General features: G+C 39.0%; 2 protein-coding genes across 17 annotated transcripts; one reads left to right on the plus strand and one right to left on the minus strand.

Annotated features, from left to right (window-relative positions):
- Window positions 1–11,510: 11,510 nt before the first annotated feature.
- KLHL13 (kelch like family member 13) lies at window positions 11,511–409,816 on the minus strand. Of its 16 annotated transcripts, XM_070258114.1 has the most exons (11): window positions 409,708–409,816; window positions 407,994–408,135; window positions 312,698–312,887; window positions 312,423–312,552; window positions 120,203–120,276; window positions 48,124–48,265; window positions 31,059–31,191; window positions 30,329–30,525; window positions 22,019–22,814; window positions 15,353–15,466; window positions 11,511–13,125 (listed from the first exon to the last, which is right to left on the minus strand). In XM_070258114.1, exons 5-11 carry the CDS (start codon window positions 120,250–120,252, stop codon window positions 12,638–12,640), a joined length of 1,920 nt encoding a protein of 639 aa, XP_070114215.1. In that variant the 5' UTR covers window positions 120,253–120,276; window positions 312,423–312,552; window positions 312,698–312,887; window positions 407,994–408,135; window positions 409,708–409,816; the 3' UTR covers window positions 11,511–12,637. The 16 variants fall into 16 exon arrangements, with proteins under 16 accessions (XP_070114215.1, XP_070114212.1, XP_070114211.1 ...); XM_070258111.1 differs by lacking the exons at window positions 312,423–312,552; window positions 312,698–312,887; window positions 407,994–408,135; window positions 409,708–409,816 and adding exons at window positions 78,405–78,470; window positions 80,962–81,034; window positions 263,618–263,756; XM_070258110.1 differs by lacking the exons at window positions 312,423–312,552; window positions 312,698–312,887; window positions 407,994–408,135; window positions 409,708–409,816 and adding exons at window positions 78,405–78,470; window positions 80,962–81,034; window positions 194,789–195,085.
- An 89-nt stretch (window positions 409,817–409,905) lies between these two features.
- WDR44 (WD repeat domain 44) lies at window positions 409,906–480,738 on the plus strand. Its single transcript, XM_001488038.6, has 20 exons — window positions 409,906–410,517; window positions 435,771–435,804; window positions 442,041–442,115; window positions 446,154–446,796; window positions 447,289–447,419; window positions 448,543–448,638; window positions 449,897–450,033; window positions 450,837–450,920; window positions 454,862–454,968; window positions 455,731–455,882; window positions 457,477–457,615; window positions 458,343–458,407; window positions 468,622–468,735; window positions 472,582–472,704; window positions 475,211–475,402; window positions 475,594–475,695; window positions 475,911–476,026; window positions 476,902–477,029; window positions 477,422–477,556; window positions 479,677–480,738. Exons 1-20 carry the CDS (start codon window positions 410,441–410,443, stop codon window positions 479,769–479,771), a joined length of 2,745 nt encoding a protein of 914 aa, XP_001488088.1. The 5' UTR covers window positions 409,906–410,440; the 3' UTR covers window positions 479,772–480,738.
- The last annotated feature ends 51,546 nt before the right edge of the window (window positions 480,739–532,284 follow it).

A 532,284-nucleotide genomic window follows, 5' to 3' on the forward strand; every position in this document is an offset into this window, starting at 1 on the left:
TCCACTCTTTATTTCTTTGATTGGAGATGACACACAGTCTACCTTGGCCTCAGAAGGCAAGTGTAGAGACAGATGGAATTTCCCTGTTTTCTTCCCTCTATACAGACTCATGGGACCACATATGTTCTACTTTGGGAAGCAAGAATGAGAACAGACGATATTTCACTGTCCCTTTGCCCTCCTTCAAAAGTGGAGGGGACTTCAGTTTTCCTTTAGTCGCCATTCCCATCAGAGCCTCTCTCCTTTGTGCCGTGTCAGCAGTGAAGAGGCCTTCTGCTCGTGACTATTAGTGCCGCTGCTGCTCTTCTCTTTCCTCCGGTGGGCAGTCTCTAATCATGCTCTTATTAGTGTGCTGGTTCCCTCCAAGGCACTGCCACTTTCCCAGGGGCCTCCCTAGTTCTCATAATGGTCACTATCACCCAGAGGGCAAATGTTTGGCGAAAACTTCCTCAAAAGTTGGTTTCCCATCTTGTGTTGCTGCTCCTCCCAAAGGTACTCTAAAATGGGCTCTTCTCAATCCTGGTGAATGACTATGGGTCGGTGGCCAAAATGTTTGTCAACCCGGGGCTGATTTTCCCTACCCCTTCTACCCTCAAGAATCTGGAAGAGGTCTGGGTCCACTCTCTCTCACTTAACAGAAGAGCCATTTTGCAGAGACGTTTGGGTGGTGGAGTGGGCTTCTTGGTCTACAGCCTAATGTACTCTGATTTAATCCACCTTCATCAGTCCACCTCTACCCTCTAGCACCCTGGACAGCTGTTGGTTTCCTACATAAACTTAGAGTCTGAGCAAATCAGGCGGGTGGCCGCCTGGGCTCTCAGGTCTTTGGAAGCCTGTCTGCTGGCTAGATGGAGGAAAAGGACAGATTGGAGGTTCCCTGCAGGATGAGTGAAATGCTCAGTCCGTAGCTTCACTAAAAGACACCCATTGCTCCCTCCTTCATATTCTGCTGGGACATTTAAATTTTTCACGATGCCTTCTTGGATTTTTGTCTACTGTAAGACAGCCCCTGCTCTCCATGCAGTAGCATGGGTGTTGTGGCTAGGATACCCCATATGACTGGGTGCCCAAATATTATCAGGGCCACCCTCACAGACATTCAAGAACATGAGTGGTATGTGCAGGATTTGGTCTATGTCCTTGAGCGTGCTGTGTGGTTCAGTCAGTGAAGAGGAAGGTAGCAGATGTGCAGGTGTCCTGACCAATGTGTTCATGAGGCAACTCTCCCTGCTGCCTCCCTACTTCCAGACTCCTAAGGTATGATTGACTCTTCACAGCCCACCCTCTGTAAAGGGATCAGTTCTCCCATCCATTTACATGCCCCGCCAGCTCATTGAAAACTCTGTCTTCTTAACCTTGTGACCACACACAATTTTTCCCTTGGAAGCAAAATTGGTAGTGTCTTCTTGATGAACGAGTGCATATTCTTTCACCTTCCAAAGACTCTCACCCTTTTACTGTATCCCACCTCAGATCTCTCCGTCAGATATGCTCATGAGAAAGAACCAGATCTGTCCACTCACATGAAGAGGTAAGTGACTGATGGGCGTTAGTATGGGAAGTCTATCAAAAAGGGGAAAACAGAAAGAGCAGCCGCCAGATGCAACAAACACGCAGAGCCACGTATTCCAGCCATGTCCCATGAGCCCCTGAAGAAATATTCCTTCCCTGTCCCCTCTGGACGGAGCTCCATTCATGGAGATTTATTCCTGGATGATAGTCATGGGCCTCCCTTGAGGCACTGGCCTCACTGGCCTCAGTCTCCCTCAGGAGCCGGGCACAGCACTCAAAACTGTCTAGGTCCAGAAGTTCAAGTCCAGTGAAGCTTCCCTGTGTGAGTAGACCAGTTCACTATGGCCGTCTTTTCCTCTTGACTTCTGCACACTGAAGGGCAGTTTGTATAACTCCCTAGACTTCCTGGGGCCTGAGAGGCTGACCAGTCAGTGTGCTGAGGACTGGCATGGTGTGGTCTCCCTTACCAAGGGGAGCTTGCCTTCCCAAGTACTCACAGCTACTGCCCCTCAGAATTATCAGTACCATCAGCCAAGTTCTCCCCACCCTCTTTTCCTGACTGCCCCTCTGCAAGATTACCCTGGCTTCTTGAAACATCCAGGCTTCCTGTTTCAAAGAGGTGGAGCTCCTTGACCAATGTTTGCGAATTCTTTCAATTTCCAATGACATCCATTCCTTCTACACATCCCTTTCAGGTCAGTTTCAAATTTCCACAGGCAAAGGTGTGATCTGCTCACATGGAGAAAATGACAGTTGTGTGCTGGAGCTGGTTTATCCTGGCTCATGAGAAATTACTGTTTGCATCTCTTCCCAATTCCACTTTTAGAGATGTCGCATGATAGCTTAAAACCAACCATGGTGGGAATATTTACAGCATGGAAATTTGCAAATGCTAGAAATTGAGGCACTTTCTTTTCCACAAAGGTTGTTAAAATATTTACCTGCATACCACTGAGTATAAATGAGTGATTGAGTTTAAATATGGGTAATCTCAGAAAACAGGGGGACACAGAAAGCAATCAGAAAATGAGATTATGTCAAAGAACCCCAAGTGTCTCACAGAAGTGATTCACCTGGCCCAGCTCTTGAACACTTTCTTGTGTTCCCTTGGCCGACGTTGGGCACTGGGGATTTCTTCTGCAATAGCAATCGAAAGCCTCCTGTTTGAAACCCTGGTCCATGGGGTCTAGGCCCCGCTTCAGTAATTTGTAACAAGTGTCTCTCTACCAATCCTCGTGCATAGCTGTGAGACTGGAGTTCTTCTCTTACGTGAAAGAATCAAACCATGCCTCAGGGGTTGTGACTCAGCTTCTCCCTATATTGTGCTCTTGATTCTCCAGCTGACAAAAGAGGTTCCCAGTCCAAGCTGAACGGGCAGAGCCTACAGCTCCCTGAGGTTCTGACACTATGTCATCGTGTTTCAGTAACTCACCCAGGATTGAGTAGTAGGAGTAAAATTCATGAGATTTTTCTTGCACCCGCTCCCCTGATCTCAGTCTGACGTCATGGCAGATGAGGGCTCCCTCCCTGGTACATGTGAAAGCAATCTATTCTTGGCCCCTCTCTCCCTTCCAGATCTCATGCCCCTTGAGATCTTTTTGACTGACAGACACTGAATGAGGTTCTACCGGTTCCTTGGGAACATTTTGCCTCTTAAATCAAAGAGGTGAGACTCTCTCACTGTGGCAGAATCCGTTAGCGCATCACCACAATTGTTTTCTTTTTCTTCTGAGTCCAAACTTTAGACTGTATTTCCCAGCCTCCTTGAAAGCAGTGTGAGAAGTTCTGTGTACCACTTCCAGATCCGGCCCCCAAACCCTCTCACTTGCTCCTCAGTTATCCCCTCCTCCTCCATTCTTGCTCACTGGGATGGAGATGATCATGGCTGTTTGGGAAGCCATAGATGGAAGTTCTGGCTCCTGAGTGACTGCCTGGAGGAAAGCTACCCTCAGACCTGGAACACTGTGCTTGACTGTTAGATGGGTAAAAAGTAACCACGTTTTATTTGAGCCATTATCATTTGGGGCTCTGTTTGTTACAGCAGTTTAGCCTATCATCAGAAATATGTTTTTAAAAAGCTCACTTTCCTTCAGTTTTGTACCCATAGACGTCCCAGGCATGCTGCTCAACCTTCTGGCTCTGCTCCTGAGAGCTCTGAAAAACTGTCACCCTCCTGAATCCCTGATGAAAAGTTCTGTTGTTGGAAACATTTTCCCTGATGGCAATCATTAGCCCTCTGGGCCCTTGGGCGAGGGCCCCCTCCCTTTGCCACAGACCCAGCACATTCAGGGACTAGGCTGGGGCCTCACATATAGGTGGTGCCTACCTTCTTACTGTCTACTGGAAAATATTCTAAAATTGTGTTCTTGGGCCACAAAGCCTTTTCTTTCTTGGCTTAAACAAAGGAGGAAGAGAAGGTTGAGGAACAACTGGGGACATTTAAATATCTAGTGGGCATTTAAGTTGATCTTGCATAAGGAATTATGGATTTTGTTAGACAGGATTATGTTTTGGTGTTAAGAAGGAAAAAATCCTTTAGCTTTAAAAATATGTACTGAAGTATTTAGGGGAGAAATATTATAAGGTCCGTAAAGTCCTTTAAAATACTTTAACGCAAAATTAGATAAAGCAAACACGACAAGATGTTTACAATTATTTTGCAGAAGTAATGGGTATGCAGGTGCTCATTATACTATTGTCTCTACATGTCAGTATGTGTGAAAATTTTAATATTAAAAATGAAACGTAAAATGAAAATTCTTCATTCTTTGTAAATGGCTCTCCAGTTGACTTCCTTGCACACTCGAAGTTGAAACAACATATAACGCTCAGCTTGTTTCTGGTCATTTTGCTTGTGTGCCTCATTCTAGCATAAGTGGCCCAACAGTTTATGGAAGTAGCTGGGAAGACACAGCAATCCCAAATCCCCCTTTCCTGCCTCCCCGCAATGACTCTGACCCTGCCCTTCCCGACCTCATTCAGGCCTATGAGGAATGTATAGGACTCATGTCGCCTGAACACTCAGCGTGAAGCAGAAGGCAGCAGGTGGGCGTGCTCCCTGACAGCGTGCGTGCATGGGTCAGCTCTTCTTGCCCACTCATTGACTCCAGATACCTGAGGCGCAGACCCCTGGCTGTGACCTCCCCTGCCCTCTGCACAGGATCAGTTCTACTGACTGCCCACCGCCACACCACCTGACATCGCCACGTCCTTGGAAAGCTCTCACTCCTGAATCAGCTGTCCCAGACATTTTATTCTGGACCCCAAATTGGTGAAGATTTGCTACCTATGTGCATGCATCAGGAAGCCTTCCAAATGCACCCACAACTTCCTTGCAACCCTCCAATTCCTCCGGCAGAATAGTATCTGATCATCTCACATACACGAGCATCAAAGACTGATGGGGAAAATTGTGGGAAGCTTCCTAGTACAGGAACAGGAAGGAGGCATCAGATATGATAAAGTCACCGAGGTCCCAGCCTTTCTCAGCTCTTGCAGCCACCAGGGCACCTGCTCTTGCCCCTGAGTGCTCTGACCACCAGTCACTCTAATTTGTGCCATGGACATAGCTCTAGGGCTGAGGATTAGCTCTCTCATGGTGGCCTTTGCAAACTATCCCTCTTCTTCTTCTTTCCTCCCTGAAAGCAGGAAATGCTCAGGCTAGGACATCTTAGATGTGTTTGGGCACCCTGCTGCCGCATTCCCAGCTATTCCAGATTGAGCTTTCGTCCCAAGATTTGCTACGGCAACTTCATCGCACATTTGTTGTGTTTAAATAACAGCTTGCCGGCTTCCTTTTTAGAGTCCAAAACAAATACGTTGAGATCCTAGCTAAGATTCTGCTAGATTTTGTCATTTTGCCTTTGCTTCTCTGCCTGGACCTAGATGCTGTACGGCGAAGCTAATGCACAATGAGATGCAAGGGTGTGAGTTTCCTCGTTGACTGCCCCCACTCTTGGTCACGGTGATGTCCTTCTGAACACAGGCAGGCCTGACTGTATATGTAGGCCTCGGGGAGGTGGAAGGTAGATGGTAAGGTATTCCCTGAGCCTCAAGCAGGGGTCAGTTCTTCTGACAAACTTTGTCAGCTTTTTTGAAACATTTGACCTCCTGATTGGCAAGCACCACATTTTTCTTTGGACCTGAGTTGGGTAACTGTGTAGCTTGACCTTGTTATCTTTGTGGACATCAATTTGGGGGACAGCTTGGCTCAAAATAATTTCCCCATTCACTGAGGATGTGTCCTTTTACAGGGACTGAGTCTCTGACATTCGTATCAGTGCTTAGGCGCCCTTAGGTAGGGCCCTGGCATATTGATCCAAAGGTAAGCATCTGATCTACCCCTGGCCTATTACTGCGCTTCCTAAGGAGTTTTTAACTGATGCTGGGGAGTGGGAGGCATTTTCTCCGCTGTGGGGAAAGGTGGAAGTTCTCAGAGCTCCCATTCTCAGGCCCTGCCATGTCAAAGGAGCTGTCTGCAGGAGCCAATCAATTTGACCCTCAGACAGAGCAGAGCAGAAGCACAGGGTGCTGCCAGCCTTTGAGTCCTTCCTCGGGTTTTCCCCGTGTCCCAGCTGCAGCTCTGGGTTTCCTGTGGTTATATGAACCACTACTGGTCTAATACTTTTTTCCTTTTAGCCTAAGCTGGTTGGAGTTTGGTTTCTACGGCTTGCAATCAGGCCCTTTTTACATTCCGTATTTATTAATGTCTTCTAGAACTACTGTTTCTTTTGGGAAATGCCTTAATTAAGAGATTCATATAAAGAATCAAATAGCCTGCTACCACGATTGGGTGCACTTATGGTACGTTTGGAGTGTGTGTTCTCTTCTCATGTGATTACCATGCAAATTCCTACAAGGCCAGGAGGGACCTTATAGGTAGTTGTGGCTGCCTGGGTTTAATTACCCAGGGAATGGGTAGGCTTTCAGATAAGACATGAGAACTGAGAAATCAGACCTTAGATGATGTGTCCTTTGGGGCCTCGCTCTTTGGTGTCAGGACTTAAAGCAATCCTCAGTGGTGGTGGTGAGAGGGCCTTTGCCACGTGGAGTGTGGCCAGGGCCGTGAGCTTTCAACCATTTTTGATCAAGTCCTACATTAAGACGTTTTATTCATAGGATAACCAAGTACACATGCACACACACGTATATGCACGTATGTGCACATGTATAAGTATTGTTTCATGAATTTCTTGATTATATTTGTATATGTGTATATATACATACATTTAATATATTTTTATATTTATATATTTAATATATGTACATATATACACAAAATTCACAAAATACTTAAAATTATGATATACAGTGCACTCCATTTTTATTGCTTTTCTGTAAAAACTGTTGCTAAAACTGATTTTAGAACTAATACAACGCTTTCACACTTCTAGGTTTTAGGGCTCCTGTACACTCTTAAAATTTTGGTGAGGATACCAAACAGGTTTTGTTTGTGTGGGTTATATCTATTGATGTTTACTGTAATGGAAATGAAAAATGAGGTTTTTTTTAAACACAAGAATACACAAACTCATATCCTATTATCTGACAGAGCAATAGCATCATTGTACATCCTTTAACCTCTGGAAAACTCCACTGTACACTTGTGAGAGGATGAAACAGGCAAATGATGTCTCAGTATTATGATGAAGATAGTTTTGACCTCGTGAACTCCCTGAAAGGGTCTCAGCGACACCAGGGTGCCTGGACCACACTCTGAGAACTTCTGTAATACTAGGTTGTGACCGAGACTTTGAAAAACACTAACCTAGAAAAAGCCCAGGCTGACAAACTGAACCAAATAAATCCAATTAGCTAAATTTCATTCTCTGTGTTCCCCTCTTGTTCTTCCAGAGAAAAGAGGGTATTATGGTTAATTCCCCAACAATTTCACATCAGATAATTAATCTAAGCCAATCCGTGTCTGGCATTTCCCTAGCAAGTGGTGTGGGGCAGTCATATGTCCTAAGTTGGATCCATCAGACTGAAGAGAAGGGTTTAAATTCCACATTGAGGGAGAAGTTTTCTCTCTCTCTGGATGTGAACAATGAATGCTACTGGCAAAACAGTGTTTGCAATGCAATTGCAAACAGAGTGGGGAGATCCAAAAAAAACAAAAAACAAAAAACCTGGGTGTTTGATGACACTGAGCAAATCATACCTGGGGCCTGGGGCTTCCTTTACCTCCAGTGGGCTTTGCAGTTCTGTAAGAAAACACATTTCCTTGTTGTTAGAGTTCGGGGTTTCTGTTCCTTGTACTAAAACGTCTATTTGTAACAGATTTTAGGGAAGTCTCGTTAAATAGTCCATCCTGGTCTCTGCTGGTTATAGAGTATTTCGAAGAATAAGTTGTGTGTGACCTTACTCAGCACAGAACCAGCAATTCATAGTCGGGGCAAGTAGTGACAGATCTATAGGATGAAGCCGATCAGGAGCTGGGGTTTCAAGCATTTCGTTGCCCCTTCCCTATGCATACCCTTTTATTAATAGCTTCGTGTCAAGAAAAGCTGTATTTTATCAATGCAGCAGGCACTCTTTGTGGCCTCCCACTCATTCACTTTATAAACACCTATTCTTGTGATGCTGCTCAGATGTTGCCTCCTTACACACCCATCACAGCCTCCAGCATACTACATTGTGAGTATCTATCTACCCAACTAGACTGAGCTCCAGGAGGGCAGGGATTAGGTTCCATCCACCTTTGTACACCCTAGCACTCTTCATTGAATGGTAAGAAATAGGTTCACAATGGATGCTTGTTGAAAGAATAAATGAATGGTCATGAAACACGCTCTTGTAATGCAGGAGTCAGCAGACTACAGCCCATGGACCAAGTCTGGTTTTCCTATGCTCCATGAGCTAAGAGTGGTCTTCACATTTGTAAATGGCTGAGAAGAGTCAAAAGAAGAGTAATATTTTATAATACACGAGAATGATATGAAATTCAAATTTCAGTCTCCATAGCTAAAGTTTTGTTGGAACACATGCCTGCTCTTTCATTTACCTATTCTCTATACTTTTGTACTACAACGGCAGAGTTGAGTAGTTTGTGGGCACATGGCCCACAAAGATTAAAATATTTACTGATTTTCTTATAGAAAAAGTTTGCCATCCTCTGTTATGTTTCCTAATTTTTTTATATAGAGGTATGGTTTTTATTCTCATTTTTTAAATTTAATCTTTGTTTATCTTAGTCATATTGCCAAATAACACATGCAAGGTGAAGAAGCATTTGACAATTATTTGGTGATAGGAGATTAGTGGAGACGGTAAGGAACACTAAATTTAAAGAGAGAATGAAATATCCACTCTGAGATCTGAATTATACAAACTACTTAGAATCACTGATGAAATAAATATTTTAAGTGTCTAGCATCACTATTACTTAATTCTGCAGATTTGATCACATTAATATTTTAATATTTTTAAACTAACAAAAGCCCAGTACATTGCCTAGTAGGTAAACCTCACTTAACGCAAGGGTTAGAAAACCTTATTCTAAATATTGCATTGATGTATTTTGTATCAGAAATTAATGCATTGATGTATCAGAAAGTATTTGGTATCAGAAAATGATGTATTGATATATCAAAAAATACTTTATATCGGAGGCTGGCCCCGTGGCCGAGTGGTTAAGTTTGGTGCTCTGCTTCGGGGCGGCCCAGGGTTTCGCTGGTTCGGATCCTGGGCATTGACATGGTACCGCTCATCAGGCCATGCTGAGGCGGCATCCCACATAATACAACCAGAGGCACTCACAACTAGAAAACACAATGATGTACCCGGGTGGGGGGGCGGGGGGGGCTTTGGGGAGAAGAAGAAGAAAAAGAAGATTGGCAACAGATGTTAGCGCAGGTGTCAATCTTTGAAAAAAAATCCTTCATATCATATATACAAAATTATTTATACCGATTTTAAGCTATAATTGTGTAAGAACAATATACTCATATTTAGCAATAGTTATCGATATGGGGGAGATAAATGACTTTTTTTCTTCTTTCTTGTATTTTCCAATTTTTCTATATTTTGCTTTTTTATAATTACCAAAAGGGTTTTTAAGTACTGCATTACTTGACCAATTTAAAATAAAATTCCCTAATCCTTGTGAACTTGCTTCACGTGTACTTTCCTTCCTGCACACTCCAAGCGCTAGCTGATGTGGAAAGCACTGGACCTAAGGTTTAGGCACAAGAGCCAAGAACAAAATTAGAGGCAGAAGCAACTTTTCATGCAGGAAGGTTTGCTCCCGTTCTTGGGGGAAGGAAATACACGAAAGTCCTTGAAACGGAAAAAAACAAGTTCACATGGTCAAACTAATTAAATAAAACAGTACTTAATTGCCCGGCGGAGCACACTCTCAGGGGCTGATGTGAGGGAATTATTTTAGCAACTCCCAAAAAAACATTACATACTTATATATTTTTTAAGTCCCTAAAGTAATATTAGAGAGGAAAGAGCTTCAGGTCATAATTTCACTTTTCAGGGCAAAATCTGATTATCAGATTAATTTTTTAAAAGTCTAGAAATAGGCAAAGTAGATTTTTTTCTTCATCTTTCCCACTCTACCAAGCTCTCCAGGAAGGAACGTTATGAACCTTTTAAGATTTAATGTTTTCTATAACTCCTCTTTCAAGTAAACCAAGAACCTAAGAAAGGCAAATGTGAGAAATGTTCGTAACGCCAACCAATGCCTGGCAGCTATTTTTTATAAAGATAAATGTTAACTCATTGTGAAGTGCTGTTGTGTGCTGTTGGGATTGTTTAATAATAGCACTTGTGTGACATTAATTGCTGTTCTAAATAACTTACGGCGTGGATGCAGAAAAGGTAAGCTGTCAAACAGAACTGTGTGTGCCTGCTGTTATTCCTTGTGGCAAACTGCTAGCAGATCACCAACCCTATTTCCTCTTGTTCCTCGGCACACAGCTGTGTGATATTTTCCAGGCCCCTTTGTGTTTCTACGTGCCCACGGGACTGACCTCCGGCCAGTAGAACGTGGGTAGAGCAATGCATGCCTCTTTCCAGCCCTCACACCTGCAATGCTCCATTTTTCTTCTGCAGACTGATCGAAGAGGACTCTGAGGACCGAAGAGGCAGAAGAGGCCACAAGAGGGAAAGAAATCTTGCTGCTCGGAGGAGAGGCAGCTGACCAAGAACACCCACATTGGACTGTGGTAGGACCATTAGTCTGTCCTTTACACGCTCCTACTTTTAGGCAGGCGTTAATTATGTGCAAATGGCTAAATCTGCTCTGCCTGTAAGCAGAGAACATAAATCACTTGACCAGTTGCTCTGATTTAAGAATAACCTTGCCAAAGGGGGTCTTTCAAATTCATACCAGGCTTCTCCCAACATTCAAAAGTACCACTGATGGGAAAATTGCTTTCCTCCTTATGTTTTCTTCATTAAATCAAGACATAGGTAGTGACATCTGCACTGCTAATTACCCACTGGCAAAGAAATATGATGACATGCTAGTTGTTTTGGAATAGCTCAAAATTTTTGGTTCAGATTTAATCTGGTCATTTGCAGATAAAGTAGGAAAGATCACACACATGGCCCTAACATAGTTCTCAAACACTCTTTTACAGAAACATTTTTCCTTTATAATCTTAAGTCAAGAACAAATCTCTTAGCTCATTTTACAAAATCCCTTCTCATTAGGCAAGATGAACCTTCTTGAAGATCGGGGAAACTGACCTCAGAAATTGAACTGCTCTTATGGCTTAGACATATCTGGCAGTTCTTCTGGGGGTATGAAGACGGGCCAGTTAGCGTCTTCCACGAACTAACTCCTCAAAGACAACCAGAAATGAGTTTTGACCAATGAGGTTACACCTGATCAGTTTCTTTGTTTCCTTGCGTGAAAGTCATTAATATTTGTTGATCCAAGCTGTTCAGTACTCTAAGCTCTGATCACTCACATCTTACCGTACCCAAACAAAAGATATAATAAAAGGAAGTCAAACTAGACAATAAGGAGATACCTCAGTCCAAAATCACATTAAATGTTTTTTTATTGAACAAAAAATGATAAAACATGGAAGTTGAATTCACTGAGCAAAAGCAGCTCACCAAGTGAAGCTGCTATACTTTGTGCTAAATAACCTTACGAACTGAGAGTATACAGAATACATAGAATATGTAAGTTACCTCAACAGCAAAGGAGAAGGTACAGATTATATTTGGGGAAGGTAAAATTTGGTCAAGTGACAAATTTAGTTGCTCAAAATTTCTAGCCCTTACCCACCTAAATTCAGTATGATTCCACATATGTGCATTCAGTATGTGCATACTGAATTCCCATTTTAATGGAAGCTGCTTTTTGGAAGAAATTTTTAAAAAACTTTTCACATCTATTTGACGTGGCACTCAATTTTTAAAATTTTGTATTTGATCTATGTATGTGTGTGTATATATTTACACACACTTTAAAAACCCCAAACCCTTGTTGATAAGTAGAGGAGTCATGCTGTTTTTTTTTTTAAATTAATATTGGTGAATTTCAGTTATCATTTCTCCTGTGTGTCTAAGAAACTTTATATGTTCTCAATGCACCCACACAGACAGGTGGGTTGACAGCTATGTCAAAAATACTTTGTGAAAAGAGGGAGGTAGCTCATGCGAGTTGGCAACCTTTTGTCTATTGTTTCCTGTTGGAGCAGGCTGCCTCCCTTTGACATCTTACAGTCAAAGACGAAAGGAAAACTTTTTACTTTGAAGCCTAGTTAGCACAGTCATACATTTACTATAATCCACCTTCAACTTGGTTTATTGGGCTTTCTAATGTAAGATGACAAATACTTTACACCCAATACACAGCATAAAAAAGTACTGAAGAAACATTTTATAGACAATACCTTGGTTGGTTTTTTTTTTTTCCGCATGTTGAACATCAGCTTCTATGGGATACATTTCCAGAATGGTTTTGTTACCACTTTATAAACACTCTAAGCCAAACAAACAGCACAAATAACATCAATTCATCTTTTTTCCAATATCTGTATCAATTACTGGAGGCTAATCCTAACATACACTACTTAAGGTGTGGGGAGGGGGGCAAAAGAAGAGAATCCATGACACATTGCAAAGATAGGACTACAGCATCTTAGTGGTAGGGATGATCTTAAGGTGCAGAAAGAGGGGACTCTCTAGAAGGTGATGGTGTGGTTTCTTCAGGTGGAAAAACCGTGAGTGTACAAGCTCGGATGCCGCCAAGGGACTCTGGGAGATCAAAAACCTTATGCCATTCATCTTTATCTGGATCATATTTCTGCACTATCTCTACCATACAACGATTATTCCAGGAATACCCACCAACCACGTAGATTTTATTTTCAAAGACAGCGACCCCAACATCACTCTGCCCTCTTAACATGGCAGCAATTGGGGTCCACTGGTCAAGGATAGGTGAGTAGTATTCACAGCTTAGGACATCATCATAATCACTCGTTCCTCTGAAGTGGTTGCCACCAATGACATAGAGCCTTTCTCCCACTGTACACATGCAATGCAGACCTCTGACGGTGGTCATCGGCGCCTTCTGGATCCATTTGTCAGTATCAGGGTCAAAGCACATGAGCTCCTTTTGGAAAGTGTCATGAGTAATTCCTCCTAAAGAATGAAAATAATAGGCATGAGGTAAACAGGTTATAAAAACGTAAAAGTAAATAAAAAGCTCTTTGTCATAGATAATTAACTTTTAGCCACATATTATGACATTTTATAGCTTATCAATAGTGTTCTTATAAATGCCTGCCTTCTATAAGTATTTTCACTGGATTAAAAGTGAACAAAATAACATTTTCATCTTTTTTTTTTTTTTTGCTTTTTCTCCCCAAATCCCCCCAGTACATAGTTGTATATTTTAGCTGTGGGTCCTTCTGGTTGTGAACTCAACCACTCGGCCACGGGGCCGGCCCCAACATTTTCATCTTAAAGAACAAAAATCTAGCTTATATTATTGCAATAACTTTCTCAAACAGAGACTCAGGGGATTTAAGAGGCTTTGCTAAATGAAAATATATTTTGGCTACTTTGAGAGTTGGGTCTACAGTAAATCTCAACTACAAAGCATCATTCTCTCGTACTGCGGGCACCCTCTGGATGCTGAGTGCAGGGCTAGGGCACTCTAAATTCTAGATGCCCATTTCCTCACTTGCCAAATAAGAGTATCTCCTCTAGTTATCTCATTAGGATTGCAACTGCGAAATGAAATAAATCAAAATGCTTTGAAAAAGTTGAAAGTATTATGCAAATGTACAAGCTTATAATAATATTCAGAATTGTTTTTATAGAGTTTTTGACGGGTGGGGTGAGGGTGAGCAATGTCATCTGCTATCAGCATGGACATTTAAAAAGCTAAAGAATTAGAATGCTGAATAAATATGGAATTCCGTATGTGCAGCAATTTGTTGCTGATCTATTGAGGCCGCTTCATCTACAAAGTGTACTCGTAAAACACATATAAATCAGTCTTGACAATGAAAGTATCAGACTATATGTTCTGCAGATTAGGGAGAGAGCTGATTGTCAGCCGTATCATTCAAAGCTCTACTATCTGGTATCCAGATGGCCATCACTGGTTTTTTTCCTGCTTTTTAGTATTTCTGTACTTTACAGAATGTCCAGAAAGCAAAACAGTGTTCTTTGGTTTGAAAATCAGCTATGGTTTCTATCCTACTCTTGATTGGGTAGGTCATTTGTGCAATATATGCTAGTTATGCCAAAGCACCACTAGAATAATTCAGAGGTCATTTTTTCCCCAGAGGATTGGAGCTCTCATTGTAATGGCATAGCAGCTACACACATAAAATAGTAGACAGTGTAAATCATTGATTAGTGGAGCATATGATTTCCTGGAAGGTTCTTTCAATATAAGACCTCCCATAGTTGCTCATAAATTTAACACCAGAAACCTGCCAATCACAAGCTGATAGGCCTTTCACTGATCCTTCTTGATTACAGATTTGATAAGGCAGTGTTCAGAGACTCAGACAACAAACATCACCTTAACGTCTTTGTTCTCTAATAACCTAACTGCTGGCCTAGCACTGGCAGACCCTCAAAAGGGGAAAAAAACCATCAAAGGCAGACTGTGTCAGGGCCAAATGATAAGAACCTGCCAACAAAGTAAAATTTCAATACCAGAGGTGAACATTACATTAAAATAAGACTCCTTTCTAAATTCTACAGAAGGATGATTTGAACACCACCAGTTTGAGAATGAAAGTTGTTAGTGGGACACTGTAAGCAAACCTCAAACATTCTGGAATTGTTTATTAGAAAAATACATGTGTATGTGGCCAAAATATAGGTAATCAACAGGGAATTATTCATGCAATGATACTATAGTAGAATCTTATTATAATGCTAAGGATAAAGGAGACACCTATTACAGGTTGCACTAAATGAGAGGATGAATATTATTATGTGTTATATGTAGAGCTTATATGTTATATAATGATATATCTCCTCATAGAGTTTAGATAAATTTTAAACCAAAATGAATTAAGAATTGCTGTAGAAAATATGAATAGTGATTATTAGAGGACAGAATATGGGGACTGAAAGGCAAGATAGAGAAGTGGAATGTTTTCCAATTTCTTCTAAGTTAAGTATTTACAGCAGGATTAGTTTGCCACTAGTCTTATGAACCTATAGAATACCAAAGGCATTCAGATGTAAATGTACACACACATTGTATCTTCCAAAATCAACATAAATTATATTTTGATTATCCACTTTTCTGGATTATTTTTATCAACACTATATGGAAAGATGGCGACATAGTTAAAAGTTTATGTATTATATTAATTGCATTTGTATTATAATTGTTTACCTGAAATATACATTACTCCTCCATACACTGTTCCAGCATGGCCATAATGGGGCTCACTCATTTTGGCAACATAGGTCCACTCATTTGTTCTTGGATTGTAACATTCTACTGTAGCTGTTGTTAAAAAAAAAAAAAGGAAAGAAAGAATAGAGATGAAAATGATTTATAATTGCAAATGTAGCAATTATTTTTTCCTTTTAGGTGGAACAATAATAATATCCAAATAACCGAAACATATTTATTACAAGCATACCTTGTTTTATTGTACTGCTTTACTGTGTTCCACAGATACTTTGTTTTTCACAAGACCCTCTACCAGCAAAAAAAGATTAGGACTTGCTGAAGGCTCAGAGGATGGTTAGCATTTTTTAGCAATAAAGTGTTTTTAAATTAAGGTAAGTATATTTTTTTAGACATAATGCTATCACATACTTAATAGACGACAGTATAGTGTAAAGATAACTTTAATATGCACTGAGAAACCAAAAAATTCGTACACCTCGCTGTATTGCAATATTTGTTTTATTGCAGTGGTCAGGAACTGAACCCACAGTATCTCAGAGGTATGCCTGTATAGGTATGAGACATTCTTTGGGGGTCTCTTATATTAAGTATTGAGATTATATTAATAATATGAACCATTAATACATGTTACATTAGACTAGGCTAGATAATATAATAATCTAACAGATTTCTGTCACTGCAGAAATCGCTAGGATTGCTTTTCTTCTAGTATCTTGTTATATCTTCATAATTTGTCATTTCTCCCATTTCTTTGCTTTAAAAATGTGGGAAGAAAAGATGAAAAAATCACCAGGAAGAAAAAAAATTCAATTCTAGGTTGCCATGTTGATACGCCATATAGGAAAGAAGAGTTAATAGATATGAAGCAAAATCCTAAGTTGAGAATGAAGGTACACCAGTGCTTGGCATATATTCCGATGCCTATTGCTTTATTTCATACCGAGACTACAAAATAGACATTGACAATAATTTTTCTACATTTATACATTAAAGCAAAGAGTTTGTGCGTACCCAATACCATTGCAGCCAGTACTGCTCTTACTTGAAGATGACTGGCAGCACAAGATAAAGTTAAGGTTTTTATTAGGGGTACTTCCTCTCAGTAATAAATGCATCATCTTTAACACAAAGTACTTTGGAGAAGTGACCTCAACTTATTTAAATATCGATCTGTTATAACCTCAAGAATAACACAATGACAGATAGAAAGACAGATACAAAATGTGATCCTTTTTTAAAAGCCAGAAAGAAATAGGGCTGTTACGAGGACTCTGGCCAAAAGCACAAAGTCTAGATGGACTTGAAAAGTTTATACTATTTATTGCAGACACTGCCAGTTGCTAACCCATTTTCTTGTCTGCTCTAACCTTGCTTTTTTCTTACTAACAGAACCACAACACTGCTCAGGGAAGCACTATGCCAAACTCAAAATAAAATTCAAATTAGCTGGCGCCCTTAAGGCTGGAGTTGACCATATGATGTAGTTCTAGGAAATGAAATGAAAGCAGAAGCCTACTGAGCAGGGCTATTTGATGGAGCCACTGCAATAGGGTTTTGCTACTTGCAGCCAAATGCAATCTTAACCGATAAATCATCCTTTGAACAAGAATTTCCTATTAAAAAAATAATGTGAGAACAGACAAAACTAGAGAGAGAGATTAATTTTCTATTCTATTCAATAGTTTCACTTCATCAAATTCACTGTGAAGTACTTATATCTCCTCTAACAAAACACCTCTATTATACCACTTCTCATATCCTTTTACTCATTTCCTTTTCCACTTACTCTAGCTTTGAATTTTTAGTCTTATTTTAACGGCTTTTAGTATTCTCATTTTGATCTGCTCTCTTGTTAGTTCTGTTCATTGCTTCAGGCTTGGACTCTAACCAACTCTATTTCTTCTAAACCCTTCCACCAAGGAGCAAGATCCTGCAAAATCTTTCCCCCAAATAAAGGCTGTTTCCACAATTAATGACAAGCTAAAACTGCCACATACTCCAACACTGTTTTTGACTATTTCCAGTCACTGGATGTCCTCTTTGATGTGCATTTCCATTTGCCTTTAGCATGACTTTCACCTAATTGACAAGTAAAATCCTATGGAATGTACATCATGCTCTCTCTCTCTACACTTATAGAGGATCTGGTATATTGGTTGGTACTTGACATCAGCAAAGTCATGAATGGTAGCATTTTATCTGATAAAAGAAAGTAGTCTAATCACACATCCTATCAGTAAAAGGGTTTTAAAAGACTTCCAGAGGTCATCTTTTCTATCTATTTAAGGTCAAAGACACGTTTTACTATACTTCCATGCTTTTCTTAGTGAAGAACTCTACCTTAAACTTTGAAATTTCTAGAGTGAACAGTCATTCCTGATGCCTAATTCAATGTGTTCTGATGCAGTTTCCTCTTATTCTTTTTATAGTGGAGATAGAAGTACAATGGCTATTCACTCTTTATGATTATTAAAATTTTCCTATGTAGAAAGACAATGCTGTTCTTCTGTCAGTAAGTTAATCGCACGTTTTCCTAATAGGAGCTAATTACAAGAGTCCATCTATACTTTCTCATACAGGAGCCCCTAAGTGTAAGATGGCTATTAAGCACCAATAACATAATGACTATGTAATAGTTTGTCATCCCTGAACTTGTCTTCTTCCAGCTAAATAGTCCATCTCCTTTAGCTTTTCCCATTAATTTAATCTTTATTGTCAACCATTAGGCTTTCTCATGCAGAATCGTTGTTATTAGTAAAATCAATAGTATTTAGTTTTAAAATAGAATACATCTAATTAAAAAGTGTATAAACATGCCCTTATTTCTGTTCTCCATATTTACAAGGCAGCAAGATATAGGTTAGTGTCAACAATCTTGATGAGGGGGCAAGGGATGATACAAGACAAGGAGCTGGAGCCACGAAGCAGTGGTTCCATCATAGTCTATGAGAGGTGGGAATGGTAAGGAGGTAACTGAGAAAATCTAGACAAGGGTCAGGCAAACCACAGCCCATAAGCTGAATCCAGTATGCTGCCTGCTTTTGTATGCCCCACAAGATAAAAACAAGAATGGTTTTTACATTTTAAAGAGTTGGGAAAAAAATCAAAGGAAGACTATTTTGTGACATATGAAATTAAAACTTCAGTATTCATATATAAAGCTTTATTGGATGACAGCCTCACCCATTTGTGTATAAATTGTCTATAGCTGCTTTTGCAATACAACAGCAGAGTCGATTAGTTGTGACAGAGATCGTATGGCCTGCAAAGCTGAAAATATTTACTTTCTGGCCCTTTCCAGAAGTTTGCTGACCCCTATTCTAGAGAATCATCTTTAGTAGTCTGGCGGCCTACTAATTAGAGACAGTGTCCAATTTAAGAATTACACTTAGGTTGGTTATTTCACATATCTCATCAGGGATTCTTATTTTCTCAGATGATTCCAGTGGAGTCCAGAATTGGTCCCAAGGGATGATGTGGACCTTACTTGTTCTTTGAGATTAGGAAAGAGATTAGGCCTGAAGAAAACCATTGGGACAATGATGGCTCCCAGAGACGGGGGATGGTCTCTAGAATCCTAGAGTGCCAGCTGGTGATGTGTTGCTTAATGAAGAAAACTCCAAATCCATTAAAGGAGATGGAGGCATTTGAGGAATTTCAGTAATTTCATTGTACATTTATTTGGAAAAAACTAACATATTTTCCATAAGTTATTTCATTATCTGAAAGCTTGACTTATTAATGTTTAACTGAAGTGAGAGATATCTGAGCCATCGTATTTCTCTTCAATATACAAAACCTCAATGGAAGATCGATTTCTCATATGACATAATTTTGAAAGATGCCAGAAATAACTGACTCCTTTTTCACTTAAGTGACAGCTACTCTAAGCTTCCCCTAGTTTCCCATTGTACCGGTGTCAAAGGAAAGCAGCGTCTCTAAGGAATTATATTTCAGCAGTAAGCCAGGCTCACACACACATAAGTAGTATCTTTTTGATGTGGTATGGACATAGGTCCATACACTCCATGAAAGGATTTTAAAAGGCCAAATGCATTAAAGTGACCTAAAATGCCTTGCAAATGCTGCCACTGTTTTCTTTTCATAATTATATACAGGTCATGTTTATTGTGTGTATGACGAATAAACGATGTACTGGTACTAATGAACCTATTAAATTGTTAAATGACTGTCATGTCAATCCCCTTTTCCTGCCACCCATTCCTACCCTATGTCAACGTCATCAATTAAGAGGGGAATGTTAAGTTATTACAGCAGATGTTCGTGGGGCGGGGGGGGGAGGCGTCCATAAAAAAAAATGCTTGTGAGGCAGGAGAAATGTTAAAAACCCAGCCTCTGGTGGGAACATTCAGAAACAGAGGCAGGAGTTTCTTTAGAACCAAAGTCTGCTATTCTGCAAAAATAATGGGCCCAAGAAAATTGTAAAGGGCAAATGACACATCTACTTTTTTAATTTATGCTAAGAGAAACAATATCAAATAGAATTCAGAAGAACTCATTGATATTATTCTTTTGGGAGGTAATCAGGGCACGTTGCATCAGGTTCGGTCACCTCGATAACAAAATGTGACAAGATGGGATAATCTACTTCTTGTTCCCACTTGGGTATAAAATAGAAGGAACTCAAAGTGGGCGGGGTGGGTGAGGAAAAACATGAAGCCTCTTGCTTCTTGGTTTCATGTAATGACTTTTTTTGCCCTGAAGGTTCTCCTGGAATCAAAACTCTCTATATGAGCACACTTAAGTCAATCTCTTGATTTTTTTAAACTTCCAATATAGTATAAGAGCTGAGAGCAGTTCTTTTTGTTTCCAATAAATAGGTTATTCTCAAATCCATTAAACTACCTGTTATTTCTTAGGATACTGACAAAAAAGATTCTGATAATTACTCTGAATTTATCCAAAGCCCATGCCAATATTCCCTAGCATTATGGAGCCTGGAATACTGGTCAATCACAAGGACTCTATAACAGAGGATAAAAGAAGAGGGGTGAAAAAAAGGCCAAACTGTGATGGTGATAACAGATATGTAAGGCATGATACAAAATGAGGTCTTCCTGACTTCCTTTTTGGACAGCTATCTTATTCTAATTTTCTCTAAAATAACAGAAGTACACCTTCTGGTGTTAATTTATGCAGCCAAAGTATTGCTGTGTTAACTGTACTTGTGACCAATCTTAGATTAAGAGGACAAAAAAGTGACCATCACATAAAGTTTACCAGATCAGTTTACAGTGAAGAAAACTGGTAGTTCACCAAGAGAGAATGATCATTAAAATGAACACAGCCATGCAGCGCTTAATGACAGGGATACATTCTGAGAAATGCATCACTAGGTGATTTTGTCGTTGTGTGAATATCATAGAGTGTACTGAAGGGGAACAGAATTTGCCACCCCAAAATTGTCTCTTCAACATGAAGATTATTTTAGGCTGATTATTTTTAAAAAGCAAAAGACTGAGAAAGTTTGTTATCCCCTCCCCCAACTGCCTAAAAGAATCCCAACCAAAAAACCTGTCTCGGAAAGTAAGCTGCCCCGTTAGCATAACACGAGCTAGGTGGTGAACAGGGAGGAACCTAGAGAAGCCTGTGTGTTGGGCTCCCCTCTGTGTTCTTCTGTTTCTGTGTGGTAATACAAACACTTGTTTTCCAAATGTCTGCTCCTTTTTACCTACCTGTGAATTGCCTTCCCTCCCTTTGAAGTCCCTGACTCTCCCTACTGCCAACATTTTCTTTTGCCTTTAGCTGAAGCGGGTATTTAAGGTGAGGGGTTTGGCCATTCTGGTGAGTTACTCAGTTTTCCTGGGTTTCTCCCATGTATACATGTTATTAAACTTTTGTTTGCTTTTTTCCTGTTATTCTATCTCATGTCAGTTTAAGTCTTAGACCAGCCAGAAGGACCTAGAAGGGTAGAGGAAAGTTGCTTCCTCCCCTACAGTACTTACACAAACCTGGACGGTATAGCTTATTACACCTACTACACCCAGGCTATAGGCACTAATCTTATGGGACCACTGTCATGTATGTGGTCCATTGTTGACCGAAACATCGTTACTCGGCACATGACTGTAGTCACAGATCATAATATTCACAGTAAATAAACTTTGGGTAATAGAGAATTTTGCACATTTAATTGATAAGGAAAATTATTTTCCTTTGTAGCCTCTGATAGGTAACAGATCATGTAAAAGAAGAAACCACAAAAGTCAGTGCTCTGTAAGGAATGACTTTAACCTCCTTCGTAAAATACTGTGCGGGCTTTTAAAAATGCAAAATGAGGAAATACGCCAAACTTCTGTCCAAGATTCTATTAGAATTTAAATTAGCAGAATACACTCTGTATTTGAACCTTCACGACGAAAACCATACATACTGCACAAGTAAAATATTCTGCAACATAACGATGTATTTATAAGATATAATTTGTACCCCAGCCAACAATATATGCCCGGATAAGGCATACAGTTTGTCTCTGATATTTTCTAAGAAAAATAGTTTAAAATGAGACCCTAGTGACATTTTTTTGCCTTTAACTTTACAGAACTGCGTATTTTATGATTTAATAAGAATTTCGGGGTAAAGAAATTAGTCTCTATGCTTAACATAAATGTACACACTTACGCAGTTCACCAGCTGCGTTTCGCCCACCGACTGCATACAGATATCCTTTGAGGGCACTTAGGTGGAAGAAGGTGCGCTTTTCATTCAAAGATGCAACTTGCATCCATTTATTATATCGAGGATCAAATCTGAAGACAGTATCGACTGCCGTTTTTCCTTTTGTGTCATAATTACTCTGTCCACCAACGACATAGAGGAAATTTCCAATGACGGCAATGCCATGCTGGTACCTTGGGGCATCCATGGGGGCTAACGATTTCCACTCGTGGGCCTTTTCATCATACATGCGCAATTCCTTGCTGACAACTAGCTGCTGCCTCAGCACTCCTCCTAGTGTAACCAAGTGAGTGGTGTCAGACCGAATGGCAGTCCTGTCTGACTGCATAACTGGCTGCATATATGGCATCATTTGGTAATTGCTGGCTTCCAAAAGGAGATTCACACAAGTATTGTCAGTTCTCATGAAATCCACGGTTTGCACGTAATTAATGAGCTCCTGCGGTGTCATCAGTGGAAATCGTATGTTCTTCATTAACTTGGCAGCAAAGTCCATCCGAGGCTCTTCTAGGCGTAGCCAGCGACAGGTAGCCTTAAAGAGCTCAAGTTCAGTGCAATGTTTAAGGCTATTACTGGAAAGCACGAAGGCAAGACGTTCAAAAGGGAGTTTCAAGAACTCCCCGGTGCTGAGCAACGCAGGAAAATTCTTCAAGACGAAACTGTTAACATATTTATCCACTTCTGTCAGATTGTAGGTGTTGGCAATCCGCCCAACTTCGACACAGTTGTCTAAAGTGACCTATTAAGCCAATAAAACAAAATTAAAACACAACTACTTTCATGACACTCACATCTGGATAACATAAATACCTGTTCTAGAATAAGAGCCAATTATACTTTTTACTGCCCATATAGATGCAAATAAAGATTCTTATCTAAATACATTAATGATCTAAAGAGAATTCACAAACCCCCTTTACCTAATCCAGTAGAAAGGTGACTAAAAGAAAATGATCATTCAAAGTCAGTGGGTTAGAAGTTACTCTAAGAAACAGTAATAATAACTTGACTACGGCCAAAATAATTACCTTTCTCTCCTCAAAAATATGTCTCCACTCCCTCCCCCAATACTAATAGAATTCCGGCCAGATGGAAATTTTGGATAAATAGAAGGTTATTTTATCTCAATCCACTTTTCAGTTACGATTCTTAAAGTTACCTCGGCCAGCATATCCACTGACAGAAAAGCTTACACCAGATCCCTAGATTTCTCTTTCATGTAAACAGACATCATTCATCACTATGATTCCTTTTGAGTCCTTGAAAGTCATTGCTTATAGTGAAGATAATTTAATAGGATAATTCCTAGGGTGAAGTTATTTTCCACATTATTTATCTGGAAATATAAGCAAGGGAATCACTTTCTTGAGGGTTGAAACGGATGTGTCTACATCAAATTACTCGTGTAGTTTAGTTTCTGGTATGTATGATGACGGCTTGCAATGAAGTCTTCCTTAGCCACTCCTTTACTCTCAGCGTGTTCTAGCTTTGCCTGGAGTCAAAATGAGCCCAGAAAAATTTCCCCAGCACAGAGCAAAATATACCAAAAATGGAAACCAAGAAAAGGAGAGAAGCTATGGAGAGGCCCCTCTTCAGAAGGAAGTCTTTTCAATGCTCTAATAACTGACTGGTCAAAAGTGGAAATAGGAAAATCATATCACCAAATGTCACGCAAGGAAGAATACACAAAAACAAGCCTACCATACAAGTGTGTGTGTGTGGGTGTGTGTATACAAACACAGAGACAGGTCACAAGCAAAGGACTCAAATGTTTTTTCTTTATTTTGTCAGAGTGTGTGTTCACAAATGTCACATAAACCTTATTGACGCAAATGTATTGTTAACAGATTGGCAGATGGTTAAGAGAAAACTGGCTAATCCTTCTACTATCCTTTTATTTAAAAGCTGAAAGGAGACAAAAATCATTACTCCTCTGCATAAAATAACAGCCCAGTGAAGCTATAATGCCATCGAAAGCTCGAAGGTTAGCATGCACACACACACAGCTATTTTCATAGGTCTAGTAGTCAAGAAGAATTTGAACTCTTTAAGCACCTGATTTGCTTTACAAAAATCATCAAAAGATTTTAAATGTTTATTATACTTAATAGCTATATATTTTAAAAAAGCCTAACACAAATTGTAGCACAAAAGAACTAGGAAAAATAAATTAACAAATTATGGGCCTTTTGAAAATACACAGTTTAACACTGTTCAATACCTTGGATTTTTAATGTGGTGAATAAAAGTACATTTTAATACAATTTTAGGAGGGGCAGGTTGGTGTCTCATAAAATTTGAAGTTATGCAAATGAAGTTACAGTCAATACCTAATTGCTCCAATCACCCTGGGTGGAAGGGACTCCTATCTGGGGTGAAGGATGCACTTTCTGAGCTAAGACATAGTCCTTCCCCAGAGCAGGCTAATTTTCCCTTTTGAATATGTTTGCTAGTATAGATAAGCAAAAGTTGAGGACAACACAAATATAATTCCCAAGTATGCAGATTCTCATCATTATTGATATGATTAAAAACAACAAGGAATGGGTACTTTAAATGGGCAAAATGATACCATCAGTTGTTAGTCACCAAATTTAAATCTAAATTTACAGCATATAAAATAAGCCAAGATTAAAGATTAGAAACCAAACTGTATAATTTAGCTCATGTATAACAGCTATATACATAACAAAGGTTAAATACTATGATTATCAGCAATATGAAAATTAAACATGCCATGATAGTTACAACTAAAAATAGAATACCAGTGGAATTAACATAGCAAATTGCTAGAATTTTATTAGTTTTCAAATGAGACTCAGATAAGAAAAATATGGAATAGGAAATGAATTTTTATGAAGTACATTTAATCAAAGCTAAAAAATTAATTGTAGACTATAGGGATTATAGCAGCAAAGTCTAGAATAACAGGAAACAATATAAGCAGATCAAAAATGATGGAATAATGGTAAACAATTTTTGGAAAAATAGAGGATTTTTCAATTATGGTTCACTTCAATCCATTCTCAGTCATGACTCTTAAAAGTGCTTCACCTAGCAGATCCCCCAAATTTAGCCTTACACTTTAGAAAGTGTTAAATAATGCATATGAGCAATAACATAACACAGAATGCAATTTCTGTAAATAATAAAATACATTACATTTTGAAAATATTAAATCTGAATTTAAAGCTTATTTAAAAACAAAACGAACACAACTCGTAAGTAGAAAGAACTCCAATTTCATCTGAACATATAACCTGGCCAAAATTCCAAAGAGGAGTTATTACGGAAGTTAATGCAAATAATTCTATTAGTGTTTTAAAGGACAGAAAAGAAAAAAGGGCGAAATTTCTCAACCACTTATGAGAACCAATAAAATAGTTTTTAAAATAATTAAGTGTACGTTTAGTTTCTTTGATATAAATTACTATAAATAATTCTATTATAATCAAACAGCCTTCACGGTTATCCTAAAGGCAGTTCCAAGCATCATAATTTTCAGTGGTATTCTCATTACCAGACTGGTACTCACTGCTGCTTTAGGAAATCATTCAAATCACACCCGATGCACGCAAACACTGTCATTAACATAATTTGATATTTTAATGACAGGTTTCAACAGAAATCTGTGATGTTATCTTGTTGAAGATCAGTGTCTTATGCAAATAAATTCCCATTTAGGAAAAAAAAACAAAAGCAAATGAGTATCTGTTTTTGTACTCTTAAGGGAAATGCTGGCAAATTTGGGGGGACTCCTCAGACATTTAACGTATCAAATTCTTCTTGGTACTATCTAGTTTATTAAAATGACAGCCTGTCTTCAAGCACAACCAATGCAGAGAGAGAAAGCATGTCCAGAGAAAAAGACTGGGAAAAAAACAAACAAGCAACTTTGGTGGCAGAGGATATAACAGGCATCTTCTCCGGGGCCTCCTTCCGCAAGTATGAACATCACAGGGCATGAGGGAAGGGATCTTTTGGTAAAAAGAACAAAGGGATGATTAAAAAACAAAAACCTTTCCCTCTGAGTCTGTCTCTCTTCAGATTCTAAATACCATTTGAGGTAAATGCTGATGGTGTCTCCAGCTTGGAGAATCCAATTCTCCTATTCCTTTGCACTGTGAATGCACTCCCCTTATTGGATGCAATATTAGATATTAGAATAGTCTCTGAAGGGATGAATTGGTTTGAGCCCAGGCTGGGCCTCATCTTCGCCTACAGAGGCCCCAGATGGCAGACGGGCAAGAATAAGGTGGTTAAAGTTAATAGGTAGGGACGATATTTAGAGTATTTAACAACCAGCACAGTCTGGGTGCCAACTAACCAGAATAGATGCTCAACCACAAACAAACAGAATCTGGGTACTTCTTGCTAAGTATCAGCCTTGGCAATAAGGAAGTCAACGTTGCTTTGGTGGGGAGGGAAACAGTTTTGATTCATTGTAAAATTATCTATACAATTTTTTTTCTAATTTGCACTGAACTTCCTCAAAGGCAAAAGAATTATCAAACAGACATGTTTTGTAATTTTTATGAATAAATCCAATTTAGATTAAACAAGGAATATGAAACGTATGTATTATACAGGAAATCCTTACACAGAAGAATGTTCCCAAAGCTTGCTGCCCATATCATCACCTAATAGCAAAAGAAACTCTCTTTGCCAATAACTTCTGATTCCCTCCATTTCTCCCTGAGAGAACTTGCCCTTTGCCTCTCTCCCACAAATGCACCTCCTTTGTTTTCCACCATCTCCAACTCTTCATTACCCTCAGTCACCTCAATAAAATTTCTCTACATTTCATATTGAGCTCCCCACCCTGGTCAGTGGCAATAAATGTACAGGTGGAACCAATGATACATCTAAATCAAGGAAAAAAGTAAACACAACTTTAAAAAAATGAATGTAAAGAAAGAGTGTCACCAAGTCTAAAGCAAAATGGCATCATCGTCCTCTGATTAAATATGCTTTTATAATAAAAATAAAATGGTTTCGTGCTCACTTTCATTCTGTTTTTTTATTCTCTATAATTGTATGTTTAAATTGTAATATTTCCAGTTCAATTACAAACGTCCTATTTCAGCAACCTTACATTAAATTGGGTTTTGCGGAGCAGCCTGTAATCCACCATAACAGCAATTCTGTGGGGCAAATGCTAGATGTTACAAATTCCAAATAGCAAACAAATAATAAACAAAGAATTTAACTAAAGCCTGTTTGTAAATCAGGAACGGCTGCGTGGTATTTAGCATGCTCTAGTTATGCGATGTTACAAGGACAGAAACCAATGTAATTTTTATAGGTAAATAACTAAACAAAGGTCATTTTCTATTATCTCCATGATAGATGAAAGTAAATGATTTTACTTTTACAGTAAATTTTACCTACTCTGCTTTATATCCTTCCCTGTCATCCTTTTTTATCCATTTCACAGTCCTCCTTTTTATAACTACCAAGAAAATAACACAGCAAGAACAAGAGCATGGGATCCCATAAACTAGAATACTAATTACGACTCTAAGAGAAGAATATTACTGCAAAGGATGGCAAAATAAGGAGTGGAGTGGTTCTAGTTCTATAGAGCCCGACACTGTGTTATAGAAAACTGATGCCTCTAGCCCACCAAAGGCAGGTGTGGCTTTATTATCGTATTTAAAGTTACCATTCAAAACTAATATATAAATGCCTTGCGAACGATTTGCTGAGTCACGTTTTCTGTACCACTGCTCCTCTTCACCCACACAAAGACTAAGAATGGAATAGAATACCATTGTACTAGAAGCTATTTTTTCTTTCTAAAAGCTCAAATCCAAGTAGCGTTTTGGTTATGTGAACTATAATCACACTGCATCATTGAAAACATAAACCTATTTCCTCAAAATTTTGGTTTACGCACACAGTCATGAGAGTGTTATATTTAAAAATTATCTATGATAACTTAGCTTGTGGGAGAACTAAAAACAAATCTACCTTTGAAAAACATTTCTATTATCTTGAAACTTTCAGTCCTCCTAGGTAGAAAAGGCGCCCAGAGCTGCTGTCCCATCTGACTCACTCTAGTGCTGAGAAGGAAAGGGGAAACAGAGTGAGGCTGAACATTTAAGAGATGGAAAGAAGGACAAAAGAAAAGGTGGATTTTACACAATCCTTAAACTAATCATCTACCAACTTCTCTCAAAAATTACCACGGATTCCAAGAGGGAAGATTTCCAATGTACAATCACACAGACATATCCTAAGCAAACAGGATGAAAGAAAAGGAAACAGAATGGCGCTAAGAGGTATCTCCTCAAAGCTCGGAGGCAAGAAAGTTCTAAAACAGAGAGACAGGAAAAGACTCTACCACAAGTTAAGCTTTGTCAGGGACAAGCCTCTTCTCCATTAGCATTGGGTTTTAGGATGTCTGCAGAGGACACTAGGAATGAAGACTATCATCTTTAAGACAATAAAATGTTTATAAAAATGAAGCAATATCCAGAGGGCTAAAACATACATCCATTTCAAACAGGTTGAGGCGCCAACATTCTAATTATAGAAAATTTGTCAACATTGCAAAATCACTGTGATATCATCTTTAAACAAACTTGCTTTAAGTAGAGTTATCTAGAACAAAATGATTTTCTAATACTGTTATTTTGACAATTACATACTTTTATAACTTACTAAATTGTGTCTTATCCAGTTTGGTCCTTTTCTTTCAGGTAAAGGAATTGATCACAGCCAACATCTAAAGTTACAAGTACTAAACTTTGGTATTAGAGAATAGGTCAACAACAGCTATTGTTAATGATTAGTTTCAAAGCAATGACACTACCTCGTTTGGCTCAGACAACCAAGTGTTGCTAAGATCAGTGCAAAGCAATATTAAGAGTTTATAAATGTAAGCATTAAGCGTTGTTACTAAATTAATTATTGGACTTGAGACATTTTAAAAAATACATTCAATATAATTCATTTTTCCTTAAGATGATGTTGTTATACGATATTAACGGCACAAAACTACAGAAAAGATGCTTATAGTTCTTGAGGGGAAGGGCCTTGTGTGATTAAATTCAAATGAAATTTAGCGCACAGATTCTGTAATGGTGATAAGCAATAACATGGAAAATTAATAAACCTCACTTGGGCTCCTTGTGCAGCAGAGAAGGGGACAATACGAATCCACATTCTAACACCATGCTACATAAAACCCTTAAAATAACAGTGAGTTTAAAAGCTTGTGAGTAATTGCGTGACAGTAGTCTGAGTACTTTAAAATGAAAATAAATAAACAAAACGCACTTTCTACAGTCCAGTCAAATTAGCTGTTGGCTGACTTTAGAAGATAAGGAGTAGCTTATTAACAAAATCCTTAAGGACACGTTCTCTTGAACTTAGAGTTTTAAAGATAGGGCTCCACGTTGAGTAAGTGCAAATGTTTAATGGCCTAACAGCAATTATTTATCAATACTAAAACTGATATAAGTTAAAATCAATTAGAGAAAAACATATCCATCAATATAGTAAATTAGAAAATACATCAAAAATTACTATTGCTATGATTTTCAATCACAAAAGCAAGCTCTATAAGCTCTGGGAATTTTCTTGGCAATAATTCTCTGCAACCATGGCATTTCGTTTCCCAGAAGTAAAATTTAAGGGTCTCAACTGAAATAAGGCACGGTCCTCAGGAACCAGGTGACTGCTAGGTAGTTCACAGATTGGTAGTTGTATTTGCCCTCTCTTAGCTATTAAAAAAGGCTAAAAATGATTCAGTGGGGGATGTGTTTCTATGGAATCAAGACTTGCAGCTGTACAGGTTTACACATAGGTGTTAGTTCTTAAGATCTAGCTCCCGTATTTAAAGGAAGGAAAAAATACTGAGCCTATATTAAAAGACTTCTAGAAGCTCAGATTATTTTTCCCCAGAATTCCATTTAAGAAGTGTGCTTGTATAAAATCATTAAGGTGAATAAAACTAGATTAAAATATATAACATTATCAAACAGGTTAAGGTATATATTGTTATCAAACACTATTATTGTCTGATGTCAGTTGATTACACAAAAGGCTTTTCTTAAATGATTCTGTCTTGTAAAATGCACCTGTACTGTTTTCCTCTCAACCTGCTTCCAGACCACATACTACATGACACCTCTCTCTAACAGCCAAAGTTTCCCATGCCTATACGACAGCTTCGTGAGTCTACTCTAAACAGCCTACATCAGAGTCTATCGCGGGAAAAGATCTGAACATTGGAAAATGTCTTACCCCAGATATGAGAAACACTTTGCAGAAGTCCAAAACCGGTAGAATCTGTAGAAAACTGGCAGCTTCCAGTGTGTCTTGAAGGTTGTCCATATTAAGAGAAAGCTTTGCAGTATAAATGAAATCAATAATTTTCCTTAAACCGACTTTGCTCACACCATGAAGCTTAATGCACATTAAATCTTGTTCTTTCATTCCACCTTAAACAAAAAGACATTCAATTAAACGGAGGTGGATAATTTAATTAAGGTCAAACTCACTTCTGCTGCTAATTAGATGCAAGGAAAATTTTATTCTTTGTAAGCATTCGTGTTAGAGTCAGGCTTCTGCATATTTTACAGTTACAAGAGAGCAGTTAAAAAGGAATATCTCTATACTAAAGGAGGTCGTATATGATGCAAAGGCTTCCAAAACGTTCTGTCACTTCCTATCTTTTGATGGATTAAAGACTGTATTAGTAGGACCCAGAGTCTCAGATGGCCCATTCAGATACGTGTCTGGAAAAGAAGAGCTGTGAAATACAGGTGGGCGGAAGTATGAAAAAAGTACATCCATTTCCCAAGTTAAAAAAGTGCCACCAACAACCACACGTGCTGGGTGTCTATTCCTTTTGAAACTTTCTTGTAAAGACACAGGCGAGAAGGACTGAATCTCACTTTAGAAATAAGAACATTTAAACACATATTTTTCATATTGTTTTACTGCAGATGCAGAGTTTAAAGAGTCAACCTACCTGTGAACATAGCCTTGAAGTAATCACTAGCAGAGGCCATCATGACTCTGTGCACAGGGAAGGCATCGTCTGTGTCACCCGGCATCAGGGTCACATCACAAAGCAATCCTTCAAGTCGAAGCTGGTCAAAGCCCTACAACAAGAACATGAGTTGTGCCACTAATCGAGGTAAAATGAGTATACAAATCTCTGTGTGCTAAAATTCTGTTTACATATTAATGTGCGTGCAACATGTCTGGTACATAAAGCCAACAGAATAATTACTCAGAAGAAGAAAAAAACTAAACAGCTTACTTGAGATGTGACAACATATATTTAATTCACTGTAGGGAAAAGATAAAATTAAGACTAATTTAGATTAAGAACAAATAAGGAAAGAGTATATAAATTTGCTTATTTAAACAATCATTGGCTTTTACCTTATTATTCATTTATTTATTTATTTTTGTGAGGAAGATTGTCACTGAGCTAACATCTGTGCCAATCTTCCTCTATTTTACATGGGATGCCTCCACAGCGTGGCTTGACGAGCAGTGCTGGGTTCACGCCTGGGATCCGAACCTGCGAACCCTGGGCCACTGAAGTGGAGCGTGCAAACTTAACCACTACACCACCGGTCTGGACCTGGCTTTTATCTTATTTTGAAAAAAAAATTATCACGTACACTTGCATTTTCCCATTTGCAGAATTAGGGTGTTATACTAATATTTCTTCCCACAATAATATATTAACAGCTCTTTTATAGTGCTGTCTGAGACACTTTATAGGTTTTTTTTTTTGAGAAAGAAAAGTACTAAGCATCTGTATTAGCTGCAAGGTAGGAGCTCCTTTCTACCAGCTAGATTGTTCCATCTCTTTGACAATTAGGAATTGTGTTTTAGATACCCTTATACTCGGTACGTTGCTGCTGCTTGACCAATTATCTTCCAAGTTGCAAGTCTGGAATTTAATTAGCTTTGGAAAAAGGATCCCAGGGAGCCCCAACACGAGACATAATTGTCCCCAAATGCCTAGAGTCTAGTGGAGAATCAAGAGGCTAACAGCCACAGTACAGAGGAGAGGCAGGGCTCTGGGAGAAGCAGGCCTGTTGAGGCGCTTCCACCCACTCCCTTGATGATCCCCACCAATTCAAACAGGCAGTTGTTCCTCTGCTCTATTCTTGGGAGAACGAAACACTTTACATTTATAACAGGGTGGTAAAATGCACAAAAAGGGGATAATACACAATTTAATAATGAGGCTCAAAATGAAGATTTTGGCAAGATTGAGTCTGTAGTTTCAAACATGGAAACGTTATACTATAAAAAAAATCATGAAGATACTCATACAAATTACTTTCTCATAATATAATGTAATGTAACACAAGAACTAATAGCAAAGCTTATTCTATGCCCTTCATATTTTAATGACCTCAAGTAAAACTTTTATTTAAAAAGTTCTGTTTCACGGATTTATGAAGCAAAAGGCATGACATATTGCTGAATGCAGTTTTAGAAATATTGATCCTACACATATGTATAATATAAACCTCAGCCTAAACATCATCTCATCATAATTTTTAAATTGCTTTTTAAAGAAAATGCCTGAATCTACAGAACTGGAACTTCAAAGATGTAATGTGATCCAGCCACTTTCTCTCTGGAGAGAGAGATAAATATTTTTAAATATTTATACATTACACATATACTTTAGAACAGCATTATGTATCACACTCTTCTTTCTCCAACAGTGATTGACATATGTTTTTGTTCACAAATATCAAATCTTTCACAAATGCCCCTTCTCCTTTGTAAACACAAACATTATACATCCCCACCCTCGCTATTTTCCACTCGCCATTGCTAAATCATCTGTCCCTGTTATTTAGGAAAGTGGAGGGAAAAAGAGATGGCAATTTTAGGGGAATATTCTCATGCAGAAGGCAAGAAGTGCTCTTTGAAGATTTACATATGGAGTCGAAGTTGCAGTAAGTTTAAAGTATTGCCTTTCAAATGTAGCTGAGCACTGAGAAGTAAGGAATGCGACCCCTGGGGGTGGGGTGGGATGGTCAAGCAACTGAGAAGGAGGGAACCATCAGCTGAACAGCCGAGGGACCGGCATATTTGAATTCCCCAGTGCTTGGCACACAGTTGGCACTTAATAAATGTTCAATTAATGCATGAAGAAACAAACCAGATTTCACCCAGAAGCCACCACTCGGAATATATTTTTAAATCATGTAGTCACGTTGGGCAGAACTTTAATTTTGTGACAAGCTAACTAGAAACCAGGAACTTTATTTGTGAAACTTCTCCCAATAATAAGACAGATTGTATCTACAGTGCTTATTTGTGCTAAACTGTAAAGGGTAAGATGAGAGAAGAGGAATCGAACTAGGGTTTGAGGGGAAAAAGTTGGCTCCCAACAGCTTGGCTTTTTTCTCCCTCGGATAAATTTCAGGTTTAAAAAAAATGAAATACATGCTTGTTGTAAAAATATCTAGGGAGATAAATGGAAAACTAAAAGGTCACTTCTACTTCCTAGGAATAACTACTGTTAACAGTGTAGTCCATATACTCCTAGGCCTCCTTCTATACATATACATAATCCACCTTTTGCTTGTCTGTATACAGGGTGTTTTAAAGTGGGACACTATACATACTGTTGTGCATTTTTAAAATTCACTTGAGCACATAAGATAGACAGCCTTTGTCTCAGTACACACAAATCTACTTCATTCTTTTTAGTGGATGCTTAGTATTCCACAGTGGGGGCATGCTATAAATTATTCATCCATTCACTGAGGTTGTCGCTCGACTTTTACCATTACAAGAAATGCTACAACGAACCTCCTTATACATATACTTACTCGTGTGAGTAGATCTTTGGGAGAGATTCTTTGACGTGGAACTGTTAGTTTGAAGAATATGTACTTTTAAAGTTTTAATAGTGTAGGGGAGGAAGACATTTCCTCTTCCCAAATGGGGGTTCGTCTGGCCGGAGAACGAATTAAATTCACATGAGACAGAATAGCAAGAGAAAAGTAAACAAAGCTTTATGAGGAACCATGGCCCAGGGCCTTTCTTCCCGAAGGAAGAAAGGGCACCAAAGAAGCGGGGTGCACATAGTGGTTATATACCCCCAAACAGGGTGTTTCACATGTGATTGAAATGTCCCTCCCACAATAGTCACAAGATAGCCCTGTTGGCACAGTGCTTGATGGACACAGCAGGTAGTGGTCTGCTGTCTCAGAGGGCGTAGCAGGAGGCTAGTCGATTGTCTGGAACTGGGCGGTCACAGGTGAGCGCAGCAATCAGTTCCTAGCCTAAGGAAAGATGCTTAATCCTTAAAGAAATACCAGCGTTGGGAGGGGGAGGGAAGTCAGTTACAGGAGGTTACCAGACTAGCACAATAAAATGCAGATTTTAAGTCCTTGCCTTTGGTATTGATTAAGAGTTTTTAGAGAGAAGGTCATCTCCTTTCTTCTTCCTGGTACAGAGAGGGAGGCACCTTTTACAGATAGAGATTTACCTTACAAATGTAAATGTGTCCTAAGGAAGGGCAAGTTCCATTCCTCAGAGCCTCCTTCCCTGTCCCAGTTTATCAAAAGCAATCAGCCTCAAATAATCCTGATGCCAAAGAGACATATCTTGGGGTGGCCAATTCCAGGTCCCCACAGTAGCTACTGGCAAGTTAAAGCATTTGGTCTATCTTGGAAAATTCATCATACCTTGGGTACTGGCGAAAAAGGGAGACGTCAAGATACCAATGAGGTGAGACTAGGTACTGTATGCCATCTTACTGTATTTTTATTCATCAAATAATTTTTGAATCTTCTTCTCTAAGGTATATGTAGATAATATCTTTGAAAGGCAATCATGGCTTACTCAGTCAAAAGCAATGATTGTATCCATTCAGTTATTTTCTTCCACTAAAAAAACCCCAAAAACCTACTTGGCTCATTTGCTAGCCCTCCTGTCTTGAAAATATTCCTACAAATATTTTACACTGTGAATTGAGTAATGTCAGTAGGCACCATTTCTCCTACTTATTATTCCTTCTTTTTCTCTTTGAAAAAAGGTATGGCTACTACTTCCTGTATCATTGTCTGTGTCATTTCTCCTTTGCTTCGTATTCCGTTAAAACTGCTTGTCGAGGTACATACTCAATCCTCAAAAGCTGGACAGCTCAGCTAAGACACCAGGAGCTTTTACCCTCTTCACAAATTTGATCATTTTGCTTCCCTTTGCACTATCTTAAAAAAAAATCCTCTAACCTTTCTCAGAGTAATCTGGCATCCCAAAACAGAGGAAGCTGTGGCTCCTTAGACTACTTCTAGAACATTCTCAGTATCTTCTATTCTAAGCATGATTTATCTACCTTCGGTAAATTGTCTGTTTTTGTGAGGTTTTGCATTTATTTTCAGTGCATGTAAAGTAGTTTCCCTTTGTATATATTTCACAACCTTTATTTTCAAATGCATAAATGAATAATCCCACTATCCAGTTCCATATTTACCAAATTTATTCCTGATTATTGCCATCTTTATCCAACTAAGATCTGTCAATTCAGATTGTATTCATACAGATTCTAAATATCTTGTTTGCATCTTGATATCTGTATATCCTAGCTCTGTCTAAAGAGAAAAAAACTAAAGCTCCTTCTACAACATACTTTGTTGTATAGAAGAAGTCATTTCTGTAAAAACTTTTATACTCTAATCTTGTGGAGAATGCACACATTAAAAGAAAAGCAGAAGGATCCACAATTCTCATCTGCATTCTATATATCTAACTTTTGCTTTCATTCTTATAAATCTCTTCCCGTATTTAACTCTAGGAAGACTCTCAAAGGTAACCTGAACACTTAAAATGTGTCCTTTTATTATAAAAGCATCTTCTCCCACCAAATTTGTACTCATTCCTCTTGTCAGAATTCTATAAACTTCGATGTCTATTTTCATATGCTAATCCACTATACACCAATACAGCTCTGCTTTATGCAAAATTGCTCAAAGTTTCCAATTAGTCTTTTAGAGTGTATTTAAAACGATTTGTTTCTTTAAACTCAACTTTTTCTGCCTTAATCCTTATCTTACTTCTCTATTTTTCTATTTCTTCTGGGCCTTGGGTTCCATTTATGAGGGGACTGTCGTCTGTTCTCAATTTCTTTACTCTAATATTTCCTTTTACCCCTTATACACCTCCCCATATCTTCTTTTTTTCTTTTTCTTCACATCCCTTTGGGGGAAAAAATAGCATTTAAAAAAGAGTTCTTCTCCTTTCTATACTAAACTTACCCAATGTATCAAACCGTCAAATACTATTAAGTAGAGGGAGGTACACATGTAGTACTCTGAAGAACTGAAACATTTAAAATGAGTTTGATAAATTTTTTTTTTTTTTTAAAGATTTTATTTTTTCCTTTTTCTCCCCAAAGCCCCCCAGTACATAGTTGTATATTTCTCGTTGTGGGTTCCTCTAGTTGTGGTATGTGGGACGCTGCCTCAGCGTGGTCTGATGAGCAGTGCCATGTCCGCGCCCAGGATTCGAACCAACGAAACACTGGGCCGCCTGCAGCGGAGCGCGCGAACTCAACCACTCGGCCACGGGGCCAGCCCCTGAGTTTGATAAATTTTTAAATGGCCATATTAAAACAGAAGAGGATATGCATTGACATTACACAATGATAATACAGAAACCAGATGAGCTACAAATAATTTATACCAAAAGTTGATTGGATGTCAATAGCTTTCAGATTAAATATAGTTCTCCCTCAGTATCTGCAGGGGATTGGTTCCAGGACGAACACGCACACTCCCACCCCTGCAGACACCAGAACCCACAGACGCTCAAGTCCCTTATATAAAATGGCATAGTATTTGCATTTAACATATGCACATCCTCCTGTATACTTTGTCATCTCTAGATTACTTATAATACCTAATGCAAAGTAAATGCTATGTAAATAGTTGTTATACTGTATTGTTAAGGGAATAATGAGAAGAAAAGAAGTCTCATGTATTCAGTACAGACGCAACCACTGTAGGCCTCTAGGGTTGGCTGAATCCGCAAATACAGAACCCGCAGATACAGAGGGTGGACTGCAATGTCATTGTGAAAAAAGCTAGATTGAATATCTCAGGTATTAAAAAGCAACCTGAGGGGCTGGCCCGGTGGCACAGTGGTTAAGTGCACATGTTCTACTTCCGTGGCCTGGGGTTCGAGGGTTCGGATCCCGTGTGCGGACATGGCACTGCCTGGCACGCCATGCTGTGGTAGGCATCCTGTGTATAAAGTGGAGGAAGACGGGCACGGATGTTAGCTCAGGGCCAGTCTTCCTCAGCAAAAAGAGGAGGATTGGCAGCAGTTAGCTCAGGGCTAATCTTCCTCAATAAAAAAAAAAAAAATCAACCTGATAAGCAAATCTTTCCACTAAGTGCTGCATTGGAAATAACTTACTAGCATATTCTATCTAGTTTTGATCAGTGTAATTTCAAAAAGGAAGTGGAGTAAAAAGGAAATGCATCCTGAGAAGAGCAATAAAATTTATTAATGGAAAATATGTTTTATGAACAAAGATTAAGGAACTCAAGTAGAGAAGGTTAAGGAATGGGTTTACTCCAATATTTAAGTAAATGTAATGCATTTGATCAAAACAATAACATGGTCCTGATTTTATAAGACTGCTCTTCATTTAATTCAGAGGGCAGAAAAGGAACAGATGCATGTTTAAAGTAAAAGAGAAATAAAAGTTTATGTATAGATTAGATATAAAAGCTTATATTAATATTAAAGTCTGCTTTCATTATATAAATTGCTTAGAGTTTAAAAACTTCTAATGGCTTTCTAATACTGCATTATATCACAATATAAGACCTGAAAGACTTCTCTAATCTGGCCCCAACTCAACTGTTCACTTACTTTTCACTTTTTCCCTAAGTGCTCTGACCCATCTTATCAGGTTGTTGTCTAGACTGTCTCATTGGCAAAACCCAGGCTTATTCTTTTTCTAGTACCTTTATTTATGTCATTATTTTTCATGTAGAATGTCCTTTCTTCAAAGCCTAGTCCAAATTTGACCTCCTTCGTAAAGCTATCTCTAACCAAATCTCTAAAATAATTAGGTGCCGTTCGTCAGGGTCTCACAATTTAGCATTTAATTATATTTTATACATTTCGCTTTCCAGTGAAGATGAAGTAACAGGGACTGAAGTTACCTTACCTCTTGAAACAACTTGAAAACAGACAAAATATATGGGAAAAAAAAGTTTAAGACTGGATGAAGGAGAAAGATCTGTGAAAGATGAGAAACAAGTTAGATGAGCCCCATGATCGCTTATTGCCTGGTTTCCAGATGGAGGTACAGGGAGTGGGAACCAAGGTGAAGCCCAGCATTCTCCCCTGAGTGAGTGTCTAGGGAGGTCAAGGCAGCTAGGTTTGTACAGCAGAACACAAGAGGAGAGATCCGCACAGAGAGAGGACTACCGAGATCTAAAAACAGGCCCCCTCAAGTTTTCAGGTGAGTACACTGATAGGTGTATTTGTCCGGGGAAAGAACTACCCAAAAGGAGCATGAGGAGCACTCTTCAAGGCCTCCCAAGGGCTGGGAATAGCTCCTATTCAAACCACAAGAGTGGAAACCTTACAATCCTGGGGCCTGCAGTGGAGTACTCAAAAGGATTTGCCTCAGTACTGGGAAAAAGTTTGCCCTGGAATAAATGCCACTCTGGTTCCACCTCACAAAGCTTAAAAGTGAATACAAACATGTTAATGATAGCAGAAGAATTGGGGAAGAAAATTGGAATGTAAAGTACTACCAAACTGGCAGTGAGTCCTTCAGTTGACCTCCTACTTTTTCCCCAATATACCCCAGCCTGGACTTCAGGCTTCAAGTTACCTGGAGGCAGTCATCTGGGAGCAGAGAAAGCCTGACTTCTGGCTGGAATACCAGGAAAAAAGGATTCTTAAAGCGCAGAAAGAGTGGAGAAAATCCATTGTACTTTTTTTTTCCTCTGCTCTCTTGAACCCCAATCCCCAGGCAATTCCAAGGTAGTAGTGGCGGCAACAGCGACAGTGGCGACAGTGGGGATGGCAAATGCCTAAAGTTCTGAGGGAGAAGAATCTTCCTTTTTGATCAGAGGAGTTGTGATAGCTCCTCTTCAGTGAATACATCTCTGTATTTGGACCAGGATACCAGTTCAGTCCTGGGAAGTATATGGTAGAGCAGGACAAATAAAGCCCCATCTTTCAGGCCAGAGGACCAAAATGAGAGCCCCAGGGAACCTGGAAGTACTGGGGAGATGGTCAAGATGGAGGAGCATGAAAAAGAGACCCCACAAAACTCCATACCACGGAATACTGCTTACCAATAAAGAGGAACAAATTATTGATACACACAACAAACCGGAGGGATCTCAAAGATATTAGATGAAGTCAAAGAAGCCAGTCTCAAAAGCTTATAGACTGTATGATGCCATGTATATAATATCCTCAGAAAGACAAAAATACAGTGACAGAAAACAGATCAGTAGTTTCCAGGGTATACAGGTGGGGATGAGTGTGGCCATCAAGGGGTAACAAGAGAGTATGTTGGGGTAATGGAACAGTCCTGTATCACAATCGTGGTGTGATTACACAAAACAGTATATTTGTTAAAACTCATAAATCTATAGACCAATAAAAACATCTATTCTACTGTATATTCATTTAAAAATAAAAAAGTCAAAAGACGTCAGAAGATATGGCAAGCTAACAATAATTAAAGGAAAGCTGGCTTGACTATAATATCAGACAAAATATATTTCAGAGCAAAGAATATTTATTATCAATCTGATAAAAGATCGCAGCTTCTTGCTTAAGAAACTAGAAATAGAAGAGCAAATTAAGAGGAGAATGGAAATAATAAAGATCAGAGAGGAGATTAATGAACTATAAAACAGAACAATAAAGAAAAAGCAATAAATCCAAAAAGCTGGTTCTTTGACAAGATCCATACATCTGATGAAACTCTAGCCAGACTGATTAGGGAAAAAAAGAGAAAAAAACACAAATTACCAATAGCAGGATTGAGAGAGGTGATTATTACTACAGATTGTATAGATATTAAAAGGATAATAAAGAAATATGAACAACTGTTTGCCAATAAATTTGACAATTTAGTGAAAATGAACAAATTCTTGGAAAGACACAAGCTACTAAAGATTACTCTTGAAGAAGTAAATAATCTGAATAGCCATATGTCTATTATAAATGCAAATTTTCACCAGTGAATTCTACCAAACATTTAAGGAAGAAATAATACCAATTCTACACAAACGTATTCAGAAAATTAAGAGCAGGGAACGCGTCCCAACTCATTCTACAAAGCCAGCATCATCCTAATACCAAAACCAGACAAAGATAATAAAAAATCCCTCATGGGCATAGATGCAAAAGTTCCAAAAATTTTAGCAAATCCAATTTGATAGTACATCGTGACCAAGTGGGGTTTATTCCTGCAATCTATTGTTGCTTTAGCATTCAAAAATCAATCAATATAATTTGTAATGTTTATAGACTAATAAAGAAAAATGATAAGATAATCTCAATAGGTGCAAAAAAGCATTTGACAAAATCCAACATCTATTTGTGATTTAAAAAAAAACTCTCAGCAAACTAGGAACAGAAAGGAACTTCCTCAAAGCTATAACTAATATCATATTTAATGGTCAAAGACTGAACGTTCCCCCTACCAAAATCAGGAACAAAGCAAGAATGTACACTCGAATCACTTCTATTCAACATTTTTCTGGAGTTCCTACCCAGTGCAATAGGGCAAGAAAACAAATCAAAAGGCATCAGATTGTCTTTACTTATAGGCAAAATGATTATCTATGTAGAAAATCCTACGAATCTACAAAAAACTCCCGGAACTAATAAGTTAGTTTATCAAGGTTGCAAGATGCAATATCGATAATCAATAACAAACTGTATTACTATATACCAGCAACAAACAATCAGAAACTGAAATTATGTATTACAGCATATTTGACTCTCAGTTGGTATGTGCTAGTCCTCTCTACACTTCAACACATGCTAAATAACCAAAAACACTCATTCGAAAGAACAGGGTAATAATACACTAAAGTAACGTAAAAGGAAAGGTGAAAGACTCTCTTCCAACTTATATCTTAAAGACACACACTCAGTTGGAAGTATTAGAATGCCTATTGTACCCTAACCTAAGTACACAAAGTGCTATTCCCTAGAAAAATTATACATTCATTTCTCTATATTCTAGATGCCACTCAGGAAACTGAAATAAATAAAAAGTACCATTTTAATAAAAACTTCAAAAATCTAGATTATTTGAGGTCTTCTTTTATAAAATATAACTTATCTTAAAATCGTTATGTCTCCCTTTCTTATGTTAACAATACATTTTTAAAGTTGTTTATCTTATGATCATAAAGTTTTAAAATAGGGTACAGTTCATCAATATGACATGATCAGCAACCCAAACGTTTACCTTAGGATAACCATGTCATGAAGTTAGCCCACTGGAAGGCAACACAAGTTAATTTGCATAGGCCCTTGGGATAACCCATTTCTTTAACATTCTATTACGTAGATAATAATTTGAGACTATAAAATGATATCTTTCATTGACTTTACAAGCCAAATTGGACAAAGAATATAAATAGAGAAAATGAAGGAAAATATGGAAAGAGTAATCTGGTAGGCACCAATCTTAACATGAGAAAATACCAATTAGGAGCCTAGGCATCCAGGGTAGGGAGGCATTTTCAAGCTTTGTAGGTTTGAGTAACCAGAGCCAACAATCAAGAAATGATTGTCTCCACCTAGGAAAGCATTCTATAATTAACATATACTTCCATCAGCTAAAACATGGTACTCTAGTTATAGCCTCCTTGTCCTAACAAGGATGCTTCCAACTGGTGGTTAACATTTTTTTCTCTCTGCTTTGTTTGTTTGATTTAGTTTTTTCCAATTTTGGCAGGGGAAGAGAAGGGCAGGCAGGCAGGAAGACATTCTGCATAATTCTGCTATTTCTATTAAGAATAAAATTTTCATTATATCATTCATGCCAAATCATCTTTTAGCCCTTGTTAGTTTATGTTCTTACAATTTTCATTGACTTAGGAAAACAATATTTGTAGACATTATATTTAAAAAGATAATATAGTTTAGAATAAGAGTAGAAGAAATACAAACACAAATTTACAGTCAGAAAACCTGTGTTCAAGTCCTAGTTTTTGTGACTTATTGACTAAATGATTTGGGCAAGCCTCCTAACTTCCCTGAGCTTCAGTTTCCTAATCTATAAAACGGAGACAATGATTCTTGCCTTTTCTACTTCACAATACTGTTTCAAGTATCAGTGAGGCAAGTATACATGAAAGTGATTTACAACTGCCATCCAAATTCATTTATTCCACAAACAATACCAACAAAAGCAGTGAAAAGCATTGAGTACTTCCCCTGTGCAGGTACTGGACTAGGCTCTTTGTATTAACTCTTTTAATGATAATAATAATGTTAATAACAAATAACAATAATAATAATAATGGACATTTATTAAGCGGTCACCATGTACCCCAGCACTAGATCATAGGCACAGAGAAACAACAAATTAGATCCCGGATCTTGCAGATCTCACTCATAGGTGATATCAACAAGGGCAAGGAGGGAGGAATAGAGGGAGCCACTAACTGCCTGGGTCAACACAAACTCCAGCTTTAAAAGGCACTGAAAGTAGCTGTCCAGGGAACAGATCCATGGGGAGAAACTGTTTTAAGAAGTCTCACTCTGCAGGATTACCCCGCTGCATAACTGTAGTGGGAAGGACATGAGTTTAGGCCAAAACCGGAATCCTAGTTTTACCCCTTACTGTTTAAGATAGATCATTATGAATAAGTAGGGGTTTTACTAGACAGAAAAAGTAAAGTAAGGGCATTCCAGGGAGAGAGAATGGGTGCAAATACACTGAAGTGTGAAGGAATAATATACGTTTAGAGAATAGTGAAAAATCAGAATTCTTCCAGGCATTTGCCTTGACTATCTGTCCTATTAACTCTACTAAGGTAATGCAGTAGCAAAGATTATATGGTCAAATGGATAAAGTATTGAAGATTGGCAGGGGCCGGCTCCGTGGCCAAGTGGTTGGGTTCATGCGCTCCACTGCGGCGGCCCAGGGTTCAGATCCTGGGCGCGGACATGGCACTGCTCATCAGGCCAAGTTGAGACGGCATCCCACGTCCCACAAGTAGAAGTACCTGCAACTAAGATATACAACTGTGTACAGGGGCTGTTGGGGGAGATACAGCAGAAAAAAAAAAAAAAGATTGGCAACAGTTGTTAGCCCAGGTGCCAATCCTTAAAAAAAAAAAAAAGAAGAAGAAGAAGATTGGCAGAGTAGTTATGGCAGAAAAACAAGGAACCATAAAACTGAAGGTGCTGGGAGAAAATACTTGCAAAAAATGTATCTGACAAGGGACTTATATCTAGAATATATAAATAACTCTTAAAACTGAATAATAAAAAAATAACAACTAAAATATGGAGAACTGATCTGAATAGACAGTTCTCCAAAGAGGATATATAAATGGCCATAAACACAAATGAAAAGGTGCTCAGTATCATTAGTCATCAGGAAAATACAAATCAAAACCAGGAGATACCACTTCACACTTTCCAGTATGGCTATAATAAAAAAAGACAGATAATACTTGTTGGTGAGACTATGGAAAAATTGGAACCCTCAGACATTGTCAATGGGAATGTAAACTGGTGCAGCCACTTTGGAAAACGCTCTGACAGTTGTTCAAAAGATTAAACATAGAATTACTATATGACCCAGCAATTCTACTCTTAGGTATCTATGAAAGATAAATGAAAACATGTCTACACAGACACCTGTACATGAATGTTCATAGCAGAATTATTCATAATAGCCAAAAAGTGGAAACAATCCAAATGTTCATCAATGGATGAATGGATTTAAAAAATGTGGTATATCCATACAATGGAATATTACTCAGTCATGAAAAGGAAAAAAGTACTGATGCACGCTACGTGACTAAATCTTGAAAACACCATGCTAAGTAAAAAAAAAAACAGTCACAAAAGACCACATACTGTATGATTCCATTTATATGAAATCTTCAGAATAGGCAAATCTATAGAGACAGAGAAAAGATTAACAATTGCCTAGAGCTAGGAAAGAGGTTGGGAGTAGATGGGGAGTGACTGCTAATGCATACAAGGTAATAATAGAGAAATGAAAATGTTCTGCAATGGATTGCAGTGACATTTGCAAAACCCTGTGAATATACTAAAAAACATTGAAGAGTACACTTTAAATGGGTGAGTTATATGGTAGATAAATTCTACCTCCCTAAAGCTGTTATTTTTTAAAAAGTGAAGGTGCTAGGAAGGGTGTGATTCAATTAATTCCCCTAGGATGGGGTAGTAAAAGATGTTAACAACCTAGGATAATAGGCGAAGTCAAAAGATGGAAGTTTTCCATGAGAAGTAACCATGGCTGTAGTAGTAGCAAAGGAGTGAGGAAAATGAAATAATCCTTGATTTTACCAATTACTACTTAGGCAAACCCTGGTTCATCTTCCTTACTTGAATAAAAGTAATTTGCACTGCTAACGCCATCACGGATTCTCCTGGGATTTGCTCAAGGTTCTAGGAATCCAAGCCTATTAGTTACAAAAATTCTTTCTAGGGACTTTGTTTGACAGCTCAGTTTGTTGAAGCCTATTTAATGGAGACAACTAATCTGCTAGAGCAGATCAAGCCAACCAGATGGACGCCTTATTTGGCATACCCGTCGCTTCTGATCAGCTACATTTCCTCTGACGCCTTCCCTGTTTGGCTCAAATGAAAGGAAAATAAATGGATATTTATTAGGCACCTTACTTTCCCATGAATTGTCACATTTAATCCTCACATCTCTTACCCATATTACAGATAAGGAAACTGGCCCAGAGAGGGTAAGATAAAAGACTTTGCCAAAGTCACATAACTAGCCGGTAAGTGGTAAAACTGATTCCAGTTTTGGCCTAAACTCACGCCCTTTCCACTACAGTTATGCAGTGGGGCAATCCTGCAGAGTGAAACTTCTTAGAACAGTTTCTCCCCAGGGATCTGCTCCCCTGACAGCTACTTTCAATGCCTTTTGAAACTAGAGTTTGTATGATTGCTAATTTTAAAACAATGATAACATTTACACATTAAACACTTCTCTAGCTTGTTCCCATCACAACTACACACGTAAGATTAGGTACAAAAACAAAGTCCATGTTGGTGTGTGTACTTAAAAACCTCAGTTTGTGAGAACATAATTTTTAATAGACTTTTAAAGAGACATCCAAAGTTCTTCAATAGAAATATAGAGTGGTAGCTCTACGCCACCACGGAAAATATTATAATAACATTAACTAATCAGTTGAAGAAAGATCATCCTCACTTAATACAACTCTCATGTTCCTTTCACATCACTGTTCCCACCACCAGCCTGGACCGACAGAGGCTGAGCTAAAACGTGACAGAGCTGGGGGTTCTAAGACCCAGCTACACTTGTTTAGTCAACTATTATGTTTTTTAAACTACACAGGCTATACATAAATATATTTCAATTGTAAAAAATATTAAACAGTGCAGCAAAAAGTGTAAGACATCATTCACCAGCCTCCCTAATGTTTCCAGACCTTTTGCTATGCATTTATATTCATGTATATGTATACACATTGTATATTTTTTCTACAAATAGGCAGGATTATACAATATATAGTGCCCTGTTACTTCTCTTAACAGCTTTATTGAGATATAACTAACATACCACACAGTTTACCCATTAAAGTGTACAATTCAGTGTTTTTTGGTATATTCACAGATAATATGTGCAATCATCTCCACAGCCAATTTTAGGATATTTTCATCACCTCAAAAAGAAACTCGTACCCTTGAGCTATCATCCTTGTATCCTCTCATTTTCTCCAACCCTGAACAACCACTAGTCTACGTTCTGTCTCTATGGATTTCCCTATTCTGGATGTTTCATATGAATGGAATCACGAAATGCAGTCTTTATAACTAGCTTCTTTCACTTAGCATCAGGTTTTCAAGGTTAATGCATGTTGTCCATGTGGCAGTACTTCATTCCTTTATAGAGCTGAATAACATTCCATTGTGTGGATATGCCACATTTGTCCTGTTACTTTTTTGATTGAATACATTCTTTCCATTCAATACACACAGATCTATCTCACTCTTTTGAGTGACTGCACAGTATTACATAGTTTTGATGCAACATAATTTATGTAACCATTTCCCTATTGATGGATATATAAGGTATTTCCAGTCTTTTTCCATTATAACAATAACTTTTCTCCACTTAATATAGAGGGAGGAAGGCAGAGGCCATCTCTCTTGATGGAAGAAGGACGCTGCGTCTAGAACAGCGGTTCTGAAAGCATCTTCCCTGGACCTGCAGCAACCTGGAAACTTGTTAGAAATGCACTTTTCTGGGCCCCACCCCCAGAGTTTTTGATTCAGAAACTCTCAGTGTTTTAATAACCCTCCTCCTTGTGATTCTGATCCACATTAAAATTTGAGGACCACTGCTCTAAACGACTGCAGTGGCTGTCATTATTTGGTTTAAAGTATTTTTAAAAATCTAGGAGGACCACAAAAATCGGCTTTAACACGTGACCATGGCCATGGATAGCACAGGAGTATAGTGGAGGGGTAAGTGGGTTTCTTTACTTTTCCTTAGAGAGAGTACTTTAATATAACAAAAAACCTCTTCCTCTCGTGCTTTTCCTAACTGCTTGATGCCCTCATTCTCTACTCTTATAGCCCTGAAAAACCAACAACGAAACCATTTACATAGAATTAAGATGTGGGCAGATGGAAAGCTTTTCCTTCCTGACCTTTACATATTTATTGATGATACCCACAGGACAGTGACCCATAAAACCCAGCTCCCATTAGAAATGGAAACACTGGGAAAATGAGACTTCAGTGAATCACAAATGGGAACTAGAAGACAATTTAGAGATCTGCTGGTCAAGGGTCATATTTTAGAGAGAAGAAAAATGAAGCACACAGAAATTACATCACACAGCAAGGCCACACAGCAAATAAAAGCCTCTTCTCTCGCTATGCTACATGCTATACTGTACACTATCCACTACATACTTCTTTAGGATAATGGTTCCTATCAGGGATATGCATGAAATTCACCTGAGGAGATTTCTTTTAAAAAATATATTTTAAAAGATTTATTTTCCTTATTTTACCAAGCAAAGAAGATTGATAGAATTTAACTATATCTAGAAGAAATTTATGGACATCCACTATTATACTGTTCTCTAATTCAGCAACACCCACAGAGGTCAGGGAGTGGCCACCACAGTCAGGGGTACATGGACTGCTTATCGCCAGGTTAAATAGCTCGACAGTGCAATTTTTGCGTGCTCTTTCGGCTTCCTACTGTTCTTCGGTCCTCTCCTCTGATGTCAGCTATTACTTCTTACATCTCTCAGTGTGTTTGCATCCAGCAGTCCTCACTGCTACTCCAGCACCTAATATTGCCAATGTGAATTGAGACACCAAATAAATATGATCTTAGGACTATGATAAAGGTGATGGTAAAATAGGTTGTGAGTGAAGAACTCGAAAATTTAGTGTAGGCACTTTCTGATATTTACATTACTGAGACGTAATGGAAAGTCAGTGCTGCCAGGTACAATATTCTATAAGAAAGTGGCATGACAGCAAGACCTCCTTTACACAAACAAAACAAAGAATGAACTCTGGGGATTTTTTTTTTTTTATGCAGCTGTCCCCTTAAAGCTTCTCCTCTGGTGTTTGTTTGCTTTTTTTGAATTAACAAACTTTATTTTTTTAGAGCTGTTTTAGGTTCACAGCAAACTTGAGCAGAAAGTACAGAGAGTTCGCATGTATACCCTGTCCACACACTCATACGACCTCCACCATTATCGACACACAAAAACTCCAGGTGGTTTTTAAAGCTATGTAAATACTACAAAAGGGACAACTTAGATTACCTGTAACACCACAGAACTGTGGGTATTGCTGGTAAAGATGCGTGTAGCTCCTGCCTTGGAAGACTGCAAATGGGATGAGAGGCCCATTTCGCTGCTTCCAAGGGACAATTTCATGTGTTGGTCTTCCTCTTCCACTAGAGATCTGAAAATATTTTAAAATGAGAAAGAAAGGCAAATTAAAACGTCATACAATTCACAACAATGAAACTACACAGAGAAACAGTCACTGGTGCCAATCATCTCACTATGGAATACGCTGAATTTAGTTGCACTGTATTTTAGGCTCATAGCATTTTAGATCATAGAAGAAATATACATGTATATGTAAAAAGCTTTCCAAAGTCAGAAAAGATAAATGAGAACTGAGAAATCAACCTAAAAGCTAGTTCAAAACTGTAATCATGAAGGGTTTTTTTTAGCACCAGAGTAATTGCTTTTGGCATTTCACTGTTTAGGGAGCAATACAATCAAATTGTGTTATTCACAGTTAAAATTAATCTGGAATACCTACTTTTAGAAAGAGAAAAATAATATCTATCATTTATTGAACAGTCATTATGTAGCAGGTAATTGCCAAGAAATTTACACACACGATCTCATAATCCTTAAAACAATCCATTGCAACAAGTACTATTATTATCTCCTTTTTACTAAGGATAAGGAAAATGAGCTACAGAAAGGTTAAAAATAACTTACCTAAGGTCACAAATGTATTAAAATGCTTGGGCCAGGATTTGAATCTAAGTCTTGTCTGATTCCAAACTCCAAACACCCCATTAATAGAAGTCAAAGATTAAGCGTGATATATGAATACATTACTTCCTCTTCTGTTGTTAGTTATAGTTCTAATCAACCCCAAGTGAACAAAAAATTTTACCCAGGAAATAATTTCATTTTCTAGCATTATCCCTCGCTTATCGGTTTGGGATTATTTAGCTAAACAGCTACAGCCTTGAGGCATTTCCATCGTTTCAAAGAAATGAATAATAGAAATAATAAATATAAGCTATGCTCATGTATATATTACATTAGTAATTTTTCAGAGACCATAATAAGGATTGGAGAACCTGTATTCAACAGGCCAGTTAGTTTCACAAAGAACATGGCAAAATATTTAATAGTTAAAAGGCCTCAGTTAGGTTACACTAAAAAAATAACCATCATGGTACAACCTTGCATTATTCCTTAGACTAGGCGGGCCTGTGTTTCCTTAGGAATACGTTGCTAAAATTGTCTCTGAATCATCTGCCCAAGAGCAGGGAGTCCATGGCTCTGAATGGATCTGTGCATTCATGATGTAGACTGCTAAAACGGGCTTTAGGAAAGGAGGAGGGAGAATGGATTTTCAAGTGCTAGAACTCTGTATTTTTCCTATTTATCTGTAACTTCTTAAATGTTGAATTATTTGTTTTTCTAAGTCTGGGCTATCTAATACCATAAAAATTTCACTTTTTTTTTTCCTACCATACCTATAATCTAAGTTGATCAGTTTTAACAAGAAAAAAGTATTAAGACTATACCATACTTTTAATAAAGATCCTGCTTTTTGAATACTGACACCAACCAAATGGCTTTAAATCCTGCAATAATCAGCAAAAATTCTGGACTTAAGGGTGACATCAATTCTTCTTAATGATATTAGCACCATAGTATAACAAAAAATGAATTAATAATATATAACCAAGTTTTATTCAATTCTCATGGAAATTTAATAAAGAAGAGAATAATTTAAATAAGACTTTAACAAGAATAAAAGAAAATGAATATAGCTTTTCACTGGTTTCAGAAATAGCTTTGAGAAGAATTAAATTATATACATGATATGTAGGATACATACACTCACACATACTTTTAAACAGCTTTTGCAGAGACACTAAAAATTACAGAATCAATTGGAAAAGTGAGAAATGGACTGATGGTGATTGGTATCACGACCAGAAAATTTCCATTCATCCACAATTACTTTAACGGGATATTCAAGCAGAATGTTTTATTAGTGTCCGTATTCCCTGCATAGAGCCTGGCTCATGAGAGGTTTAATATATGTCATCTGAATGAATACAGAATCTCATTTCTGCAGATCATTCCAAAGACATTTCTTTATCATGCAGTGCTGTAAATGACCATCAATTATCATTTTTATAAAACCACAGATGTAGAAGGGACAGGAATAAAGCTGAAACCACATTGCCCCTAAGACATATCCTAGAAATTCCCTTTTTTGAATAAACTACAAATAACAACTTGTTTACTTGTTATTTGTCTCTTGCTCTTCAAATTGAAAAGCAGAATGTGCAAATGCAGCCCTTTCTCGGCAAGATAATATGGCTGGCTTTCTAATTAATTACTTCCAAACCTGAAGAAGCCTTCAGTAAAGTCATCTTCTTTATGACTTTTATCAACATCTTTTGACTTTTTAACATTCAGAACACTCCCTATTATTTCTGCATCAGTAACAGTACATGCCATGTCAACCTTCTGAGCAGATTCAATGTTCTCTTCTATGTCCTTTTCATTAGGTTTATTGACTGGATGTGAAGAGCAGTGGTCTCCAGCACTGCAGGGAGGTGAAGCCTCTCTGCAAAGCCTAGGCCACCATTATAACCAACCAGCCTTAAAGGAAAGATTATCTGAGTAATTCCAAAACTAAATAACATTTTTTTAATCTTATCTTTTTTCAAGCCATAAGGTTAAAAGCAATAGAAAGACCAGTGGGGCAGGGGGACCAGGCCGATTTTGCCTCCCCCCTTCCCCACATTTGGCAATGTCTGGAGACATTTTTCATTGTTGCAAGGGGGAGGAGGCGAGGGGAGGGCTACTGTCATCCAGTGGGATGCTGCTAAACATCCTATGAAGCACAGGAGGGTTCTCCACGTTAAAGATGTACTCAGGCAAAAACGTCACAAGTGCCAAGGTTGAGAAACCCTGATATAGAAGGATGAAGCCCTTCAGGAAAATTTTTCTAAAGCAGTTTCCTGTTCTAAATAACTTCCCAGGCTGAGGGTTGACTCCATGAGGTAGTGCTGGCAGTCAGAAACCTAGTAGGATTATTAATTACTACTAACTCTTCCAATACTAGCTAACACTAAAATACCTCTGCTCTCTTCCAGCCCATCCATTTGAAAAATCAAGTGTTTATAGTAGATAAGTAGATAATAGCTCTGAAGTTTATAAGACAGTTATGCAGGAAACCTTTTGTTCTATGTAAACTCATTAAGAATAATAATTTCTTAATTCTGCTTAAAAGAATTGTTATTTGGATTCACTTTTACAGGCTAACTTAGAATTAAGTAAATCCTGCCCAAATAGTCCCAATTCATCAACACTATAAAATTATTCATGGGAGAGATTGTGTTCATCAATTTTCTGTCTAAAAATCAAATCTTCTTCCTACAATGTCTGTATATTGCTACCATGCCACTCCCACCCACCCTACTACCACTGGACGCATCTTATTTTCTAAACAATGACCAGCCAGAGCACAAAAGCAATCTTTCACAAAGTATACATGAATCAGTCAACTGTGCTTGCTCAAAGAGAACAATTACTTTGTTGAAGAGCATTGGGGTAGAGATAGAGGCACTATCTGATCGTTTTACTGAAAGCATTGCAAAGGTGGTCAAGCTGAACACACACACACCGTGGCATTTCTTTGCACTGCCATTTGAAGACAAAGGAAAGAGAAAGTCTAAGTAATTGTCATGTGTTCACAGGGTGATGCTAACATTATAATCTCGCCTCAAAAACTTCAATAATTTAAAAATTACCTCATGGGAAATGTGTAAATGATATGAGCACACACTTCACGAAGAAATAAGTACAAATGGTTAACAGAAAAATGTTCAACTTCATTAGTATTCCAGAATACGCACATTAAAGCAAAGATTCCATCTTTAAATCTATAAACCTATGAAAGGTAGTGTGGAAAATGTATTCTCAAAATTGCTAGTACAAACATGTATTGAGCCCCTGCCATCTGCATGGCACTGTTCACCCAAACGGATTTTTTAATGGGAATTTAAAGATCATCAAGTGTACAATATTTTTTTCTTTTTGTACTTAACACCATAATAAAGGATTGTGTCTTACATGTAGCACCTGCTAGGTGGGCTGCAGTAAGAGTGCTCTGCCAATGTGGTTCAAGTATGTTTTCTACAATGAACAGTTCTGTAGAGGTCACGGTCTGAGAGGCATTCCATAAAGAACCGTGTTCTCTTAGAATTCACTACAGCAATCTTGTTTGTTAGTGTGCTATACGGGGAAGGGAGGGGGTTCACAATTGCTTCATTTGGCTCCAAAGTCTCACAGAGTCTTCCAATACTCATCAATTTCCATACCAAAAAAAATTTCCCCAAAACCCACTGAAATGAGTGCTTTTGTGTTTAAAAAATGAGGTGTCGACTGGACGAATTATGAAATGTGCATCTCAATTGGTTTCTATCATTGCAAGCACCAGTTCATGTTATACAGAAAGCCAGGTGAGGTCAAATTTTATCATCAAGAAAGAGGGGACATTTTAGTGCTTTTTGAAATTCTTAGCACGAAAACACGAAACACTTGACTTTCCTTGGTGGAGAAGCTATATGTGGAAGCCCATACGCTGGCATGTTAATGTCTTGCTCACACCAAATGAAGAACAGCACATTAACAATGCTATGAATAAAAGATGCTATAGGATATATGCACTTGCAGAAAAAAGTACTGCCCAAGACTATCAGAACAGTTGTCCAATTGTTCTCTTTACTTTCTTGTACTATTTTTAATTTCTGAAGGGAAAAAAGAATAAATGAGTCTCAGAAAAGCTAGAAAGGTAAAAACACATGAACAACACAACTTTTCTCTATTTAGTTCCCAATTAGTTTCATCAGACTTTTTTTTCTTGCGACCATGACATTACAAAGAGGTTAAAGCTAATAATGCATTCTAATAAAATAATTCCACTGTAACAAAAGAATAGGGGTTTCTGAGTTAGTGTCAAAAGTATTATACAAATTTTGCAATTTCCCAGAGCAATAGTATTATCCTAAGTGAAAGTCAGTGCCAGTGGGTTGGTATGCACAAACCAAAAAGGGAAGCCATGAATGGGATAATAATACAACAAATCGGGCGGCTTCATCAAGGCGCTGACTCACGCTTTCCACCACCCGTCCCCCAGAAAAATAAAAGACATATTTCTCACACTCACAATTTAAAAAGAAAGTCAAGAAAAAGGTTTTCTTCAAAGCAGTATTCCCCCTCCATTTGTTTTTCTGCTCGGAAACAAAGAAGTGTCTGCTGGCAACAGCACTTGCTAAATGAAACATTTCTTGCGATAAAGTTGCATGGCAGGTGGAGGAGAAATTTGGCCACCTGTTCTCATACTCATTTGAATTTGAGTGCTGAATCTGTCAAGGTATCTCCTTCCACCCTTGAGAAATAAATTAAAAAGCTAAGATGGTAGAAGTCATTTCCCATTGATTTTTCTATAGATTCAAAGTATGCACAGTGCCTTGAATTCTAAAGATATTAATAACCTTCCTGCCTCACAAAATGCAGAATCTTAGCTCTCCTGCTTCACCCCACCCAAACAAACTGAATGATCCACACACACACATCCCGTCTCTCTCTCACTCAGCTTCCGTTAAGAAAAAAATGAGGGAAAGCGTTTTTTACAAAATCAGAAAGAAAATTCCCAACTCATGAAGTAAGTTAATATGTATAATAAGCCTGGTATTTTCATTAAAAGAAAGAATAAAAACCTTAAAACTTAAAATATTGAAAGATATGTCCCAACTAAAATGTCACTTACAGTATCATTAGACAAGGAAATTATAAATACCATAGCAACTTCTCTTAATAACGTATAAATTAATGGCTGTTTTAAGAAACTATGGAAAATATATCTCCTTAATGAGGTGTTTGCCTGAAAGGAATCAAGAAAGATAAAGCTTGGTTAGGTATTTGTATTATTTAATGAGATAAATACAAGTATATTATTGTCAACTCACAATGAATTTGCTAAAGGAAATCTTTAGCATAGATGATATAAAATAGTTGCTAATCTTTCAAGGCTTTCTTTTCTGCTGCAGCAATACCAGAGTCCACAAAAGAGAAAAAAAGTTCAAAGTGATAGGGTCAGACTGTAAAATGATTTTCCAAAGTAAAGAAGCTCCTTAATATGTATATGTCTGTCACATTTAAAATGAAATCACATTAATAAATAGCTGATGTCAGTTTTAATATAGGAATAAGATCATCTACCCAACACCTGCTGTGTACTAGGCATTGTGCCAGACAAGTTCTCTATGCTACTTAATCCTCATAACAATCCCATTTTAAAGACAGGAAACTGAAGCTCAGAGAGTTTAAGGTCTCACTGTGAATCTGCTAACAACGATTTGAACTTGAGTCTGATTCCAGAGCCCACACTGTTCCCATTATGCCAAGCTTAAGAAATGAAAAGTAGCAGAGTAGAGGCCATAAAGCAATTGACATTTCAATGCTTAATTTATAAATACAAGGAGCAACTCAGAGAGACACATTCTGTTATGGCAAGTAATTTTCTGGTTGAATTAATTCAGTCTAAAATTACCCACTTCTACCACTACATCCATGAAAACAATACAAATGCTAAAAATCTCTTGTGCCATTTTCCTAACACATATGGGGTAAGGAGGTAGCATATCCTAGGATATAACCCAGATCAAACTTAGGGAGAACTTTACATTACTGATATCAACATTTAAAAGAACAGATTCTGCATTCCAAACCCACCCATCACAGTCACAGAAATAGCACTATGACACAGATGAGGGAATTGGGCTAAACAAATGAAATGACAAATGATACTCCATTAGATAACTAGAACAGGATGAAAGTTAATTATGCAAACTGTAATGTATTTGCACTGAATATCTCAATCCTGTCCCTGAAAAACTGGACAAGTAATGTTTTCTCCCTCTGTCTACCATATTTCAAAACTTTAGTCTTCCTTCATCTTTTAAAATCCATATACCAATTAAACTACATCAAGTCTCAGGCATCTAGAACAGAAAATTCTTCTGTTTAGAAGCTTGGTTTATATACAATTTCTCATTCTTCACACTTCTTATAATATTTTGATAAGACAGACACCGAAGCAGAAATAAAAGAGTAAGCAAAAGAATGAATTTCTAAATGCCAATTCCATACCTACTATGTAAAAAAGCTAAGTCAAAGCTCCCTTGCCTTAAGAAGCCATACAGGGTGAGGGCGTACACAAAGTGGCAGTGGTGGTAGGGAGATGGCAATATGTAGACGTGGGTTGGGGGAAACAGCATGTGCTCCCATCACTGTCAATAATCCCCTTCCTAGTGCACAGAGGAAAGAGTTATAATCCTTTGGCCGAGCATAAGCCTTCTGGAAAGATGATCCACCCTACAGCCAGCACCAGCCCTGCCCATTGAGAATTCGAGCTACCTATACCTGAAGCAGGGAGCATGCCTTCTCCTTCCTCAATTCCAAAATGAAGAAACTGGAACGTGAGCTTCAACACCCAGCCCAACTTTCTTTCAAGGAGCTTTTTGGTCCCAGAGGATTTGTGAACCAAGGTGTCATTTTACTCCTATTATCTGTAGCTCATCAACTTTGAATTTCGACTATTGGGCTATAGTGTATTTCAATGGAAAAGCATGTTATTAAAAAACTGGGCTTTCACCTGCCTAAAATTTCAGTTTCTTAAATATTTAAACATCCAAGTTACCCAATTTTAGAGATTATTATAAAGGCAGATTCCACAAACTCAAAACCAATTGGAAATCACCGAGACAAATCTCTTTGGGAACAGGAGAATCATTAATCAAGTGGTAAAAATCCTATTCTTTTCTGCCTTTTCTGAATTTTCCAGTTATACTCAACTTCACAAAGTCAATAATTCATGACCAGGTCTTAAGGGAATGTTTATTTCCCTTTTAAAAGGAAACATGAAAAAACCCAAAGAATAAGACTTTCAAACTTACAAAGTAATAGCCAATAGCATTCCATGTCTTAAGAATTATAATTGGCAGCTCTAAGAGTCCCACTGGTTCTACGTCTTCAAAGCCTGTAGTAAATATAACAAATCTCAACCTTGATTTTGCAATGACCTAGAGGCATCTCTAATTATTTAAATGAACGTGATAAAAATTTCAGTATCAAATCCATCATGTTTTAATATAACATGTTTAATATAATTTAATGGAATCAATGTTTTAATATGCCAGCCAGTATTTTTAAGACAGGAGAAGGTAATACAAAAAGAAAAAAAACCAGAAGACACACTCTCAGCCCAAGGAGTCTGGGATTCATGCTCAGCATAGTTCTCTCAAGCTCATCTCAGATATGGAGCTTATGGAAGCAAAGAGTCTAATTTAAGTATAACTTTTCATATTAAAATTATTTTCCACTTTGTAGCTACCTGCCTCATCATTAAGTTTTCTTTTTCATAAAACTTTGTTATAAGACTTCAAGTTATCCCTCTTGTACTATGCTTACCATAAAGAAACGTGCTGATTGCTGACCTTATGTTCTCAGGTTGCTGGGAGATGCAAAAAATCTTTACCGTCACTTACAGCCCACCTACTTATCTACATATTCAAGTATCATATTCTAAGAGTAGAAATGCAGTCTTTAACCCCAAACATGGCTTCTGATTTTTTTCCTAAAATGTCATCAGGATTCACCATTTTACTATACTCTTAGAAAACTATTTTAACTAAGATTACTTCAATGTTGAGTTCCTATCACAATGCAACTTCATGTCTAACCAGACAGCTCTGCTAATGTGAGTAACAAAAACTGCTCTACAGAAATACTGCTTTTATCAGTCTTTGTCCACAGTGCCGTAACATTAAGAAAGGAGTCCTCTGGGCTAAGTATTTATGTACCATGACTATATTTGTCTACACAAAATATTAAATATCCTTGATAAAATTTGGTAATGGTAAAAATGGTAACGGAAGGTGGACCTGTTTTTGGGGAGGAGGTAGCTGAAAATGGGGAGTTTGCCATTTTGGGGGGTGAGGTGTTTCTTTTTAGGAACATTATGGCCTCTGGCTTAAAGAGAGTATATGTTCCTGGATGGAACTCAAAAAGGGGAGAGGCTGATCATATTATTTAAATAATATGACTCAGTAGGCATAGAGCAGCCACATTTCGCAGTCATTTAAATGGGAATTTTAAATAGAAGATAATTGGAGCATTTCCAGACTGTGCATGTATGTGTTTTGCACACGCTGCCTACGAATTGTGACGTGGTAATGAAGCACTGCCTTGATCTGTCTGAGATAAATACAAGAGAGGGATATTAAGCAAGCAAAAAAGAAGCATTCCTTTCCTTCCTTCCATACAGTTCTTTAAAGCAGTGTTCCACACCCCAATTTATAATTTCAGACTCTCAGAGTGCAGGTGAGGAGGAGCCAGGGAGGAGCCACCAAGTAGATGAGGATAGCAAGAGTCAAGGTGTCAAAACAGTTTGCCCAGCTCCTTGGAAAATGCTACTCACTCCATCTACCACAGCTACTTCTTGAGGCAATTAGTCATTTTAAAATCTCCAAATCCAATCTTTTCATAGATCGTGCTTTAATGAGAAAATCACTTTATTTAAAGGTAGTCTCAATGGAAATGAATTTGACTACATAGTTCTTAATGATCATTTCTGGAAGCTTGGTCAGTCAGAAGAAAGTTCGGGAATCTCAAATATATGTAGATGTCATGCATTCAAGAGAGTCATAGATAGGATATTTTAGATTCCAAAAGAAAATGGTTATCATCAAAACACTTTGGTCGTCTTTGCCTCCTGCTTCTTCCCCGCTTCCCATGTCCAGCAACTCAAAGCACCACCGAATCTCTCTAGTATGCCCCTACCGTTCGCCTCCTCTCCACTCTCACTGCCCGTACCACACTTCTGCTATCCATTACTTCTTATTTGGATTTGGTCACCCATATAAATTACATATTTGTTTATTATAGCTTCGTCACATACTGTGATTGTATTTATAGCTCTGAAAGTTACTTCCTTGCTCAAAAGTATTCAATGACTCCTCACTGATGGTGTTCAAACCAAATCTCCTACTCTTAGATTCAAGGCTTCTGGGACTAGCCCTCCTAAACTAAAACTCCTCACACATTCCAGCAAATAATTCAAAGTAAATATATATTTAATGACTAGAGAACAAATCCAAATTCAAATTTATTCACAAACTATCAATTGTTTTGTTTCAGAATATGTCGTTTTCATACATATTAAACAGCTATGCCTTTTCTTCTACTGTTAACCAAGTTATCTGTAAAAGCCATTTTATTTAAACATTTTGACAGAAGAAAAATTTACTTAATTTAAATCTAATATCTGCTAAACCTTTGCAATTAAGTTGAAGCCCTATTAAGTATAAAACAATTCAGAACATAAGTACAAGTGGATGATTTTTTGAGTACTAATTTTAAATTTATTTATTTCTCCTAAACCCTAGCCAGATTTCCTTTCTTCCTAGTCATTCCTTTTTTCAAACTATACACAGAAAACACATTATCATTTAAGAGCAAACATACTAGTTTCGAAACATAAATTTGTCTAAAATAGTTTTCTCCATCACGGTAAAGGACATGAGAAAATAAGTCAAATAACTCTCAACTTTAAGAGTAGTTGCTGCCTTGGAAGAGATTATAATCTTATTTTCTTTATCAAATTACAATTTGATGAACCATGACTAAAGTATTCTGGTCACTGGTAAATTGCTTCTACTAAAATTACTTTCAGTCTGTGCCAGCATCATGGTATTTATTATCAAGCAAGGAACAGAATCAGGATTTTGGATTAGTTCTTTTCATAGGAAAGATAGCTGTAACTTACTCTCTAACAAGACTGTGATATATTAGATTACTGCATATATCAAATGAAGAAATTCAACACTGTTAAGCAAAGTGGCTTGCACAAGGCTACAGACCTACAAACTACTCTCTCTAAATTCATTCATCTCAACGTTTACTGAGCATCTGCTACGTGCCAGGCACTGCACTAGGAGATAGGTGAACAAAGAGCAGGCAGGATGCTTGCTTGCAAAGAGATCTCAGCAAAAGAAATAATTACTTTCCAAAGGACTAACTGATATGAACAATAACAATAAACAACAAATTCTCTATATTATCTAACAAATACTATGTTGCATAATTCATATAAACCACAGTAACAAAGCTAATTGCAAACTTTCTCCCTAGTAGAGAAGTGTATCAGTTCATATTTAGCATACAAGCACTAAATAAAAACATAAATAACATCAACTTTCCTTACTATCATTTTATTTTAAAGGATTAGTCCCAGATCAGGCTATCTGCAAGGCTGGATCAACAATCAAGCAATGTCCACTATTTAAAAGTATAATCTTCAGTTATAATTATAGGAAAGAAAGCCAAAACGTAAGATGATATGATGCTGCACCACATCATTGGAAAACAAGCCAGTGTCTAATTACATCCATCTATATACTTCAGCAACATGTCTGTGAAAAATATGCTAATGAGCCTGGTCACTAGTCTACTTAAGAGGAAAATTGTGGTTCCAGTTCCATGAACTTTTGTTTAGCAGTGAATCATTCAGAAATGATCACATACACACACTCTGCAGGAAAGTTCTCATAATGAATAAAAATCACTTCAATTCGGTAACGCTAAGGGATTATCTACTGGATAATCTATTTACAACATAGAACATCCACATACTTTTCAAAATTCTATTTCAAATATTTTGTAGGCTCACCAAAACTAAAGCTAGATCAAATTGTGAGTTAATTAGAAATATGGTTCACTGTAGGACAAGAGAAAAGCTCTGATGCAATCACATCTATAAAGAGAAATCTAGCTGAAGGTTTTGTAGTAAACTGGTTTTTAACATTAATTTGTAATACAATTGATGAAATTGGATAAAATAATAAAAATGACGCATAAATTAAGACTGGGTTAAATCATCAAATACAAATGTACACAGACGGAGGAAAAGTGACCAGACTTAACTAGCACATTCTCTTTCAAGGTACAACGGTATGGCACAGAGTGATTTCTAAGGTTCCTTCCAGCTCTTGGATTCAAAGAACCTTGAATAAGATAATTATACTCTTTTTAAGATGCCCTGGTCTGATCTCACTGATCAGTGAAAAGCACTATATTTTTGAAACCAGAAAAACAAAAAGTGAAAATAGAAGATGCTATACGGCAAGTTGCAAACGAAGAACAAAGGTCCTTGTGAGTTTGTAGAAATACCTGCAATGAGAGACTTTAAAGTGGGAGGAGAGGTGGGGAGAGAGGCGGGGCACAGGGATGGCATAAGCACTAGTTTAGCCCAGTTGCCCACGAATACACAAATGAGCCTGCCACTCTGATCTAGCATTCTCATAATGTTTCATTCTCAAAAATTTTAGTGTTCTAAAATACAGCATTCAAGGCCTTTAAATCAAAAACTCAATCAAGCCCCTGCATCTTCCAATCTAATCACACGAGACCTTAAAAGTGGAGGAAGAAGGCAGAGGAGTGGGTCAGAGAGACATGGGTGTGAAAAAGACTCCTGCATTGCTGGTACTGAAGATGGAGGAAGGGAGCCACAAGCCAAAGAATGCAGGCAGCCTCTAGAGGCTGAGATAGATCCTTGGCTTACAGCCAGCAAGAAGATGGGACCTTGGTAGTCTTACAAATGTAAAAAACTGAATTCTGTCAAAGACCCAAATAAGCAGGAAACACATTCTCCCCTAGAGCCTCAGAAGCGAACACAGTCCTGTTGACCCCTTGATTTTAGCCCAGTGAGACCCATACCAGACTTCTGACCTAAAAAAACTGTAAGATAATAAGTTTGTGATGTTTTAAGCCATTCGTTTGCAGCCATTTGCTATGGCAGCAATAGAAAACTAATACATGGAGTTTTTTTTGAGTGCTTGTTCATAAGCAATGAGACAATAATGTCCACAAGAAAGTACTAAACATACCGACTGGGTAGTACCCTAAGAATGTGCTAAAAAGAGCACACCACCTACAGCACTGTCAACAGTGGCTAATTACCACGGGGGAAAAAGGTGGGTAGCCAATGAAGGTAGAATAGCTCTTCAAGAAAAACAGGAAGCAATGAGGTTAGTCCTGATATCATATCAGCAAGTAAAGATAACTGCTCCAGCGTTCTGCTACTTCACCACTTGACAGCACTGCAAGTAAAGCTCTCTAACGTCTCCCTACACCACCACCCAACTCAAAAAGGCTTATCTTGTCTCTCATACTTCTTGGTTCTTCTAATCCTAGTGAGATATTACCTAATTAACAGATGGCATGAAAGTAGCAAGTCTACCAAAACCAAAACGCATTATAGAAGTAAAGAGCTTTGAAATCAAGCCAACCTGAGTGTGAATCCTTACTTCACCTCTTACATGGAGTGTAACACTGAGCAAGATAGTCAACCTCCCTGAACCACTGTGCCCTTAGGAGTAAAACAGAGGGAAGACTTAGCCTTAGAGAGTGTTCAGGGGGCAGCTTGCAACGCACTTGGCACTTTCATAGTAGCACTCAATAAATTCTATTACATTTAACTATGCTAAACCAGAACAATTTTTTAAAACTGCAAATAAATATACTTCATATGAAATTTACAATAACTGTTATATAGGTGAGATTCAAGTTTTAAGCTCCTAGAGTTCTGAAAGTTGTTTTTTTATTTGTATTTTCATTTTTCCATTGAACCATATCATGAGAAGTACTCTCCAACAAGTTGGGCAGGCTCTTGTCGTACCATACCATAAACGTGGCACAATTGGGTAAAACAACGCATACCCTCATCACAGTAAGTCATGCCAGTGAAAATGTTTTACTATAATTGGTAACACAATATAATTTTATTTTTCACTAAAATTACATCTTATAGACCCGGATCAAATTATTGCTGCTTGGAAGGTAAAATGGGTACACTTGTGGTACGCTTGTTTGCTATAGAGCAGCTAAACCCTCTCCAACTTAAAGGATGGCATTCTGTTCTTGTTTAAAAGGGTACCTATCAAGTTTAAGCATAAATTGCATCATTTTCCATCCCATGGAATAGGCACCTTATTTTTTTTTACTATTTTTTTAAAGTAAGGTATAATTGACATACAACATTATGTTAGTTCCAAGTGTACAACATAATGATTCGATATTTGTATATATTGCAAAATGATCATCACAAAAACATATGCACTTTAAAACTAGTATCTATCTCCAATTCATGTCTCCTCATTTAGCCTGGACACATTTTTTTCTGTAGTGTTTTCATTGCCATTAAATCCATTATAAACACTGAAAGTACAGTAAACAAAAATATTATTTAACCTGATTATCTTGGATCAGAATTTTCATAGCAGTAAAATAAACTGAGCAATTTAGTTGTTTATGAATAAAGATAGGATGGAAGATAAAGACTAGTCATTCTGAATGACTGCAAGGACTATATCCCCTAATATCCAGCAGAGTTAGGCCTGGCACATAACAGGAAGTGAGTAACTTCTGAATACTATAAACTCAATATACAAGGTGATTAAAAAAAGAACTGAGCACTTTCAAAAATGGATTACTCAGTAACTTCTTTCCCTCCTGATTCCTCAAGAATCTCACATCTACACCACCTCTTTCTCACAGTATTGAGGAAATAAAGCAATACACCACGGCTGCCATTTCAATGTAAAATATCACCGTGCATAGTGCTTTTAATTCTTGATTCTTTAATCATAAGTAATAAAGTCACTAACACAAATACTTGCCTATCTCTTACTTCTTTCTTCTCCCTCCCCCTAACTTGGTCCTACTTATGTCTCATCTAAATATTCTAAGTTTCAAGCAGAATGTCTGGAGTCCTTAAAATTCTTAGTCACTCCAGACTTCCCATGAGGGTGTAAGATTTGCATTTCCTCCTGCCTTCCCTCTGGGGCAAGTGTTTTGAGGGGGACTTGGAAGTAACACTCATTTAAGTATAGAAAACAATGAATCTAGATAAATCATTGACAAGTAAATTTCTTGGAAATATCTGAAAGCATCAGAAATACTAGCTTTCTGTCTTGCAAGTTTCTTGTGTGCAATATTCTTAAGTTATATTAAATGGTTTCAAGAGATCTTTTAAAAACACACACACAAAAGGCTATAAAACAAAAATTTTAACTTCACTTGCACATGCCAGGCTTCCTCAGACGAAAAGATCTCAAGTAGCTAAAAGACTGAACACTGACTAGGAGGAGCAAGCAGTCCAATCGGAAACCTCTGCAAAGGGTTTGTAAACTCTAAATTCACCACAGTCCAGTGTGAACCCTATAATTCAAAAATAATACAATCCCAGGCTCTTTAAGACAAGCAGAATATCTGTACAAAAGGAGAGAGGTGTCTTCTTCTAGTCGGACCACATAGGGAGCATTGTATTCAGATGTAGTATCTCGTATAAAGATTAACATGAAAAAACTATCCGAATGAGGACAACCAGCAGAGTGAAAGGTCTGGAAAACATGTCACACGAGTAATGGTTAAAAAAACAGAAGATTTCCAGGCTTGTACGTAATACAGAAAACAGATGATTTTCTATATAGCTCCACAAGGCCACACTAGGAACAGGAGATAAAAGGTATGAGGAATTGATTTTGGTTAACGTAAGGAAGAGCTGTCCACGAATGAAAGGTGCTGCCTTGGTGAGGTAGTGAGCTCTTTGTCACTGACAGTGATCAAGGAGGACGTATATCACCATTTTTCAGAGGTGTTACAAGAAGGATTCCTGCTTTAAAGGGAGTTTGGATTCCCTAAATGACCTCTCAGGTCTCTTTTATCTCTATGGTTTTTCATTAATAAGTGTTAAGCCAGCCCTTCTGCAAGCTCAGACAATGGAAATTCCCAAGGAACATGCCAAGAAAGTTACAAACTAACACCAAATTGCTTTTAGGTGTTACTTATGCTATTTCTCCACATAACTTCATTAGACTGAGCATATGTAGTAAAAACAAATTAAGCAGACACAAACAAAAGTTTATGTATATGGTAATTGTGGAAGTAACTAAATATATTCTTTCTAATTTGAGATTATCAATTTAAAAAGTATTTTGCTAAATAAAAAATATTTCTAAAACCACAAGGTTTTGTTTTATTCAGTAAATCAGAAAAAAGACAATCTTAGGGGATAGAAAACGTCAAATTTAGGAAATGCATATTTTTATTTTGTCTATCCTTTGAATCACCCAGAAAAAGGAATATTTACATAGCATGCACAATGTTTTCTCAGGAAATCTAGACAGTGAATTTTAATGATGAAATGATAGAAAACAATTGCTATAAAATACTGTGCTATTGATATTTAATATAAAATATATTTTACATATTAAACAAAATCACTGTAAATAGGAAGCTAACTGAACACAAGTGCATTGGCTAAAAAAGGACAAGTCTAATTCACTAACACTCATTCTACATCCATTGTTTTTTAGCTCTAGAAAGGTAAAATTCGAAGGAAAACATCTCCAGTGTCTGTCTTGCTAGGATTCACCGTCACAAAGCACTGATTAATTCTTACCTATTGTTTTCCTCCTTATTGCCACACCGTTATTATCAAAACTTGCTGCTTGTGAAGAAAAGATAAAAGGATCGCTAATGCTAATACTGTTCTATTTCAGCGGGTCCTTTGAATCTCATACATTAACCCTATAACATTAGCCTGAAGGAACTATTTGCTGTTTTAAAACAATGAATACCAAAACACCAGAAAACCACTTAGATGTGACTGCCCTTTCAGCTTTATTAATTTAGGCAAAATGACAGGTTAATTTATATGGTTCACACCTGTCAGGAGCAGAGTCTTTACTAATTCAGTTTACAGTGACCAGGACATCCTCCCTCAGGCTAAGGTTGAACTTCACCCTACCGTTGCACAGAGAGAAACAAATACATCACTCAGATTTCTAGCAAGACAGTCCCTTCAGAACTCCACATGGATGGCACACCACCCTGCAAGTGTTCAAAACTGAAGCTGAAGGAAGTCTCTATCTACCCAAGAAAGACTAAGTATTTGGTAATCAAGCTATCTAGAGGCCAAGGATTATTTTCCTCAATCTTTTGTCTTGAAGATACTCCACTCTTCCCGAATGGTAAAACAATTTGAAAAGCACTTTATGTTATATAAGAAACTATTTTCCTTAATATCATCATAAACCTTGTCTTTCTCATCAATAAGTCTTGAAAATACGGAGAGGTTTCAACTCTCATCCAAGTTCGGAACAAGCAGAAGGAAAGCAAACTTGGACTTTAAATCTACAAGGAAAAAAACCAGCCTTTCTGTTCAATGTTTGCAGTAAGTGAAACGTTCTCTATTGTACGTTCTCTGGCGTGGCAGCACTGCCCTATCGACAGCATCAACCAAGAGCTCCAGCTGAGCAGCACCTCCACCGAGTTTAGAAAGAGACCCCAAGGAGCCTTTATATGTTTTCCATACTTGCTCAATTACTACAACACATTTTTACTACAACTAAAAATATCTTATATTGAAATTTCAGTCTTAAGTCTTCAATGAAAACCACATAATGTCTTTGACAAATCACAGCAAATAAGGATAAAACATTACAAACCAACACTGATGCTACACAAGCAAATGTACAAAAAATGATTATATTAACTGTGAAGAAATCTATATTCAAGATAATATTTTAAATGTTTACACATAATTTTAGAGGTAAATCCTAAAATATCACAACTTATCAGAGTCAGAATTTAATTATTCCATTTCAATGCAAAGACTTGAGACCCAAAAGACACAACCATTTAACCCATGCTTGTCAGCCAAACTCTGTGAGAGCAAATAAATGCCACTTGACCCAGTATTCTAAATTAGTTGTTACAGTTTTTGAGAGCGAAAATTATGCTAAACTTAGGTATCATTTTATGTGTAGAAGCGTTTTGGAATATAAAAAGCACTGATGAGAACAACATGTTAAACACGATATTTTTATTTCTGGCCACGTAAGGCACTGAACTCTATCTAAAACAGTCAAAAACTAAAAAATTTATTTAAAAACCTGATTTAGCCTTCCCAAGCTAGCCCTTTCCTATATTTAACATATTTTCTGTGTGTATATTTACATAATATTTTAACCCTGTATTAATTTGTTTATAAAGAAAAATAGGTTAAGGCGAATTTACTAATGTAGACTGTCCCAATGTCAAAATAGTTTAGCCTAACCCTGGCTCTTCCAATATATTTTTCCATTCTACCTATGTTTACAACCAACAATCAACATCAACACACAAGACCTGTGATATTTTCTAGCTTCTACTATCTAAATCAATTCATCCTTATCATCAGGTCAAAGAGGTGAGTACTTAAAAGGAAGAAAGTGATTCATTAAAGATGTTGTATTAAGCTGTGTCTGAGCTTGTGGCTAATATGAATTAATAAAATATAAGTATTCTTTTTAACCAGCTCTAAAAATTGTCAAACCAGCTGCAGTAGGAGCTGCAATGTGGATCTTGTGGACAGTAAACTCTAGCAGGAATACTAGAATCATTAGCAACAATTATTAATTGTAGCCCGCTGATTTTAGTTTTGGGTATGTATGTTTTGTTTTGACCATAAAGCTGCTTTTGGTAAATCATGGTCATTTCTCACCAGCTAAGATTCATAAAATCAACAGGCTCATCTCATTTTCTCAAATTATTTGCAGGGGCTCCATTAGCTTGTCACCTCCCTTGTCACTCCATTAATTTGCGCTTTTGACAAATACACCTTTTGAGAAACAAATATAGTTGACCTTCTTTTTTCTTTTTTACAAACATAACTCAAATTTTTAACTTTATAGGAAAAGCACTCAACACTCAAACATGTAAAATAACCCAAAGCATCTCTAAGAAGGACATAAAAAATAATCTGAACATGAAATGATGACAGGATTTAACTCTGAAATGTCCTGATTTTTCAGCGCTTTCCAGGGAATTGCTTCTTTTGGACTGAGAACACAAGCATATTTCCTTAGCAGCTGAAAGCCTTTCAAAGAACCAGAGAGCTACCATTGTGCACCTGAACCTCATATAAACACAAACCCAGCAATAAAATGTCAACTCACCAGATTTCTAAACACACAATTAATGTAAAGCAGGAAGACTTTCCACATTTTTCATACTGAAAAATATTTTAAAGGGAACACTCACAGTTAAGACAGACTTTTACTCAAAAGCTTTTCTCATACGAATATTAAAAAAAAAAAAATCAAGCTTTCCCTTACTCCTTCTTCCACCAAAAAAAGGATCACAGACAATACTTTAAAAGAACATTTTATTATAGCTCCTGGATTTTGTTTTTAAAGCAACACTTCGCAAATTTAAAAAATAAGGTTTACAAAAATTCTAGGATGACTTCCCAATATATTTCAGTATATACTTAATATAAATTTCTAAAATAGATATTTGTATAATACACTTTTCAACTCCATGTTTATAAATAACCATTCACGGAACTATAATTTGCACAAATTCGAACTTACACTTCAGAACTTGAATTATAACTGGGAAAGATATACCATCAAACTTATTAATATTCACATACAACTCAAGTATAAAAGTCTTGATTGAAAGACATTTTCTGATCAATGTGTTAACTCTGAATGTTTCAAATTAATCAAAAGATTACAGAAAGCATTTCCACATTTAACAAAACAACAATATCAATCATCAGCAGTTTTTGTGCCGTTACACAAAAGAAGTCATCTTAAGTATTTCAGATACACAAATGTTCAAAAAAATCCAACCAACGTAAAAGATTAAAGTTTATCCTTATGCAATTCCTTAGGCATACCTTTAGATTTTCATATTAGCAATCAGATTACCAGTAAACACTTTAAATGAAAATAAACATAAACTCCTAGGAAAACAAAACAATGCGAAAATGTGGGCATGCCAATATCTTTAAATGTAAGCAAGCTTGAGGTTTTTAATCTTGTGGGGTTTTAGATGTTGCTGTTTGGAGTTTTTTTTCCCCCTTTTGCCACAAGGTTGATTCATGAATGAAAATCCCACTTTAATATCCTATTTTCTCTCACTTACATGTATGCTGGAGAAAGTGGAGTTGACCTGGATGTTTTAAGCACAGGAACTGGGAATTTCCAGATAGCAGGAGAGCTCGTTTTCCATTTCAATGGCATGTTGTCACCACGGTACTACAATAACAGTAAACAGCGTTTCCATAACAGACTACCAACTAGGATTTCCATTCCACACTGTACTGACACAGCAGTGGCTGCCGCGGAGAACAAGCAAACGATTCTGCCAGTGCCCTGAAACCGATGCTTCCAATCTGTAAAATAGGGCTGCAAGGTACCTCCTTTAAATCCTCCTGTCCCCTAAAGCAATATGATGATTCTATCGTTCTAACAATAGTGCCACCTCGTTAGGAAAGCGTTGACTGCAGTATATTTTTTTTAAGACTGCACTGTGCATACATACCACACAATGCAGCTTTATTTAATAAAAGCGGCTAGGGTTTTGGCTTTTTTGGTATTGTTTTAAGCTTGCATTACCATTGTTCTCCCTTAACAGGGATACTGCAGCACTGTACTATATTCTGAACCTATTAACCTGATTTCTGACCAACAGTAGCAGAAAAAAAATTAGATGGGTTTCATATGAAAATGAAACAACATACCTACTCAGAATACACTTGTCATCCTCTGAACATTCTTCTTTTGAGCTGCAACAATACAAATGGGATATAAACCTCAGCATAGCCTTAGGCCACAGCTAATAGAGATCAGTGACTAAATTCGGCAGCCTGTTTTCCTTCTGTGCAAGCTCTGGCCACACAATACAAGAATGCCATTATGGGAAAAGCCCGTTTAAAAAATGCCAGTCTCTCTGGTTTCCAGTTAGAAGAAGGCAAAATGTAAGAACAAATATAAACTGCTGCAAAACTCTGCACGCTCTTCTAGCAGCTTCTGATTCAAGTTGCTCTCCTTTCCCTATTCTTATTTCCAAGCTGGGATGAGCAAAATCTCATACATTTACAACACGCTGTGGTAACACGAATATCACTCTGTCTTCTGCAGCAGAGAAGTACAGAGTGGCGTGCTCTTAATAGCAGCCCTCGGAGGGACGCTATCAACAATCTAATTCAATGCTGCCCTCCCCTTCTTCTCTCCCCCTTTCCCCTCCCGTTCCCCCCTCCCTGCTCCCCCGCCCCCAAACAGCTCACAAATTGCCTAGAGGAGAGACCAATGCTGCTGGCCAAGCAGGTGTCCAGCAGGGACCATTCCAAAGCTGAGCAGCGGCTCCGGTAACCTCCAGGGGTTAGTGACTGACAAGGAGGCTCAAAAATTAAAGCCGCTGTCAAAGGCAGCTTGAGGTATTTCATGAAAGCAACAGCAAATAGAGGTTTCATCTATATTGTTTTAAAATACTGCCAGAAAATAGCATCGTAAGTGCCCAGAAAGTGACTGGGTATTTTAAGTTTCTATTTAAAGCGCCAAACTCACAAATTTTCTACACAATTCTAAGAGGTAAAAATAGGATAAAACCGGAATCATGCTGAACTCTTTATTTACAGGCTGAAGAATTTTACTTCTGATGCAGGCAAGCCATCATCACCAAATATCTACCTTCATAGTACCCTTCCACTTCTACCTAAAAACAGAATTGTCCATCTCTGTCAATGCAAGCTTAGGAAAGGCAGACCGCCATTGACATGAAAGCCACTACTTTTTTCAAACCTCACTGCAATGACCAAGAGCTCACATTGACTTTCAAGTTTTTATCCAAACAATAAACTTGTGCTTCCAACTTAAGTAGTTGACTTTTATATACTCTTTCTGAATTATTCCTAGTTTTAAAAAGATTGAGATTTAGTCCCTTAAGAGTCGTTCTCATTTGTATTCAAAAAGCATAGGTAAATGTTTCTATAGAAAGAAACTACTTTCAAAAATTCCAAAATATATAAGCTAATGTACTAGAAATACACTGCGAAATCAGTTAAGGTAATCATGAGTACCTTCCTTTAAGATACACATCAATATTCAGGCAAAAAGTCTTTCCCTCTGAAACCCAAACACATATGTATATACGGTATATACATACACACAAACATACATATACGGAGAGAGAAAGCTTATTTTGAAACATTGACCAGTAATGCATAAACTTTATTAAATGCTAAATAGATGTCAGCCATCACTACCTCACAAATAATTTTTATTCAATCTATCATACACAAATACTGCCCCAAAACACAGTCAAGCAACTTAAAGGGTTAAATTATATTTCTAACTCTTTTTAGTAGCTACACACAAAACTGTCTCATAAAAATCTTCAAAGAAATTGGAGAAAGGAGTATTTATCAATACCTTAGTGGCCAAAATATATTTAAAAGGTTAAAGAAAGAAGCACACTAATACAAATAAACCATAGTCAATTATTTTACATTAGAAGGCTTTGAGTAATAATTCTTAATAGTTATAGAGCAAAAAGGTCCCAGGTACAATCAGCAGTGGCAACTTGTTGGAAACCCCAAGAAGGAAAAATACACACAGACACACACTCAACAAGCAAGTTTGGAATGTTTCATTCCAAAAATGTGAAGTATTCCCAAATATTTAAAAATATGAAACATAAACGGCTACAAATTAGGTATATGTAGAAGGAGATGATGTTTTAGAAAGGAAATTCAACCACTTTGCAGCTTATGAAAATATTACAAAGCAGTAATTACAAATTAACTTCTCATTCTGAGAACAAAGACCCCCAAACCTATGTAAAAACATGGTGGTGAAGTGTTTCAAGCAGTTTATCTATAAAGACTACCCAACATTTATGAATGGGACATAGGACGAATGTAGAGTTTTCCAAATTTCCAAGAGGGTAAGCCCCACAAACAGGTGAAGATCACTTTATTGCAAAGGTTCTCAAGTTATTATTCTTCTATGAACAATCAACTGAATAAAAACCCAACATATTATTTGTCTTATCTCATTAGGCTCCAAAGAAATCAACTAATACCACCAAATCATCTATGTCAATTTTCAGTCTAGATTTTTCTTAGACTTAATGTTTACAGCCTGTTTTTGTGGCGCTCCAAAAATTGTAATATTTATTCAAAGTGAAAAGAAAATAAGACTGCTTTCCCCCACCCCACCCCCAGCACTCTTAAAGACCCAAAAACCCTAAAAGCATTATATCTGATGATGGACATTTATTTATATTTTGTTCTTTTGCTTTAATAAATTGCTAGGAGTCATTTGTAATTATCTCTTGCGAGCAAACAACTAATACGCCAAAGGGTTTAAAAGTAATTCCTTTAAGTAGAAATATAGTCCATGAAATATACTTTACAATATTAATTTGCTTAACAACACCATTCCTCATACATCGTTTAGAAATAAACTTCAGCCAGGTAAAATCACCCCAATTACACATTAGCAGAGTCCAAATTAATCAGATTTTACTACCCTGACGGCAACTTCAGTGCAACTACAGAGTGTAATTACCATTACATTCGGGAACTAAAAATGTTCTCACCTACTGAGTGAAAGGAAGAAAATGATTAAACATTATTTTAAATATAATTTTATGCAGCTCAGTGTCCCACTACTTTAATATTTAGACTGGGAAATGTCAAAAACCCTCATTCACATCATAGGAAACACTGATTTCATTTACACAACACTTGGTTTCTATTATGGACAACTGCATAAAACAGGATAGAAAGACAACATACACAAAAGCTCTTCAAAGCATTTTATGAACATTAATCGCTTAAAAATACCTGTGAAATGCATATTTAAGAGATGTAATAAATAAAGGACAATGCTGGGACTTGGCCCAGGCCACAAAAAGAGACATTCTTTGGTCAAACCTTATAAAACAGAATTCCCTGGCTCCCAATGTAGAAAGAGAAGATTTTTATAACTTGTAGAACTCTTACAAATCATCTTGCTCAGTACCCTCAGTGTATAGAGTAAAAAAACCAAAGCCCAGAGAAGTGACCGTGCCGAAAGTCCCGCTGCTGGCTGGCAGCAGAAGTGTAACTAGAAACCAGGTCTCCATCTCCCAGTCCCGGCTTCCTGCTCTGGAATCCCTACTGCCCTCCTTCTCGATGAAACCATTCCCTAAGACACGTGTTTCTATGACATGAAGTGAAGAAACAAGAACTACAGAGAGCTATTTGCTCCTCCAATTAAATACACACTCAAAGATAGAAGTGGGAGAGAAACACCAAAAATACAAAAGTGTGCAGGAAGACTATTCCCCCAATTTTAATTCCAGAAGGTATTTAAGAATGATCAGGGAGAAAAAGGTAAGTAAAATTAAGCCAGTCATAGTAGAGGAGAAAAGTGAAATAGACAGCTAAGAGTCTAATTTTTTCTTGATGTAAATGTTTCTAAACAATTTTACGGGAAAGTTTAACTCAGTGACTGCTACAGTTTGCCTCCCGTCCCACCACCTTCCGTATGAATTTAGCGTACGTGACCTCTCTCTCCAGCTTCACCTGATATACCATAAGAACTGACCTACCTTTTTCCTGCAAGTTTTGGTTAATCCTGTGGCAGCTACAACTAAAGACTAATAGCATTAACCACAGTTTGTGTGGACACTGGGATCTCTTCAGTCCTGAGAATGCCTCTTCAGACTAATCCGGGCTATCCACATTATTCGTGTTACTTGGACAAGACTGTAGATCATGCCAACTTGTGTGCTCTGTTCATGTTCTACCAATCAGTAAAAGGACTTGGATGGCAACCAAGGAGGACTGTGAAACACTTTAAAGCACACAAAACATTCATTTCTGGACAAAATTCTTAATACATTCAGGACTCCTTATTACAGGAAATACAACTGTTCACATGAGTGACTATATATACTTGTGTGTATGTGTGTGTATCTCCTTTATTTGTTTCAGGAAATTGAATATCAAATACGTTAAAAATTTCTTACTAGATACTCAGAGATGTTGCCTTGCTAAAATCAAAATGGAGAATCCCAGATATTTCTCAAAGACAACTACGTTGGAAAGTCATCATTTCATCTTTCATAGAAAACAACTTCTCACATGTCAATTTCCTTAAAAGAACCGTGTGGATCTTTGCAGTCCCAGGAAGGGGTTATACAGACTATTGTAACTATCACTATGCCTTGCATTAACATAGTATCTATCTCCTTCACAACACAAACATGTAGAAAAACGCAATTGTTGTGCAGGCACATACTCATGCACACGTATCAGTATATGGACAAAGAATTCCTTCTGCCATAATGGCATAAGTAATGTGATGGCAAGTCCTCTTCCTATCTTTAACATTTCCAAAGGAAAAGAAGGGTACTAAGTTTTGTGGGGGTTTTTTTGGGAGGAGTAGTCAGAGAACAGCAATAAGAGGAGCTGGTATGCTAATGAGACAGGAAACAACAGGTAAGGGAACCAAAGGAGAGAAGAGTAAGGGCAAGGAAGGTAATGGCTGGCTGCAAGGAGAATGGAAAACCAGAATGGTAGTACTTCCTGATATTTATGTGGCACCTTTTAAAACTGGGGGTCAGGTGAATGAGATTACGAGACTAAGGTAGGAGTTGGGATAAGAGGGCAAAACTACAGAGGGACTGAGCAAATAATAAGAAAGGTAGAGTTTTTGGAGACTCAATGACCCACAGATTTTGACTACCCTTACTCTCTCCCTACAGCTGAACAAAGGATTAGCAATGAAGGGGAAATTCAGAAGTTCTTGCCCTTCCTTCTTCCTTTTGTTTTCTGTAGTATCCATATTCTTTATGGCTTTTTTTTTTGGTCTATCCTTGAGTGTTTCTTTCATATGTGATTCCAAAATCCATATGCCCAAGTAAGTCTTTATACAGGTGACATGCATAAACTAAACTAATTCTTAAGTATTCTCATCTATTAAAAAATGCCTTAGACTCCAAACCAAAGTGTTTGTGTGTGTTGGGAGCAGAGGTGGTGGAAATCAATGATTTTTAAATATATGCTACTTGCATACTTGCTTTTCAATTGCCGTTTTAAAATTATTTGAAAGAAGCAATTTAGAGAGACAGCTGATCATCATCAAAGTGGGATAATGTATCCAGTGCTCCAATAAGAGGCCATGCAGTCACCAGACCCTCGCTCCAGCCCTGCAACTTCTTCTGCCTGAGACGTCCTCCCCAAATTCCTGCTCTTCCTCCCAGAAGGAATTCCTGAATCTTTGCATCTTCCTAATCGAGCACTACCCCAGCACGACGGAAAGCATTCAATAAGTATTAGTTGAGTAAATTGAAATAGAAATGCATAAGCAGAGGGGTGATTAAATAGGAAGTGTATTGAAGCCAGCATATATCCTGGAAGGGTTTTAAATGCTGTTATTTATTCTGCTATTACTAAAAGTAGAGTTCAGATAAAAGGAATATTCATCTGTTAATTTGATAATTTTAGGCTATAAAGTCCTTAAAATGAAAAAAATCGAATATACATATTATCTTGTTAAAAATAAGTATATGTTGAAGAAAATCACCCAGGATACATGCTTTGTTAAATAAAATAAATGCATCACTAATAGTGAAGATGTTTGCTCTAGTGAAAAATCTCTGCTCTAACCTTAAATAATGATAAATTTATCTGTTTAGTCATCTCTCAGCAAATTCCTAAGTATCAGCTTAAATTACCTTGGGTAAATAAAATAACCAACAATTGTTAGATTTTCTGATGTTTTTGTACATTGCAACTGCAAATTTATCAAAATAAAAAGCCATTTAAAATGTACAGTGTTACTGAAAGAAAAATTAGGAATATGGCTCTACTGATAAAAAAATACATTCATATAAAGCTTTTCAAATAGTTTCACTACTTTGTTTTAATTTTGGTGGTATCAAATATAAAAGCAAAACTATAAAAGTTGCATGAAGACAATGCAATAAGCAATATTACAATCCTAATTTCTGTAAATCCTGAACTATTTTAATAAGAAGAAACAATCTCTAATATTGTCTATCTATGATGGTTGAAAAGCTTTTCAATAACGAGCACATCACATATGCAATCTCAAAAGGCTAGACAGTTAAAGAAAGTCAACATTTGCTGTATTCTACATTCTTTCAGAAATACCTATACTTTCATAAAAATCTGAGTTACTGAATGACTTTTGGAATAATATATTGACATATTCCTCAACATTCCAATTAAAATAAATGAAATAATGCTACAATCTCGAAAAAATTCTATTTATATCTTTTTACCCAAAGAGTTATTATGTATAACATTCACATGTGCACCATAAATGTTAAGAGCCAAAAATGAGATCTAGAAGATTACCTAGTTGGCCCATCTCTTCCTCCCCAAGTATCTATAAGTCTTGGTCACAAATACTTATAATCACAATGATGTTTTGCTAACCAGAACCAAACACTTTCATGAAAAGCTAATCCTAATGACTCATTAAGATTAATATAACACTACTTAAGTTTTCCATGAAAAAGGACCCTTTTTATGTTCACTTGCTTTAATTTTGTTTTTACCATTTCCCAGGCCTAATCATCAAAACTTTAAATTTCCTATACATTTATCCATAGAAACTATTGTTGACTAAAAATAAAAGGGTTTAACCATATAATGAGTGAAACTATATTAAACTCCAAAAATAACTCAACTTCCAGCTTGAAGCTTGTGACCCGCTGCCATAACACATGGCGCAACAGTTTTCTGAAAGGTGTACTTTATAGTCGCTGTATTTGCCGACTATGGTGGTATCCAAGAGACTCAGCAACCAGTTCAGTACACCTCTATTTTCAAGACTATTTTAAGATCCTTCTCATTTTCTGACTGAGAATTCTTCTCTTTGGTGATTTTAAGTTCTAAAGATTTTTTTCTAAAACGGGGGGTATAGAAACAGTTATACCGAAAGATGCCAAATCTATGGTGGTAAGTCTAAATTCTAGAAGCTGGCCAAAAAGTGTGCAATTTAAAATGCTATGTCTGAAAAACATATTTAGCAATTCAGCGAAAATCCTATGATGTAAGACATCAACTCATGCTTTAAAAAGTGTTCATGTGTTACAAACTAACCAAAGCATTGTTCTAGAGTTATGTGTAACTTCATTACTTGGCTCCAATGGTTGTCCAACGAGGGAAAATCCTTTCTTTTCGTTATCTCATGTCCTATTACTAACTAAAGTAAATGCAATTTTGATGTGAGAGAAGAAAAAACAGAATTCACCTTCTAGGTTAAGCCTAGGTTTTAGCTAGATGCAATTTAAATTGGAATTTCCTGACTGCCTTTCTAAGTCTGTCTACTTCAACTAGTGAGTTCAGAACCACTTGATGTCTTCAAAATCAAATATATGTTTTAAATAATCAGCTATTTCTCATGGAATTCTGAAGCTGACACTTGAGTAAAATATATCTTCCCTTTAGCTAGCATATATTTATTCATTAATTCCTGACTCAGCTTGATCTAGGTCAGAGACACTGTTGAACATTTTTATGACTCTTCCACTACACAGTCTGGCCATTTTGTTTAAATTCCTATGATACTGTTCAGTCCATAAATGAAAACAAATATGTTTAGGGACTTCCAGAATTACCAATCCTTGAGATTCAGATTTGTAAAGAACAGAACAACTTGTATTCCAAAAAGGGCAAAGAGGCTGCAAGATCAAGCTTAAACTGACAGTCTAAACACGGAACAAGCATATTAGCAAGTTGATCAATTAGGACCTTGTTTTCGCATTTGCCGACTAAAATGCATTTGTTTAAACTGAGGCCTCCTTAGTATATTAGCCATTACTGACAGTGTAAGATAGACTCCTTGAATTTCACAAATTCCAAAATCAATCAACTCAATCTGCCCAGCCCAAAACCTGTAGAGAAGATGTGCATGCTGAATTAGTTCAATCATCAAAAAGTACTGAGAACCGATGGCTTTGCTGGATGCTACAAGTATACAAAAGAACACATATTCCCTGGCCACAAATCCCTTACAATCTCATCAGGCAGACTGCATGTTCACATATGAAACATGAGTAAGCATAAATATATTGCTACAGCAAAGTCTTAACTATCCAGAACCCTGGTTTTCTAGCCAGTTTTTAAAAATTAACTTAAATTTGAAACAACTAGGGTAGGTTAACTCTTAAAATATCAAAACTCACTTATTTTTCACCTTTTGGCGGCAATCTTTCTGCCCTTTAGTTTCTTCAAGTCTAAAATGAACACAAGCCTTTTTAAAACACCGCATAGTCACCATAATGCACCGATATGCTTCAGATGGAGATACAGCAATGTGTGCAATAGCTGTCATTCCTCACCCTTGCCCGACTCCCGCCCCCATATGCTTTGACATAGATCATGGATGCTACTGAAAGGAAAATGGCACTTTTCTTTACTCTCCAATACATATACCAAGAGAAAAGTCCAATATCTCAAGACAGATGCTGTCAAACTTTAGTATACACAAGAATCATCTGGGGTGAATATTTAAAAAGTAGAAGTCTAGAGGTGGGGCCCAGTACTCCGTATTTTAAACAAGTACTCCAGCTGATTTTCACGCCTAGTCTACTAAACTTGGAGAAATGCTACTTTAAAGTCAAGGTTGATAACCCCAGCCATAGTGAGATTCTGTTTTCTCTCCCAGCTCCTGGCCTTCCTCAGCATATCAACACTGGCTGCTCACCACTAGTTGTCAATCTGCACTGTCCATGGCCATTATCTTGCCCTTCCACACTCCAGATCCTTCCAGGTCTGGGAGAGTCTGGAAGCAAGGTCTCCAGCTGGCTGAGAGATAGGCACAGAGGCAGATCAAGAGACACATGCAAAGCGGGAAATCACGAAGTACAGCAATTAGGAAACAAAGGTGTTATAAATTATATTGATTGTGCAATACAGAGTAAAGTGAAAAATTTGTTTTGAACTTTTTCAATGAGGAAGGATGCAGAAGAGGACAGAGCTAGGCACCTGTGGTCTGACTGCAGCTCTGCCACTAACTACTTTGTGACCTCTGGTGTTATCTACCCTCATCTGTCAAATAGGGAAGGTGTCACTTTCCTCGCCAGACTCACAGCAATGTTACAAAAACCACCTGAACTTGTGTTTGTGAAAGCACACTGGAAAATATAAAGCACAACACAATGACATGTGCTGTTTTATTAATGTTAGAATTTATCATTTTTTTGTCTTAAGAAACACAGTACCCTAGACGTTACTGAAAGTTTCCTTGATGACTGAATGTCTTCTAGCATCTCAGGGTCTTTTTTATGAAAATAAATTGTCATTGACAAAAAAATCAGAGGAGAATGCAGACCCTTGGACATACCCTGAAGTTGGTTTTTTGAATATATCCTTGGAATCGGCTTGTTTTAAAGACAATTGCCTCCGTCTCCTGAAAGTGGAGTGCAAAAAAAATGTGGTTAATTGTGACTTTACTGCATTCAGTTCAAATTCTTCAAAGCAGTCTCTGCAAATATTTTAGCTGTAAATTAACAAACCATATTTATAAATCCTGAACACTTAAGACCACACAGAACAATTTTTTTAAATTTTTTATTATTTTTTTTCCACACAGAACAATTTTCAAATGTGTAAATTAACTTTAAAAAAACCTTAACTAGAAAGCCATAAGATTCTATTTGTTTTTAGAAGCTCTCTTAATGTTTCAGAAATTCTGGAATAAAGACTGACATTAAATACAACATTATTGGCAGCTGATCTAAAAGACTAAACTAGCCAAATTTGGACACAAGGAAACACTTTTCCAGTAAATATATACGTGGCCTTGGAATGCTTTGTCATTTTCTAGCTTTGCAAGCCTAAAGTTCAATTCTTTGCTGATATACTGTTTTGCCATAAAAACCTGAAAGCAAATAACACACATTACAAGCTTTCAGAGAACAGATGGCTAATGTTCTTCTGGGTTCATTTACTACCAATTTTCTTATTTTCATACTGCTTGTAATTAATAAAAACATATAAATAGATGTACTGTCTCCTCACCAGAAGATTTTGTTTTGTGAAGTTCTGTCATACATCTAACTCCTTTGGGCTAATACAAAAGGCAACATGAACAGACATACTCCTGGTGCTGCCTCAGGAATGCAGTTTTAAAAATAGAGACTACTACAGAGGCACTGCAGTATATGCTGTCAACAGTCAACTCGCAAAAAATTAAAGGATGCTGGCAGGTGTCTGAGGAGCTCTAACACAAAATTTAACTTACTGACATTTATTTCTTTTATGTTTTTATTAGCTTATAGAAAGCAAACGTTACTAAGTACTAACCTTATCTAACTTTTCCTTCAAAATAAACAGTTTGGGCTTCTTGCTGGCTCATTTCACAAGCACTATTGCATTATTAAAGTCACAACTAAATCAAAGTCAGAGTCTAATAGTATCTTTAGAAAGACCTTGGCAGAGACCTTATACAAAATGTTATGCTAAATCTAATGACTTCTTATACAAAAGAGAGTTAGTATTTTATTTCTATTTTAGAATGACAGATTCAAAACAGCATCTCCTTAATGGCAATACTATTTTGAAGCCTACTTTTAAAATGCTATACACATAAAAATTATTATTTTTGAATCATAAAAAGCTACAATGGGTTAAATTCATATTTGTTATGTTTTAGCCCTAAGCCTCACCAAGCAAATAATAATTATATTATTTTTTGTTGAAAAATACATTAAAGTATCTTTAAATACAGCTTATTTTATATTCCTATTAATATTATTCCTTTCCTTTGTGTATTTAAGAAGAATCTGGTGTGCCACCTTCTGGTAACTGAGTGAAATTATGTATCTCTACACAAGTCACTATTTATTTTAACTTTTAAAATATATATATATTTCTAAACCTATATTACATTTAAGCTATCTAAATAAATCTACACCACAGTCTGAAATAAAGTAAAATTTACCTAGTGTTTTTTTTTTTAAATCAGGCTTATACATGCTTCCTATGATTTTTGCATGGTTACCAATATGTCTCCTGAATTCTACAATACATATAAAATTGATTTTTGTACACCGCTTCACAGCCACATATGAAAACAACAGGCTTGCTATGTTAATGAATAAGTAACAGCAGTAAATAAAGGAAAAGAAAGGTCTCTTACCAATAAGCCCATTTTTCTCTTAAGGTTTGAACTCTCATCATTTGTCATGTTCTTGTGGATTCCTCTCTCATCAAATTCTCTGGAGTTTTAAAGTTGAGAGCTGTGATGCACAGCTAGGCTCTGCTACATAGTAGCGCACCCCAGTGCATCTGGCTGGTATAACACTTCAGTATAGTTCCCAAAAGCAGAAACAAGGTTTATCTATTCAAAAACCTAAGCACTGCACACCTCCCTTTCATAGGAAATTGTGGTCAGCGTGGTTGAACTATTTATATTTCATATCTTAACTCCTGATCAGATATGAAGATCAGAACCACATGAATCCTGAGCTTAGTTCCAGGAAGGTGAACAAGAACAAAGTGTTCATCTTCAGAGCAGAGGTGGGGTGACGCAAATACTAACACTTAGGAGATCTGACTTCAAAAAGACCATGCTTACCTGAAAGTAACTTTATTTTTTCAAGGGCCACTGTCCTGTTAATTGCCCCATTACCATATATATTTATTATCTTTAACTCTTCCCTCTCTCGTGCCCCTAGTAGTCAGTCAGTAAGTCCTATCCTTCATTCATTATCAATTTTCCAGGACGCTACCCCCTACTGTTTGGTTGTTTGTTTGTCTTTTTAACAAATGAGCTACTTCAAAAATTACATATAACTGGGGGCCAGCCCAGTGGCATAGCTGTTAAGTTCCCACATTCCACTTCAGCAGCCCCGGGTTCACTGGTTCGGATCCTGGGCACAGACCTACACACCACTTACCAACTCATGCTGTGGCAGGCATCCCACATATAAAGTAGAGGAAGATGGGCACAGATGTCGGCTCAGGGCCAGTCTTCCTCAAAAAAACCCCAAAAAACAAAAAGAAAAAACATATAACTGGTCGCTCTGCATCTCCAATCTTCAATCTATCAATTACATCGCTTCCAGATGACTCTCTTAAAATACAAACATACACGATATAAATTAAGTGTTGAATAAATATTTTATTCAACACATATTTGTTAAGAATTTGCTATGTGGTAGGTAGGTACTCTGCTGGGTGACATGAATGTAAAGGCGAATAGGACACAATCCCTAGGTGAGTGAGGGAACCAGGCACATACTCTGACAGCACAAAATACAGCGCAGAAGCTTTGGTAGTACATATATGCCCAGGATTCTACAACAGCAGAGGAACAATGAACATAGTTCTGCAACTGAGGCTAAAGAATGAGACATTCACCAGGTGGACTCTAGAAGAAATAGTCTGTTCAGACACACAGAGATTTGGGGGAGTACAACATTTTGGGAGGATGGGGAAAGCCTTCAATATGACTGGAAGGAGTTTAGGGTACACAGTGTTGATGGGAGTGGATTTCAAGGTATCCAGAAACCACATCACAGAAGACCTTACGTGCCACTGAAGAGGTCTGGATTTTATCCTATGAGCTATGAAAAGTCATTTGCTGAATGAGTGGATCACTGAAGGAATTAATCAAGCAACAATGCCCAGCACTAAGAACTCACTACAAGCTGGCCACCCTACCCTTTCAATTCACTGTCTAGTATCTGCAACAACAACTTCCCATTCTATATCTCACAAGCTTGCTTTGTTCTTTCTCTCCTTTGCTCCAGAGGTCCTCCGCGTGAACTCTCTTCCCCTCTTCACTTTTCTGAACTCAACTCACCCTTCTAGATACAGCTCAAATTCCATTCTTTTCTGTGATGTTTTCCATGGTAACTTGAGTCTACAGTTCATAAATGCTCCTCCACTATACAGACCATGCGTTCTTCCTAAAGTTTAGCACACAATGTTCAAGAAACCTTTTTGACCCTCTGCCTGTAAAGTGAAGTAAGATGGTGAGGAGACGACACTAAGGCAAAAGTCAGAGCCTGAGAGTAAGTGGCCTAAGGAAGCACACCTCCCCAGACTTCGCATACACACTAATCTCAGTAACTTCCTTCACCACTCTCCAGTGTGAAAAGGAAAGGACAAAAATTGTGAGGAGAACTAGATCCGTATTGAGCAGCAATTCTGCATTACTATGCAACATCCCTGGTTGTATACATCACAGCTCAGTTTCAAAACTTCCAGAGTATTGATGAGAAAGGGAGACCAATAGAATAGCTGAATGACGGAGCAGTGATCTTTAGGAAAAAAGAGCCATAAGAGAGGGGGAACTGTGATTGTGTTTTACCACTTGAGTGAATCAAGAGAATTCACCTGAAGGTCCATACAAGAAAGAAAAAGAATTTGTGAAGCCCACAGAAAGAGATGAGAGAATGAGGATAGGGAATTGGAACCAGAAGGTTTAGAATCTCATGTGGTATTAAGGGAGAAAATCCAAGTGTAAGAAGGGGGTGTGTTAAAAAAGAGATAATAGTGTTAGCTGGGAGATTAATCTAGGACAAGAAGCTTTCCTGGAGAAACATGTCCAGGGGTGTAAATATTTAGTGTTCTCTCCCTGTGGAACCACACCCCATTATGCTCAGTGTCAAACACTCAGACAAGCTTTCGTTGATGCTGGCATTTAGCATTCAGCTTTGTCTCATCCTTTTTCTGTATGCATAATCTCTTAGATTTATGCAATGATGCAAAAAGCATGGTGCTTTCTTTTATGTGGACAAAAAAAATCTTTTCATCTTATTCAATCACTTTATGTTAAAGTGGGTTAATAGGATTCTGCCAATAATTTCAAAAAGCAGTTAATACTTGAATTTATTCTCTCAATGGTTTAAAAATGGCCCAGATAAAAGCTGTCTACACCTTCCTTCTTGTTTATTGAGTGCAAAAGTTGACCACTTTCCTTTTGCTAACTTGTAAGGAAAAAATTCAAATACAGAAAAAAATGGAGAATGTGATTTTGGACATGCACCACACTTTTTTCAAGAAATCTTCAAAAGAGGGCAGTACGTAGGGGACATAAAAATGATTTAATCCACTGGGTCTTCGGAAGAATGTTTTTAAACTATGTATCAATGGTACCATAGATTTTAAAATGAAGAAAAAATAAGCCAGACCATTTCCTCATTTAGTTGTGTGGAAAACAGAACAATTGCCAGAGTATTTCCCTCAGGCCTGGCAGAAAGAAAGCAACAATCATTTTATATTATACTTTGAACTAGAATAGGTATTTCATCCAAATTCACATGAACAAGTTCATCTAGAAGTTGTACAAGTAGAAAAGAGAGGAATAACTAGCTTCTGGTAGTCCGCAGTAAGACTCTTATATTATTAGTGATTTTGATGTCAGGGTCTATCTTAGTCTAGTATAAATAATTCACTTACATTCCATCGAAAAAATTAGCATCATCATGTTATCTCATGCATAGCAGTACTCTTCTCCTTTCTTGTGGTGCATCTAAGGTGGCTCAGAAAGGATGTGTTAAGTGGTCGACTGAGTTTTCTGTGGTGCTGAAACATCCTTGGATGACAGATTTTGAGAACCATTGATCTAAAGAAGGCTTGCTCAGAGGTATTTACATGGGGAGCAATTGCTCGTATTCCTAGAGCCCAGAAGTTCATATTTCAGGTGAGATTCCAGTAGCATTACCAGTCAATCTAATGGGAAAGGTGGAGTCAAAGGGAAGAAAATGAATGGAAGTGCCTTTTCCTACTACTAATAACTCACCTGTAATGTCACTGGATTAGGAAAAATGGCAAAGGAAGAAGAAGGCCACAGTTTCATAACCTCCCATTCCTACCTGAATGAATCATAACTCTCATGTATCCCTAAAATGTAACAAAACTCAGATCATACCACTATACAGTAACATAAATGATTGAGGGTAGTAATTCAAACTAAAAACAGATATCAATCATTCAAGACTGACTATGAAATATACCAACTCAGATTTTACTAATCTAAGTCTTAAATCCATTACTATTTAATAGTTATAATGAGAATATGAAAGGGGCTAAGATATACATGATAAACCATTGGGAAGAAGGAAATTCTATCATGTTAGTTTGGAAACTTAGAAATAAGCTAAATGACATTCCACAGACATAAGGGCAGACATATGGAGCTAATGAGGAAGTAAGAATATTTCTATTTGTCAATTACTTTTCAACCTAATTTTCCTATCCAGATACTCCACGAAGTATTTTACTTGTTTTAAATGTCAGGCGATAGCAGCCAGCAGAATTCCAAGTAAAAAAGTTTATTATACCTTTTAATTTTTAAGAGTCTCATTTTCATTTTCACCCCGACCCTGAGGTCGGCAATGCAGATGTTAATATTCCCATTTTACTAGTGAAGAAACAGAGTTATTAAATGACTTGGCTCAAGTGACACAGCTGCTGAGAGAACTGGAAAACAAGAATCTAGGTCCCCTGACACCTAACTCGGTGTTCATTAGTCAATTCTGTATTGTGTTAATATTTATTTCAGCGAAAAAATACAAATATGACTCCAGAGGAAGAGAGGAATAGGTCATAGAAGGTATAGGATGCTATATGATTAAAGCTGCAGAATGATCAACCTATACCTATGCCACAAATACCTTCACAATGCCAATTCAGAGCTCCCTTTTAGCCCGCATTTACCAATTTCTTGGCATAGACTTCAAACATCCCATACTCTTGATGCAGGCTCAGCAAGCCGAGGAGTCGAAAGAAAGATTTCTTGGACTCTTAAGGTCTGGCAGTAGTGCTCCTTTATTCAGAGAATAGCATGGAGTAGTATGCGGACAGGACCCACAGGCAGTGAAGAGCTGCAAGCATGGGCACAGGATCCGTGGGCAGTAAAGAGCTGCAGCATGGGCACAGGATCCGTGGGCAGTAAAGAGCTGCAGCATGGGCACAGGATCCGTGGGCAGTAAAGAGCTGCAGCATGGGGACAGGACCCATGGGCAGGAAGAGCTGCAATGTGTTGAGGGTTAGAGCTAAATTTATAAGGCACAGGTATGTGAGTAATTTCCTTACAAGACAAAGGAAAGATCATGAAAAAAAATCGTTAAAATGGTATCAGTGCAGGTGGGGTCCGGTTATTGGGTGGTCCTATAACTTTGGATAAGAATCAGATCAGATCAGGTCAGGACGTCCTATGCTTCCCGGAGGATGATATAGATCGGTATGTAGGGCAGGACGCCTTGGGCTTCTCTCCCTGTGGCAGCCTTGATCCTCATCACTCTCTCATGCCTCAGTGGCTTCACATCCCGGAGTGGAATCCGGTGCTAGGTTTTCTAAATTCCCATGGCACTTTGAATATTATATCTTCTCTCTCCTTGGATTATAACTGTTTCTACTAGACTATAAACTCCTGAGAGCTGTGGTTGGGTCTTCCTTATATTTTAATTATACCTAACTCAGTGCCTGTCACACACGAACTCAATTATAGGAGGGAATTTTGGTGAAATCAAGTCAGCAGAGGTAGGTTCTTCTCTCCTCCAAGACTAAGCATAGTTTTCTGATGATAATTAAACACCAAATCATTAAAGGGCCTTATCCTTCCTAAACTAAGATGTAAATGACAAGAAATAAATGAAAGATTACAATTGCAAACAGTATACCTAAATGACTCCTTTTGATGTTTGTGTGATCAATCCTGTGTGTGCCTACCGGGAGGCCCAGGATAGTAGGTATACGACAATTTGGTAATGGATGGATGGAAGGGTGATCAGTTCATAAGTGACTGCTGAACTGAACTGAGCAAAGGAAACAGTTACAATAAGGAAGAGAAATGTCGATCATCATTTGTCTAAGTCAATACAGTATTGGTAAAGAGAGAAACTAAAGAAATGCATTTCGTTGGTTCGTCACCACCTAGACCAGTGAACACTGAAAAACGAAACAGCATCTCCTAAAACCAGTCATTTCTACAGACCGCTAACGGAAAAGGACAAAAGCATATTCTTTGAATTGTTAGATCCTATCAAGTTATTGTAACCAGTGATGATGAAAGAGTAAACCACAAAATCCAACTTTGACAATAACTGCTCCACTAGATAGAGCCAAAAAATAAAATAGTGAATTCAACCAAGCAAGCCATTGCGTATCACCAATAACTAGTAACTCAAATGGTATAGTGAGCAGTCAACAGTGAAATACACAAATGAAGCACAGGAGGGCCCAATGCTAACATGCTTCTGTAACTTTCAAAATAGAGAAAAATATGCATATTTGATTAAAGACCTATGAATCCTCTGTTCCAATATGAGAACTACAACATAGGCTTAAGGAAATGTTTCAAATCCCTTCCTCATTTCTCAATTGTCTCATCCCTTGCCTTCCCCCTTTTGCTAACCGGTTGAGTAGAAATATCAAAAACATTAACATAATGAACAATATGAAGAATAGAAGACAATGGGTTCCCCATAGGGAAGAGCCTATTCACACATGGTTTAACACATGCATAGTGTTAGGGAGAGGGGTGGAGGCTTTTGTGGCTGTGAGGGCTAACTGATGCAGATCATTAATCACCATCCTCAGGTGTGTTCTAGGGTACGGTCAAAAAGGCTGGAGGTTTTTATTTAAATGAAAGCAATGTGGTCTTACAAAAGGGAGCTGTGTTTTGCTAACTCTGAACTTGAATTTTGCTACTGGGACACAGAAACATAGTGTATAAGTCCCTAAGGGTTAGTTGTAAGATAAGAGTTATAAAAGCCTCTCGGATCCTGAATCCCAAAGGAAAGATTGGCTCAGAAGCCACAGAGAACAGTCAGACAGGCAGGGAGACAGACACTAACAGTTAAAGGAAGAAGTCCCAGAAAAATGAAAAAACAGTAGCAAAAAATAGGATTCCGATGGGGCTGGCCCAGTGGTGTAGTGGTTAAGTTTGCACGCTCCGCTTTGGTGGCCTGGGGTTCATGGGTTTGGATCCAGGGCATGGACCCACACACGGTTCATCAAGCTATGCTGTGGCAGTGTCCCACATATAAAACAGAGGAAGATTGGCACGGATGTTAGCTCAGGGCCAATCTTTCTCACCAAAAAATAAATAAATAAATAAGCCAAGAGTGGATTTGCCACCCCATCATTTCTAATCCAAAATTTAGAATGAATTATGCCTTCTCTACTGCTTTCATCACTTCAATCTTCTCTTTAAAAACCTTCCATGAGAGGCTGGCCCCGTGGCCGAGTGGTTAAGCTCGTGCACTCCGCTCCAGCAGCCCAGGGTTTCACCCGTTCGAATCCTGGGTGCGGACATGGCACCACTCATCAGGCCACGCTGAGGCGGCATCCCACATGCCACAACTAGAAGGACCCACAATTAAAAATACGCACCTATGTACCAGGAGGCTTTGGGAAGAAAAAGGAAAAATAAAATCTTAAAAAAAACCCAAAAAAACAACAAAAAAAACTTCCATAACTCATTATTTGTGTGAATGTGTTTGTAGACTCCACTTTCAATGTTCCCTCAACCCCAGCCCCACTTTATTTATTCAACCCCATTTCCCATTATGGGCCATCCCAGAATTGCACACAACTGGCAAAGACAGTACCACCTTACCCAGAACTGCCATGGGAGCTATTATCAAAAAAAAAAAATTTGCAGGTTATAGTTTCTATGGATTCAATAGAAGAATACACAGAAACAATTTGGGGGAGGCAGGCGGAGAGGAAAGAGCTTTCCCAGTCCCAAGATGTCTTCTCCTACAGTGCCAACTCCCTCGCCAGCAAACTCTGTCTCTCTCCAACTATTGTGCTTTCACTTTCTCTCTCTCCCTCCCAATCTCTCTCGCTCTTTCCCATTGTCTGCTCTGTACTACAGCCAGAAATTCCAGCAATTATGGGTTCATTTGAGCTAAAAAGCAGCCTGTTAAAATTATAAGTACAGCTGCCAGGATGCGGGGACTACCAGTTAGTCATTCACACCTTGGTGTGAATGAGTCCAGTCAAGTTTCTTCAAATTGCAAAGAGCTGCTGCCCTCAGGGAATGGGGAAGGCTGGTGGTGAGAGAGAGCCTTGTGGAATCCACACATCCTGGGGTGGGGTGCTATTTGAAGGAAGTTAACAGCAGGAGGGCCTCAGGGTATGGAGCAACTATTTTCTAGGGATAAAGAGAAAGTGAGATGTAGAAGAGTGCAGAAAGGTTCCTAGGAGAGCAACAAAGTTCAGCTTCCTGTACCAATAAGTGTCTTCCAGCCCAGAAGCCACCATGCCTTTCCTGGCCCTCTGCATCCAGGCCCTGGAGCTCAGGCTAACGTTGTCCCTGGGACAGACCAGCTACAAAAGTAGGTTAAATACAATATTTTGGGCAGTGCCAGAAACCTCACTGACATGTATATGATGTATCATGTCCAAACAAATGATTTGTAAATAAACCTCTAGAATACACGCCATTGATAGGTTGGGAACTATTTGTACTTTTCAACCCATACCTCCTCCCTCCCTCCCCACACGCACACTCTCCTTAGGTGGTCTCTTCTGTTTGGGAGATGCTAGATGGTTTTTTCTGCGGCCACCGTCCATTCAACTCATAAAACATTCCCCTCGCTTAGATTGGGGCCGCTCCTCTGTTCACACAGGTTCTGCCTCTTCTTAAGTTCCAAATCAAGCTCTACCTTTTTGAAGCCTAACTTGATTTATCCAACACTCACCAAATGAATGCCCTCTTTCTAAACTCTTAGAGCACTCACCATACATTGTTCTTATTTAGGCTTACGTGCACTCACCTAAGCTTCTGAAATGAAGACCGTAAGCTAACTTTTTACAGCCAGAGGCCATTCATTCGTCCGCCCAAACAATTAATAAGCATCTACTTTGGCTGTGTTCAGGCTGAAAGTTCAAACCTGAGTAAGCCCTGTTCCCCAACTCTAAGGTGGTCCCGGCCCAGGGAATATCGAGTACAGCAGCAACACTATGGGAGATGCACTCCAGTGGAGGGATCTCCAGGTGATAGGAACACACACGGAGCGCACTAATGGGCTAGGACAGGGAATCAGGGAAATTTTCACAGAGGTGAGACCTGAGCTGAGTGTATAAGAATAAACAGAAACGGGTCAGGCAGCCAAGTGAGATGGAGGGACAGTGGGGAGAGCAGGCGGCAACACAAGTTAAGGCACCGTTGTAATTGTGACAATATAGAAGTCTTAAACTAAAGCCGTAGTTGGCGGACATTCAAAAAGATTTCTCAGCAACAGAATAGACAGGACTTACTGACTGCAGATGATGGTAATGGCTAACATTTGTTGATCACTTACCATATGCCAAGGAGTATTATAAATGCTTTACCCTTCTAATCATTTAACTTATTTAATCTTTACTGTGACCTTAGAATGTAGATACTTTAATATCCCCATTTTATGGAAAAGAAAACTAAGGCATAGGAAAATCAACTGACATGACTAAAGTTACACAATTAATAAATATTGGAACTGGATCCTGAGCCCAAGCAGTCTAGCTGCAGAGTCCACTACTTAAGCCCTCTATTACAGAATCGTCAAATGGGAGGTTGTTAGGGAGAGGTGGAGCCCAGGATGACTGCAAACTACTGAGAGAGAAAAAGGTAGAGGCAGAAAGGGCCACAGCATATGGAACGTGAATACATTGTGGGTTACACTTATTAGTAACTTCTGTTCCCTGTTCCTAATGTCGAAAGCAAATTTCTTGGTTCATTTTCTCACTAGATATCCCAGCACTTTCTTCAATGGTACTGGTAATCCAATAGGTAGCTAGAATTAACCTCAGTCTGTTTGTTTTTAGTCTTAGTGCTTGTCACATTCAGTCTCTTCCTAGGTTTCTTTATAGATCTGGCTTAGCTCCTTTATTAGGTTGAAAGTATCTAAGGCAAAAAACATGTCTTATTCACCTTTGACGAAGAACATCCAGGACCCAAGCAGTACTCAATAAAAATTCTTTGGCTTGAACATGGAATGTAATGTTTCTTAAATTTTCTTATTCTTCAGTCATCTGTGAATTGCCTTCATCTGTCATATCTCAGTACTACCTTCATTATTTATTTTTTTAATTTAAATCAACCCTTTAAATTTACATTTAACTTGAAAGGAAAATTTTATACTTATTACTGCAAATGGAAAACTGCTATAACTTACCATAATGAGAAGGCAACTATAAAAATAAATACGAAACTGCCAAAACAAGAAACGCTTGTACACAACCTAACATCAGCCTACTTCTTACACAATGCCACACTTACACACTCTGTGGTAGAGTTCTTGGGTTTTTTTTGAAGTGATATTCACTTAACACAAAATTAACAATTTTAAACTGAACAATTCAGTGGCATCTAGTGCATTGCAAATGCTGGGTAACCACTACTTCCATCTTGTCCAAAAATATTTTCATCACCTCAAAATAAAATCCCATATGCATTCAGCAGTTGCTCCGTATTCTGCCCTCCCCACAGTCCCTGGTAATGACTAAAAGGCATTCTGTCTCTACGGATTTATAGGCAGACCTCAGAGATATTGCGAGTTCAGTTCCAGGCTGCCACAATAAAGCAAATATCGCAGCAAAGCAAGTCACATGAGGTGGCATCCCAGTAAAAGTTATGTTTACAACACACTGTAGTCTCTTAAGGGGGCAATAGCATTATGTCTAAAAAAAATAATGTGCATACTTTAATTAAAAATACTTTCTTGCTAAAAAAGCTAACCATCACCTGAGCCTTCAGCGAGTCATAATCTTTTTGCTGGTGGAGGGGCTTGCCTCCATCTCGATAGCTGCTGACGGATCAGGGCGGTGCTTGCTGAAGGTTGGGGCGGTCGTGGCAATTTCTTAAAATGAGACAACAATGAGGTTTGCTGCATCCGTTGACTCTTCCTTTCATGAACAACTTCTCTGTAGCATGCGATGCTGTTTGACACCATTTTACCCGAAGTAGAACTTCTTTCAAAATGGGACCCAACTTCTCAAACTCTGCTGCTGCTTTATCAACTAAGTTTATGTAATATTCTAAATCCTTTGTTGTCATTTCAACAACCTTCAAAGCTTCTTCACCAGGAGTAGGTTCCCTCTCAAGAAACCACTTCCTTTGCTCATCCATAAGAAGCAACTCCTCATCCGTTCAGGTTTGATCATGAGATTGCAGCAATTCGGTCACATCTTCAGGCTCCACTTTTAATTCTAGTTCTCTAGTAATTCCCATCACATCTGCAGTTACTTCCTCCCCTGTGGTCTTGAGCACCTCAAAGTGATCCGTGAGGGCTGGAATCAACTTCTTCCAAACTCCTGTTAATGTTGATATTTTGACCTCTTCCCACGAATCATAAATGTTCTGAATGGCATCAAGAATGGTGAATCCTTTCCTGAAGGTTTTCAATTTACTTTTCCCAGATCCATCAGAGGAATAACTATCTATGGCAGCTCCATATAGCCTTACAAAATGTATTTCTTAAACAATAGGACTTCAAAGTCAAAAGGACTCCTTGGTCCATGGGCTGTAGAATGAATGCTGTGGTAGCAGGCATAAAAATGAGGAAAATCCCCTTGTCCATCTCCGTGAGAGCTCTTGGGTGACCAGGTGCATTGTCAGTGAGCAGTAACATTTGGAAAGGAATCTTTCTTTCTGAACAGTAGGTCTCAACAGTGAGCTTAAAATATTCAGTAACCCATGTTGTAAACAGATGCACTGTCATCCGTCCAATCTTTGTTATTCCATTTATAGACACAGGCAGAATAGCCTTAACATAATTCTTAAGGGCCCTAGGGGATTTTTGGAATGGCAGATGAGCATTGGCTTCAACTTAGTCACCAGCTGCATTAACCTCCAATAAGAGTCAGCCTGTCCTTTGAAGCTTTGAAGCCAGACATTGACTTCTCCTCTCTAGCTATGAAAGTCCTAGATGGCATCTTCTTCCAATACAAGGCTATTTCATCTACCCTGAAAATCTGCTGTTTAGTGTAGCCCCTTCACGAATTATCTTAGCTAGATCTTCTGAATAACTTGCTGCAGCTTCTACATCAGCACCTGCTGCTTCCTCTTGCACTTTTACGTTATGGAGGTGGCTTCTTTCCTTAAACCTCATGAACCAAACTCTATTAGCTTCAAACTTTTCTTCTGCAGCTTCCTCCCCTCTCTCAGCCTTCAGTGAGTTGAAGAGAGTTAGGGCTTTGCTCTGGGTCAGGCTTTGGCTTAAGGGAATGTTGTGACTAGTTTGATCTTCTATCCAGACCACGAAAACTTTCTCCATATCAGCAATAAGGCCGTTTTGCTTTCTTATCATTCATGTGTTCACTGGAGTGGCACTTTTAATTTCCTTCAAGAACTTTTCCTTTGCACTCACAACTTGGGTGACTGTTTGGTACAGGAGGCCTAGCTTTCTGCCTATCTCAGCTTTCAACATGCCTTCCTCACCAAGCTAAATCATTTCGAGCTTTTGCTTTGAACTGAGAGACCTGCGACTCTTCCTTTCACTTGAACACTTCGAGGCCATTGTAGGGTTATGAATTGGCCTGATTTCAAGACTGTTGTGCTCAGGCGATAGGGAGGCCCTAGGAGAGGGAGAGAGATGGGAACTGCCGATCAGTGGAGCTCAGTCGAACCTCCACAACCTTCATCGATTAAGTTTGCTGTCTGTGATGGGCCCAGTTGGTGGCGCTCCAAAAGAGTTACAATAGTAGCATCAAAGATCACTGGTCACAGATCACCATTAACAAATATAACATTAATGAAAAAGTTTGAAATATTGTGAGAATTATTACAATGGCACAGAGACACGAAGTAAGCAAATGCTGTTGGAAAAATGATAGTCCGGCTTGACACAGGGTTGTCACAAACCATCAGTCTGCTAAAAATGCAATATCTGTGAAGCACAATAAAGCAAAATGCAATAAAATGAGGTATGCCTGTATTTATTTTGGTATTTCACAAAAAACGGAACCATACACTATGTGATCCTTTGTGCCAAGCTTCTTTCACTGAGCATAATGTTCTCGAGGTTCACACACAATGTATGGTGTTATCACTACTTCATTCCTGTTTATGGCTCAATATAATATTATATGTAAATACACTACAATTTGTTTATCCATTCATCCATCAATGGACATCTGAGATGTTTCCAAGTTTTGGCTCTTGTGAATAGTGCTGCTGTGAACATGCAAATATATTTGTTTGATTACCTGTTTTTCAATTCTTTTGGGTATTTACCTAGAAGTGGAATTTCCGCATCATATGGTAACTCTATGTTTAACTTTGAGGAACTTCTGGGGTAGATTTTGTATAGCACTTTTTGTGTGTTTCAAAATAACACATGGGACTGGACGATTTCACACCAGAATGTGAAGGAAACAGGTTCATTCTCATCACCCTTATGAAAATACAAATTTCAAATAATTTTCATCATATTTGTGTGACACTTGTTTTTTGCAGTGGGTCCTTTTACATGAGTAGCAGATGGTTCAGGCAATTACTAAATTAGGTCTTCACATCTGAAGATACATGACTGATTTCATCAAAATCATACCTTAATATTAGCATTTCCATCAGTCTGGCACCTTTACGTTTTAAAAATTCCATCTGTCCACTGATCCATGTTAGTTCCACAACAATATAGAAAAAAAGCACACAACAAAAAATACAACATGCACCTCATTCTAATTCACAATTACATATACTATACTTTGTGTATTTAAAAATTATCATTTTCTGGATGTGAAGTTTTGCTTTATCTCTGAAAAGACTACAGCCACGCATTCTTGGGCATGACTGAGCATTGCAGCAGTAATTCAATTGGTCTGGATGAGGTGTTATCACCTGCTCTAGTCTTGACTTCAGCAATAATATCCATGAAATCAGAAGTGTGATACACCAGGCTTTTCTTTTTCTAATAAGCGTTAAAACAAATAACAAAATTATTCAAATTGAAAGTGTAAGTCTATGTACCACCAGTAGCATGCACATCAACCTTCAGAAAACAAGGATGTTAAAGGAGTTATGTTTTTAAAGCTGCACATACTATGTTCACGTATTTTGTTGGCGAAACAAACAGGAAGTTCCCATCTTGTTTGCACACTGACAAAGAAAAGCGCAACTCATCACGAAAGAATCAAAACTGAAGAAGCAGTTTCTAATAGATCTGAAGGCAGACCTCTTGACTTCCTAAGAGAAAGCTGAAGCATCTTTGGCGGGCATCTCACAGAATTCAAGCTGTGAGGACAAGTGCTTTGGGAAGGACTCACAGTCACTTGCACTTTGCAACGACGTCCACTGGGAGATGCACTCATCCTGTGATTTGACAGTCATTTCAGTAGTATGCTACATTTCTTCATGTAGTCAACCATATCATCCCCTAGAATGTACTACGCCACGGACACACTATCTACTGGCAAACAAGAGAGAATGATTTTTAAACAAATCATTTCCCTTTTTCAATATAGAGATTATCACAGAGAATCTTTCTATCTCCTCTCGTTCCAAGGTAAAAGCATTTAATCATTTTTTTTCAAATGCAGGTGTCCACGGATATATACAAAAGCAGAATGTACCTGAAAAGGTGCATAAAAGGTAAAACTTTCTATCATGAAGACTTTCACTGCCACTGACCACTCACACATAACCAGAGAGGGGTTTTCAATCAAAAACCCAAACAAATGAACAAAAATCTGGCCTCAAGCCAAATATTTTGAAATAAGTCTAAGATACAGCAAAACAATTTAAGAATATAAAAATAAACGTAAAGATTAAATATGCTAATATATGTAAAGTGCCTTGCACAAAGCCCATTTGTGTCATAGGAATTTGACAAATGGCAGCTTAGATCCTTCAAGATCAGGTGGTTTTCCTTGGAACTAAACCACGAATCCTCAGGCCACAATTAAATTCCAGTTGTCAGGGGTCCCATAATCCTATTTGTTCCCCTAATTTTAGCACCCAACACATTCTGCGTCATCTAATAATAATATGTATTTATGTATCTTTTTTATTAGGTTGTAAGTACCCCTGAAGGCTCCTTAAAGCTTTTAAAATAAAATGTAACTTAAAAATTAAAAACATGGATGAGAAAAATATTTAATAAACGCAAGTAATATCACCTTACTTTTGTATGACGCCCTAATAATTACAAAGCACTTTTGTGTCCTTGATGTCATTACTTTATGATCTTTTATTATCTCTGCCTCACCAAGAAGGAAAATGTGACCCAGGGAGGTCAAGTGATAGCTTGTTAAAGGTAAAGCTGGGATTAGAAACGGAGTTTATAAAGGCAAATAGGGAGAGAAAGGTAGGAGAAGAGTAACAACTAACAGCAAAGATGGGGGACGTGGAGAGAGAGGAGGAGAGACAAAGACACAGGTACACAGAGAATCCATGGGAAGAACACTTCAACTTTATGGTATTTTAAGACATTTCCCTAAAGGATACATGAAACGTGTTGTCTTAATTTTTTCAGCTACAAGCACAATGGTATCATCTCTTAAGAATCGCCTTGCAAGTGATGCATGGTGGCTCCTAGGAATCTTCACCTGGTTGCATCTGTCTAGGCCTAATCAGGAGAGAGAAACCAAACAGTAATTTGAACTGGGAGAGTTTCACACAAGGAATTATTAACCATGACAGGGGATTGGAATGACAGGGAACTGGAGTGATGAGCAATTGGCTAGTAACAAGTAAAGAGAACTCTAACTACGATCCTTAGGGCTGAGATAGAGCACCCAAGGAAGAGATCCACCCCCCAGGGCTCAGATACAGTATCTAAAAGCCCCTCACCCAGGCCGAGATCCAGACCTTATGTGGAGAGGGCACAGCTGTGGCTCACTGAAGGGCAGAGAAGGTACAGGGGTGCTCATCTTGTGAAATTTGCCAGAAACCCATCCTGTGCAACTTTCCAAAACCGCCTTTGGAACACGCCCCAAATGCACTCTCTAGAAAGCATCTCACCAGCAGCACTCTGTTACAAAACTGTCTAAGGGGCATTAGGAAAAGCCTCTGACCATTGGATGAAGAAGCTGAGCACTAGAAAAGATGCCCAAGTTGCAGGAACAGTCTACTGAGCAAGCCACACAGGAAGCAGGAAGTAAAACCCTCTCCTCCTGGTGGGCCTTTCCAGTACTCTCTCCTAACAAAACTTCAATGCTAGGTGGTAAAGGAAATAAATATTTAAAGGGCTCAGGTCCATGTTCACAGAGCAGGCAAAAAGGGTGACTATGAAGCTGAGGGGCAAAAAACCAATAACTGGCACATTGGATAACAGAGAAATACTGTTTGTAAGCAAGCAAGAGCCAAAGTCTAGAACAGTTAGGTACAATACTTGTTTTACCAAGTCCACATTCTGCACAAATTTGCAAGGATACAAACTATGAAGCTGTGTTGCTTTGATTCTATTACTGCATACAACATAAAACCCATGGGGATGTATGCCAACCCATATCCATTTACGAGGACATAATTAGGTAAGCTTGCCTTCACAAAATTTTGAAGGCAAAGACTATTAGACTCCTTATTTAGATAATATATCCTGCTAGGATGCTGAAGAAGAGAAACTTAAAAGACCACGTAGAACAAAGAGGTCAAATTACCTCTCTTTCTGGAAGCAAGACTGGACAATGATACACAATGTATGTGTAGTATGAAGGGCAATATATTGTAGCTATGGAATTACTCGTCAAAAGAACAATTTCACACATTAAATTAGTCCTTATGGTCAAAGTGCTTTCATAGCTGCTAACTCACGTTAAACTTGCAAGATGGAAACTGTTAGCCCCATTTGATGGATAGGAACACAAACCACAAAAGCCAAAAATTAATCAGTTAACCTAGGTTCACACAGCTATTTGTCCTTGCCCTTCCTCAACACAGACCTAGGCCCAGGGTTTAAAGTTCACTTATTTATTTAGCCAAACAAATGCATCCAAGAGGATCTTTCAGGCTGGAACCAATCCCTACCAGTGAATCCCAACCTATCACTGGGAATTGTGAGTGGGTTTCTGCTGCAACCTTCTCTTCTGCTCCAATCTCCTAAAACTGCTACAAGATAAACTTAATTTCAGTTTACTTTGATTAAAAGTATATTCGAGGAATCTTGCACCATTCAAAGATTACATTATCACTGGCTAGGGATGAGTATAAAAGTAAAGTTATACTCCCTTCGGTAACTTGCAAGGGAGTGTTTTCCCAGGATTTTAGGTTTTGTGGACCAGTGAAATTTCAAAAACATCTTGGGGTCCTCCAGAGGGTAGCCAATTTTATTTTGTGAAGTAAGAATATTTTAAAAGGCAACTATAAATCCATGACCCCTTATCCACAATTTCAAAATCCAAACAATTAGAAATCAAATGGCCCTTTTTTTTCTTCCCTGTAACTCATTTGGCTGCAAAATCTGAACTGACCTGAACGTGTCTGGCAGTCAAGCCTGACCTGAACAAATGTGAGGCTATTTACAGGCTTTTTCTGTTTTACTTAGTATAAATATTCTTACATTTCACTGCAGAAATATTACTGTAACTTATTATGGGGTGTCAACTCAGCCTCTGTTGGGGCTATTATGTAATCCAGGACACACGCACTTTATTACCTGTCTAAAATCCAAAAAGAATCTAAATTGTATAACATAATCTTGCCTCAAAGCTTTTGGATAATAAGGGTATACAACCCCTTATCACCATCATTTCATTAAACAAAGGGCAAAAGGACATTTTGACAACCAAAAACTGAAGGACTCAGAAGTCAGGACGGTTCTTTATACTCGATAGATTTACCTTTTGGGGAGAAAAATCACTAAATTATTGTTTTTCTTATTTTACTTCAGACCTGTGACAATACCCATAACAAATCAGCTTCCACGTACCAACTGGCATCTGGGAACCACCACTGTTGGAAGACATTCTACACAGACGGCTCCAGGCTCAAAGAGTCTTCGGAATCTTTTGCTAGTCTGGGGCAGGAGTGTCATTCTAAGACAGGAACAAGTTAAGCCATTCTATGACTCCTATAGGCCACAGGCAAATGATATTTATGCAGCAAAAGAGCCAGTGGTCATGTGGAATTCATTCAACAACAGAATTTTCAATGTTTTTTCCCCTTAAACTACCTCTAGTGAGCAGATCAGAAGGAGCCTGCCTCTCCGGTGCAAATCTAACTGAAAAGGTTCTTTGATTTTTGAAGAACTAACACAACTGAATGAACACGAATATATAAGAATAAATCTAGAGAATCTAAAGATGTATCCTGATTGTTAGAACACTGGGCAAGTTAGGAGGAAAACCCACTGGTAAACCATGTTGTAACATAAGAATCTTACGACTTTCTCAGAATGCTTATTTCTAAGCACTGCTTATTTCCTGAACAGTTTGATGTGTTTTAACAAAACTGAACTATTTGGACATGCCAAATTCTATCACGGTAGATGCTATTGAATCAGGTGTCCTACAGTTTAAGAAAGATCTTTAAATCTCTCTTACAAGGACCACCATCTGCATCTATGGACAGGACAATAAATTATTCAGTTCAACAACACTTAGTGAGTCTCTACTTTGCATAAGTCACTGGGTTACATGCAGTGAATGGACAGCTAGATAGGAACATGTCATTTTCCCCCTGAACTTCATAGTCTAATTGGGAAAGACTATTAAAAAAGTAATTATTACGCAATGTGCTAAGAGATATGATAGACGTGCAATCAAACGCTATAGATTGGAATATCATGTACTTCTGTTGGGGGCAGGAAGAATAGTTCACAGATCTAGCAAGAGCAAAGGCACAGAGGTCTGAATAAACCTGGAGAGGCCTTAATCACAGAAAATACTATTGCATTTTCTCTCGCGTATTGTCCCTTTACATTCATCCTCATGTGTATTTCAAAATATAAATAAGCCTACAGTGTATATTAGGGGTAAGGAAACCCAACAAAGACCTAATTTCTTTGAAGAAAACAAATCTGATGCTCACGGAATATCAAATACTCTTTTTTCCCCTCATAGACTGGTGTACCTGATTGGTGATCTGAGCATGTGCTTAATCTACCTGTTGGGTAATCCAACACTACCACAAAAATACAAAGAATGTGGCATATTTGAGGAAGGACAAATAATATGGTACAGCAACAGCACAGGGTACCAAAGTGAGAAGAGGCAGAAAGTGAGGCTAGAAGGGTAGTTTGGGAACCCACCATGAAGGTTTTTCTATGCTACTCTAGGGAAATCAGACTTTTTCAACTCATGTCCCTAACCTTAAATTTCCAGGAATAGATTACTGTGCAATAGGTTTTAAAATTGTCTCCATTTAAAAATGATAATTATGAGAAAAAAGTAGCGATTTTACAAATTATACCATAATTATCTGAAAAATCATCTTACTCCCAACTGCCTCATTTTCTGACAGCTTATTTCTTTTCTTTTTTTTTAAATTATTTTTATTTTTTGCTTTTTTGTTTGTTGGTTTGTTGGGGTCTTTTTTGTGAGGAAGATTGGTCCTGAGCTAACATCTGTTGCCAATCTTCCTCTTTTTGCTTGAAGAAGATTGTCACTGAGCTAACAGCTATGACAATCTTCCTCTATGTTGTATGTGGGACCCCACCACAGCATGGCTTGACAAGTAGTGTGTAGATCGGCGCACAGGATCTGAACCCCAGGCCGCCAAAGCAATGCATGCAAACTTAACCACTACACCACTGGGCTGGCAACCTGAGAGTTTATTTCTATAATATCATTCAGTAAGAATAAAATCTTGAGGCTGGCCCTGTGACCGAGTGGTTAAGTTCACACACTCTGCTTCAGTGGCTCAGGGTTTCACTGGTTTGGATCCTGGGCACAGACAGGGCACTGCTCATCAGGCCATGCTGAGGCAGCGTCCCACATAGCAGAACCAGAAGGACCCACAACTAGAATACACAACTATGTACTGGGGGGCAGTGGGGAGAAGAGAAAGAAGCAAAAAAGAGAAGATTGGCGACAGATGTTAGCTCAGGCGCCAAAAATAAAAGAAGAAAATCAGCAATAATAATAAACCAGTAAGCTAATTAATATTAATCTGAAGAAAAGTACTCAAGTTGACAAGGAAAAATACCATAAAATATAATGAAGAAATCAATGTTGACTGTATGAAAACACTATTTATAAAAATAACAACAATAAAAAGTATGTGAGATAACTAAACATCCAAGAGACAAGGAGTAATCATTAAAAATCATGTTTGCTGCAGGGCTAGCCTGGTGGCATAGTGGTTAAAGTGGCATGCTCCGCTTCGGCGGCCTGGGTTTGCAGGTTTGGATCCCGGGCGAGGACATACACCACTCATCAAGCCATGTTGTGGTGGTGACCCACAAACAAAATAGAGGAAGACTGGGATGGATGTTAGTTCAGGCCACTCTTCCTCAAGCAAAAAGAGGAAGACTGGCAACAGGTGTTAGCTCAGGGTCAATCTTCCACCCCAAAAATTAAAATAAAAAATATGTGAGAAAAAAAAATCATGTTTGTGAGGAAAAAAGTGACAATAATTTAAAAGTCAAAATATACAGAAAGTTTATTCCCTTTCCCTCCCTAAACAGTTTAGTCGGAAAGCTGTCAGTCGGGCCAAGCAAAGGAGGCATCCGCTGGTGGCAGCAGGGGAGGGAGGGAATGGGGGAGGCCCTCCACGGGGCTGCAGAGGACGAGGAAACTGTCACTGCAGAAAAGCAACATCAGTGGTGGCCGAGCATGGTGAGCTGAACTCCAAACAACTAAGGAGGGTATTCACGCAGGGGGACAGCAGCCACAGCAGGGCAGGGATTGGAGGCCAACATTTGGGGAGGGAGAGGGCAAGAGTGTGTCACCAGAGCATCAGCTACATAGGGGGCATTGGTCAAATAAAAGGAGACACGTTTCTTAATGTCGGAGATGGAGAGGTGAAAACATAGAAAGGGAGAAAACTAGAATGAACTCTACGGTGTTGGATTAGAATCTGAGATATTGGTAGAAACTCATGGTTTTCAATATATAATGATATTGGAATACAGATGTAAACGTGTATATGTACATATGTCTGTGTGTATATATACACACACACACACACACACATAGATGTATTTCCTAACTCTGTCCACTGAAAGGGCCTGGGAGCAGCAATACCCCAATAGCAATGAACAGACATAGCCCACAGATCTTGGTTCTAGACACTATTTGCCACTAAAAGGAACCAGGATGACTCATTCCAGGGCTAAGGCAGAGAAAACACAAGATGAACTGGAATGTAAGGAAGCATGCAGAAAGTAAAAGATGAACTCAAAATGTAACGAGGAATGAAGGAGACATGTCAAAAGGACACAGAAACCAACCTGAATGGGCTCCTACTGGCCAAATCTGGGACCATTTGGCATAAAAATTAATATCGGATTATAACTCTTTGAACAAAACAGGAACCTATGACTCCATACTGATACAAATAAATAAATGAAATATTAAAAATTGGATGAGGAATCACAACTAAAAGAATAAAGTACCTAGGAATAAATTTAACCAAGGAGGTAAGGACTTATACAATGAAAGCTATAAGACATTACTGAAAGAAATAGATAATGACATAAAGAGATGGAAAGATATTCCATGCACATGGACTGGAAGAATAAACATAGTTAAAAAGTCCATACTACCCAAATCAATCTACAGATTCAATGCAATCCCAGTCAGAATCCCAATGACATTCTTCACAGAAATAGAACAAAGAATCCTAAAATTCATATGGGGCAACAAAAGACCCCGAATTGCAAAAGCAATCCTGAGAAAAAAGAACAAAACTGGAGGCATCACAATCCCTGACTTCAAAATGTACTACAAAGCCATAGTGATCAAAACAGCATGGTACTGGTACAAAAACAGGCACACAGATCAATGGAACAGAACTGAAAGCTCAGAAATAAAACCGCACATATATGGACAGCTAATCTTTGACAAAGGTGCCAAGAACATACAATGGAGAAAAGATAGTGTCTTCAATAAATGGTATTGGGAAAACTGGACAGCCACAAGCAAAAGAATGAAAGTAGACCATTATCTCATGCCATACACAAAAATAAACTCAAAAAGTATCAAAGACTTGAAGATAAACCCTGAAACTATAAAACTCCTGGAAGATAATATAGGTAGTACACTCTTTGACATAAAAGGATCTTTTTGAATACCATGTCTTCTCTGACAAGGGAAACAAAAGAAAAGATAAACAAGTGGGACTTCATCAGACTAAAGAGCTTCCACAAGGCAAAAGAAACTAGGATCAAAACAAAGAGATGACCCACCAATTGGGAGAAAATATTTGCAAATCATACATCTGATAAGGAGTTAGTCTCCATAATATATAAGGAACTCACACAACTGAACAATAAAAAAACAAACAACCCGATCAAAAAATGGGCAGAGGATATGAACAGACATTTTTCCAAACAAGATATACAGATGGCCAATAAACACATGAAAAGATGTTCAACATCACTATCATCAGGGAAATGCAAAGCAAAACTATGCTAAGATACCACCTTACACATGTTAAAACGGCTATAATCACTAAGACTAAAAATAACAAATGTTGGAGAGGGTATGGAGAAAAGGGAACCCTCATACACTGCTGGTGGGAATGCAAACTGGTGCAGCCACTATGGAAAACAGCATGGAGATTCCTCAAAAAACTAAAAATAGAACTACCATACGACCCAGCTATCCCACTACTGGGTATCTACCTAAACAACTTGAAATTGACAATCCAGAGTAACATAGGCACCCCTATGCTCATTGCAGCACTATTCACAATAGCCAAGACGTGGAAACAATCCAAGTGCCCATTGACTGATGATTGGATAAAGAAGATGTGGTGTATATATATACAATGGAATACTACTCAGCCATAAAAAAGACAAATTCATCCCATTTGCAACAACATGGAAGGACCTGGAGGGAATTATGCTAAGTGAAATAAGCCAGACTGAGAAAGACAAAGACCATACAATTTCACTCATATGTGGAACATATACAAACACATGGACAAAGAAAACAGTTCAGGGGTTACCAGGGGAAAGGGGTGGGGCGCAGGCACAGGGGGTGAAGGGGAGCACTTATGTGGTGACAGTCAAGAAATAACGTACAACTGAAATTTCACATTGATGTAAACCATTATGAAATCAATTAAAAAAATTTGATGAAGAACAAGACATTTATAGAATCCCAATGTACTCCCAACCTCCGGCCTAGACATACCATTAATTAGCAAGGGGAGAGAAAGTAATTTTACAGTAAGAAGTCTGACAGACACCATCTCAAACAAGTTACCATCATCATTATGGGATAAATTAAAATCATGTATCACCTGCTAGGATGTATCATTTCTGTGTGATTTCTGCTAAAGAAAGAAAACTTGAACATAATCATGACAAACCATTAAGACTAACACAAACAGAAGAACATTCTACAAAATAACAGACCTGTAGTCTTCAAACGTGTCAAAGTCATAAAAGTCAAGGAAAGACTGAGAAGTGTTCCAGATGGAAGAAAACTGAAGAGACATTATAATTCAATGCAATGCATGACTCTGAACTGAAACTTTCTGTTATCAAGAATACTTTGGGGATAATTGGAAAAATCTGAATGAGCTTTGATTAGAATGGAATAATATATTAATGTCAATTTCCTGATTTTGATGGTTGAATTGAGGTCACATAGGAGAATGTTCTCATTTATAGGAATTATACGCTGAAGAATTTGGGGCTAATTTGGGGCTTATGGGCATTGTGTCAGCAAGTTACTCTAAAACAGTTCAAGAAAAAGAAAAGTTGTGTGTACTAATCTTGCACTTTTCCTGTAAATTTGAGATCGTTTCAAAACAAAAAGTATTATACATAGGAAAATGCTAACATAAATTTTGGTGCATGCATACAATAAAATATTTCTTATAATGAGGCTGACAACAACATCTACAAGAGTAAATAACATTTGAGCGCTTATTATGTTTCAGACAGTGTTTAAAGCATTTTATAAGCATATCACATAGAGTGATGCAAAAGAGAAATAAGGACACAGAAAGATAGCCTTGACATATTAAGGGAAAAATGCAAATACAAAATGGCATCTCTAATATGAGCCCATTTTTGTAAAAATAACTATACATATGCAAATTTTATATGAATATAGACCAAAATATTAACTAAGTGGTTGGATTATGAATGTTATAAATTTTTAATAAAACTAATTTCAAAGTTTTAAAACTAATGACCATATATTATTTTTGCAATACAATTTATTTAAAAATTTACCATTTAGAACAGTATGTTAACAGTGCATTATTATTAGAGAAAAACATGATACCAAACCAGTTATAAGATATGAGTATAATTTCACTTTATGAAAAAAGCAGGAAGGAAAAAAATGAGTGAAATATACCTAGATGTTAAAGAGTAGTTAAATTTAATGATGGCATTAGAAGCTATTTTCTACTTTTCTGCATTTTCTAAATTTTATACTATGAACATGGATTAATTTTATAAGAAAAGTGTTATTTTTTTCACTAGATGATTATTAAGAAGATTATTAACAATATGGAAAGTATTAATGGCATCAATTTGTGTAAGAAAAATGAAATACAAAATTATACATACATTATGATGACCATGTAAAATATATGCATGGAAAAACAACTGAAAGGAAGCATATTAACACAATAACTGGTTTACCTTAAATAAGGTGGAATAATGTGTGATTTATTTTCTTTTCTGCATTTTCCAAAATTTCCATACTTTCCATATATGTATTATATGTATATCTACATATTTCCTCTATAATGGGTAGAAATTGTCTTCATAAGGGAAAGAAAGCACATTAGGGGCATTGCAATAAGTATTCGTGATGAATGTTTTAGAAAAGAATTTGTCAAATTGAGAAAGAACAATTATCTTAACATCCTCAGAAGGAAAACACACAGCATGGTAGGGTAGACACGGATATTGAGTGAGGTGAGCAGAACAATGGTCCCCAAAAGATGTCCACTTCCTAACCCCCTGAGACCTATGAAAACGTTACCTCACATGGCAAAGGAAACTTTGCAGATGCAATTAAACCACGGGTTATGAGATGGGGAGATTATCCTGGGTTATTCAGGGAGGCTCAACGCAATCAGAAGGGTCCTTAAAATTGGAAGAAGGAAGCAAAAGAGGTCGAAGTGATGAGCTGTGAGAACTCAACCCACTGTTGCTGGCTTTGAAGATGGAGGAAGAGAACTAAGGGCAAAGGAATGCAGGCAGCCCCTGGAAGCTGGGAAAGGCAAGGCAAGGGACGCTCCCTTAGAGTCTCCAGACAGGGGCACAGCCCTGCCTACACCATGACTGTAGTCCAGTGACGTCCAAAACTGTAACATAACAAATCTGTACTGTTTTAAGCACTGAGTTTGTGGTTATTTGGTCCAGCAGCAAGAGGAAACTAATACACGGGGCTGTGGCTAGCTGGAAAGAAATCGTCTGATGATTTTAGCAATCTGTTTTAGGGGAAACAAAATAACTGAGGCAGCAGAGTGAGTTGGAATTGAATTAACAATGTTGTTACCAGCAAGAGCTGTGCCTGCACGTAGAAGTGTCATTAAGTATATGTTTAAGGCCGAATACACTAGAATAGCACTCATAGCAAAGTTCAGGACACAGCCCAGGCTGGGTTTCCATTCTATTTTTACCCACCTCCTTACTCCCCACTGATTATTAGATTAATACTTACTCCCTTATGATAATTAATATAAGTATCAATTCCCTTATTAATACTTATCCAATACACAGAAAAAAAACTACTTGAAGTATTTAGCCCAGAGAAAAAGTATTTTACTCATAAAAATAACAATAAAGGCTATACCTATTTAAGTGCAAATATTACATTTATCAAATGCAATATATAATACTGAAAACCTGAAGGAATACATTTAATCGTAGAAACTTTTTTTGCTTTAAATATGCAAAGTGGAGGTTTCTGAGGTAAAAACAATATTTTATGTCAGAAAACCTGGGTAGTCATGTCTTGGCTCTTTCTCCTGCTAGGTGAACTTGGAGAAATTCTCTCACCTTTGCATAACAGATTCCCTGTCTTTTTACATTTAAGATGGTTGAACACTATCTCTTCAATCTTTTTCTATCTCTAAAAAATTTAGTCTGTTATTTGTAGAGCCACAACTATTCTTACCAAAACAAATAGCCTTAAACTCTGTTTTCAACTGCTTTCAAAAATCAACTTGAATTGATTCAGGGTCTACCTTCCAGGGAGAACAAAGTAATTCAAGCATGTCATCTCGTTAATTTTCAAGACAGGAGAAAGTATTTCTGTTCAAGAAAAAAAGAGAGAAAGAAAAAGAAAGAAACTGGTAGCAGATGAAATAAATTTCCACTGTTATGTTGGCAGAACCAGATCCAAAAAACAGGGTTTTTCAAACTCCAGACTCATCATTGCATTCTGCCATTTCAACAGAAGGGTCAATCAGGTAAATAAAGTACTCTTAAGAGGAATGGGTAGGAGAATGGGGTCAAAAGCTAATATTTATGTACTTTCCCCTTCATGTCACACGGTCAAAGCATAAATGTAACATGGAGGGACAGACTATAGGGTCTGGAGATCACATAGCTATTCTGGCCCTAGAGGCCTCATTGATTTCAGCACTCCCTCAAGGAAACTAGAGAGAAAAGTGTGTTCTAGGTGGCCTCCCACTCACTCGGGATAGTCACCCAAGCTTGAGAAGGCAAAAGTGGGAGCTAAGCCAAGGCTGACAGACATGCCAACTCTGAACAATGGCTGATCTCAGACGAGTTCGGACAAAGTTACATAATAGTATTTTCAATAATGTGCCAAGGAAAAATAAATGACACTGTCTATATCTAGGCACAGCTCCTGTCAAAAACAACATCAAGTTTAATTTGAATTCACTCTGCTGCCTGTGTTATTTTGTTTCTCGGAAAACAGATTGCTAAAATCACCAGAGGATTTCTTTCTAGCTATCTATAGCCAGTATCTATGTCAGCTGTGCCACGCTGTGCTGATACAGAAAAAAGTCTTAACCTTCAGGAGAATTCATTTCATGGCATACCATGGAGAAGGAGATCCTCAAGAGGGCAAGGGGACACATTTCCTTTCTCTTGATGGCAGTAAATTAAGGCCTTAGGCTCTCAGAGGAGACTCACTGTGGGGCTGTCTGTGGGTCACAAAGCTTTAAATTGCCATTGCCAAACCCCAAAGGCAGGCACAGAAACTATAATCCAATGAAAGAGTAGAGCTCCCATGATAAAGAAAAGGAATTACTTTTTTTCTGTTTATTTTAATCTCAAATGAAGCAATGGTAGAAAGAAAAGGGTTGGGGAACAGGGAGTCGAAATGTCACACAGCACTGATAACCAGACAGACAAAGGAAAACTGTTCTCTGGCTGTCTGTTTTTCAAAAGTATCCATGTTAATTAAGCCTCCGAATTATTTCATGGATCCATATTCCCTGTCACATGTAACCCAAAATACAACTTGACCCAAGCGTGGTTCAGGAACACTTGGAAATTTTACATAGTCTTTTCAACACTCTCCATGTAACCATATTTGTTGGGAAGATGAAAAAAGAGAAAAAACCCAGAAGATTGGAAAAAGAGAGAAGTGAAAACTTTTTAAAGAAAAACTTCTCCTACATGGGGGCCAGCCCAGTGGTTCAATGGTTAAGTTTGTGTACTCTGCTTCAGCGGTCCAGGACTCGTGGATTCGGATCCTGGGCATGGACCTACACACCACTCATCAAGCCATGCCATGGTGGCATCTCACATACAAAATAGAGAAGGACTGGCACAGATGTTAGCCCAGGGCCAATCTTCCTCACCACAAAAAAAAGAAGAAGAAAAACGAAAAACTTACTTTTATCAACTTCCAGGCTCCCAATTCATTTACAGCACTTAATCTATCATTTAAAATGTATGCACGCCCAAAATAGAGCAGACTTGGCCTGGCCTTTGGGTCAACACCATGGGTAGTAGGTAAGAAACCCTACATAAAATATCATTCCTTTTTATTTGCTGCCTGCTTTCTCTGAAAGATCATCAAGGAATTGTTTAATCATTAACTACCTATCAAGAATTAGTTTGAGGCCAGCCCTGATGGCCTAGTGGTTAAAGTTCGATGCTCTCCTCTTCAGCAACCCAGGTTTGTTTCCTGGTCGTGGAACCACATCACTTGTCTGTCAGAAGCCATGCTGTGGCAGTGGCTAACACAGAAGAACTTACAACTAGAATACACAACCATGAACTGGGGCTTTGGGGAGGAAAAAAGAAGATAGAGAGGAAGATTGGCCACAGTTATTAGCTCAGGGCCAATCTTTCCCAGCAAAAAGAAAATAGTAACAATAATTAGTTTGTCGGAGATTAAGGAACCAGTTGACAGAAATGCTTTTAGGGAATGGAACACAGGACAGTCAAAACTCTTGTCCTCAGGGAGCTCACAACATGAGAAGGAGACAGACCGTCATATGGTTAAATGCTCAGATGCTGGAGCTAAACTTCCTGGGTTTGAACCCACATCCAGGCTTACTAGCTGTGTGACCTTGGACATCTTACTTAAACTCTTCATGCCTCATTTCCTCGTTTGTAGAGTGGGAATAATGATATTAATTACTTCATGGGGTTATTATGAGAATAAGATAAATATATATATATATATACACACACATATATATATATATATATATACATACACACACACATATATATGAAATTTGAACCTGGCACAAAATAAATGCTATTTAAGTGTTACCTATTACAGTGACTACAGACATACCTCGCTTTATTTAGCTTCCCTTTATTGGGTTTCAAAGATATTGCGTTATGTACAAATTGAAGGTTTCTGGCAACCTTGCATCAAGCAAGTCTAAGGCACCATTTTTTCAACAGCATTTGCTTACTTCGTGTCTCTGTGCCATTGTAATAATTCTCACAATATTTCAAACTGTTTCCTTAATGTTATATTTGTTATGGTGATCTGTGACCAGTGATCTTTGATGCTACTATTGTATCTCTTTTGGAGCACCACCAACCGGGCCCATAACAGACAGCAAACTTAATTGATAAAGGTTGTGGAGAATCGACTGCTCCACTGACCAGCAGTTCCCATCTCTCTCCCTCTCCTAGGGCCTCCCATTCGCCTGAGCACAACAATCTTAAAATCAGGCCAATTCATAACCCTACAATGGCCTCGAAGTGTTCAAGTGAAAGGAAGAGTCGCAGGTCTCTCAGTTTAAAGCAAAAGCTCGAAATGATTCAGCTTGGTGAGGAAGGCATGTTGAAAGCCGAGACAGGCAGAAAGCTAGGCCTCCTGTACCAAACAGTCACCCAAGTTGTGAGTGCAAAGGAAAAGTTCTTGAAGGAAATTAAAAGTGCCACTCCAGTGAACACACGAATGATAAGAAAGCAAAACGGCCTTATTGCTGATATGGAGAAAGTTTTCGTGGTCTGGATAGAAGATCAAACTAGTCACAACATTCCCTTAAGCCAAAGCCTGACCCAGAGCAAGGCCCTAACTCTCTTCAACTCACTGAAGGCTGAGAGAGGGGAGGAAGCTGCAGAAGAAAAGTTTGAAGCTAATAGAGTTTGGTTCATGAGGTTTAAGAAAAGAAGCCGCCTCCATAACATAAAAGTTCAGGGTGAAGCAGCAGGTGCTGATGTAGAAGCTGCAGCAAGTTACCCAGAACAGCTAATTAAGATAATTAAAGAAGGTGGCTTCACTAAACAGCAGCTTTTCAATGTGGACGAAACAGCCTTGTATTGGAAGAAGATGCCATCTAGGACTTTCATAGCTAGAGAGGAGAAGTCAATGTCTGGCTTCAAAGATTCAAAAGGACAGGATGACTCCCTTGTTAGGGGCTAATGCAGCTGGTGACTAAGTTGAAGTCAATGCTCATCTGCCATTCCAAAGATCCGCTAGAGCCATTAAGAATTATGTTAAGGCTACTCTGCCTGTGTCTATAAATGGAATAACAAAGATTGGACGGATGACAGTGCATCTGTTTACAACATGGGTTACTGAATATTTTAAGCTCACTGTTGAGACCTACTGTTCAGAAAGAAAGATTCCTTTCCAAACGTTACTGCTCACCGACAATGCACCTGGTCACCCAAGAGCTCTCCAATGAGATTTTCCTCGTTTTTATGCCCACGACCACAGCATCCATTCTACAGCCCATGGACCAAGGAGTCCTTTTGACTTTGAAGTCCTATTATTTCTTAATACATTTTGTAAGGCTATATAGTGCTGCCATAAATAATGACTTCTCTGATGGATCTAGGCAAAGTAAATTGAAAGCTTTGGGAAAAGATTCACTGATGCAGATGCCATTAAGAACACACACGATTCTTGGGAAGAGGTGAAAATATCAACGCTAACAGGAGTTTGGAAGATGTTGCTTCCAACCGACTTTGAGGGGCTCAAGACTACAGTGGAGGAAGTAACTGCACATGTGGTGGAAACAGCAAGAGAACTAGAATTAGAAGCGGAGCCTGAAGATGTGACCGAATTGCTGCAATCTCATGATCAAACCTGAACAGATGAGGAGTGGCTTCTTACGGATGAGCAAAGACAGTGGTCTCTTGAGATGGAATCTACTCCTGGTGAAGAAGCCGTGAAGGTTGTTGAAATGATGGCAAAGGATTTAGAATATTACATAAACTTACATGATAAAGCAGCGGCAGAGTTTGAGAGAACTGGGTCCAATTTTGAAAGAAGTTCTACTGTGAGTAAAATGCTATCAAACAGCATCACATGCTACAGAGAAATTGTCCATGAAAGGAAGAGTCAACGGATGCGGCAAACCTCATTGTTGTCTCGTTTTAAGTAATCGCCACAGCCACCCCAACCTTCAGCAACCACCGCCCTGATCAGTCAGCAGCCATCAACACAGAGGCAAGGCCCTCCACCAGCAAAAAGGCTACGACTCGCTGAAGGCTCAGGTGATGGTTAGCTTTTTTAGCAATAAAGTATTTTTAATTAAAGTATGCACATCATTTTTTCAGACATAATGCTATTGCCCACTTAAGAGTCTACAGTATAGTATAAACATAACTTTTACTAAGAAACCAAAATTTCGTGTGACTCACTTTATTATGATAATTGCTTTATTGGAGTGGCCTGGAACTGAATCCACAATATCTCTGAGGTCTGCCCGTATTGCCAATAAAACCATTACTCCTATTGGGACTGCGATCACCACCACTACCACCAAAGAAATAAAAGTCGATGCTATGGGAGCCATTAGAAAGGAAGACCAGGGGCCGGCCCTGTGGCAGAGTGGTTAAGTTCATGCACTCGGCTTCAGCGGCCCAGGGTTTTGCAGGTTCGGATCCTGGCGCGGACATAGCACTGCTCGTCAGGCCACGCTGAGGTGGTGTCCCACATGCCACAACTAGAAGGATCCACAACTAAAAAATACACAACTATGGACCAGGGGGCTTTGGGGGAGAAAAATGAAAAAAAATAAAATCTTTAAAAAAAAAAAAAGGAAGACCAAATTGTGCTTGGAAGAGGTGTGGGATATTTCATAGAGGAGTTAATACCTGTGCTGGGTCTCAAAGGATAAACACGAGTTGGTTAGGCCAGGAATCAGAGAGAAGAAATACCAGAAAGAGGGAGGGAAATATGAGGGCACACGTCATCTCCCAATACTGGGGGAGGCTGCTCTAGGCAGGAGATAAGGCTGGTGAGGTAGAAAGGAGCCACATGAAGGGCTCTGTCACACTGCAAGTCAGTGACAAAATCTAAAAAAAGAAATGATATGAACATATTTATGTTCCAAAAAGATCATTATGGCTGCAACAAAAGGGATGGACTTGAGGGGGAGGGGGAGGAAGAGGAGGGCTCAGGGCAGAGGCCAAAATCCAGTTCAGAAGGATATTATAGGGCTCTAGGTGACAAATTATGTAGGCCTGAAATAAGATGGTGGTAATAAGAATAAAGCAGCAAGAGGAGTGGAGTGGAGAAATGATTAAGAAGGAGAAATAGGACTTGATGACCCGTTGAATATGGGGAATAAGAAAGAGGAGTCCAGCATGATGCCCAAGCTTCTGACTCAGGCAACTGAATGATTCGTGGTACCGTTAAAGGAGGCCAAGACTACACACAGAGAAGGAGGCAGGTGTTGTGGACTGAGATTACACAGGTTTGGACGCAGCGTGTGTACAATACGGGGGAATGTTCCAGAGTCTTAGCAGTGCTTTCAAAGCAGTGGCATTCTACTTTTCCACATTTTTCCAAATACTTCAGAGTGGACATACATTATAGAGTTGGGAAAGGAAAACTTCAAGATAAATACATCAATGTCCAATTTTAGATAACAAATCCTAGTAGTCTCTGATCCTGCCTCCCCCAATTCCCACTAAGTATCGTACAGACAAAAAGAGTGAGGAAAACCAGCGCCCACATGGAAACCGACCTGGCAAAGGTGCTAGTCCCCTCTACTGTACGCTCCCTTCCGGTCACAGCCACCGCCACTGCCAATACTGCTCCTCTTGCCTTTATGCCAAGTCAGAAATGACAACTCGTGGAATATATTAGGAAGCCCGTGTGCCAGGCTCTGGAAACATGGTGTATTCCTTTCTTTTTTCTGCTGTGATAAATTACAACAAACTCAGTAGCTGTAAACTACACAAATTGACTATCTTCCAGTTTTGGATGTCAGAAGTCTAGAACCAAGGTTTTGACAAGGCTTCAAGGGAGAATTGGTTTCCTCGTCATTTCCAACTTCTAGAAGCCACCTGCATTCTACAGCTCTGGCACCTTCCTACATCTTCAAAGAGCATTGCTCCAACCTCTTCTTCCATCATCACAGCTTTTTCTGGCTCAGAATCCTCTTGCATCCCTTTTATGAGGACCCTTGTGATTATATTGGGCTCTCCAGGATAATCTCTTCCTCTCAAGGGCCTTAGCTTGATCACATTTGCAAAGTAGCTTCTGCCACGTATAGTATCAGACACAGGTCTTGGGGATTAGGATGTGGACATCTTTAGGGGGCCATTATTCTACCACAAGTAGAATTTGCCAGATTTCTTCACTTTGAAGATACTATTTTTTCCTTTCCATTCTCTTTTCTTTGGAAGGGAATCATATAGGCCACACTCAAGCAGGGGAGACAGATAAAGTTCTATCTCTTGGAGGGGGGAAATATATACATACAAACACACACACACACACAGACAAAGTTGGAATTCTCCAATAAGGAAGATTTGTCTCTTCTCCCCCATTAATTTTTTCAATCATTTATTTCTATCAGTATTGACTCACAGGTAAAAGTCTGAGAAAGAGGTTGGATTAGTAGCCAAGAGCACAAAGAGAGGGGCAATGGTTAATTCACTCATTCAGTAAATATTTATTGAACAATTAATATGCACCAGCCATGGTGGTTGGTGGTAAAATTAAAGGAATCAACAAGACAGATATGATCCCTGCCCTCCTAGAGCTTCTATTTTAGTGAAAGAACAAAAATATCTACTAGAAATAGTAATGAGTCTTATGCAAAGAATTAAATTAGGGTGGTGTGACGCTAAACAGGTGGCCATTTTAGACACGGTGGTCAAAGAAAACTTAAAGGAGAGGACATTTAAATGGAGACCTGAATAACAAGAGGCAGCCACAGGAAGACCACAGGGAGGAAAGTTTCAGGCGAAGGGAATGGCCAGTACAAGGCCAGTTGGGGAATCTTTCTTCCTTTGAGAATAAACAGAAAAACAAGGAGCATGGGGCCAATGAAAACGTATTGAAAAACAAGGAAAAGATTCATCATAAAGACAGAGAAAAAGCAGAACTCTTCAAATGCTTTCATATAGGAGCCAGAAAACAATGTTGAAAGCCTTTGGCATATTCAAGAGAATAAGAAAACATGGCCTCAATAAAGCAGGAAGAGGAAGCCAAATAAGATAACAAGATCAGATGCGGAAAGCTATAAATTATATTGGTCCCTGCACGGAAACTAAATCAGAGAAACAACCAAAGTGAACATCAGAGGGAGTAAAGAGAGGATTTGACACAGTATAAAACAAATTCATTAAATAGAAGGAAAAAAAGATAAATATTAAAGTGAGAGCAAATACAATAGGGAAGATATTATAACTTAGGTTAAAATGGATTCAACCTTAATATTTAATATTAAGAAATCATTTGTACCATGGAAGAGTTTATACTCTGCAGCTATTATGTCTACTACAAGTTTTGATTGACATGCGAAAGTGCTTATACATAACGAAAAAACAGTAGGATATAGACATGATATACAGTATAATAAAACAGTAAGGGTTTCCATTTACTGAGCATTTGCCACATGTCAGGCACCTGACTATCTGATATTTTATTTTATCCTCAGAACAATTCCATACAGTGATATTATTTTATTTTATATGAGGAAACAGACTCAGAGAGGTTAAGAAACTTTCCAAAGTTCACACAGCTAGTCAGTAGCAGACGTTGATCTGAACCTCTATTTGGAAACTTCAAAGCCTCTGCTCTTAACTACAACACTATAACCAGATGACGTTTGATAATCACAATCTCAGTCACATTTTAAAATGGATCAAAAGACTAGAGTGACAGAAAATTAAGAATAGATCTACCATATGATCCAGCTATTCCATTGCTGGGTATTTATTCAAAGAACTTGAAAACACACTCTCTGAAAGAGCTCCCTTAATGACGTTGTACACAAAGACATGCTCAAATTACTTAAATGCAGAACCGAACGTGCTACACTTCACTGCAGGAATAAAACAGTTCAGAGGCAAAAGAGACCCTTCAGATCAGCTGCCTGGATTGATCAGGGAAGGCTTTGGGGACGGCATGGATTCTGATCTGGGTCTTGAAGAAGAGGTAGGATTTCAATAGTCAGACACAGGAAAGGGCAATCTAGGCAACATTATCAGATGAGCGATTTTAAAAGATCACTTGGACCAGAGTGTGAAGAATCTAGTTGAATGTCAAATGTGGTCAAATTTACCCCGAAATATTCACAACTCCATCCCCTCCTCTCCTCTTCATTCCCACTGCCCTCACCTTTGCTCAGGCCCTCCTCATTTCATATTCTGACTTATTCTGACGACCACGATAGCCACCTAACTGGCAGAGAACGATGTGTCATCATTCACCGCTATATTCCTAACACCTTGCACAGTAAGTGTTGCATAATATATGTTAAAGCGAAGAAAATCCAATTATACAATGTTTGGCACACTTTTTCCTGTATTGCAAATACCAGACGATATTTTATATCACATTTTATTTATTGAAGAGTACTTTCAGAAAACCGGGACATTGTCAGAGCTTTTACACATCATTGCAGAAATCCTTATAAGAGCTAGGAACCCCATCAGAGAACACCACCACCACAACACCAAATGGGTGACTCCTACCACAATGTGCCCTCCCAGACATACCATACCAGGTGCATGAGGATGATGCTCAGATCCAGACGCTCTTTGCAGCAAAGCAAGCCACATATGGCTGACCTCTCTCTGTACCTCATGAATCACTAGACTAAAACTTCAAATTAAGGGGGCCAGCCCCATGGCTGAGGGGTTAAAGTTCACGCGCTCCACTTTGGTGGCCCAGGGTTCGCCAGTTCAGATCCTGGGTGTGGACATGGTATCGCTTGGCAAGCCATGCTGTGGCAGGCGTCCCACGTATAAAGTAGAGGAAGATGGGCACGGATGTTAGCTCGGGGCCAGTCTTCCTCAGCAAAAAGAGGAGGATTGGCAGCAGATGTTAGCTCAGGGCTAATCTTCCTCAAAAAAAAAAGAAGAATCCACAACTAAAAATATACAACTAGGTACCGGGGGGCTTTGGGGAGAAAAATGAAAAGCAAAAAAATTAAAAACTTCAAATAGGATAAAATATAGGATGAATGGTAGATTGCAAGACTAAAAACATCAAAGACTAATAAGAGGTTAATGTTCTTCTGCACTGCCACCCCCAAGCTTAATTCTTTATCTTAATCCCTCCTTTATTAATTTTTCATAACAATTTCCTCCAATTTGTGTTTTTTATCTGACCCCACTCCCCCACCAAAAACATAAGCTCAATGAGAACAAGGAATCATCACTTTTCATCATATTTTAGCACATAAAAATGACTAGCACTTAGTGATTACAAAATAAATGTGTTGAATTACAACAGACCAAATTCTTAAGAATTTTTGACTAGCAATTACTACAAACAAAAAATTGTGTTAAGCAATGGGGATACATTTCTTTCATATATTCTTTATCTTATTGAATAGTCACTTTGTCAAAATTTTAAATATCCAATAAATTTGTGTAAAATCTATATAACAATTTGGGAAGAGTTTCTCTCTTCCCAAAATTGAGCCTTTTAATCCAGGACCATAGTATGCCTCTCCATTTTGTAAATATTTCCTTTCCTGTCTCTCATTTGAATTTTTACATATTCTTCATATAGGATATTTTTGTTGGGGTTATTACTAAATATTGATATTTTATGGCTTTTATAAATGGATTGTTTTCCATTACATCTTCTAAATGGTTTTTTCTTTTTTTATTTTTAAAGATTTTATTTTTCCTTTTTCTCCCCAAAGTCCCCCAGTACATAGTTGTGTATTTTTTGTTAGCTGTGGGTCTTTCTAGTTGCGGCATGTAGGACGCTGCCTCAGCATGGCTTGATGAGCAGTGCCATGTCTGTGCCCAGGATCTGAACCGGCGAAACCCTGGGCTGCCGAAGCGGAGCGCATGAACTTCACCACTCGGCCACGGGGCCAGCCCCTAAATGGATATTTCTGATAGAGATAAGAGGTATGGCTTTTTAAACTTTATCGTATATCCAACGACTTTTTAAAACTCATTAAAATTCTATCAACTAATAAGTTGTTTCAAGTCTTAGCTTTTGTAGGTATAGGAGCCTACCTTCTAAAACTTGATAATTTTTTGTCTCCTCCTTTACATTAACTTTGCGTCTTTATTGGCGTTGGCCAGAATTTACAGACAGATGTGAAATAATGGTGACTGTGGGCATCTTTGCTTTGTTGCTGCTTAAGGAACAACTCTTCCATTTTACCATTGAGTATGATGCTGGATTGTTAGCTTCAGAGAAATAATTCTTTTTCTTTTTAAGAGTGAAAGTTTCTATCACTAACTTTTTTATTATGGCATTAATATGGGCATTGAATTTTTTCAAACACCTTGAGCATTTATTTTGCCTTTTTTTCTTATGAGATCTGTTGACAGGATACATCGTATGAGTAACTTTCATAGTATTGAGCAATTTTCACTCTGGGATAAAACTTTCTTAGTCACAACGTGTTAATTCTTTCCATATATTCCTAAATGTGTTTGGTTTGCATTTTACTTAGACTTTGAAATTGATCCATAATTGGTGTACACAAACAAGCAACATTTTTCTCAGGTTTTGATATCTGAATTATGCAGCATCATAAAATGAATTGGGCAGTTTACCATCATTTTCTATGCTCTGGATCAGTTTTTTTAGTATTAGAATTATTTCAAAGGGGTCTTGTTTATAATAAGAAAGATTATAAAAGTAGGAAATCAAAAATCACTGTCTTATAAACTAGGGGACATAAGATTATTTCCCTATGGCTTGCCAAGTATGACTCAGGTTACAATTCAGTTACCTTGTGATTTGCAAAGGTATTAAGTTAGAACTAAAAGGACAAAGACACTTTTCTTTCATAAAGTATCCTTATTAATTAACCAAATCCTATGTGAAATCTAGGCCATAAGTTCATTTCTTTGGTTTCTGGTCAAGAATGCACTTAAAATGTGAGAAGTAAAACCATAAAACTCCAGGAAGAAAGCCTGAAATTTGGGAGAGAAAAATCTCTTTGGCAAGACACAAGAAGAACTATGCATAAAAGAAAAAAAAATGAACTGAACTTCATAAAAAGAAAAAAAAAATGGTCATCAAGACAAATAAGAAAGTTGAATGGCAAGCCACAGATTGGAAGAAAATATTCATAATACATATATCTAAATATCCAGAATAGATTTTAGAACTCCTAAAACTCAAAAAGACTTGAACAGATGTTTCTAAAGATATACAAATAGCTAATAAACATATGAAAACGTGCTCACATCATTACACATGAGGAAAACGCAAAGTGGCAACTGTAATGAGAAATCACTACACACTCAAGAGAATGGCTAAAATTAAAGAGGCTAACAATACCAAGAGTTAATGAGGATTCTCCCTTATTACTGAGAGTAGAAAATGGTACAACCACTTTAGAAAAGTGTTTGGTAGTTTCTATTAATGTTAAATAAATTAAATATAGGTATCTCCTATGACCAAGCAATTCCACTTCTAGGTATATATCCAAAGGAAATAAGTGCATATGGCCACAAAAAGATTTACACAAAAATGTCAATAACAGCTTTATTCATAATAGCCAAATAATATACGCAACTTAAATGACTATCAACAAGAAAATGGATAAACTTGTGGTATGTTTAAATAATGGAATATTACACAGCAAAAAAATAAGAAGGAGGAATGACTGATACTTGCAGTATTATGGATTTTAAAAACATTATTTTGAATGAAAGAAGCCATACACAAAAGAATACAGTGTATGACTCCATTTACATGAAGTTCAAGAACAAGTAAAACTAATCCAAGATATGTAAGTCAGAATACTGGTTCCCTTCAGTAGGAATGGAGGGGATATGGACTAAAAGGGGCACAAGGGAATTCTCTGGAGGGATGGAATTGTTTTATATCTTGATCAGGTTGTGGTTACCTGGACACAGCACATGTAAAAAGTTATCAAGATATATATTTAAATGCTTGTGTATTTTACTGTATGTAATTATATCTCAACAAAAAAATATTGGAAACAAACAAATTCAGGTGTGCTATAGCCACTTGAGTCATCAACTTGACCTTAGGAAATCCTGCCTTCCTACTATTCCCTATTCCAAATGTGTGATATAGACCATCCTATTCAGCAGTGCTTGAACTCTGCATACTCAATTCACCATTAGGAATTAAATGTTCCCCTCAACTACTCTTTTCTGCTATCTTTCCACTCAGCATGGCTATACATTATTCCTGCTATGATTTTCTTCCTTTCTGTGTCTCTGAGCAAGTCTACCTTACAGCCCCTTGCCCAGATGATAGGACACATTCCAGCCAACAGGCATCCTTCATATGATATTTCCTTAATGAGATTGTTGAGTAAAATTCCTAGTATGGTACCTGTCAAATAACAACGACTTTATATATGTCCCCTTCCTACTTCAACCTTTCCCCTTTTATTGTATTCTTTTAAGGCATGCCTATATTTAAAGTACCTTAGATTTCAAAAACAGAATATTGTATTTTCAAAATAGTTAAAATCCCACATTTACATTTCAGTACTAGCACTGATACACCATGTATTATTTGCCAAGTTCTCTCTTTCTATACACATGTTCACACGTACACACCCCACAGACACTTATTTAATCTCAAACAACGCTAACATGTAGGTACTATTATTATCACCATTTCATAGATGAGGAAGTTAGGGCATAGAGAAATTAAGAAACTTGCCCAAGACGACACCACTAAAAGTGTCAGAGCCGTGATATAGACAATTCCTGCAAATTATTTCAAATGCTTCACCCAAACTGTACAACGAAATTATTGGGAATAAGGGATACTCTTTCACACTTACAAAGCAAAGACAATGTTTCTTTAAACCATGAATTTAAATCCTAAATTGTCAGAGGAAGTTCTGAATTTCTCATAACTCCCTGGAAAACTGGGTTTTTAAATAACAGAAATGTACGCACAATCACAGGGCAATACTACTTTAAAAATATTTTGTTAAGACATCTATTCTTAAGCAATGGATACCTATATTTATGCATTGATATGCTTTAAAACAAAAAATTCAAATCAATAGCTCTATTGACTGAATTCCAGGCGTTCACAATTTATACCAATTATGATTTCTAACTATATTCTCTATTTTTTTCATTAGCTCAGAACACACGGTCACCAAGACGCTCTTCATTCCATTTCTTTGTACCTCAGCCATTCTTTTAGTCACTCACATGGCAAATAGTTTATTCCGTGCCAGGTATTCAACAAGTATTTTTTGAGTACCTACTATGTAAGGTATATAAATAGGCAGAAGAGACATTATACAACTTATAAGGTAAATTGTCTCCATAAATCTACCGGTTACGGAGTATCGCAGCAACTGATTCCCCTCTATGCAGATGATCCATCACCTCTCGAAGTCGGATAAGGACCTGTTCCGGAAGAAAAGAAGTCAATCTTTACTACGTGAATCAATACTAGAATTTTCAAATTATGCTACTTTTGGAATATTTTATACATTTTGTGATAGAAAGGAAAATGCATGTCCATGTACTTAATGTCCATATTATAGCTTATGAAAATTAATAAAGGAAATTAAGAAACAATCTGCAATAGTCAAAATATCTACAAAATTCAATAGTAAATCATTAAATAGTATTGACCAAATTCCATGCGAAATCAGTGGCTAACAATTATGCATGGAAAAACAACCAAGCCAAGTATACTGGAAGATGGGCTGAACTGAGAGTCAGGAGGAGGCCTGAGGAGTCTGTGGGAAGTTGGCTTTGACAAGAGAAGTCAGAAGTGAAAAGCTGAGGCAAACACTTACTTGTCAAGTAGACACAGAGACAATACTAAATCCCATGTTACCAAGAGGACTCGAGAAGCCCAGAAGGCCCACAATTTTAGCAGTGGTCGCTCAAAATTAAGGCCAGAAGGTATCTTAAATTCTTAAAGATATAAAACAGGTAGTGGGGGTAGGAGTATTTTCTTGACCTGGACTGAATTTTTGTTTTGGTGCTTGTTGTTGTTTATGGGAAAAGAGCAGGTGAGGTTGTAGTAAACCGAATCTATCAAATATGTGTTTTTAGTAATGTGAATGCTTTGCAGTGGATAAGTAGAGTGTATTTAACGTATTCTATTAATTTCAAATATATTAGGAAGCAAAAACCTTTATTTTATTTAAATGTTTCTTGTTAATAAAATCAGTTTGTTGCATTGGGAAGATAAAAATGTATAGTATGCAACTTAGTTTGTTCACATAAGTATATTTGTTACAAAACTATGTGAAGACCTAAAATAATTAAGCTAGAGAGCAAAAGTTTTCACCATTGTTCTCTGCCCTCTTCTTGCCCTTTAATTTAGGGACAAAAGCAAAAGAAGTGGAAGGGGAAAAACAACTCTATTTCTTGGGTCTTCATAACTCTAAAAAAGAAACAAATCAAATGGCAATAGAGCATTAATATTTATTTGCACAATCCCATTTTTCTGCTTCTAATCCAGTTACTACAAGTAAAGAAATTGAGTAGCCTAAACAAAATAAAAAATTTTTAAGCATCTCAAAATCAACTGACCTTTGACTTACTGTTTCTAAAACTGTTTAAGTGCTGAGAGGATTTTAAGATGTTGAGAAATTTTAATTTTGTTTAGACTACACAATTTTTCAGAAGATGTGCCAAGAGAAAAACAACTATATCTAGATTACTATTAGGAATCTGGGAATGTGGAAGTCAATAATTCATGCCCATTTCACCAACTGCATCTAGGGTAGAACATTTAGGCCCCAAAATTAGGTATGCAAACTTTTGCTTACTTAATCCCATTGTTTCAACCATTCCACTTGTTGCACCTGGATCTCTTGAGTCTGGGGCTCTCCCATTCAAATTCTCCAGATAATAACCCTCTGGTCTCCAGAGGAGCAGGGAGCAGGTGATGGGCCCAGGGTCTCCAGCCACTTATCACAAAGACTTTCAAGGAAAAGCCCATACTTTCAATCTCATGACTCATTCCTGCCTTCTGCAGACCACGTGCCTCCAAGTCTTGAAATACTAGGAGTTGTAGGGAAGAAGTGGTTTCTCTCGAAAGTTCATGCAGGGGGAGATATTGAAGCTATAATTTCCTTTGCTTTAAGTAAAAAATTAGTTTCAACCTTACATCTGTCAATGTTTCCACTCCTGTTCTCTCTGTCCTTTTGAATTTTTCCATCTTTTTACTCTCATTTAAATGGAATTAGAAAGGGAGAGGAAGTAAATGTATGCAATCAAGTTATGCAGGATTTAACTAAAACCAACTATTCTCAACCAGGGAATCTGTATGACCAAGTACATGTATTAGAAAATTAACACTGCCTGCAATGTCAGTGGTGGATCAGGGAGAGAGAGAGACCAGAAGTATGGAGACCAGTAAGAAACTACTTCCATAGTCAAGGCATGAAATATAAGGGCACAGACACAGGCTATGGGGATAGCTAGGGAGAACTAAGACTTATGACTGACAGATCACTGACTGATATTAAACGGATAAGGAGACACCAAAGACAAAATCTATTTAGGTAACTGAGGGAAATGGTGATATCAAGTGAGGTAGGGTATAAAGAAGGAAAAATATTGAAAGCAAGGAGAACAATAGTTTGGTATAGACATATTCAAGTAACTTAGGGCATACCATATAGTATCTAGTAGAAAACTGGAGATATAGATCTAGATTTAGGTTGGTACTAGAAGTGAAAATATAGGAATATTTAGCCAGTTAAGGAATTGCTGAAGTGATGAGACCGAGAGATATTACTCAGGTGTGTATTTGCCAGAAGAGGGTGGAATTCAAAGAACAGTGTTGTGCAAGAAACAGAGGAAGACAAGCTAGCAAAGAAAAGAGACAGCAGGTAGGAGGGAAACTAGTAGAACTGTGAGATAAAAACCAAGGAAGAGGGTGGTTCAGAAGAGTGGTTGGAGGGTATTCAACTGTTTCAAGTTCGGCCCAGGTCAAGAAAGATACAGCTAATTGCTTCGACAGCTATAAAGTCAATGATGATCTTCTTTATAGACTAATTTCAATATGGGCGGGGAGAACCACACTGCAGTGGTTTGAAAATTAAAAGAAAAATAAATAAATTATTTCACGAACCTGCAAGGAACTCAGATACATCAGGGAATTACTCTATGGTAAAGGTAGCCTTCAAATGAGTGAGAGAAAAAGAGATGGTTAAGGGTTTGGGGGACAATCAGGAGGCCGAGTAGAAAAATAATTGGGTATATTACTTCACCTCATATACTAAAAAATTCCAGAAAGATGAAAGACTTAAAGGTAAAGAATGAAGCTTTGAAACAATACCAAAGAAAATCCAAGTGAAATTGTCTAATCATGCAAAGGAGAAGGTAAGCAGCACCCAAAAAGCAGGAACCATAAAGTAAAAAACGGTTAAATCTGATTATTAAAAGAAATTGAGTTCTGTACCTCAAAAATACCACAAACTCAAATGGCATTTGATAAACTAGGAAAAAAATATTTACATACACATGACAGACAACAAAGGGTTAATGATTTTTAGCTTACACATAGATGCAGACAATTAATCAATAAAACCAATAAAAGACTACAGTAAAAGTGAGCAAGTAATAGAAACAGAAAGTGTACATAAAAGAAATACAAATCATTAATAAACAAACAAACACAATTTAAAACGAGGCCTGTTTCCACTATGAAATTCACACACAGATGCACAAAGAAATGAAGCCCATTTATATTTTTTATTAGTGAGAGGGAATATAGTTTGGCAGAAGGAGGTGTATGTTCACTTTTCATTCTACACTCTTCTGTCCAATTTATTTGAAAATAAAACAATAATGAGGATCCAGCAAAAGCAGTAGGAAGGAGTGGCCAGAGGGAGGAGAAAAACCAGGACAGTGCAGTAACCCAGAAGGTACGATAAAGTGTTATATGCAGAGAAGAGTAATCGAGTGTGTCAGATGTTCCTGAGAGGTTCAGTGAAGAATTCAGAAACGACAACTTAGTGTGGTAACATGGAAGTCACTGGACACATTGGCAAGAGTGGTTGACACGGAATGGTGAAGAAAAAGCCTGATTAGCGTGAGTTCAAGAGAGAATAAAAAATAGGAAACAAGTACACACAACTCTTAATGCAGACCTGTGCTTTAATAAGGAGTAGAGAAATGGGTGGTAGTTGAGGGGGATATAGGGTAGAAGTAGATAATGTTTTGTTTTATTTTGTTTTCATAACAGGAGATACTGGAGCAAGTAAATCTGAAAAGTATGACGTTAAACAAAAATGTAAACCAAAGAAATACAATACTATGTAATAAATTTCAAAAGCACATAAGACAATACCATATAGATATACGTATACACACACATACATATGTAGAAAAAGCATAAAAATATTCGTGGGAATGATAAACACCAAATTTGGGACAGTAGTCACCTCAGGAGAGGAAGGGAGAGGAAAACAATCGGGGAGTGAGGCACTAAGAGCCACACCTATGTCTGACATTTTGTTAAGGATCTGAAACAAAAAAGGCAAAATTTTAAGGTATTACATAGCTAAGTGGTGGTTATATGAGTGTTTTTATATTGGTCTCTGTACTTTTCTGTATGTTTGAAATATTTTAATAAAAAAAAAGATACATTATCTCTGACCTAACATAGGGACTATGTAGATGAGCGGACAAGACATGACATATAAAGGTCAGTGTAAAAAAAAAACATGTTTTCAAATATTAAGAAAAAAGACAGGACAAAAATATAAGCAGACATGCATTATAATTAAAAAGACACACTTCTCTACGGCCATGATCCTCTCATGAATAAAAGGGAAACTAAGCATTATGCAGAGCGCACACCTGACAAAGACCTAATTGTGGTTTTGCCCTTAAAATATTCTACTTAGCTCACCAGAAAAAAAACTGACAAGACTGTTTCTGACAGTTGAGATATCTTGCATAAGTTCAACCAATTTTATTCTTCAGGACTTAAGTAATTCACAAATCTAATATTTCTCAAGCACCTATCATATAGTCAAATAATATTTCAAATAGACATTCCAGTTGATGACCTAGCATTTAATTAAAATCCACTGTCTCATGCTTTCCTACCCTGTCCAAGAACCAACAGCTTTAAAAATAATGAGATCTGAGAGATGCCTAACCAATTTCACACCATCTATGTTAAGTCCTGCTTATGAACTAAACTGACGTTATATAAAAGAAATTTGAAAAGTTCCTATAATAGTCTGCCTTCAAATAAAATTTTGATAAGTATTGTGGTAAGAAAAGAAAGCTGACAGGAAAGATCAGTGAAAAGTACTAAATGCTACCCAATTGAAAAACTGCAAAGCATAGAAAAATTGTACATAATTGCACTTCTCTAAATCAAGTTATACATAGCATCATGACTAAAAATTCAACATTATCTCGAAACTGCAAAATTTTGAGCTTAAGAAACAGAATTGTATTCTTTGGAAAATAGTTTGTTATACAAAAGTTAAGTTTTGAAAATGTCACAGAGCGCTAGACTATTGAATCATTCAGCATTCACACACGACAGACATGACGCTCCCTTCCCACTTGTGGCAGTAAAGAGGTCCTACCCTAAAACACGTGAGCTCTAGATGTCGAGCTAGGTGCTGATTTTTTCCCTAGAGTAAATCGAAAACTGACTAGGACTATGGGGTATGTTCCCAGCTATGCTCCCCTAACAAAACGTGCAATGCTATAACCGAGATCGGTTGCATTGTCCTAAAGGTTGCAGCCACAGCTGTTTCAGAACACACCTTCCACGTAAGTGATCAGCCTGCCTGGTTGCCTCCTAACCAGCATTTTGTGCTACAATGAGAGAGTTCAGAGGGATATGCTAACAGCTACTTCTAGGTCTGAACTCCTACCAAAAAGACTGGGTCCCCGTGTTCCATAAGATTCTCCCTTTCGCTGGCCAAATGCCAGGGTGGCTGACACTCTTCTCAACAATTTCAGTTTTCTTGCTATAGTCATGAGGGCAATCTGCCCATGTCACCACCATGTGGTCACTACCACCTTGCTCTTTATTGCCACACGTATACACCATATACCATGTAGTTCCATTGCTTTTTGCAATAAATACCACTCCTTCCTTCTTCGATATGATCTCTTGGTAGTCCCTTTGCATGTTGTCACTCATAATAGGCTTTAGGAATACCTTTGTCATATATCGTTTGCTAATGGCATCATTTGTCTTATCACTGTCATTGGCCTTTTTACCAATGTCAAAGTTATGACCCTTGTATTAATGCAATTCTATCTGATTTTCTAACCATTGTTGTCCTCTTATAACAAGGGCTAAACTTCATCTAACAAACATTTATTGTGTCAATTGCCAATCTTAGCTGTCTTCATTTCTTGCAATTTCGTAACGTTTACAACTCTTATCTACAGAAGTGACATTGTAGCATGTCTCACATTGAATTATACCTCCCTTTGCCACCTACCACAATCCTTAACATAAATTATATACTTAATCTCTCTCACTCAATCTCGCTCTGGCTGTTTTTCCCCCATTCTCCTGGTTAAGGAATAGTGGGTTTCTCATCATTCCCCTCCCTAGTCCTACTCTCAGAAGTTAGCAATGTCTCAGCCTCTTCAGTCAACATCCACGCTACATAATCCAGAGCTGTTACACATACATCTTACAAGAAAAAAGTGGGAAATGAAAACATAGGTAAGAAAACTAAAAATTATTATCTACATCAGTGGTCCTTAGACTTGAGTATGTATCAGAATCCTCTAGAAAGTGAGATAAATACAGATTGCTAGGCCTCACCCCCAGAGTTTCTCATTCAGTTGGTATGGGATGGGTACAGAGAATTTGCTTTTCTAACAAGTTCAAAAAGGATGTTGCTGCTGCTAGATCGTGGATGATACTTTAAGAACTAGTGATTTACAGATAACATGACAGTTTTTGTAGAAAATCCAGATGAATCAACTGGAAAACTAACATAGTACTACAGGAATATCAGCTCCATGAAGACATAATGTCTTATATTGCAACAAAAGTTGTAAAATACCTAGGAATAAGCTTAAAAAGAAATGTGACTTACAAAAAATAAAATTTTACTAAAGTTCATAAAATAATAAAGGACCTGGGGCTGGCCCCGTGGCCGAGTGGTTGGGTTCGCGCGCTCTGCTGCAGGCGGCCCAGTGTTTCGTTGGTTAGAATCCTGGGCGTGGACATGGCACTGCTCATCAAACCACACTGAGGCAGCATCCCACATGCCACAACTAGAAGGACCCACAACGAAGAATATACAACTATGTACCGGGGGGCTTTGGGGAGAAAAAGGAAAAAAAATAAAAAAAAATCTTTAAAAAAAAAATAAAAAAAATAATAAAGGACCTGAATAAATGGATACATGGATACACACACGATATTATAGGATAGAAAAATTCAAAATCATAAAGATGCAAATTTTCCTTAAAATTAATATAGAAATTCAATGCAATTCCAATCAAATTAGCAAAGCGTCAGAATTTTTTTTGTGGGGGTGTGGATAGTTCACATGATGAATCTATAGTTCATGGGGAAAAGTGAACACATAAAAATTGCCCAAAAATTTTTAAAAAAGAAAAATAAGGGCAGGGGCCAATTTTTCGAAATTGGTATTACAATATACTATAAAGATACAGTAACTATAACAGTGTGGTACGAGTATGGGAACAGACAGAGGGACCAACAGAATAGAATCCAAGAACAGATCCAAATACATATAGTTATTAACTATATGGTGAATGTGGTACTCGTAATCAGCAGCAAAAAAGATATACTTCTCAATAAATCGGTTTAGGGAAACTGGCTATGTTAGGGGGAAATTGAAATCCTATCTATACTATACATATATATCCCAGATGGAGTAAATATCTAAATATGAAAAAATTAAATTATAGAAGTAGTAGAAGAAGATAAAGGAGAATATATTTTTAATGAGGCATAAATAAAATCTTTCTAAGGGCCAATGCAAAACTCAGAAGCCACAAAGAAAATGAAAATGGCTTATAAGTTTGTTAGTACAACACAAACATTACAATTCTATATGGTAGAACACACCATAAACATACTTAAAAGATGGGGGCAGGGAGCAGTGGAGAAGGAGACCTGCAACACACATAACAGGAAAAGTTTAATGTTCATAACACCACATAAAGTATTTCCAAAAAAGATCAATACCAAAAGGGAGCAACCCAGTGGGCAAGCATTTGAACAAGACTTTCACAGAAGAAGAACAACAAAGAGAATAAGCATAAAAAAAGATGTTCAACCTCAATTTGTGTGTAGGGGCAGGTGAAATCGAGAGAAAATCCACAGCCATGTTCAAGACACATTACTAGCACACCTTTTTGTTCTTTTCCACATTTTTACCTTGAAAAGATAATACGACACCTCTCAGGTCCTGCTTACCATGCAGAATCCCGTATCTCCACTAAAAACTACAAAGAAGAAAGACAATGTAATGTACAGTATGGGGACCATAGTTAATAATATGTATTGCATATTTGAAAGTCGATAAGAAAGTAGATCCTAAAAGTTCTCATCATAAGAAAAAAAACTGTAGCAATATATGGTGATAGATGTTAACTAGACTTATTGTGGTGATCATTTTGCAATATATACAAATATCAAATCATTATGTGGTACACCTGGAACTAATATAATGTTATATGTCAATTATATGTCAATAAAAAAAAGACAGAAAATGAAGGACAAAGAAGGAAAAGGCTCAAAAAAATTTTTTTAATGAAATCTATACAGAAATTCAGGGAAGACAAACAAAAACTTATTGTAAATTTTACTGGGGGAGGAAATTAAATGGGCTCAACTATTAAAGCTTTTACTTTGGGGTGAGTTTAAGCAAGCAAGTGAAGGTTGTTGTTTTTTTCCCCATCTCTATTCTAGCAGGCCATAATTCAATTTGTCCTCCATGTTCCAAAGGGTAAAATTCTTAAGTGGTTTTATATCACAGTAATCACCTTAGCAGAAAGCTGTTTATCCAAGCAAAATGAGATTCTCAAGCTATCTTGAAACAAAAATGTTTGTGTCTCCAACATAATGGAATAATCAAGTTGCAAGTGACTCCAAAAATCTAGATGCAATGCAGAGTTTTTATTACATTATATTTTTCTAGTATTATAAGAGCAAAGATTGAATCATTTATTGTCCTTGCACACAAGGCCTTTAAATTGAAGGATTCTGGTTTTCAAATCAATCTGTAACTAAAATCTGAACTTCATGCTCTAAATACTAAGCAACACCTAAACAACAGCAAACAGAAATAAAAGTATTTCTTTCCCAGTAATAAATCCAGTATGGCAATTCTTTAAAAAGTATTAACCATTCCCCAAAATAACTTAGGTCAATATGAATAGAAGATGTTTATCCTTTGACCATATTTTGACCAAAATTTTTATGAGAAAATTAGGAAAAATTCACACAGATGAGATTTTCTAAAGTCTCTTCACTTATATAAATTATATATTACTACATATTATATATATTATATAAACATTATATATATAATACTTGTTATTCTGACCAAGAAGAATGATTGAGTTCTACCCGCATGATCAGCAATTTATATTGAATTAAGAACCCTCTTTAATTAAGATCCACTGTAATTTACATACCACAATCAATCTTAAAAAAAATTCTAAGTATTTAATTGTAATTGGCCTTCTTAAAGATTTACCATATTGTTCAACATTAAATTAAAAAGACAAAGAAATTCCTTTTAAAAAGATGTAATACTGTTTAACATCCCATTCAGTCATAACCATGACTCAATTAAATGAAAAACAACAATAAAAATCTGGTCTGATCACAAGTAGTATAATCCATTTACTAGAGTTTCAGTAAGTGACTTTCAAAATATGGTAAAAACTGGTAAGTGGTAATTCACTAATCAGAACTCCACAGAAAGCCAACATTCCAGACAAAAAGTTTTCTAACATAAATCTCCACTTTAATAATTAGCTCACTCAAATTTTACTATGCAAGGGATTCAAGGCAGTACAGCATGCAGGTCTGGATAAAGATAATAACTTTTCTGGGTCCATAACAGATAAGTTCAGCAAGTTTAAGAAAATGAAAGAAGGCAAGAAGGGAAGTGCAGGTAGCTCTATCCTATATAAATCTTTCATATCCACAGAAGTTATATTATGGGATATATTCAGACCGGTAGTTCATTGATGAATCGAAAAAGTTCAAGTAGGAATCATTTTTGATTGGCCTTTATCATTTGATCTAGAGCCAAGGTTTCCTGCTTCTGCATAGGCCTGCTAATTGGATCTTGGCACTTATTTCATAAATTAACCTCACCATCGCAATGACCACATGAAGCATGATTTACAGATGAGTTTTCTTTGAAACAGAAAGAGAACATAAAGAAATATGAATTCAAAATCCTTAGGAGTTTTTACAATTTCACCCAATCTTTTAAAACTGCACCGGGGTGAATTGAGTGAGACCTCAGGCTCAAAATTTTAAGAGAGTGCCCAAACCTCAGTAATCAAGATAAATGCTAATTTAATGCAACTTAAGAAAAAAAAAAGCAACCCACAACTAACATTATATTTAATCATGAAAGACTGGATGCTTGCCTTCTAAGATCAGGAACAAGACAAGGATATCTGCTCTCACCACTTCTGTTCAACAATGTGCTAGAAGTAGTAGCCAGGGCAATTAGTCAAGAAAAAGAAATAAAAGGCATTCAGATTGGAAAGGAGGCAATAAAACTACCTCTATTAGCCATGACCTTGCACATAAAAAATCCCAAGGAATTAAATAAAAGATTACTAGAATTTATAAACAAATTCAGCAAGATTATAGGATACAAGTTCAGTACACAAAAGTCAACTGCATTTCTTTTTTTTTTTAAGACATTTTTTATTTTTCCTTTTTCTCCCCAAAGCCCCCTGGTACATAGTTGTATATTTTTAGGTGTGGGTCCTTCTAGTCGTGGCATCTGGGATGCCACCTCAGCATGGCTTGATGAGCGGTGCCATGTCTGTGCCCAGGATCCGAACCAGTGAAACCCTGGGCCGGTGAAGCAGAGTGTGTGAACTTAACTACTCAGCCACGGGGACAGCCCCTCAACTGTATTTCTAAATATTTGCAATAAACAATATGAAATTAGAATTAAGAAAACAACTGCATTAATAATAGCATGGAAAAGAATAAAACACTTTGGAATAAATTTAATATAAGTACAAAACTTATACACTGAAATCTAGACAACATTGCTGAAAAAAATTGATTAAGATCTAAATAAATGGAAAAACATCTCATGTTCATGCATTGACTTAATATTGTTCAGATAGCAATGCTCCCCAAACTGGTCTGCAGATTTAACATAATTCCCATCCGAATCCCAACTGACTTCATTGTACAAACTGTCTAGCTGATTCTAAAATTCATATGGAATCATAAGGGAGCCAGAAGAGGCAAAACAATCTTTAAAAAAAGAACAAAGTGGGAAGACTCACACTTTCTAATTTCAAAACTTACTACAAAGCAATGGTAATCAAAACAGTGTGGTACTGGCACAAGAACAGACAAATAGATCAATGAAATAGAATTGACAGTCCAGAAATGCAGCCATGTTTCTATGGTCAACCGATTTTCGACAAGGATGCCAAGATCATTCAATAGGGAAAGGACAGTCTCTTCAAAAAGTGGTACTGGGCACAACTGAATAGCCACAGGCAAAAGAATGAAGTTGTACCCTTAATTCAAACCATATACAAAAATAAAGTGAAATGGACCAAAAACCTAAATGTGAGAGCTAAAACGAAAAAATTCTTAGAAAAAAACATGGAGGCAAATCGTTACATCCTTGGATTCGGCAAAGGATTCTTAAATATGACACCAAAGTACAAGCAACAAAAGAAAATATAATTTGGATGTCATCAAAATTAAAAACTTTTGTATACAAAAGGACATTATCAAGTAAATTGAAAAGACAACCTACAGAATGGGAGAAAATATTTGCAACTCATATCTCTGACAAGGGATTAATATCCAGAACTCCAACTCAACAACAAAATAAAAACAATTAAAAAATGAACAAAGAACTTGAATGGACGGAATTTCTCCAAAAAGGACACACAAATGACCAATAAGCACATGAAAAGATGCTCAACATCACTAATCGTTACCAACACGCAAATCAAATCAACACTGAAATACTATTTCACACCTACGACCATGATTTTTTATCAAAAACAAAACAAAACCAGGTAATAACGAATGTTGGTGAGGATGTGGAGAAATCAGAACCCTGGTGCACTGTTGGTGGGATTGTAAAATGGTGTAGCTACTGTCGAATAGTTTGGCACTTCCTCAATAAGTTGAACATATAATATGACTCGCACATCCACTCCTAGAAATATACCCAAAAGATCTGAAAACAGGAGATCAAACAATCTTATAAATGTATGTTCATAGCAGCACTATTCACAATAGCCAAAAATTATAAACAACCCCAATGGCCATCAATAGATGAATGAATAAACAAAATGTGTTACATCCATACAATGGAATAGCATTCAGCCATAAAAAGGAACAAAGTTGCTGATTCATGTTACAACATGGATGACCACTGAAAACATTGCACTAAATGAAATAAGCCAGTCAAAAATAGTGACATATTGTATGACTACATTCATATAAAATGTCCAGAACAGGGAAATCGATAGAGACAGGAAGTAGAATAGCAGTTGCTCAGGGCTGGAATAGATGTGGGGTGGGAGAGTGATATCTAAAAAGCAGGGGGGTTATTTTTCTGGTGATAAAAATACACCAAAATTGACTGTAGTAATAGTTGCAAATATCTGTAAATACACTAAAAATTATGGAATTGCACATTTTAATGGATGAATCCTTTGGTATGTGAATTAAATCTCAATAAACTTGCTTTTGAAAAATCTAAATGAAGAAAACCCATGGTGAGCAAAATATCAGTATTTTAAATAAAGACAGCATCAGTATTACTGTTTTTTCCTATGGCCTCAGGCTCCAGGATGGCTCAGCAGGACATTACAGCTATCTCTCTCATACACAGGGACAACTTTTTAAATTTTAAGCATTTAAGCAGACTCTTGAACTTTCAGGAGTCATCCCAATACATTCAACTTTGTTCTCCTAGAAACAACTCTCTTTTCACACATTTGACTGGCAAATTTAACACAAATAATGTAATCACAGTAACTACTACAAATGGCATAAAGAAGTTTAGTATCAAATCATCAACTCATGATGCCATGGGAAGTGCAAGCAAAACTGGAGGGACAACTAGAGAAGAGAATCCTAGTCAGCGTTTCATGCCATCAATTAATATGACTTAAAGACTATCGAGGGGGCCAGCCCGGTGGCGTAGTGGTTAAGTTCACAGGCTCTGCTTTGGCAGCCCAGGGTTTGCCAGTTCAGATCCTGGGTGAAGACCTAGCACTACTGGTCAAGCCATGCTGTGGCAGCATCCCACATAGAAGAACAAGAATGACATAACTAGGATATATAACTATGTACTGGGGCTTTGGGGGAGAAAAAGAAAACAAGAAGATTGGCAACAGATGTTAGCTAAGGGCCAATCTTCCTCACCAAAAAACATACCTTTAACAAAAAAAAAGACTACTGACTTGTTAAATGGGGCTTCTAATGTACTTGGTTTGGAGTGGGGCTACCAGGTAAAATATAGGAAATACAATTAAATTCAAACTTAAGATGAATACTGAATAAATTTTTAGTATATCAATGTCCCCAATATTGCATGGAACTTCCTTTAGTAAAAAAAATTTGTTATCTGAAATTCAAATTTAACTGGACATTCTGCATTCTTATTTGGTAAATCTGGCAACCCTAGTTTGAGGAAATAATTCCTAGTAGGGCAAACCACAAGTACCAAAAATGGTCAGTGAGGGTGGCTGAGTATTTGGGAGTCTGCCCTACAAACTGCAACTTCATGAATTCCTTAATAAAAGTGAAGAAAGAAAGACCATTTGAAAAACCAAGAATTCACATTGCTAAATATTTTTATTACTTAGCATTTCCAACCACTACATCATCTACCCTCAATAGACTAGGAAACAAAATTTTTACGATTGTTTACATACTTACTTACAGAAACACACATAAAAATTTTTCTAGTATCTCCACTAAAAATATTTCTCCCTTCTTTCCTGACTTTCATATTACTAACAAAAAAAGCAGCTTTAAGCCTTTGCTTTGGGTTAGTATTTAAAAGAGAAAGAAAAATGTTCAATTGCAGCATCCAGAACACCATGGCTTACATTTAGAACTTCCTTCTCCAGTAAAAGTTCAGGATTCATACTTGAAAGGCTCCTTTGCTCCAGATTACAGGAAGATGGCCAGCAGTCCAGGCGAGAAACCTAGAGTCCCTGAACAGAGGCCCAACCTCCCAGCACCAGCCTGGGCAAGAGTTCAGAGGCACTTGCATTTAATCCTCTATCTGCTTTATCAAGGACAAGAAATAGTTTACTTAAAAAAGCTTTTAGCGGGGCTGGCCCCGTGGCCGAGTGGTTAAGTTAGCGCGCTCTGCTGCAGGTGGCCCAGTGTTTCATTGGTTTGAATCCTGGGCACGGACATGGCACTGCTCATCAGACTACGCTGAGGCAGCGTCCCACATACCACAACTAGAAAGACCCACAACGAAGAATATACAACTATGTACCGGGGGGATTTGGGGAGAAAAAGGAAAAAAATAAAATCTTTAAAAAAAAAAGCTTTTAGCCAAGTAGTTAGAAATTATGAGAGAAAACAGATGGGAAGAGGAAAAAGGGGAAAAAAGGTATTTTTTAAAATTTTCTTCTCACAACATGTCTGAGAAAGGGGAAATACGGCAAGGGGCCATGTAAATATGTTGTCTTTAATAAGTTCAGGTTAGTCTTAGATTTCTGCTATATTAAGCCTAAGTAATCTTCATGGCATCTCATTGAAGCAGAGAGGTGCAACCTATGGCCAATAACAAATGAGGGAATTGAACAAAACCCATGAGCAAATCATCTGCTATCACAATAACCTACAGACCCATGAAAGGCCCAATCATATAGGCCTTAACTCACTACCCAGCATTTCACATCTCCATTCGCAGACTGCACAGGACGTCCTTAACTTTCATTTAAGATAGAAATTCTCATAGAGATCCAACTTCTTATTATACACACAAGGATATTCGTTGCAGCACTACTTGCAAAGGCAGAAACAGACAAAATATCTATCAATAGGGGACTAGTTGAATAAACTATGCCACATATAAACAACAAAGTACTAAGCAGCTGTGGAACAGAATGAGGAATATCTCCATATACTGCAGGGTTACCTCCAGAATATATTCCTAGGGGAAAAAAAAGAGTTGATAGTGTGCTATTGTTTCTCTAAGAAAGGAGGGATGGCTATCTATGTGAGATGGAAGTCAAGGTAGTAGTTGGACTTCTTTGAATATGTCTTCTTTTGTAGATTTGACTTTTGAATTGTGTAAATATTATACCTAATTCAAAAACAAAATTAAATTGAAAAAACAATATTAAAAATCAAAAGTAAAATTAAGTAAATAGCCCCAACTGTGTATCCTGTTGATGGTATGACCACAAAAGAAGGAATTGTATTTCAAGTGACTTTAAACTACAATTTAACTGTAGATTCTTAGTGGGTGGAATACACCTTAAGGACAAAAAGATCTACCTACAAGTGCAAGTGTGCACATGCACAAACAAACACACACAAATTGTAAATTGCTTCCAGTAATTGCTGTTGTTGATGGTAGTGTTGGTAATGTTATTCTGAGGATGTTGTATATGTATGGTGGAATAAGGAAAACGATAATTATGTAAGTGTCACTGAATCTATGGATTTGTTGAAAGCAGATACAGATGCAATATCAATGAGGTTAAGTAAAAACCCTGTAGCTTTAAATTTGAATTGTCATTATCAGTAAGAACTCATGATATATTTTAACTTAAAGGAAAATTGTAGCAGTGTATCAGGGAAAGGCTTGAAAACAATGACCAACCTGGTAGCAATAACACTCCTAGCAACTACACTGTGATAACTAAATAACATTTCCCTGCCAAAAAAGGAACAGGCACTCATTTTAAAAATGGCTACTTATGGGTCTAGAACAGAAAATGTACAACACGACCCTGGAATATCTTATCATAGAGAAAAGCAAGGAAGCCATCAAAGACTATTAGGGTCATTACAAAAGGACTCTGAAGCAACATAAATAAGCTTCCATCAGCCAAATATGGGATCATTTGAGCATCAAAAACAGTAATAACTGCAAGGACTAAAGCACATTAAATGCATGCATTCATAATAATGTTAAAAATTATCACAGACCAACTTTGGTAGGAGCTAAAGGACCAGCTCATTATTTTGAAAACTGGTAAATAAATAAAGGGAAAATATGGAGCACTCGTCCTGCCTTTTCCATCAGATTTCAACCTCAGGACAATGTACCATAATAAAGGTCAATGCAAAAACGTGGGAAACAGTGAGGAGAGTGTCAAAATCAGGCTTGAGGAATTGTGGAACACAAACCACACTGTGGAAGACTAGCGGGGAGGTGGAGAGAGTGATGGCAATAAGAGCTTGCAGACCATCATAATAGACTACAAAAGGGCTAGAGAGAGCTGGAAACAAAATAGTGGCAATGAGGATGGAGAGGAATGGACAAATTTAACTGGATGAATGAGAGCTGTTAATAATATCACTAAAGTTTCTGCATCTTGGGCGATTGATGGATGCTGATACCATTAACCAAATTGATGGTTTTCAGGAAAAGCAATACTCTCATAAAATTCCAAGAAGTTCGAAATTATCCTTAGGAAAGAATGCACAATGGCAAATAAGAGAATAAGGAAAAATAGGAAAAGAAGTACTGGGATTGCCCTTCTTCCTAGAATCCTTACTTTTTCTATACGATCCATCACATTTACTTTCAATGTACACAAATACTTTTTAAATATTGACTTTACTAGGTTCATTTCTGTCCCACTTTCACTGAAAGACACTTCAAATAAGTGACCCACGCTCATTACTTACAGGACAACAAGTCCAAAAACCTGGGTTCTAGTCCTCACTCACCAGTTTCCAGCTGTGTAACTTTGGGCCAGTTATCTTTCTAAGCCTCAATAATCTTATCTGTAAAACAGGTAATAATATTTATCCTACTTATTTCCATGCTGTCCATTCAGTCACATAATAAACTACAAGGACAACAGTGACAGGAAGCAGCAGCAGCAACAAGATAATTTAACACTCCTTTGGAGTGACATCAGCATCACGACAGAGTGAACTTCCCTGGGACTCTCTCCCCTCCAACATACAACGAAAAGGGGCAACTATACTCCAACGGAAGATACCCTAACAACACAAAAAACTTGGAGAAACATGCAGGCACATGACAGAGGGTGGGCAGGATGGGTCCCACCTCAGAGGAGCTGGAATAGGTTAAGAGAGAACTTCGCTCCCTCCCCTAAAGAGTGCGATCACGCTGCAGGAAGCTCTGTGAGGGAAGGAGTGGGAGAGGGGTCACTCAATCACAGGATCACTCAGGACTCACTAGGGCCCTTGCAGCCTAGAGGAAAGCCCTCTAACGGGGTGAAAACTTTCACACAGGGTGACCTCATCAATCCAAGACCCCAAGAGACCAGACAGCATGGCTGATGGAGAAAGCCCAGACTGCACACAAGAGAAAGTGTCCCTCCCGCAACCTGACCCATGCCGTGCCATCTTGGCTGAAGGCAGAGGGCTCAGAATAAGCAGCTCTTGACCCCCACCCAGTGGCAATAGGCTGTAACTGCAACCAAATAATATCAGAATGAGAAAGAGCCAAGCTTCAAGTATCAGACACTATATCAAATCTCCACACCAGAGAGAAAAAGATAAGCACCCAGATCTCAGTCCTGAGGACACAGAAATATGTAAGTTAAACATCAATGAATTCAAAATAGCTATCATCAAAAACCTCGATGAGGTAAAAGAGAATATGAAGAAACAATTCAAGGGGTTCAGGAGGAAATTCATAAAAGAGATTAAAACTATAAAGAAGAATCAATCAGAAACATTAGAGATGAAAGATACAATGGAAGAGAGAAAGCAAAATACAGATTCCCTGAATGCTGAAGTGGACATGATAGAGGAGCGAATTGGCATAATCAAAGATAGACATGTTGAAATGCTACAGACAGGAGGAGAGAGAACGAAGACTAAAAAGAAATGAAGAAAGTCTCCAAGAAATATCTGAATCAATGAGGAAATGCAACATAAGAATTATAGGTATTTCAGAAGATGAAGGGAAAGAGAATGGAGCAGAAAGCATGCTGAAAGAAATAATAGCAGAGAACTTCCCAAATCTAGGGAATGAGAGGGAAATATGTGTGGAAGAAGCTTCCAAATCTCCTAGATTTGTCAGTGTAAAAAGACATACTGCAAGGCATAATGTAGTAAAACCAGCAAAAATGAAGGACAAAGAAAGAATATTCAGGGTAGCAAGGCAGAAGAAAATAACCTACAAAGGAGTCCCATTCAGGCTCTCAGCAGATTTCTCTGCAGAAACCTTACAAGCTAGGACAGAATGGAACAACATATTCAAAACTTTAAAAGACAAGAATCTTCAGCCAAGAATACTCTATCCAGCAAAAATATCCTTCAGATATGAGGGAGAAATTAAATCTTTCCCATATAAACAAAAGCTAAGGGACTTTGTAGCCACAAGACCCTCCCTACAAGAAATCCTCAAGAAGGCCCTCATACCTAAAAAAGGAAAAAAGGGAGAAGGGGTCACAAAACACAGAGTAAGGAGATAAATAGGTAGACAGAATCAGAATAGGATATCAAATACTCAACTATAGCATTAGGCTAAAGGGAAGGAAAACACCAAAAACAAAGACAATCTTGTAACTTTAACTACAAACTCACACCACAAGTTGGAATAAGATAAGAGAAAAACAACTTAGGAGGGGAGGAGGAAAGGGACTGAATCAGTTTAGACTAAGGAAATAAGAGGCCATCAGAAAATGGACTATCTTATACACAAGATTCTGTATACAAACTTCAGGGTAGCCACTAAACTAAAAAGCAGAACAGAGACACAAAAAATAAATAAGTAAAAAACAAAGAAGTACATCATAAAAAACTACATAATTCAATGGGTAGACGAAAACACACAGGACGAGAAACAAAGGAAATGCAGGAAAACCACAAAATAAGTGATATAATGACAACATTAAGCCCTCATACATCAATAATCACCATGAACATAAAAGGATCGAATTCTCCAATAAGAAGACACAGAGTGGAGAGATGGATTAAAGAATGAGATCCAACAATTTGCTGCATCCAGGAAACACACCTCAGCTCCAATGACAAACACAGGCTCAGAATGAAGGGGTGGAGGATGATACTCCAAGCTAATGGCAAACAAAAAAGAGCAGGTGTCACAATACTTATGTCACACAAAGTTGACTTCAAGATAAGGCAGATAAAGAGAGACAAAGAGGGACAGTATATAATGACCAAAGGGACACTTCATCAAGAAGAAATAATGCTTATAAGTATCTATGCACCTAACAGAGGAGCAGCAACATTCATAAAGCAACTATTAACAAACCTAAAGGAAGATATTAAAAATAACACAATAATAGATGGAGACCTCAACACCCCACTCACATCAATGGATAGATCATCTAGACAGAAAATCAACAAGGAAACAGTGGAATTAAATGAAAAGCTAAACCAGTTGGACTTAATAGACATATATAGAACACTCCATCCAAAAACAGAATACACATTCCTCTCAAGTGTGCACGGAACATTCTTAATGATAGACCATATGCTGGGAAACAAGGCAAGCCTCTATAAATTTTTTAAAAATTCAAATAATAACAAGCATCTTTTCCGATCATAATGCTATAATGCTAGAAATTAATTACAAGAAAAAAGCTGAGAGGGGCCGGCCAAGTGCCGCAGCGATTAAGTGTGCACATTCCACTTCAGCAGCCTGGGGTTCGCCGGTTCAGATCGCGGGTGCGGACATGGCACTGCTTGGCACGCCATGCTGTGGTAGGCATCCCACATATAGAGTAGAGGAAGATGAGCATGGATGTTAGCTCAGGGCCAGTCTTCCTCAGCAAAAAGAGGAGGATTGGCAGCAGTTAGTGCAGGGCTAATCTTCCTCAAAAAAAAAAAAAAAAGATGAGAAAGGGACAAAGATGTAGAGACTAAACAACATGCTATTGAACAAGCAATGGATCATGGAAGAAATTAAAGGAGAAATCACAAAATATCTGGAGACAAATGAAAATGATAACATGCCATACCAACTCATATGGGATACAGCAAAAGCCGTATTAAGACAGAAATTCATCACAATACAGGCACATCTTAACAGACAAGAAAAATCCCAAGTAAGCAATCTCAAACTACACCTAACTGAATTAGAAAAAGAAGAACAAATAAAGCCTAAAGTCAGCAGGAGAGAAATACTAAAAATCAGAGGAGAAATAAATACTATTGAAACAAAAAAAAGGCAGTAGAAAGGATCAATCAAACACAGAGCTGGTTCTTTGAGAAGATAAATAAAATTAACAAACCCCTAGCCAGACTTACAAAGAAAAAAAGCGAGAAAGCTCAAATAAACAAAATCAGAAATGAAAGAGAAATAACAACAGACTCCACAGAAATACAACAGATTATAAGAGAATACTATGAAAAACTATATGCCAACAAAATGGATAACCTAGAGGAAATGGATACATTCTTAGACTCTTGCAACCTCTCAAAGCTGAGTCAAGAAGAAACACAATCGGGATAATTTAACACTGCTTTGAATACTGTAAAGCACAAGAATAAAATAAGATAATGCAAAAAAATGGCATGAATAATTTAAAGTATTGTACAAAATATTATTTCCTCAATTTGTAATTACTTATCAACAGCTGCTAGATACACATCATGGTGCAGGATTAACAGTACATTAGTGGGCATTTGATAAAAACCAACTATTTGTCAACCATTCTCCTAGGGAACTAGTGTGTACATTTTTCTGTAATTCTCACTACCATTGAAGGTAGAATTACCTGAAATTCACCCATTGGGACCCTGAGACCCAGAGAGCTTAAATAACTTCCCCAATGTCAGAACAACCAGAAATAATGAAACTAGGAATCTAACCTGGGACTCTCTTCTGGATCAAGAACTCTAACTAAGTTACCCACCTGCAAAGTGCCTAAATAAATGCTGGTCAAATAACCACGGAAAATATTTTTTGTTTTTCTCCTCCTTCTAAACAGGATAAATTACAGCACCATTTCTCTCAATAAAGCAGGAAGAATTTTACTTTTCAATAATTTCTGATTACAAAAAGTCACGAATACAATCTACTGGAAAATTACCTGAAAATTAAGGCAAACAATCCTTTATAAGATATAAAATAAAAATTTATAATATTTTACAATATAATTTGTAGAGTGAACCAATTTTGTGGGAACTTCATTTATTCAAATTGCAGCAAAGAAATAAGTAAATAAGAGGCCTCATAGAGAAAACAGATGTATCAAAGCTCAAGCACAAATGCACATTCATATTAGTAACTGAAATGCCCTTTGGACCTTTGAGTACAATTCTTAAGAAGCTTGGCAAACTGGTTTTAAGTCTTCAACAAATCAGGAGGGGGCAGAGAGGAAGCTACGAGATGGCACACTAACAATGGTAACACATGACACCTGACAGCATTAGAAAGAGGAATATCACAAAAACCAGTTCAAGGAAAGTAAGAAGAGCACAATCTGGGATCATATACTGACTGCAGAAGCAAATACAAATACAAGTCTCAACAGATCCTAAGGGCATCGCTACAACACTCTATAGTAACAGCTGTAAAGATGGCCATGAGTCAGCAAGAAAAATATTTAACTAAAGTATTTTTTTTATTGAAGTAGCATTGGTTTAAAAAATTATATAGGTTTCAGATGTACATTATAATTCGACATTTATATGTACTACTGTGTGCTCTCCACCAAAAGTCTAGTTTTCATCCACCACCATACAACTGACCCCCTTTTTTCACCCTCCCCCTACCCACCTTCCCCACTAGTAACCACCAATCTGTTGTCTGCTTGTATGAGTTTGTTTTTGTTTTGGTTTGGTGTTGGTTTTTGGTTTGGGGTGGGGTAAGGTGAGATGGGGTGGAGTGGGGTGGGGGTGGGGATAGTTTGGTATGGTTTTGTATTCCAAATATGAGTGAAATCATATGGTATTTTTTTTCTTGGTCTGACTTATTTCACTTAGCATAATACCCTCCAAATCCACCCATGTTGTTGCAAATGGCAAGATTTCATCTTTTTTATAGCTGAATAATATTCCATTGTATATATAAACCACACATTCTTTATCCATTCATCCATTGATGGGCATTTATGTTGTTTCCATATCTTGGCTATTGTAAATAATGCTACAACGAACATAGAGCTGCATATATCTGTTCAAATTAGTGTTTTTCCATTCCTTGGATAAATACCCAGTAGTGGAATAGCTGGATCATATAGAAATTCTATTCTTAATTTTTTGAGGAATCTCTATACTGTTTTCCACAGTAGTTGCAGCAATTTACATTCCCACCAACAGTGTACAAGGGTTCCCTTTTCTCCACATCCTCTCAAACACTCGTTATTTATTGTCTTTTAGATAACAGCCATTCTAACAGGCATGGGATGATAGCTCATTGTGGTTTTGATTTGTATTTCCCTAATAATTAATGACGTTGGACATCTTTCATGTGCCTGTTGGCCATCTGTATCTCTCCTTTGGAAAAATGTCTATTCAGATCGTCTGCCGATTTTTCAATTGGGGTGTTTTTTGTTATTGCATTGTAAGAGTTCTTTATATATTTTGGCTATTAATGCCTTATCCAATATATGACTTGCAAATAGTCATGCATCACTTAACAACAAGGATATGTTCTGAGAAATGCATTATAAGGTGATTCCATTGTTGTGCAAACATAACAGAGTGCACTTACACAAACCTAGAAGATATAGCCAGCCCACTACACACCTATGCTATATGGTACTAGTCTTCCATGACCACTGTCATATATGCAGTTCATCACTGACCAACATATTGTCACGTGGCACATGACTGTCTCTTCTCCCACTCAGCAGGCTGTCTTTTCATTTTGTTGATGGTCTCCTTTGCTGTGCAGAAGATTTTAGTTTGGTTTAGTCCCATTTGTTTGTTTTTGCTCTTGTCTCCCTTGCCTGAGGCGATGTATCCAAAAAGATATTGCTAACACCAATGTCAAAGAGCATACTGTCTATGCTTTCTTCTAGGAGTTCTATGGTTTCAGGTCTACATTTACATCTTTAATCCATTTTGAGTTAAATGTTGTAATTCTTTGTTTATTCAAAAGTAATTCCTTTGCATGTTGCTGTCCAGTTTTCCCAGCACCATTTATTGAACAGACTTCCCTTTTTCCATTGTATGTTCTTGACTCCTTTGTCAAGAATTAGCTGTCCATATATGTGTGTGTTTATTTCTGGGCTCTCAATTTTTTGCCATTGATCTGTGCATCTGCTTTTCTGCCAATATCACACTATTTTGGTTACTATAGCTTTGTAGTTTAGTTTGAAATCACTGGTGTAATACCTCTAGTTTTGTTCTTTTTTCTCAGGAGTCCTTTGGCTATTTGGGGTCCTTTGTGGTGCCATACAAATTTTAGGTTATTTTGCCTACTTCTGTGGAAAAATATCATTGGGATTTTCATAGGGATGGCATTGAATCTGTAGATTGCTTTAGGTAATATGGACTTTTTTTTAACAATTTTTTTTTAATGATTAGCACCTGAGCTAACAACTGTTGCCAATCTTCTTTTTTTTTCCCTGCTTTTTCCCCCAAATCCCCCCAGTACATAGTTGTATATTTTAGTTGTGGGTCCTTCTAGTTGTGGCATGTGGGATGTCACTTCAGTGTGGCTTGACGAGTGGTGCTATGTCCACGCCCAGGATCCGAACTGGTGAAACCCTGGGCCGCCAAAGTGGAACGCGCAGAATTAACCATTTGGCCACGGGTCCAGCCCCAATATGTACATTTTAACAATGTTAATTCTTCCAATGCATGAGCATGGAATATCTTTCTATTTCTTTGTATCTTCAATTTCTTTTGGTAATGTCTTATAGTTTTCAGTGTACAGGTCTTTCATCTCCTTGGTTAGATTTATTCTTAGGTATTTTATTCTTGTTACAATTGTAAGTGGGATTGTTTTCTTAATTTCCCTTTCTTACAGTTCATTGTTAGTGAGTAGAAATGCAACAGATTTTGTATATTGATATTGTACCCTGCAACTTCACTGTGTTCATCTATTATTTCTAATAGTTTTTGGTAGAGTCTTTAGGATTTTCTCTATATAAAGTCATGTCATCTGCAAATAGTGACAAGTTTACTTTTTCCTTTCCAATTTGGACTCCTTTCATTTCTTTTTCTTGTCTGATTGCTATGCCTAGAACTTCCAGTACTATCTTGAATAAAAGAGGCACCAGTGGGCATCCTTGTCTTGTTCCTAATCTTACAGGAAAAGCTTTCAGTGTTTCACTGTTGAATATGATGTTAGCTGTGGGTTTGTCATATATGGTCTTTATTATGTTGAGGTACTTTCCTTATATACTCATTTAATTGAGTTTTTATCCTAAATGGATGTTGGTTCTTGTGAAATGCTTTCATCTCTGCATCTACTGAGATGATCATGGCTTTTATTCCTGAATTTGTTAATGTGGTGTATCACATTGATTGATTTGTGGATGTTGAACCATCCTTACATTCCTGGAATAAATTGCACTTGAGCATGGTATATGACCCTTTTAATGTATTCTTGTATTCAGTTTGCTAATATTTTGTTGAGGATTTCAGCATCTATGTTCATCACAGATATTGGCCTGTAATTTTCTCTTCTTGTGTTGTCCTGGTGTGGTCTTGATATCAGGGTAATGTTGGACTCATAATGTAAGTTAGAAAGTGTCCCCTCATCATCAAATTATTGGAAGAGTTTGAGAAAGATACATATTAAATCTTTGAAAGTTTGGTAGAATTCACCAGTGAAGCTGTCTGGTCTGGGACTTTTGTTTTTGAGGGGTTTTTTTGATTACTATTTCAGTCTTCTTACTAGTGATCAATCTATTCAGATTTTCTATTTCTTCATGGTTCAATCTTAGAAGTTTGTAGGATTCTAAGACTTTAGCCATTTCTTCTAGATTTTCTAATTTGTTGGTATCTAGGAGTTTGCAGCAGTCTCTTATGAAGTCTATTTTGTCCAAAATATGTATGGCTACACCTGCTTTCTTTTAGATACCATTTGCTTGGAGTATAGTCTTCTACCCCTTCACCTTGAGCCTACATTTGTGATTAGAGCTAAGATGAGTCTCTTGAATGCAGCATATACTTGGGTCTTGTTTTTCAATCTAATCAACCACTCTGTGCCTTTTCATTAATAAATTCAAACCATTTACATTCAGGGTGATTATTTATATATGAGGACTTACTACTGTCATTTTATCTTTTGTTTTCTGGTTGCTCTATATGTCCACTGCTCCTTTCCCTTGTTTCATCTTCCATTTTAGTTTGGTGGTTTTCTGTGATGTTTTTCTCAGTTTCCTCTTTTTTAATGTTTCATGTCTCTGCTCTAGATTTTTCTTTTGTGGTTAGCATAAGGTTTGCATAAAACATCTCATATATTAAATAGTCCTTTCTTGCTGATAGCATCTTATCTTCATTTTCCTATACAAGTTCTGACCTTTTCCTGCTCCCCTTTTACGTTTTAATTATCACAAATTATCCATTTTTATTTTGTGAGTTAATTACCATATTGAAGTAGCTTTAGTTGTTTTTAATGCCTTTTTCACGTTTAATTTTTATGTTATAATCATGTTTAATATCCTATTCTCTAATAGCTTTGCAATTGTCTGCTTCTGTCTATTTATCACCCTACTCAAAGTTTTGTATACTTTTGCCTTTTCGTTTCCAGTAGAAGAGCTCCTTTCAAGATTTCTTGTAAGGCAGGTCTAATGGTGGTGAACTCCTTCAGGTTTTGTTCGTGTAGCAAAGCCTTTATTTCTCCTTCATAGTTGAAGGATGACTTTGCTGGACAGAGTATTCCTGGCTGGCAGTTTATATCTTTCAATATTTTGGATATGTCATTCCACTCTCTCCTGGTCTATACAGTTTCTGCTGAGAAATTTGCTGATGGCCTAATGGGGGTTCCTTTACAGGTCACTGTGCTTTTTTTCCCCGTGGATGCCTTCAAATTTCTTTGTCACTGACTTGTGACAGTTTTAATATAATGTGTCTTGAAGAAAGTCCTTCTACACTGAGATAATAAGGTGTTCTATTCGCTACATGGACTTGTATATCAAGTTCCTTCCCTAGGTTTGGGAAGTTCTCAGCTATTATTTCTTTAAATAAGCTCTCTGCTCCCTCCTCCCTCTCTTCTCCTCCTAGGATATCCATTATTCTTGGGTTGCTTTTCCTAATGGAGTCAGATATTTCCTCATAATTTCTTTTTATTCTTTAAATCTTAGTACTCTCCCCTCTTCCATCTGAATCATTTCTAAATTTCAATCTTTCAGCTCACTAATCCTTTCTTCCATATGGTCTGCTCTATTTCCCATGCTTTCTACTGTATTCTTCATCTCATTTATTGAGTTCTTCAACTCAAGAATTTCTGTTTGCTTCTTTTTTTAGAGCTTCAATCTTGCTGGTAAAGTACTCCTTCTGTACATTAACGTTATTTCTGAGCTCACTGAACTGTCTTTCTGAGTTTTCTTGTAGCTCCTTGAGTTTCTTCATGATGGTTTTTTGAATTCTCTATCGGCTACATTGCAACCTTCCATGACTTTAAGTTGGGTTATCATTTTCTTTTTATGATATCATGTTACTGGAATTTTACATGATGCTTGATGAGTTTTCCTCTGCTGGTGCATTTATAGTAGCGACTTTCTTATTTAGTAAGGCTTTGTTTACTTTGATTCTGAGATGCCTCTGGTTGTATTTGAGAGCCAGCACTTTCCACCCTCCACTTCCTCTACCAGAGGTGTCATCAGTGACCTCCTGGTTGTTGCTTGTGCCTCGGAGGTCACTGACGTGTTGATGCTGCCATTTTTGCTGTGGCTGTAGGCATCACCACTGCAGTCACTGGGATGGTGAGCACATCCAATACTCCTGGGGTCACCTGGGTTGTGGGCTCCACTGCGGCTCTGGGGTGAGGGGCAGCAGGAGTCAGCATCAAAGTTGCCTCCACTGTGTCCAAGGTTGTTGGGTGTGCAAGCACCACTGCTGTGGGTAGAAGAGCCAGAGAATGGGAACCACTGTGGCTGGGGAGACTGGGGTCATAGGCTCCACCACTGCTACTGTGCAGTTCCCTGTGGCCTTGGGCGCCATTGTGGCTGGGGGACCAGGGTCACATGCACAGCCTCTGTTGCTGCTACTGGGTTTTCTGGGGGTGCTGGCACCATCATTGCCAGAGGCAATAGATTTACAGGAGGCATCATCACTGCTGGGTGGGCTGGAATCATGTGCACCACCACTGCTGCCATGTAGGGGTTGTACCTGGGTCACAGGCATTGCTGCAATTCCTAGAGCCTCTGATGGCAGGTGCCACCAAGGCTTCTGAAGCCTCTGGTGTTGGAGGCCACTGTGGGTCCCGGAGCCTCAGGTCACAGGTGTTGCCACCAAGGCAGAGGCACCAGGGTCATGGATGCAGCCCCATCTGCCAGGAGGGCTGGGGTTGCAGGTATGGCCACCACTGCCATGGTGGGGAGGGAGCTGGGTCGTGGGCAGCACTTCAGTTCCTGGAGCCACTGGTCTCAGGAGCTATGGTCACTGCTCCCCTGGTTCCGCCTGCATCCACCAGATCCAGCCCACTCACCTTCAGATGTACAGATGCACAGATCTTTCAGGCATCCTGATGTCCTGTGCAAAGAATCCTTTGTTGGGCTATGGATGTCCGACTGGTTGTAACTTAAAGCAGAGAAACAAAGGGACTCACACCACTTCTGTGCTGCTGACATCACTGTATCAACCAAAGTATTTAAAATTAAAAATACATTGGTGTTAGGGGGTAAACTGTTATTTAAAAAGAAAAATCCTAGAATGGTTCATTTCCCAAGGCATCAAGAAATATGAGGTTTAATTGTTATAAGCAGCATCTTTACTTTTCTTCACCTTATTTTCACTAAAATTATAGCAAATTCCATGAGGCTATATCAACCATCTTAACCCTGCTATTAAGATAAATCTTATAACATATAAAGCAGTAGGGGATAATGATAACACGCATACTGAGAGATTTGGGAGCTTATGGCATGAAAAATTCACTCCTCATCACTATGCATTTATTAATGAATAAAATGCATTTCAGAGATATGGTTTATTGTCTGTCCCTTCATTACCAGTAGTAGATATAATATAGAAAAAAGTGTGCAGGGGGCCGTCCCAGTGGCATAGTAGTTAAGTTCACTTAACCACTCTGCTTTGGCGGTCCAGGTTCGCAGGTTCAGATCCCAGGTGCAGACCTGCACACTGCTCATCAAGACATACTGTGGCAGTGTCCCACACACAAAATGTAGGAAGATAGGCACAGATGTTAGCTCAGCAACAATCTTCCTCACCAAAAAAAAAAAAAAAGTGTGTACATTAGGATATAACTTCCTTTCCAATCCTCAGGACACATAGCACCCCCCCACACACACACAACTTTCCTCCAGGTAAGGTGTGCTTCAGGCTCTTGATCCTCCCAATGAAATGTTCCACTCTCTCTAGGCAACACTCTCCTACAATACCCCAGATGACAACCCTTCCATTCTCAAGGAAGAAGCATTAAGGTATAATGGTTAAGACCATGGACTCTGCAGATAGCCAGCCTGGGTTCAAATTCTGGCTCTATCACTGAACTGTGTGACCCTGAGCTCTTAATGTTCATATGTAAAACAGACAGTAAAAGTAGCTAGCACTTAACATCACTGAAAAAGTGTTAGTGATATGTAATTTATAGCACACCTACAAAGAACCAGGCACTGTGCAGGGCATTGAGGATACAAAGATGAATGAGGAACAGTCACCATCTTCAAAGAACTCCATCTCATGGGGAAAAGAGACCATCAAAATAGAGCATATACATGCTATGAATAAAGGTATGCATGCTATGGTGCTCAGGAACACAGAGAAGGAACACTTAACCCAATGGATTCCCAAAGGACAGGTCTCCCATGTCTTAGAAGTTAGACAAGCAGAACATAGTCTAGGATAATATCTCCTGGGACACAATTAGGGTGAATGCCAGTGCATAATGTATAAATGAATGTGAGGTGCTTTGTGTTGCTAAATTGCAAAGGATTATAAGCATATTGTCGACTATAAAGGTATTGAAAAAGCCCAACTCTCCCGATGCACCAATCAGGCAGCCTGAAATTTCCACATTAAAGGTTCATCTCCCAAGCATGCCGTTACACCCTTTCAGAAAACACAAAGCACACCTAAAGGTGGAGGCAGATGCAAGGGGAACTAATATTGATAGAAGTCCTCTATGTGCCAGGCACTTTACATTAATTATTTCACCTAATCCCCACAACAACTCAGGGAGATAGGCATTATGATCCTCACTTTACAGATAAAGAAACAGAGGCTGCACAAGGATAATTACTGTGACCAAGGTCACAACTAGTAAGTGGATGAGTTGGGATTCTAACCATGAAAATCTGAAATGCAATCACTAAATTACACTGCTACCCTACTATACCAGCAAGGAGGTAACACACATTAAGGGGTATCAGTCAGTCACTGGATTAGTTTGCTGGGACTGCCATAACCAAGTACCACAGACTAGGAGGCTTAAATAACATAAAACAACTGTCTTACAAGTCTGGATGCTAGAAGAATGAGATCTATGTGTCAGCAAGGTTGGTCTCTTCTGAGGCCTCTCTCCTTGGCTCGCAGATGGCCATCATCTCCTGTGTCTTCAATGTGGTCTTCCTTCTGTGTCTTAATCTCCTCTTCTAATAAGGACATCAGTCATGTTGGATTAAGACCCACCCTAAAATGCCCTTATCTCCAAATACAGTCAAATTCTGAGATACTGGGTGTGCACTTCAACAGTTGAATTTAGGGGGGACAAAATGCAGCCCATAACAGTTACACTATGATAAATATCCTCCTTCTAGAACAACATGGGGAAGAACCCTAAATGTTTTTAAATCATAAATGAAATTTATGAAGGCTGTTTTGAGAAATGCAAGTATGTCCTTATAGCAAGTTAGAGCCAATGAGTCAGTGATTACTACTCCCTAGGGAGCATTTTGGAAATGCGTTGCGGTGCTTTTACAACTTACAATTATTGGGGGAAACCACTAGCAGAGGTCAGAGTCATAGAATGTGTGGAGCAGTCCCACACAACAAAGAATTGCCACACGTCCCAGAAGAGAGGAATGTTCCGCCAGACTAAACACAACACAAATAGATATCAGGAGCACTCTTGCACATACTACCACTAGGTAGCATTTATAAGAAGTTAAGAGAAAAGTCCAATAATTTAGGACAAAGTCTTTATGGAGATAGAAGCTTGAATCAAATAAAGACATTGTCTCAAAATTAGATGATGTACTCTCTCCACACTCTATATATTAGAGCATTTTTAACTACCTATTTGTTCAAAAGCCTTTTAGTGCAATAGTGCCATTACTGTAAAAGCAATGAAACCTCTGCAAAAATGTCACAGAGGATATGAGTCTCCTTTTCATGCATTTCAAACACAGCATTATTAAATTAGTAGACACACAAGCCACATGGCTCTCAATAAAAGTTACTTTTAATATTTCAGATTATTGTCATGCTATCTATTTTTAAAAATTTTTATACCACTAAAAAAGCTCTGCTGAGAAAGACCATATTGAAAGTATTTGCCTCAGGATTGCCTGTGGTTTTTCGACATTCTCTGTGTAGAGACAACCCTTGCCCACTTCCGCACAGCTTCTTGTTTTATTGTTTCTCTTTTTAAATCATCCTCTACTCCTTATCACCTAGAGACGGATATGGTCTATGAGGTCGTCTGAAGTACCAGGAACCTAAAATATGCCTCAAACGGTGGTAATATTTCCAAATATGAGATATGCTTTCTCTGACACTTCATCAGCACCCCGTGCCATATCACAACATAAGGAATTATTTTGTCACTATACTTATAAATATGGCCCAGATCATTTGTGAAAATACCATACTTCCTCATTTTCTCCCTTGTGACAATCTATCATTTGTCCTGACATGTTTTCTCTACTTCAAGTACTTCCTTCTTTCTCTAATCATATACAAACAAGACTGGTTGGCTATTACTTATTCCAATATTTTTATTTTATGGCCCACAAGTATTACTAATTGTTCATTTTCCTCGGTTTCTCATACAGAATTACCTTCCTCCTTCTCACAAGCCCACACTCACTCTTTAGGAGCAGGTACAAGCATCAATTACCTCATCCCATCTTCTAGTATAACTGTGCCTCACAATGACATCCTGAAATATACACTGGCTTATAAATTACATTCATTCTTCCTTTATATTACGATCAGTGCGTTTTAGTTTTTTTGCTTTTTTGTTTTCTTTGGGGAGGCAAATTGGCAGTGAGCTAACATCTGTTGCCAATCTTCCTCTTTTTGCTTGAGGAAAATTGATGCTGAGCTAACATCTGTGCCAGTTTTCCTCGACTTTGTATGTGGGATGCCACCACAGCATAGCTCGATGAGTGGTGTGTCGGATCACACCCAGGATCCAAACCCGCCAACCCCGGGCTGCTGAAGCAGAATGCACGAACTTAAACACTGAAGAACTGGGCTGGCCCCTAATTACGGTGTTATATTTTTTATTATATGTATAGATAGCTTATATTATCTATGAAATTTATTTCTCCTCATTAAAGAAAGGGTTACAAAATATTTATTTAAAAGGGGGAGGTAGGGGTAGGATAGGATTGAGACCTGAACCAAGAGAACTCAGAAACTGGTCCTGAAGCTGGTCAAGAGAAAAAGGGAAATGTTCTTCATTACTGGTACTCTCATAGCTCAGCAAACAGAACTAAGAAACAGTAACACAGAAATTGGAAGTAAAGAAGTTAAAGAAAGAGTTGAGAAGTGGTTTATAAGAAAACCAACAATTCAGCATGAATATGCAAAACCGACTCTGGTCAATTTAGACATAACCCACCAGCAGCCATAGCATTAGGGCTGATAAGGAGTCTAAAATAGAGGAGAGACTAGTTACAATTTCAATTTTGAATGGGTGGTAAGAAGCTGAATTTGAGTAATAGATCAATTCTTTAAATAAAGTCTATAACATGCTCAACACTAGAGTAAAGTTGTACCTCAACTGGCCTGTATATGTGCTGAACTTCAGAGGAATAAGAAAATGGGGTGAAGAAGTCAGAAAAAATGAAAGGTCAAGAGGCCACGCTACAAAGGGTTTAGCTTCAGAAGAAGAAAATTCTGTCACTAATAAGCTCCCATCCAAGCTCTAAGGATACCAACGAGAAAATTCTTGAGGCACTGAAGAGGACTAAGGAGAACAATGGTTCAACCCATTAACTCTAAGTGGGCTTCATTTTCCCTAAGCCTGGGCCAACATCTGAGCCAGTAACTCAGGGTTACTTTTTTGGTACATGTGTGAGGAAGGTCGGCCCTGAGCTAACATCTGTTGCCAACCCTCCTCCTTTTTTTTTTCTTTTGCTTGAGGAAGATTGCCTGTGAGCTAACATCTGTGCCAATCTTCCTGTATTTTGTTTGTGGGATACCATCACAGCATGGCTTGATGAGCAGTGTGTAGGTCCACGCCCAGGATCCCAACCCATGAACCCCGGGTGACTGAAGCAGAGTACGAACTTAACCACTACACCACCAGGCTGGCCCCAGGTTACTTTTAATTAGATACTTTTAGAACAGAAACATGAAGGCAGTTTGGTCAAGATTCTAATGTTTGATGCTTAAAGCATGACATGTTAGATTAGTTTGTCCCTTACCTAGAAAATATAGATTCCAAAGGAACAGCAAAACAATTAAAGAACTAAACAATGATTCTCATTCCTCTTTTCATGTCCTGAAGTATAGCAGCAATATAAATTCTGGAACATCAGCTCATCTGCATCCTTTATCTCCCTATTTTAAAACGGTCATTCTGAATTCTTAACAAATAAAGCATTAGGCTAGATTTAATCTATATCAAATTAATCTTAGGTGATAAGCCACGGAGACCACACTTGATCAGATTACCAACAAAGAGAGCACATTCTGATCTTTTGCTAGAACTTTAATGCATATTCTTCAGCATCCAAAGACAAAAATTAGGTGTTTTAGGGATTATACTCTAGCTATGATTTTAAATTTTTTCAGACTGTCTGAAGTTACAATAAACCACATGATTATTCATTTTAATTTTATTTGCCAAAGCCATTTGGGTTGATAAATTAGAAGGTAAACCATCATTAACTCACAGGTAAAGATCATGAATATTTGAAGGATAGCTTGGCCTGTACCAAGTCAACATGATCAATAACAGGCCATGCAAATTTATTTTACCTAACTAAAACATAAAGCATTTAAGTTATAAATATTTGTCTTCAACAAAAATTTCTGCAGCATATATTTTTTCTGGTTTTTCATATTAAAAATGGAAAGCTTAATACACAGCCTTATACTGCTTAGCCAGTCTTTACTTTCCTCTTCCTGTTTATTCAGACTAAAAAAGAAAGGTCAGCTTTCCCTTTTTCTCCCCCCAATTCCCAATTTAGCATGCATTAATATTTAGAATATAAGGTTAAAAAACATTTTTTTTCCAAACTGAAGAAGCCACTCCTATTTTAAAATATTGATTTATCATTTAGTGACCTCTGAAAAATCCAGGTGCTTAAGTGACTGACATTTGATAACTGATACGACTCTCTTTTCACTCCAGATATTGGAAAGATGGTTGCCACATGCTTGACACTGAGACTGAGTCTTAAGTATATAGACAAGAAAAGGAGCTGGGTGGCCTCTGGATGGTCCCACTTATAGCCTCCTCTAGAAACTTTCCTCTATTGTAAATAAACTTTGCCTAGTCCTTAACAGTAGAGTGGGGAGAGAAGAGACTTGCTAGTCACACAGCCCTGAGCTTCAATCCCAGCCTGGTCACATATTTGCTAGCTGTTTCCCCTGAGTTTTAATTTCTTCATTGGCCACGGGATAATAATACCTACTTCTCAAAAGGTGGTTGGAAGGACTGAATGGAATAACATAACGTTAAGTATCTAACTAAGCAGACGTAATAAATGTTAGTTTCCCATCTTCCCTTCCCTATCTGATGACAACTTTGAATTTAATAAACGAAAACTCTTTAAATAAAGCGCTTTCATTCAAACCACAAGGAAAAACTTTCTGCAGTTTAAATCTGTAAATCATGTTTAATACTTTAAATATTTATTTTCTTTAACCTCCAACTCCCACAATTGTTGGATGCACGAATATTCTGTATGTGAATGACTGCCACCTTTTAAAATAAAGAGCACGCCATGGTCAATATATTCAACTAAATTTCTATGTGTTGTATAATTATTTTAAAAAATGAAGGAAATTTTTAAAAAGTGATTTAACAGTATGACTTTTTCTGGTTTTGCAATCCCTAAATAATTTAATTTTTTTTAACATCCTACAAACTTTGTATGAACTTTTATATGCTGAAAACCAATATAAATACATTTGAGAAGATAAACCTATGCCGAGAAGTACTTTCCGAACTTGCAGCAGACTAACATTCTCCTCAGTCTCTGAGAACTTCATCTCTTTGATGCACAGAGATAGATCTAGGCTGCATCTTCTGGTCCCACCCACCTTGGGCAAAGCTGCAGCGGAACTTGCCTAAACTACACTGTTTCTCCAGGGAATTGGAGTAGAACAGTTCTAGTCTGGCTAAAAGAAGAGTCGGGGTCTTGAGGCAGCCATTTGCACAGAGAATGTGAGAAGGCCAGTCTTCAGAGAGAGAAGGATAAAGGACTCAGATAGAAAGAAGCAAAGATGAAGCCGATGAAGTCCAAGACACAAATGCCACCAGAATGGGAAAATAGCTGCCAAGCTTCCTGAGCCTTGCTAGCTTGCTGCCCTTGCCCCACCCCCCAAAGCTATCCCTTAGACCAGCGCTAGCTGTGTTTCTGTTGCTTAGAAGTAAAAGAAACTTGACTATGACAAGGATAGATAATTAAGCACAAACACCAAAGGGTTATAGCTCAATATCTTGACATCACTATTTTAACAGATACTAAAATTTTATCACAACCAAAATAATTTGAAGAAAGAAAAATCTCCAGTTTTACAGTAAATTCTTTCTATTACTCCACTTCTGTTATTTTCTGACAACATACCTGGAGGTATTATTTAAAAAATGTTTAAGTTATAACAAAAATTAAATTGTGTTTAGAGAAAAACTAAGCAGGATTACTACTTAGCAGAAAGAAAAGGGTAATAAAAAGCAATGTTTATGAGTGGAGGTGGTAATGGTTGTGAGTTCCAACTAAGGTAGTTATACCAGTGTGTTTTCAGCTAATCAGGATCCATTAGTGGGACATGGAATCTATTTAATAGTGGGTCAGGACAAGCATTTGCTTTTAATGAAACAGGACTGCCAGAAAAAATTGGTAAAGATAAATACTAGTATCAAAGATAAATACTCTTTCATGAAACTTTTGTTACAAGTACACACACTTCGGAAGAACTCACTCACAACATCAACTATATTTCTTAGTGCTGGTCACAGTCAAAAGAGTTTAAAAGTTCTTGACAAAGCCACACTTCCAAAATACCAATCGAAGACAATAGCTCCTACAAATACATTTCCATAGCACATTTATTCTCTGAGTTAAAACAAATGAAGTATTCCTAGGAAATGAAACTTTAAGTTAACTCAAAATGTATCACAAAACTAAATATAAAAAGCATAAAACTTCTGGAAGAAAAGATAGGAGAAAATCTTTAGGATTTTAGATTAGGTAAAGATTTTGTAGCTATGCCACAAAAAAGCACAATCTATAAAAAAAGATAAATTGGTCTTTATCAAAATTCAAATCTCTTGTTCTGAGAAAGACACTATCAAGAGAATGAAAAGACAAGCAAGCAACTAGGAGAAAAATATTTGTAAACCACATATCTGATAAAGGATTTGCATCCAGAATCTATAAAGAACAATTACAATTCAACAATAAAAACCCAATTTTTTCTTAATTTGCAATAGATCTGAACAGCTACTTAGCGAAAAGGTATAAGAATGACTAATAACCACAAGAAAAGATGCTCAAAATCATTAGTCATTAGGTACATGAAAATTAAGACAATAAGATAATTCTTTATCCATTCTTCCTATTGGTACATAATTAGCGAATTTCCAATAGTTCCTCCTTACAGGTAATAAGTAAACCCACTTATTTAAACATTTTTGCACACATGTGAAAGGCTTTCTCTTGGATCTGGTCTTCAAAGCAGAATCACTGGAATGCAGGGTATTTGTATTGTTTCTACAGATACTGCCAAATTGTCCCAAAGGGCATGCTGACACTCCCAGGAAGAGTAAGTGAGCCCAAAGCTATCTGGCCACGACCTCGACTTATCTGACGTACATTTCTTAAAAAGCCTCATTGAATTTCCCGATATTAACTAGTGAGGCAGAATCTTATAATTATTAGCTATTCACACTACTTTTTCTATGAATTTACCATTTCAGTCATTTGCCCTGTCTGTGCTTTTCCTTTTAATTTTTATGAGATCCTTTTCCACTTTAGATATTCATCCCTAGTCACCTTTAAATGTCACTATTGTTTTCTCCTAGTTTGTTGCTGGTGCTTTTTTTAAATGATCAACTACTGGGGTATAATTTACACACAACAAAAATTCACTCGTTTAAAAAACTATAATGAGATACCATTACTACCTACTAAAATGGCTAAAATTTAAAAAAAAAAAAACTGACAAATCCAAGGTGCAGGTAAGGAATAATTTATATACAAAAACTCATTCACTTAAAAAATCACACTGAGATACTACTGCATACCTACTTGAATGGCTAAAATTAACAAAAAAAAAAAATACAATACCAGGGTATTGGCCAGAATGATGAGCAACTGCAATTCTTATACGTGGCTGGCAGAAAAACAAAATGGTACACCCACCCTGCAAAATAGCTTGGCATTGTCTTATAAAGTTAAACATACATTTGTCAATCCATCAGTCCTACCCCAAGATATTGACCCTAAAAAATGAAAACTTATGTTCACACAAAAATCTGTAAACAAACCTTCGTGGCGATTTCTTTATATTCACCCCAAACTAAAAACAGTCCAAGTGTTCTTCAACTGGCTAATGGCTAAACAAACACTGGTGCATTCATACCAAAAACTATTACTCAGCAATAAAAAGGCAAAAACTACTGATACATGCAACAATTTGGATGACGCTCGAAGATATTATGCTAAGTAAGTAAAAGGAGCTGGACTCACAAGACCAAATACTGCATGACTCCATTTATATGACATTCTGGAAAAGGCAAAACTATAGGGACAGAAAACAGATCAGTGCGTGCCAGAGGCTGGGGGTAAGTGAATTAGCAGAATACACAACAAGAGGATTTGGGTGGTGATAGAATTGCTCTAGATCTTCATTGTAGAGGTGGTTACACGACTATTATATGTTTGTCAAAACTCAGAACTGGACACTAAAAAGGGCGCATTTTTTCTATACATAAAATGTTTTACACCTCAACAAACCTACTCAAGATGTTTACAAATTAAATCCATGCGATGTGGAATACAAATTAGAGTGATATTCAGGGATCATGAAATAAGAATATGCTTCAGGACTGCTATAGGTGACACTAAATTATAAGGAGCCCCTTCTGCAGCCTCTATGAACTAAATCCGTTGAACGAAATTCAAAGATGGCCAATCAGGGAGATTGAAGTAACTTTTTTAAACGAAAGCTGTAATATCAATATTTGATTACAGAAAGAGTATGGCCCATGCTCAAATATATAAATATGACACATATAGCGTTCACTATTTCTAGAAAAAAAACCTTAAAATAAGGCCTGCATCTGTTCACTACTTTAGAGTTTATGAAGCACTTTCATATATGCCATCTCATTTGAGTTATTACAAAATACCTCACGAGCAAAGGATACCTCACTAACAAAGAAAAAATACCTCACAGGGCCCTCACCAGCCATATTCCCAAGAAGCTGCAAGCCCCAGTGGCTACTGTGAGATAAGCCCTGAGCAAAACTGTGAAGTCTTTGTCATTAGTGCTGTCGAGTTGATTTCCACTCCTAGTGACCCTGTGTACAGCAGAGCAGAACCCTGACTGGTCTTTCTGCGGAATCCTCTCCCCTTCTGGCCCTGTATCAGACGGTGCTCCAGTGCTGTTCTTAGGGTTTTCATGGCCAACATTTTCAGAAGTGGGTGGCCAGGTCCTTCTTCCTAGTCTGTCTTAGTCTGGAAGCTCCGCTGAAACTATGTACCATGAGTGACCCTGCTGGTATTTGAAATGCTGGTGGCAGAGCTTTCAGCAACCCAGTAACATGCAGCCACCATAGTGTGACAACTGACAGACGGGTGACATGGTTAAAGAACCCAGGCCACGGTGGTGAGAGCACCGAATCTTACTTAACCACCAGACCATCAGGGTTGGCCAATTGTGAAGTAGGGACTGTCAAACCCCAAGCTTCATTTTTCTTCCATCCACTGAGTGACACTTGACCAAGAGGTAAAATTAGGTCAGTCCCAGATAGCAGGACAGACCAGATTAGGTGATAAGGCTGTGGTGTCCCCCAACAGAAGCAACTCTGGTGAAAGAAAACAGAGAATATTATAGAAGCATTTGCACACATTTGCATTCATTTGTACCCACAGCTGCTGAGAGGAAACAGCAGGCTGTCTCTTATCTAGGGTCCATTTAATTCTGAACATGTCGCCCTAGAGAGTGCTCCCTGCAAAATAACAGTAAAATTTTTTCTTATTCCCAATGCACCTCCTACTTGCTTAGTCGTGGGCCTTTGTTCATCGTGTTCCTTCTTTCTGAGATATGCTTTTACAACCCCACTTCCTCCACTACAAGGCAGTAATTTAAACCTCACCCATCCTTAAGGACCAGCCCCAAACTTCCCCAATTGCCCAAGCAGAAGTCATCACTATCTGCGGATTTCCACTGCATACTGCTTGGCTTTCTCTTACAGAATTTTTTTTTTTTTTTTGAGGAAGATTAGCCCTGAGCTAACTGCTGCCGATCCTCCACTTTTTTCTGAGGAAGACTGGCCCTGAGCTAACATCCGTGCCCATCCTCCTCTACTTTATATGTGGGACGCCTACCACTGCATGGCTTGCGCCATGCGGTGCCATGTCTGCACCTGGGATCCGAACCGGCGAACCCCGGGCTGCTGAACCGCTGCACCGCCGGCCGGCCCCCTCTCTTACAGAATTGACCACAACCTGCATCAGCTCACAGAGGTTTGATCACTTCTAGTGTTAAACTCAAGAGCAGAGGCCTAGCCTTTTTCATCTGGGAGTCGTCACGAGAGCTAGCAGTGTACCTTGCTGTATACACAGGAAGGTCTCAGCACTTTCACTAAACTGCATCTGTAATCCAGTGTGCTACACGATTCCAGAAAGCACCAGAACAAGAGGAAACACAGGAGTAGACATGGAAAGCAAAACACTTAAAATAAGAAAGCAAAAGTATGTTTTCCCTCTCTATTAGTCAGGGCTCTCCAGAGAAAAAGAAGCAATAGTATAAAATACACAGAGAGAGAGATTTTAAGGAACTAGCTCACACAATTGTGGCAGCTGGTAGGCTCGAGACCCAGGGAAGAGTTGATTTTGAAACTTAAGCCCTAAGGTAGTCTGCTGGCTGGCAGAATTCTTTCTTCAGGGTAGAGCAGTCATTTTCTATTAAGGTCTTCAAATGACTGGATAAGATCCACCAACATTACCGAGGGTAAGCTGCTTTACTCAAAGTCTACTGATTTAAATGTTAATCTCATCTAAAAACTACTCCAAAGAAATGTCTAGAAGAATGTTTTACCAAATAGCCACACTAACACATAAAATTAACCGTTAGGGGCCGGCCCCGTGGCCGAGTGGTTAAGTTTGCACGCTCCGCTTTGGTGGCCCAGGGTTTCGCTGGTTCAGATCCTGGGTGTGCACATGGCACCGCTCATGAGGCCACGCTGAGGCGGCATCCCACGTAGCACAACCAGAAGGATCCACAACTAAAAATATACAACTATGTACTGGGGGACGTTGGGGAGAAAAGGCAGGAACAAAAAGAAGAAGATTGGCAACAATTGTTAGCTCAAGTGCGAATCGTAAAAAAAAAATTAGCCAGTACACTCCCTTGTCTCTGCATATTACTCCACACCTCTCTCCTCCCAGTCCTATTGCTCAAGGCCGCTACTACAGTGGGAGCCACCTCCTTGAAAAAGAAACTTTTATCCAAAGCAAGCTATATAAACTACGAAATTCTAACTAAATGATAATGCTCCAGAAGCCCAAGTGACTGAGGCCACATAAACCAAACAAATTATCCAATTATGCAAATATTCAAAAGCTCTTTTAAAGTTGCACATAAACCCAAATTGGGTATAATTCATATTGCAATTTATATTAATTTTGTTACATTGCATTACATTAAAAAATATCAAAGAAGAGTTCATTTCAAAATAACCTTAAGCCTACCACACACCACCACATTCTTTTCCTATGCTGCTCTTTCTAAATCAGGTACAAGCGACCTCAACTGAAATTGAGGTTTCAACATATCAAGGAAGAAGAACCAAAAGAGAGAAAAACTGTTGCAAAATAAAGTATAAGTATTAATAATCTCAACTGCTAAAATCCTCTAATGCTCCAATGAAACATAAAATTAGTAACTGTGCTATTTTAACTAAGAATTTTTATGATTTTTTTTCCACAAATATCTTGCGACAGAGAGGCAGAATCTAGCAGCCTATTACTCTATCCACCAAATAATAAGCTTTTGGCGAATCATGAGCAGCCTTCAGCGAGGATTTCTCCCGACAGCAAGGAAGGTCACATTCAAATTTATTAATTCAACAAATATTTTTTGAGTGCCTACTGTGTGTTAGGTACTGTGGACAATGCAAAGATGTCTGCAGTGGAGAAGACCGGTAAAAGCATAATTGCAAAAGAACGCATTCCAGGAAACTGCTCTCACCAACCAAGATCACGAAGAAGCTCGAGCAGCTACGTGCAAGTCAATGAGCACGTTCATTCCTTTTTCCCTGGCATCTCTGGCACACGACACTGAAGACTACTCTCTAGATTAAACAGCTCTTCCTCTGCTTCCTAAATCCACTCACCCTTGGTGATGTAGTTAAACATTTAAATTAAACATTTCAAATTCCACTGTTTTAGATCTCTTCTGCCTCTGCACACCTCTATCTACAATGTTGGTGGTCCCATTAACTTTGTTTCATATTTCCGCTCTTCTCACTTTATATAATCTCCTTGGGCAATCAATCTCATGCATCCCCTTGGCTTCAACTACCACCTGTCTGCTGACAATTTCTAAAATAATTTTTTTTTTTGAGGAAGATTAGCCCTGAGCTAACATCTGCTGCCGATCCTCCTCTTTTTGCTGAGGAAGACTGGCCCTCAGCTAACATTGTGCCCATCTTCCTCTACTTTATATGTGGGACACCTACCACAGCATGGCTTGCCAAGTGGTGCCATGTCCGCACCCGGGATCCGAACCAGTGAACCCCGGGCTGCTGAAGTGGAACATGCACACTTAACCACTGCGCCACCAGGCCGGCCCCTCTAAAGTAAATTTTTTAAAACATTTATTTTTTAATAATTTTTTACTATGGTAAAAAACACAACAGCTTTATTTTTTTAAGCCAAGATCTCTTCAGAGATCCGGAACCACACATCCAACTGTCTACTAGATAACCTGCATGGCACACAAGTGCCTTGATTTCAGTGTGTCCAGAATTTAACTCTTCATCCTATCTGCACGATTTGCTTTTTCTCTTTCCCTCTCCTCTTGTATTCTCTGGCACTGGGAAAGACCAGTCATCCGCCAATAAGTGCAAGCCAGAAACCTGGGCTTCCTCCCTTTTTCCTCCTCACTGTCTCACTCCTTCATCCTTTCAAGTTGTGAAGCCTTCAACTGGCTATCAAGTCCATCCTCCTCCTCTCTCTTTTCTCAGTTACACCTGAGTTCAGACTCTTTATCTTTTGCCTGGATTACTCTGTCAGAGTTCTAATCTCCTAATTAATCTTGGGACTTGCCCTCCTTGAATTCATTCTACCAACTGTGGCCTGATTAATATCGCTAAAAGGCTACTCTGAAGTCACTGCTCTGCTTAAAAATATCACAGTGGTTCCCCAGTGTCATTAGTATAAAATCAAAACTCTTTGGAGTTACATATAAACCTTTCAGTGAGGACCAGGCCACTCACTAATTCTTATTACCCTCCACTCTCAGCATACAAACTGAGTTCCCTGCCCGAGTTCATGTTTTATCTCCCTATCTGGCTCCCTCAGCCTGGAATGTTGTTCCCTCCCCGACTTTGCCTAGTTAACTCCTACACATTGTCTAATAAAGACTAAAATCAGTCTTCCTCACCTTTGAGAAGCTTTGAGGATGCAAGAATATTAACTACAGTGTATTGAACTTGGGAGAGGAGCAAGGGTCAGAGACACTGAAACAAAAAAGCCTCATAGACCAACTAAACAATTCTCCAAACCAAAGGAAAAGGACCAGTAGTTCTCAAAGTATTATCTTCTCCCATACTGTGTCATATGTGTAGTGCATTCCATCAGTAACTCTCAAAACATTCAGTGACTCTCTAGAAGAGAAGAGGAAACTTCGAGAGAAAACTGTACATGGTGGGGCTGGGGAGTAGAAAGGAAAGAAAGAGAACCACTCACACAAACCCAAGGATAGCTTATCAAACTCTTATGCTGAGAGTTGGGGGTGAAGTGAAAGCAAAAATGAATTTATTCAAGTCCAGTCTCCAAAAAAATATAATAATTATGGGCACAGACATTTTACACGGAGTTTACAATCTGACATTAAGTTCTTACAAAGTCACCAGTGGAAAATGTTTGCCATAGTCATAAATTCAATGACCTGCTTGAAGGACATATGGTACTTCACATAACAGTAAGTCCCTCTGCCCCGACTCAGTTCATGCACCAAGCAGTGGCATAATCCAAAGAATTGGGAACACCCATGGAGCTTACCCTGGCAGTTTGCACGATTAGTGAAGAAAAAGCAATTTATTAAGAACAATGCAGTAGAACCACTACAGCAGGATGATGCCAACAAATTTATTGCACTAGGTGAAATACGTATAAATGTTTGCTGCCAGGAAAGACTCATAAATATGCATTTCAAAAGGTTCTGGGCCCTTTGAGAACCAGTTTTTTCTCAACCTACAAGAGTTGCTAAACTGAAAAGAGCTGACACATTTATGGTTGAGGCTTTTACTTCACAAACAAACCCTTAGGTAGAACCCACATTTCAGCTGAGGTCACAGTGTCCTTTTGCACCAAAAAGTCCAAAGAAGAAACAGTTCATAGCAGTTTCTATAGGTAGAACATTGCAGTAATTCGGCAGATATCTAGGTGTGTGACTATAAGGAGAACCTCAAAAGGAAAAAGCAGGAAAAATAGGACAAGGGAATCAGAATGGGGCCTTTGTTTCTAATCTCCACTTGGCTAAAAGGTGTAACTCTGAAAAAATTAATTCACCTATAAGCAACTCAATTTCCTCATCTATAAAGTGTTTTCGGGGTAAGAAGGGACAGCTAAAAAAATCTCTTAAGGTCCCGTCCAGCTTTAAAACTCTATGATTTGATCGAGAGTGACCTCCCTGACGGACACACGAGGGGGTAGAATGGAAGAAGGCAAACATGAAAACCATCAACAAGGAAGAAAACAGGCAGTGATGGGTGGTAGACGTAAGAAAACTTTATAGGGAAGCTGGATATACAGTCTCAGGAGCCAACTTAATATTGTTACTTAGGAAACATTAACCATTGTTTTCAAAACATCCCTTCCCCCATCTTTCAGAATTATTTCCTTCATTCTTCTAAGACTTTCTTATGATTCTATGCAATAGATGGAGAACATAGAATTGCAAATAATGTGGTTGCTAACCCCAACAGATGGGGTTGACCTTCCAGTAAATCTACTGTCATTTCCACAGCCAGGTGTGTGTGGGTAGGGAATATATTCTTGAGGGAAAAGGAAAAGGGAGAAGCAGAGGGGATGGGGATTTCTTTCTTCATCTGACCACATCATGATAAAAGTTTCAATTCACCAGGAAGGTCAAATAATTCTGAACTTTTATGCACCTAGTACACAGTTTCAAAATATATAAAACTGACAGAATAAGAAACTCAAAAATTCACCAATTACAATGGAATATTTTAAAGATTTTATTTTTCCTTTTTCTCCCAAAGTCCCCTGGTACATAGTTGTGTATTTTTTTTAGTTGTGGGTCCTTCTAGGTGTGGCATGTGGGACGCCGCCTCAGCATGGTGTGACCAGCAGCACCAGGTCTGCGCCCAGGATTCAAACTGGCCAAACCCTGGGCCGCCAAAGCGGAGCCTGCAAACATTACCACTCGGCCACAGCGCCGACCCCTGCAATGGAATATTTGAAACTACCTCTCTCAGTAACTGATAGAACAAGCAGACGAAAATAGTCTAGTAAGGTTATACATAATATGAATACAATTATAAAGTTTAATCTATTGGGGACACATAGAGCAATATTTCAGCAAATGGAAAGAAAACCTTGCTCTCACAAGCACAGACAGAACATTTACAAAAATGGACTATACGCTGGGCCATAAAGTAAGTCTCAACAAATACCAAAAGGAGTGAAAATTAGAATACACTCTCTGATCACTATGCACTTATGCTAAAAATCAGTGTGATCATTAAAAGTAGCTGTGTGTGGATATTAAGAAACACTTCTAAACAAACACAAGAGGTCAAAGAAGAAATCGTAATAAAAATTAGAAAATTCTTAAAACTGAACAATAACAAAGACTACATAGTAAAACTTGTGAGCTAAAGCAAAGCTTAGAGGGAAATTTATAGTTTTAAATGTGTATATTAAAAAAGAAAGGCTAAAAACAGATGAACTAGGCATCCAGTTTAATAAGCTAGAAAAAAATAACCAACATGATAAAATCAAAGAAAGTACAAGTATTGAAATAATAAAGAGTAAAAATAAATGAAATAGAAAAAAAGAATAGAAGATCAAGAAAATCAAGAGTTGGGTTGTTGGGGGATTTTTTTTTTTTTTAAAGATTTTTTTTTCCCCTTTTTCTCCCCAAAGCCCCCCAGTACATAGTTGTACATTCTTTGTTGTGGGTTCTTCCAGCTGTGGCATGTGGGACGCTGCCTCAGCGTGGTTCGACGAGCAGTGTCATGTCCGCGCCCAGGATTCGAACCAACGAAACACTGGGCCGCCTGCAGCGGAGCGCGCGAACCCAACCGCTCGGCCACGGGGCCAGCCCCTGTTGGGGGATATTTTTAGGCTAGTAATAGTGACAAACTTCTGACAAAAAGAGAGATAGCATGAAAACATTAGGAATGAAAGTGAACATTACAGACGATGTAGAGATTAAAAAGATAATAGGAAAGGTTGTGGGGAAATAGATACTTAGAAACATTAAGTGATGAAACCCTGTTGGGGGGCAATGAGGTTACATATAAATCAAAATGAAAACTGACACATAACTTTAGATGTAGCAATTCCACCTCTTAGACTGTTAGCTCACAAATGTGCGCAGAAATGTATGGTCAAGGCAGTGTGCAATAGTAATTACAGTCTAGACCTAACCTAAATGTCTCTAGGTAGGAGACTATTTAGATAAACTATAGAAAATCTACATGTTGAGTTACTATGGAGTTATTAAAAATAATAAGGTAACATGCCACATAAAAACTTGTATATGATGGGTGGGCCCACTGCCATAGTGGTTAAATTCACATGCTCCACTTCAGCAGCCCAGGATTCCTAAGTTCAGATCCCGGGCGCAAACCTGCATACCAGTTTTCAAGCCATGACGTAGTGGCATCCTACATGCAAAATGGAGGAAGACTGGCACAGATGTTGGCTCAGTGACAATCTTCCTCAAGAAAAAAGAGGAAGACTGGCAACAAATATTAGCTGAGGGCCCATCTTCCTCACCAAGAGAAAATCTTGTATATGAATGTTCATAGCAGCATTATTCATACCAAGAAGTGGAAACAACTCAACCATCCATCAAGGGATGAATGTATAAACACAATGTAGTATAGACATAAATGGAATATATTCAGTCATAGAAGGAATTAAGTACTGATACATGTTTACAACATAAAGGAACCTTGAAAACTGTGCTAATTGAAAGAAGCCACACACAATAAGCCGACATATTGTATGATTCCATTTATATGAAATGTCCAGAATAAGCAAATCCATAGAGACAGAAAGCAGATTAGTGGTTGCCAGGAGCTAGAGGGAGAGGGGAGATGGGAAGTGTCTGCTAATGGATACAGGGCTTCTTCTGATGAAAATGTTCTGAAATTACACAGTGGTAATGAATGCACAGCTCTGCGGACATACTAAAATAAACCACTGAACTGTATACTTGAAAAGGGTCAATTTTATGGCATGTGAATTACATCTCAATTTTTAAACATTATACGAGGCAGGTATTTACGCCCTGATATGAAAAGATCGATGATACACACCAAGTTTAAAAAAACAAAACCGGCATAGAGTAGTTTGTATCATATGCTTCCATTTGCATTTAAAACAGGATGTACACACATGCTTTCACTCGCATAGAAAACATCTGTAAGCATACAGACAAAAGAAAGCACTAATAATGGTTGCCACTAGGCGAAGAAGACATTTTTCATAGATACATTTTGTTTTATAAGTGTTTTGTCAGGTATATGCGTTACTCTTATAAAAAAGACTAGAAAGTATCCAAAATATCTATATTGAGAAGGAACATTGAACAATACTGCATTGACTACTACTAGAAAGTGAATGAAAATGCATTCATATCCTTTTAAGGTGGGAAATCTCCAGCACAAAGGGTAAATCCAGCCTTCTCCTTAAAATCTTCCAGTCCAGGAGGTACGTACCAGAATGTGTTAGTCTTATATGCACCTGTGATGACAGATTTGCTGAAATCCTAATGTAATATAATATAATCCTAATATAATGAGAATATTACTCCCCAGTGATAGACTTTTTTTTTTACTGTTATACTTGACATTTTAGTACTCTAAAAATCAGGAAACAAAGGATTTCTCCTGTGGAAAATAAGAAAAATAAAATATTTAAACTATGCCTGTGTCTCCCAAGTTTAGGCAGCAATGGAAATAATTTAAATAAAATCTTAAAGTTGAATGGGAACTTAATAGATCATCTGAGTCCCACCATCTACACAATGCTTAATCCCCTTTTAAACTATCCTCCTTGTCAAGAGGTCAACTAGCCTTTGCTCAATCACTTCCAGTGATGGGAACTCCCTGTACCTGAGATGGCCCATTCCATTTCTGAATAGCTTTATTAGGAAATCTCCGTTATAAGGAGGTGATGTCTAGCTCTTTGAAGCTTCTACCTCCTGAATCTACTCTTAAAATTATACATATATAACATATGTGTGTACATTTATTCATTTATTAGCAATATAAAAACTTATCTTGGGTTAAGTAAATTATGAAAACTTCTAAACCAGGCATCATTATCCACATTTTTATCCTAGGAGTATCATTTTTCAAAATACAAATTAATAAATTTGGGGATCTTTTTCTCTAAAAGTGTGTGGAAATTACAAGATTTCTGACTTCTTTCCTTTTCTTTATGTATTCATAGTACAGAATTGAAGTCTACTGTTAAATGCTTGAAGAATTATATTTCACAGAACTTTATCTGACCCTCTTTTATCAGAATAGTCACTTTCTACCACGTATTATTCTTACTTTTGTCCTTGTCATCTCCTCCACTAGACGCTTCAAGGGCAGGGTCCAGGTCTGAGTCTCCCCTCGCTGTATCAGCTAATGGAAAACACAATGACCCCAGGATCAGGGAATCTGAGTTCAAGTTCTTTCTAAGAAGCTTATTACCTTTCCCAGGTCTCTCAACATCTCTGGCCTTCAGTTTCTTCATCTCTAAACTGAGAGGGTTGATACATATGGTCACATTCAACTCTGAATATCTTATTATCCCAAGTTCAATTTTATCTATGTGGCCATCAGTGGACCTCTGTACCTCTTTATCAGTGGACCTCAACTCGGGAGGAAGGCGAAACTTTTCCACTGCTATTATTTTGAAGCCATGCTCTCTAACTCCCTTCAGAGGAATACAACAGAAAAGACAAAGTAAAACCACAGTAAGATACTGAAGTACTGAGGAAATTTATTGTTAAAGCAGAATGTCTTTCAATCAAGCCAATCTATATTTACTGTTTCAAGGCATGTAAAGCAATAATGTGTGCCAACATTATATGTCTCTAAAGGATTTTAACGAGAGTTATGTGCTTGCTAGTTAACCGATGCTGCAATAACATGCAAGTTTAATCATTACTTAAGCATTATAACTACATTACTAAATTCAGTATGACACTAGCCCCACATCCTGACTCCAAGATTTTACTCTCTATGAAATCTATGTTGTCTATACATCCCTCCAGTCTTATTCCCCTTATCTAAAGCAGGCTTATTTTCAAAAATAAAAGTAAAATCTTAAAGGCATAACAGACTCCTGTCTATGTTTCTTAGACTTAGCACTTTGCCCTAAATACTAAAGAAATTTTGCCCATATATAGATACCTTCAAGTAATATTACTGCCAAAGTAGCAAGATGGCATATAAAGGCACTCCAAAATTTCTCAGTTAGGATAAGTCTCCAGTTTCAAGTTTTGAGATGTAATTAAACCTTAATACCTAACAAGAATTCAGACAGGCCAAAAATAAGTCAAAGTTCTGCTTCTGGGAAGATGAAGTAAATGTGTTTTTTCCTATTCCTCCTATAAAGTAGAGCTAAAAACCATAGGCATTATATATAAAACAAACACAAGAAAGCTCTAAAAAGTGGAGAGAAGAGGCAGGACCTCAGGACCCAAGGAACAACACAAGAGTGAATTCCCTGGGTTCTCTCGTAGCCTTGTATGTTCCAGATGTGAAGCTAAAGAAGCTGGCAACTTACAAATGACAGTGAGCATGAGGAAAAAAACATCATAAGAAAATCTGCTCTCTATGGCCAAAGGACCAAGAAAGGGACAGCTTTAGCAGGAGAGAACACTTTTAGACAATAACCGTTCTACTCCAGCCAAACACCACACAAAAAATGTGACTACAGCCTCATCACCAAAGGCTAAGTGGGGAGTCTAAACTTTCACACCCACAAGGCTGTAATGAGGCACTCCTCCAACTCCCTGCTGGGGTGGTGTAAGAGGAAGCCTAGGCAAAGGTCAGGACTTTCACCACTGCCTAGAGGTTATGTGCCATCCCCCCTCATGGTGCCAGTGGAGGCCATGTAGGAAGCAGTAACTAGGCACTCCTACCCTTTTCAGTCAGGGAGGTATCACTGGAGGCCCAGTGGAGAACAAGTACTCCCACCATCACCCATCAGTAATAAGGAACCACCCTCTTAAGGGTCAATGGAGGTCAACTGGGGAACCTGGACATCTAAACCCACCTGTCAGTAATAAGACAGCATCCTCACTCCCCATGACAGACTGGTGTCAGAAGAAGCCAGATAAAACAGAGTTTCAATAAGATCCAGAATTTCATGACATACTGCCTAAAATGTCAAGGTCTCCATCAAAATAAAATCACTTGCCATATCAACAATCAGAAAGATCTCAAGCTGCATCACAAAAGAATCAATGTCAACACCAAGATGACAGAGATGACAAAATTATCTGACAAATATTCTAAAGGAGCCATTGTAAAAAATGCTTCAATGAGCAATTATGAACATGCTTGAAACAAATGAAAAAATAGACAGTGTCAGCAAAGAAATAAAAAGTCTCGGTAAAGAAACAAAAGAAAAAGGAAGAACCAACTGAAACTTTTAAAACTGAGAAATACAATAACAAAAATAAAACAGTCACTCATAAGATAGGCTCAATGTCAGAATGGAAGGGACAGAGGAGAAAATCAGTGAAGACAAAGATATAATAATAGTAATTACTCAACCTGAACAAAAGAGAAAGAGGGAAAAAAAATTAACAGAGCATCAGGGACTTGAGGAACTATAACAAAAGATCTAACATTTGTGTCATCAGAGTCCCAGTGGCAGAGAAAAAGAGGGTGGAGGTGAAAAAGTACTCAAAGAAATAATGGCTAAAATCTTCCCAAATTTTGCCAAAGAAATAAACCTACATGATTCAAGAAGCTGTGAAACCCTAAACAGGATAAATCCGAAGAAATCTACTCAAAGATAAATCATAGTCAAATTCTCGACAAGGAAAAAGATCTTGAAATCAGTGAGAGGAAAAGACACATTACCTATAAGTAAAAACAATCCACATGACAGCAGATTTTTCAGTAGAAACCATGGAGGCCATAAGTAAGGGGTATACAAGATTTTTCAAATGTTGAAAGGAAGGAACTGTCAACCCAGAATCCTTTATTCAGCGAAAACATCCTTCAGGAATAAAGGGGAAATCAGGACATTCTCAGATGAAGCAAAACTAAGAATCTATTGCAAATGATCTACTCTAAAAGAATGGCTAAAGGAAGTTCTCTAAACTGAAAGGGAATGATAAAAGAAGGAATCTTGGAACATGAGGAAGAAAGAAAGAACATGGTAAGAAAAATGTGGATATATACAAGAGATTTTTCTTTCTGTCCTTCTCTTGAGTTTTCTATGTTTGTGGTGATGGAATAGTTCTATAAATTGATTGCGGAGGTGGTTACACTAATCTACAATGTGATAAAATGGCATAGAACTATACACACACATAGTAACAATGTCCATTTCCGGGCTCTCTTATTGTACTACAGTTATATTGGGGAAAACTGGGTGAAGGGTACACGAGACCTCTCTGTACTATCTTCACAGGTTCTTATGAAGCTGGAATTATTTCAAAATAAAGTCTTTTAGAAGTGTATTCAAAACCAGGCTATTCCCTAAGTGATAATGAGACAAATTAAAAGAAATCTTATCAATAAGAGTTAAAGGCAAAGTTATTCATAATATGCTGGTCATTTTTTGTCATTTTCTTTAATTGTTTGTAGAAAAAATTAACAAAAAAACAAGTAATTTATCTGCTAAAAATGCCCCATAATACTTGATAACTTTTAAATTGCTGATGTTGTCACTTACCTCATTCTTTTGATATTTCTTGTTATGTAGTTATTTGCTTTAAATAAAATATATGGAAAAATAGATTTGAATCTAACTGCCAAAGTTCCTTTGAAAATCAAATGATACCATCTGTATAAAATAGTAACAGCTGGCATTCATTGACTCTTATGATATTCTAGGTACTGTCTAAACACAAGCATACATTATTTTATTTAATTACTACAAAATTCCTTTGTTTTCTCCAATTGAGATGAGGAACCCATGACTCAACAAAATTAAGTAACATGCACATTAACACACAAGTAGCACAAGTCACATTTTAAGTCAGTCTTAAAGAGTGAGTAACCACAATTAAACTATAACTCTAAGACCACAATGCTTACATACTATTTTATGTAATAGATAGACAGGACGTGTGCTGATGTCTATTGAATGATTCCTATTGAATCCTACAGTGCAAAGTATTTTAAGTATTTCAATTAGCATTTCAATCACATTGGGAACTAGATCAAATAAATGTTTTTCAACAGATTATAGCTAGGAAATCACGAGAACTGATTTTATGTCTTAAAGGCACATTCAATAGGATGACTTGCCTACAATATTATGACAATAAGTCTTATAACAGTGTATAATGGCAAAAACTGGTTATTACAGATATTCACGTCATCATACAGGCAAAAGAAGTATATGATGAGCTAACGTTGACCAAATTTTCTAACAGAGCAGGAAGAAAAATCACAGAAAAATTCTACTTTTTTATTTGTTAAAATGCTTTTAGTTTTCAAAAGCCAACATAAAGTCAACTTTAAATTATGTTGAACTACAAAGTTTAACGTAGTATAGATCTCTGCTTATTATTCTCTTTTTGCCCTTGTTTTGAACCAAAATACAATATTCCCTTCTAGTTTTCTAAAACACCATTTTTGAACAAAATGGCTCCCAACTACATTTGCAGGGTTCACCCCACTTTATATTTGCCAAACAACTGGCAAATAGCAAAGCCTGATGCCACAGCTGCTACTGTGCTCTCAGTTACTTCAGGAATTTTTACAGTTTATTGGCGTAACGTGAGAGTTTATACAATTATCTACAGTATGTCATGACTAATACATGCACGTTACTACTATTACAAGCTTGCTGCTAGGGCTTACTTTTTCCATTAAGAAAAACACTGACATTGTTATGTTAATCATCAAGGGAGTACGTGGTGTATCATGTTTTCGCCTTGGAGCAAAAACTTAAGAATCCATTAAGTTCGTATTTTTTAATTAGCATTTTAGACAACGTGCCAGTTTCATCATCTATTTGTCCTTGAATCCAGTCCACCTATCAGTCAAACAAAACATGAAAAAATTGTTTTCATTATATCACTTACCTACTCAAAAACTGCCTATGGTTTCCCTCCACCGCCTGGTATTCAAGTCCCTCCATTTTCTGGCTCCATTTGACTGCTTTCTCTCTTACTAGTAAATGCCACTCCACTGAACAGATCCCCAAAATCACCTGTACATCCTTATTATTTGCACTTTTATTCATACATTCCCTACACCCGAAATGTCCTCTCATATCAAAATCTTACCCAGCCATCAAGGCTCGCCTCAAAGCCTAAAAATCTTTGGTTGAACTTACCTTGACTACTCTGGCTATTTCTACTCCTTTGGCATTTTTTTCTCAATCATCTTTTTCATGTCTGTACATATCATCTGTTCAACGAAATTGCAAGCTCTCGAAGACAGAGGTCCTTGAGTAAGTAATTTAAATTCTCCTTCTCCATTAGGTATATCTTTTTAAAATTAGAAGGTTTGGATTAAATGATTCCTAGGGTTCCTCTTGGCTCTAAAATTTTACACATCTATTTCTTGCACCTCCTACTGTATTCTGCATTGTATATTGTATTGTATATTATGGTCATCTGATAACTATTTCAAATTGTCTATCTGATTTTATGAATACTTATTATAAAATTACACAGGCCTACCTACTGGAAAATACTCTACGTACTGCAATTTCTAAATGGTAAATAAAAAGAGCTGCCAGCTTAATCAAGGAGCCATAATTAGTAAGTTGAATGTTCATTCATTCATTTTCTCATTCAACAAAGATTAATTAAACACCAGGGCCAGGTATCATGCCAGACAACACAGAGATGACTGACCTGGCCCTTGCCCTCAAGGAATTCACAATCCAGTGGGAGAGACAGGGAAGTCAAAGCATGACTTATAATAAAGATTGCTAAAGCGAGGTACAAGCTATACTCTAGAAATATAAGGAAGAAACATCTAGCAGGGGTTGTGAATGAGAGGAGGCTCAAGGAAATCTTCCCGGGAGAGGTGACAACTAAAATGAACCCGGAAGGACAGGAAGTAGTCAGCATTTGTGGGAGAGTAGCAAGTACAAAAGGGTGGGGATAAGAGAACATGGCAAGTTTGGAGAAATGCAATTTAGAATGTAACTTGAGGAGGGGTGAGAGAGGAGCTAGAAGGACATGTATGAGTCAAAATCATGATGGACTTCTATGTCATGCTGACGAGTTTGGATTTTTATCCAGAAGCAAATGGGTAGAGTCAATGTTATGAAAATTCTCTCTCCAGATAAATCATAAAATTGACCAAAGAGTCAAGTTTTACCTTAGAGACAGTGCATGGCAGAGACTGTTAGATATCTACTCTATGCTTCTTATACAGTAATAATAATTTTAGCTGGGCACGTGGTCACATAGCTAAGGACGGCATTTTCCAGCTACATGTCACCATATGACTAAACTGGGGCCAATAGGATATGCATGGAAGTGATGTATGCAACTGCTACATTATATCCTTAAATGGAAGGAATGTCATTTCTCCTGCATCTTCTCCCATCCTTTTAGTTGGATGAGAATGTGATAGTGAGTTAGAGCAGCCATCTAGGATCACAAGATGGAAGCTGCCTATTGAGGATGGCAGAGCAACAAGACAGAAGGAGCCTGGGTACAGCCCAGGAGCAGAGCGACCATCCAACCCTGAAATGCCTAACTAGACTGTTAGAAGAGAAAGAAATACCTTGTTTAAGGCAACTGTATTTGGGAGTCTCTGCTACAGCAGCTTCACCTGTATCCACATGAACATACAGTGAAATTTAAAATTGGATCTGAAGGACTCAAGAATTGCTCATACTTACCAAGAAAATTAGACTGAATAAAAAAAGGAGTTCTTTAATTTACATCTTTCAAGTCTAAGTGAGAGCATATAGGTTATCATAACATAGTTATACTAAAACAATTTAAAGTACTAAACATGAATAGAAGGCAAAAATGAGTTATCAACATGAATCACCTAAATAATGTGGTTAGGACAGTGTAGCAATGAGCTCATGTTAATTTCTGGTCCTAAAATTACTATTCCAGTATTGAGAATCAGTTTTTTTCATAGAAAAGTTTTAATTAAGAAAGATGAGGGGCCAGCCCAGTAGCGCAGCGGTTAAGTGCACATGTTCCACTTCGGCGGCCTGGGGTTCGCTGGTTCAGATCCCGGGTGCAGACATGGCACTGCTTGGCAAGCCATGCTGTGGCAGGCATCCCACATATAAAGTAGAGGAAGATAAGCATGGATGTGAGCTCAGGGCCAGTCTTCCTCAGCAAAAAGAGGAGGATTGGCAGCAGATGTTAGCTTAGGGCTAATCTTCCTCACAAAAAAAAAAAGATGACACATGAAAGACAGGAACAGCATCCACACCTGGACTTAGCAGTATCCATGTCCCCCAAACTAAGGAAACTGATTTCTCAAGTGCTCAACCTAGTTAAGGAAAAGGACTAAGTATAAGAGGTCTTCAGGAGACTCCAGTTGCCCTCCACATACCATCCCTGACACAGCAAGCTATACATGCAGAAGCCCAAGAAGTCCTTTGGGGATACCACACCAAGGCTCACCCTGGATTGTCAGTATCCCATACTACCTTCCAGAGTTGACACCCATTCCTCTCCTTCCCCATCATACTGAAATTCACCTTCATGGTCAGCCTCTTACTATCTTTCAAGATAATAATTACATTTCAAGTAAACTAGTCCTTGCTGATGATGAAAGTTTAGAGGAGATGGCGCCAAGGCTTTTTATAAACCTATTTTAATCTGCTAGAGCAAAAGTCCCTAACCTTCAGTTGGTTAGGTAAAGAAACAAAAAAGTTCTGCTAACTAAAAAAAACAAACAGTAAATGGATCTTTAGAAGCGACATGTCTATGAAAATAGTGGAAATGTCACACAAATTCTAAAACTGCAGTATAATTGGAAGTAATATTTTTAAAACAGGCCAGATCACCAAGTGCTGCTCAAATCATGCCGTGGAAGTTACCTATTCCTATACAAGTCCCTGGGCAGCCTGTATTTCCATTTATGTTTCTCCAATACAATGTTAAACACCAATGGTCACAATTGTGATCCTATAATCTCCATTAAATTCACTGCAAAGGGATACAAGTAACACCCCAAAAGCTATTTGGAGCACACAAAGAAAGAATAAGAGTAATAATTAAGGGCAGAACTTCAGCTTGGTGGAGCTAAAGACCAATTTTTCTCTTCACCCTGATAGTGATGATTGATTCCAACAACCAAAAAGCACCAAGAGAGACCCACTAGGCCTTAAAAAGTCTTTCCATAGCTCTTTAGAAGAACAAAGAAAGGGAACAGAATGCCATGATCACCTCAGAGAATGAAGGTAGGACTTTGCTGTGTTCACCACTGCATCTCCAGCACCTGGGTCAGAAGGTGTTGACTAATTTTTCTTGAATTGATTTATATGAAATACCTCATTTCCTCTCATCAGAGAAATAAAGCGCTACCCTGCATAGTAAGGTTAATTAAAGCCAGTGAGTCTCACTTATCTGCAGATAAAGCAGATTCTTTTTTTTTTCCTGAGGAAGATTTGTCCTGAGCTAACATCCATTGCCAATCCTCCTCTTTTCTTGCTTGAGGAAGATTAGCCCTGAGCTAACATCTGTGCCAATCTTTCTCTATTTTGTATGTGGCTTGCTGCCACAGCACGTCTAATGAATGGTGTAGGTCCACACCTGAGATCCAAACCCATGAACCCGGACCACTGAGGAGGAGCACACCAAACCTAACCACTACGCCATGAGGCTGGCCCCAAGATTCAATTTCAAAACAGGTATATGGACCTAATCCACATGCAGAGAGCAATTCTAAACCACTTAAGAGCCTAAACCATTTTTGGCACTAACTTAAGCAGAAAATCAAAATAGTGTAAAGTAATAGTTTATGGGTATATTATAATGGGTTCATTTTTTAAAATCAATGAATGATATCTCAAGTCATAGAAAACCCAACATTCACATTACTCTAGATGCTCTTCTCTAAATGGTGTGATATGTTTTCATTCAGAAAGGCCCTCTTAAACCAGACCAATGTCGCTTGCCTTAAATGAGCAGCTTTCTAACCACTTTCTACACAGCCCAGTATCACAATGGCTTAATAACCAAAATTAACAATGAAAAAAGGCAGTATCACAATATAGGCACCAAAATTCTTAAATCAAGCATTCCTTTTTATAACTCTACAGCACCTGATTCCCTGACTCCAGGTAATGTGAACTATTAATTTCGAAGATAAAGATGTGCCTCCACCTAATTATACTGTATACTTAGTTTTCTATATAAACTTAGTTTTCTTCTTCCACTGCCAGCAGTGCAATCTTGTTTGATGCTATCCTACCTGCTAGCAGCAAGATCACAACACCATTACCACATACAACAAGCAGAGAATCCATGCAAGCAAATAAAAAATATACTTAAGGTTCACAGCAAGCGCCAGCCACACTGGGGGCCTACACACTTAACAGAAAAACTGCAACAGGAATGTGCTATTAGACATTGCAGCCAACTGTGCTGAAGCTCCCCCTATGCCCAACAAAGTGACTGAAGGATCCATAGCAGCCACATGCAGCTGAGCATTACAAGCCACCAGCCACAGGCACAGCCTAGCCTCCCCAGGCACCCGCAGCAACAGCAACTCTGAGACAACAGAAGGACACACATAGCCCACACAGGGGACACCCCTAGAACATTTGGAACTGGTGATGAGAAGGAAGCACACTGCTGGGTATCATAAGGCACTTCTTACATAAGACCACCTCTCCAAGATCAGGAGACATAGCTGACCTACCTGATACATAGGTATAAGTGCAGAGAAAGAGGAAAAATCAGGAGAAAAAGGAGTAAGTTCCAAGTAAGGGAACAGGACAAAACCCAAGCAAAAGAAGTAAACAAAACAGAGATAAAAATCTACCTGACAAGGAGTACAAACTAAGAGTGATAAGGATGCTCACTGATCTTGGGAGAAGAACAGATGAACTCAGTGAGAACTTCAACAAAGAACTGGAAAGTATAAAAGAAACCAATCAGAAATGAAGAATACAATACTGGAAATGAAAAATTCAATAGAGAGACTCAAAAGCAGAGTAGATGACACAGAAGAACAGATCAGAAAGCTGGATGAAAAACTAGAGGAAATCACTCAAGCTGAACAGATAAAAGAAAGAAGAATTAAAAAGGAGGACAGTCTAAGGAAACTCTAGGACAATATCAAGCACATTAACATCCATATTATAGGTGTCCCAGAAACAGAAGACAGTGACAAAGGGGCAGAGAACCTATCTGAAGAAATAATAGCTGAAAACTTTCCTAACATAAGGAAGAGAAAAGACATTCAGGTGCAGGAAGCACAGAGAGCACCAAACAAGATAAACCCAAGGAGGCCCACACCAAAACACATTATAATTAAAATGTCAAGAATTGAAGATAAACAAAGAATGCTAAAAGTGGCAAGAGAAAGGCAACAAGCTACATACAAAGGAAACCCCATAAGGCTATCAGCTGACTTCTCAGCATAAATCTTACAGGCTAGAAGGGAGTGGTACGATATATTTAAAGTGCTGAAAGGAAAAAAACCTACACCCAAGAATACTCTACTCAGCAAGGTTGCCATCATAATGGAAGGAGAGAGAGTTTCCCAGACAAGCAAAAACTAAAGCAGTTTATCACCAAGAGACCAGCTTCACAAGAATGGCTAAAAGGACTTATTTAAGTGGAAAAGACAAAAACACAAATAGGAATAAGAAAATTATCAATTTAAAAAAAGCAATAAAATCACAGCAAAAGAAAATATACAGTGAAGGTAGCAGATCAACCACCTAAGAAGTTAATGAAGGTCAAATGACAAAGGTACTAAAATTGTCTATTTCCATGATAAGAGGGTAGCTGATACACACACACAAAGAGATTAGATATGATATCAAAAACAAAAAATGTGGGAGAAGGGAAGTAAAAAGAGTAGAGTTTTTTAGCAAGAGGTCAAACTAAAGAGAGCATAACCTTAATATAGATTGATATATATGTAGGTTATTCTATATGAACCTCATAGTAATCACAAACCAGAAATCTGTAATAAACAGGTCATACAGCACCTAAAGGAACTGGAAAAAGGGAAACAAAGGCTCAAATCAGTAGGACAAACAAAATAATAAAAACCAGAGCAGAAATAAATGAAATAAAGACTAAAAAAAAAACAGAAAAAAAAAATCAATGAAACAAAGAGCTGCTTCTTTGTAAAGATAAAACTGACAAACCTTTACCAAGACTCAAAAATCCTCAACAAAATACTAACAAATCGAATACAACAACACATTAAAAAGATCATACACCACGATCAAATGGGATTTATTCCAGGGATGCAGGGATGGTTCAACATTCACAAATCACTCAACAGGATAAACCACACTAAGAAAATGAAGAATAAAAATCACATCATCATCTCAATAGATGCAGAGAAAGCATCTGACAAAATACAGCATCTATTTATGATAAAAACTCTGAATAAAATGGGTATGGAAGGAAAATACCTCAACATAATAAGGGCCATATATGACAAACCCACAGTTAATATCATTCTCAATGGAGAAAAACTGAAAACTATCCCTCTAAGAACAGGAACCAGACAAGGATGCCCACATTCACCACTATTATTTAACATAGTTTTGGAAGTCCTAGCCAGTGCAATCAGCCAAGAAAAAGAAATAAAACGGATCCAAATTGGAAAGGAAGAAGTGAAACTGTCACTACTTACTGATGACATGATTTTTTTGGCTTCTTTTTCCTTTTTTTTTGGTGAGGAAGATTGGCACTGAGCTAACATCTGTGCTAATCTTGCTCTATTTTGTATGTGGGATGCCACCACAGCATGGCTTGATGAGCGCTGTATAGGTCCACACATGGGATCCAAACCCGCAAACCCAGGGCCACCAAAGCAGAGCATGCTGAAGCAGAACTTAAGCACTATGCCACTGCGTCGACCCCAATGACATGATTTTATATATAGAAAACCCTAAGGATTCCAACAGAAAACGTTTAGTAATAATAAATGAATATGGTAAAGTTGCAGGATACAAAATCAACATACAAGAATTAGTTGTGTTTCTGTATACTAACAACGAAGTAGCAGAAAGAGAAATTCAGAAAACAATCTCATTTACAATTGCAACAAAAAAAATAAAATACCTAGGGACAAACTTAACAAAAGAGCTTAAAGATCTGTACACTGAAAACTATAAAACACTATTGAAAGAAATTGAATATGCAAAGAAATGGAAATATATTCCATGCTCTTAGATTGGAAGAATTAATATAGTTAAAACGTCCATACTTCGTAAAGCAATCTACAGATTCAATGCAATCCCAATCAAAGTCCAAACGACATTTTTCAAAGAAATAGAACAAAGAATATTAAAATTTATATGGAACAACAAAAGAACCCAAGTAGCCAAAGGAATCCTGTGAAAAAGGAACAAAGCTGGAGATATCACGCTCTGATTTCAAAATATACTACAAAGCTATAGTAACCAAAACAGCATGGTTCTGGCATAAAACAGACACACAGATCAATGGAACAGGATTGAGAGTCCAGAGATAAACCCACACAACTATGGATAGCTAATTTTTGACAAGGGAGCCAAGAATATACAATGGAGAAAGGAAAGTCTCTTCAAAAAATGGTGCTGGGAAAACTGGACAGCCACACGCAAAAGAATGAAAGTAGACCATTATCTTGCACCATGCACAAAAATTAACTCAAAATGGATTAAAGACTTGAATCTAAGACTTGAAATCATGAAACTTCTAGAAGAAAACATAGGCATATGCTCTTCAACATCAGTCTTAGCAGCATATTTTCAAAGTACCATGTCTGACCAGGCAAGAGAACAATAGAAAAAATAAACAAATAGGACTACATCAAACTACAAAGCTTCTGCACAGCAAAGGAAATCATCAACAAAACGAAAAAACAACCTAACAACTGGGAGAAGATATTTGCAAACCATATATCAGATAAGGGGTTAATATCCAAAATAGACAAAGAACTCATACATCTCAACAACAAAAAAACTAACAACCCGATTAAAAAATGGGCAAAAGATCTGAACAGACATGTCTCCAAAGAAGATATACAGATGGCCAACAGGCACACGAAAGGATGTTCACTATCATTAACTATCAGGGAAATGCAAATCAAAACTACAGTGAGATACCACCTCACTCCCATCAGAATGGCTATAAATAACAAGACAGTAAATAACAAGGTTGAAGGCGGTGTAGAGAGAAGAGAACTCTCCTACACTGCTGGTGGGAGTGCAGACTGGTGGAGCCACTATGGAAAACACTATGGAGAGTCCTGAAAAAATTAAGAATAGAACTACCATAGGATCCAGCTATTCCACTGCTGAGTATTTATGCAAAGAACATGAAAACAGGCACGAGTAAAGATACATGCACCCCTATGCTCATTGCAGCCTTATTCACAATAGCCAAGACTTGGAAGCAATCTAGGTGCCCATCAAGGGACGAATGGATAAAGAAGATGTGGTATATATACACAGTGGTCTACTACTCAGCCATAAGAAACAATGAAATCTGGACATTTGCGACAACATGGATGGACCTTGAAGGTACTATGCTAGGCAAAATAAGTCAAATACCGTATGATCGTACTCATAAGTAGAAGATAAAAACAACAACAAACAAACACAAAGAGACAGAGATAGGATTGGTGGTTACCAGAGAGGAATGGAGGGGAGGAGGGTGAAAGGGGGGAACACGTATGTGTGTGGTGATGGATTGTAGTTAGTCTTTGGGTGGCGAACACGAGGTAATCTACACAGAAATCGAAATATAATGATGTACACCTGAAATTTATATAATGCTATACACCAATGTCACCACAATAAAAAAATTAAAATAAAAAAAAGAGATTCACAGCAAATCATTTGGAGTGAACCAAGTCAATTTCATTTCAAATGTAACTACTTTGGCCCCTGAATAGAAACTCAAGTATATAATAAGTATAGAAAAATAATGAGGAAGTATAAAATAACATTTCAAAATCATTCTGAAAGAAAAAGTAGGTGAAATCAGGAGTAGCAAGACACCAATCCAAAAATAACTTATTTTAAGACACCTCTGTTCTTCGAGACGTCTAATTATGTTCATAGATTATTTTTAATAATAAAAAGTAAACAGCCGTTCTTTAGCCTGCAAGATAACACTGACTATAACTTATTACTCTAATGAAGAACTGGGAACAGACTGCTCCCTCATGAGCCACTCACACAGATGTTTGGTTTGGTAACTCCCACTAGACAGAAACATAGTCTTTGACTATAACCACTGACTGGATATTTTGGTCAAGTCTGAGTGGCTGAAACATCTTTTTTAAAAAGTCCAATTATTTCATATTATCTGTACACAATGTCATGGAATACATTTTATAAGAAGTTTTCCATAACACACCACCCCAACACAATACCCCAGCCAAAAGCAAAAGTTTTGCTTTTATCTCAACCATCTATCCATTAATAAACTACGACAGGCATAACCTTTAGAAATATTTTAAAATGTCAGTGTGTACACAAAATTTCTCAGGCATCTCTGGGTCTGGTACACTACAGAAGCACACGCAAACAAGAAGGCAGCCATTCACACTAGTGGGTTTAGCAGTCTGTTTTTTAAATGCAAGTCTGGCTTAGTTATGTAGTACTAAGATCCCTTCGTTTATGATAAATACATATTGAGCAAATTTATATAGTCAATTTGGATTGAGAATTCAAAATCAGATACACAATCCTTTGAAAGACTAGTCACTGATCAAAACGAAATTAAAAGGCGGCGTTCTACAGCAATTTGGAGCCAGACTGCAATAAATAGCATCAGACCTGAGTTACACTGAGCTGGGATCTATGAACATTATGACAGGGAAGCAGTAGTACCAACAGGCACGGTAGTTCCATCCCCTTCATGGCCATGTGTTTCAAAATACCTATTTCTCTTTTTGTGGTGATGAAAGTGTTCTAAAACTGATTGTGGTGATGGTTGCACAACTCTGTGAATACACTAAAAACTACTGAATTGTACACTTTAAGCGAGTAAATTGTATGGTAGGTGAATTATAGCTCAACAAAGCTGCTACGTGGTTTTTTAAAACACATTTGTGAAGCCAAATATTGTATACAAAAACAGCTCTGATTGGCTGTCAATATAAAGGAATCTCAATTTGATTTACCCTTGAAGCTTTTTTCCAGTTCAAAATAAACATGTGCACACACGTGCACACCTATGTACACACACACGTTATGTACATGCACATAACGTTGGGGATTAAAACATTCAAAACACTTTCCATGCTTTTCAATAAGACCCCCCCATTGAAAAGTGCCTTATTTCAAATATCTCACCAACTTTTTTTTCAATCAAGGTATACCTGACATCTTGCCAACTTTAACACCCTACCCTGATCATTCCTCTGTATTTCTCCAGAATGTTCTCTAATATGCCTTGTTTAGCTATCATGCTCTCCTACATAAAGTGCCAGAGAGAATAAAAGGAAGGGTTGTGGTTAAAAAGCACAGACTCTAGAACTAGATTGCCCAGATTCCACTTCTTACGTGTGTAACCTGGGGGAAGTTATCTAACTTGTCTGTGTCTCGATTTCCTCGTCTGTAACATGGGAATACTAATAGTCCCTACCTCATAGCATTGTTATGTAACTTAAACATGTTAATGCATATAAAGCACTTAAAATGGTGCAGACTCATGGCGGGTGCTCTAAGAACTTCTCAATGACTGACTGGCATCAGCAGTAGCAGTGGCTGAGATCAGGTTGTTTCCCCTTCTCTGTCGCCCTTGCTATTTCAGGGCAGTGGATACATTTTCTCCCTCCTGGTAGAGTGCTTTATATGTGATTGGTCAACAGATGCTTGCTCATGAATGTTTCAATAATAACCACACACATATGATGCCAAAAGCGCTTAAAAAATTCCTTCATAAATCCAAAATTCATTTTGATAAGCACTGAATTGTGCAAGGTGTACGGGTATACAGGTGGAATGATGGTTGATATCTCCACTGCTGAAGTCTTGGTTTCACCTCATCTACTGGAAGACTAGAGATATGACAGGATCCTTCAGGCTAACACTGATTGTGGTGATGGTTGCACAACTCTGTGAATACACTAAAAACTTTTATCTCATGAGTGCAAAAGCACTGGGTGAGAAACCAAAGGGCCCTACGTTCTGCTCCCAGCTGCACCTCAAACAATATGACCTTCGGCAAGTCACTTAATCTCATTGTGCATACTCCAATGACGTAAATAAAATAAGGATAATTAACTATGCTTCAAAACAAAGTTGCTCCACCAACAAAGGGCATTATCTTTAACATTTGAGCTCATGACCAGAGGGCAGAGTAGGTCTAAATTTTCTAAAAATATTTTTGAAGGTTCTCATTTCATGTTCAGATATGATGCTGATAATGATGACTATAAAGGAAGGTAACACTAATGAATATTATCTCTCATTAATATGGTGAGCTAGGCTTTTCAAGTCCTTGAATATACATTGTCATAATAATCATCCTACAACCCTGGGAATATACAGCATACAGCATCTGGGCGATGTGTTTCCAGTCTTTTCCCTTCTGTGCACCTGTGGCATTCTATAACCAAGTCGCCGACCCAAGGATCATCTGTCTCATCGTTCGTCTGACACTGCAACCAAAGGAGAACACTGGAACGAGCGCACGCTACTTCCATGTACCTCCAACTCAAAAGGTGGGACGAGCCCTCCAGCATGTGAAACTGCTCTCAATAACCTATTCAGACTTCATCACTCATTCATCAAAACTGCTACTGAACTTTTATCATCGCTGAGGTACCATTCAGTTGGCTGCTAGAGTAACAATTATAAAAACTTAAGATAACCATAACAACTGAAATCTATAGAAGACATTATTCAAACAGAATTATCCCTCTTCCCAGCGGATGAACTATTACAAATGTTTCAATATTTTGTTCTTTGCGGACTTGAAATCTGGAATAGAGATAAATCAGGAAAACGTACGACCTCCTTGCATATCAGAAGACCAAAAGTTGTCATGTTTAAAAAACAACATTGTTGTGTACATTTTCTTCCATCTCCCTTTCCTTTCAAAATGGAGACTAAAATTTTAAATCCTATTAAGATAAACAGTATCGTATTTTAACATATACTTGGTAAACCATATTTGAAAACCAACATTTTCCTTGCATTCAATGTGATGTTATCTTTGAATAAGTAATAAGCAAAGGATTTACCATAAACTTTCTTGTCTGCCAGGAAACTAGTGTTTCTTCTAAACAGTCTATTCACCATTTAAGAGATAGATGTTCAAAAAATAGCCTTACAGCTGGGATTAAGGCAATGTAAATAAAGGAAAGACACAATTTTCCCTCCCATTTCTGCTTCATACATAAGTAGCAAAGCTCCTATAGTATGCCCCAAGTTTTAACTAGTTAAGCCATATATCTACTAAAAGAGTTAAGAATAGCTGTATCCACTATGTGGTTTGAACTGTGCTTAGCACTTTACATGCATTATTTCACTTAAACCTTAAAACCATAAGATGAGATTGTTTACAGAGGAGCCAAGCAAGGCTCAGGGAGATGAAAGGAAGTTGCCCAAAATCACACTGCCAACAAGAGGCAGAGTTGGGATGTGAACCCAAGCCTGTGATTCCAGAACCCAAGATCCTAAACATTGAATTCCGGCGCGTTCTTGCTGAGAAATATCCAAGAATGGTGTAGAAAACTTTGTTGAAATGAAATGTTCTTTAGAAATGTACGGTCATTTTTATAAAGTGGGACCAAAAAGTGAAACTCTACAATTCTCATACCTTTTACTAAATAGACTGTAAAAGCACTTCACACATAGAATATAAAGACCATTCCTTAATCCCCCTGTGCCCAGGTCCTTATGAGCTTGGGGCAGTAACAGAATAATACAACTATGTCAGGCTCTGTGAACTGTGTCTGGAGTGGCACAGCAACAGTGAAAGTGGGACAGCAATATAAAAATCAGTTGAAAGATTTAGTGTTTGACTTACTCCATTTACTTTCACCTCCTTTCTTCACTTGCCTTTCTCTTCTTCACCTTTCTCATTTGGAGCAAATTAAACCATTGCTTTGTAACGGGCATTCTTCCAGGCAGCTGCTTGCCCCTTTTCAAAACAATCTCAACCTCTAGAGACCTTTTATCAGCCTCGAAGCACAGGAACCTTGAAAACTTTCTTCCACTATTAAATGTTTTAGTGGCCAGCAATTAACAAAGCAATTTGTGTGCTGAATGTGTTATAAACAAAAGCAACTTGAAAGTTAGCAAAAGTTAACTTCAATCAGTGACAAAGGCAATGTGCAAAGACCAGGGCAAAGCTTCGACCCCAGCAATTGCGCTGCTTTGAGTTCACAGGCATTGTGTTCCAACAACCTCTCTTCTAACGCTATCAGTCCCTTGGCAGGCCCTTCACTATCAATCTTACCGATGACCCACCAACATTAGGAACTCTGTTAGAATTCAATGCATCTTAAGATTTAGACCACTATCAGTGTTCCCTTGAACTAAAAAAATTAGGCAACATGGGGGAAAAAATTAATGTCTACTACCTTCTCGGTAGGTCTTCGTGGGAATTTAAGTCTATGAAAGTGTATGGGTATTTGACTAAAGGAACAGACGCAGACAGTACAGCGTTGCCTCAGTGCTTTCCACAAGGTCGCCCCAGGATCACCACAGCTGCCCTTGCAGGCAGACCTTCTCTGAAGTATTGGGTTGACCTCAGTTTTTCATATGCATACCGCATGCTAAAGCACAGTGTATGGAATTTGTTTAAATATTATTAAATATTTTAAAGTAGCTACCAGTGAATGTTCTCCTAAACCTTTGTGTACAATAAACGCTTCAAGAAAATACAACCTGCTTGATTTTGGAGCTCCTGGGGCACGCTGCATGTCAGCGCCCTGCTCCCCCAGTAGACCCAGCGTGCTTCAGGTTGAGGGACAGAGCGACGTACAGAGATTCTGTTTGTTTAAACTAATGCAATGCCTGGAATAAAAGAGGTACTTTAAAAATATTTGTTGAATGATTTGCAGAATGGTTTCAAGACCTAGTTTTCAACTGCAAAAACATTCTAGAAAAATCTTTTGAGACATATAATTACTCCCAAACCCACAAAAGGACAAACAAAATATACCAGCCATGATTTACAAATATTGATAAGGCAGAATAAAAACCATATTTTGCTTAGTTTAGTTGGAAAGGAAAGGCTGCCAGGAGGTCATAGAGGGATAACATTGCAGGAGGTGGGGGGGTTGTAAGGGTGATTAAAAATCAATTCCATATAGTGGACACTAAGATGAGCTTCCAATTGTCTCGTGTGTTTTCCTTTATATGTTTTGAAATGTTCATGATTTCAAGCTTACAAAGGAAAATAAAGAATTGTAATGGACACCCCTGTCCCCAAGTAACCATGCATGGTGCTGGAACTACTGGAGACCAGGAACCATGCCTCATTAGTTTTAACCTTTCTCCTGCTTTTCATACAGATTTCTATACACATGATGCGTTCAAGAAATGTTTAGCAACTGCAAAGGATAAGTGTCTAATCATATTAAGTAAACGCTTAACTGAATCCTACACACCCCTCCCCCAAAGAGACTCATCCAAAATAAGTATGCCTTTGTTTATAGAACAGAAAAATGAAAAATAAATAACTTTTTTTGAGGAAGATTAACCCTGAGCTAACATCTGCTGCCAATCCTCCTCTTTTTGCTGAGGAAGACTGGCCCTGAGCTAACATCCACGCCCATCTTCCTCCACTTCATATGTGGGACACCTACCACAGCATGGGTTGCCAAGCAGTGCCATGTCCACACCCAGGATCTGAACCGGCAAACCCCGGGTAGCCGAAGCAGAAGGTGCGCACTTAACCGCTGCACCACCAGGCTGGTCCCTGTAGCAGTTTCTTAAAATGAGACAACAATGAAGTTTGCCGCATCCATTGACTCTTCCTTTCACTAATGATTTCTCTGTCGCATGCTATGCTGTTTGATAGCATTTTACCCACAGTAAAACTTCTTTCGAAACTAGTCAATTCTCTCAAACTCCGCCACTGCTTTATCAACTAAGTTTACGTAATACTCTAAACCCTTTGTCGTCATTCCAACAATCCTCACAGCTTCTTCACCAGGAGTAGATGCCATCTCAAGAAACCACTTTCTCTGCTCATCTGTAAGAAGTAACTCCTCATTCGTTCAGGTTTGATCATGAGATTGCAGCAATTCGGTCACATCTTCAGGCCCCACTTCTAATTCTAGTTCTCTTGCTGTTTCTACCACATGTGCAGTTACTTCCTCCACTGTGGTCTAGAGTGCCTCAAAGTCATCCATGAGAACTGGAAGCAACTTCTTCCAAACTCTTGTTAACGCTGATATTTTTGACCTCTTCCCATGAATTATGAATGTTCTTAACGGCATCTAGAACGGTGAATCCTTTCCAGCAGGTTTTCACTTTATTTTGCCCAGATCCATCAGAGGAATCACTATCTATGGCGGTTACATACGGCCCTACAAAAAGTATTTCTTAAATAATAACACTTGAAAGTTGAAACAACTCCTTGACCCATGGGGTGCAGAATGGATGCTGCGTTAGCGGTCATGAAAACAACAAAAATCTCTCTGTCCATCTCCATGAGAGCTCCTGGGTGACCACGTACATTGTTGATGAGCAGTAATATTTGGAAAAAATCTTTTTTTCTAAGCAGTAGGTCTCAACAGTGAGCTGAAAATATTCAGTAAACCATGTTGTCAACAGACGTGTTGTCATCCAGCCATTGTTGTTCCATTTATACAGCACAGGCAGAGTAGCTTTAGCATAACTCTTAAGGGCCCTAGAATTATGAGAATGGTAAATGGCACTGACTCCAACCTAAAGTCATCAGCTGCATTAGCCCCTCACAAGACAGTCAGCCTGTCCTCTGAAGCTTTGAGGCCAGATATTGACCTCTCCTCTCTAGCTATGAAAGGCCTAAATGGCATCTTCTTCCAATACAAGGCTGTTTCATCTACCTTGAAAATCTCGTTTAGTGAAGCCATCTTCATTAATTATCTCAGCTAGATCTTCTGAATAACTTGCTGCAGCTTCTACATCAGCACCTGCTGCTTCCCCTTGCACTTTTATGTTGTGGAGGCGGCTTCTTTCTTTAAACCTCACGAACTAACCTCTACTAGCTTCAAACTTTTCTTCTGCAGCTTCCTCACCTCTCTCAGCCTTCAAAGAATTGAAGAGAGTTAGGGCCTTGCTCTGGATCAGGCTTTGGCTTAAGGGAGTGTTGTGGCTGGTTTGATCTTCTGTCCAGACCACGAAAACTTTCTCCATATGAAAATAAGGCTGTTCCGTTTTCTTATCATTCCTGCGTTCACTGGAGTGGCACTTTTGATTTCCGTCAAGAATTTTTCCTTTGCATTCACAACCCGACTAACTGGCCTAGCTTCCAGCCTATCTCGCTTGCAACATGACTTTCCCACCAAGCTTAATCATTTCTGGCTTTTGATTTGGAGAGACGTCCGACTCGTCCTTTCACTTGAACGTGTAGAGGCCATTGTAGGGTTATTAACTGGCCTGATTTCAATATTATTGTGTCTCAGGGAATAGGGAGGCAGGAGGAGAAGGAGAGAGATGGGGAACGGCCGGTAGGTGGAGAAATCAGAATACACACAAAGTTTATCGATTAAGCTCCCTGTCTGTCTGGGCACAGTTCATGGCACCCCAAAACAATTACAAGAGTAGCATCAAAGACCACTGATCACAGATCACCATAATAAATAAAATAATCATGAAACAGTTTGAAACACAGCAAGAATTGCTAAAATGTGACACAGAGACTTGAAGTGAGCAAATGCTGTTGGAAAAATGGCAACCAATAGACTTGCTCAACGCAGGTTTCCACAAACCTGCATGTTACAATTTGTAAAAAACGCAGTATCTGTGAAGTGCAATAAAGGGAAGCACAATAAAAGGATGTATGCCTGTAAAGACTAACATTAAGTAGAGGAAAGACTATAAAGACCCTCACATCAGTTCAAGTCAGATTTTGTCACCACCTAAGTTTTGGCACCTAACTTAACAAATAAACTTTTTATGGGTTTTGAGAGCTTTTGAAATTTAAAAATTGCAAACAACATATTATAGGCCCTAACTAACTCATTTAATCCTTGTAAGTACCCTCAGAGGTAAATTCTATGATTCCTGTTTGACAGATTAAAAATATGAGGAACTGAGAGGTTAAGTTGCCCAGTGTCCCAAAGCTCATGAGTGTCCTAGACTTGAACCCAGGCAGCCGAGCCCAAAGCTTGTGCTCTTAACAAGTATGTTCTATGACCAATGAGAAACCTCTTGAGAACACAGACAAATATGTGCAAAGGAAAACAGTATTAAACAGTTTAAGTATCCCAAACGATAATAGGAGAAACATCACAAGGCAGCACTTATTCATTATTCACAATCATTCATAGAGGGCACACCATGTGCCAAGTGCTTGGGATACAACGATGAGCAAACCAGACAAGGTCCACGTTGCCTTCATGGAGCCCAAGACCAGGGGGGAGATGGCCAGGTGTCAAATAAACATAATTATGATACACATGGCAAGTGTATAATTGCTGTTCATGTTCAAAGATCAGGTCAGTGGTGTATGGTGTAAAACAGGACTTTGGATTTGAAGTGTTCCTTGACTAGTGTAGGGATGTGCAATGACAAAAGGAAAGGGGATGGCTTTTCAAATAGATGATGGCATGGCATCTATTCAATAAGCAGTTATTGTGCACCTACTCTATGCCAAGAACAGTGCTAAGCATAAAAGTTCCAAACTGGGGAAAATCACTGTAAACCAACAGAGGATTGGTATCAGAGAATAATAAGGACATGAGGGACAGTAGGCCTGGGTCAAATCTTGGAGAACCTCTGGATGCTAAGGAGTTGGACCTAGGCCCTGCAGGAGTCGCTGAAGGTTATTTTGCACGTTACTGCCCCACAACATTAGGATTTACCCCTATGGAATGTCAATGACCATCTGAATTCCTATTTGGAGCCAACTAGACCTCAAAGCTGGAGTGCTTTCAAGCAAGGGCTCAGGGCAACAAAATAAATGCCAAGTCTAAATTCATTTGAGCCTCAAAAAATAGAGTAACTCTAATCTCTCAAAGAATAAAGGTATGGCAGTTTGAAAATGTTGGAGAAGGCAACAGCTAAAGGAAAATGGCAAATCTCTCTTAAAATCCCAAAGGCCATTTCTAAAACCTAAATTATTCCTTTGTATACAAATGAAACTTCCAACTTTCCAAAGGAAAAACATTTCTATGAGAAAACAAAACATCATTCTTTGAAAAGAAAATTCCTAAATTGAACAATGATTTGAGTTTTAAAGAAGTTAGTGACAACTTACCTCAGGGCACAGGTGACAATGCCAGGATAGAAAGTAAACCGTTTTTTAAGATACTCACTTCAGAGTTCCCATTACCCTTTCCCCTAAACTAAACAGAGTGGAGGAACTAAACTACATATTTATTTAGCATATATCTCAAATTGTTCATTCTCAGGTCTTAATGTAAACAACTGAGTGGCTAGATATTCTATTTATCCTCTGCAAAATAATTTTTTTTTTAAGATTGGCACCTGAGCTAACATCTGTTGCCAATCTTCTTTTTTTTTCTTTCTTCTCCTCCCCAAGCCCCCCAGTACATAGTTGTATATTCTAGTTGTGGGTCCTTCTGGTTGTGCTATGTGGTACGCCGCCTCAGCATGGCTTGATGAGCGGTGCCATGTCCGTGCCAAGGATCCGAACCAGCGAAACCCTGGGCCGCCGAAGCGGTGCACAAGAACTTAACTACTCAGCCATGGGCCAGCCCCCAATATAAATTTTTATTTATTCCCGTTAATTTTATTTTCTGCCACTGACCTTCCACAGAAAAGCAGTTAGACTCTTCAATGGCTTCCCATTGCTTTGAGAATCAAACTCAAATTCTTTCTCAGAATCTCCAGGCCCCGCATTATCTATCTGCCTCCTCTAGGCTCTCTAACACCTTTAACCACTCCCCCCACCCAGTTCCCTAACCTCCAGCCAGACTGGCTTGCTTTCTGTTCCTCAAAGGCCCCAAGTCTGTTTTTCTGCCTCACGGCCTTGGTTCTTACTCTTCTCTCTGTTCTTCACAAGGTAGGCTCATTCTCTCTTTTCTTTCAGGTCTCTGTTCAAAGGTCACCTTTGCTTAGAGGCCTTTCCTGAGCACCCTTGCTACATAGGGCCCTCCTAATTCTCTATATCACATTCACTACTTATTGCCTCCACTGTTCTTTCTGCAATCTATAAGGATCTTCTTCATTTGCTTTCTAGTTTATTGTCTTTATCCTTTGGTGGAATACAGCCTCTGAGAGATGCCATAAGACCAAGACTCATGTCTTGTGAGGTTTATCATTCTGCCTAATACAGAGCCTTGGCAAATAGAAGGCGCTCAACAGATTTTGTAAAATAAATGACTAAATGAATGAACAATATATTTAAAGGCTGATTGCTAGGAATATCAGTAACATGAGAAAGCCATTTTTTTTCTAATTTTGATGTTTTCTGTAGGACTATTCCTTTTTCCATACTCTTTCTACATTTCCTGAAATCCGATGCTGCCTCACAAAGGGTTGTGTTATTTCACAGCAATAAAAATAGATTGGTTTCAACCAATGGATTTAACAAAAAATACTTTGAAGAGGTTGTAGTAGTTTATTAAACATCAATAAAATCAAACAACTTGAAAATCAGGATCATTTCACTACTGTAAATCAAATTACATGAATAGTAATTTTAAATATAAGGAAAATGAAAAAGGGGAGAATTCAATAGCAAACTGCAGTGATGTTTAGTAACACCAGAAATATCCGGTCTGATAACCTCTAGGTGTACCAGGTGGGTTATCAATACATATTGAGACATATTGAAAAGATTCAGAACAAAACGCTTCTGACAAACTCACATCCATCTTTATTTTTTCTTTGGCAAACATAAATGGTTCACATTAGCGGCAATCTTAGCTTAGACTTGGTATCAACTATAATCACAAGAGGAAAAGATAACATAATGATCTAAACTCTTCCTTGAAAGAGTCTGTAGGTTTGCATGTCTGTCCAGAACGGGCTGCCAAGAAAATTACAGACTTAGAAGGGTGGACCTAATAGCATAAGTCCCATTTCTCTACTATCTTCCATTTTTCACAAGAACTAAAGTGGAGTGGGGAATTCACCCAATGAATGAGGGAGGCTACGCACTATCTACACGCCGTCTAACTAAGCTGATAACCAGCAGTCGTCACCGTCCTTGTGAAACCACCGTCTTCAGAACATCAGCTTAAATCTCTACCTAGTCACACCACGCTTTTCAAAGTGTGCTCCTAAAAAGGCAGATTAAAAACCGTGGGAAACTGAGGCTCTTATTTATCTATTTTCAAAATACATCATTTGATGTCGCAGCAGAAACTACATTCTTTTTGTCTCACTGCCAAAAGAAGGGCTACCGGGACAGTGAAATTCAGCCCTTATCTTCACTCACAACTTGGCTTCCTCTGAGACTGCTGCCAATTAGTGCACACTCTATCAATGGCGACACCTGGGCACACATCAAGCGAACAATTCTATCACTGTCAGTATAAGGATATTAAGCAGAACTCACAGTTAAGGGAGCTAGCATTTTTAAATGTGAAATGATGTCAAACTGCTTAATTATTTTATTTTTCTCAGTGTTCAAATCTGAGCACAAGATATAGCGCATTTCCAAAACCTCAGTCGCAAACATCAGCAGGTGCTAGGTCACTGTGTCTGCCTCCAATTTCAGCTTCTCTGTTCAATTGTCTTCACACACTAATTCCAACGTGGAAGTGAGTAAATGCACCTCCGGATGGGAGCTAATAGGGCAAGTGCACGGGGAGAAGGACATGGCTGAGGGAATAACTGGTGCGGTGTGAAATCAGCTTAAGCAAACTAACCTCCAATCCACAGAAAAGTAGTCTCTTTTTTAAATACATGGTTTTTAACTGCTGCTTCTTGAGGGTTTATACAAATATGAGGTCTACAGTAAGAAACTGCGGCTACTTAAAAAAAAAAAGGCAGATGCCCTCCGAGCGGAGACAGTTTTAAACCCCAGTGTCTCTCAGTTCCCGTTCAATGTGCTTAGTAACCAGCCTATGCTAACTTGAGTCACTTTATCGCAAACCATTAGTCCTCTGACTGCATTAAAACGATGAACATCCCAGTTTGCAGATGGAGAAAGAGAACCTGGCATCGAAAGTCCCCCCTACTCTCTCAGGCCTGCTCAGCAGCAGGGCAAGAATCAGATTTAGGGACCGTGTGCTAGGAGTACATACAAACATACATACATACATTTTAAGTGGCTGTGCTTCTCGGACTAAGTTATTGAAACCTAGAAAGAAACTTTTAAGTTCCTTAGCTGGACGATCATGACCATCACTTTCAGTAAGCCGTAGGCTAGACTGTAAGCTTCCACGAAAATCATTATTCAATTGTGATTAAACCAAAGCAGCGAGACATTCAGATGAAGAGGCTCAGAGCAGAGTTAAAAGCGTCGAGGAAGAAGGGTGTGCTCCTGACTCGGGAGCCAGCAGCGAAGACTCCCAAGTTACAAGATTCCGAGGGAGGGATGGGTTTGGAGGCACAAGGCAGAAAGTGACGGAGGGCAAGAGACACTGGGGCCGAGGCGGGCAGAGGGACCCCAGACCATCAGGGCAGCGACAGCGAAGCCCGGACGAGAAGATCTTAGAGGGATAACAAAGAAGCGAAGGAAAACTGGGGTTCTGGGGTCCTAAGAGAACCCAGGCGTCTGGCGGAGCCAGCGAGTCCGGGAGGCAGGGATGAGAAGGTGCAGGGATGAGGGCGCACACCCGCACGCGAGAGGAAAGGGGGGGGCGTGCAAAGAGCGAAGCTGCTTCCCTGTCCCTCTGCCCCGGGTGCAGATGGCAACTCCTTACCGCGCACCGCCCTGCCGCGCGGGTCTCGGGAGGCGGGGGGCGGCTCATGGAGCCCCTGCGACTTCAAGACCCTGCCTCACCTTGTCTGCAGCGTCCGGGCGTCCCGCCTCCCGGCAGCCCGCTGCTGCACTCCGAGGGCCAAAGAGCGAGCGGCGCGCCGCAGCCGGGGTCCCTCCTGCCGCGAGGCACCAGCCCCCGCACCGCCGCACCCCCTGCGCGCCCTGGTCACCTCGCCCTGTCCTGGCGCAGGCGGGGAGCACGGACCCCAACCCGAACGCCGCCCCACTGATTTTCAAAAGTGCCCGATCCAGGCTTCCCCGGAATGGTAGCCGAGCTGCTGGGGCCGCAGCGGCAGCGCCTCCGCCTGACCTCACCAGGGGGTGGGGGGAGAGGGAGGGGGCGGGAGCCCAGTTGGGGAGGGGAGAGGGGGGTGGGGGGAGGGAGCGCGCGGGCGGGGGAAACATGGCGGCGGGGGCGGCCGCGGCGGCGCCTGCGCGGGAGGCGCGGGGAGCTGGGGCTAGGACGGTGCGGAGGGTCCGAGCAGAAGTCCGCCGCCGAGCTTGTGCGTGGCGAGGGCGAGTTCGGAGGCGGGGATCGCCGAGTGGCCCTCACGCTTCCGCGACCAGGACGCCCGGGTTTGAGCACACATGGCCTCGAGCGCCCAGGGCAGAAGAGGTGAAAACTGTCAAGTATCCAGCGGCAGCAGCGCGCCCGCCCCGGGGAGCCGCTCCGGGAGGAGGCCGCTCGTGCCTGCGGCCAGCCGGGGTCCCGGCCCTCCTGGGCACCGAGGACCCCCTGCCGCTTCCCCCCGCGGGGCGCGCACCTCAACAGAAGCCTGACCCGGGCTCCCACACGACTGTTCAGCACTGCGAGCGCGATGAGCGCCGCATCTCTCCCCGTCCCTCCGGAGTACAGAGGATTAAGAAAGAGGAAGAATAACAACAAATGCGGCAGTTTAACCTTTTCCTGAGCGTTTGCTATGAACCAAGCGCTGAACTCCCACTGCTACTCCACAAGGTCCACCACATTATTATTATCTCCATTTCACAAGTGACAAAACTGAGGCGGAAAGGTCAAACAAGTTGCCCAAGGTTCCCCAAGAAGTAAGGGGCAGAGCAGAACCCAGGATCGCAAGCAGTGTGATTGCAGCGCCCCAGCTCTTAACCACTGGGCGATACTGCTTCCCAACTCGGTGGAACTGCCATTCTGAGTCAGAATCTTGACTCTGCTCCCAGTTCTGGCAGCCTAGCCCCCAACCAAAAACCCCAGTCAAGCCTGTTCTTCCCCTTCGGGTCTTCTATTCATTCTTTACCTTCTTGACGGTTACAGCCTGGGGCCACCTTCTTACACCTCTCTTTTGCCTTTTCTACTTAGAATTCCAGATTCCTCCTTGGAAAAGTAATGGGAGCATGCTGTCAGCAACCAGTTTACTCACTGTTTTTCTTTTCTTTTTTTTTCCTTTTTAAGGAAGTGATGGCGTGAGTATGGGGACTGTAGTCTTTATGTTTCCTAATATTTCTCCCTTTGCCTACCAGTAAAGCGATCAAGGATCTGAGATCTCAACATTGCAGACTTGGTATTTCAAATTCCATACACTGAAATTCCAGTAGTAGGGTTTAGGTGACTTTGAAAATAAGCAGCTTCTCAAAAACTTGCTAGAACTAAAGACAGGACCACGTTGTTAGGCTCTATCAAACTGGTGAAAAGACAAGAAACACTCCAAATGCACATGGAATTTGCATTATTATCTTTTACCTGTCAGTGTATTCCACACAATTCATCTTTGTTAGCAGGAATGCATTCGTTGGCTTCCCCACCGTGCTTATGCCATAACTATTGTATTACCTACGAAACCGTGCTTATGCCATAACTGTTGTATTACCTACGTTACACACAAAATGCCTATTGGGTGGAAAGCACCTGTTACAGAAGTTTACAGTCTCACTGAGGAGATAGTTTAAAGCAACTAGATAGTTTAAAGCAATTGATTTCAGCACGTATGAAAAATCTGGCACGCAGGTTAAAAATAAATAAGTAAAAACAAACTGGGTTGACAGACAGCCAAGTCATTGCTTCATCCCTGCCGTGAAAAGGTTCAAGAGGGGTTGTTTTAGCATAAGTACTCAAACAGAAATGACAGCAAATGGGATACTCAGGTGTGGCCTCAGCAGCTGAATTCCAACAATGAGAAAATCCTTCAGCATACATAGCAAGGATGGGGGCAATTACAGAATCTGCATTTGAACAACGAGATAGGAATAAGATACTGTAAATACACTTATTCAGTAGAAACTAGGTACTTTGGGGGTTAGGATGCTTTGAATAGTTACTCTAATGGACGGAGCACTCGGACTGGAGTCAGAAGACATTATGTATGTGCTGTATGATATTAAGTCGGCCCCATCACCTGAGTATGTTTTCCTGAACTTACAGTAGGGATAATAATGATATTGACCTGATCTGCCTCACAGCAGGATTCTGTGCATTTGGAATACAGTAGTACACTAAAAATCTGAAGAATGGGAAGATGTAACAGAGGTTCAGGGAATAAGAAAACAAGTGAAAATAAAATATTAGCGGTGAAAAGAACACAGAAAAAGAGGAGGGCTATAATGGGCTGAATTGTGTCCCTGCCTGAAAATTCATATGTTGAAGTCTCAACCCCTAGTCCCTCAGAATGTAATCTTATTTGGAGATAAATTCTTTGAAAAGATAATTAAATTAAGATGAGGTCTCTAAGGTGGGACCTAATCCAGCATGACTGTTGTCCTTATAAGAAGAGGAGATTAGCACACATGCAGGCACACAGAGGAAAGACACAGCAAGAAGGTGGCCATCTGCAAGCAAGAGAGACGGCCCTCAGGAGAAACCAAACCTGCCGACACCTTGGACACACAGCTTCATGAGAACTACAAGAAAATAAATTTCTGTTTATTGTTTATTTTTCTTTAAGCCATCCAGTCTGTGGTACTTTGTTATGGCAGTTCTAACAAACTAATACAGTATAATGGCAAACATTTTAAATGCCAGCTAGAGGACCTTCTGCATTAGTTATTGTGAACTGCTGTTAACAAATTGCCTCAAACCTGGCGGCTGGCCTAAAACCACACACGCTTTTATGTCAGTTTCAGTGGGTGAGGGGTCCAGGCAAGGCTGAGCTGGGTGCATTGCTTAGGGTCTCACAAGGCTGCAGTCAAGGTGTCAGCTGGGCTGGATTCACATGTGGAGCTCAGAGTTCTCTTCCAGGCTCATTCAGGTGGTTGTCTGAATTCCATTCCTCACGTTTGGAGGACTGAGACACTCAGCAGCGACAGGCTCTAGAGACCGCCCCTCTCCATAGGCAGTTTACAGTATGGCTGTTTGCTTTTGCTTCATCAAGATCAGCAGGAGAACCTCTCCCTCCTCGGGAAGGGACGTTAATTACATCTTCAAAATCTCTTCACCTTTGTCGTATAATGTAACCTACTCATCAGACTGATCTCCCAGCATATTGACAGGTCTCAACTAGACTTAAGAGGGGAATGTACACCAGAGGCCAGGAATCTTGAAGGTCATCTCAGAATTCTGCCTACCACGCCCCCCAAAGGTTTGACAGCACCCATTTAATTATACATTTACAAAACTTCACCAGGGGAGCCAGCCCCGTGGTCTAGTGTTAAGTTCAGTGCACCCTGCTTCAGCAACCCAGTTAGGTTCACGGGCACACACCTACACCACTCGTCAATGGCCATGCTGTAGTGGTGACCCACATACAAAATAGAGGCAGACTGACACAAATGTCAGCTCTGGGGGAAATCTTCCTCAGGAAAAAACAAAATTCACCATGACAGAGACCATACAGGCAGATGTGGACACACATGTCCATGAGCGCACAGGCACACACACACACTCCAAACAGCACCAAGCAGTAGCTGATGCCTAGTCTATCAAGAAGCATTTGCAAGCCTGCTGTGTGCCTAACAGATGTGAAATCAAAGGATTTCGATTGCATTAACTCTGATTAAAGAACAAATTGAAAAGTATTAAGACAACCTTTTTGCCTCTGCTCAATTTACGTTTCTTGGAAACACTCATCTGGTACATTATTGAATGGAACCAGTATTTCTGGAGAGCTCACAGGGTGTCTGCTTAGCCCTTTACTCATTCCACAGAGTGGAATAAGGAACAGAATAAGGCAAAAGGCTTCTGTTCTCTTGGGGCTCACAAGCTGGTCTAAACAAGGCAAGTAGTCAGAATATATTTATATATATGATGGGATGGGGTGCGGGCGGGCTTCAAGGAGAGGTCAAGATTGAGCTGGAAGAGTCAGAGGGAGGAAAGGATCTACAGGATCTGTACAGATTTTCTAACATCAAGCATGAGCCTGCCAATAAACTACACTAACTCTATTTTGTAGGGGGGACTTGGAGAAGATTCTAACCCTGCCCTCTTCTGTCAAAACTTTTCAGAGGTGACTTCTCAACACAGCTCCTAAGCACTTAATACTTACAGGAGGCTTGAATTTGGAGGGTTAGACAACAAAAATTTCCTGGGCACTCTCAAAACACAGGGTTCTAACAATAAAGCTATAGGATGAGCTCCCCTCTCTACATAGATGCTCCAGCCTGTATCCTGACTCCACAGAGAACTATGCAGCTACAGAAACCCCCACTACCCAAGTGGTCACAGTCTCTGTCTCAACTGACTGCTTTCTGTGTGTCTTCAACAACACACAAGTCTCCCGTTTAACTTGCCCCTTCTTAGCCCTCTAGGTGCAAGCCTCTCTCCTTCATCTTTTCACTCAGACAAAAAGATCATCATGGGCAAAGGGAGAAAAGGAGAATGCGACAAAGTTGGAGATGCTGGCAAAGGCTAGATCCTGCAGGGCCTTGCAGGCCATGGTAAAGTGCTTGGAATTTACTTAAGTACAAAGGATACTATTGAAGAGTTTTAAGCATGAGAGTGATAAGAGGCAATGTATGTTTTAGAATTACCATGGCTTCTCTGAGTTGGACATAGGCAAAAGCAGGGAGACCGGTAGAAGGCTGAAGTAGGCAGACAAATGATGATGCAGCTTAGAATAGGGTGGTGGCAGTAGAGATAGAAAAAAAGGCAGATGGATGGATTAGAGATATATCAAGGAGGGTCATCCAGCAACTGGGAAGACCCATTCAACTAGAGGAAAGATGATGTCATTTACTAAGCTGGGAAAAACTGGAGCAACCAGGTTTTGGAGGAGTTTTGGGGGGTGGGGGGACAGTGCATAAAGAGTTCCATTTTAGACATGTTACATTTGTCTGTAAGATATTCAAGGGGAGAGATCAAGCAAGCAGGGATGGATGCATCAAAGGCTCAGAATAGATTCTCTGCAATGGAGAGTCTTCATTAGCAGGCTTCTACAAGAAATGGTGCATAATTGTTGTCTGTCTCTCCACCAGCATGCTACTACATGATATACACAACAACCTGGATGAATCTCAAAACAATTATTCAAAGTGAAATTTGCCACACAAAGAGGAGTACACACTGTATGATTCCATTTATATAAAATTCTAGAAAGTGAAAATGAACCTATAGTGATACAAAGCAGATCAGTAATTGCCTGGGAATAAGAATAGGGAGTGAGAAGACGTAGAAATGACAAAGGGGTCCAAGGAAACTTTTAGGGGCGATGGTTGTTCATTAGCACTCTTGCTGTAATGGTTTCACAAGTGTCTGTGGATGTCAATGTTTCTCAAACTGTATGCTTTAAATATGTGCAGTCCATTGTTTGTCAGTTATACCACAGTAAAGCTATTAAAAAATCAGTTGTGTGCCTTGACAAACTGCAGTATCTCTATTTTATTCCCTTTCTGTAGATAAGAATTCAAAAACAGGGATACAGTCAAGGCTCAGGAATGGGTTGGAATCAGAGACTAGAATGCTGGCAGAACTCTCTCTCTTTCTTGTTTCTGTACATTATCAGAGAATCTACTTCATTATTCTCTCTTACTGGCATGTTATGCTTTCCTGGCTGCATGACAGAACTTCGTTGTCCACAAGTCCTTAGGTTATATCTCCTTTATTCAAGAGACCAAACAGACTGAAGCTGGGATCTCTAAAACTCAATTTCATAGTCCATTGGAGGGTCTCTGTTTGGCCCTTTCTGTATCACGTATCCACTTCTGGATCAATTAACTGATATCTGGCCTGGATGTTATCTAAACCGGATGGGGAAAGTCTTAGCCAAGCCACTAGGCATTTGGGAAAATCGTGGTCATGACTTTAGGTCACTACTGGAGCTTCAGTTAGCTCCAAGGTTTTGTTACTTGCAACCAAGAGTTCTAACTAAATCATCTGACATTTATAATGGAGGATATCAGAGGAAAGGCAGAGATATTAGGTAATGAATCCCAGTGTCTAAGTTCCCACCAAGGACTTCCTGATGCACACTTCAGCCACACAAATGTATTCATGGTTCTCATTGTAAAGCCAATTCCACCATGATTGGTAGAATACATAATAGGGGCATCCAAAAATTAGACAAGGGAAGCCCCTATCCCATACCTTCACCCTACCACACAGTTTTCCACCATGCTCTGAAGTGAAGACCATTAAATAGAGAACAATGGGAAAGGACAGAGCCCCAAATGCCAGCTTTTAATCAAACTGAGCAAAGAGAGTATCGTTCTCACAGTAAGTAACCAAGCTATTGCAGTAAGGAATCTGGGATGCTCCCTAACACAAAGGTCTGTGGAGTTGTGTCTTAGCTCGAGTCCACTGAAGTAAAACTGACGGGCAACTGATTAAGGTTTTCCAGAAGTTCTTAAAAAATACTTCCAAAAAAACTCCTAACAGCCATCATCTCAGATTAACATGTTTAAAGCCAGATTCATCTTCTCTTTTCCCCAAACCAAGTGCCCCTCTTTCCGTCAATAAATGTACCATCATTCTCCCTGTCGTCCAAGTTTGGAACTCCATCTCTCCATTCTTTCAACAAATATTTATTGCATGTTTCCTATATGCAAGGCCAACGTTAGGCTCTATGAGAGACACAAAGAAATACAAGATCTGATGTAAAAATTTATAAAATCATTTTGAGGAGCTATGTCAAAGCTCAAGTAATCACTATATCAGCCATGTGTGATGCAAGCAATGGGAATCCATGAGCACTCTTTATCATATCAATAAATTGGAAACAAAGTCCCAGCATCAGGAATTTAGTTAAATATATTGTATGAGTATATAATTGAATACTCCACAGTCTTTCAAAATAATACATGATTTTATGTATTGAAAAGGAAAAATGTTCATGATAGCTTACAAAACAGTATTATGATACCCCCACAATACACACACACATATATATGAATACAGAGATAATAATTTAGAAAACTACGCAATAAAATAATAACAGTGATTATCCCTTGGTGTGTAGGTTTAAGGGCGGGATTATGTTCTTTTGCTTGTCTGTACTTTCAGATTTTGCTGTATTGAGAACAGAAGAAAAAAATAGTGTGATTTTTTTTTCTAATAAAGAAGAAACGCTTTAGAGAAATTTTGATGCACAGTTATGTTTTAGCCAAGTCATTTTTATTTTGTTATTTTTTATTGAGGTATATTTGACATAACAATTCTATTAGTTTCAGGTGTACAACATAATGATTCAATATTTGTATGCAATGTGAAATGATCACTACAATAAGTCTAGTTAACAGCCATCACCATACACAGTTGCAATTTTTTTTCTTTTTTTCTTGTGAGTAGGACTTTTAAGATCTCCTCTCTTAGCAACTTTCAAATATGCAATACAGCATTATTAATTATAGTCCCCATGCTGTTCATTCCATCCCCATGACTGACTTACTTTATAACTGGAGGTTTGTACCTTTTGAGCCCCTTCATCCATTTTGCCCACCCTCTACTCCCCCAGCCATGTCACTTCTAGATGGGACTATATCCACTAAATATACAGAACTAGAGCAGTTAATTGGAAGATATTTATATAGAGATGGTAGTTAAAACAATGGAAACAATTAAGAAAACTCAGTGGAACTTACACTCATAGAAGACTTAGTTGCCAGAAGAGATTCCAAAATTACAATGGGAAAGAAAAGAGGTCATCTCCAAATGAGAAACAAGAAAACATCAGAACCAAGGGAGAGGCAGTTGTGTTAAACATGAAAGAATGAGGGACACTTACTCCCACAGGGAATGTGGTAACATTCTCCAAGTGGAAGTGTCCAGAGCAAGTGCTGGACTTGAAAATGAAAGATTTTTTTTTAACTTACCGTGATATTATCATATAAACTAGCGTCATCCTTCTGACATGCAAATCTAAATATGTCACTCATCAGTTTAAAATTGGCTTCTTCTTTGCACATTAGAACTCAGAGAAATCATGAGACTAGTGCTAGAAGGGACCACGGAGACCATTTTGTCTTGGCCCTTGATTTCACTGATAAGAAAACTGAGGCCTCGAGAATTAAATTGATTTGCCCAGGATGACAAACCAGTGACTTAAATACAGTTAAAATTTTTCAGTTGTCTGTGCTAAAGGGGAACGCAGGAGCTTTGGCAAATGAATCCTTATATATTCTGCTGAACCCACTTTGTCAACAGTTTCAACTTTCCTCCTTTTCCAACCTTTTCCTTCCCTGTAGCTCTGGCTGGCCTGCTCTAGTCCCTGTCTTTCTACCTTCCTCTCTCCTTTCTCCTGGACCTGTTTGTTTTGAGGTAACTGCTTCGTTTTGTCAGGTCTTTGATCACAGGATCATCGCAATAGGAATCCCCGGTTCTTGCCATCCTAGCAAACAGCTTCTCCTTTGTACCAGGCTCAGCTCTAGTGTCACTTTCCCTAAGAAGCATTATCTGTCCACCTAGGTGGCAATGCCCATACCTTGAGCAGTGGTAAAGAGCAACGTTTGCCTGGGTTTCATTCTGAGCTCTGCCACTCGCTGTGACCTTGGGTAAGTTATTGAATCTCTTTTGGCCAATTTGTATGATTTTATAAAATGGGAATACTAATAACTCCTTATGTATAGGATTCTCCTAAAGGTTAAATAAGTCACTGTACATAAAAGCACCTAAAACAGTGCCTAGTACCTAGGGAGTGCTTATATAAGTCTTAGACACTATCATTATCTTGGAACAAGTTGTCTTATCAAATCACCTGAAACACTTTCAGGCATTTTTTACATGTCTGCTTCTCCCTACTAAACTATCAGTTTCCTGAGGTCAGGAATGATGTCTGATTCACTGTCTGGCAATAATGAGTGCTCAATAAATGTTTGTGGGATAAACAAATAACTATGTCTAACAAAGAAATAATCCCTACTATAAACAAACTTGATCCATAAAAAGACTGTTACAAAAACAAATATGTCAAATAAATTAATGTCTGTAAATCCTTGCTTTAAATATTAAGCCTTCCAGGTACATTGAAATCTATGTCAATTTACAAAACTCTCATATAATTGTTCAATTCTGTTAGTCGAGGAAATGTAGAAAGTGGGAATCTGCTCTTCTACCGCATCCTTTCCAATACCATCTCCAAACTACTTTTGAAAGGCCTTCCGTTTCCCGTCTTCCGTGCTGGGAGGCGAGCTCTCCTAAACACTATATAACTTGGACAAGTCTTTTTCCTTCACTGACTCTTTCCTCATCTATAAATGGGATCATAATACTCACTATTCAACATTTCACAAATTGCGATGATTAATGAATTAGTGTTACTAAGGTACTTCAAGATGAATTGTGCTACAGAATTGCAAAGTATTTTTGACAACGTTTGCCTTTTTTATTCTTGGTGATAGTAAATGTGAATACAGGAACTTTGTAAGGAGGCACAGCTTCTATTTCTTCAGGTTAACTTTCTTCTGATGTAACATTCCATTTCCTTCTTGTGGGCTTCCCTAGAGATCTTCCCTTGGGAAAAATGGCCCAGTTTCATAAGCATGACATTGTTAGGGACCTGCCTCTTATCATTAGGTGGGACCTGAAGGGCATCTGATCAAGTTTCTTTCTCCAATCCCTCATCCTCAACAAAGTCTCCACTGCAGATGTTGATCTGTTTCAGTAACTGATTCTATTCAAAAGCCAAACATCCCCTAACCAGCACTGATGACTGTCCATGCTCAATAACAGCCATAGCACATGTCACCATGTCTTCTGACTATCCTCAGCCTTCACTAACATATACAAAATAAAGAAGTCTAGAGCAGCGCCACCAGTAGAAATATAATGTGAGCCACGAATGGCAGCCACATATACAACCTGAAATTTTTGATTAGATCTATTTTAAAAACTGAAAGAAAAAACAGGTGAAATTAATTTAATAATGTATTTTATCTAATCCAATAAAACCAAAATATTTTAACATGTAATCATTACAAAAAGTAATTAATGAGATATTTTGCATGACTTTTTTTGTACTAAGTCTTTGAAATTCAGTATGTATTTTACACTTAAAATACATCTCAATTCAGGGGCCAGCCTTGAGGTGTGGTGGTGAAGTTCGTGAACTCCACTTCAGTGGACCAGGGGTTCACAGGTTCGGATCCCAGGCGTGGACCTAGCGTGAATCGTCAAGTCATGCTGTGGCAGCATCCCACATAAAATAGAGGATGATTGGCACAGATGTTAGCTCAGCGACAATCTTCCTCACACACACACACACACAAAATCTCAATTCAGCCTAGCCACATTCCAACTGCTCGATAACCATATGTAGCTAGTGGCTACTGGATTATTGGACAGTGCAGGTCTAGAGATCTGGTTTATTGAACTGAAATAAGCTGAAATTATATATACATGTATATATATAAAATATACCAGAGAATGGTCTCTGGCACAACTTCCCTCATACAATGCCCTGTGAGTGCAGGAAATGACATGGAACATGTGGTAATTTTTCATTGTGTACACGTAGGGGGTTTTGCTAAGTAGCAATAATAAATTAGAATGGCATCATGTAGTAATATGATACAATATCAAATGTTATATCAAAAACTGTGAAAATTGTAAAGGATTTGGATTGTACATGAAAGATCAGCTGTTATGTTGCTGACCAATCAGAAGAGAAGTAAGCAACAAGAATTGCCTACGAGTGTATCAAGTTTGCAACAGAAGACAATTTTACAATAACAGCAATGCTGTGTCTGAATCTGTGAAGATTTGGAATCACAGAACATTTTTAAGAAAAACAACTATATTACTTTCAAGTATATAGGGAAGTGCAAATTAGATTAGCAAAGAGTTAGTAGAAACCCCTGATAGACCTGCTCTATTAATCAGCAAGACAGGGCTGGCCGGGTGACATAGAGGTTAAGTTCACACACTCTGCTTCAGTGGCCATTCAGCAGCCTGGAGTTTGCAGGTTCGGATCTTGGGTGCCGACCCATGCATCACTCGTCAAGCCATGGTGTGGTGGCATCCCACATACAAGTGGAGGAAGGAAGATTAGCACTGATGTTAGCTCAGCAACAATCTTCCTCAAGCAAAAATAGGAAGATTGGGAACAGATGTTAGCTCAGGGCCAATCTTCCTCACCAAAGAAAAAAGAAATATTAAAATAATCAGAAGGATAATCAGCCAGGTAAGGCAATCAAGTTTTCCCACACACTGTTTTCCTCTGTCTAAGCACACCATTCCCCAGTCTTATCTCCTAGACCACTTCTACTACCCTTCGGGTCTCAGCTTAATGGTTTTCTCCAGAAGAACTTTCCTCTCCTCAGACTAGAATGAGTATTCCTGTAATACTACCAAAGTACCCTGTATTCGTCAAATCATATGATCCCATTAATGTAAACCATTATTTGCCTTCTTGCTAGAAAGTAAGACCCATGAAGGGATAGACTAGGTCTGTCTTGTTTGTTGCTGAATCCCACTGTGTCGAATAAAGCCTGGGGCATTGGGATTGCACAAATAAGTATTGTGGATTTAATTGATTAACTCAAGTCACTAAGTCATTATGTTGTATAAATGACTAACTATATTACAATACCAATTGTACCTAAAAGAATGTGTCAACAGTGTTTATTCTTTTAAGTACTTTATACCCTCCTGATACAATCTCTTTTATAATACTGATGTTCTTGGCAATGCTTTTCCTTTTCCATAGAAAGGGCAAAACCTCAGTTTCTTTCCAAATATTCACAATCAGTAAAGAACACATTGCTGAGGCTATACTATATGCTGATTAGATTATCCTTGAAACTTCCTATCAGCAACTGCATCTCAGGGATTAAAGTTTCACAAGGTGGCTTATCTACCTAACATGAACGATTTTAAACTATGCGTCTCTTTTTTGACTCAAGCCCTGTATACTTTAACGGCCTAAATAAAGAACTTTTGTACAAATCCAACATCCATACATTCAAGATATAGGAAACTGAATTTCAGTTGCATTTGAAATTTCCTGGCATTTTTGGTAAAACTGTTATTCTTTTTGTTGTTGAGGGAGATTGGCCCTGAGCTAACATCTATTGCCAGTCTTCCTCTTTTTGCTTGAGGAAAAGTGGCCCTGAGCTAATATCTGTTCCAGTCTACTTCTATTTTGTATGTGGGACACTGCCACACATGGCTGGATGAGTGCTGTGTAAGACCACACTCAAAATCCAAACCCTTGGACCCTGTGCCACCAAAGCTGAGCACGCAAACTTAACCACCATGCAACTGGGCCAGCCCCAGTAAAATTGTTTTTTTAACAACTATTTCCTTACGGTATAGAATATTACAGCCAGGAGATGCTCCTTTAAGAAGCAACATGCATCTTGCCCAACTCCTATAATACGCTAATTAGCAGTGTAGCCTCACGCATGTCAGAAATGTTCTGAACTCTTCCAAGCCTGCCATCTCACTCCTCACCCAAACCTACTCACCAGCGTTTACTTGCTATTATTTCGACTTGACATCTGCTGCTGTTTCCCTGATTATTCTTAATAATGATAGCTAATATTTGTTGAGTGCTATGGTGAACCAGGTGCTGTGCTAAGGCCTGTACAAACATTATCTCATTAATACTCACAACAATCCTATGAGGTAAGTGTCATCACTGTCCTCATTTCACAAGGTGCAATGTGAAGCAGAGGAGGTTAGATAACCCCCCCGAGGATGCGCAGGGATTAAGAGGCAGAGCTGGCTTTGATCCTGTGCAGGGTGGCTCCAGAGTCTACGCTGCATCACTTTGATGAAAATGTTGGTACTCTGGTGCCACCAAAGGGAGGGCTCCCCTTTGCCTTGTTATAGCCTTCTCAGTGGAACAATAAAAAACATTTACATTATTTTTAATCAAGATACCTGGGTATATATCAAATCATCACATTGTATACCTTAAACTTCCAGAATGTTATATGTCAATTATATCTCAATAAAGCTGGCAAAAAAAGTTTTTAAAGATACCTGGGCATAGATATAGTCAAAAAGAAGGCATACTAATGTTTTCAATTTAAGTTGTACCATCATTCCTCTTCCTAAACTCTACCTCACTACAATAGACTTTGTCCAATGTAAAACAGTTACAAATAGGGCCGGCCCAGTGGCGCAGCAGTTAAGTTCGCACGTTCTGCTTCTCGGCGGCCTGGGGTTTGCCAGTTCAGATCCCGGGACCAGACATGGCACCGCTTGGCAGGCCATGCTGTGGTAGGCGTCTCACATACAAAGCAGAGGAAGATGGGCATGGTGTTAGCTCAGGGCCAGTCTTCCTCGGCAAAAAGAGGAGGATTGGCAGCAGTTAGCTCAGGGCTAATCTTCCTCAAAAAAAAAAAAAAAAAACAGTTACAAATAGTGTGGAGGAGCAGGATTTGCCAGCAGAAAATGTGTCCTCCCCACATCCCATTGTCTCTGCAAGGCATGGCAAATATTTGCTTTTCCACCTCCATGTGAAGTGCTTTCCCCTCCTCTGAAGTCCCAAACCACTATCCCCAACATCCTCTTCTGTCTTTAGCTGAAGATGGTATTTAAGGTGGTAGCTTCAGCCATTTCAGCAACTTATTCAGTTCTCCTGGGTCTCTCCTATGTATGCATGTTATTAAACTTAGTTTATATTTTCTAGTCTTATTCTGTCTCATGTCAATTTAATTGTTAGACCAGCCAGAAGAACCTAGAAGAGTAGAGGAATCGTTCTTCCTCCCCTACAATAGAATACTTATCTATTCTCACATTCCTTGTTATTGACAGCTTTTTTCCCCTGCTCAAATTTCATTTAAAAATGGAGATATATGAACAGGAAGCATAAAATTTTTGAGTGGAAAAGAACCTTAGAGAAGATCCAACCTCTCAGTCTTACAGGTGAAGATTCCTGAGTCAAGACTAAGTATGCCAGGGCTTTATGTACTTAGTTAATTTGTTAATGGTGCAAATATTTATTGAGTACCTACTAAGTGCCCTACGAAGTGCAGAAGACACAAAGTTATGCCTTTAGGAGCTTATATACTAGTAGAAGGAGAAAGATAATAATCAAATAAACAATTAAATAAATAAGATAATTCCAGGTCATGAGAAGTGTCATGAAGAAAATAAAACAGACAAATGGGATAGTGAGTGATCTGGGATGGGACAACCTACTTCTGAGGAAATGGCCAGAAAAGACTGCTCTTAGGAACTAAAATTTGCACTGAGCCCTGAATGATGGAAGGAAGCCATCCAAGCAGAGATCTGAGAGAAAATCATTCCAGGGAGGGAATGGCAAGTAAAAGGCCCTGAGGTGGGCATGAATTTGACACATTAAAGGAATAAAGAAAAATAGTCATTATAGCTGAACAATAATAAATTATGGGTGAGTGGTAGGGCATGATGTCATGAAAAAACCTAGATAAAAACAAAATTATTTAGGGCCTGTGGTCTATGTCAGAGAATTTTGATATTATTCTAATTGCAGTAAGAATCCATGGGAAAATTTGGAGCAAGGCAGTAATATGTCTTAGTATTTTAAATGATAATATTAAGTGTTGCTAAAACCTTAAGTCAGAGTACAGTAATAGCTGTCACTCATCTTTCATTTGCAGTCGTTTATAGAATTGCCTGGTCATGAGTTAAGTTTGTCTAAAATCAGTGCTTTGAGAAAACAATGGACATTTTTAGAAATTATAACAATTATTGTTACAGTAATGGCCCCTATTGAATCACAGCTCCCTGTACCAACTGCCTTGCTGTACTCCACTATCACATCAGCTCTGAGCTGGGCCTCCCACATTGACTCTGTGACTTGCTCTGGTCAGTGGAACACGAGCAAGCATGTCACAAGCAGAGGCTTGAAAAGCGCTTCGGCACTGGAGCTTGCTCTCTTTTGCTGCTGGTGGATCCCAGCAACCATGTGAAGAAGGTCAGGCTACCCCACTGGAATGTGACTGATACTTGGCCAACTTACTTCCATCACCCCTGCTGATAGCCAGCCAATCACCACCAGACATATGAATAAGCCCAGCCACCAGAGTAAGCCCTTGGACAACATGTGGAGCAGAGACAAGCCATCCCAGCTAAGCCCAGCCCAAATTTCCAGCTCATAGGAGAGTGAGCAGATCAAAGATTGCTCTTTTAAGCCACTAAATTTGGGGGTAATTTGTTTTGCAGAAATGAGTAACTGAGGCAGCTATATAAATAAAATCCCCTTTTAATAAGCTTAAAGGTATATCAAAATTTGTGCATTACCATATATAAGCTACTTTAAGTTATACTTCATAAAATGATTCAATCGGTTTTAAAGGTGCTTAAGGCAGTTTAAAATGATGGATTTGCAAAAATCAATAATACAATATTTTAGGGCCGGCCCGTGGCTGAGTGGTTAAGTTCACATACTCTGCTCCGGCGGCCCAGGGTTTCGCCGGTTCGAATCCTGGGTGCAGACATGGCACCGCCCATCAGGCCATGCTGAGGCGGCGTCCCACATGCCACAACTAGAGGGACCCACAACTAAAAATACACAACTATGTACCAGGGGGCTTTGGGAGAAAAAGGAAAAATAAAATCTTTAAAAATAACAATAATAATACAATATTTTAAAAACCATTCCCAACTTATTAATATTAGTTAATCTTCTACACATACCCAAATACAGTTACTATACATAAACGTCATTCCAATGGAATGCATCTGTATTAGTTTAGTGGCTATTTCTGGAGAAGGGACTTGTAAATCCATCCCATTCATACAATTTCCTTTTTTAAATTTAATTTGAATAGTGAATAATTTCACAAGGTTTAAAACCAAGAAATTATAAGACGATATCCACTTAAAAAGTCTTCCCATTTCTGTCTTATCCACTTAGTACATCCATTCCACATAACCATGATTATTCATTTCTTATGTATGCTTCCAGTTTCTTTGTGACTTTTTATTCAAGAACTGAATCAGTAAAGCCGTATTTATATGGAGTTTAAAGTAGTAAATAGGGCAAAAAAAAAGGACGATATAACGCTATTGTTGAAAGAGAACTCTCTCTCCGCAGTATGTGTTTGCCATTCTCTTTATAGTCAATTTTTCGTTGGGTTTTATTATCTAACTGAATTGAAGAAGCATTTGTTGTCTCCTTCCCAAGCATGATTCTAGGTGGTGCTTATCTATGTATCTCATAAGAATATCATCAATATACTGTGGTGAAACCAAAAGTACGTTTTAATGGATGACTCTAATTTCACAATAAAACAATAATTTTTACGAATGTATTCTCTAACCAAGAAATCCCAATTTTTTACTGAGCATGTTGAAGGAAATTGAACATTTAAAAAACAACTGATCAAAACATAAACAGCTGGAAACAGCAAACATGAAGTCAAAGCAAAGAAAAATAAAAGAAACTTGAGAAAACAGCTTTAGGAATGTCCATAGTTTAGCTTTCAGCCACCAGGAAGATGTCCAACCAAAACTAATATTTAAAGGCCTTCAGGGACAAAGCAGTTTCAACATTTAGCAGCTTAGTTACTAAGAGAGTATCTGACCTAAATTCACAGGAGAGCCGCTCATATTTTGTTACCTCATACTGATCCATTTTTCAAGCTTATGAAATATATTGGTGATGAGATGGACACACATATTAAAACAAAGGCCACACAAGAATTTTAATATTACCTTGTATTGAGCTAACAAACTAACTAACTAAATAATGCATGTCCTGGGAGAAATCACAACCCAAAGCAACTACACAGCGTGATGCCGCATAGAGAGCCAGAAGGCAGGCTTGGTCAACCATGAGATCACCACTTGCATTTATGTATGCCCCTCCCAGTCACTTGAAAGGGGCAGTGAAATCAGTTCAAACAAATATGTCCACAATGTCTTTTAATATTCTTCAGGGTTCAGCATTTCATTCTCAAGTGAATACTTTTCCACACATCATTATGATTATGGTCAAGTTTCAATATTGAAAGTAAGCAAGTGTTGAAAGTAGATGTTTTCAAAATGCAGTTAATATATAAAGTTTCCCAGCTCTGGTACTTTTTCTATTATCTATATGATAAAACCAGGTGATGGGGCCGGCCCAGTGGCACAGCAGTTAAGTGCGCATGTTCAGCTTCAGCAGCCAGGGGTTCACCGGTTCGGATCCCGGGTGCGGACATGGCACCACTTGGCAAGCCATGCTGTGGTAGGCGCCCCACATATAAAGTCAAGGAAGATGGGCATGGATGTTAGCTCAGGGCCAGTCTTCCTCAGCAAAAAGAGGAGGATTGGCAGTAGTTAGCTGAGGGCTAATCTTCCCCCCACAAAAAAATAAAACCCACGTGAGAAAAAAGGGTAAAGATGCTGTTAATGAAATAGACTGAAAGGAAGTATGACATGAGTAAGCGATGCCCTTCAATGCAATGAAATTCACGTAACTTCATACTAGACAACTGTGCTAGCTGGGGTTTTCCAGAGAAACAGACCCAATAGCATATGAACAGAGAGAGAGAGTGATTTAAGGAAGTGGCTCACACAATTGTGGAGGCCAGCAGGAGGGAGACCCAAACCCAAGAAAGAGTTAATGTTGAAGCTCAAGTCAGTCTACTAGCAGAATTCCTCCTTCCTGGTGGGAGGTCATTCTTTGTACAGTGGTCCCCCTGTATCCACAGGGGGTACATTTCAAGACCCCCAGTAGATGAGTGAAACCGTGGATAATACTGAACCCTATATACACAGTCACGTGTCACATAACGACATTTTGGCCAATGACAGACCACATATACTATGGTGGTCCCAAAAGATTAGTACTATCTAGCCTAGGTGTGTAGTAGGCTATACCATCTAGGTTTGTGTAAGTACACTCTAGGATGTTTGCACAACGACAAAATCGCCTAACAACGCATTTCTCAGAACATGGCCCCGTCCTTAAGCAATGCATGACTGTACTATATTTTTTCCTATGCATACAAATCTAGGATAAAGTTTAATTTATAAATTAGGCATGGTAAAAGATTAACAGCAATAACCAATAATAGAACAATTATAGCAATGTGCTCTAATAAAAGTTATTGTAGATCTTAGCAATTTCAGCATATGATTTTTTTCTTTCCTTATTAAGCTGAGAACTTTCACCTTTTCACTTAAAGGAATCACTTTACAGCTTCTCTTTGGCATATCCGATTTGCCAGCATTACTATTCTTGAGTTTGGGGGCCATTATTGAGTAAACTAAGGGTGACCTGAACACAAGCCCTGTGATAAGATAGCTATTAAGTGACTAATGAGCAGGTAATGTATGTATACAGTGGTATGTATGCTGGACGAAGGGAGGATTCAAGTTCTGGACAGAATGAAGCAAGACAGCTCCAGATTTCATCTCGATACCCAGAACGTTGTGCAATTTAAAACTTATGAATTGTTTATTTCTGGAATTTTCTATTTAATATTTTCAGACTGTGGTTGACCGTGGGTAACTGAAACCCCAGAAAGCAAAACAGCAGAAAGTAAAACCACGGATAAGGAGGAACTATTGTACTATTAAGGCCTTCAATTGATTGGATGAGGTCCGCCCACACTATGGAGAGTAATCTGCTTTACTCAGAGACTACTGATTTAAATGGTAATCTCATCTACAAAATATCTTCACAACAACATCTAGAATCATGTCTGACCAAATGTCTGGGTACCACGGCCTAGCCAAGTTGACATAAAATTAACCATCACAACTAATCCTCAATAAATATTTCTTGAGCAATAGAGATATTCCTGGAAAGTGGCACATACATGGGATTTTTATAGATAGAAGCCTCAGGGGGCTTCTCAAACTAAGGCCACTTTCAACCTGTAGATCCACAGTGCTAGTCCCTGAGGCAATCCAGGGGCATGCAATAACCCAATAAATAGTAGGTTCAGCTACCCTAGGCTTGAGAGAAGTCTTGCTTGCTCTTGTTAAACTGGCAGACTTGAAGTGAAGCCTGAGGACACTCACAAGTAGTTATCCTTCTGATCCCCACTGGGAATGCTCAGTGTAAAAAAGTGGCCTCTTGCCTGGGATTCTTTTTTTTTTTTTACAGGTTGGTGCCTGAGCTAACATCTGTTGCCGATCTTATTTTTCTTCTTCTCCCCCAAAGCCCCGCCAATACATAGTTGTATACTCTAGTTTAGGTCCTTCTGGTTGTGCTATGTGGGACACCACCTCAGCATGGCTTGATGAGCAGTGCCAGGTCCGGTGAAACCCTGGGCCACTGAAGGGGAGTGTGCAAACTTAACCACTCAGCCCTGTGGCCAGCCCCTTGCCTTGGATTCTTGCTTCACACTCCAGTTCCTCAATTTGAGGCTCAATCCCTGCCCTTGACCTCAACTTACTTGACCAGAGCCCAAATATCCCTTTACCCCATGAACTGGGGCTGCTTCAACCTACCAATAGTAACTAACTATCTGCTGACGCCAAACATTACCACATGGATGTTATTCAGAGTTGGGGTTTGCTGTGTCCCTTTTAACACTTAATTTGGGCTCTGCAACCAATTCTAATGTGTGTGGGTGGGAGGGCAAGGGGTTCCCTCACACCAACAAGCAATCTCCAACAGCAGCTGAGTGTCCTACAATTCAACCCATTCTGACACTATCTACCTGGAGATAGCTCAGATCCCACAGGTTAAGGGCTCAGTCCCACAAGACTGCCCCATTCCTCCACTTCAGATGCCACTCACAACTCCAGGTTGTTACCTGTGCTTCTGACCAATACAGATCAGAGTTTCCAATAACCCCCTCCTTGGATGCCATTAATTTGCTAGAGTGGCTCACAGAACTCAGAGAAACATTTTACTTACTAGATTTCTGCTTGTGTGATAAAAGAATGTAACTCAGGAACAGCTAAATGGAAGAGATGCATAGGGCAAGGTGTGAAATCGAGGAGCTCCCATGACCAGTTCAGGCGCTCCACTCTCCCCACATCTCCACCTGTTCACCAGCCTGGAAGCTCTCCAAACTCTGTCCTTTTGGGTTTTTATGGAGACTGTGACATAGTCATGATTGATTAAATCTCTGGCCATTGGCGACTGATTCAACCTCCAGTTCCTCTCCGCTTATGGGAGGTCTAGGAGTGGGACTGAAAGTATCAATCTCCTAATCGCACACTTGGGACTCAGAAACCAGCTCCCATCCTTGGAAACAAGCCCCCACCCTAGGCGTGGTCCAAAAGTCATTCCATTAACATAACAAAAGATACCTTTATTGCTCTCATCACAGGAAATTCCAAGAGTTTTAGGAGATTTGTGCCAAAAAGGGGGACGAAGACCAAATATATTATTCCTCATTATAAATCACAATATCATCACACTATTCGGAATACTTTGTCCCCCAGCACCCATTCCGTTTCAATTTCCTTTGTCCTTGGGAGCCAGTACACAGACTATTTAGTTCTATTTCCTCCTGTCGTTCCCCAGGTTCCACCTCTTCCCAAATAGCCTGTGCCAGCTTGCACAGGTTATGGCAGTAAATGAACAGGAAAAAGAGTAAAAGTAAATGATCCAATAATAATGAACAATCCTACTTATCCGTTCTGCAAGGTCAGATTCCTGAATATCATATTTTCATAGAACTGAGTACATCCAGATTTGAGCATGGATTAAACTACGTCTTGTAGAACAAAACTGTGGAAAACATACACTATATGCAACAATACAGTCATGATCTTTCTACTAATAAGTCTCAGTTATTTTAACCCTACTGCAAAGGGCCTTGCTTTGTATCAGAATCATATATTCTAAAAGTATGACCTTAATAGGAAAATGAGCTATAAAAATATCTTTAAGCAATAAAATAAGAAAAACTTATCATAAAATTATATTTTAAATATCTGTAAAGCATATTAAACCAGATTGTTCAACATGCCTAGTTTGTAAATCGGGCACCTCTGAAAGATACTTTTTTTTTTTTTTTGAGGAAGATTAGCCCTGAGCTAACTGCTGTCAATCCTCCTCTTTTTGCTGAGGAAGACTGGCCCTGAGCTAACATCCATGCCCATCTTCCTCTACTTTATATGTGGGACGCCTACCACAGCATGGCATGCCAACCGGTGCCATATCCACACCGGGCATCTGAAACGGCGAACCCCAGGCCACCGAAGCAGAACGTGTGCACTTAACCGCTGCGCCACCCGGCCAGCCCCAGATACATTTTTTTTTTCAGCAGATGTATAGCTTTTTAAATACTAGATGAGAATTTTAACATTAACTTGTATTTACATCACTAATTATTTGATACTTAGCCTTCATTCCTTGCTTATTTATTTTAGTTGATGTCTTTATCTTCCCCAAATGGATGGTGAGCTCCCTGAGGGCAACAAGCCATGTCACATAATTTTTATTGGTTAGCACTCCTCTACTTTCATCCCACCCTCACTCTGGGCCACCATGACTGACTTAGCTAGACAGAATTCAGACCTGAACAAGTGTGAGGAGCCCATTGGGTAGAAAAAGTAGATGAAGAAAGAAGTGCTCTCACCTGAGGCAATAGGAAACTCTGGGGCCAAAGTAGTGAGCTAAGCCAGAAAGGATGCCAGCCAGCCAAAGTCCCTACGCCAAGGGGAAAGTTAGGGAAAAGACCAAATCTTGGAGAAGTCAGAGATGGGAATGATCAAAATTGGAGTACACAGCCAAAGGAGAGAACAAGGGAGACAAAATCAAGCAAAATCAAATAAGAACTAATTAGGCGCAAGAGAAGTCCCAGCAATTGCCAGGAATGCCCGCTAGCTATTGAGGCTGGCTTCACAGGCCTGCAAAGGCGTGTGGAAAAGAAGGGTGGCTAAGTCAGCCCAATGTAAAGTCAGGAATGGGGTGCATTACTATTTCAGATGGTGACGTGCACATAGTAAGTTCTCAGTTAATATTAACTTAGCTAGTCAAGCAATAATTACTTACAGACAATTCTCGTGGTCTGAAAGTTAATATGGCACATTAGCACGCACTGGAATAAAACAACAAAGTTGAGAGTGCACCATTGAGTAAGCCACGGGACTTTTCCATGAGGATAAAATGAAAACTGCTTCAGAAGTCTGATAGCCTCAGAACAGGCAGGGTGTGGCACACAGAAGAAGGAAGCAAAGAGAAGTTCATATTTAGTGAATATCAGTGCATTAGCAGTTGCCTTTATGAATCTGCTTAATTTAATCCTCCAAGGGGTAGAAGGTACTCAAGATTTTACAGCCGAGGAAACTGGAGAAAGGTTAATTACCTTGCCAAGGGCACAGAGTCAGGATTTAAACCCAGATCTACCTGATTCCAGAATCCATGCTCATTTTGAATATTCCACGCTCCACCTTACGAACCAGGTTGGGAAGAGGCACAGACTAGTCTAAGCGGAAAATGAGAGAGAGTGGCACCCTCTTAAGAGCAGGACAAGAAGGATCTCTGGAGGAGAAAAGATGCTGCAGTTCAACTCTACTCCTGTGACTTGGTTTGGTTGACTCGCAGTAAACAAGCTATGGTCCACATAGCAATAACTACTATTTACTGAACATCTACTTACTGCTGTGGGGACCTGGAATTGGCCACCCCAAGAGATGTCTTTTTGGCATCAGGATTATTTGAGTCTCATTGCTTTTGATAAACTGGGACAGGGAAGGAGGCTCTGAGGAATGGAACTTGCCCTTCCTTAGGACACATTTACATTTGTAAGGTAAATCTCTATCTGTAAAAGCTGCCTCCCTCTCTGTACCAGGAAGAAGAAAGGAGATGACCTTCTCTCTAAAAACTCTTAATCAATACCAAAAGCATACCAAAGACAACGACTTAGAATCTGCATTTTATTGTGCTAGTCTGGTAGCCTCCTGTAACTGACTTCCCTCCCCCTCCCCACGTTGGCATTTCTTAAGGATTAAGCATCTTTCCTTAGGCTAGGAACTGATTGCTGCGCTCACCTGTGACCGCCCAGCTCCAGCCCAGCTCCAGACAATCGACTTGCCTCCTGCTACGCCCACCGAGATAGCAGACCATTACCTGCTGTGTCCATCAAGCACTGTGCCGACAGGGCAATCTTGTGACTATTGTGGGAGGGACACAATTTTCTCTTGCTATTCTGTCTCATGTGAATTTAATTCGTTCTCTGGCCAGACGAACCCCGATTTGGGGAGAGGAAATGTCCTCCTCCCCTACACTGCATACTCATCCTCTATGCTAGATGCTTTATGTATATTAAGTTCCATCATTTCCAAAGCATTTCCATAACCATTGTTTAGCCTGGCTGAGGTAAGGACTCAGATACATGGGAAAAAGCCAAGAAGCCCAGTTTTCAGAAATGGGAAAGAAGGTTACAGCAACAATGATTACCCAAAACTGAAACCTGGATGGCTAGGCTGCAACTGCCACACTTCCTCCTGGCTAAAATCAGAATTAGTCCAGGGACTTAGGTAGGGTTGAAGCTGTGGGTGGGAGGCCAGGTAGCCCCTGACTGCGGAGGAAGAAAAGCAACATGGCCATGATGAAATAGGCAGCACCCAAAGGCGATTGCATTCAAAAAAGTCAGGCAGCTCTACACGCTCAAATCAAGGGACATCTTGAGTTTGACACCTTTTTGAGAGTGTGACAAATTGGGCTGATCCTTTGAGAATTATCACACCCCAGCAAATATAACAGAACTTGGAGTAATCTAGTTGAACAGAAAGTCCTGAGCAGTTGATGTGTTGACCATCACTCCTTATTGAATCACCTCCTCCCCTTTCCCCACCCGAGACCGGGTCAACAGAAGGTTGACATAAGGGAAGCCATATTGTAGAAAAGAAACCATATTGTAACTTTTTTTTTTTTAAGATTTTATTTTTCTCCCAAAGCCCCCGGTACATAGTTGTGTATTTTTAGTTGTGGGTCCTTCTAGTTGTGGTATGTGGGATGCCGCCTCAGCATGGCTTGACGAGTGGTGCCATGTCCGTGCCCAGCATTCGAACTGGCAAAACCCTGGACCACCAAAGCAGATCACATGAATTTAACCATTCAGCCACGGGGCCGGCCCCCATATTGTAACTTTAAATGACCTCTGACTAACTAACCTAAACACGTTCTGTGGATTTCGTGGCCCATCCCAGCAGCAATAAGATGATAACTTTGTTCTTTTGAGTTCCTTAGGAATGTGATGACCCCCTGGCAGAGAGCCTATGCTGATAGCCATCATCAACGACAACTGAAAGATCAGGCTATAGGGCATTGCTCCATTCTCTGATGCATATCCAGTAAAACAAAGGACTCTCAGGAACTGGGGCCGGATGTCTGCCCCACCCAGAGACCAGCCACCTCCCCAACCTGGAGACTGGCCCCGTATATAACTGGCCCCGTAGTCTTTGTTCTGTGAGATGGTCCTTTGGGACATGAGTCAGCCATCTTCCCTCTTGCTAGCAAACTGTAATAAAGTCCTTTGGCTCCTACCACCTCGCCTCCTGACTATTGGCATGTCTCGTGGCGGGCAGATGAGCCCACTTGGGCAGTCACACACCGAGGTTTCCAGGATACTATCTCCTGGTGTGCCTACTGGCTCTCCAGCCACTCCTTCCCTGTCTCTTCAAAGCTTTGTTTATTGTCTTTCAATGTTCCCTAACTAAATGAATAGTACCACTAGCCACTCAGTTGTACAAATCAGAAATTTAGACATTTTCCTTAATATTTCCTTCTACTCTTGACTTCCAAATTATCATAAATTACTATCAATTTTACCTGCTAAATATCTCTTTAATCTGTTCACTCCGTTCCATCACCACTAGCCTGGTCCAAGACACCATCACCTCTAACCTTGACTACTCAACAACCTCCTGAGATAGAATCCTGGCTCGCCACATTCTAGCTGTGTGATCTTGGGCAAGTCTCTCCACTTCTCTGAGCTTCAGTTTCCTTACAGGTTAAGCGGGGATAATAACAGTAGCTACCTTATAAGGTTGTTGTGAAGATTCAATGACAATATGTATAAAAACCCTTACAATGGTGCTTAACACACAGTAAGTGCAACATAAATGATAACTTTTAAAATTTTATCTTCATTCACACTTACCCAGCCACCAATTCATTTTCTACACTGTAGCCAAAGTGACATTTTCCAAAATAAACATGATCCTATCCTCCCCACCACCACTATACACAAGTGCCCACAGAACCGTCTAATAGATTGCCATTGCCTTAGGGTAAGGCAAAACTCCTCGACATAGGCTAGAGTGGGCTAGTGCAAGGATTTCTGCAGCATGATGCTACAACTGAGTTCCCGCTGTATGCCCTCACACCTTCCTCCTACGCCATGGTCTTCTCTTAGTCCCCTACACTCAACCTGCTCCCAGTCACCCCAGAGCCTTGTTCTGCCTGCCTGGAAAGCTCCCATTCCTTTTTCCTAACTGCCCCTCATCCTTCAGCTCTCAGCTCAAACCTCACTTCCCCAAGAATGCTTCCTTGTCCCATCAAAGATTTATGAATGCTCTCGAATTGTCACATATCTCTCCCATACTGGATACCTCACAGTGGCCCTTGTGATTTATCTGTGTGGTTATAGGATTAGTTTCTGCTTTCTCCTCCTGACTGTGAGCTCCATGCCTTTCAGGAGCTTCCTTTTTTCCCTGCTACCTCAGCAGCAAGTAGCATGTGTCTGGCACATAATCAGTGCTCAACAAATTGATAGATTAAATGAATGAAAAAATGAATGAACCTAACCTTTTGTGCAAAAGGATCAAATGGAAGCAAGAAGAAACTGAAAGAGGAAATCATAAGGCTGCAGATGAGATTGTAAAATGGTCTGGACTTTGAAACAGTTATGAGGCTGTGGAAGCAAAAGCTCTTAGACCAAAATTGTGTTTAAAGGAAAATAAGACAATAAAAGTTGGAGTTTAGATTAATGCAAAAAGCAGGGGGGAAGTGAGAGGGTTGTTGAATCTACTGAATCAAGAAAACTAAACAGGATTTTAAAGTGTGTTGTGTGTGTGTGTGTATACACATGCATACTTCACTTTCTAGATTCTTAAAAAATCACTCCCAAGCAATTTTTGATAGGAAAAGAAAATTCTGGAAAAAAGGGGAGTTCCTAGAGCAGGAGACAGACCTATGCCCACCTGGCATTCTGCCGTGCCAGCCTCATTTCCAGGGAATTGACCCCTATTCCTATTCCTGTTTTTTCCCTTGCTTTATTTTTGACCAGAACTGCTGGAATGACCTAGCTCTGTATTAGATGCTTTCACCTTCAAAACTCAGCACTTCCAGGTCCAAGCCCTCCCCTCCCCATCCGGAGTGTTCTTGACCTGCCTCTTCTCTGCTCTTTAGACGTGGCCCCTAAGCGTCCTGAAAGCAGCTGCCATGCGGCCCTTGCCCACCGCTTCTGTTAGCTTCCCACTAACTACATCCCCAACCTTGGGGGAGATTCAGGGCTGCTTCAGGGTCTAGCCCAGGGATTTTCAAACAATAGGTCTTGAGACCCACTAGCAAGTTTTGAAATAAATTTAGAGGATCAAGATGAGGGTATTTTTTTAATGGAATGAAATAGAACAGAAAAAAAAAATATCATACTGCATTGCATATAGTGAGGTTTGTCTTGTAAAACTTTCTAAATTCGATTATGTGTGCGTGTATTTGGTTATGCTGTAAAATATATGCCTTGCTTTGGGCCATGATTAAAAATATTGAAAGCTACCAGTTTAGCCTAATCTTCTACTGTAACTTAGTGCTGCTTCCTTGTGTTAGGCCCAACAGTGTATGAATCACACAAGCATTCTTCCTCCATGGAGCTTAGTCCAATAGCTTAGCCTTTATGTAAACAACTCTGATAAAGGATAGACAGTAAGAAGTGTCATAAGAGAGCCAGAAATGAAGTTTACAGACAATAACTTAGCCTCTATAATAATAATAATACGCTATTTATAATCTTTTTTTTTTTTAATTTTTATGTTTTTCGGATGTACATCATATTTCAAATTCTGTATACATTACATCATGTTCACCACCCGAACACTAATTATAGTCTATCTCCTCACATGTACCCCTAATCACCCCTTTTGCCCTCCCCCCTCCCCCCTTCCCCAATGGTAACCACCAGTCCAATCTCCAATGCCATGTGTTGGGTTTTTTTTTGTCGTTTTTATCTTCTACTTATGAGTGAGATCATATGGTATTTGACTTTCTCCCTCTGACTTATTTCATTCAGCATAATACCCTCAAGGTCCATCCATGTTGTCACAAATGTCCAGATTTTGTCATTTCTTATGGCTGAGTAGTAGTCCATCGTGTACAAATACCGCATCTTCTTTATCCATTCGTCCCTTGATGGGCACCTAGGTTGCTTCCAAGTCTTGGCTATTGTGTATAATGCCGCAATGAACATAGGGGTGCAAGTATCTTTATGCCTTTGTGTTTTCAAGTTCTTTGGGTAAATACCCAGCAGTGGAATAGCTGGCTCATATGGTAGATCTATCCTTAATTTTCTGAGGATACTCCAAACTGCTTTCCATAGTGGCTGCACCAGTTTGCACTGCCACCAGCAGTGAACAAGGGTTCCCTTCTCTCCACACCCTCTCCAACATTTGTTGTTTCCTGTCTTGTTAATTATAGCCATTCTGACCAGAGTGAGGTGATACCTCATTGTAGTTTTGATTTGCGTTTCCCTGATAGCTAATGATGTTGTTTATATCTAGAAAACCCTAAAGAGTCCACTAAAAAATTTTTAGAAATAATAAAGGAATACAGTCAAGTTGCGGGATACAAAATCAATGTACAAAAATCGGTTGCGTTTCTATACACTAACAACGAAGTAGCAGAAAGAGAAATTAAGAATACAATCCCATTTACAATTGCAACAAAAAGAATAAAATACCTAGGAATATACTTAACAAAAGAGGTGAAAGACCTGTACACTGGAAACTATAAGACATTATTGAAAGAAATCGAAGACGACACAAAGAAATGGAAAAATATTCTGTGCTCTTGGATTGGAAGAATTAACGTTGTTAAAATGTCCATACTTCCTAAAGCAATCTATAGATTCAACGCAATCCCTATCAAAGTTCCAACAACATTTTTTACAGAAATAGAACAAAGAATCCTAAAATTTATATGGAACAACAAAAGACCCCGAATAGCCAAAGGATTCCTGAGAAAAAAGAACAAAGCTGGAGGTATCACACTCCCCGATTTCAAATTATACTACAAAGCCATAGTAACCAAAACAGCATGGTACTTGCACAAAAACAGACACACAGATCAATGGAGCAAAATTGAGAGCCCAGAAGTAAACCCACACATTTATGGACAGCTAATATGCGACAAGGGAGCCAAGAGCATACGATGGAGAAAGGAGAGTCTCTTCAATAAATGGTGTTGGGAAAACTGGACAGCCACATGCAAAAGAATGAAAGTAGACCATTCCCTTATACCATGCACAAAAATCAACTCAAAATGGATTAAAGACTTAAATGTAAGACCCGAAACCATGAGACTTCTAGAAGAAAATATAGGCAGTATGCTCTATGACATTGGTCTGAGCAGCATATTTTCAAGTCCCATGTCTGACCGGGCAAGGGAAACAAAAGAAAAAATGAACAAATGGGACTACATCAAACTAAAAAGTTTCTGCACAGCAAAGGAAACCATCAACAAAACGAAAGGACAGCCTAACAATTGGGAGAAGATATTTGCAAACCACATATCAGATAAGGGGTTAATATCCAAAATATACAAAGAACTCATACAGCTCAACAACAAAAAAACCAACAACCCAATTAGAAAATGGGCAAAAGATCTGAATAGGGATTTCTCCAAAGAAGATATACAGATGGCCAACAGGCATATGAAAAGATGCTCAACATCATTAGCTATTTACAATCTTTATTGAATGCATATGTGCCAGGCAATGTGCTAAGGACTTTACAGGCATTATCTCATTCAATCCTCATAACAACACTGTGAGATAGGCTCCATTCTAACCCCCATGTTATAAAAGAAAAAATGGAAGCTCAGAGACATTAAGCAACTTGCCCTAGTCCCCACAGTCGGTTAAGAGGCAAACCCAAGACTCATCTGCAGTATCATTTGAGTCCAACACCCATGCTCTTACACCACTGCACTCTACCATCTCTGTAATCAGACAATTGCCCCTGCCTCATTGTTTAGTAATACCTACTAATAATATTTCTACCTCTACTAATTCTAGTAACACCAAGGAAATATTTACAGTAGACCCATCCTACTACCAGTTGGGTTCTCAGACCATAGCAAATTCTCAAAAAAAGTCCCCACACAACTTGTTAGCTGCAAAATCAATTGACCTTCCATTAAAACAGAACTTCTTGTCATGAGCTCCGAATGCAAAAACAAGAACAAAAGGAGAGAAGAGATCATTAAATGGTATGTCCTTGGTTGCCTCACAAAGTTAACTCTTATTCTTCATGTCCTTGGGCCCATTAATGTGAGCAGGCAGACATTAATACTTTTCCCAAAGGCAATCAACTAATTCCTGCACAAATTTTCTTCTCCCTCCAGGGAGTTCACTGTAAATACGAATGGTGTTTAAGCGATTAGACATCAATATGCTTAGCTCATTAAATTCTTCTTAGGAATAATTTGTAGCAAAGGAGGGTCTATTAACATCCATATGCGCATATGTATGTCTGCCAGGGGTATATGTGGTAGCTAAAGAAACACTGGGCAAATCTTAGCCAGAGCACAGCCTGAGTGTGAATGCTGCTAAGTGGGGCACCTCCTGCCAAGACGAGACAGCCAGTCCCAGGAGCACTCACGTGCTGAATATGACAGGTCATGGAGGATCGGGTCTCTTGAAGGAAACTGGCTAAGACATGTGATGAAGAAAAGGGAAAATGGAGGTATGGGATACACCTTGGATTATCCTTATATGATATTTTTTTCAAAATGCCTCCAGATCATTGTAATTTTTAATTATTAAATATTGGATACCTTCAGAGAACTCTCTGTAATGTATATGCAAATCATGAAGCATAAGCACAAACCTGTAAACCCACAGTCCATCAAGGAGATACTAAAAGTCTGCTTTCGGCCTCCGTATTTCGGCCGAGTCTGTTATTTGGTTTGGGTTTTGGTCTAGGTCTTTGGAAGCCTGAAGAGCCAATGCCTATAGCAACATCTTCTCAGCTTTTGTGAATTTGGAATTATTATGAATAGCAAAATATTCTGTTTCAAATATAGGTAAGCATTCTAGACAACACTTGGACTGAAAATTCCTTTACTAATGCAAGAGTTAAATGCTGCACTAATAAATATTATATACATGAGCTGCTAAATTTATGTACGAGCACAACGATTAAGAACGTCAAATAAAGAGGGAAATAGACTGAGAGTATAAATATTAAAGAAGAGTGTGTTCACGAGGTCAATCTATGAAAAAAATAATAAAGTTTTTGAGCTTATAAATGTTATAAAAATTAAATAATACTTCAAGGCCAAATAGCATACATTAGATTATATAATAATTCTAGTATTTTTGAATTTTTGGTGTACTTGTGTTTCTAACATGAAACAAAATAATCTTTAAGGACTGAATTTAATTTTCAGGTATCTAATTCCATCTACGCCACAAGCCTTTCAAGGAAAAGTTCTGTTTGAGAATGCTTTCCATTTTGTGAGGATGAATTAAAAATGGAGTATCAACTTTGCCACCTCAAAATTTCACAAGGAAGAAAAACTCCCAAATAAGTTGTAACTACATCCATGAAAAACCATCTTTAATCTGGTACATAATAGAGAATATAAAGAATATAACCAAGAAGAAAATACTGAAGAAAATGGAGGCATCCTAAAAACATCTTGTTTCTGTACTGACTTCAGTTGATAGTGAGCATCTAGTTAGTTTCACAAATGTTTAGTTCAGCATCCACAGGAGCAATCTAGCAACAGACGGTGTTTTAAAAAAATCATTTTGGGGCCGGCCCAGTGGCACAGCGGTTAAGTGCGCACGTTCTGCTTCGGGGGCCCAGGGTTCGCCAATTCGGATCCCAGGTGTGGACATGGCACCACTTGGCAAGCCATGCTGTGGTAGGCGTTCCACATATAAAGTAGAGAAAGATGGGCATGGATGTTAGCTCAGGGCCAGTCTTCCTCAGCAAAAAGAGGAGGATTGGCAGCAGATGTTAGCTCAGGGCTAATCTTCCTCAAAAAAAAATCATTTTTCTTGTTCTGAATGTAAAACTAAAAAAATTTGAATACTACAATATTTACTAATGGAAGTGTAGCAATAATTATTTTTTTAATTGAAGTTTCAGGTTTGTTCTCATATCTCACGAGTTCATTCTATGAGGATGACATTTGGTTTGAGCCAAATATTGATGTTACCCTAGACCTCTCAATATTTTGTGACTATCAATCTCCAACTGTTATTTATTGCTTTACCACATTTATTGCTTATCTTTGCTCATAGTAAAACTTTCTGTAAATGATAATGACTGTATGTAGTCCTCTGGGCTTGCTTTTTTCACTCAACATCATATTTATGAGATTTGTTTTCTTTGCTATATCATATTCCATTTTATATAGGCCTCAATTTATTTACCATTCTGTCGATGGACAACGGCGTTTGTTTCTTGTTTTATTTTGTTTTCTTTTGTTTTTTACTAATATTAACAAAGCTTCTCTGAAGATTCTTGTACATGTGAAAGAATTCTGGGTAGATTCCTAGGAGTTGAACTGCTGGGTCATAAGGGACACGCATCTTTACTAGATAATGCCACAGTGTTTCCCAAAGTGGTAGCACTAATTCATACTCCAACCACAGTATCCATAACTATTCTTTCCCTGTAACTTCACAGCAATCTTGTTAAAGTACAAAAGCTTACAAAGAGAAGGAACATTGGATTGTGAATAGAGAATTACTATGGTGCCAGAACATCTGCTCTTGTTTCTCCTACTAACTTGCTGTGGGACTTGAGATGACTTGCTTAATCTTTCTGGGTCACACTTTATTCACCTCTCAAATGAAGTATTTGGATGAGGGAACCTTTGCAACTTTCTTTCAGCTCTAAAATTCTCTTATCTCTAGTTTACAGTTGGGAATACTGAGACATAGAAGGATAATTTTCTTTGCCCAAAGTCACATGGCGTATCAGTGGTTCTCAGGTTCCTCATATGTAAACGGGGGCTAGACAATATGATCATAGCTATCTATTCCTATTTCCTATTCTATAGGTCTGGACTGAGAGTCTATGCCTTCAGGGCCAAGATTAACCACCACACATTAACTGATCCATTACTACCAACTTTAATTAAGTACATACTATGTACAAGGTAGGCATCATAGATACCAAGGAGATAATGGGACATGTCCGCTGCCTTTGAGGAGCTCACACTATAACAAAAGAGACAGGTCCTAGGTTAACCAGGCCCTATCATGCTATAGTGAGATAAGTGAGATAAGCAATAGAGATGTGCACACATCATGCTGGGAGGGGTGGAAGGCGGAAGCACGGAACACTTATAGAAGGAAATGATGCTTGAAAGGCGTTTTGAAGGGCAGGTTATCTAGATGATGGAGCAAGGTCTCCAAAACTTATCCCATATTATTGGTTACTGACTGTGACTCCCCTCTGGGATCTAAGTTCCATGAGGGCCTGGACTAGCACTTTGCCTGCCTTGTTCTCTGCATTGTTCCCAGCATCCAGCACAGTGCCTGGCACAGAGTAGTCCCTCGATAAATATTTATGAAATGAATGAAGAATAATAATGCCTTACCTTCCTAAAATATTTTTACATTTTACAAAATACTACTTTATATATTATCTTAATTGATCTTATTGGGTCCTTTTGGTACAATCAAAACAAATGGGGTTGAAAAATCGCCCCTCAAAGGGCAAGTATCAGAAGAGACTAAGGGAAACGTGATAAAGTTGTTGTTATTTTAACTATATAAACTCTGATCTTAGCAGATGTTTCCGACACATGAGGAAGGGTTAAATTCGAAATGGAAAAAAAAACCTCTCTGAAATATAGCATCCTTCATCATTCCTTACTGCCAAAACAATGTCTCCCATTAAATGCATGAGACGCTCTCTTCCATGTTACTGCCCTGCCTGTTTTGCCTGTAGATGCTCAAGAAATCAAAAAACAGACATAGGGCTAATTGCTGTGACAAATCAATGCCTGTCGTTTTCTATTTTTATCATGACAATGAATGCTGGATTGTTGCATCTGAACACAAGAATGGGAATTATTCATGTAGAAGAGATCAGACATGGAACAAAGAGCAGCTCTGTACGAAGAGTGGGGTGGAACATTTCTGCACTGGCTCAGAACCACAGTCTGAGACACCTCGTCAATTTTCCATTCCCACCTTCTTTCTTTTCCTGCAAAGCTGAATTGCTTCTTGGAGCAATATTTTAAGATAGCTGCTCCTGATCTTGGAAGTGACCCAATTAGGGTCTCAGAATCTACCCAGGATTGGCAAAGAGTGGAAGCAGTGAGCTCTGCTGCCTTCCCAATGCAAATGAGGTGCTTTGGTTATCTGTCTCTTGGTGCCTTATGTTCTTCCCTCACAACCCTTATCACAAAAGCTCCATGTCGCCCAGGGCTTAGGCTTGAAAATCAGTATATGAGGTGAACATAATAGTTAAACTTACCATTGACAATCATTGAAATCTCCCATAAGCAAAAGAGTAAATCTTAAGAGTTGTCAACACAAGGAAAAACAAATCTCCCATAAAGTACAATATGGGTGGTTTCTGTATATTACCTTGTATACGCACATATAAATGTATTGTGTGCACAGGAATATGCAGTATATAATGGATTACATAGGCAAAATATATCGCTCAGTATTTTAATTACATAAAAAGGAGTGTTCAGAATGGAAATCACAGAAGTGCACCTATCCTACAACTCTATTTATTGGTAATTATTTAATGCTTCTCTCTCCCTCTAGTCTTGAATCTCCACGAAGGCAGAGAACCTGCCCTATTTTGATGGCATCTCTATCCTTTATCTCCATCAATGCTGAGCTCAGCTCTGCTCAATAAATAGGTGCCAACTGATCAACTTTAAGGTGAGACGGGATGAGAGAGACAGTCAGAATAAGAGATTCATTCCTGAGCCAGCCTGCTGTCACCACAGTGACCTCAACAATGAACATGTGACCTCAATAATGACAATGTGTCCTATCAGCTGTTAGGCCCTAAAGATCGCCCTGCTGCTCAGCAACTCTCCTGCTGGCCACCGAGAGACTCTGCTTCCTTCCTGTCTGCCTGGGATGGATGGCATGGGAACTCCTAAAAGCCAAATGATAATTGTACTTTTTGAATTTAGCCCACAGCTTAACTTTGTCAATTTCTATGCTTACTGTTTTAAACGTAATTACTCCTGTATGTGGATTTCATCATTAAAAACAGGTCCACAAAAGGGAATGGCATTATGAATGAATTTTATTTTCTTTTTTATACTTTCCTGTATTTTTTAAAGTGTTCTACAATAATTATATAGTTTACGAAATGAAAAAAATGTTTAAAATGTTAAATATCACATAATATAACTTCCATTTTAAGCTGTTTTAACCTCTTTGGGATTACAGAGTCTCAGTATTACACAATTTAGGATTGCAATAAAAGGAAAGTTAAACACTATTTGAAAAAGTAACTGTGATCACTCTGAATATGTTCATTGTGTAAGAATACTATCTGATTGCTTCTGGCTCAGTGCCATTCTTAATAAACGTTAATCTCTATCATTTAGTACTCTTTTTGAGACAAAATTGCATTCTCATTGCTTTTATGAAAAGATCACCTGACTGAAGTTTGTCTGGAGTTCCATTCACCACTCTAAAGTAGGTACCTTTTCCAGGATGTTAGAAATGTGGGGCTTGGTGATGGTCGGGCAAGAAAGAAGGAGAAAGCCACACTGCTTAGTTTCCACACACCCCAAGTGTGACTACCACCTTCCCCTCACACACCCCTTAACTTTTAGCACTTTGCTGTTCTGACATAGATCATTTCCTTGCAGATTTAGCTATCACTTGTAGAATCCACACTCTGCAACCGTATTCCGTGTGCAATTACATACACAGCAAAATAAGGAAGTCGCTGTTCCCCAAAGGTAAAAGGTTGTAGACCGGCTGCAGTTTCCTCATCGCACCTCAGGCCAAGCACTGCTTGATGCATATACATCCTTTTACAGGTACGGTTCATCTCCCCAGTGTGCCTCAAATCCCATTGAATTAGAGGACTCCTGTAGTTCTGAAATAAAGGAATGGAATTAGATGAGCTGTGATGTCATGGGGAGCACACTGGGCTGACCTCAGTTCTGAGTTCTGCTACCAAGTACGACTTTGGGTTAAATGTTAAATTAGAAAGTTGATGTGGAAAAACTCTCTATGCCATTCGAGTCTAAAATTCCATTATTTTTCAGATTCCAAACTATAAGCATATCACCATGTTAAGTATCAGCTCTTTGTTTAGCAAATAGTTTTCGTTAGCAGCACTGGGATTTTTACATTATGTCTACAATTCACATCATTCTGGCATCTAGATAAATGTTACTACTACTAAAACATAAGCCTCTCGTAGTCAGTAGCAGATTTGGGATATAACTGTATTATCCTCAGCTGTGATCCTCTTAGCGCTACCTAACTCCACAAGGTCAAGCTGGGTCAATGCTCTGACATGGTTCGATAAGGTCTACCTAGGTTGTACCATAAAAGCATGCTATAATTTAAGCTGGAAAAACACTAGCCAACATGATACCAACTCACTATCTAGCACAAATTGAGAGCAACTATTACTTCATTTAAGATGAAGCGAAGGGGCCGTCCCTATGGCCGAGCGGTTAAGCTCGCGTGCTCCCTTTTCGCGGCCCAGGGTTTTGCAGGTTTGAACCCTGGGCGCGGACATGGCACCGCTCATCAAGCCATGCTGGGGCAGTGTCCCACATGCCACAACTGGAAGGACCCACAACAAAAAATACACAACTATGTAGTAGGGGGCTTTGGGGAGAAAAAGGAAAAGTAAAATCTTTAAAAAGGTAAAGCAAAAATTTTTAATTGGCATCATGATGGTTTTTGACATGAAGAGTATTAGCCGAAATAATAACACATAATCTAAATATACTTTTATTTACTCTTTTCAGCAGTAATTTTGGAGCTTCAGCTATTCTAAGTGGATCACTCCCAAATCTCCATCTCTGTGTCCAGCCCAGAACAATCTCCTGAGTTCCAGACTCATATATCCAACTGCTGATGGGATGTCTCTCCCCCTTTTCTGCCCACAGACACCGGAAACTCATACCTGAAAGTGAACACATCATCTTCCGCTCCTGAATCCCAAACCTGCTCCTCTTCCTGGGTCTAAGACCTTTGAGGACAGCACGTCCCTTGTCTTGGGGGCTTAAGTTTTGAACGTCAGCATGTCATCTTGGACTCTACCCTCTCATGCCTAATCAGTTGTCATGTTCTGTCAAGTCATGGCAATCCCACGTCCAGCATCTCTTTCATCTACCCTCTCCTCCCCATGTCCACCGCCCTATCCCCTAGTTTAGACCCTATTCACTCCCAGCTATACTTCTGAAATGGCTTTCTAACTGGTTTCCCTGATTTCAGTCTCTCCCCTTCAATCCATCTCTCACATTGCTGCCAGATAAACTGCACAGATTTAAGATTTATACTCTTCTACCCAAAAACTTTCAGAGGCTCCCTATTCCTACAGATAACTGGTTTTCAGACTTTTTTTATTTTCCAAAGCACATGAGTGCTTTCTTAGACAAAAATCTGACACAGATCCCAATGTATAAAACAAATAAAAATATTTTATTAATATAAATTTATTTTGTAAGCTAAAAATCATTACATTTATATATCACAAAATCAATCAATGAGGAAAAATGAAGCTCTTTTGATAAACACAAAAATCTAAAATCAAGGGTAAAGGAACTACTTTCTTATATTAACATTCAATTTATTTCTGCTCTTTATTTTGGTTGTACAGTATTGAGAAAATTCTTACTCATACAAATAAGTTTACACAACAGATAAGTAGCCACAAATGCTGAGTTTTATCAGCTCATCTTGTAAGATACCTTATTTGCACAAGAAGGCAAGAGTAGCTTTACCATAAGGTCTACACAAAAATAAGTCAAGTGGTATCGTAAGTTATTTTAATATCTCTGACATGTCAATTTTTGTGTATTATATATTTAAACAAGTAATTTGTTATGGTTTTAAAATATATATTTCAACATACATTTTTAAAGTAGAAAATTGGGCCGGTCCGGTGGCACATTGGTTAAGTTCGCACATTCCACTTCAGCGGCCCAGGGTTTGCCGGTTCAGATCCCGGGTGTGGACATGGCACCACTTGGCAAGCCATGCTGTGGTGGGCATCCCACATATAAAAACTAGAGGAAGCTGGGCACGGATGTTAGCTCAGGGCCAGTCTTCCTCAGCAAAAAGAGGAGGATTGGCTGCAGATGTTAGCTCAGGGCTAATCTTCCTCAAAAAAAATAAAAAGTAAAAAATAAATGATAAAGTAGAAAATTAAATCAAATATCTATGGAATCCCTGAAGCACTTGTGCAGAATTCTTTGAGTTCATGAAACATAGTTTGAAAGCCTTGCCATAAAATACAGTGCATGGTGATCTAGTCTCAATCTATTTTGTTCAACTAATTGTCCTCTACTGCCTTTCACACATTCTTAAAAAGAAAGATAATTTGTTAGGCTATGTTTTCCAGATTATTGGTATTAGAATGCTTGTAGATGAAAACCTGCTAATTATAGAAAAGAATGAATTAAAGAAAAATTGCCCATAATCCCTCAATCCAAGGATAACTACCAGAAAAGTTTTAGTGTAATTTCATTCAGTCTTTGACCTTTCACAGTAAGACTGATATTGATAGTTCAGCTATGAAGAACTGTGCCAAGCACTTAAATAGATGATCTCATTTAATACTCACAAACACCCTATTATGCAATTAATTTTATTATTCCCATTTAACATTGAGGAAACAGATAAAATAGGTTGAGTAACTTGCCCAAGGTCACATAGTAAATGGCAGAGCTGGGCTTCAACCACTATCTGTCTGACTCCAGAGTATGGACTTAACCACAACCCTCTATCACCTCCCTTTTCCTGCCCTCTTTCACTTACTTTAACTCTGCCCACTATAAATTACCGGTCCTTGAGGACATCTCCCTCTGCTCATGCCATTTCCTTTGCTAGGATTGCCCTTTTCCCCATTTCTGCCTAGACCAAATCTACTTATCACCCAAATGCCACCTACTCCTCAAAGCTTCTGTAATCCGCGCTCAGCTCTCCTCCTAGAACTCCCAATACTCTTTCCTGTACTCCTTCATCTACTTCTCCCTCCTGACTCAACCTCCGCTCCTTTCCCTGCCTCCCACGCTCTAACACAGACAGCACAAGTTTACTATATTTGTCAGTGCTGAGTGACTAGTGGCACTGCTCCAGTTCCCACGCTTTGAACCCGGGGCTGAGCAGTTACTCCAGGATGAAGCTACGGACTGGGCTAGAGGGAAATAGCTTGGCCCTCTGATGCTGAGTGAAACTGAAGCTCCTGTGCACATAAGTCAAAAAATCATTCCTTCTGTGGTGAAGGCAAAGCCAATCTACCACCCCTACACTCAGGGCTGATAGTTGCATTTTTAAATTCTTTTCCCCTCAAGACTGCCCTTGACATTACTTTGAAGAGGAATTCCTCTTGATAAAGTCATTCACAATGTGGGATAATGCCAGCTTTGTGATATGCCCGGGGTTCTACAAAGGCAGCCTTGGTGACTAAACAAGTTTTCTTTGCTTTATTCCAAAGTTTTTGTGGGCCCTATGGAGGCCATTGCAATTGAAAAGCAATGCTCTGGATCATGAGATTATGAAACTTAGTTCCATGAAACTATGTTTCTGAGCTTCGCAAGTCATCCCGAGGGGTCCTTGAAAGAAAGTGTGGACATGTTTATCTAACCCACTTGGTTAGTGTGAGAGCAAGGGATTGTCTGTACACATGCCAACTGGAATGTGGCCTCAAGTGACTGGGACTGGGAGCCATGAACCCTCTGGATATGTGCCATTTGTAGAAAGACAATTTGCTGATGTATTTCTGATGCACCACATCCCTACTACAGAAATGTGGGAAAATGTGAATCTCCAGCCTAGACTTTGCCTTAAATTCAAGATCCATATATCCAACAGCCTAGCAGACATCTTTACCTGGATATACGACAGAGAGTTCAAATTTAACATGTCTAAATGAGCTCCTGAATTCCCTCCACCCCCATCCTCACCCCCAGGCACAAACCCTGCTCCTCCTCAGTCTTGCCGACTCAGTTAATGGTGACCCCATCCTTTCAACTGTTCAGATCAAAAGCCTTAGCGTCATTCTTGGCTCTTCTCTTTTTTCTCATACCCCACATCTGGCCCAGAGCAAATCCCACTGGCCCTACCCTACTGCCAGAATTTGACCGCTGTTCACTACCCCATTGCCACCGTTCTGTCCCAAGTCACTATAACTTCTCATCTGGATTACCACAACACTGCCCTTGCTCACTTGGAGTCTAGCCTCCACCCAGCAGCCAGGTGGTACTGTTGGAACTTACCAGAATCTGCTCAAAACCCTGCAGTGACTTTTCATTTTGCTCACGGTGAAGGCCTCGCTGTTCCTTGAATGTGCCAAGTACACTCCTACCTCAGGGCTTTGAATTTGCTCTCCTCTGCTGGAAGGCTTTTTCGCCAGATATCCACAGGGCTACATTCCTCATTTCCTTCAGGTCTTTACTCGAAATTCATCTTCTCATTGAGGCCTTCCCTAGCTACACTGTCTAAAACTGCAAAACAAATATCCTGACACCTCCAGCCCCCCTTTCCTGTTTTACTGTTCTTAGGACTATCAATAGCTAACAAACTATGCTTTTTTACTTATTTATCATGTTAGTTGGTTGACGACTCCACTAGAAGGTTAGATCCAGGAGGGCAGGAAATTTTATCTGTATTATTCCATGCTGTAGCAGCAGTGTCAGAATAGTGCCTGGCACTAACAGTCACTCAACAAATGTGTGTTAAATGAGTGGATGTTGAATGAATGAAAAATACCAAAGCTGGATGAAGAATAGATTCAGCCTGGTATAACGATTTTCAGACTATTTTCAGAGCCCCCAGTGACCCCTTATAGGGAGTAGAAGAAGGGACCCAAGCAGGGGGTAAGGCTCTGGGTCCCCAGTCTCCTGCTTTAACCAGAGCAGATCCAAATCTTCCATATTGCCCTTCCATGGCAGCTTTGTTTAGACGATATTACTTGGATGGCTTTTTAAGAACTGTTTGAAAATGATTGCCCTAATAGAAAGAAACCGGAGACCATAACCTCTTAAGACTAAAAACAATAACCCACTTCAGGGGATGGATACATCGGGTACTCTCTAGGTCCATCTTTCTCAAATTGGACTCTGACGTTTTGACCCAGGTGGCCCAGAGCAAGGCACAGGATATAAACATGGCACATTTTCCTGTGCAACAAGTTAACCCCAAATTTGGGAGCAAATACTAATTTTCTGTGAAAGCAAAGGATAGAGCAGAAAAAAAACTCATGAATTTGAAAAATAAAACACAAGCTTTAACAGAAATTGTGTACATGCAAGAAGCCACTTCAAGCTAGTCCCTGACTTGCCAGAGGGTCCACGCGTACTTTTCTCAGCCATTATGAAAAGTGGAATTCTTCAAGGAGCACTATTTTCTAGTGATCTTCTGTACCATGGGAGGAAGAGAGTAGTTGAAAAACAGAGAGGTATCATCAAGGTGGCCTAAAAGGACGAAATCTTCTTACCTAGGTGGGCTCCTCACAGTCATGCTGTCATTTAACATTGGCCTGGAACATTTCGCTGCTCAAGTAGGATTTTATACGCCCTCTCTGTATACTAGACAGATGCCATCTGAAAATATGTCATACTTGGAGCCCTTTGTTTTTACTCCTCCACTAATAAACAGAATGAGATTTCCTATAGCTCAGGGCATGTGGACAGAACAGCTTCCCCTGGGAGGCCTGGGCCAATGGACAGAACAGGAAAAACTAGAATTGCACTGAAGCATTTAGTTTTCTCTACGTATTTATCGAGTATCTACTCCATACTCAGTACTAAGATTAAAAGAATATGACATCGTTTTTCAAACACGAGATCTTTTATAACAGTTACTGTGATTATACTTTGCTAACCAACTGAAAACAGTATAAATGCTTGCAAAATGTATGTACATCTTAGTTGCTCCCAGTGATTACTAAGTCTGAGAACCCCTATTGGATATGACAAGCCTGCAGCTAGGAAGCATAATTTTCACTAGCGACATTTGCCACAGTAGCTAATCGCTCATGTTGGATTTATAATATTTACTGTCTTCTTACGAAGGAAAGTACCAGAGTCATGAATGAGGAGAGGTTGACCTCCACAACTGATCTATGGAGCTACTACACATTAGGAAATAAAAACGATACAGAGCTCTGGATCGAAAAAAATAACAGGGGCCCCGAGTTCTTCTACTAGCCACTAACAATGTGTCACTTGCCTTCTCTGGGCCTCAGTTTCCCCAACTGTAAAGGGCTTTGGTGGACAATGTTCCTTCAAGCTCTGACATTCTTTGAGTCTATAAAGCCCACATTTCTACGGAGCCAAGCCACTCAGTGCATGGACATATTCTGAAATAGTCAACAAACACCACCAACATGTAAGGACTAGAAGTGAGTGCATAAGTAGTCAGGGAAAGCCTCACTAAACAAATGGACCTTGCTCCTTGTTCTCATTTTGACAGAAATAAGGAAGAATTCAAAGTCTAAGAAATAACCCTGCCCCACCCCTCCTCACACCCCATTCCAATATAAGATCACTCTTCAGGACTTCGGGAGTCAAATCAGGGGTTGTCAATAAATCCAAATCCAATCTAATGAGCCCCACCTGGCGGACTGGCAGATACAGGGAAAGCATTGAACAGAATATGAACAATGACTCTTAAAGATTTAGAAATGATCGGATTTAAGGCTACTTTGGCAAGTGTTAGCCTAAACAAAAGGTCAGGAAAACCACGGGTCCTAGGCAGGAGGGCAATAAAACCTGCATGGGAAAAGAGGTGCATGCCTGCCAGCTCTAGGGTTCCTCTTCAGTTTTCTCAGAGAGCAACAGCATTTCTTTCTATGTGCCAGCTGGCCACACACTCACTCGACTTCCTTCCAGTTTGGGTTTTAAAAGTACTACTAAACAATGAAAGGGCGGAGCTGGAGAACTCTCAGCGGGTCTAGGCCAGGGCACCAGCTGATAGCAAGTGGGCCTAATTTAGTACGTTTTGTGAGACTAGCAGAGATCTAAAATAATTTTGATTTCTAAGTACCTTTGAGGAGACCGTTCCTCCAGATAGCCACTACTCCTGGACTTACACAGAACAGCCTGGCCCCAAACACTGTTGAATTGGAGCTAAGACTCAGAGAGCAGACCTTTCCACGACACCACTGCTGCCTTCCGGTCTCCCTCCCTTTACAGCCGCCCTAGCAAGACTCAGCCTCAGCCTGGTCTCCAGGAGCCATCTAAAAATAAACCACCCCAAAGTCAAATCAGTCTGAACCCTCTCTTCTGAGAAGGCGCTTTATGAGAAAGCTCTTAATTCAGGCCTGACAGTGCTTCTCCCTGCACTTCTGCCCCAGGAAACAGACTGAAGTGTGTCTGCATACTAAGCACTGGTTTTTCTCTCCACTGCAGAGAGGGGCTATGCAGACAGGGGACGATTGCAGCCCAGGGTGGGGTCAGCTAGGTTCTTCAGTGCTCTGAGTAAGAGCCAGAGCACCAGAGCCTCTGTATATTTGAAATTCAACAGAAGGCAAGTCCATGTGAGGGGTGTTAGTTACCAAGGTATTAATAAATAAAACCACAAAAGACCCTGTGACAGGGAGTTGCCACCTGGAAAGGTGTCAAGATACTGAGTCCCTCCCAGGCACTTCATTTGCATCTTTATCAGCGTGTCTGCCTTATATCTCATCTTGTCCTGGAAATTCCCACGTTCAAGTACTATGTCCCACTGCCAGATCATGTGTCCCAATTTGTTGTTCAAAAAATGTAAATACCATGCTTAGACATATAACCCATTGGGTGCTATCCAGGAGAAAGAGAGAGCCCAGGCAATATTTATTTGGCAAGGAGACAGATAAAAGTATCTAATTTTCTTTCCTTTTTTCCTTTCTAGTTTCCTTCCCTTCAAATTCATTCCTACCTCTAACAAGGGGCTGGCTTTTGTTCTCATGCACATTTCAAACCAAGACATTAGAATCTATGTTTGGCAGTGATGGACGCTGGAGTAGAGAAGATAAAGTTTATCAATTATTATTTAAATCAAAAGATGCAAACTGGAGGCCTATAGCCATGTTCATTGTGGCCCACACAGTGCCTTGATTCTTTTTTAAAAAGCTACTAACATTTGAAAAGTGGGAGATTTCACATAGAAATCTGTATGTCTAGCTTTTCTTGAAAAATCAGAAAATCTGGCACTACTGGGCCCAGATTCTCCTGTGGGAATGACTGGGCAGAGCTGAATAGAAGCTGCCCCCATTAGACAAAACATGCACTCTCTAGGTAGCCACTTGGCTCACCATTCCATATGGCCTCTTCTCCTCTCTTGCAGCTGGATATCAGGGGACATTTAGCATTATATTTGAACTATTGTTTTTCTTCCAGTAAACAAGGTGAAATATTTCTCTTATCTGTGCCTAACAAAAGTAGGAAAACAAATGATATAGACCACATATTTCAAGAAAAAATGGAGAGCAATTTTTTTCTGCAGAAGTGAAGAATATTGCTGTGTAGTCAATATGCAAAACAAATACGTCTTTCAATAACATGTTTGCTTCACTCATTTAAATCACCTGTCTGCCCCTCCACGCATCTAAGTTGCCACTTCTGTTTAAACAGACATTCAGACTTTATTCAGTAGGGAAGGAAAAAAAACTTTTTCCACTACCTTCCTAGGTCCTCCAGCTTGGGCCTTGGAAATTAGCCTGACAAAAGGCAGATCAATAAGAGAAAAACAGAGTTTATTAACACAGGTAGTGCACAAACACACAGGACAAACTCAATGATGAGTAACTCAAAGAGGTGGTTAGAACTTCACCTTACATAGCATCTTAACAAAGAATGATAAATTTGTAGATTGTTGACAAGACAAAGGAAAAGGGTTTTAGGCTTCCAAGGGCAGCAAACTGTGGGAAGGCAAATATATCATATTCCTTTCCAATCCATTCAGATAATCCTTGTTCCTCTCCACTGAAACATTTATTCTAGATTTATCCTAGATCACAGACCACTAGAGCTAGAAATAACCTTAGAGATTGCCTAGTCCAATACCTCATTTTACAGTGTTACTTTCCTATTCCTGCTGTAACAAATTACTACAAACTCAGTGACTTAAAACAACACAGATTTATTCCCTTACAGTTCATGAGGCCAGAAGTCCAAAATCAGTCTCACTAGACTAAAGGTAAGGCATTGTCAGGGCTGTTTCCTTCGGGAGGCTCTAGGAAACAATCCTTCTCAGCTTTTTCCGCTTCTAGTGGCCTGTATTCCTTGGCTTGTAGGCTCTTTCTTCGTCTTCAAAGTAAAATCACTCCAACCTCTGGTTGCATCATCATAGCGCCACCCCTCCCCCTCAGACTCCTCCTGCATCCTCTTAGAATAATCGTTGTAACTACAGTGGGCTCACCCAGATAACCCCAGATTATCGCCCCACATCAAGATCCTTAACTTAATCACACCTGCAAAGTCCCCTCTGCTGTATAAGGTAACATTCACAGCTTCCAGTGTGGACATATTGGGGCAGGGAGCATTATTCAGCCTGCTGACAATACATGAGGAGACTGGGACCCAGAAAGGGATAGTGACCTGGCCCAGGTCACACACCTGTTTAGTGGCAGGGCAGAGCCTGGACCCTAGTCTTTCAACTTTCCAACCACCATTCACTACACAGCCAATCTTTTCAGGATTAAGGTCTGTGTCTTCCAAGGTAACAATTAGCTAATTTCATAAACCATCTTGAAATGGCTAGAACATGATGATCAGGATCCTCCTCCCTTTTCCAGACAGTATCTGTATATTTTAGCATGGCCTTCCAGACTTACTGTAATGGTGGAAATTTCAGAGCAGATCAAGAAGAGAGGGTCGACAGGAGCGACACAGAGAAGAGGTGGGCCTGACTAGAGTTCTCAGGATGATCCAAAGTAACAGAGGCTGAGCTGATTAACAGCTGTATGATCTTGTTGAAAATTCTAAAAATTACTTTATACAAGTAGAATACAGAGTACAATCACTATATGAACAAATTAATAAATAGTATATACTCTCCTACTAGCATTCATTAAAGATCTGTGGAAATAGATGTTTCAGCAGGAAACACACATAAGGGAAGTGACTTATATTAATGGATAGTGAATCAAATGATATTTAGATACACTTTTCTCTTAATGATATTTAATAAGAGACTTTGTTTTTTTAAGATTTTATGTTTCCTTTTTCTCCCCAAAGCCGCCTGGTACATAGTTGTGTATTTTTAGTTGTGGGTCCTTCCAGTTGTGGCATGTGGGATGCCCCTCAGCATAACCTGATGAGCGGTGCCATGTCCGCGCCCAGGATCCAACCCATGAAACCCTGGGCCGCCGAAGTGGAGCGCAAACTTAACCACTCAGCCACAGGGCTGGCCCTCAATAAGAGACTTTTTAAAATATCTTTCGAAATACAGTAGCATGGTCAGTACAAAATTCCTAAATAATTTCTGTCACACTTAAGTGGAATCCATAAATCTCATATTCATGACAAATTGAATTCTACACCTCCTAATCTGATTGGGAATGAGTCGTTGTGACTTTTCTGAGAGCATAGTAGGAATACTGAAAATTCTGATTTCCATTTATTTTGATTACTACATAGAAAGCATAAATTCTATCCACAATAAAGAGCCATGAAAAAGAAGCACTCCATCTTTTGGTTACAGCTTATTCACACTAAATATAAAATTATTGATTGGTACTCAGATATAAGCTACAAAGCATAGTTCTAAAGATCAATGAATTTAAATGGCACCAACTGTAGTGAACATCAAATCAGCCAATAAATTTAGTAAAGTGCCTCCCTAAAGGGAAATTATCATCAAACTCAACACTTTATCTCTGTGGGCAAACGCATCCATGTAGAAATGGTGCACTCCTCTCTACGGGCTAAGCGTAGAAGTCCAGTTTATGTATTCCATTACTAACAAAGAATTCACAATGAAAAAAAATAATCTTTCACAGAAAATGACAGAGCCTCCAAACAAAGCAAAACCAAACAAATTTGCTATCTTCGCACCTATGTCTGATTCCCAAACATCAGTTTCTTCATGTTTCTCCTCCAAGTTAATCAGCTCCTGCTTCACCCAGTCATTGAAGGTACCCAATCCCTCTCTCAGGAGTTCCCAGCCGTATCATGCCTTCAAACCCAAGGTGTACCCTCTCCAATCACCTTGAACCTAACCTACCGGGTCTCCAGGAGCTGCCAGCACTTCTGTACCAAGCCTCCTTTCTCCTGCTGTGTGGGGGAAGCCTCCATCATCTCTACGCCTCAATTGAAAAATGGGGATAAGAAAACAGTAATAATATCTCATAGGTTTATTCTGAGAACGAATGATGTAACTAATATGGAGATGCTGGTTGGGTGCCTGCCACACTGTGGGTGATTATAAAAAGCAACTAAATGCAATAACAACAGGAATAATCGTAACGAGTTTACTCCATTTAATTTAACTCCTTTCGGACAGACAAGATCCTCACACGTGCTGTTTTCATCAACTTAGATACAATCATCTGTCTCGGTAATTCCAGTTTTTTCTGCAGTTTTTCACTGGGCGAGCCTTGCCCCTGGTATCTGGCGTGAACAGACCTTCTGGCTGACTGCCAATCCATCTTTACAGGATGAAATTCATGCATCTAAAGCCCTTATTTACTCTGACACAAAAATTATGGAATTTTAGAGCTGGAAAGGACCTGAAGATTTCCCAACACAGATTGTAATGTGGTCTAGGATAGTGTAATTGTTTAGCACAGAGAACAGAAATAAGAGAGAGAGGGTAGGAGAAGGGCAAGACAGAAGTCAGGAATCACTTTAAAGTTCCGCTTTGCTTCATTATGGATTGGCTGTTTGGAAAGATCAATCAAGCCCAACCTCTTCTTAGTACAGAAGGGGAAACTAGGAGCCAGAGAGGTTAAGCGATTTGCAACAAATCATACCAAAAGGTAGTGGCAGAGCCTCAATTAGCATCCAAATCTCCTGGCACCCAATCCTGTGCTCTGGTGCTCTTCGCCCTATACCCTGCTGCCTCTGGGCATATCTTTATACTTCACTTGAGCTCAAGAGTGTAAAAAGTGCTTACTATGGCTGGCCTAACAACTTGAGATGCATGTTCCTACCTTTAAGGCTCTTTTAAGCAGGCATGCCCTCCTCAAAAGGAAAAAATTCTCAACTGCTTGCCTCATTTACAGCAGGACCTTACCCTATGCAGCTCTAAACTACGCTGGACGCTGGTTCTGCTACTCTGCCCATTCTGTACACGCCTAGTCCTTTATGTCTACACAATATTATTTTCTTCCTGATAATAATAATAAGCTATGGTTTTCTCACAAATGTACCTAGCACAGTATCTGGCCCTCAGTAAGGTATTCATTGAATAACTGCACACTAAGTGACCGAATAAACAGCTACAAATTTGCCTCTCCATATTGGAATCACAGCCTCATGCCTCCTTGGATAACCAATAATCTAGACTGACCCAATCCTCAGGACCTTCCTACCACTTCGGCAACCATAGGGGCTGGGGAGATGAGACTCCAGGAGCTCATTGCTTAGGGCAGGTAAGGCGGATTCTGGAAGTTGATGACTGGTATCTGGGTGATAGAGCTCCGAAGATGCTTGTTTCGATATTAAGAGGTTGACACAGTTTGACCAGATCATTATCCAGACTAGAGTCTTTTTACAGCTTTGGCTTCTGCCTGATCTCTTCCGCATTCTACCTTTTCTTCTCTGGGCCTTGTTAGCAGAGTGCCTGGCAAATAGCAAGCGTGCACTCCACAAAAGTGTGATGAAGTCAACTTCCACTTGATATTTGAAATCTGCTCCCGCAATCCCCCTCCCCCAAACACACACACAAACGTGGCTGTGAGTCATATGGACTCCAGTTATCCCTAAATTAAAGAGAAAAAGAAAAATGGTCTTCAGCGTTACTACCTTTGGTATGCTGGATTTTTAGCAGAGCTGAGCTTTAATTTTTCCTTTGTTGACTTAGGAATTTTATTTTCACCATTGTTTAGATATCTAACACCTTGTCTGTGCTGAGAGTATATGTGCAGGCAGCAATCTGAGTTTCAGCAATCCTTCCCTCCAACCTCGGCCATGGCATCCACTATGAGGTACTGTAAAACCAGGAGGCTAGTTAAGTGCAGGGTTTTTTTTAGCTTTCAGATGTACATTGCAATATATTTTGAATTCTGTGTAGATTACATCATGTTCACCACCCAAAAACTAATTATAGTCCATCCCCTCACATGTGAGCCTAATCACCACTTCGTCCTCCCCCTGCCCTCCTTCCCCTATGGTAACCACCAATCCAATCTCTGTTGCTATGTGTGTTTGTCATTGTTTTTATCTTCTACTTATGAGTGATATCATGGTATTTCACTTTTTCCCTCTGACTTATTTCACTTCGCATAATACCCTCAAGGTCCACCCATCTTGTCACAAATGGCCGGATTTCATCATTTCTTATGGCTGAGTAGTATTCCATTGTGCATATATACCACATCTTCTTTATCCATTCGTCCCTTGATGGGCACCTAGGTTGCTTCCAAGTCTTGGCTATTGTGAATAACGCTGCAATGAACATAGGGGTGCATGTATCTTTACGCATTTGTGTTTTCAGGATCTTTGGATAAATACCCAGCAGTGGGATAGCTGGATCCTATGGTAGATCTATTCCTAATTTTCTGAGGATACTCCATACTGCTTTCCATAGTGGCTGCACCAGTTTGCACTCCCACCAGCAGAGTACAAGGGTTCCCTTCTCTCCACATCCTCTCCAACATTTGTTGTTTCCTGTCTCGTTAATTATAGCCATTCTGACCAGAGTGAGGTGATATCTCATTGTAGTTTTGATTTAAGTGCAGGGTTTTGACAGCAGCCAGACATGGGTTCGATTCCTAGCTTTACCACTTATTTACCAGCTATGTGACTTTAAGCAAGTTACTTCACCTCTTTGTGCCTAAGATTCCTTATCTGTAAACTAAGAATTATAATACCTACCAGCAATAAAATAAAAAATACGTTTGGCCTTTGTCCCTGATTCCTGTCACAAAGCTTCTAAAACCATTGGAATTTTCTGAGTGATAGCAGTGTCTTTTGTAATCAGCCCTTTTACCTGAGTTAATGCAAATAGTAGCTCAAGTTGGGGCCCCTGTGTAGCTTCAGGATGGAGACTTGTCACCAGAAAGACCAAACATGTAATTAGAGGGTTGGAACTTTCAGTCTTACTCCCTGGACTCCGGGGAAGAGAAAGGAACTGGAGATGGAGTTCCACAAAAACTCTTGACAAAGGATACTCAGAGACCTTCCCAGCTGGTGAACACAATGTGCTTGGAGGGTGGCACACCCAGAGAGGACAGGGAAGCTCTGTGCTTCACCGCCCCCCACCCCCAGCCCCACCCCTGTCCTATGCATCTCTTCCATTTGGCTGTTTCTGAGTTGTATCCATTATAATAAACCAGGAATCATAAGTAAAGTGCTGTTCTTAGTTCTGTGAATCATTCCAGTGAACTATCAAACTGGGAGGGTGGCAGCGGGTAGCTGGAGTCTGAAATGAGGGCAGTCTTGTGGGACTGAGCCCTTGACTTGTGAAGTCTGGGCTAACTCTGGGTAGGGAGTGTCAGAATTGAATTGAATTGTTGGACATTCAGTTGGTGTTAGAGAACTGAAGAATAAGCTGGTCTTGGAAAAGACATCACATATTTGACATCAGAAGGAAAAACCAACAGCTACCTCATAAAGTTGTTGGGATGATTAAATAAAATAATCTGTGACATACAGTAAGCAATTAATAAAAAGCAGCTATTACTATTACTTGCATGACTGTGCTTCTTCCTTAGTTCCTGAATCACACCTGATGTCTTCTGCTAGGTGTAGAATCCTGCCTGGAACCCCAACCAACTTGGCTAGGTCCCTCGGCCCCCATCTAACTCTATTCTATCCACTCCCATTCCTCTTGGACTAGATCTGTCCCTCTCTCCATAGCTACTACCTGAAATCTAGTTGGAACTGGACACATGTCCATAATAACCCATCTACCCCAAAGCATGATATTGTGGTGAGCCTAACTCTGTTCTACCTGTGCTACTAGGCCAAAACCATCAGATGAAACCCTCTGGACATAAACACTTGCCTATCTCAAGGTGAAAGTTGTCCCATCTTCTCAGACACTGGAATTTGAATAGCTGGCCATCCTCCTTGGATGAGAACTTTAACCTTGGTTCAGCTCACTCTTGGCCACCTCCACATTCCTACTGAGTCTCAGCATGGCTCACAGCTGAGTACATACGGATTTGACTTACAAGGCAGAATAAGACAGTAAGGGAATGGTGGTCTCATGATTTCGGGGAGACTTACTCTCCAAAACTCTTAATATTGACTTCAAAAAGAATTTAAAACTATGTACTAATCTTCCTGGGATGTTCAAGAAGGTCACCTTTTGTCTAAAAAATCACAGTTCTTTTCTCTGTGATTCACATACTACCAGAGAGGTTTCTGACTTCTTTTTGAGAGTCTAGATATACCAGCAAAAGATTTAAAATACCACCCTTTCTACGAACACCCCCAGGGAAGAAGTGCATAGAAAGGACCATTGAGACCATTATGACTTCCCTGCAACAAGAATCTGCTTGTCTGAGACCACCACAGGAGGCAGAATGAATGGTGCTTCTCTGTTGATTTTTTTTAAGAATCCTAATGCAATTACCTTCAACTCCCAAAGTCAAAATAAGACTTTCCTGGACAAAGATAGAAGTGAATTCATTTGGACAAGTGAAGTCTGTTAAATTCAAAACCTAACCCCAAACCATCATGCACGTGTATCTTTCTTTATATAACAGACTTGTTTCTAAATGTGCTGCTGGTGAGAAGTCTTTTTAAAAATAAATTGACCCATATTTTAAGTACACCAGAGGAGCTTGCTATTTAAAGGAACCTCTGTGAGTCATTTTGTAGGGCAAATAACCACTCATTATTTGTGAAATCTGATTTCCATACATTCCTTCTACTTTAAGAGAAAAATGGTAACATATTTTCTACTGATTCCCAGAAGCACTAAGTCATGACCAATAGATCATGTCAGAATCTTGCCATCTCTACCTTGTGGCTATAATCAACTGAAAGATCTGTCTCAGTTCCTGGTCACTGATTCACAATGCCATAGGGTGTGAAACGGCCTTGAAGATCAGGATGCCACTCTATGACATATCTAAAATAAGTTTCTACCCCATGGTCAAGATCACGAAAAATGATCAAGCTGGCCACAAAGATATTTTTATGCCTAATTCCAAGCACACAGATCACAGATCACATACCAGATAAACGTATATATTTTAATCCAAGAGATAAAATGCCGGGCACATGTGCCAAAGGTGGCATCCAAAATGCTGTGGGACACTCACATGTTAGTGCAATCAACAACGTGTGAGCAGGCAGACATACACCGGCGTCCCCAGGAAACTATAGCCAAAATGTCTATAAAAGGTGTCCTGGAGCTAGTAGGGAGAGAGTAGGAGCCCAATTTAGGGTTGCTGAGCTGCAGGACATTTAGAGGGGACAAGACAGAGGGAAGAATTTTCACCCCCTTTTCCCAGGCAGCAGGTAAACCACCATATTCACAGCCCTAAGCTTTTCTATTTATCACAACTTCTTTATACTTTTTAATTCTTCAGAAGGCACAGGTATCCAAATGTCCCACATTTCTCCGCAACTATCTCTCTGCCTGCTCCCAGCCTACCCAATGAACAAAGCCTTCGGTTTCCTCATCTTCATTAACATATACACAACTCAAATTAGGGGGATAATTTTGTCCACTCTAAACAGGAATACACTTTCAGTCTTTATGTATATGTTCCCTCCTCCCATCAAGGATTTGGGATAGCTTTCACTTAAAAACATGATACAACAGAAGGAAAATATAAACATCAACTAACATTTGGGTGAAACACAATTTTATAATGGCAATTTTAAGGGGTGGAGAGTGACAGAAACCAAAGAAATATGGCTCAGCTATGTAGCTTTTTTGGTGATCAGACTGGATACAGGCAAATAGCTTAGAGGATCCTGGGGAATAAACGGTTAATTTATGGCTTGGATTTTCCCTCTGAAATATCAACTGTCTCCGTCAGCCTTTTGATGGGAGAACAGGGGTATACTTGGAATGGGCCTATAATTGGGGAGGGAGATTTCACCTTAGGCAGTATATAATTAAGTGCCAAACTGAGTGGCAGTCAGTGCTAGCCAGTGATCAGAGGCGGAGACAGCAGTGGGAGCTGTAGTGACTGTGAAAGGGTTCCTGGAGCAGCAACGGAAGAAGCTGGGATTCTGCCAAGTCTCAATTTCTCTCTGACAATGAAAAGAGAGTTTCTCTTATTTTCTACCACTGTTTCTCAGTGATCATGCCCACCTTCCCAGAGGCTTGGCAAAAAGGGCGCCTGCATCCCATCCAGTCACCCAGGGAATGCATGAACATTCACTTTCCTGAAAATTTCAGGGAATTAAAGATAAACCTTTTCACATGGAAGGTGCACACATTTGGTCATTTGGAGTCCAGAAGAGCATTGCTCTGTCATGTAATTTGGTGATTAGAATTACACATTTATCACTGGGAGGGAAGCAATTGCTCCTAGAAGCTACTGTTGTCCTTGGCCCAGGTACACTATACCTATAACTTGCTCCGGTGTACTGATTTGGCAGAACTGATACACAGATACACAGATTAGGCTGGGTTCCCTGCGCAGTCTATGTATCTGTCTAAATACTCTATTTCTCACCCTACCGGATTTGGCCTTCCTGAGTCCACTCATATGTATACACATATCCAACACAGTTCTCACCAGAAGGACATATAATACAAATACTGCCAATATTAAAAAAAAAAAAATAGGTGACACTTTTCTGTAGCACTTACTATAGGCCAAGAATATTCTAAGCTATTTACGTATAACAAATAATTTAATCCTCATATGAAGTAAATACTGCTATTATTGTCCATTTCACAAATGAGGAAACTGAGGCACAGAGAAGTAAAGGAACTTGCCCTGAGTTTCACAATTAGTACATGGCAAAGCTGCAATTCCAAACCAAACTATCTGGCTCCGAGTCTTTGCTTTTAACCACCATGCCATACTGCGTGTTCTGTAGGGCAAGAGGCAAAAGACTATCCTGTATCATCCATGTTGGCCCAAGTAGCATGTAACAAATAGCCCAGAAAGCAGGGCTGTTCTCATGAGAACACAGACTAGGCTGCCAACTACATGGTATCATTTCAGAAGAACTGGGCAGAATCTCCCACTCCAAAATAGTGCCCACCTCCTGCAAAAATATCCAAAATTCCCACCATTAGCAAGTCACTTCTCTGCTTCTTAAAGGCATTTGCATTTTCAAGAATCCCCTAAAAAAAGGTAAATATCACTGGGCAAGGTAATCCTTTAAACCATTATCAGTCATCTACAGCGTGATAAAAAAGTTCATTGAACTTGCACTCATAATAACTGGGTTCTACCTCTGACTCTGCCAATACTACCTGCGTGACCTTGGGCAAGGCATCTAAACTGGGTCTTGGTTTCTTTATCTATAAAATGGCAATGCTACCTGCTGCAACTCCCTCATAGGATTGTTGCAGGAATTTATGGTTGCAAAGGGACAATTGTAGACTTGAAAGGACTAACTGTAAGGTATTAATATGATCAGCTAAACATCTGGTAGGACTAGATAAATTAGTTGACAGCCAGAAAAATGTATGCAGCCAGTTTAAGATAGACAGACAGACAAGGCATAGTCCAAAAAGAATTATGGCCCAGGCAATTCAAAACTGTCAACCTCAGCAAAAATGGCTGCCATGTGACTGAGTTTCTTTCAGGTATGCTCATACCTTACCATGAATTTCCACTGGGTTGCCCCTGGCTCTTTTTGGATCTGGCTCCTGTACCTGGACACTCTTTAGGTGGCATTTCAGGCCCCAGGACCCCAGGGTACCAGGCTTGGCTCTACCTTCTGGGCGCTAGTACTATTTCTTGACTTTCTCTTCCAGTGTGTTGCTCCTGGCAGCAGCTGCACCACTCTATCTCTACCTGTGACCCAACACATCTTCCTCAACTCACTCAGCCCCCTGGTTATACCAGCACCCTGGAACCTTGCTTCTCTGCCTCAGTCAATCATTATTTATTAAGTGCCTACTACGTGACAGCACAGTGCCCTCTCCATGAGGCAGGTGGTTCCTGCACCTACAACACTAAGGATCTGGAAGCGACAGGCAAGGCACAGGGGCACCAAGATGGAGGAGAGGAACATGAAAAAGTAGGACAGAAGGTAAAAAGATAGTTTTCATCTGCTTCACTCCTTTGCAGAAAAGAGTGTAACTGTTGTAGAGGTAACTGTTGATTAAGCAGCTACTCTATGCTACATATTTGGAACTGTAGGGGAGCAGAATTTGCCACCCAAAAATATGTCTCTTTGGCTTGATTATTTTGAAGAACAAAAGACTCCGGAAGAAACTTTGGCCTTCCCCTAAATCCCTAAAAACATTTAACATAGAAGGCCTGCTCCAGGAAGGAGCTATCATCATACATAATCATAGTATAATATGAACTAGGGGTGCTAGACAGGGGGGAACCTAGCAAGGCCCATTTGGTCAAAGTCCTCCCTATGTCCCAATGTCTCTGCAAGGTATGGCAAACATTTATTTACCAAACATTTGCTTTCCCACCTCCATGTGAACTGCCTTCCTACCCTTTGAAGTCCCAAACCACTACCCCCAACATCTTCTTTTGCCTTTAGCTGAAGATGGTAATTAAGGTGATGGCTTTTGGCCTTTTTGGTGAGTTATTCAGTTTTCTTGGGTTTCTCCAAAGTATCCATGTTATTAAACTTTGTTTGATTTTCTCCTGTTACTGTCTCATGTCAATTTAATTCTTAGACCAACTAGAAGAACCCAGAGAGGCAGAGGAAAATTTCTTCCTCATCTACAGTTGGTGATGAGGATGGGAGAAAATTCAACTGGCTGGACACTGATTGCTCCAGGACTACCGAAACTGAGACATCGTGGACCTCTGACAAGAGCTGGCAGGAGGTAAAAAGAGTTCTTCCCATGAATCTCCCAGGTCTCTGCCTGCAGGGTGCAATGGAAGCAAGAGTGGTGAGTTTTTCCCTTTTTAAATTTAGATTAGCAGGAGAAAATATTTGTGAAATTAGTTTCTGGGACTTAGAGACTCTGGGAAACTTGGTAGAGTACTCTTTCGTTTTTATTGATCCTTCCTCTCCCAGAGATGGTCACTGTTTTTCCTTGTCTCTGTCCTTTGTGTCATTTGTCATAAGAAAACTCCAGAGGGCAAGACGCAGGCATGGGCCCTATAAACCTGTTGTCTGGGCCTGCTCTGCAGTCTGGTTACAAACTTTGCTATAGGTTAATATGTAAAGGATGAAAAAGCTATTGCTAAGAGACATCTTGGAAGCCAAAGCTACAGAATTGATGGGCATGGGTCAAGCATTTAACAACAATTAGGGTGCTTGCCAGCTCTAGAAGATTCCCATGATAGGATAAGTTGATTATGGAATGGGTTATATCAACACTCAGTAACCCACCAACCTCAAGAAAATTTCCGTGTAACCAGGTACTCTGTGAAAAAAACAAACAATCCCCAGCTCTGGGCCACATCCCTCTTAGGTATTAGTTTGGCTCCAAAAGACCCCCAGGCTCAGCTAAAGCTGTCAATGTATATATAAGAACAGAATGAGGTTTTTCCTTTTGTCTTGTTCTGTGTCTTGAGAGCTTGACTTTTTGGCCAATGAGGCTATTCTCACTGGTCCCACTGTCCAGAAGGTGCATTTATGGGAGTGCCCCTAGGTGGTCAGTTGAATAGACTAGGGCTCCTAGACACCCTTTGTCTGGCTGTCTTAGCTCTCAGCAGAGTTTGTCATAAGGGGTCCCAGTCCACAAGAGGCCTTTGTCATTTCAACCTTCATTGCCTGTTACTGTTGAAAAAAATCCCATTCCAGTAAATGAATGTTTGGTGCCACGGATTATTAGGTTCATGACCAGAGGCATCCCACGTTCCCATGAAAGACCAGAGATAACATTTTCACTACACCAAACTTACCACCTGTGTAATAAAGGCCTTTGCTTTTTTAGACTATTGTTGGGAGTGAACTTTCTGGATCTTGTGAAGGCTGCTTGTTTTGCAGTTTCTTTTGGGGGTGCCTCTTATGTCCCTGGTTAAGCTATAAAAGGCTTATTGGTTTGAGTCACTATGAAGATCTTACTCCTCAATGGCCAGATGATGGATCCTTTAAATTGGAAAAATTTCTAAATTGGAAAAATTTTTAGAGCGCTATCATCATAAACAGCTGTTTTACTGGTACCTATGGAAAGACCAAATTACAAAGAAATATAACAACCTGCCTTAAGAACTTAATCGAATTTGGGGTCTCAGCTTCCCCTCATGGTCTTACGGATGCTAATGAAAACATTAGGTTAATTAACAAGAGAATGGGGAGAAGCCACAGGAGAGTCAAGGCTTGAATAAGGTAAATAAAGGTAAATAAAGCAAATATTGAAAGGGAAGAAAATAATGAGGAAGCAGAGAGGGAAGACTCACAGAACTCATCCTAGCAGGACAAAAACCTTTAGATGGTTATTTAATAAATGGAATGAATAAAATGGGCATTGATGGGGTTGAAACAAAGATTTTAATACAGCACTACCAAAGGTTGGATGGGCCAAAGGGACCCCCTACTGGGCAACCCAACACTAAAGGGCCCCAAACAGTCATCTCTATTTATTCATCTGGAGAAATTTTCAAAGCTGGAAGGCAGAGATCACAATCAGAAACCTGATCAAGAATCGCTTAGGGCAACAATTAGGCCAGTTAATCAAGTTAAAGATTGACAAAAAACCCAGGGTCAGCTCGACCTCTAGCTGTGGACTCCAAGCCTTTTGCACAGAAATGGGTAAAATGAAATGGGGGGTGGAGAGAAGAAATTTCTGAGACTCCTTGACGCAGGAACCCCGTGAGCTATGGCACCAGAACCCATTTGTGGATCCTTAGGATACAATTAGATTGAGAAAACATGAAAGCATATGGGTTGATATGATTATAAAGTTGGAACGTTTGAGCTAGTATTATATGAAGAGGTTACATCAACTTTGCCAGAGTGTTTTATGAATGCTTCCTCCACCTACTATTATAAGACCAAGACTTGTTGATGAGGCCCTAATGGAAGCTATTAAGGTCTAAAAGCTGATGGAATTAGGATGAAAGTTTGTAGAAGTGGTGTATTTGAATGGGCCTTATGTGAAGTGATTGAATCTCTTTTGTCTGATTGTGTTATGAGTTGTATTAAGGGGATGGACATTGTATCTCACTGCTGAATGTTTCCCCTGCCTAACAGTAAAACAGAGCATATAAATCTGCCCTTCAGGCAATGTTAATTAAACATGCTAAAAGGAGTGAGTAGGGGTGACTGAGCCCACACAGTGTGAGATGGAAACTGGAGGCTGATATTCGGGTGCTAATGGGAAGGATAATGGACATTCTCCCCGAACCCCCACAAGGTGAATTGGTCTAAGGTTGAATTGTGCACTTGGAAATTAGGCCTTTGTTAAACGCTTTGTGCAGGCTTTTAAAAGGTGTGATACATTGTCCTGAAGATTTAGAACACAAAAATCTTTTGATTTATCTCTTAGTTAGAAATCTCCCTGATAGGGGCCAGCTTGGTGGCGCAGTGGTTAAGTTCGCACGTTCTGCTTCTCAGTGGCCCTGGGTTCGCCAGTTCAGATCCCGGGTGCAGACATGGCACCACTTGGCAAAAGCCATGCTGTGGTAGGCATCCCACATATAAAGTAGAGGAAGATGGGCATGGATGTAAGCTCAGGGCCAGTCTTCCTCAGCAAAGAGGATTGGCAGTAGTTAGCTCAGGGCTAATCTTCCTCAAAAAAAAAAAAAAAAAAGACAGAAATCTCCCTGATATAAAGAAGAAAATTAAAGAAAATCTAGTTGGATGAGCAGATCAGCCTTTTGATATTATTCAGGTTACAACTCAACTATTTGAGAAATTAAAAGCAACTACCCTTGTATGGCAGATCTCTACAAAATCAGAAATGTAAACACAGCCCACAATTACCTGAGACTGATCCCAGTTAGCTCAATCAGTAGAACCTAAAAAGAGAGGGGGTGAGGAAGTATTTGGAAATTTGGTAAATGAAAACATCTTATTAGTAAATATTAGTAAAACCTACACAAATATTAGTAAAAAGCTTCAGCAAGTGAACCTCTTTCCAACTGTTAAGACAAAATTTGGACCCAACAATTCTTTTCTAAATTAGTGATTTTTGTGTTGTACCTGATTCATAGCAAACATTTAACAAAAGTTATAGGGTCTCTATCTGTGTCTTCATGTACGTCTCTTTATATATGTGGTAAACGTGAGACATTTTTCCAGATAGTACGGCCAAAATTAAGAGCTCTATTTAATTGGCTTAAAGCAAGTGCTTGTACAAATTTTCTTTTTTTTTTTTTTGAGGAAGATTAGTCCTGAGCTAACTGCTGCCCATCCTCCACTTTTTGCTGAGGAAGACTGGCCCTGAGCTAACATCCGGCCCATCTTCCTCTACTTTATACGTGGGATGCCTACCACAGCATGGCTTTTGCCAAGCGGTGCCATGTCCACACCCGAGATACGAACCGGCGAACCCCGGGCCGCCAAAGCAGAACGTGCGAACTTAACTGCTGCGCCACCGGGCCAGCCCCTAAATTATTTCTAAATGTAATAGAAACTAACCCAAATGTTTTTCAAGTTAACATGATATAAAATAATCTTTGGTAAATAAAAGTTTCCTTAAGTCTGTTGGCTTGGTTGAAATTAGCATGCTTCAGTTATCAGCATTGGATAGGATACAGACCTTCAGCTTTTCTTCTGCATGGGTTTATTAGTCAAATAGCTCATGTTATCTCTGTTACAAAATTTGTCAGCAAAAATAATAACTTAGAATGATAGCTAATTTTGTCTAATGTTTCATTAGGTTTTCGTGGGTAATCTAAATATAGCTGTTGGGAGCAAATAATTTAGATAGATCTAAGTGCAATAAGGGATCATAGACAAACGTTTTAGCAATAATTTTATTTTATGGAATGCGTGCTTAAAAATACATTCCAAAATCTCTCTGGTAACTTGAAACTTTGAAGTTTTGCTAAGTTAAATTCAATGATGGAGAAATCATGGAATATCTATATCATTTTCACATAGGATAAATTACTGAAACACTAATTGCTAAACAAGACTAAATTTACCTACTTTGGTCTTCTTATTACAGAGAAACTAAACATGTTCAGATCTATTAGTAAACATGTCTTGTGTTTCTTGAAAGATTGCACTATGAAGTAGCATATGTTTCTATAAATTATGAAAAATATTTAAAAATTTGCCAAACCACAAAATACTAATGTAAAAGGCAGTTCATAATTGTTTATTTTTCACTAGAAAATAAAGTTTTTAAAAATTCTAATATGAAGATACACTTTATTAAGAGAAATGAGAGTAATTTCCCTAAAATAGAACTTCTGGTTATGAAGGACAAAACTAAATGTACATAAAGGTTCAAGAGAGAGAAATTTACTTTGTGTAATCAAGTTGTTAAAAAATTGAATTGTTATTATGAGGGTTTTAAAATTAAGCTTTAATATCAATACTGTGCTTACATAAGACTAGAACTTAAACTTTCTTTCATTTGATAAAAGAAAAGTTTCTTTAAATTTGTAAGTGATTTGCCTAGAAGATGAAGATTCTATATTTTATCAAACTAACTTCCTGTGCTTGCTGTCTTTACCAGGTCCTTGATTACTTAGGAAAACTATTCTTTTTAATATTAAAAGAGCTAAGTTTTGCTAAAAGCTATGTAACCTTCAGTGTTTGCTTTCAATCTTTTATTGTCACTTTCGTTATATAGATAACATGGTATTGTTTCATATTGATCTGTAACCCTACTTAGTCAAGTATCTAAACCTTTGATATCTTTAGCAAACTTCTCAAACCCAAATTCTAATACTGAAGTCTTTTTTTTTTAAGATTTTATTTTTCCTTTTTCTCCCAAAAGCCCCCTGGTACATAGTTGTGTATTTTTAGTTGTGGGTCCTTCTAGTTATGGCATGTGGGATGCTACCTCAGTATGGCTTGATGAGCGGTGCCATGTCCACACCCAGTATCCGAACTGGCAGAACCCTGGGCCGTTGAAGCAGAGCACGTGAACTTAATCACTCAGCCATGGGGCCAGCCCCCCCGAAGTCTTTTTGACATAGAATAAACTTTGGGATTTTTCCAGAGGGCCCCTAGAACATTCCAAAGTTTTGTCAAACTAATTAGGCTTGTTTGTGTGTGTTAAATTGCATGAGATGCATTGTCAAATAAGTGATGCTAAACCTCCTTTATGGGTATCCTTTTGTGCTTATATGTTACTAATATAAACATTCTAACAAATTCTATGAAATTTTTAAAAATCTGCTATGTCCCAGTATAATGTTATCAGTCATGATTCTAGCTATTATCTTAAAGTGTTATGTCACAGAAATAATCAAATTTCTTTTTCAATGGCATTATAATGAGCCATTTACTAAGCCTTTTGTCATTTACAGACAGTTACTGTTTTACTCTGATGTTTTTGCAAATATGTTTCATCTTTAGAGAGATTCATGGAAAGGACTCTGACAGTTACTTTAGAATATAGCTTTCTGATAAAGTTTCAGATAATAAAATTGAACTGATTAGGAAATTACAGAACTCTAACAGAGAAACTGATGGCTTCATAAAACTGCTAACAAAAGATCAAGATCAAGATTTGATTACAAGTGACTGAATGAACTGATGAGGATAATTATAATTTTTATGATTTTGTTTGAAATATTGCTTTTTTTTAATATTTTCTTTTTCCAGATTTGAGGAAACATTTTTCTCTTTTAAGATAGCTATAATTTATACCAAATTGGTAAATTATACCTTTGTAAGCAGAATTGAAACATTTATCTTTTTGTCCCTACCTGATCCCTCCAGAATTTGGAAACTCTTAGTGAGTGGGTATTCTTATTTTTATGACAATATTTGCATAAGTTCAATAAGAATCTGCTCTCCTTGTAACAGGACACAATTGGAATCACTGGTTATATTACCAAGGCTTTGACTGAAATGTCATACTTAAGAGAGAATGTCCATAGATTCAAATATGACCAGACAGCTTTAAGAAAGATTGACATTATGGAACAAATAAAGCCCCTAGGAAATACTGGCCTGGTAACTTGCCTACAGGGCTCCCAGTAGCCTTACCTGGTGAGTAAAGACGGTCACTTCCTGGCAGGTGCAAGAACCTCTGGACATTTGGGGGACCTGGAGAAGAGGTGAATTCACCCAAATCTATATGTATTGCAGGTGGAGTCTGATGACAAGTCCTTGGCTTGGGTTTCCTGGCCATGAAAGGCCTTTAAAAGTTCAATCTGAGATTCCTTATGAAAAGTTCCAGCGAAGCAGATTTAAAGGAACCTATATGATCAATCACGATTCTTGCCATACTTACGTTAATAAGCAGGCCAAGGTTATTGAAATTAGACTTATTTTGCAGACAAATTAGTCTTAATTTGGCTATCTTTGGTAGAAAGGAGGGTGATTTAGAGAGAAAAATTGTGTTTCAGTAGCACACGTTTGTGGATGTTAGATTCTAGCTCTGTTAATTGTCTTTGAGATTTTTGTATTCACCCTGTAAACTGGACTGGATCCTGAATTCTCCTAGTTTCCCGAATTTCTGGCTACAAATCTTCAAACTAATGTTTTCAATTTTCTCCCATTCTTTTGATTAGGAATCAGTGAGAACTGAAACCACCCTTTTTCCTGAAGCCCTGGGAATGAAAGCTGAACAACTTGATAAAAACTAAAGAGAAATCACCACAATAGCCTATGTTTAAACAATCTTTATGCCTGTTGGTGGGTAACCCATTCAGAAACTTACCTGAATACCCAATGACATCATTAGAGACATTTCAAACTGATAAAGATGCTTCAACCCTGACATGTAGAAATCTTGGCTGGCTGCCCCCTGCGCTCAGAAACTGGTTTATAATTTGCTCCAACCATTAACCTTGGTAACCCCTTGTTTCCATAGAAATGCCTTTTATTAAATACCGATTGCTTGCTTACACAATATAGGCTTAACTTTGGGAACCCACCTGCATCACCACTTGAAATTAATTTAACACAACTGACCTATTGTGAGGTCAGAGTGGTTCGGTGAGATAGAACAATCTATCAACACCAGAGGCCTCCTTTGTGTCACAAGATCAATCCCATCCCTGCCATGATGAGGTAACCACTATTTTGATTTTTATATAATAAGCTTTTTATATATTTTTTAAGGACTAAGGAGTTTTATTTGTTTGGAGAGCTCTAGTCTCTAAATGCAGGATCTCCCTTGAAGTACTTGGGCAGCCCAATACCTAAATATTTTGTCATCTTCAATGTCCTTAGGCTACCCAGAGCCTACTTGCCTGGCTGGCTATCCCTCCTCCCCCATATCACTTAGGATAATACCCAGCTGTCAACAAAAGGAGGGACAGCCAGAGCAACAGGACACAAATAGGACCCATATCATTGTTAGAACCCACTGACAAAGGGTTATCACTTTACTAGATAGCCAAGAAAGTGCTCAGGTTTGTCAAGAGCCCATGGACTATTAGGACAACTTCACTTAATCTGTTAACTCTGCTAACAACATGCCTTACTTGGAACAGAAAGAAAATACCACCCTTATTCCCCCTCTTGGTTAAGGAATGTTCCTCTAACTTCCCCACTGGAACTCAGAAGAAGGGAAGGTATTATTAAAGCTTGCTTGTCCTCTATCCATAGGTTACAAATCTGTGTCTTGCTCTAAAGGTCCACTTACCTAACAAGAAAAACTGCTCCTTGTTTCAAGACAAAGATAGAACTATAGTTAAGAGAGGGCATGCATAAGACAAGAGAGACCTGAGCCATTGCCAGAAAATATCGTTCCATTGGAAGTATTGCAAAAGGGAGTCAAGCATCAGATGAGAGATTGGTCAAAATAACTTTTAAGGCTTAAACTCAGTGGTTTCATGGTTCCTGATTATAAGGGGTGGAGCTTCCAACATAAAGGTTTTTTGCAGGTTCAGTGGAGCTTCCTGAACTCTCTAGGTGGAATGGAAAAGTTAAATGCTAAAATAATGCATTTATCTTTTGCTATAAATATAGAGAAATGAATGGAAACTAAGAATGTGACAGAAATCATCTTTTAGGCCTTTGGTTTTTATATCCATCAAACAAAAATGCACCACCTATGCTAAGGTAGGATATAAATTATTACTGTCCCCAGGATTTTACCTAATTGGTGTATAGATAACGTTTTTTAAATCCCTCATGGTAGCAATTTACTAACAGAGAAAAAAGTCAATTGTAATGGCCTATCAATTAACATATAACATGTTAAGCAAATTTCCCCCTCAAGTACATCAAAAAACCTTAAACAGCTGCAGAGCCTGTGTTGGAAAGCTAGGTAATTAAAACTGAGAGCTAAGACACTCATGGACGAGTCACATGCTCAGCCAATAAATACTTACTGAGTACCTACTGTGGGACAAGTATTGCTCTAATCACTGAACCTTAACAAAAAACAAACATGTTCATTTGCGTAATTCCTTTTGAACCTGATCAAGACACTTGGAAGAAGTACTGTCATTTACAAACTATTTGGATTTGTGGCTATTTCTATTCTAAAGCCACATTTACCTCACCATATTAAAAACATGGAATATTAGAGCTGGAGGGACCTCAAAAGCTCACTGGCGCATCCTACCCCATTCATAGATGGCAAAGTCGAAGTGCTGAGAAGTTTATAATAAATTTTTAACTATTAAAGCCACGGCTGGAACCTTGAATTCCTTAATTCTGATTCAGTGCTTGTTCTACCAATGAAAACCATATCAATAAAACCACATCTCTCCCCAACACCCACGCTGGCCTCCACCTCTTTCGATCAATTTTTCAATAATCAGTTCTGCATTTTTCTCTAAAATAAATAGCAATCTTTCTATCATCCATGGGCACTGGGCCCAGATTTAAAACATGGAGCTTTAGGATTGCAAACATCTCTCATCAATGGGAGGTTGGGGTGGGGTCAGCTGGCAAAAATCACCTAGCTTTGGGCATTTAGCTAAGATGTCCAAAATTCCAGGAAGATATTGGGGATGTTTTATCCCTATTGTCTGGCTGCTATGGAGGAGAAGGTGTCATCTTAAAATTTCTATTCAGAATTTTAATTAAATTGTGGCCTGTGGCAAAATAGAAGGACATTAAAATCAAATGCTAGTGTCTCTTTGTTTATTTTATGGGCTCTCATCTCTAACTAGTTCTCGCTGAAATAATTAAATGTCTTTTCAGCAAATGGACTGTTCAGGCTGTTTAGTTTAATGTTTCCTATAACCTAGCAAGTATGTACTTTATAATTCAGCTGATGTCTGCTCTCCCTTCCCACCTATCTCCCCCCATATACACTTCTCTCCTCTTTCCCCACACAGGCTGGCTTGAAGGCTTCTGCAGATCAGAATGGCATTAATGTACCTGTAAACCAAAGTGTCCCTCACACAGACTGGCCATGGAGATTGTTGGAGGTTGAGCACATTGCATTTGATGTTAATGGGTCAGAGGAGCTTCTAGATTGAAATTGGTGATGGTGGGGAGGACACACATTGTAGTCAATGAGGCCTCTTGGTCTGAGACTGATGCCTGAAATCTCCTATTTACTAACCCATTGTATTGCATGAAAGGAAAATTCCTTTTGTAAAAGTATAGAATCCACAAGGAGGAGGGGACAGAAGAATTTACCTGGGCAGTGTGTATGATGGGGGGATGCTGTTCTTCTGCTTAGTAAAACAGCTTTATTGACCCTCTGTGGATAAAAGCCAAAGACCAGGGACTAGTCTGAAATGGGGAGATTTAGTCAAAGGAGGGCTACTTGCCTATATAATAAAGTAGAAAAGAGGTCTTTCGAAGGATAAAGAGATTATTCCTGTGCACAATTATTTTTTGCTTCCTCTGAACAAAGCCTTACCCCAGAAATAGGAGATAGAAAGGGAGAGCAAGAAGAGAGGATGAAGATGGTGGAAAACTGACTGTACTTCTAATGCGAGATTACAGCGTTCTTCTAGGCACTGGGCTAAGTGCCTTTCCCCACAATCTCATGCAATCTTCCCAACAGTCAGATGAAATAGGGACCATTAGTCTCCTCATGGAGAGATGTGAAAATTGTGGTTTAACAATATTAAATGACTTACCAAAGGTCTCATAGCTACTAAGTGACAGAGTTGGCATTAATATTTGTCATCTCTGCCATGCTCACAATGAAAGGGGGAAAATGGTGTGAATATTTAAAATCTGGGCCTACAAGCTCTTAGGCTCACCTAACCTAAATAATGATTACAGTCTTAATGCTAGTGAAAGGTGACAGATATTGGGTAGTTATACGCTAGGCATTGTGCTAAGTACTTTACGCAAGTCAGTTCATTGAATCATAACAACTTTTTGAGAAAATATTTTTATTCACTCTATTTCACAAATGAAGAAATGGAGTCTTTGAAGTTAAGTAAATTGCCCAAGGTTACATATCTAGGAAATGGAAAATGCGTGGAGTGAGAGCAGCCCCCCATAACATGGTGGGACACAAGGGCCTAAGAAGAGAGAGAGTTACCAGTAAGACATTGCCTCTAATTGTGGCCCCAGAATCTTTTGGAACTTTGATTAAAAATTTTTATATTTCTCCCTATTCTATGCTCTAATCTATCCTGGAAAAGTAAGTCTTGGGAAACTTATGCTTCATGAAGTGGAGACACAATAGAGAGTCAAGAAATTTGATGAATAAATAAATGAATGAATGGAATCTAATCAGTAGTTTTCATTTTTTCATCCTGTAGCCCTGTAAGCTCCATGTCTCTGGTGGGTTGAATCCTTTCATATGAGTTTTTAATGCACCAAAGTTTTGAATAATGAAAGGTAATGAATAAGAGAAAGGACTTATTTGTGCTTAGATAAATAGGATGTGGAAAAATCTAAAAGGAAATTGTTCTCCCCAGGCTCTCATTGTCTTTGGATGGGGAAACTGGTAATGGAGACCAGCCATCTAGGAATGAAGAAGAGTTAAGAATGCCAAGAGGAAGGGTGGTATTGGAGCTAAAAGGGAACTAACATTTTCTGGACGTACTATGTACCAGGTCCTTTTATATACCATAACTCATTTAATCCTCACAACTATCCTGGGAGGCAGGTGTTATTATCTCCATTTTATAAATAAGAAAATTGAGGCTCACAAAGTAAGGAACTTGCCCCAAGTCTCACATATAGGAAGTGATGGAGCTAAGGTTCCATCTTTGGTTTGACTCTTTCTAGAACACTCACTGCCTCTTCAATTAGAGAGTAGAAAACAGAAGGGCATTTTAATCGAGTGAGGAAAAGAAAAGCTTTCAGATTTAGAAAGACAAAATATATGGTGAAGAACTTGTGGAAAGTCCCAAACCAAGAGAAACAAGATTTTAGGAAACTAAAAGACAGGCCCTGACTGAATGCAATAATCTTTAGGAAAGTGGTGTAGCCTGGATTCTAAATTCTCTACTATGTTACCCATATTTCCTCACTTGTTAATTGTAGCAAGTCAATCTAGAGCAAGAGTGAATTGCAGCCAGGAAGACAGCCCAGAGCCAGCAACATAGGATGGTGAGGAATAAAGATGACAGTGTCCCCAGGACACTTGCTCAGACCTTTCCCCCAGCCTTTGTATGACAGAAGGGAACAGCAGAGCTGGCTGCCAGCTCCCAGCATCTACCTCCTCACTCCTCTTGACTTTATTCCTGATAATCTCATCTTGCATATACAGCTACCAACAATTAGTTTTTTGAAGCCTTACAGCTTTCAGTCTTCTTTTCAAGTCATGCAAGCCAAATCTAGGCCTAGGAAGTAAACACTGTTTGCTGAATCTCAAATACCCGCTCCACTTGTTATTTCAGATCCTCCAAGATGCACATGTCGAGATGGGATTAAACATGAAAGATTTTATTAGGAGAAATGACTGTGTGAAAGAAAATAGGGAGGGAGCAATGATGAAAGCTTGACCCTGAGTGAGAGAGGAGAGAAGGGTGGATGGAAGCAGTCCAAGGAAGCTTCTGCAAGTCCTTGAGCAAAAGTTAGCCAACAAAGGAGTCCACGTGTCTCCCAGGAGGGAGTCTGCCTTAGAATCCCCACTGTGCTCAGGCATGGAAGGGAATAGCCCATGGAAGCGCCAGAACACAGCAGCTGAGGCCCTCAGTCAATTCCGCTCCTGGTCTGCCAGGCACACTGTAATGGGCCGCCACACAACTTCTGTTTCCTCTATTCAGAACTACTCCTGCAGACCTCAGCTCAAGCCACATTTTCTTTTTCTTCCTAATATTTTTAAACAACTCTATAGTTCTAGAAAAAAAGAATCATCAAAAAATACATAAGAACATATTCATAGGGATGCACATTTTTTCCTTTCATCTCAGGCTCCAGTATGTCTTGGTATGATACTGGTCTTTATTCAAAATTTTGCTATTTTGTTCATCACGGATTTTTTGCATTAATTTTGAGTTTTTAAAATATCACAGTAAAATAGTAAAGTATCATTTTCTAAGGGAAACTTTCCTGATAACCACCCCACCCCTAGTGGAGGTAAACTTAGTTTTTCATATGCTTTCATAAAAACATGTTTCTTTCCTTTAGAGAATGTCTCTCAGTTTGTACTTAAATCTTCATTAGTGTGATTATTAGATTAATGACTCTCTCTCTTGTTGAATTTTAAACTCCATGAGAGCAGGGACCATGACTATCTTGTTCACTGCTTTATCCTCAGTGCCCCACCACAGTGACTACAGCAGATGCTCAATGAATATATTTTGAATGAATTGATGTGAATGAATAAACATCAAAGAACAGATATGAGTTACAGAATCAATTCTAATCCCAAACCAACTGGAAACTATGTAAAGCCCAGGGCTAGGACACAGGAAACAGAGCTTGAAGAGGTAAGAGTGAATGGGTAGGTTAAGGTAAAGATGGTGACAGGATTCTTAAGCTGACATAAGCAAATACAAGATGTGGCTGGTGCCTGCTAGGCCAAACTAACTGAGATTCATGTTAGAGAAATTAAGGTAAAAAAGAAAGAGTGAATGTGCTTGGGGAGTGAGACTGATCATGAACGTAAACCAAAAGAGTATCCCCTTACTTGATCACGCAGGCTGGTCCAGGAAATATGGAATCAGGGCTGTAGCAGACACACAGGGAGCCAGGGAAGTAGAAACAGAAGTAATGCAGGAGCCCAGTCACCCGCAGAAATAGCCTCGAGGAGTTCTCCTGAGAAGTGAGCTTGTGTCAACAAAGTCTGCGGACCTTGGCCAGGTTTTTAGCTCAGGTCTTCTCAGGTAGCCTCTTCTCCTCTTAAAGGGGCCACATCCTCTTATGACGAGGGCTGGGGTTCTGGGGCGGTAATCATTGCCCAGCAGCTGCATCTGTTGACAGCCCTGCAGTCCTCCAGGCCCACTTGGAATTTTACCTTCCTAAACCTTGGCTTTCTCTTTTCAAAAAGAAGGATAAAATTTAACCTCATAGGATGACTAGATTAGGATACGAGAGAATAATATGAGAATAATATGAGATATAATAATATGCAATGGGGTCTAACATGGCTCCTTGCAAACACTCGGTATTTTTACACGAAAAAATAAAATTAAAATTAAAACAAAGCAAAATCTTCCCTCTGACTCCACTGATGAAAAAAACAGCTTTGGATACACAATATACCCAAAATCTTTAGAAAATCTCCTTAAAATTAACAAGCCCTGATCTAGTTGAGTCAGTATTAGCCTCTAGGCCAGATGATGTAGAAAAATTACAGAATTCTAGGATCTCTGAGCTGAAAGGGCCCTTCAAGATTAGTCCAGTTTGCATTAGTGAGCTGTGAGAATGCTGGGGAAAGTCACTGATTGTCAGCTCCATGTGTCTGTGCATCTTCACAGAATTTTATGACGTGGAACTTTGGAAGACCATTGCTAGAATTACTGTCTACTCGCTAGCTAGAGCAAAATGTGAATTTATTCCACAGCCAAGCATAAGAGGGATAAAGCTAATTTCAGCCTGGGACTGAGGTAGAAACTAATGCATATTTGTCAGAAAAGTCATGCTGCATCATTAGGGCAATGAGTCAGCCAAAGCTGTGGAAAATCACATCAATAATCTGTTCTCATTTCTGATTGTAGTCGAGTGTTTATACGGTCCTAAAAGTCCAGAGTCTTGTTCTATTCTTGTCTATTTTACTGACTCATTGATTTGAGGGTGCTAACTGACTAAACTTTGTGTGTCTCTTTCATCATCTGTAAACTCTAGGCTACAAATACCTACATGTGTGCAAAGCCATCTTTGCTTCATCAGTGTCATTCACAGCATAACACACCAGCTCCTCTGTCAGAACAGTTATTTGTGTAAAACACATTAACTCCAAGGATAGACTTCAATTGCATTTGACAATTATTTCTTGGAGCCTAGCACAGTGGGAACACAAGTCCGAATAAAATACAGTTCCCGTCCTAAAACGGTGATTCTCAAACACTGGTGCGCAGATGCGGACCAGTCCACGACAATGTTTTCACAAGTCCGCAGCAAAATTTAAAAAAAAAACAAAGAGGATAGGAAAGAGAATGTTCCATGACTCTAAATTTATATTCAATTTAAAAGAATTTCCTTTATTACAAGCTTCTTATGACTATTTGCAGTCTACTTTTTTCGTGGCACTGAAACGTTTTTTATTTTATGGTGGCATTTGTCTCTTTTTAACATCCTTACCTAGCAAAAGAAAAAAATGGCAACCTTAGGTCACTCCATTTTTTAATTTTAATTTTGTTGGTCTGTTAACTCAAAATGTATGAGAACCACTAAATCACTTACCACATACTCAAGGAATATAATGAATCCAGCTTATAGCATAGTCAAGAATTGCTTTAAACTTGTTATTTAGAAGTTTCTTTTCTGGGAATTTTTTGTGTTTATAATTAGAAACTCCAAAAAAGAAAAACAGATTTTGAGCTCAAGCTACTGCTAAAAAAAAAAAAACAACAAAAGGAACAAAGCCAATAATGACCAAATGGTGCCTGGCACGTAAAAGACCTTCAGTAAATATTTGTTGAAAAAGTAAATAAATTATCAAATGAAACAAATATAGATTTAAATAACACCAAGCCAAGTAGCTACTAAAAACAATACTGATGCGCAAGAGGAGCATTTTCACTCTTTGCTCAGAATAATGTAGAAATGGTTTTTCTTTTCTAATTTTTCTTTTCAATTAGAGATAACTGCTGAGTATTATGCCTTTAGCCTAGCAAAGGCCTGTAGCTCATTTTTCTCTCTTGCCAAGAGGAAATAAAAGTGGTGGTCGGAGGAAATTGAAAACAACAAGGAAATTATTTAGATTCACAGAATTTTGGGTCAGAGACTTTAGAAATCACCCAATCCATTACCGTCAATTTACGGATAAGTAAACAGGCTCAGAGAAACTCACTCAAGCTGCCCAAGCTTTAGGGTTTGGACTAGGAGAACAAAGTCAAGATACTCCTGCCATCTAGCAGCAGTATACCCTAACTGTAGGGGGAAGATAAGCATCATTTCAAACCTCTTGAATAGTCAAAATATAAACTCGAAGGTTTTAAAATACTTTCAAAAGTCAGAGGAAACAGAGACATAAAGATGGGAAATGTTCAAATTAGAATTCATGGAGGAGGGAAATTATTCTGGGCTAGCAGGTTGTAGAAGAGCTAAGGTCCAGAGACTGGCGTGGATATGATGCATTTGAGGAATGCTGAAGGACAGTGAGTTATAAGTGACCTGTGAATATATCTGCTATCTCCAGGATTTCTCCTTTGATAGTATTCATTAACACTAGATTAGCAAAGAGCTCTTACTATCAACCAATCACTAGGAATGGAGATAGTCTTGCTCCACTGAATCTCACAATAAGAATTACATCCATGTTGGGGCTGGCCCTGTGGCATACTGGTTAAGTTCATGTGCTCCGCTTCAGAGGCCCCGGGTTCATGGGTTCAGATCCCAGGCGTCGACCTATACCACTCATCAAGCCAAGCTGTGGCAGCATCCCACATACAAAATAGAGGAAGATTGGCACAGATGTTAGCTCAGGGCCAATCTTCCTCACAAAAAAAATTACATCCATGTTACCACAAAGATAACCTGACAAAATACAAAATTAACACGTGTATAAGGCCATTCAATGCAGCATGATTTGTAGTTGAAAAGAACTGGAAATGACTCAAATGTCCATCAATTGGCAACTGCTTGAATAAACTATGGTACCTTCACATAATGGGTATTATATCACTATTTAAAAAAAATAAAAGAATGAGGAAGACTAGTATATACTGATATGGTATATCAACAGGATCTATTATTAGGGGAAAAAGCAAGGGTAAAACAACGGAGGTGATATGCCACCTTTTGAGGAACCTACTCTAAAGGGAAACATATACACCTGCACATACATACATTTACTCATATTTTTAAAAAGATACAAAGGCAGGATAAACAATAACTAATAAATATGCTTATCTATAAGCAGAAGGAGGGGTTAGGGCGGAGGAGACAGGGATGGCCTTGAGACTTCTTTAAATACACCTTGTTATACACTTTAACTTTGGAACAAATTAATCAAAAAGAAAAAAATCCCTAAAAGTAGAAAGCAGATTGAAACAAATGAACTGAACTTTATACTAAATTGGTGACAAACCCATATAGAGAAAAGAATTATTTCAACTTGACTTTAAAACACAGAATCTTGACTGTACATCCCTAATTGGATGTATTCTCAGGACATAGAGAACCACGAAGAAATTCTCAACTGTATTCACTAGTTTTATTGTTAATAGTAATATCGTTCTTTTTATTTGGGAACTACTATATATAACTATGCCAATGTTATTAAGAACCAAGATGTTCAAAATAAGAGAAAGGAGATATAAATTCCAAGTTAAGTAAAAACTCTGTAGTCTTAAATTTAAATTGGAAATATCACTATAAACTCATTTTTTCTTTTTTAAAAAAGATAACAGAGTAAATTTCTAGCCATGACCACTGAAAAGTTCTAGCAGTAATGACCACCTAATAGCAATGAGCACCTTGACACACAAATTGTAAGCTCTGAACGTCCTCCCCACTAAATAAAACCAAGATTCCTTAGAGAAACAGCTGACTCCAGGTCTGGCGCAGGGTTATACTAGATGAGCCTGGGATGTCTACTAGAGCAAGAAAGCAAGGAAGCTATCAGCAACTACTGCAGTCATATCAAAGGCCTCAGGAGCCAACTTTCAAGGGGCTCCCACTGGACTAATATAGGACAATTTGGGTATCAAAGTGAAAAATCACTGTGATTTACTGAGACACATCAAATAAATAAAAATCCATGAATCCATAATGAGCTAATAAAAACACATTAGTCATCACTGGAGCTTACCAGGACACCACATCATTCTGAAAATTGATAAGTAAAAGGCAAGAATCAAGCAGTTGTCCTACCTTTCCTATAAGAACTGTATTTCAGAATAGCCACATGGTTGATGGGGGAAATTTCTTCTTTACCGAATTCCAGCTAATAAATGCAGAAGAAATGACAACATTGGAAAATCACCAATCTCCTACCTCTGATGAAATAATGGATCTGGGCAATGATCATGAGCGGATGTTAGTCATTAGGTTAAAGGTTGATGGGACAGTTTATAAGGCAAGAATCAGGCTGACACCACCTGAACCGCACTGATCAATCTTAAGATTCTAAAAAGTGAGACACCCAGACATTATAGGCCTCCTTATGTGATGCAACAGAGGATAAACACCACCAGCCATGAGGGATTCTTAACTTAAAAAGTGGACCCGAATCTAATCAAATCTCTAGAAAAATAATAATCCTGAAAACAGAGTTTTATTTGTATTTGATTAAGGAGCGAAAGAACAAAACAATTCTCACAGCTGGGACCGCTTCACTGCCCCCAGTTCCACCCCTGTAGATTCAGTCTGCCCTAAGGTATGGAACAAATCCTGTTTACTCATTAAGAGGAAATTAAGGAGTCTGAGTTCCATAACTCACACGACTGCATACGGTCAACCTGGCCATTGACCCTGCTATAATATTCTGCCTTGTACCCCAGATCCAACTATTGTTGCCTGCCTTCGCCCCTGTGCCTGCCTACGTTTCTATGTGGTTACTTGCCTGAACCTCAGCTGCTCTGAAACTGGGGCTTGGCTTTGCTCTTACCAGTATTACTAAAGACAAGGGCCTTGGCCTTGAATCCAAACCCAGCTGCTGGGCCCCTATTCCCTATCGCTGACCTTCTACTTGCAGCCTCTGTCCTGCCTGCTCCCAAGCTGCCTGTTTTGAACTTCTTGCCAGCTTATTAGGTGTTTCTTGTCCTATAAATCTTGTGTTAATTTGACCCATACTGTTAAAATTTGAATTAAACATCAGACCATGTATTGCTAATTCATAACATCTTGAGGCAGGTTGGTAACTTTATCCTTGTTCTGAAATGGAACAAAAAAAACACGTGAAACACTTGTTCCTGGGTCCAGATCACATTTGGGGCAGCACTGCTACAAGCACCCTCAATTGACGTTCCTTAAATGAGGAACAATAGACTTGGCCTGGAATTCTGCTGCAAGCTCCTTAGCAAGTGCTCCCATTCTCTCCAAGCCTTGAGTCCTTCCCTTCTTCTCCCTGTCACTTCAGTGCAGGCCCAGCCATGTCTTCCTTCTCCAGTCCAATCTACCCATGCTCTGATGGGAATGCTTTTGCTCTTCCTTTAAAAGCTCCAGCACCCAGGGCAGTCCCCCAGTGGCTGCTTAGTACTCTGACTCTGTGAGGATGCCCTCCTTCTATTATTTTGTGATTTTTATTGTAAAGTAAAACAGTTAAGGAAAACCACACGGACGTATGGCTTAATGAATTCATATAAAGCAATACCCTTGTAACTACTATCAGACCCAGAAATAGATCTTTGTCAGTTATCCCAGATACTCCTTCCATATGCACTGCCCAGATCACAAGCCCCTCCCTTTACTCATACAAAACTGTTGTCTAGTGTTTTATAGTAATCACTTCCTTGCCCTTTTCTTTTTAAGATTGGCTCTGAGCTAACATCTGTTGCCAATCTTTTCTTCTTCTTCTTCTTCTTTCTCCTTCTCCTTCTCCTCCTTCTTCTCCTTCTTCTCCTTCTTCTCCTTCTTCTCCTTCTTCTCCTTCTTCTCCTTCTTCTCCTTCTTCTCCTTCTTCTCCTTCTTCTCCTTCTTCTCCTTCTCCTTCTCCTTCTCCTTCTCCTTCTTCTTCTTCTCCTCCTCTCCAAAGCCCGCTAGTACATAGTTGCATATTCTAGTTGTGGGTCTTTCTGGTTGTGCTATGTGGGATGCCGCCTCAGCATGGCTTGACGAGCTGTACTAGGTCCGCACGCAGGATCTGAAGCAGTGAAATCCTTGGCCGCTGAAGCGGAGTGTGCAAACTTAACCACTCAGACACGGGGCCAGCCCCATTCCTTGCCTTTTTAAAAAAATGGTTTTATCACCTAGACACTATATTTTAGTCTTGCCCATTTAAAAAATTACATATGTCTTTTAAGTCTCTTTTAATCCATAGGTTCGCCCTCCAATTCCACTCTTTTCCTTATAAATTATCAAAACAACTTGGCTATTTGACTAACAGAGTTTCCCAGTCTGGATTTTGCTGATCGGTACGCGAATCAATTGGTATTTTAATGAACTTAACTTCGCCTTCCCCATTTCCCTCTCATCTTGCTAGGGCAAGCTTCCAGGGACAGGAGCTCTGTGGGAGCTGTCCTCACTTCACTCTCCAGCATGACTGATGGAAAGAAGCCAGTTTCCCTGCTCCCAGCTGCTGCCAGCTAGGGTTCCATCTGGCTGTTTGGGTGGCTAGCTGACACCAGATGTGCTAGTGCTCCTGCCAGGGCACTCCAGAGTGCAGCCAGGGACCTCCAGTGTCCACCTCATTCTTTCCCTTCCTCTTGGTGAGAGGTATATTTTGGCTCCTGGGACCTAGAAAGTAGAAACGGAAACATCTAGAGTGTCACTGAACCTTGGGGTTCAGGAAACATCGCTCCCTCCTATTGCTGTCCAGTATCTAGTGGTATGTTTGTGGCATTAGACAGTGTACAAAAAGCCAGCTGAATTCCTAAATGTGGGCTGGTTAGAATGCTCAGTGTTGGTGTCTTTTAAAGGTATTTTGTATGTTTAAATATACTTTATAAAGCTTAAAAGAAAAGAAAGTTTAAAATCATAAATGTAACAATATTTCAATCATGTTCTGGGTTACATTTTTCGAGACCCACCCCAAACCCTAATCAAATATAGTACTGTTTCTTTGGGAAACTAAATGCCAAATTCCAAACACTCAACTTAGAAAATGTGAGAGTAGACCCCTTTTATAAATTTAAGAGTTACCCACATGGACAACTATAACATTTATATTCCATCTTATGCAAGCTAGAACCTGAAATTAACTTCTTTTCCTAAAGAGGGCTTACATGTTCTTACCCTAAGCATCTCCTCAAATGACTTAACATCCTTTCTTTGTCTATATTCAAATAACAAAAAATAATGATTCTCTTTCTGTGATGTAAAAGGAGGCCAAGGAGATTATCACTTCAAGCAGCTAATGTCCAAAACCTGACCACGGAGAAAGTCGAAACACTTACCAACCCCCTAACAACTCTGAAAGCCAACATCATTATTACACAAGCTGAGCATCTCCCCAGGGGAAACAACCGCCATCCCCAAACCTTCTAAATTTCCAAGCAATATATGGAATTATTTAGGACTTACATGTGAATCAGTGGCAGCTGGGAAGTTTTCAGATTCTGAAATGTGATAGTCTCCATTTGCATCCGGTTAATAGTCTCTGTTCCGCTTTAAAAGCATCACATCAAAGATAAAGGCAAAATGTAATAATAACAAAAAAGGATTGATTTCATTCTGGAGCCCCGGGGTAATGATTCTTTAGTTTCTTAGACTCATTACAAATTAAATTGGGTCCAAGAACACCAACTCATTTTTTAAGGCCTTTCAAATAAGCCAAATAAGGGTATTCAGCCAAGACTCATTCATATTCAGATTTCTGGGTCACTCTGATTTGATAATATATGTTCCATACAATGCAGTAATGGTTAAATAAGGGCTCTGCTGAGGCGTGACCCTCATGGAACAGAGCTGCAATTTAAAACAGCATGGCCGTTGAGGGCTACAGCAACAGCACCTGCTTTCTTATTTTAATAAGACTCAGGAGATGTTCTGGAGGTTTCTATTTTACTAAATTTTCACTTTAAGTTCTAACTCTGTTTAATATTCTTTTAATGTGAGAAGGGAGCAAAAGACTTTAGCAAAACTAGGAAGATTCAAAATCTGCTATGAGAATGCCAGACAGTCCAAGAGAAAACGTTAGGACGGAAATATAAATTTGTTATGCTCTCCCTACCTTAGTGTGTTATTATAGCAAATAATACATAAGTGCAGATACTTAAAAGACTATTTGGCATGTGTGCTTAATAATTGAAGATTTCTGACACATAAAACCTCATCCAAGCATTAAAAGAAAAACATTTAGTAACTTCATATTTTGTGATCAATAGAAGTAACATGATGTTTATATCAAATTACATATTTTGTGATCAATAGAAGTAACATGATGTTTATATCAAAATATAAATACGGTTTCAAAGGTAGAACTTTAGAATCTAGTAATTATATTGAAGAGTGGAACAAAAAATTGTCCTCTTTCTAATGGATATTTATATAATCTTGTACATAATTTAAAGATACCCATTTATTTCAAGTACATATGGAACACTTACAAAAAAACTGACCCTCCAAGAGGCAATAAAGTAAGTCTCAGAACACACTAAAAAATCAATATCTTACCGATCACATTAGAAAATAACAAAAACAACTTAAAAACATATATTGGACATTAGGAACATTTCTAAGTGACTCATTGGCCATAAAGAAGAAATCATAATGGAAATTAGTGCACAAAACTGAAGGTGAAAATACTGGTATCACAAATCAGAAGGAGATAGCTAAAGCAATAGTAATATGTAAATTTAGTCCTCAGATACTTACCTGAGAAAGTCTTTAAAAATTAGTGAACACGTTGTACAACTCAAGAAGTTACAAAAATAAAGAAGCATAAGAATGCAGAAGTTAATAAAAATAATTTTTAAAAAACATATAGTAAAGATGAACAACAAAACTGAAGTTGACTCTCTAGAAAGACCGACGAACTTCAGGAAGAGACTTGGCCGAAACTTTGGGTTCCTCAAGCATACAACTCAGGTCATTTTATGGTCTCTGTCAAGCCTGTCGAAAGTAGTGTAAAGCTCACTATATAAAGATTAGAGCTTGGGACCTGCCCAGGACAGGATCCCAAGAATATCTATGATGAACACATTCAATAAAATAGAAGAAAAGATGGAAAAACAGATGAAAAGATGGAGAATTTGATCAGAAAATTGAAATGCACACATGTTTAAATGATAATTCTAAAACTGAAAAATATATCTGAAATGAAAGGATATAATGGAAGGGAAGAACAAAACAACACTGTCATTATATTCAAATGATGATTGGATTATTGGCATAGAAGAAACTAATAAGAGATATCAGCAACTTTGTTGGATAAAAGGTTAACATAAAAATATTTGTTGCAGGCCGATACACCAGCAGCAAATAGAATATAAGAATTACAGGGGGACAGCCCCGTGGCCAAGTGGTTATGTTTGCAGGCTCTGCTTCAGCAGTTCAGGCTTTCGCCAGTTCAAATCCTGGGCACGGACATGGCACCACTCATCAGGCCACGCTGAGGCAGCGTCCCACATGCCACAACTAAAAGGACCCACAACTAAGAATATACAACTATGTACCAGGGGGCTTAGGGGAGAAAAAGGAAAAAAAATAAAATAAAATCTTCAAAAAAAAGAAGGAATTACAAAGAACATAAAAATTTCAAAATGCCAACAATATTATAACATATCTGTGATGGTTCATTTTGTGTGTCAACTTGACTGGGCTAAAGGATGCCCAGACACCTGGTAAAACATTATCTCCGGGTGTGTCTATGAGGGTGTTTGTGCCAGAGATTAGCATTTGAATTGGTAGACTGAGTAAAGAGATCTACTCTCACCAAGGTAGGTGGGGATTCTCCAATCCATTGAGGACCCTCCAATCCACTGAGGACTGGAATAGAACAAAAGGCGAAAGAGGGGCAAATTCTCTCTTCTTGAGTTGGAACATCCACCTCCTCCTGTCCTCAGACATTGGAGCTCCTGGTTCTGGGACCTTCAGACTCCAGGACTTAGACCAGCAGCCACCTAGTTCTCAGGACTTCAGCCTCACCATAGGCTCCCCTGGTTCCCAGGCCTTTGGACTCAGACTACCTTATATAACCAGATGTCCCGGCTCTCCAGCTTGCAGATTGTAGGACTTCTCAGCCTCCATAACCATGTGACCTAATTTCTATAATAAATCTCTTATACATATTTTTATATATCCCATTGATTCTGTTCTTTGGAGAACTCTGACTAATACAGTATCTAGGAATAAATCAAACAAAATATGAACAAGACTTTAGGGGAGAAAATAATAAAACTCTACTGAAAAACAAAAGAACTTCAAAAAGAGAGCATTATAACATGTCCTGAGTGGGAAGGCTCAATGTCGTAAAGATGTCATTCTCTCAAATTAGTACTTATAGTCAATATAATACTAATCAAAATCGTATCAAGATTTTTTGTGCGATTTTATAAATTGATTCTAAAATTCATGTGGAAGAGCAGCCAAGAATGCTGTGAGAACATTCATGAAAAAAAACAAAACCAAAGGAACTTACTTTACAGATTTTACTATAGACCTAGAGTAGTCATGACAGTGTGGTAATGGCGCAGGGACAAATAGCCCAATGTAACCAAACAGGAAACTACGAAACAGACCCACGCGAACTTGATACACAACAGAGCTGACATTACATATCAATGGGGAAAGGGTGGACTATTCAGTAAGTGGAGTCAACTATCTTTTGGAAAACAAAATAAAACAAAATTCAATTCCTGTCTTAGCCGTAGACAAAAATAAAGTCCATGTAGATGTGAAAACCTAAATGTCAAAATAAAAGCTACAATTTTTTATAAGAAAAGAGAGGAGACTGTCTTTATGATATCAGGCTAGGAATTTCTTTAACAGGACACAAAAAGTATAAAAACACAGAGGAAAAGAATGACAATTTTGACTTATTGAAATCTAAAATATATGCACACTACCAAAAATGAAAATACAAACTACAGGGTAGGAGAAAATATTTGCAAGTCACTTAACAAAGTGTTTATATAAAAATATATAAGAATTGGGGCCGCCCTATGGCCGAGTGGTTAAGTTCTCGCGCACAACTTTGGAGGCCCAGGGTTTCGCCGGTTCACATCCTGGGCGCAAACAAGGCACTGCTCATCAGGCCATGCTGAGGCGGCATCCCACATAGCACAACCAGAGGGACCTACAACTAAAATATACAACTATGTACTAGGGAACTTTGGGGAGAAAAAGAAGAAGAAGAAGAAGATTGCAACAGATGTTACCTCAGGTGCCAATCTTAAAAAATATACGTATAAGAACTCTAAGTCAATAGCAATCCAACAGGAAAAAAGACAAATAAGAGCTAACATCTATTGTGTACTTTGTATCAGGCACTGTTCTAATTGCTTTACACATATTACCTTATTTAATCCTTAAAGGACATCAATAAGTAATTCACAGAAGAGGAAACCCAAACGGTCAATTTATTTATGAAATATACTCACCATCACCAATAATTATTAAAATAACAAGATTAAAATAATAGTATAACTAAATTAAAATCAAAAGATATTTCCTAGACATTAGATTGACAAACGTTATAAAATGTGACAATGCCAAGAGTTGATGAGGACGTGAGACAGCAGTAACTCATACACTGCTGGCGGATTTAGTACACAAGCACAGATACTTTAAATTAGCACAACTACTTTGGAGAGCAATCTGTCAATAGCTGATAGAACTGAAGATGCAAAATTCCACTCCTGTATATTCCCTGGAGAAACTCTTGCACACTGTATAAGAATGATCATTGCAGTAACAGCAAAAAAAAAAAAAAAAAAAAAAAAAAGGACAAAAAAACCTAAATGTCCCTCAACAGAAGAAAAGATAAATTGTGGTCTTTTCATACAATGGAATTTTATTTTACACTAGTGAAATGAATGAATAAGCTTCATGTATCTGCCTGGGTAAATCCAAAAAGAGAGTGGTGATCAAAAGAAAAATCAAGTCACAGAAGGTTAAATACAGGCCAGTACCATTAGTAAGGTTTAAATCCTGTAAAAGAAATATTGTTTATGGATACAGTCTGATGTTTACAAAAGTAAACATAAGAATGATAAACACCTAACGCAGGATCCTGGACTGCTGTTGCACAACTCCAGGGAGCAGCATTCACATTGTATTTCAGGGAATTGTATCCCAGGGGGAGGCATTCACGGACTGGAAAGGAGGAAGAGGAAGTGTCCAGGGGCCTTCAATTGTATGTAAATGTTTTATTCTTAAAAAATTAATTAATTAGAAGAATTGAAGAAAACAAAGCAAAATGTTAAGATTTGCTAGAACCGAGTGGTGGGCACATAGGTGTTCATGAGGTTTTTCTATCAGCTTTTCTGCATTCTTGCAATTTATCTTAATAAAATATAAAAGGGTGTGGGGGGAGGCACTCATCCAGTAGCACAATTGCTAAAAAGAGGGCCAAACTGTGAGAGAGAGAGAAAGAAAGAGCAACAGTGAGCTGGGGAGCGCTCATCGTTGATTGAATTCATTAAAAGAGTTATTTTTCCTTGATTTTCTTCCAGGAACTTCATTAATTTCATCCTTCCTATGCATACTACACTCCTACAGACCTACCCCTACTCCCCAGGGCAGCCCACATGTTTCCAGCCTGGGTGTTCCCAAGACCTCCCTCCTTCTGGCCTCCTCCTGCCTTTCAATAATTAGAAAAAAAGCATTTTGAGCCCCTATTCCAAGTACTGCTGCAAGTCCTTTACTCTTTCCCACAGCCAGTATTTACTGTGCACTTAATTATGTGTCTGGCACAGTTCTAAACATTTTACAACCATTATCTCACTTAATCCTCACACAGCAACCTTATGAGACAGGTTCCACTTCTGTCCCCACTTTCAAAATGAGGAAACTGAGGCTTAATAGGTTAGTTGACTTCCTCAAGGCCACACTGATAAGTAGTGGCCCCCTATCGGTCTAATTCCAGAACTCTGAGGCTTCAATTTCTTATTTCCAATAAGCTCTTGATCTTAGGAACATCTTTGCCTCCTGTAGTCATTCTTTTCTCTGTCTCATATAGACCTACCTAACCATAGAATGCAACTCTTTTTCCATTAAGCCCAACTCAACACCACTAGCAAAAGGATATTACATGTAGAAGCCTTTTGAAAGGAAGGAAATACATTACTAGCAATATACTAAAGGATTTAAAATTGAATATTATACATCCCTGTCCACTCCCATTATACTGAATTGTCCAACTGTATTCCCGTATGTCCTATCTGTCATGTTTTACATCTCTTTTCTCTTTCCTTCCCTCCTTTTCCTCTCTCATTATTCTAACCTTCCTTCCTCCCTACATCATCTCCACACAACCCCCATTTTTCAAAGTCAACTTTTAGTATAATGAGAAATTTAATTCTTTGTTTTATTCTCCCCTTTCAAACAAGGCCAAGGGCTGGAGTGAGGAATGTGTGGTTCACCATTCAAACTCAAATATGCCATCAAGACATTTCCCAAACAAAGAGGAATCTCCCTGGACAGGAATGATGCCCCTTTTCTAGATGCAAAAAATGTCTGTAGTCGGTTCTTGTTTTAAACAGAAAGATTTTCTTTTTCATCTCAACACGCCGATGCTTCTGAGATTTACTACCCTCTTTATTTCATATGATTTGCATCATTTGATTTTATGTACCTGATTTGAAAGTCTGACATTAAACAACAGTTTTCTCAAAATAAAGCAGACTCCATAAAACCGCTGAACCGTCTGCCTGACTAGTGTTATAGGTTGAATTGCGTGCCCCCCCCGAAGTTCGTATGTTGCAGTCCTAACCCCTAGTACCTCAGAATGTGACCTTATTTGGAGATAGTGTTTTCACAGAGGCAAGCAAGTTAAAATGAGATCATTAGGGTGGGCCCTAATCTAATCTGACCGGTTTCCTTATAGGAAGAGCAGATGTGGATGCAGACGCAGACAAAAGGAAGATGTAAAGACACAGAGAGAACAATCTGTCAGTCCTTACAAGCCAAGGAGAGAGGCCTGGTGCAGATCCTTCTTACTGCCCTCAAAAGGAAACAGCCCTGCCAATACCTTGATCTCAGACTCCTGGCCTCCAGAACTATGAGACAATAAATTTCTGTTCTTTAAGCCATTCGGATTGTGGTACTTTGTTTTGGCGGCCCTAGCAAACTGATACAACTACACAGCACAAATTCTTCAGCTGGGAATTCAGAGACCTCCAAAATATGGTCCCAACTGCTCTCTTCAGTCTCTTCCCCCATAGCTCTTCAACCACCCGAAGCTCCAGCCAAACTACACTACTTGCTGTTCCTGCCCTTGGTTTCACGCCCTCCCGCATGCATGCCTCTGCTCAGATTCTGTTCCCAAACCAAAAGTGGGTTCGCCTCTCGGTGAGTTAAAACCAGATTCTTGAACAGAAGTAGCTGTCACACAAAGCAGTATTTGCAACAAACAGGAGGCCACACGGAATCATTTCCAAAGTCTTGGTTGTTCCTGGACATGAGAAAGCAGGGGCCTTTTATTTCCGATGGGGAATGAATATTCAAAAGGGAGAGGTAGGTATTTACTTGCGCAGGCTCACTTGGAAAACATGCTTACACATACACTGCAGGTTATGGTAATAAGGCCTAAGCTCCTCCTAGAGAGATCTTAGCATTAAAAATGAGGCAAAAGTCAGAGGCATGGCTCTTGGTGGGGGCTTGGTCTGGTTCACGGTGGGTGATGATTGCATCTTTTAAACAGTTAAACGCTTCTGAAATCACTCTTGAGTTCCTAGGGGAAATTAGTTGGTGACAGCTCTGCCCTCTTATTTAGAAGAATCTCTGCCTGTGACCATCTACCTGTCCTTTAGGGTCCACCTCAAGCACCACCTGCTTCTGGGTTTGAATCTGGCTCTGCTTCTTACCAGCCGTGTGGCCCTGGACAAGATGCCGAACTTCTCAGAGTTATCCATGGGCATGAGGAAAGTCACCCACTACACAGGTAAGCATTGCGAGGTTTGAGTGAGATTGTGCATGTAAGGCACCTATCACAGTGATTGGCACAGAGACAGCATTCTGGAAATGCAAGACTTTATTATTTTTTACTAACTAAACCTCAATGGCATTTTATATAAAGCTCTCTTACGCCACTTACCACATTATGTCTTATCTTGTTTTTTAGTGGGATTAAGTTAAATCACTACTAACTCAAAACAATTATTCACCATCTCTTGCATAATCAAAAGAGAGCCATGACTCTGTCAGTCCTTGCTGTATCTGGGCCAGGTGAGGCTTCCACCCATGAGTAAAATAAAGCCTCAGGCTCCACACCTGGTGATGCCCTTCCGTCAGTTCCTTTGAGTGTCAACTCTGCAACCCTATTCTCTATTCTGCCATCCCAAGGGACCCACAGGCTTTGGTTTCTTGGAGGGTACCCAGCAGGTTTTCACAGCAGAGTCACCTTAAGAAACTTTGTATTATAGGTCTTTGTCAGTTAAGAACTCCAGCATCAGACAGACCTGGGCTTTATCCCCAGTGCGACCATCATAACCTGTGTGATTGACCTTGGGCAAATTATTTGACCTCTCTAGGACTCACTTTACTTATCTGTAAAATTAAGATAATAATACTACTACTTAAGAGGTTTCTGTGAGAACTAAAGGAAGTCATCTGGGCAAAGGGTGTTTGACACTACTGAGCACTCAACAAAAGATGCCATTATCAACATATTTCTTCTAATTCTTAGTAGATTATAAACTCCTTGAGGACAGGAAATATGTGCACATAGTAGACTCTATAAAAGTTTATTGAATTTAGTTTTGAATTTTGATGCAAATAAACTTGAAATGCTTATCGCTACAACATTTATCTTGGAAAAAACCCCATGTTTTTGTCTGTATAAAGTTAGAACAGGGAAGTACAATTTTTTAGATAAGAACAAACATACTACAATACTATGTAGTTAACAAATAAAATAGGTTTGAACTGTTCATGTCATTTTTGCTATTCATGCAGGGGACCAACGAAAAGTGTTGAAAAAACAATTCACTGGGTTATTTTGTTTGAGCTTCATTTTCACAAGAGAAGATATGACCACTTGAAATTTAATGGTCTTTTCCAGGTAATCCATGGCCAGATCTGGTAACATGAATTAGCCTCCATTTTTAACATCCATTTTTTTTGGTATTTGGCATTGTCAGTGGATCTTTCCTCTCACAGGGCTTTAAGAGCAAAAAAGCTGATATAATATAATGGTACAAATCCAGGGGAGAAACTGAGCCATGGCGGTGATTGGTAGGTAGCATAAGGGTCTATGGACCACAGCATTCCAAGGGGGCCTATGTGAAAACCCAAACCCTTAAGGTATTTTTTAAGACCTTGATGAATAAAGCTGGAAAAAAAGAAAAACAGCAATAACAAAATGTCATTTCCAAGCTGTAGGCAGATTCTTTCTAGTCACTGGTGGAATTGCAATGCTCCTTTAAATCAGACTCTTCCATCGTTCTGAGAAAAAACACTCAAATGGACCCTTTATGTAGAAGTTAAACAAAGACCCTCTTCTGAAATGGAGGTGGGAATTCAATTTCCTCATTGACGGGGGATAGTGTTAAAGGTACCCTCTATTGTAAGCAGATCTGCATCTCTGTAGACCAGGACACTTTGGGAGGAAAATGTGTCTCTGGTGGAAGAGGGACAGGTGGCACAGTGTTGGTTCCCTGCATGGTTCTCTGGATCCATTCTAGGTCTTTTGCTTAGAGGAGGGGGTCAAAAGTATATTGCAACTCTTTTCAGAAGAGATTTTATGCAAAAGATGAGCTGCTTTGGGGTCCAGATGACAGAATGTGACTGAGGTGGGAAAAGGACAATTCTCTTGGCCTTTTCATTCATTCATTCATTCAACAAACGTTTATTGAAAGCCTACTTTGCACTATGCTTTGCACTACGTGCTAAAGAGGCAAAGTGGGGAACCAGATGGTTTTGGTGCCTCTCTTTACCTCTGGGGGTGTATTACTCATCTACTGCTGCATAACAAACTACCTTAAAACTTAGTGGCCTTAAACAACACACATTTATGATTTCACAGTTTCCGCGGATCAGAAATCTGGTTGCGGCATAGCTGGATGCCCCTGTCTCACGTCTCTCACAGGCTGCAATCAAGGTGTCAGCCCGGGCAGCAGTCACCTCAAGGCTTGAGTAGGGGAAGATCTTCTTCCAAGCTCACTCACACGGCTACTGGCAAGGTTTCAGATCCTCCTTGGCTGTTGGCCAAACATCAGTCCCTTACCACATTGGCCTCTCCATAGGGTTACTAAAAAGATGGCAGCGGGCCTCCCCCAGAGGGAAGGCTCAGAGAGGAAAAGACGCAAGAAGGAAGTCACAGTCTTTTTGTAACCTAATCTCAAAAGTTACATTTATCACTTTTGTGAGATTCTGTTCATTAGAAGCAAGTCACTAGGTTGAGCTACAGCCAAGGGTAGGAGGTCACATGAGGGCGTGACGACCTGGAAGCTGGGATCACTGGGAGCCATCTTAGAGACTGCCTAACCATAGGCGGAGTCAAATACTACTCTGGCTCCCCTAAAAATCATTGGCCATTGGGAATGTTTTTTCCCATTTTATCCAAAACTTGTTTTTGCTAGTATAATAGAGAAAACCTGTTTTCTGGCTACAGGTATCATTCATTATCAGAATCTATTCAATCCCTGAAAACACGTTGGCTAACACATTTTCTAAAAGCAGGCGCCTACAGTCCATTGTTTTAAAAGAAAAAACTGTGTTCCCAGCCCTCCCAATAACTCCAACCAATTTCCTCAAATATCACTAAAGCAGTCTTGGATGCCTACAAAACCATCCACCAAAGATTACAACATAAGATAAGGCACGTAAAACAGGAATTACTTAATTACTTAACCCTTAATGACCTCAGTAGTGACTATGTTTCCATGCAATATGCAATGATACTTTCCAGTATCAGACTAAATTATTTTCCTTTTACACTCCAACAACCACACACTTTAATGTAAATAAAGAGCAAAATAATATGTTAAAGATATGTGATTGTTACAAATGACATTCAGCAAAATAAAATAAACCCAGTGGCAAATTTTTTTAATGGTGCCTGCACAGTGAAATTTGGGTATAATTTTTTCATGTCAGTCTGGCAACTGTTTGGATACTGAGAGTTTAAGCTACCTGTACTTATTTTATATTTACATTTCTAATATCTACAATTAGTGTTAATTAACTTTCAGTTCATTCCCTTATTAGTTAACAGAGAGAAATCAAAGTGTCAACAAATAATGAGCACTTTTGCCTCCACTTTTTTCAACAGCTATATCTCTTATTCTGACTCTTGGCTTATAACACTGGCTATAACGTAAGCCCTGTTAAAGGTTTCTTAAATAAATAAAAACACATACCATGTTTTGGGATGGAAAGCCTAACTATAACAAAAATTTTAATTATCCCGAAACAAATATATAAATTTAATGCAATTACAATTAGAATACCAGAATTTTCCTATTGCTTTGTTTTGTAACAGAGCATATCATCTCAATGCTTAGATGAAAAAATAAATTTCTAAGAATATCTAATAAAGTTATAGAAAAGAAAAATAGCACAGAGTGATGTCTGCCTTACCAGATTTTAAATATATCATGGAGCCATTTAAACAAAATAGTATGTTATTGCCATAGGGAAAGACAAATAGATCAGTAAAACAAAACAAAGTGTAGAAACAGAGGCCAGTATATATGGGACTTTGACACACGACAAAGGTGGAAATTCAGTTCAGCAGGAAGGGGAAAATTTATTTAATAAAAAGAGTGGCACAATTGGGCTACCAAACTAGAATAAAATTAATTTCAACTCTTTACAATACGTCACTTCTAAAAGTAAGCTTGAGGGGCCGGCCCTGTGGCCAAGTGGTTATGTTCGTGAACTCTGCTTCGGCAGCCCAGGATTTCGCCAGATCGAATCCTGAGTGTGGACATGGTGCCGCTCATCAGGGCATGCTGAGGTGGCATCCCACGTGCCACAACTAAAAGGACCCACAACTAAAAATACACAACTATGTACCAGGGGGCTTTGGGAGAAAAAAAGGAAAAATAAAAAAAAATCTTAAAAGTAAGCTTGAGACACAGTAAAAAAAAATGTTGAAATAACAAAACAAGAAAAATTACAAGAACTTTTTGGCAAATATACGTGTAACTTAGTGGTTTTGGAAATCTTTTAACTGAGACAGAATACCCAGAAACTATAAAGGATTATTTAAACATATTGACTACATGATTTTCTTTTTAAACATTTCTCTGGAAGAAAATACCATAAAGAAGTTTGAAAAACAAATGACTTTTGTTTGTTTTTTTGTCTGTGTGAGGAAGATTGGTCCAAGCTAACATCTGTTGCCAATCTTCCTTTTTGCTTGAAGAAGATTGTCGCTGAGATAACATCTGTGCCAGTCTTCCTCTATTTTATGTGAGACGTTGCCACAGCATGGCTTGACAAGCAGTGCTAAGTCTGCGCCTGGGATCCGAACCTATGAACCCCGGGCCACCAAAGTGGAGCCTGTGAACTTAACCACCACGCCACCAGGCCAGCCCCCGAAAAACAAATAATATGTTGAGAAATAAAACTTAGAATACACATGCCAGGAAAGAGGTTAATCCCTGTAGCACTCAAACAGCATCTTCAAACTAAGATAAAAAACACAGTAGGAAAATGAACAAAGAATATGAAGTGCAAATCCAAATGGTCATTAAACAGCAGTTTGAGAAACACAAATTTAAAAAAATACATAACAAGGTTTTTCTCACCCTTTCGATTGGCAAATACTTAAGTACTAACACCTACTGCTGGCAGGAAGGGAAGAAGAGTGTACTTTTATAATGAAGCCAGGTACCTGAGGGTTACTGTAGATACTCAAGGAGAACATGATTGCCTTTCAACCTTGTTCCCAACACAGACATAGATGAATCCTGTCAATTTGTTGTTTTCTTGTTTAACGTGATGGGTGACTCAGGAGTCTCAAGGATTTGTGAGCTTGTTTTGCAGAAGAAAGAGAATGCCTTCAGGGAGGCTGCGGATCACTGGATGGCCCCCAGCTGCTGTTGATGCTCAGAAGTCAGATTGCCCAGGGGCTCATCAGGAGTGACCCCTTTGTTTCTCCTAAGCTCTCCCTGCCGAGCCCCTTAGCTCTATAAAGCCCTGTTTTATTCTCTCCTTAAGGCAGATTTGAGTAAACCCATGCTCCCACCTTCTTGTTTTGGCCAATTCAAATAAACCTTTATCCATCTCCAGGCACCAATGTCTCACTGTTTGCCTTGCTGCACATCAGGCACATGAATTTGAGATTAAGAGGTTCAGAATCAATAATGCTGCTTATGTTAATGTGACTACTTACAGCCTTTTGGGAAAGCAATCTGGGAATATCTATAAAAATTAAAACTACCCATACTCTTTCTCACAGCAATTCCACTCCTGTTAATCTATCTCAAAGAAATAAAAATACCATTATAAGGAGACTTGCACAAATACAGACACAAAGACTTTTATAGAAACATTGTTTCTATAGTGGCAGAAAACTAGTAGCAAAAAGAATGCCCTTCCACAGAGAAATAAGTGAATAAATTCTACATCCATACCATGGAATATTGTGCAGACATTAAAAGGAGTTAATTAGATATGTATGTAAACTTGGTATGTAAACTTTGAGAGATTTCACTGTTGAGTAAGAAAAGCAAGAGGCAAAGAAAAGTATGTAACATGAAACTTCTTTAAAAATGAATAATAGTTTTTAAACCCCTATACGTGTATTTGTCTATTTATTTTTAACATAGTTACATGAACCTGAAGAAAGAGATGAAGGATATATACACACTCAGCTGTTAATACCGATGATGCAGTACAGGGCAACAAGCAAACAACCAAGAATTGTAAAATTGCATTCCTGTGTGAGCACATACAAGAGATGAATGCACAGATGGTAACCAACATATTAATGCTGGTCATCTCAGGGTGGTGAAATTTCAGGGGATGCTTTACTTTATTCTTTAGATTTTTCTGTATTTTATTGTTGCACATTTAACAATGAACATGTGTTAGTTATCTAATAAGAAAAAGAATAAATCTATTTTCATTGAATAAAAGACAGATGGGAAGAAGAAAGCAGTGTTCAGTTTTTGAACACCTATGCACGGATGGATTTGAAAACAGGAACGGAGAGAATGATGTAAAATTTTTTGCAATAGTCTCAGGGTGCTATGGTGATGATCTGGGGTAGGATTATGACTAATAAAACAGAAAAGTGGGGATATAGTTAAAAATTATTTTAGCTAAGGGACTGAGAAGTCTTGGCGATTTGGAAGTGCCTATGTGTGCACACACACCACTCCAAAGCTTTAAACCAGGAGCATATGTGGGAGGCTTCTTTTTCCCTTTTTTTCCAGCTTTATTAAGGTATAGTTGAAAAATAAAAATTGTATATATTTAAGGTGTACAGCCTGATGTTTTGATAAACAAGTACATTGTGCAATGATTGCCACAATCAAGCTAACATCTACCATTTTCTTTTGTGTGTGTGTGTGTGCGTGGTGAGAACATGTAAGCTTTACTTTCTTAGCCAATGTCAAGTAGACAATACAGCATTGTGAGTGCAGTCACCATGCTGTACGCTAGAGCTCCAGAACTCATTCATCTTGCCTTATGGAAAGTTTGTACCGTCTGACTAATGTCTCCCTATGGAGAGATGGAGGGAAGTCCTCTGGGTGTGTGGGTCTGTGGTACTGTTCTTGGTGGCACTGAGGCTTCTGCCTCCTAATATTTGGTAAGTTTGTCCCCTCAGCAAAGTGGGCAGGGTTATGTCATTTTTCTTTTCACTAACAACCTCCTCAGTCCTTAGGCAAAGGTACTTCCTTTGCTCAAAGAAGAAAAGGGAAAAGCTTTGGTTTTCGTTAAGAGAGGTAAGGAGCTACTTTGGTAGATTTTGCTTTGCAGTCATTTTTATTAATTAAACCACTGTACAAATTCTAATTAGTTAACTATTCATGTATGCATATATGAATGTATGTGGGTTTATAGATATCCGCCTTTTCTATCATCTTATCTATCTGTATTCCTACCTGTTTATTTGACCACTGCTTCTTCAAGAAAGGATTTAAAGTGGTTATTAAATACATTATATTTTGTACTGTCAAGAGAGCTACTTCTTGAAAAGTAAGCTCTTGCAGCCTTTACTTTCAGGCCATGGTTCTCTGTCTGGAAGGACCAGGAAATAGTGCCATCAATCTGGTGACTTTGGCTAACTGAAGAGCTAAAGTGAGTCTTCTGAGAATCGTTCCAATCCATCACTGTACAAAGATGGTCAAACAGCCCAAATCACTTGTGCAGCAGCCAATTCAGTCCAAAAATGCTTGCTGAACTGAATGTTATAGTCAACGGAAGCAGACACTGAGCAACTCCCATTTCAAAAGCAGTTCTAATGGGATAATCGCCCTAAAGTGCTCCGAAGTCAGGCAACCACCGTCATAGCTGAAGTGAGACCCTGCTGACTCCGAACCTGTAAATCTCCAGCAAAACATTTGCTTCTGCCTAGCCTGCCTCTCCACATCCCCACTGGCCCCTGCTTCTTCCTCATAAGGCAGCTTGCAGTAATGGAGCCAGAGAGGCCTGAGTTCAAAGGCTAACTCTAACACGGACTAGACATTGACTAGCTGTGAGGCCTCAGATGAGTCACTTAGTATCTCTGAGCCTCGGTTTCCTAATCTGCAAGATGGAAATAGTAATACCTGGATCACAAGTTTCACTGAGGGTTAAGTGCAAAGCTTCTGGCTCTGATTAACATTAATTCACTCTCTTCCCCTTTCTCTGCCTTGAGAAATCCTACTTATTCTTCAAGGCCCACTAAAAATGTCACCTCCTTTGTGACACCTTCCCTCACACTCTACAAATTTAATCAGTCCCTCCTATGCATATTCATAGCACTCTTATCAGACTCCCTTTAGACTACTTACCACATTAAATAGTTTTCCTATGTGTCTCAATAAATCAGCAGCTTCTTGAGGGTATGGCCTAGATCGTATTCCCTTTAATGTCCCAGGATCTTGTAACAGTGCCAGTGTCTGGTATATAATAGATGCTCAATAAATATTTGCAGGATCAGTGTTCAGCTATAAGCAAAGAAATTATATCAGGTCAATAGTTCAAATAACTCTGGTGTCATGACCTAGTTAAGTATCATACTTTGGGGTTTTGTTTGCTTTTGCATCACTCATCTACAGAGTTCTCAAAGAGGGTAAATAGACCTCTTGGCGAAAGAGGAATCAGTGTGTCTACTTTATTTAGACTTTTAAAAGGCCTTTGACAGCTAGGCACAATTCCAAGGGAAACATTCCCTGCTGGCAGAGAACTGCCTCCGAATCCTCTTCACCTCCACCAGCTGAAATTCTATCCTTTTCAGTGTGGCTTTGCCCTCAGCTCCCTCAGGAAGCCTTTTCTGATTCCTCCAACATCATGGGGCTCCTCCCTCCTGTGAAACGCAGGGGCATTTTGCCTGTTCTCTCTTGTGCCACACAGAATAGCTTTCTTTACATATATAGAGCTCCTGGAAGATGTGTCTAATCCTCCCATAAGGCTAAAAGCAAGAGGCAGGAACTGGATCTTACCTCTAGTATCCCCGCAGTGCCTAGTTCAGGGCTGTCCACATAATAGGCTTGTAATAGACAAGCAACGGAGTGATTGTATAGACCAGGCGACAGACTGTGTGTAAAAACGCTGCCATCCTGGTCAAAGGTGAATGTCCCACTTACACAGATATCAGAGGAGGGGAAGAGGGAAGGAAGGAAATCAGCTTTTGTTGAGTATCTGCTCTTTAAGCAATTTCATGTGCAGAAAGGAAAAATGGATTTGTGTGGCTACTATGTGCTAGGCTCTGTGCTATGCATTTTGACATACATTCTCTCATCTGGTTCCCCCAACAACAAAGAGGAGCAGTCTTACCTCCCACCATTTTTGTTCCTTTTAACAGATGTGTATATTCAGCACCTTCTATTATTTCAGACCTACAGCCAAGGAAAAGGCACAAAACCACAGAAGCTTCACAGGATAAGTGGAAAAGATATCCATGTAAACAGATGATCACAGTACAGAGAAATAAGAAAATATTTGGGGGCCAGACCCTTGGCCAAGTGGTTAAGTTCGCGCGCTCTGCTTCGGCAGCCCAGGGATTCGCTGGTTTGGATCCTGGGCGCGGACATGACACCGCTCATCAAGCCATGCTGAGGCAGCATCCCACATGCCACAACTAGAAGGACCCACAACTAAAAATACACAACTATGTACCGGAGTGCTTTGGGGAGAAAAACGAAAAATAAAAATAAAAGCTTTAAGAAAATATTTTATGAAAGGCCTTTGAGAAGTTTCCATGCTTAAGGAATTTTTTTTTAAAAGCCTAGTATGCTTGTCATCAAGGCAACGTTTAAAAGTTCAATCACTCTTCCTAAAACCTTACCCTTCCTCCATTTCCTTTATTCTCCGCTGATGACCTAGTCTCTTCACTACGATGGTAAAGAGCATCCTGTATGAGCAATCAGGCTGACTTAAGTCCCCCTTAAAGCCAGGCCTGCGATAACCTGGGGATCACAAACTGAAGGCCTGCACAGGCCAAGCGGGCCACGTGTGACCGTGAGGGCAGGTTCAGGTGGATTGGAGAGTAAGCCCTACATCTAAAGGGAGCAGTAGCTGCTCAGCTCCAGCTGACCGAGACCATGAACAAATGCAGGCCCAGTGTAGCCAGAGCTTCTGCATTCTCAAGAGGAAGCAGAAAGGTGGATTTGCAAAATGTAAAACCTCCTGGTTTTTAATTGTTGACTCAAAATACTTAGAATGTTGGATAGGCCAAGTAAAACAAAATGTCAGTTTGTGCTCTTTAACAAAAGCAAAGCAACATAAAAAATTAACTGTCCTAGACTCGACCTCAGTATGCTGCACCTAGCGAAGCTCTTTTGGACTCTGGACATTAAGGCCATCATCACTTCCTACTATCCTTACCCTTAGCCCTGGCCCTAGTGACTTCCTTTGAGACAAATCCAGGGCCTGTTTGCAGTCCTGCCATGTCTTGACATCTATGGCACTTGGCCAATACTGTCCTTAGACCCCAGTAACTCCCGCCTCAGCAGGGCCAAGCTTGAATCCCTGTCTCCACGGCTACTACCTTATATCCAACCACCTTGCCATCTGCTGGATGGAAATAGTGGGTTTCTGCCCCATTTCCTAATTGGTCTCCCTGCATCTTGCTTGAGCATCCTGAAACCTCTTTCAATACTGTATATTCTCAAAGTTAGTTCGCTGTTTAAAACTTTTCACTAGCTTCCTGTTCTCTTCCAGCATGATGTCCAAAGCCCTTCATCACCCACCCTCTGCTTCTCTCTCCAGCCTCATCTCCCACCACTCCATCACTTAACCCCTATTCTTGAGTCAACCAAGCTATTGTGCTCTCTATAAATGCCACGCTCTCCAATGCCCCCAGGCCTTGGCACATACTGCTTCCTCTGGCTGGAGAATCCTACTTCCAGCCCTCTTCTCCAGGGAAACTCTGACTACTCCTTTGACCCTCAGCTCTGATGGCAGTCTTTCCTGAACCAGCCACACTGACAGCACCAACTATCCTGGGTGCTCCCCTGGTACCCTCTATGAAACTATCAGAGCACTTATCTCACCACTGTAATGGTCTGGCTCCTCTGCTAAACTCTAAGTTCCTAAAGGATTGGAATTTATTTTTTTAAAACTCTGTACCCTCACTTTCCAGCTTACTGCATTGCATGACACAGAGCCAATACTTAATAAATATTGGCTGAATGACTGTGAATGTCTTGTATCGATGAATGAGGGTCCTAATACAAAAAAAGCACTCTGCCCAGAGCAGCTCGACATGAGACAAAAACAGCGTGAGAGACACAGAAGAGGATCTGCAGGACTTAGACAAGGAGAAAAGGGCAGAAACCCAGAAGGGACCAGAAGAGCAAAAATTTCTAAACCACACTGAGCTAAATGTTTCGCCCAATTCCTTAGTGAAGAGGAAACTGGAAATTAACATTAGAATCCAACAATATAGGATCTGTAGTTTGAGATAGATAATTATGCTTCAGTTTAAATTAGACTAAATTCTATATAATGCTTGCCTACATCAAGCCATTTCAGCTAAGTCTTTTTGTTGTCTTCAAGTACTGTTAGCTGGACTGCATGGACCCCACCTGACAAATGCAGTTAAGATTTTGGTGGCCAGAGTAGGAAGGCCAGGGAAGGAGCAAATTTTCCAAAAGGGGCGTCAGCGAGGCTTCTTTCTGCTTGGGAGTGCTACCAGGAGCACACTCACAGCCGTTCTCGCATTTGCTCCTCGCAGCTGCCCTGAGCACTAAGCAGAGTAGGTATTATTATCCTCGTTTCAGAAATGAGGAAACAAAACCTGCAAGGCTAAATGACTACATTTCTTTTCCTCTTGCTTGAGGCCCCAAGCAAAACAGCAGCAGCTTTAGCAATATTCCTGCACCTGCTTTCACTCAGTCCCTCCCATGATAATCCTCCAATTTTAGAGCTAAAAGGCCTCAGAAATTATCTGGCTCAAGCCTCTGTGTTTCACAGAGAACTCATGTTCCCAGAGTTTCCATCAGCCTGAAGAAAGAAGAGCAAAGGGGACTGGCTCGAGACCAGCTCCTTAAATCCCTTGGTTTCCCAGGTGGGGGGCTGGGGGCATCATGTGCTCTTGCTGGCCGCTGAGGTTTTCCTCTGCTATTGCTGGTATCCATCTGCTCCACTTGTGGCCTTAGCTCAGCTCTGTTGCTGCAGTCCCTAGCCTCCATGTATTCAGATGACAGAAACCAACACTCAGAGCAGTGATGTGACTTGCCCTATGATTCCAAGGAAACGAGGGGCAGATCCGGGACTTGACATCAGTTTTTGGTCTGCCAGTGCAGAGTTCTAGCTACTATACCATGCTGTCTCCCAAAAGGGAACAGACGCTGGGGACACACAGAACAGTATCTTATCACATTAAGAGCTTTTGCTTCTGCTTTGAATATCAAATATTCAAATATGCCACTCTTTGTCAAAGCTGTAAAATGGAATCTCAACATCCTTAGAGCATGGATAAATTTTAAAATCAGAAGGACTGCATAAAAAGAAAATGAAAAATACAGCCAGACACCCAAAGTGGAAAATTAGAGGCAATGTGCTGCTCTGGAAACAGGGTGTTAGACAAACCACAAAATAATGTATCAGCAAAACCACTTCTCTTAATTCTAGCTCTGGAGACCATTTGCAACAGAAACAATACACACGTGGCTACTATAGAGAGCCTGGGTGAGCAGACAGCCCAGCTCACAGAAAGGGCAGGCCAGAAAGTCACAAGCTGCTAACTTGAAGGGAACTGAGGACTACAGCTCTAAGTAGGAAGTGACAGAGCCCTTAGTCAATCTGGAGAAATTAACTGTGCCCTCATTAATTTCTCTTTGTTATAGTCCAGTAAGTATTGTCAAGAGTTTTAAAGGAGATCATGACGCTGGCTCTGGGCCCTGCAATGCTGCAGAGACCAGGTGGCTGGGCATTGTCTCAGAAAGAGAAGGTAGTGCTGACAGCAAGTTCCAAAACACACCCAGAATATGTGTGTGTGTGTCTCACAGTACAAGTAGCCTGCAGGGCGACTGAATGGGTATCTTACAGCTATAATGCCTGCAGATGATTGTGTGTGTGTGTGTATGTGTACAGGTATATATATACATATGTATATATACACACAATACAATATATGATATACAATATGCGCATGTATATATATATACACAATACACTGTATGTGTGTACGTGTATGTACATATATATATTATATAATCATCTATAGGCATTTTATCTCTAAAATATTTATTAAATAGCCCTGCAGGGCCTAGTTCACAGTAGACACTAAATTAAGTTGACACAACATTAATAATAGCCAATACTTACTGAGCATTTTCATATATTATCTTCTTTAATCCTCCCAATAACTCTGTGAAGTGTGTGCTCTCACTGCACTCATTTACTACTGGCACAGAAAGGTGACGTGACCTGCCCAATGTAACATCGCTGCTAAGTAGCCAAGTTGGAGACCCACCTGCTGTCTCCAAAGCTGGAACTTTGAACCACTCTGCCAGAAGGCCTCTCCCTCGCTGGGTTTTATTTCTGGCTAAATACATACTTCACTACTTCTGAAAGGGACTGGACCACAAAGAGTTTTTTCTTTATTTTTTAATAGTAGAGCTTCCATTTATTGAGCATGTACTGTACACCCAGCACTCTTCTTAGTACCGCATTATTTCATCTAACACTTACAACAACCTAATGAGGTATGTACTATTACTATCCCAGAGTTACAATTGAGGATATTGAGGCCTGGAGTGATAGAGTAATTGTTCAGAGTTGCACAGAGAGAAAATGGTAGGCCTGCCTGAAAGAAATGTGTGAGATTGCATAAGGAGTCTCCTTCCTTATAGTCACACTTGGGACAATCGGCCAGTAGTGTGCTGATGAATGTGTAACAACTGGCTCCCCAGGGAAAAAAGAAAGGGCCCTCAGCGTCAGGCAGGCAAGATGGAGTGAGCACATTCCACTCTGTCTCTCCCACTTAATGCTGCTATAAAACCTGGACAGATTCATGGTGCAGCTATTTGAAGACGCTGAAAAGTAAACAATAGCAGGCAGATAGAGGAAGAAAACCAGAATCCAAAGTATCATCAAACTGATGGTGAGTTAACCACTTTGCGCCTGCAGTATCCCCCAGCCTAAACACAACACAGCCAGAACCCAAAAGCAAGCAGCAGCGAGAACACAGAAAGCTCAAGGAGAAACTTTCTAGTCCTGGCTCAAGGACTGGGAAAAGAAACTCCTAATGGGCAAAGAGGTTTTCTTTTATCTCTGTTCATTCTCTCATGGCCTAGACCCGAAGCAACCCAGAGGCAGTGGTAGCAGAGGAGCCTGCATGGGCCAGAACCTTCCTTTTTGATCAGTGAAGCTGTAACCCTAAGAGGGTGGAGCAAACCCCCATTGCACTTTTGTTGTTGTTAGGTTCTTCTGTCCTCCCAATGCTTGGTCCTGGAAGTGGGCACAGGCACAGGGTGCACAGCAGAGTAGGGGAACTAAAGCCCAGATTCCTGGCTGGAGGATCACAACAAGGAGCCCCGAGGAGCCATAAAGTATTGAGAAGATTGCACACAGGGAGCAGCTCAGGAATGTGACCCCATAAGGTTGTTCATAAATTCCTGGGCTCATCCCTGAGCTGTGCATGTGTGGATCTGATCCTAATCACCCTGAACCTAATGACCATGCCAAAAACTTTGAGAACTGAATCACAAGAGAGATCTCTGTCTAGGTCCTACACTGACCACTGGGTGGCACACAACTGGGACAGATCCAAATAGGAATGAAGAGAGCTGAAATTGGAACTACAGCTCACAGACGTGGGTTGGAAATTGCAGCCCAAACCTAACCAGGTTGATTGCCTGCTAAAATATTAACATCTTTCATAGGACTTAAAGAAGACCCAGAGTCTTATAACATAATAGTCAAAATGTCTGGGATGCAATCCAAAAAATACTCAGCATACAAAAACCCAGGAAAATCTCAATTCACATGAGAATAGACAATCAACAGAAGCCAGTGTCAAAATGACATAGATGTTGTAATTATCTGACAATAACTTTAAAACAGCTATTATAAAAATTCTCCTGCAAGCAATCATGAACATTCTTGAAACAACTGGAAAATGGAAAAGTCTCAAAAAAAAAAAAAAAGAAGATATAAAGAAGAACTAAATGTAAAATTCAGAATTGAAAAATACAATAACCAAAATTAAAACCCTCACTCTATGGAATCAATAGCAGCTTGGAGATGAGAGAGGGAAGAGCTAATGAACTTAAAGTTAGATCAATAGAAATTATCCAATCGAAACAAGAGAAAGAAAAAAGATTGAAAAAATAAATACCCCTGATATGTAGTGTTTGCCAATTTCCAGAGTGAAAACACATCCACAGTGGCCAATGTCAAGATACCAAGTGGACATCACTGAATGCAGAGTTGGGGAGATATGCACATAAATGGTTCTTATCCGCAAACATCTCTCACCCCCCAGGGCAAAACCAGCAGTGCTGGAGTCTGCTGAGCCTCAACTTTCCAACCACAACTCCATTTTAGGCACTCCCAACCACATCTGAGCTGTCCCTGGCATTCTCCTCAACCTGATTTCTAGTGGATAAGCATGTGCAGAGGGCATACAGTGAGACTGCAAGGGGTCAGTCCCTCCTGCTCTAGGGGAGGCTCCTATGTGGGAGACATTTCCCCACAAGGAAAATGAGAAAAATCTGTTAAGCTAAAACCAAAAGAGTGATTCTCAAACTAGCAGCCTGATGGCTGACACAAATAAAATGTGGAAAACATAACCTAGATGAGCAGGTCCAGGGTAAGAGTGTATGCTATATTGGAGTGGCAAGGCTGGGCTTAGAATTGATCCTTGCGTTTCATCTTGTCATTCTTGAGCTTTTCACCAAAAGCTGCTCGTGCACTCGGAATACAGCCTCATATTAGGATTATGCAGCATCCTTAAGAAAGGCTGGAAAGCAAGGTAGGCTGGAAGTGTCAAGGCCAGAGATCCTCTTTTGCATGAGTGTTGGTTATTTGGTAACAAGCAATTTCAGGGGAGGGACAGTTCGGAGATTCTTACACAGGGTTCCATTGAAGCCAGGATCCAACATCCAGATTTTCTGAAATGGCTGATGAGTATTAGATCCCCAAAGCCAGAAATATCACAGAGAGGCCCTCTCTAATTTAACCTTATCAATTATACACAACTCCCAAAGTTCCAGAGGGAACAAACGACTTTCTCAAGGTCACGCAACTAATGAGCTAGAACAAACAGGGGGGTCTCCTGACTCCCAGTCCCGTGCTTTCTTCCTGACATCACACTTCCTCTTACACTTCCTTCCCTGAACAAGATTTATCTGGCCAGTGGTGACAAGGATAAAAAAGTCTTTGTGTGGTTTAGAGGAGAATTAAAAAACAAAAACCTGAGTGGGCCAGTTGCAGCTGACTCTGTCAGCATCAAAGAAGAGTTCAAGCTAGCGGTGGTGTTGTATAAGCTAGAGAATGGAAACTCATTATGAATGGAGGAATTTGGATAGTCCACTTGAAGAACTTAGCAGGGACATGGCTTTGAGAAAAGCTCAGGGGGCAGCTGTAGTGTTATTACAGAGCTGTTGGGAAAGCTCAGTGCCCAAGGTGGTGAACATGGGTGCTCCCGGCCAACACTGCACCTCTGCAGCACACACTGCCAAGGATGGCCAATTGTTTGACAAGACAGCTGTGTGTGTGCCTGTTAATTACACTGTGGGGCACCAAAGTGCAGCGTCAGGCAGCTGCCTAGAATATCAAATGGCTCTTAGCGGAACAGGCCAGCTATAAGGGCTCTCTTCAAAGAGGTCTATACAGCAGCTGACTCCCCCTCCTCCAGCCCCCGGCAATGTAGACCCGTTAAAGTCCTATTATGAAGGCTGCAATGATATATTTTCAGAGTTAGGTTAGAATCCATAATGGAACCAGCGTTGCTGATCTTTCTAACACGCCTGGATGGGATGAATGTAAATGCTATCTTGTATTTCTGCCTCTCCTAATAGTAATTTCCCCTTGAAACCAACATACCCTTTGAATTAATATACTTAGCCCATCTGATCAGAATTAGTTGGAACTATTAAGGCTGCTTCCCAAATAATGACAGCTAACACATGGGGCTCCCAATGTGCCAGGCACATTATATACATTAATTCACTTACTCCTCACAGCAACCTCGAGCGGGTGCTATTATTATCGCTACTTTTGAGACTTCAAGGGTAAATAATTTGTTCAATATCACACAGTCAGTATACAGCAGAGCTGGTGTGCCAACCTAGGCAACATGGCATCTCCAGGCTTTTAACTACTACAAAATATCGCCTGAAACAAAGTTAATGTTCCAGGCCCATCATTCAATATTTACACAGCTTCTGAAATGCGCACATATTTGTTTTTCCGTTCTGCCTTTGTAGTCAACACAATAAGCATTTTCTGCAACTCTACGAAATAACAGGAGGAAATATTCACTTCTGAAGAAACTGATCAAAGAAGACTTAATGGAGTAGGAAGGTCTTGAGTTGGATCTTGAAAGATAGGTTCAACGTTGCCTATCAGAGATTAAGGGAGTCGGGGGGGTAGGGCAAATCAGGCAAAGGGACCAATGTGAGCAAACTGACACAGGTAGGAATGTTCATAGGAAATAAGTACAGAAGTGAGGCTGGGCTATTGGTTGAGTGTCTATCATAAAAAGATTTGGTTCCAACGTGAGGGATGGACTGACAGACTGGTGACGATGATGCACAGGAGGAGGAGGAAAAGGTTGCATGTACATTTGTCTGTCTGTTTCTGTGTGCATGTAAAATAAGGAGAAGCCAGAGAAGCTAATGCTCATTTATTCACGACTGGTTTTCCCTCCCTCTTCTTCCACCATGATTCTATCTGACCATCACATGAAGAACTCACTGCTAAACAAAGGCCTAATGCTACTGCATTCACAATTCTCTGCAAGTTAAAATTCAGGTGATTAAAATTTTGTTCCTGTGTTCACCTAAAGGCAGGGCTAAACTTCTTATAGAATTGTAATGACTAATTGAATGTTCTAGCTTATTGAATGCCCTCTGAAATGTAGCCACAGCAGTGTATTTTCCAAAATTTAAAGCTTACTTTCTTTTGATAACACTTTTTTAAAAACTGAGGTATAATTTATACACAGTAAAATTCACCTTTCATTATATTAGTTTTATGAATGTTGACAAACTGCCAACAAAATCAAGATATAGAACAGTTCCATCAACCTTCAAATTTCCCTCATCCTGCCTGCTTTGTGGTCACGCCTGCCCGCATCCTGCAGCTCCTGGCAACCATTGATCTGTTTTCTGTCTCTGTATTTTTGCCATTTCCAAAATCATACGGTACAGTTAGCCCTCTGTATCCATGGCTTCCACATGCATGGATTCAACCAGCCAAGAACAGAAAGGCCTACGATGGTTGCATCTGTACTGGACATGTATAGACATTTTGTTCTCATCATTATTCCCTAAACAATAGAGTAGAACAACTATTTACATAGCATTTACAGTGTATTAGGTATTATAAGTAATCTAGAGATGATTAAAACATGCGGGAGGATGTCTGTCAGTTATATGCAAATATTACACCATTTTATATAAGGGAAATGTTTAAAAACTGATAATACTAAGTGCAGACCAACAAAACTCTCAAACATTGCTGATGGAAATGCAAAATGGTACAGCCATTTTGGAAAACAGTTTAACAGTTTCTTATAAAGTTAAACATAGACCTACCATATGATCCAGCAACCCTACTCCTGATATTTACCCAAGTGCTTTTAATCAAATTTTTTAGCATGGAATTTCTTTCTTCCTGAGGCTAATGTCAAGATAGCAGCATAGTTCTGCAATGCAAAAGAAACTAGGATCAAAACAAAGAGACAACCCACCAATAGGGAGAAAATATTTGCAAATCATATATCTCACAAGGGGTTAATTTCCATAATATATAAGGAACTCACACAACTGAATAATAAAAAAGGAAACAGCCCAATGAAAAAGTGGGCAGAGGAGATGAACAGACATTTTTCCAAAGAAGAGATATAGATGGCCAATAAACACATGAAAAGATGTTCAACATCACTAATCATCAGGGAAATGCAAATCAAAACTATGCTGAGATACCAACATATGCCTGTTAAAATGGCTATAATCACTAAGACTACAAATAAAAAATGTTGGAGAGAGTGTGGAGAGAAGGGAACCCTCACACACTGCTGGTGGGAATGCAAATTGGTGGAACCACTATGGAAAACAGTATGGAGATTCCTCAAAAAACTAAAAATAGCTCTACCATATGACCCAGCTATCACACTACTGGGTATCTACCCAAACAATTTGAAATCAACAATCCAAAGTAACATATGCACCCCTATGTTTATTGCAGCACTATTCACAATAGCCAAGACATGGAAGCAACCCAAGTGACCACTGACAGATGACTGGATAAAGAAGATGTGGTGTATATATATACAATGGAATACTACTCGGCCAGAAAAAAGACAAATTCATCTCATTTGCAATAACATGGAAGGACCTAGAGGGAATTATGCCAAGCGAAATAAGCCAGTCTGAGAAAGACAAACACCAGATGATTTCACTCATATGTGAAATATAAAAAAGTACTGGGACAAAGAAAACAGTTCATTGGTTACCAGGGGAAGGGGGATGGGGGGACACTGGGGGTGAAGGAGAGCACATATATGATGATGGACAAGAAATAATGTACAACTGAAATCTCACATTCATGTAAAATATTATGAACTCAATAAAAAAAACACATATCAGGGAAGTAACCTAGTTGCCCATCAAAGGATGAATGGATAAAGAAGATGTGGTATATATATACAATGGAATACTACTCAGCTATAGAAAAAGATGAAATTTGGCCATTTGTGACAACATGGATGGATGGTATTATGCTAAGTGAAATAAATCAGACGGAGAAAGTCAAATACCGTATGATCCCATTCATAAATAGAAGACAAAAACAAAAACAAACACATAGAGACACAGATTGGATTGGTGGTTACCAGAGGGGAATGGGGGAGGGGGGAGAGCAAAAGGAGTGATTAGGAACAAGTTTGTGGTGTTGGATGGTAATTAGTCTTTGGGTGGTGAACATGATGTAATCTACACAGAAATCAAAATATAATGATGTACATTATAATAACATCACAATGTTATAAAATAAATAAATAAATAAATTTTAGAAACCAAAAAAACAACAAAAAAAAAGATGGCAGCAGAGGCAGACTCTGAACTCACCTCGTCGCATGGACACAATCAGTTTACAACTACTCTTGGAACCAGTACCCCTGAGAGAGAACTGAAAACTGGATAAAAAGATTCCCAGGAGGCCGGCCCTGTGGCCTAGTGGTTAAGTTTGCGCACTCTGCTTCGGCAGCCCAGGGTTTCGCCAGTTTGAGTCCTGGGAGCAGATGTGGCACTGCTCATCAAACCATGCTGAGGCCACATCCCATATACCAGAGCTGGAAGGACCCACAGCTAAAAATGCACAACTATATACCTGGGGACTTTGGGAGAAAAAGGAGAAATAAAAAAAGTTAAAAAGAGATTTAAAAAAAAAAGATTCCCTGCAACAAGGGACAGTCCAGTCTGAGGTGGAACAGGTAGAAATCCATTTCTGGAGAGAAAAAAGCTACCTTCGTGAGCTGCAGCACATCACGGCCGGCCAGGAGCAATCCTAAGTTACACAGCCTTCCCTGGAGGAGTGTGAGACCTAAGCAGGGGAGCATTACCACTATAAGTATCTTTTGGACTCAGCACGGCCAAGACAAGTGTCATAATATCTGGCTTTGCTGGCTACTAACAACAACAGGGAATACCCCCAGAAAAGCTAAGGGACATAAGAGAAAAGAAGCCAGCTCTTAAACAGCCCACACACAAATTCTCCCATTTTGGAAAGAAACCTAAAATCACCAGAAAGAAAAGTGCACAGTCCTTTGATGAAAAGAGACTCACCTAAAAGGCTCTGGGTGCATCTCAGTGAGAGACGAGACGTCTCCAGGGACTGGGACATTGGTGGCATCCATTGTAGTGACCTAGTACAGGTGTGCTGACACAGACACTGAGAAGACACCATTGGACTTTCTCCCTTGACCTGTTAGCCCAGTGTCTGCCCCTGCCACTACAGCACCGATTTAACCCAGCTAAGCCAGGGCAGAGAGACCATCTTAGAGACTGACCCCACCCAATAACAAGCCCTCAGGCAACTTGTGGGCCTGCATAAGCTGAGTGCCTGGATCCTTTGCAGCTGGGCAAGTGTGTCCACCTCTGAGGGGCAGGGTGTGCATAAGGAGCAGGTGGAGTGTGTAGGCCATTGGTGGACTGTGTGGGGCCTCTGCAGTGGGACAACTGGATCTGTTTCAAGGGGTTAGTGCATGCACACAGGGCAGGACTGTGTTGACAATATATGTGACCCTGTGGGCTGTGGGTATCGTCAGCTGCAGAAGACTTGTGCTTCTCAAACAGCCACACATGGGAATCAGCCTCACCTTACAAAGCCTGACACAATTGGGTGCTTCCATGCCTCGGGCTAGCCCCACTTAGCTGCAATCCTGAGAGAGCTGACAAAAGCCTTGCAGGTCAGGGGCCTACAGCAATTGTAAGCCTGTGAGGCTAACAACCAGGCACACTGGGGGCCTACTCACTTAACAGAAAAACTGCAACAGGAATGTGTGATTACATTTTGCAGCCAACTGTGGTAGAGCTCCCCAAATCCGATACAGTGACTGAATGCTCCATAGTAACCACACGCAGCTGAGCATTAAAACCAGCCAGCCAGGGGGACAGTCTAGCCTCCCTGGTCACCTGCACCAAAAGCAACCCTGCCACAACAGAAGGACACACAGAGCCCACACACAGGACACCCCTGGAACATTTGGAACTGGTGATGAGAGAGAAGCAAACTGTTGGGCCTCATAAGTCATCTCTGACATAAGGCCACCTCTCCAAGATCAGGAGACATGGCTGACCTACCTAATACATAGATATAAACACAGAGAAAGAGGCAAAATGAGGAAGCAAAGGAACGCATTCCAAGCAAAAGAACAGGACAAAATCAGAGAAAAATAGCCAAATGAAACAAAAATAAACAATCTATCTGACAAAGGGTTCAAACAAAAAGTCATAAGGAATGCTCACTGATCTGAGAAGAATGGATGAACTCAGGGAGAACTTCAACAAAGAACTGGAAAATATAAAAAAGAACCAATCAGAAATGAAGAATACAATACTGGAAACGAAAAATTCAATACAAGGACTCAATAGCAGAGTAAATGATACAGAAGAACAGACTAATGAGCAGGACAAAAGACTAGAAGAAATCACCCAAACTGAACAGATAAAAGAAAAAATAATTTAAAAGAACAAGAACAATCTAACTGACCTCTGGGACCACATTAAGTGCACTAACATTTGTATTATATTTGCCCCAGAAGGAGGAGAAACAAAGGGGCAGAGAATCTACCTGAAGAAAGAGTAGCTGAAAACTTTCCTAACCTAAGGAAGAAAACAGACATCCAGGTACAGGAAGCACAGAAAGGACCAAACAAGATAAACCCCTAAAGAGGCCCAATCAAGAAACATTATAATTAAAATAGCAAAAATTAAAGTTAAAAAGAGAATCCTAAAAGCTTCAAGGGAAAGGCAACAACTTACATACAAAGGAAACCCCATAAGGCTATCAGCAGACTTCTCAGAAGAAACCTTACAAGATAGAAGGGAGTGGCGTGATATACTTAAAGTGCTGAAAGGAGGGGTCAGCCCAGTGGCACAGTGGTTAAGTTCACATGTTCTGCTTCTCGGCAGCCCAGGTTTCGCTGGTTTGGATCCCGGGTGTGGACATGGCACCGCTTGGGAAAAGCCATACTGTGGTAGGCGTCCCACATAGAAAGTGGAGGAAGACGGGCATAGATGTTAGCTCAGGGCCAGTCTTCCTCAGCAAAAAGAGGATTGACAGTAGTTAGCTCAGGGCTAATCTTCCTCAATCAATCAATCAATCAATAAATAAATAAATAAATAAATAAATAAATAAAAGTGCTCAAAGGAAAAAACCCAGCCAAGAGTACTCTACCTGGCAAGGTTATCATTCAGAATGGAAGGAGAGATAAAGAGCTTCCCAGACAAGCAAAAATTAAAAGGACTTTATCACCAAGAAACCACTCTTACAAGAAATGCTAAAGGGACTTATTTAAGTGGGAAAGAGAAGACCACAAATAGGAATAAGAAAATTATAAAAAAAAAAGCAAAAAAATCACTGTTAAAGGCAAAAATACAATTGAGGTAGCAGATAACCACCTATAAAGATAATATCAAGGTCAAAAGAAAAGTACTAAAATTATCTATTTCCATGATAAGAGGGTAATGAATACACATACACAAAAAAAGATGTTAGATATGATATCAATAACATAAAATGTTGGGGGAGGGAAGTAAAAGAGTAGAGCTTTTAGAAAGAGCTCAAACTAAAGAGACCATCAAATTAATGTAAATTGTTAAATACATAGGTTATAATATATGAACCTCATTGTAATCACAAACCAAAGACTTATAATAAATACACAAAAAATTAAGAGAAAGGAACCCAAACACAATAGTAAAGAAAGCTACCAAACCACAAGGGAAGACCAAGAGAAGAAGAAAGGAACAGAAAAGAATTACCAGAACACTCAGAAAAAAAGTAGCAAAATGGCAATAAGTACATACTTAATGAGTAGCTACTTTAAATGTCAGTGGACTAAATGCTCCAATCAAAAGGCACAAGGTGTCTGATTAGATAAAAGAAAATAAGACCCAGACAGAGAAAGACAAACACTGTATGATTCCACTCATATGTGGAAGATAAAGACGTGAACAAAGAGAACTATTTAGTGGTCACCAGGGGGAAAGGGTTGGAGGGTGGGCACAAAGGGTAAAGGAGCACACCTATATGGTGACTGACAAATAATAATGTACAACTGACATTTCACAATGATGTGAACTATCATAACCTCAATAAAAAACAAATTGAAAAAAAATAAGACCTGGGGCTGGCCCAGTGGCACAGTGGTTAAGTTCACACATCCCGCTGCGGTGGCCCGAGGATTGCTGGTTCGGATCCCAGGTGCAGACATGACACTGGAAAAAGAACAAACAAACCCCCCCAAAAAATAGAAGGGAGGAAATAATAAAAATCAGAGGAGAAATAAATGAAATAGAGACTAAAAAAAAATAATAGAAAAAAAATCAATGAAACCAAGAGCTGGTTCTTTAAAAAGATAAAAAAAAATTGACAAACCTTTAGCTAGATTAACCAAGAAAAAAAGAGAGAAGGCTCAAATAAATAAAATCAGAAATGAAAGAGAAGAAATTACAATGGACACCTCAGAAATAAAAAAGATAATAAGAGAATACTATGAAAAGCTATATGCCAACAAATTGGATAATTTAGAAGAAATGGATAATTTCTCAGAATGATACAACATTCCAACACTGAATCAAGAAGAAATAGAAGATTTGAATAGCCCAATCACCAGTAAGGAGATCAAAACACTAATCATAAACCTCCCAAAAAATAAAAGTCCAAGACCAGATGTCTTCCCTGGTGAATTCTATCAAACATTCAAAGAAGACTTAATACCTACCCTTCTCAAACTCTTCCAAAAATTGAAGAGGAGGGGAAGCTTCCTAACTCATTCTATGGAGCCAACATTACCCTGATAACAAAACCAGACAGGGACAACACAAAGAAAATTACAGGTCAATATCACTGATGAACACCGATGCAAAAATCCTCAACAAAGTACTAGCAAATCGAATACAACAATATATTAAAAAGATCATACACCATGATCAAGTGGGATTTATTCCAGGGAAGCAGGGATGGTTCAACATCTGCAAGTCAACCAACATGATACACCACATTAACAAAATGAAGAATAAAAATCACATGATCATCTCAATCGATGCAGAGAAAGCATTTCACAAGATACAACATCCATTTATGATAAAAACGCTGAATAAACTGGGTATAGAAGTAATGGACCTCAACATAATAAAGGCCATATATGACAAACCCACAGCTAATATCATTCTCAGTGGAGAAATACTGAAAGCTATCCCTCTAGGAACAGAAACCAGACAAGGATGCCCACTTTCAAGACTCGTATTTAACATCATATTGGAAGTCCTAGCTAGAGCGATCAGGTAGAAAAAGAAATAAAAGGGATCCAAATTGGTAAGGAAGAGGTGAAACTGTCACTATTTGCAGATGACATGATTTTATATAGAGAAAACCTTAAAGATTCCACCAAAAAGCTTTTAGAAATGAGTCAAGCAAAGTTGGAGGATACAAAATCAACATACAACAATCACTTATGTTTCTATACCTAACAAAAAGTAGCAGAAAGAGAAATTCAGAATACAATCTCATTTACAATTGCAACAAGAACAATAAAATATCTAGGAATAAACTTAGCCAAATAGGTGAAAGATCTGTACACTGAAAACTGTAAAACATTGTTGAAAGAAATTGAAAAGACACAAAGAAATGGAAAGATATTCTGTTTTCTTGGATTGAAAGAATGAAGATAGTTAAATGTCCATACTTCCTAAAGCAATCTACAGATTCAACACAATCTCTATCAAAGTTCCAACAACATTTTTCACAGAAATAGAACAAAGAACCCTAAAATTTATATGGAACAACAAAAGACCCCGAATAGCCAAAGGAATCCTGAGAAAAAAGAACAAAGCTGGAGGTATCATACTCTCTAATTTCAAAATATACTACAAAGCTATAGTAACCAAAACTGCATGGTACTGGCACAAAATCAGACACATAGATAAAGGGAACAGAATCGAGAGCCTGGAAATAAACCCACACATCGATGAACAGCTAGTTTTCAACAAGGGAGCCAAGAACATACAATGGTGAAAGGCGTCTCTTCAATAAACGGTGTTGGGAAAACTGGACAGCCACATGCAAAAGAAGGAAAGGAGACCGTTATCTTACACCACACATAAAAATCAACTCAAAATGGATTAAAGACTTGAATGTAAGACCTGAAACCATGAAACTTCTAGAAGAAAACATAGACAGCAAGCTTTTTGACATCAGTCTTAACAGCATATTTTCAGGTACCATGTCTGACCTGGCAAGGGAAACAACAGAAAAACTAAACAAATGGGACCACATCAAACTAAAAAGCTTCTGCAGAACAAAGGAAACCATTAACAAAAGAAAAAGACAACCTACCAATTGGGAGAAGATATTTGCAAATCATACATCAGATAAGGTGTTAATATCCAAAATACACAAAGAACTCATAAATCTCAACAACAAAAATACTAACAACCCAATATAAAAATGGGCAAAACATTGGGGCCAGCCCGGTAGCCGAGTGGTTAGGTTCTCGCGTTCTGCTTCAGCAGCCCAGGGTTTCACCGGTTCGAATCCTGGGCGCGGACATGGCACTGCTCATCAAGCCATGATGAGGTGGCGTCCCACATGCCACAACTGGAAGGATCCACAACTAAAAATACACAACTGTGTAACGGGGCGCTTTGGGGAAAAAAAGGAAAAATAAAATCTTAAAAAATTAAAATTAAAAAAAAATGGGCAAAAGATTTGAACAGACATTTCTCCAAAGAAGATATACAGATGGCTAACAGGTACATGAAAAGATGTTCAACATCATTAACTATCAGGGAAATGCAAATCAAAACTACAATGAGATATCCCCTTACTCCCATCAGAATGGCTATAATTAACAAGACAGAAAACAACAAGTGTTGGAGAGGATATGGAGAAAAGAGAACTCTCATACACTGTTGGTGGCAGTGCAAACTGCTGCAGCCACTATGGAAAACAGTATGGAGATTCCTCAAAAACTTAAGAATAGAAGTGCCATATGATCCAGCTATTCCACTGCTGGGTATTTATCCAAAGATCGTGAAAACACAAATGCATAAAGATACATGCACCCCTATGTTAATTGCAGCATTATTCACAATAGCCAAGACTTGGAAGCAACCTAGGTGCCTATCAAGAAATGAATGGATAAAGATGTGGTATATATACACAATGGAGTACTACTCAGCCATAAGAAATAATGAAATCCGGGCATTTGTGACAACATGGATGGATCTCGAGGGTACTATGCTAAGTGAAATAAATCAGAGGGAGAAAGTCAAATATCGTATGATTTCACTCATAAGCAAAAGATAAAAACAACAGCAAACACACACATAGATACACAGATTGAATTGGAGGTTACAAGAAGGGAAGGGGGGAGGGAGGAGGGCGAAAGGGGTGATTAGGCATATGTATGTGGTGATGGATTGTATGTAATTAGTCTTTGGGTGGTGAACAGGATGTAATCTACACAGAAATCTAAATATAATAATGTACACCTGAAATTTATATGTTATAAACCCATGTTACTGCCATAAAAAATAAATTAATTAAATTTAAAAATTCTTTGAAATAGGAATTTTTTTTCTTCCCTTCTTAATCAGAGTAGAAGGAATATAATCTAATTATTTTTTGATGACTTGAGTTTAGCCTTATAAGCACTATTGGATTATACTGCGATCCTGCTTCCACGTCTACCTTCCAAAAAAAGCTAAGTGTCTATTTTATACTACTTTATGGGCTAAGTGCTGGGAATACATATGGAGAGGCAAGAAAGTTCCTATTCTCAAAGGTGGAGATGTGCTTAAAGCTATTGTGGCCCATGTGGCTGTTTCTCCCTTCACTCAATGGCCTCAGATTGATGAGCTTTTCTCATTTTTTGTATCTATCTTTTAAAATTTTACTCCTCCCTTGCATTTAAACCTTTGCCTGTTCTTTTTGCTGGTTCTCAGTGGACCTGCTGCTAATAGCCTCTCATCTAATTTGCTGTGGGCCAGCAAGCCAGATAACGAAGTCTATTAGAATTGTGTACAAATTAAGGTTACTGATTAAAGTTAAGATCTGACTGCCTCTTCTGATGCTTCTCCCACAGGGTAAAGTCCATGGTCTCTGTGATACTTCTTTTGAACTCTCAAAGGTCTTCTTTGTATCCTTCAACCTTCTGGTCATCTTCCAGAGAGGCCAGTTAAGATTGCTCGAAGTTTAAACAACAGATTCAGCAATTCTAGATCTATCTAGTCTAATCTGTTGAAATGTTTGCTCCATATCCATGCTAGACAAAAGGACGAGTGAGCCTTATCAACAGGGGAGCTAGGTTTGCATAAACTTAACGTAGTTAGCAACAGAAAAATAGAGAACAAGCCATAGCCTGAAGAGCAAAAGCAAGAGCTGTTAGAATGAGAAAATGAGGAAAGATAAAATATATGCCAAGTTCTACCTCCTACACTCAGAAGCCTCTTTTTCTCACTGGGACTACCATATTGCAAAGAAAGTACAAATTAAAAAAGAAGTGCGCATATCCCATCTTCCACCTATCTTGAACTGAAAGTCATTCAGCACAAGGATCAGCATCTCACTATAATATGCAGTCGTCCTCTTAGATTTTAATGGCTTTGTGACCTCTCAGAGGAGCTGAATTACAATCAAAATTTAGCAGTAGAGACAGTTATTCTAACAGCTGCTTTTTTCCCTCTCTTTTCTTGTTAGAGAAAAGTAAGTCTTCAGAAAATAAAGTTAAAATAAGGAAACCATTTACCTTTTCAAACAACCTCTGCTCTACCAAACACACTGAGAACCTCTGTTGTCTTAAAAAAAAAAAAATCAGCAGGCTTTGGGCAAGGTCTGCTAGAAAAAGGAATCTCAGACTCATCTTTGCTTTGAGCCAAATACATTGTCTCGAATACATCAGCAATTTCCATTCCAAAGAAGGGTTCAGTCACTTGCTAAATAGAATAATTTTCCACAGCACAGGAAATGAGGAGACTGGATATTCTATCAGATGGGCAACTGAACAAACAGGGCTCCAGGTGGCTAATGTCACATGGATGAAGGCACCCAGGGGAATAAGGAAGCTTCTGGGTTTCCATGGCCTTCTCTTCATCAACATCCAACACAACGTAATTGCATTTCCACCATGATAGCAGCACTTTTCCAACCAGCTCCCAGATAATAATCTGTTGTAATATAATGCAATTTCTTTAGAAGGACATAATTTATTGGGATGCTGAGCTATTTATTTTCTTCCTTTCCTTTAATTATCTCTCCTTAAACTTAGTCTTTAAAAAAATTGTTCTTTCTTGGACAGTTCCAGGCAAAGGTGTGTAAGATTGAAAGAAATGGACCCCTTGTCATTTCATGGACATTTCTATGAAAGACTTTAAAAGGTTGAAAAAATTATTTTGTCAGTTTTACTTTAATAAAAATTGACTATGCCATTTTCCCTTCTGAGAAACATCATTTCCAAGCTCTGTTTCTGACATAATTGCATGCTTTAAAACAAGAATCTCTAAATGATTTTGTGTCAGTGAAGTGACTTACAGCATTCACCACTCATAAAAAATGGTTTATTTCTGTCATCTGCATTTAGGTAACTCTCTACATAACATCGTTTACTCAATTAAATAACACGATATTTTGTACTTGGAGGAACAACCATATTCTTTTCTGGGTTGAGCACTGCACTGGGCAGGTCATGCCTTCTTGAAAACTCTTAAATCATTTCAAGGAAATACTGTCAGTTCTTTTAGATATGGTTATGTTTTGGTATCATAGTTATGTTTTTGTAAAGAATCCTTATATTTTAGAGACATACTGAAATATTTATGTATGAAATGATAGAAAGTCTGGGATTTCCTTCAAATAATATGGTGGAAATGGGGCATGTAGACGAAGCAGGGTGGTGGCCACATGGGGAGTTGCCACATTGCTCTGTTTACTTTTGTATGTGTCTAACATTTTCCACAGTAAAAAGTGAAAAACCTTTCATCACTCTAACGCCTAGAGAAGCAGCAACTCCTCAGCCTGCATTTCACAACCTTCATTAAGGTTTGCATTTGCAAAGTTAATTTTTACACCTAATCTCTCCCTATTCCCACTCATGCAACCGGTGCACCAACCAAACTGGACTACTGACAATTTGCTGAACATACCTGGTACATCCGCACTTGTGAATTCTAGCACATGTTATCCCCTTTGCCAGAAAGGTCTTGCCCTTTCCACCTCTATCTCCATCTGTCAAATTCCATCCAGATCCATATCAAATACTACTTGTTCCCTGAAGACTTTATTACTCACCCATCAGAAATCAAATCTCTTCCCACCATATCCCCTTTGCATTGTCTGCTTAAGTAATTATTAAATGATTACCCCATTAAATGATATATAAACTTAATAGTAAATTGTCCACAGAAAACAATGACTTGATGTTGTTCAATGTCAAAATGGTATTATATCAAAATATTACTGAATACTTACCTGACATACAGTACTGTGATTTATTCATGGAGCATGATATAAAGAATAGAATTTGGTCTCAAATTAAGTATGTTTGCACTTAACTTTTAGTCAAGAATTTGAATGATAGAAGGGAAAGCATGATATTATTAATGAGCATTTACTAGATGTCCATAAAAAATGAGACTTTCCAAAGACGAATCATAACCATTTGTAGAGAAACAGTGTCTATCACTCAAGAGCTTTCAGACTAAGCCTCAAAATAGATGCAGATGGGGCAGACTCAGATAGACAACAAAAGCACTCATATTCCAAGGGTAAGCACACTTGACAGGGGAAATTTTCTCATGATATAATATTAAGTTTTAAAAAGAGCAGGATACTGAACTGCATACATAATATGATCCTGATTTTGTAAGAAAAAAGAGCCATGTTTCTATATATACATGGGGAAAAAGAAAATACAATTCGTTAACACTAGTTAGCGCTAGGTAATGGAATGATAGGTGATTTTTTTTGCTTTTCTGCATCTCTAAATTTTTTATAATAAGCAGCTATTTATTACATAATCAGGGTGGAAATGGTGGTTAAAAAGTGTATTTGGAATATTAAATCACTATGTCATTCCTTATGCCAAATGGATTAAATATTTAAATCTGAAATGATAGAACCATAAAAATACTAGAAGAAAATATGGTGGAAATTTTTAATAATTCCAGGGAGGAAGAGACCTAAGATGCCATACAACCCAGAAGCCACAAAAGCAAGGATTGATTAACTTGACTATATAATGTAACAATACTGCATCACAAAAAACCATTATCAGGAAATCAAAACACAAACTGGAAAAAATAGCAACACACACCAAAGATGAAGGACTATTTTCCTCAATATATAAAGTGCTCCTACAAATCAATGAGATTAATCAAACCCAATTAAAAATTGGGCAATGGATTAGTATAAATAATTACTAAAAAAGGTAATAGAAATTTCTTTTAAACATATGAAATATGTTCAATCTCACTCACAAGGGAAATGCAAACTAAATCTAGAATATATAGATCTATAATGTATCTCAGATAAAGAAAGATAAAGAAAGATCAAAATTTTGATAACACATTCTACTGCAATAGCGTGATGAAATAGGCACTGCCATACATTGCTGATGGGATTAATAATTCTTTTGATCTCAGTGGAGACAATTTGGCAATTTCTGTCAAAACTAAAAATGCACCTACCCTTTGACCCAGCAATTCCCTTTCTGGGGACTTATGCTACAGATAGACTCCCACATGTGCAAAAAGACTTTATAAAGATATGTATTAGAACAATGTTTGTAATAGTAGAAGATTAGAAACCATCTAGATGCCCATCAGCAAATTATGGTTCATCCAAACAATGAATCAGGCATTTCTACATGTACTGATATGACCTACCTCCAAAATCATGCTAAATGAAAAAAGTTGGGTGTAGAAAAGTATATAAAGTAGGTTATTGTTTATATTGTATAAATGCTTAGAATATCTTTAGAGAATAAACAAGAAATTGATAACAGTTATTGCTTCTGGGAAAGGGAATTGAATGGCTGGGGTTAGGATAGAAGGAGAACTTTTCAGTTTTTGAGGTTCTTTTAAAAAACATTTATTTCTTTTTACTGCTTGGGTTTTGCACCATGTGAATGCATTACTTATTCAAAAATCAATTACTTAAAAATGAACAAAAGTTAAAGAACACTAAAAAAGGTAGATATAGGGGAGGATAATAGCTGCAAATATCCATGTTTCGACAAGCTCTAGATGAATGTATGGAAGCTTAAGCCTGAGGATGAGGGACAGGGTCACTGATTCCTTAGAATACAGGAGGAGAATGTTAAGCTACCACAGATGATTTAAGAAAGTTAAACAAACGTGATCTAAGAGCATGCATAAGTTAGGAGGGAAGAAAATCCAGAAATCTCTACAGATATAAGGTAAGAAATATTCAGCAATGCTCACGAATAGAAAAAATAAACTCAGAAAGTTTAATACACCATAAAAAGGACTAAAAGTATGTTATCTGAAAAAACTGCATGATACTAATGACACCAAGGTGTAGTAAGAGAGATTAAAGAAGTGAGCTTTCCACTGTATTTGGTATAGACATAACCTGGCTAGGAGCTCTGATCCAATTTATTGATCCAGGCTGTTTAGACAACCAATGGGTAGTTCTTTGGTGACTTTTGGTCAGGTATGCCATGCAAGAATCTGTGACTTCACTTTTTTTTCCCCTGGGAATCAATCCACTACGCACACTCACACAAATACACACACACACCCCACAGGTGAGGAGGAAGTATTTTACTTTCTTTGTTGTTTTTGCTTCTGCTCTCTTGACCCCAATGCCATGCTGATGAGTCATCTAACAACATCACTGCCTTTAACCTTTTTATTTATGATCCTTACTAGAGGCTAACCTTTCTTTGCTTCTCTACCAAACTCACTCAGTGTGATCCAGGAGCAAACCAAAAGAAGTGGAACTTAAAAGGAAAACTGTAGTTAATCAGAACCAAGCTAGTCAGTTTGAGAACAGAGACCAGACAGAATCTAGGGCAAATTGCTTAAATCTTCTAAATAACCAAATTAAATATTACTGAAGACACAATGGTTTCTTTCCCATGAACACTAAGGCAGCCAGAAATAGGTATAAAGAGCCACAAAAATGATCTAACTTACACAAAACCAGCAAATAAAATTCCCTTGTGCTAGGCTTCTGAGAAACGTTCCGGGTGAAGTGTTGTTTGAAAGTGCAAAAAGTACAGGTTAAGCCTCAGGCCACTGGTTAATGCCCGGAATACTCTCTGTGAGTCACCATAAACTGTTTAAAAGAGCTGGCAATATTTCATTTGGCCTCCTGAGAACACAGACTATCAGTATATGTTGTACCTATTCCGGAAAAATGATTTAGAATATTTATTGTATCCTGTCTGCATTTTACATGTCTATTACTGTAGAGTTTTCGCACTTGTTTGCTTTTCAGTTTCATCAGGAATGCTTCCTGAGTAGAAGGTTGAAGCAATCGGAAGGAGCCTTGACAATGTCTCTCCTGACATCTAGTGGATGGATACCGGATACCACAGTAACTATAATAATTTCAAAGGATCAGTTTTGAGTAAAGTGAATCACTCTCCCTCTCTCTTATGTTTTCTAGACATGATCCAAGGGACTGGCCTGGGAGCGTACTGGTTAATTCCGTGTGCTCCCCTTCAGCGGCCCAGGGTTCACCAGTTTGGATCCCAGGTGCAGACCTATGTGCCACTTATCAAGCTATGCTGTGGGAGGTGTCCCACATATAAAGTAGAGGAAGATGAGCACAGATGTTAGCTCAGGGCCAATCTTCCTCCGCAAGAAGAGGAGGATTGGTGGGGGATGTCAGCTCAAGGCTAATCTTCCTCACAAAAAATCAAAAATAAATAAATAAAGATGATCCAAAATCTTCTAATAATATTTCAAGGTGAAAAGCAAAACTAAGTATCTCCTACTGATGGGTATGAATTACACATCTATGGTAATTAGTTTTGTACCTACCAAACAGCCATGTTTCTCTGTTTTTCCTTACGATGGCTCAGTAATTCCATAAGCTCTCATTTTGTAGGCATCCAAGACAGCAAGGCCTGGTAATCCAAAGCATGAGCTCTGTATTCATTTTCTGTGGTTGCTGTAACAAATCATCACAAACTTAGTGGCTTAAAACAATGTACATTAATTATCTTACAGTTCTGGAGGTCAGAGGTCCTAAAATCGAGGTGCCAGCAGGGGCTGAATTCCTTGTGTAGGATCAAGGGGATAATCCATTTTCTTACCCTTTCCAGCTTCTGGAGGTTGCCCACATTCCTTGGCTCATGACTCCATTGCTCCATCTTCGTGTTTCAGGATACATATCTCAGTCAGTGACCCAATCTTCAATGACATGGCAGCATTTGCTTGCCTTGGAGCAATGTCCAGCTTGCAGTGACCGATTAAATTATAAAGACATTCTTGAGGGGGCAGACTCTGCAAGAGAACGTGATCTTTACCCCTAAAAGCTATGGGTTTTACTTAGTAGTTTTTGAGGTGTATAGGGCATTATACTTGGGTTTGGGAAATTTGACTACTATTTCTAGATCTTCTACTTAACAGGACACTTAGATGGAATATGCAATGGCCTAACTAAGATGACAAAGATACCCAGAAAATTGCCACCTACCTCCCAATCTCTCCTCTAATTACTTCTTGGTGCCTGAATTTGAAGGGGGAAAAAAAAGGCAGGGGACGGGAAGCCATTTATTCAACAAATGGAGGTAAGACTTAATATGAAAATAATCCTGGAAAAAAGATGACATTGATACTTTAATGCAAATAAGAGATGAAGGATCTATTCAAGATCCTTTCCTGCAAACATACTTTGATAAGCCAGTGCCTTAGGGGCTGGAGGCATGAAGTTCTGGAAAGTGAGAGGCCAGGGGCACCCACAACCTAGTCTACTTCACGAAGGTGCAGAAGTCTGGCCCAGTGTGAGGAAATGGGGGTTCTTAAGATCTTCAGAAATATTATGACAGATACAAAAACCTCATTGCTCCTAAGACAGTGACTCTGGGGACAAATATCACGTGAGGAAACATTTACTTGCCTCTCAAGGAAGTCCCTTTCACAAGACTATAGCCATCTAAATCTCCACTTCTGTACCTTTCCAGTGAAGCAGTACTGGAGATAAAAAGAAAATGCTGTTCCCTTCACCCAAAGGAGAAAGAAATGTGGACTGGGCTCATTCAAGAGCACCAGAGCCGTCACATAGAGAGAGGCAGAGTTTGTGGCAAAGTTGGTGAATGATAATCAGGAAGACCAAGTTAGTGGTCCCATTGTAAGAAAAAGTTGACTGCAGGCCAGGAGGCTTTCACTGAATAGAGCTTTTGGCCAAGTTTAGTCAAAACAAAAGCTGTTACCCCTTCTGAAGTAAAGTTAACATGGAGGTGGAGAGAAGAGGCATTTCAGTCTTTCCATGCCATCTGGTAAATAAGTGTGGCAATGGCCTGAAAAACAATATTCCTTCCCCAAAGTCTAATGCCTACCAAGGCACAAGGATCACAGCTTCCAAAGCATCAAGAGATCTTTAACCAGCCCAAGGTGGCTCCATTCCGTACACAGTCTAAAAGATTTTGAGACCTATCGGGCCTGGAGGTCTGGGACAATTTAATGGGAGAAATGGTGGTTTCAGGGTACCCTACTCTTTTATATACCAATAGTCAGGCCCATTAGTGTGAGAAACCAATCAACACTGAATAGGCAGTATGGATTCAGTCTGCACCATTACTCATCGTGACACTCATTATTCAACAAACTCTTATTAATGACTTTACAAGTCCAGGGAAAGAGCCAGGCCTGTAGGTGATAAAGGTGAACAAACCACCATCAAGGAGGGAAAGACAGACATCCACAGATACAGTAAAATGTGGTAAGCACCAGAAAAGCAATATGAACAATGTGCTACACAATGTCAGACAAAGCAGAGACTATTTCTGCCTTGGCAAGGGGAGGAGGAGAGACACAGGAAAACAACTCAGGAGGAGGTTACTTGGGAGCTGGAACATTGAAAGGTGGGAATACTTACTCTATGTGAAGAGGGTTTATTTATTCTCTTTTGTTATTTTACTTGCTTACTTCAGTGAATGTAGTTCTGATCCAGCCCCAATAACTGGATCCCTCTGCTACACACACCGCTTAGAGCCTTCAGCTCTCCTCCCCTTAGTCTCTTCCCACCTGCTCACTATTACTGCCAGCTTCCCTGGCTCTCAGCCCCCTCACATCTCTCCTATCTTTTTCTTGATGCTTAAGATCACCTGTTCCAACAGTAACTCTTTGGCACATTAACATGATACATGAAGCAAGCGGCTTATGTGAACACTCAACACTCCCCTCTGACAAGATCTCAGTCTGCTTGCATCAGGCATTATTTTCTACAACTGAAGATGAGTTGTTAATCAAAGAGTCCAAGATTAAAGATGCAACAACCTGCCACCCCCAAAAAAGAAGAAAAGAAAAGAGGAAAAGTCATCACTCCATTCTAGACTTAGAAGCCTGTAAAAATTGAGTAAGGATAAAAATATCCTTCTGTAGTTTGGGATGCCCAGGTCAAGAGTAGCAGTCCAGCCAAGTGTCAAATCCATATGAGAAATGTTTAAGTAAACATCACTTCACCCTAGAAAAGGTCTGGTTTGTTTATTTATCTATTTACTTATTTATTTTAAATTTATTTACTATTTATAGTCTACTTGCTTCTGAAAGAATTTCATACGATATATAGTAAGAGAAAATAATGCAAGGATACATGCACCAAAGATGGTGAAAATAAAGATATAAATAACATATGTTAAAAGTCTAATAGAGGGGCCGGCCCAGTGGCACAGCGGTTAAGTGCGCATGTTCTGCTTTGGCGGCCCGGGGTTTGCCGATTTGGATCCCGGGTGCAGACACGGCACCGCTTAGCAAGCCATGCTGTGGCAGGCGTCCCACATATAAAAAGTAGAGGAAGATGGGCACGGATGTTAGCTCAGGGCCGGTCTTCCTCAGCAAAAAGAGGAGGATTGGCAGCAGATGTTAGCTCAGGGCTAATCTTCCTCAAAAAAAAAAAAAAAACTTTAATAGAGATAGGAAAAGAGAATTTATCAGGAACCAGGGATGAGCATCCTGAGAACCAAAACCAGCCAAGCCAAGCCAATAAATAATAATCTACAGTGCTTGCTGCCTCAACAACTCCATTTCCTCCATGGAAACAAACTTTGTCCTGGTACTAAATTCTAGATGGCATTTTTCTTAGAGTTCTTAGTTAAAAGACAATAAGTATTGCAATTATTTTCAACATATCATTCTCTGAACGATGCATAATTACTTTATGTGACCACTTCTCTATACCTCTTAACAAAAGTCACAGGTATTGTGTCCAACTGTATTCAGAGACGCTGAGGGAGTGTATGGTTAACATTTTGGTGACTATGTCTCAAATATCTTCAACTATTCTTTGACATAAGCTAACTGGAAGCCATTTCAAGATGGAGTTCTCTGGTGAGGGACTGAAACACAATATTGGTGCAGGGCTGGGGAGTTTGGTATGCTTTATGTAACAGAAAGGGGAGGGCAGGGTGGTGAAAGATCAAAGAATGTGATATGCATTTGATCACTGACACCGCTGGTTGGCAGGACGAACTTGTGTGTCTGTGAGTGTGTGTATATTTTTTTACTTTTTTAGCAAGAGCAATAATTCTGCACAAAATGTTAAGAGTAGCTAGAACCTCCCAGGGCAAGACCGTGTGCCCCCATGACTCCATTCTCCAGAACTTTTCCTGTCTCTCTTTTCCATCAAATCTTGCATGTCCTATTTCTGTCAGTGCAATTCTGCTTATTAACAGTTATCCTGTAAAAAGAGTTTTAGTTGTCCAATAAGGGTTCAAATAAACAGATAACTATTAATCAGCATCTCCAGAAAGCAGATTCTAATGTATTACCACACAGTGAAAGTACTATCAACATCCTAACTGTAAGATAAACCAGGAGAATCTTTGGGTCAACATCCCCTGCCTTAGTAATATACATTCAGCTTGACCTTGAGAAGTGACTAGGCTACAGGGCTTCCTGTTGAGCAGTGTTTCCTATCTATGGGAGTAGAGTAGAGAGTATAACAGCAGTGGTATAACAAACACACGGTACAGGGGTGGTAGGTCTAATTGTGTCTTCTGTGAATGAAACTTAATGATTCCATTAATTCATATCTCCAATAGTTTGAAGCTTCAATCCTGTTTCCTACCTTGCCTTTCAATCTTCCAAATAGAAGATACAACTAGGTCCATTCCTCATACCACAAACCGTATAAATTCCAAATGGATCAGAGATTTCAATGTAAAATTGAAACAGTTTATTAAAAATGAACTCTTTCTTAGAATAAACAAATGGGACTTCATCAGACTAAAGAGCTTCTTCAAGGCAAGAGAAAACAGGATTGAAACAAGAAAACAACCCACTAATTGGGAAAAAATATTTACAAGTTAAATATCCAGCAAAGGCTTAATCTCCATAATATATAAAGAACTCACACAACTCAACAACAAAAAATCAAACAACCCGATCAAAAAATGGGCAGGGGACATGAATAGACATTTCTCCAAAGAAGATATAAGGATGGCCAATAGGCACATGAAAAGATGTTCCTCATCACTAATCATCAGTGAAACGCAAATCAAAACTACACTAAGATATCACCTTACACCCATTAGATTAGCAAAAATAAACAAAACAAAAAGTGACAAATGTTGGAGAGGTTGTGGAGAAAAAGGAACTCTCATACACTATTGGTGGGAATGCCAACTGGTGCAGCCACTATGGAAAACAGTATGCAGATTTCTCAAAAAATTAAAAATAGAAATATCATATTACCCAGCCAGGCCATTACTGGGTATCTATCCAAAGAACTTGAAATCAGCAATTCCAAAAGTCCCATGCATCCCTATGTTCATTGCAGAATTATTTACAATAGCCAAGACGTGGAAGCAACCTAAGTGCCCATCAACTGATGATGGGATAAAGAAGATATGGTATATATATACAATGGAATACTACTCAGCCATAAAAAAGGATAAAATCATCCCATTCACAACAACATGGATGGACCTTGAGGGTATTCTGTTAAGTGAAATAAGCCAGATAGAGAAAGACAAACTCTGTACGACTCCGCTCATAGGTGGAGGTTAAACATGCAGACAAAGAGAACTGATTGGTGGTTACCAGGGGAAAGGGGTGGTGGGGGGTGGGCACAAAGGGTGAAGTGGTGTACCTACAACATGACTGACAAACAATAATGTACAACTGAAATTTCACAAGGTTGTAAACTATCATAATGTTAATAAAAAGTAAAAAGAAAAAAAAGGAACTCTTTCTTATCCCCTTAGCTAAAAGTGTGTTATAACTTTACCTTCTTTTTCTAATAAAGAAAACTAGGGGCCAGACCAGTGGCACAGTGGTTAAGTTTGCACATTCCGCTCGGTGGCCTGGGGTTCGCTGCTTTGGATCCTGGGTGTGGACATGGCACTGCTTGTCAACCCATGCTGTGGTAGGCGTCCCACATATAAAGCAGAGGAAGATGGGTATGGATGTTAGCTGAGGGCCAGTCTTCCTGGGCAAAAAGAGGATTGGCAGCAGTTAGCTCAGGGCTAATCTTCCTCAAAAAAATTTAAAAAACAAAAAATTAACCTTAGATTGCCTGAAAGATGGTTAAATATACTTTATTAAAAACTGTAATTAAGGGGCCAGCCTGGTGGCACAGCAGTTAAGTGTGCACGTTCTGCTTTGGCGGCCCGGGGTTCACCAGTTCAGATGCCGGGTGCGGACATGGCACCATGTGGCAAGCCATGCTGTGGCGGGCGTCCCACATATAAAGCAGAGGAAGATGAGCATGATGTTAGCTCAGGGCCAGTCTTCCTCAGCAAAAAAGAGGAGGATTGGCAGCAGTTAGCTCGGGGCTAATCTTCCTCAAAAAAAACAAACTGTAATTAATAACTACAAAGTTAATTTGGAAGAACAAACAAGTAAACATATGCAAGAAAACCCTAAAAAATAAGAGCCCAAGGGAGGGGGACACTAGCCCCATCTGACAATAAAATATATCATAAAGCCTCTATAAAGAGAATGATAAGACAGACCAATAACAGAGTTTAAAAATCCAGAAATAGACCCAATTACATATGCAAGTTTAGTTTAAAATAAAAATAGCACCTTAAATCAGAGAGGAAAATATGGGCTTGTTAATAATAAATGGTATTGGGATAACTAGAGAGCCACAAGGTAAAAAGCTAAAATTGGATCTATTCCTCACACCATAAACAACTGGATCAGAGATACAAATGAAGCAAACAAACGATATCAGTACTAGAAAATACGGGCAAATTCCTCAACAACCTGAGAGTGAAGAAATCTCCCCTAACTATAACTCAAAATCCAAAACAAAAAGGTAAATGTAATTACATAAAAACTTCTTCAAACTTTTGCATGTCAAAAAACCATAAGTAAAAATATATAAGATAGAAGACGTTAACATCCTGTCCTGAATTTTAATAGAGAATGGAACACCTTGTCATACTAGATAGGAAGGAAACTATCTAAGACTACTAGGACCGTATTGAAGGACTCAGATGCCAGATTGGAAGGTGCCAATGGCCAGGGATGGGACAATTACAATACCAATGAAAATATTAGCTGCAGTGGATTGAAATCCATTAAATATATTTACATCCATGAGTTTATAATTAGGCTAAAGGAAAAAAAATTGGTCACTGTTGAAAGGTAGTAGTAAACCAGCTCACTATTTTGAAAGATTGTAAGGGGAAGAACTCAAGTATTTTATCTTACCTTTCCTACATACACTCGTCCTCAGGGTAACCAAATAGTATATACAACCAAGTTGTACTCTTTATAGAAGTATTCCAGCTAATATATGAAGAAGGGATGTTAGAATTAGAACATCACCATTTTCAACCCTTAATGAGTTAATGTATTTAGATATTGATCATCAACAGTGGGTGGTTAATATTCTACAAGAGACAACCAGACTTCGTGTGCTTCCTGATGGAAAATCAACAAAATCACACAGCGGGAAACTCTTCAGGACAAAGGATCCCATTTCTTCAACAAATAAATTACAATAAATTAAGAGATGGAAAGGGAACCTATAGATTAAAAGAACTAGGACACCTAGGAAATAATCACAAGGTGTGGTCCTTTTTTGGATCCTGAGCCAAACAAGCAATGGAAAAAAAAAGGGCACTTACGAGACAGCGGGAAATATGAACACCAACCTGATATTTGATCATATTAAGAAACTATACTGGGCCCAGCCCCGTGGCTGAGTGGTTAAGTTTGCGCACTCTGCTTCAGCGGCCCAGGATCTCGCCAGTTCAAATCCTGGGCGCGGACGTGGCACTGCTCGTCAGGCCATGCTGAGGCGGCAGCCCACATGTCACAACTAGAAAGACCCACAACTAAAAATACACAACTATGTACTGGGGGGCTTTGGGAGAAAAAGGAAAAATAAAATCTTTAAAAAAAAAAAGAAACTATACCTTTTTAGGTGCAATACAGTATTGTGGTTATTTTAAGTGTCTTTATCTTTTAGAGATACATACGGAAATATTACTGATGAAATTTATTTCATCAAATTTAATTCATAAAAATATTATTCGCCTCAAAATAATACAGGTGGGGAGAAATGGATGAGAGTAGAGATGAAACAAGATTGGCCATGAGTTGATAATTGTCGAAGCTGAGTGATGAGTATATGAGGATTCATTACACTAGCAGTGGTGTGCTGGATCTGGCTATTACCTGTACACGAAAGCTCATTATTAACTTTTCAAGAATTTTGACATCACATTGGTAACTTGAAATTGGCCATGGTGGAAGTATTTATATCATGAAAACCAGCACATGCTATAAATCAGTTCCCTCCCCAAGAGCCAGATGTTAAAACATTTACCAGCACACCACTGCTATTCTGTCTACTTTTGTACATTGTTTTCATTCAACAAATATTCACTGAGCACATACTATGTGCCAGGCACTGGGCTAGATGCTGAGCGTATAGCAGCAAACAAAACAGACATCATCCTTGCTTGTATTAATTTCCTAGAGCTGCTGTAACAAACTAACATAAAACAGGTGACTTGAAACAATAGAAATTTATTCTCTCAGTTCTGGGGGCTAGAAGTCCAAAATGAAGGTGTTGGCAGGGCCATGCTCTTTCTGGAACCTATAGGGGAATCCTTCCTTGCCTCCTCCGCTTCTGCTGGTTGTCTGGCAATCTAGTGTTCCTTGGTTTGCAGCTGCATTAACTCCATCTCTGCCTCCATCACCACACAGCGTTTTTCCTTACATGTCTGTGTCTTCACATGGCCATCTTCCTTTTTTTTAAAAGATTTTATTTTTCCTTTTTCTCCCAAAGCCCCCCGGTACATAGTTGTATATTTTCAGTTGTGGGTCCTTCTAGTTGTGGCATGTGGGACGCTGCCTCAGCATGGCCTGATGAGTGGGGCCATGTCCACGCCCGGGATCTGAACTGGGGAAATCCTGGGCCACCGAAGCAGAGCACGTGAACTTAACCACTGGGCCACAGGGCCGGCCCCAACATGGCCATCTTCTTACAAGGACACCAGTCATACTGGATTACGGGCCCACCCTATTCGAGTATGAGTTCATCTTTTTAAATTTTTAATTGTGGTACAAAATACATAAAATTTACCATCTGAAGCACTTTAAGTGTACTGTTCAGTAGTGTTAAGTTTATACACATTGTTGTGCAACAGATCTCTAATACTGTTTCATCTTGCAAAACTGAAACTCTATACCCATTTTCCCTTTCCCTTAGCCCCTGGCAATCATCATTCTACCTTCTGTTTCTATGAGTTTGACTATTTTAGATATCTCATGAGTGAAATCCTATAATATTTGTCTTTTTGTGACTGGCTTATTTCACTTAGCTTGATGTCCTCCAGCTTCATTGATGTTCTGGCATGTGACAGGATTTCCTTCTTTTTGAAGGCTGAGTAATATTTCATTGTGTGTATATACCACATTTTCTTTGCCTGTTCATCCATACATGGACATTGGGTGCTTCCACCTCTTGGTTATTGTGAATAATGCTATAATGAACATGGGCTTGCAAATATCTCTTCAAGATCCTGCTGTGAATTCTTTTCTTTTGTACATATTTTAATATTCCAATAATAAAACTTTTAAAAATATGTCGAGAAATCGGAAAAAGGCTGTAACTCAAGGAATAAAATGCATGGAAGCATAACCAATTATGTTGCAAAAGAGATTTTTATAAATATAATTTAAATTCAATGTTTAAATAGTCAATCTTTTCAAGACTTAAGTATTGATTTCATCTAGAAATAGAAGCACCTAGAACTAAATGAGATTTTCTAGGTGAACATTGTTTTTTGCAAAATAAATGTGATTGATGTATATGAATCAAACAGCAATTCTTCACTCTAGCATATAAATCAATGAAAGGAAAAATATATTTTCCTCTCATATTCATTTCCAAGCACATATGTTTGTATTTTCTATTATGTGTATAGGAACAAACACTTGAATTGGACTCCTAATTGTTTCTTTTGATTGTGAACACTGAATTGTAATTAAGATGCATACACTTAGCTCCAATATTTGTGTTCTCTCAGTATTGGTGAGGATGTAAATTCAGACATTTTTCAGTTTCAAAGTAATTGTGATTATTAGACTTGAAGTGTCCCTTTCAGTCTTTGCATTTTGCCTGGCTTTATGTCAGTATAAATTAGCATAAACTAGGTAGTGACTGCTAGGGTTAAAATATGGTTATTCTTTTCATCTAATGTACTACAATGGAGGAAAATAAAACAATCATTAGTGAGTGAATGGGAAATTGGATGGAAGAGGAACCTGTGCTCTGTGTTTCAATAGTTGAGGACCAAATGTGTGCTTCAGAATTAGAAATATTTGTTTCCATGGAGAGTCTTTTCCAAGGCTGCCCTTTGTTTATATGACTTGGCTCCGTGTTTGTTAATTTTCTACAAATTGTAAGTAATAATATGATTCTAATAACTACTGGTTTGTTATTCTTGGTCTTACATCCCTTTAAGGTCTATGCATGCCAATCACATGTAGGTCTAGAGAGTTTATGGAATTGGTATTAGAATTCATGCCTTCAGCAAAGGTTTTTTCATAGATTGGACTACATATTTGGTTCACATTCCATTGGAAACCTATTAGGATTTGGAGCTACAAAATGGCTGCAGAGATTTAAAAGTTTAATAACCTGCATGGGCAAATACAATTCAGCAGGAGCACACAATGAACAATCATGTCAATACATTCTCTGTATCAATAATATGGCCAAGGGTCCAGACAGAAGCCGAGCATGCTGCAGGCACTGAGTCAATCCTTAGGTAAGCAGAGGAAGCTGATGGGGAATGCATCATGTACCCCTCTAGTCTTTGCCTACTAGTTCACCCTAACCCACTGAGGAGTCCTGCCCTCCACTGCATAGATAATTGCAGAACCAAAATTAAAAAGTAAGGTGGGGGCAGCAGCAGCTAAAGGTTAGAGAAGAGAACGGGGTCCTTGCGAGTCTGGCCTGGAGCATGCCAGCACACAATTTTTCTGGGTACTGTATGGTGGAAACTAGCTCTAATTCTTCTCCCAGGGGACAGTCTTACCATCTGTGCTCTCCTCTTTGATCAGGCTTCTGCAGTAGGAAGTTATGTTTCAGCAGCTGTGATTGGGCCCGGGGCACAGCTAAGTCTACAGTTACTAGGTGGGTAAAGCAGCTCTTCTGGAATTTAGCAGCCATTTGTGTAAACTGCCTCAATATTTCTAGACTGTAAACTTGTCCTATTATACTTCCATGAGAACTCAGAGATGAGCAAGTAACAGTTAAGTAAAAGCTAATTTGTGAGTGAATTAACAAATGCGCAAAGTGAAGAGAGCTAACCATGGGCAGGAAAAATGAGTATCGATAGTACAGAGAAGGTGTACACTTGCTCCATAACCTTTCATGAGGTAGAAAGACAAGACTCTAGGGGTGCATCTAATTTCAGAATATCAAAACTTTAAATGTGTTCCTCCAATTAACCACTGAGAATATTAGGTGAGGGCCAGCTATCAGACAACCTGGATTCATATCCCAACTCTTACACTGACTTTCTGGCTGTAAGATATTAGGGAAAATCATGTAATCTTTGTGATCATCAGGTTTCTCATTTTAAAAAAAAACCTTCCTAATCACACTACATGGCTGTTGTGAAAATCAAACGAAGTAACAGAAAGGACATTTAGCACTACCATTGGTAGAGTAATGGGACTTAATAAATGCTTGGTAATAATAATAATAATAATAATTTCTATTATTAAAGTAAATAGGTGTTCTGAGCTCTCCAGGAGAGAAGGGCAATTCCTTTGCCTATCTCTTCTCATCCCCATCCAATTGCTAAACAGAATTACATGGCAGCGTTAATAAAGGGAACTCTTTCAGGCTGGAGTGACAGCCACACTCCTCCTTGAGGTTGAGAAAGGCTATTCCCAAATGGTGTGCTTATTTCCTCCCTCCATAATGCCCCTCAAATGGTACAGTTGATGAGGTTAAAGAAAATGGTGCATAAACAAGTTAATTATTTCCAAAGGAAATGAATACTCATATAATGTAGCGCAGGTGGTGCTTAGTAAACAACCCTTTCACTGAGTAAACAAAAGAGGGAAACTGTGAATACTTTACAGGCATCTAAGTGAAATCGCGCATGGTGCCTTACGCATGTATATCTTAAGACCTATACTGTATTCTGTTTCACTGCTCACCTCTCAGATATGTGTCATTGGGAGAGTTTGGCAACAAAAACATTAAAATATCCTTAATCAAGTGCATATGTGTAGACCCTGCACTTTGCTTAGAGAGGTGGATGAAAAAGAACTGGAGTCACTTGTTTATGCACTTGGGCAGCTGTGCCGTTGGACCAATGCCACCCTGAGTCCCCAGTGAAACAAAGGAAGCAAACTCTGTTTTCAAGAAAATAATGCCTAACACTTTGGCCAAACAGTTCTTTCCAAATGTTCTCCTCTGTAAAGAACACTGTAACAATTAGGAATATATGATTAAACAACATTTGGAAAGATTACCTGTGGGCGTGTGAGATGTTTAACTTTTCTCATTTTAAGCCCCCAGGACTGTGGTCATTTACTTGGGCTTTAAAGGGTAATGTCTGACATTTGGTCTTTTTGGTGGATTTAACAGGCCGTTTGTAAGCTTAAAGGTTTTGCCTGGTTACATCGGGTTTTATCACAGAGGCTATTTGCAACTTTATGCTCCGTCTCACAGAAATGTCAGTGTTTGCCTTTGCTCTGAACGGGGCATAGCAACTCAAGGTTCCTCCCTGAGTAGCTCTGAAAATAGGAGATCCTTGGCTTCAGGTCTGTGTTCTTAACTGCCCACAAACAACTTGTACGAAGCGTTCGTTTGCACTAAGGGTGCTATAAGGCTTCTGGAGGACTGAGCGATGACAGCCTTTCAGGAAAGACTAGATGCTCATAACTTTCTGCCACATTGTAACCTGCCAGCGTGTTTTCTTTTATTCTCTTCCTGGTGGAAAAAGAAACCCATATTTCGATAATAAGCTTGAGAAATACATTTTCTATGGATTCGGTGGAAAGAACTCTCTCATTCGGTACGGGAAGTTGAACCGCAGCTGGGCTTGCACTGCAGCTTGGCAGGCCTCTTGTTGACTCCCTCGGGAATTTCTTAGAACAGTTGTTCTAAATCCAAACTGTTTCCACTACTCTGAAGTCCCCAGTCCTACTCCAGCTGTCCCCCCTCTCACAGATGACCTCACCATCTACTTCACTGCAAAGACTGTGGCCATGTAGGCTCCCTCATTCCCCATCTTTCTTCAAACAGGCGTCTTTTCTTGTACTCTACCACAACCCTTCTGTCACAAAGACCATGTCTCTCTATTTCTTGCCAAGGCTATGCCCTCTGCTTGGACACTTGTAACTTTTTTTTTTTTAAGATTTTATTTTTCCTTTTTCTCCCCAAAGCCCCCCGGTACATAGCTGTATATTCTTAGTTGTGGGTCCTTCTAGTTGTGGCATGTGGGACGCCGCCTCAGCATGGCTCGATGAGCGGGGCCATGTCCACGCCCAGGATCTGAACCGGCGAAACCCTGGGCCACCAAAGTGGAGCACCCAAACTTAACCACTCGGCCACGTGGGGGGGCCCTGCTTGGACACTTGATCCCACCCACTTGCCACTCCTGAGAGAAACTGTTCCCTCAGCTGTTTTTAGTGGCTCCTTCCCCATGGTCCATAAACACATTCAGAGCTGCACTGACTTTGACCCAAGTTACCATCCTATTTCTCACCTTCCTTTCACAAGTCAAACTTCTCACAAATGTAGTCAATGCTCACTGCCTCCTTTCTCAGCATTAGTTCACTCCCTAACCCCTTGCAATCTAGTTTCCACCCCCCCACTCTATTACACTCTATTGAAACTGCTGTCTTGAAAGTCAGCAATGACCTAATAATTGACAGATTAGACGGCTTTTTCTTAGAATTCACCCTGCTTGACCGAGCTGCAGCTTTTACCAATGTTGATCACTTCATGCTTCTTAAAACTGTCTCTGGATTCAGTGAAATTACTGATTTTTCTCCTATCTCTTTGACTACTTCCAGGTTGTCTCCTTTGTTGACTCTTTTTCCTCTATCTATCCCTTAAATGTAAGCATTCCCCATAGGTCCTGTCCTTGGCCCTCATCTTTTCTGTCCTCTTTTTTCATGAACTTACCCATTCCACAGTTTCAATTACCTTCCCTGTGTGGATGGCTATCTCCTATCTATCATTCAGTTATGTATTCATCCACCAATTATTTACTGAACGCATACTGCATAAGTAGTGGCTATTCAATGTATCATTCTAACTGGGACATTTTGAGTGTGAAAGGGGGCACTATTAATACTTAAATCAGAGGAAAGGCATAAACCCAGATTGTCCTGGGCAAACTGAGACACAGGGTTACTCTAAGCATAAGGCATTCTGCCAAGTATTGTGAAGCTACGAAAGTAAATCATACACACATCCTGCCCTGAAAGAGCATTAAGTCTAGTACAGTGAGAAGACATGAACGTGAATAAACAGAATGCTATCCGAAAGTGATAAGTATCCTGAGGAGGTACTTATACATTATACTGGGTTTTCAGGGTAAGAAAAGTTTTATCTTCACCTTGAAAAATCAGGAAAAGCTTTTTGAAAATGGCATTCGAGTAGCCCTTGGACATATGAAGATGGTGGTGGGTGGGAGCTTCAGATGGAGGGAACAGGATGAGCAGGACCCCATTCACGGTTATTCAGTTTGTGTGTTGCAAAGGAGTGCCACATCTGAGGGGGCACTGTTCATATTGTTGATATCTTGATTAATTGAAAATTTCCATATTTTAATAACTTTTTTGTTACTCCCAAGATGGGGGACTTATACATTTCTTGCAAAAATGTTCTAGTAGATGGCAGGAAAATGCCATTTTCTAACAGGATGTTACAACAATTTTCTGACAGATGGAAATAAAGTGTTTTTGAGGAAGAGACACCTTTTTCTACTTTGCACCAAGATCCTATACAGGGTAGCAATGATCCTGAGTATATACAAAGGCATAAAAGAGAAAACTGTGGAGCATAAATAAGACAGAGAGAATACATCAGTCTGGCTAACTCATGGGGTGCAGGAGAGGACACAATGGAAACCAATTGGAAAAGTAGATTCAGACTAGATTGTGGAGAGCCTTGAATGGCAGCATAGGAAGATCAGACTCTCGTCAGTAGGTGTGGGTCAAATGCTTTCAAGAAGCTACCTCGGGAACAAGGAATAAAATAGTTTCCAAAGGCAAGGACTGGAAGTGGGGAGACGAGTTAGAAAGTTATCAGCCTTCAGGCGTAGGCCAACATTTCCCAAAGTAGCTCAGTGAATGAACTCTCTTTCTTCTGGATTTTAATGACAACACCGGACAGCAGGAGAGCAGAAGCAGAGAAAGTTGCGTGGTATAATTTAGCCCTACCATCTCTCCATAGCTCCGACTCTTCTCCATTTCTCCCGGAGGAACCTGCCAATGCTTCACATTCACATACCCAAAATGAAACCATTATCTTTCCCCTCAAAACTATTTGCCCTCTGGGTACTATGACAAAATAAGAATTTCAGAGGTAGGCAGTCCAGAGCTAGTATGGCAACACCATGAAATCACCAGGAATCTGGACGTCTAGGTGAATACTCTGCTATTTTTAGCGTATGAGTCTTCATGGTCCAAGATGAATGCTAGAATTCCAGCCATCACATCTTTGTTCCAGCCAGTGTGCTGGAGGAAGGACAAGAAGTGTGTGGTCTCTACCTTTTTAAGGAGACTTTCTGGCTGTGTCACATAACACACCCACTTTTATCTCATTAATTAGAACATAGTCATGTGGGCATGTGCAAGAAAAGTTGAGAAATACTGTCTTTTAGTTGAAGGACTGTGTGCCCAGCTAAAAATCCAGTTTCTCTCACTAAAACAAAAACAAACAAACCAAATAAAACAAAGGAAGAATGGATATTGGGAGGTAACTGGCAGTGTCTGCCACAGGAGGTTAAATCTATAAGATTGACCGGGAGAGCAAGGGAAAGGAGGGAATTATCAAGGATGGCGAGTTTTCCAGCCTGGGTGCTTGGGAGAAGAGTTTTTCTCTTATTTGCAACTGAACCTAACCCCAATATACTCCTGAGTAGATTTACGCATTGTAAAGAAAAGCTTTAAAATAGTTTTCCCATTTGGAGCAACTCAGAAGACACTACTCTAATAGAGGCCCACTACTGGATTTGGTTATAGGTACACACATAAATTAGAATTAGAAAAGAGCCCTTTGGAGTCCTGACCATTACAGACTGCATTAGCAGGAGTCACAATCTACATCACCAGACCTTCAAACAGATGTTCTAATACAATAACCATGTTTTATTATGATTATGCCTTGAAATTATATTTCTAAAGAATTCAAATATGTTACTGCTTCTTATAATTCCTAATCTAATATATATGATAGCCATATGAGCTACACAAGAGACAAGTAATTTAATACTCATTTTACTGTTAGAGTCAGGAATAAATCATGCTTATGGTCATAGGGTTTCTCAGATGGCTTCAAGTACCAAGTCCTCTTCTGGGCTTTCTAGCAAGCAAGCTTATTTCTCCCAAGCAGGTTGGTGACCCCAGTCTTCCCTTCTATTAATCCTCAAAAGGGGCCTGGGTACATATGTTTGCCACTGATAGAACTGAGATTAGGCCTAGATCCCTCAACATATCCAGTATAGATCTACATGGGCCAAGTAAGATGATTCAAAACGGATTTATGTTTTCCCAAAGAGAACTCCGCATTTGCAATGACTAAGCACCCAAAGTACATCCGAAAGATGCTGCTGGACTATTCAAGAACCCAGACCAAGAGAGATGAGAGACATCTTGAAAAGGGACCTTCTCTACTCTGGACTTGATCAGCAGATACGGGAAGGGAGGGGGACAGGGAGCAAGAAAAGGACAGGGAGTAGAAAAAAGGGGCTCATTTTGTGTTTTGCTTCGCTGTGCTTTGGTTCTGGGTAAAAAAAAAAATGTACTGGACCTAAACACTATCTTAATGAGGTAGGTCAGTATTTACAGTCCTTCGAACCCCATTTAACCTTTCTGTGCTTCATATGTTGTCCAAGAACACATACCAAATCAGTGACACAGTCATCATGAGGCCTCAAGTGCTTGGTTCCCAGTTTCATATTTTAAATAAGCCAAGTGACAGAAGAGAGGGAAAACTAGGTCAGAGAAACAAAGTTGGCCTGAAAAAAATCTGTTTCAAAATAAAGCCAATTACACAAAGACATGAGATTTCTCATCTAAACAGAAAATTAAATTAGGGCCCTAATATCTTTATTTTTCAGTGGATATACAGAGGTACTTTTCAGTGGTGAGAAGGGTAAAATGATGGATCTACCCTCGTTGTCAATTCCTGTATCTGATGAAACTCCAATTCTTGGAAAATTCTAGTAGACTTAGGGAAACAAACAAGTTAAGTAATTGGCTAACACAACACAGCTATAAAGATCCAAGTAAGTAAAAAAGTGCATATACAGAGGAAAACATGCTTAACACCAAAGACAGATTTTAAACATATTAGTTGTTAGTATCTGTCCTTTAGATTGTGGGTCATCTAAATTGTTTTCCACCAATTTCTTCTCTTGTTTCTCCAACTTTAGATTCCTAAATTTGTACTCGAGCTTTGATAGCTGCCTCTAATCCATAAATCATGGTGCCCCATTCATAATAACTTTTTGAATTTTGGCTTTCTGTCCCAGATATCAATTCTGCTGGCTCCTTTGACTTTTGTTCTCTGTCTGCCTGTCTGTCCTTCTTTCTCTCTAACACACACACACACACACACACACACACACACACACACACACACAGAGGAAGGGGGAACTCTGGCAGGTTAGGCAGCTTTCCAGGGCTTTTCAGACACCTGGGGAATATGGACAAGGCCCAATTTTTTCTTACTCCTGGGACTAAAGCACTGTGAGGAAAAATGCAGTAATGAGACCAAGTTGCTTTATGCTTGGCAAAACTGGCTAAACCCAAAGCAAGGTTGCTAGTTTTCTATGAGTGTGCCTACTTGCCTCTGCTTCTGTACCCTGTTAGCTCCCTCAAAATCTAGGGGACTCCAGTAAAATTCCAAGTTTTCTGCTACCATGATAGCTGTTCAGAGACCAGGATTAACTGGCCAGGGGCACCACGATTTATGGGATTAGAGGTAACTATCAAAGCTGAAGTATAAGCAGGGGGTGAGGGGGAGGACTGGGCTGAATATTCTCAGGTTCTCCTTTAAGCAAAGTGATTCCTCTTCACAACCAGAGATGCCCTCTGGAGTACCAGGCAGCATTCCCAGCTGTTATATATCACGGGTACAACATCACTGCATGCTAGAATATGAAAAATGGAGGAATGCTGCCAATAAACCCATAACCCTAGAGTGTCACCTGTTAGGAACGGCCCAGTACTCCAGAAAAGGGAAGGGCCTACATGTGGCCCTTCAAGACCCTGCCTGCCACTCCACAGCCCTGACCCACCCCAACCACCCCAGACCAGGAACTTGAATACTGGCCTCCCACCCTCAACTCAGGGACTATGGACCAGGACCCGAGTCAGAGAGCTTGTCTTCTGCCTCCAGCACACCACAAAACTTGTCAGGTACCCAGATGACCCTGAGAAAGCTTGGCCTTGCTCACTCTGCAGGGGTGGATCCTTTCCTCTCTAAGCACCTTTTCAGGATTACCCACCACCACCATCCTCATTGTTCTCAAATCAATTTATGTTTGTTCTCTTCACCCAGAACCTGGACTCTTGGCTCCACACCCCAATGTCAACAGCCATATTTAGCCCCCTTCAGTTTTGGTGATACTTTGGGCTCCCTTCCAAGACCAGAGGTTTGGCTCTCATCTAGTTTTTGACTTATTTCATTTGTTTGTTCTTCCAAAATTGAAATAGGGTTATTTTATTTTGATTACAAAAATACTATATACTCACTATAAAGAATTTTTTTTAAAGATGAGCCAATAGAGAATGGTATAAAGATGAAATAAATTATCCATGATCCCACCACCCAGATGGTGCCCTCTTGTCATGAACAAGGCGAAAATATTTAGAATTCTCTCTCATTGTATGCAAGCTGTACACACAAGGTGTATAGGTGGAACCATCATCCTCATCAGCATTTAAGGCCTAGAGCCATATTAGACAACTGGGGCAGACACCTGCGATATGTAAGCAAATGACTTCAGACAACAGACCTGGATCTCCTCAATCCCCCCAGACCCAGTACATTCAGACAACTTGAGACCCTTTCACAGTCCTTTGGGAGCCTGAGATTTATGCACATGTGTGCGTGTGCATGTACGCAAACACGAGCGCACACACACAAACACATTAAATACTCATATGCAGTTTATATTATGCAACTCATTTTATATTGCCTGATTTTTTTTAGAATTTCTCATGTTCTGATTTGAATCTGAAATCCTCAAATAGATGCATTTATTTTTCTAGAAGCAAGTATTTGTCTATCACAAGATATTTAAAGTTCAAACTTTTTACAACTTTATTCTTTTAAAAAACAGGACTACTTGTAATGTACCAAGACTGCAATCAGTTTTAAGTTGCTTTCATTACTCTCTCTCAGTCTAGTCAAATCTTTTAAAAGTTGAATTTCAAACCGCTTGTGATTCTAGAGTAAGGGAAGAGCTCCACCTTATGGTAAGGTTTGGAAGTACACCAAAGAAAATGCCACTAAGTTCTCTGAACCCAGTTTTCTGTCCTCTCTCTCACTCCACCTAGAAATTTTAGAATTATCCTAGGAACTCATGGAGAAAGGAATAAAAAAATGCAGACCACATCCTCCAACAAACTGTAAATCCTCTTCCATGACATGCTCAAAGTGCCAAAATGGCCAAGCCTGAGTTATGATTAAGCAAAACCTTTCACTTCATTATTGGACTGCGTACTGGGTAAGAAGCTAGACCTAAATCAGTAAGACAACTGGAGCCTTTTTCACTTGACACCAAACATCATCATCATCCTCCTCATCATAGCTAATTATTATTGAGTACTTATTATCTACCAGGTTATGTGTCATAAACCACTAAGCCATACTGCCTCTCTCTCCATAGCTCCTATTCGATATGGTCTTCCTCAAAATAAACAACTTGAAACCATGGCTTTGTCCACAATCTTTCTCAAAATAGGCAAAGGTAGGCAAGTCCCCTGGTTTAATTTCTATTCCTCTCATGGCCATCACAGATTTGTAATTCTGTGGCTTACCTCCTATGTTATGTTCTCTACTCTGGCAATGACTCTGTGATTTTGAGTATAAAGTCTTATAGCAGAGTGCTATAGCCCAAATGTTCATGTCCCTCCAAAATTCCTATGTTGAAACCTAATCTCCTATGTGATGGTATTAGGAAGTGGGGCCTTTGGGAGGTGCTTAGGTAATGAGGGAGGAGTCCTCGTGAATGGGATCAGTGTCCTTATATAAAAGAGATCCCAGAGAGCTCCCCAGCCGCTTCCATCATGTGAGGTCACAGCCAGAAGTCAGCCTTCTATGAACCAGGAAGCAGGCCCTCACCAGACAGTGAGTCTGCCAGCACCTTGATCTTGGACTTCCCAGCCTCCAGAACTGTGAGAAATGCATGTCTGTTGTTTAAGTCCCCCAGTCTATAGTATTTCTGTTCTAACAGCCCGAATGGACTAAGACACTGAGAGTCTAGATTTTGTGTCCCTTCACCATTCCTCTTGTACTTTCTCCTGCCTCCCCATCTCAGGCCCCTCAAACATCACTCATTTAAAATGATGTTGAAAATGACGCATTTCTAAAAATCCACCAATTTTTTTTTCTTCTTCTTCTTCTCCCCAAAGCACCCCCAGTATGTAGCTGCACATTTTTCAGTTGTGGGTCCTTCTAGTTGTGGCACGTGGGATGCCGCCTCAGCGTGGCCTAATGAGCAGTGCCATATCCACGCCTAGGATCTGAACCGCCGAAACCCTGGGCCGCTGAAGCAAAACACGCAAACTCAACTACTTGGCCACGGGGCTGGCCCCTCCACCAATGTTAATACAACTCAAATAAGAAATTTTCATAAAGCTTTTATTTCCTAAACATGTGGTCTCCTGTGCTATTTTTTAAAAATTTGGTAAAATCTATACGGGGTTTTTTTTTTTTTTTTTTTTTTTAGTTTGAGCAAGTACTAGTTTTCATGCAAAATCTGAAATGGTATTTTCCAGTACTTTTAACATTAATACCAAAGTCATTCCATTAAGGGAAAAACCATTTTTTATTCATTCATCCAACAAAAATGTATTGAGCTTTAACTACTCCTAGACTCTGGAGACATAATGAAAAAGCCAAATATGGTCCCTGCCCTGATGAAACTTATGGTTCTGAATATTATTTGAGATTAAAAAAAGAGAGAGATGACTCTGACCCAGGAATGTCTTCTAGATATATTTTTTAAAACAATGTACTACCTTCAAACAAGAGTTATCTGCATTCATGTTCTCTAGCTAGATGACAAAAAAAGTAAATTTACAATCTTTGTAAATCCACTGACAGAAAATAAAACCCACGAATACTCCAATGGGGGAAAGTAAGATTTTACCCTATATTTGAAAATTATCAGATGACATTTTTCTCAAACTGCCAAAGCAAGGAAGTTAGAGAAGCCCAGGGCTGCCCTGGAAGCCATCCTGCCATGGGCATCTTGCCTTTGGAATTTGGAATTCCTTGCTAAACTAGAGGCAATCTGGAAGTAGCTCAGCCTGACCCAAATGAGAACCTCGGGTACATTGCTCCATGCCTTTTTATGCCTGTGATCCTTGGGCACCACCCAAATTGCAAATTCTAACAATCCAACAGTTTACGCAATGTCATGCCTCTCTGCCTCCCGTCTCTAGACAATTGCTTCTACTCCTTTCTCTCCCAACATTTCCACTGCACAGTCTGGAACTCTTATTCTGTGATAAACAAAGTCCACTCCCATGTCTGCCACTTCTTCCCTGAATACTCACTCAACCTCCTGCTGCTGATTGAAAGCTGGCTCTCTACCCTGCAATGCCAGCCCACATAGCCATCTCGAGGCTGTTGTTTCTTCCACAGCTTGCATACTGGGCTGGGGTCAGGGTTAGGGAGAACTGTGGCACCATTCTCAAGAATCTTACTCCCCACCCCACATCCCCTGCACTTTCTAAACCAGGGGTAGGCAAATGTTTTCTTTAAAGTACCAGATAGTAAATATTTTAGGCTTTGTGGGACACGCTGGCTCTGTTGCAACTACCGGACTCTTAGTGTTATAGCTTGAAAGCAGCCATAGACAATATGTAAACAAATAGGTATGGCTGTGTCCCAATAAAACTTTATTTACAAAAACAGGCAGCAAGACAGAATTGACACAAGAGTGGTTTGCTGACCTCTACTCTAAACTACTAATCTTTCACACTCATGAAAAACAAAAGAAAACAAAAGATTCCCTCTAATTTGAAAATCATACTGTATACCCCATCTTACCTCTCCTTGCTCTTGTCACAGACCCAACTCCTGGTTCAGCCATGTTTATTAAGGATTCTGACATCTGGTTCACAGTCCATCTCTAGTCCCCCCATCATCCTGATTTCTAAATCTGTAGGGATGATCAATATAACACCATGGCTTCACAGTGCCTTGACTTTCTCAATTCCAGTGACTTTCACCTCCTTTCCATTTTGACAACCCACTCCTTTGGGAAACATTTCACCTTTGATACATTCAAACAATATCTCATACTGACTGCAACTCCCATCCTACTGACTTTCCAACTCTTCACTCTGCAATAAATCTCTTCTTTGATCTCAGAACTCCTCCACTTTCACTTTCACCCAATTAGTTACCCCCCCATCCCCCTTCAACCCCCCCCCCCCCGGCTAACCTCACTTTTCCCCTCTCCAGTCTGGACACTACAGTCAGTCACTATACTTTCACTCTCCTGTTGCATCCTCAATCCCCTTGCTCCCTTTCCTTTCCACTGTCCCACTTTGACTGTCAAAACCATTCCCCACTCCTGAATCAATTCAATTACCAGACTTCTCTGCTCATATAGCCAAATGGCTGAACACAACTGGAGAAAACTGTACCACTGTATGAATCTGAGCCACTATAAACTAATGATTTTTAATCTTAGTTGGGCCCTCACTACCTCTAGTCTATCCTTTTTAATGGACTATGTTTAACTAACTCCCTATCACATTTATCTTTGGCAAGACAACATGGTGCTGTAAAAAGATTGTAGGCTTGGAAACCAGACAGATCTGGGTTTAAAATCTTGTTCCACCATTTACTAGCTGTATGGCCTTGAGCAAGTTATTGAACCTTTTTCCCTCAGTTTCCTCATGAGTAAAATGGAAATAATAATACCTACTTTATATGTTAAATAAGACTATGTGCATAAAACAATTAACACAGTGCCTGACACCCAGCAGGTCCTTTAAATTACAGCTGTCAATAAGAGCTCACATTCAGCGGTACCTCCTGCTTCACTTAGACCATTAAGTGTTTCTCAGCCTGAGTTCCCCAGAAGGCAGAGCAATGGTTTATGTGCTGTTTGGTTGGACCATATGAAAGTGTGGAAACTCAACCATTGTGACATACAGAAACCATACGGTTCAGCCTAATAGGTCATTAGAGTGCAGTCCCAGGGAAGCAGGAGGGAGGGAAAAGGGGGAAATGAAGGAATGAGAGAGTCAATATGAAGGTGCACTGGTATCAAGCTTGAGCTCGTGGGACCACTTTCAGAGAGGTTGTAAATACATGACTTGCATCTCAGATCAATCCACAAGGAGGATGGAAACAGAATTTAACAGCTAGCTCTCAACTTTTCCTGATCAAAGGTTTGCACCACTGGGCTGCAGTAAATCCTCTGCATTTCTAAGCTACATCAGGCATGGGTGCCCTAGTTGTGGGCGCCCCAGTCGGTCCCAAGGGGTCTCAAGCCTGAGCATCTGCAGGAAAGGGCCACGGTGCGTGGTGAGAAGCTGATGCTTGCACTGGACTAAATCCATCGGGGTCCATTTAGAGAAGGGGCTGGGACAGAAGCAATAGCCAAAGGCCCCTGAGACAATAAGGCCAAGAAGGCCTGAACTGCTGAGCAAGAGGTTGCTGATAGAAAATGTGAATGCCCTTGATTTCTTCAAACTTTGCACTTTCCAGTAACTGTAATCTACTCTTTCTTTTGATCAGAGGAAGGGATACCCCTTCTCTTGTTTAGGGCTAACACCCACCCCTCCACCTCCCCCACCAGCCCCACCCCCACCTATGTTCTCAATTTTAATCCTTCCCACCTCCTCCAGGATCTTTTACCTTCAACTTCTCCTACTCTACTGATCCCTTCCCCTGTACCTATATATCTGCTTAGGTCTTTCCTTAAAATATCCTTCCTTTACTTTACACAGGCTTCTAGCTACTTCCTTTTCTCTTTCCTTTCTTTCTCAGCAAAATATCTTAAGTGAGTAATCCAGATTCACTATCTCTACTTGCTCACCTCAGAACCATGAGAGCTGATCTCATCGGTCTACCCAAACACCTTTGCTAAGGGCACCACTGACCTCCATATGGCCGTATCCAATAGACATAATTCTAGCCACATCTATCCCAGTTTCTCTGCAGCATTTGGTCCTGTTGAGCTCTTCCTCCTTACTGAAACTCTTTCTCAGTTCAGTTACCATTGCCACCATTGTTTGCCACTTCTAATTCTTTTGCTGGCCTCTTTTCTCTCAGCCTTTATCCAGTCCTTAAGTGTTGGTATTCCTGAGAGTTCTTTCCTCAGCTCTCCTCTCCTCTTACCCCACACACTCTCCCTGGAGGATATCATCCATTCCCTCCATTTCAAGTATCACTTTGTGCTGATGACTTCCCAATTCATAGCTCCAGCCAGACCTCTCCCTCTGCACTCACCTTGGAAATGCTCACCAAGCAGCTGCATATATCCACCAAAGCAAGATATATCCAGCTGCTTGGTGGGTACTTCCAACAAGCACCTCAAACTCAACATATTAAAACCTGAACTCATTATCTGCTCAACCTCCTCCACACTAATCTTGCCCATAAAACCTATCTGAGATAATGCCAATTTTCTTCCATTACACTTTACATTTTATTCAACGATTAATATTTAAGCATCTACTCTATGAGATACAGTGTTCTAGATGCTTGCTTGCCATACTCTAGCACTTGATACTTATTCCTGGCCTCTTCCATTTTGGCTACCCTTTAAATTCCTCCACCAGGGGAGGATTGGGCACTGGGAACCAGAACTGTTCCTACAAAAAAATCTTGGACTCCTCCTGGCACCACTAAGGTCAGCTGAAGTATCTGGGCCAGAGTAGGGCTACAGTCCAAAGGAGCACACCCTTCACACTGTCCAGCACGGGCCATAGGAGGCCATGCAGTTGGGGATGGAGATGAGGATGAGAAGGAGTAGCAACTTGCTCGGTGTTGCTCCCTTAACAAGCTATACCTATTCCTACCAATAGGTACTAGGCACTACCTAAAATGTGTGGCCACTAACTTGTATTATAGTCTTGGTTCAAAGACTAAGTCCTGAACTTCCCGGGCTGACACACACCTTCCACCCCATTCTATCTCTCATAAGCCTTGCACACCTAGACTTCAAATAGTCTTTCTCTGTATTATGTCCTGGAGCTGGATACAGATCGTTGAATCCCAGGTCATGGTTTCGGCACTTTCCAGTTAAAACTCTGCTACTGGTCCCAGCAATGTTCTGACCTAGCTGTCCTAGCCCAAAGGCGGACATTCAAGAACAAGTGGGGGAAATGGGTGGTTAGGCAAGATTACGAAGGGACTCGAATATCAGATTGTGAAACATGGACTTAAACTTATAGGAAGTGAGGAGTCTGTGAAGTTTCTAAGCAGGAAAGCAAGAGGATGAAAACAAAAGCTGTTTTAGAATCTGGTAGAGCAAGAGTAGTTAGGAGTGAAGATTGACTGAGGAGGAAAACTGGAAGCAAGGAAATCTATTAGAAGCCTATTTCAGGAATGCAGAAATGAGGTAATCAGCCCAGCCCAATCAACGACACCTGCCATGTCTCTTCACACTTAATCCCTGGTTGAACAGAATCTAAATGAGGACTCCTCAGCCAGCACTGGAGGACAGATGGCCATATTTGGAATAAGTGCAGAACATCACAATGACCAGTAATGAAAGTGATATCACTAGAGGTCACTCTTTTGATGTTTAAATATTTCGTTTGTTTGTTTTTGTGGAAGATTAGCCCTGAGCTAACATCTGCTGCCAATCCTCCTCCTTTTGCTGAGGAAGACTGGCCCTGAGCTAACATCTGTGCCCATCTTTCTCTACTTTATATGTGGGATTCCTACCACAGCATGGCTTGCCAAGCGGTGCCATGTCCACACCCGGGATCCGAACAAGCGAACCCTGGGCCGCCGAAGCGGAACGTGTGCACTTAACTGCTGCGCCACTGGGCCAGCACCTTGATGGATTAAATTTTTAAAGAGAGGTCCTTTGCCACTTCAACATAAATGTCTAAAGTGTCCCCTTCACTTTGAGCACTAAAATTTGGGGCTATTTACTAGGGCACTGCCAGTAATAGAGGATGACTATTTCCGAGATTGCCCATGCCTTACTTTGCAAATTACTGTTCATTAAGCTCTCATTTTGGAATCAAATTACAAGATTAAAAAAAATTTATCTAGGGGCCAGCCCCGTGGCTGAGTGGTTAAGTTCGCGTGCTCCACTTTCGTGGCCCAGGGCCTCACCGGTTCGAATCCTGGGCACAGACATGGCACAGTCATCAAGCCATGCTGAGGCGGCATCCCACATGGCACAACCAGAGGGACTCACAACTAAAACTCCACAACTATGTACCAGGGGGCTTTGGGGAGAAAAAGGAAAAATAAAATCTTAAAAAAAAAATAGCGGGGCTGGCCCCGTGGCCGAGTGGTTAAGTTCGCGCGCTCCGCTGCAGGCGGCCCAGTGTTTCGTTGGTGCAAATCCTGGGCGCGGACATGGCACTGCTCATCAGACCACGCTGAGGCAGAGTCCCACATGTCACAACTAGAAGAACCCACAACGAAGAATACACAACTATGTACCGGGGGGCTTTGGGGAGAAAAAGGAAAAAATAAAATCAAAAAAAAAAAATAGCTTCACTAAACTGCAATTTAAAAAAAACAAATCTATCTAAACACTTACATTTTCACAAGTGTAGCTCTGAAAAGGCGGTATTAATTAGTTGTACCTCTAGATCTGACAAAAATTAATACAAAAATGTTTGTAATGATCTGGGCCAATCAACTCCAGGTTTAGTTACTCATATAAGGAAAGAAATTGCACTCATTTGTCCCTATATATAACTTGATTTCTCACTGGAACCCTACCACCAATGGTCCATAGGTACGATAATTAAAATATAGAATGTAGAGGTGGAAAGAAAAAATGGTAGACAATCTCATAGCCAAAGATTATAAGCTTTTATTTTAATAGTTACTAGGGAACCAATTGGATAAACTAATAAGACTAGTAAGATAATTAGAATTAGGAAAGAAATATCCATGATTCACCAAAACAAAATGTCTTGTACTTGTGAGACAAAATTTAATAAAGGTACTGGAACACACTATTTTTACCTCAGCTGTAGCCTATACATGGTATCTGAAAGTATCCAAGACATTTTACATTATCTACAATAAATCAGTATGAGATTCAGCTTAAGAACACCATCTGGATATGGATGGAAATAATCTGAATTTTAAAAAATAAGATCAGCTAGCACATTTCCCTTGATCACTACACTGCAAAATAGAGCAAGGCTATGCCCCATTCAACAAGATAGGATCATAATCAACTGCCATTTAAAATAGAGTTATGAAAGTGGTGTAGTTTTATTGTTTGATACTAACTCTTGGATGGTCAGAAAATCATTTAAGTTATTAGAAAATTAAAGAGCAAATCAAAATCCAATGCACGATCTATGATTTTTCTGTCCATGCTAATGCACATTATTAACTATTTTAAACTTTATTCTTCTTAAATGCAAGAGAAGACACATCTCTGAACATTGAGCCCTAGGGTGCCTGTTGCTTATCAGTTTTCTGAGACTTCTTCAAGATTAGCCTCACAGAAATTTATCCTGCCTCTAAAAGGCCAGTAAGGCAGTATCATCTGAGGTTGTTGACATTGTTTCCAATGCTTGAAATTTTCAGGTCCACCAACAGATTTAACAAGTGATAGGAGTGGTGGATAAACTCGGTACCTGTGTCTCATGGTAGGCAACCTTCTTTTTCACATTGCTTGTCTCCTTGCCTATAGAAAAGGAACTCATATTCCTTTGATTTTCATTTTGGGATGCATAAAATGAAGCCAGAATAATAGGTGACGTCAGCATGGACAGAGAGACAGAGAGAGATGAGAAGTTTCTTAATAATTACTTGATCTTCATTTTTCATCAATCAAAAATGTATTTTTGAGAGGCTAGACTATGCTTAGTGCCGGAAGGAAGTTGAGGTAAACAAGACATAATCCCTTCTCCCATTTACCAGTGAGAGAGTAAATATATACATAGATGACTACAATACAAAATAAGTGCCTTCTTTAAAGTCTCATTAGATTTCAGGGTGGAAATAAATAACCGACATTTGAAGAATAACATGATATATGCTTGAAAATACGAAAACTCTCTAGGGCATCAATATCTTCTATTAAAGGAACAAACCAAGAACATTAAGAGTCCATTAAAGGAGGAAGAGAGATTAGTCACTGGGCAGAAGATGAGCATGACTTCAACATCAATTCTTCATTAGGAGCAAAATCTTCTAGATTGGGCCATCCTGGAAAGTAGACGATCACTTGATATGGACTACTTTCAGGGTCACCAAAAGGTCCCTCACTTTAAAAACATTCTCCCTGGAGATCAACCTCCAAGACTCTTTAGGAATTCATTACCTTGGTTTAAGGCACTGCATTTCTAAAAGTGAAAGGCAAATACCTCTTGGAGGAGCAATATATTAGCTGTTATCAATAAAAATTAGCTTCTTTGGAACATGATAGGCGGCTGAATTAGGATGAATACTTGACACAGATATGATTTACTAAAATGGATCGGGGAGAGTTTGGGATCATGCAGAGACGACAGCTTAAGAGCACTGGGCGACTAAACCAAAGGGCATCTAGTGGGAGGAAAAGGGGCTACGTACTAGTTTCACGATTTTCCTAAAGGCCAGCCTGCTTCCAGACATAGAAAACAGACAAACTACTGTGTAATTATAATAATTCTACACACTTTTCTTAAAGATGTTCTTGGTATTGGAACCATTTTTATCTTTAGCTCAGTTAAGATGGGGTAAGATTAAAATGTAAAAAAAATAAATCAAATGAGTACTAGAAAAAAATGTGGGTGAATATTTTTTATAATTTTGAGCAAGAAAGATCTTTCTAAACATGGCACAAAACATGAAGCCAGGGGCCGGCCCAGTGGTGCAGCGGTTAAGTTCGCACATTCCGCTTTGGTGGCCTGGGGTTCGCCAGTTCGGATCCCGGGTGCAGACATGGCACTGCTTGACACGCCATGCCATGGTAGGCGTCCCACGTATAAAGTAGAGGAAGATAGGCATGTATATTAGCTCAGGGCCAGTCTTCCTTACCAAAAAGAGGAGGACTGGCAGTAGTTAGCTCAGGGCTAGTCTTCCTGAAAAAAAAAAAAAGAAAGAATAAAACCATGAAGCTATAACATCAAAGACTGATAAAATTGACCACCCAAAAATAAATAAACAAACCAACACCTAGGGCTACACAAAGAACCACAAAGTCAAAAATAAACTAGGACTTATATCTAGAATATACGGAAAACTCTGACAACTCAATAATAAAAAGACAAATAACCCAATTTTAAAATGGGTAAAGAGACTTCCAGTTTCCAGTCAGGCATAAAAGAAGCTTGGAAGTCATCACTCCAACCTAACAACAAGTAAAAGCTGACCTATCTGAAAAATCAACTCTTAGACCCATCAGAGAGTGAGGTCAAAGGGCAAACCAATGCCCCAAAATTGGAGAGACAGACAGGCGAATACAGAGAATCACAACTTACTGGAGCAGGAACCCATAAGCAGAAATCTCCATGAGAACCAGTACTAGGGTAGGAAAACCTGTACTATAACTGACAAATTGCTGGAGGTTCAAGTGTGGACAAGTCTAAGAGTTGAAAATTCCAGCAGAGCCTAGTCACAGGGGAGCCACCACACTTTCATGAATTTTACCTCCAGAAGCTCTAGCAGGTGCTAACAGTGAATATCTGAAAAAAATCCCCTAGTGCTTCAGCAAGAGGAGGAGAAAAGTAATCATTTTGAAATGTGCCAGAAAATTCTCTTCTTCTTAACAAGGCCTGCCTTCAAAATAAACTATTTTACCAGAGCCTAACCTATTGGAGTCTTCTCAGAGTCTAACCAACTCAGGGGAAGGGAAAACCCCAACTCCATCTCATTCTATATATCCTGTACCACTTAAGAAGGAAAAAAACTGAGAAGCACTTGTGAAGCTCACAGCCCAGGGGCACTGGCTCACTAAAAGCCTGAGACCTAATCATAATTCCATGGAACACTTCCCCTACCATAAGACCTTAGTAACAGACCACTAAAGGCCTATTGACCAGAAATCCTTTTACCCAGTACATCATGCCCAGCTTTTAGCAAAAAATTACAATGTATAATAAATGGCAAAAAACACAGTTTGAAGAGACACAGCAAGCATCAGAACCAGACTCAGATATGGCAGGGATGTTGACATAAACAGGCCAGGAATTTAAAACAACTACGATTAATATGAAAAGTGCCCTAATGGAAAAAGTAGACAATATGCAAGAACAGGTGGATAATATAAGGAGAGAGATGGAAATTCTAAGAAAGAATTTAAAAAAATGCTAGAGATCAAAAACATTGTAACAGAAATGAAGAATGCCTTTGATGGGCTCATTAATGGACTGGACAAGACTGAAGAAAGAATCCCCGAGCTTGAGGATATCTCAAGAGAAATTTCTAAAACTGAAAAGCAAAGGGGAAAAAAAGGTTGAAAAGAAAACAGAAGTGAACATCCAAGAACTGCAGGACAACTACAGAAGTTGTAACATATGTGTAATGGGACTACCAGAAGGAGAAGAAAGGGAAACAGGAACAGAAGAAATATTTGAAGCAATAACGACTGAGAATTTCCCTAAATTAATGTCAGACACCAAACCACAGATCCAAGAAGCTCAGAGAACACCAAGCAGGATAAATGCCAAAAAACTACACCTAGGTATATCACATTCAAACTGCAGTAAATCAAAGACGAAGAAAAAAATCTTGAAATAAGCTAGAGAGAAAAACGTCTTATCTACAGAGGGCCAAAGATAAGAATTACAGCCAGCTTCTCAGAAATTGTACAAGCAAGAGAGTGAAGGAAAATATTTAAAGTGTTGAGAGAAAAAAAACCACCAACCTAAAATTTTGTACAATGTGAAATTGTCCTTCAAAAGTGAAGGAGAAATAAAGACTTTCTCAGACAAAAAAATTGAGGGAATTTTCTGCCAGTAGACCTGCCTTGCAAGAAATGTTAAAACAAGTTCTTCAGAGAGAAGGAAAATGATATAGGTCAGAAACTTAGATCTACATAAAGAAAAGAAGAGTATCAAAGAAGGAACAAGTGAAGGTAAAATAAAAATTTTTATTTTCTTATTCTTAATTGATCTACCTGGTAACAGTTTGTTCAAAATACGAATAGCAACAGGGGCTGGCCCCGTGGCCGAGTGGTTAAGTTCGTGCGCTCCGCTGCAGGCGGCCCAGTGTTTCATTGGTTCAAATCCTGGGCGCGGACATGGCACTGCTCATCAAACCACGCTGAGGCAGCGTCCCACATGCCACAACTAGGACCCACAACGAAGAATACACAACTATGTACCGGGGGGCTTTGGGGAGAAAAAGGAAAAATAAAATCTTTAAAAAAAAAATACGAATAGCAACAATGCGTTCATTTATATATGCTTATATATATATATAGCTTATGTGTGTATATATAAATTAAATGAATGACAAGCAACGATACAAGGGACAAGAGGAAGGAATTAGAATTATTCTGTTATTAGAAGGTACTCATACTACCTGTGAAGTGGGATAGTGTTATTTGAAAGTGGACTTAGATTAGTTGCAAATGTATTCTGCAAACTCTAGGGTAACCAGTAAGATAGACATAAGAAGTATAACTGATAGGCTAAGAAAGAAGAGAAAACAGAATCAAATAAAATTCTCAAATAAAACCACATAAGGCATAAAAAGTGTAGAAGAGAAAAACAGGAACAAAGAAAAAGAGCTATTAATAGAAAACATTAACAAATATGGTAGATATTAATTCAACCATATCAATAATCACTTTAAATGTCAGTGACCTAAATACACCAATGTAAAGGCAGAGACTGTCAAAGGGGATCAAAAACAAGACCCAACTATATGCTGTCTAAAGACACATATAGGTTAAAAGTAAAGGAATGAAGAAAGATATACCATATACATGCAAATAATGATATGAAAAGATGCTCAACATCATCTATCATTAGGAAATTGCAAATTAAAACAAGGAGATTCCACTACATACCTATTATAATGGGCCAAAATCCAAAACACCAACAACACCAAATGCTGACAAGTATGTGGAGCAACAGAAATTTTCATCCATTGCCGGTGGGAAGGACACTGGTACAGCTACTTTGGAAAACAGTTTGGCAGTTTCTTACAAAGCTAAACATACTCTTACCATATGATCCAGCAGTTGTGCTCCTTGGCATTTACCCAAAGGAGTTGAAAACGTGTCCAAACTAAAACGTGCACACAAATGTTTATAGTAGCTTTGTTCATAATTGCCAAAACTTGTAAGCCACCAAGATATTCTTCCCTAGGTGAATGGATAAACAAACTGTGGTACATCCACACAATGGGATATTATTCACCACTTAAAAAAGAGTTATCAAGCCATGAAAAGACATGGAGGAAACTTAAGTGGATATTATTAAGTGAAAAGGAGCTAATCTGAAAAGACTACATACTGTATGTTTCCAATTATGCGACATTCTGGAAAAGGCAAAACTATGGAGACAGTAAAAAGATCACTGACTGCTAGAGGTTAGGGGGAAAGGATGGATGAATAGATGGAGCACAGGGGATTTCTAGGGCAGTGAGACTATTCTGTATGATCCTATAACAATGGATACATGTAATTATATATTTGTCCAAACCCATAGAATATATGGTAATGTAAACTATGGACTTTGGGTAATTATGATGTATCAATGTAGGTTCATCAATTTTAACAAATGTGCCACCCTGGTGTGGGATGTTGACAGTGGGGGAGGCTGTGCATTTGTGGTAAACAGCTGAAACAACAATAACAATATAGGGGAAATATTAAGCAAATAGTGAAAAGTGTGCTAAGATCCTTGTAGTGGTAAGCAGAATGGCAGGACCACTGAATAACTTGTTGACTTTATTAGAAAAAGTATATTTAATATGTGTCATAAAATGTTAAGGGATACCTTAAAAGGATAAAAATACAATATATAGCTTCTAAACCAGCAGAAGAAATAAATGGAACATAGAAAGCTTTATTAATCCACCAGAAGGGTGGAGAGCAGAGATAGAGTGAGGAAAAAAGAAGCAAGGAACAACGTTAGTAAGCAGAACCTACACTAAGTGAAAAGAAGCAAGTTGCAGAATTATATATATGTATAATGACATAATTCATTTGAAGTTTAAAAAACCCAGAAAACAACGCTACGTATTGTTTATGGGTACCTAAATGATAAACACAAAATTTGTGATAGCAGTTATCTCTGGGAAAAAGGAGAATGAGACCAAGGAAGGATATATAGGGGATCCCAAGTCTGCACATTTTCATTTCTATTTTATCAATTTGTTTTTTAAAATATTAAAACATAATATTAAGATTTTATGAAGGTGGGTGGTGGGTGTCCAGGCATTCATTACTTTCTATTCTTGTCTCTACGTTTGAAATAATTCCTACTTTAAAAAATAAGCTAAAAAAGAGAGAAGAGCAAGGCATTAAAAAATCATGTTAATCTATATATTTATATGAATAATTAAAACAGCATATATATGTTGGAATGAGCATGCCAAAAATTTCTGGAAAATATACACAACTCTTAACAGTAATTGTCTCTGGAGGACAATCTACTTCCACGATCTGTTATATATTGCTATTTTTTATTTTGTTTTGTTTTACAATGAACATGCATTACTATAGTAAGTAGTAAAAATAATTTTTTTTAAAGTAGGGACAATAAAAAAGAAATCAAGGGAGCCTGAACACAACTTTAGTCTTCATTAGGAAAACTCAAAGTAACAACAGTGAAAACAAAAGAAAAAGAATATACTGAAATTTAGTGTTATGGTAACTTATGTCAAAATGCTGGGAGGAGCTATTAACAAATCAATGCAAAATGTAGGTATTTTCTTATCTTCTTGCTCAGCATTTCCATGATTGCAATGGACAAACTGAAAGAATAAGATGTTATAATTTTGATTAAAGGGATGCCTATGCTATCCTATGGCAGCTGGTCTTGGAGATTAGGCCATTCTTAGCCTGTAATTGGATAATGCTGGCTTTGTTGATTTGAAGTAGAAAGCTAATCCAGGCAGTTCGCAGTGACAACAAAACTGTTAGATTGTTGGCATGGTAACAAGAAAAGAAAAAAACAAATGTACTGAGAGGCTAGAACAGTCCTCTTGCCTGTATCTGATGCCAATGGCAGGTAGCATTTACTGTACATCGAGTTGCAAGTATGTTTATATTTAATACAAATATTATATATTTGCAAGTATAAAAATCTTACCATAGATCATGAATGAATATACAATAACATGCATGTTGTGTGTGAGGGCTAATTTCAAACAGAAATCATAGTGCTGAGACATAACCTTTGTGCTATGTGAACATATTTTGAACATGAAACATTGTACATAACAAAGATATAGGATACTTACACTCTTTCAGTATTATGTGGCACATCATTATGGACATGCTTTATAATATGTACCCATGAGTGGGTTCATTATCTTTAATGGAAAAGGAGACTTGCTGTAATCGTAATTCATAATTCCATTGCTGAGATGGAAATGAGTCATATCCTAGATGTTAGAAGACTAAAAAGGAAAAATAAAGAATTTGTATCTAACAATGCAATGTCAAATACATAGTCTTTTCCAACATGGGTAGTGCACTTCTCATTAAAATTTTTTTAAAGCCTAATAGTCAGGGGACGGCCCCACGGCCAAGTGGTTGGATTCGCCCGCTCCACTGCAGCAGCCCAGGCTTTCTCTTGTTCAGATCCTGGGCGCGGACATGGCACCTCTCATCAGGCCACGCTGAGGCAGCGTCCCACATGCCACAACTAGAAGGACCCACAACTAAAATACACAACTATGTAATGGGGGGATTTGAGGAGAAAAAATAAAAAATAAAGCCTAACAGTCAAAGTTTAAAAGATAATTTTAGATCAGTATTTCCCAAAAATGGATATGAAAATTACCCAAAACGCCCCTCCAAAAGGCAGGACAGAATAGCGTCTACCATGAACCTCTAAACAGATTCTTAATTCACTTGGAGGAAAAGAGTCTTTGCCAACAAGCTCCACCCTCTGCAGGGACTGCCCCCAAGTTAAAAACTTGGCAGAGTTTGTTAAAATTTTAAATTCATAACCTTTGACTATAGCTTTTCAGCTTCTAGGAAATCATTCTACAGAATCCCATTAAGAGCACAAAGATGAATGCAACAGGGCATTCATTACAGTATTGTTTTCATTTTTTGCAGTAGCTAAAAGTTGGTAGCAATCCAAATGTTCATCAATAGGCAGAGATTTAAATAAACCACGGTATATGCACAAGATGAAATGATATATATATATTTTTTTTAAATGACACAGATTCATAGGTGTCACCATGGAAATATATGCGTCATGCATTAAGTGAAAAAAGTATGCTGCAAAATGCTATGCTGAATATAATCTTTTTTATTGTGGATCTCTCTATGTAAGGAAGAAAAACTAGAGGAATAAGCTGTAAATACACTGTTGACACTGGAGGCCATGGAAGGCTGTCATTTTTCAGTTTATGTATTTCTATAGCATTTTAAACTTGTATAACGTACATATATTAACTTTTCAATCAGAAAAAATAATTTAAAACTTAGACCTGCTCGGTTGATGAGACTGAGAATTTGTACACAAACATACAAACTAGTTGAAGTATTTTGACTGAGTTTGGTCAAACTGATCAAAAATCTATGTAGAAATAGACTAAGCTATACAGGCTTGATTCTTTTTTATAACATTCTATTTTTCCTTCTTCTCTCCAAAGCCCCCCAGTACATAGTTGTATATATTTAGTTGTGGGTCCTTCTAGTTGTGGCATGTGGGACACCGCCTCAGCACAGCCTGACGAGCGGAGCCAAGTCCGCACACAGGATCCAAACCAGTGAAACCCTGGGCTGCCAAAGTGGAGAGCGAGAACTTAACCACTCAGCCACGGGGCCAGCCCCGGGGTTCATTTTTTTTCTTTAAGATGGTGGTGTAGACTGAATTGTGTTCTATCAAAATTCATATTTTGAAGTCTAACCCCCAATTCTTCAGAATGTGACTGTATTTGGAGATAAGGCCTTTAAGGAACTACTTACATTAAAATGAGGTTATTAGGGTGGGCCATAATCCAATGACTTGGTGTCTTTATAAGAAGAGGAGATTAGGACACAGACACACAGAGTAACAACCACATGAGGACACAGTGAGAAGGTGGCCACCTGCAAGCCAAGGAGAGAGGCCACAGAAGAAACCAACCATCCTGACATCTTGGTATTGGACCTCTAACCTCCAGATTTGTGAGAAAATAAATTTCTGTTGTTTAAAATGCTACCCATCTGTGGCATTTTGTTATAGCAGCCCTAGCTGAATAATATAGATGCTAAGCTACTAAAGGAAATTGTAAAAACCACTATAGATTTACATTTTAAAACTACTTTAGGGGCCGGCCCGGTGGTACAGTGGTTAAGTGCACATGTTCTGCTTCGGTGGCCTGGGGTTCACCGGTTCGGATCCTGGGTGCGGACATGGCACCGGTTGGCAAGCCAGACTGTGGTAGGCGTCCCACGTATAAAGTGGAGGAAGATGGGTACAGGTGTCAGCCCAGGGCCAGTCTTCCTCAGCAAAAAGAGGAGGATTGGCAGCAGATGTTAGCTCAGGGCTAATCTTCCTCAAAAAAAAAAAACCCACCAAAAACATACTTTATAACATTGATGACCCTTGAAAACATTATCCTAAGTGAAAGAAGCCAGTCACAAAAGACCATATATTGTATGATTCCACTTATGTGAAATGTCCAAAATAAGCTAATCTCTACAGACACAATTAGATTAGTGGGTGGCTAGGCCTGAGGGCCTTGGAGGGAAATTAGGAATGACCGCTAAGGGCTACAGGGTTTCTTGTGGGGGTGTAGAATGTGAACTAAAATTGCTGGCTGTACATCTCTGTAAAGATACTAAAACTATTAAAGTGTGCATCTTAAATGAGTGAATTGTACAGTTTGTGAATTATATTTCATGAAAGCTCTTTTTAAAAACTCATTTTATAGAAATAAAGAAGAAAATGACAAAATTGAAAATAGAGAAGTAACCATAGACAGATGTAATCAAAAGAAGTGTTGTATAATAATTTACTCAACTCTATACAAGTAAATTTGAAACCCTAGGTGAAATGGATTATTTCCAAGAAAAATTTGAATCACCAAAATTAACCCAAGAAGAGAATGAAAATAAACCAATTACTATGAAAGAAATTGAAAATGTCATCAGAGTAACCCCCACAATTTCTAAGGCTCAGAATTTTCTAATCAATTCTATCAAATCTTCAAGTACTGAATAACTCCAGTGTTATTTCACCTGTTTCATAGCACACAGAAGAATCCAAATTATCTTCTCCAAATTTCAAAGAAAGCTTTAGCTCAATCTCACTTATGAATATCAATGCAAAAATACTAAGCAAAATATAAACAAATAGAATTAGATAGCCCATTGAAAGAATAACAAACCAATGACCAAGTGTGTTTATTTCTGGAAAGAAAATTATTTTTAACGTTAGGAAATCCATTAATATAATTCACTATATTAATAGATCAAGGGAGAAAAAATAATACGATCATTTTCATAGATGCTGAATACGTATTTGACAAAATAAAACATTCATTGCCAATTTAAAGTACTCTCAATAAACTAGGGATAGATATATACTTGCTTAACATTATGGTATTTAAAACAGTTTGATACTGATCTATAAACAGACAGACAGACAGACATAGCAACGGAAAGGATACAGTCCAGAAATAGAGCCAAATATATACGGGACTTTAGTATAGGAATAAAAGCCACATTTCAAATCAGTGGAGGAAATGGTTGTATTCAACAAATGGTGTAGCGACAACTGGCTAGACATACGCTAGATCCCTTCCACATTCCTTGCACCAAAAGAAATTCCAGACAGGATTAGTTTTCAAGAAACTAGGGGGGCCAGCCCCGTGGCCCAGTGGTTATGTTTGCATGCTCTGCCTCGGTGGCCCAGGGTTTCACCGGTTCGGATCCTGGGCGAGGACATGGCCCCGCTCATCAGGCCATGATGAGGCAGCATCCCACATGCCACCACTAGAAGGACCCACAGCTAAAATATACAACTGTTTACTGGGGGGATTTGGGGAGAAAAAGCAGAAGAAAAAAAAAGAAGATTGGCAACAGTTGTTAGCTCAGGTGCCAATCTTTAAAAACAAAAAGAAACTAAAACATGTTAGAAAAAATTAGTTGAATATGTTTATGACCTTGGGATAAGAAAAGTCCATTTAAAGACAACACAATATACAAAAGCCATAAGGAAAAAATGATATATTTGACTACATTAAAAATTAAAATTTTCCATAGGGAAAAATATTCCTTGCCTCAAAATAATTCTAGATAGAACAAAGATCTAAACATTTTTTAAAATTATAAAAAATAACATGCAAGGTTTAAAAAAAAAATCCAAAGCCATGAAGGACCTTCCAAACAGGGCATAAAACACAGAAGCCATAAAGAAAATATTGACAAACTTGAATGCATAAAAATTTAAAAGATCTGCAAGAAAAAGCACTATAACCAAAGTCAAAAGACAAGCTGGACAAATATTGGCAATTCATATCACAGATGCAGCACTAGTTTCCTTAATATATAAAGAACTCTTAGCACTCAAAAAGAAAAAGACCAATAGAAAAATAGGCAAAGGATATAGACAGACATCCACAAGAAAAAAGGAACTTGCTTTTAGAATGTCAAAATTACTGAAGCTCACTCATAATGAAAGAGATGCAATTACAACGAGATATCATTTTCACCTATTCAGATTGTCCAAGATCTAACAGTTTGACATTATTATTATTTTATTTTATTTTCCTGAGGAAGATTTGCCCTGAACTAACATCTGTGCCAATCCTCTATTTTGTAAGTGGGTTGCTGCCACAGCATGACTGCCAAGTAGTGGTGTAGGTCCGCGCACAGGAACCAAACCCAGCCTGCAGAAGCAGAGTGCACTGAACTTAACCACTAGGCCACAGGGCCAGCCCCTGATAACATTATTATTATTTTTTAAAGATTTTATTTTTTCCTTTTTCTCCCCAAAGCCCCTCGGTACATAGTTGTATATTCTTCGTTGTGGGTCCTTCTAGTTGTGGCATGTGGGACGCTGTCTCAGCATGGTTTGATGAGCAGTGCCATGCCCGCGCCCAGGATTCAAACCGACGAAACACTGGGCCGCCTGCAGCGGAGCGCGCAAACTTAACCACTCGGCCACGGGGCTAGCCCCGTGATAACATTATTTTTGATGACGGTGTGAGAAAACAGACACTCTCTTACATTTCTGATGGGAGTGAAAATTGGTGCAACCAGTGTGGAGATCAATTTTTTTTTTATTGAGTTAATGATAGTTACAATCTTGTGAAATTTCAATTGTACATTAATGTTTGTCAGTCATGTTGCAGGGGCACCACTTCACCCTTTGTGCCCACGCCCCACCCCACCTTTCCCCTGGTAGCCACTAAACTGTTCTTAGTCCATAATTTTAAATTCCTCATATGAGTGGAGTCATACAGAGATTATCCTTCTCTATCTGGCTTATTTCACTTAACATAATTCTCTCAAGCTCCATCCATGTTATTGCAAATGGGATGATTTTGTTCTGTTTTGCAGCTGAGTAGTATTCCATTGTATATATGTACCACATCTTCTTTATCCATTCGTCTGTTGCTGGACACTTAGGTTGCTTCCACGTCTTGGCTATTGTAAACAGTGCTGCAATAAACATTGGGGTGCACAGGACTTTTGGGATTGCTGACTTCAAGCTCTTTGGATAAATACCAAGTAGTGGAATGGCTGGATCGTATGGTAGTTCTATTTTTAACTTTTTGAGGAATCTCCATACTGTTTTCCATAGTGGCTGCACCAGTTTGCATTCCCACCAGCAGTGTATGAGGGTTCCTTTTTCTGCGCAACCTCTCCAACATTTGTTGCTATTAGTTTTAGATATTTTTGTCATTCTAATGGGTGTAAGGTGATATCTTAGTGTAGTTTTGATTTGCATTTCCCTGATGATCAGCGATGATGAGCATCTTTTCATGTGCCTATTGGCCATCCGTATATCTTCTTTGGAGAAATGTCTGTTCGTGTCTCCAGCCCATTTTTTGATTGGGTTGTTTGATTTTTTGTTGTTGAGTTGTGAGAGTTCTTTATATATTATGGATATTAAGCCTTTGTCAGATATATGACTTGCAAATATTTTTTCCCAGTTAGCAGGTTTTTTGTTTCAATCCTGTTTTCATTTGCCTTGAAGAAGCTCTTTAGTCTGATGAAGTCCCATTTGTTTATTCTTTCTATTGTTTCCCTTCTCTGAGAAGACATGGTGTCCGAAAAGATCCTTTTAATACTGATGTCAAAGAGCATACTGCCTACGTTTTCTTCCAGAAGCCTTATGGTTTCAGTCTCACCTTTAGGTCTTTGATCCATTTTGAGTTTATTTTGGTGAATGGTGAAAAAGAATGGTCAATTTTCATTCTTTTACATGTGGCTTTCCCGTTTTCCCAGCACCATTTGTTGAAAAGACTTTCTTTTCTCCATTGTATGCCCTCAGCTCCTTTGTCAAAGATAAGCTGTCCATCAATGTGTGGTTTTATTTCTGGGCTTTCAATTCTGTTCCATTGATCTGTGCACCTGTTTTTGTACCAGTACCATGCTGTTTTGATCACTGTAGCTTTGTAATATGTTTTGAAGTCAGGGATTGTGATGCCTCCCGTTTTGTTCTTTTTTCTCAGGATTGCTTTAGAAATTCGGGGTCTTTTGTTGCCCCATATGAATTTTAGGATTCTTTGTTCTAATTCTGTAAAGAATGTCATTGGGATTCTGATTGGGATGGCGTTGAATCTGTAGATTGCTTTAGGTAGAACGGACATTTTAACTATGTTTATTCTTCCAATCCATGTACATGGAATGTCTTTCCATCTCCTTATGTCGTCATCCAATTCTCTCAGAAAGGCCTTGTAATTTTCATTATATAGGTCCTTCACTTCCTTAGTTAAATTTACCCCAAGGTATTTTATTCTTTTTGTTGCGATTGTGAATGGTATTGTGTTCTTGAGTTCTTTTTCTGTTAGTTCATTCTTAGAATATAGAAATGCTACTGATTTGTGCAAATTGATTTTATACCCTGCAACTTTGCTGTAGTTGTTGATTACTTCTAAGAGTTTTCCAATGGATTCTTTGGAGTTTTCTATATATAAGATCATGTCATCTGCAAACAGCGAGAGTTTCGCTTCTTCCCTCCCTATTTGGATTCCTTTTATTCCTTTTTCTTGCCTGATTGCTCTGGCCAGGACCTCCAGTACTATGTTAAATAAGAGTGGTGATAGAGGGCATCCTTGTCTAGTTCCTGTTTGCAGGGGGATGGCGTTCAGTTTTTGCCCATTGAGTATGATGTTGGCTATGTGTTTGTCGTATATGGCCTTTATTATGTTGAGGTAGTTTCCTTCTATGCCCATTTTGTTCAGAGTTTTTATCATAAATGCCTGTTGGATCTTGTCAAATGCCTTCTCTGCATCTATTGAGATGATCATGTGGTTTTTATTCCTCAGTTTGTTGATGTGGTGTATCACGTTGATTGATTTGCGGATGTTGAACCATCCCTGTGTCCCTGGTATGAATCCCACCTGATCATGATGTATGATTCTTTTGATGAATTGCTGAATTCTGGTTGCCAAAATTTTGTTTAGAATTTTTGCATCTATGTTCATCAGTGATATTGGCCTGTAGTTCTCTTTTTCCATGGTGTCCTTGTCAGGTTTTGGTATCAGCGTGAGGTTGGCCTCATAGAATGTGTTAGGAAGTGTTCCATCTTCCCTAATTTTTTGGAATAGCTTGAAAAGGATAGGTATTAAATCCTCTCTGAAAGTTTGGTAGAATTCCCCAGGAAAGCCATCTGGTCCTGGGGTTTTATTCTTTGGGATGTTTTTGATTGCTGTTTCAATCTCTTTCCTTGTGATTGGTCTGTTCAAATTGTCTGCCTCTTCTTGAGTGAGCTTTGGGAGATTGTAGGAATCCAAGAATTTATCCATTTCCTCTAGGTTATCCATTCTGTTGGCATATAGTTTTTTGTAGTATTCTCTCATAATCTGTTGTATTTCTGCAGAGTCTGTTGTTATTTCTCCTCGCTCATTTCTGATTTTGTTTATTTGAGCTTTCTCCCTTTTTTTCTTTGTAAGTCTGGCTAGTGGTTTGTCAATTTTATTTATCTTCTCAAAAAACCAGCTCTTTGTCTCATTGATCCTTTCTACTGCCTTTTTCGTTTCAATAGTATTTATTTCTGCTCTGATTCTTATTATTTCTCTCCTTCCGCTGACTTTGGGCTTCATTTGTTCTTTTTTCTCTAGTTCAGTTAGGTGTGCTTTAAGGTTGCTTATTTGGGATTTTTCTTGTTTGTTAAGATGTGCCTGTATTGCGATGAATTTTCCTCTTAATACAGCTTTTGCTGTATCCCATATGAGTTGGTATGGCATGCTATCATTTTCATTTGTTTCCAGGTATTTTTTTATTTCTTCTTTAATTTCTTCAATGATCCATTGCTTGTTCAGTAGTGTGTTGTTTAGTCTCCACATCTTTGTGCCTTTCTCAGCTTTTTTCTTGTAATTAATTTCTAGCCTTATAGCACTATGATCGGAGAAGATGCTTGTTATTATTTCAATTTTTTTAAATTGTAGAGGCTTGCCTTGTTTCCCAACATATGGTCTATCCTAGAGAATGTTCCATGTGCACTTGAGAAGAATGTGTATTCAGCTCTTTCAGGGTGAAGTGATCTATATATGTCTATTAAGTCCAATTGTTTTAGTTTTTCATTCAGCTCCACTATTTCCTTGTTGATTTTCTGTCTGGATGATCTGTCCATTGATGTGAGTGGGGTGTTGAGGTCCCCTACTATTACTGTGTTGTTTTTAACATCTTCCTTTAGGTCTGTTAATAGTTGCTTTGTGAATCTTGGTGCTCCTGTGTTGGGTGCATAGATATTTATAAGCGTTATTTCTTCTTGATGAAGTGTCCCTTTGATCATTATATATTGTCCCTCTGTGTCTCTCTTTACCTGTCTTATTTTGAAATCCACTTGGTCTGATATGAGAATTGCAACACCTGCCTTTTTTTCCTTGCTATTTGCTTGAAGTATTGTCCTCCACCCCTTCACCCTGAGTCTGTGTTTGTCCTTGGGGCTGAGGTGTGTTTCCTGGAGGCAACAAATTGTTGGATCTTGTTCTTTAATCCATTTTGCCACTCTGTGTCTTTTTATTGGAGAGTTCAATCCGTTCACATTGAGAGTGATTATTGATGCATGTGGACTTAGTGCTGTTAATCTGTCGCTCATTATCTTGTTTTCCTGCATTTCTTTTCCTGTTTGCTTTAGACTACCCATTTAATACTGCAATTTCTTATGCTGCGTTTCTTAGATTTTTCCTTATTTATGATTTGTGACTCTGTTCTGTACTTTATTTTAGTGTCTACCTTGAAGTTTGTATTTAGAATCTCGTGTATAATATAGTCTATTCTCTGGTGGTCTCTTACTTACTTGACCAATACTGATTTAGACCCTTTGCTCTTCCCCTCCTAAATAATTATTTTCATTTTTTATTCCAACTCGTCTTATTAATTGGTAGTTAGAGTGCTAAGATTGTCCTTGTTTTGGTAGTTTCCTTACCTTTACCCTAATGCTATAATTGAATATTTGCTATCCTGTTCTGGTTCTATCCATCGGTCTCCCTAGTCTGTGGATTGTGTCCCCTTTCTCCCTTTTTTCTTTTTTCAGGTATGAGAGCCTTCTTGAGGATTTCTTGTAGTGGAGGGCTTTTGGTTACAAATTCCCTTAACTTTTGTTTGTCTGGAAAAGATTTAATTTCTCCCTCATATCTGAAGGAAATTCTTGCTGGATAGAGTATTCTTGGCTGAAGATTTTTATCCTTTAAAGCTTTGAATATGTCACTCCATTCTCTCCTAGTTTGTAGGGTTTCTGTAGAGAAATCCGCTGACAGTCTGATAGGGGCTCCTTTATAGGTTATTCTCTTTTTTCTTACTTCCGTGAGTATTCTTTCCTTATCTTTCCTTTTTGCCAACTTTACTACTATGTGCCTTGCAGTAGGTCTTTTTACATTGACAAATCTAGGAGATCTAAAACCCTCCTCTGCACACATTTCTCTGTCGATCCCTAGATTTGGGAAGTTCTCTTCAATAATTTCGTTAAGCACACTTTCTGCTCCATTTTCCTTTTCCATATTCTCAGGAATTCCTATGATCCTTATGTTCTTACTCCTCATTGAATCCATTATCTCTCGGAGATTTTCCTCATTTTTTTTTAATTCTTAGGTCTCTTTCTTCCTCTGTCTGGCGCCATTCAGCCAGTCTATCTTCGATTATGCTAATTTGCTCCTCCATGTTGTCTACACGGGCATTCAGGGAATCTGTATTCTGTTTTATCTGGTCCATTGTGTTTTTCATCTCAAGTAATTCTGTTTGATTCTTGTTTATGATTTCAATCTCTTTTGCGAAGTAACTCCAGAACTCGGCTTGTTTCTCTATCTTTCTCTCAATCTCATTGAGTTTTTTTATTATAGCTGCTCTGAACTCATTATCACTTAGTTTACCTACTTCCAAGTCCTCAGGACTTAATTCTATGTTTTTATTGTTTTCCTTCTGGTCTGGGGCTTTTATAAATTGCTCGATGGTAGAGGAGCAGTTTTTTCGCATGGTGGTAGAATTCGGTTGCAGTTACAGCCTGTCGCCACTAGATGGGGGTCGAGAGCCACGTGTTATGAGCTCTCCGCCTTGGGGCAAGATGGCTGCGCCCACTGGCTTTGCCGGGGGGGGGGGGGGGGGGGGCGGGTGCGGGGGGTTGTTACTCACAGCGCCAGTCTGGGTTCAGATCAGTTCTATTCTCTGGTCTCCCAAGGCCCTTGATTTATAGGGTCCCCGCGGACGGAAGCTTTCCCCCCCCGTCAGCGGGTCTCCACTGAATCAGCGGGAGGAGTCCTGGATGATCCCCCGGTCGCGCGGCCCCTCCCCGCTCCTTCCCGACCCGCGCCGCAGCGATCGCAGACTCTAGGGGAGGGAGCGATGTTCTCTCCTACCGTTCCAGCACCTCCGAGGGTGTAAGCAAGGTTTATGATCTCCGCCTTCTTGGTATTGCAGGTCTCTAACGAGCTGGCATTATGTTTATCCTCTGAAATTCAGTTCTTCCAATCTTTTGTTGTATTTTGGAGGGGAGAGAATCCCGGGTCAGCTCACCCCACCATTTTGCCTATCCGGAATCTCAGTGTGGAGATGAGTTTAACAATATCTTTCAAAATTTAAAATAATTGACCCAGCAATTATATTTCAGATCATTTATCCTACTGTTAAACTCCCACTTTTGCAAAATGACATATGTACAGGGGTGTTTATTGCAACATTGTTTGCAATAGCAAGGGTTGGAAATAACTGAATCCCCATCAAATAGAGGACAGTTTAAATAAATAAAAGATCTATATGATTATACAAGTGATTTCTAGAAGCTACATGAAAAATGTTGAGTGCCTACTTCTGAGGAAGGAAACTGAGGGGTTGGAGATCAGTTAAGATTAGAAAGATTTACTTTTCATTGCATGCTTTTTTGTACTCCTTTAGCTTTTTACTATGTGCATAATTTACCTATTTTGTAAACTTACTTTATTTACTTAATAAACATGTCAAAATTAACTATTGCAGAACACTCTCAGCTTTCCAAACATCAACTCGGGTATTTTTCACAACAACCCTATGAGGTAGGCACTATTGTTATTTCCATTTCACAGATGATGAAACCCAAGCACACCGTGTGGGCACATTATGACTACCATGGGCCCTAGGCACTTTGGTCATTGTGGAACCATTCTGCCATAAAAAAATATTGATGGGGTCAGTTCCGCAGCATAGTGGTTAAGTTTGGCTGGCTCCACTTCGGTGGCACGGGTTCGCAGCTTTGGATTCAAGGCACAGACCCACACCATTCGTCAGCCATGCTGTGGTGGCAAACCACATATAAAGTGCAGGAAGATTGGTACAGATGTTAGCTCAGGGCTAATCTTCCTTAGCAAAAAAAAACATTGAAAATGACATTTTACAACTGCTTTGGTATATAAAGACAAATATAACCCAGGGTAGATTCATTATTACCTATTCATTGGTTTTATATTTATCTTTTCTTCTGATTTTAAAAGAAATTAAAGTTAAAACATTTTCATGGGCTCCTAAAAGTAGAACAGGTCCTAGGCACGGTGCCTACTGTGCCTAATGGATAAGTCAGCCTGCAGGCACAGAGAGATTAAGTAACTTGCCCAAGGTCACACAGCTAGTAAGTGGCAGGGCTGGAATTTGAACCCAGATAGTATGGTTTCACAATCTGTGCTTCTGATCTGTATGCTAGATAAATAAAGTAAATCACAGGTGGGAAATTATGTAGTTATATATGTGCTGACATGGAATTACCTACAAAATAAATTAAGTGAAAAAATCAGGAGGGAAAATAGTGTCATATTATGTGTTTTTTAAAAAGAAAGTTCATACACATACACACACACACACTCACACACACGTGCTATCTCTGGAAAAATTTTTAAAAATGTCTAGAGAAAGGGACTGGGGAACTGGGGGCCAGGGGGACTTGTTTTCACTGTATGTTCCTTTTACCATGAGCATATATTTACAGATGAAGAAACTGAGGCTCAAACAGGGTTAAGTAACTTGCCCAAAGTTACACATGTAGTAAAGAAACCAATAGCATACATATATGAACAACTATTCAGCCAATCCACAATACATTGCCATTTCTAAGTATAGACCTTTCAACGTATCCTCATTAAATTTCATCATTTTAACCCATAGGACCAGTCAGCCAGGCTCTTTTTTTTCCTTTATTTTTTATTTATTTGATTTTTTTGAGGAAGATTAGCCCTGAGCTAACATCTGCCACCAATCCTCCTCTTTTTTTTGCTGAGGAAGACTGGCCCTGAGCTAACACCAGTGCCCATCTTCCTCTACTTTATATGTGGGACACCTCCACAGCATGGCTTGCCAAGCGGTGCCATTTCCACACCAGGGATCCGAACCGGCAAGCCCCGGGCCGCCAAAGCAGAATGTGCAAACTTAACTGCTGCACCACCGGGTCGGCCCCCATGCTCTTTTCGTATCATGATTCCGGATCCGTTGCATTCATCTTTATGATACACTTAAATCTGGCAAACATGCTTTCTGTGTTTCCATCCAAGTTATTGATGAAAATGTTTACCACATGACAGAGCTTAAGCAGAGCCCTGCTGGTGAGACTAGAGATCCCTCCAGGATCACAACAACCACTCTCTTTGGGTAATGAGCTACCAACTCAACTGATTGTGCCATCTATCATTCTACTTGCATGCCTCTTTCCCCTTGCCCGTAGGATACCTGAAGATCCAAATGATTTACCACCAAGTGTCCATAGCATTCCCTTGCTCTCTGAAGCTTGCTTCCCTAAGCTTCTCTGAAACCCCTTTCACATTAGGTATTTAAAATTAATAAATGATTGGTTTCTTTATTATGTTCTGCAGGCTTCTGAAGTTTACAACCTGGCCAATTCCCCAGAACTCAAACATAAACTGTGTCAGAAAGACTATGATTTCCACCCCCAAATTTTTCATAACACGCTTGAACAAAACATTTTAAGAAGCAGAGATATACAAGCGTTTCCCCACTGAAATCAACCCACTACAACCCGAAATAACCCAGACAACTGAACACAGCAACCGGCAAAGGGACAGACATCTCTAGCCACAGGGGGAAGGGAGCTAAATGCATACCAAAGGAGTGCTCTCTGGAACAAACTCTCGCCCTATTTCTAGCTATGACACACAAGCTATAGTCAAAGTGTTGGGAGAAAAACATATTTTCTGGTTTCCTCTGTAATCACACACTATGGCACTGAATGTTTACACAGGTAACCCTAACAGCACACAATTGCTAAGTTTCTGAAAAGTTTACTGTAAAGCAGAATTTACTGAACAAGGATTCATTTTTTTCAATGACTTGCCCTACCAAATTGGAGCCACACTGCCCTACAAATTATTTTGTCCCCTGGATATTAAAAAAAATTACTCTTACAAATGCAGCAGAATTTTCAATTACATATTTTAGAGGGAAAAATGTGATTAACACTAAAGTAATAAATAACATGTTTTACTCAAAATGTCAGAGTAAAATGACTAAAAGCAAAAACATAATAGAATGTCAGAGATTCCGGTAATGGGATGACTTAGCCAACATTGCCTCACATATTGTTCCACTGTGAAAGTTCAGTTTTGCACTATTTCTAATATTTTCCCATTTTAGATTTACCATCCCCTTTTCAGACCTCTATATCAGATGAAGTTTGTATGGTTTGTGAAAGGATTTGTTTTGATGGAAGATAATAATGCACAAAGTAGGTCTGTTTAGATATGCAGTTGACTGGCAGCTGTTAATGACCAAAAAATGATTAGCGAATTAAATTGTGACTATACTAGTCCCCAACCTAACAGTCAAAGTGGTGCTGCTCTCCTTAAGGTATGCTATTATATTAAAATAGTGTTTGTTGATGGGGCTGGCCCTGTGGCCGAGTGGCTAAGTTCGCGCGCTCCGCTGCAGGCAGCCCAGTGTTTTGTTGGTTCGAATCCTGGGCGCGGACGTGGCACTGCTCATCAAACCATGCTGAGGCAGCATCCCACATGCCACAACTAGAAGGAGCCACAACGAAGAATATACAACTATGTACCGGGGGTCTTTGGGGAGAAAAAGGAGAAAAAAAATAACATCTTTGAAAAAGAAAAAATAGTGTTTGTTGAGATTGACAAAATGCCGGTCATAGTTAGATATTCACTCTTTGCTGTCCTTTACCATTGCAGAATGGAACAACGACATCTAACTTTTTTTTTTTTTTTTTTTTTTTAAAGATTTTGTTTTTTCCTTTTTCTCCCCAAAGCCCCCCGGTACATAGTTGTGTATTCTTCTAGTTGTGGCATGTGGGACGCTGCCTCAGCGTGGTCTGATGAGCAGTGCCATGTCCGCGCCCAGGATTCGAACCAACGAAACACTGGGCCGCCTGCAGCGGAGCGCGCAAACTTAACCACTCGGCCACGGGGCCAGCCCCCAACGACATCTAACTTTTACTGAGCATTCACTATACACCAGATACTTGGGAAACTGTTTTACATGTATTATCACATTTAAGGTTTACAACAACCCTGTAAGGTAGAAAGCACTGTTATCCCCATTTTATAGAAGGAACTGAGGGACAGAGGAGCTAAGTAATTTGATCAAGATCACATAAGCAGTAAGTGGTAGAATCTAATATGAAGCGAGACTAATTTCAGAGCCTGAACTGAGTCACTACACTGGGAAAGGAATTTGGCAATTCTGTTGATGATGGATGGGGGGAGTAGATATAATAGCAGCAACTTTGTTTTTTAAAAAAATGAGGTTGCTATTTGTATCTTACTAAATTAATTTCTTGATTTGGGAGTTCATCTAAATCAATCAATGATAAGGAGAGACACCTACTTACTTAGGTTGACTCTGTCAATATTCTATGCATCTGTAAATGGCTTTTCATTAGATTACAACTGAACTTCACCCCCACCCCCCAACATTGTAGCTTTGATGCCTTTAGGATAAGTGACCTAGAGTGCATTGCTATAGAGAAGGGCTGGGAAGAGAAATGCGAAAGATTGTTTTCCTGAGGCTTGACTGAGGGGTCTGGCAGGAAAGGCCTGGAGGTACATTTAGTAGGAGCACATTAGTCCAATGCTCTTAAGACTCAACTCTCTTTTGTATATAAATTATTAAAAATTCTCGCACAGCTAAGAATAGTAACTCTCATTCTATACTATATTCAATAGAACACAACTGTAACTTAATATGTTAATACACCTGACACTGATATTTCAGATTATTGTTTTATAGTTGAGAATCCATATTAGAGGATAGAGATTCTAAAACAATGATCCTGGGCCAGCCTGGTGGCGCAGCAGTTAAGTGTGCACATTCTGCTTCAGCAGCCCAGGGTTCACCAGTTTCGATCCCAGGTGCGGACCTATGCACCGCTTGTAAAGCCATGCTGTGGCAGGTGTCCCACATATAAAGTACAGGAAGATGGGCATGGATGTTAGCTGAGGGCCAGTCTTCCTCAGCAAAAAAAAAAAAAAGAGAGAGAGAGAGAGGAGGAGGATTGGCAGCAGATGTTAGCTCAGGGGTAATCTTCTTCAAAAAAAATAAATAAATAAAACAGTGATCCTGACTCTTTTTTGAGTGATGTACTAAAAAAAAATATACTAGCCAATTGAGCTGCATCCTAACCTCTTCTGAATTACACACAGGTCCTTCCCACCACCACTCCCTTTCCAAAATCATCTCTCTTCTCTATAAGGGCTCTCAAAGTCCCTCTTTTTTTTTTCAAACATTTTATTTTTCCTTTTTATCCCCAAAGCCCCCCAGTACATAGCTGTGTATTTTTAGTTGTGGGTCCTTCCAGTTGTGGTATGTGGGATGCCGCCTCAGCATGGCCTGATGAGCGGTGCCATGTCTGCGCCCAGGATTCAAAACAGCGAAACCCTGGGCCACCAAAGTGGAGCACTAGAACTTAACCACTCGGCCACGGGGCCAGCCCCTCAAAGTCCCTCTTGAATAATAACTGACCAATTATCAGAAAACCAGTCCTCCATGTTTTCTCCTAAACTATATGAAAATTACCCATTTTTCATTCTCACTCCAAAAGCAATAAGTCTCCCTTCCACATCGCAAATCAGGTACTGCTTTTATGGTGTTTCTCTTGATTTAGGGGTGGTTACAATTATTATTATTTCTAGTATTAGTCACGGTCTTCCAGAGAATAGCAAGGCTGTAATTCATGCTTTACTGTAATTGGTAAATCAGGCAAGTGAAAACCAGCAGAAGCCCATAATTTAAATCCTCTTTGGGTTCTTAATCTAAGTCTCTGACATTTGAGAATTAGGATCAGTAATATATGGTTAAAATTAAACCATGAAGCAAACCTATATAAATTACTATAAAATCTAACTCTAACCCAGAAACTCATAAATTAAGAAATGAAATTGAAATTCTACTTTTAATCTTTAGTATTATAACTTAATACTACAGTACACACCACGCTAAATAGATGTATATTTTGTTTTTCTTTATATTGCCTGTTATAGAGTAAGGCTTTTTGATCCAAACTAAAAGCCAATAATTTGCAGCTGACAAGTTATTCTTCTGAAAACATATTTTTCCAATTAATGAAATTCCAGAAAACATTTTTATGCCATCAAATCTACACTCCATTTATTCTAAGTAATGGGAATTATATCCTATTTTCTCTTAGTTGTGACTTAAGTCTGACTCTTTTCTTTCCCATCCTCTCTTTTTCCCTTTGATGCCTGTTTTATAAGAACCATAGATAAGCTAAAATTGCATGAGATTGAAACATTGCTTATAAGCTGAAGAATTACCAGACTATTTCAGATGACGCAGAAGGAAGTGGTCTTTGATTCTATGTCCCCAAATCATATATGAATGGCTGCCCTCTCAGGGTGGAAGTCAACAGTTCCCTTTTATTTCCTGTATCACTGGGGCCCTTGTCTTCTCCTAGCTCCCCTTTGTCCACTGCTACTCCCAGGCCCATCTTGCCTAAGTGCTGCCTGGCAAATGGAAATGGGAACACAAAAGGATGCTACTAAAGACAAAGGAAGGAACTAACATTCCTTGAACATCTTTTTTTGTGCCACACTCTGGACCAAGCATTTTATACGTCATCTCACTTAATTCTACAACAGCCCTACAAAACTGGAGCTATTATCCTCATTGGGCAGATAATGAAACAGAGGCTAAAAGACCTCTTAAAATGTGCCCAACACATACAGAGCTACCGAAGATCAGAAAGGAAACAAGAGAAATCAAAAAACTGAAGGGAAGGCAAACTCTGTTCACCTTACTCCTTCCCATCTCTCTCCAATCCTCAACTCCAGGGGACCAGGAGGGCCAGTTGTCTCTAGGCTAAAATTCTCACTGAGCCTTCAACTGAGACTTTTTTTTTTTTTTTGAGGAAGACTAGCCCTGAGCTAACTGTTGCCAATCCTCCTCTTTTTGCTGAGGAAGACTGGCCCTGAGCTAACATCCGTGCCCATCTTTCTCTACTTTATATGTGGGGCGCTTACCACAGTATGGCTTGCCAAGCAGTGCCATGTCCGCACCCGGGATCCGAACCAGCGAACCCCAAGCACTGAGAAGCAGAACATGCAAACTTAACCACTGCACCACTGGGCCAGCCTGGACAAGTGAGACTCTTAATATTATGTTAAACTTAACTCTTAAATGTTACCTACAATAAAGCCATTCATACGGGCTCAGAGACAAATGAAGGGATGGAAAGATCTTTGGACTTCCATTTCCAGGAATATGGAGGACTAGATCTCCTAAAAAATCTCATGCTACAAAATACCTAGAAATTCTGTAGGTTCATTTTGAATCTTTTTGATGTTTAACGTAACTCAGCCAACAAGAGAGAAGAGGAAATCTCTACAAGTCAAAAACCAAAAAAAAGCTGATAGGAGAACAACGAGCAGATGTTAATGCTTCAACAGCCCTGGGTATTTTTACACTTGTCAGTAACCAATATTCAAAGAGATATTAGCAGAGAAATTTATGGAATTTATGAAAGTTATAAATCCTCAGATTCAGACAGCACAAACCATAAACAGGATTAAAAAAAAATAAATTCCAAATGGTAAAGGAAAAACTCAGATTTTTCCTTCCCATGTAGGGAAAACCTCAGTTCAGTCTACCTCCTGTGTTGGGAAATACCTAGCTCTTCCCTCCTGTGTGTCTCCTTTACTTTTACACATACGCTATACTCCCACAGAACACTTCACTTCTGACACTTCTAATCGCCAAATGCATGGAGGTTTCCCCAAACCAAGCAATCCTCTGTGACACCAGTTAGATGTCCTATAATGTAACTCAATTCTAACACTATTTCCAGGTAAATAGCGTTAGATCCCACAAGTTAAAGGCTCAGTCCCACAAAACTGCTCCCATCCCTCTTCAGATGCCAGTCGCAAGTAGTACACCCCCAGGTTACCCACAACTTCTGTCCGGTTTGCCTACCAATCAGAGGTTCCCATGACTCCCTCCTCAGGTTCCATTAATTTGCTAGAGCAGCTCACAGAACTTAGGGAAATACTTACTGACATTTACCAGTTTATCAGAGGATATGATAAAGGATACAGATGAAGAAATACAGAGGACAAGGTCTGGGAGGGTCCCGAGTGCAGGAGCTTCTGCCCCCATGAAGTTGGGGTGTGTCACCCTCCCGGTGTGGATGTGTTCGCCCCCTTACTACTGGGCTTTTATGGAGGCTTCCTCACAGAGGCATGATAAGTTATTGACTCCATTTCCAGCCCCTCTCCCCTCTCTGGGAAATGGGGGACAAGGCTGAGAATTCCAAGCTTCTAATCATGGCTTGGTCCTTCTGGTGACCAAGCATCATCCAGGAGCCATCCAGGAACCCACTCAGTGTCACCTCAGTACAATAAAAGATGCTCCCAGTGCTCTTATCACTTAGGAATTTACAAGGGTTTTAGGAGCCCTGTCTCAGGGATGAAGTCAAGACAAATATTAGAACAAGACATGCTCCCACTGCTCTTATCACTTAGGAAACTTAAAAGGGCTTTAAGAGCTCTGTGCCTGGACCAGGGGCAGAGATCGATATATAATATTTTCTATTATCTCACACAAATCTAAACACATTGCTGTCAAATATCAAAAATAAACAAAATATCTTAAAGCAGCCAGAGAGAAAAGATAATTATAAAGGAAAAACAAACAGACAGCAGGCATCTCAACTGTAACAATAAAAGCCAGAGTAAAAGAAAATAATATCTTTAAAGTGCTGAGAGAAAATAATTGTCAATTTGAAATTGTGTAACCAGCAAAACTATCTATCAAGAACATGAGTAAAATAAAAACATTTTCAAACAAATGAAAATTAGAAGTTTCACCAACAGACCCTCACTAAAGGAAATTCTAATGAATAAACTTCAGAAAGAAGAAAAATTAACCCCAAAGGAAGGGCTGATATTCAAGAAGGAATGACTTGGAAGGATATTAGAAAATATATGGTCAAAGCCAAACAACCACTGACCATGTGAAACAATAACAACAATGTATAATTTGGATAAGGGGGATGTATAACACTGCCCAACAGTAACAAGTAAAATGGGGGGAGGTTGAGTGAAATTAAAGCATTCTAAAGTTCTTATTTTGTTTTGGAAGAAGGTAGAGAATGTTTATTTTATTAATAAAGAGATTTTATTTAGTAAAGTATGCATGTTAGAAATTGAAGAGTAACAGTAAAAGGAAAAATTGTTTAAATCTCAAATTAAAACAAAACATCCTTGGGGCCAGCCCTGTGGCTGAGTGGTTAAGTTCATGCGCTCTGCTTCAGTGGCCCAGGGTTTCGCCAGTTCAGATCCCAGCCGCAGACATGGCACTGCTCATCAAGCCATGCTGAGGTGGCATCCCACATACCACAACTAGAAGGACCCACAACTAAAAAAATATGTACAACTATGTACCAGGGGGCTTTGGGGAGAAGAAGAAGGAAACAAAAAGGAAGGAAGAAGATTGGCAACAGATGTTAGCTCAGGTGCCAATCTTTAAAAGAAAACAAACCAAAAAAACAGCCTTGATCAAGTCAAAGAAGACAGGAAAGGAGAAAAAAGGAAAAGGAAACAAGCAGAACAAATGGCATACAATAAGAGAGTGAACATAAATCCAAATATTTCCAGAAAGATGAGTGGATATACTTTTCTCATTACTCCCACTAAGTACAACTAAAATCTCTGGAAGTCATACATAAAACAAACATAAGAAAGCTCTGAAAGGTAGACAGAAGAAGGTAGACAGGCTAGGGATCTTGGGACCTAAGGAAGAACAAGATGGTGATTTCCCTAGGCATTCTTTTTGACTCATATATGCCAGACTTAGAGCCAAAGAAGCTGGCATCCCAGAAACTAAATGCGCGCAGATACAAAAAGCCCTAAGACTGCTCTCTCTATCTCAAAGGACCAGGAAAGGGGCAGCCTAGCAAAACAGAAATCTTTTAGACAATAACTACTCAGCTGTGGCCAAACATCACAGAAAAACTGTGGCCCTAGCCCTGCTCCATCGGCAAAAGGCATGTGGGGAGCCTAGACTTCTATCCTCTCTCCAGACTGTAACAAGGCTTCTCAGTACTCCCTTCAGAGTGGTGTCAGAGAAGGCTGAGTAGGGAGGCAGGAATTTCACTTCTTGTAGGTGATAATAAGGGAAACTGCCAACAAAGGTAGAAATGTAGGCCACATGGGGAGCCTGGCAGTAACAAAGCAGCCCTCCCTCTCCCCACTAGGGTAGTATCAGAGGAAGCTTGGTGGAGAGCTAGGATTTCACCACTGCCCAGTGGTAATGAGACCACTCATTACCTCCACTAATGGTGTCACTGGAGACTGTGGTGAGCTGCTGGGGAGGTATGAGTGGAGGCCTGGCAGAGCCAGAATTCCCACCCCCACCCAGCATTAGCAAGGAGCAAACCCTCTCCCACAAGTGTCTGACAAAAGCCAAGCAGGGAACCTGGACTCCTACAACCCACCTAGCAGTAACAAGGAAGTGCCCCTCTCCTCTTGCCAGAGCAATGCCAGAGGAAGCCCCCTTTTAGAAAATCTAAATAAGATCCAGAATCTCATAACATAATCAAAAAATGTCCAGGTTTCAATAAAATCCAGTCCATATACCAAGAACCAGGAAGACAAGCTGAATTAAAAATAGAATCAATAGATGCCAACACCAAGATGACAGAGATATTAATATTATGTGACAAAGTTTAAAACAGCCATCATAAAAATGCTTCCACAAGCAATTAAAAACACAGCTGAAATAAATGAAAAAATAAAAGAAAATCTTAGCAAAGAAATAGAAAATGTAAAGAAGAACCAAATGGAATTGAAAAATATGATTAATTAAAATTTTAAAATTCAATGAATGAGCTAGACAACAGAATAGAAGGGACAGAGGAAAAATATATCAGTGAATTCAATGATAGAACAATGAAAATTACTCAGTCTGAACAAGAGAGAGAAAATAGATGGGAAAAAAATGAACAGAGCTTCCTGAGACTATAACAAAAGATAACATTCATGTCATCAGAGTCCCAGGAGAGGAGAAAAAGTACAGTTCTTTAAAGATTTTATTTTTCCTTTTTCTCCCCAAAGCCCCTTGGTACATAGTTGTGTATTTTTAGTTGTGGGTCCTTCTAGTTGTGGAATGCAGGACGCTGCCTCAGCATGGCCTGATGAGCAGTGCCTTGTCGGTGCCTGGGATCTAAACCAGCAAAACCCTGGGCTGCCAAAGCGGAGCGTGTGAACTTAACTACTCAGCCATGGGGCCAGCCCCAAAAAAGTGCAGTTCTTTAAAAGTACTCAAAGAAATAATGGATGGAGATTTCTCAAATTTGGCAAAAGACATAAATCTACAGGTTTAAGAAGTAAGTGAACCCCAAACAAGATAAAGTCAAAATTCCACACATAGACACATCACAAACTTCTGAAAACTAATGACAAAAAAAAAATCTTGAAAGCAGCAAGAAAAGTGGAAACACAATTTGAATGACAGTGGATTTCTCATCTGAAACCATGCAGACCAGAAGGAAGTGGCATGGTAAACTTCACATGCTGAAAGAAAAGAACTGTCATACACTATGGAATGCTACTCAGCCATAAGAAATGATGAAATCCGGCCATTTGTGACAACATGGATGGACCCTGAAGGTATTATGCTGAGTGAAATAAGTCAGAGGGAGAAAGTCAAATACCATATGATCTCACTCATAAGTAGAAGATAAAAACCACGACAATCAAACACATAGCAATGGAGAATGGATTGGTGGTTATCATAGGGGAAGGGGGGAGGGCAAAAGGGGTGATTAGGCTCACATGTGAGGGGATGGACTATAATTAGTTTTTGGGTGGTGAACGTGATTTAATCTACACAGAATTTGGAATATATTATGATGTACATCTGAAAGTTATATAATGTTTAAATTTAAAAAATAAAATAAATTTTAAAAAAAGAGCATCTGGGTTGTTTCCATTGTTTGGCTATTGTGAATAAAGCTGCTGTGAACATGATGCATAAAAAAAAAAGAAAAGAAAAGAACTGTCAACCCAAATCCTACATCCAGGGTAAACATCCTTCAGGAATGAAGAGGAAATCAAGACATGAAGGCAAACTAAGGGAATTTGTCACCAGCTGCAGTAAAGGATTGGCTTTTAATAAAAACCTTTACTAAAACCTTGCCTAAATGGCTTAAAGAAGTTCTCTAAATGAAAAAACAATAATAAAAAAACGTATCTTGGAACATCAGAAAGGGAGAAAGAATATGGTAAGCAGAATTTACTTCTTGAGTGTTCCAAATTATGTTGAATGATGGAAGCAAAAATTATAACACTGTCTAATGTGGTTCTACATGTATGTAGAGGAAACATTTAGGACAAATATATTGTAAATGGGGAAGTGTAAAAGAACATAAAAGGAGGTAAAGTTTCTACACTTCACTAGAACTGGTAAAATGAAGACACTGATAGTCTGTGAAAAGTTACGTATATATAATACCTAGAACAATGACTAAAAAGACTACACAAAGAGATACTCTCAAAATCACCACACATAAATTAAAATAGAATTCTAAAAATGTTCAAGTAACCCACAGGAAGGTAAGGAAAAAGAAATTAGACAAAGAAAAAAGTAAACAAAAAATAAAATGGCAAATTTAATTTAAAAATAGCAATAATTACATTAAAGTTAAATGGTATAAATGTATCAATTAAAAAACAGACTGGCACAGTGGAGTTTTGTTTTGTTTTGTTTTTTGTTTTTGAGGAAGATTAGCCCTGAGCTAACATCTGCTGTCAATTCTCGTCTTTTTGCTGAGGAAGACTGGCCCTGAGCTCATATCCATGCCAATCTTTCTCTACTTTATATGTGGGACGCCTACCACAGCATGGCTTGACAAGCGGTGCCATATCTGCACCCGGGTTCTGAACCAGCGAACCCTGCACCTCCAAAGCGGAACATGCACACTTAACCGCTGTACCATTGGGCTGGCCCCAGGCACAGTGGATTGAAAAACACAATGCACTGTAAGTTATCTGCAGGAAATTCACTTTAAATATAATAATATAGTCAGGTTGAAAGTAGAAGGATGGAAAAAGTTATATTGTGCAAACATTAATCAAAAGAAAACAAGAATGGCTATATTAATGCCAGAATATATAGAGAGAAAATATATATGCTAATATACATTAGCAGTATATATGTTCTATATGATATGTAATTTTATCATTTACATATTATATATTAAATTAAATATATATTAATACATAAATAAATAATAATACATATATAGACAGAGTGTAATATAAAATAGATTTCAGGGCCAAAAGACTGAACTGAGACAGAGGATATTATATAACGGACCAATCCATCAGGACATAATAATCCTAATTGTGTATGCACCAAACAGAGCTGCAAAACATGTGAAGTAAAAACTGATTGAACTAAAAGAAGAAATAGACAAATCCACAATTATAGCTGGAGACTTCATCACCCCTCTCTCAATAATTGACAGAACTAGACAAAAAAATCAGCAAGGATATAGTAGACCTCAACAGCACCATCAACCAATGGGATCTAACCAACATTTATAGAACACTCCACCTAACAGTGGAATACACACTCTCTTCAGTCCCCTTGGAACATATATCAAGATAGGCCCTATCCCAAGCCATAAAACAAACCTCAGCAAATTTAAAAGAATTGAAATCTTACAGAGTATGTTCTCTCACCACAGTAGAATCAAACTAGAAATCAATAACAGAAAGATAGAAAGAAAAGTCTCCAAACACTTGGAAACTTAGCAACACACTTCTGAACAATCCATGGATAAAAGGGAAATAAAAACATACTGATGTTGAAATGAATGAAAACAAAAACACAACATATCAAAATCTGTGGGACACAGCTAAAGCAGTGCTGAGCAGGAAATTTATAGCACTAATTGCATACAATAGAAAAAAGGTAAAGTCTAAAATCAATAATCCAAGCTCCCACCTCAAGGACCTAGCAAAAGAAGAAAATAAATCCAAAGAAAGTAGAAGTAAAGAAATAATAAGGATAAAAGCAGAAATCAATGAAATAGAAAACATAAAAACAATACAAAAAAAATCAATGAAACAAAAAGCTGCTTCTTTAGAAATATCAAAAATTTGACAAACCTCTAGTAAGACTGACAAAGGAAAAAAAAGACACACATTACATTACATATCCTGCAGATATCAAAAGGATAACAGGAAAATACTATGAACAGTTCTACACATAAATTTGTCAAATTAGATGAAATGAACCAATTCTTACAAAAACACAAACTAACACAATTCACTCAGTATGAAATAGAACATTTGAACATCACTATAACTATAAGGAAATTTAATTAGCAACTTAAAAGACTCAATTTAAAAGGCTTCAATTTGAAAAAAAGAAATCTCCAGGTCCAAATGGTTTCATTGGACTATTCTACCAAACATTTAAAGAAGAATTAACACCAGTTCTACACAATGTCTTTTTTTTTTTTAAGATTTTATTTTTTTCCTTTTTCTCCCCAAAGCCCCCAGGTACATAGTTGTATATTCTTCATTGTGGGTCCTTCTAGTTGTGGCATGTGGGACACTGCCTCAGCGTGGTTTGATGAGCAGTGCCATGTCCGCGCCCAGGATTCGAACCAACGAAACACTGGTCTGCCTGCAGTGGAGCGCATGACCTTAACCACTCGGCCACGGGGGCCAGCCCCATACATACAATCTCTTATAGAAAAGAGAAGAAGAGTCATTTCCCAAATCATTGTATTGCCCTGATACAAAAACTAAATATAGTACAAAAAAGAAAACTATAGGGGCCAGCCCCATGGCCAAGTGGTTAAGTTTGCAAGTTGTGCTTTGGCGGCCTGGAGTTTCACTGGCTAGGAACCTGGGCACGGACACAGCACTGCTCAAGCCATGCTGAGGCAGCGTCCCACATAGCACAACCAGAAGGACCTACAACTAGAATATACAACTACCACTGGTGGGCTTTGGGGAGAAGAAGAAGAAGGAAAAAAAAAGATTGGCAACAGATGTTAGCTCAGGTGCCAATCTTTGAAAAGGAAAAGAAAACTATAGGCTAATATCTCTTATGACTATAGATGCAAAAATTCTTAAAAATTTTAGCAAATAGAATTCAGTAATACATAAAAAGAATTATATACTGTGAACAAGTAGAGTTTATTCCAGGGATGCAATGCTGGTTCAGTATTCAAAAATCAAGCAGTGTAATCCACCATATTAACAAGCTAAAGAAGAAACACCATATTAACAAGCTAAAGAAGAAAAATGACATGATCGTATCAATCAATTCAGAAAAAGCACGTGACAAAATTCAACACCCATTCATGAGTAAAAATCTCAGAAAAATAGGAATAGAGGGGAACTTCCTAAACTTGACAAAGAACATCTACAAAAACTCTACAGCTAACATCATACTTACTGGTGAGAAACTAGATGCTTTCCTCCTAAGATCAGGAACAAGGCAAGGATATCTGCTCTCACCACTCTTATTCATCATAGTGCTGGAAATTCTAGCCAGTGCAATAAGACAAGAAAAGCAAATAAAAGGCATAGAGAAAGGAAAGGAGGAAATAAAACTGTCCCTATTTGCAGGTGACATGATTCTCTATGCAGAAAATCCCGAGGAATTTACCAAAGAACTCCCAGAACTAATAAGTGAGTTCAGCAAAGTTTCAGGTACAAGATAAACACATAAAAATCTATTGTATTTCTATATACTAGCAATGAACACATGGACACCAAAATAAATACAATACCATTTACAATCGCTCAAAAAAAATGAAATGCTTAAGTGTATATCTAACAAAACCTGTACAGAACTTGTATGCTGAAAATTACAAAATGCCTCATACAAGAAATCAAGATCTAAGTAAATAGAAAGATACATCGTGTTCATGGATTGGAAGACTCAACACAGTAAAGAAGTTAATCCTCTCCCAAACTGATATACAGGTTTAATGCAACCTCAATCAAAATCCAAGCAAGATTTTCTTATAGATATAGACAAGATTATTCCATAATTTATATAGAAAGACACAGTAACTAGAATAGCTAAAAGAATTTGAAAAAGAATAAAATGGAAGGAATCAGTCTACCTGATTTCAAAACCTGTTATATAGCTATAGTAATCAGGATTGCATACTGGTGAAGGGATAGACATACAGATCAATGAAGCAAAATAGAGAACCCAGAACTAGACCCACACATATATGCCCAACCCATTTTTTAAAAAGGTGCAAAAGCATTCAATGGAAGAAAGATAGGCTTTTAAACAAATGATGCTGGAGCAATTGGTCATCCTTTAGCAAAAAATGAAACTCAATCTAAGTCTCAAAATGGATCAGGGATTTAAGCGTAAAACTATAAAACTTTTAGGGAAAAAACATAGGAGAAAATATTTAAGAAGCAGGGGTGGGCAAAGAGTTCTTAGATTTGACACCAAAGGCAGGATCCATAAAAGGAAAAATTGATAAGCTGGGCTTCATCAAAATGAAAAATTTTTGCACTTTGGAAGATCCAGATAAGAATATGAAAAGACAAGCTACAGAATGGGAGAAAATATTTGCAAACCACATATCCGACAAAGGACCAATATCTGGAAGGTATAAGGAACTCCCAAAACTCAATGGTAAAAAAACAATCTACTATAAGAGAAATTTCACCAAAAAGGATACACGGATGACAAATAAGCACATGAAAATATGTTTAACATCATTAGCCATTAGGGAGATAGAAATCAAAACCACAATAAGATATTACTACACATCTATCAGAAGGTCTAAAACAAAAAATAATGGCAACACCCAAGTACTGGCGAGGATGTGAAGAAACTGTATGACTCACACATTTCTGGTGTGGATGTAAAATGGTACAGCCACTCTGGAAAATCGTTTGGCAGTTTCTTAAAAAACTAAACATGCTACTATCATATGACCGAGCAGTTATACTCCTGGGCATCTACCCCAGAGAAATGAAAACTTATGTTCACACAAAAACCTATACAGGGGTGTTTATAGCAGTTTCATTCATAACAGTCAAAAACTGGAAAACAACCCACATGTCTTTTAACATGGATGAAACTTAAGGACATTATGCTAAGTAAAATAAACTAGCTACAAAAGGACAAATACTCTATGATTCCACTTATATGAAGTATCTAAGGTAACCAAACTCATAGAAACAGATAGTAGGATGGTGGTCAACCAGGGGAGGGGGAAATGAGGAGTTGCTGAATGGATATAAAATTTTAGTTTAGCAAGATGATAAGAGTTCTGGAGAATGCTTGCACAACAATGTGAATGTACTCCTAAACTGTACACTTAAAATTGGATAAGATGGTAAATTTTGTTATGTATATTTTACCACAATCAAGAAATTTTAAAAAGATGTTCATCATATAACTTTAACCTTGTGTCTCATTTTCAATAACTGTCCATATAGTATAAGTCCTTATTTTGTACAAATCCAGAAATTCTGGACAATTACATTGCATAATACTGTCCACATTAAGAAACATTAATTTGTCAACTGTGTACATTTAAAATATATGGCAATTTTTAACTTTTATTTGGCATTTATTTTTTAATATATCCCCCAAAACAAAATTGGGCAGGTTGCTCTAGACCTCCGAGAGTCCTTACTCCTCTTCACATACCCCTTTCAACCACCTTTCCCCTTCTAGTTCTTCACCCTTCTAGTGTCCCCATCCCATTTCTACGGAATCCTCACCCTGGGGGTCCTCAGTCCAGGAGCTCCTGTCATTTCTACCTCCCATCCCTGCCCAGCAGCCCGCATTCATCCTATCAAGCCAGAACTGCTAACCAGGGAAACTGCCACTTGGACTTGCTGCTTGGACTTGGGGGAATTTCCAGTCCTACTCGTCAGAAACTGGCATGGAATGTTGTAGAAGTGGGGTGAGGAGTGCCAAGTTAGAAGGTGGCAAGGCTTTCAGGACAGACTTTTGCATGAGTCTGAAGTCAAAGCTTAGGAACTACTTCCAAAGCGAGGAAGAGAAAGTTGACAGAGTTGGCTAAAGCTCTCACTAAACGTTGGTGGGACAGGTCCCCTTGTTTGTCCAATACACAAGCACAGTCTGTTAGGAAACCACACGGCCCACAAATAAAGGGACAATTGGTTGGGTCAACGCTGTACTCCTAACAAACACTAGTCCTTAATGGAAGTTGGGATAGGTAGAAATGGATTCCAGATACATACTTAGGTAAACTATGAGCTTTGCAAAGCAGAGCCTGGACCAGAGAGGCCTGATCTGAATCCCAGCTAAGCATGTTACTCCAAATTGTTCCACAGCTAGTAGGAAGGAACAGTGCCATAGTTTCATGAGTGTCTCTGGCCGATGGTATCCTGACTCAGGCTTCCACCCTCTTTGTGGACACAAAGCCAGCTTCAAGGGAGTACAACCCATGCAGTCAGTCACACAGGGCTCCCACTCAGAAGGGCCTGTGCTTGATTTAATGTTCAGCTATTGCCATCTTGAAATTCTTAATAATTTTATCTCTGAACTTATATTTTGTAAGTGAGGTTCATTGGGACAATGGATCATGCACATGAACAGAGAAGATATGCGGAAGAAAGAAAAAAGCTTTATGTTTACATGCATTTAACAGCAATTTTTTCTTTCTTTCTTTTGAAAAAAGCATTTTCATTTTGCACTTGGCCCGGCCAATTTAGGTATCCAGTCCTGCATGACCATCACATTTTCCTGGCAAAACACATCAACAACTGCCTCAAATCTGCCAACCAGATACTCTAGCTCTGCTTCAAAGAACCTGGAACTTTGTGCTTTTTTCCCCCTTAATTTCACAAAGTACATTTATTAGAGGGAAATTAGAAAATATGGTTACAAAAAGAAAAATATGTAAAAGTCATTGCTGGGGCCAGCCTGGTGGCATAGTAGTTAAGTTCATACACTGTGCTTTGGTGGCCTAAGGGTTTGTGGGTTCAGATCCCCGGAGCAGACCCACATACCACTCATCAAGCCATGCTGTGGCAGTGTCCCACAAACAAAGTGGAGGAAGATTGGCAGATGTTAGCACAGCGACAATCTTCCCTAAGCAAAGAGGAAGACTGGCAACAGATGTTAGCTCAGGGCCAATCTTCCTCACACACACACACACAAAAAGTCATTGCTAATCCCAAGATCCAGAGATAACCACTCTTTCTTTTTTTGGTGAGGAAGATTGGCCCTGAGCTAACATCTGTTGCCAATCTTCCTCTTTGCTTGAGAAGATTGCCACTGAGCTAATATCTGTGCCAATACTCTTCTATTTTTTGTATGTGGGTTGCTGCCACAGTATGGCTTGATAAGTGGGTAGGTCTGCACCCGGGATCTGAACCCATGAACCCCGGGTCACCGAAACAGTGTGCAAACTTAACCACTACACCACTGGGCCGGCCCCAGAGAGATAACCACTCAATATTTTGACATATATCCTGTTTATATGCACATATACTCATTTTTGTAAAAACAAATATATATATAATGAATATATAAATATATACTATAAATATGTATAAATCACATACAAGTTTATATATATACATATTTTATAAAATAGGATCGCACTCTATATACAGTCATAGAATCTTTTTTATTTTCCTATAGATTATGGTTCAGTCTCCTAGGCACATGCTCATCTGGATTTGGGTGAATGCTACATAGAAAGGGACCTTCCAGATGTGTCTTGGAGAGGTAGAATATCTGATACTGCCCTATGCCCTGTGTCACACACCTTGACCATTTCCCAAAGACCAATCACTGGGATTCCTCCCAACTTTCTGGCCAGAATTTCACCAGTCTTGAAGAACTCCCTGCATCTCAGCTGTCACAGAATCACTCCTGAGCCAACCCGATGTTTATTTTAGAAAACTTAGAAGTGCAAAGGACAAGTTCTCTTTGGCCAAGACATCTTCAGGATGCTGGACAAAGTATCAATTATCTTGGAGTGGAAAAGCCCCTGAACTATTAAGGACATTACCCAATTACTGGAGTTTCCCCAGTTTTCCACCTCCTCCCTAGGAACCCTAACAGACCTTCTCAAGAAGGAAAGCTTTCCTGTAGTCCCTGGCTGCAGCCACAACCTGCCAGCAACTGAAATCCCTGTTTACCTCTGCCTTTATCTTTGCCTACCCTTCTCCAACATGCTCTGAAGTTATTAAAAACAACCTCCAGTTCTATGGAGAGAGCCATTAACCACATTTCCTCTAAAATATGTTACCCTACTCCTGTACCTACTTCTTAAGGAATCTGCCTTTGGTTGAAGTTAAGAATATAGTGTGGAAACAGGAATTCCTGTCTTCTAGCTGTAGACATACTACCTCAAAGTCCTCAAGTCCCTGTGACACTAAGGTCAGAACACCATTGGCTAAAGTAACTAGACAAATGAGAAAACTCAGTTTTTGACAAATAAGGAGGGCAGTATTTGTAGAGGTATTTGTTTCACATTCAATGTAGGTGGGACCAGTAACTAGATGCCCTATCACATAAGCCAGAATACCAGGGAGTCACAGAGATTGCCCCTCTGCAGAGATCCCCTGGCCTAAAAGATTATGCACCTAGCATCATGCGCCATTACAATAATACAACAGGGAGAGCAGAAGAACATTAAGTACAGCAACACATGGCTGAGGTCTAGAGCTACCCAAGGCATCCTTTGTAGAGATGGAAAGCAAATGTAAGGATGGATACTCTTTCTGTAGGACCTTTCATATCTCTAATGAGAGAAGCCCACATAGAAGTGATGCACTTCTGCTACAGGTTAACTCCCACAGTCATCTAGAAAACTATCCTCCCACACACCCACACTTGTGAAACATGCACCCAGATCAAGGAAGCATTAATTCAACAAACACTTATGAGCACCATTTATGTGCCATATACCATAAGAGACGGTGAGGATGCAATGATGAACCAAACAATCATGGTTCCAGTCCTCACAGTTTCGAGTATAAAGAGGGTAGACAGATATTAAACACATAATCACAATAAAGCTGATCACACTGTTATGATTCACCAAGTAGAGGATAGACCCCAAAGGCCCAAAGCATTCCTATTTGTAGCTCTGCTCCCAATTTCAATGTGTAGAGGGGGGTGGTTTCCCCCCACAGCACCAAGCAATGCTTGGGACACCAGCTGAGTGTCCTACAATTCAACTCAATTCTGACACTATCTACACACACATAGCATTGGACTCCACAGGTTGAGGGCTCAGTCCCACAAGACTGCCCCCCACCTCCACATTTCAGATGTCAGTCGCAAGCCCAGATTGTTACCTATGCTTCTGACCAACAAGCTACAAATTAGAGGTTTCAAAAGCCCCTCCAGCTCAGGAACCCAATTGCAAGTCCAGGTGGTTACCTGTACTTCTGACCCGACTGACTACAAATCAGAAGTTCCCACGACTCCTTCCTTCGGTTCTATTAATATGCTAGAGCAGCTCACAGAACATAAGAAACTCGTTTACTTACTGGAATATCAGTTAAATATGAAAGGATATAATTCAGGAGCAGCCAGATGGAAGAGATGCATAGAGCAAGGTATGGGAAAAGGACGAGAAGCTTCCATGCTCTCCAAGCATGCCACTTTCCAAGCACCTCCATGTGTTCACCAACCTGGAAACTCTCTCAATCCTGTCCTTGTGGGTTTTTATGGACGCTTCATTACATAAGCATAATTGATTAAATCATTGGCCATTGGTAATTGATTCAACCTCCAGCCCCTCTCCCCTCCCAGGAAATCAGGGATGGGACTGAAAGTTCTACCCCCTAGTCTTGGTTGGTTCCCCTGGCAATCAGCCCGCATCCTTAGGTGCTTTCCAAAAGTCATGTCATTAACATAAACTCAGTGATGGTGGAAAGGGGCTTGTTATACATAACAACACACTCATTTTACCTTTCTGACATTGAAGCAATTTCAGGAACTGAGGACAAGAAACCAAATATTACGACAAAAGATGCTCCCATTGCTCTTATCATTCAGAAAATTCCAAGGGTTTTGGGAGTGGTGAGCCGGGAGTGGTGAGCCAGGACGGTGAACCATGGACGAAGACCAGGTATTTATGAAAATTATATTTTGGTTATCTCAATGACCAAACATTTATTTCTTAAAAATCACAATATCACAGTTTCCCTACTTATTCTTAATTTCTAAACACCCCTGGGAAATTGTCCCTCTTGATAATATCACATAGTGCTCCCTAAAGCTACAATTCATTTTGCCGTTAGCAGAATCATCTTCCTAAAACACAAATCTGATCATGGTACACATTTTTTCAAATTCCTTGGTGCCTACCAAATAAAATTCAAGCTCCTTGGTTAGCTGGCAATCAACGGCCTTCACAATTTGGCCACAGTTATGTTTTGTTTTCAGTTTCTGCCACATGTCCCCAAATCTCTGCCAATGCACCATTCTAGCCCACCAAACTACTCCCCAAAGATACCATGTACTTTTAGATTCCATGCCAATCCTATCTCGTTATTGTTGGGTTTTGTTTTGGTTTGGTTTTTTACAATTTTTCCATTCAAATCTATCCTCTAACATAATGACTATAAGTGTACATCTGACGATGTAATTTCCCAGTGGTTCCCGTTCACTTGCAGGATGAAGTTTAAACTTTTTTTTTAAAGATTTTATTTTATTTTTTCCTTTTTCTCCCGAAAGTCCCCTGGTACATGGCTGTATATTCTTAGTTGTGGGTCCTTCTGGTTGTGGCATGTGGGATGCCACCTCAGCATGGCTTGATGTGTGGTGCCATGTCCGAGCCCAGGATTCAAACCGGTGAAACCCTGGGCCTCTGCAGCGGAGCACGTGAACTTAACCACTCGGCCACGGGGCGGGCCCCGAAGTTTAAACTTTTTAACATGGCATGCAAGGCCATCCATGATGATCCAGCCTCCCCTTACTTCTCTAATCTAATTCTTCACCACACTCTGCTTTGCATTTCATGCTCTGGCATTCAACTCTAACTGTGGGCTCTCGGGACCAGTTCAACTGATCCCATCTTATCAACAGAGTAATTAAGAGTGGTTTTTCAGGAACTGAGACCCCTGTCCAGTTCAGGCCAGTTGTGACCACCAACCTATCAACTGGGCCTGTGCAAATGCTCCATAAGTGACATTTTTGACATTAAGAAGCTAAAAACTCCACCCTGAGATCATGGTAACCTTGCCATTTTGTGAACATGCGTCCTATGAAGAGCCATGAAGCTTGACCACGCTTGTGCCGATCATCAATTACCTCACTTCTTACCTCCGATCATCTATCTCCATATGTCAGACTACCCTGCCCTTCATCCCATAAATTGTGCCCTAAGTCCTGGATCAGGGAGACAGATCTAAGAGCATATGCCCCTGTCTCCTTGCAGATCAACCTAGCAACAAAGCTGATTTCTTTTCTGAAAAGCTGATGCTGTGATAATTGGCTTTTTTATGGGCATAAGGCAAGAGAATCCCAATTTTGTAGAGTAACAAAACTGCTTATAGTCCACTTGTACCATACCACTTGTCATCTCTGCCTTTGCTTGTGCTCTTCCCTCTAAGAAAGGTTCAGCCACCCCACCCCCTTCATCTGCCTAATTCCTACATATTCTCTAACATTCAGGTATCATCACCTCCAGGAAATCGTCCCTGGTGCCTTCTTCCCCAAGGCTGGATTAAGAACGTCTCATAAATCCTCCTATTATACAGAATGTAAAGTTCTATCACAGTTTTTAGTTCACTGAATTATAATTATATTTTTGTGTGCCCATGAGCCCATTTGATCACAGCTCTCTCTAAAAGGAGAGATTTTGTTTTCTTTCTCTGTGTATCCCCAAGGTCTAACATTGTGTGGCACAAAATAGGCCCTCAATAAATGCTTGCTGAGTAAATTAACAAATAAATGATCTGTGTGCTACCATCTGATTGTTAAACCAATCCGGGCCCCTGCCCCAATTCAACAAGGAGGAAGTGCCTTGGGGGAAGGAAAAAAATCTGGTACAAACCGAGGCATAAACACATTCTGAGATAATTGTCAAATTTGGCTAAGACTGTTTAGCATCATGCATATATAGCTTCTATGCCCAAAGGACATCTTCATTGAGTGAACTGACTGTTCTAATAAAGAATAACTGGTATCCTACATAATTTCTTATTGTGATTATCTGTTTATATATCTGTGTCTCCCACAAAACTAAGAGCTTCTTAAAACTCCACACCCAGTACAATGCTAGACGCATAGTAAGCACTCAATAAATGCTTACTGAATGAATATATAGGACATACATTCATGCTGTTTCCTCTACCAGAAATGCCTCTTCTCCTTTTCCATTTCCACCTAAAGGAGCTGTCCTTCAGGGTTCAGCTCAAATGTCAACCCTTTCTGACTCAGCATAAAGCAGAAATAATCACTTCCCCTGGGCTACCGTAATTCATTCTACTTAACTGTTCTTGGAGCATCTATTACATTGTACTGTAGTTAGTTACATTTAAGAACCATCACCCACTACTTGTAAACTCCTCAAGAGCAGGAACTTGGTCTTATTCACATTTGTATCTCCATGTACTATATCTAAAAATTGAAGGCCCTAAATAATTTGTTAAATTAGATTGAAGGGGGGTAACAGTAAGAATAGAAAAGAGATATGTGTTCTAATAACAGTAGAGACAAAATCAAGGGAAATTTCTGAAAGGAAAGTAGTGACAAGGAGGAAAGAAGTAGGGAGAAAATCAAGAACAATGAAGGTTTTGAACCTGAATGACTAGAACAATCGAGTCATTTGAATCTGAATAACAGAAATAAAGAAATGAGTCCTAGGCACAGGTTTGGGCAGGTGTGGGCAATTAGGACTTTACATTTGACTTTAGACATGCCGAGTTTAAGGTTCCAGGAAACTTCCAGCCAACATTTAAAACCCAAATCTGAATTTAAAATGAAAGAGATGCAGGTTTAATAGTCATCTATGGTCGGAGCTATGAGGATTAAGTGATAAGAAAAAAATATATACACACTTTCATCACATTGGTCTTAGTAAAAAAAATAAAAAGAAGACAAAGAAGTGAGTGCTAAATATTGGAAATGAAGAGACAACTTATTTGCTGATGATATGATGGTCTAACTGGAAAAGTATAAAATAAAAACTAATAAAATTATAGGAGTCAAGATAAAAGATAAACACACAAAAATCAATTGCTTTCGGTATAACAATAATAACTTATTAGACAACGCAATGAAAAAAACCTATTCATGATAATAGCAAAGGCATAAAATAGAAAAAATGTGTAAAACCTATATGGAGAAAATCATAAAACTTCACTGAAGCACATAAAAGAACATCTTTCAAAATGGAAAAGCAGGGGCCAGCCCAGTGGTGCAGTAGTTAAGTGCACATGTTCCACTTTGGAGGCCAGGGGTTCGCCAGTTCGGATCCCGGGCACGGACATGGCACCGCTTGGCATGCCATGCTGTGGTAGGCGTCCCACATATAAAGTAGAAGAAGATAGGCATGGATGTTAGCTCAGGGCCAGTCTTCCTCAGCAAAAAGAGGAGGACTGTCAGCAGTTAGCTCAGGGCTAATCTTCCTCAAAAGAAAAAAAAAATGGAAAAGCAGGGGCCGGCCCCATGGCCAAGTGGTTAAGTTTGCATGCTCTGCTTCAGTGGCCCAGGGTTTCACTGGTTTGGATCCTGGGTGCAGCTATGGCACCGCTCATCAGGCCATGCTGAGGCGGCATCCCACATGCCACAACTAGAAGGACCCACAACTGAAAATGCACAACTATGTACCAGCGGCTTTGGGGAAAAAAAGGAAAAATAAAATCTTTAAAAAAAAAAAAAAAAAGGAAAAGCATTATCAAGTGCCTGGGCGGCATGATGCATTATTCTAAATAAAAACTTCTCTATAAATTAATGTATAAATCTAATGTAACTTTTATCAAAAACCTAAGGAAATTTGTTGAAATGTTAAAGTTAGTTGTAAAATTCATTTGTAAGAGCATATCCTAGAAATTTATTAATTTATTTTTTTGGTGAGGAAGAGTGGCCCTGAGCTAACATCTGTTACCAATCTTCCTCTTTTTGCTTGAGGAAGATTGTCACCGAGCTAACATCTGTGCCAATCTTCCTCTATTTTGTATGTGGGACACCATCACAGCATGGTGACAAAAATGGCAAGCAATAGCATATATTGGAGAATATGAGGAAGCCATTTGGTATAAACCTAATTCGGCCTGACCTTGTCTTTCCAAAAGGGCCTGACCGCAGCTGTTGAGCACGCATTGTATATCTGCTTTAGATATTCCCTATGGCAAGAACAAAGGCCCTTGAGATAAAGGTGCAACTTCCCTGCCCCTCCCAAGGTTGGCATTCCCTTAAGGATTAAGCATCTTTCCTTAGGCTAGAAACTGATTGCTGTGCTCACCTGTGACCACCCACCTCGGGACAATAGGCTTGCCTCCTGCTACACGCTGTGACATAGCAGACCCACTACCTGCTGTGTCCATGAAGCACTGTGCCGACAGGGCAATCTTGTGACTATTGTGGGAGGGACATTTCAATCATATGTGAAACATCCTGTATGGGGGTATATAACCATTCTGTATACCTCACTTCTTTGGTGCCCTTTCTTCCTTTGGGAAGAAAGGCCCCGGGCCATGGTCCTCAGATTTCAGCTCAGAATAAACTCACCCAAATTTTCATTTATAGATTGGTTATGGATTATTTTCGTGGACAATGGCTTGATGAATGGTGTATAAGTCCACAGCCAGGATCTCAACCTGTGAACCCCAGGCCACAGAGCAGAACATGCACACTTAACCACTACACTACCAGGCTGGCCCTCCCAGAAATTTTTGAAAAAAAAGAATAATGAGAATGGACTTGCTCTACCAGAAAGCAAAGCTTACATAAAGAAACAAAAATAGGGGCTGGCTCCATAGCCGAGTGGTTAAGTTCGCGTGCTCCACTGCAGGAGGCCCAGTGTTTCGTTGGTTCAAATCCTGGGTGCGGACATGGCACTGCTCATCAAACCAAGTTGAGGCAGCGTCCCACATACCACAACTAGAAGGACCCACAACGAAGAATATACAACTATGTACCGGGGGGCTTTGGGGAGAAAAAGGAAAACATAAAAAAATCTTAAAAAAAAAAAGAAACAAAAATGAATGTAGTCTAGGAACATATCCATGTATTTCTGGGATAGGGTATGTGATAATAGGGGTGCTTCCATTCAGATGGGAAGAAAATGATTATTCACTAAATGAAGTTAGTATGGTTTCCTATCCATCTGGGGAAAAAATTTAGAATCTGTACTTTATACCATATGCAAAAATAAATTCCCAATGGATTGAAGATCTCAAGATAAAAAGAAAATATAGAGGAAAGTACAAAAGAAGGAAATCCGAAAGACTTATTTGACAATATTGAGATAGGAAACACTTTCTAAGCAACTCACAAAACCCAGAGGCTATAAGTGAAAAGAACGATAGATCTGACTGCATACAAATTCACAATTGTATGACAAATGACAGCATAAACACCAATCACATGTTTTTCTTTCAAAAACTAATAAATACAACTGGGATAAAATATACCGACAAATTAAAGGATAAGAAACTTAATGAATAAAGACTTAGCAAATCAATAGGAAAAGAGAATCCAAAGAGAAAATAGGCAACAGGCAATCCAAAGATGAGAAGTACAAATTGCTAACAAAACATTTTTAAATGTTCATCTTCACTAATAACCAAAACACGCAAATAAAAACAATGAGATCTTTATATTATCAAGTTGGGAAAAATGAAAACGATCAAGCACTTATTAACACAGTGCCACTGGTGAAGGTGTGGAGAAATGGACTCTCTTAAACTCTGTCGGTGAAAGTGACTAAATTGCTTCAAACTTCAAAAGCTCTACAACAAATTCTGTAAAATTTTAATCATATATTTAAGTATCTGTTACAATGTCATGTGTGTATAGCCAATCATCCAGCAATTGCATAGTGTGCCTTACATTATTTCCAACCTAAACTTCTATACTCAGCCAAATTATTAATCAAGTGACAGGGGAGATTAAAGACTTTTCAAACAGGCAAGATCTCAAATAATCTGTGATGCCTGGATCAGCTGAAGATTCTCATTCCCCACCCCCTAAAACACACGCACACACAAGTGTTATGCTTTGACCTATTCTTGAGAGCTGGAGGTTGACCACAGCAAGCTTAAAAAATATAGGGCAGCCCACTCCCTCTGGTCATCTTTCTGCAAAATGTTCAAAACCTGCTCCACACTACTAGTCTTGCCAGATACCCTGACTATTGTGAGCCTTATGTTTCTTAGGACAAGTGGTTTGCTGGTTGGCTGGCTCTCCAAAATTTTCTTTCCTTTTTAAAGATTGGCACCTGAGCTAACATCTGTTGCCAATCTTCTTTTCCTCTTTTCTGCTTCTGCTCCTCCCCTCCCCCTCCCTCTCCCCCTCCTCCCCCTCCTCCTCCTTCTGCTGCTGTTTCTGCTTCTGCTGCTGCTGCTGTTTCTGTTTCTGTTTCTGTTTCTACTTCTGCTGCTGCTGCTGCTGCTGCTGCTGCTTCTGCATTTTCTTCTGCTGCTTCTGCTGCTTCTGCTGCTGCTGCTTCTGCTTTTTCTTCTGCTGCTTCTGCTGCTGCTTCTGCTTTTTCTTCTGCTGCTGCCACTTCTTTCTTCTTCTTCCTCTCCTCTTCCTCCTCTTCCTCCTCCTCCTGCTGCTTCTTCTGCTTCTTCTGTTTCTTCTTCTACTTCTGCTTTTGCTTCTTCTGCTTCTGCTTCTGTTTCTTCTGTTTCTTCTGCTTCTCCTGCTGTTTCTTCTGCTGCTGCTGCTTCCTCCTCCTCCTCCCCCTCCTGCTTCTCCTGCTGTTTCTTCTGCTGCTGCTGCTTCCTCCTCCTCCTCCTTCTCCTCCTCCTCCCCCTCCCCCTCTTCCTCCTCCTCCTCCTCCTTCTCCCCAAAGACCCCCCAGTACATAGTTATATATTTTAGTTGTAGGTCCTTCTAGTTGTGGCATGTGGGACGCCGCCTCAACATGGCCTGATGAGCAGCGCCATGTCCACACCCAGGATCCGAACTGGCGAAACCCTGGGTTGTGGAAGTGGAGCACATGATCTTAACAACTCAGCCATGGGGCCAACCCCCAAAATACCTTTTATTCAAAAGAAAAAGGCCTGGGTTTAGAGTTTGTCAATTTTCACGACATAAATATTCCCATTACAGCCAATTTCAAGCTGCCAACATGACACCAATTCCCTGAAAATGTAATCATCAGCCAGTACAAGCCAACTCCAGCACACCACTGTGTAACACGCAGCACTCACTCATGACTTTGCCCATAAACTCCCTCAGGAGGGATTCATAGAAACTCTCAGGGAAGCTGAAGATGGCCTGTGTCCCAGAGACTCTTCCTCTGAAAACTCTATGTAATATGGAATGGCAACATTGCTCTTGCCTAATACGGCAAGATTAGTGCTTGCTATGCAATTTTTCAAAATTAAACAAAATATATCATATATAGGTAGTTAATACGTAAAGGGAAAACACAAGGAAATGTTGAAACAAAAGGCAAGATAGTGATTAGCTTTGGTGGTGAGGGAATGGGACACAACTGAGGAGGAGCACGCAGGTGCCTTCTAAGGTATGGATGAGGTTGTTCCTTATGCTTACGATGGTGTTTATCTTATTATGATGCCTCTGCTATTTTTTATGTAATACACACAATAGTTCAAAATGTTTAAAGTAATAATAAAATAGAAAAAAGAAAAATGCTTAAAAGAAAAATTATATGTTAAAATACAGTACAGTAGAACATTTTTATGTAGTCCTCAGTTGGGAGGGCCTTCCTTAGCAAGACTCTAAACTCCAAATCCAAAAGCTTGACAGATTTGATTATGTGAAAATTTAAAATTTCTGTACAACAAAAGATAACATAAACAAAGTTAAAAGACAAGTAACAGATTAGGAAGGAAATTTTTCTATTATGTGAGAAAAGGATTAAAACTTAAAATATATAAAGAGCTCCTATAAATCAATGAGAAAAAAGACAAATAATCTATCAGAAAATGGAGTAAAGAACATCAACAGACAATTCATAGAAAAAATGCAAATACTAATCATATGAAAAATATTCAATCTCACTAATATTTTGGAAAAAACAAACTAAACAATAATGAAATGCTATTTTTCACCCATCTTCTTGGCAAAGATAAAAAGGATTGATAATATCCATGCTGGTGAGGGTGTCGAGACACAGAGTCTCTCAAATACTACTGGTGAGAATGTAATTGTGTACATTCTTCTTAGAGGAAAATCTGGTTGTATTTCTAACAAAATACTAAGTGCATTTTTCAACCCTGCAATTTCTCTTCTACAGTGCTAGCCTTTGGATACACTTGGATAGCACACAAAGTATAGATATAAGAACAAAACTGAATGTCCATCAACAGGGGACTGATTAGATATAGTACAAGATATTCACACAAAGAAATACACGCATCTGCTGAAAAAAAGAAGACACACTGACATGGAAAGATAGCTCTGATTTATCATAATATTAGAAAAAAGCAACATGCAGATCAATATTGATGGTATGATTTTATTTATGAGGAAAACTATATATGTGTGTGTGAATATACATATTTGCATATAGAAAAAAGCATAGAAAAAATTTATATATATATGTATATAAAACCATAGAAAAATATTTTGAAGGGAACTCACTAAACTGTTCATTATGGTTACCTCTTGTGAGGGAATGTGATTTGGGAGCAGCTAGAGGAAGACTAACAATTATGAAATTTAACTTCTGCATTGTTTGAATCTTGATAAGCATGTATCTGAAGATTTCTTGCATATTTGTAATATAAAGATGTTAATGTTTGCATAGTTGGTGAAGAAATTTTTACCAAAAAAATTTGATAATTTTTAATCTAGTATAGCTTTGATTGGGACCTCTTTTAAGAATAATCTAGATTTCTTTTGTCAAAGCAGCTTATGGATAATATGGGATCACAAGCACAACAATCACAAAATGGTGTATCTCTGACTCCACTCCCATCTGCTCTACAGAAGTTATAAATAACCCTTTTAAGTTTTTCCCAGATATTTCTGGCAATAAGTCTCCAGCGGCTATCTCACATATGCTCTGTAAATGAGCCTGCTTTGCTGCCATGTGCTATCTGCCATTTTCCTCCAGCAATGATGTCTCCGATTCCCTTCATCACCAAAAGTGTCCAGTATGCCAACAGTGCCCATGAACGCCACAGAGCTGATGTCTGAGCTGAAGCGCCAGTGTTAGTTGTCAAAGACACGAAGCTACCACTGCCAACAGAGCTACTGCCCTCCACAGTGTCACTGCCGATGTTGCCGCCACCATCGCCATCATCTTGGTACCTCTCTTTCCCTCCCCCTCATGTCCAGTTTATCTATAAGTCCTATGGATTCAACCTCCAAAACATATCTCAAATATGCCAACTTCTTTCCAAGTCCACTATTATCACCCTGGCCCAAGCCACCGCCGTATCCTACTTGTGCTCTTGCAAATACCCTACTAACTGGTCTCCCTGTTTCCATCCTTACACCAATCCAATCCATTTCCACAACAGTAGTAAGAATGACCCTTTAAAATATAAATTAGGTCTTACTTCTCTGCTCAAAACTATTCAGCGACTCTCCATTACACTTAGATTAAAATTCAGACTCTGCCATGAATTACTAGATGGTACAGGATCTGGCCCCTGACTACCTCTAGAACCTCAGCTCGTGCCACTCTCTCCTCAGTCAATCTGGTCCAGCCACGCTGGCCTCCTTTCTATTCTTCAAACATGCCAAGCTTCTCCTGCCTTCAGGTCATTATATTTGCTGTTCCTCTTGCCTAGAATGTTTTTCTCCCTGCATTTCATATGGCTGCCTCCTTCTTATCATTCACACCTTGCCTTAAATCTCCCCTCTGCAGAGAGCAAGTTTCCCTGACCTACCAATCCAAATAGGCACTCATGCATCCTCTATCACGTCACTCTATTTAATACTCTCCAGAGCACTTCTCACTACCTGACGCTGTCTTGTTAGTCCATCCCCACCAACAAAACTACTAGAATCCAAGATCCAAGAGAGAATGGGCCTTGTCAATCCTGTTCGTCACTGTATCCTTAGCACCTAGACTAGTGCCTGGCACATAGTACAAGCTCTCAATAAAATGCTGCTGAATGAAGGAATCACCATCACCAATACTGCCCGTGTTGTTGCCAATGCCAAAGTTGTTGACTCCTTGCGCTCTTGAGATCCTACTGAATTTTAGAGGATGCTGTTCTTTTAAAGATTTTATTTTTCCTTTTCCTCCCCAAAGTGCCCCCGGTACATAGTTGTATATTTTTTTTAGTTGTGGGTCCTTCTAGTTGTGGCATGTGGGATGCCGTGTCAGCATGGCCTGACGAGCGATGCCATGTCTGCGCCAAGGATCTGAACCGGCAAAAACCCAGGCCACCGAAGAGGAGTGCGTGAACTTAACCACTCGGCCATGGGGCCGGCCCCAAGGATGCTATTATTTTATATCTTACTCTTCTCCAGCTCCTTAGAGCTAGGTTTCAGGTACGGTAATTCACGTTATGGCCTCAGGAATGACTCCCGGGGGGCTGAACCCAGGGGCAATTTGATTGATAGACACATGCTGCACCCAGAACCACTCCTCCCTTGTCACATAGGCCAATATCTTGACTCAATCCTGTGTGTCTCTAGACTCTAGAGCAGCAATTCTCAAACTTGGCTGCACAAAGAATTACCTGAGGAAATTTAATAAATATTAATGCCTGGCCAGGTCCCACCTTCAGAGGTTCTGATTAATTGGTCTGGGAGGCATTGTGGGTGGCAAAATTTTTTTTTCAACTGTCCAGGTGATTCTGACGTGTAGCCAAGGTTGACAACCACTGCTTTAGAATAAATTCTTTGTTTTTTCCCTCCGCAAAGCCCCAGTACATAGTTGTATATCCTGGTTGTAAGTCCTTCTAGTCCTTCTACGTGGGATGCCACCACAGCATGGCTTGATGAGCAGTGTGTAGGTCCGTGCCAGGGATCTGAACCCATGAACCCCAGGCGGTGAAGAGGAGTGTGCAAACTCAGCCACTATGCCACCAGGCCAGCCCCAGAATAAATTATTTCACAGGGGACTCCCTGATCTGATTCCTCATATAAATATATTCCTGGTAGGTCAATTTCAAGTCCCCTTGACTCTCCCTGAATAGGACGAATAGTAATTTTAGGCTCAAGCTGGGACCGTTGCTGCATAGATGTGCTGCCACACACTAACAGTGAAATGTTAGTCCAATAATATCTTGACCTAACCAGGGTCCTGAAGATCCATTTCATGATCAGATCAACCGAGATGAAGCACTTTTAAGCAATGTAACATGTGCTTGTTGTCACTAGAGGGCTTGTCAGGCAAGGTAAGCAAAACAGGAAGAAACAAAATGTCCAACTTCAGAGAATCCATTTACTCCCACAGTTCCTATCATTTTGATGAGTACAAATCTAAACTTTCTATCCCTTGCTCGGATCGCTTTTCAAATGTCCAGTCCTGTATATTCAAGAACATCCTAGCTATTTCTTCCTAATTGTCTGTCACCTCACATTTAACCAAACACTAAAATCAAACACGTCTTCCAAAACTGACTTCCCTTTCTGACTTCTGTTTCTGTCAGTGATGTTTTTATTCTCCCAGTCACCCAAACAAGAAACTCCACAGTCCCATGCCTCCTTTTCCCATATGTTCCCTTCCTCCATGCTCCAAGTTGATTTTAGCTCCTAAGTTTTTCTCACATCCATTTCTTCCCATTTATAGCCATTGCCATGGCCCTAGTTCAGACCCAAAGAACTTCTTACTTGGACTTCTATAATAACTTTTTAAGGGATCTCTCTGACTCAGAGTTTGGAGTCCTCTACTCCTTCCTTAACACTGTCACCAGAATGACCTTTTCAAACCAAAAAGCTGATCATGGCAGTCCCCTGCTTAAAATCCTTCAGCGGCTCCATACATAATAAAGTACAAATATTTCTTTAGGGCCCTTTAAGATCTGTCTCCTTCTACTTTTCCAAACACATCGTTCACAGCCCCTTCTCTTGCATGCTAAGATCTGACTTCTCCAAACTTGCAGTTCCCTCATCTTTGCCTTTGCAAGTGCTATTTCCTCTGCCTATAATGCCCCTCCTCCTCTTTTTAACCTGGTGAGCTACTCATCCTTCAAAGTTCAGCTATGGAGTTTCCTTCTTTGTGCAGGTAAAGGTAGTCACTCTGGTGCTGCCTGGGCATCAGGATTTTTTAAAGCTCTCCAGGTGATCCTGATGTGTACCCAAGGCTCAGAACCACTGCTACCTTCTCTCTCACACTACACTGTATTTTAACTAGTTTTTAGCATATCTGTCCTCCTTTTTAAACTCTAAGGTCTTTGAGGGAATAAACCATGTCTTATTCAATTTTGCAATCCTAGCACCTGTGGAGAACAAATGAACGAATGCGTGAATAAGCCCTACCAGTAATATAAAAGTACAAATTTCCATTAATATTTTTGTCATACCATAACCACATATAGTTCTCTTTTGCAAAAATATGATGTAGCATTATCTTATAAGAACATAAGAACTGTCTTGCTGATTTAGACTAGGTATTTTCACCTATAGTGTAAAAGAACATGATTGTTCTGACAACTACCTCAACCTGCTCAGAGATATACCTATAATAATCCCAGCTTCCTGGAATAATTTATTATAAAACTATTATAGGTAAGTTAATCAATCTCTTCAGAAGTTATTTGTAATTTTAGCTAGTCCTATTTTGTGGTGATAAATTTACTGTTGGCACGCAGCAACATTCCAGGGCCTGGTAGTAGACACAGAGCGCAATGAAGCCACCTAAAATTTTCTTTTTTAGATAGAACTTGATCCTGGGACCAAGGACAATTTATCCCCAGAGCAGCTTCTCTAGATGCTTTCATTACAGCATCACATTCTTATCAACAGCTGCTTAGCTAAAAAGTCCTGAGGACAGCTCAGCCAGCCCAGCCCAAAAAACTTGAAGATATTTCTGGGATTAGAAGAGAGAGAGTTGAGAGACCATGGAAATAGAGGACATCTGTTGTTGTCATTCCACAACAAAGAAGACACCAGAAAACTTGGGCCTTTATCCTCGGTAGGAGTGCCTAACCACAATTTGGAGGTGTCTGGCCACGGAGAAATAGGAAGGCCTAACTTGAGTTGGGTCTGGGACATGCATTCTCCTAACCTGGACCCTGCTTTGTCAGGGGTGCCCTGTTAAAGAGCTCTTTCAACTCCTTCCACCTCATTTACCTAGACACACATAGAGTATTTACAGGACTGGACCATGACCCCTTTCCAAAAGAACAGGGACCTGATTATTTGATAAGGCCATGGACTGGAAAGCAAGAAAGTATCTTGGTGCATGTGTAGCCAGATCAAGAAAACCAGGGTTCAAAAGTAGTTGGAACACTTATCAACAAACTCTTATGTAGGAGCATAGTCTAAAGCTGCAGCCAGGAGGCTAGTTGTTGCCTCAGCCCTGGTCTATGGAGGGCTGTTTAGGGATAAAAATGGCAAAATTCTTCCTATTTTCAGGACTTAAAGGGTGAGCATCTTGTTCTTTAACTGAAAGCTCTCTTGGGGTTGCAAATGGGATAAAATGGACCTGGACATCCTCTAGCTGGGCTCCTCGTATTTTCTCTACAGAACAGCTCCCTTGGTCTATTCCAGATGCAAGTAAACTTAAGGCACCGAGAGAAAAATTGGGGGAGAAGTGATTTACATTTGCAGTGATGGCAAACTATTGCTCAACTTTGCATAGGTTGAACCATTAACTCCTTCCAGTACTCACTGCTTACACTCCCTACAATACAGACGAGTGACAACACTCACTAAACTCTGATCTTGAAGTCTAAGTTTTCTAATTAATTTTCCCTCCTGCCATCTTCCAGTCACGGAAACAATTACGCTTTAACTTCCTTTTAGGTCTTTCGAGGAGCAAAGTCCTCTGTTCTTTGGCCTTCAACAGAGATGATTTTTGGCTTCAGATTGAAACAGCACTAACTTCTCTACCACCTCTCATCACCCAATTGGCTAGTTTCCCTCTGGCTGCTCCTAGAATGTTCTGTTTCTATCTCCTCCTCCCTGCTTATGACAGAGGCCCTGCTCCCACACTGTTCCTGGTCCCTGATCCCAGGATTATAGCATCCTGAATGGTCTGCAGTTTCTCTCTGTTGCCTCTCTCCGGACTCTCTCCCTGGCTGCTGTACTTTCCAGCTTCCATCATATATTCTGTACCCAGCTCTCTTAAACTTCTTTCTTTCCCTAACTCTGGTCATGCCACATGTTTTCTATCTCTTCTCTTTTTTCAAAAAAAAAAACCCCACTTTTGAATTTTGGATTTGTTTTTTATGAGGCTATCCCTAGGGATCACCCATCCACCATGTAGGGCTGCATTTCCTTACCTCCCTCTAGTTTAATCTTTCCCCCATTCGGGTTTCAACAATTCACATCTTCAGAAGCACCCCCAACACACACAAACACACTGTCATCAAGCATTTACAAATACTTAAGATTCTTATGTTTATATTTAAATCAAATTAATTAAAATTAATTTTAAAATATAAATTGATTTTTATATTTTATAAATATATTTATAAATTTTATATATTTGATATTATGTTTATATTTTAATAGTCCCACTTTTAGATCTCACATCCCCAATTTCACAGTCACTTTGAAGAAGGAAGTCATTTTATCTACAGATGTCTCTGAGTATTTATGGCTGGAATCCTCAGTCTGATGGCCAAATGGCAATCCTTACAGTATGAAAATATGACGTGAAGCTCCCTCAAACAAACCTTGTTTAACGTGTTATGTAAAGACCACCTGCATCATAGTCACTTGGTGCAAGCTTCTTAAAATGCTGACTTCAGGGCCCTCTCAGAGATCAGAATTCAATAGATCTAGGGTGAAGTCTCAGAATCTATATTTTACCAGGCTCCCTAGGTGAGTGTGTAGTTTGAAAACCATTGCAGTAAGACATGCTGCTTACATAGCTTTGCTTACCTTAGGTGTCAGCATCTTGACTGTGGTCATCAACTAATGCACTCATAACGGTATGTGGAAAGTTCTTCAACTTGGGACTTTAGGAAAACAGCAAAAATGTTGAGAATAACTGAACCTCAACAACAACAAGAACTATATACCTACTCATGCATGCACACACACAAACTGCTTGCTTACTTATTGCATATACTTAGATAAAACAAACTATGCAGCTCTACAGTGGGTTTTGATATCAATCTCCATATCCTCCTTTCTAAGGAACTGGCCCTGCGTACACTTTCCTTCCAGGTCCTGGGGATCATTGTCTGTGTCCCAAGTTGTTATTATCCCATGCTGACTGATGTGGGAGATCCAATTCTTGTTTCAGAATGCTTATTACGAATCCCACGCACTTGCTGTAAGTATGGAGAATTAACTGATTTCTACATTAAGCTTTATTTCCTTCCAATATGTTCTGCAAACAGCTGACTACCTACTGTACTAGTTAATTGAAATTGGCAATACTTTCAATAAATATCTAGGGGCCAGCCCAGTAGCGCAGCAGTTAAGTTCGCGTGCTCCACTTCTGCAGCCCGGGGTTCGCCGGTTCGGATCCTGTGTGTGGAACTACACACCACTTGTCAAGCCATGCCGTGGTAGGCGTCCCACATATAAAGTAGAGGAAGATGGGCATGGATGTTAGTTCAGGGCCAGTCTTCCTCAGCAAAAAGAGGAGGATTGGCAGCAGTTAGCTCAGGGCTAATCTTCCTCAAAAACAAAAAAAACAAAAAACAAAATAAAACAAAATAGTTCTGGATTGGCAGTCCCAGGTAAGGGAAAAGGGGTAAGCGTGACTCTTCTCTGGAAGAATTCACTTTAAACTCAAGTCTCAACGAACCTCCAAAGAAAAAGTTCCAATGAATATGTGCTCACAAACAAATATCACAACACACAAAAGGAAAAACACGAAAGACAGGTTAAGACACATGGAAGATATAATGAGAAGGACCAACAAGCATCTAATGGGAATTCTAGAAGGAAATATTAAACAGAATAAGAGAGACAACATCTAATAGATAATGTCTGAGAATTTTCCAGTTAGTGAAATACACAAATCCTCAGATTCAGGCCACATTTAGTTAGCATCCTAACTCTGTCTACTAAATTTACTAGGCTAATACCAAACCTTCATTTGTTCACATGATAATCCTAGATTGACCGCAATCAGGGTACCCAGTCATGTCATCCTCAAATGGAACAAAGGACAATGAGCACAGTTGCTTGAATGAGCCTCATGGTTTTTTCCAGAATACTAGAACTGAGACTATGTATAGTCAACGTAGACCTTTCTTTCAGAGTCTGAAGTCATATCTGGTACGTGAGCTCTATTAATTCTAACTCCTAGCGTGGCTGTTCTGCAACCTCCAAAAAGAAAAACAGAGATAAAAGTGTGCATTTTGATGCAATATACTGAGAAAAGCATGCATTTAAGGGCCAGGTTCACTTAAGTTTAAATTCTGACCCTGCGACTGTGCTTCAGGTCACTTTCTATAAAATCAAAATAAAAACACAGTGGAGGAAGGTTTGAGAATTGAATGATTGAGATAACGTGTACAATGCCAGTCAGATCATAGGTACAGAATAAATAATTATTCCCTTTTTATCCCCTATCCCTATTCTTAGGTCATGACTTTCAGACCTTTGTCCAAGACTGACGCCAGATCCACGGCTATGATAAGTATTTAAACAAGTTGTCTACTCTTGACAAATGGTCATTTAGGGTATAAAACTTTGCTAGAAAATTTGAAATACTAAAATTATGTCTACTATTTTGCAACTTCAAGATGCATGGGTAAGCCGGGTCTAAGGATTGAATTGATATTGACCAACCAGAACAGCCAGCCAATGTGACTGAGGTGGACAGGGTAGTAAAGGTGGACAGGACAACTCAAGCAGGCAAAAGATCTGGCACAGCAAGCGAGATTTTGAGTCCATAACTTAGCATTAGCCAGAGAACAGAGAAAGACTGTAGTCAAGGCAGGCTGGAGAAGGCTGGTGTCCAAAAGTTTAGGCTTCAAACATGAGGAACATAAGCTAAAGCCATAAATGAAAAGTTGGAGATTTGCTTATTCGGGGGCTGCGCAATGAATATTGGGAGCCCATGCCCAGATGATTTGTGTCACATGTGTCAGACTCCAGGCACAGAGTACTGGAGCTACAAGTCAGAGCTCGAATCAAGAGCTTAGATTACAGGGATGGATGCAAAGCCCAAACCAGAAGGACGAGGCAGGCCATACCATCATTAACCCACTACATAGCACAATGCCTAGTGCATAGTTAGCCCTTGATAAACATCTCTTGAATGAATTAATTAATGAATGAATGATCAAGCAACCACAGTGAAGCCAAGTAATGATACTGGAAGGTTAGTAGTAAGATTAACATTGAAACTAAGCCCAAGTTCTAAAGGCAAGCAGGTTCATGCAATGGTAAAAGACCACACAAACAGGAGATTGGACAGTCCCTAACATGACATGAGTAGCAAGCAGGACTGCTGCAGCTCTGGAGAATATTTTGCAAATGGGGTTGAATTTTGGGTGTCGTGTACGTATGAGTGTATGTGAAACAAGATGTTTCTTTCATATTTTAAATGCACATTAGGTTATTTTTTCTGAATTCACTGTTTTTATCTTCTGTTACACCTTAATGTTCATGCCCAAGTTTATTCCCAAGTGCACTCAAGGACTTCAGAAAGCAAACAGCACCTGTTGATGTATTACACCTGTTTCACCATGACCTCCCTAGATCCATGGTTCTTAACTGGCAGAGGGAGGATAGGGATATTTACCCCCGAGGTAGTTTTTGTTGCTTCATAACAAACTGCCACAAAGTCAGTGGCTTTTAGAAATACCAATTTGTTAGCTCACAGTTCTGTAAGTCAGAAGTCTGGGTACAGGGCGGCTAGGCTCTCTGCTCAGGGTCTAAGAAGGCTAAAATAATGGTGTCAGCTAGGCTGCTTTCTCATGGAGCATGGAGTCCTCTTCTCAGCTCACTCACGTTGTTGGCAGAATTCAGATCCCTGCAGCCATAGGACCGAAGGCTCCACTTCCTCCTGACTAGCAGTAGGAGGCCACCCTCAGCTCCTAGGGGCCACATTCCACACCTCACGGCCCCCAGAGGCAGTTCACAGCATAGATGTTTGCTTTCTTCCAGGCCTGCCACAGAGCATTTCTCTAACTTCTTCCCCACCAGCCAGAGAAAACTCTGCTTTTAAAGGGCTCATGGGAGTAGGTCAAATCCACCTGCATAATGTCCCTATCTTAAAGTCAACTGATTTGTGACTTAATTACATCTGCAAAATCCCTTCACAGCAGCACCTAGATTACCACTGAATTGAGTAACTGGAAGGAGATGTGTAGACACCAGGAGGTAGCAAATCCTAGGGTGTATCTTAAAATTCTACCTACCACAACCCCTAATGTTGAGATGTACCCATTTAGATAAAGAATACCGTAAAAAATGAAAAGAAAAGAGATATCAAGCAACTGCTTTAATTTTTTTTGTTGTAATATTATTTCCAGCACTTCACTCATTAACATGGCTCATTTGGTACAAGCTAGCAAAACTAGAGCAAATTCTAGGGAGATAAGGAAAAAATAACATCAAATCAAAATGTGATCTTGGGCATGTCACTAAACCTCTTAATGTCTCAGTTTTCACACTTGTAAAGTGAAGGTGATAATATGATCTTTCATACGCTAAAGCACTTAAGAGTTCAGGCTCTGGATTCTGATTGACTTGGGCTCAAATCCCGACCACTAAATGCTAGCTGTGAAACTTGGGTAAAGTTATTTAACTTTTCCAAACCTCAGATTTCCCCACCCACAAAATGGGGATAATAGAGGTATATTCCTCATATAGTGTATGGATTCAGTAAAATAGCATATGCAAAGTACTTAATATAGTGCCTAGCACTAATTTAATGATAGCAATTATCATTTTATCACTGAATGACATAAGAGCTGTGAAACTATCTCAGAAAGTATAAAGAGCTATTCTAATGTAACATATTATCACTAGGTACACATAGAAAGCATGGGATTAGACAGGTACCCTGGGGCCGCCTGGTGGTGCAGCAGTTAAGTTCGCATGCTCTGTTTTGGTGGCCCAGGGTTTGCCGGTTCGGATCCTGGGTGTGGACCTAAATACCACTCATCAAACCATGCTGTGGCAGGTGTCCCACAAATAAAATAGAGGAAGATGGGCATGGATGTTTGCTCAGGGCCAATCTTCCTCCTTCCTCAGCAAAAAAAAAAAAAAAAAAAAAGACACAACTAGAAGGACCCAGAACAAAGAATATACAACTATGTACCAGGGGGCTTTGGGAAGGAAAAGGAAAAAATAAAATCTTTAAAAAAAAAAAAAAAAGAGGAGGATTAGCAGAGGATGTTAGCTGAGAGCTAATCTTCCTCAAAAAAAAAAAAAGAAAGACAGGTACCCTCTATATAACATGTTTAGTATGTACACATACTATCACACATTTAATGTACCACCTTAATTGTGCAGTTGAAATTGCCATTTATCTTCATCTCTGAACACATTCAGTGTAAACACATCAGTGTATATTCCCAGATAAAAAACATAAAGAGGACTGATAACCACCTTTAAACAGATCAAGGGTTTCGTAAGGACTTAGTAGCCAGAATTATAACCAGTGGATGGAAATTACAGAAGTGCAGATTTGGGCTAAATACTATGAAGAAATTTGTTAACGTTTATCAAAAAATGGATTGGGTAAATAGTAAGCTCCATGTCCCTGAGTGACCATTTAGGGAATTCTGTGAAAGGAATTCATGCGTTAGACATGAGGCTCAGACTGGTGACCTTTAAAGTCCCTTTCAATTGTAAGAGTCCATGAAATTCTAGTTGTTGCTGTTGAGTGAGTGAGTGTGTGTGTGTGTGTGTGTGTGTGTGTGTGTGTGTGTGTGTGTATTAGCCTGGTAATTGATAATTCTTTTTTTTTCTTTTTTGATTTTATTTTTTCCTTTTTGCTCCGCAAAGCTCCCCAAAGTACATAGTTGTATATTTTTAGTTGCAGGTCCCTCTAGTTGTGGCATGTGGGATGCCACCTAAGTGTGGCCTGACGAGCAGCGCCATGTCCATGCCCAGGATCCGAACCGGCAAAACCCTGGGCTGCTGCAGCAGAGCACGTGAACTTAACCACTCGGCCACGAGGCCGGCCCCTGATAATTCTACATAAATGTTTGCCATTAGATTAAGTTTCAGGAGTTAAAAATATATATAAATGCCACGGAAGAAAAACAAAAGATTTCTTCTCCAGTTTTTGACCTAGAGTGATTTTTTGAAGCATAAAGTTCATATGTCTTAGTTTATCTCTTTTTAGATCAGGCCATATATACTGCTTATTGTTTTGAAAAACAAAATTATATTTAGTCGTATTATTAGAAGTGAACCTCTAATATTATATTTTGCATCTAGAAGTTCCATATCAGTCCATCATTTCACAGTTGCTTTGGAAATTACCATTACCATTCTCATTGTGTGTCAGGCCTGCAGTCAGAAAATATGACTTTTTACTGGTAGGCTAATTACATTCCAAGACTTGCTTTGTGGGTATTTTTTCCAAGTTCAGCTTCTTAGTGGCACTCTCTAAACTGTTCCTGAAGCTAAGTGTGACACCAGCAATACGCTCAGGACTCACAGTCAAGCACTATATTGGGAATGAATTTCAGGTCTTAATTTTGTGTCTCATTCTACCTTGTATATGATTGGTTAAATATTTTCTTTTACTATTTTCCCCTTGTTTACAAAGTAACACGTATTCACTGTAGAAAATTCAATCATTATATAAAGATACAAATAAAGCACAAATCTTATAATTATTTTTAATCAGTAACCAAAGGCAATCACCATCAATCGTTTGTGTGAACATTCTTCCAGAATTCCCTATGCTTATATACACACATAGATACATAGATAAATGATTGTACAGAAATGGGATTATGCCACATGCAGTATTTTGTAACATCTGTCTTCATTTAACACATCATGAGATCTCGTCATGTCAATGAATATGGAGACTGAACCCTTAATAACTTGTGATTAGCACATTGTTCCTGTCTGCTAGTAACCCTTTCTTAGAAAAAAACATCCATTGCATCCTCTGTGTAGTCCTACTGAGGAAGACAGTCACAGTAGTCTTTCCCCATGTGGTGCATGGCAGGGAATCAGCTGACCCAGGCCTGACAAATTAGAATTCACTATGCCCTTAGCTAGAGAGATTTCCTAAGACCAATCAACATCATTCTTGAGATTTTATATGAACGCTGGGAAAGAGAAAGTCTCACTTCCTTTGGGATTGAGAATTAAGACATAATAAACTGAAGTTGCTTGCAGCCATCTTTGCTGACTACAAGAAGGAAGCTGTCTGCGATTGGTAAACTGAAGTCAAAGCACAAAAAAAAGCAGAGATAAGCAAAGATGAGAGATGGACAGGAAGAGAGAGTATTCATATATCTTGGATCCTGGATCCAGCCATGCCTGAAGCTACCTTATCTGGCCCACAACTGGTGCTGCTATAAGGCAACATATGCTTTCCTAAAAATCACTGCACTATGCAAAGCTGTTCAATAAAAACCACAGGGTTTATGGGGAAAACAGGACTAGGAATAGAACATTCAAAAACTTTGTCAGTGACACATACACAAAAAGATACGAACCTAATAAAAACGATAGCACAGGGACACAGGGATGGTTCAACATCCGCAAATCAATCAACGTGATACACCACATCAACAAACTGAGGAATAAAAACCACATGATCATCTCAATAGATGCAGAGAAAGCATTTGACAAGATCCAACAGCCATTTATGATAAGAACTCTGAACAAAATGGGCATAGATGGGAACTACCTCAACATAATAAAGGCCATATATGACAAACCCATAGCCAACATCATACTCAATGGGCAAAAACTGAGTGCCACGCCACTCAGTTTGGAAAACAGGAACAAGACAACGATGCCCTCTATCACCACTCTTATTTAACATAGTACTGGAGGTCCTGGCCAGAGCAATCAGGCAAGAAAAAGGAATAAAAGGAATCCAAATAGGGAGGGAAGAAGTGAAACTCTCGCTGTTTGCAGACGACATGATCTTATATATAGAAAACCTCAAAGAATCCATTGGAAAACTCTTAGAAGTAATCAACAACCACAGCAAAGTTGCAGGGTATAAAATCAATTTGCACAAATCAGTAGCATTTCTATATTCTAAGAACGAACTAACAGAAAAAGAACTCAAGAACACAATACCATTCACAATCGCAACAAAAAGAATAAAATACCTTGGGATAAATTTAACTAAGGAAGTGAAGGACCTATATAATGAAAATTACAAGGCCTTTCTGAGAGAACTGGATGACGACATAAAGAGATGGAAAGACATTCCATGTACATGGATTGGAAGAATAAACATAGTTAAAATGTCCATTCTACCTAAAGCAATCTACAGATTCAACGCCATCCCAATCAGAATCCCAATGACATTCTTTACAGAATTAGAACAAAGAATCCTAAAATTCATATGGGGCAACAAAAGACCCCGAATTTCTAAAGCAATCCTGAGAAAAAAGAACAAAACGGGAGGCATCACAATCCCTGACTTCAAAACATACTACAAAGCTACAGTAATCAAAACAGCATGGTACTGGTACAAAAACAGGTGCACAGATCAATGGAACAGAATTGAAAGCCCAGAAATAAAACCACACATCGATGGACAGCTTATCTTTGACAAAGGAGCTGAGGGCATACAATGGAGAAAAGAAAGTCTTTTCAACAAATGGTGCTGGGAAAACGGGAAAGCCACATATAAAAGAATGAAAATTGACCATTCTTTTTCACCATTCACCAAAATAAACTCAAAATGGATCAAAGACCTTAAGGTGAGACCTGAAACCATAAGGCTTCTAGAAGAAAATGTAGGCAGTACACTCTTTGACATCAGTATTAAAGGACCTTTTTGGACACCATGTCTTCTCAGAGAAGGGAAACAATAGAAAGAATAAACAAATGGGGCTTGATCAGACTAAAGAGCTTCTTCAAGGCAAATGAAAACAGGATTGAAACAAAAAAACAACCCACTAACTGGGAAAAAATATTTGCAAGTCATATATCTGACAAAGGCTTAATATCCATTATATATAAAGAACTCTCACAACTCAACAACAAAAAATCAAACAACCCAATCAAAAAATGGGCTGGAGACATGAACAGACATTTCTCCAAAGAAGATATACGGATGGCCAATAGGCACATGAAAAGATGCTCATCATCGCTGATCATCAGGGAAATGCAAATCAAAACTACACTAAGATATCACCTTACACCCATTAGAATGACAAAAATATCTAAATCTAAAAGTAACAAATGTTGGAGAGGTTGTGGAGAGAATGGAACCCTCATACACTGCTGGTGGGAATGCAAACTAGCACAGCCACTGTGGAAAACAGTATGGAGATTCCTCAAAAAATTAAAAATAGAACTACCATATGATCCAGCCATTCCACTACTGGGTATCTATCCAAAGAGCTTGAAGTCAGGAATTCCAAAAGTCCTATGCACCCCAATGTTCATTGCAGCATTATGTACAATAGTCAAGACAGGGAAGCAACCTAAGTACCCATCAACAGATGAATGGATAAAGAAGTTGTGGTATATATATGCAATGGAATACTACTCAGCTGCAAAACAGAACAAAATCATTCCATTTGCAACAACATGGACTGACCTTGAGGGAATTATGTTAAGTGAAATAAGCCAGTTAGAGAAGGACAATCTCTGTATGACTCCACTCATATGAGGAATTTAAAAATGTGGACAAAGAGAACAGATTAGTGGCTACCAGCGGAAAGGTGGGGTGGGGGGTGGGCACAAAGTGTGAAATGGTGCACCTGCAACGCAAATGACAAACATTAATGTACAACTGAAATTTCACAAGATTGTAACCTATCATTAACTCAATAAAAAAAAATGGTAGCACAGTTTCACACATGTTAAATGGTTAAGGAACACACAAATACTATAATAAATATGGTGCTTTATTTTGAAAAAGATCTGAAGTTTGCTTAAGGAAATGGGTATCACAGAGGTTACAGGTTGGGAGTTATTGTGAAGTGGTGGAAGGAGGGTTATCTGAAATCAGATGGAACGTTGTAACACTAGACGTGCAGGAGTGTGACTCAAACGCACAAAAGGAAATGAGGTAGCTGGCAGGTGTTTAGGGTATGTGTGTGTATTTTACGTATTCCTATGCAACTTGATTCAGCTGGGTATAATCTTCTGCTTTCACCTAATGTTTCTGGCTGACAAAATCACACATAAGCAAACGTAAAATTCACTGGATGCTCAAATTGTTCTCTAATCTATTAATCACAAAGGAACAGACAAGTGTTATAGCAGTCTGTATTTGATTATGCAAGCAAATAAATTCCTTTTTGTTGTTGTTGTTTACGATGATTCCAGCTAGCTTTATTCCAGAGTTCTGAACAGTAATATATGGCTATATAATATTCTGTTACATACTTTAAATCCCAGGCTGGCTTTTCTGTGTCTCTTCACACATTTCTAGACAATCTTTCTCTACTTTCAGTTCTTGCGTGCTCAGAGATTGATAATTCATTTTAACGTTAACATAAACCATTATTAACAAGATGGGGTGGATTTGGAAAAGATATAAAGATTCCAAAGCCAAATAGAAATGATTTTTTGAATATTTACTATTATAATCTGTAACATGACTAACCTTTCAAACAGATAATTAAGGACTGATGATTATAGAATTTTATCTTGACCCTGAGAAATTTTGGCCAGTTTCAGAACGATCTTTTCATGAATTCTGATACTTCAAAATCCATAAAAACTCTCCCAGAGATTGCAATATTACATCTTTTCATGTCCATATTGTATCTTCAAATCATCTAACCCTGTACATAAAAAGTTTTTCCCTAAACTGGACAGCCACATGCAAAAGAATAAAAGCAGACCATCATCTTACACCGTGCACAAACATCAACTCAAAATGGATTAAAGACTTGAATGTAAGACCTGAAACCAGGAAACTTCTAGAAGAAAATAAAGGCAGCATGCTCTTTGACATCAGTCTTAGCAGCATATTTTCAAGTACTGTGTCTGACCGGGCAAGGGAAACAAAAGAAAAAATAAACAAATGGGACTACAGCAAACTAAAAAGCTTCTGCACAGCAAAGGAAACCATCAACGAAACGAAAAGACAGCCTAACAATTGGGAGAAGATATTTGCAAACCATATATCAGATAAGGGGTTAATATCCAAAATATACAAAAAACTCATACAGCTCAACAACAAAAAACCAACAACTCAATTAAAAAATGGGCAAAAGGTCTGAACAGAGATTTCTCCAAAGAAGATATACAGATGGCCAACAGGTACATGAAAACATATTCAACATCATTAACACGGAAAAGCAAATCAAAACTACAATGAGATATCTCACTCCGATCAGAATGGCTATAATTAACAAGACAGGAAATAACAAGTGGTGGAGAGGATGTGGAGAGAAGGGAACCCTTGTACACTGCTGGTGAGAGTGCAAACTGGTGCAGCCACTATGGAAAACAGTATGGAGTTTCCTCAGAAAATTAAAAATAGATCTACCATGCAATCCAGCTATTCCACTGCTGGGTATTTATCCAAAGATCGTGAAAACACAAATGCATAAAGATCATGCACCCCTATGTTCATTGCAGCATTATTCACAATAGCTAAGACTTGGAAGCAACCTAGGTGCCCAGCAAGGGACGAATGGATAAAGAAGATGTGGTATATATGCACAATGGAATACTACTCAGCCATAAGAAATGATGAAATCCGGCCATTTGTGACAACATGGATGGACCTTGAGGGTATTATGTTAAGTGAAATAAGTTAGAGGGAAAAAGTCAAATACAATATGATCTCACTCATAAGTAGAAGATAAAAACAATGATAAACAAACACAAAGCAACAGAGATTGGACTGGTGGTTACCCGAGGGGAAGGGGGGAGGGAGGAGGGCAAAAGAGGTGATTAGGCACATGTGTGTGGGGATGGATTGTAATCAGTCTTTGGGTGGTGAACATGATGTAATCTACACAGAATTCGAAATACATTATGATGTACATCTGAAAGTTATATAATGTTATAATCCAATGTTACTGCTATAAAAATAAAAATTAATTAATTAATTAATTAATTAATTTAAAAAAAAGTTTTTCCCTGAGTTATCACATTAACTCTTGTTTGTAACAAAAGCCTACATGCATTACAAGTGGTTACACTTGGGGTTGGAGCAAAACTCATCCCAAGGATACTGCCAGTTTGTATTACTCTTGCCAAGAGGAAAGAGCAAGTATCCCACAGACAAGCTGTTCCATACAGTGGCTGTGACCTCTAGCCTTTGAAATTTCTTTTTTTTTTTTTAATATTGGCACCTGAGCTAACAAGTGTTGCCAATCTTTTTTTTTAATTGCTTTTTCTCCCCAAATCCCCCTAGTACATAGTTGTATATCTTAGTTGTGGGTCCTTCTAGTTGTGGCATGGGGGACGCTGCCTCAACATGGCCTGATGAGCAGTGCCATGTCCACACTCAGGATCCAAACCAGTGAAACTCTGGGCCGCTGAGGCGGAGCACGCAAACTTAACCATTGGCCACAGGGTTGGCCCCTAGCATTCGGAATTTCTAAGTAGAGTTTATGCTAGGCAGGTAAGGAAGCGTAAAAAGTTTCCTTAAACTCACCTTAGCCTTAGACCTGCGTAGTTTTTAAAATTATTAGAAATGAGCCACGTGGGAAAAGGTTTTATCCTCCTTTTCATCTATACATATGATTTTGCTGCATTATACAATTCTGTTTGTGAAACTGATTTAAATGACCATTTAATTTGAGTGTACTTTCAGTTCTAGGGTCCTCTAGAAATAGTATCCTTTGGACCAAGGGTTGGCAAAATTTTTCTGTAAAGAGCCTGATGGTAAATATTTTAGGCTTCGTGAGCCATACAGTCTTTGTCCCAACTACTCAACTCTACCCTGAAAGCAGACATATACAATACATAAACCAATAGGCCTGCCTGTGTTCCAATAAAACTTTATTTGCAAAAACAGACAGCAAGACAGATTTATCCAGTGTACCATAATTTGCCAACCCTTGCTTTGGACCAATAGTTTTCAAATTTTTTTTTTATGGAGCCTTGGTGCAGTCTCTGGAGACTCAGGGAAGGCCAAACAGGCAGAGACCTGAGCTATCCCTGCTTCAAACAGAGCAGTTTTTATTTTTATGATATGTGAACTTTTGCATGAAATTAGGTTTGTTTAAAGGGTTCCATTTCTAATAAGGAGAAAAGCTTCAAAATCACTGCCTTGGACTAAACCTAAAAGCTGCTGCTTTAAAACTCAAGAACAGATGTTCCAAGCAAAACAAACATCTTTGACATCTTTAAAAAACGATGATAGGGCCAGCCCTGTGGCATAGTGGTTAAGATCATACACTCTGCTTCAGTGGCCTGGGGTTCACTGGTTCGGATCCTGGCATGGACCTACACACCACTCATCAAGCCATGCTGAGGCAGTGTCCCATATACAAAATAGAGGAAGATTGGCATAGATGTTAACTCAGTGACAATCTTCTTCAGGCAAAAAAAAAAAAAAAAAAGAGGAAGATAGGCAATAAATGTTAGCTTAGGGCCAATCTTCCTCACCAAAAAAAGAAAGAAAGAAAGATGATAGGTGGTAGGCATGTGTTTTGACATTCCCAGAAATTCACTTTCTCACACAATTGATAAAAGCATTTAAATAAACAACTTTAGTAGCTCTAAAAATGTTAGCTTATCATTTCTATTCCATTTTGACTTTTTCTAAGTACAATGTTTAAAGTACCTTAAAAGGTCCAAGAGAGGGGTATGGTATAATGAAAAAAAGCATCAAACTAGGACTCCATATTTGTCTCCATTGGCAGATTGTGAGCTCCTGGAAGACAGGAACTAAGTTGTCCTCTTCATCTTTGAATTGTCCTCAGCACCTAGAACAGTACATGACACCAAACTTTAATTTTTAAGGCAAACATAAATTCACTATTAGATAACTAAGAAGAGAATAAATTCAGGTAATTTGTTTACTTATATCTTCCCATAACATAAGGAAAAAAGCGTATCTTTCCCAGTGAGCAACAAAATAAAAAGTTAGTACTTGGTGATACACTTTTATGTCTAGAAAATTAACATGTTGAGGGGCTGGCCCCGTGGCCGAGTGGTTAAGCTCGCGCGCTCTGCTGCAGGCGGCCCAGTGTTTCGTTAGTTCGAATCCTGGGTGCGGACATGGCACTGCTCATCAGACCACGCTGAGGCAGCGTCCCACATACCACAACTAGAAGAACCCACAACGAAGAATACAAAACTATGTACCGGGGGGCTTTGGGGAGAAAAAGGAAAAAATAAAATCTTTAAAAAAAAAAAAAGAAAAGAAAATTAACATGTTGAAAACATATAAAAGTTAATAATTACTGGATTATGACAAAAGTCATATCCTCACAAGGATCCAGAAATCTCTTGTTTGCAATTCTGAAATTCAAAAAGCTCTGGAAAGCAAGAATTTTGGGGGTTTTTTTAAGTAGCTTATTTGACAGTCAAATTGATCTAACCTAAACTTATTTGTCAGTAGTATCTGACCTGAACTGAAATGAGACTATTTACTGATATTTATTTACGCCGTATGAAAAATCATATGGTTCGCTGCAAAAATATTACCGTATTTGATTATGCAGTGCTTTCTCTGAACTCCCTCGGATGTTACAGAAGATACAGTATACGGCATTGGTTCTACACAAGTCCACCAGACAATACCAGATCTTTTCCTCGTCGCTTTACAAGGAGGAATCTAGACTCCCATTCCAGCCTTTCTGAGGCCATGCCCCTGGTCCCCATCATTCTTTTCCACCGCCATTTCGAGCAATAGTTGAGGCTGCGCAAACAGCTCACAGAGCTTGCCTGTCATGACATCAGTGGGAAAAATAAATGTGCTTTGCCATCATACAGAAAGTCAGTGTTATCACTTTCATGCTTAACGACCCGTTATTTAAGAAAGAACATCTTGGTCTCTTAAAAAGTACCTTTCTATTTTCACCACTGGATTTCGGGCAGTTGAGGATCCAAATTAAGTTACTAGCTCTTAGCCTTGCAACGGTGGCTGCTCAATATATATTTACCACCTGACTGATGCACATCTTGGCCAGCATAGCATGTACGAATTTCTCTCACATTAAGCGTGGGCAACAGATATTTGTAGAGAAAATGTAACCGGAGGCCCTATACTGGCTCAGCTCCAGCAATAAACCCATTATTACTTCATGGAACTGGAATACTCCCCACTTATCCGTCATGGACCCCACCCTCTGGCCGGCAGGATCGTATTTAGGGATCTCAACTAGAGATCTTGTAATAAATAGGGCGGTCTATTCCGGGGACGCTAGAGGTGTGGACCTGCCCACGCCCTGGAGTGGGATATTCCGGGCTGGAATAAATGAAGACGACGTAAAGGCAAAGCACACGTTTTCTAATAGCACTTCCTCGCAAGTGAAAAGCAGACTTAAAATCACCCCTCTGAAAACGCCTCTCTTTGGAACCGCAGAGCTCGGTGGGAGGCGCCCTGCCGGACCCAGCCGACGTCGGCAGCGCTCCCCGGGAGCCCGGGCAGCCCGCCGCCCCTGCGCAGGTCCTAGACTCCTCCCTCCAGGAGGCTTGTCCCCACCCTTCCCGGCTGCTTCCGGCCCTCACCGAATGCCCTCAACGCGCTTGCGCCGTTTTGATAGGCTTCTCGAGTAGAGGAAATCGGAACACTGCCTCTCTGGAACCGCCCCCGCCTCCTCTTCGCCCCGCCCACGCTTTCCCGTCCCCTCCCGAAATCTCGCGAGGATAGGTGCGGGTCCGTATTTTGCGGGCAACTGGCTCTCCCAGCTGCTGTAATTGCTGCTGCGGGAGAAATCGGAGCTGCTGTCGTCGGCGCGCCCGCCCTCACCCTCGAGGAGAGCCGCCGCCTCTCCTCTCGCTCTCCTTATACACCTATCGCCGGGAGCGGCGGCAGCAACAGTCCCCGGAGCCGCCGCTGCCTCCTCAGGCGGCCGCTCTGCCGGTGGTTCTCACAGCCCGGCAGCTGACGGCGGTCCCCTGCCCCTCACCGGCTCCTCACTCAGATCGTCTGCCCCCTCCTCGTCCTCGCCAGGCACCCCCCCTCCCCGCGGTCTCGCTGGTGTGGGGGACGACGAGGAGGAGACCAGAGTCACCCTCTCTCCAGGCGACGCCGGCCCCCTCACCCGCGGGTGTGTCCTATAAATGGCGTCGGAAAGCGACACCGAGGAATTCTTTGATGCCCCTGAAGATGTGCACCTAGGGGGTGGCTACCCTGTGGGGTAAGTAAGTGTAGCTCTGGCCCAGGAGCCGGGCGTCCCGGTCCTCCGGCTTCCCCTGTGCCTTCCCCCACCCCCCTCCCTGGTCCCGCCGGGTCCGCCACCGCTGCTCCTCGGGCACTTCAGAGGGAGTCGGGGGAGGGGGAGTCGCCCAATTCGAGCAAGGCCCCTCCTTTCCCTGGTGAATGGCCTAGGGGCGCTCTCGCAGCCCCTTTCTCGTCTTGCCTAGCTTTCTGCGAGGTGTGGGACACCTTACGTGCCTGAGAGCCGGCTATTTGTGTTTGTGGGGTTCAGAGCTTACCTTTGAAACATCCGTTTTGGCCTTGGGTACCATAGCTGAAAGGAGCAGTAGCAGGAGAAATCACATTTACCATCTCTTTCTTTTGCCGCTAACTTACCTGTTCGTTTCAGAGGGAGCTGTAACTCTCCCTGTTGGCCGTCCGTCCTTTTCGTTGCACAGAAAGAAGAGGAGCGGGAGAAAGGTTGGGTGTTTACTTAGGAAAGTCCTCTAGCTGATGTTTTATTAAAATAGCACCTTAGCGCTAGGCAAAGGAAATCGCAGACGAGGTTCTTTACCATTAGGAAGAACGCGGTCTTAAAAAGGTAGCCGGACATAAATGTACACAACCGACTACAGAGATACAAACAAGTGCTGAGTAATCTGGTGGTTGGAAGGAGAGCCACAGCTTTGTGCGCTTTATCTAATTCTGCAAGATGTTTTAGTGGTGATTAATCGGGGAGATTCTGAGTAGGAAGTAGCGTAGTTGGAAGGCTTCGCTTGACTGAGACTTCTACTTACCCACTCCTCCACTTTTCAAAGTTGGAATAATGTTAAAAGCGATTTCATCGAACTCTTCTACGGACTTCTCTGGAACTAGAGGCAGTGAAATATGTTGTCATGCTATAAGAACTTGAGGATTGGTGAAATCTGTATGTTAATGCAAGTCCTAATATGGTTCCAGGAGTCAGCCGCCTTCAATTTTCAAGCTTACCACGTCGAAGAAATACCTCGTTTGATGCAAATAAAGTTATCTGTACATTCTAGAAGTCATTGTAAAACCTAATATATATTATATGTGACATGTACCAAAAAAGTTGCAGCAACAAAATCAGAAAGAAATATATGTTGGTAGATCGTTGACGTGCGTGTGTTTCCACCAACCTTCATGTCACTGTTGTGGGGTTTTTGAGTGACAATGGCCGATCCTGAGATGGCAGTGAATCTCCTTCAAGTTCAGTATCTGAAAGAAGTTCATAGCTAGATTGTAGAGGAGAGAAAATACATTTGGATTTCCAAATACTTTGGAGTCCCTTGAAATTAAATTTTCTTGTTGTGGTTTTCCCCTCAAAGTAATGAACTGTCAATTTTGGTTAAATGAGACACCTGATCATTTAGTACTTTTGTGTGTGTGTATGTGGAGAAGGGGAGGGAAATAACTATCCATGTATATGATTTTAATCAATCTAGAACTATGTGAATATTGTTACTTTTCAATGAATAAAGCAAATTTAATTTTTAAGGACAGTTATATCAGGACCTATGTTAACTGCCTAGTCCATTACCTGGCACAGAGAAAGAACTCACATGTTCATTCCTTTCTACTTCCTTTCTCGGAATTAGCAAATTTAACTTCACACAGTGCTTACTTTGGGAGGCAGTATGCAGAACTTGGAGCTATTTAACTTATCTAAACTGAATGAGTCATTTGGATAGGATTGATAGAGTCACTTCTTCCCTCGTGGCATAATATAGCTTCTCAAGCACTGTGATCCTTTGGTACTTGATGAAAAGTAACAACGTCTCTTGGGACCCAGCATTCTAATTTTAACTCGGACCTGCCCAAATCTTCAGCTTGTTGAGCTGTGTGGGTAAAACTGTCCTGTCAGTCTGAATTTCACGACTCCATCCTGTATCAGTGAGGGGATTTGGAAGAGAATTAGACTCATCTGGAGAATTGCATCTGAAAAGAACTAGCAGTACTGGGAGGACAGCAGAAGGTTGGCATCATTAACCTTTTCCCTCTCCTTTGTGAGAAGTTTTGTCATTTGCATAAAGTACCCTGAGGAGACTTGGCTGGGTAACTAACAACCTAGAATTGCAGTGAGAAGTCTTGATTTGTGGAAACAGATGGTGTCACTGGATATCTGGTCATCAGAAATACCTTCTGTCCCTTGATACGAACTGGAGTGGGCACACCATACAATCTCCAAGAGATTAACACACTGAATTTGGGCACTTTAAGAAATGTCTCTTGCTATTGTGTTTTCTCGACTACACAGATCATTTCACCAAATTGTAGTAAACTGAGTAGGCAGTTGAGAATTATCTGGTGTGTTTTCTTAATTAGGAGAATCCAAATACACAATCCATTTCCTAAAATTGACTTATTTCTTCGATTTCCCCTCCAATGGTGTCTTCAGTTTTGTCATTCTACTCTTTGAAAGCAAATTTAGTAAGTTAAAAATCAGCCCAGTTTTTAATGGAAAGGCTTTTGATTCCAGTGCAGCCTACTTTTCCACAGTGGCAGATCGTCTCCACTTGCCCAGCTTTGCAGTATACACCACATTTATAATGCTTTATTTTGATTGATATTTTAGGTCAGGTTTCCTTATTCTTACCTCTCTTTTTACATATGAGGAACCTTGGGCTCAAACAAGTTAATGAATTGGCCTAGGAGACACAGCTTCTAAGCTATAGAGCTGGGATTTGAAACCAGTTCTTCATACTCCTAGTCCAGTATTTTTTTCTAGTACATCGTAGCTGTGTGTGTGTGTGTATGTGTATGTAGAGGGTATCCTCCTCTTAAGAGATTCTGGAATAAAATGCTTTAGGACCAGCTTATTGAATTGAACCGATGCATCTATTTAAAACCAGCAGCCCAAACTTTTCAGTTCTCTTGTCTAGAAAGTCCCACTTTTCTCCTTCAGGAATATGTCTTTTGTTTTGTCAAATAGGAGTTTTATTAGATCATATCATGTTACAACTAGAAGGGACATCTAGTTAAACTCCTTCATATAAAATGTTGTGAAAACCATAGCCTGGAGAGAGAAAGTGACTTGTCCAAGGTGCCACAGCAAATTAATGGCAGAGTTAGGACTAGAATCCAGATCACTTTCATAGTCTACTGTTCTTTTTGCTACCATGCTGTCTTTTGATAAAGCAGGAAAGGAGGAGGAAGTGTGGTATAGTAGAAAAAAGCCTGGGCTATGAGTCATTTCATTTCCTCATCTTTAAATTGAGGAGATTACACTCAGAACCCTTCCAACTCTAAAAGTCTGTCATTGTGTTGAGATTTAATAGTGTGCTTTTACTGATAAGCTTTCGTTCTTGGGAAATCTTTCCGTGATTTTTTTTTTTTTAGTTTAACAAACTTGACGGTGTTAAATATTTAAATTAAATATTTACTGGGTAAATTATATATGGGATGAATACTCCTGCTGGTTGTGTGGATTATACATACACATACTAAAGGCTGGCACTGAGAACATGTTATAAAAATAAATGTGACATTTTGAGCATTCTTTATTTTTTAAGTTTTTTTTTTTACCAGCAACCAAAATATTTTTGAGGCCTTGGAAGGAAAGACAGAATGGTAACATTTTTATAGTGGGAAGGGACCAGAGATCGTTTAGCCCAGCCCTCGCATTTAACTGAAAGAGAAACCTAGGCTCAGAGAAGGGAAGTGACATATTGCTGACTCGTGGCAGACTCAGAAGTAGAACCCAAGTCTCCTGCTTCCCCGTTTGTACGATGATGTTGCCTTGCCTGTGGAAGGAGGGAAAGTGTTGCTGGGGATCCCTACTCTAGGTTTTTGGCACTTACCCTGTTAGTGGGGCTCCTCAGATGGTCTACTCCTATCAGCTGTGATTCTCTTTCTTCATGCCTTGCTCTCAGAGGATGTTAACTGTTTTAGGATCCTAACTTTTGCCCACAAATTTTCTCCAAGTCAGGATGAAAAACGGTGACAGAATAGCTGATGTAAGAACAGTGGTTGTTACCTGTCTTGTTTTATTTTTAGGAGTCTAGTTAGTGTCAACTGCAGCTTATCATTTTAGGTTGGAGTAATAGTGAAATCTTGATTTTTAAGTCATGACAACGGAGATCACACTGTCCCAAAGAATGGTTTGGTCTAAAAGACAAAAAGTTCCACAGTTGCCTTTGTTGAAAACTCAGCTTCTCACTTTACTCAGGCATCAGAAACATTTCTCCCTGAACTGAAAATTGATACCAGTTTCAGTAAAAAAAATTTTTTTGCGATTTGGGTTACTTTAGGAAAAATTCCCTAAACGTGGCCGTTCCTGGGTTGGCATTTAATTATAGATTATATTTAATCATGGATTATATTTAATTGCTGTTGGCTTTGATGACTGATAGAATATTTGTAAATGCTGTTTTATTATACCCATGTAACATCATATTGAAGTAGAGGAAAAACCTACATATTAATTAGTAAATCCAAGTTCTAAATTTAGTGGCCTCCAACTGTCATTTGGTGACTCATGGAGATAAGACAGTCCTTAGCAGTATAGCAGTTGGGGGGCTCAATTTGAATCTGTACCAACTCTGTAAATTGAAAACTCTGTTCTTGTGATAACCTACTTCATAAAATAGGGTAGATAAGATTTGATCTTTGAAAATGTTAAAAACCTAGATAGTTTAGAATGTTGACAGTTCAGTGGTGGTCCTACAGGACAGAACATGATTTCTAATTGTTAGTATTTGAGACTTACTGTGTAACCTTCACATTGCACAACAGTTCGTGTGTTCTCTTCAGTTCGTTGTTTTAACTTTGACAAAATCAGGTGAATTTACCAGGCAAACCCGTTGAAGAGGCTGTTTGTTTCTTCCTCAGATTCTGCCTGCAATTCTGATAATTACTTCCTTGGGGTACTGTAGGTGGAGGAAGGGAGTGGTCGTTGGGGTGGTGGTGATGGAGCTGGAGGTGGGGAAGGTAGCCCTAGCAGCCTGTGTAGAGACCAGGTTACAAGGCTGCCTCCTGGGGCGTGGATAACTGAGAGACTACAAGTCGAACCATTTAGTATTGTTTTAGATACACCCCTACACAGTGTGCATTCAGTAACGCTTTCTGTAAGAGATTAATAGCCCATAAGAAATACCTCAAACAAAATTTAAAGAAATAAAAATTGTGGGTACTATGTCCCACTGATATTTAACTTGAATTGATAATTAACCTACATTTCTGTTTTCTACCCAGAGCTAAGCTAATTTCTACAAACTTTCACAAGGTCTGTTCCTTCCAGCTGTCAGATATTATTCTGCTAACCAGCTAAAGCTTTAATTGGGTGCTTTCCTTATTCTTCAGAGCAGGACCCTATTTGTTCTCTTGTTTCAAACTGAGCAGTCTTTGTGTTAGTCTGTCATCTCGTGATTCAAAATTGAGGAAAAAGCACATAACACATAATGTGAGCCTCATACCTAATGGCAACCCCAATGTTTTTCCCCAGTCAGTGTACAAATTTATCTTGGTTACTATAGCAACCAGCCTATCAGTTATTCTTCTAGCTCTTTTGCCTTTTCTCAGATGCTGGGATTACCATATAATCAAGTTCTGCTAAAGCTCTTCAGGTCTTAGCATTTTATTACCAGCTGCAGCTGTCTGGCAGTTTACAGTTTGGCATTCCATCAGGGTCAATTGGTTTTAAGTCCACAAAGCCTTTTTGTCTTCAAATACTTTAAACATACAGAATTTAACAACACGTTTAGGCAACAATTTCATCATACTAATTTTCTCAGTTCCATTGTTCGTCATTGTCTTGAAGATTGAATGCGTTGCATTGCTGATATCCAATGGCCATCCCTTTGTAATATCAGCTAAAATAAATTTCAAGATGAAGAGTGACCATTTAGGAAATATATGTGCAGATATGATTTTAGGCTCTGTATCATCACAAACTAACTGAAGTAACTTAAAAGCACCTTGGTTCATCAGCAAGTACCAAATAAATAATCTGGCTCCTAACAAAGATAATTTTTGTTGGTTGTAAAAAGAATGTTTGGCCTTTATATTAATTCATTCTAATTTGAGAAAACTTTTAGAAATGTAATAGGAAAGGTTATCTTTCTTTTGCAGCCTTTGAGTAAGTGGCAAAAGAAGACTGAATGGTTGTATGGGTCTTTATTATAAGTCTTTCTATTTACTTGACAAATACATTTTTTCTCTCTTAAAAATCTCAGAATTCCTATAACTAAAATAGTTTTAAATTATAAATGTTTACTTGTCTTGCTAAAAATAAAGATATTGAAGAAATAGTTAGGAAATATAAACTCTTAGTTTATATTATATATTAGCGTTTGTGTTAGTAATTGTTTTTGGTGCTCATCCTTGTTAATATTGTATGGGGTAGTAATAACTTCTAAACGTGTACAATCCCTCGGGTTATCTGAATTGAAGGTAGTTAATCTGTTAATGATTTAGCCAATATTAGTGTCCATTTCTGTAGATGACAATGACATAAGTAATATCTTTTTAAAAAATCAAAGTAGAATTTTAGTCTTAATATACTGTGTGTACTTTTCAAAAAGTGTTTATTTTTCTGAATTAGAACATTATGTAGTAAGCTTGTAAGTTTGTGAAATGATTAAATTAAATCTTCCTGGCTTGAATTTTTATTGAAATCATGAGTTGAATGGTTTCATTTTAAGAGTTAGTGTATCCTATTAAAAACTGTGGTTAAATTCTGACAATGCCCCAAGGAGAACTTTATTTTAATTGCACAAATAGACTTAAGAGCAGAAGGAGTTTTACTTTCTCCACAGGGCCCTAATCCTTAAAACTTTAAAGAAGAAGAGAGAGGGGAAGGATAAAACATTTTAAAAAAATGCAAAGGGTGAAGCATAAAATTTTTGGAAGCTTCTGACAGAAAACTTTAACAATATTTTCCAGTAGACAGTGTGTACAGAGCAAGCCATACCTATATAAAACCTACTTGACCACTACTAATTATAATAGACTATTCCAGTACAAACTCATTGAACCATGGGCATTCTTATGAACCACAGGTCAAGCTTTCTAGAGAATGAATGAATAGAATGTAGAGCTGTATTCAAACCCACTTTCTCAGGAGCAGGCATCCTGGTTACTAAGTAGGCTCAAGAGAAGAGGTTGGCAGTGTTCTTTCCGGCATTGCTCTTGAACTGGAAAGACTAGCCACGGAGGAACTTAATATCCATAGTGTTCTTTTAAATTTGTTCCTGAAAGTCTTTATTTAAATTGGGAGACTGAGGGAATCATCTTTCTGGTTATTAGCAGTACTATTAACAATTTGTGTGTTTTTTAAAAATATCTATTTTAGATATGCTTATGTACGCTTGTCAAACTGAAATGGCAGGTGGTTTGAACGTTTTCCCCAGCCCCAGTTTCAGCCCATTCACCCACAGCTTTCTCCTTCCCAGCTTACCTAATGTCATTAGTAGAGAGATTCCCTGGCACAATAACTCATTGTCCCTTACAACTGACAAGGGACAGTAATGGATGAAATATAATGGTTGGGTCTTTGGGAAAGGAGTAAGGGAAAGATGGGTTAAATTGGATATAGTGGATGCATTGGTAAGTGGGAAAGGTTAGCGTCACAGGTAGGGGTAGGTTATTGGGTTTGTCAAAGTTAGGTGAGCAGAATGAATACGTAACTTGATAAAACTAGTACCTTTGTGAGTGAAAGTGAGTAGGTTTGTCAATATTTTGCAATTGGTATTTTATCTTTATTGGACTGGCTTTAGAGATTAAGGCTAGTGACTAAGATCATCTTTTTTCCTTTAAGTGAACTTTACTATCCCTATTTTGTCCCTGGTCATAGCTCTTGGCTGTTGACTTTTAACCTTTGCCTTATTTCCCAGCATTGAGAGATGTCCACAGCTGATGTGTAGCAGCAACAAAAGGTTTAGGTGGCAGTAGGGATGGTGAGTAGGCATGCTCTGTGCTCTTCCACTTCTCCTCACAGTTTCTTCTACTTTTCAACTTCCTGGTTCTCTCAAATTCCCCATCCCCTGCGGGCAAGCACATACCGCTTACTATATGAGTAAAGAGGGAGGGAATGGAGGGGGCTGAGGCAAGGACAGTGGTTTGGATTTATGGGACCTTTGTGACTTGGGGACATCCTGTACTCAATAAATAATTAAATGTTAACAGTGAAGCTTTGGGAGATGTTGCCAGTTATTCTGCAGTTGTATCAGTTCCTTGTTGCCAATTTTTTTTCCATTTTTTCCATCGTTCACAATAAGAAAGAAGTGTTATAGTCCTACGTGTTGTTACATGTAAAGAATGATAATCCCATACTGTCAGCTAATGTCTTGGGCATTAGGTTTCAAAGTGCTTTTACTCGTGTTCTCTCTTCTGATTATCCAGCAGTTCTGTGAGATAAAAGGACAATTTTTGTGAGATAGATAGGACAATTATTATCCTAATTTTGCAAATAAGAAAACTCAGCTCAGGGTGGATAAAGGACAGCCAGCAAAAATGGAACGTCAGGGGCGGGCCTGGTGGCGCAGCGGTTAAGTGCACACGTTCCACTTTGGCTGCCCGGGGTTCGCCGGTTCGGATCCTGGGTGCAGACCACTTGGCAAGCCATGCTGTGGCAGGCGTCCCACATATAAAGTACAGGAAGATGGGCACGGATATTAGCTCAGGGCTAATCTTCCTCAGAAAAAAAAAAAAAAGAACATTACTCATTTGTGGTGATTAGATGATGGTTTTGAATGGAGATATAAAACATTAGATTCCTCCCTATTTTCCTTTTCTAAACTATAAACATGTCAGATGTTATATTGTAAATGTGAAGTATTAAAGTGACGAGGCTAACTCTCCTGCCATTTGGGTATGTATAATTTACTGTGTAAAACGATGAAAAGCAGTATTTTTTATGCTCTTCTTTTTAAGCTTTGACAGAATTGACTATAGTACGGTAGCTAGGTCACAAAATGACCTTGCTACTGAAAGAGCTGGAATCCCAGACACTGCTAACTGCCTTTCACAGGGTATGTTCTTTGTTCCTAAGGGAAAACCCCTCAAGAAGTGAGCCACTGCTGATTTGGGCTTCTGTGCCCCAGAAAGTTTTGATCCCAGATTTCCTTTTTCTGTAATTGCTCTGTAGGTTGTTGTCAGTTGTTTAGTTAGGCCACAGTTGTTGCGTTTTTCTGTTTGATTTTTTTTTTGGGGGGTATAACTCTGATTCATGTTTTTGGCTACAAGCCACTAATTAGAAACACAATGTTTCTTTCTTTTTTTTTCTTGCCCTTCAGAGTTGTTTTCTAGCAGTCACAATGAATGCATGTGGTAGCTATTAATATTTTGCACCTAATCAAACGTCTATTGGCTTTCAAATTTATTTGACATCAAATATTAATGGAAAAAATGTATTCTCAGTAGTTAGGTAAATAGAAAAATTACATTATCAGTAGTTACTATTTAAGATGTAAATAAGGTTGAGGAATCTTTTTTGTAATAAACAACTTGGCTTACAGAATGTTTTATGTAGGTAAACATTCTAGGTAATTTGAGATTTTTCTAGAATATTTATCAAGTCTTTAATACATGTTTCATTAAAGAATGCAGAAGTAGAAATTCAAATACATAAAGCATAGAATTTATAAAGTACTTAATATTAAATCATACTGAAATATGTTCAGTTTTCTATTGTTATGATATTGAGGGAGAACATGAATAATTAAAAACTACCAGTTACACCAAAACCTCAGTTCAGTCATTAGTTTACATCTTCCTTTCCCATCAAACCTTTTATCAGAGATAACAGTAAATTTTTTATTAAAAGATTTAAAAAACAAAATAAATGATTTGATTTTTGTTCCTCTGCTCATCTTTGGTGATGAGCAGTGAACTCAGAAGGAGAAAAGTGAAGAATCTCAAAGTGTGAATAAGCAGTTCACTGATAACAGAATTGATTTATTTAAATTTTGGGGTTTTTTTCTTTTTAATGAGAAGATTTTTAAAGATTTTATTTTTTTTCCTTTTTCTCCCCAAAGCCCCCAGGTACGTAGTTGTATATTCTTAGTTGTGCGTCCTTCTGGTGGTATGTGGGACGCCACCTCAGCGTGGCTCGATGAGCAGTGCCATGTCCGTGCCCAGGGTTCGAACCAAGGAAACCCTAGGCCGCCTGCAGCGGAGCGCACGAACTTAACCACTCAGCCACAGTGCTGGCCCCATTTTTGGGTTTTTTTTTGAGGAAGATTAGCCCTGAGCTAACATCTGCCACCAATCCTCTTTTTGCTGAGGAAGACTGGCCCTGAGCTAACATCTGTGCCCATCTTCCTCTACTTTGTATATGGGACACCTGCCACAGCGTGATTTGCCAAGTGGTGCCATGTCTGCACCAGGGCTCCAAACTGGCGAACCCCAGGCTGCCGAAGCGGAACATGCTAACTTAACGATTGGGCCACCTGGCCAGCCCCCAGTTTTTTTTTTAAGATTGGCATCTAGCTAACAACTGTTGCCAATCTTTTTTTTTTTTTCCTTTTTCTCCCCAAATCCCCCCAGTACACAGTTGTATATTTTAGTTGTGGGTCCTTCTAGTTGTGGCATGTGGAACACCACCTCAACATGGCCTGATGAGCGGTGCCATGTCCACGCCCAGGATCCGAACCAGTGAAACCCTGGGCTGCCCAAGTGGAGTGCGGGAACTTAACCCTTAACCACTCGGCCACGGGCCAGCCCATATTTAAATTTTTTGAAAAGGAGGGTTGTGACAGGTTCTTTAGAGCTCTAATTTTTATATAGGGTGACCTTAGAAGTTATTGGCCTTGACTTTTTAAGATTAATACGCCATTGGATGTTTCAGATAACTTACAAAATCATATTACCACATTAACTTGATAAAGCGTCTGTAATATGGCCTGTAGCCCAATATCTTGTTTACTTTTTAAAAAGTAAGTTATAAAGTGATTTAGCATGTTTGCATTTGTATTGACTTCTCCAGGCAGTCGAAAATTTAGTTATCTGTTTCTGTTGCGATTTTACTAGAAATTACTTTAAATAGTTAATACATGTGAGTTTTATCTAACCCACTTTATTGATTGGGACATTGTGATATAGCTGCCCTCCCCTGGAGTTATTATTTTAATGTGGGTATTTATTGAATGGTTGTAAACATGTGGAGTAGAATGTTTTTAGTCTATAATTCTTAAGTAGGCCCAGGAAACTGATCTATTTTTCTGTTACTTTGTCAATAAATAATTAAACTCTTCTTTTAGGAATATGGCATAAAACTACATGAATTACATAAATCAGTTTTGAAAAATCAAGTTGTCATTTTAGATAAGATATAGTTGCTTAAGGATCCACTTTAAGTGTGTAATTACTTTATGTGTGACTAGATTTATATTTCATTATAAAGTTTCCTTTGATTTCATTAAAGATCGTTTAAAAATATTGCCACAAAACCTACTTTCAAAAACATAGAGCCGTTGTGCCAAATTTTCTCACCATCTATTTCTATTAATATCATTGATAAAATAGTTTTTAGGTATTTTAGATATATTTTACTTCTTGGCTTTCATAGTATTTAAAACTTAAAATGGTCTTTCAAAGGAAAATAAAAGTAGTAATTCACATCTTGAGGATTCAGTTAATTCCCTGTTAGGTAATTGTTGCAACTATGGTCTCAGCTTTTTGTTAATCTTGTTAATAAACCAGTATTGCCACGTGTCTAGGGAAATTGGAGTGATTCCTATTTTCGACTGCCTAATTAAAACGTGACATTTTAGGTTGTACTAGGAAGATAAGACTTGTTTATGATTGACCTAGCACTTATTTTTTTCCTGCTGTTGCTATACTTTCAGGTTTAGTTGGGATTGTCACTTTTGGTAGTAGCCAACTTAAAATAGGGCTGTGAGCGTGGGCCTGGTACTGTCACAAATGATTTGAGTTTGAAAGGCCAGCAGATGATTTTCTCTTAGATCTCGTTTCTTTACTTTGACTATTGTTATTAGGTTGAAGATGCTGCTTGACTTCCCACCTTCTATGGGGGTTTTACACTTAGCGTAGAATCTAGTAAAACTTGCCATAAGAATGTAACTAATTAATCATTATATACGTTTCAATTCCAGCGAACAATACTGAATACCAAATATTGAAAACCACGCACTTAGAGCAAGATTTAAAAAATAAAACAGTATCTTGTTCTCTGAATTTGAACTGTTTTCAGTTTTTGTTCAACCTGGGGTTTTGTTTTGTTTTTGTTGTTGTTTTCCTTCCTGGCCTAAGTGGGGAAAAAATCTTCATGTCAGTGCTTTCTGAGCACCTTCTGATTCCTAGTTTAGACTTAGCACTTTCATGTTGGTCTTAGTTGGCATCAGATCTTCCTATTTCAGCTTGCTAGGCTTTAGAAATCAAAACCCTTTAATTACCTGCTTACTTTAATGGCTGGCTAAGGCCCTATCTATACTCATATCCTGTTCACCTCAAAGACCTTAGAATCCCAGCACCTTCTTTGCACAGGCAAGCTGTTCTTTGCTCTGCTTCATTCAGTTCCTTGACGTACTGCTTAAGCTCGTCTTACATTTATATTTTCCTGCTAGCAGATGCAAAAAGAAGAAGGGGGTAAAAACAAAATCAAGCTATATAGTAATTCTCTGTTAAGCCCTTGGTAGTCACCTTCCTATAAGAAAAATGTTTCCCAAGCCACCAGCTTTATTCTAGCTGAGTCACTCTATACTCCCTCCTTCCATATCTGTCATTGCCCCTTTTTACCTCTTTAGGAGTCTGCCAGGAATTTTGCAACCTGACAAGAGGCTTCTTCAAAGCAAACCACGTTTTTTTCTCAGAGTCTAAAAAAAGTGAGTCCTCTTACTGACAGAAAAAGAAAAGAAGACCTTGTTAGTCTATTTTTCTGTCTTTTGTCCAATTGTTTTGTTATATTCTTTTCACCTCGTATAATGAGAAGTCTGGAAATGGGAATGTTAAGCGTGAGACGGCTCTTGTATTTTATCTTCGTACTTTAGGAGGTGGGTCTTTGAGTTCCTAGTTGTTTAGTTGACTATGAAGCAGGTGGCAAATGTAGGTTTACTTTGCACGCTCCTTCCTCCCTGTTCTCAGAAGGCTTACAGATTGTGTTTGTTTTTCAGATAACCCTCAGGTAAGAGGTAGAGAAACACCAAGCCCGAAAGGCTGAAGGATCGGTCTATAGCTAAAGGGTGAGAAACTAGAGAGGTAGGATGGCTTGTGGAATCTGGCTCTTTGAACCATGGAAATTCAGTGTGCTTTTTAAAAGTAGACTTAAGCACTTGCATCATGAGTTTACATCCTGATTACCCTAAAGCCATAGTGCATGAGTGATAAAGATTTGAGTTTAAAATTGGAAAAGGTGATCCAGTGATTGCCTGTTGAGCAACCACTCGCTGAAGCTCTGAAAAACCAAGTTAGACTTCTACTATAGTCAACCATGTCGATACCTGATTGCAGACTGCGAAACGTGGCTTTGCAGTAAGCCAGGCAGGGCAAATGCAACTAGCTTCTATTTAGGGAATCTAATCTATACGGGTTCTTTATACACACTTATATTGATTGCCATTCAAATCTAGGAGCTATTAGTGCTTCAGGCTGTGGAAGGACGTTGAGATTATGTATTGACAGAATTGAGATGCAAATTCTACTTCATATTGCAGAAGGCTCATCAGTTTTTTGATTGATAAATAATATATCTGAAATGTTTCTAATATTCTTTTTATAAAGTGAAGTGTGTCCTAAAATAACTTTATTTATAGTAACTGAATCCCTTTTTAATAACAACATAATTTTAATCGATATTTACCTAGAAAATTAGCTGATGATATTTATTTGACCAATGTAGGGTAACTTCATTTTGAACACATTGACTGAGGACAGTTTCGAAATGATATGAATATGTTTATAAATAATGATCGTGAGTCAATTTACATATCTAGAGATTTTGTCGTTTTGTTAGAATAGCCATCTTGTTTTTGGTTTTTTGTGGGGGGCAATCAAAGCTAAAATAATGAAGCAATTAATACACCTTCCTACTCTTCACTGAATTTTTTTGAAAAATTTGCATAATAGCATATATGTATTTGCATTTGGGTATGTATGCTGAACGCACGGTCTGAAAAGGCATTCACTGAATTCACATGTGCAATTTTTTTCCCAAGTCAGTGAATGCTATTGAATACTTAGATGAATATTTATACAGTAGATTGACAACTCAATTCCTCCTACTTTGTCCCTTTATCACATACTAGCAGATCATAGGATTAATTGTCTACCTAATTAACTTGGAGGTGGGGGTTGCCAGATAAAATACAGGGCTCCCAGTTAAATTCCAATTTCAGATAAACAATGAATACATTTTCAGTATGTTTATCTGAAATGGAATTTAACTGGGCAGCCTATACTTGTAGTTGCTAAATCTGGCAACCCTAGGTGGGGGAGAAGCAGAAGGAGACTAGTGGGTATGGGCACGCTTGTGAGACTTAAATACAACTAGAGTGTGCAATGACAAGGACAGCCTTTCTCTGAAACGGATGCCAAGATTTTTGAATGCTGTGTTTATTTTAGAGTCCAACACTTTTTCTTTGGAAATACATCAGTGAAAACAGAGCTTAGAAATTGCAAAACTTAGCAATATATCATTTCGGGGTACATTGCATTTTAAAAATGAAAAAGTAAGGGAACAATAAATCAAATCTAGGCTAGTGGTTCCCTCAAAGGGAAAGGCAGCAAATGGAGTAGAGCACACAGCGGCTGCACTGGTCTTGATGCTATTCTCATTCTAGGTGACATGGTAAGTCATGCTTCATTTTATTTGTTATGCTTCATAATTACATGTATATGCTACACACACTCTTTTGTACATATCAAATATAGAATAACAGTTTAAAAGTTAAATTAAAACTTAAGTTTCAATGAGAAAATTAGCCTATATACAAAGTTTCACTGCCTCTACTTTCCAGAATAAATCCAAAATCTAAAAAGTAAAGAAGCATTCATCTTCGTTCTCTTCTCTAGGTTAGCCATCCTTAGTTCTTTATATCATTCTACTTGGTTTCTAGAACATTCACCAAATTGGTTTCTCTCTTTCACATATGTTCTGTTTTATGTGTTCCTTTTAAAATGTAGTATTCCAATAGTACACAATATTCTTAAGTGTGCTCTTATCAGTGAGAAGTAGAGTAGAATTTACCACTTCCCTTGCCCTGGACATAACAGTTCTGCTAGTTCAGCCTAAGATTACACTAGCTCTTTCCACAGCCATACCAGTTTTTACTCTGTCTGAGCAATCAACAAAAATACCTAAATGTTTTCACATGATTTGCTAAGTTATATCTTCCTCATCGTGCATTTTACATTTATCCGTACTATACTGCATTCTGTTAAGATTTGGCCCATTTTTCTAGCCTGTTGAAATATTTTTGGATCCTGTCAGCCAGTATATTCCTTATCCCTCCCAACCTTGTGTCATCTGCAAATTTGGTGGATATGCCATCAGTGTCCTCATCCAAGACATTAATAAGAACATCAATTAGAATAGAACATCAAGTAGGATAGAGCACTAGAGAAATTATTTGATGTTTCCTCATGGTTTTTTCATTGATCCATTAGTCAGCACACCTTAAATAATGTTCAACCGGTTACAAACCCACCGAAGTGTATTCTAGCCTACATCTCTTTGTTATCTAAAAGGATATCATGAGAGAATTATAAAATTTAGTGCTTAAATCCAGATTTTTTGTGTGTGTACAGTTTGCCCTTTATATTCTAGGCCAGTGGCCCTATCAAAAAAGGAAATTAGGTTAATCTTGCCTGATTGGCTTTCTGTGAATGCTTACTGACTCTTAATGAGTATCTTCCCCAGCCTGCCCCCCGCCCCCCGCCTCGCGCGTGCCTAGAGCTCTTAAATCGTTTTACAGTGTGCTTAAGAATTTTCCTGGAGATTGACATCAAGCGAATCTGTTTACAGTTTGTGGCATCTACCTGCTTTCCAGTGTTGACTATTAGAGTGTTTTCCTTATCATCCTCTTCCCATCCTCCCTGAGTCTTCAAAGATTTTAGATAGGGATTGAGCTCTGTAAATCCTTGGAGTATACAGGGATACAATTTGTCTGGGACAGGAGAGCTGAACTCATTTAGATTAGCTAGGTACTTTTATTTCCATGAATGCTTTGGGATTCAATTTTTTCATTCTATGTTCTTTTTCCCCTTTCTGGTTTGAGTATCAGTAATCTTAATTGGGAAAAAAAAAATGAATTGAGGCAGCCTTTTACAGTATGCTATTTATCCACATCTAAATAGACCTGCAGTTTCTTTTTGTTCTTGTTCTGAATATAAATTAAAAGTTTTTTCTCTATTTTTAAAAATCCTAGCACATTCTGAGTACCAGTCTTTTTGATACTGTTCTTACAGGTTTTTGTAGTTTTCCTTGGATATATGCCCATTCCATCCCTCCAATCTCTTCTGCGTGTTTCCCTTTAAAATATTTCTAATGATGTCACCATGGAGATTCAGTCAACAAAGTTCAGACCGTGAGAAATTCTACAGGATAAACAACCTAGTTCCTTTTATTTTTGTTTGTTTGTTTTTTAAGACCTTGGTTTTTTATTTTTATTTATTTATTTTTTTTTAGTGAGGAAGATTGGTCCTGAGCTAACATCTGTTGTCAATCTTCTTCTTTTTGCGTGAGGAAGATTGTCAGTAAGCTAACATCTGTGCCAGTCTTCCTCTGTTTTGTATGTGGGATGCTGCCACAGCATGGCCCAACGAGTGGTGTGTAGGTCCACAGCCAGGATCTGAACCCATGAATCCTGGGCCACCGAAGTGGAGCGCACAAACTTAACCACTACACCACTGGGCCAGCCCCAAGACTTTATTTTTTTAGAGCAGTTTTAGGTTCACTGCAAAATTGAGAGGAAGGTGCAGAGATTTCCCATGTACCTTCATTCCCCACACATACGTAGCCTCTCCCATCATCAACGTCCCTGCCACAATAGTACATTTGTTACAATTGGTGAACCTACACTGACATAATCACCCAAAGTCCATAGTTTACATTAGGGTTTGCTCTTGCTGTTGTAGATTCTACAGGTTTGGACAAATTTATAATGACATGTATTCATCGTTATAGTATCATACAGAGTAGTTTCACTGCCCTAAAATTCCTCTTCAGGATGAACAACTTAGATGAACTGCAAGAAATAAAAGAGATTGAAGGGAAACTTACTGATTGAAAGACACATAACTGATTGCAACGCATGGACCTTATTTACTATTAATTGAAATAGACCAATTTTTTTTGATCAACTGTGGTGATGGATGGTAACTAGACTTGTGGTGATCACTTTGTAGTGTATACAGATGTCGAATTATAAAGCAGTACACCTGAAACTTAACACAATTTAAAAAAACTTGACAATCTGGGAAATGTGAATGTCAACTGTATGATAAGGAATTGTTAAATTTAATAGTATTGTGGTTGTGTTTTAAAGAAGTCTTTTTCATACTGAAATTTTTATGAGTAAAAATGAAACAATTTCTAGAATTTGCTTCAAAATCATCTGTCAGAGGAGTGGAAGGATGGATATTGATATTGATTATTATTGAACATGGTCAACATGTTGTACATGTGAGTTCATAATATTATTCTCCCAATTTTGTATGTTTGAAATAGCTGTAATTAAAAGTTGGAAAAACTCTCCCAAAATATTTTTTATGGTCACATGCATTGTTACTGGCAGATTCAGGACTAAAACTCGGATCTCCTGGTTCTGGCTCATGTTCTTTTACTATGTAGCTAAACTTACAGCCCTTCTACTTCCAGATTGGTGTCACGTTGCCCTTTCAGTTTCTGGGACCCCCAAGCCATCTCTGGGAAATTTATGGTGGAACTTGTAGACAATCAAGGCTTTAAAAAATGGCCGGTTTAGGGGCTGGCCCCGTGGCCGAGTGGCTAAGTTCGCGCGCTCTGCTGCAGGCGGCCCAGTGTTTCGTTGGTTCGAATCCTGGGCGCAGACATGGCACTGCTCATCAAGCCACATTGAGGCAGCGTCCCACATGCCACAACTAGAAGGACCCACAGCGAAGAATGTGCAACTATGTACCTGTGGGCTTTGGGGAGAAAAAGGAAAAAATAAAATCTTTAAAAAAAAAAAAAGTTCATTTAAAAAAAAAAATGGCCGGTTTCACTTGACTGGCTGCCTGCCCATGTGAAACCTTGAAGGGATATTAGAATTATTAGGGTAATCGATGGGTTGTTAGAATCAGCAGGGAGTCTTGGGTCCAAGTCCTAACTAGGCCTTTGATCTTAGCACAAGCTCTAGGAGGGCGGGGATCCTGTCTGCTTTGTTCACCACTTTACACCCAGTGCTCAGCACTGTGCTGGTACATGGGAAGCAATAGGTAAATGTTAAATTAATGGATTAATTTAATCTTCTTTGGCCTTATTTCCCTCACGTGTGGAATGAGGTAATTGGTCCAGATGATTCTTAAGCTTCCTTCAAACACTAACAAAAATTTATTCTTCCCTTCTGACTGATTTTTTAAAATCTTTTTAAGATTTTGAAAAGAATTACTGTAAATCTCTTTAACACTCGGTGACAGCAGTAGGTAAGTATGCTCACTTCTCACACCTGTGACAGAAAACCTACAGTATTATGTTGCATCCAAATCTCTTAAAAATAGCCTCCTGCTATGTGTTTTCTGTTGCATTGATTGTGTTTCTATAAAATAAATGAAAACTGTTCTAGACATTACTAAATTAAAGAGTCAGATTTAGTAAGTTCCAAAGACGAGCCATCTAAGAAGGTTAGTGAAATGTGTTGCTTGCATATTTGTACCTCACTGAAGTTGTATTGATTGCAGTATTATTATGTTAGAGTTTATAAAGGATTTGGCATTTTGCTTCCTATGGAAACCTAGTGGGCAACTTTTGGGCAAGTGGCAGTTATTATCATCAGATCGAAATCCCTGTGACTGGGCACTTACCTTTGGTAGTAATGACCTTATTGTTCTAATGAAATATGCCTCAATCTGAAAGTTATCACTGGATCAGGTCAGAGTGTATAAAAGAAAAATAATTCCTATACTGTCCTGCAAAATGACCAAAGCAACATTTTGAAGCCGTGTAAAAATTTTAAAAAATAAATATCATGCAGATATTAAAATGCATTGATACTGAACTCTAATACCCTAGCTGCAAAAGGAAAACTCCTATAATTAAAATGCTGAATGGATAAGGACTGGAGAAAGCATCTGTCACACATTATTTTATATTCAAAGATGAGGTTTGTTAGTATAAACTGAACTTAGTGAATGCATGAAAATAACTTTCTTATAGAAGACAAGATATAATAAAATATTCTATCTGTATTGAAAGTTGCTGAAGTACTAATCTGAAAATATTTTTATATTCGAAATCTAAGTGGAAACCACACTAAAAATCATTTTAGTATTTGATCTGTAAGCCATGTGGGTTTTTGTGGGGGTTTTTTAATGGAATACCAATACTTGTTAAAGGCAGACTTTATTTTGAACCTGTTTCAGAAATTCCTTGTTTTTCGTGTTTAAATTTAATAGTACAATTGATAGGGATTGTCTTCAATTTCAGAAACTATGCTACAAAATCAAAGATTTACCTTTTGTGATTAATATTAATATGTTGGGAGATTTTTTTATGCTATTAGGTAATCAAGAAAGTTTAACCCTTTAAAGTTAATTTTTGTTCAACTTTGTAAGAAGCACATTTATTATTTAAATTAAGCTTTGTTAATCAGATATTTAAATGTGTAAAAAATAATTTGATTTAAAAATGCCCTATGATGAAAACTTTTGAAGTTCTCATTTTAGTTTATGTTTTATTTAAAGTGGGGTATACCACTAGTACTTAAATATGTCTACCTGTTACTTTAGAGTTTTCTTAAAGATTTCTGACTTGTGTGGGTATAATAAAAGTTATTTTATGTAAGCATTTGGATTTTTTCTGGGAAAAATTACAACCCATGAAAAGGAGGACTCTGGGGCTGGCCCCGTGGCCCAGTGGTTAAGTTCGCGCACTCCACTGCAGGCGGCCCAGTGTTTCGTTGGTTCGAATCCTGGGTGCGGACATGGCACTGCTCATCAAACCACGCTGAGGCAGCGTCCCACATGCCACAACTAGAAGGACCCACAACGAAGAATATACAACTATGTACTGGGGGACTTTGAGGAGAAAAAGAAAAAAAGAAAATAATAAAATCTTTAAAAAAAATGATAATTAGAAAAAAAGACTTTTGAAAAGGAGGACTCTAATTTGCTCTATTTAATATCTACAGAAAAGTTTGAAGGAATATTTTTCTAGTTAACTATATGTATCAAAGTATTACTGGATATTGCTGGATGTGTATGTGTGTGTGTTGCATTATGTCCATGTTTCCTATAATATCAGAGGGTATAAAATTTAGATCATTAATCGTGGTATAAATTAATCTTCACTGCCAAATTAATGAAGGGTCTTAAAATTTCCTAAAATTACAGGAGCTCTAAAAATCATTTTTTAAAGGTCTTGCAGCTAGTTGGTTGGGAAAGCCAAGAGTAGAACTTAATTTTCTCGACCTTTAGTCTCCCATTTCTCCTGTCCCCAAACTCAATCATGAATAGTTGCTTTCTTTAGGCAGATAATCACTCTAAAATAGTATTATGTTACTATCTCTACTTTGAAGTTAGAGACTGAGTTACAGAGAAGAGTTGAGTGGTTGTCTAGGGATCCAGAAGATTAGTGACACCTCACTTACCTGGTAGCCACTTCTTTGGTGATGGCGATTCTCCGATACAGCTGGAAATAAGAAATAATCCCTTAAACAGGCTCTGAACAATCAAAAAATGTGCCACGAAGTCCACAATAAAGCTATGTACAAAAATTCTCATGGGAAGTCCCTCACTAAGAATCTCTGCATCCTTCCTTTACAATTCCATTTTTAAAAACCTGGTTTCCCATCTCAATGCAAATTAGAAGAAAAATTAGAAGGGGAGGGGGATATAGCTTTTAAAGGCAGGCACATGGTCAACTGTAAAAAGTGACCACTTAAATCAAGGAAGGAGACACAAAACTGTAAAAGACAGACATTCCAAGCACAGTAGCCTGGGGTCCTGCGGTGTGAAGGCAAATAAATCCCCTGCACCTTAGGGTCCCCGGAGGGCATTATTCCATTAAAATATGGGGTAGCATTTGAGTGTGTTAATTACTCTGAGTCAGTAAGAAAGGGAAAATTGTGTATCCTTTGTTAAAGAAGGCATTTGCAAGGGAAGGATTACTGAAATGGGCAAGGCTTAGCCTGTAATGTACTTAATTTACAAGCTGCTTTTGAAATTTGAAATTCAAAAAAAATTAAAATATTTTCAGAAGTTTAGCACTCAAAGAGAAGCTTCATCTCTCTGGAAATTTTATATGTGGAACATTTCATTATTTTATTCCCTAGCAGTGCCAAATCAATTAGGCGTTAATTGTAGTTGTTAAAGACAGATCAGGATTCAGAGCCTTTGAGTTAATCAGTTTAGTTCAACCCAAGAAGCTGTGCTGATTGCCTTTACTGGTGCTCATTCATAGCACCAATTAGAATATTTTCATAACCATCATCTTTTAAGACCTTACCGGGAAAGGAGGCAATATTGGGAAATATTTGAGATCGGCCCTAAAGTCAGACTGCCTGGGGTCAAATTCTGGCCCTACTATTTACTAGCAGTGCAATTTAAATTATCTAGTCTGACCCAAGCCTCAGTTTTTTGTTGTATAAAATAGGGAAGGTAATATAACTCATAGGAAAGTTGTGAGGACTAAAGAAACTAAAGCAAGTCCTTTTAGCACACTTTTTGGCACATGCTTAATAAATGATGGCCATTGTTTTAGTATTATTACAAGGCCCCTATTAGGAATGCTTCCTGTGGGAATACTAAATAATAATTTACTGTTTCTTAAGGTGAAATGAGTTGTTCTTTTTTCATCTTGGCACATGATACAAATCATTTTAGCCAACTTTGCAAATTATAAATGTGCTTTCACTTTTTACTAGATGCTAATGTTCTATAAAAGACTCAAAAAATGTGTCACAAAAGAATTCTGGTCTTACAGACTACCCTGATAGACAATTTTAGGCTTGATTAGACTAGAAGAAGCTATAGTGGTCTGAAGTGTTTTACTACCTACCAAGACCTTAACAACATTTAAAATATGTTTCAAACGTGAGTGTCTTCTGTTATTAGTTTTTTTTTAAGATTTTTAAAATTTTTCCTTTTTCTCCCAAAGCCCCCTGGTACATAGTTGTGTATTTTTAGTTGTGGGTCCTTCTAGTTGTCGCATGTGGGACGCCACCTCAGCATGGCTTGAGGAGCGGTGCCATGTCGGCACCCAGGATTCGAACTGGCAAAACCCTGGGCCACCAAAGCAGAGTGTGCGAACTTAACCACTCGGCCACAGGGCCGGCCCCTGTTATTAGTTTTTTAATGACACTACAAAATGCAGGCAGGATCCCATTTTAATCACCAGCTCAATATAATCTGGCTTTTTTCATGTTCCCTGTTGTCAAGTAGGCTGGAGCTTGACAGGCTGTGTAGGATATCTTTTTTGTATTCCAGAAATTGATCTCAGGCTCCCCCCTACTGATAGGCAGCCAGAGTGCCTTGGAGAAACTGCGTGAAGCTCATCATTTCTGAGTTTCGATGGAGCAATTCAAAGCTACTGAAGAAACTACCACTTATTGGGTGTGCCCCATGTTCTCTCACTTAATCCTTATAGTAGTCCTATGAAGTAGATGGTTTTACCCCCTTTTACAGAGAAGGAGATTACGGCTTGGAGAAATTAAATGATTTGATCAGGTTCACGCATAGGGTAACTGGTAGAAACGATATTCAGGCAAGGTTCATCTGCTCAAAAGCCCATGCTCTTTTCACTACATCCCCTTGGCTCTCAAAGGGCAGTAATAAATTACTCTTTATAGTTTGTGCATGCTATATGTAAAGCCCCACCAGAACCAATTTGGAATATTTCCATGTGTGTCAGCAATTGGTCCGTAACTGAGATCCTGTGAGTCAACAGCCAGAAAGTGCTCTTTATGAAAGCACTTACATCCAGGAGAGAAATGTGGCTCCCTATTCTGTTTTGTTGACAGCTAAAAACATGATCAGATTTCTCAAAGTGGGGGTCATGGGGAAGGCAGGTTTTCTTTTCTCTCTTTGCTACCTCATATGGGGCTTAAGTTTTTTTAAAATCGGGGGCCTGCCCGGTGGTGCAGTGGTTAAGTGTGCCCGTTCTGCTTCAGCGGCCCGGGGTTCACCGGTTCGGATCCCGGGTGCCGACATGGCACTGCTTGGCAAGCCATGCTGTGGTAGGCGTCCCACATATAAAGTGGAGGAAGATGGGCACGGATGTTAGCTCAGGGCCAGTCTTCCTCAGCAAAAAGAGGAAGATTGGCGGCAGTTAGCTTAGGGCTAATCTTCCTCAAAAAAAAAGGTTTTTTAAAATCTTATTTTCTCTTGCCTTTATGCCTCTGTGGCAGGTGATTTTCTTTTTTTTCCTGATTGGTGTTCAGAATACGTGTCACATGGAAATTTGAGCCCCTTCAAGGTTTTCTTTTGTTTTTTTGATTTTTGTTTTGATTGCATGTGTATTGTTTTAAAATCCTTTATTTGGAATCTTTTTTTCTTTTTTTAAAATTGGGATAGCTTTGGTCCTAATCACCTCTGGGTAAACAGAATTTTGTTACATAGTAGGAGAGGTTTGCTAAGGAAGCTAATAATTGGGGATATAAAAATTTTCATTTCTGGAAATTGTCCTCTGTTAACATGAAATTATATTGTCTAGGCACTGCAATTAAATAGGTGGGCACTATTTTATACAGCTTCCTTTTTTGTTTTTTAAACAGGGTTTAAAAACCCTCTGAAGTAGAATTGTGTCCTATTCATCTTCATATCTATAGTCCCTGACATGTAGTAACTAGTCCATAAATGTTTGTTGAAGAAAGGGGTTGATTTTCTAATAAGTGGCAAAAGTAATTCTTTTTTATCACACTAAGTTTTGATTAGAGGTCAAGGATTCTTATGCCAAATATGGATCACTCAATTTGGCATATAAAGAGCATGGTTGCAGGACTCCATGCTTTTCTTGGTTCTGCCTCAAAATATGTGACTTTGGGGAAAGTCACAATCTCTCAGCAATATTAATTATTTAAAAGTGTTTCTGGGGCCGGCCCCATGGCTGAGCAGTTAAGTTTGTGTGCACCACTTTGGTGGCCCAGGGTTTCCTGGTTCAGATCCTGGGTGCGGACCTACACACTGCTTATCAACCCATGCTGTGGCAGCGTCTCACACAGAAGAACTAGAATGACCTACAACTAGGATATACAACTATGTTTTGGGGCTTTGGGGAGGAAAATAAATAAATAAATAAATAAAAGAATTCATTCTTAAAAAAAAAAGATATATTTAAAAAAAAGTGTTTCTTACTGCATAACCCTGAGATATAATAAGTGGCTATAAGGGTGTGTCTCTCCCTTATGCTTTAAAGCAGATATCAAACTGTTCCTATTTGAAGAAAAATGGAGGGTGGGGAGGTGAAAATCACTGGTGAAGTTACTTTTTAAAATTACTGTATCTAGGGGCCAGCCCGGTGGTGCAGCAGTTAAGTTCGCATGTTCTGCTTCTTGGCGGGCTAGGGTTCACCAGTTTGGATCCTGTGTGCCGACACAGCACCACTTGGCAAAAGCCATGTTGTGGTAGGCGTCCCACATATAAAGTAGAGGAAGATGGGCATGGATGTTAGCTCAGGGCCAGTCTTCCTCAGCAAAAAGAGGAGAATTGGCAGTAGTTAGCTCAGGGCTAATCTTCCTCAAAAAAAAAAATTGGTACAACCGTTTTGGAGGGCAATTTGAAAGTTTCTGAAAATCCTGAAAAGGATGTATACTTTTGACCTGCACTTCTACTTCTAGAGAAGTTTATTTTAAATAAATTTATAATGGAAGAGCACAAATTTTTATTTACAAAGATGCTTATAGAATTGTATGTCATATATGTATATATATATATATCTGGGAAGACAAGAGATACTCAAATTTCTATGTGATAAGATTATGGATCATTTTAAGTTTCTTCTCTACTGTTTTATGTTTTCTACATTTTCTATATGCACAGAAGACATTTTAATCACAAAATATGTACATGTTTTTAAAAATGTGGGCTTGTCTTTAATAAGTGTGTGGAAGTATTTCCCTTCTCACCTCCACTATTCAACGCCTCCTTGCTTTTATTTCTGAACAGGTCTCCAGGAAAGGTTGGGATTTCAACATTAAAGGTAAGTTGTGCTTTCTGAAAGTTATGTTTCTACACAAATCATGTACACCTTTCCTTCATTTTTCTCTTGTATGTAATTCTTCATTTTCTTGCTTTTGCTTTCTATTGCTTATTTTTCTAAATAATATTGTTGTATCTTACTAGGTGTGATTAGGTAGTCTAGAAATATCTAATTAAATATTGTGTGATAAGGGATTATAATTATTGTTTAGATTTCCACTAACTTTTATTTGGTTTATAATTTTTAGAATAAAAGAACACTATAAAATACTTGTATTGTGTGTATGTGTGTCTTAATTGAAATGGTAAAACTTGCAGGACAATAATGTGGAGTAACCAAAACACTTGTATACTTCTTATGGGCGCACATACTGGTATCATCACTATATATAAAAATCAATCCCAGACTTATATCTAAGCAAAGGAATTTGATATTGAGACATTATATCAATGAGAGCCATTTTAAGTATAAGAATATCACCAAACAGAACTACTTCCATCAAATAGAGTATATGCTATATATCTATGCTTGTGTATGTTTGTGGGTATGTCTGTACATGTGTATGCATAATCTCAAACATGCTTTATTTTTTTTCAGTTCCAGTATCTCTATCTTCTGTTTATACACATTGGATACTGATCTCTTTGATAAATTGTGGTATATAATTCATATGGAATATTCTACAGTAGTGGGTATGAATGAAGTAGTTATGCATAATAACATGGGTGAATTTCAGCACTGTAGTGTTGAGTGGGGGGAAAAATACAAGTCACCGGAAAACACATGCATAAGATTCCGTTTAAGGGGCTCGCCTGATGGCATAGTGGTTAAGTTCAGTGTGCTCCACTTCGGCGGTCTGGGTTCAGTTCCTGGGCATGGACCTATACCACTTGACAGCGGCCATGCTGTGGCGGTGACCCACATAAAAATAGAGGAAGATTGGCACAGATATTAGCTCAGGGCAAATCTTTCTTAGCAAAAAGAAAAAAGATTCCATTTATATTAAGTTCAAAAGCATTCTAAATTAAAGAATATATTGTTTAGAGATACAAGCATAGTAAAACCATAAAGAACAGCAAAGGAATGATAAACACAAAGTTTAGGGTGTTAGCCATCTCTGACGGAGAAACAATGTAATAGAAATGGTGAAGGATATGTAAGAGACTTGAATGCTAATAGTAATAATCTTTTTCTTAAAAATGCTTAAGAAAGGTTATATCATAATTCTTTATGCCTTATATTTTATAAAAATCTTTTTATATTTTAATAAAAACAACTTTTAAAAATAGTACATGGAGGGGCCAGCCTGGTGGCGTAGTGGTTAAGTTTGCGCGCTCTACTTTGGCGGCCAAGGGTTTGCGGGTTCAGATCCTGGGTGCAGATTTAGAACCGCTCATCAAGCCACGCTGTGGCAGGATCCCATATAAAATAGAGGAGGATTGGCACAGATGTTAGCTCAGTGCCAGTCTTCCTCAGAAAAAAAAATAATACATGGATATGGTTAAAATTTGCTCAGTGCAAAAAGTAGATGGTTAACAATGTAGCTTCCCTCCCATCCGTCATCCTCCACCTCCCAATTCCCATATCCAGAGACACTTGCTGTTTATGCTTGTAGATTTTAAAAGCCACTTGGCTCTAAGACATCTTTAGGTTATAACTAATAGGCTGTGGGAATTTACTTTATCTCAGTAATTATAGATTGCCCTTAACTTGAATAAAACTAGAGAGAGAATGTACATGTTTGGTAAACAAATATGAAGTTGGATATTCTTTTTTATCTTCTATTTTGAAATAATTATAGATTCACCGGAAGTTGCAAAGACAGTACAGAGAAGTCCTGTGTATCCTTCACCCATTTTCCCCAGGGGTTATGTCTTAATTACAGTGCAACATCAAAACCAGGAATTTGACATTGGTACAATGTGAGCATATACTTCTATGTCAGTTTATTACATGTGTATATTTGTGTAACCACCACCACAGTCAAGATGCAGATCTATTTCATCACCACAAAGATCTCCTTTGTGTTACCCCTTTATAAAGTCACATCCGCTACCACTCCCACATCATCCCTAACCCCAGACAGCCACTAATCTGTTTTTCATCTCTATAAATTTTGTCGTTTGAGATTGTCCTATAAATGAAATCATATAGTGTGTGACCTTTTGAGATTGGCTCAAAGGATTGAGAGCCATCCAAGTTGTTGCATGTATTAATGGTTTATTCCTTTTTGTTGCTAAGTAGTATTCTATGGTATGGATATACTCATTATTAAGTGCATATTATGTGTACTAGTGTATCTATTGTTGTCTTAAGCAATCCAAAGGAAAGTTTGATATAGTCCCGATTTTTGATGATTTTACAATCTCACAGAAGAGACATGTATACGAAGGGATGATATATGAAGTATTGATGTTTAGAGAGTAGAATAGACCTTAAGTGCTACAAGGAATTTGGAGGAAGAAGGGAGAGATAGAACAAGCATGAGAACATTGTTACCTGAAATAGAGAAAAATTTCAGAGGGAAGGTAGATCTTGTGCTGGGTTTTGAAAATTGGGAGAAGTTTGCATAGGTAGAGAGTGCAAAGGTATAGAATTTGCTGGGAGCATTGAAAAACTGAGGTGACCAATGTAAAGTGTCAGTGGTGGAATGTTGAACAAGTAAATTGGGGCCAGGTTTCCATGAGCCTTGAATGTCAGGTTAAGAACTCTGGGCTTTATGGGCCCAGCCCCATGGCCGAGTGGTTAAGTTCGCGCGCTCTGCTGCAGTGGCCCAGGGTTTCGCCAGCTCAGATCCTGGGCATGGACCTAGCACCGATCATCAAGCCTTGCTGAGGCAGCGTCCCACATGCCACACCTAGAAGGACCCACAACTGGGAAAAAAAAAAAGTACACAACTATGTACCAGGGGCCTTTGGGGAGAAAAAGGAAAAAAAAAATCTTTAAAAAAATAAAAAAGGACTCTGGGCTTTAAAATTTTGAAGCAACATATTTAAAAAGTCAATTTTTTGTATGTCTTATAGCTGTGCTCTCCAAGGTGTTTTGCTGGGGAATTAACATAAGATAAGTGGTGGGAGGGTGGAAGAAAGTTTGGAGGAAAGAGACTAAGTACAGAGAGAGTTGTTAAGAGACAGTTAGAACGTCAAGACATGAGACTCCAACACGGATGGTGTTGATAGGATTGGATGGATGGATACGACAACTATTTAAGAATTGTTTCCTATGTGTTATTTTCTCTCTTCCCATCGAGAAGAGTGGAGGTCACATCTCTAAAACATTTTTTTAAATTTCCCTTTAGTCATTGTTAGTAGAGTAGACCTTCCTCATTACTAAAAACTAGACATAACCCAAATGTTTAAATAACTAACATTTTTAGCTTAATGTTCTTTAATAGATAATAAGATTTCTTTGAGTGTAGATCACTTTTGTACAAATGATTTGTGAAGCCAAGTTATCTTTTGTTGGATGTGTTTATTAAAATTCAAAAGCTCAAATCTCATAACTGAATACTCTGAGGAGGGTACAAGCAGCTCTCTAATATCTAACACAGCTGGAGGGAAACAGTGGTGTGAATTGCTAGAAATTGAATGATCTGCCATACCTTTTAAGGAAGCGTATCTCTAAGGTTGTAGGGGTTAGAGAAATGGCCTGAAGACAGGAAGCTGGATTTAGTAACTACTATGCTTTAGTAATAGGGCAGTCCATCTCCAGAAGGAGATAATATATGAGGACTGTCTCAAATCTAGCTAAGTTGGTGTTGGTTGTCTGCAGGCACATGCTTGGCTTCCATTGCTATCCCCAAAGCCTGATCAAGGCGCTGGAGGAAGGACCTGGACCTTAGACAACACTGGGACAGAATCATAGATGACTATATATATACTAAGTCAGGTTTTACTAAGAAATCTTCCAATTAACTACTCCAGAGATGAGATCTTCTGGTAGGTGCCATATCACTCCTTTAAACTTGTGACTTAACAGAAGTTTACCTTATAGGAGTCGGTATCTTTCAAAAGTTCAAAGTCTAAGAGTGTTTTGCCAAATAAAATAGAAGTCTGATCACTGCTTGGCATTTTGGGTCAGTGTAAGAATGTTAATCTGTGATCTTTGTAAGAACATAATTAAAACAAGTTAAATTGAGGTTCAGGAATTATTAGTGTGTATTTTTGCTTAGGTTAACTTAGGGAAAATATCCACAGAATTATGTTGTACAATGCTTCTGATTTTCCTACTAACGGATACGTAACTCGTAGGACAGTTTCTTTGCTGTACACTAACTGTTCTTAATGACCATCAGCTTTCAAGTATTCTCTCTCCCTCATCTTGTCAAGATTATCTTAGTAATTGGTTTTGATTAGAGTTTTTTTTTTAGTTTAAAACCAAGATTCAATTGAAGGACATATAAACTTAAGATACATGTGTTAACTGAAGAAAAGCCAGAGTATGCATTATTCAGCATTCATTCAGCAAATGATTACTTTTGCCAGGTAGTGTTTTAAGGACTGGGTAAGTAATGGTAGACGGAACAAAGTCCCTGCTCTCGTGGGGCTTACATTCTACTGGGGCAAGGAAGAGACAAAAAATAAACAAGTAAACCAGGTCGTTTCAGGTGGTGATAAGTGCCATGAAGAAAAAAAAAATAGGATAATGTGATATAAAGTTAAAGAGGTGAGGCTATTTGAAGGTGGTCAGAGAAGGCTTTTCTGATGTAATAACACTTGAGCTGTGCCCCTTAGGATGGTAAGGAGCCATCCAGTTGGCCAGAGTGTAATTGTGGGGTTGTGGAGGGAGAGGGAGGTGAGAAATGGAGAAGATATCAAAGATGTAGGCAGGGGCCGTACATGTTAGGCCCTCATGGGTTGCGGTAGAGTTTGGATTTTACCTAACACTTAAAATTCCATGAAACAACTTTTCTGTAGAAAAATCTATATAATACTGGTAGTATTTCCCAAATGCTGGAAAGAATTCAATGAAACAAATTTTCAACTTGAAGATATTGGAAGTCCTACAGAAATTTCTCTAGCACATTAAATCTTTGGCATTATAATAATCTCTGGAGTAATTTTATCATGGAGCCTATCGTGATCATATCCTGATACTTGTATAAGCGCTTCCTGAATACTTACTTACAACCTTACATGCCTTAGGTCACTTATCTGTCAAAAATGCTTATGGCGACCTTTTTCTAACAAGCGCTATAATGTGCACCAAGAATTATGAAGTTTTTTCTCAGTATTGGTAGTAACATTCAAATTACTGTACTTCTATAAATGTAAGGACAGGTTAATATGGAGGAGAATATTGTATTAAGATTTGCAAATGTATGATTGTCTTATTTTACCCAAATTTTTTTCCAGGAGAAATGTAGTATCCATTTCTACCTTCTCTAACCTCCCAAATATATATATATATGTACGTATGTGTATATGAATGTATACGTAGATATATATGTATTTTTGGTGGGTTTAATTTTTTCATCTGTTACTGTTTTGAGGACTTCATTTAACTTCTGATTAACTCTTCATTCCTTTTATCTAAGACATGCAGAGTTTTTAAGAAAATTATTCTCTGAATGTGGTTTTCTGTGTTATGTACTTTTATATTTATGCATATTTATGGAACAATACTTTGGGAAAAATAACAGTTCTCATTCAACCCTTTGCTTAACTCCTTAATCTTTTTAAGCTACGAAGGTACTTAGTAGTTCTTATCTTCCTTTACAGTTTTTTGATGTTAAAGAGTTGGGCACATTTGGGGGCTGGCCTGGTGGCCTAGTGGTTAAGTTTGTGCTCCACTTCAGAGGTTTACAGGTTTGGACCCAAGGTGTGGACCTACACACCACTCATCAAGTCATGCTGTGGCAGCATCCCACATACAAAAAATAGAGGAAGATTGCCACAGATGTTAGCTCAGTGACAGTCTGCCTCAAGCAAAAATGAAGAAGGTTAGCAACAGATGTTAGCTCAGGCCCAGTCTTCCTCACCAAAAAAAAAAAAAAGTTGGGTACATTTAAAGGAAAATACCCTATTGCAGTAGAAAAATAGAAAATTGCTGATTGGTAACCTTCTTATGCAACTCTCGTCCCAGTTGGCATAAAATCTCTGAGCATCTATCCATATACAAACATCTATGGGCCTTTTCTTTATTAATGCTACATTTTCTAGTTTATATCTGCTTTAAACAGAAGTTGAAAGAAAACATGTCTTTGTTTGGTCTCTGTTCTTTTCTTTTTAAAATAGGAAACAGAGAACACTGCATACAAACTTGGAAATGAGTCCCCTGTACAAGAATTGAAACAAGATGTGTCTAAAAAGGTTGGTAAAATATAATGTCAATATTAGTTTAGCAGATGTCATATCTATATGGTATATTTAAAGCAGAAAATTTTCTATATTCTTTTAGTATAGTACTCTGTGTGTGGTAGATGTTCAGTGAATGTTCCTTGAATCTGTTAAATTTTGCGATTGAAGACACATCAGCCTTTTTAGAAGTCATTTCGTAATCAAACTGATTGGTAATTTATCCTTGAAACAATATTTTGAAAAACTTTTTGTAATGTGTTTTTGTTTTTCATGCTTGTATTTTTATTAGAATAAGATATAGCTACTCTTGAGGTTACTACCAAGAGTTAAAGGTATTGAAAAGCTCAGTGCAGCAAATTTTGGTATCTTTAGGAGTTAGAGGTTACAAGAAGTCGTTATTCTGATAGTGCCTTTGATAGCTTTTAAAGAATTGATTCTATGAAGCTTCGGAGTTTGATTTACTAGAAGAGACTGAGCACAAGATAAAAATTTTGACAATAGATAGTTTACAGTACCAGGATAAAATCCAAGGAGAAAGATGGTGTGTGTTCATAGTTTTCAGTGTTTTCTGTGCCTTGGGCACTGTTCTAGCTAGTAGATTTCCAGAGACTAACAAGATGGCACATTCTCTACCCCACAGTTTCTCAACAGTGACACTTTGGGCTGGGTAATTCTTTATTGTGGAGGGAAAGGGGGAGACTGCTCTGTGCATTGTAGGATGTTTACCAGCATCCCTGGCTTCTACCCACTAGATGTCAATGGATCCCCCCAACCCCTACCCCATTGTGACAACTGAAAATGTCTCCAGACATCACCAAATGTCTGGGGAGAGATGCTAGGCAAAATCGCCTCCAATGGAGAGCCGTTGTTCTACCCTTCTGGAATTTAGAAATGTGATGAACCATATATTTTAATATTGATTATACTTTATCCTTTAAAAGGAAAAATTTCCTTTTTGGAAGAAATAAGATTGTGTATCAGCATAAATAAGATAACAAGAGTAGTACCATTTTTTTTTTAATCAGAAATTACCCACAATTCTCCGCTTAAATAGCTGTCTTGATTTTTCAGCATTCCCTTCTGGTTCTCACTCATTCTCATACTTTTTTTTCTTTTCTTTTCTTTTTCCCCAATTGTAGTATAGATAGAATTTTATATTCTACCTTTTCCTCTTACCATTTTTAGATTTTCATGTTTCTACACAATTTCAATAGTTTTCACTTGATGTATCAGTTTCCATCAAGCAAATGTATTTCAATGTGTCTAGCTATTTTTATTATGGAAAACTTGAAATGTTTTTGTTTTTCCCACTAGAAGTTTTCTTTCCCTTTTCAAGAATTTTTTCTTAGGATAAATTACAAATGGATAACTATCTATAGTTAGTAGTAAAAGAAGGTGACTTCTAAGGAGAGATTAGAAGCTGAAAAAATAGTGAGTAAACACTAGGGGCGGTAGATTCTTTAGACTCTAGGTATCACTTTTTAAGTTCTAGCCTTTTCAGTTGAATTAAATGTCACACATTAATGATAAAGGCTGTGGGGATATACCCTTGACCAGGATACAATCCCTCTCCCCAGTAGCTTACATTTTAGTAGAGGAAATTGAATAAACACAAAACTAAATGTAATAAGTGTTCAAATAAGCTTACAAACTTTTATAAGAACACTGAGGGGGAGACTTTACTTCCTGCTTCAAGGTAGGAGTGGGAGGAGTTCATGGAGGAAGTATCATCTAAGCTGGTTCGTGATGACTAGGTAAGATTTGGGCAGGTGGAGATGGGAAAGACATAACCAAAGGCAAGGAGAGGAGGAGTGTGCAGAATGTTTGAGGATGAGTCTAGAGCCAACGATAAGGCCAGATTAAGGAAATGCCTCTTATGTCATACTAAAACATCTGGTTTTTATTTTATGGTGGCTGGCAAAGCAAGAGGTTCTTGAAGCAGGGAGGTGATGTGAAGCAAATAGTTGCTTTAGCATGATCATCTCTGTGTTGATCTTGATGCTCCCTGTTCTCTTGGTCTTTCCCTCCTTGCTACCCCTGAATCTAGAAAAACATACAGGGCTAGGCACTGTAAATAGATGCTATGGAAGCATATCAAGAGGTAGAAAAAATGAGCCTTGTTTTCCAGGAACTAATTATCTGGTGTGGAGAAAATGTTTATACAGAGCTAGCCCATATACTACCTTGTATTTATATTATAGTTCATACTGTAATGGACAGTAAGAATGATGGGAGTTCAGAGAAGGGAGAGATTGTTCTCAGATAAGGAATTAGGGAAGACATGATTTTCAACCTCATTTTAACCCCTTAGGGCATAGGCCTTTCCATTATGCATAGTGATTATTTCAAACCTTTACATTCATCTCACGCTCACTATGCCCACTTGGATCCTGCTCACTTTCATCAGATAACCTTGTTTCCCACTGCACGTAGGCATTAGAGGCTAAGGAGCCTGAATTCACTCCTTCCCATTGTCTCTCACTTCTCTTACCTTCAAACTTGTTTTCTTCTTTTACCTCTTTTTCGTGTCATTGCTGAGAGTTTAGTGTTCTTTTTTTTTCCTGTCCAAAGTAGCATTGTATAATATAAAGAACACTGGATTTCTGAGAGAAACCTGGATTTCAGTTTTGATTTTGTAGTTTACTAGCTGTGGGACCTTGGGCAAAATTCTTACTGCCTTTATCTCAGATTCCTGCATTGGTGGAAGAGAGAGAGTCTAGCTACCTCACAAGGCCTGTGTGATGATTAGGTAGAAAATGTGTGTGCTGGGTCTAATGCACAGTAGACCCTCTTTCCTTTCTTCTCCAGAACTGTGTCTTCCTTTCCCTTGGCTCCTTCCCCGCAGCTTATAAAAATGCTGGGTCACTTTGTTGTAGCCTCTTTCGTTTGTAGCCAAACTTTTTGAAAATGTAGACTGTGCTGTCTCTATGTCTTCATCTCGTATTCATTCTTAAATCCACTGTAATCTGATTTCTGTTATCACTAAGATACTCAGTGCTCAGTAACCTCCTAATTGACAAATTAAGTGGACTCTAGTTGATATTACTCTGGTAATAGTCAAGTAAGTCTAGGGTAAAAATTTGAAGGTTGAGAAAAATTAATATATGGAATATGTTGGGAAGCGAGGGATGACTATTATTGAGCAGCAGTAATATCCAGTTCAAGTTAGCACGAATTTGTGGTAAGCCAGATCAGGATGATTCTGTGACACATTCTGTTAACTTTCTGGGGCCAAGGAATTGAAAAAGCAGAATGGTTGAGTGTGGTGGAAAGATAAGTGAGCTGGGAGATTTAATGTGTTAATAATGACAGGACTGAGTAGAAAATAGATTTTCTTCTAAGTGTTGGTAGAAGACGTAGAAAACCAATCTGTATTTTTCAGCTACACATAAAAAATAAAAGGGAGCTGGGAGTTTGAACTCTTCTCAGGTCCTGCCATCTATCTGAATAGTGGGGCATTAGATGTAGTCTGTTTAAGAATGTTAATCTCCCTGCATCTGCTGGCTTTTCCTGTCATAGGCTTGAGTTCAGAGCTAAACAACTTGAATTCTTGTTCTAGGTGGTTTTGATTCTCATGGTTTTGTTAACTAGGCTCAAACCAACAAGCTGTTACTGCAACTAACTTGGCCTAAATGTGTAAGTGAACTATGACAAGAAGACTCTGAATGTAAATTTAGGTTTGAACTTTATTTTACAGGATTGGTTGAAATTTTGTGATTCACTTATTTACACAGATTCCCTATTACAATGGTTAAGAGTGTGGATTCTGGGACCAACCTCCCTGGTTTTATGCCAGCTTCTTCACTTACTAGCTTTGTGACCTTGGACAAATCACTTGATCCCTCTGTGCCTTAGTTCCCTCCTTCGTATAATGATGATAGTAAGAGTGCTATCTCATAAGGTTCTTGAAAAGATTAAAAGATTAAAAAAGATTAAAAAGTGTTAAGAACATTGTCTGGCACATAGCGAGTACTGTATAAATGATTAGCTATTATAATGTCCTTGTAGATAGCTTTATTTTTTAAAAACTGCTTTTTAACCTTTCATCAGATTATTGAAAGTATTATTGAGGAGAGTCAGAAAGTACTACAGCTTGAAGATGACTCTTTGGATTCCAAAGGAAAAGGACACTCTGATCAGGCTACTGCAAGTCCTATCGTGGCAGGAACAGATCTTAGCAATATTCCTGGACTGTTAGCCATAGATCAAGTACTACACGAAGATTCCAAAAGGGCAGAGAGTCAGAATGTATTTGAAGAAACTGAATTAGAATCAAAAAAAAGTTTTCCTTCTGATGACACCAGTGAGAAGCCAGTAGATGAAACCGCTAAGGTAACTGAAATAAGTTCAGCTGAGCAGCTTAATGTTAATGTGCCTGAAACTGAAACAGAAGTATTGAACAAAGAAGCCATGGAAGTCAAAGGAAGTGATGTTCTAGAACCTGCATCCTCAAACTCCTTACCTACTAAAGATTTTGCTGCCGTGGAAGAAGTGGCTCCTGCCAAACCCCCAAGGCAACTTACTCCAGAGCCTGACATAGTGGCGAGTACAAAGAAGCCTGTTCCAGCACGCCCACCCCCTCCAACTAATTTCCCGCCTCCTAGACCCCCACCTCCATCTCGACCTGCACCACCACCAAGAAAAAAGAAAAGCGAATTGGAGTTCGAGGCTCTTAAAACGCCTGATCTAGATGGCAAGTATTAATTGAGAAATAACTATTTTTGTGGGGAGATTTTTGAATTGAAACTGTTACCTTTCTGGTTTTGTTGAGTTGATGCTGTGTACAACCATGTTGGTGACTGAAGTATAAAAATTATTATTTTAGTAATAAAAAGTGAAGCATGTACATTGGTGATGTTACATTACTATAATTGAACATTTCAGCTGACTTCAGACTTTCAAATCTGTTGTCACTGGAGAACCAGCGTGGCGTGGTGAAAACAACACAGGATTTGGAGACCTAAGATTTGAATTCAAGTCTTAGATCTTTTAATGTATAAGTTGTATAGCCTTGAGGAATTTAAATAACTTGTTTGAATACTGGTCTCCCCGTATATAAAATGAGAGTAATAAAACTACTTTCCTTACAGGATTGTTATAAGAATCAAATAGGGGTTAAAGCCCTTTTCAAGCTATCTATAAGATTCTATATAAATATTAGTTATTATTATTATTATTATTGCAGTACCCAAAGAGAATATTACATCTGAAACTCTCCTAACTGCGAACATGGCTTCAGAGAGTACAGTCAAGGATTCTCAGCCTTCTCTTGATTTGGCAAGTGCTACCAGTGGAGATAAGATAGTTACTGCCCAGGTTGGTGAATTTGTGTTATATTTGATATAGGCTTTATCAGCTTTCTGCAACTGGCTGGTTTGTTGATTGTCAAACCTTTCTTCTCCAAGCCAAATATTTCCTTGTTCCCAAAACCTGGCCTGCTTACATCCCTTGTTCAGCTCTGCTACTAAGTAGCTGGGCGAATCTAGCAAGTTATATAACATCTGAGTCTCAGATGCCCCATTGCTAAAATGGGGGGGAAACCTGCCTTGAAGCTTTCTTACAAGGATGAAATGAGCTAAAGTATGCCAAGTACCTGGCATGTAGTCGCCATTCAAAAAACAACAGATGCTGCTATTTGTAATATTATTGATATTAATAAACATCAGCTACAGTCTTTGTTAACCTGACCTATATTGGTCAAAATTGGGGCCTTTTACTTTTTATAATTTCCTTTTCCGAATCATGAAAAGACTTCATACACTAAGCTATATATCTATATATGAGGTAATAGATAGGACTTGACAATATGAATTTTTACCATAGACAAATTCTGGAACTCAAGGATTACTTATGTGATAGCTGTGGTTGGGGTAGGTTAGCATACTGGGAGATAAGACACTATAGTCTTACAGCAGCCTTAGAGCAGAGGTTGGCAGTGACCTGCTTTTTAGCATCCCCAAGCTAAGAATGGTCTTTACATGTTTAAAGAGTTGTTAAAAAAAAAAACAAAAACAGGAGAGTATGCGACAGACACTATATGTGAAGCAAAAAGCCTAACATACTTGCTATCTGGCTGTTTACAAAAAAAGTTGTCTAACCCCTGTTTTCGAGATATGCACACGTACAGCCCTGATTAATGGCAGTCTTAGGGCTGGCATTCTCCTAGTGGAGAATTGCTTTGGGGCCAGGTTCAAACAGAACGTTTATTTGCTTTCAAAACTACTAATATGTTATTTCATGGGCAGCAGTAGTTTTGGTCCCAATGTTTTTAAACATGCTGGGAGTAATAAAGAACTGAAATGGAGTGTTCCATTTAAATTTTCAGTAGGCTCCATTATCTGAATTATGGAATTCTTTAGAACTATGTGTGGTAATGAATAATTAAATATTTACAGAAATTGACTCAGTCTGCTTTCTGTTTATAAAATTATAATTTCAGGAAAATGGAAAAGGACCTGATGGGCAGACAATAGCAGGTGAAGTGATGGGCCCTCAGAGACCTAGATCCAACTCTGGGAGAGAGCTTACTGATGAGGTACAATTAGATTTCTTTTGTTCTTAAAAACAAAATATAAAAATTATAATGGGAAGATGGAAAAGTTCTGGAGATGAATGATGGTGATGGTTGCATGGCAGTGAGGATGTAATGCCACTGACCTATACAATTAAAAATTGTTAAAATTGTAAATTTTATATTAAGTATATTTTACTATGATTAAAAAATCTTTTTAAGTTTATTGCTGTTAGGCAAAAATAATCATGATGTAGAAGAAAAAATGGAAATTGAAGATTGTCTTACTTTTTGTTTTTTTAATATGCTGGAGTTTGCAGTTCTGACTTAAACTTACCCTTTCACACAATTATATAGTGGAATAAATGTATTGAAAGCAAGACCTATGTTATATAGAAAGTAGGCTTAAAAAGAACTTGATGTTGTAGATAGATGATATATAGTATATGCAGCTCAGTGCTTCTTACCATTAAAATTTAATATACATCTATTGGCCAAATTATTCAGAAGGAAGTTTTGAAGCAAAATCTTAGTTTTCATTTATTTTAAACATCACGTTTAAAAATATTGTTCTTTGGAAAACAGTTTGGCAGTTTCTCAAAATATTGAACATTGAGTTACCATGACCCAGCAATTCCATTCCAATGGATACACCAAAGAGAAATGAAAATGTATGTCCACACCAAAAATGTACAGAGTTGTCCATAATAGCCAAAGTGTGGAAACAACAAACATCCATTGCTGATGAATGGATAAATAAAATGTGGTATATCCATCCACGTGCACTGTTTTTTGGCAATTAAAAGGAATGAAGTTCTGATACGTGCTGCAGTGTGAATGAACCTTGAAAACATCTTGCTAAGTGAAAGAAGCCAATCACAAAGACCACATGCTATATGATTTAATTTATATGAAATGTCTGGAATAGGCAAATCCGTAGAAACAGAAAGTAGATGTCTGGTTGCCAGGGGCTGGGAGAAGAGGGGAATGAGATGTGACAGCTAATGGGGATGGGGTTTCTTTTTGGGGTAGTGGAAATGTTCCACACTTAGATAATGGTGATGGTTGCACAGCTCTGTGAATGTACTCAAAACCATTGAATTATACACCTTAAATGAGTGCATTTTGCAGTTTGTGAATTTTGTCTCACTAAAAATGTTAAAAATTATTGTACACAGTACTGAATGTATCTAGAAGGTCGTTAGCTTAAATGTTTGAGGATTTTGTAGCCTCAGAAAGATAATTAAATTATAGGTCCTCTTGGTGTTATTTTTGACTTCAGGAAATTTTAGCCAGTGTAATGATTAAGAACCTGGATACTGGAGAAGAAATACCTTTGAGTCTTGCGGAAGAGAAACTGCCAACAGGTATTAATCCTCTCACTCTACACATCATGAGAAGGACTAAGGAATATGTAAGGTATGGCCTAATGTTATTATTTATCATTTGTAGTATTTCAGAGTGGTAAAGATTTCTCTGTTTGTGAACTATGACAGTTCCTAATTTGATTTCGTTGTCTTTTTTTTTTTTTTTAATTTGGGATTAAAACAGAGTTGATGTATGTATTCTTAAACTTTGTTCTCTCTTAAGACTACAATTACTCGGGAAAAATAGTATGTATCTTAAATCCTGTAGTATTTTGTTCCTTCTTTTAAAATGATTTATATTATACTAGAGACAGTATTAAAACATGTTCAGGCTAAAAAGCTATGTGGAATGAATACCTGGTCTTCTGAAATCTTGCTTTAAGAATCAGAAATTTTATAAATAATTGCATTGTCTTTGTAGGGTCAGGAAATGGCTTTAGAGTCAGGTGATGGTCTTTACTGTGAGATGTACGTAGATCTAAGGAATAATTTCTGTGAAAGCAAAGCTTTTTAAAATTTAATAAATGATGTGCCTGATGAGTGAGGAGGAAGATATTTACAAGTTAATTTGTCATTTCTGTGCCGCACGTTTTGCCCAGCAAAAAGCCTTGTTTGTAGTAGGTTTTTTCATAAGTTCCTAAATTTTGTACATTGTAGCTTGCTTAAAGATTCTATTCTTTGATTTGTCACATCTTTAAATTCTCAGTCATCATTTAAGTTAGATTTCTATAAAGCATGTTAACATACTTTTTTTCTTATTCTGATTAGCTAATTATATAATAAGTTTACATAGAGATTTTTGAGAAGTGTAGGGGAAATGACTTCTTTTAAAGTGACTTCTTCCCCTTCTTGTAGTAATGATGCAGCACAGTCAGATGATGAAGAGAAGTTACAGTCTCAGCCAACAGATACTGATGGTGGAAGGTTAAAACAGAAAACGTGAGTTACACTGCATCCCTTTTCTTCATTTCAAGTTTTTATTAAAAAATATGACAACTACCATACTATTTTAAATCTATGCTCTTTCCAGTTTATGTGTCTGTCCACCACCACCACTGCCTGCCTCTAGCCCAGTTCATTGAGGCTGTGTTGGTCATTTTTATAGCATCTGATGTATAGTAAATGGCCGATAAATTTTGCATCCTGCCAGTATTATTTCTGATGGTAGGTACCAAGAGTGTTAGTAGAAGAACATGATTGTCCTCAAAGTTGCCTTTTCCCTTTCTCTTCATCTCTGCCAATTCTGTTTATCTTTCCAAACCCAGCTACTTGAGATCTTCCTGACCACTCCAGTTCACAGCAAATTTCTTCCTTTCCTCAATTTCAGTGACACCTATAGTCTATATAATTTACGTTTGCCCTTTATTTTATGTTATCTTAAACTGGTTTTTGATTTTAAAAAAACCGAGATAAATGTTAAACAACTAAACTATATGTTGCAAAAGGATTGTGGTCGTACCATCCTTCTGTTTCCCCTTCAGACATCTAGCACAATGGTGAGCATATAGATTTTGCTTTATTCTACATAAGTCACTTAATTGGCAATAATTTTGTCTAAGGCCCAAAGCGAATTTGCTGCTATAATGTGATCTTTTCCTAGTGTGGAAAGTGTATCAAAGAAAGCGTGGAGAATTCTTAGAAAAGGTGTATCCATAATGCAGGCATATGATAACACCTCAGATGTCTGGAGCCTAACTGTCTAGCGATGCCATTATCAGGAATCAGAGAATTAGGAATTATTCATGAGACAGATAAACATCCAGGAGAGATGTTACTCCATGCATTAAAGCTCATCATTTTTCTAAAAGAAAAGCTCTTCAGCTATATTCAAAGCCATTATACATAGTTCTTACATAATTTTTTAAAAATCTAGTCATCTGGTGTCTGAGCTCACAGCAAAATAGAAGCAGCAAACTATGTAAGTCAATACATGAAACTGTCAGGTGATATTTTGCTTGCAAGAGAGGAATCAGAAAAATGATAAAAGGACTCATACATACCACAACATTCCATATGGCAGTGCTTTCCACTTTTTCTTATGTCACAGTACACATAGAACATAGTAATATTTGCACTGAATGCAGGGGTAAACCGATGAGTCAGCTGGTGGCCAGAAGAGACTGGCTCAAGTTTCTGGCTTCCCTGGGCCTTCCCTGTTGCCTTGAAGGCTGAGAGGGGGAACTAATATTATGACCCACCTGCCATTCATTTGAAAAACCCTCCATGTATTAAAGAACAGTAAAGATGGTAACTGGCCCTATGTATTAAGGAAAAACTTATTGAACATTAAGTGCTATTGAAGAAGGCACAAAAGTATGTATTTTAGAAATATTCTCATCCAAAATGATTAAAATATCTGTTTTCTTGCTTAAAGTAGTAGTAAACCTATAGTTATACAGAAAATATAACTTCAGAGTTACAGATGGCAGAGACCGTATAGTAATTTTTAAAGTGGTTTATCATCTGTGTTTTCTCATTATCAGAAGTAATACAGAAATGCATAAAATAGAAAATGAAAGTCTCTCGTACTCTCACCCCTGGAAATAATCAGTGTTAATAATTAGACATATGCTCCATAGAATTTTTTTTCTCACAAAAGTGGGATTATACTGTGTCTATAGTTTGTCAACTTGCTTTTTTTTTTTTCCTCTTTCTTCACTGTTTGCTGAAATGAGACAAAATGCTCAATGAGCTATAGGCCTGGTCTTATTTATTTATTTTTTGCAGTTCAGATGATATTTAATATTTAAAATTGATTTGTAAAATTAAGCCATTGAAAATTCAATTGCAATAAACTATCAAAACAATATTTTTCAGCTTGTTGCTCTAAATTAACACATTTTACCTTTATTATTTGTTAAAAATTTATTGATTTTTATTTGTATAGAAATCAATTCACATATTAACATTCCTTATGTAAGTTCTGATACGTATTTTGGGATCATACAAGAAAGAAAATGTTTTCCTTGCATTGGAATCAACTTGTTTTTTTTAAATATCTAATATGTAATAGACATCTTTTCATATCAGTACCGATAGTAATAGTATATTGGAGTCTTTCTGTCAATCAGATATGGGAGTTAGATGCTGCAGATACAATAGTTAAGAAGACAGTCACAGTCTCTGCCCCCATAGAGCTTCCACTTAAATCGGAGAAACAGACACTAAACATGTAATTACCAAGATAAATCTAACTACATTTATAGTAATTACTATAAAAGAAATGTCTGGGGTGCTGTGAGTGTGTATAAGAGGAAAACCTGTTCTAAAGAGTCAGGGGAGGCTTTTTTGAGAGAGAGCTGTTTGGTCCAAGACCTAAAAGATAAATGGAAATTAGCAAGGGGAGGAGTGTTCCAGACAGAAATAACCACATGTGCAAAGGCCCTGAGGTGACTAAGCTTGGCACATTTAGAGAACTGAGGTCTGCCTCATTTATTTTATTGTACTCCATTTGTCAGGATATGTCATCAGTTATTTATCCATTCTTTTGTTAATGAAAATTCAGTTGATCTATACTTTTTACCTATTCTAAACAATGCAGCAGTGGACATCTTTGTATATATAGTTTAGCAACTTTTTCAAATACTATCCTTAATCTCATGAGCTCCCATGAATTGGTGAAAATTTCCCCCTGATTTTAAATTTTGTTTTCATTTTAAATATCGTGTACTGTGCTTTGTATTTTAAAATCTTAATATATGAGATTTGAGACTTAGATAATTGAAAAAGCAATAAGTAAGTTCTATTTATGAAAGTTTGAGGTGCATACTTGCATTACATTATATTTGGGAATACCTACTGGGAAAGCTCAGCCTAACTGTATTGCATGCAAATAACCCACACTGAAAGAGAAGGGACAGGGGCCATCTTAGGCTACCAAAGCATTCTATTTTGTAAGTAAATACCTCTCTACAGTTTCTTTTTATTGGTAAATGTATTTTTGAAGATGACTCTCTAAAGCAGTCTTCTCAAAGCAGTTACTCATTGCAAACTCATGGCCTCACCCTAGACCCTCTAAATTGGATGATCTGTGGATGGGGCCCAGCTATCTGCACTGTAAACACTCCCTCACACCCCATTGCCGCCAGCTGATTATTTTTCACCATTGAAAAGCAGTGCTCTGGAGTACATGGTATTGTACACTGGGGGGAAGTGCTGTGTTTCCTTTGTTATCATATTGACTTGAATATATTTATTCCATAGAACAAGGGATTGAGAAACTCAAAGATCTACTATTTATGTAAAAAAGGAGTTATTTCAAAATAATACACTTTAGGGGCCGGCCCGGTGGCGCAGCGGTTAAGTTCGCACGTTCCGCTTCTCAGCGGCCCGGGGTTCGCTGGTTCGGATCCCGGGTGCGGACATGGCACTGCTTGGCAGCCATGCTGTGGTAGGCGTCCCACGTATAAACTAGAGGAAGATGGGCACGGATGTTAGCTCAGAGCCAGGCTTCCTCAGCAAAAAGAGGAGGACTGGCAGTAGTTAGCTGAGGGCTAATCTTCCTCCAAAAAAAAAAAAAAAATACACTTTACCAGTCACAGCTAATGAGATTATCTATGAATTGTTGAACTTTTTTTCTTTTTTTTGAGGAAGATTATCCCTGAGCTAACATCTGCCGCCAATCCTCCTCTTTTTGCTGAGGAGGACTGGCCCTGAGCTAACATCCATGCCCATCTTCCTCTACTTTATATGTGGGACGCCTACCACAGCATGGCATGCCAAGCGGTGCCATGTCCGCACCCGGGATCCGAACTGGCGAATCCCGGGCTGCCAAAGTGGAACGTAACCACGGCGCCACTGGGCTGGCCCCTGAATTGTTGAACTTTTGCAGTTAGTTGAGTTAATAAGAAATAATTTTGGTTTGTTGTACTTTTGATAAGGACTCAACTAAAGAAGTTCCTAGGAAAATCAGTAAAGAGAGCAAAGCACCTTGCTGAGGAATATGGTGAACGTGCTGTGAATAAGGTTAAAAGTGTTAGAGATGAAGGTAAGTGAATAGAACATTTCAACTGAATATTTAGTTTATTTGTAATCATCTGAATTTAACCTGTAGTTTATAAGAAGCATTCTATTTCATTGAAAGTAATAAACTTTTTTATAGGTAATATCTTAGTATTTCAATAAATGATGTTACCCTCGCTATCACTTAATTTTATGAGCAGGAAGCAAAATGAATATATGCATCTTAAACATGAATTTGTACATACTTTGTGACTGTGGCAACATGGAAGGGTTAAGTGTTCAATAATCAGTTGCAAATTAGTTTTGTAAGGCTTTTATTTTTTAAATATTTTCAAGATTAGGTAAATTTTCTAAATTTGCACAGATCTTAACTTCCTATGCCTTTGTCATGATTGTACTTGTTTGGTTTATTTAATAAACACACGTATAGTACTTACTGTTTGTCACACACTGGTCTAAGCACTTTCACCTGTATTAACTCATTTAATCCTCATAAAAACCCTATGAGGTAAGTACCATTATTATCAGCATTTTATAGATGAAAAAACTGAGGCACAGAAAGGTCAAGTACCTTGCCTGTGGTCACACCAATAATAAATGACAGAGCTGGATTTGGACTCAGGCAAACTGGCACCAGACTCCATGCTCCTAACTAATATGCTATTTAGTAATAGACAGATTTTGCTTTTCCATTTAATGAATTTTCTCGGTAAGCAGTGGGTTTGAAAATATGATAGTAGCTACATCTACGTTAGCTAGTGATGATTTCTGTTGCTTTTCTATTCAGTGTTTCATACTGATCAAGATGATCCTTCATCAAGTGATGATGAAGGAATGCCGTACACAAGACCAGTTAAATTTAAAGCAGCGCATGGTTTCAAAGGACCTTATGATTTTGATCAGATCAAAGTGGTGCAAGATCTTAGTGGTGAACATATGGTAAGTAACCTTTTTATTTTTCAGGATTGCTTCTGTTTTCATTGAGAGAAATACTTTGGCTTTTATAGAGCTGATCTCTTCTTATGTGATGTAGTGTTTCTACCTGCCTCGAGAAGAGTGAATTGATATTAATATGATTTAATGAATAGGTAATGAAGAGTCTATCTGAATTATTCAAGAAGTGAGTTATCACGTAAATAAACTCTAGGCCTGTGTTATTAAGAAAGCTATGTAAAGGTACCACACTTTAAAGCAGTTAAGTTAGAGAGTAGTCTATCACTTTGAAAAATGTTTAAAATGGTCCCTGGTAGATTTTAAATAATTTACACAAATATTTTAGAAGCTCAATATATTTTGTAAAGTGACAGCTAGAACAAGGAGAGAGTTAGAGGCACAAGTTCTCTATCAGAGTTAAAATGTATCAAAGTAGATAAAGTGCACAAATTATATTGCAGTTACCCCCTGAAAATGCTGGAAACGCAGAGGAGGCAGTAATAAACTCAGAATTGGATAAATGATGCTGTGGGTCCTTGATCAGGGAATCTATTTATCTATTTAGATTTTAAATCTAAAAATTGGCTTAACTGGAAGGAAGCAACCATGAACATATCAGATGGCAGCCAGATTGGAATTTAAACTTTGGTGCTTATAATCTACACATAAAATATTTGAGTTGGTTATAATAACTTCCTTAAGGAATCCGATTAATTTCCTTGTACTGTATTGATTCTTTTTCATTATTTCCAGTTTGAAGTGCAATCTCATTGTAGTAGGCTCCAAATGACAAATTTCTTAATATACTTGAATTTTGTGGAAATGAATGTTATTTCAGTAAATGAGCTGTTGCCTCTAATTTGGATAATCTTTGTGATCTGCATAGATATATGTTATAATAGTTAAACAGTATTTGTTGTAATAGGATTTGGCTTTTCCAATTTAAGGGTTCACAATCTTTAACCCCGCCCCCCAATGCGTGCACGCATGCACACACACACACACTCAGACACTCTCTCTCTCTGTCTCTTCACCACTATTTTCAGTATTTATCTGGGAATTCTGGCCATATACTGTGAAACCTTGTTTCTGGGGAGAAAATCGGGATGAGACCATACCATTCCAACACTTCTTCTAAATGCCCAGTGCTGTGAGGGTCACTGCTAAGGTGGTCCTTATTCTTCCCTCAGCCCTGGTCAGGAGTCGTTAGTGCTATGCTATGCTGAGGACTCTGCCCCCTCCTATCCCACACCCCCTTATATTTATCTAGGAGACTGAGATCCCAAACTAGGATTTGGGCTTTTACTGTGAAGATTTCTGGCCACCTCAGAACTCTCTGTTTTCATTAATATGTGGACAAGGTTTGGAGTCTTGAAGTTGTTAGTTTAGATTGTGGCAAACTGCAACTATCTTATCCTGCCTTTCTTCTAAAAGTCCCTCTTTGTGGCATTGTTGCACCATTGGACTCTTGGCTTTAAGTGGTGTTAGTAATGTGAGCATTATCTTAGTATGTATAATTTGGCATTATTTTTTACTTTGGCTTAAAAATCATGTCTCAACTTTTAAAGTAATAACTTTGAACGTTCCTTTGTTTTCATAGGGAGCTGTTTGGACCATGAAATTTTCTCACTGTGGCCGATTACTTGCCTCAGCTGGACAAGACAATGTAGTGAGAATATGGGCTTTAAAAAATGCTTTCGACTATTTCAACAATATGCGAATGAAGTACAATACTGAAGGTATTTTTTATTTATTTGTGGGCTTTAAAAATCTAGAGACATCTGGTATTTGTACATTTTCGGTATAATCCCTCTTATCTGGCAATCATTTGCAGCAACCACTACTTTCCGTAATAGCCACAAACCTAAAAGTAAGACAGAAGTCAACGGCAAAAAGCACTTAGCCGTGTGGAAGAAGGTACCACAAAGCTTTTGACTTTATCCCTTTTCAGGTGTGGTGCAGAACCCCTGTATACCTGCGGACTTTAGTAGCCCTGTAGGTATTGCTTGCATCATGTTATAATACATAATTCAAGGTGATAATGAGTTGACAAAAAGTTAAACTATGTTTACTGTACATTTCTTTTATTGTCCTTCCTGGAGCAGAAAGACTATTTTCAGTGGCCCTGGAGTCTTACCCTAGCATAGACCCTTTCTGCTCCTTTATTGTTCATCTTGCTACTTGTTGTGATTGACAAGAATGCATTCACTATGAGTAATGAGGATTTAACAGTATTTTGTAAATTGGGGAAATGGTTAAGCTATTTTATAAGGATTTTATATAAAAATGATAAAAGCAAATATTTTGGTGCTTAAAGAGTGAATGCTTCACTTGTTTAAAATGATGTATTTTTCCAGAATGTTACATTCTGTGACAATTAGGTATTACTGTGTCATTATTTCTGGTTGATGTTTTTTTTGTGTCTGTGTGTACATACATGTCTTTTTACAATTATTATGTTTTTAGGACGTGTGTCCCCGTCACCTTCTCAGGAAAGTCTAAATTCATCAAAATCTGATACAGATACAGGGGTATGTTCATTATTTTATGGTTACTATTGTTAAATACTGTGATTTGCTTTGTCTACCATAAAGTGCCTTATCATTTATCAGAAATTACAGTTGCATGAAAGCAGTTAATTAAAATTAAGATACATTAGAAACAAAAGTTTCTTCTATTAGAATTGGTAAATGAAAAATTGTGATGCTTAAAGGTTGTCAGACAGTCAATAATATTATTCAAGCTATTAAACTACTAATGTAAACTTAAACAAAATCCCCTTCCCTCAATTCCATGTTAGGTTTTTTTTTTTAAATAATGGATACTTAAATAAGAGGTAATTAAGGAAAGAAAAATGATACTGAAATATTTTAATTTTTCCGTCTTCTTGGTTCAATAAATGCTTTATCACACAGTTTCAGGTAGTTTAAAATATCTTAATGATTTTCATTTGCTCTCAGAACTGGAGGGTTAAATATAACCAGTTTTAAACCTAAACAGCAGAAAACAAAATATTATTCCAGGCTCTCCCTTGTGCTGCTTATGTATTGATCTAGGCAAGGTTAGTGTAAACAAAGAGAACCGAAAATGTCCACTTGTTCAACAGTATTTTCCTGGGATTTTATTGGCTCTATAGTGTATGACGCTAGTTTTTCCCTACTCTAAATGTACTCCTCTCAGCTTTCCATGGTTCTGTTTTTCCTTGTTCTCTTTCTATGTCCCTGCTGTCTCTTCCTCTTCTCCCCCTTAAATTTCACTGTTTCTCTGAGTTCTGTCGTTGGCCATTCTTAATTGACATATTTGCTGGCTGCCTCCAGTCCTGAACTGGCTTTAGCTCCATAATTCTTGTTTCCTTTAAATAGCTTTATGTTTTTTAATCAAGAATGAGATCTTATTGTGCGTGCTCCTCTTTTCACATAGTAATATAATAGGATCTCTCCACCTTCATGTTCTTCAAGTATGTCAATTAATAGGTCTAAAACTGAACTCCCTCAACAAATGTTTTTTGAGTGCCTGTTGCATGTGCCAGACACTACTGGATTTTGCAAAATCAAACGAGACATGTTCTCTGGCCTCAGGGACCTTGCTGACTAGTGAAATACATATATCCACAATTACGGTGTTGGATGGTAATATTCTACAGAAGGTACTGTATGGATATAGGAGTTAACCTTAGGAATCAGGATGTCAGGAAAGCTTTGATGTTTGAGCTAGGAGTTAACTATGTGAGAGAAGGAAGGAAGGGGCTTATCAGCGAATAGCAGGTGAAGAGGCATGAAGACTGAAAGCGCATGGCATGTTAAAGGTACTACAAGAAATTCCATGTGGCTGAAGCAAAGGGTGCGTGTGTGAGAGTAGTAGGAGAGGTAGGCAGGATTGGGATTTTAAATGGCCTTTTGTGTTACGACATTTGAACTTCATCCTGCAAGCTACGGTGGAGGCGGGGGTTGGACTTTGAAGGGTTTTCATCAAGAACTTATTAAAATGTTCAGATTTTTGTTTTAAAAAGAGCATTCTGGTAGCACTGTAAAGGACCCATTGGATGGGGGCTCCAGGCTAGAGACAACGAGACCACTTTAAGAGCCTGTTAACCCAGGAGAGAAATGAGTGCTTTGATTACGATAGACTATGATAGCAGTGAGTCTAAGAAAACGTAAAGATGGGCTAAATTTGAGAGATGTGAAAGAAGTGAGACCTCTAGGACTTGGTGACTGACCAGCTGGGCTGGTGAGTGAGTAGCCTAGGATGATTCCCAGGTGTCTGGCTTAAGTAACTGGCTAGATGTTAATGGTCATACAGAAGTATTTTTTATCATCTACCCACAACCCTGCTCGTCCTCTCTTTTGAACCTTCTTTAATGGCATCATCATCCATAAATTACCTTTTTAACTCAGTCAAAAACCTCTATTACTTTTTCTTCCTTACTCACATATCAAATTAGTTACAAATGCCCCTGGAATTTGTCCCCTCATCCCTTATTGTCACTCATATTGTCTAGGCTCTCCATACTCATTTAACTCTTTGCTGTAGCCTCCTAATTGGTTTTTCCCTCTCTGTTCTTTGCTCAGTTCATTTTCTATACTGCCACCAGGTATTTTTTTCCAAAGTACAGAGTTGACTGCCATTTTGTGATTTAAAATCTTCTGATAGCTCCTTGTCACCTACAGAATAAAGTCCTTCCTTATATTGTCTCATTGTACCTTTTTTTTTTTAATTCACTTTAGTGGAGCCATTTTATATCACTTGTTTTTGGTGAGGAAGATTGGCTCTGAACTAAAATCTTTGCCAATCTTCCTCCTTTTTTTTCCTCCCCAAAATCCCCTGGTACGTAGTTGTATATCCTAAGTTCTTCTAGCTCCTCTATGTGGGACACTGCCCCAGCATGACCTGATGAGTGGTGCTAGGTCAGTGCCCAGGATCCAAATCTGCAAACCCTGGGCTGCCGAAGTGGAGCACACGAACTTAACCACTCAGCCACAGGGCCGGCCCCTCATCTTACCTTTTTAACCCAGTTCTAATTCCATAGTGCCTGTGCATCCTCCTTGCCATGCTGGATATAGGTCTGTACCCTAAACATTCTTTCACTTTTATGTCTTTGTCCATGCTGTTTGCTTTTCAAGGAATGCCCTCCCTGTCCCCTTTCCTCACAGAGGAAAGCCCTACTTATCCTTCAATATTCAGCTCAAATATCTTATCTTCTCTTATTATTTTCCCTGAATCAAGCAGGCAAAATTGTTCCTCATTTGTGTTCTGACAGTATGTCATATGTACTTTGACATAGGTATTACTTACTACATCTTCCTTGGCAGTTTGCCTCACTGGCTAGGCTCTGGGCTGTTTTAAGGCAAAGAACTGTATAGTCGTGCGTCACTTAACGCCAGGAATATGTTCTGAGAAATGCGTCGTTAGGTGATTTCATTGTCCTGTGAACATCCTAGAGTATACTTACATAAACCTCGCTGGAATAGCCTACTACACACCTAGGCTCAATGGTACTGATCTTATGGGACCGCTGTCGTATATGTGGTACGTTGTTGACCGAAACATCCTTATGTGGAGCATGACTGTATTTTATAGATCTTAGTATCCTTGGAACCTAACCCCGTGCCTGACTGGTAGGCCTGAATCTGTGTTGAATTCCTGCTTCTGTGCCTTTGTCCCTGTTTTCCTTATCTGGATGCCTGCAATCTCCCTTCTTTCTATTCAAAGCTTGCCCGTTCTTCAAGGCCCACTTCCTCCATAAAGCCTTCACTGACTAACGTAACTGTGAAGATTTCAGCTGCTTTGCTTTAGGGAAAAGGGTTTGCTTTTATTAGTTTAATTCACCATACAGTTTCCAGGTATTGATTACTATTAAAAACAGATTATTTGTACCATCTTGTATTATGCTTATTTCAATAATCCTACTTACAGATACTTACTTCCACCCCCCTATACACCCCACCCCCCCAAAAAAAAACCTAAGTAACTGCCAGTCTTCTTTGAATGCAAGGCCTTTTAAATGAGGAGCATAGTAGTTCTTTAATGCAAAAAGTAGTGGCCCCCTAGAGTACTGAGCTTTTTTTCTGTAGTAGTTGAATGTCATTTGTAGCTGTTGTTATCAGGAAAAGATTGTTTGAGGTTTCTTTCACTTCTTTCATTCTATTTGGGAACAGTTAAAAGAGGCCTCTATCTCATATGGCTGCGGAGTTTGCTATCTGGCATTATCTTTGAACCTAGTGCTGGCTGCAGTGAGGCGCAGTAAGCACAATGGAGTTTATTTTCCTGATGTGTGTGTTCTTTTTTCTCATGATAGTGATATCTTATATCTCTTTTGAATTACATTCTCCCTCTTGTCTTCTTAGCATCCGTGTAAAATAGAATACATAAAAGTACTTGTTGTGCAGTTGGGCACACACAATGGTGCACCCAAGATCACTCACCTACTCTTTGGTCTTGCCAAGCCTAGAATTCTGGCTGTTATGCTGTTTCTATTGATTTCCAAAAGTAGCTCAGTAAACATAAGGTAGAAAGGAAGAGGAGTACGCTTAGTTTGCTCCATTATGCTAAAGACTTGTAAAATTTCTTCTTAGCACTAGAAGTCATTAAGTATGCTGTTTACCTAGAAATTAATGCTTTTCTTGGGTAAATCTGTGTTTGGTATGCTTGATTAGTAGAACATCAATATGGGGATTATAGCATTTAACTGCTGCTTAGAATTTTTGAGACTAGATTGTAGGGGAGGAAAAAAATTTCCTCTACCATATTAGGTTCTGCGTAGATCTACTACAAAAATAACTGACAAAAGGCAGATTAACAGAAGCAGTTAGACCCAGGGGCTGTGCATATAATTTTAACAAAGAGCAGTAAGTTTTTGGAGAAGTGACCAGACAAAAAAGGATTTAGGCTTATAGGTGCCTAAATTGTGGGAAGGTAAATATATTGGGGGAAACTAATGGAAGATAAGAGTTATTTAGTAAGGTTCTGTTTATGTAGACTTGGGTTATCTCCAGAGATAAGACTCATTCTTTTCCTGGTAAGGACAAGGTGAGGGGGAGACAGCTTCACAAAGGAAATTTTATGCTCTGCTTTCTAGTAGAAAGTGGGAGGGCAGAGACTTTTTCTTGTGTCTGTTTCTTCTCAGTTGCCTTCAGCTCAAAATAATCTTTATGCAAAGGGACATATTTTGGGGTGACATATTCTGATCTCCTTCAAGATCATTAAAATCTAAAGCTTGGATGAAGGGAGTTAACTGTAAAGGAGTGGGAGTGAGAGGTAACTTATGTGAAATTGTACATATGCAGCATTTTATTAAAAATATGCATTGCTTTAGATTTGGTTCAGTCAAGAAACAATTATTAAATGTCTATAATGTGTTAGGGACTGAAACTATAAAGATGCAATGGACAATCCATGCCAAGGAGCTATGCATGGGGAAAGACAGGCATCAGCAATGATAATATATGTCCAAAACAGAATTAAGTATCATTTTCCCGAGAAAACCCCTCCTTTGACAGAGTTCTTGATGTCAGTTAATTAACACCCATACCATCTCTTGAGTTAGAAACCGTGATCACTTTTTACTCTCTTATCTCCCCTCAGTGTCTGCTCATTCACCAAATCCTGCCCGCTTGATCTCAGAAATGTCTTTGGAATCTGGCCATTCCTTTCATTTCCACTGCTATAATCCAGGCCTTTATCTCTTACCTGGACCATTAGAGCTGTTCTCCCAGATTCCAGTCTTTCATCCGCACTGCCAGCAGAATTGCTTTCCTATAAAACAAATCTGATCATGTTACTCTCCTGTTTAAGCACTCCTTTGGACTCTCTTTTTTTCCTCTCAAATTAAGTCCAAATTCCTTAGCTTGACTCGAAGTCTTTCTGAGGTTAGCCTGACTTCAACTCTCATTGTTATTTCCCACGCTTCCCCCTCACAGACCTTATGTTCTGAGCTGCTCCGTTATTCATTGATGCCCTAACAAAAATGGCAGACCCTTTGTTGATTCTGTGTATTTACATATACTATTCCCTTTTGCCTGGTGAGTTCATTTGAGACTCAAGTTTTCTCACTGAAGCATTCCTTGCTTCACCTAATGCATAATTACTCATAAGCTCCCTCGCTGTTCCCATGGTACTTTGCCCATATTTCTGTTAAAATCACTTACTATACTATGTCAATTTGTATAACAACAACTAACTATTTTATAAGCCCTTACTATGTGCCATGTACTTTGCTAAGTATATTTTATGACTTATCTCAGTTAACCTCACAACAGCCCTGGTACTGTTGTGAAGTACTATTAAGAACCTTATTTTGCAGATGAAGAAAAAAAGGCTTAGAGTTGTTAAGTAACTCACCAATTTCACACAGTTGGTAGCTACAGCATCAAAATTAGAACCCAGCTCCCATATGTCTCTAGAGCTTAAGCTCTTAACCATTATGTTCCACTAGTGGGCTTCCTGAGGTCTGGCCCTATATCTTCACTTAGTGCACAAATACTTAATGAGTGCCTCTTATGTAGTAATCACTGTTCTAGGAACTAGGGATATAATAGTGGACAAAAGAGACAAAACTATCTGTTGTTATGAAGCTTAAATTCTAGTGCTGGGAGACAGAGAAACAATAAGTCAATTTTGTACTATATTAGAAGATAATATATTTCATGGAGAAAAATGAAGCAGATAAAGTGGGTTGGCAGGGGGTAAATAAGGTGAACAAGTAAAGCTTCACCAAGAGTTGTCATTGAGCAAAATCTGACGGAGGTGAGGGGGTGGTCATTTGGCCATCTGGAGAAGAGCATTCCGGGTACAGGGAACAGCAAGTGAAAGTGCTATGAGGCAGGAGTTCTGGTGTGTTCAGGAAACAGTATTGAGGCCTAGGTAGCTGGAGCCAGTGAGTGAGGGGAAGAGTAGTAGAAATGAAGTTACAGAGGTGTGGATGGGCAATCATAACATGTAGGCCATTGCAAGGACTTTGGCTTTTGCTCTGAGAAGGATGGAAACCAATGGAGGGTTTTTGAACAGAGAATGACATATTCTGATATTTTAAAAGGTTCATTCTGGCTTTTAAATAGTGAAAATAGGTTATAAGAAGATAAGAAATGTCTTATTCATTTTGGTATCTTGAGTAACCAGTACAGTACTTGGTATATAGTAATATATCTGTGTCTGATATATAGTAAGAATATATCTGTATATAGTAATATAGTATGCTAATAAATATCAAAAGCCTTACAAGTCTTGATAGCAGTCCGACTTTAAAATGACATGTTTAGATAATCAGGATATTTGAATGTAGATTAGATATTAGATAGAAATGGTATTTTTTAGATGTGATAGTGGCATGGTAGTTAGATTTAAAAGAGGGCTTATTGGTTGGAGATTCATATATTTACTGATAAAATCAATGGTGTCTAGATCTTGCTTTCTCATTAGCAGCAGCAAAAATAAGCAAATATAAAAAGGTGGGAGGATTGATAAAACAAAATGAGTAAAACATTGATAATCGTTAAAGCAGGTGATGGATGCATGGGATTCATTATGCTATTTATTATATTGTATCTACTTTTGTGTATATTTGAAATGTCCATAATAGAAAGTTATGTAGATAGATAGAGATAGCTATTTAGAGAGAGAGATTTTTAAAAGTAGAATTACCAAGTGAAATGTTACGTATTGTATCTATCACAAAGAAATAATCAGGGGCCAACCCCGTAGCCAAGTGGTTAAGTTTGCGCGCTCCGCTTCGGTGACCTGGGGTCTCACTGGTTTGGATCCTGGGTATGGACGTGGCACCGCTCATCAGGCCATGCTGGGACGGTGTCCCACATGGCACAACCAGAGGCACTCACAGCTAGAATATGTAACTATGTACTGGGGGACTTTGGGAAGGGAAAAAAAAAAAGAAGATTGGCAACAGTTGTTAGCTCATGTGCCAATCTTTGAAAAAAAAAAAAAAAAGAAAGAAAGAAAAAATAAATAATCTGATATACCCAAAGATGTAAATAAAAGGATTTTCATCTTGTTATTTACACAGCAGTTAAAATTTGAACAACTTAAATTTCTAAGAGTTGAAAAATAAAAACTGTGGCATAATCCATACAGTAGAATACTATGCAGTCCTTAAATTGTTTTTAAAGACTATTTAATGCCATTAAAAATATTCAAAATAAAGTGAAGAAAGGAGAACGAAAAATTAGATACAATATTCCAATTTTGACTAAAAATCTATAAATATTTATAGATAAAAGACTTGAAATACACAATTATTAATAGTAGTTATCTCTAGGTGGTAGATTTTAGGTCATTTTTATTTGATTCTTTATACTTTTCTGTATTTCTAAAGTCTTCTTTAGTAAACTTACCTGCTTTTATCAAAGCAAGCAACAGTAGACATCATAGAAGTCTTAGGTTTAAACCTTTTGACCCACTAATACCCCTTCTATTAGGATAAACAACCAAATAGGGATAAAAATTTATATTCTGGGATGTTCATTGAACTGATATTTATATTAGCAAAAAAATTGGAAATGTCTAAGTGACCAGCAGATGGCAAATGATTAAATTATGGTGCATCCATATTATGCAGCCAGTAAATGTTTAAAGAGTGACATACAGAAAATGTTTATGGTATAATGAAAAGGAAGACACCAAATTCTGTGTACAATATGATTTCAATCCTGTTTTTAAAAAATGAAAAATTGAAGGCGGTCAAAATGTTAGCAGGTTACGGGTGATTTTAATTTTAATTTTTCTACTATGTTTTCTGAATTGTCTACCCTGAACATGTACTACTTTCTAATAAAAAAAAAATTAAGTATTTTGAAAAAAGGTAGACTACAGGGAGAAGGAAAAGATGTTTAAGGAAGGAAAAAGAGGGGCCAGCCCCGTGGCCCAGTGCTTAAGTTCTCTCACTCCGCTTCAACGGCCCAGGGTTTCACCGGTTTGGATCCTGAGCACGGACATGGCGCCACTCGTCGGGCCACTTTGGGGCGGCGTCCCACATGCCACAGCTGGGAGGACTCACAACTAAAAATACACAACTATGTGCTGGGGGGATTTGGGGAGGGAAAAAAAAGCAGGAAGGAAAAAGAGATCTGGAATCACTGCTAGAGGAAATATGCTAAGGAGTTGATGAAACGTAAATGATTGTTAAACAGAAAGTTGAATTTGAATTTTATGTAGTGGGTCAAGCCTGTTTAGTTAATGTCTTCTAGCAGTGCTCGCTAGGCTGGCAGCAAAATTAGGACAAGTAGTTGTAGTCACCCAGGGTTAGTGCTTGGCAAAAGGCCAGGGTGTCCATGTTGCTGGACACAATTGATGTGAAGATATTTTTATCAACTGTGAAGTTCTAGACAAATAGTGGTAGTTTTTATCTATCCCCATGGCCACTGTCCTAGTTTAAAACCTCATTATTCTTATTAAATTTACTGACTGCTCTTTCCTCCTCTACTCTCTCTCTCTCTGCAAACCATCTTTTACATTATTGCCCAGTGTTCACTTTCTAAGCACGAGTCAGATTGTATTATTTTCCTCTTCAGAGACCTGTGTTGGCTCTCCATCGCCTTAGAATGTCTGAAGTTTTAAGGCACAAAGTCGAGGCGCTTTATGATCTGGTCTCAAAGTATCTTTCCAGCCTAATTCCCTACTATGTCTCTGTATACTTTTTTCTCCATCCTCATCATCCTCTCTGCCCTTCCCTAAATATGCAAGGCTTAGCTAATACTCCATATTTTTGCTCATGCTACATCCTCTAAAACATTTGAGGGACAATCTCTGGACCTACAGTTAGATGATTTGTATGTTTGCTTTGGTTCTGCTGGTTACAGGTGGCTGTGTGACCTTTGATATGTTATTTTGACCTCTTTGAGCCTCAGTTTTTTTCTTAATTTCTTCATCTTCATACCTATCTCACAAAGTTGTTAGGATTCATTCAGATAATCAGTACAAGACCATGTTGTATACTAAATGCACAGCACACAATGTGGCATTATTTTCTACCTACCTCTGTCAGGATGTTTTTGACCTCAAATAACAGCAATCCAACTGAAAATGGCTTAATGAGGAAGCAAGTCTGGAGGTAAGGCGGTTCCAGGGTTGGTTAATTCAGCAGCTCAGTAGTGTCGTCAGGGACACAGGGTCCTACCATCCTCCTGCTTTGCTGTTCTTTATTTGTTGTTCTCTTGGGCTTGTTCCCTTCATGGTCCTAAGATGGCTGCTACAGTCTTAGGTGTCATATGCCCACAACAGTGTTCAGAGGCAGGAAAGAGGAAGGTCCCTTTAGTATGCCCCTTTTTAAGAATGAGGAAATATTTCTAGGAGCCTTCCCCTATTCCCCCTCACCCCCCAAAAACTTTGCCTCGTGTCTAATTAATAAAAATTGTAGCACGTGCCCATGCCTAAACCAGTCATCACTGGGTAAAGAGAATGAGCTCATCTTGATTAGCTTGGACCTGTCGCGATCACCCCCTGGTTCTGGCTCCTACCTCTCCTGAAGGAACAGATGTTCAGAAAAGGACAAAGTAGGGGCTCTGTTAGGGAGGGAAAAAGATTGTGATAGCGCAGTGTCTTCAGGGATGATCCTGGTTTGTTAGGTCAAGGAGGTGAAGAGGTGATAAGTACTAGATGCAGCCTAAAGGGGAGTTTGCTTTTGGTGGATCAAGGTTTCACACAGATGTCATACAAAATGATGAGAGAACAGATGGAGTGGGAAGAATATGAAGCTTTTGTTTTGCTAGTTTTAACATTTGTCTTTATGTCTAAATAGGTATGCAGTGGAGCTGATGAAGACCCTGATGATAAAAATGCACCATTTCGACAACGGCCGTTTTGCAAATATAAAGGACATACTGCTGATCTCCTTGATCTTTCATGGTCTAAAGTAAGAAATTCTTATTTGAATTCTACATTAATTCTATGTAATATGAGTTTAGGGTAAAAGCAAATGTTTTATTTGTATGATTGTCCCTGTCGATTGTTTGAATGTCCGTATCTACTTTGTGGGAGCTATCTACAAATTAATCTAAGTTAAAAAAGAGAAACATCAGGTTAGGATAATAAGAAAATGTTTACTTTATATTACTTAACAGTTTCTACTTGGATATGTCTATATACTGTACCTTTTGCTTCTTTGTAATTTTGCAAAGTAGCTATCCACAGTAAAATGGATATGACTTCAGCTACAAAGGTGAAGTCTGATCTATCTAATCAAGACTGCTTTGGGGCTAATCTGCTATATTCTGCTGCATTTGGGGCTAATTCTGCTACTGTGAAATTAGTAATTTAGGTTTAACAATTAATTCTATGAATCAATGATGTCTTTATTTTGTGATGTTTTGTCCCCCCTTAGAGCAAAATTATTTCAGAAGTAGAAGGTCTGTTTTGCCACCGATCAAATATCTTAGCAGTTTTGTGAAAATTTTAAGAGGTATTTTAAACTTGATGTAAGGTCTTTGAAGCATGAAGCGGTCTTTGGAATTTTTGCTTGATACGTTACAATTACTTTGTATTAAAATTTGGCGGTAATCAGAATCTAAAATATGTTAAGAATTCAGAAGGAAAGTAATATTTAAAAGCCTTAAACTGAGAAAAGTCAACTAAGTTAACAAAATACTATCAGGGATACCAGTGCTGCTTATATATTTTAACTGTGTCAGGAGAACCTCCTGTACCCAAAAATATCACTGGTATGTATTGGCAAGTCAGGCTGTCCTTGAGCTTCAGCCTTGACTCACTTCTTTTATGAATTGCTACTCCTATCATTACTTGTTTAGAGGTTCTGGATGCTTTTCGTAACTCATTTGTCATAATGTCTTTCTCTAACCTGGAACAAGCTTGGGCCTCACCTGGTAGTCTGGTTTTAAACTGAGCCCTATTTGTGTCTTTGTACTTCTTCCCCACCCTGTGCAAAATCTGACTGAGTTGTCAGAAGATGGAAATCTAAAGTCTTCTTACTCTGATAATCGTATTCATCTGGAATAAGAAGTACAAAGCACATAGTTTGGAACCTTGCACTCATTTTACTTGCTAAAGCAAACCAATATTTTTTCTGCAATATAACACTAACTGGAGGAAATTAGGTCTCCATTGACCGCAGCATCAGTCAGCGTTCTCCAGAGTAACAGAGGATATACATACATAAGGAAGGTTATTTTAAGGAATTGGCTCAGGCAGTTGCGGGGGCAGGCAAGTTTGAAATCTGTAGGGCAGGCTGGCAACTCAGTAGGAGTCATACTGGAGAATATCTTCTCTAGGAAACCTCAGTTTTTGTTCTTAAGGCTTTCATCTACCTGTATGTTCTTTTCTTAAATATTCTTTTTTACTTAACTGTTTAACTATGTACGTTTCTATGTCTTGTTTGCAACAAGATTCTAAATCCCTTGAGAGTAGGGACCAGATCTTATTTTACTGTTGTTTCTTTTCAGTATCTAGCACAGTCACTGTTGATAGTGGGTTTTAAATTTGTTGAAGACTTATTTTGTGCCAGGTAACAAGAATTCCCTTGTTAATTCTTACAATAACAACCCTGTGAAGTAGGTGGTATTTCATTTTGTAGATGAGGAGACTGGGCCTCTGACCCGTCCAAGATCACACAACTAGTTATGGGTGGAACTTAGATTTGAATCTAACTTCTTTGTCTCCCAGGATCATGCTTAGTTCAAGAAAATTATTTAGGGGCCGGCCCAGTGGCGCAGCAGTTAAGTGTGCACATTCCACTTCAGTGGCCCAGGGTTTGCTGGTTCAGATCCCGGGTGCGGACATGGCACCACTTGGCAAAAGCCATGCTGTGGTAGGCGTCCCACATATAAAGTGGAGGAAGATGGGCACGGATGTTAGTTCAGGGCCAGCCTTCCTCAGCAAAAAGGAAGATTGGCAGCAGTTAGCTCAGGGCTAATCTTCCTCAAAAAAAAAGAAAATACTTTTTATTTATTCAGTAAGTATTTATTGAACAGAAATCTCTTGGCCTAGTAGAACAAGTCTTAACATGTCTTCAGCATCTTCACTTTTAGGGATGTCATTATATTTCTTTTATATGTTTAAAGCAATGGATTATTGCAAAAATTGAATAAAGTCAGTTTTAATGAACAGCAGACCATAGATTTATATTTTATACAGTTGTTACTAATCAAGAGGAAATATAAAGCAAACCGCACATACTCTTCAAAAGTTTTCTGGAACTGCATGGATCTTGAAAATAAAGATAATTGTTATTAGTTGTTCCAAAAGTTATTGTAAATTTCGCAAAATTCTATTTTTTAATTATAAGGTACACCATATGTTTAAAAACAGGTATACCACATAAAATGTACACCTCCTAAACTAGCCCAAAATAGCATATATATTTATTAGTACAGCAACATAGCCAAATCAATATTTGCACTTAGTCTTTTTACATTCAAAGATTAAGGATTCTTTATTACTTTTAGCAAATGACAAAGCATCTTGTTTCTTTTTATAACGTGTTGTACTTGAGCATGTTGAGTGTTAGTGGTTACAGCCTGGACTTAGAGTCAGACTACCCAAGTTTGAATCCCAGCTCTGCCACTGACGAGCTGTATAGTCTTAGACAAATTATGTAACCTCTCTGTGCCTCAACATTCTCATTTGTAAAAGGGGATAATAATGTGCCTGCCTCATAGGGTTGCTGTATCACGTTAAGAACGATGTTTTACACATTGTAAGTACTCAATAAATGTCATCATTACTTCAGTTTGTTTAGCACTTTTAGGCATACCAAATACTAGGGTCTCATTTGGGTTTCCTTGTTCAGTATAACTCATAGTTCTCCCCTTAAGTAGATTATGTTTAGAAATTGAAGAACTTCTACCAGCTGGAAGCTTTTGACAGATAGAGGTTTTGTCCTGGGTAATGGGCCATCAGCAATCCCTAAATATTACACTGCCCTCTTTTAGCTTTGAAAATTCTATGATCTATTCTGAGAGATTCGACAATTTCAGTTCTCTAGTTTTCTTGCCTAGGTTGTGACAGGTACACAATAACTTTTCATTTCCCTGCTGCATTATAGGGTAATCTTTTTGAAGGCATTTTAAGTGACAATTAGGGAATCCACGTGAGTTAAAATTCACCAGTGTTGAGGCTGTACCCGTGGCCGAGTGGTTAAGTTCGCGTGCTCTGCTGCAGGCGGCCCAGTGTTTCATTGGTTCGAATCCTGGGCACGGACATGGCACTGCTCATCAAACCACGCTGAGGCAGCGTCCCACATGCCACAACTAGAAAGACCCACAACGAAGAATATACAACTATGTACTGGGGGGGGCTTTGGGGAGAAAAAGGAAAAAAATAAAATCTTAAAAAAAAAATTCACCAGTGTTGTCAATGTGAAAATAATTGAACTGAAGTGGCAATCAAATGAATAGATGCCTTATACTCATAGCTAAGTTCCAATATATGCAGGCTATAACAACTAAGGCACACCTTAGTCCTCTGTTGGTACCTGGCAGATTTTTGACATAAATCATAAGATTCATCCTAATTTCAGAATAGGTAATGTGAAAAAGTCTTAGAATCAAAGAAATACGGTATTTAACTTTTTGGAAAAAAATGAGATCTTCCAAGTGAATTGGATAATCTTTTGTTCTTTCTAATACTGCATATGGCAACAATAATAACAAAACTATTGAGATACATAAAACCAGAAGTTCACTTTTATTGCATAAGTAGTTTTTTTAATACGGTGATAAAATAATCAGTGTCACTTTCTCTGTAGAACTACTTTCTGCTTTCTTCTTCAATGGATAAAACAGTCAGGTTATGGCACATTTCCAGAAGAGAATGCCTTTGCTGTTTTCAACATATAGATTTTGTCACTGCCATAGCTTTCCATCCAAGAGTAAGTAATTGTTTATACATTTTTTTTATACTGTAAGGAAGGTGAGGGAACTGGGTTTCTCTGGAGGGCAAATGAACTACAGGAAAAAAATTATTAACAGCCGCATAGTTAAGACCAACTTAATTTAGTGTTTCATTTTGCTTTAAAAATGAAAATAGGAAATAAATATTCTGCTAACCTGCATTAGAAGAACTGGAAGTGTTATAGTCTAAATATAGCAGTGAAAAGTCATCCCAAATCTTTAATAAAACATGCAGGGTATAAAGAAAGAAAGAAAGTGTCCTATTAAAGATGAGAGATAATGGAGATGGAGGAAGAAGAGAAAGTAGCAGGTAGATAAATGAGAAAGGGAAGCATATAGGCAGGAGTAGTTGTGGGAGGGTTGGGCAGGGTAGAGACAAAGAGGAAAAGATCGAAAGAGGCAAAGACCAAAATTCGTTATAAGATATGCTGAATTCCTGTTTAATATTGGGAAGCGTTGTTAATCTTGAGATCCCTTCTTATTCATCCCTCAGTGTAGAAAATCCTTTAATATCTTTCCTCTGGAAAGAAAGAATTTCATATGATTTCAACCAAAGAAGAATCTCCTATCATGGAATTGCCGACCTATCTTATGCCCTTACAGTATAGAGCCACTCAAATGTGTAAGGCTAAATTAATTTTAGTTCTTTTCAACAGTAAACAACAGTAAACACAGGGAAGTCACATGTTGGTGCTACTCCGCTAGCTAGGTTGAAATAAGTGGAGGGCTAGTGCTGACCCTAGTTGACTTTCCCTTCCCTGTGTTGATGTATGATTACATTTCCAATCATGTTCTCATCTCTGTATGTTCAACAGCCATTGTCTTTTTAATGCAACGTTTCAATTATGTTCACATTTCTTCCTCTTTTTCCCCAGATTAAAAGAAGAATGACTTTTTTTCCTCAATATAATTTCCCTCTCTGTGCAGGCTTATAACATAGGCAGTAATGATTTTGAACCCTTAGAAGACTTGGTTAAGAACTTTTGAAAATTAAAAATGTTTGATCTATATTAATAACTTATCAGTTTTGACCATGAAGCCTTTTAAGGCTTCTTTCTGAATAACACCCCTACTCTGTCACCCAAGGATGCAGTAAAAAGATGGGTTTACCCCTGTCAGCAACTGTAAGCAAAGTCCTTCCCTCCACCTCTATTTTAATTATAATGTATCTGAGTGGAAAGAGAGAAGTATTACATGGTGATAGTTATCTGTGTAGTTCTTTATTATTAAAGCTTCTGTTTAATCAATAATTTTTGCATACTTTTATTTGGTTTTATCTTGGAAACTGAAAAGCCCCATTTGTAAAAATTCTGCTGACCTGTTGAGTCATGTATGTAAATAAAATTCTGAATTGTAAGACCAAAATGAAGTATTTTTACTTGATCAGCTCTTCTTCTACTGGTAGACACTGAGGCAAGCCTGAGTGCCTCAAAAATGCCCATGCTATATAGATTATCCTTGACAGGCTTCAGAGGTGGGTAAGAATCTTGAGCAGAGAAGAGAATCTGTTTCTTATTTTGGCATCCCAATTATTTTATCTTTAATTTTTATGTTAGCAAAAGTTAGACCAGCTTAGTGGTAAGCCTGGTTTAGTTTAGAGCAGGGTGTCTCAGCCCTAGCACAATTGACGTTTTGGGCTGGATAATGCTTTGTTGTAGAGAGAGGGAATGCGGTCCTGTGCGTGGTAGGATGTTCAGCATTCCTGTCCTCTACCCACTAGATGTCATCACCCCCCAGCTGTGACAAACAGAAATGTCTCTAGACATTGCTAGATGTCCCCTCTGGGGCCAAATTGCCCCTGGTTGAGAACCCCTGGTTTGAGATTGAGAATTTGAGTAGTGAAGCGATTCTCTGATGACGTGGTGTCAGAGTTCCAAAAATTGACTGGTTCTGTGGGCTAACTGACATTACTCTTTTATCCAACTGTTACATGTATCCCAGAGGAGGGGAGGGGCAAAGGCATCATTATAGGATAGTTTCTCCCAAAGCTTCTTCCTTGAAGGTACTAGCCCTGCTAGGTGTTTCTACCTGACCCCCTCCCAGCACCCCAAAAAAGTCTGTGGTTAAGTAGGTTGGAGGATGCTACCTTCGTTATCCTCCCTTTGGAAATTCAGAATGCACGTTAACTGAGAATCCTGTTTAACTTCCTGTAACGCAGAATTTTTCAAACATCTTTGATTGCAGAACCCTCTCCTACGTATTATATACTCCAGCACTTATCTATTAACATCCATACCTTGGCAAAGCACCTTAAGGATATGATAAAGTGATTAGAAAGTCATTTCTTCAAAATGAATACTGAAGTTTCTAATCATCATTATTTTTAGTGAATAAAATAATGCTTACTTGAAGAATACTTTAGTACTTTTCCAATGAGATCTACATATATTAAACATTATTTCTAATAGACTTAAGGTTTTGATTTGCTAATGAATTTTTCTTGAGCTGGTAAAATGAAAGTTTTCTCTTTTGCCACATTTTTAGGATGACAGGTATTTTCTAAGTGGGTCATTGGATGGAAAGCTCCGCCTTTGGAACATACCTGACAAAAAAGTGGCTTTATGGAATGAAGTAGACGGTCAAACAAAATTGATCACAGCTGCAAATTTCTGTCAGAATGGCAAATATGCAGTAATTGGGACATATGATGGCAGATGTATTTTCTATGATACAGAGGTAAATGATTATCTTGTGTAAATTGCATAAGTGAATACTTAGTAAAAACACTTCTTTAGTTTTTGGATAAGTTGATGTATCCTCTCTGGGCTGTGTAAGTTGAGGCAATTAATACCATGTCTGTCTGCAAGTTAGATCAGATGGTCTTTAAGGTTCCTTCTGATATTTTTAATTTGTAATTTCTTTTTTAGCATTTGAAATACCATACACAAATACATGTCCGATCTACCAGAGGGCGCAACAAGGTTGGAAGAAAAATTACTGGCATTGAGCCTTTACCTGGAGAAAATAAGGTACTAAGTATTCAAAACCGTCTCTCTCCACCCAATATATAGACTCCTGAAAGTTAGTTCTTAATATTTTGGCTAAGAACATATTTCCTTTCCTTTGGAATACTACTTTTTCTAGTTTTGAAGTATGTTCTCTATGTGTGTAACACTTTGTTTTGGTTATACCTTAACTTAGATAAAAGGTGGTATTTTTAACTTTTCCTTTGATTTATTTTTAGATACTGGTAACCTCAAATGACTCCAGAATACGACTGTATGATCTTAGAGATTTGTCACTGTCCATGAAGTATAAGGGTTATGTCAACAGCAGCAGCCAGATCAAAGCAAGTTTCAGGTAAATTAGCAATGAGGAATTCCCAAAGGAGAGAACATTTCGACTTTACTCCCGTTTTTCCATTAATCTATGCCTTATGTTTATATGATGTTTTTAGTTCCTTTGCACTTTTACAACTGGTATGGCATATATCAATCCTGCAGTACTTACTGTACTCACCTGTTTGGTAGATAGAGTTAGAATTGCCCCTGTTCTGCAGATGAAGGAACCAAGACCCAGAAAATTAAGTAATTTGCCTAGCATCACACTGGGACTTGCAGAGCCAGGATTAGAAGACTCCTAGCTCCAGAATTTGTGCTTTTGTACTTTTATGTAAGTTTTTTAAGAGGAGGTTTACCCCGCCACCACCCACCCCACCCATGGTCATGATCCTTTTAGGTACAGAAGCTAATAAAGCATTTTAACGCCCTAAAGTACAGTGTCCTGTATTTATACCTTTACATATCATTATTATTTGAACTCTTAATTTGGGGTCTGGAGGCTCTGCTGAAATACCTTCCTCTTCTTCCTTCTAGTCCTCTTTCTTTCAGCTCTTTTCTTGTCAGTTCTTTCTTCTTGAATTACCCAGTAGTTATCCAATAATTTAATTGGTAAGGTACTCTGCTTCTCTCATTCATCTTTTAAGTAGGCATTCCTCCCAGTGTGGGTTAACCAGCAGCAGTTACCTAGATCTTTGATGAAAATACTAATGCCAATGGCCCAGCCCCCACGTCAAACCTACATGTTTAGAACCTCTGGAGTGAAACTAGGAGTCTGTATTTCAACAAGCTCTCTCGGGTGTTTTCTTAGGTGTTTTAAAGTAGGAAGCACTGATAGAAAGAAACCAAAAAAACCCCAGAACTTTGATTGTTTTTTTCTTTCTTCCCCAAATTTAGCCATGATTTTAGTTACCTTGTTAGTGGCTCAGAAGATAAGTATGTTTATATCTGGAGTACTTACCATGACCTAAGCAAGTTTACTTCAGTCAGAAGAGATCGGAATGACTTTTGGGAAGGTATTAAAGGTAAGTAAATGCCCACTTTTGTGTATCTTATAGGTGAATAAAATCAAAGTGGAGATGTACTAAAAGTAACTGTGTAGAAGCAGTATTTCAGAGAGAGAGTTTGGCAGTTATCACTGCTTTTGCTTTGTATTTGGTTTTGTTTGATTTTTCTATACCAAGGAAGAACTTACACTTGTCTAAAATTTGAGGGGACACAGAATGTCAGAACTTGTATGTGGTATTTTTTTTTTTTAGAAAATATTTTTGGATTTTAAATAGTTCTTAGTTATATGTTAGTTTTAAAAGATATTTGCATATAACATACACTGTTATACTTTTTGCATATTATACTTTTTGTCTTGATGTTTGGAATCAAATTTATTCGTTCTCCTGAAGTAAATGTTTTTTCGCAGCACATAATGCAGTTGTCACATCGGCCATCTTTGCTCCAAACCCAAGTTTGATGTTGTCTTTGGATGTACAATCTGAGAAATCAGAAGGGAATGATAAAAGTGAAGATGCTGAAGTTTTGGATACCATGCCTTCTGGTAGGTACTCATGTTTTATTGTCCTGCATTTTTGTAGCCTGGTTGATCTAGTCAGGTATTGAGAGCTTTTCATGAGAATGAAGAATACTTCTTTCTTCTTTACAACGTAATGGTTGTCAGATAGCCATTTCTGAACATTTCAGTAGCATTGTTCTTGCAAGTTTTACTTCTTTGAAATTCACCGGAGAATTAAAAATGAAAATTTTGAAAGTTCATAGTTTTTTTTATGGGAAACCATTCTCCTTGGAGAAACACAAACAAGACATACAAATACAAAATGTATTCTCTGTCTCTTCTACTAGACTGTAATATCTGTGAGGACAGAGACTTTCTGTGTCTTATACATTGTTCTAGTGCCAGTGCCTAGCACGGTGCTTGCCTGCATATAGTAGGTGCTTAATAAACATTTGCTGAATAAATGAATTAAACCAAAATGAAAGCAATGTTGTTTTTCTACTTTGCACAAATTTACAGCTTTTCATAGATAGCTGTTTACAAGCCTGTAATTTCTTGTCATTTGCAGCATATGCTTTGAGAATGAATAATAATTCCAGTTATATAAAATGCTCAGATTGAGAAGTGGAAAGAAAGCGTCAAGTAGTATTGAGTGTCAATTATATAAAAATGGTCCCTGTTAGTCCTTAAGAGTATGATAAAACCATGTAAATTTGGATCAGATATTAATGAAAACAAGTTTGTATTATTAAAATCAACTGCAGAATAGTTTATTAAATGTTTTCTCTCACTTTAGAGACTATAACCAGGCCTTTAAGAGAGTTGTAAAGCCACAACAGATAAAATGTACAAAAGGTGCTTTTAAAAGTATTTGAATGCTTAGAAGTTCTCAAGTATTTTTATTTCATTTAATCTCAAGTAATTTCCCTTGTGGTATTATTTGCACTATACACTACACTAAATACACTCTTCTGTCCATGAAGAAAAATTTTGGTGGCAAAGATGAACAACTTTTAATGGATCATACTCAGATTTGTATTTGCTGTTTTGTTCTTATCTAGGTATAATCTAAGATAAACTCTTAAACCCGGCATATGAGGTCGTAAAACAGATATAACTGCCCCCTCTATTCCCGACATACTTGGCAATTTGAGCTTCAGTTTTCCTTGTATGGTGATAATACCTAGTTTACAAGGTTGTGATAAGAATTAAAGATAACATATGTACAGTGCCCAGCAAAATGCCTGGCTTATAGTAGATATTATCATTATCATCTTCATTATTCTTGTATCTTATAAAGCATTTTCTTCTCCAGCCTTTCTCATATCCCTGAGTCCTTTGCTGCTGCTTCTGCTGCATAACACTACTTTGAGATATGCCAAAAGGCTGGTGAGGAATGTTCAAAGGCTTAGGATATGGTGTTAGCAAATCTAAGTGAAATCATTTTTTCTAACTCATTCTGTACACAACTTTCCAGTTAAAAGTTGGAAAAAAAAGTTCCTTCCTTACTAATCAGTACTTCTTAAATCTACAGTTTTTGCCTAAGCATAATAGAGTTAGTTAACACTGAGTTTTGTTAAGTGCTTTTACTGGCAAATGTAAGAGGTAAGCATTTTTGTCATTCAGCATAGCTACATAGCTCTCAGTGTGGATCGTACAGGTGAAAGGTGCTGTCGGCATTCACAGAGCGATCACGTGTACTTGGTTTCATGTCAGGTTCAGTATGTCTCCTGTATGATAAACCTTACGGTCAACCTCGTTAGAGAACCCTGTTAGCAATAGACTTGCCCAGCTGATCCCATCCTGCCAGCACTCCCAGTCCTGGGGCTGAATGACACACTAGCCTCTTGCCACGAAATGAAGCGTTAAACAACTCAGAGGCCTAGGCTGCCTGGGAGTAAATCCAGGCATCCTAGCGCCGAGGGACTGTAATCTCCCCAGGCCAGGGAAAGACCAGCTAAGACAAGGTAAGTGGAGGTGAGCCTCAGAGAGGAGAGGTCCAGGAGGTTGGAAGGATTACAGAGGCGAGCCAGAAAAGAGACTGGAAAGGTTTGGAGAGGATCTTCCACCCCAAAGGTGTGGAGGGTCATGGACGTGTGATAAGTGGCAGTAGGCTTCATATTCCTTTAAAATCAACTAAAAACTATTCTTCTTATGCTTTTAAGGTATTATGAAGACAGATAACACAGAAGTTCTTCTCTCTGCTGACTTCACTGGAGCAATCAAAGTGTTTATTAACAAAAGGAAAAATGTATCTTAATTTGAAATGACATTTAAAATAAACCTATCAGTAAGTTTCTATACGTATCAGAACTAAAAAAAAATACTATAGTGTTTTAGGCTAACATCCTTTTTTTAATTTTTATTGGAAGTTGTTCAAATATAATATATTTTTTGAGAGGCAATGTTAATGGTCTAGTAAACGCTGGACTGATAGACTAGAAAGGAATATGGCTAGAATAACATTGCCAAACATTAGGCTTTACGTTTTGTTACGTTTGTGTTTTTGTTATATAATTGTGAACATGCAAGGTTTCTGCATGAAAATATATTAATATATTAATCACATGTGTGTGCCTTTTGGTTACATGCACTAAATCTAACAGAGTTAAGTTATTTCAGTGGCTCTTTTGGCCTCTTATTTGGGGGGGAGTCTCGTTTCTAGCTTAAACAGTTTCTTTTGCACAAAATTCCATTTTTAAGGAAAGTGGTATATTTTGACTGAGTTATTGTTTTGAAAATGTTATATAGGTTTTCAGTAGGTCAAAAACCATGTGTAAATGGTTTTTATAAATTTCTCAGTTTGGGGACAAGATTTTTTTTTGTGGTCTAAATTGTGGACTTAAGATTCTTTTCTTTGTATGTGTATATATAATTTCTCTTTTTTTGCCACACTGGAGCACAATGTTTCTATGTAAAGAATTCTTTTCATTCTTTATCCATGAGCACCAGGCTTTGCTCACTTAAAAAAAATTAAGCCGCATTAAGGAGTGAGTCTTCTTTTTTACGATAATGTAAAATTGAACTGTTTACATTTTTTTAAAGCATTGTAGTTTTAAAAATTAAGCTGTTTTGTTTTGTGTTGTTGAATTTGAAAGCCTCTGTAAATATTGATATGATGTACCAATGAAATAACATCTGGGGCAATAGAACCCTGATCATGTTGTTGATGGTTAGCATATGTTTCTGAAAATTAAATATGTATTATTAAAAGTTGGTCGCCAACACTTGTTAAACATGTGCCTTTATTTTCAAATAACTTCAGTAAATTGAGGAATGTAGGAAAAACAAAGTCTTGTTTTATAATGTGATTTTTAGCAAGCAGAAGATCAAATTTTGGACCCCTAAATTATAATGCATTAGCTACATACCTCTAAGGAAAAGAAATTTAAATTCTAGTTCTAAAATGAACACTGCTAAGAGTTCCTCTATATGCTTTATATGTTCCTGACTGCATTTGTTTTCAGTGTGTAAGCCAGAAGCTGGGGAGCCACAGTCATAGCCTTGTTAATCCTGCATGGTTTGGGAGTATTCTGGATTTTCTAGTTCATCGCATACTGTTTGCCTTGGTTTTACCCCATGCTGCTTTCTTCCTCTTGCCAGTGCTGTGCTCTCTCCTTCCTCTCCTCTCGCCTCTCCCCATCTCTCTGCTCACTCTTCTGCACTCTACACCATAGATCAAGTTGTTAGGCAATTAGCTTTCTAACTAACCAGTTTCTTTTTTTGTCCTCTGCTTTTTCTCCTCAAATCCTCTCAGTACATAGTTGTATATTTTAGTTGTGGGTCCTTGTAGTTGTGGCATGTGGGACACCACCTCATCATGGCCTGATGAGCAGTGCCATGTCCACGCCCAGGATCCGAACTGGCAAAACCCTGGGCCGCTGAAGCAGAGCGTGCAAACTTAACCACTCGGCCACAGGGTCAGCCCCCCAACCAGTTTCTTTAGTCTCAGGGTCTGGGAGACAGTGTGATTGGTCTAGTGTTTTAAAGAACTTGATGTCTTTTTTTTTTTTTTTTTTTTTTTTGAGGAAGATTAGCCCTGAGCTAACATCTGCCACCAATCCTCCTCTTTTGCTGAGGAAGACTGGCCCTGAGCTAACATCCGTCTTTACTCTTTCCATCTTCCTCTACTTTATATGTGGGACACCTACCACAGCATGGCTTGCCAAGCCGTGCCGTGTCCGCACCTGGGATCAGAACCGGCGAGCCCCGGGCCACCAAAGCAGAACGTACGCACTTAACTGCTGTGCCACCTGGCCAGCCCCAGAACTTGATGTCTTTAATTCTTTGAGGCAGCTTAGCTTTCAATGACTTCTGCCGGAGGACTTGTGTGCTGTGGTGCTGGTCATTTCAACTGCAGATAATCAAGGCGTTGCCATGTGAATATTTCCTGATAGGTTTTATGTGGTTTCTTGGACAAAAAGGCAAAAATAGTTGGGATGCAAGCTTAAGAGAATACTGACACTTCTAAGTTTAGTTTTTTAAATGTTTGCTGTCACTATATAAATATACTACAGTTACAAGTTAGAAAGTGAATTTGAAAGGTAACATTAAGATGTGTACAAAGAAAAATTGAACAATATCCCTCCCTAAAATGAGTATTAGAGACTCACTCTAATAAGTAGTGTGGTATTATAGGAAAGAGCACAGATTCCAGAATCAGGTAAACTTGGGTTTGGTTCCCTCTGTTAGCATATTCCTCGGGCAAGTTATTTACCCTATATTAATTTCCATTTCCTTATCTGTAATATGAGAACATCTGACTGAAATTGTAAAGATTTACTGAGAAATAGTGTATATGTAAAGCTTGGTGCCTAACCAGTAGGTGTAGTCAACAAATGTACATTTCTTACTGCCTCTCCCGAATCCCTGAGTGCCAGCCTAGAACAAAAAGAGAAGAGGATATGGAAGTGCTTTCTAACATTGGAATTTCATAGACGAATAGCATTTTAGGGATCAACATAGGGCACCAACATTTTTTTGCCAACTCGACACTTTTTTAAACTGCCATCATCTGCTATCACCTCTTCATAAAAGAGAACATTTTAATACTAAAAAAAAAAGTCAAGCAGAATCTTATCATCTTAGAGCAATGGACAGTCTATTAAAGTGAATAAACCCAGCTTTTAAACCAGTAACCGTATTCTGTTATTTTCCAATTTCTCCTATGGTGAAAATTTCATCATGGGCTTGGTGTGGCAAGCTGAGAACCACTGTGCTAGAAGAAAAGGTTTAAAACCACATTTCATTAAAAGCTCTTTGAAGAGTCATATTGAGCCTTTTTTCACCTGTCTTGTTTACCTTAATTGGAATTAAAATATTGACCTAACATAATTTAGCATACTATTTTCTCTGATCCTCAAATTATACAGCTGGGCAGTGGCTTTTTCTTCTTAGAAATATATGTTTAACATTAATACACCATCCTCCAAATTCCGGTTTCAGTTGTGTAATTATGAGAGTCAGAGGCCAGATCTTCCCACTGATGTGAAGAAAGCATCAGAATATTTTTAAATACCTTAAATGTTATGGGGATTCAAGGTAAAGACATATTTGAGACTTACTGTTTCCCCATAAGTTTCTGAAGGAAAAGCATTCCCAATCTCACTGGTTTCTGGCTTGCTGCCTTACTTATCCATTAAGCAGATGTTTTCTGAACACCTTACTATGTACAGAGCACTGCTGGGACTAGAGAAGGATAAGCCGACAGCCCTGTGCCAGAAGAGCTCACAGTCTGGTGGAGAAGATGGCCACAGAAACAACTAAGAGGCTTGGAACGGTCTTGTGGCTATGGCCCTAGAAATGTCCCTTCTCACCCTAACCCCTGTCTGTTCTACCCTTCCTAGTAACTCTTGGCAGGCACTTGATTCTCAGACCAATCTTTGTTCATCTAATATTACAAGCAGCAAAGATAATATGGGTGAAAGAGTTTATGAGTAGGCCATAGGTAAGGCCGAGAAAATGGAGTACCGACTGTGTCGTCATTTTCGCTGGTCTCCGGCCTTCTCCCAGCCTAGAATCATTGTCTTATTTCCCAAAAAATCTTAACTGTCTTCTGTTCTGAGTTAATTCCTGCTTAACAGACCCCTTTCCCCCACCTGCTCACCTGTTCCCTTCATTTCTGAAGCTTGGCCCATTTTGTTTTGTTTTGTTCTCTAGATTTGAGTCATCTAGTCTCCTGGGGATCCCTTCCCCTGTTACCCACAGCCGCTTTTCTGGTATAGATCCATGCACGTGAAATGCATTCAGGCCGATACAGCAGGGCCAGCATGGGAGACAGTGTGGCGATGAGGGGAGAGATTGACTACAGAGTCCCAAACAAATCAAATGCCATCATGCAGGTTATCTAGGGTGGTCCAAACAGATCGAGTTTGCTTGTGCATCCAGCTACCCTCCATTCCATTTTTTAAATAAAATTTTTATTTTGGAACAACTAGATTTACAGAAAAGTTGCAAAGAAAATACAGCGAGTTCCCATGTACTCCGTACCCAGTTTCCTCTAATGTTAATACCTTACATTACTGTGGTACATTTGTCGAAACTAAAGAAACCAACTCTGGTGCATACTATTAAGTAAACTCAAGACTTTATTCAGATTGTACCAATTTTCCACCAGTGTCCTTTTTCAGTTCCAAGATCCAGTCCAGGATATACTGAGGCATATTATGCTTTCTTGATTTAAGTAAACTTTTTATAATAGTTTTAGATTTTCAGAAAAGTTTGCCAAGAGTTCACATAACCCCTGCACCACTTTCCCCTGTTGTTAACATCTGACATTACTGTGGTACATTTTCAATTTAAGGAACCAACATTGGTACATTACTGTTAACTAAACTCCATACTTTATTCAGATTTCACTAGTTTTTACCTAGTGTTCTTCTGTTCTGGGATCCCACCCAGGGTATGACATGTAGGTAATCATCAGGTCTCCTTAGGCCCCTCTTAGCCATGACAGTTTCTCATACTTCCCATGCTTTTGTAGACCCCGACAGTTTTGAGGAGTACTGGTCAAAGATTTTGTCAAATGTACCTCAATTTGGGTTCGTCCGATGTTTTTCTCATGATTCAGCCAGGGTTATGGACTTTGGGGAGGAAAACCACAGAGGTGACTTGTTTTTTTACTTCACATCAAGGATACATACTGTCACCATGACTCATCACCTAGCTGAGGAGTGTTTGTTAGGTTTCTCCACTGTAAAGTTACTTTTTCTCCCGTTCCATAAATCTGCTCTTTGAAAGTGAGTCACTAAGCACAGGTCAAACCCAAGGAGTGGGGAGGAGTTAAGGCCCCCCGCCTTGAGGGGCAAATATCCATATAACTTAATTTGGAATTGCTCTTTACACCAGATAGGTCTCTTCTCCCTCATTTATTTATTTATTCAGCCATTTATTTACGTCGGCTTGGACTTAGGTGTATTTATTTTATACTTTGAGTTATAATCCAGTGCTGCACTATTTTGTTCTGTTTATTCCAGTTTTAGCCTTTGAGAGTTCTTTCAAGTTGGCTTCGGTGTCCTTTTGACATGCTGCCACCTTTTTTTTTTTGAACACTTTACTGTCACTCTAAGATGCTCCTGGCTCATCTTGTATAGTTCCTAGTCCAGCCGTAGAATCAGCCATTTATCCAAGGAGCTCTGGTTCCTTTTTGTTTTTTTAAAGATTTTATTTTTCCTTTTTCTCCCCAAAGCCCCCCAGTACGTAATTGTATATTTTTAGCTGTGGGTCCTTCCAGTTGTGGCATGTGGGATGCCACCCCAGCATGTCTTGATGAGCAGTGCCGTGTCCACGCCCAGGATCCGAACCAGCGAAACCCTGAGCCGCCGAAGCGGGGCGCGCGAACCCAACCACTCGGCCTAGGGCCAGCCCCCCAAGTTCCTTTTACTGGAAATGGGTATTATAAATCAAGGTCTCAGTGGTAGATGTGCTCATTGCTGCTGAGGTGTCATTTCTCTAACGCGCTCTCAGCTGTCAGAGCAAAGAAATATATGCATGTATACTAATCTCTTTATATATACACATCTATAAATATTTCTGTGTAACCATCTCTATATTAAATGAAATGAGTCCTTACTGATGTCTGACTAATCTATTAACACATGGATCATTCTAGCTTTCTCCTCTTGCTTGTCAATAACCTCCTTCTCCAACAATGAGAAAACTGACTTCCACCATTTACTGTCTATTATTTGTTCAATCCCAACATAACATACTCAGCAGTTTCAGAATTGCTTCCCTATATCCCCATGAGAAACACCTTTACCACCTAGAGTACAGTTTGTACCTGTCGTCCTTTGTCTTTGGTGTCAGTTTCCAGTAAAAACACTATTTTCCAAAATTTCTTAGGTCAGCATCCTTTTTTCCCCACCCGTATTTCCTTTTTAATATTAGATTCGCTTAAATTATCCATAGAATCTGTTGGGATTTGATGATGTGCAGAGCCATACTTATTTGGTAAGTAAGCAGTGGCATTCTTTTGTAGACAGCTTCCTGCCTTGCTTTCAGATGGCATAGCATTATCCTAAAGCAGTTTTACCGTTCTGTCCTGTTGCTGCGCTGAGGCTTCATTCATTCAGCAAACGTCAGTTGCTTAGTCTGTGTCAAGACCTTGAAGGAGTCTAAAGGATAAACATAAGCATGATGATTCCATCCAGACTCCATGTTTACATGATTAAGTGGGTTGTCTTCTCTGATTTTAATGTCAAGCTATTTATAAAATGTTGGGTTAACTAGTTGGGGGCTGGCCCCGTGGCCAAGTGGTTAAGTTCGCGTACTCTGCTGTGGCGGCCCAGGGTTTCGCCAGTTCGAATCCTGGGCACAGACATGGCACCTCTCGTCAGGCCACGGTGAGGCAGCGTACCACATGCCACAACTAGAAGGAACTGCAACTAAGATATACAACTATGTACTGGGGGAATTTGGGGAGAAAAAGCAGGAAAAAAAAAAAAAGTTGGGTTGACTGCAAACCCAATTCACTACTTCAGCATGCAAGCAGGTATTGATTCCCCTTGCTTGTATATAAGCAGTATTCTCAGTTATCAAAAAGCAAACTTCATTGAGAATACGCAAAATTTGTTGACATCTTAAGGAATTAGTAATTCATTGGAAGATATGGAGTCCATTCTCAAAGAAAAGTCGTTTCTAATTTATTTATGAATAACTTTTCTCTCCTGATGAAAGACATGGAGGTAGAGCCATTCTAACAGACACTCTGAAAGTTGAGTAAAGTGGTCATTGGGATTCATGCTGTGGATCATTATAGATGCTAGCCTGACAGCCCCGTAACTTGGTTGTAATGAGTCTGCCTGCGTTAGTTTGCTAGGGCTGCCATACGAAAATAGCACAGACTGTGTGGCTTCAATAACAGAAATTCATTTTCTCACAACTCTGGAGGCTGGAAGTCCAAGATCAAGATGCTGGCAGGTTTGGTTTCCTCTGAGGCCTCTCCTTGGCTTGCAGATGGCCACCCTTTCTGCACCTCACAGGGTCATCCCTCTGTGTACATGTGCCGCCAGTATCTCTGTGTGTCCTAATCTCTCATATAAGGACACAAGTCAGATTGGATTAAGTTCCACCTTAAGGCCTCCTTTTCACTTCATCACCTCTGTAAAGGCCCTGTCTCCAAATATAGTCACATGCTGAGGCGCTGGGGGTTAGGGCTTCAACATGTGAATTTTGAGGCAACACAATTCAGTCCATAACACCCCTCCGACAGTCATTTTATTTAAAATAAATCTAAAAAGTGATAAAACTGTAGCAACAGGAAACGGGAATTGGAAATACTAAAATTAATTACTCAGCCTATGGCTAGGTTTTCTCGGGCCCTGTGTTTAGGGTTATACATGAAATACATCTAAACCAGACAAGCTCAAAGATGAAGCAAATTGACGGCTTAGACCATCAAAGCTTCTAAGTTTATATATATGTATAATGTTTAGACATAAAACAGATACTTGTGTCTAAAATCCAAACTCGTTCCTTCACATGCACTGTATAACACCTTTTAAACATCTTTATTGATATATAATTCACATACTGTAAAATTGACCCATTTGAAGTGTACAATTCAGTGGTCTTAGTTGTGTAACCGTCACCACCAAGTTTAGAACATTTTCATCACTCCAAAAAGAAATTCTGTACCCCTTAGCAATTACTTCCTGCTTCCCATTTCCCTTCACCCAGCCCCAGCCTCACTAACCTAATTTCTGTCTGGACATTTCATATGAATAGAAGCATACAGTATGTTCCCTTTTGTCCCTGGCTTTCATTTAGCTTAATATTCTCAAGGTTCACCCATGTTGTATCATATGTCAGTACTTCATTCCATTTCATTTCTAAATAATATTCCATTGTACATTTTGTTTATTCATCAGTTAATGGACAGTTGTGTTGTTTCCCATCTTTATTATAAATAATGATGTTCTGAACATTTGTGCACTGCCAAGCTGTTTTCTACAGTGGCTGTGCCATTTTCATTTCCACCAGCAATGTATGAAGGTTCCAATTTCTCCACATCTTCATCAACACTTGTTATTGTCCATTTTTTTATTATAGCCATCCTAGTGGGTGTGAAGTCCATTGTCCTTGTGGTTTTGATTTGCATTTTGCAAACACTAATGATGTTGAGCATCTTCTCATGTGCCTCCTCTCCATTTGTATGTCTTTGGAGAAATGTCTTTTCAAATCTTTTGTCCATTTTTTGTTATTGAGTTGTAAGGGTACTTTACATATTCTGTATACAAATCCTTATCAGATAGATGATTTGTAAATATATTCTCCAATTCTATAAGTTGTCTTCTCACTTTCTTGATGTGTTCTTTAAAGCACAAATATTTTTAATTTTTATGTATCTATTTTTTCTTTTGTTCTTACTTTTGGTGTCATATCTAGCAAACCATTGTGTAATCCAAGGTCACAGAGATTTACTTCTAAGTTTTCTTCTAAGAGTCTTACAGTTTTAGCTCTTATATTTAGGTCTATGATCCATTTTGAGTTAATTTTTTTTTTGCTTTTTCTCCCCAAATCCCCCCATTACATAGTTGTGTATTTTAGTTGTCAGTCCTTCTAGTTGTGGCATGTGGGACGCCACCTCAGCATGGCCTGATGAGCAGTGCCATGTCCTCGCCCAGGATCCGAACCAGTGAAACCCTGGGCCGCCGCAGCGGAGTGCACGAATTTAACCACTCGGCCACAGGGCCACCACTGTTTTTTGAGTTAATTTTTATGCATGGTGTAAGAAAGGAGTCCAACTTTGTTTTTTTGCATGTGGGTATCCAACTGTTCCAGCACCATTTCTTGAAAAGATTATTCTTTTCCTGTTGAATTGTCTTGGCATCCTTGTAGAAAATCACTTGACCAAAATGTAAGGGCTTGTTTCTGGACTCTTAGTACTATTCCATTGATCTCTGTGCCTATCCATAAGCCAGTATCAGACTGTCTTGATTAGTGCACTTGTGTAATAACTTTTGAAATTGGGAACTATGAGTCCTTCATTTTTGTTCTTCCTTTTCAAAATTGTTTTAGTGGGGCCGACCGCGTGGCCGAGTGGTTAAGTTCACGCACTCCGCTTCAGCAGCCCAGGGTTTCCCCAGTTCGGATCCTGGGCACCAACATGGCACCACTCATCAAGCCCTGCTGAGGCAGCGTCCCACATGCCACAACTGGAAGGACCCACAACTTAAAATACACAACTATGTCTCCGGGGGGCTTTGGGGAGAAAAAGGAAAAATAAAAATCTTTTTAAAAAATTGTTTTAGCTATTCTAAGTTGCTTGCATTTCCGTATGAATTTTAGGATCAGCTTGTCAAGTTCTGCAAAAGCATTTGGAATCTAATGGGAAAATTAACCCTAATTTCTAAAAATATTTTTGATGTACCTCTGAAGAGCTTATCAGAATTTGAAAAGCCTGTGAGAACCAAGTTTGAAGCAGCTGGTTGAGGCTAAATCAACATAGGAATAATTTCAAAGCAAGTGATTTTCAGAGAATCACCTGGATTGCCTTGAACCATTTACAATATGCTTCAGATCTCAGAAATCATTAAGCAGTTACAATTATGATTTAAATCATTTTATTGCATATTTCCTAAGTTTCTACCATACTAAGTACTGTAAAGAATAGAAAGATAAGCCCTTTCCTTCAAAGTTCACAAATCAGCACTCCATTAATAGAAAGCTTTCCCCACTATTAGAACTTGTTAATTAAGCCTCTTCAAATTAATGCAAGGGCAGAAGCAATGTGAGGATCTGTTACACATTTATTCAACTTCCACTTTTGCGGGAAACCTAAATCTTAGGAGGATTTGGTGAAAAGCTATAGAGAAACCATGACTTAAGGATTATTTACATGCAAAATATTACCTTTGGAGTAGCATTTGTAGGAGCCGAGTTGGGTTTATATATATGCTGATTGCTGGCTTGGACTAGTAGCAAGGGTTAGGCATAGAGAAAATTCAGTTGCTGGCATACTTTATAAGCTGACACAAATTCATGAGAAATTCCTTTTATTTATTTATTTATTTATTTATTTATTTATTTATTTAATTTATTTTTGAGGAAGATTGGCCATGAGCTAATATCTGCTTCCAATCCTCCTCTTTTTTGCCAAGGAAGACTGGCCCTGAGCTAACATCTGTGCCCATCTTCCTCTACTTTATATGTGGGATGCCAGCCACAGCATAGCTTCACAAATGGTGCATAGGTCTGCACCCGGGATCCAAACCGGCGAACCCCAGGCTGCTGAAGCAGAATGTGCCAACTTAACCACTGTGCCACGGCGCTGGCCCTGAGAAATCCCTTTTAATTTAAAATATTATTTATTTTGCTTTAATACTTGCTCATTGTAGAAAACTTAACATATACCAAAAAGTATAAATAAGAAATAATTATCATACTGTAGTTTGGAGATAACCAGTCTTAATATTTTAGTGTATTTAACTTTATTTTTAATGCATATGTATATTTTAAAGAGCTTATATGATTATACAAGATAATTTAAATAATATTTATGCTATATATCATGGACAGCGTTTATATTTCTTCGTGGTGCATAAATGTTCATCATATGGACACAATGTAAGCAATCATTTGAACATTCAGGGTATACCTGTATTTTATTATTATGAATAAAAATGAGAAAAGTAGAGGTAAATATTTTTGTCAGCATTTCTACTTATTGGGACCGGCCCAGTGGTGCAGCGGTTAAGTTTGCACACTCTACTTCGGCGGCCCAGGGTTCACCGGTTCATTCAGATCCTGGGCATGGACCTATGCACTGCTTATCAAGCCATGCTGTGGCAGGTGTCCCACATATAAAATGGAGGAAGATGGGCAGGGATGTTGGCTCAGGGCCAGTCTTCCCTCAGCAGAAAGAGGGGGATTGGCAGAAGATGTTAGCTCAGGGCTAATCTTCCTCAAAAAAAAAAAAAGAATTTCTACTTATTCACTTAAAATGGTAGATCCTTAAAATGAAAGTATAAAGCATGAACTCTTAAGGATAAACAGTATAACGGATAGTAAAAATCTTCTGCGCAGGAATTGGGAGCCCCGGTTTGTAGTCTTGGCTCTGGTAGCCTTGTGACTTCAGGAAAGTTAAGTAATTCTCTGAGAGCCTTATAAAATGAGGTATTTAGATTAAGATGCTTTCTAACTCTGATGGTCCATCTGCCCCTCAGCATTCCTTCAGAGGCAGTGCAGCTAAGGATTTACCCACTTTCTTTCTTTCTTTCTTTTTTTCTTTCTTTCTTTCTTTCTTTTTTTCTTTTGTTCTTTCTTTCTTTTTTTCTTTCTTTCTTTCTTTCTTTTTTTCTTTCGTTCTTTCTTTTTTTCTTTCTTTCTTTCTTTCTTTTTTTCTTTCTTTCTTTCTTTCTTTTTTTGATGAGGAAGATTAGCCCTGAGCTAACATCTGCCGCCAATCCTCGTTTTGCTGAGGAAGCTTCACCCTGAGCTAACATCTGTGCCCATCTTCCTCTACTTTACGTATGCGACGCTGCCACAGCATGCCCTGGTAAGGGATGTGTAGGTCCACATCTGGCATCCAAACTAGCGAACCCTGGGCTGCCAAAGCGGAGCATGCAAACTTAACCACCACACCACCGGGCCAGCCTCTACCCACTTTCTTTTTTGCTCACCAGATATTATAAAGGACCTGTGATATGCAAGGCACTTGCAGATTATGTCCCCAGCTAAGTCATAGCCATGTGAAGTCTGTTGAAGTCAAGCCTGGGAGCTCACTTCCAGAGATGGGATTCCTGGCAATAGAATTGACTGGCAGGAGAAAGGGGGGTGGGTAACAGAGTTGGCTCGCCTTTCCCCACGTCTATAAGGCTAGCCACCACACCCAAGTGTATCAACTCCTCTGGCTTTATTACACTTCCATAGCTTCATTTGTTTGGGTCTTGAAGGTTTTTCACCCTGGGAAGGAATAACTAATTAAGCTGGTATCAGTTAATTTTCCTTATCATTTGGCATATACTAATAGCTAAATATAAAGAAAATAAAGCACTGGAAAAATGTTGGAAGGTACTAAGAAGGAAAAAAGGGAAGCAGATATGGAAGATGGGAAAACCCCAAAACAAATTCCATGGACCTTACATTTTTGCCTAGTGTATTCCTGGTTGTGTCAAGGTTACTTACCTCTGGTATATGGAATGTTAGACCAAGTTGATGATAATAAATTGGTGACTCACAGCTTAATCCCAACAATAACCAAAACTACCAGAGGCAGGCACAGGGGTCCCAATCGGAGCATCCCTGAGAGCTACACTGCAGTAAGTTCAGCTGCTCCCGAGGCTGGCTGTATTGGGCCCGTGGCAACTAGGAACTAAGGCTAAGATTTGTGCTGTTAATGTCTTTACACCCATGCTGACATTATAACTTCTGCGGCACCAGAATGGCCAAATCAGTGACTGAGTTCTACCCCTAGAATTTCTAATTACAACTGAGCATGCCCCAAGTCAGTATATTGAGAAGCATCTTCCCTAAGGTTTTTTCCCCAAAACACCTGGATCGGTAAATATTGTCTCCTCTGGGTGGTACTCAACATTTAAAATATTGCAGTGCATATTATTCATTATCTGGATAAGAAGACCAAAGCATAACTTAAAATTGCTAGGAGAACCAAAAGCCTTAGATTTTCACCATCCCTGGTTGGGGGAGGGGAGGAATATTGCAGCAGTTGGCGGCTGGCAGTGCTTTGCTTCTCCTGGGACCACACCAAACAGAGAAGGAACCAAAACGCAGGAATGAGCTGTGCTAATCTGCTGAACCCCCAAACAGACTCACACGTGTTTTAGTGAACCATAGTGAATCTAACCTACTTACAAAATATTTAGTAAAGCAGTGCAAACTAGAACTGAACCTGTTTTCTAAAAATGTTGAATATGAGTAAAATTTAACTATTAAAATAATGTCCAAAGAGAACTTAAATTGAATCTTGCCTTGGTAAGTCAGAATCCATAATCAGAAGAATCTTCTGGAAGATGCGTTTTGGATAAGAAAGGCACACTGAGTCTTAATGAAGCTCTGTGTGTGCAAGAGCAGGAGTAGCGAAGCCCAAAGGATGAGGTGGAAGGAATGCAGACAGACTCAGAGGCAGCAACAGCTGGGACAGACATGGGTGGCAATGGGTAAGAAAGGTGGCAGAAAGCCTGAAAACCCCCGGGAATCAACAGGAAATGGTGGAGCATATGCTGCAGAGGTCATTGAATGATGAGTGTAGGGCCTCTGACTGCCAGGCTAAAGCATCTGGGTTTTACTCTGAGCAGGGAAAAGACGTGCACAAATAGTGTTTTAGATTGTATTGAGCTAATGAAGTTACCATGCGTGTTAAAGTTGTGGTATAAACTAAGACATCACCGAATTTAACGTTAAATGAGTCTCCTGGTCTGGAATGCTCTAGATATTCACAGTGGAGTTGAGCTCATTTAGGCATCCAGAAAAATAAATACCTAAATCAAATGAATTTCTTATTGCCAGATGAATAAATATTGCTCAACTGAAGAAAAAAAAAGCCCTGGGAATCAAGTTGAAATAGATACAGAAGACAGAAGAATCATTCCACTTCATCATTGATTATTATGGATTGACTTCACCCATAGAATGTATATGAAAGTTGATCACAGGGCCTTGCAAGTATGAGGTGCTCAACAAATGTTCTGTCTAAATTGAGTCTGCTGCAGTGCATAGCACAGTGTGAAAAAGGTTAAAGTAATGAAAGAGAGATCAGAAATTATGTGTGACTTCATTGGCTTGATTTTTGCCTTGACATGGGCATTCACTAAATCAAAGGAATAACCATTAGAGGCTGCGTTCAGTCAGCCAAGCTTTCCTGCATCTCCATTAGGGAAAGGATTTCTTTTAAGCTTATAAACAATTACATGAAAGCATTTCATTTTCATGCATTAATGTCAAGAACAGGCCATTTTGTTTCTCCGCTTTCAAGGTCCTCTCCTTTCACTTCTCTCAAATTGTGGTCTGTCTGGTTAGTCACCCTTCCTCAGAAGCACCTGAGAGCTTGTTAAACATGCAAAATTCTGGGTCACACTGAATCAAAATCTCTAGGGGAAGGGAGGCAGGAATCCATTTTTAACAACTACCTAGGAGATTGTTTTGCACCCTCAAGTTAAAAAATCCCTGAGCTAGGAATGGAAGTTCAAGCAGCTAACTCATTTGGTTAAAGGCCAAGAGGTAGACAAGTGGAGCCTTGGATTTGCCCAGGGCCTACACCACACAACCATTGACGGGTGTGCTGGTAAAGGTTAAACAATTGGCTCTCCAAAAGAAGCCCCAGTTGGTAGCATTTGCCGTTTCCATTGTGCGAATACCCACCATGGCCAATTTCAAGCTGCCAGTGAGAAGGGACACGCAGTAGGGCACTTTTATATAGTATTTCCACCATACAAATACAGTGGATGTAAATGACCTCAAGATCAATATATAATAGTAAAAGGTAGGAAAATAATTAGGAAGTGATGAGTTTTGAGTATTTATTACCCTGGTCTTTATTATAATTTATCTTGTAATTTAAATTTCAATTATGACTCTGTTTAACAAATAGCTTGCAAATTTAATGATTGCCTCTCACCGGTATTATAAGCTGGCACCATCACACCACTGCCTGCAGCCATTCCTGTAAGACACACAACCCTTCTTTGGCCTGTGGACTAATCACGGCACATGAGCAATCTCAGAGAGCCTGCCCATCTGCCCAGTGAGGAAGGAGCAGGGTGTGGGGAGCATGGAGATGGGGCTGTTTAGAGATAGATTTGGCCAGTAATCAACATCTATTGGTTTGCTAACTCCTCTAGGGCTCGTGTGGCCACATAGAACCCATGAGGCAGCTACTTCAGCCTCATTCAGAGACTTGCCCAGGAGCCTGAGCTAAGGAAAAAAGACCATAGGTGGTTGCATATGTGTGTATGCCTGCAGCCCACAGGCCAGCTGTCCTCTGCATCTTATATTCTAGCCGGGGATTTCTTGAGTGTCAAGCACAGACAACCTGCATCAGGTAGGGGAGAGGAGGAGGTGTGCTTAGAATGCAGAGTCCTGGGCCCAACCCCAGACCTCCTGAATCAGAATCACAGGGAACTGGGGCCCCGGGATTTGCATATTTACAAACTTATCAAGCAATTCTGATAAGCACTAAAATTTGAGAACCCCTGGGTTGGAGCAGCTGTAGTTAAAGATAAGTACACATACCCGCAAGGGTACATGAAGACTTTCCAAGACATATATAGCACAGAGAGTTTTAAAGGAATCCATTTCCAGATCCTCCACTTCCATATGTTCTCAGATTTCCTAAAATCCATCTGCCTGAGGAAGACGCAATCTGCAGAATCTCCTGTCCTGCCTCCCCTTTCAAGGTCACCTGTATCTCCCTTGACAGACAAAAGAAAATCATACTTCTCGTCCACCCTAGAAAAAACCTCCATGGGACAAACCAAGTACTGGTGTTGAGGCTGAGAAAATTCATGAGTACAATAAAGGGATAGCATATCTTCTTGCCAGTCAAGTGGTTTCCAGTTCTTTGCTTTCAACGAAATTGCAGGAGTACCTAACTGTGAGCTAACCATTAAAAAATAACTTTGAGGGGCTGGCCCCGTGGCCGAGTGGTTAAGTTCGCGCACTCTGCTGCAGGCGGCCCAGTGTTTCGTTGGTTCGAATCCTAGGTGCGGACATGACACTGCTCATCAAACCACGCTGAGGCAGCGTCCCACATGCCACAACTAGAAGGACCCACAACGAAGAATATACAACTATGTACTGGGGGGCTTTGGGGAGAAAAAGGAAAAAAATAAAATCTTTAAAAAAAGAATAAGGAAAATAACTTTGATAAGAGGGTTGCTATTTTTTTATATACTTGGAAAAGGTTCAAAGAATTGAATGGCATTACTTATAACAAAATTCTCATCTACTTAAATTTGTGAATAAGACTTCTCAATGCTTATATCTACAAAGAAAAGAAAAAGAAGAATAAAATTGAGGCTGAACCCTGTCTCCTTTTAGCAGTAAGAAATAGCCATCCACAGAAATATGAACTAATTGAAAAACGGCTCCGTACACCTCATTTAGAGCTATATTTCCAAAAAAAATTTACTCCTCGTGTTTAAAAATTATTGATTAAAAATGTTACATTTATGTTGACCGACTGGTAGTGCTAGAACTATAAAGGCTAACTCGATTCAGAAGAAAAGTTAACATTTAGTGCATTATGTTCACGGGAAATGAAAAATACAAGTTTATCATGTGTATCTGACATTTGCTGCAAGGAAACATGACAGGATGATCAATATAAACTCTTTCAAGAATAAAAATATATTACATTAGGATAAAAATCTGGGAGAAGTGGCATGGAACTGTATGTTCAAGGAGAAAAGGAAATGATAGATAGTTTTCAACTGTTAAAGACGAGCTTATCCCTGTGTTTTTGAAAGGAATGATGGTAGCTGTCAAATTGTTGTATGAATCTTATAGTATATGAAATATATCTTAATAAGGTTATCTTTAAAAAAGAAAATTGAGAATGAGATGGGGTGTATGGTATTTTTGAATAACTACTGACTCCTCTCCATTCCTAAAAATGAAGTTCTGAAAAAATATATTGGATTACAAAGTATTACAAAATTTAAATCGATTCTTCTACATTCAAATAAGCTAACTTTTTTTTCATAGAAAAGTTTTCAAGGATTTCTTTAAAATGATGGCGCATACCAGGGAGCAGCGTGTGTTCTGGCTCTGCCATTAGCTTTATGACTTTGGGCAAGGAGCTTCCCCCCTCTGCAAAATAAGGGAGTGGACACAAAGATATTTCAAGCCCTTCTAGCTCTAGCAGGTGATCTTACCGCCTGATTCACCTCGTTGCTTTTTATTTTCCCTGTTTATAGCTCTCCGTTTATAGGCCGTTGTATAATTTCAATTGCCTTCCACTAGAGGGCAGCCAGAGAAAGCAGATGAGGCTCAAAACAGTTATTATATTCTTTGCAGTCAGTCCTGACCAAAAAAAAAAAAGTTGGCAGAAGAAATTGTTGTTACAGGGACAAAAATGAAACTGCAATTTCTGTTGGTTTTATTTGTCTTAGCCATTGTGCTCCTATATTACACAAAGAAATGATGAGAGAGGTGTTTTACATAATTTTCTTTTTATTCAATATAAGGAAATCAAGTATATGTATTTGCTTTGTCCAGACTGTCTCCAGCTAAGAAATTCAATCTTTACTAAATCAGTCTTCACGCCTACCCCTTTCCCATTCTTTGTACTGGGATTTCCAATCGAGAATTTTGATCAGGAACCTTCCTTGATTTCCATTTGCTTACCACAAAAAATCCTAGCTCTCTGGACAGCTTTCTAATCAACTTTGTTTCCCACTGCTCCCCAGAAATTATTCTGGACCCCAGAGATGCACCTTTCCATAAATATCCCACAAATGTAGCCTTGGGGTTTGTGGGGCTAACCCAGCTGTGGTATAATAGAAAGAGCCTCAAATTGAAGCCAAAAGATCTTATTGCACAGAGCTCCTTGGAGAAATGGCTGATTTCAAGTCTGGGCGAGGTAGGCACAAGATGATCCCAGAACATGTTGTTATGCCAGAAACTAAGGAAGTACTCAAGATAAATGACAGGGGTATATCACAAGGACAGGAACCGGCTTGAAGGGGCCATAGTCCAAATCAGTGACAAATTGAGAACCAAAATAGCTATGTACAGTAATTACTTATGAAACATTGAAAAAATAGAAAGCCATGAGTCCATACCAATAAAAACCAGATAAAGAACTAAATAAATAAAATGGAGGAGAAGGGAGTCATCTTGTTTACAGTAAAATGCAACTAGTGAAGGTGAAGGATGTGCTTGAGTTGGAAAATCAGCATTTTGCAACCATCATGTTAGATACTGGTTCAGACAAGAATCATCAATGGCTTTTCATTAGGAGTAGGATCTTTGTGTGATCTTAAACTACTATGCCACAGTTTGCTTATTAATTGCATAGTAAAAAGAATAACTGTACAGTGAAGAAATAGGACCACACCTTGACCAAGTGATCAAAATTATCATCACCAGTGAGGCACAGATGGACGCCACGTGCCTCCAGATGCGAGACCCCGAGAAGGACCCAGCATCACCTATGTAGTATTTCAGATGAGGATGCAGCACTCGAATCTAATCACAAGGAAACATCAAACAAGCCCCAAATAAAGAACGTTCTGCTGGGCGAAAAAGATGGGGGTGGGGAGTGTATTCTTCAAAAATGTCAGTGTCGTAAAAGACGAAGAAAGTCTGTGGAAATGCTTCCAGGTTAAAGGAGATTAAAGAGACATGACAATTAAACACATACCTGATCCTAGACTGGATCCTGCACGAGAGCTGGGAGAATGCTATAAAGGACATTATTGGGTCAATTGACAAAATTGGAACATGACAGTGGATTACATAAAGTTATTGTGCCAATATTGAATTTACTGAAGTTCATACCTTACTGTGGTTATGTAAAAGAATATCCCTGTTCTTATGAAATACACACTGAAGTATTTAGGGGTAATGGATCATAAATTATGTAACTTATTCTTAGGTGATTCAGAAAAAAATATCAATATGTGTACAGGGAGAGCATGTGCAAATGAGCTATAATGGTAATAATAAGTATTCTCTGTACCATTCTTATTCTTACAACTTTTCTGTAATTTTGAAATTATTTCTAAATTTAAGAGCTTAAAATAAAAGATGTGGATGCAAATCCATGCCCCTTAGATCGCAGGCAACAGCTATGACTTCACAGCAGGCGCAGTTACCAATCTTTGAGCACTTACCGTGGGTCGGGCACTGTGGTAAGCATTCTACCTGCATTATCTATATACTTCGAGTGAGGTTTCATCCCAGTTGTGTAGATGAGGAAACTGAGGATCAGAGAAGTTAAGTAACTTGTCCAGGATCACCTAGTATTAAGTGGCAAGGTTGAGATTTGAACCCAGGTCTGACACTAGTACTCCATTTCCAAAGAAGATAATAGTACTTAGTCATACTTTTTTCTTTTTACATAGTAATTTTGATATTCTAAAATATTATTTAATTAATTTAACACTGTAATTGTGTCTTTTCTGTCTCCACTGCCCACAGGAGCAGAGATCTTTGTCTGTTTTGTTTAATGATATGTTCCTAACAATCTGGAATAATGTCTAGCACACGGTAGATGTTCAGAAATGTTTTTAATTAAGATTTACGCCATAGGAGTGTTGGAAGGATTAAAGAAGATGATGTACATAACATTTTTGCTATCCTTTGCTGCAACTTTTGAACAAGTTGATCACTTTTGAGCAGAGCCCCTATCAGCTCTGTCAAAGCTTTGGGAGCTCTCCTCCGCACGGAACAAAGGTGGCGAGGCCTCTACCTTGCATGCTTGTGATCAGACAGAAAACAGCCAGGCCATAAGACATGCTCTCCTTGCATCTATGAAACACCTTAAAGGCAGTAAATTACTGGAAAGTTTTTCATAACTTAAGACAGAATTTTAAAATATATGTAGTTTCCAATCTGTCAATTCCTGGACACTGGCAAGGAAACTCTTTTTTCCCAAGGGAGACAGATTTTCCATGCCATTGGAAGTGAAGATGTGATGGTGATATCTCCATTCTGGGAGCCCATGAGAGGCTAAAAATTGTTGGGGTGTTGGTGGGAGCTGGAAACTCAAGACCAGACCAAACAACATTGAGATCTCAGACATGTTCTTGGTGCTGGCCCCACTTTAAGGAGGAAATAAAAAGAAAGAATGAGAAAAAAAAAATGTCAGCCAAACAAAAGTAAGGGATAGTCTATGATTTTCATGAGAACAGTGTCTAGTTTTGCGAACCACTTAATCCCAGCCCCTAGTCCGGTGCCGGCATATAGTAGGTACCCAGTAAATATTCATAAACTGATGGACTGCCAGCTTTTGCTGCAGTGACAACCTCAAATCTCAGACACTTAGAACAACAAATCTTGCTCTTTTGCTTGTGTTTCTGTGGGCTGGCTGTGGGTCTACCAGGCCAGCTAGCCTGGCTGCTTAGCCTGGGGTTCAGGTCTACTCCTCAATCTAGGATTCACGCCCAAGAGGAGCAGCTACTTGCAGTGGATGGCAGGAATACAAAAAGGAAGCAAAAATTCAAGATGCCTCTTAAAGCGTCTGCTCAGAACTGACACATTATCATTTTGGCCCATGAATATAGGCCAAATGGAATCATTGGTGGAAGCAGGTCACACAACCAAGACCAAAGTCGATGGAATGGGCAAATATACTCCACTCTACTGGGTGGGATGTACTGCAAAGTTGTACGGCAAAGGGCACAGATGTATAATTCTATTGTAGGGAGAAGGTAGAGATAAGAATAAAACTCCAACATTCCAGACACTCTTGTCCGTACACCAGAGCAGAGTTGAGGTCACTGTGAAGGCCTGTTTATGTTATTCTATTTATAATTATTCATGCATTTGTGGCTTATTTAGTTAAGACCTACCCTTGCACCAGATAAGGGCTCCTTGAAGGCCCTGATGGTGTGAGGTTTGGCTCGTTACTGAATCCCCAGCATCTAGGACAGTGCCTAGTACATAGTAGGCACTTAATATTGTTGAAATGATGGATGAAGAAATGGATCGCTGCATGTTCTGTTAGAGTGTTGCGTAACCCACCTCTCTTTCTAGAAGCTCAGGGTGTTTCACAGTTCAGTCAGAAACGCCCCTGCAATCACTTTGGAGAACAGAGGTCACTGTTAGGGTTTGGAAGAAAATATTACAAAAGCGCAAAGGCTTGTTTAAGAGATTCTAGAAGAGAAACCTACAAGTTGGAATTTAGGTCTGATTCTGCAATCACAGGGTGTATCTGGAAAGCCTTGATAAGAAAGGTCCCTGATAACACTTGATTTCTGGCATATATTGAAAGTTAAATAGAGATTACATGTTATCCAGTCTCGCAGAAAAACTCCAGGACATAAACCAAGTAGAACAAGGAGAAAAACTCCTTACACAAGCTTTGAAGGGAAAAAAGAAATCATTACTGCCCGTTTACTTCGCCATGTTGAATAAACCTTGAGCTGTTAAATAAAATGGGCCCTATTTTCAGTTAACCCTCCCGGGGTGCTCTGCTCAGTCAGACCGAGATGTTCTGTGAAGAACCTAGTTGTTCAGATGCCGGGAGAAATCGAATGCCTACCTAACAGAGAAGCAGAGGTGTGCCCTTCCGCACTTCCCACAGTTTTCCACAGAAATATCCCAAAGCAGAGGCGTATGAAAGCTGTAAGCACAAAATTCATTGAAGTCTTGGATTTTACTTTAAAAATCCATGCAAATTTTGCTTTTTACTCCATAATATATCCAAGTTTGTCGTAATATAAAAACACTCATCATCTAGTAAAATGGACACTCCAGGAAAACGCACCTTGTCGCTTTAAAATATGACTCCTTCTCCATCCTACCCGACTCTTTCCCAGGCTCACTTATCTCTGAGAAACAGGGTTTGTTTTTTTTTTTAAGATTTTATTTTTCCTTTTTCTCCGTAAAGCCCCCCGGTACATAGTTGTGTATTTCTAGTTGTGGCATGTGGGATGCCGCCTCAGCATGGCCTGACGAGCGGTGCCATGTCTGCGCCCAGGATCCGAACTGGCAAAACCCGGAGCAACCAGAGTGGAGCGCGCAAACTTAACCACTCGGCCACAGGGCCAGCCCCGAAAGAGGCTTTTTTATCCTTGTGCTGAGGCTGTTAACCAGATTAGGATGTTTAGAACTACCTAGCTAGACTTTGCCAAGCAGGGATTTCCAAAAGGGATGCCAGAAGAGGGTTGAGTGGCTCTTAAGCAAGTGAAAACCAAAAAATCAGAATCAAAAAAAGCGAGATATTACTCCAAGAGGTTTGGGGGGTTTCTCCAAGAGCTCTGTTGTGAGTGGTATTGAAAGAAGCAGTGAGTTCCTTTGCTATTCTGCCCTCGTGGCCTAACTTGGGTGTCACTCTAAAACCCCATGCCTCTGGAATCCCCACCCCTGCAGAAATGACCCAGTCTGTTTGCACAACGGAAATGTGTCTGCCTAGTGGGGTAGAGGTTGTCTAATAGGATTAGAGAAGAGACTTCTTTTTATGATGACGAGAGTAATTCTTATTCATTGTGTAACAAATTGAAAAGTATAAAAAAGTAGGAAAAAAATAAGCTGATGACCCAGAACAACTCCATTTTGGCATATTTTCTTCCAGATTTTTTCCTGCCCTTTCTTTCTTTTTTTTTTACATAATAAAGATCATGACATATATTTAAATTTTTATCTTGATTTTGTCACTTAATATTATAGCATTTTCCCACGTCCTTAAATATTCCTTTAATGATTCCGTTTAATGATTGCAGAGTGTCCTTATATCTAGAGGTGCCATAATTTACTCAACCACTCTCTTAATGTTAGAGGTTTATATTTTTTCCAATTTTTCAGTTTTCTAAATAGCATTTGGATGAACGCTTTTGTGCACAAATTTTTGTCCATATTATAGACTGCACTTAGGTAAGTGTCTCAGAATGGGGATTCAAAGGATATGCACAATTTTTTTTTTATTTTTATTTTTTGGTGAGGAAGACTGGCCCTGAGCTAACATCTGTGCCAATCTGCCTCTATTTTATGTGGGGCACTGCCATAGTATAGCTTGGTGAGCAGTGTGTAGGTCCGTGCCCAGGATCTGAACCTGCAAACCCTGGGCCACTGAAGCAGAGTATTCGAACTTAACCACTATGCCACGGGGCCGGCCCCATGTATATGCACATTTTTAAGGCTCTTGATACATACTGTCTATCCACCAGGGTTCTTAGTCACAAGCAACAGAAGCTGACTCTGGAAGATAAAGCAGAAAAGAGTTCATTAAGGACTGGATAATCAAAGCTAGTCTGCCAGAAACAATGCCCCAAACCAGGTTACAGAACAAACTTGATAAAAAATATGTCATAGTCTATATAAATGTCATGTCCTAGAGTTGTACATATATAGTGGCTTGAACCTTACTATTAAAAAAACTCACTGATCTGCGCTGTCACCAACATCAAAAAAGAGCAGGGCCCATTCTTTTCTTCGCCTTGTCAGCAAAAGTGGAAGTTCCATGCAGAGCCTGGTTTAATTATCCTCACTGCCGAATCTAAGTCTCCTGAAAGCAAAGCTGAGGTCACATGCTTGCAGGCCAGCTGCAAGGGACGCCGAGAATCTAAGAGGGGCCTTTTCAACTTGGAATTTCCACAAATACAGCAAGTAAGCTTCCCAGATAAAATACAGGATGCCTGGTTGAGTTTGAATTTCAGATAAACAACAAATAAGTTTTTATTAGGATATACTTATATTAAGAATTATTCATTGTTTACCTGAAATTCAAACTTAACCAGGCATTCTATATTTTTATTTGCTAAATCTGGCAACCCTAATAGAAATGCTGTTCAAAAGATGATGGGCAGCCATGAGTGAATATTTCAAACACCCACCACACTATCATATTGCTTTAGCAAAAAGAAGCATCAATAGGATCTGGCCCCGTGGCCGAGTGGTTAAGTTCGTGCGCTCCGATGCAGGCGGCCCAGTGTTTCATTGGTTCGAATCCTGGGCGTGGACATGGCACTGCTTATCAAGCCACGCTGAGGCAGCATCCCACATGCCACAACTAGAAGGACCCACAACGAAGAATATACAACTATGTACCAGGGGAATTTGGGGAGAAAAAGGAAAAAAAAAAATAAATAAGTAAAAAGAAGCACCAATAATCAACAGGAGTTTCTTTCTCTTTTTTTTTTTTTTGTTTTTAAAGATTGGCACCTGGGCTAACAACTGTTGCCAATCTTTTCTTTTTTTTTTTTTTTTCTGCTTTATCTCCTCCAACCCACCCTGTACACAGTTGTATATCTTAGTTGCACGTCCTTCTAGTTGTGGGATGTGGGACGCCCCCTCAATGTGGCCTGACGAGCGGTGCCATGTCCGCACCCAGGATCCCAACCCTGGGCCGCCGCAGCAGAGCACGCGAACTTAACCACTGGGTCACGGAGCCGGCCCTCAACAGGAGTTTCTAACTTACCAATAATCTCAATTCAGAAAAATGTTTGCTAATTTGATAGACAAGAAATGAGATTTAATTATCGTTTTAATTTACCTTTCTTTGATTTTTTTGTGAGGCTGAGCAACTTTTTAATCCTTCATTATTTTTCTCTCTCTCTTTGTGAACAGATCAATCTTACGCTGGTCATTTATCTGTTGGGATCTTCCCGTGTTCATTATCAAAGAGAGCATCATATCCTCATACAAGAAATGTATTATTCCTGAGCCTAGCTCATTGCTGATCTTTTAATTCACGATCCTTTTATTTACAGAGGTATTACAGGATCAAGTCTCTTGCTTTTCCCTCTATCCATGGAACAATTTTCTTAATAAGGATAAATATTTACTTATATTTTCTTCTAGTTTTTAATGGTTTGACTTTTTTAAAACTCTTTAATGTGCATGGAGTAGGGTGATGATAAATAGACTTTTTTCTAAACAGTTAATCAATTATCCTAGTAGGATTTGTTGAACAATCCAAGGGGTTTCTTTTTCAAAACACTTGTCAATGTAGTCAGTTTCTCTCTTCCATTACCTGACAGCACTGAGCCCTTTAAATTCCTTCCTTTTAGCATATCCCTGTGACTTAAAGCCAGCATATACCAATAAGGACGGTAATCTCGTTGGGACTCCTCTAATTGCTCCTTTTATACATTTGGATTTGTAAATAAAGACATTCAAAAGCTTTCTCTGTGCTCCGAAGAACTATACATGACATTCAGGTGATTCAAATGATGACGAGGTTCTATCTTTGGGGTCCAAATGGCCTGCCTCTATGTGGGTCAAAAAATAGGAATGGTTTCTCCCATAATTTTGATCTCTCTCTAAAATAAACCTGTTATTACAATAAAATATTGTTAATAATGATTTAATCTCTATTTAGAAAGAAGCAATACACAATTTATAGCAAGATTTTTTTTTCTTGAGAAAGATTAGCTCTGAGCTAACATCTGCTGCCAATTCTCCTCTTTTTGCTGAGGAAGACTGGCCCTGAGCTAACATCCGTGCCCATCTTCCTCTAATTTATATGTGGGGCACCTACCACAGCATGGCTTGCCAAGCGGTGCCATGTCCGCACCTGGGATCTGAACAGGCGAACCCGGGGCCTCCGAAGCAGAACGTGGGCACCTAACCACTGTGCCACCGGGCCGGCCCCAAGATAGCAAGATTTAAAGAAACACAAACACTCAAGTGCAGTTCAATATCTTCTTCACTCAACTTCAAATATCAAGCACAGCTTAACCTAACACTTCTGTTCCCTCTTTTTTTCACTCATGATACTTAGGATGTTGTTCACCAAAGAATCTTACCTGTAATACTTCCCACCAGTCCCAGAAAGCATGTAAATTGGGTTTTTTTTCCTGTGCTCCGGCAACTGTATCTTTTCCCTTCCATGACCCAAAACAGAAAGAAGGAAAGATCACTGTTGCATTACCATGCGTACAGACTCTGCCTTCCAGTGCTGGAACATTTGTTCTCCCCTGAATCCCCTTATCCTGCCATTTGAAACACAGATCGATGTAAAATCTCAATTTGCCTCATATATGCTCCAGGTCATCTCTTTTGGAGTCTTCCCAAACTCTCTTTAAGACCATTTCTTAGTTTTCAAGAAATCGGACCATATACCCATCCGGTTTGTTTTTTTCAAGTCAAGCCGTCTGATATTCGTGGCGACAAACGCTGGAGCTACGCTCCCTGACGTGGAATCCTGACGTCTTTATCCACTAGCTCTCCACGTCTCAGCTTACTTATCTGTAAAATTACCCTAATAAAGGCACCTCGGCCGCAGAGTTGTTATGAAAATTAAATTTTTTAATACTTGTAAACCACTTAAATAAGTGGGTGGCACATGGTCAATTTGATACGTGTTAGTTACTCAATCGTGTGGGTGATGAGAATTCACAGCCCAACGTAACAACGGAAGAGCAATGATCCATACAGCTTGGATGGAACTGGCAGGAAAACCGTCCCCTTCCTCATATCCTAGTTTACAGTGTTATAAGTATGGATGAAATACGGAACTCAGACCAACTTCTACCCGTAATTCAATGTATTGTATTAATCTCTACTGAGAGGCTATCTTCTCAAATGTCCCTATTGGATACCCAAATAAGTAACCTAGGAAAACATACATTTCAGTCACCTCTCAGTATTCTTCACCATTACATATGTGTATGTGTGTCCAACACAGGTGGGAACATTGTCCTCTGAATTCAGATTAACACCATATGAAACTTAGCAGGCGTCATTAGTTGGTACTGATAAGAGGCATGTCTACAGTATGTAAAATATTTGTATCTGGGAACCAATCAGTGAAAAGTAGGCTTTTGAAACAAATTTATGAATTTATTATAACAAATTCACATTTATTAGCAATAGATTGTTCATGGATAAATGAAAGTTTAAGGAAAGCCAACTAAAATCTTGTTACTACTTTTTCCAGTTTTACCAAGATATAACTGACATATAACATTATGTAAGTTTAAGGTGTGCAACACACTGATATGGTGTATGCGTATATTGTGAAATGATTACCACAGCAGGTGTAATTAATATCCCATCGCCTCGTATAGTTACAAACTTTTTTCTTCCTTGTGATGACAACTTTCAAGATCTCGTAGCAATTTTCAAATATATAAATATGGTACTGTTAAGTATAGTCCCATGCTGTACATTACAGCCCCAGAATTTATCTACCCTATAACTGGAAGTTTATACCTTTTGGCCCCCTTCACCCAATTACCCCACCCGCTAGCCGCACCTCTCACGACTGCAAATCTGATCTCTATTTCCGTAATTTTTTTTTTTGCATTCCACATGTAAGTGAGATCATACAGTATTTGTCTTTCTCTGTCTGACTTTTCTCACTGAGCATAATGCCCTAAAAGTCCACCCACATTGTCGCAAATGGCAGGATTTCCTGCTTTCTCACGGCTAAATAATATCCCACTGTATAAATATGACACATCATTCTTATCCAGTCATCCATTGACAGACACTTAGATTGTTTCCATATCTTGGCTACTGTGAATAATGATGCAATGAACATGGGGGTGCCGATATCTCTTCGATAGCCTATTTCCGTTTTCTTTGTGTATATACCCAGGAGTAGAATTGCTGGATCATATGGTAGTTCTATTTTCAACTTTTTGTGGATCCTCCATACTGTTTTCCATAGTGGCTGCACCAATTAACAATCCCACCAACAGCGCACAAGGGTTCCCTTTTCTCCACTGGCATTTGTTAGCTCTTCACTTCTTGATGATAGCCATTCTAACAGATGTGAGGTGGTATCTCATTGCAATTTTGATTTGCATTTCCCTGGTGATTAGCAATGTTGAGCACCTTTTCATGTACCTGCTGGCCATTTGAGTATCTTCTTTGGAAAAATGTCTATTTAGGTCTTTTGCCCATTTTTTAACTGATTCGTTTGTTTTTCGCCATTGAGTGGTATGAATTCCTCACATATTTTGCATATTAACCCCTCATCAGATATGTGGTTTGCAAAAATTTTTTTACATTCCATAGGTTGCCTTTTCATTTTGTTGATTATTTCTTCTGCTATGCAGAAGCTTTTTAGTTCAATGTGTTCCCACTTGCTTATTTTTGCTCTTGTTGCTTGTGCTTGTGGTGTCATATCCAAAAAATCATTGCCAAGAACCATGTCAAGAAGCTTTTGCCTTATGTTTTCTTCTAGGAATTTTGTGGTTTCAGGTCTTACATTTATGTCTTTAATCCAATGGTGTAATAGAGGTCTAGTTTCATTCTTTCACATGTGAATATTGAATTTCCCCAGCACTGCTTACTAAAGAGGTTTCTTTCCTCCTGAGTGTTCTTGGCTCCCTTGTCAAATATTAGTTGACCACATATGTATGGTTTATTTCTGGGCTCTCAATTCTGTTCCATTGGTCTATATGTCTGTTTTTATGCCAGTACCATACTGTTTTGATTATTATAGCTTTGTAATGTAGTTTGAAATCAGGAAGTGTGATGCTTCCAGCTTTGTTCTTCTTTCTCAGGATTGCTTTGTTAATATTTTCTTTATGTTAATCGCCAAGTAAAAATTTTTACCATTTCAATAGTGTTTACTAGTTTTCCTTCTACAATTTGAATACCATTTACTATTTTTCTGAATATAAATATAATACATGTTCTACGTACAAATTTTTAGGAAATACAGGCAAGTATAAATAAGAATATATGTATTACCTCTAATACTTCTATTTAATGATTACCGCGGTTACCATTTTTGGTGCATTGACTTGCTGTTTTTTCTACAAACGTATTTGTTCACTCGCAAATATTTATTGAGTAACTAGTATGTTCCAGATGCAGTCCTAGGTGCCGGGGATACAGCAGAAAACAAGACAAAGTCTCTGTCCTTATGGAGCCAACATTCTGTTGTCAGAAATAAACAAAACAACCACAACAAACATAAAACATAAATAATATAATGTCAGGTGCGGTGAGGATCGGATAGATGCAAGGGTTTATTGGTATTTTAGATAGAGTGGTCAGAGACATGGCCTTTCTGTGGAGGTGACATTTGAACTGACACCTAAATGAAGGGATACCAAAAGCACAAGCAACAAAAGGAAAACTCAACAAGTGGGACTGCACCAAACTCGAATCCTTCTGCACAGCTAAAGGGCAATCGCCAGAATGAAAAGGCAACCTATGGAGTGGGAGAAAACATATGCAGACTGTATATCCGATAAGGGGTTAATGTCCAAAGTATGTAAAGAACTGATACAAACCGATGGCAAAAACCCAAACAATCTGATTAAAAAATAAGCAGAGGAACTGAATAGACATTTTCTCAAATAAGACTTACAAATGGCTAACAGGCACATGAAAAGATGCTCAACATCCCTAATCATCAGATAAATGAAGATCAAAACCACAATGAGCTATTACCTCACATCTGTTAGAATGGCTATTACCAAAAAGACAAGGGGCCGGCCCAGTGGCGCAGCGGTTAAGTGCGCACGTTCTGCTTCAGCAGCCCAGGGTTCGCTCGTCTGGATCCCGGGTGCGGACATGGCACCGCTTGGCACACCATGCTGTGGTAGGCGTCCCACATATAAAGTAGAGGAAGATGGGTATGGATGTTAGCTCAGAGCGAGTCTTCCTCAAAAAAAAAAAAAAAAGACAAGAAATAACAAATGCCAGTGAGGATGTGGAGAAAAGAGAACACTGGTGCACTGTTGGTGGGAACGCAAATTGGTTCAGCCACTATGGAAAACAGTATGGAGGTTCCTCAAAAAATTAAAAATAGAACTACCATATGATCCTCACTTCTGGATATATATCCAAAGGAAATGAAACAGGCTATCGAAGAGATAGCAGCAGCCTCATGTTCATTGCATCATTATTCACAGTAGGCAAGATATGGAAACAACCTAAGTGTTTGACAACAGATGATTGGATAAAGAAACTGTAGTGTATATATACAATGGAATATTATTCAGCCAGGAGAAAGAAGGACATTCTGCTATTCGCAACATGGATGAACCTTGAGGGCAGTATGCTAAGTGAGATGAGTCAGACAGGGAAAGACAAATATTGCATGATATCATTTATATATGGAATCTAAAAAAAGTTGAACTTGTAAAAACAGAGTAGAATGGTGGTTACCAAGGGCTGGGGGTGGGAGAATTGGGGAGATGTCGTTTATGGGTACAAACTTGCAGTCAGTAGATAAGTCCTGGAGATCCAACGCACAGCATAGTGATTATAGACAACAATACTGTGCTATAGACTTCAAAGCTGCTAAGAGGCTAGATCTTTACTGTTCTTATCACAAAAAAGAAACGATAATTGTGTGATGTGATAGCAGTGTTAGCTGACTGTCATCATATTGCAATATATCAATGTATCAAATCAACATGTTGTACACTCTAAACCTACGCAATGTTACATGTCAGTTATATCTCAATAAAAACAAATTAATTAATTTTTAAAAAGAGATAAATTAAAAATCAAATAAAATAAATGAAGTGAGAGAGCATTCCAGGAGGCAAGAAGAAGCAGTACAAAGGCCCTGAGGTAGAAATAATGTTGCATTTTCAGAGATTCTTGTCAAAAGGAGCCTTTTTGCTTAGACAAGAGGGAAGATATGCCCTGGGGGATAGGGCAACAATGCCTGACATTCTACCACCAGCATCTTCTAGGGGCTATGGCCAAAAGGAGTATATACTCACACATACAAAATTAGGGTAATATACAAATCTTTATCATCTACTAACTGTAGATAATACTATACATTTTTTTAAATCTCACTTTAAAAAACTCATTAGCATTTTTCAAATCATTAAAGAAAACATCATTTTTAAATGGCTATACTATAACAGACTTAACACTTACATTCAACATGTAGGTTTATTTCCAATTTTTCTAGATAATGCTATTCTACAAATTTTTTATAAGTAATGTTGTGATTGAGACATTTGTATATAAGTTCTTGTGAAGCAACAATATTTAAAATTTTTTTTTTTTGAGGAAGATTAGCCCTGAGCTAACATCTGCTGCCAATCCTCCTCTTTTTGCTGAGGAAGACTGGCCCTGAGCTAACATCCGTGCCCATCTTCCTCTACTTCATATGTGGGTCGCCTAGCACAGCATGGCTTGCCAAGCAGTGCCATGTTCGCACCCGGGATCCAAACGGGCAAACCCCGGGCCGCTGAAACAGAATATGCACACTTAACTGCTGTGCCACCGGGCCGGTCCCCCTAAATTTTTAAAGAGAGATACTTTTTCAAAAATTAATATATGTGATATTTTCTTTTTTTGTCCCCAAAGCCCCCTAGTGCATAGTTGTATATCCTAGTTGTAGGTTCTTCTAGTATTTCTATGTGGGATGCCACCTCAGCATGGCTTGATGAGCAGTGCCAGGTCTGTGCCCAGAATGTGAATGGGTGAAGCATAGTGAGCAAACTTAGCCACTCGGCCACGGGGCCAGCCCCAACACATGTGATCTTGATTTTTAAAAAATCAAATAGAAAAGTTTTTTCCAAACACATATACAGTAGTTTTTCCATATGCCAAATTTGCAGCTACTGCTTAAATATTTTTAGAGGCATTTAGAGAGGCTTAAAACTATTTTCTCACCATAAGGTAATTTCTGCCCTATGTCCTTTTCTTCCCTGTAGGAAGATTTAGGGACCGTTGTCACTCTTTCAGCTAAAAGAATTATGGATCTTCAGTTTAGCACTTTGTAAACAAGACTCCGATGCTAGCTCCTCTTTCTGTGTCTTCTCTTTTCTTCTGATACCAAGTATTTGATTCCAGAAGAAGAGAGTCTATTTGGCCAAGTTAATTACTAACACCCGTAATGGGCAGAGACTATTGCAACAAGCCAACTCAGATGTTGCCAGCCAGTCTGTGGATTGACGTCATGGGATAAATGCCCATTTTTGGTCCAATCGGTGGCTACTGTTAAGGAACAGCCTAGAACCACTTGCTTCAGTAGGTGATTATGGGAATAGACAAGACTAGTAGGCATGGCCAATGCTGAGATTTACATGTCTAACAGAAGGGAAGAGAAGCTTCCTTTCTTCACCATTGGGTACTCTACAGTACATCCGTGTAGAGAGGCCAATACATGGACTCCATAGGTAAGGTTAGAAAATTTCACGTGGCTCTCTCACAAGCATCTCAAACTCAACATGTCCAAAATTTAACTTCATTCTTTCTCTAAAGTCCTCTGCAATCCCCACTAGTCTTTCCCATATCAATAAATGGCATAACCATCAAGACAATTTTTAAAGCCCCAAATCTGGAAGTCATCCTTGGTTCTTCCTTCCGACCTAGTCCTGACATCCATTATTCAACAGGTCCTACAAATGCTGTGTATACATATATCTCAAACTTGTCTGCATATTTTCATCTTTACTGCTACCACTCTAGTCCAAGTTGTCATCATCTCTCACTTGAGCTACTGTAATCATCTCCTAACTGGTCTTCTTGCTTCCATGCTTGTCCCTTACAATCCATTCTCCACAAAGCAGCCACAGTAATCTTAGAAAAACATTAAGGTGGATTATATTACTCTTTGGTTTAAAGCTCCTCAATGATTTCCCATTGTTTTTAGAAAAATGAAGGGATTGAACTAAAAATCTACAATGTCTCCTCTGGATCAAAAATGTTGTGCTCCCTGTGAGGCAAGGCCTAGATGTGGGAATAGGAAAGGCGTATTTGGGGGATAGTGAGTAAAATCAGCCCAACCGGAAAGGAGTTAGAAAATGATGTAAATGATGCGAAAGACATCTGGGGGTCAGGTAAAAGCATTTTGACTTTATTCTCTAAATAATGGGGAGGCTCTGAGGGTTTTTTTCCCTTTTTCTCCCCCAAACCCCCCAGTACATAGTTGTATTTTTTAGTTGTGGGTCCTTCTAGTTGTGGCATGTGGGATGCCACCTCAGCATGGCTTGATGAGTGGTGCCATGTCTGTGCCCAGGATCCGAACCAGCAAAACCCTGGGCCGTGGAAGAGGAGCGCGCAAACTTAACAACCCGGTCATGGGGCCGGCCCACTATGAGGGTTTTAAAGCAGAAGGACATGATAAAAACAGTCTTTGAAAAAGACTTACCTGAAGGCAACGTGTAATCTATTGTCAGCAAGGACTGAAAAATAGAGCGGTGACAAGAAAATAATGGACATTGTACATCTTGTAGAAAGAACCAAATTATTCCGGGGTGCACAAATAGTTCAACATTGGAAAATCATTCAATGTAAATCACCACTTATTGGATTAAGGTGAAAAAATATGCGATTATATCAGTAGATCCAAGGGAAAAAAGCATCTGATAAAATCATCACTCATTCATGATAAAAACTTTGGCAAGCTTGGAAGAGAAGGGAATATTCTTAAGTTGAAAAGGGTATCTACCGGGGGCCGACCCGGTGGCACAGTGGTTAAGTACGCACCCTCCGCTTCTGCAGCTGGGGGTTCGCTGGTTCAGATCCCGGGTGTGGACATGGCACTGCTTGGCAAGCCACGCTGTGGTAGGCGTCCCACATATAAAGTGGAGGAAGATGGGCATGGATGTTAGCTCAGGGACAGTCTTCCTCAGCAAAAAGAGGAGGATTGGCAGCAGTTAGTTCAGGGCTAATCTTCCTCAAAAAAAAAAAGGTATCTACCAAAAAACTTACAGCAAATATCATCCTTAATATTAACAATACTTTAGAAGCATTCTAAGTAATATAGACATTGCGCCACCTATTCAGCATTGTACTGGAGAGTCTAGCCAATGCAATGAGAAAGAAACAAAAGAAGTATAAGAATTGAAAAGGAAGAAACAAAGCTGTTGTTACTTGTAGACGATATGATTGTCCATGGAGAAAATCCAAGATAATCCACAAACTATTAGAACCCATAAGGGTATTCAGCAAAATTGCTGGATACAAGATCAACATTAAAAATTCAATAGGGTTCTATATACTAAAAATAACTAATCAAAAAATAAATTAGGAAAAAATATCATACTCACAGTCTGAGAAAAGCTAGTAAATAACCAGCTTTTTGTTAAGTAAATTTAACAGAAGTTATGTAAAACCTTTCTGATGAAAATTATGATATTACTAAAGAGGGAGGTACACCATGTTCAGCGATGGGAAGACTCAGTATCACAAAGAAAATTCTCCCCCAATTGATCTATAAATTCAATACAATTCCAATTAAAATCCTTACAGGTTTTTTTGGGCTGTGAAATTTGATGAGTTGATCCTCCAGTCCATATGGAAGAGAAAAGTGCCAATAACCAACACATTTTGAAGAAGAACAATATGAGAAGATTTCCCTTACCAGATATGAGGACTTATTATAAAGATATAACAATGAAGACATTGCGGTATTGGCACAGGGATGGATAAGAAGTTCAATGGAATGGAAGAAACAAACCAGAACAGACTCAGCCGTATATGGAAACTTGGTAGATGACAGAGGTGAATTTATAAATAAGAGGAAAGAGAATGGACTGTTTATTAAATGGTGCTGTTTATTAAATGGTTGTTCACAAGGAAAGAGATTGATAATATTATATCACTACCACACGTTATGCACAAAAGTAAATCCCAGGCTAATCAAATACTTAAATATGAAAACAGAATGTCAATGCTTTTTAGAAGTCTGATAATACTAATCATGAGGATGAGGAGGAAAGAGACTTTTCATAAATTGTGCAGCTCTGTGTCACCACTTTGAAGAAGAATTTGCCAGTGTATGGGAAAGGTGAGGATGAGCTTGCCTATACAAACTCTAGAGAAACTGTTACATAGGTGCGCAAAGAACCACATACAAGGATGTTCATTCCAGTACCATCTGTGATGGGGAAAAATTGGAAAAATTGGAAATTGGCTACAGGTCAAGAGAATGGGTAAATAAATTATAGTATATTCACACAATGGAATAGTATATAGCAGTTCAAAGGAATGAACTAGATATACAGGTATTAATATGGATAACACTCAAAATCATTATGCTGAATTACAAAAGGAGGGGCCAGCTCCATGGCCTAGTGGTTAAGTTCGCGCGCTCCGCTGCGGCAGCCCAGGGTTCGGATCCTGGGCGCGGACATGGCGCTGCTCTTCAGGCCACGTTGAGGTGGCGTCCCACATCCCACAGCTGGAAGGACCTGCCACTAAGATATACAACTGTGTACAGGTGGGGTTTGGGGAGATAAAAGCAGAAAAAAAAAAAGATTGGCAACAGTTGTTAGCCCAGGTGCCAATCTTTGAAAAAAAAAAAAAGAATTACAAAAGGAAATTGCAGGACGATATGTACAATATACCATTTATATAAAAGTTTAAAATACACAAAACAATACTATATATTGTTTGTAGATAAATGTGTACGTAGTAAAAGCATAAAACATTCCATGGAAGTTACACACAGACTTTAGACAGTGGCTACCTCTAAGGCAGTGGGGAATGTGATTGAGGAAAGGTACAGAGGAATTTCCAATGTATTAATAATGTCTTATTTCTTGAAAAACTCTGGAATATTTTTGTAACTATGTAAGGAGATGGATGTTAGCTAAACTTATGGTGGTAATCATTTTGCAATATATGTCAAGTCACTGTGCGGTATACCTTATACGGAGATATATGCCAATTATATCGAAAAAAACAAAACTGGGAAAACATTTAAAAAGAAAAAAGAAAACTCTGAAGCCCATATGGCAAAATATTAAGATTTGTCATGTCCGAACAGTGGTTAGATAGGTGTTTATTCTCTGCTTCTTTCTATGTGTTTGAAATATTTCATAAATTCAAAACATTTCAAAAAATCAAAATGACTAGGTGAGTGTGGGTGTGAAGTTAAGAAAGGAGTCAAAGATGACTCATGCTTCATTTCTGGTGACGACATCATTGACAGAAAAAGACAAGCTAGGGAAGCTGGCTTTCTGAAAGATAAGGAGCTATATTTCTGACATGTCCAGCTTAAGGAAACAGCAGAACATCCAGCTAGAAATGCGCACTAGCATGTGTGAAGCTGGAGGTTCGGACAGGACCTAGCCTGCTAAGAGGGAGTGGCAAAGTAGGATATTTGCCTGAGCCCCACCCTTTCATCACATCACAGGAATGAGACCATGAGAGAGTTTAATTGAGAAGAGATTCAAGAGGGCAAGGATGAGGAACAACTCGGAGTCAGGGAATGAGGACTGAGGAAAGGCTGTTGAATATGGTGATGGCTTTCAGGTGAGAAGATCGTGTCAAGCAGCGTCTAGGTGGCGGGTAGCTAAGGAACAAGTGAGTGGCAAAGGAAAGGGAAGCAGAGGTGACTCATTCATTTTAGAAGATGGGCAATGAAAGGGAGGAGAGATACTATCTATTGTTTATGGACAAATATATATGTAGTAAAAGCTGAAAAACTTGCATAAGATGTATATACACAGACTTTATGTGTATATATATACACACACACACATATATATGGATGCATATATATATGTGTGTGTGTGTCTTAGTCTGTTCAGGCTGCTATAACAAAATACCACAGACTGGGGGGTTTATATACAACAGAAATTGATTTCTTACAGTTCTGGAGGCTGGAAGTCCAAGATCAGCATGGCAGCATGGTCGATGAAGTGAGGGCCCTCTTCCAGGTTGCAGATTTCTCACTGTATCCTTGCATGGCGGGCAGAAGGGGCTAGGGATCTCTGTGGGGTCTCTTGTATAAGAACACAAACTCTGGGGCTGGCCCTATGGCCGAGTGGTTCAGTTCGTGTGCTCCACTTCAGCGGCCCAGGGTTTCACCAGTTCGGATCCTGGGCACGGACATGGCACCGCTCATCAAGCCATGCTGAGGCGGTGTCCCACATGCCACAACTGGAAGGATCCACAACTAGGTACTGGGGGGCTTTGGGAGAAAAAGGAAAAACAAAATCTTTAAAAACAAAAAAAAGAACACAAATTCCATTCATGAGGGCTCCACCCTCATGACCTAAGCACCTCCCAAAGGCCCACCTTCTAATACCATAACATTGGGCATTAAGATTTCAACATATGAATGGGGACAACATTCAGACCATGGCAATATGTACATATAATGGGATATATTTTAATCATTCACAATATTAATTAACAGATTATTCAAAGTCTATAACAGTGAAAAAATATGTAAATATATGCACAAATGTGATATATACATAATTATACATATATATTATATATCTGTTCAAATTTTTAGTTTCTGTAAAGAGGATATGAAGAAAGAATTTAACATTTAGGATGACCCCAGACCCAAAGTTTCAAATGGACTACCACTCACAATTGAAGAAAAAGAAAATCTCAGAAAGCTTTTCACATGAAATAGTGTGAGGAGGACAAGAAGTCAAAAATACACCGACTCTGTAGACATTTTCAGCCATTTCAAGAGAAATACGAAGCCAAAGTCAATAGCCATTAAGGAATAGATACAAAAAATACATCCTCTAAGAGGGAAAACCTGCTGTCCAACACTAGCAGCAAAGCAATCCAATGGCAAAGCCTTGATGCGGAAAGATTCGGGCTCTCTTACGAACGTGAGAGCAAGAGAAGAGCAAGTGACCATATGAGGTCACTGAGCTGAGGGAAGTCCAGAAAATTAAGTAAAGGACCAAGGAGATGGAGTTGTTTCCACAGGATAATAGACCAAACAACAGTTCCCACGTGTGTTTGACCAAGGGACACTTAAAATTATCACGTGTGGCTGGAACTCCACCAAGAGCTCAAGATACAATGCCCATTTGAATTAAAGTAGACAACCAAGCAACAAAAACATTTTACTGGCAAATTAAATGCTGCAAGGAACAATTACAATTTGATTCACATGCTTTACAAATTTTATGACACCAAAATAGCTGTGGTGACCCATTTAGAAGGTTAAATTATTTTTATTAAGAACAAAATATATTAAGCTCATATAGCTTGTATTTTTAAGTTTTGTTATAAAATGTGACATATGAAAAGCAATGTTTAAAAATGAGTATGGGGAAGGGGCTGGCCCAGTGGCACAGTGGTTAAGTGCGCACATTCTGCTTAAGAGGCCCGGGGTTCGCCAGTTCGGATCCCGGGTGCGGACATGGCACCACTTGGCACACCATGCTGTGGTAGGCGTCCCACATATAAAGTAGAGGAAGATGGGCATGGATGTTAGCTCAGGGCCAGTCTTCCTCAGCAAAAAGAGGAGGATTGGCAGCAGATGTTAGCTCAGGGCTAATCTTCCTCAAAATAAATAAATAAATAAATGAAATAGAAAAAAAATGAGTATAGGGGCACAACCAGAGGCACTCACAACTAGAATATACAACTATGTACCAGGGGGCTTTAGGGAGAAGAAGAAAAAAAAAAACACGATTGGCAACAGATGTTAGCACAGGTGCCAATCTTTAAAAAGGAAAAAAAAGGGTCAGCCAGGTGGCACAGCGATTAGGTGCACACATTCTGCTTCTCAGTGGCCTGGGGTTTGCTGGTTCAGATCCCGGGTGCGGACATGGCACTGCTTGGCAAAAGCCATACTATGGTAGGCGTCCCACATATAAAGTAGAGGAAGATGGTCATGGATGTTAGCTCAGGGCCAGTCTTCCTCAGCAAAAAGAGGAGGATTGGCAGCAGATGTTAGCTCAGGGCTAATCTTCCTCAAAAAAAAAATGAGTATGGGGGATGGAGGGAGGCGGGAGGGGTAGGGGGGTGCTGGCCAGATGACGTAGTGGTTAAGTTCATGTGCTCTGCTTTGGCAGCCCAGGGTTCGTGGGTTCAGATCCCCGGTGGGGACCTGCACACCATTCATCAAGCCATGCTGTGGTGGCATCCCATATACAAAATAGAAGAAGATTGGCACAGATGTTAGCTCAGCAACAATCTTCCTCAAGCCAAAAGAGGAAGACTGGCAACAGATGTTAGCTCAGGGCCAATCTTCCTCACCAGAAAAAAAAAAATGAGTACAGAGGCCAGCCCTGTGGCATAGTGGTTAAGTTCGGCATGCTCTGCTTCAGTGGCCTGGGGTTTGCAGGTTTGGATTCCAGGTGTGGACCTCCACCACTCATCAGCCATGTTGTGGTGGCAACCCTCATACAAAATAGAGGAGGATCGGCACAGATGTTAGCTCAGGGTGAAACTTCCACCAAAAAAAAAAAAATAAGTACAGTGCTTTTGTGTCTTTTTATCACATACTTTCTTCACATTATGAACAATTGTGCTGAGTAGGGATTTTATATGATTGAGTCACTCAACAAATATTTATTGAGTGCCTACTGTGTACCAAGCACTGTGCTAGGTGCTGTGGATATAGTGGTGAACAAAACACACAGAGCTCTGGTCACACAGACCTTATATCCTACCAGGCAGAGACAAACACTAAACAAAACATATAGGTAATAAGTGCTTTGGGGAGAAAATAAAACAGGGAAGAGAAAAAAAATCGGGAGTCTGGGGGTGGGGCTGGGTTGCAGTTTTAAATAGGGTGTTTAGGGAAGGCCTCACTGAAAAGGTGGCATTTGAGCAAATGCTGGAAGAAGGGAAGAGAGGGAGCCACGCGGATATCTGGGGTAACAGCATTCCAGACAGAAGGGAAAGCAAGCGCAAATGCCCTGAGGCTGGAGCCTGCCTGGCATGTTTGAGAAACAGCAAGGAAGCTGGTAAGCCTGGTGAGAGCACACCAGGGGGAGAATAGAGAGGAGGGCAGAGAGCTCACCAGAGGGCATGAGGCAATGTAAGACCTTTGGCTTTTGCGGAGTGAAATGAGGAGCTAGTGGAGGGTTCTGAGCAGACTGCTGGGATCTGACTTTCATTTTAACAGGGTCACTCGGGCTGCTGCGTCGTGAACAAACTGAAGGGGCCAAGGCTGCAAGCAAGGAAAACATTTAGGAGGCTGACACATTACTTTTAGGAGATGATGGTGCCTTGGACCAGGGTATTGGTAGTGGAGGTGGTGAGAAATGGTCTTATATTTTGAAGGTAGCGCCACCAGGATTTGTTGGTGTACTGGATATAGGGTGTGAGAGAAAGAGAGGAGTCTAGGATGGCTCCAAGGTTTTGGGCTTGAACAACTGGAAACATGCATTTACCATTAACTAAGATGTGTAAGCCTGTGAAATGTTTCTGGGGGAAGATGACGAGAAGCCTCGTGTTGGACATACTAAGTTTGAAATGCCCGTATGAAATCCAGGCGGGCGGTTGAGCAGACCCTGGGCTGTGCAAGCCTGCAGTTCAGGGAAGAGAGCTGAGCTGGAGAAGAAAATGTGGAAGTTGTCAGCATGTAGATCTGCGCATATAGACACAGTAGCCACTAGCCACATGTGGCTATTAAACACTGGACATGTGGCTAGTCTGAATTGAGATGTGCTGTAAGGATAAAATACACACTGGATTTCAAAGACTTAATACAGAAAAAAAGAAAGTGAAGTGTCTTATTAATCATTATTTTATATTGATCACATGTTGAAATTATATTTCAGATATATTGGGGTAAATAAAATACATTAAAATAAGGGGCCAGCCCGGTGGCTCAGCGGTTAAGTGCACACATTCCACTTCAGCGGCCCAGGGTTCACCAGTTTGGATCCCGGGTGTGGACAAGGGACCGCTTGGCAAGCCATGCTGTGGCAGGCATACCACATATAAAGTGGAGGAAGGTGGGCACGGATGTTAGCTCAGGGCCAGTCTTCCTCAGCAGAAAGAGGAGGATTGGCAGATGTTAGATCAGGGCTAATCTTCCTCCAAAAAAAAAATTTCACCTGTTTCTGTCTACTTTTTGCATGTGGCTACTAGAAGATTTAAAATGATATATGTGGCTCACAAGATATTTCTATTGGACAGCACTGGTACGGATGTTATATAAAGCCATGAACACTGGATAAGGTCATCAAGGGAACAAGAAGAGTGGCCAGAGAATAGGTCCCAGGGCAGCTCCATGGCCGAGTGGTTAAGTTTGCATGCTCCACTCCAGCGGCCCAGAGTTTCGCTCGTTTGGATCCTGGCACGGACATTGCACCACTCATCAGGCCATGCTGAGGTAACATCCCACATGCAACAACCAGAAGGACCTACAACTAAAATATACAACTATGTACTGCGGGGATTTGGGGAGAAGAAGAAGGAAAAAAAAAAGAAGATTGGCCACAGATGTTAGCTCAGGTGCCAATTTAAAAAAAAAAAGATCCAAAGATTGAGCCTTCGGGTATGCCAACACTGACACACACACACAAATATGTATATATATATATACATATGTATATTTTATATATGTAAGCATTTGTATTTATATAAATACATATATAGTGTATACACACACATTCAACTTTATTGAGCTATTATTGCACATAATAAAGCACGCTCATTTTATATATTTATATCCATGTAACCACCACTATATTTTGTGTTAATTGCAGCTTAATATGAAGAAACCATTTGGAATAGATTCATTGGAGCAAAGGGAAGAACACAAATACCCTGTTTACAATATTTAGGTGCCCTTTAATTCAGCTGTTTCAGAAACCACCATTTCATTCTAGATAACTCAGCTCCTAGGTTTTAGAAATCAAAGGCTCTGATTGTTTATATTCACTTGTAATTATTCTAACTTCATTAGATTCAGACTCAGTTTGAGCACTGTAAGACTCTGATTTTCCCTTATTTTGTTTATTTCTTTGTTTATAATTTTTCTTTCAACCGAAATATCCCTGGGGAGTGAGGAGAATGAGTTTATATAGCACAGGGCCACTTGTATATGGCTAAACAGCCTCTCTACGCATCTCCAGGGGGTGCCATTCACGCAGTCCAGGATGTGCTTGGCGTTCTCTAGAATTGCTCAGTGTGGTAGCCCTGCTGGTGCATATGTTTAATGTGTCATTCTGAATGCCACAGAAACTGGAATCACTGGGGAGGGCAGTCTATTTCAGTATGATGTTTAGTTGGTAAATGCTGCCCATGCATTAATTCCCTGACTATCCTGTGTTCATTCTCCTGGTGATCTTTTATGGACTTTCAGCAGTTCTTGGGCATGGCACACCATTATGAAAGGCAGATTATCACATAAGAACAACCATATGAATGTGTTCCCTTAGGCACCATCATTCCGAACACTTTCTGCCTTCCTTGGCAGTCTTTTTTTGCCACCTTAACCACGCCAAACCAGCACACACAAGCAGTTTATCAGGGCATGTTTAACTTTAGACTTTTCGAGAAGGAAATTTCTGAAAACAGACAATATGTATTATATGGCTATAGTTTTACAAGCACAACTTCTCTCTTTACTTTTCATTATGGAAAATTTTATATACAAATACACAAAAGCAGAAAGAATAGTATAATGAATTCTCATATAGCCATCACCCAGCTTCAACAATTATTGGCTTTTTGCTAATCTTGTTTCATCCAGCCCCACCCCCACCCCCATTTTTTGCAGTATTTTTTTTATTGAGCTAAAATTTGTACAACATAAAGTTACCCATTCTTTTAAAATTTAAAAAATTAATTGTGATAAAAACATATAAAATTTACCCTCTTAACTATTTTTAAGTGTACTGATCAGTAGTTTTAACTGTATTCACATTGTTGTTAACAGATTTCTAGAACTTTCTCATCTAGCAAAACTGAAACTCTATACCAATCGAACAACTCCCCATTTCCCCCTCCCCCAAGCCCCTGGCAACCACCATTCTATTTTTGTTCCCATAATTTTGACCCCTCTAGATAGCTCATGTAAGTGGAATCATACAGTATTTGTCCTTTTGTGACTGGCTTATTTCACTCAGCATAATGTCCTCAAGGTTCATCCATGCTTTAGCATGTGACAGAATTTCCTTCTTTTTTAAGGTTGAATAGTACTCTACAGTTAATCTATTTAAAATGTACCATTTAGTGAGTTCAAAATGCTGCACAGCCACTACCTCTCTCTAGTTTCAAAACTTTTTCATCATCCCAGAAGAACACTCTAGACCCATTAAGTAATCACTCCCCACTTCCCCCTCCACCGACTCCTGGCCACCACTCATCTGCTTGCTGTCTCTATGGATTTGCCTTTTCTGGGTATTTCATATAAAAAGAATCATGCAGTATGTGACCTTTTATGTCTGCCTTATTCCACTCAGCGTAATGTTTTCAAGGTTCACCCAAGTTGTAACATGCATCAGCAAGTCGTTCCTTTTTACGGCTGAAAATATTTTATTATATGGCTATACCACAATTTGTTTATCCACTCATCTACTGATAGACATCTGGGTTGTTTCCACCTTTTGGCTATTACGAATAATGCTGCTATAAATATAAATATAAAAACGTACAAGTTTCTGTCTGGACATATGCTTTCATTTCTCTTGGATATCTACCTAGGATTGGAATTGCTTGATCATATGGTAATTCTATGTTTAACCTTTTGAGGAATCGCCAAAATGTGTTTTCCACAGCAGCTGCACCGTTTTACATTCCCACCAGCAATGCACGAGGATTCCAATTTCCGCACATCCTGGCCAACACTTGTTATTATCTTTCTTTCCTCTTTCTTTCGCTCTTTCTTTCGATTATAGCCATCCTAGTGGGTGGGAAGCGGGACCTCATTGAGGTTTCCATTGGCATTTCTTTAATGACTAGTGATGTTGACTATCTTTTCATGTGCTTCTTGGCCATTTGTATGTCTTTGGAGAAATGTCTATTCAAGTCCTTTGCCCATTTTTAAATTGGATTGTTTGCTTTTTTCTTGTTGAGTTATAAGAGTTCTTTATTCTGGATACTAAACTCTTATTGATTACATAATTTGCAAATATTTTTCCCATTCTGTGGGTTGTCTCTTCACCTTCATGATACTGTACTTTGATGCACAAAAGTTTTTAATTTTGGTGAAGTCCAATTTATCTATTTTTTTCTTTTGGTGCTTGTGGTTTTGGTGTCAAATCTAAGAATCCATTGCCAAATCCGACGTCATAAAGATATACCGCTATGTTTTCTTCTAAAAGTTTTATAGTTTCAGCTCCTATAATTAGATCATTAATCCATTTTGAGTTAATTTTTATATATGGAGTGAGACAGGGGTCCAACTTCATTCTTTTGCATGTGGAAATCTGGTTGTCCCAGCACCATTTGGTGAAGAGACTATTGTTTCCCCGTTGAATGTTCTTGGCACTTTCTGTAGTATTTTAAAGCAAATCCTAGACATCATGTCATTTCATTTGTAAGTACTTCAGTTTGCATCTCAAACCTATAAAGACTGTTTTTTTTTTTAACATAACCATCATGCCATGGTCATATCTAACAAAATTATTATTTCTTAATATCATTTAATACCCAGTCCATATTCAAATATTTCCCATTGTCTTAAAATTTTCTTAAAGCTGGTTTGATTGAAACAGGATCCAAACAAGTTTCACACATTCGGACACAGTTCCTTTTACTCTGATATATCAATTAGGGCCCGAATCCCACCGTTGCCCCCACAGAGAACAGACGAAAGCAAGCACAAACAGCAGAATCTTCCATTCCTGGCACGGGCTGTTGCCTTTTCCTTGTTTTAATAATATTGTTCCAGTTATCAATTGCTACATAACAGATCACCCCAAAACTTAGTGGCTTAGAAGAACAACACTTATTTTATTACCTGCCACGGTTTCTGTGGGTCAGGAATTCCAGGAAGAGCTCAGCTGGACGGTTCTGGCTCAGAGTCTCACACCTGATTGTGGTCAGATGGTGATTTGAGCTGGAATGGGGAGGGGGGCACTGAAGCAGCAGGGGGCTGACCAGGCATTCGCACTTCATATAGTCTCAGAGCCTCTCCATGCGGCCATGTGGCCTCTCCACATGGGCTAGTCCGGGCTTCCTCACTGCAGTGTGGCCTCAAGACAGATAGACTGCTTCCAATGGCAGCTCAGGGCTCCAAACAGATATCCAAAAGAACTAGATAGAAAATATAACATTTTTTATGACCTAGCCTCAGAAGTGACATTGTATCACTCTGCCATAGTCACAAGCCCACCTGGATTCCAGGAGAGGCAACATAGACCTCCTGCCTCACGGGTGTGCAACATGTGCAGTCACACAGGGCTCCACACTTAGAGGGGCTCACACTTGGTTTAATGTCCTCCTGTCACTGTCTTAAAATTCTTAATACATTTGAAGCAAGAGGTCCTGCATTTGCCCTTCACACTGGGCCCAGCAAATTATGTAGCTGGTCTTGTTTTGAAAGCAGAAGTGTCAAAATCATGTTGTAACGGGGCCAGCTCAGCGGCATAGTGGTTAAGTTCAGTGCACTCTGCTTTGGTGGCCTGGGTTCATGGTTTCAGATCCCGGGCAGGGACCTACACCACTCATCAAGCCATGCTGTGGCATCGACCCATGGACAAAATAGAGGAAGATAGGCACAGATGTTAGCTCAGGGCCACTCTTCCTCAAGCAAAAAGAGGAAGATTGGCAACAGGTGTTAGCTCAGGGCCAATCTTCCTCACCCCCCCCCACCCCCCCAAAAAATCACATTGTAAGAAGAGCATGTGGGATGGGAGATACTGTTGCGGCTGTCTTCAGGATACACTGCCACAGACAACTAATGCTTATTTGAGTGCTTACTGTGTGCCAAGTACTTTATTTCATTAAATTTCCACAAACATGTAAGCCAGGTAGTAATTATTATTCCCATTTTGCAGATGGGGAAAATGACCTGCTCTGTCAGGGAGTGGCGAACCAGGATTTGAACCCTGTTCAATGAGACTCTTGTACCCTAGTGCTTACCCACCACGCTAGTCTGCTCATGGTGATTATAAACCTTCTCATAGGTCCTGACCATTTGGTTTGGTGTGCTCCTGTTAGTTCTCCAAGGTGGTCAGATCACAGAAGTCATCACAGTGCCTGGCACATAGTAGGAGCCCAATAAACTTTCACTCCCCATCTTTCCCCTAGCGCACCCTCCAGTCTTGGTCGCATTAATTACCATTAGGCTCTCTTTTTGGCATCAGTAGACATAAGGTCGTTTTTACTCAGTAAATGTTGATTGTACACCTACTAGGTGTGAGCCTAGGTGCTTCTCTGGCCTCCTAAGTGGTTTGTTTCCCTGTGTCCGAATTAAACCCAGTCTTGCCTCCTGTACAAGGAAGCAGTGTGAACTAGAATTTAGTCACTAGGTGATTTCTGAAGTCTGCTCCAGCTCCAAGTGTCTGCCCTCCATCTCCTTGTTGCCGCTCCGATCCTAGTCCCTGCAATTTTCTGGACACGATTTATCGGTCCTTCGAGGCTCCTGAAAGTCCTCCTTTGCTCTTTTCAACGCCACCCGAGGCAGCTTCCACTCAACTTGCCCAGCACCAGGTCCTCACCTTCTTTCCCAACCGGGACCATTTAGTCTCTTTCTGAGTCCCCGTGCAGGATTAGACATTTACAGGACAGAGTACCACCTAACGCTTTCCACAACCTTTGAAACACTTCAGACCCCCGCATTTGCATTTTCAGAGGCATATCATTAGCCTCCTGTAGGCGAGAGGGTCATCCTTAAATCCACAAACACTTGATGGGTAGAGCATTTTTATTGCACTCTTTACAGGAGGTGAATTTAGAAAGAGTGAAAAAAGAGAGTAAAGTTTGGGGCTTTGTCTGGGGAATAAGAAACTGCTATTATTCCAAGTGGTGCAACAGGCTGTTAATATATATTTAATACAGTTTATGTTATTTAAAATGTCTTATAATTGCAATAGGGCTTTAACTTTTTCAAGTACTCATAGATTGCATATATTATTGTACCTAATCTGACACCATCACTGTGAATTCAGGGACGACGGATCCATAATGAGATAAAGTAAGATGGAGTTTCTCTCAGGGCCTTCAGGGGACTTGACACTATATGCTGCACTGGAAAGAGAACTAGAAGACCTGGGTTCTATTTCTGGCTCTGCCAACTACCGTGTGACTTGTCTTTCTCAGTTTCTTCATCTGTATAACGGGAAAAATAGTCTTGGTTCTACCCACCTCTTGAGGCTGTTTTGAGGATTGAAAGAGATAATGCATGTAAATGTGCTTTGAGACTATACAGCTCTCCACAATTCAGTTTGCTTGTTATAAAGCCCCCAACAACACAGAGAAGTGGGCATGGCATCATGATCGCTTTTATTTTGCTTTATATTTATCTTATCCAAGTAACCATGAACATATTCTCTTTGGAAAAGCCCCATAGGATAAATTTGTATGTTTTAATTAATTATTGAGTGACCCTTATGTGCTGGGCACTGTTCCAGGCCTGCCCTGTCCAATTTAACAGACACATATGGCTATTGAGCACATGAAATGTGGCTTGTATGACTGAGGAACAGAATTTATAGTTTTATTTAATTTTAATTAATTTATAATTAATTATAAAAACTGATATGCGATAGAGTTAGAAAACTTTTAAACAAGTTGGATATGTGAATCTATTCTTTCAACTAATATTATGAAATCTAAATACAGATCATGGATTGCTGATGAAAATTTAGCATTCAAACAATATAAGGGTGAAATATAAGTCTCTGGATTTCAAAGACTTACTATGAAAAAAAGAAAGTAAAAGAATCTCATTAAGAATTTTTATATTGATTGCATGTTGAAATGACAGTATTTTGGATATATTGGGTCAAGGAAAATATACCTTTAAAATTAATCTCACCATTTCTTTTTACTGAATATTAACGTGGCTACTAGCAAATTGAAAAGTACATATGTGGTTTGTGTTGTATTTCTGTTGGATAGTGCTGCTCGAAGCATTGAAGATAAGACAGTGAACAAAGCAACAAAATGTCCTCCCTCATGGAACTGAAATTGTAGTGTGGAAGACAGACGATAAATGAAATAACGTAAACATATGTGTATATATAGTACACCAAAGGGTGATAAGTGCTTTGGAGAAAAATCAAGCAGGGTAAGTTAGATGGGAGATGGTAGGAGGGTTACCATTTTTTTTTTCTGCTTTTCCTCCCCAAAGACCCCCAGTACATAGTTGTATATTTTAGTTGTGGGTCCTTCTAGTTGTGGCATGTGGGACGCCACCTCAGCGTGGCCTGACGAGCGGTGCCATGTCCACACCCAGGGTCCGAACCAGCGAAACCCCGGGCTGCCAAAGCGGAGCGCAGGAACTTAACCACTGGGCCACAGGGCTGGCCTGAGGGTTACCATTTTAAACAGGGAGGCGAAGGAAGGCCTATCCGAGAGGCTGACATTGGGCATGACCTAAAGGAGCTGAGGGAGTAAACAATGAAGCCATGTGGGGAAGAGCCTTCCAGGTAGAGGGAACAGTAAATGAAGAGGCCCTGATGATGGGCAATGCCTGACATTTCAAGAAACCACAAGGAGGGCCGTGCGGCTGCAGCACACAGTGCAAGGGGGAGGATCAATAGGAGATGAGATCAGAGAGGTATGGCGAAGGAGATGTGGTGGGACAGGTCGTGGAGACTGTGATAGGCAGCTCCTGACATGGCCCCCAAGGACCCCTGCCTCCTGGTGTTAATGCCCTTGTGTAGCTCTTCTCCTTGATTGTGGGCTGGATCTAATAAATAGAATCCAGCAAAACTGAGAGGATATCACTTCCAAGATTAGGTTCTTAAAGACTGTGGCTTCCACCCACTGGTAGTCCGTCACTGTCACGTTTGCTCACTTTGATGAAGCCAGCTGCCATGTGATGAACCGCCCTATGGAGAAGCCCATGTGGCAAGGAGCTGAGGGCAGCCTATGGCTAACAGCCAGTGAGGGACCGAGTCCCGCAACCTGTGAAGATCCTGATCCTGCCGATAACCACTGAGTAAGCTTAGCAGCAGATCCTGGCCCAGTTGAACCTTGAGATGAGTGAGGCCTCAACCGACACCCTGATCACAGCCTTGTGACGGATCCTGGCCCCACACCTTGATCGCAGGCTACTGAGAGACCGGATCCGGAGGACCCCGCTCAGCCACACTCAGCAGATCCATGGAGACTGTGAGATAATAAATGTGTGGTGTTTTTTTTTTTTTTTGGAAGATTAGCCCTGAGCTAACTGCTGCCAATCCTCCTCTTTTGCTGAGGAAGACTGGCCCTGAGCTAACATCCATGCCCATCTTCCTCTACTTTATATGTGGGACGCCTACCACAGCATGGCTTGCCAAGTGGTGCCATGTCTGCACCTGGGATCCGAATAGGCGACCACGGGCCGTGGAAGCAGAATGTTCGCACTTAACTGCTGCGCCACTGGGCCAGCCCCAATGTGTGGTGTTTTAAGCTGCTAAATTTGGGGGTAATTTGTTGCACGGCAAGAGATAACTAATACATTGGATCTTGTAGGCCACTCTACATAAAAATTGGACAGGCGCGTTGATTAGAATCACTGGCTAGTGTGTTATAAATAGACTGTAGGAGGGCAAGGGGGAAAGAAAGGGGGTCAGTTGAGAGGCCACCAAAATAGGTGAGAGATGCTGGTGGCTGGGACTAGGCTGGTGCATGTTGGTAGAGATGGGGAGAAGTGGTTGGATCTTGGATGTATTTTGAAGGCAGAGTCAACAGGATTTGCTGTTGGATTGGATGCAGGGTGTGTAAGAAATGAGAGAGCTGATTCTAAGGTTTTTTGGCCTGAGCAACTAGGAAAGAACTGCCATATACTGAGGTAGAGGAAACTACAGAAGGAATAGATTTGTAGAGAAAAAATAGGAGTTAGGCTTTGGGTGTGCTTAATTTGAGAAACCTATTGGCCACCCAAGTGGAGATGAGGAATTAGATCCACGAGTCTGGTGGCTGAGGATGGAAACATAAATTCGAGTCTGCAGCATTTAGACGATAAAATGCAAAAGTCCCCTTGTTCCCCACTCCCACTTCCCACCCATGGGGCCTCCACTGTTAGCTCATGTATAGGGACATAGATACACATGCACGGATATTATTTTTTTCACAAATAAAATTGTTCTGCAACTTGCTTTTTATCAATATCTTTTGGAGCCTTTTCCATCTAAGCACATACATATATACCTCATTCTTCTTTAATAGCTGTAGAGAATTCTTTGGTATGAATGAACCATGTATGTCCACTTATTCATTCACTCAATGAACAAATATTTTTTGAGCACCTACGATGTGCCAGGCACTGGTCTAGGGATTGAGGATAAAGCAGTCCCTTAGGGGTGGACACTTAGGTTGTTTCTAATACTTTGCTTTTACAAACACTGATACAAAGAGCATCTTTATGCAGGTGTCTCAGTTCACATGCAAGAGGTTTTATTTGGCATTGATTCATAGATGTGGAATTTCTAGGTTAAAGGGCTCAACAGCATTTCTAATACTTGAATCTTAGGTTTAATTAGGATAGTGTTAAACTGACAGGTAAATTTGTGATGAAATCAAGGACATTTAACACATGTAGAAATCACCCAATTAAATGCCCTGTTGGGAGATGTGGGATTGCCCTACAATTTCCCTTTAGTCTGTGAGTACAGTCACGTCCAAATCCTACTCAGCCTCAAGGTCCAGCTCAAACACCCCCTCCTTCAGGAAGCCTTCCATAGACCTTAATCAGATGTGATCTCATCTGCCTCTTTACCTCAAGTATGGTCCTTGTCACATACTACCTAGTATCATAAATACTTCTCTATTAGACTTTCATTTTTTCCTGAAGGGAAAGGACAATGTCTTTATTTCATCTTGCATCCTCCCTCAGGGCATAGCACAGTGCTCAATGTTTATATAATTAAACAGAAGCCCTAAAGTGAAAAAGTGAAACCTACAGTCCCAGGAATGAGCGTGGAGCCTGCACAACGACCAGATGGTGTTTGCTCACCATCACTGTGACATATGCTTCTGATGGCTCAGGAGGTTCTGCAGAAATTGCCTACTTCTCCGACTCCTTCTCACACCACTCTTCTTCCTTCTATGCTCCAGCCACACTGGCCTTTTTTCTGGCTTTGAACACACTAAGTCTGCTCCCTTCTCCAGGCCGCTGGGCCCGTCACTCCTCTGCCTGGAGTGCTCTACTTCCGCTCTCTCTCCGGCTGCTTCTTTTCCTTCAAGACTCAACCCACTTTTCATTTCCTCAAAGAGGCCTTCATTGACCCTTTACTCTAAATTAGGTCCCCAACTCCAGTTACTCTCTATCATGTCACCTTAATTTAATTCCCTGCATAGTATTGATCTCTTTCTGAAATTAACATGTTCTTTTGCTGGCACTAGAATGTAAGCTCCTGCAGAAGAGGGACCCTGCCTGTCAAAGGGACCCTGTGTACTTTCAGTGGCTATAATAGAGTCTGTAATAGTAAGGATGCCTTTGGCTAAAAGGAACAGAATATTCAACTAAAAGCTGCATAAACTGAAAGGGTTTACTTTTATCACATTGAAAGGAATGCAGAGGTAGGTAGTACTATGGTTAGTTCAACGCTGTATGGATTCTGGATTGGCTTCTCTGCGATGATCTTGGTCTTCCCTCATGGTTGCAAAATGGCTGCCAAAGGCAGACACATAAGAAAACACCCCTCTCAAGAAGAAAGGGAGGCAGAGATCTCCCTGCCTCTCTCTTTTTATCAAGGTGGAAAAACTTTCTCAGGAGCCCTCCTCCCACTCTTTTATATTCCACTGGCCCAAAGTGAATGGCAGTGAAGACGGTTCCTCTAGTAAGGAAGAATGAGATTATCATGATTTTTTTTAACCAGTCACAATTCATCACTTGGAGCTGGGCCTGCCTTCCCTAAGCCCTGTGGCTCTGCCCTATACCTGAAGCAAACCTGAGCTCTCTTAGCAAGGAAAAAGTGTTATGAAGGCAACCAACAGTGTGGGCCACATAGGCATTCATAAAACGGAGGGCACGGATTTGTGCTGATTCATCTACATTCAACAATGAACACATTTTACATACACACCCACTGTGCCAAGCCAAGATTGGTGATTCGAGGCCTATACCTTTACAGGACTTCCAGGTCCCAAGCCTTCTTGGACCCTCTATCGGTGCTTCATTGGGACTAAGGTGATGACTGCTGATATAGAGTTGCTGCTAAGAGACTTGCCCTTTCTTGGGTTCACAGAAACCATCAACCATGCCCTTGTTTTCATAACTAAGTCCTACACGTAGGTGTGACTGCTTGGTGTTTGCAGTTGGGAAAAGTGCCGAACGGCAGTGGTAGGAACTTTCCTAGAAGGACTGCGTGGGTCCCCAGAAATTATCGGCCATTTCCAACTCTCAAGAAATGAAATAAGGAGACAGAAAATTGCTGCGATCGGTGGAGCCTCTCATTTTGCACTTGAGAGGTTTTACAGGGTCACTAGTCCTTCAGGATTCCCATCCTGATTTCTGTCTTAAGCATGTTTCTTTTACATCCAGTTAGAAGATTTTCTTTGATTCTTGGAAAACAATTTCTTAGAAGGTGAAGAGGATAAGGAAAGAAGTAGGAAATGGAGAGGTGATAGGGCACATGTAAAAGCTTCTAGAAGACCCGTAAGTCCTCCAGATTCCAGGCAATGGCCTTCTCAATACCACCTCCACCCCGCCCCCAGCGCACAGTCACTGCTGAACTAGACAACCTGCCGTAGGCTCAAGCCCCGCCACCCAGCTCTCGCCCGCCCTGGTGGGGATGGGGAGTGGGTTCCGCTACAGAAAGTTTCCTCTCCCCGAAACCTGCTCCCTCCCCGGGTTGCCCCGGTGAGGAGGACGGACTGGGGAAGGACACGGTGTGAGGCGGCGAGGACCAGCCGAGCCGCTCCGGCCAGAAGACCGCTCTCCCTCCTTCGACATCGGCGCGACCCCTCCCCGGCGGAGACACAATAGGCGGCCGCTTCTCGCCGCC

Source organism: Equus caballus, chromosome X (genome assembly GCF_041296265.1).
Source record: "Equus caballus isolate H_3958 breed thoroughbred chromosome X, TB-T2T, whole genome shotgun sequence".
NCBI classification, from domain to species: domain Eukaryota; kingdom Metazoa; phylum Chordata; class Mammalia; order Perissodactyla; family Equidae; genus Equus; species Equus caballus.

Bases quoted from the DNA above. Each gene is read 5' to 3' on its own strand.
- KLHL13 (XM_023634053.2), bottom strand. From the start codon at position 195,172: ATGTTTCCCCCGCCCGCGCGCTCCCTCCCCCCACCCCCCTCTCCCCTC. The intron at 48,266-120,202 runs GTAGATTTATGG...AAATATTTTCAG, and splicing joins GCTGCGATACTCCGTAACCG to ATCTCTAGTGGAAGAGGAAG. The intron at 30,526-31,058 runs GTAGGTTGACTC...TTTTTGTTTAAG, and splicing joins CTTCAAGGCTATGTTCACAG to GTGGAATGAAAGAACAAGAT.
- WDR44 (XM_001488038.6), top strand. From the start codon at position 410,441: ATGGCGTCGGAAAGCGACACCGAGGAATTCTTTGATGCCCCTGAAGAT. The intron at 457,616-458,342 runs GTATTTTTTATT...TTATGTTTTTAG, and splicing joins AATGAAGTACAATACTGAAG to GACGTGTGTCCCCGTCACCT. The intron at 475,696-475,910 runs GTACTAAGTATT...ATTTATTTTTAG, and splicing joins CTTTACCTGGAGAAAATAAG to ATACTGGTAACCTCAAATGA.